Source organism: Tyto alba, unplaced genomic scaffold (genome assembly GCF_018691265.1).
Source record: "Tyto alba isolate M040663 unplaced genomic scaffold, T.alba_DEE_v4.0 Super-Scaffold_1, whole genome shotgun sequence".
In the NCBI taxonomy this organism is placed as follows: Eukaryota; Metazoa; Chordata; class Aves; order Strigiformes; family Tytonidae; genus Tyto; species Tyto alba.
In genome coordinates this window covers 20,625,243-21,093,095 of record NW_024881261.1, presented here as the reverse complement: position 1 = coordinate 21,093,095, position 467,853 = coordinate 20,625,243, and the positions used below count along the sequence as shown (strand labels likewise).

The following is a 467,853-nucleotide window of genomic DNA, read 5'->3' as shown; positions in this document are numbered from 1 at the left end:
AATACCCAGTGTGTTTATGACTGCTGGGAGTCTATTTTTACTTCCTTGCTGCCAACTCTAGCCACCTTCTTTCTGGAAATACAGCTGCTGAGACCCTGCGTTGCAGAAAGAGGTAAGCCATGGGCTGTCTAGTGTATGAAAGCGTGAAGGGTCTGACTTCTGAAGAGCTCTTACTGGAGAGCTCACTTGGGTGCCAGGACCACTTCCTGCACTGGCACCTCTACTGTGGGGCTAAATCCTAACATAATGCATTTAATTGCCTTAAATTCCAGCAAATCTCAGTGTTTCTTTAAACAAAGAGCAAAGGTGCCCTTGAGTTGTGTTTGTCTTCGTGATGTTACCTTGTCTTTGTGTATGTTTTTAAGGGAATGGTACTGTGACCATGGGCAGTAGAGTACAGCCTGCTTTGTTTCTATGGGCTAGCTGTTTGTGAGGTGCTCTTCTAGGAATTAGGTGAGGCTTGGAAATGCTCTTTCTTATTTGCATATGTTAGCATAAAGTGCAGCTGATTTCAAGTAATACATTATTATAGAGCAAGGAAGCCTGAGACAGTCTTAACTCTGCCAGGGATTTGTCTGTGGGTGACATTCCATAGTGCTGCTAGCTTGCATGGAACTTGCTAGGAACTGTAGATAATTCAGTAAGATATTAATTTTCCTTTTCATATTTGAAATGCCATGGAGATGTACAGATTTTTTTTTGTTATTCTGTAATGCTGCTGGCTTTGGATCTCTGTTTTTGAACATATGCTTGTGTTGGGTTTCTTTCACTGAAAATTTTTTTACGCTTATTTTGCCTGCATAATACTAGAAGGGATGTTCCAGGCTGGGAAGATGCACAGGTGAACCTATGGTAAAAATGTGTCTCCCTAAGAGCCTTTTGTCATGTCTTGTATTAATACTGACAAACAAACCTGTATTTTGTAAATGCTTGCTAAGAAAGCTGGCACTTCAAACTGGGGGGCTGTAATAAGTGAAAGGTCTGCAAAATAAGGAGTGTGCTTTCACATCCGTGAAGTTGGCAGAAAAGAGAGTACAGAAACAGGAGTTAAAGCTAGGAAAGAGTCTGTCATTTTCCTCAAATAAGGGTGTAGTGTTCCATGAGGTTGTATACAACAATACAAGTGTGTTTGCATTTATTGCATAAGTGCCTGTGATGGGAAATTAATATTATGCTCTTCTTGCTGTGCTTTAGAGCTAACATCCTACTGTGGTGCGTTTTATCATGAACTGAGTAGTTTGCAGCTTCTTGCAGGCCTTATTTACTGCAGTGGATCATCTTCAAAATGACCTGAAATTTATTCCTCATGAACAAGAGGAATAGATGTTGCTAGAGTCACAGCTGTCAACTGGGAAATGGTTAGTGCCATTAATCAGTTTGAGTGGATACAGTTTCATTTGTAATACTAAAAAGAAGAATGAATGTTATCCAGGATGCCAGATGTAAGATTATGCAGCACAACAGAGCTAACAGGTGATCCTATCCTGGAGCTGAAAATGTGGGATAGGTGGGTTTGTTCCCCTGTTCGGCTATATGTAGCCGTTACCTAAGTTTAAATACTTAAAGGATTTCTAGAATTCCAGCTGCATTTGATTTCACTGAGAGTTAGCCAGCAATGGTGTTTAGTGCTTGTCTTGCATATTTGTTTTTTAGGTTCCCAGTCAGCATCTGTTCAGTTCTTAAGTAAGTTTGTAGTGTGCCAGAACTGAAGGGAGTAGTCTGCACTTGATATATACAGGACATAATGCAATATAAGTAGTTGAAAGGCTGTGGGCTGTCAGGATGGATATAGTGAAAGGTACCCATGTTGGGTGTAGGAATAAAAGAGGGCATTAAAATAAACTGGTTGCTACTCCTACTTGGATTTGAATGCTCAATTGAAACTTTCTTTTTATCAGCCCTGATGTTCTAATCGCAGAGAATTACTTACGACCCAGTTCAGGCCACTCTAATAATTAGGTTTATTTAGTGGTGACTGGCATGGTACTTAACACTACCTAACCCACTATGCTGTGCCAGCTCAAAGTCATTGTTACAACACTTGCTTCTCGCATTATGCATCTTAATGTTGCTGTTTTAAAGAGGCCATCATATTCCTTGCACGATCAGTCATGGCTATCAGTAATAATGCAAGGAAGGGGGGGGGGGGGGCAGGGTAGTGGTGGAAAAAAGATCAGGGTGATGCTGCTGCCTGTGGGTGGCAGGCTGCTCCTGCTGAACACCCAGGTACCTGCACCCTGCTCGCACCAGGCGTAGTAAGGAAATCCAGCACAGCTGGATATTGTGGCAAGAAGGGAGAATGTTTTGAAATAACTGAATTAACCTATCCACACAGCTTACCTTACCACCTTGCTTGACTTGTCTTAACCAGGAAAGATTAGGTTAAAATGTTTCTTTTTGCTTACTTTAAATGGTTTACATTGCTATAGGAAGGAGAAACATTACAGCGAGGTAGGAACAAGTTAAGTTCTAGAAGTTTAAATGTTGAAATACCTGAATATCTGTGAGGCGATGAGGAGAAGGTCAATATTGAAAGGTGTACAGTCTGCTGGTAGGTAGAAAAAGCCCATTCTAATGTTATTTCCAGAAAATTAGTTATATTCTTGTCTAGTAAGAAAAAACAGATTCAGGTCATTTTTTGAAAATACTTAAATAAAGCAAGCACCTTCACTACAGTCTCTACTTTCCCTTTAGCCAGTCCATGTTGTTATGGCACTTTTCCATTAAAATCTTTCTTCTCTGAGACTCCCAAGCTGCCTCAGCTGTCAGAGATATGTGCCAAGAAGGAGTGAACAGTACAGTGAGTGCTGGGCTGGCAAACAGAGGTCAAGTTGAATCTGGTGAAACAATTTTCTGTGTGCAGGCTCCATGTGGCTCAGCACTAGAAATGTTACGCAGAACTTTAAGAAGTCCCTTGAAGGGGAAGTCAGCCCTGGCAGCTAGTTACTGGACATTACAACTTCATTGTAATGATTTTTCTTTAGTAGAGATAATGAACTTGGGCTGATGGGTTGTTTGAGACTCTTCCTGTTCCCTCATCTCCCTGTGAACTAGCAACAAAAATATCAACTGGTATCATGAGAAATGTTAGAAAGCAGCTAAGTGTAAATTGTCCTGGGAAGGTTAAAGATAGATCCCCACCCTTCCCCCTTTAGTGTAGTGTCCTCCCCCATTACAGGAATTTTTCTTATCATAGGTTTTGCTATTAAAGTTATATAGATAAAAAAACCTAAGTAGTTGGATGTGTTTTGATGATAAGAATCTTTCTTCTCCCACCTTGATGTTTGATCAGTACATATCAACTCATAAAACTTTTTTTTGCTTGCAGAGAATACTGTTCTCTTTTTGGCTCAAAACCCCCAGACACCTAGGGCAAGATATGCATATTTAAAGTTCCATGGAGCTAATGTGGCCAATCTGATTATTAATCGCATACAGTTTAATAAGTTGCATTTTCATGAAACACTGGAACTGTTCAATGGGTAAGGGGCAATTTTAGTGACTTGTCAAGATTTTGGTATCTTCAGATCATTTGTAGACTTTGTTTTCATGTTATCTTCATAAAAAAATGCCACTTTAAGGAATGAGAAATTTGAGCAAACTTTATGTAGGGAGTAGAGAGAAACAACACCTCATTAAAACCATATTATAAAGCCACATTAAATGTGGTGAAATACTGGAACTGGCATCTTCCCAAGCACAAGTCTAGGAGGCCCTCAGCTCCAGGCTCAGCCTGTCCATCAGTTCTGGCCATCCCACCCACCTTCCAGGACTTTCCACTGTCCTTGAGCCAGCAAAAGGATGGTGCAATAAGTCCGAACATGGCAGCAGTACAGCTATGGAGAACACTTTGGATTTGTGGATAAAAAGGGTGCCCACTCTTGGCAATCTGACATCTAAACTTTCAAGCCTTATGTTTAGCAGTCTTTCCCAGCTGGCTCAAATACTACAACATGTGTAAAGACAACAGAGTAACTGTCACCGAGAGCACAATCACTGTGGAATTACTCATGATACATGAGTATACCAGAACAAAATGTGCATTTTCACTGTTTTTGTCAGAAATATGATTTTCTATGCTGTACATCAGCTTGTTTTACTTGGGGACTTTAGCACTTCGACTCCCAACAGTTAAACATCCTAATGTTGAAAAAAACTCTTCCATTTCCTTCTGCAGGAGGTGATTTCTCTTCTCAGCATCTTCACGAGCACGTTCAGAATTCCTCAGCTTTATCTCCAGCATTGTGTATTTCTTTCGTTCTTGGTCCAGTTCTTCTTCTAACCTAGCCACTTGTTTCCTCAGGTCTGCACTGGTTTCTTCAATTCTTAAAACCAAAGGAGAGAGAGAAAAAAAGAGGTTTTTAAGTGCCTGGATAAATACTGCTGATAGGTATAAAATAAATACAAATTCTACTTAGAGTTAAAATATCTTCATTCAAAGAGTTTTAAAGGACAGCACTAATTGCCATTTCATTAATATTGAGTTTAACAGCAGACTCCTTGAAAGCTGGAGCCTCCTCTACTTGTACCTTGAGAAAAATATGCTCAAGACTTACAAAACAATGCTTACTTTTGGGCAACAGACTGAATGTCTGAGGAGATGTATTACCTCCTCAGTTAGGCCGAGTTCAAATATATAATTCCAAGATAATCTTTTAACCTGTATTTTCATCCTGATACTGCGTTTCCCTACATGGATATCCAGTACAGAGGAACATCCCTGGAAGTTGGGTAAGAATGAGGTCACAGTCTTTCCTCACCATCCCTTTATTGGCATTTTATGTAAAATTTGTCACTGACATTGGGGGTGGGGGAATAAAATTTTTTCACAACATTTTACAAAAACCAACATTTCATATGAGGAAGAATCTAAAGAACAGACCTTAAATTTATCTGTGCACAAACCTCTAATGCAAGACTTGGAGCTTTTTCTCTAAGGCAGCCAAAGAACAAGGTTCATGTTTTTTTTTTATTTGAAACAAGTGCAGGAAGCACATCAGTTGCTGTCCTCCCCATCATGTTTGCTAATTGCAAGATCGATTAGTGGAGTTAATACAGAGGAGGGAGCACATCCAGATAGGAATTTCTGATCACTAGAATATTCAGAAACAGATTTTACCCCCCTCTAACTTTAAAACAAACTAACAAACAAAATAAAACAACAAACCACCACCTCTTAAGTTCATTGATCAGCAAAATACCCAGTTGTGAAGCTGGCATGACTGACTTCCCTGTGAAACTGAATGGGGCTATTTTTAGACAAGGTAAATGACACTCAACAAGGGCATGCTACAGACTGAACAACAACAAAACAAACGACCTTTGTGACAGTCCCAGAAGGGTTTGAATTCCATTTTGTGACCACCACGAGGCAATTATGCAGGCACTGCAGTGCATCCCTTTAAATTGTCCCTTCACATACAGCTAAGGATGGCAATATGATCACAAGTCACAACTTTCACAACAAATTACAAAGTCACACCCTGATCACCAAGTCTAGCAGACCAGCAGCTGCACTGATGAGTGAACAGAAATGTGTACTATGTCTGCAAAAAAACGCCCATCTAGATGAAGGCAAACTTTATCACCCAGATAGCTGTCATCTGTAATATGAGGCCTCTTCTGAAGCTAGAATGCTTCTCCACCCTTTGTAACATTTTTGTTACATCCTACAGCCCTGAGCTACCAATTAAGATTTTCCACCACGAAGTTTAGGGCTCAGTTACAGCAACCTAGACTAGCTGTCCGTGTTCTGAATTACATAGGGTCACAGTACTTAGTGCATTGCTACATACACAACATAATAGTCCCCTAAAGGATACTTCCAGTTTTCTTAAGAGTCCCATGTCGTAAACATGAATTACTGAAGCTCAACAGTGAATGCCTGATAATTATATTAACCTTGAGGGAGAAATGCTCTGGAACAGACTGGTTACAGGAAGATCATAAAACTTGCCTCCTCTGACTAAGAGAGAGAAAATGGGCAGTTGATGATGAGAAATAACAGCTTTTCCATCAGCACGTGTTCCTCACCTCTGCCCCAGGCAGGTACTGATTCTGCTTTCCCTACACTTACGTATGTGCCAAGAAAAAGCTCATATTCCTTCATTAAAACATGCCCTGCTACACATACAGAGTTCTGCAAACCACACAAGCACACGTACAATTGTAAAGGAACTAATTACTACTTTTGGGGACTAAATTATCTTCAATAAAATAAAGCTAGTGAGGCAGCCCAAAGTCTTCCTGCTAAGGGGCCTCCCTTCTTTGCTACTTAGCTCCTGTCTTTCCACAGGAGACGACTTTCATGCAGTCTCAAAAGGAACATATTTTTGCACATGCAGATTGTTGCATATGTGGTAAAAACATTGCAAAATTTTTGAGAGCTGAAAAACTTGGCTTGAAATTCTCAGACTTGACAGCAAGATCCTTCAGGCTGTAATCCTGAACAGCTGGAGTCATCCTGTTTAATACAAAAAGGCAGTGATTGCATCTTGCCTGGTTTTATGAAACTATTAGTTCATTAAGCATTTTCCTCTTAGCTACTTTGCCCTGTGAGACCTGGCCAATTTATCATCCTCCCCTCCAGCCACAGTGCTCTCTGTCCCTATCCAGCTGAAGGGGGAAGGCAGGTGTTTGCTAGAAACTGCTCAACAGCTGGAATGAAGAACAGGTCTTCTTGGATGTTCCTCATATCAACAGCTGAAGACTCTGTTGGAACAGCTGAACTGATAAGAGATGGAAAGCCATCTCTTCCCCCAGGCAGAAGGTAAAAATGCACATAACACATTTCAAAGTTTTGCAGCCTGGTCTCCTTTCTGTTTATTACTCTCTGTCCTTACAGCAAGGTTTGCCAGGGCAGCTCTGCAGAATTAAATGCAAGGCACACACTCCTTGTCCTCCCATTTTGCATCAGTAGGCATCTAAAAAAACCCAGATAAGCCATGAACTACCATCCTTATTCACAGACCTTTTACAACACACCATGTTAGCAACTGGTGGCATTCTCACCAGCTTTTCTACTTGTAACACAAGGCAGTTGTAAGCTTTTCTCCCACTCTGTAATGTTAGGTGGGCACTAAAACTGCTACATGGCCTTGATTCTCCTTCTAGCCTCACATACCAAGGCAAGAGACAGAAAATCTGTAGAGGCTGCCAAGCCACCACCATAGGAAATCATAAAATAAAGCAGGAAATTGGCAAGTGAAATTCCTACCATAAGAGTAGAAGGAGTGGAAGAGATCACAGTTCAGATGAATCTTTGAGAAATTACTTTAACAAGAGAGACATCAAACAGCCTAATGCTGTGCTATACAGTCCCTAAAGTCATATGTGCTTTTGGTAGCATGTTTGAGAGACTGACTGGAAATGGAAGCATATAAATGCTATCAGACTTCTCATAATTGAAGGAGTATAACATTAACACCTTAACACAAAAAAAAAGCTGAGAACTCAACTATTTGTACAAAATGAGATGACAGCCTTTCTTCAGTGCAAAGAACCAGTGGTGCAGAGCCCAGGCCAATGACGATTCTTCTGTATTACAACATACTGTGCCATTTTGCAAATAGCTGTATATTAAAACCTATCTAATTCCTTTAAGAAACTATTTAATGTGCATATTTCCCTGAATACTTCCCTGAAAGTCATTCTAATGAGCACTTACACTCATAAAACCTAATTTACTAACTTACACGAATAAATATCACATCTGAGTTATTAATATTTTCTACTTCCTACAGCCTCTGACCTTGCACACATCTCTCCTGAAAACTGGAAGGAATTTTTTTGAGCATAGGTTTTAAGTACAGTACCAGCAGTTGCAATTGTGCAAGTAAACATCAGAGTGGGCAAAGAACTACACAGTTCATCTTGTACAAGCAGCACCTTGCTCCTACTTTGAGTCAGTGGCTGGCCATGAGCAAAGGACCACTACAAATACATCAAAAATCAAAAGCAAGGTTTCTAGAATTTCCAACACAAAAGGACTGCTGAAAAAGTTGTAGCTGAGATGCAGTCCCACCACCACAAAACAAAACAAAACAAAACAAAACAACAAACAAAAAAAAAAAAAAAAAAAAAACAACAAAACAAACAAACCACAAACCCCAACAAGGGGAGAATAGTCAAGATCACTTTCCTGAAGAATATTGCTGTTGGGAAAAGCAGCAAGAAGCCATTGATTTCAGACTGATTTGGTATAAATCTCAGCACCTGCACAGACCAACAGAGTTCCATGTTGAGGCCTGACTGTGCTGGGTCCGAATCCCTCCCCTCCAAGATGTTTGCTTGGCTGTTTCTCCCAGGACACTTAGAAAGAGCAGATTTTGGCATTTCAGTGGAAATCAGAACTGCACAGGTAAACATGGAATGTGAAATATTGGAGTTTCCCATGTGAAGGAAATCCCCCCTTTTTTTTTTAACTCTCTTAGATCAGAGAGAGAAAAGTTGGATTTAGAGAGCAGTGAGGAAAGAGCAGAACCAAATCTCCAGTCTCCCAAACCCAAATTCCAGGTCTGAGAACCTGATACACTTCGTAGCCCACACCACCCCTTTTCAAAGGGGTAATGCTGATAGATGACTTCCATGTCCCCCTGTAGATGACATTACCTTTTGATACTAGTCTCATACTCAGTCCTCTGTTTGCTCAGTTCTGTCTTTAGCTCCACCACCAAGCTCTGTAAGGCCCTAGAGCATTTGACAGAGTCTCTGGAAGCTGCAGCCGGGTTGCTGTGTTCACTGCTGCTGCTGCTGCTGCATGCTTCAAACCTGTCGATGCTGTTCTCCAGATCTGCAGTCTTGACCTCACTCTGAGAGGGTGAGCCCTGAGTTATCCACTCAGTTTTGAGAGAACTTAACGCAGAAGAGTCACTGGCCCGGCAGGCTGGACAGCTGCTGACTGAGTCCATCACAGAGATTTCACATGATGATGTAGACCAGGTGGTGCTGGCCATACTGTGTGTGCTAAGGGAGAGGCTGGGTGAAGGGACATTGTCGTAAGTAGAGAGTCTCTGGAAAGAACACGAGTCTTTAACTCGTTCCCCAGAGGCTGTCCGGCGATGGCCTCGGAGGGAGTACAGTCCATTCATCAACCAGTTCCCACTGGAGGACAGGTTGGGGATATCTAAGGATGAGCTGCCCAGCTTCGGACTCACAGACCGTGCTCCCTGCTGGCGAAAGGAGTATTTCCACGGAGGCAGCGTCTGCACTCTTTTATTAGGGCTGGTGGCAGGCTGACTCAATTTGCCACTGTGCTCTGGAGTGTTTCTCACCGCAGGTCCAGGAGTGGCCTCTAGTGCCACAGCATTGCTAGAAGGCAAATCAGCAGGGCTGGGAACGCTGTTCTCTGACCTGCTGTCCTCCCCATCCTCCTCAGAGATCCACTCCACAGTACTGCGCTGACGCACGGGTCTGATTTCCAGCTGGCTCCCTGGCACATCTGCCTGAGGAACAGCAAAGATTCGACCCTGTTCACTTATCAGCACTGTCATCAGGTGCTGAACTAGTGAGGTGCCTATGGGGAAAAAAACAAAGGCAAGCATTTGATGAGACATGGAAGACCTCAGATTCTCACCCCTGTCTGAGAGATGCCCTGTGAGCTCCTTGCGAGGCAGGCCTGTGACCACCACGCACTGCAACGGGTCTGCACAAAAAACTGCTCTGTACCTTTCTGTACAGGACTGAAATCATTCCCTTTGCCGGAAATGGGGACTGTGAAGGATGCAGGTGTCACTCCAGCTCATGAAAGTAGCTGCCCAGCAGAGTACAAATGATCACTAGCAATGACTCATAAATTGGCCTGCTTGAGGACACCTTTAAGGATGACAGAGGAGGAGGACACCTGGAAAACAGGGCATATCTGTACCACACCAAGGTACGGGGTTCAGAGCCAGCACCAATCTCGGTGTTTGCATCGATGCAGGACAGCAAAGCCCTGTGCAGAGACGCTTGCTGGGTCCTGAAACACACTAACCCATTCGCTGGGGTGGAGCACCACTCTGTCCAGCTTCCACAACCAGCAGGTTTCCACAACTACATTGCACCCAGTTTCATAGTCTTAACAGCCCCAGAGCTAGTGTTTATTGAAGAACCATAAATTGCATCTCAGGCCTTCTGCTGCATTCAGTGTATGGAGAAACTTGCAGAAAGTATGACATTTGTATGATACATGCACCTGCAGAAGGTGTACAGCATGTAGTGAAAGTACTTGCAATTATTTAAATCCACAGAAATGAGTTGTCATTGTTTTCCAGTAGTGGAGTAGACCATTACAAACTAATGGAGAACAGCACTTACCAAACCTAATACAAAGTACTTCCTACAAATGAGGAAAAACCTTAAAAAGATCAAACATGTAATTCTATCCTTAAGTATCATCTGAAAGAGAAGTAAGACTAACATACTCAGCAGTTCAAGAAAAGAGCCTGAATTTATTAGATTATTAATGAGGTTTCAGCCTCATTCAACAAGAGGAACTAAGCTTACCTACAACTTCTATTTTATGTCTATGAATGCAGGGAGAGAAATAAACCTCTCTAGAGGTAAGGGCATTCCTAACATTTTAACTGAAAAACTTAAGATATTTCTGTTTAAAATTAATGGTTTAAATTTTGAGACACAAAATTAAAGTGCTTTTTGTTAAGCACTGGCAGCACTATTTTTCTATACCAGTTGATTTAGAGGATCCATCTTCCCCTGAAGCTGAAAAGTATTGAGTCTTTCCACTTCTCCATTATTTCTTTTTAACCAATCTTCTATCCTCAATTAACAACAAAACAAAAAATTGCCACTGCTGTTGCTTGTGAGTAAAATGATTAAAAATCCAGTCACTGGATTCCCATTTTTCTACAGTTCAGGTCTGTGATAATACAGAATTCCAGGTCAGGTTAGTGTAGTGTTTTTGTTTTTATACGATGATTAGGAGAGGCCATGAGACCTCAGCACTGTCAGACAGTACATGCACCTCTGCCATCAGCTGAACTGCATAACGAAATGCCTGAGGTGAACTGAACCCAAACTTGTCACCCACACCAGCTGAACAAAAAGCACGTTGTTGGCCAAGGCTGGAAGTCTTCCCAACACTGGCCAACTGGCCACTAGGGGAGGTCCCAGCGTCACACAAAAGACTGAGGTTTCAGCTACCCCAACACCTCCATAATACTGAATAACCCAGAATCTGCTCCTGCCCTCCCTTTTTCTCCTCCCCGTGTCTTTGTACCTTTCCCACTTTAAGGGGAAGGTATCAAATATACCCTTAATAATATGGCCCACATCTCTGTGGCAGTCTTCAAGTCCCTGAACAACTATAGTATGGCAGGCCACGCTCTGAAGTTTGCCTTATAATAAGTTGCCATCTGTGGGACACACATCTGAAATAAAACAAACTACATCTTAAAAAAAAACTACAGTACCCCTTTCATTGTGGACTGGATGCCCTTTTACAGGGAGCTGTAACCACCAAAATGCACCAATACTAAATAATAAGTTTGATACTTAAATATGGTCCTTCTGAAGAACATCTGAGCTTTCATTTTAGCTGTGGGTTGAAAGAGAGTTTCACTTAACAACTTACAACAAGGCAGAGGCATCTCCTTGTGGTGGAGAGGAGATACACTCCCCTGTCAGTAGTAGAGGCCGACCGGTGCATCCCCTCCCAGGCACTGATGAAGGGGATTGCTTGACTTGTTGCTGACTGTGCAGTCAAGTGATACAGCCACCAACAAATGTACGACTTTCAGCATACTCTTACAGCTCCAAAACATAGGTGTGTTATCTCGCAAGAGTAGCACCTACCTTCCATCATGGTCACTGGATCTTCCATTTTGGGCCGTAATATATTTGGTCCAAATACTGTAGCCAGGTTCTGGACACTCATCTTGTTAATGCTGGAGTGAGCCTGAACTTCATCAAGGAACCTTGAAAAGCCCCCCCAGAAAAATCAAAGGAGAGGAATAAGAAGTCACTTCTCAGACTGTAGGCACTCTGGGGCAGGAACAATTTTTGTCCTGTGTTTATATCACCCTGATACCTGAAATGCTTCTAGGGACTAATGCAGCTTAGATACTCAGTTATAACCCCAGATCCCTCCTAGTGTACGAACAAGAAAAGACAGGCCAGTTTCTGCCAGAAGTACCAACCTACTAGGGATCCAGCCTTCTACTGGGTATGAAAGGACAGATTTTCACATTTTTATAGGAATTCTCCAATTACACAGATTGACTTCTGCCAGTTTTCGCTTACAGATATAACAGAAGTAAAAATACATTTCACACATCTTCTTGACCGAGAACTAGCAGTCTGTGGAAAGAGCTTTGTGGTTTGAATCTAACAAAATACAGATAAAGAGGTAGCCCAAATGCTTCATGTGAACACATCATCTGGGCAAACATCAACACAAGAAGAAGACTGTGCAAGCCAAAGATAGCATTTGAAGAAATCCAGACAGACTGGCTATCCATATGTGTAAGCTGGAAATCAGCAAGAAGTTTCTAACAGTTAATGTTTTTGTAATTTGCAACAGCCTCCCACCAGGAGTTGTAGTAAGAAAAAGGCTGTAACAAACACCTAAATAGCTTGTACATAATTGGCCAAATTGTAAAAAAACCTATATGACATGCAAACCTACGATAGCAGGAAATAGGACTCAGTGGCCTCAAAAGTGAACAGTCTCACTCTGTCTGTACTCCATTTCCTAAACTATTGTTAATTTTTTAATGGTTGGATGGGTTTTAGCAGGGAAAAAGTTTCCTTGTCATTCTGCACCACTTGGCAAATTTTTGAATGCTTTTATTTGCAGCATGATTTTCTAGGCACTCCCATTTTTTCCATGTCTTTTCCCTGTGGCAGACAATGTGCTGAGACTAAAGAATCCTCAGTTTTCCTCACTAAATCAGAAGCAAATTCTACTTGCCTTTCCTTTCCTCAGTCCTTCACTTAGAAACACGTATAATTATATTTCCGCGCCTCAGCCATTCCTGTTTTGAGATGCTCAGATATTAAAACAAGTGGCTATAGAACAGGCAAAATACATTTTTTAAAGCATTACAAAAATACATTTCAGAAACGCTATTTGTCTGTACACTTGGGAAGGGCTTAATATCTCTTGAATAAGTCATGGACTTCATATCAGTGTTTGTGTCTACTACTAGAATACAGCATAAAGTTCACTACATTGTATCTAGGGTAATGGTCCGTTCCAGCTCCCAAAACACATTCCAGCCCACTTTGCAAAATGAGGGGAGACAAGGCTGCAGAGCTTCTGGTACTCCAAGAGGAAGCCACTTCCAACCCCACTACCAAACCAGAGCTAAGGCCAAACTGGCTATTCTGCCTGCATCTGCTACTCAGCTTGTGTTACAAATCTTCCAAGTGTGCAGCACCTGGAGAAAGTGCCTTTCTTTACTGGTCTTTAAGTGCTTCCAAAATAAACAATACAATAGGTTAGTATCACTCATGCCTGCTGTCAAGGGTGTGGGTGACAGCAATTTGCTTGGCTTATGCTCTTGAATAAACCAGGATCTTCCTTCGCGCAGGCTGCACATTCACTTCCACGTGTTTTATAGGAGCAGTAACTTACATATAAGCGATGTTTGAATATTCATACTTTCAGAGTAAATTATTTGCATATAAGACTGAGCCTCACAAAACTTAGTGACTTTTCCAAGTGTTAATTAATTTCACTTACTTGCATATGTATTTGAGGAGGTTGTAGTTGGCTTGGGGCAAATTCTTCACCTGTTTAACCAGTTCCTGGGTACCCTGAGGGACAGGAAAAACAAGAAGGAGAGCTATTAATATAAATGATGCAAAGCAGACATGACTTTCCTTCAGTATTACAAAGTCCTATTTCCAGAGTCCAAACTATGAGTAACAGATGATAACGTGAGGGGGCTTTGCTTTAAAAAAGGTGTCATCCAGTGTGTTGTGCTTTACCAAAACCCCAGTGTTCAGAACTTGAATCCGTTCTCAAAATCAGTGGAAATCCTTCTGTCAACTTTAATGGTCAATGTAGAAGCCTTAATTAGTGAGGCCTGCTAGTCTTCAAAGCCTGCCCACTGGCATTCGTATAAATGTACCAGCAAATGTGCCTTTTCAGCACCTGGCCTGCTTGAAACTTCAAGGCATTGAATGTGGTATAAATACATTGCAGTAGTGCTCAACTGAGCAGAAGAGAGTATTTTCTTAAAATCACTAAATGACATTCCAATTCAACTACTTTCTTTTTAATTACTTACTTCCATTTGCAGTCATTCTGAGCTATGACATACTTCCTCATAAATTTTTGTCTTTACATTAAAACATAAGATGATACATTTGCTGGAGGAATGACTTAAAACCCTGAAGCTACTTAAATCATCTAATGAAAACCTCTGACTCAGAAAACTATTGTCCTTCCACAGTCCCAAGCACCATTTCCTCGTTCCTGTCAATGCTGCAAGCTGCCCTGCGGATTTGCTTATTTTTTGAGACGACTAAACCTTCTGTGGGAAAATAGATACCCAAACACATTTGGAAAGAGTAATATCTACTAAGTAATGATGGAGAAATTCCAGAAGCAGCTCGTTCCATGACAAAGAAGTGCAGTTGGACAGTAATTTCAAACTTTCCCTAATTTATTAAGGACTGTTAGGGAGGTAATTCTGTTGGCCATCCTCTTGCAAGATCTTCCTGATTTCTCTGGTCCAAACAAATCAGAAAGATCCAGAGAGCAGTCTGTATTCCTGCCGCCATCCTTAATGTCCTGAACATATAGACACTTTTTTATTCTATATGTCCCATCACAAAAACAATCCTCTAATAAAAAGTGAAACTTAAAAAACAATTCTTAAAAGCAGTAAATCCTTTTTAATTCCTTGGCTTAAAAAATATGCTGGTTTAACAGTGACAACAATAGAGACACTAATAAAGATTAGCCACTTTTGAAAATCTCAATCCTCTTTTTTAAACTTCTGAAAATATTTGAATCAAGGACAGCTGCTACTGATGTGAAGGTAAAGCTCAGTTGTTCAGGTCATCCAGTTTTCAAGTGAGGAGTTTGAACTAGAAATAGGTGAGATAACAGACCTAATTCCTTCTTGAATTTTGCTCTGTAACCCATTGTATTTCAAATACAGAAATCAGGATGGTATTTCGCACTGTATTTCAAGTGCTCAGAACTAAAATACCATAGCTCCACTGGATACAAGAGTGAGCTTTGAAACATAAACTGCAGGCAGTTGTGAACTGCTGGAAACATGACCTAAAGTTACAAGATGCTACCTGAGAGAAAAAAAGGGTTCTAAAAATTTATCATCCATGCTCTGTTAAAAGTGTGGTATTACACAGTCAGTATCTTCATTTTTGTCAAGGTACAAACACTTGACAAGTTAAAAAAGCTTCTCTCCTGCTGCAGCTTTTATCAGCTCTGTCACAGATTTGTACCCACCAATCACCTCACCAACAGATGGCAGAAGGCTGACCCTAGTAACTCCACAGCAGAAGCGTAAAGGAAAATGCAAGCTAGAAACTGCTGCATAATTAGAAAATAGCATTGATCACGCTTATGGCTGCAGCCTAGCAAGCAACGGAGGCGCTGCACTGCCGTTCACCGTGGTATTTTGCAGTAATAACTCTTACCTCCTTGAAAATGCTGCAAGTTTCATTTACCACAGATGCGTGGTTTCCACAGAGTGATCCTAAACCCAAAGATTTTGCAATGCGTGTAACAGGTCAGCACCTATTAGGACCTTCTAGTTGAACTGGAAAACCGGCCACATTTCAGATGTTCACTCAAATTTAGATCTCTCTTTAAAAACTCAAAGCCATGTGCTTAGCATGCTGAACTGCTGTGTGTGTCCCTAGAGTGCAGGCAGCAGTTAAGGCTAAAATACTACTGTGTCAAGTCAGCTCAGATTCAAATGAGTTTTTAGAGATTTTATGATCTTTCACTCGTTCTTACTCTAAAATTTTCATTTTCAATCTCTCCTTCCAACCAGCTGGGATCAGAACCAAATGTTTTTTAACACTTCAGTCCTGCTGAGATACCTTGAGGCCTCAGCATAATCCAAGGTCTCTGCTACATTTCTGTTTGCATCCCAGCACCAGAGACAAGTTGGGTACAGAATGGAGATGATCAGTAATCTGAATAAAAAATGAAAAACTTAGAGCAGTGCTGAAGTATTTTTTGCTTCAGATGGAGATTAGGCCAAGATAACATCATAATAATTCCTATCTATGGTCACAGTGTAGCAGCGCGAGCTGCCAACAATTTTATCTGAATGTCTATTTTTGCCTTAAGTAATTCCATTTTTATTGGAGTGGGGGGTGGGGGTGTGTGTACAAAACTAAAGAAAATTATATTTTGAGTCCAAAAGTCATTCAAAACTTCCAAGTGAAAAATGAAAACAAAATAGTACTTCAAATTAAAACAATATATTGCATTTTGTTTTCAATACTTTCTCAAAATTAAACTTTGGATTTTGAAATTCTGTGCTTAGCATTTTTCATTTTGTGCTACATTTTTGAGCAGGCGGATTTTCCATGTGGGAGGCAAGTCGGGCCAAACAGGCTGGGTATGACTTTGTATACTACATTCTGCTCCACATGCTACTGTGCACGTACAGCCTCTCCACCCTTGGTGTGTGCACTCCACCTTCTTTTCTGAAAAAGTAAACAGCCCTTGTTGAGGTTCCAAATTTTCCTGACCAAAAGAAAAAAAAAAAAAAAGTTTATGTTTACAACAACATCTTAACAAGACAACTTTGTGCTATCAGCAGTACCGTATTTTGTAAGCTTTCATTTTGGCTATCTAGCACTCCTCATCGCCTTTCTAATCCAAAGAGAATACTGCACTACAAGTCATAGGAGTCTGGCCTTGCTCCCACAAAACCAACACAGATGTTGCTTCCCAAACTGCTGCAGCCTGTGCAGGCAAAATCAGGCAAACTATGTAGTTAATAAGCTGAGCAGTGATATACAATTATGTTTGCCCAACTTGGCAGTGTCTCTACTCTTGTGCAATAGTGCTTAAAGGATCCAAAGCTTCCCAGTCTGCACATCTTATGACCAGAATGAAACCAGCTCCACTGCCTTAGAAATGCTGCTGTTTTTTGTGAAATCAACTGTTTTGCTGTCTGTAACATAGCACCCTGCAGAGATGCCTGAGTTTACTGAGGATAATGCAGAAAATGAGCCAGTTTTGGACCTAGTAGACACATATCCGTACTTACTGAAAGACAACACACTAGTGCACTGACACACTGATGTGGCTGCGTCAAGAATGCAAATGCATATCTATGTGTGGTAATACGCTGTGCCATGCACAGAAATTTGCTTTCTCAGAGCTGGCTAGAGGATGCATCCTGTGACTATAGATAGTAGCAAACCTGCCATTTATCAATAAAAAGTTGACATTACCAGATATGCTACATTTGATGCATGCAAAAAACCATCTGCCTGTGGGCATCATGGAGGACTGAATATCCCCAGAGCCTTCTGACACTTAACTAAAGGTGAACCCCAGACTCTCAGTAAAGAAAAATTTTTACAGTCCCCCACTAGAGACAAAGATGTGAGCACATTATTGAGGCCACACACAGAAAAGGGATGGAACTGTGGACTGCAATTTATAAATCCTCAGGCCTCTGCTTCTTTAGCTGACACTAGTAACAACCACTAAGGCTTCTTTAAATCTCTGTTTTAAGTGGCACAGTTACACCCGCATTAGGCCAGACCCGACGTGCCTTCAGAGTCTGCAAAGAGCTCAGACACCACTAAAAGAGGAACAATATGGATGAAACAGATCAATCAATCATATTGTAAATTATCCTGCTCCTCCCAAGCAGTGAATCAAAATTTCCATGATTGCCACAGACTTGAAGGTTTCTGTCAGCCCCTTTCCCTGCCTGGAAACCAAAGAGAGGAACATCATAAGGAAGTTCTGGCAAAGTATTCACAGCACTATTTCCCACCTTTTTGGGATACCATAGCTTGCCCTTTTGTGCTGCCTCTCTTTTAAGAAATACAAAGACCACTGCACTGATCAACATCTCATCCACCAAAACTTTGGGAAGCAGAACATGAAACACAGAAAAAGGGAATGACTTCATACAGCTTGCTAATGAGTCAACAGCAGGGCCAAGAAAGGAACCCAGATCTCCTACCTTGCATCTCTTGCTGATTATGCTACAGAACAGATTTGTTCAGAAAAAAGAAGCACCAGGCTACAAGACTGCCTTCAAAAAAAGTTCCTGCTTCAAGCAGGAGCCTGCAATATTAATGCCCAATTCATGGCTTCAGGAATATTCAGGGAAAGGTTCCCAGGAGCTTCATTGATTTAAATCAGGACTGAAGAGTGATAAGAAGAAAGCTATACTACCTTGAGTCCTGGGAACAACCTTTGAGGTAGAAGAAGGCAGATTAGAAGGATCACTGACCTCTCCCTCATCTTTTGAGAGTAGCTGTCCACAAGAAAGAAAGTCTTCGTATTTGGCAAAGGGGATGACGGGCTCTGGCAGCTCTCGAAGGTAAAGCTTCAGGAGGGACGCCACAGTGTGAACATCCGTGTTGCTGCAATAGAGAAGAGGGAAGGAAATTTAGAAACCCACACTACCCCAAAGCTTGATGCCTTTCATTGGGGGTGCATCAAGATCCATCTCGGGGACAGGGACAAAGGACACAGTTTGAAGGAAGCTGTTCTGCCATGTTTGTACTAGGCAGGAGCGCCTACCTGGGAATGAGGGAAATCTCCCATTTTGTCAAAATATAAATGCATCTCAGGCAATATGGGCAGTGGAAGGGATATGCCCATGATACTGCTTAAGGTAGGGTGGTGCTGTCGTTCCTCAGCCGATGTGGATTAGGAACATGAGCAATACAGTCCAGGCAAGTGCACAGTGATCATGTAGCACTGACAACAGACCTCTTCACCCTTGTTCAGTCAAACATAACCTCTGATCCTCTCACTGATCCTTCCTGCCTGATATTCTCCCCAGAAAGCACCCACCAGCATCTGACAGGCCAGGCTCCCAAGTGTCCTGGTCAATTATTCAGAAAAAAATGGAAGAAGCTGTATTTCCTCCAGGCCCTCTATTGCCATTTGGTATGGCTCCACAGCTTGCCGGTCACATCTCATCCCCCAGGCTGGGGTATCTGGCATTTCCTAGTCCACCTATTATGTTGGGATGTCAGCTTTGCTTTTCTCTCCCACTCCAGGAACTTCTTCATCCTCTTCTCTGTCCTTTGCTTTAAGTTGGGGTTGAGGTGTCAGATCCCATGATGAAGAAGAACCTGCTCTTCTCTTTCCATTTCCTATCCAGCTTTTGATGTATGGCGATACCTCTCCCTCATTCCACATCTGCTGTTGTACAACTTTGTTAATCTTTGCAGATGACCTCATCAACGGTTTTGACAATTTGAAGTCTAAATAAATTCTGTCACCTGCTCCCCACTACCCACCATTGCCCTGACACTCTTTAAAGAACTCTGAAAAAAAAAAAATCAGTAATCATGCGGCAACAGAATTTCAAATCCTCACCTCTATCAAAAAGATAAATCTCCTCTTCTTAGTATGTTTTTAAGCATTTTTGGAACACACAGATAAAGCAAAACAGGAAAAATTACAACAGGAAGCTACCAGCAGCTACCACTTGGTACTAATTCTGAAAAAGCTATTCCTATTAAACAGTTCCATCATACTTAAGAATACCACAGTTTCACATAGTGGTTTTCTTCAGTTGATTATAAATGAGGTCAGTACCGTTATTCCTTTTTTCTCTTATTGGTGTGGAGTTTCAGGCATGGATGGTGGAAATGACTATTGCTCAGAAGCAGAGCCCAGACTGCAGCTTCAGGTCCGCTGACTGCAGTTATTGCTTCATCCACAAGGGTATGTGAAATCCTGCCAAACTTTCAGTGGCATGAAAGTGCAATAGGAGCAGACTGCTGAAGATGCTTCCGAAACACCACCTGGCCTTTCATAAAAATATACATAGGAATTTTAAATCCAAATTGGAAATGCAATTCTTTTAAAAATCAATATTTTAATTGTCAGTCATCACAGAGATCCAATCCACCATGGTGCAAGTCAGTGTCCAGCATTTGGAAGATCACTGTAGACACAAATGACACCTAAAAGCACTGACTTCAACTAGAGAAAAAACAACAAAAAAAAAGGATATTCCTTTCACTGCACCAGATTTGGAAACGAGCATATGGATTTCAGACTTGTAGAAAATATTTGACACTACCTAGGTATCCTAGGTCATACATGGATAGTTTTAGTTACACATAGAGAAAATTATGCTCGTTAGGAGGAGAAGCATGTCACTTAGCCAGGGCGGAACTGTTTCGCCCTTGTCACTATCTGTGACTATACATATCAAAGACCAGAGAGCTGAGCCTACAAGTTGCAGTGGACTGGTGCAAAGAGCAAAAACCAATGACGGGGGGGCCCTCGGCTGTCACACTCCTTGGGTAGCCTTAGGCTTGCCTCCTTTAATTCTGCACTGAACCTTCAGTTATCACATTTCAAATCAAGCACCCAAAACGCAGACGTTCCTTCATGGAGATCTTTATTGCCTTTGTCAAAGGTGAGACTTAGCACTGATCTATTTAGCCAGTGCAAATGCCTATGGAAATAAAGGTGCTTTCTGCTTCAAAAATGCTGGGGAAGGGCAGAAGGCTTGGCTTATCCTCGTAACAATGAAGTAGTATGGATTAGATTAAGGTACAACATGACAGTGAAACTGTCATTTCTGATTAATTCTTTCCATAGATACTCCTGTTCCAGAATATGAGCGTTTTACAAAATAACTTTGTTCACTTTCACATGAATTAAGATAATTCTAATTCTGAACTAGAGCACACAGACATTCAGTTAAAAATACAAAGATTTTGTTTAAGAAAATATAAAGTGAGACAATCTGATGATTTCAAACTATTTTTTCATTAAAATATCTCTAAATATTTGACACTTCCATTTAGGGAGCAAATACTGTCTGTGGTTAAGAATCAAAGGAAGGAGGATGGGTGGTCTGGGAAGCTGAGAGGAGGGAAGAATTAGAAGAATGTTCCCAATAAACTCTAAGGATATTCTTCCCAGGATGACACCAAACACTGTGCTGCCCGTGCAGGAGAGTGCTGTCTCTTCCTGCAGCAGTAGGCAGGGATACTATTGGCAATGTCAAGACTAGCTGCAGGTCCAGGGGAAGTAATCCCCTAGGTTAATGTGCTGGAAATATAACAGATGCTGCCTGCATCACCTGGGAAAGTGGTGCTGCTAGTGAGTTCCAGAAAGAAATGGAGCCAGGTCTCCAAGTCAAGATCCCAGATCTGATTCCACTTTGGACCTGTGATAGAGATTGGGCCAGATCTACACAATGGCCTTAGATCCAAATATCCCTGGAGTTCAAGGCCTCTTTTAGGATCAAGGCCCATTTCTCAATGCACTATTTAGGTTAGTACAATGCTGACCTTCACTCTGGGTAGCATGTACATATGAGGGAAGGAAATGCTAGTTACAGAATATGGGCAGGATTTGGCTGCAAGGGCCCTGAGAGCATCCACCCTCTGGATGATTTGATTGTCTGGGCTCAGGGCCAATGTAGAGATAGTTCAGCTGAGAGCTGCCCTCCTTCCCTTGCTGACCTTGGACAGAGTGCTGTGAGCCAGGGCTGACACTCTTCCCGTGGGAGCTGATATTAAGCTGAGTGTCTACCGTTTATCCTGTGTCTGAGCTACAACTCCCACTACCTCACAGATATGTCTGTGCCTGGCTACAGACCCTATTGATCCGGATCTGGACCCTGACTCACAGACAGATTACCTATCCTGATCTTGGATCTGTCTCATCACTATAGATTTGCCTGGTGATCACTGGACTGTGTCACTGCCTCTGCCATCTTTGTTGCCACACTGGGCTCCTGGCTCACTTTGCTTTGCAGAGCAGCTGGCCCTTGCTGCTCCCTGAGGTTGGCATGTCAGTAGGACAGAAAGACAGCTAGCATGACTTTGTACCAGGCAAGGAGTGATTACCTCAGTATTTTTATACTGAGAAGAAAAATGCAAAATTGCTATTTTTATTTCAGAAATATTTGACTCAAGTTTTGTTGAAAATCAAAATATAATACTCAGTTTTTCAACAAATGTTCCATCTCAGCTGCTGAAATCATGGACCCAAAAAAATAATTTTGGCCAAGAATTCTTCTGGGGTCAGAAAGTGCTTTGTTACGACATGCTGACCAATTCTATGCATTGCACACATAGCAGCCAGGGAACATGTGTGAGATGGTGGTGACTACTCTGAAGCCTGGTGACAAAGGAAGGGGAAGAGGTCAAGTATTGCACCTGGGCAGATCCGCTGTGGTTGAGGCAAGGGAGAACGCAAAATCTGAAAGCAGTGAAACACCTACTTCACCTCTGCCATATCCATTTCTACGGTGGGATCCCACCCACTGCTGAGTATGCCGCACCCAAATCTAGCAATGCACTTCATTCAACATGTGCTTAAATTGAAACACTGGAGTAAGGCCCATCTAGATTTATGGGCTCAATTTCTTCCCCTGCTCAAGCACTTAACTGAATGAAGGCCTTCGCACCTAACACCACACAGGAGAAAGCCCCAGAAGCCTTTAAATGAAACAACTGATGTTGTGGAAAGAATGTGTAAACTAGGATAGCCACTGCAAGGCCATGCCTGCCAGATTTTACATGCCACAGATAAACCACCCTGAATTTGGTGATGTCAACTCACCTATCAAAAAGGGGCTTCTCTCCACAGTCAAAAGAATCCTGCAGATCCTTGACAAGGTTGGCTTGGCCAGGCATCCGAAAGAGCCCCTCCTCTGTAAGACCCCGCTCCCGAATAAAATCCACACACTGTTCCACCAGCAGTGGGGCCAGGCGCTGGCCATACTTCCTCTCATACTGTACGGTGTCCTCCAACCGCTGTCCAAAGATCCCTGCCAACACAGAGCAAGAGACATCTGGGTGTCAGCTTAAACTCCTCTTGAGTTATTGCTCAGATCATACAATGAGGGAAACCTTCACATGGAAGGGGTGAACCTGTGTGAAGGTTCAGTTTCTAACAGACCCAGAAGAATAAAATTGTTTTTAAACCCAAGAATTATACGCTGAGTGATTTTTTTCCTGCTTAAGAGTGCTTCAAACTATCCTCTGCCCTAATCCAGTTTATATCTCATTATACACATGGAAGGTGGGGTTAAGATTGTGTTTATGGTTATCCGCAGCTGTCCTGAATCTGGATTAAGTAATTATACTTCCATTGCATCTTCTGTCCCAAGAATGCCAAAACAAAGGGTACACTGACTTTATGGGACACAATTCCTTTCTGCACGCACCCATCTCTTAACTGTCACACAGTTGCTCTTCAACAGTTTGCAGCTGCCCAGCCCAAAAGGTAGCAATCCTGCTAGCAGGGGATTGCTAACGTGACAGAATACAGTTGTCAATATTAAAAGTGACTATTTTGAAAATCCCCCCACCATCCTGCAAGCTTTGCATTTTTATTTCTTTTCCTTTCATTAAAATTGTTGAATGAAAATTAAAACACTGAGTAAAATGCATGCAAAATTCCCTTCCTACTAAATCATGTGTTCTGTACTTCTTGCATCTTTAAAATATCAGAAGCATCAGATACTTTAAAAACAGACTGGCCTAGATAACTCGTCAGATCTACTGTAGACATATATCACCAAGTATGAAGCACCACTGTCTCTCTCTGGGGAAATTGGATCTCCTGTTCAATACCAGTTGCTGATTGCCGCTATTGGCACCAGATCTTTTCAACAACACAGACATGGCTCAGGCTGTAAAACCCAGAGGTCTTAGTTCAATCCCTGCCACTAAGAGGCTGCTTCATCTAAAAGGACAGCTGCTGAGTTGTGTTCTGAAACCCTAAGTCCAGCACCCTACAAGGGGTGGTGAAGTCAGGGAGGACAGCATCTAAGTTAACCATATTTTGGTAGTAAGAACTCAGTAAGTGAGATAATCCTGGAATCTACTCAATTTCAGATGAGACCAGACCACAGACTGATGCATGCATGTGCTTATACCTGGCCAAGGGATTTGGTCATTCCTTACGGCTCTAGTTACCTTTCTGCAAGTAACCACATTTTCCATTTTTGTTTTAGTGTTATATTCATGGGAGGCTGATAACTCCTGGCAGGAAGTTTCCTAACCACCATTCACTGTCCTTCATGGAAGACATCATGTCAAACCATACCAGCTTCCTATATTCAGTCCAACCCTGCTGAATCCTCAGCGAAACAAACCTTTCACTATCAGTTTCAATTCCCTGAATGAAACATGCAAGAAGGATCCTAGAGTCCAATTTCCTTCCTCTGCCAGTTTGTTATACATCAGAAGACAGAAACCTTCCTTACACCCCAGCCTACACAACTGTATTACAGTATCAGAGCTGGAGGGCCATGAGGAGTCTCGAAGGAAATTCCTTCCTCATCCTGGCAGAAGGGCATGCCTTGGAGCATGGGAGTGACTTATCTTTATCCCTGTAAATTTTTGGTTTCTTGCAGAGTAAAGGTTTTACTAGTTCTCATTTCTCATTTGTTTGAATTTTCACTGAGATGAGTGTCTCTGAAGTCACTTTCTAGGACAGGGAATCTCTTCCTGCTTTTGCACAGGTTGTTTTGTAATGTCATTACATAATCCCTGCTGTCATGATGAAGCACAGCAGAACTTCTTGGTATGTGGGGCTCAGCATTGTCCAAGGGTTTCCAGGGCACTTACAGAGGCTGGGCAGCCATGAAAGAACAACCTTTTCAGCCCAGTTTCTCAGATAACTTCCAAAATCCAGATCATAGCTGAAAAACTGAAGTCTCCATGGCGTGTTCAACTCAGTCTCTCTGCTGATCCTGCTCATGCAGGAATAACTCTCAACATTGCCTGTCATAGTAAATACATACAGGAATGATCCAGCTAACTAGAGTTGCAAGCTACAGTGCAGGCCCCTCAGCTGTGAAAAGCTGGGCAGGAACATGTGTCCTGTCTAACATCCTTCATGCTATTCTGCTAGTGACCATTTCTCCCTCTTCCTCTGACCTGAATGTTAGATCCTGGGCCACAGGCCAATGCAAACCAAGATCCTTCAGCATTAATCACAGCAAGCTTGGGTCAGACTCCAAGCTGTGCACCTTAGAGACAAAAAAAAACCCCATATTCTATCATTAATCTCTGAGCCAGGCTTCCTCCCACCAAACCCATCTATTTCCTTAAAATGATACATGGTATTCACTCTTCCAGATGCAAGACATACAGGTTTAAGGAGGTCAGGCTGTCGTAGATGTCAGGGCAAATACAGCACAGCAGCCCTGTTTTCTCAAATCTCTACTTGTTGAATCATAGCCCTGTTTCTTAAAAAGCCTGTCTAGAAAAGGCTCTGGAAAAGAGGTAAATGCTCTGCGTTCCCCAGGTACAGAGATAATGTTTTTCCAGAAGCTCATGTTCTGATGTTCTAAAACTTAACTCATATCAAGGACAAAGGCAGTGTCAGACACACACATATGCAAGCACACACAGAACAACTGCATGCATAATCTCCACTTGCAGTGTGAAGCTTTTCCCTAGACTTGGCTGGTCTATGGTCAGCAACATGCTCTAATACATTTTGGGCATCAGTCCTTGCCTTCCCAGACAACTTGGATCACAACAGCAGTAGCTTTCTGTAGGTACAATCAACCGATCAGTGACTCCTAGGTAACAAGTTGACTGCAGCCAAACAGAGACCACTGACACAGAGGTTAGGGAATGTGATGCTAAGATAACAGAGATAGAAGGGTGACTTGCTTTGAGATTCAGGAGGAGCAGCAGATGGACCTTTCACAAGCACAGTATTAACACTGCTTTGGGTGTCTGCCACAAAACCAGATTCTGGGTAACATGTCTTTCTCCTCTTCTCAGGCACGGATGTTGGTTAACACCTTTTTATCCTGGATGGAAACGGAGATCATTGGAGGAAACAAAGGCACTGTAATAGTCTTCTGCTGTACTTCTGCTCACCTCCCTTTAGACCATTTCTAATAGGTAACAAGAAAAACCAGCCATGAAACCAAGACTGACATGACTGAGGATGAAGCTGATCTACCTATCGTATGATGAGTGAAAGGAGCTGGTGCAAGTGTGGGTTTCTTCCTGTGTGACAGTGTGTGCCAAAAGGCTGCACAAGTGAGATCACAGAGTCTTCACAGGTCATTTTTTGCTGAGTGGAAGAAAAGACCCTGAAGCTTTTGCCAGGGTGAAAGACTTCTCCCAGCAAAGTTCTCTTGGCTACCTCCCACCTTTGTTTGGCAGTCCCACTCCAGTCCAACTCCAATTGCAGATCTAGGTTTTATCTTTTCCTCAACCCTGAACCTTAATTTTCCAAGGAAGTGCTGGTAAAGGTCACCGAGCACTGCATAGACAGAGTATTTTGCCCAAGCCAAGTCTGTTGGTAACTGCAACTTCCCCTGACAGCCCTAATTACACTGCAGCTCTATGATTTTTCTTTCTCTCTATCCTAGCCCTTAATTTTTTTGCTGAGCCATAGACAAGGAACACCCCCAGCCACTGCTCAGAAGAAAGATTGCTCCCAGGCCAAGTCTTTTGGCAGTAAAAGCATTAGGGTTGGTGTTTAGAGAGAGAAAGCACAGAGCTGCAGTTAGAGTGGGGCTGGAAAGTTGGCCTTGAAGAAATCATTCATCTGTGCAGGGTCTGCAGAGCTTGTCCATGGCTTAGAAAAGGAAATTAGTGTTAGATTTCAGAGAAGGAGCGAGCTAAGCAGTGTCTTTGGAGTGGGGCTGGAAAAGGACTGTCAATGGCAAGTTGGAGCTTCTGACAGTTCTGGGCTTGCAGAAATCTTTCATCTGGGCATCTGCTGGGGGCCTTGACAAAGTGTACCCTCAGGAAAGTTACTGCTAGGTCTCCCACAGCTACACTGGCAAGAGACATAGCAGATGCACCTACTTCAGTCTCCCAGGGCTAAACAGTGCAGACTGAGGAGGTGTTGTCCTGCTAGCTCTGTAAAGTGCATCCCACTTCAGGTAGGTCTCAGAAGGGCTTGTAAAACTGATGTAGTAAAACATCTCTGAAACTACCAGAATATGACAACATCACCGGGCTGGTCAGGGACTGCTCTGCTTTGCAAGGAAAAGCTAATATGGAGCCAGTCACACACAGCCTCATCTGCTGGCTCCTCAAGGCACAGGCCTGTTTTTAATCACTGGGGCCTGCAGCTCAGACTGAACTTGGCAGCGCTTCACTCCATTTGATGAGCCTGTTGAAGACATTAAAGTATTTCTCTTCATTCAGAAGAAGGGGAGTCAGTGCCATCCAGTCGCACTCCCAGTCAGAGTTAGGCTGGAAATAAAGCCAAAAGGTACTAGCAAGCCGAGGGTTAACTTTCCTTCTCATACCCTTATCTATAGCTAGACCCAGTTGTTTGGTTTCAAAGCAGAAAAAAATCCAGCATGCCTGGGACCACATCCTGAATCTCAGAAAGATTCAAGAGATACTAAAAAAATGGGCTAGCAGAGCTACAGAATTTCTTTCCTCTACTCCAACAAGCTGTCTCTGTTCTTTAAAGATTTAGGTGGCTCTTTGTGGAAAAAGCGAGCCAGGAATGATGTACTGACTAAGATACAGACAGGCTCTCTGTCCTGGCCTGAATAATTCACCCACCAGCTTCAGGCATACAAAGCCTATACATTCAACTTTGCTGTCCAGACATGCAGTGGGCAGGAAAATATATGCTCTCTGCTTCATTTTTCCTCATCAGAGCTCTGATTTCAACCAAAATAAAGACAGAGATAATGAAGTCATTTCTTGAGTAGATTTCTTTACAGGGAGGACTGGGGACTCTGTATGTGCTTAAAGTGGGAAAAGTCCAGACATACCAACATCAGTTGTATGTACAGCTTAGTACACACACGTTAAAAGATGTGTGGGAAGATAATCAGGCACACACCTGGATGCTGCTATACAGCAGTACATACACCCGCGCATGCATGTAGTGCCTCACAGACAGGCAGTTTATGGATGTAAAGATTGCGTACGTGCTCACCTGCACAGGTAAGTGTCTGCATTTACCTTCCCATATTCATGCCTAGGCTCCCATTTATCTGTCCCTCTCACACATGAAAGCACTGAGAAAAAATCACGGGCAGACATTCAGAAATGCATATGCTTCCACAGCACAAAACACACAGAAATGAATACGCTTCCACAGCACAAAACACACACAAACCTATAACTCTTGTTTCCCCTCCCCTAGCCCACCCAAGCACACCCTATGTGAATTACTGCAGCAGCATTTCAAAAAGGAGTTCCACATTAGGAGCTGTACGTGCCTAAGGAAAGATAGTCCCTAACAATTAAACCATACAGCCAGACAAAGCATGCAAGAATGTGGGAAAGTAAGTGACAGATAACTAGGAATCAAGAGAAACTGATGAAGTAACTTGCCCAAGGTCACACAAAAGGGTCTGTAGTAGAACTGGATGTCTTCTGACCCCATTCCCCACAAAGAGCAGCCTCCATCTACTAGGAGCTGATTGCTCTTATTCACATGCATCCATTTAAATATTTGGTGTAAAAGCAAACAGAAACGCACCTCCCCATAACTATCCTCAAATGCTAGTTTGGCATCCAGTAGTAACTTTGGGCATAGACTGGGTCCTTTCCACTCTTTTCCCCTTTGTGAAGCCAGCTCCTTTTTTAGATTCCTAGCTTCTGTCTGAGGCTAAGCTCAAATATCTGCTTTTCCTCTAGGAAAAGAAAAACATAACAAATCTAAACCCTGGAAAATCATCTCATACCTCTTGTTCTTGTGCAGCACTCTGCTACATGACAGGCGCTGAGCTTCAAGCAGAAACCAGGCAGTGTCAGACAGCAGGAGCGGCAGAGAAAGAAAGTCCTGACTTCAGGCATCAGACACATTCTGAGTCCCAGCACTGGCAGCTTTCCATTCACCCAGCGCTACAGAGCGGAGAGCAGCCGATCTGCCCTGGGAGATAATCTCAGCAGCACATCTGGTTTTAGCTCCACAACTCGGCATTAATTATGACTTGTGCAGAAAGCATTTGAAATATCCAATGAGATGCAGAGCTCCCTGGCTCCCTCCGCACGGGGAAGGAGAGAGGAGAAAGACAGGCAGGTAGAGTCTTGCCCACCCTCGAAGCTGCCGCCAGTGTAAACAGCAGCTAAGTATAGGTCACAAGTTCTAACAAAGGCATCCCCCATCGGCTCTGTAATATATTCATGCTCTAATTGCTTGTCAGATCTATTCTAGATAGCTGGAAAAGCTGAGCAACAGTTGCTGTCTGCATGCCACACTCTGGTTCCCTTCCTGATACAGGCAATGTTGGTTGTGCTGCAGGCAACCTGGTGCCCTGGTCTGGCCTCTGATCTGCTTGCAAAGCACCAGAAGCAGAAACCTCGTTTTGAAGGGGAACATTCCCCCAGCTTAGCCTTAGTGTGCTCTGAGAGTATCTTCATAGCTCTGGGACAGGTTGGAAAGTTTCACTCAGCTTAGGAAAAGCTAGTCTTTGACATGTGCAGCTTTTTCATGCTTGCAGCTTCTGCTTTAGCCCTTTACAGAGAAGTTGTCTGCTGATGAATAACTCGGCTGAATAACTGGTAGGGGAAGGAAGTACAGGCTCCCTACCTGTGAATCAATCCCCAGGATTTACTTGCAGGAAAACATTCACCCGCCCAGCTCCTGTTCTTAGGGTAAGAAGCATGTAGTTAAGGAAAATGCTTATCACACTGTCCTAGTTTGGACTGGAATAGAGTTAATGTTCCTTTTTGGTAACTAGAATAGTGCTGTCTTTTAGATTCAGCATTGGGTTTGGTATGAGAAGAATGCTGATAACACACTGATGTTTTCAGCTGCTGCTGAGATTTCAAGGACTCTCCAACTCCCCATGTCCTGCCCATTCGCAAGTGCACAAGAAGCAGGGAGGGACCATGGCCAGAGCACCAGATCCAAACTAGCCAATGAAATATTCCATATCATGTAACATCATGCTCAGTATATAGAGGAGGGGTGGTCAGGAAGGGGCTCTCTCTCTTTATTCCAGGATTGCAACTGCAGGGTCTTGGTATTTTGGGATCGCTAGCTGGGAATGGGCTGGGTATGGTCAGCGGGTGGTAAGCAACTGCATTGTGCATTGCCCATTTATATTTTCTATTGCTGTCATTATTTTCATTTTATTAGTGTTATTAAACTGTTTCTATCTCAACCTGCGAGTCTCCCTTTACCCCTCCAATTCCCTCCCCCATTCCCAGGTTGGTGGGGAGGGTGGGTGAGCAACTGCGGTGTGGTTGGCTGCTGACCAGGCTCAAACCACGACACACACCAACATCCCATGCAGTTATACAGAGGTCAGCCCTCCATCCCATTTACAAAAGGCGTTCATGACTGCAGATCTGCAGCAGCTACCACCAAAACCTTTGCACCAAACTTCTGGGGAATTTTATCAAGTTTGACTAACTTCATCTGCCTCTGCAGGGGAAAAAAAAATAAAAAAAAATTAAAAAAAAATTGTTATCCCTGTCTGCAGCTGCTCATCTGTTTCTGTTCTTAAAATATCATGTCTGTGGTCACTGTATAGACCATAGACCGCACTCACCTGAACTTAGTGGCCCATCACTTTCTTAGCTACACTGGCTCAGTTTGAACACACATGTCAAAGAAGATACTGACTGGCCCAGTAATCAAGTTCTGAGATTTCAATCACTGACACAGTGTTGTCCTACAACTCAGGAAACTTGAAATCAAACTCTGTCTCCACATTCTCTGTTTTGATGAAAAGCTCCTGAAGAAACGACTACAGGTGAAGGCCATACCAGGATCAAAAGCTCCAGTTCTTGAATGGCGAGGTAGTAGAGTATTCCTCAGCTATTCAAGGTATATCCTGAGTAGCAAGGTATTTCACAACTAGACACCGTAAGACCAGACAATACAGTAGACAGTATTTAAAGCCCACTAAAGAATATATAGAAAGTAATGGAGAGCTTTAAACAAAAAGTACAAATGGGATCCTGAGTATTCTTCATCCTTTTAGTATCCTCTCTTCCCTTGTGGCGAATACATCAGGCTGCAGGTTAGGGAGAACCTGCCCACAGTGCTAACTGGGGAGCAGGACCAATCCTGTTCTGAACGGCTGAGACACCATCAGGATTTTTGGCACTGTGCCCTGGAACAATGCCTTAAAACGTGTCACGTCTGCTAATAACATTATGGAGCCTGGGACTCAGTGTTTGGGATGGGAGCCCAGGAGGTAGCAAATGCAGACTTTTATTCTTCCATTCACTTCTCCATTTCTGTTTTCCATCTCTCAAAACAAAAGAACAAGGAGGCATCCAATGAAATACAAAGTCACATTGCTTTACATGGATATTGTTATACCCAAAGTATAATTAACCTGTGAAATTTACAGCTTCTCTGTAGCCAAGGACAATGCATGACTCAAAGCACAATTAGACTTCAGCATAGGTTGTAATACCATGAGCTGTATGAAAGATGATGAAGATGATGTAAACTCTTCTCCAAAGAAAGAGCAAACACAGCTCTCCAGTGAGAGAAAAAAGCAGAAGGAGCACATGCTTGCTCACATGAGGGTCACAAGTAATGCATCAAATGGCAGCTGCTTCAGTGTTCTTCCCTGCACATGGTAACTCTGTAGCTATAGGTGTCCTATGAGAAGAATGCAACACTGTGCTTCACATCTACACACTCCACAGTTACCACCTTTCTCCTTATATGAAACAATTCTCAATCCCTTTCAAAGCACTGTGTTAAAAAGCATGACAGACCACAGAGTATTATGAGACTGGAATTATATTACATATATATATATATATGTATAAAATTTGTCTCCTGTGTTTTGAATTTCCAGGTCACACTTGGATCCTACTTTCTCTGTTAACCACATTTCTCAAAAATGAAATCCAAGATTCACACATAATCACCGGATTGCAAGGGCTGCAGACTCCAGAAGTATACTTGATACTGCAAGAATAGCAATAAAATGCAGAAAGCCAGCAACATTGTATGTAAACTACCATCAAAATTTTTACCTGGAGATCTGCCCATACACATGTGCCAAGGAGAGAAGGGGTAATGGAGTCTGAACTCCCTCCTTCCCCACTGGTGCGAATTGATTTAGCTGTAGACAAGTTTACCACTGGCGGCTTTTATTTTCCTAAAAAACAACTTAGGTTTCTAAAACTGTTTAGCAAGTAAATCTCACATGAACTTGCTGCTGTGGAGCTAAAGGTGTTTTCTTTCCTGGTGTCATTGTATGGAGAGAGTCCTAGTAATGCTCTCATGAGCTAGCACCACTGCAGTTACTCTGCTGCAGGTACCAGAATAGGGAGAAAGCATCCTGCCTCTACATGTCACTACAAGCCTTGAGACTGGCTGGGAAGTTCACTACAGCTCACACAACCTCTGAAAATCCAGGCATGTCTCAGGCTTGGCATCTAACTCAGGTCAAATTCAGTCTTGAATCTGGTTGCAACAGACAGGAATGGTGAACCCGCATGAACTTAGAAAATATTACTCCTCATCTCTGATTGTGAGCAAACTTGTTGGCTTGCACAGCTCTAGCAAGTGCCCATAGGGTGCGAGTATTTTTAGACACTGGCTTACACAGAGTATTAGCTAATACTCTGTGGACCTGTCTGAGGGAGCTCAGATCTAGGAAATTGCTTCACCTACTTGGACAAAAAGAGCCTAGTATCAAAGTTAGAATCAGAGCTCAAGTTCCCTAATTTTCAGGTAAGTTGAGCCTTGTACAGATTCATTTTTCAACCCAGGCAAACATGGGCACTTGAACATCCCCTTGTATCTGTTGAAAGCTGGCATTGAAACAACTACAGGTGATCAGTTGCAAGGCTGAACCCAACAGGAAAGACTTCAACAGTACATCCCCTGTACAGAAAATTTCCCTTCCAGTTTCCTTCCTCTCCAAACACTTTGGGCAGATCCTTCTCTGAACAAAATGATGTCCCCACGCCCCTCCCCTGCTCTGGGTTGGGGTCTCAACCTATACTAGTAAAATGAAATCTTTTGAGAATAAGTGCGCTTCTGCTTACTGACTGATAAACTAGTTCACCTTGGGTTAAAAGGTTAGCAAATAGCTACATGCATCCTTCTATCATACTAGGTTCTATCTAACCTGTATGAGATCTCTTGCCATCTCTTTAAGATATGTCAGGAAAGGAGCTGACTGAGAAGCACTGTAAATTACCCTAACATGGACATTGACCAGTTTATGCTTGAAATTGAGATTGCAACTGTTTGCTCACAGAGAAAACATGATAAAAAGACCTAAACATCACTTAACCACAGCATTCTGAATCCAGAGCCAAACCCCTGTGTTTATTGGTCTATTTCTCTCTAAACAAAAGCAAGAAGCATTTAGAGAACAAAACATCAAGAGCAACAAAAAATGCCTTTTAGCAAGCAGTGATCTGGACAAATGTGCCGTGGAAAAACTTCCTTCTCCCCACAACATAAGAACACCTTTTACAGAACTTTTTGTTTACCAGCTCTTGCACATGCCTGTCTACATTTAATAGATACCTTCCATACACTTGAATGAACTTATGTCTGTAGAAAGTGTCTGACCAGCAGATCTTCTCTTTCAAGTATGTTGCATGTAGATGACCCCACTGGACAGAAAAGTTTTATGAAAATTCTGGGTATTCATAAGTAAAACAGTTATGACAGTATAATTGTTGCCACCAGTGACTCATCACTAGAGAAGACTGAGAATTCCAGCTTTGAGTTCAAATGCAAGTATTACAGGGTCCAAAAACTGCTACTGATCTCTAGTAGAGACTGAAACAAGCCACCAGGATTTCTGGCCATCCTAGAACCTGGAAGGGCCCGTGATCTAGATTTACAACCAAGCTTTAGAAGACTAGCCCTTTTTATCCATTCAGAAAACTGAACAAGCTTATGTCCTCAAGACTTGCCATATCCCTATCCTGAGAGGCTGATAAGCTAAGCAGTCACTGCAAAGTGGACAGGATCAACAGTGAACACATGGGTGCTTATTCAAATCAAACTTCATCATAAATACCTCTTGTCAATCTCTAACCTGCAATTGTAAAACTCTCTAACAGATAAATCATAGATGATTTCACTTTGTTGCTTCCTCATACTCAATCAGTGATGAAAATCTGTTAGGTAATTCGCACCTTTACCTTCCACTATACAGCTAAAATCCTCAGTCGATATAAATCATAACTTGCACCTTCACCACCCAAGCATAAGGTCATGGTCTGAGTTCTAGCAACAGCTGAACCTGACCAGTTGTGCTTGGGGAGGGAATAGCATTTAGCTCCAGTTTGTACAATGGATAAAACATTTCAGAAAATCTGCTAGCCTTTCAGGAACGCTCTAGGAGAGGAGAAGGGTTCCCTACCCTGATTTGCAACTCAGAAGGTAAGAAGGGGAAATTGCAAGACCGATTACGTGATAATGGAGAAGAAAAAATAAGTGACTAGGGGATAGAAAGTCAACCTTTAGAAGGGAAATAGGAAAAGAGAGACAGGGTGAGTTTATTTGGTCTCAGCTCCTAAATGGTTAAAATTGCAACTTGCAAGGAACAGGTTACCATTCCCCTTCAGTAAGTACACATCCCCATAACATTCATCAAAGGACTAACACAGAGAAATTAAAATACTTGCCTGCAAGCTGAGAAACACCACAGGAACATGTTTGACCCATTAATCATACACTGCCAGGACATGCAGTGAGAACCATCAGTGTTTTAAAGACTGTCAGCTTTCAAACATCAAGCAAGAATCTAATGATTACAGGAATGGTGTCACTGAGAAACCGCTGGTGTAGGTGGCGATACTGGTTTAGACTATGTTCTACAGGCAATAGCCACCAACAATGTAACAAATGCACAGCCACTATCACCTTTCCATGGCACACACTAACTGAAGAGAAGAAAATAATCTGTTATTGAAACACAAACCCCACCATATTTTATCTAAACCTGGATTGCTCTTAGAGATATGAAACTAATGACTGCCCCTGCAGATATTTTTCTTTGATAGTCCAGATGGACTTAATCTTTTGTGAACCCATCTAGTTCTACTCTGAATCCATTTACTATTTTTGTTTCCACATCTTGTGACAATGAATTTCATAATTTAATTGTGTACTGCATGAAACACCTTTTTTCTTGGTTCAAACCTCATGACTGTGCATTGTTCAAATTCTACTTACATCTGTAATTTTATTTATCAGATCTTCCTTCAATCTTCTCTTTTCCAAGACCCTTTTAAAATTCATTTTTTTGAGGGAAGGGCTTAAGTTGGTTAGATTTTACATCTTAATTGCTTATACAACCTCTGAAATACAAGACCAATTCAGGACAATGCTGCTATTAAAAATTCTACCCTGAGTTTGAAGAACCGTTTCTAGCACAAGTTTCACTCAAATGGAAACATTCGCATGTGACGTTTCATTTTATGAAAAGTCATTTCATCAAGTAAATCCTATTAAAAGCTTTACTCTGCTTACATGCAAATGTAACAGAAATAATTTCTATCTATAGTTTTTCTCTGTGCGCTATCTGGTTGAGCAGAGGCATAGAGAAGGGTTTTTGCTTAGCTTCCTGTCATTCCCCAGCTCTGGATGCCTGCTCTTTGGTGCCCAGGGCTGTCCACACTAACAAAGAGCTACAGATTCATTCACCTGATGCCAAACTGCATCATCCTTCAGAATCCACTGGAACTAAGCTGGTTAATGACAGCTGGAGATATGGCATTGCAGTGCAGAACTCACGTTGATGCCTGGGGGTTTTGAAACCAGTATTGGGAGACTCACTCCTCTGACAAGCTCGGACACACTACTCCATGAATACCCATTTCTGCTCTGCAATGACCAGACTACTGCATGGTCTCCACTCAGAGCCCAGATAAGCTTGGGCACTGGTACTGAATGTCACTTAAAGACTTTAGCCAGCAGCTTTAAAGGTGAAATAAACGCAAGGAGTGAACTAAAGAGAGGTGGATGTTATGAATTTTATATGCAAGTGGAGCAGCCACCTGACTTCTAAAGGTAGGATCTTCAGAAGACAGTAAGGAACACCTTTTGCCCTTGACATGCTTTAGTTTTGCTTTTAGTTTTACACCCTTCCATCAAGGATTTATATGTATTGATAAGATCCATTCTGAACCTTCACTTCTACAGGCTAAACAATCTCAGCCATTCTCAGATTCTCTTAGTATTTCACTTGCCACCATACTTTAATCATCTTAGTGGCCTTTCACTGGACTCCTGTAAGCCCATGTCCTTTTTGTCCTGGAGAGCACAGAACTGGACAAAACAATCCAGATGTGGTCTTAATGGTGCTGAGGGGAAGGCTCACCTCCCTCAACCTGCTGTCAATGCTCTTCTTAATGCAGCCCAGGAATCTGTTGGCATTCTTTGCCACAAGGGTGCATTGCTGGTTCATGTTCAACTTGCTATCCAACAGCAACCCAGGTGCTTCTCTGCAAAGCTGTCTTCCAGCTCTCAGTATGTACTGTTGCCTAGGTTTGTTCATCCCCAGGTGCAGGACTTTGCATTACTCTCTGTTGAACTTCATGAGATTCCTGAGCACTCATTTCTTCAGCCTGTTGAAGCCCCTCTGAACAACAGCACAACCATCCAATTCACCAACCATTCCTCCCAATGTCACCTGCAAGCTTGCAAAGGGTGTACTCTGTTCCATTATCCAGGTCATTAATGAAGCTGTTGAACAGTACTGGCCCCAGTATCAGCCCCTGGAGTGTACCACTAATGACTGGACTTCAGATGGACTTCAGGCTGCTAATCACAATACTTTGAGCAAAGCAGTTCAGCCAGTTTTAAATACGCCTCACTGTCTATTTATCTAGTTTGTACTTTATGAATTTGTAAATGAGGATATTACAGGATAGTGTTGAAAGCCTTGTTAAAGTCAAGACAAACAATCACTGCTGTTGCCTTATCCATCATTTCATCATAGAAGGCTATCAGGTTGGTCAAGCATGACTGCCCCTTCATAAATCCATGCCGACTATTCCTAGTCACCTTTTTGACCTTAAAATGTTCAGAAATGACTTCTGGGTTTGTTTGCTCCATCACTTTTCCAGCAACAGAGGTGAGGCTGACTAGCCTGTAGTTCCATAGGTCTTCCTTCTTGCCTTTCTTGAAGATAAGAGCCTTCAGGGACCTCCCCCAATCACCATGCCTTTTCAAAGATTATCAAGAGTGTCCTCACACATTGGCCAGTTCCTTCAGCACTTGTGGATGCATCTCATCGGGTCCCATGGGCTTGGGCATATCCATTTTCTTTAAACGTTCCCTAACCTGATCATCCTCTACTGAGGAGAAGTATTCCTTGATCCAGGCTTTCCCACTGGCTTCACAGGCTAGGGAATGATGAAGACAAATCTTACCAGTAAAGTCTGAGGTGAAGAAGGCATTGAGTACCTTGGCCTTTTTCATGACCTTTGTCATCAAGTCTCCTGCTTCTTTCAGTAATGTGCCCATATTTTCCCTGGACTTACTGTTGTTGTTGATATGCCTGAAGAAGCCTTCCTTGTTGCCCTTCACAGCCTCCACCAGATTCAACTCCAAGTGGGCTTTATCTTTCCCAAGTCCATTCCTGCATGTCCAGACAGTTCCTCTATATTTCTCTTCGGTCATCTGACCCTGCTTCCACTTCTTCTATGCTTCGTTTTTAGGTATGAGCCTAGTCAGGAGCTACTTGTTCATCCATGCAGGCCTCCTGCCACTTTTTCTTGGTTTCCTGCACATGGGGGGGGACTCTTCTTGAGCTTGGAGGAAGTAATCTGTGAAAATCAACAAGACCCCTTTTCTCTCCAGGACCATATGCCATAGGATTCTTCCCAGCATATCCTTGAGAAGAGGCCAAAGTCTGCTCTCCTGATGTCCAGGTTCATGATCCTTCTATTTGCCTTGCTGAACAATGCCTTCAGAGTGGCTCTCTGACAGATAGTCATTGTGACCTCAGGAAAATTACCTGATTGCTCAATACCTCAGGTTCCTCCTTCACAAAAAATGAGGACAACAACCTTTCCCTATTTCAAGGCTGCATCATGATGGTAAAATATGTTGGTCAAAAAGCAGTAATAGAAGCCCCAGATATATTTGACAGAGGTAAGTTAGAAATAATAACTTAATCAGATCTCAGAAACAGATCTTAAAGCTTTCTCTGTTGTAAGCAATTTCAGCAGCAAGATCTACTCCCAACTTACTTTAGTTCTACTCTGTCTCAGTTTCTATATCCACAAGCGTACCCTCTGCTTGTGATACCTTTGCCTGGGGTAAGGCTAACCAGTACCTCCTTGCAGATGATTCATGCATCCCCTAGTCCTGAACAGATTCCTGAAGTCATAACTCCCATGGATCTTTCTCTCCCTCTTCCCTTGGTTGGGCCCATCTCCCAGCATGAGACAACACTGAAGAGCAAACACTGATAAGCTGCATCAGGCACAGCTATCTCTGTGCAGAGATAATGGCATGACTCCCCACATACCTGTGGGAGACTTCACAAGAGAAGCCCACCCTGCCACCTAATGAAGGGGCTCCTCTTGGCCCAGCCAGGAATCCTACTTGAGACTATCCGTCCGGGGGAGCCCTCTAGCAAGACAGGGAGCAGTAACCTCCTCTGTGCCTTCACACTGGACAGATAACAGAAGCCATCTTCCTCTTCTTCATTACTGTGGTAGCTTAGCATCTTAAATTCACTGATGTGATTCTATGCTCATGATGCTCTTACTGGAAAATCCCCATCTTACAGGTGAAGAAGTTAAACCTTAGACTTCCAAGACTTAACATCATATCCTAGCTCTTAAACAGTCTGGCATCCTGGTACACAGGCATCTAATACCAATATCTGACCCTTCGAGACAGTCATGTTTTACTCTCATGCAGATGTTAGCTGAAAAACATTTACTCATCCAAAACAGGATCCCTAATTAGGCCTATGTAGAGCTATTCTTCCATTACCAATAATGACATTGAGCCAGGTATTAAATTACACCTCAGACACTTGTCCCCTAGTTTGCAGCTCTCCCCTAATACAAGACATGGTCTGTACATGGCCCTGGTTGCCAGCAAAAACATTCACTGCACTGTTTTGCTGGCAGAAGAAGAAAGAATCCACACATCATGTTTTATCTATATGGAGAAGAGGACTGGAATTAATGGTAGTAGAGTGGCTTTCTCAGTGGACACTTCTTCAGAACCTACCAGTTAAAATGTGACTATTCCTTCTGAACAGAGAAACCACTCATGGAGCTCTTGCAGCACAATTGCTTTGTCATAGGGTAAAGCTGTCCATGTTTGCCTAAGGGAATCACAACACTTCCAACTGCTTCACCTCCCCTCCTTCACAAAAAACTGATGGAAGCCTGGGATAAGGAGGAAATCAGGATAAAGTGATGGAGAAAGAAAGGAGCTATGACATGCATTTCTGGCAAAGGAGCAAGGAACTGCTCATGGCAAGAATGAATATGTAAACAGAAGAAAAAAACCTCAAACATAACAGAATGATTCTGTTCCTATGTAGTACTGGTCATGTGCTGAGCTATTATGCGACTCAGCTTTCAACGTGGGCACCAAAAACTCAGGTTTTGTACCTCAAGGCCCAAAATTCAGTCCTAGACCCATTATGTTTTACAGCTGATGCAAGACAAAAATGAGGAAGGCATGCCAACTGGGAGGCAAGCAGACGGAAAGGGATTTCCTTAAAGTAGCTGTATTTCTTCAATCTAGAAGTACAGTCCCATTGTACCATGTACAGAGTGAGGAATGACCTCCTTTCCCCCAATTACACCAAACGTTTTCAATGTATCCACCTTCAGAGGAAACCGGCTGGCTCACTCCCACCCAAGCCTACGGCCATGAACCCTTTGCATTTAGCACTATAGCACTGCTACAAGCCCATATTAAAGAGCAGCTACAGAACAGCATGACTGTAGAACACAGAGGGACTCTCCAGATAAAGTTTTGTGGTATAAACTCAGAGCAAAATTTGTTCATCATGGAGGTAAGAAGGATCATATGGAATAGTTTTAATTACCCTCTGTCAGAATGTGCTCCAAAACTCAATTTTATCAAGCCACTGTGACAAACCCTATTCTTAAAGACATAATCAAAACATACAGAGTACTCTTAAATCTCAGTTTACAAAATCTTCTGCTTCGAATGAGATGGACTAGACTCAAGAATTCAGAAGCCTGAAACTCAGGGAAACTTGTTAGAAATTATTTTCCCCATAAACAAGACGGCTCTTCTTCAAAAGACTTAGGAAGTCTAGGGTTTTATTCTAAGGCCACATTTGAAGTGTATTTCAAAGCACACATTCCATATGGCTTTTAAGCTTGAATGTGTCTCCTATTAATAATATGGGAATCTCAGCAGCTTTGGGGAGTTTTTCTATTTTATTTTAAGAAGCCTTTGCTGTTCACCTTTAAACACAGTTCATGTGCCCACATCAACATGTAAGAAGATATCCTCAACCTTTTTGATTTACGTTTCTTCAATACATCAGCAGAGATTAAAGTGTGGCTAAGCCTTCCCTTTTATCTTGGCATAATTCATTTTTACTGCATATCAACCTTCTCCAAGGCTGGATATTTACATATTAATAATGAAGCCTGCTTTTTAATTCCTCCCCCCATCCCTTTAACTTCATATATTAAAAAGTGTCGATAGATAAGACTTGGCTCTCAAATTAATGATGGTAGTAAAGCAGAGTTCAAATTATTCAATTAAAATGTTTACTGTCCTCCCACATTTGAGCTAAGATGGGATTTCACTCAGGGAAATTGCCCTGCTCTGATGCTGATGGAGGAGGAGTAGGTTTGATCATTTCCCCAAACTGGCTAAAACTATATGGAAACAACAGTTTGAACATCTTAACTATTTCCTAGTTATTGACATTCTAGAAATAGTGTGAAGTGCAAAGAGACTAAGGAAGCAACTCCATGGTTTCTTTAAGCCAATTTATGTGTGAGTTGCAGTCAGAATGAACAGGCATGACCTCTTCCACCCCATCATCTATCCTTCACTCCGTCATGTCTCCCCACTGTCCTCTGTGTTGGAACTACTAGTCCTGCAGCTGCATGGTTAGCATGGCCAGGAAGCTAAACCACCTACAAACTAATCCTCCCCCCCTCTTTTTTCCTGCCAGGTCATTTCCTACTGCACAGCTGCATAACCACTAGTATTAGCAGAACGAAAAGTGGTGGGAACATGTAGTTGCAAGATGGGAAAAGACCACTCCTGACAGCAGCTAGCACTTCAGTCAGGTCAGAAAAGCGATGAAATCATAGCATAAGTATCTGTTCATGCAGCTTGGACTACAGAGCAGACGTAGCCAAACTAGCTTTAGAGTGACTCCATTTGAGTATTGCGGCAGAGAGCTCAGGCCAGGCCAATTGCCCAAGATGTACCCAGGTTCTTGGGTTGTTTTCATTCACAGACAGAGGAACAACATCAATAGGCAATTGCAATTCTTTCCAACTCTGCAGACAGCAGTGCTTCTCTTCCACAGGGCTTAAGCCAGCTCTCACCAACAGCCAAAGCAGTCTTTACATGGACATTGATGGAACCAGATCAAATCTGCAGTATGTGAAAACAGCAACAAGCAGTAGCTGCTCTATTCCCTCCCTGCACTGCTGTATCACTGCGCTGCCCTGCTCCCACATTCTCATTATTTCATTCTATGGTTTTTGACATCTCATAAAGCCCCAGTTCCTGGAATCAAATCTATGTGCCTTATTTAAAGGAAAACCAAAATGTTATCAGATAGCTTTGCAGAGAAGTTTAGAGGTACAGAAAAGGAGCAGATTAATTAGGACAATACTATCCCCATAAACAAGCAACAAAAAAGAAAACCATCCCTACCTTTATGCCATCCTCATGTTTTTGGTTTTAAATTTTTGGGATTTTAAATTATTTATTATTTTAATACTTAAAAAAAGATGCTTGATCTGGAACTATTCCAAAAGTGACAAAAGAGGAGCACTAACAAAAAAGAAGCCAAATTTGCACAGATACCAGCAGTGCTGACAACACCGTGCCCTAAAGAAGGCGGCTGTTACTGGAATGTGTACCATTTGTCATCGCCGAATGTCTCCTTTTTTCCTCACAGTATTTATTTGATGCACATAGCAAAACTGTAAAATACGCACTACAAGGTCCACTACAAATGCCCACAGAAATACCGTCTCTGAGATTCTGAGACTTTTGATGGGCACTGCAGGGACCTGCATTGATCTCAGTCTAAAAGATCCTTCGCTGTGGACTAGGCTTCAGAAGCAAAACAAAACAAACACATACTCATGTTTGAGGAGAAATCTTGATAGATCAGTTTCTACTAGTGAAAAGTGTGTGTTCCACAGCACAACAGCGTCACATGCAACCTCTCAGAATCAGGTACAAGCTGTCTTTTGTGCCTACACCCTTTCCGCTAAGTGAAAGAAGGACCTAAGAAAAAATTACATCATCAGTAGAGATTTTATCTCCTCCAGACAAATTAAACGCTGCTACACAGAAACTCAAACTAATAAGAGTCACTTAAAAGAAGGCAAAAAAACAAACAAACAAACAAAAAAAAAAAAAACAAAAAACAAAAAACCACCACCAACTCACTAACAAACACTGGGTCTTCTTACTGACCTTGTGGTGTTTGAGCCTCCCTCAATTGCATTAAGGTCACTTTTTTCCCACCTTAGATCCAGGAAAACTAGTAACCTTATTTGAAAAAAAGGAATTGTATTACCTAACCCTTATTTGACACTTTTTAATCTATAGCTGTCAAAAAAAGATCAATATCACTACCTACATACAATACCACTATTTGCACAAACTCCATCGGTAGCACACAAGTCACTTCAAAGCATAGTGTCCAGTACCAAGCCAGCAGCTGCTGTCACCAACAGTGAACACAGAATAAAACATCCATGAACCCTTATTCTATGCTAAACCACAAAAACACATCCTATCTAATCTACTGATTTGAGAATTTGAAGACTGTGGTATAATATCAACACTGAGAGCCTGGATTTTTTGTTCGTTTTAACTACAGGAATGGCCAACTACTATATTATCTTACAGGTATTCACTCAGCCTGACCATGTTGTTCTTCCTCAGGCTACACCCCCCATTGAAGCCAGTGGAAGCTTTGTCTTCTCAACTGGGCCCTGCATTAGCTAGATGAAAAGGTTTGCTGCCTCTGGCTGTAGGGAGGTTAAAGACAAGCATCTGCTCTTGGGTTGAAAACCGAGATAACTGGACACACTCCTTTATGTCTATAAGGATAAAAAAAGGTCCATGGAATATTTCATAATTAGCTGTAAAAAACAGTACTGACAACAGTAATATGTTTATTATCACCACCCATTTCTGAGTCAGTTATACAGTCTGGTTGTACCCTCCCCTCCCATTCCCTTCCATCCCCTGGCAAAAAAAAAAAAAAAAAAAAAAAAAGGCAACCCAATCCCCTTGCTGCAAAACACTTCAGACAATCAAGAGCTTATCTAGGCATCTCAGTGATTTTACAGTGTTACACATATCCTAGTATCACAAGAATATGTTTTACCTTGAGGCAAATGTTTTAATTTATGTGCATGTGAGCTATTTGCAATACCTCCACCAAATGGAGCCCATATAACCCGTCGGATGGCTTTCACCCAATCTTCCATTTCATTCTGGGAATTAGCCATGAGCAGGAAAGCCTCATGATTGACAGGCATCTTTTCCCGGTCCCCTGCACCACCTGAAAGACAGAATACAAATCTCTTTTAGGATGTAGTTCAGAAGAGAGCAACCAATGTTTAAAACCACCAAAAGTCTGGGTCAAAATGACCAAAAGATTATTTTAATTGAGCAGTTTTACACACAACTCCTACTCATCTGCTGCAGAACCTGCAAAGCACATGTTGGTAGAAGATCATAGCAGAAGCGCAAAACGTGCATTTTCAGTGTGGGAACCTGGAAACATTGTACCTGCTGTCCCAGAAATAAGCAAAGTGAAAGCACAGGCCGTAAAACCCTACAGGAAGAGTATGGTATTAATTCCACTCAGGAAAGTACTGACCAGAATATCATATGCACACAAGCTGTTATATACATCTGTCACTTGTGGATACCCCAAGACTTGCAACATTTTCACCTTTCTTTTCCTGTTTTCTTTTAAGGTCAGCACCCACTTCAGTCAGTTTAAATCTTCCCCTCACCCCTTGTTCTATGTTCCAGAGCTGGATACAACTTAATGAGGGCCACATAAACACATAAAAGCTTTATTGGAGCAGACTCTGTATAAAAAGGCTACTGATCCTGTCCAACACAGCAGCTGCATCACTAATGGCCTGGAGCTTCTCCATCACCATGGAAACTGCCTTTGGCTTTGCTACAGAGATAACATCTTAGCCCTTGTGTCACTGTCATTTCCACGTTTACATGGCTTTCAGTACCTACTGGAAAGCTAAAGCTTCCAGCCTGCACTAAGCAGCTGAGATTGCCTCTCCATGGAATTCAGAGATCAGAGCACAACGATGGTATGCAGTGGCTTCTGCAGAACTGATTTAGCATACACAGAACACACACCTCCTAAAATCCTTGCTAATCCGGGGAGAGGAGCAAGCTGGGAGCTGCCTGCAAGCCAAGGAAGTACTTTTTCTTGTTATGGTTTCTTGGCCTAGACACATTCATGGATCATATGCTGATTTGCAAAGCAAAAGGGGTAAAATGAGGAAGGATTTTTGTGGCGCTCTGAGAAGCAATTCACTGAACTGGGAAACTGAGGCAGTCTTTCAGTAAAGAAGAGAGACAACGGCCACCTGGGTCTAGTCATGCAGCTTAAGAAACAAAAGCCATGATGCTTTTTCCCCATGTGTATTCAAATTCTGCTTCTTTCCTCATAGCATCCTCTTGGACAGTCTCCCATTTTGAATTTACTGAATGATTCATATTCATTAAGGCATATGAAGCAAAACAGCTCTCTAGCTCAAGGCTAGGATACAGACATCTGAACAGATCAATGCTCCACCATACTCCACCACAAGGAGGACATACTTCAACCTTTGCATACAGAACTGTTGGAGCAGGAAATTGCAGTCTGTGAAACTTGGGTCACAGTCTAATTCTTTTACCAACATACTCAGCCTCTTGGGGAAAGCAGAGGACATGAGGTCTAGTTCTTGTACCTTACCTAGCAGACCTATTGCCATGCCCTTTCACAACTGAGTATCATGCAGAAGATACAACAGCAATAAAGAGGCTTTTCACAGCACTCAACACACGTGAGAAAGGGGGCGGTTCAGGATCTGGCATCTGGTAGATAGATGGCCTGAGCTCAAGCTAGCTCTTCAAAGGAATTAAACAGACTCAAAAAAAATGTACTGTCACACCATCAGCAAACAACCGAGCTTTGTCAAGGTAAAACACAGATCCTATTCTTAAAGAGACCCAGCTGAGATCTTGTCCACCCAAGCCATGAAAGACAAGAAGAGACAAGAATCTTTGCTTAGAATTAATTACAGACCACAGATTTAATCAGGACAGATGAAGTAACCCATACAAAGATTACCATATGAAGCATAATAAGCAGAGAAGGATGAAGATGACTTCTTACTGGACTTTTGCAGAAGTGGTGTCTCAGCATCTTCCCACTGAATCACTGTACCACAGGGATCTGATTACAACTTTGCCCCTAAGATGTTATTTTGGACCAGTCAGCTGCCTTCTAAACCTTTGTGGGCCTTTTTCACACAAGCATTAGGGAAAAAACATTTATACTTCTATTTGAGTCTGTAAAAAGTAAAAACAGGATGGGAAAAAAAGATTCCTGTTTATACTAGACCTGAGACTCTGCCAAAAACTACTTGCAGCTCCTCTGTGGTTGGCTTTCCCCACTGAAACTTTAAATAGGAGCAAGGTCATGACCCTACAAGCTGCCTGTGGGAGAGTCAGTAGTGACTAGTCACATAAGTACAAGCAAATTAAGACAACTCTATGCAGAGGGTAGATTAGAAACAAGAATGCACTTCAGAATTGCTTCTTAGAGAAAGACTCATGTGTTTGCATGACATGAATATGCAGTGGCAGAGAATACAGACCCACCTATAAACTTTTTTTTCTTTTTTTTAAATAACATTTTAATCCTGTTCCTTTCGACACATGGCTGTCTCCTTTCACCACATCCTTGAGGCAACAGGCAGACCTAGAGTTCTCTAAAGGGCAGAATTCAGACACATCTCTCTACATTGTTGTAATTTCCAACAGGTTTTGAGTATTAGTAGTCACACTAATGAGAAACAACTGAATTCAAACACTTAAATCTTCAAAAAAAAACAAGGAAACAATGCCACATACACCTTCTTCAGAAGTCCAGAATTTTACCCAAAATTCACAGATTAAACTTTTTTTTCTGGGCTCAGACCTAAAACAGGATCCTGTTATGGGTTTTGGATGTGAGTTGGCAATACAAATGCTGTATCAATTCAAACACGTCTTTAGGAGTTGTTTTAAGAAAATAATTTTAAACCTTCCTGCTTAGAAACACTTGGATATGGAATTTCAGTTTTGCCTCTCACAGCAATATGAAGTTTGCATTCAGATACTGCATTCAAACCTCTTCTTGGCCACTAATGGAGCACCAGCCCTTAATACAGTTGCCGTTAGACACTAACCCTGAAGTGCACGAGCGCTACGTCTAGTCCATGAATCAAACAGGGTTCTATCTACTCAGCACCATATGAAGGAATACTCTGCTAATAATTTTTAACACAGACATTGGCTTTTCATTCCCTTGAACAGAACTTCTCACTGATCTTTAATCAAGCTGCCATACAAAAAAGACTGGCCCTCAGAGACCAAATCTGTGTAGCTCAGGACTCTCACGGGCAAACATTGCATTCCTGCTCAAAGCTACTTTAATCTCTAAACTAGAGAAAAAATGAAACTGTCTGCAAACACAGAGTGCAAGCATCTCAACAAATCTGGCAGAAGCAAGAGACTTAACTTTGCGGATGAATGGTCCATCTGCTTCAACATTAACTTATGACCACGGGATCCTGTGTTCAGTTGCCTGTTCTGCTGCAGATTTCCAGTGCACGTTGAACAAGATACACTGGATTCCATCCCTATCCATAAAGCAAGCTGTCAGTACTAATCACCTTCCTCCCAGGTGTACAGACAGCAAACAATTTGAAGACCAGGAAAGGTGATGGCAAACATACAAGTACATACAGTAAATGTAATCACCTAGAAAGATTAAGGGACTTGTTTTGTTACTGCTCACCACCAAAAGCGGTGCAGGTCCCAGCTGACTTCAAATGCTTTGCCACCCCTGTTTCAAGGTACCTTTGTCAAGTTGCTTTACATACACTGGTAGATATCTTTGCCTGGAGGGAACAGCATAGCTCCAAGCCCCTAGCCGCATTGCACAAATGCCCTCTCTTCCAGACCCAGACTAGTTAAAGCTGGTAGGATTTCTCTCATATGCTGTCTGCTCATGGGGTTTGTGCAACTGCATTTCATATGGTCTCAGAGACAGCTGCTGCTAATCCTTAATAATAGTCCTCCTTTCAGATCTCCCTCATGCCCCACCAACAGGGAAGATTAAAGGGCTAAGTGACTTGTTGAAGGTCAGAGTGCTGCAACTGCAGCAGGAATCACAGTCCACTTTTCAAAGCCCTATTTACTGAAAAATCTTCCTTTTTTTGACCATCCTTAGTCTCATATGGGTTCACTGTAAAGTGCAAAGCACAAGGCTGCCATTATATATATACCTGTCCTGCTCTGTGTCCCTGGTTCAAAGAACCTGTAACAGACTTTCAGTTGCATCTCTCCCTTTATACAGCTGTTTCCAATGAAGAAACATTGGAATTTTTTGCTTGCTTTGAACTTCATTCATACAAGCTTAACCTTCTTAAGATCAACATTTGTGAAGCTAAGCCTTAGACCCCCTTTGTCTGTATGGAAACAGAAGTTCAGGGGGGAAGAGGACTGGACTTCCTAGTAGGAAATGTTCCTGCCACATTGCATGTAAAAGGAGGAACTTTTCTATTCTCAAGTAAAGCTTCTGTCAGGTTTTGCTGAAGTTGGCAGCTTCTTTTTTTTGTTGAGACTGTTTCCCTTTCTTCCACCCCCACATCTGGTTTGACTTTCACCCATTTCTTACATCATTGTGCTTACTGATGTGCTTGTGTCTTGACATTATATCAACTCCACTGAAAATTTACACAATTACAAATGCTTGTGTTTGTGTATATATTTACATGTTTGCATTGCTTTGGTGTGGATAGTAGAGTGGTATTTTCAGTAACAGTGAAATTTAGTTGGCCATGTGCATGCTGCTGCAGCGCATGGGGAGGCAAAGGGCAGTTCAAGGCTTAATTATGAAAGGGGTGGTTGGTGGGTAATGCAAGGCCCAGCTGACATGTTTGCCCTCAGTACTAAAGCAAGTAGTGACAGGAAGCCTTTGATTGCAGACAAGCAGTATCAAAGATCTTGAGAAATGGACAAAAAGTAGCACCCACAGCTGAAAAGAACAATTGCAATGATTCACCTTCCCTGACCTGCTCTTTATGACTGTCTTAAAGATGAGTATCAGATTCAGGGCTCTAAGATCTCCCCAATAATGAAAGAAAGTGAAAAATTAGGGAGATTAATTCTGTCAAGATTAAGGGCAGCTCTATGAGGGGGAAACCTTTCTTTGCACAGCAGGAAGAATAAAACAAAACAAAACCTCAGACTTGATCTTTAGATTTTGTAAAGAGATAAAAGAAATATTAGTGAACAAAGGGTCATTAAGAACTCCTGGAACAGCCACTTGTAACCTGATTCTATTTTTTCAATCATTGCCTTTGATTCTGGCTAAAGCTGAACCTCTATCCTAAGTACTCTTTCCCCGAACTAAAGTTTGCCAAGAGACTGAATGCTAGAGATAGATCTTGTCTATTATACCTGAATCTTGGGTTAACCTGCCATCAGCATGCAGTTTAAACTTCTCTACAACCAATAACAACTCTACTGCTTTTCTGGATGATCCTTTAACAGAAGGGAAAACTTTCTGAGAGTACAAAACTGATCTTGAAATGCTCCATTTAGGCTACCTGAGAACAGAAAAAAACAGCAAGAAAAATCTGACGTAGTCAAGAAGTGACAGATAAAAATAAGGGAAACTGACAGGATCAAAAAGGGTATGATCTGTGAAGAACTGAGCAGTACAGTAAACAGTGGTCTGTGCTTGCCATGACTTTTGTATTTGTATCTATCTATCTATTCTCACTCACCCATCTATATATATATGGGATATCCAAGTTGGACGTTGATTTGGAATCTGAGAGAGGAAACTTGTGATCACACTTTAAAAAGCTTACAAAATTAAGAAAAAAATTAGGTTTGGGAATTTAGTATCATATGGGGTACAAATAAAAGAAACAAGCTTTGAATCAAAATAAATTTATCATGTCTCGGTTCCAATGGACGACATAATGGCAATTTTTCCTAAAGAAACATGCACCTTTGTAGGCGAAGGGTGTTTTATTTCCACAGTTTGGAAGGAGTTTGAGGGGATTCTAACATTCAACTTTCATTTTTGTTGTGTCAGTGAGGAAAGTGGAATCTTAAATACCTCTTATTGTACTGAGTAAGATCAGTTCGTAAATTGACATGGTTCAAATTTTCTTAGGGCAGGATTTACAATCATGCATTAAAATCTCATTGAATTTTCAGTCAAATATAAATGCCCATTTTCCTTACATGCTTTTCAATCCACCAGGTTTAATGATAGTTACAAGTAGGAGATGATAAAATTTTCAACTAGAAGAACTTGCAGAGGATATTCATGAGTCCCTAAATGATTTTTAGATCCCAGATCTTAGACTTCTTCCCAGAGAATAAAGCAAAGGCAAGCAAACACTCTAAAGACACTGCCATCTACAGACTAGTCCAAAGGCCCCAGTGATCTGTTCTCCCCTCCCATGCCTGCTGTGGTTTCAGACACTGTTAAACTGCTTTTAAAAAAGCACCAAAGAGATTAGACCTCAGAACTGTGGTTTCTTATGCAAAAATTCTGACAAGACTTAACACGAACAGAGGCACTACAGCTTCTCTGTACTGGTACACAGGCTACAGAAAACCATTAAAAACCTAAGGCTAGTGCTCTATTTCAGTTGTCAGGGTCAAGTGTATGGTTACTAAAACTACATGCAAGAAATTAAGATTTGTTTAATCTTTGGCCATTTATACATAAAAATTGTATCAGGTTGCTTGACTCTTCTGCCTGGAGATGCCTTTCTTGATAATGTGCGTGACCTGTATTACTCTAAACTTATCTATTAATTACACTGAAGAACTGGTTAATGCTACCAATCACTTCAAAAAAGCCAAACCCTTGAAAATAAACAAACCCATATTCCAGGTAGACCACATGATGGTAAGTGATGTCACACTCCAGGAACCATGGCAAACAGAAAAAAAGATTAAAGATAAGAGGAAGAGAGAAAAACAATTTCAAGTATTCTTAAAGGAAAAGCAAGTAGCTTTGTACACAAATGTCACCTTGAATCCCTGCTTATAAAACCTGCTTACATGTGTTCAGTGCTTTGTAATGTTTAAGTCTACTTAATCTGTTTTTTTTATGTGCTTTATCTGCTTTAGGCTGAACTGTGAGAAGTTTTGGTAAAAAAGGTTCAGTCATTTTTAAGTTGCATTTTTAGCATTGCAAACATTATTATTGTAATAGTACTCCGATGCTCTCGTGCCTCCTTGTTTTCAATGATTTGAAATTTCAAAGAGGAGACTACTATGCTGCCTGAGATGTGCTGCTCACTATGGCCACAGGGTAGAGTTTAACTTGGCTAAGATGAATTCACAACTGTGGGAAGGCAAATTCTACTGCGGCAGCCCAATATTTAGGGTTGAGATGAGCCCAGGCACAGTATGCAACTACTAAGTTAAAAACATTGGGTTTTTTAAGGACACAGCATCTCCCTTGTACCAATACAGCTCAGGCACCATTCCCTCCAGCTTCTGCCCACAATTACTTTGGCTCCATAAAAGGAACAGCCATTAACAATGATCACTCTGCCTCCCTAACTAGAGAGGTTTCAGGAGCTTGTGAAACATGCCTCCAACTCTGTAGTATTCCTATAAGCAAGCTGTATTATTATTATTGCTTTGGGTTTTGTATCAGCTTCTACTAGCTAACATCAAGAGATGAAACCTCTTCAGCATGGTCACAACTAGTTTAGGATGCCATCAGAACTATTTCAAAGAGGAATTGATCAACTATAATTAACATAAGGAGCAGCTACTACACCAGCAACTGCTAGGAGCTGCATGACACCACTTTGACTCTGCTGCAATTTACACATTTCATCTTGAGCGTTAATTCTAGAGTGCCAATATTCTAATTACGTCCAACATTGCCTCAGGGGCTAGACTGTTGAACAAGTGACAGTCTGCTCAATTAAACCCTTGACTCAAATAATGTTTCCTGATAGGGGGTTACTGTGGAGACTGAACATACTAACTCCAGAACCTAGATCATAACAGAGATAGCAGCAGCTTCTTAGGTGGAGCTCTCCGTGTGCAATGGCACGGTCCTGCCTCTTATAGCAGTATCTGCTGACAAAGCAGACAAATTTAAGGTGTAGTGTTGCCTCTGCTGACACTAACATTTCTTTACCTGCCAGGCAACGTGTATCTGCCACCTTAGTAATAGCTTCTCACTGGAAAAAGAAAGTTCCTGCTAGAAAAGAATCTGAAGGTGTTGGGAGACCAGGCATAGCTGTCGTTCAGCTTCTTCCATTTACACAAACTTGAGCTCCAGAGCTCACAAACCTTTTCTTCAAAATCTGTCCAACACATCACCAGCTCTTAGAGAGCTGTTCACCTCATGAACTGCCTGTCTTCAAATGAGAAAATGACAACTTCTGTCCCTCTCTACAGGTGTGCTGGGAAAAAAGAAAAAAAGGAAAATCCATTTCTTGTCCTCACAAAAGATGACCCTAACCCTGCACCAAAACTAAGTCTGTGATGTTGATGGCAAGTAGGGATGATAAGGGAGAGAAAGATTGCACAGGTTTTTCCCCATCATGTGCCACAGACAGCCTTGTACCAACATGAGGTGGGTTTCCCCTACCCTCCTTTCTTTCACTCCAGAAAACTAACCCTTACATACTTTCCTCAATGTATTTAAAATCTATAAAGTTACAAAGAGCCTAGTCCTTAATAGTGATGAAGCATGGAACTGCCCAGGCTATGCAGAGCTCCTGGTCATTTCACTGTCCTCTGGTTTGGATGAAAAGGAAATTAATTTTTCTCAGGCCAGCCGAAGCCATACCCTCACAGGGAGGTGATTCAGGCCAGCCTGCTGGCAAAAGCTGCACACCTGCCCTGATACAGCACATTGCAGGAGTCATCTAAACTAAGGCAACTATGAATTTGATGGTACAAAAAAAGTTACAAATGTATGTAATACAGAAGACTCAGAAAATAGTGGCACATCTATGCAATGCAGACCACACTGTTCTGTGTGGTTCTCCAAAACAGCAAGTGCTCAACGCTTCTAAGGAGTGTATCAAATTATATATTCCAACTGCGGTTATGTTTACATGCTATTATAAGGGAGGAAATTCCTTCCTGACCAAAGATGATGATACTTTGTGCTTCAAAATATCTGAATGAAAATGACTGGATAATTTTTATGCATTACCATGCAACCACAAGCAATTTTCTAATTCTCATAAATTTCTTCAAATCTTTAGCATTGAAGAGAAGAGTTGAGGGAAATTTTAAATCCTGACAAGAAATTACTTACCACAACATCAGAATGGCAAAGTCTCATCTATTTTTCTTTAATACTTTTATATTGGAGAGATAATACGCAACTTCTGCATTCTTCTGGATCTGTTGTGCTCACATGTTCCAGGTCTGCTCAGCGATAGGAATGAAGTGGTTCTCATACCTTCTAAATAAGTCTCTCTACAATTACCTTCTCCTCCTTTTTGCCTCTCATAAGCCTATTTTTTCTTTCCCCTGCACCTAGTCCACCATGAAACCAAAGACATCCTCACTGTATTTTTAAAGGACCGCATGTCTCCCATCTTAGCCAATGCTCTGCACTTTGAACTAAGGAGAATGGAAGTGAAGCCATCAGCTACTACAGCCTAGGCTGTAGACATCAGAGCTTTTAACTGAGTCTGTAAAGACTCTGATTCTTTGCAGACTGAATACAGAGTTCTGCAGAAATTCAAGCCAACCAATTATGAACGTTATTATTTTCTTCAGTGAATTGACTGGAGCTTTACAAGTACAGTTTTGGCAGCAGCAAATAAATGGACTATCATTAAGGACTCAACAGCTGCAGACTTTGTTTTCACAAAAATGAAGCTATTTGTTGCACTAATGCGAAAAACGGATTGAAATGCAAAAATAATATATACTGTAGACCTTTGGCAAAATGTTGGCAAATTTGGAAAAAACCCTTGCCAATATTAATGAGGAGACAATGTAGATGGAAATACTACTGATCTAAATCCAAACTTAAGAGCTCAGGGATATTCTGATCCAAGTCCATAGTCTTGTTATAGTTTGCACAGAATGGCAGTTTTATAGCAGTCTCCTCCTGTATCTGGCTACACATTGGGTAACAAATGAATCTTCTAAACATGACTGTGTAACACAGCACTCTTCACTGCGGCAACTGTGCTCTCTGACAAAAAGGAAAGTTCATACTTGGCACTGCAGCCACTCAGAACACAAATGTTGATGGCTAAGGTGGTTGTGACAATGCAAAAAGCAGGGGCCTCAATTCTTTGTGTTGTAGGACAACTGTCAGTGAACAACTAGCAGGACAATGTTTTAAAAAAGTCAATTCTAATTCTCTCCATCCACTGGCAATGGGAAAATTCTTCCCAGTTAAAAATGTTAACAAAATGTCCATAAAAGTTCCTTTGAAGGTGTTAATCATTAGCAGATGTAACCTTGCTTTTCAAAAACATGCTGATTTAGATCAGATTTAAACAAGAAATGAAAAGAGCCTGATTGGTAAAGAACAACTCATCCCTAGAGATGTCTTAAGTTAGTGGACTTGTTCCCGCTGAAATTCAAGAGAGTGTTGCACATAATGCTTTTTTCTAAGACTCAATGCATTTCCCAGTAGAAGCCCTGTCTGCCGCATTCACTGTCATGATAGCATACTGAACACATGTATCCTTCTGTTGCGCCCCATCTTGATGTTTGTAAGTCTCCTCCACGATAGGCCAAAGACCTGCACATAGGTAATGTGTATTCTGAACGCTAAGATAGTCACCTTTACATTGTAGAGGCAGACAATAAAGCTCAGGTGCATATCATTAGAGGTCACAGCACAGTTCAGGATGACTGCTTGTAGAAGCACATTTATAGTTTGGGACTACTCACAGTTTTCATCACACACATCAGAACTGCCTCAAGCATTGCCTTGCAAGCTCCCAATCTTACAGAACAGAAAGCTCACCAGCAGCAAAGCAACCAGTCACTGACCTGTTGGTGTCCAGCTCCTTCAGACAACAGCAATCTGCTTCTGAGCTGGTACAACCTTTCTTGTCTGTACATCTTGGTAGTCATGGACTGAGGCAAACTCCAGTAAAGTGACCTCCTTCCTGTAGAAATCCTTGAACTTCTGCTAGTCTTCCTAGATCTGCATGTCACTAAAGTCTAAGTACTCTGTCCTGGTATTCTTCCTCCAGAAAGGTTAGCTGGCAGAAGGGAAATCCTTGTATTTGAAAATGTGGATCTCTTCTCCACTATGCCAGCATGCACAGTCTCTTAGCAAAGCACATTGTCACCTACTAAGGGCTATGCTACCAGAAGGCCCTCCAAACCATCTTATGTTCTTTGATAGTTTACAAGTCTTTGTCATACTTCAAGCAAAGGCTGCTGACCAAAGCTAGATCACAGTCATAGCAAGATAGAGTCTCTTCACTAACAAGGCAAGCCAAAAAAATTTCCACAAAAGAGCACAGAAAAGAGGCAAATGCTCAGGAGGCATTATAACTCACAGAAATGTGCCCGAAAAGTCCTTAAGTCTCACACAGGTACATACAGCAACCAAGTGTGATAGTGCCACTTTCTCCTGGTGTGAGACTGTATTTGTGGCATGGATGTTCACCCTGGCTAGCCAAACTCTGCAACTACACTCCAGTTATCACTAGAGCAATAAATGTTACCTTATGAAAAATCTCCACTTTCCCTCAGCTTAGAATCAAGTGCCAGGAAAAGGGATGAAGCAGGTTTACAACATGCAATTTACATGTGCCAGTTTAGGACCCACTACTTTGGGGAAACCCAGACATCAGGTTTTATGATGTTCAAATACAGAAGATAAAGTTCTTATCTGAAGGAACAAGAAAGCCTTACTCAATGCATGTTGTGATATACTACTCAAACTGAAATGCCAGGTTTGCCTGTTTAGCTGTTTTGCCAAAGTGACATTAACTATATAAATTAGATCTAATTATGCAGATTTAGGCCACTGAGAACTAGGACTTGGGTGAGACTGGTGGAATATCAGCCTCATTGCTTGCAATGCTCTCTATAAGGAACATATTTGGGTATTTTTATGCTTATAGAAGCAGAAAGCCCATTCTGACAATGCTAACATCAATGGGCCTGCTCTACAGATACACTGAGCCCAGTTGGTCTACTAAGAAAAATAAGGGCAGGAAATAAGGCACGTATCTGCCTTGTGAGCCTCCACCCTGCTCCTTTCTTGAGAGTTCAGAACTGTATGCAGCCATGCAGCCATCACAGGCAGCATGTGTTATAAGAATTTTTCTCTTTGCAGTCAAAGGCAGGATAACAGCCAGAAACCAGGCTCTTCTCAGCCAATGACATGCTATATTAAAAAGCCTTCCAGCTTCTATTTCAAAACAAAGCAATCTTGATAAGCCTGAAGCCAGCAGCTGCTGCCAGCAGCATGCTGCCTTCCTTACCTTGGGGACACCTGCTGAGCTGCTGCCTGTTTAATATTACATTAAAACAGTGACTTTCCAGATAATTAATTATGTATCTGCAGTGAAACTGGTACGCAAGGAGGTAGGGAGGACAAGGTTTGGAAACAGAAGAACCATTTGGATTAATGGTCTGACAAGGCTGGATAAAAAAAATCACTGATGGCTTTATGATTTGTCTGAGCCACAGTGAGGTAACAGAGGGAATCAGGGGAGCATGGCAAGTGCTGCCTCCTCCTCCCCTCCCCAATTTTTATTGACAGCAATCAGGTGAGTTTGAAAGTCCCTAAAACGGCATACAAATCTAAAATGAGGGAAAAAAGTAACAGAGCTATAAGCTTGCATGGCTTGTAACTCTGCCAGTTTTACTCTCCTAGCACTAAAGACACTGAAGGTTAGCTATTACCATTATCTTTATTTAAACAGTCCACAGTGTGAAAGCAAGAACCCAAGACAGCAGTAAACTATTGCCTTGAAAGTCTGATCTCTGCCAGTTACCTCTCATTAAGAGAGAGCTCAATCTATACTCCCTGAAGCAAACCTGCAAGCACTTGCCAAACAGACACAGCTCCTCCAGCCTTCCAGAGAGGAGATTTAATAATTCTCTCGCCTTATTTAAGTTAGGTGATCTGGGTACTCAGGCACAAAAGAATTACACAAAAATGATCATAAGGAGTAAGCATATATGCAAATGCATAGTCAAACATTTGTAAGCCTTAAATGTTCCTGTTTGCAGATATTCTAATCCTGTCCATGTTAGAGTCTAAATATGAGTGAAGGCTGATTCCCAGAAGGAAGCAGACAGTAAAAAAAAAGCATATCATACCATACTCCTTACCAAAAGACCAGCTTCATCCAGTCCAGTTCTGTTACTTCTCTGTCTAATTAAAAATGTCCAACACAGCTCGGATTGCCTTTTTCAGATAAGGAATGTTCACACCACAATAACTTCAATATTATGGCAAGTATGTGCCCATGGAAATGACTGCAGTGTATGCTTTAGCAATTAACAAACAAATAAAAAGAAATCAAAACAGATGTTCCATTGCTGGAATGTGCTTGTCACATAGAACAGGCACAGGGAGGTTAAAATTACCTTCCAAGGTTCTATTGTGCATCAGTGGGGAAATGCCTTCTCTGTATTTAAGGCGGGGAGGGGGGTGGGGGGGGTGAGGGTGGGAAAGCAGCCTTCAAATTCCACAGTGAGAAATTCCTACATACCAGTGGAGAACTGAGATACAGAGACACTAAATGATTTCCAGTATGAAATCGGCTAGTGACTAGCAGATCCAGGAATGAAAACCAAAACTGACACATCCAGGCACCCTGGATTTATCAAGCATTGATTCTCATAAAGCAAGGAATACTGTTTGGAAGGTCAGTTGTGTGCAACTGCAAAGGCAGTGCCAGCCCTAGAAAGCAAAGAATGAGAGAGAACAAGCTGAACAGCATGAAGATTGTTCCTCCAGCACAGGATGGAAAGCAGGCCACTTTCTCACCAAAGCAGTGCTCTCAAAATGGGAAAGCCACATTAGAAATTAGGAGTGTATTGTGTCTCACAAAGCTGTTCCTTCGCTCGGCAGCCCCAAAAGTTGCCTGTCACCACCTCTATTTGGAGAGCTTTAACCGGTTAGTTGAAGTCACCAGTCTCTCAGCAGCACATGCACAGCTCATTGAGAGGCACAGCAGTTGTGTTGGCCAACTATGCTTCTCAAGCACTATGGTTCTTGGCAGCGCTGGTGTCTCTGGCTGCTGAATCCCAGAGCCCTATGGAGAAAGTGGTCTGGATCCCACAAAAGCTTAGATACTGTTTGGATAAAGCCCCAGTTCCACTCAGATCTTAGTATCAGTGGGGGATATTTGCACCAGAACCACATGGATCTGGAAGTCATTTGGTGAATAACAGACGTGTCTCTGTGGTGTCCTGCCAGCTCCTTTTATATCTCCAGGCCCAGGGAGTCCAGCACACTGTTTCCTGGAGTGTCCAACCACTCAAAGTGGCAGAGTGTGCAGCAAGCATCTGGACTGCCTGCAGGCTCATCCTCTACCCAAATGCCTTGCTTTTATCCCAGATAATTCACCACGTTTGCACCTTGCTGCATCCCAAACCTACGGAATGAATTAATTTGTATAGTTTTTTAAGACTGATTTCTAGTCAAGGAAATAGCCCTAGAAAATAACACTCTCATGGGTTCAAGAGGTAACATAGTTATCCAGACCCCTTTTCTGCCTCATCATGAAGCTTCTGTTCTGTTTTCAGTACCAAAGCATCCAGCAGATACATGGATAAGGAGTGCAAAACACAAACCATCAAGTCACACTGCCTGGGCTTCAGATTTAGAAGTAAAGCCACACAACACCACAATTCCTAGGTCCATCTGGTGATGGAGCTATCTAGCTCCTCTTCTCTCCCTGCTAGATTGAACTGGTGAAGTATGGTTGACTAGACAGAGTATTATCTTAAGAGCAAAATCATGATGACCCCTTTTCAACACAAGTGTTACAGATGCAGAGCATCCTCATCTCCAGTCCTGGCCCTTATTCCCTCAAGCCACGGTTCTGGATGGATTGAACACTTCCTTTCACCAAGATAGCCTCTCTCAACTTCCTTAATGTGGGCACATCAGAGGAGAAAAACAATCAGGCACAGATAGAATGTAGTCAGAGGCAACAGAGTTCAGGCCCAAATCCTGTCTTTAGCATGGCCACCCCTGGACATCCACAGAGACAGAAGCTCTGAGCATACTAGAAGCAGACACTAAGAGTCTCATAAGTCAAGATCACACAAAAATGACCTAACTGGCAACCATCAATTATCCTGAGGTTGCTGGGTGTGGTCTGCTTTTCTCAGGCAGCAGCTAACAAACACCCTTCCAGGAATGGCAGCCACATCACTTGTCTGCTGCACATGGCATTTTCCCTGGCAGCTCTGTTTGCTGAACACAAAGAACAAGCCCACAACATTAAAGAACATCCCCCCCTCTTTGAAGTTGAGACTGTTTGGCTTGCCTAGTTACAAACTAAAACTATGCCTTAATCATCCAGCTTTGAAGTCCTGTAAATCTACAGCTGCAGCAAAATAAGGACCACTTGGCAATAAAACATTCATTACTAATTTTTTTGAATTAAAGAGGAAAAGACTTTGCTGAAGCTGAAACTTTTTTTTTTTTTTTTTCCCACTACAAATCAAGGGGCAGGTGAAAAATCAATAGTAACTTGCCAGGTCAGAGACAATTCTGACTGTATGACATTTGATAGCCCAGTTTTGAGTAGTGTTGAGCCAGTGTTCAGTGAATGGCCAAAGGAAAACAGAAATTTTATTGTATGAAGGCATATGAGAGAACAGTAGATTTTAACAACAAGAGGCTGATAAATGTTCTTCATTGTTCTGATGCCCTATTTAAGGTGTGTGTGTGTGTGTGATAGGAGTTTGATGGTGCTTAAAACTAATAGAAGTAATAAAGGAGCCCTTACTTGTATCTTTCCAGAATCTGTCATTGCTGTAGGTTTTACCAGAGGGTAATGGTAGCCTAAGGATACATCACCAAATGAAACTTGTAGGATATCTCCATAAGCACAACAGTCTCCAAAGCAAAGGATGCACAGCAAGAGACAACACTGTACTTTGGCTTGTGTGCTGGGTTTGAGTGTTGGGGTTTTGGTAGCAGGGGATGGGGGCTACAGCAGTGGCCCCCTGTGAGAAGCTTCTCAAAAGCACCCCCAGCTCCAAGTGAGACCTGACTCTGCCCAGGACTGAGCCAATTGGTGACAGTGGTTGCGCCTCTATGATAGTATATTTAAGAAGGGAAACTTGAGAAGGGTTTGGGACTTGTGAGGAGGAGTTGCAAGGAAGACAGCTATGTGAATACCAAGGTCAGTGGAAGGAAAGATGGAAGAAGGGGGAGAGACGCGCCGCAGCAGAAAGCACCCTTGTATCCCATGGTGAGATGGCAGGGCCAGCACCCCTGCCACCCATGGAGGTCTATGGTGGAGCAGAGGCTGACCTGAAGCCTGTGGAGGAGCCCACACCAGGACAGGCAACTATGCTTAAAGGAGGCCAGGGATCTGAGGAGAGAAGTGACACTCGCTGTTGTACTTCAGTGCTGGGAGGACTGCAACATGCGGGGGTGACCCATGCCAGTGCAACATGGCAACAGCTGCAACCTATGGGAAGGACTCACGCCAGAGAAGGTTCATGGAGGACTGTCTCCTTTGAGAGGGGAACCACGTGGAACAGGGAAAGAATGTGCAGTGTTCACGCCAACTCCTGAGAAAGGATGGAGCGGTGAACTGACTATAACCTCCATCCCCTGTCCCTACACTGCTGGGGAGGAGGATTTAGAGAGATCAGGAGCAGAGCTGAACCCAGGAAGAAAGGAGGGGTGGGGGCAGATGGTTTTGGGATGTGGTGGTCCTTCTCACTGCCCCACCTTGCCTGTTAAGTGTTGGTTTTGTTACTGTTTGAATTAAAGTGTTCTTTCTTTCTTCCCCTAACTAGTCTGTCTTTTGCCTGTGACCATAATGGGTGAGCCATCCCTCCCTGCCCTTATCTCAATTCTGAAGCCTTTTACTTAATTTTCTCCTTCCCAGTGCTGGGGGGGAAGGGGTGAGTGAACAGCTGCATGGTGCTCAGTTGCCCTCTGGGCTCAAACCACGACAGCTTGGCTGTTTCATTTCAGGGGCGTCTGGAAGCTCTTTCAACCCCCACAAAAACAAATAGAGAATAAAGCTAAACCACAGTGTAGCCTGGCCTGGAATATTGGTGAGAAGATAAAATGGACCACAGTGAGAATAAAGCTCACTTGGGGAGAAACAGGCTTCATCTATGAATTGGTGCAAACATTGTCCAAAGAGCTAAGAGGCAAAAACCTGCACTGCCTGGGATTTCAGGCTCTAAGACTTCGAAGAATTAAGTCCCAGTTTCCCAGCTCTGCTGGCCCCTTCCTGTATTAATCTGGCAAGTTCCCTCTCAAGGGTGAATCAGGAGTGTTTATCTGGGGCTTTTCTTTTCCATGTGACTGATATTTCTGGCTGTGAACTTGTCCACAGACCAGCTCCTGTCCCTAGGTCATCTGAACCTGTGGGAAACAGATCATATACAAACCTCATTGACTTTGCTGGCTTGCTCCTTCCCTGTTCAGAGACATGGGGAACAGCAAGGACAGACGTATTGGAGCCTGTGGCCACTATAGTTTTTATGCAACTGCATTTTTGATGCTATGCATATTGGCACTCTGTAAGCATTTAATGCCTTTTAATGACCATGTTTACTTACTGGGAAGGATCTCCTTTCTCAGATCACAGTAAAAACCTCTGCAAATGAAGTGCTTTCTGGAAGGGAGCTAGAAGGGATTGTCTCGAGTAACTGGATGGAAAGCAGCTCAAAAACTGGTAGGAGTCCAGCCTCTTCAAAGCAAGATTAGTGATAGATTGATGTTAAACAGCTCATGGAGATGCCCAGCTACCTTGGCAATCCCCACTCAGACACATAGGTTCTCCATTCATGCTTTGGCACTTCCCTTCCCAGACTGGCCTGGAAGCAAGAGAAGAAAGGTTAGCACAAAGCAGAATAGGCATCAGAAGGAAGCAGGATCCCTACCCTGCCAGCGTGCCTGGACCAGAAGGTATTTTGGACAGCTAGATGGATTTCACAGATCTGACAGTATTTTGTCAGAAGCAGGCTCAGGGAGGCAACACCCTCTACCCTCTTTGGTGTGCCAAGATGCTTTGAGGGAAAAGTTATTTGGGGTGTTCAGTGAGCTGAAAATTTTCACATTGATAGTGACTCACTAAGAATATGACTGGTTGCTGTTCGCTGAGCTTTCCTCCGTCATCTCTTAAAGGCCTGGATTATGCCCATATTAATTCTGGTTTAAAAACAGTCACTTCATAGTCCCCTCTTGCTTGCTTAGGGTGGGAACCAAGCTACTGCTCCCTGTTTCTCACTGCCTTCCTATGCATGTAAAACTGTCTTGCAAGGCTGGCTCTAGAGCTAGGCAAATCACAGCCACCGCACTGTGGGACCAGTGGTGGGTCTCAACAGATGCAGCACCACCAAGTCTAGACCTACAGCCACAGCTCCTACCCTCTGCCTGCTGCTTCTGGAGGCTTAGCCCTTCCCCATGCCACCACAACATCTGTCCCACAGGTGGGAATCTCAAATCATAACAAGGCAGCAACAAGGATCAGCTGACTAGGCAAAGGACTGAGCAGTAAGTGACTGCTCCCTGATTTCAAACTGTAACCTTTAGAGGGTCACAGTGACTCGTGCTGGATGTCTAAAGCCAGGCTCCAAGCCTAAAGGGACTGCTGTGCATGTAATAAATCACAGCTTCTTACCACAGAGGGACAGGGAACATCTCACAGCAAACAGGCAGGTATTCAGCAGGATGCACACACCCTGCTCTCAATAGCAGGCACCAGGGCTGGGCAAGTTTATCTTCAGGTGCACCTGTCAGAATAGCCTTACCTTTCCTGGCTGTATCATAAGCCCTTTCCTTCAATGCCTTCTGCAGACACAGGTAGGGCAGGCACCTTTCCTCAGTGCCTGTCTAGAGAGACACTCCTATTGTGGCACATGCTATAAGGGAAAGAAGCACTGGTCAGCTGAGTGCCCTCAGCAGATGAGCAAAAAGAGGGAGCAAAAAACTGTCTTATGTCCCCCTTGAAAAATGACATATATACGTACACACACACAGCAAAACTCTAAAAAAGAACTTGGCAAAAGCAAATTAATAATTCAATCATAATCTTTTCTCCTTCAATAAAAACTTTGCCAATATGATTTTATCCCTTAAGAACTCCTGAATGATTGTGTAAATCTGTGTATGTGTGCACACATTTTGCTCAACAGAATACCAAAAAATTGGTACCAGTAGCAGCTTAACTCAATTCTCTCTTCCTAACAGCCAGTTCTTGTGCAATCTCCTTTTAAAATGGGAACCCAGTAGGAAACAGAAAGGTAGGTTAAAGCAAGCAAATTTGCACTTCATCGGAACCTTTTCTTTAAACTTGTGTTGGAAACCTATACAATGCCACCTTCTCAATATGTCTTAGAAAGAACTTATATCAAACAAGGAATTAGGGAAATGCATACATTAAATAAATACATATATAAAAAGATGCTTAGCCAGGTAAGCAAGTCAGATTCCTCAGATCCCCTGGAATCGATGCATGCCCCAGCTACAAGAAATCACTGCTGTTTGCTTTTATGAAAAACCCACATCTGGACTGCTGGCTAGATAACAAATGTCACAGTAGAGACACATGCAATGAAACAAGAAAAAGACAAGCAATGTATTTCACTATTAGGAGTTTATTATGTTGTCAATTTTTATAATGCTAGAGGCAAACTGCTCTCATGTAGAGTTTTATATCTACCTGGAGGTAGATCAATCACGTTTCCTGGAAAAGCCCACACAACCATTCTCAAAATGAAACTCACAATAGTGATCTGAAAATCTGTGTGGAATCATGAACTCAGCCATACATAGGAAGGATGCTAAGAGGAAATTGGCTTTTCCTTCATTTGGTATTATTTATTTTAATTTATTATTTCAATGCAGATTTTCTTTTAAATGCTCCTTTTGGACAAAAGAAACAAAAATACTAGAGCATTACTCAGCTGCCTGCATAAAGTTATCTGGAAAAACAAATATACACAAGCATTCTGTTGCTGTTTTGTTCTGCATTAGGGATTCCATCCCTGTGCAAAACATATGCTCCATGTTCAAAGGATTAAACAGTCTACTCAGTCAGCTTTACTGAATGCAAAATGCAAGATAACATACACTATATCTTGAACCAAAAATGCACATAGCATAATAAAACCCCCTGTGCTAACCGACTGGCAGTATGAATAGATCCATTCCCACTGCTTGTTAATTCAAAATAAATCCTTTAGTGTGATTTAAAGCAAAACAGACAACACTAAACACACCAAAAATATCATGACTTACCCTTTCGGAGACACTTGTTTTTCTTAAGATATTTGGCAGTAAAAAATGGCATGGCTACAACACTATGGTTTCAGCCAAAGCTGACCTTTTATTACCAAGTGCTAAGAGAAAAATGACTGGACCAAAGAGAGAAAACGGATTATTATACCAGATCTTTAAAATGCTCAGTGATGAGCAAAGGGAATTCAGAGTGGGATAAAGTATGTCAAGTTGCACAGTGGGGATTGCAGATATCTTTCTGCTCATTAGCACTGCTGTTTGAGTTATTTAAAGTGTGCTCGGGGGAAATGAGGACAATTTCCATGACAATATGTACAGTATCATATAAGGAGGAAGCATTTTTTTCAGGCAGAACTTCTGCATTACTCAGCTGCTACAGCAACCAGCAATATGTTCAGAAGGAAAGAAAAAAAAACACATCAGGTTTGAATGACGTAAAAAACCTGATTCTATTAACCAATTCTTGTCTAGAGTGGAAAATGTATCACTATAAAACTCCTATGTCACGTCACTGGGCTATCCCTTCTATTTCTTCTTAGACACTTCAGGGAAAAAGGAAGTCTTGCTAAGCAGCTAAAGAAATCAAGAGGTTTTGATTCCAGTCTGCCCACCACCCTATACCACAGTTTCCCTATCTTTCAAATGGGGTGGCAATACAGCCACTGTTTGTATTTGTAAAAATCTTTGAAGGTCTTGGGCAGTATGTACTAAGAGAACAACAAGCTCTTAACTCCACTGCTTTGCCCTCCATGATTACAGCTGTTTATTTTCCCTCACAATGCCATGCTGCTTTTAGAGGCAAAGGCCACCTAAAAATCTCTTCCTTGAAAGAAAATCTATCTCATGCTTGAAGAAATCCATTCAGCATACAATCTGAAAAACTTCATCACAGTTTAGAATTCATAACTCCTGTGATACTCAACAGGATGCCATTGTTCCTGTATGTGTACCACCATACCAAAATAACCCCCCAAGTCTTTGTTCTTTCATTAGACAGTTTGGAAATCAGCTGACAAGCTTTCAGACATACAAATAATTTTTCCATAAAAAACTTCAGGCTATGGTCAGATTAACTTAATTATGTCAATCTATTTGAGCAAAAGAGTACTTAAGCACATATGGAGCAGATGAACAGTATAAAGGAAATAGGTGAGAAAAAGAGTCCCTATGAGCCAGTGACACAGGCAGTTGCCACCTGTGAATGACTGCAGGCTGTGGGTTGGACCTGGGGAATTCATGTGATCTTGGAATGGAGAGGCCAAGCTAGTTACTGCCTTGCCCTTAGAGATGGCCCCATACGGTCTGCTTCAGAAGCTAGAAAAATCTTCTAAGCATTAATGTGCATGTACCTACTGCATCTGTTCCATCCATGATCAGACTGGCACATGTCTCCCCCCCAAAGGCTGGGGGGACACCACTACGTGTGAGTATGGAAGGAACTGATCTAATAAAACCTATCTACAGCATATTTAATCTGGAAACAATGCCTGATCCTAATCTCATGTCATCAAAGGTGGCTCAGACTTTCTTCCAAATCTAACACAATTTATAACCTCACAAGTCTTTCCACAGATATCTGGAAATATTGGGGGGCGGGGGGGATGGTGTGTGGGAAGGGTGGGTGCATACTTTCCATCAATACTAATTCCTTCCAGAAGACCCCAAACAAAGATATACAGTAAAATTTTGTTATTTTGAAGGAGAAACTCAGCAGTCAGGATGAACTCTCTGGGTTCATCCCTGAACTTCATGACACTTCCTCTTGCTATGATTGTGTGGTACATGGGAAAAGATGTCATGCCCAAACAGCCCTTGGAAGATCCCCTTTATTCTTCAGCTTCTTCTTTGCCAGCAGGCATGCCCCTCCCCATCCACCCCAGTGACGCACCAGGCTGGAGTTTCTGCCAAAGTCTGCCTGCTCTTTTGCTCACAGTAAATTAAAACCAAAACAAAACAAAAAACTAAAACACAAAAAAACACAACCAAAACAAAACAAAAAAAAAAAAAAAAAAAAAAAAGAAATACCCATTAAAACCACAGTACTATGAGGGAATTCCCTTCTCTGCCAGTTTAACAGAGTCAGATTTAGATTAATGCAGCAATCCCTCCCAGTTGCCTAAGAATCTGGACCTTTAATGACCTTGCACAAAACCTACTGCTTTTAACTCCAGCATCCCTATATTCTTCCTCATTTCCAACTCACTAAAAGCAGAGGTTGCCCTCCTGGTAGACTTGCAATTTCCAGGGAGAAATTTGAACTTATGCAAACATTTGTGTCTCTCATTCAGGACAATGAAACACAGGCTCTTTTGCTTCCACTCCCCACCTCCTACTGCCACAACCTACTTTGAGGAACCCTAAGACCTTGTATCTTCATGATGGGGGAACTGTTTGTTCTTCATCCTCTAGCATTTTTCTGTTGCTCAGACATAGCTTTCCTTAATCAGCTCTCCAAACAGACAGAGATAAGGTGAAAATTTCTAGCCTGACAAAAATCTGCAAACACCAAGAATAGACTGAATTGGATCCAAACCCTTATATGTTATCATTCACCCATCTTTCAGTCTGCTTCCTTTAGTAATGCTTTTAGAATGGACTAGATACAACTAAGACTGCAAGAAATACAAATATTCTTGTTATGTATCATCACTCCAAAACAGCATTAATATATAGTTATCGGGTCCCTCCTCTTTTGATCCTCCTCCTTTCCCCAACTTTAGACCCCAGGTCACTTAGCAGCAGGCTGGCTAGTGTGGAGAAAAGCACCTATGACTTAATACTGCATTTTCTGTAACAAGTTTCAGTATCGGGTTTCAAAATGCTTTACTAAGAAAGTCATCAAAATCTTCCCCATCTTACAGATAGGAATTGGAGAAAGGGATCATGACTTCTGTACCAACACGACAAGATTAAAAAAAGGAATAAGAGGGAGATTTGTCTGAATGTACCTAAGTTATCAGCATATAGTTTTTTGGTTCCCCTTCTCTCTCCTGTGGCCCAAGAGGATTTCCCCACCTTAGAGGAACAGTGGAGTGACTGACAACAGTCATGAAAACTGCTGCTTGCTATTAAAGGCCGTTAGTTATGGCCATATGTTGGAATTTTTAAACTGAATTATAGCCTTGGGGAACTTTCTGATGTTATTTCCCACCTGAGCAAAGTTAGTAACTCAGAGAATAAGGCAGTGAGAGTCTACTTTATTGTTAAAGCACCTGACCGCAGCTTATGTGATTAACTACATAGTTCTCATAGCCCTTGAATGCAGGGGATGTCAGTGACTGGGTGGGAAGGAGAAGGAGCAGAGGTGGAGCAGTTGTCCTCCATCACCCAGTAACATGATGCTCTAGAGCAGCAGGTGTGGAGGAGCAGGTGCTCCCTCCCTGACTCCACCATCATGTCCGGAAAGGGACCAAGGTTCTGCAGCCCAACATAGTAAATGAGCAGGCAGATGGCCATCAGAAGATGGCATGGCCACATGTCAGGCAAATGCTGCTGTGCTGTGTACCTGACACTGGAGGGATACCAGATGTCCGTAGTAATATTCACCCCAGCCTGCTGCCATACCCCCAACTTCTAAGAGCATGCACTCAAGGTACCCATTTAAAAAGTGACTGGGAGAGACTTATATCTGTTCCTGATTGAGCTGATAAAAACAACCTTTTTTCCTTTCAGCATTTTAAAACTCAGCCTGCCCTAAAACAAGGAGGGTCATTTTAGACTGTGACCACATACATAAATTGTATCTGCAGAACAAAGGAATCTCAGGTCAATTTAAAAGATCCTGTGGCTACAATATTCTTCTGGGAAGATGCCATCCACATATGCTTATTTTAGCCACATAAATCCCACCACCTCACTTGCCTCAAGCAAGTAATTGTCTTTCAAAGCAAGCAAAATAATTATTTTTCCAACATACTTGTCATCACTAATTATGGCCAGAATAGCCAAGTAGGAGATCATACCTGGGCTTTTAAATGCTTGTAGCTAGTTAGCATGACTGCCTGTAACTTCACAGCTTTTTTTGCAGTGTTAACATTAACATACTACGGCTTCCTTAAGACATTCACTGATGAGTTAAGTATGATTCATCTGCAGAACACTAAGACCCTTCATGATCTGTCCCCCCCCCCCCCCATCTGCAAGAATGGGGTTTAATTTATACCTACACTGTGGGTATATTTGAGCACTGCTTGCTGTACTCTTAACGTCACATTCAAGCAAACATGTTCCAATGAAGAAAAGATTTCCAAAACACGAAGACTGGAGTTTGCAGGAATTAAATGCTAAAAGTCCACTGAGTTAGAGGCATTTGACTGCTCCACTGGCCACCTTTGCAACACTCTATGGTGTTGGTCTGCGAATATGTGATACTAACTTCTTAAAAACCAGAATGCAAACCTTGGCCTCGCTCCTGTACTTCTCCCTGAGCTGCATCTCTTACTGGAACTGATGGGACTTTCCCTGCATAAAGGCTACAGAATTTCCCCTACTATTTTTTTCTAGTTTAACAGGGCAGGGGGTGGGAGGGGAAGAGATGCTGTCTCCCTAGTACATCTCTGACCTTCTTTATTCTGCTTATGAGGGCTTCCTAAACTCCTTAAGCTGAAGGGGGTGATGTATTGAAAAAACACTTGATACAGAACATTACAATATAGCATGAAGTCCATTGATAGCTTCCAGAAAGCTATCTTAATAGATTTTTAAATGACTTCTTTCTAAAATAAGTGACTTTTGTTTGTCAACAAGCCTGCACACAATCTTGCTTCTGAATCATTGCCACTCCAGGCCTTCCCAAATTTCAGGACAGCCCACAAAAATCAGGAGACTGTCTTCTAACCAATGGGAACCTTTCATTATTATCTTCTCATTTCTGAGCCTCCACAGATCCTATTTGATATCTTTATTTTAAACCCACAACCAGTAAGAGACTTGATTTTTATTAATGAAAGTTGCAAGTTTTACATAATCATAATATTCAGAATTAAAGCTTTTAAGGGAAAACACATCTATAATTACACACAGCATATTAATTCAGATTTACGTATTCTGAATGGGAAACTCCACAGCCTTGTTCCCTTTTTTCTTAATTCACTTTGGAAATTAAATTATGTAGGTACCTAAACCAAAATAAGGACAGAAGTATATCTATAGCACTAATAAAGCTGAACAGGACAAAGCAGTAAGTCTACAGTGCTTAGTTAAAAGATACTGATACAGCAAACTGATTCAGTTCCACATTTTTACTGCTGGAACTGAGCGCAAAGCATGGCTTTTAGTGATACAGTAGGTAAACTAGGACAGAATAAATCTCTGTAAACCTGCAAGCGTTATGAGAGGGGTAAGGAGCTTTTGCTTACATCCTCAGCACAGGAAATAGGTGCAATTTTGCTCCTAGCGCTACTAACAAAAAAGTTTATCACAGACACCTGTACTCTGCAGCCCAGAGAGGATAATGAAAACAAGGAGGAGCTGAACAGAAAGACTGCATATGCAACATAAGCCAGAAGTACAGTTTCTGTGGGTTAACCTTATCCTGTGGCTCTAGAGCCAATGGGTGTAATCCCCAGACAATCCCCTCAAGCATCATGCAGGCTCTCACTTCTCCTCCAGTACTGCTAGTAACAGTCACAACTGTGCCCCATGGGTGCAATCAAGAGGATGGAAGCCCCCAGGCATCAGTTAAGGGAAAAGTTTCTCCCCAGCATAAGCTCTGATTTTCATCCTCATTACACAATTGCCACTCCACAGTCCCTCAAGCATATGTAATGCAACACAGCGGTGCCAGTCTCACCATGCAAATCTCCCCAGGCTTTTATAAGGGAAAGGGGAAAGAGGAATAAAATGGTAAAATGGAAATTAGCCACATACTGAATTTCAAAGCCACCTTTAGTTACAATTTCTTCCTGTTTCCGTGGATGTTGGGAGCACTGCTCTAAGCAAGCCACACTAGTAAACAGAGTCCTGATCATCTTGTTAAGCTCATTCAAGCACATTACATCTGCCTTGGCAATTCACTGGCTTCAAAAGGAATGTGAATTCTAGGCTACACTCAGGATGAGGTACCAAGGTACTATACTTCAGTATTTCTATTTTCACATCCCTCCACTGGGCAGAGACTGAGACAGAACTTCTCTTTCATGCAAAAATGTGATGAAAGAGAAACAATAGAGGTTTCTGTGAGACTCTTAAACCAAGCATGTGCCTTCTTTAAGGGTTACACTGCTGCTTGCTTGTGACCTGCATCCCTTTAGTCCTGCACTCAGGCCAGGTTCCCTTTCTGCTCGGATGATGCCTCCTCAGAGCAGCAACTTGACAGCTAACTTTCAGTTTTCCCTTTCTCAATATCAGAGCTGACAGCAGGTAAACATCTTCTCTTCAGAACTGGCAGTTACAACAGGAATTGTCCCAACTAGAATACAGGCCTATTCAATCAAACAAAACCTGCCTGTATTTCAAGGGGCAGCAGGAGAAATAGTCATGGCACCGTGCCACATTCTCAGCAGGTAGAAGCTGATCAGTTCCAATGATGTCAACAAAACCTAATTTATCCTCAGCTGAGGATCTGGCCCCACTTCTTTCCTGTTCAAAACCACAGTTGAGAGCTTTAGGCTTGTTAACTGAGTCCCTGGGCTAGATTTATACTAGGAGCTTTTCCAGTGATGCCAGAAGGATATCAGTGCACAGACTGAAGCATCATTCTACTACACCTTCAGCTTAGACTAACAAGGCTGCAGATCTGCTACAGTAATGCATACTGTAGTTCACACTGAACAAAAACCTCATGTGAAGACAGGTAACCAATACCTAACTGCATTGGCAGACTGCCTGCTAAGACAGTTAGCTTGTTGACCAGAGAGCCCATCTGTTTTCACCCTTGACCAGTGAAGAGTGTATAACATGCATGTGGCTTCAGATTGGTGCAACTAGAGTAATTTAACTACATTGCTACCCACAAAATCATCTCCACAACAGAACACAGCCAGAAGAAATGGAAGCTGTATTTCAAGGAGACTGGCACAGTTTTTTAATTCAGTGCAAATAGGATTGGCCTAAATTAAAACCTCTCAAAATATTACATTTTGCATAAAGTATTTCAACATTCTTCCTGATAAATATGTTTTTCATCCAAAAGCTGATTTATAGCAAAAGAAAAGCTTAGACAAAAGCAATATGTATAAAATTAAACTAAAAACATTTGGTCTAGAAGTCAGCAAACTGTCTTGGGATGACCTAGAATTAATTTGTTGTTGTTGCTTTGCTGAAAAGTAATTTGAATTTCTTTGTCTGATTTTCCCCATGAAGCCTAAGTCAATATCTTTCCCCAGATTTTCTCCCCAAGATCATTACTTTCCTAGGAAAAAAAAATGTAGGCAAGTAATGAAAAAAATAAAAATAGAAAAACCCCAAACAACAAACTTACTTTTTTCAGTGGTATCTAGCTTAAGCCCTAAAAGTTCCTCTTCATTAAAGGCCCCCTGCAGCTACAGCTAATAGTGTTACAGGGGCTGGTACAGCTCCTTTACCAGTGGAGTAAGAGATGCAGAGCAGGAGACATTTACACACTGTGCTCTGAATTGCTTTGATTCATCAACACCCACAAGATAAACATTTCACACCACGAGCCTCACTGATAAGGACTGTCAGCATCTTCATCACTACTGTACACAGGTCCATAGTCCATAGGTGTGACTACTTTTGAGTTTGAATTACTTTTCTTCACTCATTTGTCCCTAGTGAGTGAAGCATAGTCTTTCTACCTTTCATACTGAATATGATAGATGTGAGGCTTGATGTACTATGCAAATCCACCACTATCTTGCTTTAAACTGCACTCTCCAGAACTGTTTCAGAACTCTTCAGACTCCTCCATGTTTCTCTCCCCCACTGCATGGCAGAAAATCATCCCAATATAACTGAAGCCAATGCAGTGATACATGCTCAAAAACATTTGAAGAGCCAGGAACTGACATGTTAACTCTGAAACTCAGTCACGGTGATGCAGATATCCTCATCTAACAGATTAAGCTGATCTGTTGCTAACCACTTGTACACAAACATCCAGGTAACACACTTAGCTCCCCTTGTCACCATGAATCACCAGCTGCACCATGACAACGTTCATTTTAGAGTGAGGACAACTGCTCCCTACAGCTGCCAAAAATTATGTTTTTCTACCACAGTATTCCTTCAAAGACTGATAATTAAATATTTAGACAGAGAAATCATTATTGATTAAATTTGATAACAAGGCATCAATGGCTTATGTCAAGCATATAAAGCAGCCCCAGGGCAGGGGGAGGGGGATGCAGGAAGGACCAGAGCAGGGGCTATTCAAAAGCCTCACATGTTTTAGACTACATAGCACTTGCTCAGAAGTGTTGGATCCTATGCATTTATCTAACACACTGGAAAACCGGACCCAGCCTAGATCATATTGATTCACAAGTCCAATCCCCAGTATCAGTGCTAAAAGAATTGTTTAGTTCAGGGTATATCACACACCCCGCAATGCTGCAAGCTAAAACAAGTTTTAGAACATTATACAAACTTGAGACTTTAGTTAAAACAAAAATCAAAACTATAAAACAGAAGAATAGCCATATTCAGTCAGATCAGAGTTGGATGTATAGGGAGAAGGCACAAAAAAAGTAAAAGTAGAGAATAAGGGGTTTTCTGTTGTATACAGTATGTACACATCTGTATGTCACAGCTGTATGTAACAGCTACCAACAGACTTGTTATCCCCTAAGTGTCTAACCCCATTCTGAAGCTGTTTAGGTTTTAGCTCCCCTAATAAACTATGGTAATGAGAGCTGCCATTTAATTGTAAACTGTCAAGAAAAATAAATCCCTTTGTTCATTTTAAAAACAGGAATTTTGATCATTTAAGTGATCCTACATGCTGTGTTATGAATAGTCCTGTATAATTATTCCCCTTTTGTTTTTCCCATACTGTTCAGATTTATATTCAGTTCTACTGTACCCACCTCTCGATCATCTATTCTTATGATTTAGACAGTTTCTTCCTTCATGGAAGTCATCTATACACCTGAAATTATTCCTGTTGCTCTTAATTTTGGTATGTCCCTTTTAGGGATTATTGCAATACAGTAGGGAAGATGAAGAATATGATCAAAGTCCTAAATCTATTTTACAGGAGGGCATATCTCAGTTGAGTAAAAATGGACTAATGACCCTAGGAAATGGGTTACTGAACACATTTTCAGACACTAAGCATCTCTAATTGCACAACTGAAGGTATTTTCTCTAATTTTTATATGGATACAAAGCTGTCAATAAATCTCCAACCATGTCCTGTTGTACCTCAGAACAGACATGCTGCCGTGGGACTTGGGAGAGGCTTAGGGCACAAAACCCGAGACTGATTGTGAATTTGCAGATGTAAAAGGCAGCCCTCTACAAGCTCAGCTTTCCAGGTAGCAATGCTCTACTCAAATCAGCAATGCTATACAGATTTTTGTCTGTTGAAGACCATATGTGTGAAAAAAGCTTTCAGGGCAGCACTGAAAATTCAGGTGACTGTATCTTTTACAGTGTGCTCTCCTAAATGCCAGTTTTGGTTTGTTTTTATAAACATACTAGATAAACATTTCATAAACAACTAGATTTTTCCATTGTCTCATTTAGGAGTTATGCACAGGGCAGTAGGTGAGCCAAAGTAGAACCAAAACATTCCCCAACATACACAATAAATTTAGGAAAAGCTTCTGATATTCAATACCAACATTACAGTAATGATGACTAATGCATCTTGCTGGTGTTGAGGTGGAGAAGGGAAATAACATTTCCTCTTCATCTAGATTTTTTGCTTTGCTGATTCTTTCCCATTTCTGTAGTATATATGTACAGTGTGGTTTCAGAGTACAGCACTAGGATGACTGCATTTTCAGTCTTAGCACGCATGGCTTTGATCCATATGTGGCTATTTTTAGGAGCTCTGAACAGGCTGCTGCAGCCAAACAGTGTGAGATCACTTTCTGGAGTCATCTTGTCTCCTTAGATCTTTTTGATACACTAATTAGAGCAACAGTGAGTAGTACATTAGCTGAGAATACTTCAGACTTTTTCTATTTTGATGCACATTGAATGAGATGCCTCACTGTACAGCAGCTGACAGTGCACAACAGACATGCTGTCACACTGCCTATCCACTATGCATGGTCAAGCCATTACAGAAACCACTGCAGCCACAGCTTCCTTCCCTGAAACTGTGTCCACAGCACTGCCACAAAAAGATCAGGCAACAATATTGCTCTGGATCAGACCAGCAAGCCTAAGCAGTCATATCATGGTAATCCATTGAGCAAGATTAGCAGGGTTAAAATCTGACACTGCCTGACTTCTGTGTTTAATTCGTGCTTAAATGCAGCATTTTGCACTATTGCCAGGCTGAGAACACTGCTTCCTCTTGTGGTTGCCCAACATTATCCATTGTAAAACCCCTTCAGTTGCCTGTAACTTTGTTGAAACAACTGTTTTGCACAGGGTTGCCTGTGTCTTGCAGGCCAGCCAGCTCACCCTGGGTAGTAAGGGCTGCCTTGTCTGGGATGGATCTGCCACCCCAACCTAGTCCTGATGGCTGCCCAAGTTTTTCTGTCTTGGTGGAAAGGAGTCAAGTGAATTCTGCTAAGAGCCTGACTGGGTCACCTAGGAAGGGGAGCTGGGGAAGGGAGAGAATCTCTGTAACTGACCCTTCTGAGATGGTAATGTGAGCAGGAGAGAGCTTTCTCGCCTGCCACTTTATCTGAATTAGCTTTCAGGTCTTTCCTGCTGTCCTCTAAAGCACTACCTTTTTCCTTAGATTTCTTCTACAGCCTTTCCTCCAGAATGATTCTTTAAGGCCTGTGGCTAATTCCCAGTCTGTGAATCCTGAGAGATCTACCTGGCATTAGCCCAACTCCATCCAGGACCAGACAAAACAGAGCTATGATTGCTGGTTGGACCTGAAGGACCTCACACAATACTTCTAATAATTACATTTCCTAATTTTGCTGTAATTACCTTGCATACATGACAGTGGGTTTGCTAGTGGACACCAAACTATGTTCTACACCTGGCACTAACTCTATCTTAAAAGAGAATCAGAGGTTGACAGTCCCTTTGAACTCTGGGATCAAGCTTACATTACCATTAAATGCAAAAATTCCATCTAACTATAAATTTTAATGTTAACATCATCTATATTTTACAAGCAGGCATAAAAGGAAAGAGGAAAAATCCATGTAATTACTGGCTTGAGCCAGACCACTCCTCCAAACAAGAATATAAGTAACAGGAAGAAAACTAATCACTAATCAACAGGAAGATGGTAAACAATGGGTTTCAGAGACAATGTTGGTTTATAAAAGGCAAAGTATTCCAGACAAAATGGACTGGGTTGCTACAGTGGGACTGTAAAACAAGCACAGAAGTACAGCAGGGACAACATGCTTGGATTTTGTTACAGTACCATATCCCATGGCTCCTGAATTCCTTAGTGCAGTAACTCAAGTTGCCTGGAACACAAACACTGCCAGAGAGACTCAAAACCCAGAAGGGCTTCTCAAAAAAGCATTATCATAGCATGCAGCATATTAAGCTTGAGAAGGTATATGCAATAGTCAGCGGCAGAGTAGGTAGCTCAGAGAGAGGAGGCCAGTTCTGCTCTGAACTGGAACATGGTTTTGTTCCCTTTGACATAGTTCTACATATGCAAAATAGTGAAGATGACAACTTCTTATTTCTGTCTTGCCTAACATGGCAGCAGTTCCACAACAATTAATGCTTTCTCTAAGCTACCAAATCACTTAAATAAGGCATGACTGAACTAGATCAGTCATGGACACAATCACATTTCTGTTAAGTTAGCAAAAGCACACAATAGAGAGTTTATATCAGCTTTATGCCAGCTGCAGGAGAAAAGATACCTAATCCAACATAAATTCGAAACGATATATGCAGACCGTATCTGAGTCAAAATAAAGCTTACTGGTTTACAGTTGGAGGGGGGAGAATGCCTTTTAAAATATATATATATATATAAATTTGAAAAATCAACATGAATTTTTATCAGACCAGTGCTTTGTACCACACAGCTACCTCTTTGGTTCCAACAGCTCTAAAATCATGTTAAATTCTTGAAACAGACTCAGACTGTCAACTCTTCATGACATGTTAAATCTCTCATCACAATACACATAGTATGAGGCTCTAGTCTCAGCTGTGCTTCAGGTCTCATACGTAGATTTTTATTTGCATCAAGATCTGCTCCATTTAGAGGCATCCAACATTTCACTCCCTAGAGATTTCAGATAATATCTTCATAAAGACTGTGAGTAGAAAAGTGTAAGAGCATGTGAAGATAGTAAAAGCATTGCAAACTGCAGCGACAGAAGTAGAGCAAAGAATCCTAGATAGGTTACAAAGACAGAAATAACCACAGAAAATTAAAACCAATGTATTATGTGAAAACAATGTATACGCTATGGAAAAATGAATCCTGGCAACAATGAGAGATGACAGGGAATGGCCAATTATGAAGGAATTTGTATGTGATAAAAGCATCAAAAAAAACACAGTTTGGGATGCAAAATAAGACACCTCATTTCATCAATCTTTTTCCAACATATTACATGGCTCTGAACTTACATGTTGTCATACAGTTACCTGCTGTATACCCAGCTGAACACCTTCCCAGTCTCATGGCCAGAACTCTTTCTCTGACACACTTGTCTGAAGGGAGTGATTTTACTAAAACTGTAAAAGGCTGATTTCTGTCAAAGTTTTAGTTTTCAGCAAAATTACTACACAAACCCATGAAAAAAAAAAAAAAACCAAGGTTACAGTAAAATTGTTACTGGCTGTTCTGTTACTATACAGGCTACACCCAGGCTAACGTAGTTTGGTAGGATTATCACAACTACATATGACTCAGAACCAATTCTACCCTTTCTTCCTGCATATATACCATATAAGTTTTTTTATAAAATATTGCTTTTGAGTGTGCTGAGTTGCTATTCAACCAGGCAGGCAGTTCTGAAGTTACCACCAGTAGGTATAAACCTTACTGACCTGCACTGACATACATATCTTAATGCCGTTTCACATTTCCCAAAGATTTCCTGTAAATCTATCAATTTATATTATAAGACAGCATCTTCTGCAGTGGGATCTGATAACTGAACCTCAGCATTACAACACTATCCAGAAATAACCCAAAGAACATTATGCAAACCTCAAACCATGGAGAATATACAACCGAAACAATTCAGGTTGACTCTAATCCTGAACAGTGTATCATACCTGTCTGAAGCATTTTCTCTACAGTACTCAATGGCTTCAAGACAAGAAAGCAAGCAGAACTTACAAGTAAGGGATGTGAACACATCACAGGGTTGAATACACACAAGAGATGTGAAAGCATCACAGGGCCATGTTGCTAAGATTAAGTCAGAAAAAAAATCCATAGCAGTTTGAAAGCCAACAACCTGCAGCACCAAAGGCCAAAGCTGTAAGGAGGGAAGGCTAGCTGGTCCTTTCATGAGTCTACTAGGACCTTTAGTTCCTGCAAGATGTCTCCCACTATAAGAAACTGGGGTGGCATTCTGGATTTATATAGGAAGACAACAGAACAGAACAATGATTCAATGTGGAATCCATCTTTTCCCCTAACTCCCTGTTTTCCCCCACCTCCCATCTGTTCCCTGCCTGCGGAGAACCCTTGTTAGAAGCCACAGCAGTTGTTCATCTCTGTAGCTGCTCCAGCTGGATTGGTGTTATTAGTAATGAGGCACACACTTCCTAATCAACTTTATTAAAACCGTTCGTTACAACATACATGCACCACTTGCATGTTTATGACAAAAATGAACCTCAAAGGCTCAATTCCTACAATATTAACAAATCAACATGGTGCAACAAACAAATCTGGTTTTCCTAGTAGAAGCAAAATTGTCTCCTGAGTCACAGTTAAAGAGACTGTCTCACCTTCTCACTGATGGTTTAAGATTAAATCTACTCTAGTTTCATATTCTAGTAGCTTAACTCCATCTACACGCCTCATTGCTTCTGAGTTGTTTTTGCTTTCCCAATATCCTTGTACAGTAAGGAATACAGTGTAAATCAAATAATTGTCTACTGATGTCTATAGCTTAATTGAATGAGGATCTTTTAACTTCTCTGTCCCCCAAAACTTTCTTTAATGGTGTTTACCTCCAAACTTATTTTGCTGCCATTATGTCTAATCTCAGTCGAATAACCTTACAGTCAATTCCTTTCATGCCCCTGACTTACATGTTTATAAAAATATAGATGTCTATTTTTAACTCTGTATAGAAATATATTTTAGTTTTAAGAGCTGTGTTGAATGCTGTACGCCACTGAGCCAGGAAGGCGTGTTCCTTCTATGATGTGAAATACTATGTTTATAGGTAAGTAGTAAACACATCTTACCTACTGTCTAGATGGACAATGACCCATCACAGAAGCCAATGATGCAGTTAACATTTCTGCCCAAATAGCACTACAACTGAATTCCTCATTAAGTTACAAATAGCAGGAAGACTCTGGATCTTCTTCAGAAGTATTTAAAATATAGGTGGATGAATGCTAGTGTTTGGTGAGAAGTAAATATATTCTTTTACCCTAATGTCTCTTTAGTGCTCAGATACTTTTCAGGGTAGCTGGCAAACCTAACAAAACTTTGCATTCCCATAGGTGCAGCAATCCTAAATTGGCATAGAGGATCTCAATTTGAGCAGCCCAGCACATGAATTGTGGATAGCCAAGAAGCAACAAGCCAACTAGCCAAGCAACTTCATGGTCTGCTTTAGGAGCTTGAAATTCAGGGTGTCAAGATATCTCTCAGCAGGAAGCATGAACACACAGCATGTCATGGATAGTCCACAGTGGGTCCACACCCTGAATCTTGGGCCCTTCCAGACTCCTTGGGCTAGGCTTTTAATGTTATTTATAGACCCTTACCAGCATCAGTCTAAGGATAACAATAACAGTCACTCAATGATGTAGGCAACCATATCCATATATGTCATTCATCCATGTACTGAATTCTGGGGTTTTCAAGGATTGGCAAGTAGACAGGGTTACAACAACAGATACAGGACATACTAAAAGACAGCTTCATATTTTTCATCAGAACAATCCTCTTCAATCCCATAACCAATTCTGGATCAACAAAAAAGCCTCTCCATTGATGTGAAATTTGTCACCTCCAGGTGAAAAATCACCCATACAATTCTCACCCAATTCAAAGATATATGGAAAATAACATTTAAAAATAAAGTTTAAGTTGTCTCCCCCCATTCTTTTAACACAAACAATTCTCGGAACTTGCAGCAGTCCAATGAGTAATTTCTGTCTTAACAATTCTTTCCCTTAATCCAATTCTGATGATAATGGGTTTTTTTTGATGACACGCTAAACCTAGACATTCTTTGGATGCACAGAGGGAAATCCTAGCAATGACACTTCACATGCCTTTGATACCTGCTACCCAACTCCAACACCCAAAGGGATACCTGTGCTGAAAAGAACAGCAGGTACATGGGCTGAGCATTTCAAATTGATACCTAAGGAAGGCCAGCTTGCGTTACCTCATTCACTAACCACAGCTGTTGCAAGAAAGTCCCTAAAAGCTCCCCAGTGATGTGGGGGCAGCAATGCGATTAGAACCTGGCAGGTAATCATCTCCTAGAGACAGCAACCTAACCCCTCTATGCACCCCAGCTTCCTCAGTTCCATCTCAGCTGTCTCAAGTTCCTCAAACACCAAAAGTGGAGTGGGAATTGCTGAAAGAATGAGAATGAAAAATAAACTGTCATGTCTATTAATAACAGCTGAGGGGAATGAATGAGACAGACCAGGTCAGGGCCAGGAAAGTGAGAAAGGGCAGGCTGGGCCTCAGCATGCCAACAACAGCTTCACATTCTGAGAAAGAAACTTGTAATTAAGTACACTTTAAAAAGAAATCCCAGTCATTTCTAAATCTCTCTCTCATGGCTGCAGTTGCAGTGCTGAATCTTTGCCCACAACAATGTATCTGGCTTTCAGCCAAAGATTTGAAAGTCACTGTGATCTTTTTTCCCTTTCTCCCTAGCTGTCCATAATTTTTAAGCATTCCCACAGCTGTGAAAGAAATGATAGCTGGGAGGGGGCAGTGCTTGGGTACCCAGAGGCTGCTCTCTCACATTTGCTCACAGCTGGAATTCTTCATGGTCTTTGGCACAATCCCTTGCTACTTACTCAGCTGCTGGGCTGCCTTTTGAATGGGCACAGCTATCTGAACAGTTTCAGAATTATTTCTGATTGGACAAATACTTTATTTTCCCATAAGCTCACATAAAGATGGGCAGCTGTTTCCACATGAAGAAAAAAAAAAAAAAGTCTATTTGGAGTAGATGTTCATAATTCAAACAGATGAATATTACAGACTTCATCTTATAAAGCATAGGCTACATCTCAACCACCCTGAGGCCATGATACCATTTTCCTTATTCATATGCACCCTACCTCGCAAAACTAATTCCACCATGAAGTTCAGTTTGTGGCACTAGAGTTGCTGAAAATGTGATGAGCTCTTGGAGAGGCAAGAACAGCAGCCAGGAGTCACAGTGGTTACCTGTCTGACCTGTTTAGCATGGGAGCTATCTGAGGATGATAGTCTACCTCTGCCTGATGTAAAACCGAAACACACACACAGTAACTCAGTGGTGCTCAACCATTCACTGGGTATGGGTCAAGTCACCTCTTCCAGAGGCCCTTAAGCATTTTACCTCCATTCCCACTCCTCCTCCTCCCCCCTCATCAGGTTGTCAGAGATCTATCGCAACAGGTAGGTGTCACACAACAGGGACAGGTGACATATGATGATGGGATGTGCACGTATAGAGTCAAATGCAGGTGTTCCCTGCACTTTCCAACACATCACCAGATGTGTCCTTTTTGCATGCATAGGAGCTGTTCATATTTTATTCACCTGAAAGATTTACTTTGTTCACATCCTGGGAAAAATCTATAGAGCCTCTGGGTAGGAGCACATCAGGGACAGGACTACCAGAATAATCCCTCCAGTCCTTGACCCGCTTCCTGCCCGCATCTAAAGAACCACCAACAACTAGGATTGGAGTGGAATGTTCTGGACCATGTGGTATATGCTTGGCATCCCTGGATTAATATTTTTGAAACCTCAGGCTGTCCTGACAGTTTTAAAAAGCTGTAAATACAGGATGAAATGTCCTAAATTAACATGCCTGCCTAAACTACAAAGATTTTACTTTGGCTAAAGAAAGCGCATTCCCCCTGCCCCCCCCCAGTTTTCAGGAAACAACTGAATTCAACTTGCTCATTTCCATACCACTCAATTTAGTTTAGGAACACAATGCCTGAGATTCACTGAGGTATGGCTGATACCACCACCACTGAAACAGTTGACACAGATGCCACAGTTAAAATTTTGGCCATATCAGAACTCCATTGTGTTGTACCTGTCTAAAATACAAACTTGTAGTGGAAATAGAGTCACAGTAGTGACTAAAGATTTTCCACCAAGTCTGGGCTGCAAAGTGATAGGTGCTGTCTAAACATGCAGCTGGAAGTCTCCATTGTCTACAAGATAGAAGTAACAACTGGTTGAGACCAACAACAACTTAAAATAGTCTAAGGAGGGAGTGATAGCTAATGAAGATGTACATGGCTTTTTTAGATCACAACAAGAGATGGTCCATGCCCTGCAGAGTTTATCATCATAACAGACTAGAGAACAGGCAGGCAGGGAGTTGCAGGCAGGCAAAGGGGAAAGTGTGTTCAAAGTCACACAATAGGCATCAATAGATCCAGGAGAAGGAACTCATATTGCTCCATTCTGTGTCATGGACCATCCACAGCATGAACCTACCAAACACAAATATTCACATTTCCAGCAGATCTACTTGTTGCTTTATATTCCATCCACCTCAGATGAACTGAGCAGTGTGTGCAATTAACTTTTGAAGATGCCCTTCATGGACTCTGCAAGTTAATCACAATACTAGGGGTTTGTAAAGTATCTCTGTTAAACTTATTATCAAAGGAAAAATAAAAAAATATGCTGTGAGACAAAATAAGAGCGAGACATCTATAATAACAGCACATCTACATCAAAGAGAAGAAAGCAAAACAAAAGGCAGGCTTTAGGCTAGCTATTTCTTGAATTGGAAGTGCTGATTCTTATAATGTTAATATTCAATTACTTTTGTGGTGGATATTATAAAATAAAAATTAAACCTAGAAAATATTATTACCAAAGACCAAGTGAAAAGCTGAAGATGGGGTAAAATGCGATCTGATAGGAGAATGAGCTTACAGTACAAAATCCCATTATGAAACACTTAAAGACTGTCAATACTTACTTTTATGCAGGTTTAACTAAATTGACATTAAAAAAAAAAGCAGTTAAACAGATGTAGCCCTTCAGCATAACTAAAGTCAGAGTACATTAAAAGTATATCAGCATGACTAGTGAATTAACTAAAAATCAATATCCATTTAGTTAAATGGGTTTAATAACAGAGTGCCAACCAGACATAAGAATTGATAATGATGAATTCTAACCATTGACGTTATTTCTTCCCTGGGCTCCAAGCCCTGGCTCCAGCGCTATGACTGGTTTGATGAATAAATTAGTCTGCAAATTTGATGTATAAAATCTTAGTGATGTACATCTCAAGCTGAGATGTAATCACAGTTCATGCAAGAACCACTAGGCAACACTGATTAGGCAAGGCTTAGCTAGGCTGAGCATTTCTAGCACCTGTGCTTTCCAGTAAGTACATAATGATAGGAGTTCATGTCCAAAAAATCTCCCTATCCCTTTGTGGGGCCTAAAATGAAGACATGAGCAGAACTGTCGAGGTGCAGTTTCCTCTTTGGCGTTTCTCATGCTCTCCCTCTTGTGGCCAAAGAGACTCACTTTTTTCCTTCAAAAAAAGCAAAACCTTCATTCAATAAACAACTTTCTGCATGAGCCGGCACACATTGTTGCATCAACACAAAAGGAAAAGCAACAAAAGCTGTTACAAATCAAAATAGAGGCTCTCTACTACCTCTTCATTTGTAATAGTAACACTTGCATCAGCCAAAGTGCTGATACCAGAAATCTGAAATCCCACCACATCACCTCCTTTCTTTATAGCTATGGTTTTAAACCACACCTCCTCTGATACTCATATTTACCCCATCATGACTGTGTTGTAAACAGTCCTATCATGTAAAGCTCATTCTCTCGTAAGCTTTCATCTCTTCAGCAGGACTGAGATTTACCCATACAGAAAAACAACAGCAGCTGAGTAAAGATATTAGGAAGGTGGGAAACAGAGGGACCAAAGGCCATTCTTTGTACGCAGCTACAGAGAACAGACCAGAGTACAACCATCAGTCCTGCTCACTCTGTTGCCAGGCAATGGAAAATGAGGATCCATGAACCAAATCCAGTCTCACCATCCATGAAGTCTCAGAAAATGGGATTTTAAGAACCATGGCATGTCAACACCTGTAATAATGGCTTATCATGACACACATTCCAAAAGAAAAATTAGTATGTCCTCTCAAAGGTTACAATACACCCGTTCTGTTTCCAACCCTATTTTGTATTAGCTACATCCAATGTCAACTCCCCTCAATTAGACACATTCATTATTCAGACTAATCCAACATGCCCTTGAGAACTGGGATTAGGAAACAAGGGTATCATTGCAGGGACAGACATTTTTAAATGACTGCAGATGGTTGAATCAGGCCAAAAGACTGAAAAGAAAATTTATCCCCCAGATCCCAGATATAGTCTAATCTTAGTGTATCACATTATTATGCTCAAGAACAAGCTAACAACATGTTACTTCTAATTACAACAATTTTATTCTACTAACCACAGTTTACAGGCTTCATGCTATGCGTGAACTTTTTCTTCTAAAAAGCTATATTATAATATTCAATATCCTTAAAATATTTTTCAAATTAGTATCAAATTGAAAGCAAGCAATCAAATGTAAATAACCCAATGAGGACCACTGGCTGCATACAGAATTTATATTTAACCATGAAGGTTCACTTAAAGAATTAAATCAATCAGACAAGACTAGAATACCACAGGTATAACTAGTTTATGTTTTACTTCCCTTACTTGATGGTTAGGCACTAAATATTGAAATCGTTAATCTAGAAGTCTCCCCATAAAACTGGAATGTCATTACAGTAGTAGACTTTATATTCTCACACAGTGTGTAAGAAAGCTTCAATACAAGCAAACAGCATCAAAATCATGTGCAAATTAAACACTTTCATGCTACTCTACATTAAGGTCAGAAATTGCAAGCCCAGGAAGTTGTGTGAAATATCTAAGATTTAGGTCCTACATAAAAGTAAGAACTGTCCTTAAGGATGCAGAAAACAAGCCCAGCACAATACGAGGAGGAGCTGCACTACTGCAGCTGCTGACTCCCAATGTAGGGTGCAAGCAACACTTGAACATTTGAATGTATCCTGTCTAACACGTGCACAAACTAACAGGCGATCAGTGTGTTAGAAGTAACAGTTGAAGCCTACGAAGGGAATCTCAGTGGAAACAGGAATTTAACACCACAGGAAGAGTACATCAGGGCAAAGCCCTTCTTTCATTGTCATATAAAGATTTCCTAATTTGTCACTCTGGACTTCCTAGATCTGCCTTTAGCATGTTTTTTATATTCTCTGATTAGCTTAACCAGTTTGATCTAGAGCTTGTAGTCAGTTTTGGATACTGAAGCGAAGAGTTCACTGCTATACACAACATACTTATCCTTTCCCAGATGTCTTTTCTTCAGTGATTCTTTTTGGCCTAACTTGGGCTAAAAGCCTTAACTTCTCAACAGAGTTTATAAAATATTCTAGGAGCTGCAGAAGCATTCCTCCATTTCTCTCTAGCATTTTAAATTTTTTATTTATTTACACAGTCTTTTCCTATTTACTTTATAAAGTGCATGTCTCCTTGGCATCTGTGCTAAGCATAATGGGGCTGTAGGCAATGACTAGGGACTTTAAGTAATGCTACATCTACATTCTCAGAGAGTCCTTTTGATGAAGTGTCATTGGATTTGGAGCAAACCTAGTAAGTCATCCTTCTCAAATGGTGCATGGTGTGCTGGTCCTATCTACCCTCAAACCTACGATCAATCACACAGCAGAATGAGGATGCATACCCATTGACAAGTATTGCTAAGAAAGTTTGTCTCCCAGAATGCCTACAGACAGAGCTTCAACTTGGTAATTCAACAATTAATACTTTAAATAAATTCTATTCAACCCATGTTGATCATAACACTATGATAGGCTCCAACTGTTTGAACTTTTTCAAGGCAATAACAAGCTAAGAACTAGGATTTCAATACTAAATTTTCACTTCTGCAACATGGATGCTAAAGGAAAAATAAATTAAAAAAATAAAAAAAAACACTTCCAGAAATCAGCAGCCTAGTCCCTCTGATCATGAAGAGCTACCAGTTCTGTCCAATTAATCATGACAACAGCTATTTGTATATACAAAATTCAACCAGTCCATTAGGATAACATGAATAAAATGCCAGTCAGTTAGCACTCACATGGCACTTTAAATTACCCAGATGCAATAACTGATTAACAAGTTAGAGAAACTATAACATGACAGCAGTCCATACATTTTAGGTGGCCAGATACTAGGAACTAAGATTTTGTTGGGTTTATTTTCCCCCCTCCACAAATCCAACTGTGAAGACAAAGTGGATTAGCAGTTAGCAGCAGAAGGGAACACACGTCTTCCCTAATGGGACATCTTAAAATCCACCTACACTAGCACACTGAGAGCAGGTTGACACACAGCACTAACCACCACCTCACAGCAGCATCCTGAAAGTCCTTTCAACACTGTCAGTATTGCCAAGGGCTGAAGATGCTTTATGTTCAAAACAACTGGTGCTGCCCCTTCAATTATTCCCATCCTAGGGGGACAATCTGGATGACAGAATTTATGTAATCTCCTTAAACAGTGCCTCATTTCAATAAGCAGCTGTTCTAGAGGAGCATCATGATTATTGACCTTGGCTTCACTGGGACTAAAATGTTAAAGGATAAAACCAACCCAAACAGGCTAACCCTAGTCAAAGCAATCCAAACAGCCTTCGTGCTTGAAAGTGACTTTCAAACAAACCAGAATAATATAGATTAGCACAGATAGTGAGCCCATTCAAAAGCAGTGTCTATTTTTTTTTAATACCTCCTGCACATTTAGATGAGTCTGGAAAGATAGATATTATTACTTTCATCTGTATTGGGGTAACATGCTCCATGCCCTCATGTCACTGAGCAATTACCATAAAACCGAAGTGAAGGTCTTTACCTCAAAGAAATAGACAAAAACAGAGGAAGCTCTTGCAGAGCACATACAGTGACTGAGTGAAAACACTGAAGGTATGGTCAGACCATCCACTCATCACATCTTCAGGAGTTACCAGGCCTTATCTAGAAGTCTTATTTTAAAGGGAGTTGCAGTAACGCACCATTGCATATTCTTCAACTAATGCATTTTACTTTGCAGTTCCAACAGATAGAGGTACATCCATAAATTATTATACCTCCATAGAGGAAGAAAGTTTAAGATGCATTAACTTGATAGCCAGTGGTCAGAGATCTGTCATAATATTAAGAGCAGAACAAAAAGTTTACCTGAAAAGAGAATAGATTTTGCAATGATTACAAAGGAAGACCACTGAGGAAGGAGATATTCAGTCACCTTACTTTTCTCTTATTTTTAAGAGAGCTCATCATGTCCAGATGAGACAACAAAGGTGCTGTAAGCTTTGACAAAAGAGCTTGAATTATGCATAAGGAGGAAAGAAGTAGAAAGTTGCATCTGATGCACTGGAGGAAGAATGCAAAGGGGAGAATGGAAGTGATCAAGCAACAGAAGACAAGGGTCCCTTGAGCAGCTGGCACTTTCTGACAATAATTCTAACCATTCTTCCAAATTCATGAAAGGCAATAAAGATTTTTTTTTTTTCTCCGAAGACAAACAGATCTGACCTTCTGCCAAGAGCAAGGACCCATGAGGCAAGATTTAGATTCCATCCTCCCAACAAACAGAGCATCTTCCTCACTATATTGTCCTGCAAATACCCTCCTCCACATGAGGAGAGCACCAGAGACTTCACATATGCTTTTATACACCCTCTGTTTGTGTTTGCAGAGGTTACATGAGAAAGCTTTTACCTTTGTATTGGAGAAACCAAAGGATAAAAATAGAGATGCTCTCTAATATTAAGCAGACACATCAATTTGTAGAAACAGAATGGCTGTTTTGAAGCCGCCACCCATGTATTGCAGTAGGTAGAGAAATGCCAGTAGTAGTGAGAGGAAAATCCATTTGTGTGGCTTATTTAGGGTATGAACTGGTTCTGTGCCATTCTTCACATGCTGCACAAAATGAGCCAGAGTATTTGGTTTGCAAATATAAACCTGACACTGATGATGATGTGATGTTAATGTCTGTAATGCTCAGTGTAGACTAAATAGCTATGAGTATCTCAGGGGAATTTCAGTGGTATGGTTATATTTGAGGGTTGCAATAGGCAGTTACAATATAAAATTACATCTCCTCCCTGTAATATATTCTAAACTGGACCTCAAATACTATGTGTCTCAGGCTTTCCAGTTCATTTGCATGGATTCAAATTCCATTCTAGTTCAAACCTATACAAACAAACTTTTCTAGACCCATAAGCAGAAGTTACCTCCCCTGTTTTTTCTGAGGATATACTCCCCTACGTTTCCTGAGGCTCATCTTTTTCTAGTGATGCAGAAAACACCAAAATACACAAAAGGCAAAGACATATTTTAATGATTTAGCCACTTCTGAAAGTTCTCATGGCTGCTGAATTCTGTACAGCAACCAGGACTAGCTCTGCACACACGTCACAAAACATCAAGTCCACTCATGTGGTAGCAATTTATGAAATTCCCTGAGGAGTAGACCTTGCTGGATGCTTCATTCGAAAGCTATTATCTAGTTCATATTGATTCCAATTAGCAATTAGGTTTTGGAACAGAACAACAGTTCTGCCAAAACAGAAAGCTACTGGGACTATTTCTCTTAGAGATCTGACTGGACACAACATCCTGACACTGGATGAGGGTGTCAGAACTGACTGACTCCCCCTCCTCAGGAGAAACCTATACAAGAAAATCACCCCTTCCCTCACTCCTCCATCCAATGGCACATTAAGGGCAATTTTCCTTTCTATGATTATTTTTAATCCAGATAACCGGGCCTCATATCCCTGGCTTTGATAATGATCATGACACTTATTCACATGACAAATATTCACTATCGAATCAATATTGAACCCTAGCCATATCACAACTGAAAGGACATATCTTTTAGGAAATAGACACTAAAATACCAATCCCTTCCATGAGATCACACACTGGCTGATGAGACTGGCATCCCCTCCCAACCAACCCATCATCAAACCACACTCACTAGGAACCAAGTAGTAATAGCTGGCAACTGCTGCCTTAACCATGGCATTCACTTAAGGCTGACAGAAGATAGGTCTCATCTATTGTACTACTAAATGACATAGGTTTGGACCAGTAAACTCTACCTTCTGGTATGACAAATAAGGCATCCCAATGTTCTACGGCTCACCTGGACGGCTAACAGCAGAGGTTTTGTCAAGAAGCCACATGCACAGACTATTTCATATCCTGCACACCCATTCTGCTCAGTTCCAAACATGGACTGATGCAATTAGATTGAAAGAAGCTATAAGGAAAGAGATGGAGTAAAACCCACTGTGCTACAAGCCTCTGGATCTGTTTTTCAGCTATATTTAAATGCCTTACTGAGCTCACTCAGTGGCATTAGCTTTAGGGATTGATACCTACCCTGATGGTCACTCCTCAGGGCTGTGTTACACCTTACCCCAGAAAGAATTTTTATGCACAGTATGGAGGAAATTAAAAAACAGACAAAAGTAAATTATGTCAGGAGGTTTTCACTTCAGTACAGAACTTTCCCAGCGTTTCAGGACAAAAGGACACCAAGACCCCCGGAGCATTTCTGCTATTTAAGGAGAATTGTCTCAGTATATTTCATTTAATCAGAACTTATCCCACACATTCACTCTGTGAATGAACAGTCTGTGCACCTTTTGATTCTCAAAGACAGCAAAGAGGCTTGTTTAGATTAGTCTACATAAGTCTTCATTGATTCCTCTCTCCTCTGGGGGCTCTACATTCCTTCCACAACTGAACAGACGGAAACAAACCTGCATTGTTGCCCAGCAAAGCATAAGGTTAAGACATCTATCAGCATTGCATTTAAACACATATTTTTCTGGACAAACTACTGAATGTTGATCTATGCTGGGAGACAGGAATCCCAAGTTTTTTCCCACAGTCTGCCAAGGGCATGTCACACAACTTTGGATGTGTCACTTAGGTCTTGCTTTTCAGAGCTGCCATGTCCTCCTCTCTTCCACTGACTTCAGTGGATGTTCTGAACTGCATTTCTGAAGGTCATTCCCTTAACTGCTCAGTGTCTCAGCAACCTCACCTGTAAAATAGGAATAAATTAGACCTGTACTCCAGCTTCTGAATTATTCCTGAACACTGTATAATTTATTTTCTACCTTTATGTTGCTCTGAATCAATGGAGCACCCAACAACTCTAGACTTACAGCTGTTGCAGGAGGTCTCTTCAAGGAATGCAGCTCTGGAAATCCAAGTTCTAGCTGCATGTGCCAGGAAACTCACCAGCAGTTGTAGGGTATTCACCCCAGTTAAAATTTACAAGAAAATAGGTCCTACTGGAACCTAAACTACACTAGGTGATAGCATTTGGGTGGTGCCCAGTGTTAGTGAGGCTACTCCATTCTGAGACTTGGTTATTCTCAGATCATCCAACACTTTGTATTTAGCTGAACTAACAGATCAAGGTCTCAAAACCAGACTTTTCTTTGAAGAAATAGTGCCCATTAGTGGACCTGAGGTACCATACTCCCTGGCTCAAATGCCAGCTGATTGAATTACATTCTTGATCTCTGCCTCAGCTTTCCTTTCTGTAAAATACAGACAACACATTTACAGAAATTGAGGTATTTTTACTGAACTCCAGCTAACAAAAGACCAAAGGAGGTGAAGTCACCTATACTTCCACAAGTGGCCAGGCTGCACCTAGGCAACAATGGATTAACACTGTTCAGCAGAGCAGCCTCAAAGAGTAGCAGAGAGCAAGCAGCACTTTTACAATCACTGCAGCTGAGGTGGCTTCAACAAAGAAAACTGCTCTTTCATAAAAAAAAGTTAACAACTTCCCTGAGGAGGTAAGAAGAGCCAGTGAAAGAACTGACAGTTCAATAAACAGAAGCAGTATTCCCCTTGTGCCACCACATAAGGGAAACACATCTTTTGAGGTGACAAATTGAAAGGGGGGGGGGGGGGGGCAGTTGGAGAGGGGCGGGGGAAGCGGAAAAATGGGAAAATAAGGGGGGGAAGAAGGGAAAAAAGGAAAAGAGAAAAAGACCAATGAAAACTACACAAAATGTATGATTCATAGGTATTGTACATTAATAATGCTAGCAAGACTATCCTGAATGATCACTTCACTATAACAACAGACATTTAGCAGAAACATCTTTTCCAGAGCTTAAGTTATCTCTAGCTGTTAAAGACATGATAAAACCTAGTGTAGGAGTAAGATTAGCTCCCTGCTGCTGCTGCAGACCCCGGTCACTTCAGAGACAGCTGGTGCTAGCCACTGTCAGAGACAGAATACCAGACCTTGGGTCAGATCCAATCTAGCAACTGCTGCATTCTCAGAAAAAGAAAACAACAGACTTATCTAATTTGTTAATTAACAGCTCAGCAAGGGTTCTGTCCAGGGAAACTGAACAGTAAGTGAAAACAGGCCTTGATCATGCTTTGATTTAGCCATTGTCAGAGAAAGGCTACGGCTGCAGAGATTCCTTCATGAGTGATATTCCTCCTGTTTTAGATAACTCAGAAACAATGGTTGAGAGCAGATGAGAGGTGTGTAAATCAGCTTCAAAGTCATGAAATCAGAGTACACCTTACTTTTGTTCAGTAGAAACCACAAGCTTCCGAAGGTTTACTCTATTCAAATGTTCATTGCTTAATTCTGCACTACCAACTGCTCACCTACAGCATCAGAGAAACAAGAGAATGATTCTTAAGCTCTCCCTGGACTAGCTAAGTCTGCCAGTAACACCTGCTTGGGTCTCTGACAGGTTGAACAACTCAGTATGGATAAGTTATTGGGATGCTGTGATTGAGAGGAATGACCTGGTTAATTAAGACAACCATGAATTCACATAGGTGACTTGGCAGCTTACAGTCAAGAGGATAGAGAGTTGTGGGGGACTGTAATAGGCGATGCCAGTAGATTCACAACGCTGCTGTCCTGTGAAGCAGTAAAGCAAGTTTTAGGGCATTTTCCACTATATCTGAAAATATCCCAGCTGCACAGCACAAAACAAGCGTGCCAATTCTGTCTGTCATATTCAGACGTACTAAAATGTTATGAAAGGGTAAACTCCTCTTGAAGATTTTATGTCTGCTCCCACAGGCAATACAAGGAATAAAGGGCCAGCATAAAACCCTATTATGTGTTCTACCTAATCCAACACAAACACCAATGCATTAGTGCTATGGATCAGGATCACATTTATGCTGCCAGCTGATCTAGAAACACATATCTGGTATTCATAAGCATGGAAGCAGGATGCTTAAAAGCAATAAATCACAAAGCACCTCACCTGCAGTGTGGTCAGGGACCCTTTCCAGCCCCCTAAACAGCTGCCTAAGAAGCCTCTGAACTAGTCTAGTCCCCTTGCTTTGAGAGTATTGAAGTCCCACTCTTCTGTGTTTCTCCTATATTAAAGTCTCCTTCTACCATATATATGCCAATACTGGATCTCCAGAATCAAAAATGGAAGCAAATTACAATATAAAATAGAAATATATAGTAAGACTCTAAGTCAATGCCACTGTCAGCAGACACAAAACTGCCCAAGTCTGTCTCTGGCTCAGACTGGTAAACCCCAACAGTAACATCTAAGAAGCCCTTCACTTTGCTGCTATATTCAAGCAGATTCTCCTCATTTGCTTAGAATCTCATTTTCCTCTCTACAGTGATGGTTGAACTACCTTTTGCCTTCCAAGGGAGAGCTGGATGCCTGTCACTCGAATTGCTTACAGTCAGGCTGGACAAAGCACATGAGAATATGCAGGGGGAAACAATACTGCGTATGATTTCTCAGCATTCCTGAAAGCTACAGACAGAAAGGGATTGATAGAGCCAAAGCCCTCCCCCTCCCACTGTTCTTCAGTCCGACTCTTTGCTCCGAAGGGGTGTCTGACCCAGTGGGCTATTCAGCAAGGCACAAACATTGGCACACAGAGATTTTCCCACACAGAAAACCAAACCACTGATTTTTCAAAGTGTTACTTCAAGAGCTAGACACAAAGGGCCTACATGCTCTGGGCAATGGGAGAAATGCCTCTGATTCCATCTTTTCAGAGGTGCTTGCTTAAGTGGTTTAACTTCCTTCCATATGGGAAGGAAACCAGTCCTCACTGAGCATGAGAAGATAGTGGTGAAGTGGAAGGTTCATCCAAGGGTTTTCCTTAAGGGACTGACTGCTCACTCTCTCTCACCTTAGCACCTCTGTTTGTACCCTAGAGCAGCTCTAGGTGAAAGCATCTTAGACAGCAGACCATGGTGAGAAGCACACTGGAAATATCTTTCTCCCTACTTAGTTCCTACCAGAGCCCTCAAGTACTTTGCTGAGTGTCACTGGGGGCAGTCTGGGATCCATGGGACAACAGCTGCCACAAGACAAGAAAAGCTCTATTCCAAAAGCAAGTGCAGTTAGTGCTGAGAGTACAGGTGACAGGGATATAAGGGTCCAAGATTCAAAAAAAGCCACTGTCCTGAAAGTCAGTAGACGAGTATTAGAGATTCCAAAGGCAAAAATTTAAATAACCCCACCCTAAAAAAAAAAATACAGCTAGAAAGCGTGAGGACATAATATCAAGCTAAATAGACAGACCTGAGTTTAGAAATATAGCATAAGTGTTTTCACAGGCAGCGTGTCAAATGTTGGCTACAGACTGCATACACTGGATTCAGAGAATCAACAAAAGAAATAGGGTTTACAAGCATGAGCACAGAGACAGCTTCGTGAGCACCTAACACTCTAGAGCGTGAGATGTAGAACACTTCAGGGCATAAAACAGCCCTTTCACTATATTTAGGGAAATTACTTCAGGAGTTTGTTTCTATTTACTTTTAAAGCACACAAACAAGATTACTTAAACAATACACTCAATCCAACCACCGTCTTAAGTCTTGGAATTCAGGGGATCACTCAAAACAATGAGTAGAAACATCCTTATGTTATTTTATTTCTTAAGTTTCACATCCTTTTTCTATAATTTAGAAGCAGATTCATAGCCCCTTGTGATTTTTTTTTCCATTTCCAATTACCTACATTAAAACCAGTCCCAAACACATCTCTAAGGAGTTGGTGCTGAGCCAGCTATAACCAACTCATCATGCCTCCAACAGTATTTTCAAATGTTTACCATATCCAAGAATAAAATTTCAAGAAGTTTTATATGGGCAGATCCCCAAACCTGACTTTTCTTACCCATGTTCTCAGTACTTGCTACATATAAGCATGCGTAGATTGTGTTTTCCCAGAAGTGAATCATTTATTATGTTGGCACTTTGAGCAGGAGGGGCAGGAAGCAGGGAAAGACTTACTTTATGAACCACTTTCACAAGTCATAACTATCAAATCTTACGAATACTTAATCATAAAAGTCAAAGAAACTTCTCTAAAATAAGAGATAATTTCTTGTCATCATCAGATATTCAGAAAAGTTCACAAGAACATTGGTAACAAGAAAGCTTTTATTCATATTCTGCTCTCCAGTGCTTAGTCTGATTTTTTTCAAAACCTTTCGATATTTAGTACAAATTTCCCCTTGATAAGGCATAAACGTAGAAAGCTTTCATCTCCACAGTAAACTTTGCAAAGAATTATAAATGATTGAAGATGGGGACCAAAATAGTATGGTTGTATTTACAACCACAACACTGTACAGCTATCACAAATGAAATGAAGCATGTGACTGGGAAAAGCCAGCATGGATTCACTAATGGCAAGTCGTGCTTAACAAACCTGATCTCCTATTACGAAGTAACCGGCTTGGTTGATAGGGGTGGACATTGTCTACCTGGATTTCTCCAAGGCTTTTGATGCAGTTCCCCACAACCTCCTCCTGGAGAAACTGATCCATTATGGTCTAGACAAGTGGTCCATGTGGTGGGTCGGGATCTGGCTGTCAGGCTGCACCCAGAGGGTAATGGGAAATAGCTCCCTTTCAAACTGGCAACCTGTCACAAGTGGGGTCCCCCCAGGGATCAATATTGGGCCCAATACTGTTTAATATCTTCATAAGTGATCTGGATGATGGGATCAAGTGTACCCTGATGAAGTTTGCTGACAACACCAAACTGAGGTAGAAAGTGGACACTTTGGAAAGGAGAGCCACCTTGCAGGAAGACCTGGATAGGCTGGAAGAGTGAACTAACAAGAACCTTACGTAGTTCAACAAGGACAACGGTAAGGCCTTGCACCTGGGAAAACGTGATCCAGGCATGAAACACAGACTGGGATCTACCTGGCTGCGGAGCAGCTTTGTGGAAAGGGACCCTTGGGGACAACAAGCTCAGTATAAGTGAACAGTGTGCTGTAGTGACAAAGAAAGCCAACAGGATGCTGGGTTGCATCAACAAGGGCATCACCAGCAGAGGAAAATAAGCCATTATTCCACTCTACTCAGCACTTGTTATGCTACACCTGGAATATTGTGTTCAGTTTTGATGCCCACTATACAAAAAAAGATGTGGACAGGCTGGAGAGGGTCCAGAGAAGGGCTACAAAGATGATCAAAGGACTGGGAAGCCTGCCATATGAGGAAAGGCTGGGAGAATTGGGTTTGTTCAGCCTTGAGAAGAGAAGGGTTAGGGGAGACCTTATCACCATGTTCCAGTATTTAAAGGGTGGCTACAAAGAAGATGAAGACTCCCTTTTTACAAGGAGTCACATGGAAAAGACATGAAAAAGTTACTCCTGGGGAGATTCTGACTAAACACAAGAGGGAAATTTTTCACAATGAGAGCCACCAGCCATTAGAATAAGCTCCTCAGGGAGGTGGTGGGTTCTTCAACATTGGACACTTTAGATTCAGCTGGATAGGGTGCTGGGCCATTTTTCTGCACTGCGCTTTTGCCAAGAAAGTTTAGACCAGATGATCCTTGAGGTCTCTTCCAACCTGGTATTCTATTCTATGAAATAAAAAAAAAAAAAAATTTCTAGATTGCCTTCTGTTGCTAAATGAGCAGTTACTGTTATTATATTATATTTCTTCATGTGTTATTTGACTGTCATGCCATAACACATTTACTTATACAACATACAATCTCATAGTCTTCTGACAATAAGGTAGTTCCCATTATGACAGTATCTGAGCATATCACAATCTTAAATCTTAAGTGTTTGTCCCAGGTTTGAGTGAGTGGTGGTGTTTTTTGATAGCAGGGAAGGGGACTACAGCAGTGGCCCCCTGTGAGAAGCTTCTTGAAGCTCCCCCAGCTCCAAGTCAGACTCACCTCCACACCAAGTCCGAGTCAACTAGGTGCACCTCTGTGATAACCTATTTAAGAAGTGGCCTGGGAGGAGGAGTTGGACTTGTGAGGATGAGTTGCAGCAGCTGCATGAACACCAAGGTCAGTGGAGGAACAGAGGAAGAAAGGAGCGGGGAGGTGTGCTGGAGCAGAGACCCCCCTGTATCCTGCGGTGAGATGTCAGGGCAGCTCCACCTGCCACCCATGAAGGTCTACAGTAGAGCAGACACTGATTTATGGCCTGTGAGGGGCCTCCTACAGCCATTTAAGGTGGCTGTGCCTGAAGTCAGCTGGGACCCTGTGGGAAGAAGCAGCCCCTGATAGCGTAATTTGGTGCTGGGAAGATTGCAGCATGCGGGGGTGTCCCACACCGGAGCAGGAAGGGAATCAGTGGGGCCCATAGGAGAGACTTGCATCAGAGAAAGTTTGTGGAGGACTGTCTCCTGTGAGAGGGGGACCATGCTGGATCAGGGTGAAGAAGTTCCACTGAAGATGGAAAAAGCGGCAACACTGGCTGCACCTCCCATTCCCTGCCTATGAGCCACGGGGGGAGGAGGTAGAGATATCAGGAGCAAATCTGAGCCTGGGAAGAAGGGAAGGGTGGGAGGAAGGTGTTCTCAATATGTGGTAATGCTTCTCACTGTCCTACTCTGTTAAGTGTTGTTGTTAGTGTCTGTAATAAATCCATTTTCTATTTCTTCTTCCCCTAATGAGACTGCCTTTTGCCCCTGACCATAATGGGTGATTTGCTCCTCCTTGTCCCATCTTGAATCCCAAGTCTGGCTTACTTTCTCCTTCTCAGCACCAAGGGGGGAGGGGTAAGCGAGAGGCTGTGTGGTGCTCACTTGCTCTCTGAGCTCAAACCACAACAGGCTTTCAATCTCAATTGCAGGTGTTATTAGGTGTTTCTCACAAAGAACTGAGGCCTTACAGGACTAAGCAACTGGCTTGGGATCAGAACAATAACAGAGGCAGAGCAGGATACTAAAGTCTCTCAAATCTGCTCTAACCATCGGCCTTCCTTAGATTCTCTTACCCTCTACGTTCTAGTCTTTATCTACAGCATCTCAATGGTAAAAACATGAGTGAAAAGGCCAATGGAGATACATGGTCTTTTTCATTTCTCATTCTGATGCCAGCAGTTCACTAAGGTGTCACTGCATGTCCCAGCAACCTCATAAAAACAGAATGCTCAGTACAAAAGAATTTACAGTCTATGGAGATAACTTAATGACTTCCCCTACCAGCTGCACTTCTGATTTATGTTTTGATAAACAAAAGGTGCTGGGAGACAAAGCTATCCCATCACAGGTACTGCTAGAATACTGATGTAGCCACTCAAACTATTGAAGTATGTCTGCTGCCCATCCAACAACAAAACTTTAAACAATGTTTGGTGAAAAAAAATCCTTCATACAGGCATTTTTTTTCCTCTCATACTACTAACAGCAGAGCCCAATCCACTCGGTTGATAATGGTGAACTCACAGTAAATGACCAACTCACAGTTGGTCCTGCTACAAGGACACATATTCAAGATAAGCTGTATCTGAAATTACTGGAAGCAATGGTTGTAGCTCCTACTCCCAAGTACCACGGGGGCCTCAGCTGCTAGCTCAGTGTCACAGGTTATTAATGAACTGTCACATAGAAGTGTAAAGGCCTTTTTATAGATTTGTTAGAACTGAGTTAATTTAAAATTATTTTTTTCAGATAGCCCATATCATTCATTTCCCAACTCCCAGCCAGATTCATTTGCTCAGTTCATTAAACCTGCCAACACAGCACGACTGAATATCCATTTCTACTCAGAAATGTTACTGCACTTTGGAAGTTCAGAGAACTTTTTTGCTGCAAAGGCTGTGAGAAGGCAGAGACCCTCTCCTGAATCCCCAACTGCTCCCCAAAACACTACTGATAATTCATCAGTTTTGCTCTTTCCAGACCCGGTCGTCCCAAAAGTTTACTCAAATCACTTACAGATATTGTCAAACCCTCTGCCTGAGAGAGCACACTGTGAACTCTCTCTTCTTACTACCAACTTTAATACAATGAAATCCTGTAAGAGGACAGTCTTGTCTACAGGGTCAAGCTATGGCAAGGTCCAGTCCCTTTTCTCACATAGCATGTACCAACTGTGGAATGGAAAATGCAGCCATGGGGTCACTCACACACCTGCCATAATGTTTTATACAACATGCCCTCTTCTTGGTTAAAAACAAGTTTAATGACTTGTTGCTTTCAGGAGCAGACTGATTACATCAGAGTTGTGAAACTTACCTTTCAGACTGCTGTTTCACTGCCTAGACTGAAGCAACTGCTGAAATTAAAGCCACTAGTACAACAGATAACTGTTAAAGTAGTAAAATGAAGAGCCTATCTACTACCACAAAGTATCCCAAACAAAGATCAGAACAGTTCCTGAAGTTTTTCCCATGATACTTAAAAAAGGGCAAACTAACTATTAGACTTATCGTGCTATAACACCGTCTATTGGTTTCCCACTCCCTTTAATAGTTAGTTTGGTTTATGCTTTAAAATGTAGATTTATTGGAGCACAGACTACCATCTTGTTTCGAAGTGCTGATTCCACAATCACAGGCCCCAAAAGCTGTTGATTCACAGAGGATTTGTATTTGGTCCAAATTTCATGGATAATCCATACATTAATTACAGGAAAAAAGCACTGACTTAAGTCCTATTCTATTCAAATGCTGGGAAAGCCTGAACTATGGAAATGGTTTGAGGAGGTGTGGGGGATTATTCCCATTTTAAAGCAACATTCTTTCTTATATGGAGTGAACTGACATATAACCACCTAGATTATACCATGAGACAGCTTTCTGAAAGTCAAAACAAGATGCTCAAAGCATTAGATATTATTATTCCTTAAAAATGTTATTACCTGCTTTTGTTGCTAGATTTATACTTGCTAATAATGCTAACATTGTACTTCCTGAGAATAAATAAAAATCAACAAAATAGCATTAGTTATTATTCCAATAAATATTCAGAGTTTGTTTCTGTTTTGTTAAATTAATCACATCCCTAAACACTGTCAGTAACGGATCTGAAAGACCACTATGCTTGTAGCAGCTGCTCACAGCAATGTAATCACCGACAAGAGATGCAAAGCATCCAGTGTTGTTAACATTTGAACAAAGTATCAAATAGTAATTACAGTAAAAACAGTTGATAACAACATGCACAATTGTTTTCAACATATGAAACGGAAGCATTAGATCCTTGAGTCAGCAAGCATGTCGAAGAAGTTTTGACAAGACTGTCATTCACAGGCTGCAACACAAACAAGGCTGTTCTGTACAATCCCTTCTGTTGACTGATCCCTGCAGGAGTCAGCAGACTACAGCAAGTCTAGAGGCCATTTCCCAGGATGTCTTGAGAGAAGCAGCAGGCAAGACACCACCAATATTCCCTCAGCAACATTTTGACTTGCATAGATAAGATCTCCCCTTCTTCCAGAGTCACTCATGTCTTACTTGTTTGAGGAAAATCAGGTTTTTCACTCTCTTCCAGAAGCCATCAGGGGATGCCAGTGGTGCTGAACCCTCCTCAGCACAGCCTACAGCTGCTCCATGAGTGGGCTCAGGTACCCAAACACGAGTTCCATTACTGTTATTTCAGTCTGAGAATTGTGCCTGGCATACAGATTATGGTTTGTGTTTTTATTATTCAATTGTTATTTGGGAAAAAAATAAAGAAAAAAGAAAGCCTGCTACACCAGCTTCTAACCACTGTGTTTCTCCAAACACCACCTGTTTGCTCAGTTCTCACATACTGCTGTAGAGAGTTCTTTGCCGCATCATACACTGGTTAAACAACCCAGACACCTCACTGGCTTCATTTATATGTACTGAAAAAAGTTCTGCATCATCACAATCAGCAATAGCTGATTATCTACTTGTATTTGTTTTCACAAATACTATTACTTATTAACATAGCAATATGAATGCTCCAGACTAAATTGGATGTGTGTGCTAGAAAAGAGAATGGACATGAAATATCTAACCTGCTTTAATTTCCAATTGCTCAGAGTGTGCAAGGTACTGAGCTCATCTGCAGCAGGAAAGATAGAGGAATTGCTGTTCTTACTATACAACAAAAACCTCTGCCCTCTGTTTAAAATGACACTTTAGTCCTGAAAAGTACTGCCTGGTGCATCTGTCTTCTAGCAATAAAAATAAAAATTAAAAAAAAACCCTCAGACACTTCATGACAGCACAACAAATATTTTCTCAACTTTGGTGTTTCACAGACTTTTTTGGATCCATGGCAAAATTACAAGTGACAGTGCTTTGTGTTAACAGAGATTAGGATAGGATTCTTGAACATTGATTTTTCAAATCCAAATGAAATAACTGAGTTTTTTAAAAAAGTTTAGACTAGGTAATGTGTTTCAATTTTTCTTTAAAAAAGTTAACTGTCTCTAAAGTAAAATGTTTCTAAATGGATTACATAACTGATTCCATATCTCCAATGAAAATGCATATTTTTGAGTCACTGAAATTTTACCACACTGTCATATCAGGCTGACTCAAAACAGCTTTTGAAAGAATACAGGAATGCAACTATGTAAACAATCAATTATTTTCAATACTTTAATCAGGAAACAATAAATCATTTTCTCATTCTTTGGAGTATTTTCTGATTAGCATTTGCCAAGTCACTTTCCTGCCCTGTACGACAAAATGAAAATGATGGGGAAAAAAAATAATGCTTGCTTTGTTTGGCTTTTCAGTAAGGTGAACCACAAACCAAAATATATAAACGTTGCAGAAAGGAAACTCATTCTGAAATTTATTAAACAGAACCAGCAGGTTCTCTACTGTCTTCTCTGTCCTGATGCGATTTCATCTAACATGACAAGCCGAGTTTGTATATCAGACAGAAGCACGGACAGACATATCACAGAAGATCAGCGAAGAACAATATGACAGTTTTAGAATAAGTCTTGTTAAGAGCTGCAAAGCAGTGAGTTTGCTTAGTCTAAAGGGACTGAAGTAGGGATTTCTGAGAATCTCATAGTATGTTCATGGCTGTTACTAAGAAATAAACCTTCACAAAAGATTCAGGTAGGCTTTAGGAGAGAGTTTCTGCTACTAGTGGTGACTGAAAAAGCTGAATAGAAAACTGACTTGTCTTGTGGAATCTTTCATTAGAAGTTTAAAGCCCTGCTGTACATCACCTGTCTGAGATGGTCTACACGCATGTAATTTGGTCTGAGCACAGGAGCTGGATAAGATGATCTCTTGGAGTAATCCTTACAGCCCTGTATTTCCATACAACACTTAGCTGGTCTTTTTTTTTTTTTTTTTTTTTTTTTCCTTTTAAGTATTCACATCAATCACTACCTTTCACTTGGGCTCTGCCCTCTGCTGTTGCTTGTTGGCCCTATAAAATACAAAGTATAAATGAGTGTATTACCACATAAGACGCAGCTACCAACACAGCCAGTGCTCTAAGAATTTATTTCAAATGTTTCAGACAGCAAGCCCAGTAAACCAAAAAACCCTTGCTAATGATTTTTACACATACAGTGTAGGTGACAACTACTTGTGTATGATTAGGTGCTCCTGAACTTTTGTGGATGTTTCCATAAAGGCCATAATTCAGAAAAAAACATCAGTATCTCATGAAACTTCAATTCCTCCCATAGCTGTGATAAGCTGTAAGGATAAGCTCTCAGAACAGTATAGCTCAGACTGTCAAAACAAAATCTAAATAACCTAAAAGGCTACTTCTACACATGGAAACTAATCAGCGGATCTGGTTAGCCGGAGTGGGATCTGAAGAACAGAAACAATTTCTACCAATGCTTCATACACTGAATTGTATCTCCAGGCCAAAACTTCATGGAGAAGGTTGAGCAAATTAATAGTAGTTAAAGCTGCATCAGCCAGAGAACCTCTAAGCCTAGCATACTAATGGGCATTAAATACCAAATAGTATCTAAAGAGCATCTGGGCACTTGGTATTTTTACAATAACCATTAACAGAATGGCCTGTAGGAAAAAATAATTGTCTAGCAGTCTGAAACCTGCATGTACCAAGTCTTCATATGGCTTCTTGTACAAGTTACCTTACTTCTCTGTGCCTCAGTTTGCCTACTGTAAGTCTGGGGGCTTTGGGTTTTTTTTTTTTGGTTTTATTATAGTTTGGCTCTTTTTACATACATGAATTCAACTCTCTTGCAAAGCCACTAATAGAGACCTCTGTATGAGGTATTCTGAGTAAGAACTAGATGAGGTCAGAAAAACTCATAAATCCTTGGTCAAGGATTAAGAGCACCTAAGTATTCTCTAGGTAAGGATCTCTATAATGTGTGTGTTTTTTTTTTTTTTTTTTAACTCAGCATTTTCTTAAAATTAACCCCTTGGTAAAGAATTAGCAACATTTGCTTCAAGAAGCCTTTCCCACTGCACATTTAATTAAACGACAGCTGGTTTGTACACTTCAAGTCCCAAGAACAATGAACACAAGTTCTACCTGTGGTAGGACAACAGGCTGAAAGCCCTTATGTATAGATGGACACTGTGTTTAGGAAAAAAAAGAACTGAGGATATAAAACAAATTGGAGGAGAGAGAGCACATCCCATTTCAGGCAGCTGAGGAAGCTTTCCTGCTACAAGTGAATGATGTGGTAACAGAGAGCAGAAGCAATGTCACTGCAGGGTTCCATGCTGCCTTTATGAGCTTTCTCACTATCAGAGTTTGAAATTAGATCAACCAGTAACAAGACTCTGTTTATAGTAAATATAAGCCAGAGGTTGTGTATACAGCAGATGTTATCAGATCTTCAGGTGTTAGCTTCAGTTGTGTACAGATTAAACGCAGCAGGCAGTTTAACCTATAAAAGGCAGTTCACTGAAAGGACACTGATGCTGTTCTGCTGGCTAAGGAAATAACCGCTTAAACTTCTCAGATGATATATGATGTTCCACATTAAAAGTCCCTGTGCAGCTACCTTCCACATAATTGTATTCCATAATTCCGTGCTTTTATACACTTACTTTATATTTTTACTTCCTTGGGTAAAAATGATAATCAAAAACATTCAGCATTTTGGGGTGCAAGGTATTAATTTCATGGGAAGAAATAAACCTTTTTTTTTTTTAATTGAAACTTATGTTTCCAAGTTACAGCAATCAAAAACTGTAGAAATACAATTTTTGATTAAAAAGTCTTTTAAGTTAAGTGCTTCAGCAAAAGAACTGCAAGCGATTCTGCTTAGCAACCAGCCAATATCTTCCATGATCCATCCCAAAACCAGACAGGAGACTGAACATATGGATCAAGCCTTTGAAACGGTATCAGCTAATTTCTTTCCTCTTTGGAGCATAAGTAGTAGAGACCATAAAAGTTAACAGTACTTTTCCATCAACTAACACAGCAACAGCTCTGCTGTGTTAGGTCAAAGGTTAGTGTGTGCTTTCACTGACAGTACCAGTCACAGAAAAAAATTTCTAGACCAGTAATAACTGACCAGATAACTACAGGGTAATATTTTTTCTTAAAAAAAAAAAATCTTTCAAATGTTCAAATTTCTAGTTAATTTCTGCTTTCATCAAAACCCAAAGAAAAGCATTCCACAGGCCCCAAGACATACCCTCCAAATATCAGCCTTAATAGCTATAGGAACATGGAAAAAGGAGGAGGAAGCACGTTTGGGTGCACATCAGTGAACACCAGCTGGAGACCTGTGCAGGTGACATTATCTACTGTACTCACTGAGAGAATCCAATTCACTTTTTCCTACATTTTGGAAGAGACTGTGAATTCCTCCTTTATCACATCTTGGGTTTTCAAAAAGGATGAAGCATGCTCAGAAGACTCTGAAGTCATTTTTTGCTACTACGGTTATATCATGCAAACTGATCATCTTGTTGAAATTAGGAATGAGTTCACATACTGACTTTATATACATTCCCACCCAATGTGACCTATTCTCACAGTGCTTAGGTCCCATCACACAAAGGAAAGAAGTGTTTCTCGTAGGAAGGAAAATGTGCAGAATAACAAGCACACAAGTTTATTCATACACATACTTTCTCATCTGGAGACTGCATAACTAAAACACTGCAACTGTACTACTGTGTGCTTCACATGACTACACAGCCTAGCAAACTGTCCATGGAAGAGCCAAGTGTATAAAATTGTGCTCAAAACCTACTAAATAGTCCTACTGAGAACTCATTATGGTCTTCTGTTAGTATCTTTATAGTTACTATGGGGGCTGAAAAAGAATCCAGAAAAACGTAGATAGAAGTAGCAATTTAATATTTTTTTAAACAGTAAAATAAGTTCCTTAACTCTGAGATAGTCATGAAACCTGAGACCACATTTCTGAAGTGTTCCAGTATCACAGACTGGAAGAAGCTGAATACACTTTTATATGCATATGAATGACATCTGAAGTATGGTCTTCTCCTAAAGCCTTACCTTTTCTGTTCTTACAGTGGAAGGTACTAAGGTCATCCAACAGATGCAACTGACTTTTTCAAAACTTCCCCATTCTATTCTTTTTACACAAAGCATCATCATCATCATCAAAAAAAACCAGCCAGTTTTTATCTCTCAAATAAACCCCATTTTCCCTGTCTTACAAGCCCTACCCATCTTGCACCTTCTTAAGCACAAAATCTTAACAGAGAGCACACCTTGGCAGCTGGCAGACAAGATTGAAAGGACAAATATTGTTTGGCTGAAAACTTGAATTCTCCTTCATCCTTCATCTTTGCCCCAATTTGGAATCTACTGGTGTTCTAGGTGCTTTTTGCAATAGTGAACATGATGCCGGTGTCCCTAGGAGAGCTAAATTGAGCAGCCCAAACTCGTGCCAGGTTAAAGAAAGTAAAGGAAGTATTCACTTACAATTTTGATTACACCACATCACTGGAAAGTCACCAGAAATCTTTGCAACACTACAATGCAAGATTTTTTGGAATCATCTTAGTGGGAACAACTGCCAGTGTAAGAAATGCCGAGAAAAGAAATACAATCACACTGAAACAAGCAAGGTCAGGAAATAGGAAAGCATATATAATCAACCACAGCACATTGAAAACACTCTCCTGCCAGCTTCAGGTTCCAGTCTGGTCCAGGCTAGTAGGAGCTGACAGTATTAGTGGGTGAGGTGGAAGGAGGACTTTATTTCTAGTTACATTCCAATTCTTACCAGCTATCATGTCTTCCTCCCACTTTCTGATGTCAGTACACAGAAAAAGTCACTGAATCTAAAGAAGAGGGTAAAGGCACAATTCAGTATTCCTGCCCAGGAACCTGGTATTTTCTAGCCAGTAGGATAATTCTACTACAGGGACAGAAGTAGGTAGGTGGGTGGGTGGGGATGACAACACTCCAACTCCATTCTGGCCTTAAACAAAAGCAAATATCCCTAAACTCCCACCCCCCTTATTAAGATAGCCAGCTATGTTCGGGGAGATTAACAACACTTCAGCCTGCCAGTTCTTCTCAGAAGTCAGAATCTACTTATCAGTTGGCCCTATCTGTGCCTGATGTGCTAAAAGCCTATCAAGACAAAAAGCTGATAGAGCAAATGAAATAACTCAAAACAAATTGTTATCAGTACCTTTGGTCCCCAGCCACACCTCTCCTCTCGCATCTGCTGAAAGTTTTCCCACAGCAGAGCAGGACTAGTTGAAGCTCATGGTCAGAAAGCCAGTGGCCTAAACTAAAGTCACATTCAAAGACTTCTGTGAAATTGCGGTACAGGAGCAAAAGAGTGAAAAAACTTCCATTGAGATCATACTAATAAAATGGTGCAAAAGTAGCATGGGCAATTCCAATCAGTGGCTTCTCTACATATTTTATAAATCTAGGAGTATCTGAAAAGCACTGAAAAATAAAAACTTACTGCTTTAAAAGGACTCTATGCCAAGCACCAGTGAACAAGTAAATTTTAGCAGCATCATACAAAGCCAAATTTAGTCCCAATTAAGTATAAAAATCACAGCTTAGCACTTCAGGCCTTCCCACACAGTGACTGACCAGCAAGACAGGGCACAGACTTTTTACCTCAGTGATCATATTAATATCAACAGCAAAGTTATATTAAACTTGAAATTTATTAAGTTTCCTGTAGATGGAGGCACACAACCCTTGTGAAACCAACTTCAACCTTCTACATGGGCTAAAAGAGTCAACCAGAGTAAATATTTATACCATTACACAGGACTGACAAAATATATTTTCAAAATAAGGCAAAAATCATGGCAGGATCTTTAATGGGCTACCCTTGAAAGAAGCCCTCATAACATTTGTTAGTATTACACAGTCAGATTTTGGAAGATTTAGTGGCCATATCACTCCACAGACAAAGTAGAGTTTAACATAAATATCCATCTCAACCATACCAATTCTCTGAGAATGGTGTGGCTTCACCAACATTGTCAGGTTTACCCAATTATGCAAAGCTGACACAAACACACTTCGTGCTTTCAAATCTGAATGCAATGTGCTAGCTGAAATACACAGTTTGTAGAAGCTCTCCTGAAGAAGATAAATACCATTTCACTTAAGGGAATGAGGTGATTGGGTTTATGCCAGGATCTAGGACAAATGTTTTTTGATAATCCCCAAGATAAGACTCCTTCCCTCAACCAGAAGCAAACAAAAAAAAAGCTGTAGTATTTCTAATCCAAAATTCAGGGGTATTTCCTGAGCCTGTCTCTAGAAGGAAGATACTTTCATCAGGTGCTACTCTGAGAATCTGGGCATAGTCAACTGAACAAGAGACTGAAATACTAGATACACCTTTAGCTGACTTTGCTTACTCCTGACATCTCTCCTGAAAGAGAAAATTAATTTCAGTGTTTATCCCTTTTTCTAATAGAACCAGTATTGATATTACCTCAAATCAGCATGCTTTTCATTTAGCTTTATTCTTATACTGCACTCTAACGTCACAAGGCTTACATATATTGATAAACTTTGCAATACAACTGTGATGCAGACAGCAGCCTCATATTCACCAGATCACCACCAATGCGTTTGTTCTCTCTTTGTCTCAAAATCAAAATGTGTGTGCTAAGTTGCTACAATTTTTGGAATCACACTTCCAGCATAGTTATTGTAAAGGTGCACTATGCTTTTTCCAAAGTTTTGCACAAGAAATATTTTTTTTTCCTGTTTTCTCAGAAATCCAGCTTCAGATGACTTTTGATTACTGCAAAAAAAAAAATTATTTTTATCTGTCAAAAAGTTAAAACATTTAAGAGTTCATTTTACAAACTCTTAGCACATTAATGTTTTTGAACACCACTCTTAAAAGGAGATCACTTTCTACTGAGAAAAGCCACACTTCTCTTTGGGCTGACACATTACCTGTTCTTGGAGCTCCTGAATCCAAACTACAAACTTTCACCAAAGCACAATGGATGTCAGCGGCTGGTTCCAACAGATAAACCCATGCAGGAGCCACCGTGACAATCCACATGGAGACAGGAACTTTATGTGGGTCAGAGACACTGTCCCTCTGCCTTCTATACCAGCCTCTTCTAGACTCCTGGGAGCTAGACCCTTCGGAAGGTATTTAAGCCCCTCAGGACATAGAACAGATGAGGAAAGACTCTGTCAGCTAATCCTATCGTCACATTAACAACCTTTCTGAAAAAGAAAAGGAACAACCACTCCCCCTCCCGCCAAACTTCACTTGTAAATGGAGAAAAACAAACAAAAAACAATGAGTTATATTTTAAGCATAAGATCACACCCAGCGATAGCTTTTACGGCTTGTTTTTGTTTTTAAATCAACCACAAAAGAAGTGACAGCGCCTTCCGAAGGACTGGACCCTGAACACGGGGAAAGATGGCCTCGTTTCCCATCCCGCTTCGTCCTGTCCACGCAGAGGCAGCTCAGACCGCCGCGGCCGGGGCTGCAGAAGCGGCCGGGCTGCGCTGCCCGAGCCGCGCTGCCCCGGGGCTGCCCGCCGGCACCGCCCCGCCGGGACGGAGCCGCGCCGCGAGGACGGGAGGCAGGGAGGGAAGGAGAGGGGCCGACGCCTCAGTTTCCCCGTCACCTCTGAGGGGGGGCAGTTAGTTACCTCTGGGCTCCTCACCGCAGCCTCTGCAGCAGCATAGCCCCATGGCAGGTGACAGCGTCCCTCGCAGCCCCAGCGTGCCCGCTCCCTGCCAGGCGGGGCCGCCTCCAGCATCCCGGGCAGCGGGGGCGGCCGGGCCCGGGCTCCAACAGGCTGCGCGGGGGGCAGCGGCAGGCTGGTGCCCAGGGGCTCCCCGCCTTTGTCGCCCGCACCCCTAGCCGGCCCTGGGGCAGACCTCAGCGCTTCAAGGCTCTCTCTGCCCGTTAAACTTCACCGGCTTATTAATTATACTCGCCCTTCCGAAGGGGTGAGAGACGCCAGAGGCTGCTTTATGCGAGTGGCAGATGCTTGCTCTCAGATGGCTGGAGGGCAGCAGACACCAAATGTAAATCTTCAGTGTGCATAAAAAGATACCAGGAAGGCCATTTCACCTCTTGCAAAATTATGTCAGCACGGGACAGGGTCATATCATATGCTCTCTTCTCCCCCCACCACCCCCACCCCGCAAGAGTAAACACTTAACTATGTATCTCTGGGAGTCTCTGAAGAGATTTTAAGTACTGAGAGTTACAGGGACCTTGCATTCTTGCAAAGGTCAGCACTGCTTTGCAATATTCAGAAGGCTTCTTTAAACACTTACTTTTAATTGCATTAACCTAACTAAATCACTAGCCACAAAGACAAGATAAGAGTTTTGTTTTGGGATAAGGAAAGAACAACATCCCTAGAACAGATGTTTGCTGGTTCTCTGATCATTCAGTGTTTGCTTTCTAGACCCCATAGCACCTAACTTAAACCAGCAGGGACCCTGCTTATTGAAGACCCACTGACCAGAAGCAGCAATGCCTTAAGCACTGCAGCATAGTCCTATAGCTTTGTTTTATACAGCAAATCACGGACAAACGAGGTGCCTTTGCAAAACTTCGATCAAGTCTTAGAAGTTCAATGTCACAAACAAGAGACTGAATAATAAAGTATTTTTCAGGTTCAGTACTGTAGAAGAGAATACTCTTTGACATCAGTGTGCAATGCACAAAACAAATTAGAATGTAGGTGGGAGGGAGATACACAAAGAGAAGTGTGGCAGATGGGGGAGTTGGGGTGGTAACAAGGAGCTATATCTTTAAATACAGTTCAAATACCAGAAACAGCCTGGACCTGAGACCTGATGAGAATCTGCAGCTCCTGCTCCCGTACATACACCAATCTCTTGAGATCAAACCGATTCTTCAGACTGGACTTGCCAGATAGATACTGAATAAAATAAAGGATAGATGTCTACTGGGTCTCCCATCATCTAAAAACTAAGGTTACAATAATGCACTACAAAGAGGTCCTCCTGCAGAGTACTCAGCTGTTACTGCACACTTAGTCCACCCTGGGTTATAAGCATTCATTAGTTAGCACAAAAACCAAAACACAACCAAATCCCACACAGGACGGAAGATGGACAGGATAGGAAAGCTTTCCCATCATTGCCAAACATGCTTGAGGAAGCTCAAGCTGTTCTTGCAGGAGAGCTGAAGGATATCCAGTGTTCTGGCTTTGCCAGCACCAACTTGTTCCTCTTGGAGAAAGGTGCGAGAACTCATCTCAATTGTTTTGTTGGGCCTCTAAACTTGTCAAACAATGCCAATAGCTGTTAGCTGCTTAATAATCCATCTCTTGTGCAAAGTGCTACCTTCCCCTTTTAAAACAGCGGATACTTCTCTTCTTAGCTAGAGGGTGATCTGATCTCAGAGAAGAGGCACATAAACCACCTGCTTGAGTGGCTGGACACTCTCCTGGCAACACTCCTGCATTTCATACAAAGCAAACTCCAGAGTTCCCCCCTGGCAGGGGTAAGATTTCCAAGTTCTGGAAAACTCACACAAAGTGTTTACTAGTGACACTGTCAGATCAGTGGTAGATAAAATGTGTGGAGAGAGCACCCTGCTCTCCAGCTGTTCCAGCCTGGCAGCCAAGTCAGTTCCATAGGGATTATTACTAGATGCTACACCTCAGAGCAACCCCCCAGACTATCTAAAAGTTGCTGAAATTTGAGCATTTAAGAAGTTTTAGGACTACTATGTACATCACCTCACATTGACAGATAGAGGCTGCTGTGGGGTTAAAACACATGCTTCTTTTAAACAACCAGGTTGACAGCTTCAGTAAAGCATGTCATGATTTTTTGCATTTCTATTACTGAAACATTACAATTCTAAACTCCCTTTATTTTCACAAAATAAAAAAACTGACAAAAAGTCTGTCTTCCATTTTGATTATGTTACATTACATGAGGGAATTTAATGGTCTCAAATGAAAATTTACTGCAATAACCATCACCACGTATTTAAGAGAATAACCTTCAGACGCATTCATCACAAGAGGGAGGCAGACCCTCTGACATCCTTGCCACAGAGACATAACATAACATTACCTGAAAGCATCACTACATACAATGGAGTTGGAGAGCACCGAGCCCTTCCCTCACTTTTGCTCTGGATGGCAATAATAAATACAGTGAAGTTCAGCAATAAAACAAGCCAATATTTACAGCTCTTGGAAAGCCACCCACAGTTTGCATACACATGACCCATTCATGTGTTCAATTTCACAGAAAAAAAAAAAATATATATATATAAATTTCACCCAAAACGAAGCAGTTCAACACTGTTTTTTTTTTTAAAAAAAAAAAAAAAAAAAAAAAAAAAAAGATGATTCATTTAAGAAAAATCTTCACTGTATTGGTGACTGTGATAGATGTTTGTGTCAGAGTTTTGACAGTGAAAGACTTAGGAATACACTCATGAACAAAAAGCCCTGCAAAAAAATAAAGATCATCTCTCTGTAGCTCAAGAGTTATTCACTGATAATTACACCAAAGAAGTGGGAGTAGGAATATAGGAATAATTCACCAATTAGATGTATGAGATTAAGTACAGAGACTTAATGTCTAGTAAAGTAAAATACTATAACCACTATCACTTTCATAAAACCTCTTTTATGACTTGAAAAATCCATATAAACAATATAAACCAGAACATACGTGCTGTACATACCTTCAGCACACTTTGCAGATCATCTGTCATTTTAGCTTTAGAGAGCACACATTTTACTTCTTAAAATTTAAGCCAATACATGTCTGTTGTCAAACTCACTGCCAGTTGGAATACTGCCAGACAGAAGCAGCTGGCAGGAGATCAGGCTAGCACAGTACATCCATACAAACCAGACACCTTGGAGGGGAGGGCAATGTTTGGGAGATGCAGAAGTCAGATCTGTCATCCCATGGGAAATTCAAGATTCTTCAATGGCTAAACCCAATTTAGTTTCTGTTTTGAATGCAGTCAGGCTCAGACAGATCATCTCAGAAGTCAGCTAATGAAGGTAAGAGTGCAGAACTGCCACCCAGATCTTATGCCTAAATATGAAGGCAACGTTAGAAACTGTCATCCTAGACTCTAACATGTTGATTGTCTGATACAGATACAAACTCTGCTCCTGAAGGGTGTGAAGGCTTGACACAAGACAACAGAGTTGTTTTGTTTTTTGTTTTTGTTTTGTTTTTTTTTTTTATATATTATATAAAATGTATTTATATATACACGCACTGAAAATTTCAAGTAGGTATTGGCCTATTCCAGCAATAAGAAAGGTAGGTATGCTTGCACTTTTCCAGAAACAAAACCCACTTACTCTGCAGTAAGATTCTTCTAAGAGTCTTTTCTGTTAATATATATAATTCATTCTGTACAGCAGCAGATGTTCAAAGTGGGATTTCTGTAATTCTTAACAATTTGACCTTTTAGATCTATGATTAACCATGCATGTCTTCTTCAACTGCACATATCAACTTTAGACTAAGGTTTACAAAATCAGGAGCCCAGAGTTCAACATCTAAATCTTGAAATCAAGTACACTAAGCAATTAGGCTGATCTTTCAAAAACACCAAGTACTTAACAGGTCCACGTGAAATGAACTAGTGCAGACTGAGTGCCTGAAGTTTTTCTGAATAACCAATATACTTTGCACACTTTTTTTCTTCAGCCATAGCTCTCAGCTTCACCATCTGAAATTCATGATTTAAAGTTTACACTCCCTCCTATTTCTTAAGAAATGCAATAGTGTATTGACTGCCACTGAAAAGGAAAGCTGGATGCTAAATAATGTTGTATGAATAATAAACTTTCCTATTTAAGAACCAATCTGAAGATCTGGAAATCAGAGCTAAAGATTTCAGTTTTATAGTTTAGCCAACCACTTATTGGGAGGGGAGGGGGGGGGGGGGGCGGCAGCGGGCAGGAATTGCAAAGGAGTAGAGGAGTATGCCATTCTGCTTCAACAATTCATTCCAGATGTGACAGCTCACTGATGGCTGAAGTTATTTTTCATTCCCTTACTTATACTTACTTACCTCACAAATGTTTTTTTTTTTGATTCCCAAATGTGTCAGAGTTGCATCCCTAGAGCTGGGAAAATGTTGTTGTTCGAACTTTTGGACACAAGGCAAGGTTTACAAAGTTTTGGGTTTTTTCCTCACCTGCCCCCTAAAAGACACAAACTGGTCTGAAGAACACAAATTTTGGCAACACCCTGAATCACTAATATGAAAACAGGTGAACTGCCCTTTATGGAGAGCCAATCTGAACCAGCCAGTACAAAGGAAATGTACTTGTGAAAAGCTGTCAATTTATGCTAATACCTATGTTCAAAATCCAGGAGAATGTGTTAAAGTTTTCAGGTTTGGCCAATAAAAGCTTTTATTTTCTGACTCTCAAAGTTATTTAAACCACGAGCTTACCCATATCATTCAAAAAATCTAAAAGTCAAGGAGCTGGTAAACTATAGACTTTCTCTTCAAAAGTTAGTGTCCTTCTAAAATGGCAAGTTTGCTTTTTATGGGAAGTCAGATTCAACCCAGATTATTCCCTTACTTGATTACCAAAATACACTGTGAAGTTCAAGTAAGAGTGGCTTGCCAGGCCACAGTGGGAACACCCAGTGACTCTCCAGAGAATTCCTAATAGCCATTGGATCTCTGGAAGAAAAGAGGATATTTTGGCAATGTAATAACACCGTTAGAAAAGTACATTACAGTCTTAATCCATATCTCTCTAAACACTGTAACTCCCTTAAACACTTACTTCATCTCTTATAAGATATGCTGCCTCCCTGAAGTTCTCCTTCCTGTGAGATCAGAGAAGTCTAAACCGCCCTCCCCTTCCAAGCTCCTGTTTCCATCATCCCCTGCCCCCTAAATCCCAACCCTCCAAGTACACACTTCTAATGCCTTTAATATAAACAGTGAAGAAAATGTTTTTGCAAACTCCAGTTCTCCAGGCTGGTAAGATTAGGAAAAATAACCTGCTGAGAGAAGAATCACACCTTCACAGTTTAAAGGAACAATTTATAGTTCTTCTATTTCTCATGGAAGACACTGGCACAGAAGAACAGGAGTTGGATATAGAGATATCACTAGACTGTGTGAGAGGTAGGTACTGCATGGAAGTAGACATTACGTGTTCACACATTGCCTTTTTACAAGTGATATAACAGTGTATTCCCATTAGCCAGGTGAAGCTATAATGGGGAACAGTTCTGATAAGAAAAAGCTTTTGAGCTTAAAAAAAAATGAAGGAAAAAAAAAACAAAAAAAACAAACAAACAAAAAAAGGGATTGCAGCATTTTAAAACGTAAAATGAAAAGTCATCTGTTTGGCCAGGAACAATATTTCAGAACATACAACCTTGTCCTATTAAACAGTTTCTAGTTCAGAAAGAGCCAAAAGATAATGAATTTATGAAGTTATTCTGACTTGACTAGGTCTATTTCCTCCTCTTTTCCCTCCAATCACTATAATTACAAGACAATTTCAGCATCTGAGATCATACCATCTGACAGTAATTTGCACTGGCATTTTGACATTTTTTCCATAGCACTGGCCATAGTTTAAAAGAGATTACCAAGTGCCTACCTTTTTTATTCCTTCCATTCAAATAATGACTCTGCAACCTAAAGCAATTATTGAAATGAAAAAGGAATCCCATGAATTCTAATGGACCATCTGTTGTACACAAAAATCTCACAGCTTCCTAAGAAAATTCAAAACAGGAGAACTTAGTTACAAGCCATCAACAAATTAAAAAGCTTGGTTGTAAATTCCAACATACTTTTAGCCACCTTGTGCTACAGAGTAAATATCCAGATCTTTGCTTTGAGGGTATTAGCCAGCTCTTAGGGTTCTGGCATTGAAGTACTGAGGAAGCATGATAAATCCTGAATAGTCAGCCTAACCCATGGGTAAAGTATCTTTATAATGAACCTTTTGCACCTGGTCCTGGCAAAGCTGACGTCCTTACTGTTCCATTTTTGTCAGTAAAAAGGCAATGTGTATTCTGAATGAAGGAGAGTGCTAGGACAGCCCTTACTGCTATGCTTTCATTTATTTCAGCAGCAGGTAAGCACACTGGCTGACATCAGCAACTCTCACCTGGCATCACACACCATTTCTCACTGGCAGTCATGCATCCTTAGCTGTACAGTTCACACCGATTTATAGCCTAACAGGGAAGCTAAGCACACAGACTATAAGAAGCACAATTTTTCTGCAAATATCTGAAAGCATCTTACTCCCTAAACAACACTTTAAACTGCTGTAAAAAAAAAATGTTGTAAAAACAAGAACACATTCTTAACAGACCCCACTGTACATGGAGAGCTGAGAGCCTATTAACATAGACAAGCTTTTACATTTGCTAATGTCAAAGAACCTTTGCTTCTAGGAAGACAAAGTAGAATCCACTTCTGCTCAGAGACACACAATTCTTCATTGATTTCAGAATCTTAAGATACTTCCAGTACTTAAAGGGGGCCTACAGAAAAGATGGGGAGGGACTCCTTATGAGGGAAGGTGGTAATAGGACAAGGGGTAATGCTTTTAAACTGAAAAAGGGTAGATTTAGACGAGATATAAGGAAGAAATTCTTTACTGTAAGGGTGGTGAGACATGGGAACAGATTGCTCAGAGAAGTTGTGAATGTCCCCTCAAAGCACTAGTAGGGGAGGACACTGAATTCTCTCTCACTGCTCCTCCCCAATGCTTATGTATTCCCTTCAGTAAGATGGTCACCCTACATATTCACAGCCATACTTATGACACCTGACCAGCTTCAGAACAGGGGCTCAGGAGGGAATATTTCTCTTACCAAGCATGATCATAAGCACAATATTTCCATTTGTATGAACTTTCTATATTCTCTGCTGTGATGTGTTTGTGTCACAGAGCTAAGTAAAGGTAAGATGGGTCCTTTCATTTTCTGCAGCGTCAGCACATATAACACTGATGATCCATATTCAAGACCTATAAGGATGTAGGGACAGAAATAAGTTGCTGAATCCTTGTCTGTCCACTCCAAATAGACCACAGAAAATTTAGTCTGGAAAAGATCTTTTGCTGAACCCTCCCAGAAGGCATCCTTTTGTCTGATTCACATACAAACCACATGGTCTCGAAGCAAAGCTGTTATGGCCTCTGTGAAGTGGGAGGATTCTCACATCGGTGTAGCCAGAAGGCTGCTAGCCTTTGAAGACACTTGTATTTGTGTTAAGAAAAGTAATCTTTCTCTGTGTTACACTAGTATGTCAGTACAGTCTTCTGACATAATTATACCAGCACAACATTCCTAATGTAGACAAGGCTCTTCAACTCTCAAGTTAGCAGCTGCCAGTGTGCTGATAAATCCTCACATTTAAATCCAGAACTCCAAATCCAGGGAAGCAACAGTTTGTACAATTATCCTTCAACGCAAAGAATATATGGTTAGTTATAGCAGTTTTTCCTCACGGCCTCACAGACACTCCCCCTTTTAATACTGTATACTTTTGATTTCATAGTTCTTGTCTTTGTTATCTACAATTCCTCCTGCCCCCTCCACCAAGTATTTATGAGTGTCAGCTAGTGATTAAAAGCAAACCCCAGAACTAACAACAATGTTCCATGAGCTTAGCATGATATATAACATCTTTGATACCACATGGAGGCATGGATATCAACATCTTCTGAAGTGGACTTCAATTAGATGAGCAATGGTTTATGGATCTAGAATACACTGCCTAATCCTGCAGTTACAAATAGATGTATTGCCTCTGGCTGAGATTCAAAGCCAGACTTTGAAAGAATGTGTATGCACTGGGCTGTGCACCTGACAGAACAGAGATAGAAGACGCAAACTTGGAGAAAGTAAACATTTAGAGTCTGTTAAAAGGAAGATTTCTGTAATTACAAGTGACCTGAACTTTGTCTTCCTAATGGAAGAAACTACATCCATTGTCCACTAAGAATGCTTGAAGAAAATTAGGAAGATTAAGCTTATTAGAATGTGCTACACTAAACAGAATTTAGTCCTGATCCTAGCTGCCTCACTGCTTTTATACAACAGTTCCTTGAGCAGAGACCCTGTGATGGGTACTGTAGAGATACTGCAAAGCTTATATTAAACTTATGAGAAAAAAAGTCGTTGTATGCCACTAAATTCAACACAGGTTAGCCACACTTCAGTAAGTGTTCTTAGCACTCACTATGTCAAGTTTCTTTTAAAGTCTTGAAAATATGATGGAAAATGTTAATGCAAAATACATCTTTTTCAGGTGCTTGTAAATATAAGGAATACTTTTCAAGATCTGATATTTTACACCTGCTTAGAAACACACTGCTAAAATAATAAAAACAACGTCATTTCTAGTGTCATTAATATCAACACAGAACTTGAGTTCTTAACTAGCGTATCTCAGGTCTATTAATGCAGTGCGGTGTAAAATTTAAAATGGTACGGTATCCTCTGCATAACAGAGGATACATCTAAGCATACTCATGCATGCCCTATAGAGAAGCTATACATAGGTAACTAGCACAGGGAGTTAAAAACTATTCCCAGGGAAAAACAAAACAAAACAAAACAAAACAAAAAAAAAAAAAACACACCCAAACCCCAGAAAGTAAAACACAGCCATGCTGGTTAATAACTAGGTCTCAATCAAAACTGTCACAACACCTCCCCTTTAAGCCAAAGAAGGCTAACCAGATCAACAGGCTGTGTTCAAGTTTCTTGAATTAACTTTATGTTTTGTAGAAAAGTTATCAGATAGGTAGAAATGCTCCCAGTGTCCTGAAATGCATGTAAATCCAATATCCAAGCACCTACAGGACCCTATGTGTTAGAAGGGCTTGTATCACAAAAAAATCCCACACATTCTGGACATGCTAAAGATTCCACATCTATCTCTTGCTTAATAAATTTATTTGAACAATAGGAACTGATGGAAAGAGACTGATATTATTATAATTTATGAATTTTAAAACACACAAAATTAATTCCTTAGTCTGCCACTCTACAGGGTTACTGAAGTAATAAAATTGCATGTGTTTCATTTTTTATGTGAGTAGTGTCAGTATGTCTCTTGGCTATATGGCAGAAACTAAACTGATCGTTTCATGTTTTACTAGCTCTCATGTTGCACTAGCTCTTCAGAGCCTGCATTTTCAACAATTCAGGTGTCAGATCAGTTTGTTTCCCTGCAGTGACTTCCATCTTTTAAAATTTATTCATAAGCTTCAAGACCAAGAGGGACCTGTGTGATAACCTAGTCTAAGTTCCTGCATAACTCAAGAAAATCTTATGAGCAAGTTCACAGTCAAGCATATATTTTGTCAGCAACCAAGTTGATAGGACCCAGGGGTAAGGCTAAGTACAGACATGTGCATAGGATAAGAATCTAAACATCATTAAAAAGAAGCATATAAGTCACTTTAACACCCCAGCCTTCCTCCCCACACATCATTCCTAATCAGTACTTTGGAAATATTTGAAGCAGCACAAAGGCTAAAGAAAGCTTTAACAATGTAACATTAAGTTCCTGTTATTTTATAGCATGACGACTTCTTTAACAAAGTATAAAACTTAAGTGTTATGCCCTAGGCAATGCATCTTTGCCATATTTCCTCCTCCTCCCTATGAAGTTCAGAAAGCCCAGTGCAAGCTGGTTCTCAGTGATAGTGCACTAGTTATCCCTAAAGCATTTCAGACAAACACAGAGTGGGTTTTGCCTGTGAACCCTCACAGCTGTTTGACAGTGGGCCAGCTGCCACTTCAAACTGGCATTAGCACATCAATCAAAGACAGTTTCATAAACACCCCAGATAGCAGTTTCTCAATTATAATTCCTTTTGGATGCTGGAGCAGCGCATTATCAGCTTTGTCTCCCTTCCCCCCCACACTTTTGTGTGGGCTGTGTGAAAAGGAAATGTGTTTTATTTTTCTTACCTTTGCTCTCCAGAATGACTTCCATCTGGTATTTTCAAGTCAGCACATTATACTGAGCAGTTAAGCTACCAGCACTAACAGGTACCTTAACAGCATCAGCAGTGTTGCCTTACATGACCGTCAGTACCTGGTGTGTTTTTGGATAATGATTCATTCTCTCCCCTTTAGATAAGGGGGTTCTGAAATAGTGACAGAATTCCATTCTGGAGCACTCTGGGGAGCAAATATTTCAGTTTCTTTCACTTATGTGTCATCCTGCATCAGTTTAGAGACTAATCCTGCTTCTTGTCTTCTTTTCAGTGAATGCAGTTTCAGAGTGTGTGTGTTTCCCTGTATTTTGCATAGCCTGTACCTGCTGCACACACCACAAAATCAAATCCATAGCATCTCAAAGCAGGTAAGAAGTCAGAGTAAACCCACAAGTCATTAAATGCTGCAGATGTTACAGCAGTTCTGTAATGACAATAGCAGGAACAAAACAGGTATACAAAAAGATTCAGTTACTGCTTCCTGTCCACAAAATTTTACATTTAAAAACAAAGAGATGTTTTCTTAATTCTTGCTATTATAAAGCATGAACTCTGCAAGCAGATACATGCATCCACTAACAGGTTCAGGATCTACAGGGTAATAAAAAAAAAAAATTAACCACCTTGAACAAAGAATCATCATCATCCATCCATCCATCCATCCATCCATCCATCCATCCATCCATCCATCCATCCATCCATCCATCCATCCATCCATCCATCCATCCATCCATCCATCCATCCATCCATCCATCCAAAATTCAACAACTTCTAGTATTAGAGCTAAAGAAAATGTATTTGGCAGACATACTGACCCTTAAAAAGCACAAGTACAGAAAATAGAGGAAAACAGTCCCTGGGAACACTGAAGTAAAAGAGTGAGCAACCCTGACTGCACCTCCAGCTCTCACAGCCAATACAACCCTGCAAATAAATCTGAATTGTATTATATTTGTAATTTAACATGACTGTGATAGATCAGCTAGGGATAAGAACTAACCCACTGAATCATGCAAAGCGATCCAGACGAACTTCAAATAAAGGGCCCAATCCCATGAGACTTAGAGATCAACTCACCTTAGTAGGACTATTGAGCTGGTAAAACATTAGTGGAGCAGGCATCTAAGCAGTAAACTTCATTTTAGCTTTAAATTTTCTTTTTTCATGCTGATGTTGGCCTCTAATACTTATTTTTACTACCACTAGAATTTGTGGTAGTATGAACTACATTGCCATGTATCATGTGTCTTTCATTATTATTAAACATAATTATTTGTAATTACAACATAGATTTATTTTATATTATAAATATTTAAATGATGACTCTTTGATATTATATTTATTACTATAAATTATTTATTTATTCATCATGCTAACCTACTAAACTAGAGTACTTTTTTTAGCCTCAGGAATCCAAAACACTGCATAAATCTTGTGGACCATTCACCCATCCTTATTGCAAATTGGAACATAGCTGCTTCTGAGGCTAAACAAAGCTTAACCTGCAACAGCAGCACCAGAGCACAGAAGCTGCAAGACAGCACTGAAGACTTGATTTTTGTCAAATTAGCAAGAAATATAGGAAAGGTACTATATAACTGATCACGTTGTAAGTTTGATTAGCATATCTTTACGGAACAAAGCTGTTCTTGCAGAGAAATGCCTAAAAAAAAAAATCTCTACTAACCACACATGCCTTGAGGCTTAATATATTATCCTTAAGGCAGAATACACAACAGCAGAGCTTACTCTGGAACGTCTCAGCAGGAATAGTTCAAAATCTTACCTAATTTGCACTAAAAAGCCATCCTGATGTGATCAAATGTTGCCTTGTATATTCCAGCAACAACATGCTATCATTTTACACAACCATGTTTCTATACCCAAAGGGCAGCCTACACAAAATGCTATGCAGACATATTTGACTTTGAAGAATACAATGGGTTAAGGAAAGCTGCTCAAGAACAGTCAGAGATTACGTCTTAATGATCTGCACTAGCAGAAAAAGCTATTCATGGAACTCCTTAAGCCTCATGCTTCTTTCCCGTCAGGTCGTGCTGTTGAAGTTAAAGTTGTAAAAAAAAGCATTCTTGTTGAAAGCCAGCACATGCATTAAAAAGAGCTAGGTGCTGTTGATCAGGAATCAGATGCAGAGCTTCTCCTAGGGATGCGAATTCCAGGATAACAGAACATGTATGCTGTCACAGCCCATTTCCAGGCCTACTTTCAGCTGTCCGGGGCCTCAGAGCACTAAGGGATGTAGACAGTATAACCTGGAGTAGATCAAACACTTCTGATGAAACAAAAGCAGGATCTTGTTTATTTCATGAAGCAGGATCTCGGCTTGCCAACTGCAAACATAAGCCTTGGGCACTGCATATGCTAGGAAAAAACAAAACAAAAACAAAAACAAAAAACAAAGCAAATAGCAATTTACAGGCTGCAGGTGCCTCCTGATGCCCTTCAAGATGTTTTAAGTTGATAACATAAGGTGAGCCAAAACATTCTTAACTATCAGAGAGCCTCATAGCCCTCAGGGGGAAAAAGGAGCCTAATAACCTTTCTGTACAAAAGTCTGAATGCAGTCTGAAGACCTTCACCAGCAATGAGTCATCACCTTAAGTAGGCAATAGTGTATTGGTCAAGTTGTAAGGATATACCAGTGGACTGAACACAACACCGCTGAAACCAGTAATGTTACATGAACTCAGAGGGCAAAGTTCAGTCCCTTTTTTTCTATATTCTCTCTTCAGACATATTCAGTGACATAGCATAGTCAAGTATTCAGAGAAAGTATGGATAAGGAGATCAGTAAGCAGAGATTCCTTGCTTGCAGATTTGAGTTGTTAGTGTCTAATAGCTTCATGAGGGAAACCAGAGCCTCCATTAACTTATATAATAATTGTTCAACTCAAATCCATTTCTATAACAAGCCTAGAAATACTGGCAGCTGAATGATACTTCTCTTGATGATAAATTAAGTTGTCAAGGTCTGGACAGGCCACAAAAACTATTTTTTTCAGTCATAAAAGAATTTCAGTAGAATTAGGAAAGGAGTTACTCTGAGGAAGGCAATCAATATCTTTTGATCTTTCCAGCAGATCCAGTGGGAGGTTTGATCAAACTCCCTCACCCCTACAGCCAGATGCAAGAAGCAAATGCCAATTCATTAAAACTGGAAAAGTCTGAAGATACATATTTTGAGAAAGTTTATCAGGTTCAGAATGGGGGAGGGGGAAAACAGTCATACAGATGCCACAAAATAGCCAGTAACCCCTGCATCAGTATGTTAACCTGAAATAGCAGAGGTCTAGGTTCAAGTGGCTTCCCCAGACAGTCATTACTGTGTATGTCTATATAGAACATTCTTTGCTCTTCCGTAAGATGAAAACAAGATTTATTTGTTAAGATTAAATGAGCATACAATTGGAACTGGAATGTTTTCAAGACTGTTGATTTTGGCATCTGTGACAGCAGATGAAAGCATTCAGTTCCTTGTATCTTGTGGATTCAGACAAAGATGGTCATGGCAGGGCAAGCGTGCACAAATGCATGCAGTACTATATTCTGTCTACAGAGCACAGTATTAGCTTCACAGGCTAGGCAATAACATTTTCAGGAACACTTGCTTGCCGATTTGCTTTTGAGGAGACACTAATGAACAACCAAGAGTGGCTAATTTCCTCTTACAGGCTGAACTCGCACTCAAGTGATTCAAGACATGCCATAACGGGCAGCGAGTGTACAAACACAAGGTGGAAAGAACCAGCACCATCTAGTGCTCAGAACCAGAGAGAGCAAGTGGGACATAAGAACATACCAACAACTTTTGGGCATGGAAGTGCAGGGTACACACTTCCAAGGAGGCTCAGGCTGTGTTTATTTTGCATGTAAAAGGAGTCTGCATCTGGTAAAAGCAGATGTACCTGTCCCTATCTTTACTACCTTGAAAGTCTTCAACCCAAGCTATTGGGTAATAATAAACAACAGTTTCCAGACTCCGACTGCAAAGGCAGCATACAATTCTATCATTCCGGGCACTCCTTTGGGAATACAGTTCAGCGAAAAGTCATTTCAGCTTTCTCCCTCCTCAATAAGTGGAAAGTGTAGCTCATGTTCCAAAAGACAGTTACCACTTTTAGTGACACAAATATTTACATGCCTTCTACTACACTCCAGACATCTAGAAGTATTAAAAGCAGATCAAACAGTGCCTTCCAATGCAAGCCCAAGACTATCAATCTTCTCCTGCAGATCAATGCAATGCCATGGACACTCTGATGTCCACAGATCTCACTTGCTGGAGTGTTCCCACAGCTGAAACTACATTGTCTCATTCTTTCCAGTAGGACCCTGAACTACTTCATTTTGCTGCCACTTCCCTAAATATGCTGAGTGCCAAATCCCAGAAACCTAAATAAACCCCTCAAATATCAACATCATTACATATTCAGATATGCACGGTTGGTTATCAGCTGTAGATTTCAGGAGAAAATTTAATTACCAGTGGCAAACTCAGTTTCCTGCTGTTAGTTAGAATTACAATTTGCATTGAATAATAGAGAACATGGAATGATTTCTAATGTCTTAATTTCTAATTTACCCTCCAGGTATTTTAATTACATACCATCTCAACAGGAACTGAGATTAAAAGGCCACAAAAATAACTTAATTGGTGGTGATCACCTGGGACACAGAAGCGTACCATAGAGCAGACTGTTTTGTAGGCATCATTCAACCTGCTAGAACAAGACAAACAAGCTGCCACTCCAACTGCTCTGTAAGACACTGCTAACAACACTGACAGACTCCCTATAGAAGAAGTAGTCAACAATTACGGTCCCTGTAAGAGTTAGGACTCCAACCTGATTCCACCTTTCTTGATTTCCTACTTCTTGTATTGCACAAACAAGGCTGTGAAATAGCTTCTACATGAACCCTGCACAAAAGTTCCTGGATGAGGCATTTTACTCCACCCCAGCCTAACTTCTGGCAGAACCATCAGTCCGACTTTAAAGGAGTCACTGTGGAGCACAGGCACCTTTTGTACGGGCAAGCTGTCTATATTGAGCTCAGTCTTTATAATTAATTGAAGAGCATGCCACAGAGCTCTGACTTCAAGAGTTCTGAAAAAAACCTTCTACATGTAAATCAAGCATAGGCAATCATTTTTGCTCTGGCTGTGTCTGCAAAAAGCCAGAGACAACGGTTCTGAAGAAGACTGATCTGCCTTACTAAAGAGAAGGCTGGTGTTGTTATCTCAATCAGGAGCACAAAAAGCAGTCTGAAGGTGCAGTTTTCATCAAGCTTAGTTGGATCGACCTGAACTCCAACTGGTTTGAAAACTGTTTTTTCAATCATAAGACCTGAATTAAGAGATGTGATTAGCTGTTGAGGAAGAAGCCAAAAGGAAAGGGAGAAAACAAGATCTACCACTTCAGCAACAGTTTCCAGTAAATTCAAATTAAACTTATCACAAAACTGCTCTCATTTTCATAGAAAGACTTAGCTAAGAGCTGACACTGTTGACCCTGACAAAAAGCATTGTGGCAAGAAGCAGGAGCTAGCTGTCATCAGTGATAAGGAGACATCAAGATGTGTACCATGAGTTTTGGACAGGAATTTTTCAGCAGGACTGGTTTCAACCATAACATACCAGTTTGTTGAAATAGAAAAGGGCACATTTTCTTTGGACAAAAGCATTACTCTAAAATGATTTCATAGTAAAAAATGAAACAAAAACATCTTTCTCAGAAAAAAAAAAAAAAACAGACAGTAGTCACTGATGGTACTTGACCACTATGCAGCTGACAGGTTCAGGTTCCTGGTCTAAACCCAGTGGAATAGAAACCTGGTTCTCCTGCCACACAAGAGAAGACATTATCCAGAGAGGTACCAGGTAAACCATAGAAAATTTCATGTTTTTATCTTTCTCCTTTTACTCTCCATGAAAAGATCAATTGAATCTATTCTGAAGTAGAATAGAAAAATCTCCTTAAAAGCCACCAAGTTTTCTACAAAGAAAATCTCCAATCATTTAGTAATAACCCTTGCCATACCTATCAAAAGACAATGTCTTTCACCTCCTAACTTCTGAACCTTTTTACCACTCTCTTCCTTGACTCTGAAAACTTTACTATATCAGAGAATTATCTCTGACTGCAAAGAAACTCAAACATGTGATCTCACAGTGCTGCAAAGACCAGAGAGTAAAACTGGTCAGACCATTTACCACAGAGCATTAAAAGCATCAGCTTTCTAAGAGGTTACACCCCAGGAGCATTTAAGCCATCAATATTCCTTAAAACATTCTGAGAGATCAGTCCCTGTGCTTCTTACACATTGCATTACACCACTCTGAAACACACTGTAATCCCAGACTAACGCTTGCTTGATTTGTTGCCCCTAGTGATCAGTCAGATGCTGCTTCTGTTAACAGATTTGGACTCCTTTCCCAAGCAACATACTGTGGTTACTTCCACCCAGAAATACCAACTGTTATGCAATGATTACCCCAAATGGTTAAAGTTATGCACTTCACCTCATACTACCCTGATAATTTTATAAAAACTTCCCCCTCACCCCTGCTAATGTACACTGGGACAGAAGAGCAACTTGAGCCCACAGTTTACTCTGCTACTCCAGTCTGAACTTCACTAGCTGTAAGGGAGAAAAGCATAAATGGGTTAAAAAGAGTCCAGAAATTCACATAGTTTCTCCAGAAAAAGAGGACAGAGAACATCTCTGCCAAAGGAGGTACTTCAGGAACTCCTGCTACCAGGTCTAACACTGATTTGTAGAACCCTTATGCAGTCTCTCATGTCCCTAGTTAACACTGTTCCCAGCTGCACTACACAGCTTAGAAGTTAACTTGAGGAAACATGAATAATACACAATGACCATCATTAGTTCTTGTTACTCAGTAGAAAATCAATACATGCTCTATTACAGTGCAGGACATGCTGTTACTCCAGTCCCTGCACTGAGGAAGCAGCTCCCACAGCCAAGCTTTACACAGCCTGCAGCAAAGGAAAGGTGGGAGGATCCCAGCAATGATGATGCTGAAAGCCTTAAGCTATTGCTCATGAAATAGGTTTTTGGAGGTAACTGGTACCACAGACATTAGAAAGATTTGGACATTTCCTTACTGGGAGATCTCAGCCTCCTGTCTTTGCCAGATAAGCTACTATCAGGACACTATGGGAACATTTTAGGAATGCTGTACTCTGTTATTAGTTTTGTTAGTTAAAGCCCTGCTGCTTACAAGCACAGTAAAATCCCATATCCATATTTACAACTATGTAATGTACCTGTATGCACAAGATCCTCAATTTAGACGATAAAAAAAAAAAAAAAAATTATCATCCCTGTAGAAACTATCTAGTTCTAGTTTACAGTGGGGAACTGAGTCAGAGTTAGGCAGATATGATCATAGCCTTACATCCAATAGAGGAGAAGACAGGAAGTGATGGAAAATAATGATTTGGGTCCTACAAGATCAATTGTGCTCCCCTTCCTATCCGGCACCTGTTTAAGAGCTGTTCACTATGTGGGTGTTCTGCAGGCTGGCAACCATACAGAACACAGTCATTTCAGAACACATGCAAAAAAGAAAAGGTATTTATGCCAAAACCAGCACATAACAATTGTAAACAGAATGGGGAACTCTTCAGTCTGCATTCTCGAGTGACATCTGTACTGAGTCACCTTCTGTATCGACTGGCTATTTATAGCATTTTTCAATACTTGCTATCCATGTAGCAACTAAGCTTGCTACAAACATGAATGGATTTAGCTCCACAAGGTAGGGAAAGCATCTCAATTCTGCTGTCAGGACAGTGGTAAGCTAAGTCTGAATCATTTTTCTAGGGAACACATGGAAGGGCAACGTCAAAACCACAAGCTGAACATGAACATCCTGGGATTCACAACAATGCTGTGAACAGTGTCGACTGTTTCCACCCTTCTGGATAGCCTCTTGCATGTAGCCACATGGCATTGCTTTACCAACTCCACTGAAGCAACAACCAGCTGTAATTCAGGACAATTCTTTTGCAGTCTACAGTAACATAAACTGACAGGTTGGGAAAGAAGTGCAAAATTACTATTTTCCCTACCTGGAACCAGAGGGCAAATTCAAATTTGCAGGAAACTCAAACCAAGACAGACCGTGGCTCAGTTAATGATTTCAGATCACTGCCAGAACACATGGGATTATTCACAATCACAACCACACAATCCAGTTTTCACATCCCAGGTTCACAGTCCTTCTACAACAGTATGGTACACAGTCTTTGGAAAATAGTGCAGAAGATGTGTCACATTCAGACAGTGAATGCCACTTCCTAGGAGATCTTCCACACAAGAAACACTGTGACCCCAATGTTCTGCTGTTTGTGGGGCCCTGTCTTTGAGGGCATGGTACAGTATAAGAAAAAGGAGGTATTAACAGACAGTATGCAGTGATAAAGAGAAAACAAAAATAAATGTCTTCTCCCTAAGCAGCTTCCTGTATGTCAAACAGGATGCTGTGACTGAGTTACTGCAAAACCTTGCCTGCTGGTGGAATTGAAAACCTTGCAGCACTGCCTGATACTGGGTCAAGAAGAGTGGGCAACATAGGTATTTTAAACCAGACTGATTAGCAGTAAGAAAAACACCACAAAGACACAGGTAAAAGCACACCTGCCTTCACAACAGTAACATTCAACTACAGGGACAAGTGTCCATTCCATTAACAAAAAAAAAAAAAAAAGGCAGCCTAATGTAATTACTTTTATTTACCCATCAACAGCACCAGTGCTGTGGGGAAACAGACAATACTAAGAAGCATGGACCAGTAGTCCATGCAGGAGAAATTTGCTGTGAAGTAAGGTGTGACTGAGTCAGTGCACTCACATAATTTTTACCATAGACACATTTGTCTTCCTCCTTGTTTCCAGGAACTCAGTCTTCAGGTATTGAGAGATAGCTGTGGAAGGACTAACCTGCTTCATCTTTCTCACTCCTTTAACACTGTTAGTGGTGCAACACCTTTCTTCTCTGTAGATCCTGCCATCTGAAATTACCTCCAAAATATAGTTCATTCAAATCTATGCACAAGGACGATCTCTCCCAACTAAAATCAGCACTGAATAAAGTGAATACAATTGCTCCTATGCTGCAACAGTGAACTTAATTGTAGATGTATTCTGGAGATACCAAGATAGTCCACAGGAAACATTTACATGGAAACTAAAATGATTTCAAGAGTTTTACATTAAGACTACGCTGACATATCATTAGATTTTCTACCTAACAAAATTTCAACTTCTCTTCCATGGCAGGTCACCTATTCTCTTTTTATCCAGAAGTGAGACAATTTGAAACTTCCCACCGCCTCCACTTCCAACTGGGGGGGGGGGGGACTAGTATACATGAAAGAAATTAAATCCAGTTACTGCACACCCTTTTTGCATAAGTTCTGTGCTGTGCTCTGTCAGCTTCTCCCATAACCACCAGAAAAACACATCAGCTTGGTAGACCACACAGCACTCCAGGTAAGGAACGCCCTCCAAACAGAAAAATCAAGGAGCGTGAGGCATCGCAGCTACTGTTTTCATGAGGTAACATGCTAAATCTATAACAAAGAACACTTAGGAGTCTGTCAAGTCCTGTTTCCCAGGCTCTCTAGATAATATGGGTAGTCTATCAGAATGATTAGAAGTGATCAGTACAGTTCAATTATCATTAAATGACAACTGATGGGAATGAGATGATGCTATGTTGAAAGTACAAGGAAATGCTGGCCTACCTGGGGCAATTTCAAAGAGATGTTTCCCTGGTTCATCAGGATTAGGTAGCAGCTCATTCACCTGATTGCCTTGAAGTAGTATCAAACCCTGTAAGGAACACAAACAACAGTGAAAGAGGAAATGTAACAAAAAGGGTAAGGAAAACAAGATAAACACAACATATAGAAAATTTAAAACCCACTCTTCCACAGAGCCCATGTCCTTTCCACACTTCTGAGCAAGAAAAGATTGATCTGGTCATGCACCCACCTCACCTGTCCTTTCTCTCACATGGGACACTTCTGAACAAATGGGCTTTCCTCTGAAATAACAATACTCAGAGCATGCATAGGTGTTTCTCCTTGCTTTCCATAACTAATTATCCCTTGCAAAAATTTCATCTCACATTACATCTACTCTTCCTTTACTCTTTAATTCCTGATTGCAACCTGCAGCAATGATGCAGCTGAAGGTCTATTTCTAAATCTTTATTTCTGCAACTGAAGAAAATGGCCTGTTTTCCAGAGATTCTCAGTACACAGAAGTCCCCAGGGAGATATTGGAAGAGAGCATCTGACTTAGCTTTGCAAGGCAATGATGGGACTACTTTTTAATTCAAGAGACTAGCAAGAAATCTGAGCCCCTTTACTTCTCAAATTCTAACGCTGCCAGAATTCAGATTAATTTCCAACTTGAGCCCAAGCATAATTAACACAATGTATTCCATTTTGAGAATTCTGCATAGCTGGTGCCATAGTATCTTCAAAGTGACAAAAAGTCATTTTTGTCTATGGAAAACCTGAAAATAGATCTCAGGAAGTTCTTATCCAGTAATGTGGGTGGAACAAAAACAACTACACTATTGTTTCTCTGCTTTTTTTAGTTTAATCTTTGACATTTTAAAGGATTTCCAGCTAACCTTCTTTAGGAATTACACACAATAAGACAGATAAAACACAGTAAGAACTGGGACTCTCAAGAATTAAGCCACGAAGAGTGTAATCAGCAGTTCCTACTCCTGCACTGAATTGCCCTGCAATGGAAGCTGGGTCCAAACTATCTTTTTTTGCTGAGCAGAAAAAGAAGAAAGAAGTTGTTTCAGTCAGTTGTTTTCATACATATCTCTAGTAAACATGCACAGTTACATTTTCTCCAACCAATCTGGCCACAGCCAAACCCAAAGACACATTGGAGCATCGTAATGTTGGTAATCAAAACAAATCCCAGTTACACTCTTTGTCAGCTTACAGATCCATATTACTGAGTAACACAATTATAGTGTCTCACGAGACAGACAATCCAAGATTTAAACTGCTACAGGACAACCCATGATAAGATCTTTGCAATCTTCTCCATAAAACAGAGAAGCCAGCTGTGTTTTCATTACATCTGTTCTGGTATAGCTTCCCTGGCTTTACCCCTCGGTAATACATTTTCCTACAGATGCTTTGTTTGGAGAAGCCACTGTAATAAACCAAGAAGCCAGCTTGTATTAAATGTAAATTAATTTAAGTTTTACTCTTTTCTTTGAACATAGAACATACAAAAACTACTACAAATAAGTTACCAAAACAGTAATGCTTGAAATGGAAAATACTTCAGCTGGGAAATAAGCTCCAAGTCATGGAGGTTTACAAGTTAGCATTCCAGTTCTGATAACCCACCCTATTAAAATGACCTGTTTTGAAAGGATCTGTTCATTGCAGACTGAAAATGTTTCACAAGTATTCAAATTTGTTCTTCACAAAATAGAATTCAAACTGCCATGTCACTACTAATTCAGCATCCTGTTTCCATGTTTTGTCATCCCTCAGTAGCATCAGGCTATAGACCTTCATTTAGTTCCTCTTGACAGGACAGATCAACATTCTAGAGCAGGGAATATCTGTCATCCAGAATTCATGAAACTCTACTACAGTTAATCACATACTGCAGGCCAGTGCATAGTTAAAAGGTAGAAATGCAAGACACTCTGAATTAGAGTATTCAGTCTATAGAACAACAAATACTACTCTATATCCAACAGATCTGAATCACCACCCCAGTGTTGCTACATTTAAATAAATAAATAATCCGAAAATAGAAGTTCCAGAAGCAAAATTACCTCGACCACATTGCATATATGTTGAATGTTCAACAGTGCAGACCTACTGCTGTTCCTTCTACAGAATGTAAAACCAAAAACGATTATGAAAGAAAAAAAGAAACATTCTTAAGCCAGATTTTGTATTGAGACCTTCAGTTTAGATATCTCTGGTTTTGCTTTGAGGAAATTGTGCATTTACATTTATATCTCAATTTTGTTTCCTTGCATTTGAAAATAAAAATTCTGTGTTTAGCATAACAGCAAAATATGGGGTTGGACGTTCTGTAGCAATTGTAAAGTTCTTTGTAACACATTTGACATACATTTGAGAAATCACTATTTGAAAGGGAAAACACACCTGGATGACAGCGGGGACAGCTCAGAAGAGCACCAGAGGAGTTCAGCCAAACTCTGCAAGGGGCCAAACCAGTACATGCTGACTCCACAAAGCATTCCAGATGGGAAGAGTAAAGTGTTAAAGTGGACTTCATATATTTTTGTGTTCATTCTGTCCACATTAAAAAAAACCTATTAGCTGCCTGACACTGGTATCTAGAGTGATCTGTGAGCAGAACATGCTGAAACCAGTGATACACTAAATATTCCTGGGTTCTAGGCTACTCAGCCCAGAAATTTATAATTTGTCAGGAGATACATTAAGAAGGAAAATTATGGAACATCAACTTTTATTTTACAAAAGGGAAAAGGGAACAAAAAAAAGATATTAAACTGAAATCTACACATGCTATCCAGCAGTACCTTCCCCTGTGCCCCATTCTGCAACAGGCTGTGCTGTGCAGCCCCACTGGGAAGACATGTGTCTCCTTTCCTGCTGCAGTCCCTGTAAAATGTGGATGTTGCAACTTGCACAGTTGCTGTGCTCTAGGAGCAAGGAAAGAAAAGGGTTGGACCTGAATGAGTCTTCTTCCTCCCTCTTCTCTGCTGAAGAAAATAAGGAGCATTGCCCACCAGAATGCCATAGTAGAGCTGCTGTGTCTATGTGATCAGATGGGGAGGGGGCAAAGAGCTGAACTAGAAGATGGGGCAGATGCACAGAGAAGTACCTCCCTACAGTGTAACCTCCACCATGAAGTCCCAGCTTCTAAGTAAGATCAGACCACCCATGGAATGGGAATTTCTAAAAGAATCAAGTCTCCCCATCCACATAACTCTGACATCTTGTCTAAAAGGACAAAACACTTTTGATATCAGCACCCTGGAAAATTAAAGTGATGCCATTGATTAACACCATATCTAAACTGTCTTCTCCCAGAAAGTGAAGAGCAAATTTCAGACCTGTGTGCACTGCAACTCATGAAATTCAAGCAAAATAGAGGTAGAGTCATGGAGTATGTCATCCAGGAACAAGGACCAAACAGTGATCAAGTGAACACAGCATGATTTTCAAAGACAGGACCCTGAATCTTGCTTTTATCCAGATCTTAGGATGTTTTGACAAGGAGCAGTGTCAAATTTTGGCTTGAGCAGGAAGACTGCTTTTCTCAGTCTGGTTTCTATGAGGTTGCTTTCTGAAACAAAAATGGCTTAATTGGATGTACTAAGAGGTCCATGCTCCTTCCCCATCTCTTCTTCATACTGAATGCACAAGTTTCCAAGTAGTTTCATAGCATCTTCCTAGGGATACCATATTCAAGAGGTAAAATGAACAAAACTGTTAATGTAAGGATCTGCTTACCTTACCACAGAACAAAGTTCCCTGAAGAGAGGAGAAAAAAAAAGAAGTAGCTCCTATGTCAATCTGAGGCTGAAACACATAGGTAAGGGCATGTGGATAGATGAGAGGTCACAATTCATTTTGTCTTTTAAAAAAACTTCTTTATGAAGAATAGAACCTAAAGTTTTAATAGTGCACACAAATTCAAACCCTTCCTGATTTTAGGAGTATATGGAACATCCCTAGGGAAATGGTAAAATGGTAGCACAAGCTGAAGAAAACTAGAATATCTAAGTCACACAATTGAAACCATAAAGGATTTCAGAATAGCCTAAGACAAGAATGCCAAGAAGCCACAAGAAAGAACCCCTCCAAAAAAAAAAAAAAAAAATACTGCAGTTTACTAAAAAAAGCTCTTAAGGTCATTTTGTTGTTTTAACTTAAATTTGGTGTTTATGCATTCTCAGCTGTAAATTTACATTTTCAGGTTATTATCTTAGTAACACAAGTTAGAAATGTACATATAGTAATAAAAACTATTACAATATTAATTGATTCCAGCTGATTAGACTTTCAGAGCTTCAGGTATCATTTGAAAGCTGGCAATAGCTGTTTTCTGTCAGAAGATGGAATCTTCTTAAATGTTAACAGCTGCTTGCCTTTGAGGATCAATTCGTAAAAAAAAAAGTTGTTAAAGAGACAGTAACTGTCTCTCTTCCTTTAAGGTACAGTCCTCTCAAGAAGCCCTCTAAGCTAAACTAGTCAGTCTCAAAATGGGTAGTGACTACAAGCCAGCACAGAATAAAAGTTAGGCCTTCCTTATCCAATAGTATAAAGCAAGCATAAATCCCCATTTGAAACAGTTACCTAAACCTCACATTTATTATCAGGCAGAACTCAGGACTCTGAATCAAACCCTGTTACTTCAGAAAAAGGCATGCTTTTGTGGAGGGTTCTTTCCCTCAGCCTGAACTAGTAAACTTGGTAAATACATATAGCCCGGTCACACATATTTTATGCAAAACCCAATTATATACATGCCAACTTTTTGCTGTTTTGTAGCATGGAATGGTGAAGATGTACAGCAGTATATACAGACCAGGAGGTTCAGAGTGTATTTACAGTGAAGAGCAGGAGCAGTTGACATAAAAGTGGTGTCAAACTAAAGAGTTTCAGAAAACCCACCTTTCTGCAGGAAAATGAAGTCAGTGATGAAGTCAAAGGGTTAAACCAGAATCTCACTACAGTGCCTTCCAGAGGTTGTAATTTGCTTGCCTCAGGTCACCCTTCTCCTGCAACAAAACTAAGCAAATGGACTTTCTCCATGCTTGATGTACCATATGGTGCCATCTCACCTGCCCCCCTTCAGTGAGACACATCTTTGGTACATATGGGTGATGTTTACTCTAGAAGAGATTAGAAGCAAAAATTGTTTGAACTAACACCCTAAACCCAAAGCATTTTGCCAGTCAAAATACACTTCCTTTCCGATCCTTTTCAGAACATATTTGATTTCATATACTCTGTAGAAAGTTCTCATTGAATTCTTATTCTCCTTTTAGCCAGCTTTGGTGAAATGGAGAAGATGAAGATTACTATGTAGCACAGCTCATTTAAAAAAACAAACAGAACAATCACAGATACAGAACGGTGGAAAGAATGCACAACTTGCTGCAGCCACAGTGGCAAGGGGGGCTGTACACCAGTGTAGCTACTTTGTTCTTATCACTGTGCATCTCATTCTGCTGTGCAATTAAGTTGCAGCAAGTTGAGCAGGTAGCATAACAACAGGGAGAAGAATAGAGAAATAAGAGAACTAGAAGAATGATTTTTCAGAAAAGAAGATTGGAGGATGCTCACTCTACCTATGAGAAACAAGAAAAGCCTGCAACCTAGTCCTATCTCTGGAAAGTAATTTTAGGTCATAGGTGTGTATATATATATATATGTATATACAGCAAAGATCTTCAGATCAGCTTCTGTGCATTTCTCTTTGCACATGTCAGTGAACTGTGCTGAGCTCTTCTGTCTTATATAACTAGTCCCTTTCAGGGGACAAAACACTCCTGCAGAGGGTAATGGAGTACCTATCTCACAGCTGCCCAATCTGCCTGACACACTATGGAGAACTCTAAATAAACATAGGTGAAAAGGTAAAAAAAACCCCAACCAACCAACCAAACAAACAAAAAAACAAAACAAAAAACACCAAACCCAACAATTCATTGTAGCTGGGAAGGTGTATCAATTCTGACAGTTGTTGTCACTGGTAGAAAGACATTACTAAATTTAAACAGACTGACGTGTCCTTGTCCAGTAGCCACTCACACTGCATTAGCAATCTTGCCTGGGATGTAAATGAATGATGGATTAAATCAGTTTAAATTCCCTGTGGTCTAACAATATATGCCAAAGCATGCCCCAGAAATAAATTTCAATTCATGTATAAGTTATTCATCTCTCCCTCAGGCTTTGGGAGCCTGAGATGGCTGAACAGCTCAAGGGGCAGGCAATAGGTTCAACTTACTGGAAGGTCTGTGAAGCTCAAATCCAATTTTTGATGACAGCATCACCTTGCACCCTTTAGGGGCCTCGGTGCTTTGAGGGAGAATCTTAAGAGGACAAGTGTTCATACCTGAAAGGTATTACTGTAGTCCTCCATTACCAAGACCAATTGAGAAGTCCTGCCCTGTACCAGCCTCTGCGGAGTCTGGATTTGGTAAACAAAAGCTGTGAGACAGGGAACATGGTGGAAAGCTTCCTTTTCTTGACTGAGTCCCTCAATAAACATGTCTAGTGCCAGAACACGGATCATCCTAATTCTCATTGACTACTTTTAACATAGCACTTTATTCACTGTTACAAATGCTTACAAGATGTGAAGGGGGTTAACAGTAGGGCTCAAATATGCCCTCAGGTAGGCATTTCTGAATACCAGGCCAAGGATGATGAACTGACTACATGAACACCTTGATTTTAGCTGAACACAGAACAAAATTTCTACAACAGCTTTATACCAATGAATTATTTCTGACCCTGAGTTCTAAGAATCAAATAGCCCAATCTAACCCACAACCAGACTTAGCCTTGTCTCAGTGAAAGAGATAAAAGTCAAATTGCTTCATATTTAAAGCAGGCTAAGAATAGATCCCAAGGTTCAACTGATAAGTCAATTGTTGTCTCAGATCCTCGTCCCTCAGACCAGAAATAGAGAACAAAATGACAAAGAAAACTTTCCTACGTGTTCGTGAAGAACCTTCCCAGAGCATGAATTTGTAGAAGAGCTCCCTTTCCTCTGTTGTTCATCATCTAGATACTCAATAATAAGTGTGTCAATAATAGACAAAAAAAGGTGACTTGCTAGCTCAGGCTGCCAGCAGACATTCCTGCAGCAACTATACTCAAGACTTCTTTGCAACCTCAAATCCTGTCACTCCAGACACAGCAAATGATCCTTGCCATAAATTCATTCTCAAACTGGCACTTTGGATCACAAGATAGATCTGCTGTGCCACAGGACATACCCAACTACAAGTCTGTTTCATTACACCAATGTAGTTGTCAATCAACTAAGTTGTCTGCATCACAATTCTTCTGTCTATAAGATACTGACAGCGTCCCTGTAACTGCAGCTGCTTCCACAAAAAGAAACTGAGTCTACAGAATTAATTCAAGATCTTTGAAAAAGAGTTTCATAAGTAAAAGGTTGCTATTCTTTTCTTCCCTTTTTTTTTTTTTTTTTTTTTTTTTTTTAAGAGAATTTGCATCTTTAAGTTACAATTGAGAGACAGAGGAATGAAGATTATTGCATCCAAAACTGTTACGGAAGATGTACTCTGCATATTTCAGGCTGGAGAAATGTCAGAACAGTTACACTGGTGTCAGTGGCTGAGAGGGACAACCACTTAATATTTTAAAGATGGAAACCTATTGGAGAAGTAGTGAAGTCAGAGAATACAATTTTCTTTTCCCCTTTCTCACTCCATAGGAACCCCAATGCTAGACTTTTCTCTGGAAGCATGATTTTAATTAGTGCCACTGAGCAATATGGAGGGGAGAGAGGGGATAGGGGACCCAAATCAAAACCCATCATCAATAACATGTAGCAGTTAACTATGGATGCACTGAGCTCACTCATTTTCAATAACAAGTTAAGTTACTTGACTTGTTATCGTTTAAGGCCATGCACGTTAGGTACTATCATCGGTTAACAACCTGATACTTGTGAAATTACTGTTATGCAAGCACTTCTCCACCCCAACTGTCAGGAAAAGAGTCTGTTCTTAAACAACTAGCAAGAAGTTTAAGGATCTGGCATGCCTGAGCTTCATCAATATCTGAGAACACTATGAATAAAACACAGTTTCTGGAGCTTTATAAGCTTCAGATTGTTTCATCGATTTCAAGGGCAGAAGAGATTAGTAGGATATCTAGTCTGGGCTACTACCAACACACTAGCACTCCTGCTCTTTTTGCTGGTTTACCATCTTCCTAAACTCAGAGTAATATTAACATCCTGCTTACTTTATACTTTTCCAAAATAAAGGTAAAAGAATGCAGATTCTGAGAGAAAAAAATAACTCACATTCTCTTCCATGTTCTTGACACTCTCGGATTTCCACCTATCCAAAAAAATCCTTACCTCCTTCTCAAGTAAGGTGCCACCTGAATTTAACCAACATTTTTGTCCCTTTTTGTCACAGTGCATTTTTTGGAAAAGAATGGAAAGTTTCTCACTAATATTATTGGAACCAGATTTTGTTTGGGAACATTTTGTGAATAGAAGCCCTTAAAAATTTTTCAGTAATGGGAGATTAACAGAAGTCTTACAAAGCTGAAATACATGTTAGAAACCTCTAAACTAAGGCTATAAAAGATTTACATATTTTTTTAGTCAAGTTATAACTACAAATCACACTGGACCAGAAGGTTACAGGAACACCTACAGGTATGAGTAACAACAACAGTCCAGCCTGCATATTGCTGATGGAATAGATGGAACAATGAATTCTGGTTATTTCAAAAACTTTACAGGTGTTGGCTATCTGTTTCTGCAAGGAAAGAAAACTCAAGCCAAACCAGAATCCTCTTCATTGATAGCTAATAATCTCCACAATGACCTGAAGGAAAATGAAATTCCAGTGTTTCATGTGAGTACAGCTTTGTCCTTTCACCTTCCAAAATGTACCCTAGATTGGAAAGAGAAAATAGCCACCAAGTGGATTTTACTAAAAACAAATGCTCAGAAAACTTGTGGGTAGTCTGAGAGGACAGAGATGTGCAGACTCATGCAGATCCCTTGGAGAAGAGGGAGAAATGTCAAAATGTCCCGCTACTACCAGGTATTACTTAAGAGCTAGTTAATTTCCTTTACCAATCTCAGTGAATATTCTGCAAGTATTCAGTGTAATGAATAAAAATATTCACCAGGTTTGTGTGTTATGACACACGCCCCGCCTTTCATATAACACATGCAGTTGCCCTGCTACTCTCACTTCTCCTTTTGGTTGTCCCCCTATAAATTGTTATGTGGAGACCACTGTTGCTGCTATGTCTGTTCACTGACTAGAATAGAGTTGGATCTAATACCCTAGTAGGTTCTCTGGGTAGTGCTGAAGAACAGAGTGTCAGGGCTCAGTTCCTGTCCTCCACCTAATGAAAAGGTAAGACTGTGGAAGGACACAACGTAGGAGGGTACTTAGCAAATTTCACATGGACTGGTTTATCTAGTATGGTTGTAAGTTTTAAAATGAAGGAAAACCAACAAGCCAACAGAACAAGATAAACTTTCATCACCCTTCTGTCCCATTCCTATTGTCCTACATTTTGACTTTGGGGTTCACTGAAATTAGAAGACACACTGAAGGCATTCCAAAGATAATAGGAAAACACTGGAAAGGCAACATGACAAAATTGCAGATGCATCACAAATTATTCCAAACTGGTACAGAAAATTATCATACACAACATTATCTTTAGAGCCCAGTGGCCAGAATGTATTCTAGAAAATTCTGCTGTCTTCTAGAGTGCAAAATTCAAGCCCACTGCAGATGTACTAAGGCCTTTTATTATATCAAGTCAATACTGAAAGAAAGGTTAATAAATTAGCTGCAGAGTGGATTCTGTTCCTCTGGAAATTGAGAGGGATTGCATGCTACCTCCTACCCTGGGAATAGACACAAACCCAAAGCTACTTTAAAAACCCACACATATATTGACAGAGTTAGTAGGAGCATCAAAAGCTCTTTGCAGGTCAGTCCTCCCTCACCCCTTCCTCATGGGGACACCTAAGAAAATACTCAAGAAAAGCGATGGCTATAAGTTCACCTTCTAACCTTTGGCACAGCAGTCAGCCTTAATGGAGTGGACTGTGCAACTATGCCATATGGCACACGAACACACACACCTTCAACAGTACTTGATCCATTAAGACCACAGAATAACTCCTCTTCAGTAAAGCTATGCCATTCTCCTGTCAATAGATTATGGTTCCATCTTTTCAGCATTATTTTCAAGGGAAGAATATCTATAATTCCTTCTAAGGACCCAGAAGCACAGGTTTTCACAAATATAGGCAACACCCATAAACAAAAATATGTGGTTTAAGGTTTCTCATTTGAAACATTATGGTATATATCTCACTTGACTGTCAGATAAACAATAAGAATATGACCCTCTTCCAGAGTACATATAAATAATCAAGTAGGCAGGAGATCAATGGGTATTTCAGTAAAGCTATTGATTTAGTTTTTGCACACAAGCTTGCATGCCATACTTGATATTTAAAACAAATATTTAATAAAACCATGAGTATCTTTAGAACTGAAGTAAATTAGGGATTAATATATGCTGACAAAAAAACATCTACATAGATTGTAACAAAGATCTCCCACGGTCAGAGCTGTCTTCCCAAGCCATGTGGTCATGCCTATACCACTGTCCCTTCACTCTAGAGAATCTCAAACAATAGCTATCTACAGGTTCCAAAAGTATATCTCATCTGTGAGATGCATATAGTTCTAGATGAAGTCAGATGTGAATCCTAGTTTGCAACTGTTACAAGAATAGTCAGGACATGGTCCTGTATCATCCTATACAAATGGCTTCCCCCAGTGATAAATGTACTGCAACTCTGTCCCCAGAAAGGGACAGGGTTAAAGAAACCCTTCCCAACATGACTACTTGAGGCAGCTCCTCCTCATTATGTTCACTGATACAGTTCAGAACTGCCCAGCTACCCCCACGCATTGTATAGGAAGACAAAGTGCTAATCTTAAAAGAGCAAAATCCAGCTATTGCTTGCAAAGTCCTGAGCAACAACAGATTACATCATGAAGTTCAAGTCTCTAGCCTTTATACAGCAGATTATCCATAATTATGGATCAAATCCCTGATTAGGTAAGTGCAAGACATACGATGCAGCCAACATCCTCATATGTCTACCACGCATATGTCAGGTTCACAGGGGAAAACTCATTTCTGTTCTCACTCTACAATGAAATTTATAGATAACATTTAAGCACACAGCTATATCAAACAGTTTAATAATAGCATATAATGAGTGTGTGGATGGTGATATTACTACACAGGCTGTCATTCTGTAATGCCTGTTCTGACTCATCAGGAGGCAGCAGTACAGGGACATTGTCTGGTTTATTCAATTATGTTCCCTCTGTTCAATGACTCTGGTTAGAGGCCTGACAGTCAAAACAATAACTACATGAAATATGCTGCATAATATCCTACAGCAATTAAGCAAGCCCTTAGCTCAAATGCTGTAAGAATATTTTACAGGCATATTGAAGAGTAAGAAATTCTTCATCTCAGCTGTAAGCTTTATCCCATCTTGTAGCACAGCACACCCCTCCACTAAGTGTTGTAGATACAGAAGGGTTAGAGAAGCAGTAAATCATCTTGAATTTAGTGATGAGTCCAGACTGACAATTGCAATGTCCTCAGCTCTGCGTTTACCCTAGGTGCAGGAGCACTGTCATCTAGTTATAACTTATTTTAGAGAGCCACATTTAATTGTAAGAAATTGGTGCTAGATCAGCATCATGCTCACAAAAGGCATGTGAAGCAGCAAGAAGTTAGTCAAGAATTCCATTAATACTTGGTTTAAGAGAGACATAATTGTGCAATGTTCACTTTATTAAAAACTGTTTAAAATATTCACTACCACAAAGTTGCAAGTTAAACATCTCACCTGCCCATGGGAAGGTTGCATGATGACTGGTTATTACCCTTAATCACCAGAAAAATGCCCTAAAGCTATGTGGCACATAGTTAATTAGAATCTCCTAAATCTTATGCAAGAATAAATGTGCTTTGGAATGCTTTCTTGTACACATTTGTTGACCCACAGACAAACAAATACAGCTGATCTCAACTTACCATTTTAACTAGCCCTACCGTGCTTCAGTTTATTCAATTATCATTTAGTGGTTGTTATTAAATTATCTAACCACTAGCTGACTTATGCCTCTGCTAGCTCCTACACATTCTGATCCTATACCTTTCCTCTGTCCATTTTCTTTCACAGTCTACTTCGTGATGGCTCTATGACGCTGTCCAATACATATTGCACAGATTTCAACAAGGAAAAGTGCTCATTCATGCGCTATAAAGTCTAATTGTTTTAACAAGGGAAACTTCAGATAATTTATTTTTTTCCCCATTGAAGAAGGTTACATTGTTCCCCACTCTGCTATATGAGTTTTTGCTGTCAGACACGCACTCCTCCTTCCAGACACAGACAGCACAAAGCCTTGCATAAATTCTTTGTCCTCAGAATTTGCCTGGGAAAGTAGTAACTCCCAGGTGTATATAAAACATGCTAAAACACATATTAAAGACCATTCTCAAGTCCCGCATGCTGCCATGTAGCAAAACCTACATACTCTACCCACACAAGCTAGCCCTAGGCAGCTGCTTCACATTTCTGCTTAACAATGGATTATTTGGGAGACTGTGTGTCCCAGCTGACTAAACAAGGTTTTTCACTCCTGCCTCAGTAATCTGGAACTCCATAGCTCTTCCTGTCAAACTCCAGTCTCATACATGACCATATTAAGATTCGGAGTATTTGAACATCTTCTAACCTCTCAAGCTCTACTACTTGCCTAGCTAGTATATAAGTCTCCCCACAATGTCTCTTGCTTTTGAACCTCCTTAAGGGTGTATGGTTTTGTCTAGAATAGAGCACGATTGAAATGAACTGTCAATCAATGCAGTGACTGTGACCCACACAGAAGTCACAACCAATATGCCCTACAGCTCCCTAGTCATACCTGAGGTTTAGTTTCCTCTTCATCCTTATAATAAAAGAGCTGGTCCCCACGCAGCACAAACCACCGCTGTTGCCAGTTCTTCATAATGCTCCTTTGTTTCTTCAGCCAGCCACACTTCAGCACACGTTCTTGAGGGTTTGGAGAAGAAGGTCTGGAAGAAGGCCTAATCTGTTCACCCATCACCAAACTCTTTGACCGGGCTGAAAAAGCAATTACAGAATACATGAAAAATAAATAAGAACACACAGAGGTTAAATAGCAGTTCCGTATCTTCTTCTCAGACATAGACAATTACACACATGCTCCTCCTTCAATCAGGTACTTATTTTTCAGGGTGTACACTCAAGTTCATAATAGTCAAACACAAGACAAGTACTGCTTACTCCGGCAACCTTCTAAGTCACATGATGGCTCCACCAAAGCTCCACTGCTCATATTACATTTCTTTGTGGCAAGTCATTACTGCCTTCTAGTTCTACATGGGAATAATCACATTGCTGTGTCCTAAAGGGATATTTATGCAGTGAGGATGTGTAAGTGTGGTGAAGGGGGACAGAAAAGAAGGAAGAAGAGAGTGGAAGAAAATAGTCTCACTTCACACACTACCACTAGTTGGGTGATCAGCCAGTGAAACCAGCTGCCACAGAAAAAAAAAAAAAAAAAAAAAAAAAGATTCAAAACTGAGAAAAAAATCAAAAAGGAAATAAAGGGAATAGTCACATACAGATAACAACTGTCCAGAATTATTAAAGTCACTTCACTCCTCAGGGCTTTCTGACATTGAAGCAGAAAACCAAAATGGAAATAAAATAGACAACATGGAGGAAAAAAAACAATACATAAATCTCAATAAAGGCTTCATAAGAAAAGAAGTCTATTGCCTTTTCCTTCTTCTCCTTCCACATAACTGCAGAAAGAGCACTGAAGCTTGGGGCATTCAAAGCTAGTCTGGAGTAGCTGATAACATATATACTGCTGGCAGCAAGCCAGTCCTCTAGAATGGATCAATTAGATGACCTTACAGGTCTTTTCCACCTCTACTTCCTTTGGATTTATGAAGTGTGTTATAAGTTATTTAATCTCATGCCATTTTCCTTCATTAGTGCTAACATGATCCTGTTCCTTCCCATTTTCTACATTCAGCTAATTTACGGCACAATTTATAAATCATCCACTTGAAACAGGGCTACAGTTTACAGTCCAGTACCAGTAAATCTACAGTGTTAATGTAAGACATCAGTGATATAAACTGCTGCAGCTAAAAAACAGGTAATCTTCTTATTCAGGTATGCCTGATACACTGCAGCTAATTCAGCCTGCCATAATCTCTGCCTCTCTCAAAGTACTGTCTAGTTTTGCCTCTTTTGGGTTCAGACAATTAAAACATGTGGCCTTGATGTTACCACCTGACTCTGGTTTCTGCCCCTGGTGACTCACCACACAGTGATGGAACTGACAACATGGACCAAAGAAAGAAAAATAAAGTGGAGGTGGTGGTTGGGGAATAAAAAAGTAATAATAATAATTAAAAAGTCACAATATCAACATTAAACTTGATCTTATCTTCTCTTCCATGAAGCAAACTACAATAGAAAGGCAGATGAGGGACTGAGGTCAAGTCTCTGGAGAGCCTCCTCAGTGTAATCCAGTGAGGGGAAATTACATTGGTATCTGTGATAAAATCTACTTCGACCTTCCCCGTGATCTGGCAGTCAGGCCATCATGTTCTGCTTCATAGAGAAATATAAACCTAGCACTTTTACACACTAAACGCTTCTGTCAGCAGAGGGCAGATCCGAGTGGTACCACATCATCAATTACCAAAAAGTCTCAGTGATAGCAATCACTTCTATAGTATCACATATTCCCCTCCCCCCAAACCCTGGCTTAAAAATATCGGCTCACCACTCCTGTAACCATCCAGTAAGCACTCAATCTGGCCTCTGACAATTTACCAGTTTTACAGGCAGAAGACAGCATCACTTTGTTAGTCTTAAATTTCAGACTCAGTGAAAGCCCTGTCTGAAGGGAAGAAGGAATTTATTTATTTTTTTTCCATTTCTCTGAACTGCTAAGGTAAACTTTGCTACTCTCAACAAAACTGTGAATAACAGGTTTTGCCTTGTGCCTCAAGCAAAAGAAATTAGGTTTCAACTTATAATTATTTCCTGCTGCAAGAAATTAAGTTTCACTGTAAAATTAAATTAAAAAGTTGAAATTGTATAAAAAGTGCTGATACAGTATCATAGCTTTTTCAGAATTATACTTCTCTTATTTCTGGATTAAATACCTTGCTGATTTTAACCTGAGCTCATATACACGATTAGTCCTACATTAATGAAGTTTACCAGCAAACTTCATATTTGCTTAAATAACCGAGCTCTCCTCAATTCTGATTATTTTTACATAGCCAAAACAACAAAAAAAAAAATCTTAATATAGAACTCACTTAAAACCAGTCTTTGATGTATCCAGTCTTATTCCCTAAGTTTATTCACTGTAGTCTGAGTCTCACAAACAGGCATTTTCATTCCAGCAATATATATTAAGAACCACTTTTCACCATGAAGCTAAAATCCTATGCCTTAATATATCCTTTCCTCCCAACATAGTACCCTCTAGCAGATGATTCAAAAAAAATACCAAAACAACTTTGTCTCCTTCCCCTGTGCCTCCCTCCATCACTAACAAGAAATGGAGGATCCCTATTTCATACACATGTAGTAAGAAAATAGACTTTTCACATTTAAATCTCTATTTCAGAGGCCTGTAAGGATTTAGTTGACAAAAATCACCTCTGCCTCATCCCAGGCCACATTTTACAACAAGGATCAAACTGTAATCTGGTTTAGACTGTCCACATTCATGTTACAACGTCTGTTATTACAAGAACAAATATGTCAATAATTTTTGCTTTTGCAAATGGAACTATAATGTTTCTTCGGCAATATCTTGGATATTAACTTAACCAATTAGTCTAATAATACCAAAACCCATACTTCAGTAAGCACCTCAGTCATGTCCACACTGAGCACCTCAGCACTCTCCCATTTTAAGCATGCAACTCCCAGCAGTTTCCAGTTTTCTTCATATTATATAAATGCCCTCCTACCTCACTCCTCCTCCTAAAAAGAAATTAGATCTATTTAACTGGGAACGTACTATCTTTATTTTAGCATTTATATTGACACAGACTTCACAAAAGACATCAAACATCTAACTTTGGAACCCAAAGTATATTATCTCACATTTCCCCTATCATATCCTTTGGTTTGTACAGCTCTACCTTGTAATTATTTATTACAGTGAAGAGTTAAGGCTTTTGTGATTGGTCACTAGAGAATGTGTATCTTCATATTTTATTTTAAGCAGCACCATGTCTTAGTACATTGCTATGGTTGTTATTTCTTCATGCTGTCTTAGCTTTCCATTTCCTTAGAGTTTCCAGTCATGACTGTAATAGTTAATTTCATTAGGGAGATACTCAGCAACCTCATCTGTAAGTCAGCAACATGGATCAGATAAATAATTCCTTCTTCTAAAAATTTCTATGGCTATTAACAACATTGATGTTTATTTTGCATGCTTCACAGAATACAGTAATTGCATAGAGGTCAGAAGAAAACTTTCACAGATGAGCACAGCCTGCCTCTGAAGCAGCAGGTATCTCTGTCACTGGGCTCAAAATATCTGCTTTAATAATCTGATCTAGTACATCAAGCCCCTCATTCTTAATGGCAGATATATATTCTTAATGCTCATCTATTTAACAGAATTACAGAATCAGCAGAGCATAAGGAAGAAAACAAATCAATAAATCAGACTCAAAACAACTCAGCAAATACTCTACATGCTCTAGAGTTCTGATCCAGTAATGCCTTTTCAATAACACCACACAGTTTGATTTTGCTCTTCACATTTTCATTAATTGATTATTGATTCAGCCACACAGATAAGTTCTAAACATAAATCAGTGTAGACAGGATCCAAGCTTTCCTTAGAAAAAGGTTTAGGAATCATTTGCACAGTGCAGCAGTACTGAAATGCCAACTACAGGTCATACCCACTGAGAAGTAGGAAAACAAGGCAATTACAGCACAGCAAGATTACAACACACCAGACAGACCCATATCCTTGCTGCTCCATAGGTGGCACTAACAATGAGATAAGCCTGGTTTTTGGAACCATAAATCATTAGAAGGTAAGAATCAGAATCGCAGACCTTAGAAATATTCCCGTGACTGAAAGTGACACTGGCATACGGAAGTTCTCATACCTAGATGAAGATGAGTGGAAGAATATGAGCAAAAACAATGGGGTGACAATCAACATCCATTGTCCAAATGCCTGGGCTAGACTAAATAAGCTCCCCATCCAAAACCCCACACTTGATTTTTGTGTAAACTCAGATTATCCTAGGAAGTGGACAAACTAAATTGTATGGGGGCATGCTGTCGTTTCTTACAGAGATAGCAACCCCTATCCCAATCCCAACTCAGCCTTGTCTAAAGCTACTCTTTCTCAAGTTCTCTTCCTTGCCCCATCAACAGAGCACTGTACGCTTCTACCAGAGTTCCTCTGCAACTTGGATGTGCCTCCAAGCAATATAACACATTCCTGTTCTCTCAAGGTATCTATTTTCTACCCTAAGCATGCACATAATACATACAACTTCTCTTCCCTATCCATACCATTCCCACTTCCTGAGCTCAATCCTGCCTAGCAACATTATACAATCTCTTCTGCTCTCCTCCCACTCACAACTCTGAACACTACTACATATTTGAGCAATCAATAAGTACCTACTTAAATCAGGGATGTGGAAATCAATCAAGTCAATGCAATTCAATATCAATTAAAGTTGTAATCTTTTGAAATTTCATAGGCAGTTAGCTTAAATCAATATAGTCATTATAATTGACTCTGGCTGACAAACTGTCCTACAATGAAGGTACTTTGCTCTAGTGTTTCTTCAATTTAATGACACAGTGACACTACATATTGTTTCTGATACAGCCTTTTTTAAGTACTATACACAAAGAGAAGTGCTTTCACACTATAAGCAATATTCTCAGTTGTTTTATTTAATTCAAACTTTGCCTCAAAAATGGATGCACTGAAAACACGAGAGTCATATGACTTGGAGATACTGCATTTCCTTTCACCAAATTGTAGGAAATAAAATACTTGCCTTGGATTTGTTTTCAGTGTCCGTTACACATCTGTATTTCTGTTTGGATTTGATTGCTAAGATACCACAGCTAGTGAGCAGAAATGAAACCAAGACACTTCCTCAACACAATCTGAGAATTTAGAAACTTGAAACACGATAAGCAAAGAAATTAAAGGCAGAAGATTGAAGTGGTTGGTGATGAGATGTGTTTAGGCAACTAAAAGGATATCAGCTACAAGAAACTGGCAGGGCTTTTAGTTTCCTCAAGCCAAATAAAGTAGCAATCTGTTCAGAAACAAAGGGTTCTACACAGCCACATGCCTGCTCACATTTTGTAACGTGATGGACACTTAACCATGATCAGCAACACTGCTGTAACAGCAGGTTGTGCTCCATTACTTCTATTAAATAAAGCTACACCAGTTTATTCAGAACATTTTATAGACTAAGATGATGTGCTGTGTTCTTCTACTTTTCCTTGATTTGTTTTTCTTTCAGCCAAAATAAAAATATAAAAGGATATTTTACTCTGAAAAATAATTTTTCATGGCCACCCATCAGATATGGCTGAAGAAAATGGAAGGAAAAATAAATGAGTCTGGAAACCCATAATATTTTCTAAGTGAAACCATACATGCATTACACTGGAAGCAGTTCTATAATCTTACTGTCCAACAAAAGTAAAAGCAAGGAGGCAATTAGCTTTACATATTTTTGTCTAGTAATCTGTATTTTCTGCAATGGCCGGGATACTAGACTGCACATACTAAAACAGGTAGGGCTGCCAAGAAAAGATTCTGACAGTCTGAATGAGTGATCTGTTTGTACAAATATTTACTTGATATTATTAAGTTCCTGCAAGAACAACTGCATTCCCCAAGGCCACTTCATAAACCTGAAATCCAACATAAACTAGCATAATTTCACCCTCAGACTAGGGATGACTGCTGTTAGAAACTGATTATATATACAGGGTGAAATACCTTTCAATCCTTATCTGGAGGGCAGGTACTTTGGTTATAGATATTTACATATAGGTAAGACACATTCTATTTAAAAGCAAAAATTAAAAACAAACAAACAAAAAAAACCCACACCAACCACACTGACAGACTTCTCAGCAAAAACAGTAAAGACAGGGATGAAGGAAGATCTGAATATCAAGGGAATGACTAAAAAGCACATTTCAGCTACAAAGCACATCTATGGACAAAGAATTTGAGCCAGCCTGAAGGACTCTGACAAGAAATAAACGATACATTCTAACAGAAGATGCACAAGCAGCAAGAAGGCCAGCAACTCCACAGAAGTTTATCCTTGTATTTTCAAAAGGATTTGAATTGCTGCCCCAGGTTGTGGGAATATGTTGGGGTTTTGGCACCTGTCAGTGACTAAACCTTAAATTCTGCAGGTAACCTGACACCAGCTGTTCACAAGAATGTTCTATAAATACACAAAGCCATGCCAGTCTTAAACCACTAGTATTATATCATGGGTAGTGCCAAGATGGAAGGGTGATGACTTGATTCTTTCTGCTACAATAGACTGACCTACTGATTCACCATCTAGTAAAATGACATATTTTATTCTAAAAAACACAATGAATTGTGGGAAACCACAGAGAACTGTCAGCATTCAGATGAGGTAGCCTGCACCTTCTGTGCAGAACTGGGGAATTTGGCTAGGTCTATATTATAAAGTAGTAGAGCCCACTGGGTGTAGGGTGAAACAAATAGGGAGGAACAGCTGGTACTACAGACCCACCATCTACAAAACACTTACTTCAGGGGTTTTATCTGGATTGACCATGGAAGCATACCGTAGTACATGGAACACATTTTCATTCAGAAGTAATCCAAGACTATGCTAAAACACAAACCAAAGCACAGTAGGTACCAAAGGTCAGGAAGTCTGTTTCAAAAGCATACCATTGTTCCAAACCAAAATGGATGCTTATGTAGACAACCCTAAATACTCCAAATGAAGACAATGGACAGGACCCACCTACTGACCCAGTAAGCTTAGGCTAAGGACAGAGGCACACACTTGGTAGAACTGACAATAGATAGTGATGCTTATAGATATTATAGTATTAGGGACTAATAATTATAATTACTTTCTTCACCAAATAGATTAAGTCTCAGTTGTTGAATCCAGACATTCCCATCTCTAGTTTTATTGCTCCCAGTGTATACAAAGTAGCAGCATGGCTATGGAATAAAAAAGCATACAGAACAGCTAAGAGAAACTCTTGCAAAAAAGTCTGTGATAGGAGAAGGAGTATATAATTCATTTAGCACCCTAACTACTGGCTCTTTATTTCTCAACACTGAGAGTTTCAATGCTTATGCCTTGCTTTCAGTATTAGCCACTTTGCTACAGAAAAAAACCCAAACTCATGCAGCAGTATGAGTTAGCTTCTCTATGTCAGACTGCACAAAATACATCAGATCACAACCACTCCAATTTCCCTTCATCATGCTCCCAAACTTTTTATTCACTAACAGTGGCCTCCTCTCCCTTATAGAAATAGGAGGATGAAGTAGATTTACAAAGTTTGCTTCAGGTCATATTTTAAGCACAGCTTTCTCCAAGTCAATTAGTATAAACACAAAAGGCTAGGAACACCAACGTAATACTCTGTAATCTTGAGGCAAGGTTAGATTGCTACAAACTCCATGGATTGAACGCTAGTCACTCAAGTAATAATCACATGCTTCATTTATTTTATTTGTTAGGTACTGAATGGGACAGACAGAAGCTGGGCGGCCAGTCCATTACAGAATTATGCTAATCTACACCAATAGACTGCAGGTTCAGGTCAGCTTCATTACCAAGAGAGATTACATATTTTTTATTCTCAGAATACAGGGGTGGGGGAGTCAAAGATATTCTTACCTCTTCTTCTTGCTGATCATGAGTAAACTCTGTAACTAGCATGTTAGAGCCTCAAATTCCACCTGTTGTGCCTTTTGTTATTGCAAAAATCAGAGTTATAGACCATACTGATAAGCAGCCCAAGTACTGAAACCTGCTTCCAGCAAAAGACTGTACTTTAATTTTCAGGTCCCATTGTCTCCACCATCCTCTGATACTTCCCAGCTGGACCCACTGCAGACTATTCAGAGAACAGATCAGCACTTAGGTCATAGCCATTTGGTGTGTCACTTTAAAGCATGCCCACTTGTCACACACAATGAACTACAAGCACACCCAAGCACCAGCTCTCCACTCCCACTGAACCTTAGCAGAATCTCCTGAAAGCTGTACATCTTCTCCATCTGGTTGGTTAGAACTGCCTACCTGAAGGCATCTCTGCAGCTGGCAATGCTCTGTAGTCCCATGGGCAACCACGCTGAGCTACAGTTCACTGCTGCCAGAAGAGGGAAGTCTTACTCCCTTCTCCCTACAACCACACTGCTCTACCTACTGCTGATGCATCCAGCCTTACGTTCCAACTCTTCACTGACAAAGTGAGACCTTTACAGAAGAATAGTTACTGACTAGAATGGCAGAAAGTTATTTCAGATTTTTTTCTTCCTAGCAGGAAGTCTAGCTTTTAGTGAGTCAAATCAGGTCAAAAGAAAAACAGAACGAATAACTTACACTCCCTCCGTAATCAGCAAAAGCCTCTTGCAATCCTCACCTTAGAACCAACATATACAGCTTTCTTGTCATTTAGCTCCTTATACCATAGGTTTGCTCTTTAAACTTCAATACCAGTTTACAGCATGACTATTTTACTGAAGCATAAATAATTCGTAACACCTGCGTTTAAGAGGAAGGATATTACAAGTAACTTTTTTCAACTGCAGCAAAGACCCAGTATCTCCTCTCTTTATCTCTTCATAAAGACCAATTTACTGCCTTTTGTGCACAAGGGACACACCAAAAAGCTCTGTGGAAGGAACATACATTAGAAGGACTATCAGCAGTAGCTTCCGTCCCTCGCATTAGTTTTAAATAACTTTCAGGCCTGGGCAGAGTCTAGGCATAGATCCCTTCCTCTTCTAGCTCACCAGATAGCTCATACTGCCACCTCATCAAGGGGTTTCCCCTTTGACCACAGCATGCAAGTGCCTTTATCATTGCCTCAAACTACCTATACCCATAACACAGGGGGCTGGAGAAAACAAATTAAGCTGTTTATGCTGTTGTGCTTGCCTGTTGGCTACCATGAATGGAAAGGGAAAGCCATCAAGTAAAAAAGTCATTCTGGTAGTAACCTTGCAATGAAGAGGAATACCTTTGCGTAGGTGCTAAAAGTAACAGGTGACTGTCCTCTCAGGTGAGAGGTGTTAGCATTTGTACTGCTTCCACTGTGCTCTTCACAACCCCACCAGTTTCACCCTGAACTCATTCAGTGGGTGTTTTACAAGTAATTTGAGAGCCTATAGCTTTTTCATTTTTTAATATTTGATTTCCTCTCCACAAGTTCTCTTCCCAGCAACCCAGCTACCCTTTGAGCTGAATTACTGCTTTTTCTCAAGGCCCCTTCCCCTCCCCAGGGGGTGAGGCCATGGCTCATTATTTCAAGTTCAGATTGCATGTGTTGAATAAGCTGGTGTCTGCCCACGAACTCTTCAGGGCATTTCCTAAGAAGAGTGATTTCCTGCTGGAGCCTTCAGGCAGGGACAGAAAGCTGCTATTGCCAAGAGCAGCACTCACTTCAGAACACACCATGAATCCTATGTGGAAAGAAAAGGGCATTTTTTACAGAGTTGATCACACCTTTGAACAGTCCAGGTCCTTTTTCATGGGACACATCACAAAGCAACAGTGGGAATCTGAATCTGCCTCTGGAGGAATCCCACAAATACCACTTTCTGACCCCTTCTGTATATGCACATGGACACTGAACCAGGACAACAGAGACAAAGTAATTATAGCATACAGCTGATAACGCAACTCACTGCCACACAGCCCTGCACCAAAGCAGAACAGTGCTAGGAGACAAATGTGGTACCAAAGGGCAGAATTCCCTGCTTCATTCAATTCCATAGGGCTGCACATGAGAAGGGACACCTAATTCCCTCCTCTGCCATGATTTACCCCCTAGACTGGGTCTATTTCTTCCCATTGCCTTCAGGCCAGTTACTCCAGCAGTGCACCAGCTCCAGCCCCAACGCCTCTCTCCACAACCCCTGTACCCTTGCCTTCGGATTTTAAACTCAACCCAGCAGCTTTATCTCATGTTCCTCCAAAGCAAAAAGATAAAACCCAGACCCACACCACATGCAGGGTGACTGCCTTCTCCCCTCCAGTGCTTCACAGACTCCTTCCTCCACCAGCTCACAAACTACAAACCATATTTACCAGCACTTCATCTTAGCCTTTTACCCACATACCTTTCCAGAGCACAGCTTCTGAAATGGCCTCTCATGCCTTAAAGATTCACTCATTTAAGGAAGGGGGGTTAGTGAACCTCCCTCTCGCAGCTGGGCTCCTCTTTAACGGTGTCTCTGCTATGCCAGCTGCATCTAGTCACACTGATTGTTCGTTGCCCTGGGGGCTGGTGTGCTCCCAGCAATGTTGGTGGGCTTTCAAGGACTGAAGGAAGTGTTTGGAAGAGTTCACAGTTCCAGGGCTGTTTACTTTGGTTCCAGGAGTAAGAAGTTGGGTGTTATTATTTCCCTGGTAAGCTGGAGGTGTCAAGATGCTGGCCTCCCACGTGCTCTGGGGTAGCTGTGTGCATCATCAGGCCCTCAAAGCAGAATGGCGGCATGAGGCTGTGGGGGCATTGTGCTTCTCTTTGCAGAGCTAAGAGGCTGCAGGTCCTAAGCTGTGGTTTGGTGAGGGGGAATAAACAAACGGGAGAGTTCCCCTTTTCTGCCTTTCACTGGCCAGTAAAAGCAGGGTTCTTCACACAGCATGGTTTTGAAGGGAATACTGCCTGAGGAGCTGACTGTACTGAGCAGTCTCTGAGGTCCAGGACTTGCTCCAGCAGCATGGTGCTGGCCTTTGCAGGAATTGAGGGGGAAGGTGCTACCAGTTCTCCCCTAATGCCAAAGGAAAATAGAAACATGACAGTGAACTGTTGTGCACAGGGCAATAGGATTGCCTCCTCCCTCTGGAGGGCTTGAGTAGCCAGAAGTTGGAGGATGATGCCCTTAGTAAACAGAGAAGTCTGAGCTCACTTAAGACTCTTTGACTGCCTCTAGTCCCTATGAAATGTATTTATTTCACTGTTTCTAATTCCTTCCCTCTGCAATAACCCTTCTCACAAACTGAGTTTCACACTGTTTCTTTTTCTCCTTTTTGTTTAAAACTTCTTTAACTACTGTTTCTTGTTCCCTTGCTGGACCTCATCTCAGCTCCGTCTGTTGTACATATTGTCCTGCTACCTGAGCCTGCTCCTGGGGTTGTGGGGTTGCCTCTTAGATGAGATCCAACTGCAAACTAAGTGCATCAGTGATACTGAAGAATTATTAACCAGTCAAGCAAAATATGACTGTGAACAAGCAACATCTAACAGAGGCAGAGGTCACCTTCACTGATCTAAAACTGCCTAATGGATGTTTCTTTAGATGTCACTCATCATCATTAAAGCTTATTCCTGAGCCTGGAAAACTCAGGATAGATGAGAACTCCTGGAAGCCATGACTGGTTGATAGCCTTCTGCTGTGATTAAGACTGTCTTGAAGAAGTGATTAATAATGTAATTTCCTTTAGATAAGAAATCTCTAGAGGGTTGACCCCAATCATCCTATGTTTCTGGTACAGGAAGAAAGTTCCTGGAGGCATCCCCCACAATTTCATACCAGTATGTTCATCCTATTATGCTGATGCCTTCCATTGCTCAAAAAATAAAGCTGCAGTGTTGCATTTATATGTCTAAGATGTTCTTAACTTGTGAGTCGGATGTGTTCTAATGACAGAAAATGTCCAGTGAAAAGCTGTTGAATATGAAGGAAGGATAATCCAGTATTTTTTCATGTACACTAAACTTGGGGAAACTTGTTTCAAGTGCTGGCTCTGCCTTGGATTTCATATGTGGCCTAGGGTCTTCCCCTAATCCACAGAACATAAATGTTACCTGTGAAATGTGTCATGTGTAAAGGAAAATAGATTTTGAATTGTTAAGTTCTGAGATACTGTAGTAGTGAATTGTCAGCCACCTAAGTAATGGATTAACATAAAATTATCAGTTCTGAATACAAATGTCTTGTGATTCTGACAACTTCAGAGATGTCTAAATTAGCAAATAGTGCAAATCATTAGGAGTGGATCTGTTAGTTAATGGCAGGGAACCAATATCCATACTACACATGCATTATAGGAATCTCTGTTTTAGTCTAGTTCTATTCTGATCCTATTGACTGGATTAGTGGCTGGAGACCATTAGGTGCACTCCTGAAAATATCTTCCCGCCTAATTTAACCCAAAAGGAATTCCAGTTTGTTTATTCTGAGACTGTTTTATACCACAATCAAAGTACAGTACGTGAGTAGAATTAGATTTGTTTCAAAAGCCCACTTCTAACCCTAAAATGCTCATGTAGATTCCAAAGTGTACTACTGTAATGTTCATAACTGTAATTTGCTTTTGTATTAAATAATATGCTTTCAGTCTGAAGAATTAAGGAAGTCTGGATTTCTTTTGATTACTGCCTTATATCCTTCTACCACACAAGCCCCAGTTCTTCTATACATTCCTCAAACTTGCATAACGCTATCTCTTCAACTTCCTAAAATGCCCAGTTCCTTCCACATCCCTGACAACCAATACATTCTTACATCCCTTAGGTTTTTGGCTGACTTGAATATATGCGTGCTCTTACAAGACAGCCAATATGTGTCTTTCAGATGGTCAGTTGGGCATTATCTTTCAGAACATATATTTCTGTTGAGTACTGTGAGACAGTTTTCCCTAGGTGTAAAAATATGGTTACCTTTCATCTGTCCTGTCACCAGTTTTCTTTAAGTTTATATGAGTCAAATATATTTTGACACTCCTTTTCTGCTTTCAAATCTGGTTGGATTTATCCAAGCAATTCAAAAATTGTTAGGTCAGAGATTGATAGAGAAATCATGTATCCTTACTACCATAAGGAAGCAGTTTAAATATAGGGTATTCATGCTCCTTTAATCAAAGACACAGAACTTTCATTAAAAATACAATGACAACATTGCAAAGGCATTGAATATTAAAACCTAGCTGTCCTCACTGCAAGCACATGAAGCTTACATTGTAAATATACACACTCCCAGAGGGCTGTAATAATACTTTACCCTCTAAAGTCCCTCCTGGAAGCATTACTATATACCATCCTTAGAAACGTTTTAAGTATGCTAAAGCTCACTTCTCATTAAAATTGAATTACGACAAGTTTCAGAGAAGGAGAAAAGAGAGAGGGAAATAACTCTGTTCTACTACCAATGTGCTGAAGGATACCTGAGGTAAAACCAGTTAATCTGCAGCAGGCTAGCTAGCCAAAACATCTCCCATCACTTTTTCCAGGCTCTAAGTTTTAATTAAACCAACAAACAAAATTTTAATTATTATGACTGTGAAGAAAATTTTCAACATACTGTAACATATTTATGAGCATGCCACAAAGAGAAATAATAGGTCAAAAAAGTAGAGGCAACTGTGTAATGTCAGACATGCATTAGTACAAACTCCCAGTAAGGAGAGAAGGTTTATTCTTAGCACATATACAAATGTGACAGACTGTGCTGAAGACAGCAATACTGTAGAGAATCTATCATATCAGCAGGTTAAGTCTCTTGCTATGGAGGGCAATCCCATCACACCACTTATTAAAAACAAATGCATAAGCCTGTAGTCAGTCCAGCTTCCATATCCTAGCACATTTAAATGCAACTGGGCAGGTATAACATGTTTGAGACTTCTCAAATCAAGAAGCAAATGCTTTGTTTCATTTTTTTAATCTCTTAATTAAAAAAATGAATTCCTTGAGATTGAAGAATATAGTCTGAAAACTGCCTTCCCTGCTCTCCATACTGAAAGTTCTCTAGCCTCCACCCTGGAAGGCAGTATTTCTATGTCCCATCACATAGAAAGAATGTGAAAATAGATGTTTTCCAATGCAGTCACTTATTTCAGAATCTGGTACTCTGCCAATTGCTGTACATAAACCACTGTAGATGAAAAATAATGCAAAATCCATTCAGGCCTAGCCAGGATGAATGATTTTCCAGAAGGCCCATTTATGCACATGAAGATTTTCAGTCTGTAAGATTTTACACCTTCTTAGGTCTTATGAAAACGTAATGTATCTCTGAACGCGTGTTTGAGGTACAGATGCAAGTTTGCTGATGGAACAACAAGGACTTCATTACACTTGACAGTTACCTCTAATACAGCAAATTATCTTTGTTCTCTACCATACCTTTCACAGACACTAAGAACTATACCCCAGATGTCAGGCTCAAGTACAGACTCAGCATTTTCAAACGCCTGGATGTCTTTAAAGCCAGGAGCTTTCTTAAGGACCATCCATGAGTCAAACAAAAATGACAGCATCAGACATCACAAATAAAGGTTTAAAGGTACATTCTCAGCAGAGATTTGGAAACACAAGGGGAGTTGATGAAGCATTCCTATTTGTATAGATGCAGGGAGCCTGAACCAAAGAGCTAGACATGCACACAAGGTGTTTTGAGTAATTCAGTCACAAGAAATCCACACCAAATACATGAAAATCTCTAGGTTCACCTTTACTGCTACCTCCTATTACACTCAGGTGTCCCTTCGTTGTCCATTCTCTTCATTCTGTCTGCTCAGAGAAGTCACACTGCCTCCTGTACACAACTAAAGCCTCAATGGCAGAGATAACAGCCTCTACTCTGAGAAGTCAGCCAACTTCATGCAGCAGCTTGAAGCAGATCTTCTGCCCTTGTTGATGCTTACTGTCGGCAACAGATTCTTGCAGCCTTTTAAATATTTTGCTTGCCCACCATCTACCACCTGTACCTTCATTAGGAATTCCAACTAAGAGTCCAGGGAGCATAAACTACGATTTCACATTCAGCTCAGTCTTGCAAGGCAGGACACTTACCTTCAAGAAGCATTCAGCATCTTCAGCAGTGCCTGTTTACAGATTCTGTGAACAAGAGCTATAGAAGAACCTTGCAGTATTAGGTATGACTTGGTAACCTTTGTAAGAGGTTAACAGTGCTCTGCCATGCATTGCAAAAGTAGGAAAAATCCTGAAGTTTCAAAAGCCATCAAGCCAGTTCTTTTCACGACTTCTAAATTCACTCAGAAATAAACCTACCACTGCACAATTAATGAACCAAACAGAACAAACCCTGAGAGAATGACATATATCAATATAAGTTGAAATTGAATCACACTAGTTTGTCTCCCAAGCATCAGTAGCCCACAGCGTCCCATAACTAGACTTAAATATATATTAAATATATATTAATATACAATTTAGTCTCTTCCAGATGAATTGAAGAAAGTGGAAGAATGGCAGTCATGCAGTTGTGAAAGCCTGTGTTCCTTGTGCTAACACAGACTTCCTGTACTACTCTAGTCACATCATTTAGCTTGTCTCATCAGAGCTGTAATAGGCCACAGGAATGCTGGATAACAAATATAATAAAGACTGGAAGGAGATTAGACATCCCTTAGGAAAGGGATGGCAAAGAGACAGCACCTACAAAAGACTTGCTTGTGTAACTAAAAAATAAGTACATATGGCTTTGCTGTGGGTGAAGCTGTACATACTGGTCCATATTTAATGGACTGTTGGTATTTTAAAGACTGTTCAGCGTGTAATACTGCTTTTATATATATGATGCAAAGTGACATTTGGCTTGAAGTATCTGTCTCAGAATCACAGCAGTTAGAACCAGTGATACTTTCCTATTTTATAATGCTGGCATAGCTGAAGAAAAAACTCAATCTTTACCTACTCTTCTGACAGTGTCTGCTTTTGCTCCTGAATGACATTAATCTAGCCTGTTTCCAATGGGTGGGAAGATATCCCTCTGAGACTGTCGTTAGGCTGTGAATGGCAACAGTGCTCAACAAATGCCATGTCAAACAAGGAACTGGTGCTGCAGAAGGAGATCGCACAATACATGCCCCGCCAGAACATCTCCTCCAGGCGAGCCGGAGTGGAGACACCAGCTGTGCCCTGCCCCAACTGATAGCTTTACGAACAGTGCGTACCACACCTCGCACGTCTGAACGACTGCTCAAAGCAGCTGTTGCAAAGCCAGGGCAGGTTTTCTTTCCTTCCTTTGTCTTGCCCACAGCTCACACAGAACGATTTTCCTCACCTCCTGCTTCCAGCCCTGGAGGGATAACGTTCTACAGCAAACTGCTTCTCCAAGATGCTGAAGGTAAACTTGTCACAACTGTCTCCAGCTGTTACGATGAATTTCAGCATCAGAAACATAGCATTAGTAACCACCACAGGGGTGTAAAGGCTCTGTCAAGTCCCAGGACGCAGTACGATTTTTAATTATCCCTGCTGCTCAGACCTGACATTACAGACGACGGCGATGAACACGACCGCAAGTCCCTTCCTCCTACGCTTCATTCTCCCCGAACCTTTGCAAGCGCCGCTCGCTCCCGCTGCCCTCCCCAGGGCCGGCTTCGGCCAGCGGGGCAGCAGCCCCGCTCTGCCCGGGGGGCAGCCACTGCGGCTCGGGGGGCGGGATTCCGCGGGCAGGGGGACAGGCTCTCCGCCACCGCCGGGACGTTTCCCCCGTGCCGGCAGACCGCTCCCTTCCCCACAACGCGAGGCGCACGGGAAGGCACACTCACCTCTCCTGGCCTGCCGGATCTTGGGGCTCAGCATGCTCCCGGCTGGGCGCGCCGCTGCCGGCAGCCTCAGCGGCCGCCCCCGGCCCCGGCCCCGGCCCCGGCCGCCGCCCCGCGCATCGCCGCGCCCCGCTCACACGCCACTTCGCTTCCAGCGCTGGCTCGGGGTCGACGCTTCACACGGGGCTAAATAAATGCTAATGCATTATTTATCCGGCCTCGAATTAATTCCCATCCAAACTAGGCATTAAGTGCCTCGGTAATTACTGTCGATAAATCCCTAGCGCGCAGACACGAGGGCTGGATCTGGCTCATTCTGCTAATCGGCCACGCATCAGTGTTACTAATATGCCTCTTTCAGGGAGTAGCGCCGATCCCGCACTCCCACTCTGCATCTTTCTCTGGTCGCGCTCAACAGACGCTTTGACTCGACAAGGATCAGATCAGTAGCCGAATCTCTCCGAGCCAGGGGAAAATAAAGGGCACAACGCACAGGCAGAGAAGCTTGCGCATCTGATAAGGCTGTGCGTTAGAAGAAATACCAAGTGAGCTGGTCTACAGGGCAGCGGCGTGCTGGGTGCCTGCTGAGCGCTGCACCCCGCCGAGGAGGTATTCTGGTGAGAGCCGGGGGGCTGAGAGAAACGACCCACTGTTCCCTGCAAGGAAGAAAAATCTCTTGCCTGCACTGACAGCCTGGAGGGATGGACACAGGAGAATGCCATCGCTCCATTTTAGCACCCATCTTTTTTATTTGTACTCCTTGCTAAACATTCCCTCACCTCACCCCTCCCTGAGGGTGAGGCAAAATCTGCAATCAGTACTGAGGAATGGGGGAGGAAAGGACTAACATTTGATGAAATAGTTAGGTACTATTAAATAGTATCTATAAACTATAAATATATACTCATATGAAAATTGAATAATTGACACATCCTGCCCCTGGGCTGCTCTTAGCACAACTTCCTTCCTCACCATCCCCATCTGCCTAGTAGGTCCTGCTGCAGTGTAGAAAAGGGGGTAAATGTTTCCCTAGCACTGTGCATGCCCTGCAGTATCACCTTACAGGTTTGTGTTACTGAGTTGCATTGACAAAAAGCATTTGAGATTCGCAGAGTCTTCTTCTGCCAAGAAGACTCATCATATCTTGGATACTGAATACTTGCCATCAAGTCATATCTGCAATAACGGAAGAGGTTCTCTGGCCCTTTACAGAGGCTTTACTTCTCAATATGCAGGTTGCAACAATGGCTAAGATTCTTTGGAGCTTTAGCTGCTGGTAGAACCAGCTACTTAGAAGTGATTGCAAATCCTTGAGTTCTTGGTGGCCGTCTCAGATTTACACACTTGTAAATGAGCCTGGAAGTGGGATCTGAACTGTCATCTCTGTTCTGAATACACACGCTCCTGCAGTTTTCTCCCCACTAACCATTTGTATTAGCCTGGCTTCAGCACAGTGAAGAGCAGCTAACTGGTGATCCCTTGGCCAACAAGCTTAGCAAACATCCTGATACTATGGATAACCATGAACATCACCAGAGGGAAGTTATGCTTCTGCCTTTCTGCCCAATGTCAGTCCCCAGATCAAAAAGTCATTCTTACCAAACATTTAACAGAACTCTCTCTCTCCGTATTTTTAGCATTTATTGTCTGCCTTAATGCTGCTTATACACATAATTTCACAATTTGAGCAGGAAGTCAAAAGGTGTGTACAGTAAAACATGACAAGAGTTAAAGTTACCTGAACTTTTAACCTCATGGGAAATATGGGACACTTCATCCTGCTAAGTCACTTCCCATGAAACCTTGATTTCCCCTCTGGGGAAAGACATTCTATAGGGACCTATATAAATAATTCTCATATTCATGGGTAAAATTAAACCATTCAAACAAATAACATCCAAGTCCAACACTAAATACTAACTTTGAAGGTTTTTTGGTTAAATAAAAAAGTACTTGATGTAAACAAAAATATTCAGTTGGATCCTGCTTGAAATGTTTTGCTTTGACTTAAACATTTCAGCCCTTCTTAGGGCAATTTTCAAAAGAGCAACATAGCTTAAATGATTTTTTTAAATGTTGGAAATCTCCTACTTTTTCCTCCCAGCTTAGACATGATAAATTCAGACCTGAATTTCTTAGATGTACTTTTTGGGGCAAATAATTTATTTGTCAGGGAAAAAAAAAAAAAAAAAAAAAGCTATTAAAAAATGCCAGCTGAGATAGAAAAAAACCTAATCCTCTCCAGCAGGTGGTTCCATGCTGGATGCTGTGCTTTGCTCTGACAATTTAAAGAAATAATTCCTGAAAGAAACTCTAAGAATAGGTCCAACAGAAAGGTAGCCTAGCAAGTGTCTAGAAGGAACCAGACCCTAAATGAATGTTTAAATCCTGAAGCTTCGTACTGAACTACTTAGACTGAGCAGGATAATTAAGACAACATATCTCAATGATTTGTATTTACCTTAATTCTCCTGTGAGTTTCACAGCCCCTTTCCATCCCATGGCTAGTTTCTCAAGGTGTGTGTTCCGCATCTGCATTGACCCCACAGAACCACATCCCATAGGGGCTCTGCTTATGGAGCAGGGCTGGGAAAGCACTTCATCTGCAGCCCAAGCAAACTCTTCACCTGCATGTGTCCCACACCACTGCCAGCTGCCCCTTCAACACACATACCTGGCAAGAAGCATTTTCAACATACACCCTTATGTATAAAAGGCCCCTATGTAAAAGGTGACAGTGCTCAGAGTAATCCATGGTGAGGCAAGAGAGGAAAAACTATCAAGTAATGGTCAATTTAGTTTATTCTCCCTAGGTCAAGTTTTGTCTGACTCGCATGCTGTTTCCAAGCAACAATGGTATTGACAACTTTAACTGATTGTGAAGGACAGTAATTGCAATCTGAAGAGTACATAAATATATTGAAATTCATCTGGCAGTTCACCTAGGGACAAATATTTTGGTGCAGTAATTTTTCTTAAAGAAAAGGAGTGTAAAGATGTAAAGAATGAAGGAATAATCTGTGAAAGCTCTACTTTCACTGTATTTGCATCAGGTTTCTCTCTCTGAATATAGAGTCACACAGTAGAAAAAAGGGACACTGGTTTAGCCCAGCCCAACCAGGGTTATATTAGCCCTGTATTTTGTTGCTAAATAAAAGCTGGCAGAGTACAGTGGTGGTAGAATGGAGGAAAATAGAGATACAGTTCTATGACGCCAGCTCTTCCCTCTCACCTAGCAAACTCTCTGAGGGGAGTTTGAAAATACCCCAATCAGAGAATTTAGACAGAAATGCCAGAAATGCCTCTGGGCAGGCTTCCTGGGTTGAGAATACCTACCTGAGATTGTGTGCTGAGTCTCAGCTTGAGTCCTTGCACTAGCAATTCTGAGGAATGCCTACTTGCTGCTTCAGAACATGACTCATCTCTGTCTGTGCTATTGAAGCCAAACATTATAAGACCAGAAAAATTCTTGCATAAAGGTGTAGAAGTAGCTGTACTAAAGTCACAGCAAGCAGCAGAGTTAATCTTAAACCTAAGTGCATTCTACAAAGACAGCAAAAACCTATGCTCTGCTCCTGAAGGGCATTAATAGACTTAACAGCCCTGACCAGCCTCACCTGGCCACCACCCACACCCTCTGCCCATAGGCCCAGGAGCTCCATTTAAGCTCAGACTTGGACATTTACTTTTAGCCTGAGCTATCTCGTAGGAAGAGTGATCTCTAGCTGAGTTATACTGCTGTGTGGGTTCAGACTGTGATCTATGGGCTGTTGTTTTTTTTTTTTTCAGTTTGACATTGAATCTGCCTTGTTGCTGTGGATCTACTTAAGATAGTGCTGGATTGCGTTTGATGTTAGTATCCTAATTCTGACTATGAGCTGTGGGTAGTTTTCTTGGCTTGACCCTAGACATCTTTTCTCATCGTGAATGTGTTTGATCTGGACTCAGGATTGAACTTCACCATTATTTCTAAGTCTTTCTTCCCTACCTCACTCAAGTACTGTGGGGACTATGTCCTACCCCGCTGTGCTGTCTGTCCCCTTCATTTAGGGAGCAAGTAGTAATTGCTGGTCATCTCATTTTAGAGCTAGGCTAAAAGTGGCCCAATATGGCAAGCTTCTTGGGAAGCTGCTGGGCTGCAAGTAATAAGACTTTTCTGACTGACTGATACAAGGCAAGAGGTACGTTCCTGATGGCTTGAAATACCAGTGTCAAGATGTGTACCAGTCATTAGAAACCACTGTTTTCATGGTTCTATCCCTCTGCTTGTCCAAAACCAGAATGGCAGTCTATCATAGAGCTCTAGGCATCTACAAGGCTAGAAAATATAAATCAGCTGACTAACCAAGTACTAGACAAGCACTACTATCAGTCTCTGATGTGAATCTAAAAATAAATGTGATCATTAATTATCTGATGCCTGTTTGGAATGTAGGAAAACTCTTCTTTATATCAGAAGTATTTACCATTAATTGCTAAGCACACATAATGATGGAAGGTGATGGGGCCTAGGGATTAGGAAATTTAAGGAGAGTGGGGAGGCACAGCCTCCAACCTTAATACCATCAAATTTCTCATGGCTATAAGCAAGATATTCAGTCTCAGGTCCCATCCACCTCCATGCAGTTGTTTGAGACCTGGGATTGGCAAGTTCCATCTGAATGCGGAGCAGAGGATGATAATAAGATACTGCAGCAGGGACACTCAGAGAAGATGATTCATATGTTGGCGCCAAGGCTGATGGCTGGAGGCTATGAAACATGTCAGGTACTTGAGATGGAAGAGTGCGTGGGCCAGTGAAGTTGCTGAATGTGTGTGTGGGGGACTGAATGGATCTCTGTTTCCACAGGCTGCACACAGAGCATGCTGTCACCTACCAGCTATTACACAGAATATCCTTGTTTCCTCCTCCTCATCTTCTGCTTCCATATACAGGCCAACAACTTGTTGCAACTAGCTGATTGATATATTTTCTTTACTCATCAGCAAGACGTGTCTGGATGAAAGCCCGAGATCTAATCACCCTGGACTTTGGCATCATTGAACTCCAGATCCAGTTTATTTAGATAGCAACTTTGGTTACAATCTCTTCTCACGTGGTATAAAATGGAGTTGATGGAAAAAGGACCAAAGAAACAAGGACCATGGTGTGCATTTTGAGATCAAGAAGTGCAATAGCATTGCTTCTGCAAGGCAAGCTCTAATAATTATGTATACAGGAACTATGGGAATTCTGCTGAAGAAGATTGGGCATAAATTGACTTTTCAAATGTCTAATGACCAGAAGGAATTTCAGTTTGATATGACCCTTTCTTCTAGCCTTAAGTGATCACTAGTTCAAACCTCTTGATGATGATACCATCTGGTTTTCCAGGTTGAAAAGGGCTACTGACCTTTCAGCTGCCAGTAACCAGCAGTTTTGACAGGACATACAGAAAGAAATGCTCAGATCATGAAGGCAAAATCCCTCTGATGTACTTCTAAGATAGCTTCTCTAGTACAAGGTAAGCTAATGATGAAGGATGAAGACAACTGTGCAGATGTTCTAGAGCAGCTCTGGAAACAAAAGTATGGAAGCTCAAAGGTATTTTTGAGAAAAATGTGAATAGTTCAGAAAAAACTTTAGTTCGGGGATTATGTAAGACCAAGAGATAAGAAATGGAGCAATTTCTTTAGGTTTGGCTGAAAACTAAGAAAATGCATAAGCCCAATGGTATCTTGGGGTTCCCAGGGCTAATGCTTCCCAGAGGAGACAGTGAATATGCCAAGCACATCAAGATTACTAGGGGAGGACAGAACAATGATCTCATGGAATTACATTCAGGAATGAAGGGTAAGGGGGAGACTAAATGAATAATTTTTAATGTTTTGCAGAGTGAAACCAGGCAATTTCTGGGTATCTTTATCATTCTTTTACAGTCACTGTTCCTTCCCATCTAGTCACACTCCACAAATATGTCAGGAGTAATTAATCTTACATTTCAGGATGTAAGAGTGAAACTAGAGACAGCTACAGCTAGAGAGAAGGTTGTAACACAGCTGTCAGACTTCAGTGGGGCAAGAAACTTACCAAGCAGAGATACCGCTGGCAGCCAAAGATGACTTTAATTTTTTTCTTCTTTGTAGTGATGAACATGCACAAAGTGTACCTTTATCCCTGCAGAATCTCTTCTACTGCTGTAGCTTTATACTGACTTTATTCAGAAGACTGCCCTGTGAGTAGGAAGAATAGGTATTTTACTTAAGTGGCCTGCAAAAGCACTTTGGGAATTGTATGTTATTCTTTATAGTAGATAATGAAAGCCAGACTTGTTATTTTCTTTCCCTTTTTTGTTTGTTCTTGGCAAACATCAAAGATGGTGATGTGCCTATTCTGGTTTTCCTATAAACAGTGGTCTCTGACCATGTTGAAGATATGCACTGTACTAATGAGAAGCAAAATCTTTAACAGAAATTTCTGACTTCCAGTAAGTTATTAGGCACTGCAACTGAAGAGATGACAAAATAAAAGCTAGACAATTCTGAATGATCTGATAAAGATTCCCAACTTTGTTTTGTGATGAACCTTCATACATTGGAGGCAGGCAAGACTTAGATTATGAATGTAAAAACTTTCTTAAAACAAACAAATCTCTTATAAATCCTAAGATTCTAGACTTCTTTAAGCTTTATAAACAGTGAGAAAAAGGACGTTCATAGTTCTTAATTTAGTTTGTGTATTTTCTGTTCTGTACTAGTCTTTGTGGTATCATCCTTATTACACCAAGGGCAATGTCAGGAACAGAATTTATATAAATACCAGAAATTCTCTTGCTATTGCAGTACTCCTAAACATGTCTGCAAGCAAAATTCTCTTCAGTAATGAAGTCAACATAAGGGTACTACAACAGGGTGTCTCCAAGTATTGCATCTCATTTGCCTTTCACAGAATAAGCAGATAAATTACATATATAATGGATACTAGTTGTATGGACAACCAGCGCCTCCCTTAAATTTGTGCATAGATGATAGCTTTATTAACAAGGCAGGCATAAATCTTTTTACCTTTGCAATATCTGCTGGAGACACCCCAGGGCAGATCAAATTTTGAATTATTTGCTTCTGCTCCATACAAGATCTAGTAAGTATTTTCCAACCTGAAATAGAATGGCAATGACGCTGTGACTTGTGTCTCATAGCCAGATAAAATACTGAGTAACATAATTAAGGTAAATACAAATAAATTTTTCCTGAATTGTACTTGGCTTGAATTCTGTTTCACATCTGAATAAAGGCTATCAAGACAGTTGGGAACTACGGAATATCACCTACAAGGAATAATTGAGGGAGACAGACTTTCTTAATCTGTCAAAAAGGCTAATGGGGGATCTAATAGAAACCAACAACTAGTTAAAGGATAGTGAAACCAAAAACTTTGTGGCAGTGTTTGATGCTAAAACAGAAAGCAATGCCCCCAAGTTTCATCTTAGAAACTCATATTGGAGCCTAGGAAAAACTTCTTCACCAGGAGGGTGGTGTAGCACTGGGTCAGATACCCACAGAACAGGTGAGATCTCAGTCTTCAGAGATGTTTGAGATGGCTAGATTAATCTGGTTTTGGTACTAGCTCTGCTCCAAACAGAAGGCTGGCCTAAGTAACCTCCAGAGGTCCCTTCTGTCCAACATTTTTATGAGTCTGTTTGAAAGCCAGTTTTCTGCTGTTATATCTGTTGGTCTAAAGAAATGCTACTTTTCTCTCCAGCCCTTGCCTCACTAACACCTTTAGATTGATCACAGGTCTAACAGAGCTGCTACTGCAATCAGAATTGTCAAATCAGGGAAATAGCAGCTGAAGGTCTTCCTTTCATCACTGCTTCTTTCAAATGGATAATTATTCTCTCAGAAATTCTCTATGAAATAAATTATGATTTTCCTTGAACTTAATTTCCTGATTCCCATACAGAAAAGCATTTAAAGGCTTAACTTAAAGCTATGAGAGACTACTCACATGCTTCACATCAAAATACATGCTTAATTGACCTGTTGGATCAGAATTATTGGAGTAATTTGTGTTGTTTGGATTTTGCTTTATGTAAGCAAAACCTTAAGCTTCAAAGGAAGCTACATGACCAAGTCCCAGTTAACCGTGCTGTCCAGACCAGGTCTCTGATTCTAATTGTATTATCTATACTGTTATGCCTCCAGTTGTATCTTGACATCAGTCTGCTCTCACTCAGATCTCCCAACAAAATTTGTCTGTTTGTTTCTCTGACATTCCTGGGACAAGTGGGATGTGAAAGCCTGGAGACATTATTGATTTCTCCCCTTGTTTATCTGTTCCTCTATACCCCCAGACCTTCCCTGCACCTTTTAGAACAGTGACAGCAATATACCCTTTAGTCAGGAGCTGCAGGACCTCATAAATCAGCTGCATTAAAATGTGGTAACCTGGGCAATCATTTATCCTATCTGTCATCTATGGGTCTAAAAGAAATGGGGTCCTTGATTCAGAGAGGAGATAGAGAAATGCATTATTTAAAACTTAAATGCTATCTCTGCAGAATGGATTTTTTTTTTTTTTTTCTCTTTTAGTGGCAGGAACCAAAGAGCAGTGCATGAATATTTTAGACACTGGCATCCTCAGGAACATATCTCCTCCTGCTGTCTCAGGGAAAAATATAGTCATATAGGCAGATCTGATTCAAAATGAAACTAGGGTGAAAACTGAAGGCTAGGTAAAAAATGAAGGGAGCTAAAAATTTAAAATGTGCTGTTATTTTAACACTGGCCCATTTTTATTCTGTTTCAAATCATGAGAGAGAAAATAATGAAATTAAAATAGAGTTGTAATTATTAATGACTTCTGGACTTGGGTTTTGGAGACCTGGGTAATATCTATGGCTTTGCCACTGGCTGGCAATGTGGACCTGGGTATGTCATTTCAATCAATGTCACATTTTCCAGCCTGTGAAATGGACATTGTAATACTAATGCCTCTGATAAGCTTTTAAAGATGTATGGAAAAAAATGTCCAATAAAATAGGTTTAATATAATACTACTTATTAAACAAAAATGTGTCCTGAAAATTTCTTCCTGTAAATATTTTTAGATCAAAATATAACACAAAAATATGAAAAGCATTTTTGTTTTTTAAATAATGATGTCAGCATTTCCATGGTGGGGGGAGGGAAAATAATTTAGGGATCATAATCTTTTAAAATCAGCATTCAGTTTAGAGCATATATAACCCTAATAAAAGTGGTCTTAATTTTGATAATCAGCATCTCATTTACAAGGATATCTGTTTCATGGAAGATGACAAATGCTTCTTCCCTTTCCCTGTCTCAGTATTAATATGTGGAGTGGACTTATTTGGGACTATTGGGACTATCCAACTGTGTATTTATACAAATGTTTTCTCAGATATGGTTTCCTGTGGAAGTTGTCCACTTGTAGCAGCTGCAATGTAATGAATCTGCATAGAGATACTTCATTTGAAAATCAGATATTTGTAGCATCAAAAAAACCTCTGTGGTTCTAAATCCTTATCAAGACAGCTCCTAAGGTTGTGTTCCTTTGGGGAGTTTATAGTTTGAAGAGAAAACATATTCTGAAAAGCTCTATTTTACTGGATTTAGAGAGACAGAACTGAACTGTGCATTAAAGTTGTATGAATAGGATTTTTGTTTGTTTAAAAACAACCAAATAACCCCCTGAAAATTAACTCCCCACAAATGACATTTGTCTCGATGTTTTATGTTATGCTTTATTTAGCTTTGCTAATGTTTGTGTTCAATGTTTAAATGAAAAATGCCTTTTCAAAACAAAACATCAACTAGTTTAATTCTTAAAGTATTGAAAAAAACCTCTTCTATTAAATATCCCTTATGTTTTTTTCCTTTGCCAAATTTGACCTAATTTACAAGTAATTTGCTTTCCCCCAAAGGTCCGTTCTTCATTCACAATCTTTTATCTGCTCTGCTACGTGCTGATATCTTTATAATCTGTGCCCCTGGAGTGAGAGGGTCAAAGTAGACCACTGTTTGCCAAGTGGCTTCTCTCTTGGTTGCCCAACTGAAATCTGTCCTTTCCAGAGACTGGTAGGAATATGAAAATGTAATCCTGTAAATGCTCATATTGCTGAAAGTAAATAATCAGGAAAGTAAGTCATCATATTTTGTGCTATGATACTCTCCTGTATCATTCTTTAAGATGGACTGAGGAAAAGAAATTGAAATTGCAATTGTAACAGGAAAATGAACCGAGTACCTGCAGCTATATGATTTCTGCTGCCTCATGTAACAGCAGACCCTGAAAGCCCTTCTGTTGTACTGCCACCTGGTGACGCTCAGAGAGGAAGGTGCCAACACAAAAAGATGCTCAGAATTAAGACTGCTCACGTTACCGCTGAGACCCACAAACCAGGTAATGCCTGGAGCTCGGGCAGAGGCTAAAACGCTGTAAGATACAATTTCATATTTATGGCCTGTATGGAAAAAATAGGTGCGTGGGAAAGGAAGAGCTCTGAATATCTCTGTCACAAATGCCTGTGTTGGGCAAAGGTAGCCTGTTTGAATTTTTCATCTTTATTCTTATCTCATTTGACCAAAAAAAAAAATGAAATAAAAATAGAAAAGTTTAATGGAAAAGGATAAGAACTTAAATAGAACTAAAAATACCACTAGAGACAGGCATGTCTATATTAAGTATTTAGTCATATACTTGTTATCTGTGCATTTAGGATGTCTTTTAAGATGGATCCCACCTCTGAGCTACTCCTCTAGTTGTGCAAAATAAAATCCATGGGACTGACTTTGACCAATTTTTTTTTGTACTGGTAACTCTGCCATTGATCTGAACACAAGTTCTGGTACTAGTTTGTTGCTACATAGTTGGCATGAAGGGGACAAACCTTGCAAATTACATTTTGAATGTATGTTGGTCCCAGAATTTTATAAAGTAGACTTCTGCTTCCTTCACATTAGAGACATCTGCACATTCCTCTAAGCATTGTGTAATGACTGATGCACTGAAATACAAAACAATTATTTGTTTCACCTCATGACTGGTGGCTAGTTTTCAGACAGTTTAACAACTCTTATTATTGAGTAAGCATTTTAGACCTCCCTGTGAAGCCTACCATTCACATTTTCCTGCTTACAGAGTGGCAATTCTTCTAGGTAGAGACAGCCTTAGAGACCCTGTGTCTGAACTGGCATCCTAACACACAGCCTTGCAAAAGGAATTTGCTGGTTTGTCAGCTCTGAGCCACTGCTCTCTAGCCCTGGAAAGGTATGACAGTGAAACAGACTCCTATCTGACACTGCTGCTGCAGAATCTGTTGCGCTTCCTTCTTGTGGTGAGCCTTTCTGCAAGGTAACTACTGCATTCTTTTACCACTTCCCCCTTTAGTCCATGTGGTAGCAGCCTCTGCTGCAAATGTGAAAGCTGTGCTTTCAAGTTCTGCTGAGAACAATGAGCTCAGAAATAATCATGCAGCCAGTGACTAGTTTCTTGTTCTACTTTGCTTCTTTAACAAAATATTTGTATGTGTTTAGCACTAGGGTTTAATTTCAAGTCTGATGTTACCTCTCTGCTGAGCAGCAGCAGTAATTTTGTCTGTCCTAATAGATCAAGTTCCTAGCACAAAAGAAAACACTAATGTAGAATGTGGCTATAAATTAAGTAGAGATTAAGGAGATTTTTTTTTTTTTATTATTTACCAGCCTAGAGCAGAGTCATCTGAACACCCTAAAAGCAGTCCTTTCCTCGGAAAAAAGCAAACCACAGTCCCTAGAGAAGCCATGCAGCTTCAAGAACTGTATTTTTAAACCAGAGCATACTAGGTAGCAAAACTACTGCTTTCATCAGTTTGTCCCCATTCCTTCTGTCCAGAATTTTGTATGACATGGCAAAAGGTACAACCAAAGGCAACTGGAGTATTAGTTCAGTAAATATGGAGATAAAGAGAAGATAGATAAGTTCAGTTCAGAGAGCTAGAAGAATATTTGTAGAAAAGCCAGGCTTATCCATGAATATGGTGTAACAGCTCGTTAAGCATGCTTATTAGATATCTGAATGTACCTGAGTAGTTATCACTGTGGGAAAGCAGCTTTCATCCAGAGTCTCTCTGGGAGAGCAAGGTCACGGGAGCAGGAGTTTATAAATACATTTGGGAGCTGCAAAAGGAGAAATAATAGTAGTTAGTAGGGGACGTATCAGAGATGAAAAAATGACTCCTCTTATACTTGTGTTGCAAGGTTTTTGCTTAATTTGTTTAGCCTGAACTTCAGGCTTCTTATTTCCTCTAAGATGACAATGAGAGTTGCTTGCAGAGAGCAAAGAGGCATGTTAAACAGGAACTAGAACCAATTTGAGACTTAAGAAAGTGGTGTTGTCTGCAGAGGTTCTGGTGCTTCTTCTGCAGAGAGAGTGAGAAGAGTAAATCTTCCAAGAAAATAACTTTTGGTCAATGTGTTTATGTAAATGTATCTTGTGCTTTTGTCTGAGGCTGTGCCCAAGAGTGCTGTTTTCTGATAAGTGCTATGTGTTAAAGTCTACCTTTCCGTTTTGTAAATATTTGTGAAAATTTTCCTTCAGAACTTCTGTATCATGATTCTTTCATTCAACAATTTGAGTTGATCATGAAAACAATGAATTTCTGTGTATCCTATATTAGAAAGTTACTCTGAGGTACAGGAGGGGAGAGAAATGGTTTACCATTATATTTTGCATTAGCCTTTTAACTTCCCCAATCTCATTAAACTAACATGCCTTCCAATGTGGAGATCATGTGTACAGTCAAGCTGCCTTAAAAATTTTCCTGCATAACATTTTTCTAGTCAGTAGGTGGCATTTGATCAAAATAGCAGCTTCCCAGAAGAACTTTCATATTTGAGATTTTTTTTCTTCTGAGGAAAAAAAAATTCTGTTCATTTGATCAAGATGTTTGGGTTTGACAGTTTCAAACAAGAATGTTTTCACTTTTGTTACATATCAATTTTTAAATGTAGCTTCTTTTTTCTTGTGTTTCTTGCACAGAATTTTTAAAAAGTATATTTTAAAATTACTTAGGATATTTCTGTGATTTTATAGCCCAGTGATTTCCCTTCACTCCCCCACCAATTACTTTTAAAGGAGCCAAAAAAGATGAGCAAAGGGTGGGGTGTCAACCAGGAGACTTAGTGTAAGGGTTCATAGGAAACTACTTCAGGATTGCATGGATTGGAAAAGGCTGAAAACCACTGCTCCATTCTGACTTCTAAGATGCAGGCTATTGGGTATACTTTGGTTTGTGTCTGTTTAAACAACAAAAGCATCAGAAAAAAAAGATTCCATTTTGCTTTACAGATTTTTGTTGGTGGAGGGTATTTGTTCCAATTTCCAATTTTGTGTGACAAATTATCCTTATCACATACTGCTTATACTACTGATCAAACCTTACCAGTATCAAGGTTCAGGCTGGATGCTGGGATGCACAGAGGACGGGTTGCAGGCTGCCTGGCCTTGCTAAGGCAGAAACAACAGGGAAGGGAAATGGATCCCTTTTCCTCTCGACTCCAGCACCAACACTGCAAACTGCCCTATATTTTTGCAGCCTATCAGTCATGGTGCCAGAGTAGTCAGTGGTGTAACTAGACCTCCTGATCCAGAGTAAGAGTGCTCAGGTCCAAGGGGTGCTGGCAGGCAATCGAGAGAGAATTGTTGCCTTGCAGATATGCTGTACGTCTTTACCAGCTACCAGTCTCCTGGCTTCATCATCATGAGCTCCATTTAATTTAAAGCTGAAGTTTAGTTATCTGTGCAGGTGTACAAATAATGAAAGTTGCCTTACAATTCTGCATAGTGTGGCCATGCATCAGTACATGCTGCCTTATTTTCCTCAGAGGCAGTGGTGCTGCCCAGGGGGCTGTAGGCCAAGCGGGAACGCTGCTTCTCAAGGGCCTTGGGCCCTGGCCCAGTTCTGGGCTGCCCAGCAGCACCAGCAGAAGCTGGCTTTTACTTTCCACCTACCCAGGGCTCTGCCCTTCAAGGAAAACTCAGACAAAGAGGTGGAGTGGCCTTCCCTGCGGTCCCAGGCCTCCCCTGGGTGTGTGCCAGAGCGAGAGGAGCTGAGCTGCCTAAGCTCGCAGTCCTGTGGCTTTTTGCTTCATAGCCCGCTTTCGCTTCTCTGGGAAGATTTGCTGAAGGAGCTGAACATCTCGTTCATTGCAGATTTCAAGGTTTGCTGAGAAAAATGATGAGTGAAAATGATGGTTAAGCAGATGGTTTAAATTTTTGCATTGGCTTTCTCTTCAGTCTCTCTGTCAGCTTCTGTTCTGCCATTGAAAAGAGGGGAGGAAAATAAAACACAGCCTCTTCCCTTTATGATGTTAAAGAAATAAATTCGATGAACATTTTTAAATCAATGTTCTTTTTATCAAGGAAAATGAAAGAAGATAGATGAATTTTTGCAAGAAAGGCAAAGAGTGGAAAAAAACCTACAACTAGCTTGACTTTTGGATGCTGCAATGTTGAAAGGGACAAACATTTAGCTGGCTTTTTTTCTAGATTGAAGGTTATGAATGTGTAACAGAAAAATTTATTGTCTCAGCAAAATCAGCTGCATTTTATTTCTTATGTCTACAGGGAGAGAAACTTGCTGAAGGGAGAAATTCAGACTTTTCAGCAAAGCTCCATCCCATCTGGGTTTGCAGTTGGGCTGAACTATCAGCCCCTTGAGTAATGGCAACTGCAGAGCAACTGCCAGAGGTCATGTTTGCTCTTGGTGTAACCAGTCAGCCCATTTATTGCATTTAATGCAACTAAAACATACTGCAAGTTGGTTTTCTGGAGAAACCTGCAGTAGCTGACCTCCAGCCTCAAGCTAAAGAAGTGCTGTGCTTCTAGCTGTTGTGGACCATTAAGATAACCAAGATACCTTAATGTGGGTGGTATCATTAATGCAAAGGCATGACACAGGGTTTTTCCACTTGTGTGTGGAGGTTGGAGCGGAGAAGAAGAGAGACGTTGAATAAGAATGGACATAGGGAACATTATGCTGTGAGACAGGTGGACCTTGTATTTATCTCCAGATCCTTGCCTCAGGAAGCCCACTGTATGTCTGGCTCAGGCAGGACACCTCATCTCAACTGGGCTGTGCATGATCTGCTAAAGAGAGCTGCTCCTGTCAGATGGCAGTTTCCAGTCAGCGTTGGTAGAGCTAGCTCCAGGAGGTTATTAGTAACCTTTCCAGAAACCTTAAACCAAGATGACGGTTCCTTTGAAACAGGTGCCCTGCATATAGATACAAATGCAAGTATATGGGAGACATGCCTTTTTATTTTTTTTTCCTGTGAGATTGGGGGGAAAAGGGAAAAGGAAGGATTTTTCTCTTCATTTTTGTAAATGGAGGCACAGTGCATGGAGTTGTTAATACAAATAGCCCAGATTGACAAAAGGCGTGGTGATACTGTCTCCTACTACGTTAGCTATTAGCTTGTCTTTACCCCTTGAGTTATATTTACTACAGATAATTTGGTTACAGCTGTTTTGCTCCAGTGAAGCAGAGATGAAGCGAGAGGGTGTGTTGAAACTCTGGACTTTCAGCCCCATCAGCAGTTAGTGCAGAATGAAAAAGAGAAATGGTGCTTCCTCTGCTGTGTGGATTAGAAATCTACTAATGAGTGTGTGGCTGCTTGAGTCCTGACAGCATCTAGTGGGGGGAGCAGCACTGGATAGGAAAGATTCCTGGGAAATAAACCTCTCTGATCAAACAGCGTGGAGGGGCTGCTGCAAATGACCTTCTCTTTTGTGGTTTTCAACTGACACTAAGAGGGTGGAAATGGAGAACGTTTAGGCTTGTTTCTGAGTTTGAAAATAGAAAACAATCATGTTTGCTCTGGGTTGTTATTAATATTCTTTTCGGTGTCTCTACTTCTGCCATTCATTCCACCACTGTGGTTTTGGCCAGACTGCAACTGGCCAAATTGCAACTGTATCACCTAACATGTGAACTACCTAAGGCAGAAAAGTAGTGGATGTGTTGGCACAGCCTTTCACAGGCTGCGTGTGCTCAGATCTGCCTGGAGGCCACACAGCCATGTCAGTGCAGTACTAAGCTCAGCCAGACCAATGCATGTCTCACTGGCACTCACTAAGGTGGCCACATGAGACATTCACTGGAGCCGCCCTGGATGTAGGTAGCTCAGTGTGACCTTGCATCTGCTTGGAAAACAACCTACATATTATACTTAGTTTAGCTAATGCTTTTGATAACCTGGTCAATTTAAGGCTACTGTCTGTATGGATTAGAGCAGAGCATTTTGCTCAGGATCTATGGTATATTTCTGTTTGCAGCAAAGCTACAGAACTGCTTAATTCCTAGTATAATCTGTAAAGGGATGAACTAAACCTGTGATTTTGCTGCTGCATCTATTGTTCATCTTTCTTTCAATAAATACATGTTCACTGTAAGGGATGGGATTGTTCTATGTCAGAAACATCGCTGCATTGAGAGAGGTCTCTGTGGTGTGTAGGCAATCACAGTCCTATCTTATTACTTAACCTATAAAGCAGTAAAATCAGTCCTTTCAACTTGCTACTTCTACCTTCAGAAACATCAGCAGTCTTCAGTCTGGATACTGCCCTAGCTTAGCTGGAAAAGAAAGCTAGTTTTCCTCTTGAACACTTTTCGAGGCATTTGGGTGAAGTAGATGTTAACAGAAAACAGATGGCTTAAACCACCCTGGGTAAAATCCCCTCAGGTTTCAGTCACTGTAAGGCCATGATCCCACTGATTCTTAAGGTCACCATAAAATTCTCAGCGAGAAGGAGTTTAGGAAACACTTAATTTTCCTGTGTAAAAATGTTTAAACTCCACCCCTCCTTAAAAACCAACTATAAAGTCTTTCAGATGTGTTATTAGGGAGAACAAAAAAGCAAATAGTCAACTGAGAAGTAGTCTCCCCCCAGCCCCATAGTTAATCTAGGCTCCTTTATGTTGTCAGTGAGTTTATAATGCTTGTTTGCCTCTTGATCCGAGTAGCTGCCTTGACAATTTAGTAGAGAGGTCAAGGACTTAGCATTCAATCATATTTACTTTAAGGGTACTGCATTTGAATAGGGACTGAAACTGTTGCCTGGCCTTTGGCCATGGGTTGCCCAGAGAGCATGAGCTTTGTGGTGCTGTATTCCAGTACTAGTTTGGTAAATCCTAAAGTTAAAAAAAAAATTAACCAACCACCCCCTCACACACACACCTCTTCTTTGTGAATATGGTATGGGGGGAAATACATGGTTACTCTTGACCCATGGCGAAGCATGCAATGACTGCCAGGTTTGTGCATAAGCTGATTTGTTCTAAGTTGCTTTGGGAGCTTGGCTGGTCCTGAGCATGTGGTTCATTTACTCTTCACTTCTGCTTTCCTCAGGAAATAAGTGCAGCAGCTAATCAGGTGATTCACAGTGGAAAGTTTAAAGAGCAGAGTGGGAGCTGCTGCATACAAGATGCCTAGTAGGACAGAAGCACTCATTTCTCTGGATGTGGTTAACAACAGGAGCTGCCGAATCTAGGAACGCAGGTATGTCAAGAGATTTGCTGTGGAAACAAAAGGAACAGGCTGTTAACTGTTGAAGAAAACTGCAGTATTATGTGCAAATGTTTTGTCGTGGTAGGATAATATTCAAACAGCAAAGCTTTCAGTAAGCGTTCACCCTAAACTTCAGTACAAGGAGGAAAAAAGATCAGTGACTTGCTTAGATCCTTTATTGTAAGGATGATAATAGGATTGCAGATGTAAGGGATATATCTGTTGTTGCTACTAGTGGAGAGTTGTTTGATTTGGTTTAACTGCATGTCCTTATCTAATGAGCTGTTGTTTTGAGACGATCAGAATTGCGCTGCTCTTGTTCCTTTGAGTTTGTTACAACTCTATTGTCTCTGACTGACCAGAAGCATTCAGTTTGCTCTTGAGTTGGGAGTATTACTTCAATTCCAGGAGGACCACATCTCAAAAGCAAGTATACCCAATATCTCTGCTTCTCTCTTGCCTGCAGTAGGGTATATGCCAATCAGAGAAGAAATTGTTCCCAGTGAGATATTTAGAAACTACATTTTAAAACAGAAAAAATGAGGAGTGGGTACATGAGGGAGACTCTAAGTCAGTTTTATAGCTACTTTTGGATTGCATGGAGATATTTTTCAAACAAACATAGTTAAGTGTTTGAAATCAAATTAATGATTTGTGAGATTGTACTGCAGAAATGACTTGTCCAATTTAGATGCACTCAAAAATTAAAAATATGCTTGAATAAATGAAGTCCTAGTGTAAATGAATGCAACTTCTTTGGTAGTAATGGTATCACACCTTGAAACAAGCTTAAATATTTATATCGCTGAAAAAGTATGGGCCGTGTCCTACTGAAATGGGACTCGTTCTCTGAATAGTATTCAACCTTGTCTAAGCTGGCAAGTGTTTTAAAACCCCTCTGTTATTTGTATTTTCTCAGCTATTTGTATTTCAAGGCACCACCCATGTTAGGCGCTTATTGTGTAAAGCACTGTACCAGAACTTAGGAAGAGAGAATACCTTCCCCTTAGAACTTACAATTAAATGGAGCTGGCAAGGATGGGTAGAGTATTGACTGTTGCAACTTGTTTTATTTCATTGCAGCCCTAATATTGGAGAAGATAAATAGAGTGACATGAAAGTGTAAATATTTTTGGTGGTGTTTTTAGGTTTGCCTCATGAAATATGTCAAGTATGATGACTAGATATAGAGCTGATTGGTGTAGATAATTTAAGAAAGGCAGAGTGACCCCAGAGAGCAAGAACTGAGGTGATTAAGAGGGAGGGAGGTAGAAGACTAAGTACATGGACAGTGGCCGACACAGTGCTCATTCTAAGGTACTGTCATTTCCTGTGAGCACAGAGTGGTGTGAGCCACAAAGAGGGAGCTTGTGATTGATTTAGGAGAGAACTAGAATTTGTGAGGTAGGATGGTTCATAAAAGAAACAAGTGGTGCCTTCTACAGCTTGGGTCTGTTATGGCATCAGGCAGCTTTCCTGGGGAGGTGGTGGAATTCCTGTTTCTAGCATTTAAAATGATTGACTGGCATGACTGATTAATGAACAATCAATTTATCTTGGCTTTCAAGGAAAGGAAGGGGGTATAAAGAAGTATCACACAGTGGATTTTTGGGTTGCTGTGAGTCGTGTTTCTGATAGTCACCAGAATCCTGCGTTTTAAGTGTCAAGAAAAGGCTATTAGGAGAAGGAATATTTAAAGCAGGTAGTCTTAGTACTAGGGGTCTGATTTTTAGTCAAATATGCCTCTTGTCATCTGGACAGTTGGAATAAAGAAGGAGGCAAACTGTAGTCCTCATTTTGCTTTCACGTACTTTTGGAGATTAAGGATTTCCATGTACACTCAAATATCTAGCATTTTTTTGCAGATACGTGCCATAAGAAGTGGAGCAAACTCTGAAATTTGGCAAGAGACTTGATTGCGTTTCAGTCAGCCATCTTGCCGTGAGACTCTTCTCTGACAAAAAATTATTTTAAATGTTTAAGTAAACTTCTTGATCTTGGTGCAAATTGGGATTTTGTATCTGTATGGGTTCATTCTTTGGGCTGCTGGGGGAGATAATCCCAGATAAATATAATTGAAATGTCATTTAAAAAATCATGCTTGTTCAGCCACTAAGCTTTTAGTATCGGCATTCTATCTGTTTTTTTTGCCAGCTTTGGTCAGGTCATTCTTCCCTTTTGTTTTATCAGTCTGAAAAGGTGGAGCCACATTGCAGTGTGATTTCACACAAGCTTCATTTAGAACAAAAGGGAAAATACATTAAGTTCCACTTCCTCTCTGTTACCTGGCACTACTTTCTGAACAATAGCACCAGGTTTATTTGATATATTTTCACTTTCAGATCTCTTTTAAAATCTTTATTTAGACTTTACTTTTTGTATCATTGTAATATTTATAACTTGTCAAAACTGAAATAAGCTGTTAATTTACACTGAGGATCAGAGCAAATGGTGGGATGTAGAAGAGAGCCAACATGCAAGACTTTTTCAAAATTCTTAATATATCCTTAATACTGAAGATACTTGGATGCTGCACCCTGAGATATTGTGATTGCTCTAGAATAATAATTATCCTCCAAGAGGAATAGAAAACACAAAGGATTTAGAAGTCCAAATGGAATCATAGACACAAGGCTATTAGGAGAAGGAGTATTTAAAGCAGATAGTGCAAGTGAAGACAACAGACTAATACTAGAGGACTGGTATTTAGTCTAATATGCCTCTTGTTGTTTAGACAGTTTAAGTAAATAAGGAGGCAAATCGTAATCCTCATTTTGCTTTCATATACTTCTGGAGATTAAAGATTTCCATATACAATCAAATGTCTTACATAGTCTGTTACGATTAGGTCTTCATTAATGAAGTTGTGTGTGCATATCTGGTTTTAATAGTTTCTGTGGAGAGGGGAAGAATTCTTTCATTACATAGGTTCGTAGTGAGAATTTTTTGAATGATCAGCCCTGCTCGCCTTAGCTGTGCCACTAGCAAGAAAGGTCTCCTAAGTAAATTATGACTAGAAAGAGAGAAAACTGGTAAACACATTTGCATGGTATTCAGTGCAGTGCAGTTCAAGCAGTGCCGTTAATTGGTCAGTCACTGACCTTCAGAGGCCAGTGTTAGCACTTAATTTCACCTCTCCATGCATCAGTTTCATGATCTGTAAAATGCCTCTGTAAAGGATTTTGGGCTTCTCTATACAAATGAACAAGGTGGATGTAGGCACTGAGAGTGAGTTACTTGTTACTTAACATTGATTCAGGCTTAGCAGGGTAGCTTCCAAGGTGAGAGATTGCCCTTTGGAAGAGAATGGTGCTGCTTGGGATGCAAGAGCAGCCTCGTTGAAAAAGTAACTCTCAACTATGCTCACTGAAGCCCCTAGAACAGTACCCAGGATTTCTCAGCACACTGTACAGCTTCACAGTGTCACAAGTGGGCCAAAATCCCATACAAGGGTTAAGTATAACATATGACAGATGTAACTCCTACGCAGTCATGAGGATACGAGTCTTTCTGTTTACTGTGTGCAGTCATCACACTTTTTCTGCTCATAGGGCTGTGTTGTCTCAACACAGATAATTAAGGAAACCAACAGCAGCAAAACACAAATGTTGTTGAGGTAGGAAGCTCCAGATTGACATCCTTAGAGACTGATCAAAATTTCGAAGCTCTCCATCTCCTAGTGAAGGACAGAGTATGGGCTGTGGTAGAGTAAGTTACTCTCTGCTGTAGTGTGAAGGATCAGCATTTACATCCAAGCATAGGTGTCTGCTGGGACCATCAGCTTGCTGCAGGTGGTGTGGTGCAGAGTGACAAGATAATGTCACTCTCTTCATCTCTGCAGTATGGAGCTACTGCATGAGTGTGGAAATGAGACTGGTTCATCTGGCTTGGGGTGGGCAGGGTGCAAGCAGTAGGCAAGCTACATAACTGATGGATGGTAAATGAAGAGGATCCCCAAAATAGTCTTAGTGTTGGCTCATAGTTTCTAAACCAGGCTCACAATAGCATTTTTCAAAATTTTTCTTAAGGGGTGTATGTATTGATAGTGCAGCTCTGACTTGTTTTTTTTAGTTACATTTGCTTTTTGGTATTTTTATTGACAAACTAGAAAGTCAATCAAAGAGGCACTGTAGAGAAGGAACCTATTTCTTAGAAATGGAGGTACATTGGTGTTTGAGGGGGTGTAATGATGTGATTAAAATTCCTCTAGCCTCTTAAAAGACAATATATTTGGTAAGTAAAGTGATGAGCTACGTTCATCTTGGTGACAATTCCACAGATGCCTGCCCACGCTGTGATAATTTGTGTGTCATATTTTGTGTAGCCTGACAATGTCCTAGACACCGATAAGCATATGGCTGATTTTGATGGAAACTAGAGAAGTCTGATTTCCATTGGTGTAAGTGTTGTCATTACGTAGGCTCTGGGTAGCAGAGTGAGCTCACAGAAGGCTGTGGCAAAGGAGTATGACTGCTGTGGATTCAAGGCTGTGTCAATGATCTCCCAGAAGACTATGGATGAAAACAGGGCTGTAAAGTTGATGAGAAGTCTTGTGGTAGAGATGAAGGTACCATAAGAATTCCTCTACCTATAGTGCAAGATGGACCAATCATAAGATCATTTTGATGGAAATGAGACTACTAGAAGCTCCTTATTAAGGCATGTGTATTTTGGTTTACAGGATCATCAAAACAGGTAATGCTGTAGTGAGAATACCTATCTCTTGTACAGAATTGTACAACTGCAGTATAGAATAGCTGAATGCTGCTGCCTTTTTGGGCCAGGACACACATGTGGGGTAATCCTTGGCTTTTCCACACAGCTCCTATTCCAGCCAGTGATTCAACCCTACTCTAGGTGGGGAATGCATCAGAGATGTGCAGCTTAGTTTAGTATCCCTGCTCAATGAAATGTGTAACCTGGCTCTTGGGTAGTGCTCTTCTGTTGCAGATGGTAATAATTATTTCTTGTTTTACAATTGGGGTGGATGAAGTATAGGGAGAGAATGTGGTTCAGTGGCAAAGCTGGGGCTGGAATCCAAATTTCCTGAATGGTTTACCAGTTTGTCCTGCCAAATCCCACATGAGTTGTGTAGCATATGCACGTGTGTTTCATGGGAGAGAGCTTATTCATGTGATTGCAAGGTGGTAATGCTCTTGTCCTGGAGCAGAGTGCTGTGCCATCAGAATTGGAAAAGTCAGTGGTTGCATGTGTTTCCATACTTCTGAACTTCCCAACTCCAATAGTTAAAACTGTCAGTGTCTAGTTTCATGGAACAGTTGACCGGTAAGGTATGATGCTAACTGTAAATAACACAGTATCTTCAACTTCAGGTCTCATTTCAGCATGGATGAAGCAGCTGAGCTCATGTGGCAGCTGGAGGATTCACCTGGCAATGCAGGACAGCAAGAGCAAAGCCTTGCTGATGAAGACAAAGCAGAAGTGCCAGGACAGCCTGGACAGAGCAAGGATGAGCCACCTCAGAGCAATACTCTCCAGTGGGAGACTCTAGGCAGACAGTTTGTAGAGTATGAGCAGGTGGCTCCATATCTCATCCCAGAAGAGCAACAGAGAAGGCTGCTGGACTTTCTTCCCTTCTTCTTAAAGGTTTGTTCTCCTTGTTGCATTTGGTGCAGATGCCAAGAATGCAAATTTGAGTTTCTGTTGCTCTATCCATTCTGTGGTCACCCTAACTGTCAGCATAGTTAATTGGAGCATGATCCCTTTGTCTAGGTGATAATTTCTTTTATTCCATTGAGAGCATGGGGAAACAGTTCCTTTCCCTCCTTTCATCTAACTAACCTGCTGTGTTAGCATGAGAAAAGTACATGGGGTTGCGCTGCTTTACTTTCATGAATGTCTAAATTTTATTCTTGGAGTCAAGGGATATGTTGATGATACAGGCATGTTTCAGAGTGAGTACCCTGTGAAGAGAGTCACTTTGTGTCTCCCTCATCTATTTTATTATTTAGTTGGGGGCTGAGCACATCTTCAGCCTGGGAAAATGTGGTTGTGGCATGCAGCCAGCTAGGGGAAATGCAGGGATATAGTCTTATGGAATTTTTGGGTTAATGACAGTGCTGATGTCTAATTTTAGTGCTTGAGAGAGTTGTGTTATAGACAGGGAAGCTGTGGCATGAGGAGAGGAAGGTCATACTGTGGGTGAGGGACACAGCTGAGAACTAGAAAACTTTAGTTAGCAGGTTGCCCTACCCTATGCCCTAGAGCTTCTATCAGCCAACAATTTCTGAGCTGGCCATATTGAAAGGTGAAACTGAAAGAGCTCTGTAATGAATGGGAGCTTTATGTGTTGATTTTGTTTGCTAGATACAGTCTGTGAAACACAGAGGAAACTGAGAGAACCATACAGTGACAGAATAGCAGAGTTTATGCTGAGAGGAGCAGAAAACCTGGCCTGTCTTTAAATGTACTGTGGCCATGTTGTGGTATAAAATTGTTTTCCTCTTGAATTACTTTGGGTATTTATGGGTATTGAATCTGTGTTTTTATACTCTCTCACTACATAATTATTTCAGACAGAAAAGCTTATTTTTGCTGAAACTATATTTTAATGATGGTATATTTCAGCCACCTGTACTTGTGAGTTTTCAGTGTTTTTGAGTGACTAAACTCAGATCCATCTGTTCCCTACCTAGCTGAGCTGATTTTCTAAAAGGAAGTCAGTGGGTAGGTGAGGAAATAAAAAAGTCAATGACATGGTCACTCTGTTTATATAGAAGCATTGTGGAACATGAAAAGTGATAGTCTGTGGTGAGAGGGATATTTTGAACTGCATGTGCAGGGAAATCACTGTGATCAGAGCTATGAAATCTTTGGTGTCCATTATAGTAGAGCAGGAATAACTTCCAGATAGTCATAAACATTTCACTTAGCTGAATGGAGCATGAACCTGTGAAGCTTGTAAGTCCTGGTGTAGAGCAGAACTTTGAAATCACTGTAGATGCTGGTGTCATTTAACAGCACTGAAACAGGTCACTCATTTGCAACACACTGACACCAATAATGGAGTTGCAGGTAGGATCTGGTGATGTCTATGATGTTTGCTGTGCCTGAGTACAAGGTTGCCCTGGTCCAAGGCAGTGCAGACAAAATGAATGGAAGAGTCTGAAAAAGCAGTGAGTGTATAACCTGGAGTCTCAGAAGTGGCTTTCTCATTGAATTTAAATGGCCCTACAGATATTTTATGATTACTAAACAAAGCTTTCACTTTTCACCACTTCCTCTCAACTTCTGGATTTGTTTGCATAGAAGAGTGTTTCTCTTGAACCAAACACTATATTTAAGGAGAACTGTTGCTCTGCATACATGCCTATCACTGGAAATGAATCTCTCTCTGCACGTGGCACTACATGTGCTGGGACAAGCTTGGCTCTCTTGGGAACTCACCACTGCTTTACTAGATCACAAAAATTCTGGCTTCATAAAGGGGCAGGACTCCTTCCTCAGCCTTCAAAGAATGCTCTTCAAAGTCAGATCAGGATTGATAATATGACAGTTTTCTGTAGAAGGGCACGTTCTTGTTCCATAGATCTGCTTTTCAAATTACATGCTGAAAATTGCACTGTTCTTTTTTTGAGACAGCACAGCAACAAGATATAACCTTTTTGCTTGGAACAAGAGCCATCTATTCTGCTTTTTCTAGAGCTGTTTTCAGAGCTCCTGTTTTCCTTCATCTTGAAACTCCATGGAAAACATACATCCTTAATTCTTTGAGGGTGTAAATTCATCCCAACAAAGATGGGATTTTCTGTGGAAGGTAGTCTCTCCAAACTGTTCCCTCCCTCTCTTGTAAGTGATGTATTATAGACTTTTTGTGAAATTCTTCTGCTGAGGTTTTCCTGCCTCAGATTTACAATGAAATTGAAATTCCCAGATCTCAAGGTTTCTGAGTTCTGTTGTGGTTTTAGTTTTTGAATACCATACAGTGAACATGAAGTAAGCAAGTCTTGGTGAGGTGAGATGAGATTATCTAGAACAACATTACATTTGTTGATCACTAAGTATGAATAGCAAGAATGCTTTCCATGCGAATGTCATTTTTTGGCATGAAAGTTTTAAAGGACTGAGAAAGTTGTTACTGAACAAAGGTGATGAAAACTATAGAATCTAGAAGTCTTAGGAATTAAAAATTGGACAGCAAAGCAGGAAATTGCTTATTTGTCATGACACATGAGAAATGAGCTTCAGTACCTGTGGATCACAGGACAGCTATTCCCCAGGAGACAAACTAAGTATTGCTAAGGGACTGTCAGTGTTGTCCATATGCATACCCATCATGTGTTTCCCTTCTGTAGGATTGAGTTTCACATGCTTTAGGATTGTTGAAGGTGATTTCTTGAATTGCAGTAATGCTCACAAAGAGGGGATTTTAAATTCTTCAAGGATATTTTGGTTACAGAATACGTTCAGAATGGAGATGTGATTTCTCATTAGCTTAAAACCTGATTTTGTGCCCTAAGATTCTTCCACTTCATTTTTCTTAGATGTATCAGTAGAGCTTTGCAGTGCTTTGTAGTCATTTAGGTTCAGATATGTAGCTAAAGCATTTTGACCTTGCATCATTGATTTAGGAGTACATTGTGGCAGATCTGGCCCTTCAGGTTTGAGTCATAATGTCCTTCCCCATATGACTTTTGTTCCCTTCATGTACCAGCCTTCTGCTTTGTGCTAAGCCCTTGGGCTAGCTTGGGGAAACGCATCTCAGTTTGAGTTGTACATGTTATGAAGTTCTTACAGAAGCTACCTCACTTCCTTCTGTTTAACAGGAGAGTCTGGATAAGTCCTTTTCATCCTTGGAGGATTTTTCATCTCTTGCTTTTCCTTTCCTTGTTTGATCATGCAGATGCCAGTGCATCTCTGTCTTTTTGTCTTAGAGTGCTTTAGCTCTTACTCAGTTGGCTGGAGAGAGATGGCTGGCTCACTGATAGTCCTTGATGTAGAAGGAAAAGTTGTAGGAGGAAAATATTAGCCATCTGCTTGTGATTCAGGCCTAGGCTGGGAGTCATTTTAATGTGCCCTTTGTATCATCTCTCTTGGTGCCACAGAAAGTATCAGAATGTTCTATTACATGGCTGGCTTTTGAGCTAGCATTCCTCCATGAAGCATGGAACAGGACGGACAGATGGCAACAGCAGACACGGGGAACTTGTGGCAGAATATTAAACATGAAGAAACAGGTTTAAGAGAAAGAAAATCATATTACATTGATATTAGGCATTGATATTTTAGAAGGAAGAGACTTTTGTAAAGAAACTTTTCAAGGTTGCTGGGAACAGAGGTGTCTCAGCCTGGCATTTAGAGGTGAATGCTGCACTACTGCTAATACATTGATGTGTGTAGCATCAGATGTTCTATATAAAAGAAATGGTATCTGATTCTCAGAGGCCAGTTGAGTGTGCTAGTATTAGTCTACTGTAATACTTTTTAATTGCTTTTGAAATTTTTTTTTGCCTGAAGTCAAGGCTAAGAAACATTTGAGAGAGGATCTGTTTGTCAGACTCAGAGCAGGGAACCATCAAGTCTTGCTGTTGTTTCTCCTGTCAGTTTTGCATTGAATTGCTTATACACCCTTGCACAAGTAATTTATAAACTTATTTATAAATTGCTTGTAAGCTTCTCTATACATTTGTTTTCCTTGGCTAGTTATGCATTGAGGACTATAGCTTCCTATTTAGGGGTGCTTATTATAGCATAGGAAATGTTTAGAAATCCTGGTAAATCTTTATTGTCATAATTTCAGCATTTTATAAATGCATCTTTACCTATATTATCACTGATCCGTACTCATGATGTAAGCTGTCTTGTAATGTTGCAAAATCCTAGCCAGGCAGGGTTGTCACTCCAGGCCTGGCAGCCAACATCTTAACCTCATAGACAGATGGATTTGGGCAACTCATATTGCTGCAAAATCACATCCAGTGTCTTTTGGGTTAGAATATTGCTGGTTTTTTTCAGCTCCTTTCCCCATGTTCTCTTTTATTTCCTTAGTCTGAAACAAAGATTATTTCTGTCCAGTGAGAAATCCTGACTTTATGAGCCTTACTTTCCCCCCAAAATAAAGTAGAATTGAAAGGTGAAACTTTATTAATGTATTAAAAAAAACAACAAAAAAACCCCAAAACTGTAGTATTTTGCTTGTTTTCTTGTTCTGTGATTTTTATAAACTTATTGACTTGAAAGAAATAGTTCAGTTTCAAGTGAATGTTGGCCAGTATAGTGCTGCCTAGAAACAGTAGTACTGTATTACCATGGTTTCTTTTTGACAGCTCTGTTGCAAATGCTCCATGAGAGCAGCAATTCCAATCCCATTTCAGTCTCTAAGTAGATTAGACTGTGGAATGAGTTACTGAACAAAGAAAACATAATTTTAGTTTTGATTTTTATTCAACTGAAAACTCAGGTTTTGTTTATGACTAACTAGTTACAGGGAAACCAGTTTTTGAAGAATATACTTTTACTGAAAAATTTGAGTAACTGTAGCTGTAACCTTTTCAGAATACAGGGTATTTATGTTGTAGTTTGAAAGGAACTAGCATGCTTTTTGAAACAAATAATTAGTGACACAGTGGCTATGACAAACATTTACATTGTTTTGATTGTATTCAATGTAGAGAATAATGTAAGTGCTTTCTAATAGGAACATAATGTGATTCAGAAGATAGTTCCAGGTTGACTTCTGAATCTGTAGTGTCAGGCTCCTGTTTGTCTGGCAAATATTGCTTAATGGACTACATTGGCTGGGAAGGGAATTTTGCAGGGGAATGTTAGCTTTATGTTTGTTTATTTATAGGTATTAGTACTTCTCAATCTACCAAAGACATGCTGTATCGTAAAGACTTAACAGTTACACTTGGATTTCAGGCCTGGGAAGAGTCTGCTGGAGTAATCGTATTCCCCAACATTCAGCTGTTAGCCAGTGAGGTTTCCAAGCTTCTGACAAAAGAAATTAAGAGGAATGTCAATGGCAAACCTGCAGGTAATGATCCTATACCATATCCACTGGATCCACTTGTTTTGGGAATGTTCTGTCGTTCAGCTGTCCTCTGTGCTTACCATGAGGGAAATAAAGGGGGGAACAGGAAAATGGCAAGTACAGCTAGCCAGATCTTCTAGTAGATGTGAGCTTGCACTAGTTTTGGGTGATTGAACTGATGATCTGGCCTTGTATGCTGTCCTGGCCTTGGTTTTGGAACTTTTGTAACTGAAAATGTATAATATGGCAACTATGCAGTAAAAGAGTAGGCTACATACTATTCTGCGGAGTTTTCTTTAATAAGGAAAATACTGCTAGCCACACACGCCTTTCCTGGTGACTGTTGTACATTCTTTGCATAGGTCAGCTGGCATACTTCATGAACTGAGCTGGTATTTCTAGTGAAGCTTGTCGGTTTGAAACATGTAGTTTACATGAACTGATCTGAGCCTGATGATGGATAAAAATCCATTGATGTCCTTCTGTTCACTTCTGTGGACTCCTGCTACTGTAATTTTGTTAAATTTGTCAAATCTGTTGAGAAAGGATCAATGCAGCATTTTAATCTTTCATTAAGAAATTAAAGTTTAATGTTTCTGTGGTAACAGAGGAAGCTCGTCTGGCTTTGGAGCAATTGCTACAACAGAAAGGGGAAGCAGAAGATGGCTGTTTGCTCCTGAAATCAGTGTATCTGCTCTCACAGACTGAATTGGTAAGAGAAATTACTACAAAGCTTTGTTGGGGGGTTTTTGTTTTGTTTTGTCTTGTTTTGGTTTTTTCCTCTTTATTTCAGTGAAGCTGGGTAGCCACCCCAACAGTGCAACACATAAGTCTCATAATGTTTGCATTACCCCCAATGCTTTGTGCTTCAGCACGCCCAGGGTATACAGTCAGATAGAGGACACACCACCAGGTTTATAGTCCAGGTTTTTCTAAAAAAGGGAAGTGAACACTCTGTGATTTCAGATACCCTTTTTGTTTTGATCAGCAGGCAGCTATTTTTTCTAGTGTTCCTCTAATTTATCTTTTTTTTTTTTTTTTTTCCTATTGTGTATCACTGTTCTTCAGCTGTTCTTTGTCATTGCAGTTTACATATCCAAAAGATGACTAGTAAAGATCTGTCTGGTAATGCAATGGTTGTGTTTTCCATCGTCTCTTACTTTGAAGCATTTCAGAGCATTTCACAAACTCTACTTGTACAGCCTTCCTGAATGCAGACTGGCATCAGCAGTACAGCCTTCTGATGGGCACCAGAGGTGCATTTACCCCTGACGTTGAGCTGGGCAGTTTGTCTCATTTTATTCAGATATGTGAAAATAAATCTTACTGTCAGCTTCTAGTGGACATGTTCTGTGTCATAAGGTTCTCTATAAAATTATATGTAGTCATTCACAGCATGAAGTTCCTGATGAGGTTTGTGTTTTTCACAGATTTAAGACACTGCTATTTTTAGTACATACACTCACAAAACTTATTGTTGTACACAGTCGTAGTGAAGATGGGAAGAAACTACATGTTGAGAAACTTTGTGAAGAAACAGTGTTTCTTGCATTTATAAAAGCTATAATTAGAAGTGTGCATGCAGTTATTCAATGTGTTATAGCTAAATTGCTGCTATACTGGGTCAAGGAGGGAACAGAGAATTCATGTTTTTAACATACCAGACCTCTGTAGCTGCAGAGTGTCCTGTGAATTCATGATAAAGGGGGCACTGTCTGCCCTTGGACTTAGCTGTTAGTTAGTTTGCAGATTTTGTGCTTTATCAACTGTAGGTCTCCTTCTGCAGGACACAGTAAGCATCTATACTCTCAAAGCTGTTGCTCAGATGGAGTGGGAAGTCCTGGGAATAGCTATGGCCGCACATGGTCAGTGTGTTTGCTTCTACCAAGTGGATTTGTACAGACATGCTATACGATTGCCATCCTTGTGTGCCCTAGAGCACTTTTAAGGATAAAATACTCAATTACCTCCTTCATCTGCCATGACTACACTCAGTGTGTAGAAACACAAGGAAACTGGTCACCTTCTGGAGGGGCTGATATTTATTTTCCTTACACAGAGAACTATGTGGAACATCATTGGATCTGGTCTTCCAGCTGCTCTGATGCAGTGCCTGTACCTTTTCTTTACTTTTCCTCTGAAAAAAACCCATGATGATGAAGAGACAAGTGAGGATGACACTCAAACTCAGGAAATGCTTGTTAAGGTGAGATGCGCCTCTGGGAGTTCATTTGTCCTGAGCACTCATATGTTCACTTAGGCTTTTAGCTGGTGATTGATTCAAACTGCCAAAAAAAGGAGTAAATTTGGACAGAAAACCATTGAACAAGCATCAGGAGCAGTATAAAATAATCTGAGAAGATGCCACTATATGTCTTAATTTTTTGTTAAACAAACCAACTTGACTTTAAGTGGGAAAATATCCATTGAGAATATCCTAGTTATAGTTTTACTTGTTCATTTCACTGCATCCTTTCTCCTGTCATTAGTATCAAACTATAATTCCTCCCCCAATGGATTTTTCTTAATCTCCCAGATATTTGTAGAGGTGTTTATTGTAGCTGATATTTGTTTGCTTTTCAGATAATGCTTAACATGTATGGAGAGGAACAAGGTGTAGAGGAACTTCTGGCAGCTGATAAGCTTCACTCATTAATTATAGCAACTGCTTCCCTCTGGGACCAGTGTAGCCACCCGTGGAAAGTACCTACAGGCCGTGTGTTGAGAACAATTTCAAAGGCTCAGACCAAAAACAGCATTGTGTACCTACAAGGTTTGCTTTAGTAATTTGGCTTCTCCTTTCCTTTTAGCTCCACTGAGAATTAATTCTCAAGAAGAGTCTCCCCAGGACAGACTTTTATCTCTACATCATCTGATAGTCAAGTATAAAGCATGGGTTCTTGGCTTTCTAGACAGGAGCTTTATTAAAGTAGTAATAGACATCTGGAAACTGAAGTTTTTTCTACACAAAAAGTAAAATTACAGAGCCAGTCCCACCTGATCACACTAATGTAGGCAAGGACAAGATGTATTATGTTTTTTTGAAGTTGTGTGACTCAATGTGTGAGCCTAAGGCTCATGCACACTCTACAAGCTTGAGGGCACTTCCAGAGGAACAGTATCTTTTGAGACAACTTTATGACTAGTTGAGATACATCCTCATTTCTTCCTAGGCTTTATCAGAGTAAGCAATTTTTTTGTTATTAAATAGTGCAAAGGCCATGAGTCTGAATTTCTTAAAAGAAAAAAAAAAAAGTCTTATAATCCACTCTTTACTGTTAGTATTCCTTGTCATGGAGTAAAAGCATATAGGTATTTTTATTTTTTTAAATAAAAATTTGGCTTCCTGGGTGAGATTGAAAGACTGAGGAATAGTAGTTTGAAGAATACAGAACCGTTTAGACATTTTGAAGCTGTCCTGGAAGGACTGGCCATCAGATTAGACAAGAAAACTAGACTTTATTGCTCAGAGGAAGATGTGTATACTCCATTACAAAACAAAGAATTAATCTGTGATCTCTGCACAGAATGTGTGATTGACTTAGTACAAGACAATTAATATGTCAGCCTCCACTTATTCAGACAGCTGGATTCACTGTATACGAGTTTTGGTGAGTGAGTGGGCTGGAAGTTTGTACTTCTGAGACTGAATCAGCTTCTAGGGGTTAATCAAAGAAATTAATGCATACTTTAAAACCAGAAATGTTCTTCATGCAACCTCTGAAATGAGCGTAATGTTCATAGATCCTCTTGTCTTTCCTTTCTAGAAAAATAGTTGACTCCTATTTTATTGGGAAATAACTTTTCGGACTTGTTGTTCTGTTTTTGTTAGTAACTTTGAACTTGTTTGACTGTCAGTTCTTAACTACCTGCTTTTTTTTTTTTTTTTTTTTTTTTTTTTTTTTTCTCCCCCCCACAGCTGTGGACTGCATTAAAATAGCTATTCAGAATCTCTTTAAACTGGCTGATACCCTGCCTGCTTCTGATGTGTGTGAAGCTGCTAGTATTGTCTTATGCTTTGTGAAAGATTCCTATCCCATATCATCAGCTTTATTAACAGAGTTTGAAAATAATGATGGCTACCAACTCCTGCTAAAAATTTTACTCAGGTAAATAGGTGTTTAGTGGGCTTCTAGAGGACGGTAAAATTTCATTTTCACAACACATGGTAGTCTGTTTTAAAATATGATTCATGTCAGTAATCATCTGTGGACACAAAGCCAGTAATAAAGACACTGATATTGGGTCTTTCATTGCTGTTTTAGGAAGGGAAGCAGTACATAATTTCTACTGAAACCAAAACAGAAATAAATGGTAAAAGAAGTTAGTATACAGGTAGGGTAAGGACTTACCGAACACAAGACAAAGGTTCTTCATCAATTAGTATTACAGGAGATGTAGGTCAGAGACATTTGTCTCAGTTAAGGTGAACATTTGATCCAGGAATGCAGTCAGCTAGAGAAGGAAATCTGATCTCCTTGCTGTGCAGAAAACAAACCAACCAATCCACCCAAATTTATACCTGAAATGGTTACATTCTTCAGAACTGAGTTGAATAGGAACATATCAGGACAAATCCCCACTAGTTACCCTAATCAAAAGTACAAAGTAGAATCTTTCACTCTCCTTGTCTCCTTGCATTGTCTAACCAGGCTCTGAGTTTGCTATATCAAAATAGTACATTATACCACTTCCCCAGAAGTACTTAGGACCTTTGTTCTGGTTTTCTTTAATATCACATGAAGAGAGCATTACCAGATCTCAATTTGTTGTTGTTTCCATTCTGGCTTTGCCTTTTCTTGTACTTCTGCAACAATTGCAAGGACTTTGATCCCTGACCATACATTAGACTTGGGGGTGGGGGTGTGGTATTTTGTAATTTGGATCTAGAGGATTGTAATTTGAATCATGAATCCAAATATATTCATAGGTGAGTATGATTTCTGGTGATTTGTGGATGTCACAAAATTATTAACCTACAATAGTAAAAGTTTTGTCTTGTTCTGGCAGTGTTTCCTTTAATTGACATAGATTGTCTAGCTTTCCCCAATAAACTGTGTTGAGATGTATATTTCTGATTAAATTCGATCCATATAATGGCTGAAACACCTGATCTTTTTCAGGAAGGGCTATGACTGCCCCCATCCTTTTTAACTGATATAACTATGTTGGAGAGAAAGAAATAGCATACAGGTGCTCAGGGCTTCAGATTAGTCTCCCTTCCCATCATATACTCGCAGAAAGAGATAGACAGAGGGCTTCTTTCCTGAACATGTTGTGTGACCAGGTTTCTTCTCTGATGTTTGGAATTTGTTTTTCAGGTAAAAAGAATCTTGCTGATCACATCCTTTCCCACCAAAATACTTGCATTTGCCCTGGCCTTTTATTTTTTATTATTTATTTATTACTGTTTAGACTGAACCAGAACATACTTGTTTTGTTTTCTTCTGAGATTTTCCTAACTTCCAGTATCAGTCTACTGCTCTGCTGCTAATCCATGCCCAGATGCTGCAGTTCTCCTTAAAAACTGGCCCCTGTAAGCAGTACGGAATAAGACATGATAAGCAGCTCTCTGCCCTTTGACAGACCCTCACTTCAATCTAAATTATGATAAATCTGCTGTTACAGTTCGAACTATTTTCTTACCTAGGAGAGACACACCATCTTCATCTCTGATTCACAGAGCTCAGGCAATACAATATTTTTCCCTTCTTAAGGGCTAAGATTTTTCTGTTATTTATCTCAGTCAGCAAGTCCCTTACCTTGTCAACCACATGCCTAACTTTTGATGTGAAGTGGCTGTTTTAATTTTTTGATCTCTCACAAAATTTAAATTTCTACTCCTCAAAACAGATGTTCTTTTGGAGAGAATTACTTTTTTTTTTTTTTTTTTTTTTTTTAAGTACATACAACTGGACTAAATTGAAACATTTCTCTTCCTTTTCTTCAGAATAATCTTACAGTGTTATTTCAGTTTTCTTCTTCAGTTTGTCAGTTTTGTTCTGATTCAGAATGTGCCACCATGGTGTGAAGTTACTGTTTGTAAGATGGTTAAACAAGTCACAGAAATAAGATAGAAAGACAAGTAAAATAGACTGGGGAAGAGCGGGGAGTAAAATAGGTAGCTCCTTTGTTCTCAGTGCCTGGTGATATATCCAAAATGTTTGTATTACTAAGGCATGAACATATGACTGTCCCAAGTTTTGTTCCTAGATGTGAGGGGTTGCAGCAGAATGAAGGAGACCCCTATCTGAATGAGATCTTGGACATGCTGACTTGCCTTACAACCTGTGGAAAAACTGAGCTGAAAGTTTCTGGCAATATTTTACACCCGCAACTACCACACTTTGATTTTGAATGGACGCAGTCTTCTGGTACAGTGTGTATACATATATATATGTGGCTATGTAGGCAGGTCATAGAAAAATTAAGCTCTATTCATTATGTGTCTTAAAACAGAGGGGGGAGTATGAGATGGCATCTTCTAATCTGTGTTTAAAACTGCAGGAGCCTGAGTGCTACCTACATCAAACTGAGCTGACTATGCCAGCTGTAGGGTCTGATCCAAGGTTGAGAAACATGCCTCTTGGTCACATCCCTTTTGTCTGTAACTCCTATTTCCACTATCAGACATGATTTAACATTATGGTGCTTGCAGTCTTAAATAGCATTGATGTAAAAATCATCTCACTTGGTTTTATCCCACAGGAATGACAGTCAAAAACCTCCAGGCTTTTCAGGTGTTGCAGTCAATTTTCCAGAAGAGTAATGATCAGCACCTGTGTGGAAGAATCTTGGCAGCAATTGGTACCATATGGGCCTGGAACACAATGAACTTCTTTCTTCTGGAATGGACACTACAGCCTATCAACCAGTTTACTGACATAATCCATTTCAAACCACACCCAGTCCAAGTCCAGTTCTTCAGACTGGTAGAGTCCATAGTGATAGATCTGTCCTATGTCCCCCATGAAATTTTGAAGAAGGTTCAATATTTGATAAAGGAAAACATAGTGCCATTCTGCACCTTAACAGCTCTCCGGTGCCTTCTCAGCATGACTAAGAAGGACCTGTTATTCAGCGACATATTCCGTGACTCTGGGCTCTTAGGCCTACTGCTGGCACTTTTGAGGAAACAAGCCAAGATCCTGAGGAAGTCAGGTACAACTTAATGTCATTCACAATGACTGTTGAAGTAGGCAGATCAATAAGAATGAATTCATCTCTTTCTGTGGTCAGTTTAGAAATTTTATATACTGAGTTGCAAGACAACTAGCCTGTATTTATGACATATAGTAAGCTGGGTCCTCTCTGAATTCTTAGCTGTTTAGCATCCTATTCACTAGCTTAAACAGTTCTGGACTATTCTTCAGCAGTGTACGATTAATTATTCCGGAAGGTGCTATTCAGCACACACTGTTAAACAGGTCTCAATTTGGGGTCCTCCAGGATACCAACTTGAGAGTAGAAGAAGTAGTTTTCCTCTGAAAAAAACACTTAATCCTGAGGACTGATGATGGAAAGGGGTTTCTGGAATTTTGGCCATATATTACCCACAGTTACTACCACAAATTGTCATCTGATAGAGTTATCTCCTGTTATGAAAACAGGAAGGCAGTAGTCCTAGTGTGGTAAGTGTGGGGTACAGCTGATTTAGGAGACAGACTCAAATATTTAAAAGTTTATAAGTGCTATTTTAACTAAATAAAAATGCATGATGACATTTTCTGTGCTGTATGAATTGGGAAATACCTTTAAATTTCAGTGCAATAGTTGTTTAGTAAAGGAGGAGGGACCCAAAGTACTAGGTATAACTTCTGGTGCAGCAAGCACAATCAAATTATTTATACACATTTATTCCAAGCAACAGAAGAAATATGAGTTGCAACAGAAGTTGCAGAGTGCAGAAATCCATTACCTGCAAGGACACTTAGATTTGTCTTCTTCATATCAGAGAACTAGTTTTGTACAGGAGTACTTATATAAGGAAGGTTCTTGAAAACTTATCTTTTGATTATGGTCTGGTGCATAGGGGCTTTATTCTGTCTTTGTATTAATTTCACTGCTTTAGATCACTATGTAATTTGTAAATTCAGACATACAGATGAAGAGGGACAGGTCAGAAGACACTGTGTGAAGTGATCACTACTTCCCTCTTTTAGTTTCCAGAAATTTAGCCTGCAAACTTCTTTAAGATCTAAAAAGAACCTACCTTACACTGTCTGATTCTGGAAATACTTGCCTTTGAACATTCAGGTGGATTCTACTGTTCACTTTTAGTTTAGGTATTTAAGTACTCCCTGTTGCTATAATATTTTACCACTTCACAAGTCATCATCTGTAATGTTCTTTTATTTCTGTGTGTTCCTACCAGGTATCACTAAACAGGTAACTCTACACCAGTTGGGAAGTAGAAACACCATTATTACCAGTATTGCCTATAGTTATGCAGGAGATCTGGGCTGCAGACCACAGAATCAGACCTGTGTTTCCCAATCCCAGACTAGGCCCTGATGACTAGACAATTCTCTGTCTATATTTTGTTGCTCATTTTAGGGTTCAAGTAGCCTGTAAGTAATATTTCAGGGAAAACTAGAATTTGCCAGAGAACTGGTTTTCTTTTTTGGTTTAATATATTTTAGCTACTATTAACCATGTCTTGTATAAATTGTATTCCAACTTTTAATATACTGACAGCTGGAACCCATCTGGCTGGTCTGGAAGAAGGCACTGAGAAGGAATTAAATGCTGTGATGCTGAAGATGGTGGCTGCCCTTACAGTGAGGTCTGTGAGGAACTCTGGTAAGAAATGACATATCACTGCATTACCTTTGTGATATTTGGTGGTAAGTGGCCACAACGCTTCTTAAGGAACACCAACAAGCTTTGACTTTTGTGCTTCAGTGAGAAGTGGAGGACAAAAACTAGAAGTGTAGGGTAACAGTGTTACACCAGGAAGAAATGTGGCAGATTGAGGTGGTTTGAGCTCAGAGGGCAAGTGAGCACCATGCAGCCACTCACTCACACCTTGCCCCCCCAGGGACTGGGAAGGAGAAAATAAAGTTAAAGGCTCAAGAATCAAGGACAGGGAGGGTTGACTCACCCATTACAGTCAGGGGCAGAAGGCAGACTTGTTAGGGGAAGAAAAGGAACATAAATTTAATTCAGACACTAATAACAACAACACTTAACAGAGTAGAACAGTGAGAAGCATTACCACAACTTAAAAACACCTTTTCCCCACCCATCCCTTCTTCCCTGGCTCAGCTTTGCTAATGATTTCTCTACCTCCTCGCCCTCTGTGGTGCTGGGGGCAGGGAATGGGGGGGTACAGTCAGTTCTGCGACTTTTTCTTCCTCAGGGTGGGGGTGGACTCCTCACATTCTTCCCCTGCTCCAGTGTGTTTCCCCTCTCATGGAAGACAGTCCTCCATGAACTTTCTCCAATGTGAGTCCTTCCCATGGGCTGCAGCTGTTCTCATGCTGCTCCGGCATGGGTCACCCCTGCATATTGCAGTCCTCCCAGCACAGAACTACAACAGTGGGGGCTTCTTCCCTCAGAGTCTCAGATTTCTTCAGGTACAATCACCTGCTTCAGCATGGGGTCCTCCATGGGCTGCAGGCCTTTATGGAGGGCAAGGTGTACATCCCCATCATCTCACCATGGTCTGCAGGGGGGTTCTCTGCACCTGCACAATGCCCCCCACTTCGTCCTCATTTCTTCCTCTCATCTTGGTGTTCACATAGGAGTCTTCCTTGCAACTCCCCCTCCCAGGTTCCACTTCTTAAATACGTTATTTCAGATGCACAGTCACTGTTGCTAATTGGCTCGACTTTGGCCAGAGGTGGGTCTGACTTGGAGCCAGGGGAACTTCAAGAAGCTTCTCACAGGGTGCCACCTCTATAGCCCCCTCCCCTGCTACCAGAAACCCCACCACTCACACAAACCCAGCACACAAATATTCTCATCCTGCATAATAAGCCTTATCCCAGTAGTCACCCTACTTCCCTCATCCATGTGGATACTCCTGAAGTGTTTACATAAAAAACACAACCTTGTAGAAAACAAGACTGTGTGTGAGTTTTGTGTAGTTTGTTCATCCAGATTTTTTTCCATGATATCTATTACTTGAAATCTTGATGGGATCAGATGCGTGGTGAGTAACACTCATACATTTAGTATTGTTGTAACTAAGAGGAGTATGTGGGGTGAATCTTGTGGGACATAGTAATGCAAAACTGAACTCTTCTGAATACTGGAATCCACTCACTAAATTCACTCTTGAATCCTAGAATCATTATATTTGCATTATCTTATACAGTGCAAATATACTGTCACAAACTACCAAACAGTCTGCTCATAAACTAAAGAGATGCTTAGCCTGAAAACTAAGAAAGCATCTTTTCCTTTTAATTCATTATTGCATTGAGAAGCTGTCATCTCTGATGATTAGAAACCATGGTCATCCATTCATTTTATCCTAGTTGTTCTTGTGCCATTCAGTTTATGTTGTCTTTAACTTAATCAGCTATTCTTCTTGCCTCTCCTGCTGTATTTGTAGAAATGTGGCACTTCATATCAACACTGAAAATCTGCCTGTGAAAACTACAAGTAAAGGATATTATGAGTAACAAATGATACTGTATTTGTCCCCAGTTGTTCTGAAGGACTATGGAATGGTGCCATATATCAAGATATTTTTGGATGATGAGTGCTACAGGAATGCTACTCTCAGCATCTTGGAGCAACTATCAGTCATCAACTATGAAGAATATATGAGCATTATTATTGGGGCCCTCTGTTCTTCTACTCAAGGGGAACTACAGCTGAAACTAGATCTGCTGAAGGTAGTTATTCTGGCTTCTTACTTGGGGGTTGTTTTTTTGGAAACTGCTTGGCTTGTAGCACATTGCTGTTAGTCTCATGCCTAGCACTGTGTTTTTTCCAAGAAGGTAAGTTCAGAAGGAAAAAGAGCCATGAGCCAATTTTTGATTCTGGTAAATTGTGCACTTTGATTTTTAGCGTTGTGTGTGTGGTCAACACCTTCACTCAGTATCAGATTGTGAAGTATTTTGAAGACTTAAATAGTAATGCAGGATGGAGAAATGGAAATGGCAAAGGGCACAGTTGTATGAGCAGTTCTATGGAACTTGACAGAGAAAGGAGAAACAAATGTAAATGAAAGTGAACCAAGATGTGAAGGGAGGATATGAGAAGAGGTAAAGGAGTAAGATTGGAAGAGGCGGAGTAGGCATGAGATGAACAGCTTGGTTCTAATAAGTTTCCAAGGTTGAAACTTTGCTGTCCTTACTTGTGTCATCTCTTGCATACACCAGTGTCATGGAAAAAGACATGTGAGATGATGGAAAGGAGTCTTATGAACATTTAGAGGAAGAAATTAGAACTATTCATAGCCTTTGTTGTGTTTATAGAGGGTCTGATCCATAAGCAATGAAGCAGAGGAAAGAATCAGTGTGCTTTATTTTGGTTCAGATCACAGGCATCAAACTGAAAAACAGTAGTGTTGTAAGCTCTGACTTAAAGTTTCTTTCTACCTTCTCTACCAAGTGTGAACTGAATTCACCTTTAAGCACAATATAACAGCTGCTTCTGTGATAAAAGAACCATGTTACTTTTTAAAAAAAGAAAAAAAGACAAAGTTTGCAGTTTCAAATCAAAGCTATAAACTTTAACAATATTTGTGGAAAAGTTGAGTACAGTGTCCAAACTAATATGAAAATAAATGCAGCTTCAGTGTCTAATTTTGACAAATGATAACTGTATTAAACCATAATGTAAGCAAATGAATTTATTATCTACATCTATTGGGACTGTGATTGTGTTATACACAAATTCAGATTGATTTGCTAATATATATTTAGCTGTTAAAGCCTGAGCCCAAATGCAATTAGCACTGCCGTATTCCAGTGTGGCACGTGGACAATTATGAGGAATAACAAATAATGGAATGTGAAATAAATTCTGTTAATGTTAACTGAGTTAGGGGGGTTCCAGCAGACATCAGTTTTATAGATTCAAGACAGAGGAATACTAACTCATAGGCGATTAAATTCTAACTGAGTTAGAGCTAGAGAAAATATGGTTACTGTTGACCTTCTCTGAAATATGTTAAAGCCATCCTGATAACTTCAACTCTGAGTTATTAAATTTACTCTCTGTTCAGAAGTCTATGCCTGGTTTGATACATTATCATGCAAAATTGAATGACAGTAATAGAGTTCTCCCTCCCCTTCCAGTTCTGGCAACCCTTTCTTACAGTCCTAGATCCTGTGACAGAGAGATATATTTGTTAGAAACTTCCTCAGTGGGTTGTGAAGTGAAGCTCTTTCATTGGATATCTGTTAGGAAACTTTATATGCAAAATTAGCCCTTCCCAATGTGAAAAGGTACAACCTCAAATTTGAAAGGTCACTGGTGCCTGAAAGAGCATCTTATTTACAAAATGAATTGTACATCCCCAAAACCTGCGATGGGTTATATTCAAATACAGTAGACTGTTCCCTTGCAAGCTTTTTTTCTCACTAATGCTACTTCTGCCACTACAACTCTTAATAACTTTTCTAGACTTGTTTTGAAATTGCAAGCCTATAGCATTCAAAATTTACAAGTGGTATAGGATGGGTTTTATGCATGTGTAATATTTTCAGGTGGCATTCACTTGCAACCTGCTTTAAACCCATTAAAATTAGAGAAAATCTAATGACTTAGTTTGAGATCTGACTGTTTATGGCTTTTTTTTTTTTTTCTCCAAAGTGTTGTGCAAGCTTTAAAAAAACCTCTGCTGAGAAAGTGAATTATTATTGCCTTTCTTGACAAGGATAACCTGCTGCTTGCAGTATTCTTTGGGCCATCCTGTGTCTCCACTTTTTTGGATAGAGTCTGCTCAGTCATATGAGCAAAAGTCTAGCGTGGCTCCTCGTGTATTCAGGGCTGTAGAAAGACTTGTCTATAGAGAGCTGCAACTTCTCCGTTTCTATATGAGGTTATTTACAATTTAATCTCTGTTTTCATTTGTTTAAGACAAAGGCAGATTTCTTGAAAGTGTCTGAGAAGACTGATGAAAGAATAGCCAAAGATGTGAAACTACCTCTGGCCAAACTAACTAGGATATGTAATGCAGGAAATTTTATTTCTTTGCTTATTCTTGTGACCACTATTCCCTACCAGTCCTATTCTGGACCCATTGTCTGGCTGACTCCATGGGTTGCTCCTGATGGTGCATTCAAATTTTGGTTGTTTGACTCATTGGGTACATGGGGGAAGGGAGAAGGAGAAAAGTTGTGCAGTGGCAACCATTACTTTGACAAACTTCATTTTTTTTCTTCAAAGAGTGAAGCTTCAGTGAAAGAATTTTGGTACAAACTTAGAATTTTAAAATATCCTGAAGGTTCTTTGCCCCTTGGCTTAAGTGCTTCTTTTGTTTCGTTTCTTTCCAATGTTTGTAGTCACTCTTGAGGGTACTGGAGAGTCCCAAGAGCCATTCAGCTTTCAGAACCTGCAGTGGATTCAATGGACTCCTGTCCCTTCTCTCAGACATGGAAGGTGCACTGCAGGACACTCCATCTGGGCTGTGGACAGCAGTTGGACAGAATTGCATATTGGAGCTTGTTTTCTACACACTTCAGGGAATAACAGCAGCCCTGCACCTGGACCCTGTCAACACCAACTTCTTCCAGAGGAATGGTCTCTTTGAAAAGATGGCAGAGGATCTTGGGTCACTTGGATGCTTCTGGACACAAGGGGAATCGCAAATCCCTCTGAGCCTTGAGAAGACAAGGACATTTGCAGAATTCTTGGATGAAGCTATTTATTCTTCAGAACCTTTCCCAATGTGGCTAAAGAACTGCATATGGATTCTGCATTTTCTTGACCACATGGTCAAAGGAACCCTCCATCTGGAGAGTTTCTTCAAGGAGAGAAAGCCAGAGATGGGAGAGGCATCAAGAGATGATCAGGACAGAACCCAAGCTCAAGAAGAACATCCTGTTCATTTCAAAAGACCAGACAACAAATTACCTACCTCTGCCTATTGGCTATGTGGAAGCCTTGATGAGAAGTAAGTCTATTTACTGCAGGAAATAAAATAGTAAGACTGGTATCTGCGTTTTGTATGATAGTAAACTGTGGTAAGCTGTGACATAACCTGCCTAGAACAAACAAATCTGTGCCACAGTCCCAAATCCCAGGCCTCCAGACAGCAGAAATCACCTCTTTTTGAGAGATTAATATTGATGGTTAATATTAGGACATAACTATTCAGTGTAGCAGTGGGACACACAACCCCAAGAGTTGCAGAGTTTGTGCTGAAGGTTCTGACACATGCAGTGTGGGAGCAGGAATGGGCTCTAAGGAAAGGGTTGTTGGGACTTGAAGCTTGAGTTTAGTCTCTGCTTAAATCTGCCTCGATCAGTTTTGACTTTCAGTTATGTGGAAAGCTGTTTCCAGTCACCTGATATATTAAAAACTATTTTAAGCTATTTTAAATGCTCCCCCATGCATGTGTGTCCAGGCACATGTGTACACTGAAATAGAGAAGAACAGGAATAGTAATGCTGCCTGCCTCATATAATGAAGGATTCTATCAAAATATGTATCCTTTGCAGGAAGAAAAGACTACGGGAGAAATCAACACAGCTGTCAGCTGTGAATCAATTCTGAATAACTTGCACTGTAACTTGTGAGATCCTCTGCCCCTTAATGTGTCTGTAGCTTGGATCTCTCGGTCCTTCTCTCAAAAATGTTTCTGGTTGGAGTTACGCTTAAAAAGTCTAAGTTCATAACTGAGATTCCTTATTGTAGGTTATTCCACAATCATCTTCCAGGTTTAAAGACTAAGTCATTAGGTCTGCCACTCATAGCTAGCAGTCACTGAAGTCAGCAGAACTTTTGTTGCCTGAGTACTGAGGCAGACTGAATAAGTATTTCTGGTCACAGCTGTACTTGTTTGGAACAACGAGAAAAACCTGCAGTTGATTTATTTGCTCCTTGTGCAACGGATTTTAAAATAATCATGGAGATATTTGCTCCCTATCACCACACTCTGAACTACACTGGAAGCTTCTGGTTAGATACTCAGTGCTGGGTAGAGGACTTGGTGGCTCATGAGGAATGAGTACTCTTTTCAAAGCAGATCTTTCTAGTCCCATTTGGGAGAACATGGGTCAATGTGCGGAGAGTGTATGGATGGTGTGGTTGTGAGAAGTCCATAGCCTGTAGCTTAAGTGTCTGTGTAAGAGAGGCTCAGGGAAGGTAAGAGAGAAAGAGCAGGTCAGTGCTTGGAAGGGTGTGGCTCTTGTCTTTCTCAAGTTACTAGATCTGAAACATAAAGCAAGTCTTCCTCTGTCCTTGTGTTGTTTTGCCTGCTGAGTTCTGAGGCTGTGCAGTAACTCAATGAATACCACTTATGGAGAAATTCATCATATAAGTTGGGATCCATTCAGTTCACAGTGTCTGGTTTGGTACATTTTGACTTTGGTTCTGGGATCTGAAGCCATAAAATGAAGCCAGATTAGCTAGAGGTGGCTGGAGGATGTCCAGAAGAAGTGTATGCAAATGCAGCAGGGCAACATGTACCAGCAAGCTGCCAATTTTTAGGTCACACAACCTGGATCCTTTTCCAGCAGTAAATTTTCTGAAAATAAAAATAAGAAATCATGTTCCCAGAGTTTCTGCAAGCCTGTGGTTCCCCTGATGCAGCTTCCTCTTAGCTGTAACCCACGCTCACACTTCCTCCCAAAGAAGGCTTCAGCTTGAAAGGAGGAACTTGAGAGCAGTCAGTGTAGGTGGCCTGTGATGTCCCATTCTGCAACATGTATTTCACGTCCCTGAAGAGGAGGAGAGGAGGTGATCCTATGGGAGCCTGTGACTAAGACACAGGAAAATCAGCATTTTAACTGGATAATATTCTAGCCCTTTACACTGTCCTGTGGTCAATGATGCTGCAAGCTGCTGGGCCACAGGGGAATTGACCCGTTCATTCCCATCTGAAAAACAGCCCTCTGTGTTCCTGCTCCTGCATTAATGTTTGAAATACCTTCTATGACAGATGGGGTCTCTGTTTTTCCTTTTGCTCCTGGTAGTTAGAGAGAGCTTGCTACAAGCTGTGTTAACTGAGGCTGATCTCTCTTTGGGAAGGAAACCCCTCTTCATGCCCACCCTAGCAGAATGGCTGCTGCAGCTGCTGTTACCACAGACTCCCTGAACTAATGGCTCTTTAGGTTCTTTGCAGCATCTAATTTTGTCCCCAAACTCTCTTATTTGGCTTATTTTTAAGTAGCAGACAATGCAGAGCAGATCTGGGATTCACACCATGATACTGGTGGGGTAGATGGAGTGTAATCATGTGGCTGACTGGGTAGCCCTGAGGCAGGAGTGTGAGAGATGGCATATGTGCAGGAGTGAGGAGTTGGTACATGGGGACAGCTTTTGTACTAAGACAAGCCAGAAAATTAGGGACTCTTGGAAAACCACAGAGAAGGCTGAACGTAAGGCTTTCATAACATTCTTAAAGGGAAGCAAGTGTGCAGTGCTGGCATGGAAGTTGAGGTGTTATTTGATGCTGGTCAGGAGCTCTGGGTTTTCCTTCTTTGTTTTCCTTCTTAACAGCCCTGGAGAGTGATAAACCTGCCAGGCAGTGCTCAAAAATAAGAAAACATTTTCTTGTAGTTGTGGCAATGTCTTAACCATTTCATGATTTTATTTATTTTTTAAAGTGTCACTTTCTATTATTTTCTTCTGATATTCACATTTTGTTAGATCACATTTTACCTTACTATGCATCATAGAAGTTATAAAAAAAAATCTTCTACATGAAAGAAAAATTTTGAGTTTTGGAGGTAACCACATTTCTTCACTGCCTAAGTCTTTAGGAAGACTGCTGTGTGTTAGGAGAACTGGGCACGCTGCCTGGCAATGTATTTTTACAGTGTTAGAGATGTAAGTTTGAATTAAGTTGAAAGTTTGGGAAGTCAGTCCTTGAATACAGTGTCTTAGGCTAAAAATGAACTTGCTCTAGGGAGCTCAGCCACAGCAGGAGAACAGACTGCAATTTCGATCCTACTGATTATAGTGGGCCTGGATTTTTTTCTTTAAAGATGGTTAGGTTTTATCTGGGGAGATGAGAGGAGAGCATATTTTCAGTGTGTACTTTTTTTCTTGTTTGACATTTAAAAACTCACATGCATTCATGTCAAGTGCAAGTGTATGTGTCCACAGTGGAGCCACTGCTGCAGTAAGTGTTTATATCAGATCTGATTTTGATTCATTACACAGAAAATACTGCAAATGAGCAATTTCTTTGTCTTTCCTGAGGGTGCAGTAAGAATTATTTGTCACTGTGTGGCAGTGTGCTACACAGTACTCGCTGCTCTGATGCATCAGCTGAGCCTTTTGGAAGTGGCTAATGTGTTAATTACAGCTTTTTTACCCTCCTTTAGGTCCCTTGTAAAAGCTCTATTTTTAATACTCACTTTTTTACTTGTACCCTTTGTTTTATACAATCCAGAAAGCATATTGTGCCTTATTTTTTTTCAGTCAAATTACAGCTGTTAGAAGTTGCCTTTGCTTTTCTTGTGAGATCTATTTGGAGCAGATGTTTCTAATGGTGAACATTAACAACTCTGGTTCAGGGATGCACCTAGAAATGCCGATGATACTCTGAAAATGACAAGCCTGCAGTGCCTAAACTTGAGTTACTGCTGTGCTGTGGCTTCATCTTTGAAATATATCAGACCACTAGCCTGCATCATGGCACAAGCAGATTTTCTCATTGGTAACTCTGATGCCTCAGTTCCTTCCTGTGCCTTAATGTACAAAGGTGATATGTGGCAAAAATGAAGACTGGTGGGGAAGCACAGCACAGATATTTAACTTTCTTTTGTTAGTTTAGGCAGATTCTGGTGTTGGAAGGGAAGGGTGGCATACCAATTTCATCAAGACTCTCTTATCTTTGCTTATTGCTATTATGGTTTGAAAGTACTGAAATTATTGTCTGACCAAAGTTACAAACTGTTTGAAAATAGAAAATACACTAGTTCTGGGCTGATGCATCAGAGAGATCCCTCTGGTTGTCTGTTCTCTGTACTGCAAGTGACTTCAAAGGCAAAGTTTTTAAGAGGCTGCTGTACATCTTTGAATGTGCAGGTGTGAGCTCATGAGCAGGTTATGTCAAGTCTTTGTTACTCTAAGGAGGCTTCCAGATGTTCCAAGTCATCTGTATTGTTTGCTTAGTGTCAAATGCTGACCCTGGTTACTGCTAAGAGGATTTAATGCTGTACTCTGCTGCAACATTGCTGGACCCTCTTTGCTGTTGTTAATGATAACAATGAAAAGTCTTATGCATCTTTTTGCTGCAGGTGGGAAATGGGAGAATGCACCATTGTACATCCGGGTGCTGTCTGTGTTATGGTGAGGTTGCTGCCAAAGCTGTACAAAGAGGGACACTCTCAGGTGAGTCTGAACATATCAAAGTGCCATCTAAACAGTGTCTGCTACTTTTCTGTAGCTTCATTTCCAAGAACTTCTTACTCTTTGCAGATGTGGAAGTACTAAAATTTACCTCAAACACTGGCAGGAGCAACAGCGCAAATTTCCCTGAGTCAACAAGTACAAGAACAACAAACGCTCTTGGCTATCAGTTTGACTAAGTGTTTCGATACCTGCTTTACGCGGTGCATGGGCCTTGGTCCCAGAATACTTACGGCAAAGTCACAAGTGTACAAGTCCCTTGAAAATTATTTAAAATATTGCTGATAGAGGAGAAGAGTCTGGCTCTGTAGTCAAGGTCCATAAACTTTCAATGCAGCTTAGAACCTACTTTGCTTTGTCAAACCTTCCATACACATAGCCACTCTGAACAAGCATATTGCCTATATTGTATCTGCTATTTGGTCTAAAATACTTGAATACAGTTAAAATACATATGGAGGGATTGAAATAAAACCATATTGTTCATCCGGAGCTATGGAAGGTGGGGGTGCAACTAACTGCTGGCACATTCCAACTCTATAGCAGAACTGAATTTCAGCTAGTGAAATTTTGTTAATTACAGTAATTGATTTCTGAAAAAGCACGTAGAACAGCTAATTGGTTAAGGGAGTTAGCAAGAAACTATCGGAGTTGGCTCTAGGGCTGAGCTCTGTGTGAGAGAAGGCCTCTCAGACCCTCAGTAGATGGCAGTGTTCTTAAAAATATAAAGGGCTAGAGCACAAATTCCAGCAATTTCAGTTATATATTTAAATGCATTCATATTTTATTCCTTTCTCACTCCTTTTAGCTATACTAAACAGTATTTGTTTAGTATAGCTGTTGTGAATAGGATTGCCTCAGGTAAAATGGGACCACTATTATGCTAGGTGGATCTCAATGGCTAGTGAAAGGGAGCTACTTGGTAGAAGGATAATAACTGAAGGAATTTCTCTTGGATTAGATACATTCTGTTCCAAACAGGGTACTATTCTTTCTTTTAGTGCAACAGTGTTTGACAGCTATATGAGAGATTAAATAATTTCTTTGTGGATGGAGTTTTTCTACTGCAGACTTTCATTCAAAAATCTGAAGGGGCTTCTTGCTCTGAGTTTAAGACTAAGTCAAATAGTACACTTTTTAGGAGCAATGGTAAAGAACAGACAGTAACTCTTTTCTTCATGCTTGTTTTAGTTCTGTGATAGATCTTTTAAGCCCAGGTATTCAGAAGTATTCTGGAAAAATCTTCTGAATCAGTTTAGGTCATGTGCAAATCCTTTGCTTTCACAGAAATGGCAAGGAGAAAGCACTGCTTTTACAGAAACATTAATGGAACTCAATAAAATTAATGTATTTTGATTCTGACCTTCAGTGATAATATTCATTTCCTGCCAAATTTGCAGCTTCTCAGTGACCTTTGTCAGATGCAAGCAGTGATGGGCTGAAGCAATGTTGAGCCTGTCAGCATAGAAAAAACAGTAGCAGACAATAAAACAGGTGGTCTTGCACTTCAGACATTTCTTCTGACTGTATAGAATGACAATTAAAAGCTGAGAAGAATAGATTTCTGGTTGTATATGACTGCCATTGATAAGTATGGTAAAAAAAATAATTTGAATGTCATATGGGCAGGAAAATTGGCTTAAAAGCCTTCAAACCCCCCAAGAGACAGTCTTTGAGTCAATAAACTGTATTTATAGGATACTGCTCATGTTCATGCCTAGGACTGGTGTTAAACCAGTTCCCATCAGACTGCATACAGTTTGACCAACTACGAGGTGGATTTTCCTTTTATTAATATGCTTCCTGTCCAGTGATGAAATATAGCACTGTCACATATTTCAAAAACTAAGTAAAGTGAGACAGGCTAACATCTGCTTTAGGTGTGGCTCAGGATATTCACAGGAGTTTTTCTACCTTAAAAAGAAAGAAGTTTCCCCTCAGACATCTCTCATCCTTGTCTGGCATTTTGGAACTGTGGCTTTTAAGACTCCAGAGTGTCATGCCAGATCTTTCCCATGTGCAATGTCAGATAAGGAGATCTAGATCTAACAAGGCTGGGTAAGGGAAATAAAAGAAATTTTGAGAAGAGAATCAAAGCATAATTCAGGTCTGTGTCATTATCCTGGCAGTTTTCTTGTGAGTATGGACAAAAAATTCTCACATGATTCATTATGTAAATTATCTATATTTTTGTTAAATAAAATTATTGCTTCTACAGCTGGATTTGTCCTCTTTAATGTTATCTATGTCTCTCCTACAATGAACTGCTGTCATTCACTGTTGTAAACCTGAAACATTGTGCATTGATAAGGAATTTACACCTTTTCAAAAGACCTTTTAAAAGTCTGAACTAGTTGTTCTCACTGTAGATGTTAACAGCATAACACTTTTCAACTATTTGTACTTCTTAAAAATGTAAATTCGTTCTAAACTGAAAAGATCACTGACATAGATATGGCCCACAGAAGATGATAAAACATTTGAGATTTCTCTGCCTTTAGAACTATATTACTGATATCACTGCTAATGTAACTGTTAATATCACAATGAATTCCTAAATTACTGCACTGCATTATCTGCACAAGGAAAATCTTCAGGTGTTTGACCAGAGTTTCATCAACCTTTGGGTTGTGCAGCTAAGGCTCTGGGAGAAAGGAAAGGAGAATGGACCAGAACTCTGGTAGGAGGAAGAAGACTAGAAACACCCTGGCAGTGGGTCCTCCAGACTGGGCTGTAGCTGAAGGTCAGCTCTTTCCCTTGAGCACTTTCCTGCAGGTTTTTCCCCAGCCTTGTCTCCTGGGGGATTTTTCTTTGCTGAGCCTGATTACAGCACAACTTTTTTTTTTTTTTTTTTTTTTTTTTCCAAAGAAAATGCACAGCCTGTCTGCATGTTGTTTTTTTTTCAAGGCTATTTTGGGGCTTTTAGTAAGAAGTTTGCTTGTTCATTGATCAACCAACTTCCAAAGCTTTCACTGTTTATACAGACCAAGCAATTTTCTTCCTGTGCTTCCAACCCCACAGCCTGCCCTTTTATTTGTCCTGTTTCTCTTGTTCACTTTCTCCTTAAAAAGCAGCCCATGTCTCTGTTCACTTTCTCATTAAAAAGCAGCCAGGGCACTAAAATCCTGATAATGTACCCTGGATTGAAGAGATAGAAACTCTGCCAAGAATCCCTGGCTAACTATACCAAAGATCTTGCAATGGTATCATCTATAAGGGGGCACACAGAGACAGCTTTGCCTTCCTCTCAGGTTTCTGATGAACATTGTACTATAGCACTGCACAGTAGCTTAGAAAAATTAGGAGACACTGCATTCAGCTAATCCTGTGGGGAAAATATATTGCAACTAAATGTAATTTGGCAAGCAAGAGGTCTGTCAGACCAACCACCAGAATTAACAAAAGGATTCTTAACATTACAAAGCGATTTTGTTGGTGACTTCAAATGGTCAAGACTTGCTACTGTATTTTCTCTAGAAGGCAACAGTGGCCTCGGTATTTATATGAGGAAAGCTCTGTAGCTTCTCTTACACACAAGCTGTACTAAGGGGAAATGTGAAAAGCCCGATGAAGATAATAAAATTTATGCGGGGCATTTACCTAAACCCTATCTAGGTTCATTTTTTTGGAAGAGTAGAAACAGTTCATACAGTTCATAGTGCTTTCTTCCCTGTCTACTTACAACCAGTGTGTGAACACAAATTATTCTGTAACTTTGTAAAACCCAGTTATGTAAACTGTCAGCAAAGTAAGTTTTGCTTGTTAAGGTCAGTGGGTGAGAGTTAATCAGCAAAATATTGTCATAGAATGGGAATGTGCTTGCAGCTGGGAACTGTGCATCAGGAATTTAAGGTCATTAATTCTTTATGCATTCTTTATGTCATTATATTATACTTTATATCATAACATTTTAAGGGAAAAAAAATTGCACAGATGATTTTCAGAAGTGACTGAAACTCTCTACAGGAAATGGGCTTTAAGCTGATGTATGTGTACCTTTTCTTTTGAAAGTATGACTTAAAATCCTGCGTGACGTGGAACTTTTTGAAAGCTCTACTTGTGATGCCTTGATTTCTTCATTAGTAAAAATAATTCTCAGTGGTATGTTGGGAAGTTAATTCTAATTTTCTATAAATGGCTGCTAGCTTTTCAACTAAGAGATGCTCTGAGATTGAAAAGTAAGTTTGCTTTTTGCACACAGAATTATTGCAGTATCACTCTTAAACCTAAGGAAATTACATCCTTTTGAAGTGAACCCACACTGACAAAGATTCAAAGTTCTTGCACATCTTGAATGTAGTATAATCATTTTGAAGACAGATAACAGTGAATTAAATTCAGCTACCAAGTTTAGAAACTATGGGCTCTTCGGAGCAAGAATCTGGAAACTACTTAAGGAGATTGGGCAAATTGCTAGGTGTCATTTTTCCCTTAAAACTAATCTGAGGCAGATATGTGAGCCCAACTAACTGCACCTTTAATATTCTGATTCATGGTGCAAGTAATATGTGTTAGGAAAATCAATCCATGCATATAGAAACACACAGCCTGGTTTCCTGGCCTCCATTAATATTTCCACTAAAATCTCATTTTACTGGAAGTAAGATCCATGAAAACAACACATTTTATTCAAAACAAGGCAATACTGGTATTGACAAATCTGCTAAGCTAATGAAAACAATCAATTATTTTGTATGCCGTTATGTTTTTATTGAATTTATTTTGCAGCAAACCAGTAGTTTCACTTAGCCAAGACCTGTGTCCTTTTCTGTTTTCTCATGGTTTTATGTATCTACTTTCCTGCATCCAGTCAAAAACAGAGTAAAATAGTAATTAAAGGAGCCAAAAAGTTATGTGAGGTTTTAATACACTGTAGGTCTAAGTGTCTCTCTGAAGAATAGTTTATTTTAGTCTGGTGAATGATTTCTATATGTAATGAAATGCACAGTGTAACTTGTATATTGTGAATGAACAGTCATTCAGAAAGAAGAAAATGCTAGCCAAAGATTTCACCATTCAGACATCAAAAATAATAGTTGAGTTTTACAAAAATAGTACACATGTTGCATTGGATGTACTAGTATTATTGTCTGTTACAGTTGGGGCTTTTGGTTGCTGAGCACTTTGAAAACAAATTGCTGCTTGGTTTTTAAATTGACTCGTACTCGTTTTGTTTTGTCTGTACGCAAAAGAGCTGAATTCCTCTTTATACTTAATAAACTAGCTTATTCTGAATCCAGTGAAGTTGCTTCTCCTTCATGTTATAAAATCAAATCCCAATATCCTAATCTGCACGTCTGCCATGATTAGTGTAATTTTCTTGAAAAGTCTGCATAGATATTTCCTAGAAGAACATACAAGAAAGCCAAAGAACTCTTGGGGGTAGGGAACACTTCATCTTTGTAAGATCTGTGTTTAAATATGTGATGTACAGTTACTTTTGTGTGAAATCTAGTTAGGTTAATCAGGTAGGCTCTATTCCTAATTGGGAACAAATTGCTCTAAAGATAATTTATGAGAATTGAGATAATTCTTTAAGACCATTAAGAAGCAATAAAATAATGCTTCAGTTCAGCAAAACATGTAGAGAGGTGTTTAAAATTGAGTGTTTCATGGTATTGCTAGATACAGTTTTGTTTAAGAACAGTGCTTTTAAACTAAAGAGTAGATCATGTCAATATGACTCTCCACGTGCTTAATGTTAAATATATTCTGAGTTACTGTGTCAATCTTGGATCTTATACATAATAACCTGCCCTTGGTAGTGGTCCCTTCTTTTGTACGACAGAGAATTGCTCTCTTCCTTTACTACCATAGTGTTGTGGCAGAAAAAGCTCAGCTGTGGACGGCTAAGCAGCTACTCGGATATATGCACACTGTTCAAGTGCAGAGCTTTATAGAACAGCCATGCAGTTGCACTTGAGCCTCTGGCCTTAGAGGCTTCTATTCTGGCCCAAATTTTTACACAGATTTGACAACTGAAAAAAAAATTAACAAAAATAATCAGTCATCATGTACAGTTTTAGTTCCAGCCCACTGACTTCAGTTCTGTGTCCATTTCAGCTTTCACAGGAAATCCAATATGCTGTGGTTCATCATATCCAGTCCCTGGTGAAGTCAGAGAAGAGTCGACAGGTGATGTGTGGATCTGGCTTGCTGAGCACCATCGTAACTTCCTGTCAGGATGTGTTCCGCAATGAGAGCCATCCACTGCATCTGCCCCTTACTAGAGTGTTTGAGAAGCTTGCGTCACAGGCTGTTGAGCCAGATGTGTTAAGGTATCAGATTGTATCTAATGGAACCAATTTGCTTTAGTGGTGCAAATTTTTTGCAAAGTTTGTGTAATAATTAGATACTAAATGTAGTACTCTAATTCAACAAGACTCAGTCTTTTGTTTCAAATCTCAATTAATACTACTTAGTTATTGATTACAGGATATATGTAGGGAATGATTTACTGAAAATGGTATGAGTCTGTAGTGTTCTGCTGTGTTTTCTTTGCAGGGGTTGTAAAGCCATTTATGAATAGTAACTAATTAAGTAGTTGCAAAACAACTAGGGTTGTTTTCTCCTGGTATTCATATGAAGAAGCTTGTTTCCTGAGAGTAAAAGTGACTTTCTCTTAGCTTGAATCCATGTCAATGAAAGATGCACAAATAAAAAGTGTAGTCTTGTTTCTCAGTCTCTGTTTCTACGTTGAGGATGTATTTTCTTCTTTAGTGCTAAGAAATGCTAGGCGTGACAGAGATCAGAATGCAGATGAAGTTGGACATGCAGTGGAAGATTGGATTTCTTCTACTCAAAAATGGAACAGAATTTCTTAAAAAAAGAAAAAAACCAAAAAAAAAACCAAACCAAACCAAACAAACAAAAAACCCCCTAAACCATAGATATTTTTTTTTTTCCTGAAACATTAGTAGCATTCAAAAGTATTGCTGAAGAAAATAAACCTTTAGGGTTTTTTTCAGTAGGAAAACCTTGAAAAGGGAAGTGTAAAGCAAAAAAATACTTGTGGTGATACAGCGGAAAACATTCCTCCTGTTTTATTTGGGATGTCTTTAAATCTTGGTATCCAATAAGAAAATTGGTCTCCAGAGTGCTGAGCTGTATTTGCATGGTTGCTATGACTCCAAAGTGTCTGGCTCGATTGTTTTCCTTTTTTTGATTGCTTTCTTCTTTTTTTTCATGTTAGGCAATTTCTTCGGTTGAGATGTTCTCCACCACTACCTTCCAGGCTCAGCACAAACAAGACCAAGGTCCTTTCATGTCAGGGGAGTGATTCAGCTAACACAGCTTGGAATGAAGGTAAGCACACAATGAACAGCCTGTTGCTCATACAGTGGCTGGGTTATAGATAAGTCTGTAATGACAGGAAACTGCTGTTGGTGTAGGTTGCTTGAAGACAGTCACAGTGAAGATGGAGTATCCCTGGATGTTTTAGACTGGGCATTGCCCAGGTTGGGTAGTACTTGACCGACACTAAGAGCTGATCTAATGACCAGCAGAGATCAAATTATAATACATGTACTCAAGCCAGATGGTGATATAGACTTAGACTTTGCTGGATCAAACACTGAAGTGATCTATAAAAATACTAATCATATTCCACAAACCAAGGGTGTGTCTCCTGTGTTTCCAGCATGTTTTCCCTGTGGTTTATAGCTAGAAATAGAATAAAGATGTGAATAAAGAGCACCACTTTTTGTAATCCCTAGGGTATCCTAGTAGTCTGCCTTGCTTATACAGGCCATTTTCCATCCAAGCCCTTCCTCTGTTCTAACATGTTTTGCGGGTGAAAGGCTACAGTAGTAGTATTTGGTGCTTAAACTGTTCTCATGCCTATGGGACAACTGATACAGTTCGGTATAAATTTGGATCTTATGTTCTTTGCAGTCATTCTTGAGATCTGCTCCCACATATTGGTTGTTATTATTCTGTTATGGCAGAGTTGCATGGACTGTGTATAAGAAAAATGGAACCAGTGGGTCAGGAACCTTTTTACTAGAGGTGAAGTTTGAAGCTGTCTGAAGATGTGTGGGGAGAAAATAGGGCTATCACTTCTGTATGCTCCTCTCTCCTGCTATCCTCCCATTCTGAAATTCCTACAGTGCAATATTTTCGTGTATTGCTGAGGATTTATGCAGGCTGTTGAGGATGTGTTACTTGAAGAGCATGCATTACCTGAAGAGCATGCAGCGCTGTTCTTAGCAGTGATGAATTGAATACAGGCAAAGCCTATGATTGAAAAAGTATTGCAGACACTGATCTGGTTAGTCACTATGTTGATCTTATAGGTTCAGAAGAGGACATGGTGGACAATAAAACTGATCCTCAGACAGTTGTGCCTGTCAGCAGCTCTCCTTGGGTGTCTAAGGGATCTGCATTGGCACTTCAGACTGCGATGAGTCTCATCTCCATGGTGTCACCTCGAAACTTCCAGCTCCACAGTACTGCTTTGGCTCCATCATTTGTAGAGTTTGATATGTCCATGGAAGGATACGGGTATTGCTGCTTGTTGCTTTTCTCTTTAACTGCTCTGCAGTTTTCGAGTCCTTATTCTGGACACAGCAATCAATCACTTCTCTCTCCATCTTAGGCAATCCTTTTGGCCTATTGCTGCCTTGCAGCAATGCTGCCAGCCTATTTTGTTACTGTCTTATTGTTGATAGCCTAGGCTCTGCCTTGCTGCCATGATTCTGCAGTGTTGTGTTACTGATGACATTCAGGGATGATTTTAGCTTTCTGATGAATGGGTGCTTGCTTGCTTTTGTAGGTGTTTATACCTCCCTACCTTGGCCACTGTCATGGGACCCAGTGCAGAGCAATCTGTCTCAGGAGGAATTGGCATGGGTAAGCACTTTTATTTGTCTACAGCTTCCTGAAAACACTGACTTTTCAGCCCCACTGAAAGCATTTGACATTATTTCAATGCACTTCTGTCTCTGTGTCCCAGTCCAGCTCTGAGCTGTATAGCTCAGACTGTTCACCAAAATGCAGTATCAGATGCAGCTTAATAGTGTGATGCATTTACATTAACATTAGCAACACAAATTTAAAGCAGGCTGCTAAGAAAACAGTCTTAAAAAGTAAGAGCAACCAGATTTTAAGGTAATCTGCCACAGAAAGAATAGAAAATGTCACTTAACATGAAATGGGATTCTGCTACAGATCAAAATCCTCTGTTGGGTGAACTGGGAAATAACAGTAATTCCTGCTTCTTGAATTTTGTGAACTTTGAGAATGCTTGTTTCTGGCTCAGTGCTTCCCAATTGATGAGCTCCATGTCATGGAGATCTAGTAGTCATTTCTCATCAGTCAATTTTAGGTCATTTATACATGTGCACACACTCATATGTGCAGTTTCTATAATATTGAAGATGGGCAGTGAAATCTAATAGAACAGAAATTTAACCTCACATTCTAATGTGATTTCTTACATGGTTTGGGCTACAAATTAAACAGAAAGTGGTTTACTAATGTCTGCACAGTGAAACCAACTTCCTTACTGCCTTTTTGTTTCCTGTCTACAGGCACCAGAATGTTCCCTCCCTCAAGTGGCCTGACATTCTCCTGCTGGTTTCTAGTTAACAAGTTTGGCTTGGTGCACAACAGTCACCCACTCCGTTTCCTCACAGTTGTGAGGCACATGTCAAGAACAGAGCAAGAATTTGTTTGCTTTTCAGTAAGCTTCTTCCCACAAGACCTTTCTTTGGTCATTTCCACAAAAGAAGTGGAATTCCAGCTGCTTGGTAAGGCTCTTCTCAGTCAAGCTGCAGTGCTATGTCCTCTGATTATCTGGAATTTTTCATTAACAATTTTCTTCTTATTATAAGTACTCAGAACATTAATGAGATTTTTAATGTCTTCAGTTTTCTTCTGACAACCTGTTGTGAATGTATTTTGTGGTCGTATTTCATTTTTAAGTTTGCTGTAGGCATTGAGAATTATTTTGTGGCCTGCAATATATGATAAAACTTATAGATATTCTGAGAAATACATTTGAGTGTCAGTTATATGGTTGTGTGCAGTTGTGGGGACTGCACTTCAGTCAGCTCATCCCTGCCTGTTCTGTGTGGCAGTAGGTAGATTTAAAGAGTAAGACTGAGGACTCTGGGAGTCATCTAGCTTCCTGATAAAACAGCTTATTTCCTTTCCTCACTTTTAGAAGGTTTTCTATTATGCCAGCCTATTAATCTTTTTTACTTGTTGACACTTATCCCTTTCTTCTTATTGAGTACAGTAGGTACTTCAAATGTGAATGTGATTGAACATTGCAGAGGAGGTTGGAAACAGAGTGGGAATAGTAGCTTAGTAGCTGGGATTTTTCATGCACAGTTGACATCATGTGAGTGCTCTGATTTCCTTAGATGGTGTTAAAAATCCCAACTTGTTGTTTTTCATAAAAACTACAAATTAATGTACAGAGTTTTATAATCTCATTAACTCACTAGGATTTTTTTTTCTGTGTCAGCTAGCTCAGTGAAGATCCTGATGGGTTTTACTCTTAGAGAATATGTTGGCTTTGTCCTAGTTCAGTCCAGTTTTGCAGCACTGAGGCAGCTAGTAGCTGTTACTTGGGAGCATGGCACATTGTATGCTGGAGGGATCTTGAGAGTTGTGCAAGTCTCAGGTCCTGATAATAGACCTTCAGGGAATGTTTTAAAGACATTGAACAGAATAGCAGCAAATCACTCTATACTCAGAGAGAGTCATGTTCTTTGTGTCACATTTGATAGTTGTGTTCCAGAGGCAGGGGAAGGCTGAGAGAGACTTTCTGTTGACTGCCCCCTATTTTTGCTGTTACAGATATTATGGAACCTGAGGGTGAGGTCCTAAATCCCTCCCCATTTCCAGGTCAAGTCCAGTTTGGCTGTGGGAAGCTGGTGGTCACTGGCCAGTGGCATCATCTCACAGTGACAGTTGCTAAGGAAGCAAAGAAGAGCTGCATTGTGTCCGCTTATATAAATAGTCAGATGCTTGGCTCTGCAAAGGTAAAGGCTCTCTGCATAGATCTCATGCTTGACATTTGCCTTTCATTGGTTTTCATTTTCATGTCCCCATGCATATACCATGACATTTCAGTCATTTAACCCGAGAGACTCAAAGTATGGTGATTTGCATATATAACATATGTGTCACTGCATTGTGCATGAGTGGAGTCAGAAATCCATACAAATCAGGGTATGTTTGTGCTGCTTTTCAGAAGTATGTTATAAGTTCATCCTGATGCTTTGAACTGGTTCCCCCTCCCATCTCAGCAAGCAGATAACCCAAGCAATTCTGAGTGGTGACACTCATCTGAGAGTTGTGGTTACCTAGTTTGCAAGTAGCTCAGGGTTATATTGATGAAATTCGGTTGTAACCTTAGGCCAAAATTTTATGAATTGACTAATGATTTTAAGGGTCTCTCAGTTTACACCCAAAATTTTCAGAAGTTGTCAGCTATAAGAAGTACATTTCAGCAAGACATGACCAGAGAACTTTAAACAGAAGGTGCTTTGTATTTAGGCTAAAACCTGCAAAGGTTATGAGTTACATAGGGAGCCTTAATTTTTGAAGAAAGGCCTGGAAAAGTGGAAAGGTCACAGAGGAACAAGCTTCTCTGACTGGCCAGATCTTTGCAATAATCCCAAATGGGTGGAATTTCCTCAAGCATCTTACACTGTCATGTTTGAAGCTGTCCTCTTCCTGTTACAACCTATTGAACAGTCAGCTGATGAGTCAGTGACCTTTTTCTCACTGGCACTCCAAGCACTCAGGAACAGATAAATGTTCCCCTGGGTTAGTTGTTCAGTGTGTGAGATAGCTCTTGAATTAAAATAATACTTCTTTTTTGAGTTAATAGAAATGAAATCAATGTTTTAATTAGGAGAAATTTGTAAATTTCAATTATATCAACTCATGAGTTCATTGCAAATGTTGGTGTAGCTAATATTTCCCCTAATGTGCCATTTCTTGTGGTCTTGTTGCATAGGAGTCAGTTATCAAATGGTGAATGTCTTAGGTTGCAAGAGATATCACGAGAAAGCAATCCAAATGTACCTGAAGAGTTCCTAATCTACAGGATAAATGAGAAGAGCCCATGGTTTATATTATCATTATCATCATGCTCCTGGTTTTGAAGCTAATCTCAAATTATTTCTGAGATTTGATTTTTGGATTTTGAATTCTTCAGGCTGGCAATGTTGAAAATGCAGCCTGTTTCTATTGAAGATGTGGTTTGCATGGTAGTTTTTTGGTTTTGTTTTTGAATAGAATCCTTTTATTAATTGAAACTTGTAACTTTGGTCTCTTCATTCTAGCTCCCATATTTCAAATCAATCGCAACAAGTGTAAAGCTTACTTGTGTGTTTTATACTTCCCTTGCAAAAGCAACCTGTTTATTTCCAAATATTCTCTTTCCCATACTTGAGAAAAATGATCTGTCTCCTAAATGCCTTCTGGGACCTATATCCATTTCAAGAATGAAAATTTAATTTAATTTGCTTTCCTTCAAATGAGACTGAAAGTCATCAATAAAACTAGGCCTAAGCATTGCAATTGATTAAAGAATTCACAGCAAATGTGTTTAACATACAGTGAAACAGCTCATAATAAATAAAACAAGCCTTTAGTAAATAAAAGATTGTCCCAGTGCTGGGGTCTCTGACATGATGTAAGCCTTCATCTTGATGTGTACAGTGAATAAAAGATTGTGTAAGAAAATAGAATTGCACAAAGGTTGTTAACAACACCAAAAGCTATTTTTGGGTGGTGGAGCCATGGGGGTTGGGGCTAATGCTTAATATTTGTTCACTCAAGTATCAAGTCCTGCCTCCTGATATTGACCAGCCCTGATTCTACACCTCAGTAGCCAGAGAACAGTAAATGCTAGGAGTCTCTCATTTTAACAGCAAATTGTGAAAGGCAAGGCTAAACCCTGAAGTACAGTATAGTTTCTCTCTACCAAAAAAAAAATCCCAACTACTCCCTATTAGAGCTGTCTGCATTTAAATAAAATAATATAAAATAATTTAGGAGGCTGAATCCTTATTTTGAGACTAAAAATAAATGGTCAAATTTGCTAAACTATGTCGCTTTCACTGAAGCTAACTGATGCACTTAGGCTACACTCTTCAAAAACTGTTTATTCTCTAGGTGCCTAGTACAAGGTGCAATCTGTAACTTGGCTTTCTGTGTTGAAAGTCACAGTTTGAGTTATCAAGTTTAGAACAGGAAAAATAAGTCTGAGGTCAAGGTAGGGATTTTGTTTGCCAACACTTGAAATTATTTTGACTGTGTTTTTGAACAAAAAGTAGGCTTGAACTTTCCAAAATACTTATGTTTGTGATACTTCTGAAAGTCCAATTTCTAAAGAGTAGCTGATAATTGTGTTGCACAGCTGAGACTTCATTGAGGAAAGAGGTGGCAGGCAATACCTTCCAGGGACAAGACCTTAAGGCACCCTGAATGTATTGGGTCCCCTCAGTGAATTCGTCCTCTGTTGCAGATGCAGTACCTCCAACCCTTACCAGGTAGCTTTATTTCTATGGAACCCTCTTCCTTTATTGATGTCTATGGGTACATAGCTACTCCTCGAATTTGGAAACAGAAGTCCTCCTTGACCTGGCGCCTTGGCCCTACATACTTGTTTGAAGAAGCTATTTCTGTGGAAGCCATGGAGGTGATTAATAAGCTTGGCCCACGGTATTGTAGCAATTTCCAAGCAGTACAGCTTCAAGGTATGTGATAAATCTTATATCCACCATTATTTGTTTGTCAAGGGAATGTTCTTTTCATGCTTATAATCTGCTATTAACTGTGCCTAGAGCTCACTCTAAATGCCTGGAACTCTGTGTTACTGAGTGTTGTACAAGATTGTAGTAAGATACCACAAGAATCTTGTAACATACTGTAAATTGGGCAGAAAAAGAGGAGCAGAAATCAAGCAGCAGGGAGAGCTGGAGAATAAAGAGAGATAACATGTGTTTGAGGAGATCTAAGATTGCAATTTCTGTTGGACAGACACTAAAGCAGCAGCTTTAACTGAGATGTTCTGCATTTATGGTGCTACAGAAAAATCATGGCAGAAAAAGCATCATTGTCATTAATTGTAAATGCCTGCAGAGTAGGAGAGAGCACAGGGGAGAGAGGGGTAGGGAAATAAGTTACATTCTATTTAATGAAGAGGCTTTTTAACTAAAGTATACTGTTAGCTTCAATTATTAAACAGGCAGACAAAACATTTCAGTTATTGATTACTGTTTGTTCAACAAGTAGTGCATTCACCTCTGTTACTAGAGCTTAGGATGAAATGGGATGGTCATCTCCCATTTGAAAATAGCAGAATAATTTCAGCTGGTGATGCTTCAGCCTAAAGCAAAGTGAAAAGACTGGCTGAAAGTACTTCTTCAGAACACTGTCTTATCTAGGCAAAAAAAATTTCCAAGTCAAGCATGGGAAGGGGTTGTTGAAAGATAAATTATAACCAAATACAGACCTAAAATAAAATTATTATCAGTAGAAGTCAGAAGGATTTGATTTTTGAAATGTTGAGTCTTTGTGAAGTCTGGGGTGTTTGTTCTCTACACACTGGTCTTCCAAACTGGACTTTACTACTAACCACCGATTGTGGCCGACTCCAGCAATGCCCTGATGCAGGGAAATCGGGGCAGGGAAGGAAGTGGTACCTGACATCTCCCTCTTCCATCAAAACACCCAAAAAAACTTCTAATAGAAATTTTGACCTAAAGTTTGAGCACAAATCCCAGAAATATTATGGTTTATTTCTTCAAATGGATTTATGGCCTTGTTGCAAATGTCAGTTTGAATTGTTTCAGCAGCGTTGTGTCCCATCTCACCAGTATCTCATTGCTTCTCACTAAGCAGCAGCAGCGGTGCAGAGACTTAGCCAAAAGTCCATGTCCTACTGGAAGGGAAATAGGTGACACAGCCTTGGGGCATTTACTTCTAGTTAATCTTCATGCAGAATATATGCTAATTCTTTTTGCCTGTAAGGGCTGTAGCACCAGCATTAGTAAACAGTTTCATAAATCAATTGTTTTCCCAGTCTATAAAATTGTAAAAAATCCAAGATGATTTTTTTTTTTTTAAAAGGTATGCATAGTTTTTCCAGTGTGAGCAGGAATAGAAAATTCTTTAAAGAAAAGCATGTGACAATTTCATACGATCATTAAACTGCTGAACCTGCTACTTTTGAAAAGCTCCCCATATGTTATGAGTTGGCAGCTCTGAATTTTTGCCTCTGTCCTTTTTCTTCCACATGAATTTTTGCTCCTGCTACCCCTGAGAAAGGTCTCAGTAACATGGAAGGCCTCTGAAATGTTTTCTCTGCCCAGAAAGTTTGTTTATATTGTGCAGACAGAGAAAGGTTTATTCTGGACTTTTCTGAGCTTCATGAGATACTGGGAGAGGATGTAGAATCTACACAAAGCAGTAACCAGAGCAGACAAGCCAAGCACATCTCCTGTTAGTGCTTATGCTGGCAAGCTGCCATGGACTGTGTTGTGAAGGGTGAGGGCTGTTTTCTGATTGTAGTTAAGTCGAAATCAAATTCCTATCTAAATTTTGGTTTCCTTCAGTTATTTTTCATCTGCCTCTCTCCTGTCTCACATGTTGAGCGTGCAGAATTCCTTCAGAGGTTTATAGTGTCTTTCATTTTAGGTATGGATCAGTACAGTGATCATAATGCTACACCTCTGGTGGCAGAAGAGAAGATTTCTTTTGGAATCAATGCCATGTGCTCAACTTTCACTACAGTCCAAGATATAAAGAGCTCCTACAATGAAGTGGATGGCCGGCTGATTGCCAAAGAGGTCACAAATGTCTCTCATTTGTCCTAAACATGTTTTCTCTTGTTTCTGATTGGTTTCTCAGAGCAAAGTTTGTGACTCTATCTTAGTTGCATACCTTCAGTGATTTTTTTCTCAGCTTATCTTCCCCTTCCTTAACTCCATTCTAATCATGGCTTTGTTTTCATCTATGGGGAGGAATAGATTGGACAGTGTGAACACGTTAAAAATCTTTCTTTAAACAGCAACAGAAGCCATAGTTTTCAGGTCTAATAATAATTTGTTTCAGTCCGTGATTTCTTAATGCTTTCACAATGACCCTTCACACACTATTCTAGCATTCTTGCCAGTGCTAGGCCCACTGACACGTCAAAGTAATGAGGTGGTGGGATATTTTAGGTGGGTCCTAACAATGAGTTTTGAAGGGAAAAAAAAAAATGGTTTTCATAGTCTAAAAGTGATAAAATAATCTAATGTGTTAGAGCATCTACTTACTACTTTTTCTCTCCCCAGTACTACCACAGTTTTTCTTAGGATGTCTTTTATCTGTTTTAGATTGGAATTAATTCTCGGGACAGTTCAACTCCAATATTCTTAGCTAAGAATGTTGCTGGACACCTCTCAGGTTCCTTGCGGACTATTGGTTCAGCTGCTGTGGGCCTACATGGTAAATGCACTATGCCTTAATGTTTCATATTTTAGGAGTTGGAACTTTCTCTATCCATAAAACAGATTTAGTCCATGTAACTTCCTGGTAGAGTAATGCTGTGATTTCCTAGGGGTAAGAGTGTTCCAGTCCTCCCCAGCAGCTACTAGCCTGAACTTCATTGGAGGGCCTGCCATTCTCCTGGGTCTCATTGCTATGGCCCATGATGACCACACCATGTATGCAGCTGTCAAAGTCTTGAACTCCATCCTGAGCAGTAGCCCAATGAGTGAAAAATTGATGAGACACATGCACGGATACCAGGTAGATACTCTTTTGTTCATTCATTCTGGTTATAGTCTTTCCCTTGGAGAACCTTATCCCAAAACCTATCAGTGGAAATGAATGAAACATATCCTGGCTATTAGCACTTATATTTGGAACTTTTAAAGTTATGAGATCTTTGAAAGGGGCATATAGGAGCATGCTCTAAATTCTGTGCTTACAGTCTCTGGGAGCCTCTATAACAGTGTATCTGCCGATGGGAAGGTAAGGAGACAGATGCTCGTGGTCAGACAGGATCTAATAAACTAAATAAACCAGTGCAGCAGATTTGTGACTGACCTACAATTCACCTTTTACCAACACACCTGATCCTTCCCACAAGAGACCACTTCTCAGGTAGGTCTGCTTCCTCCCCTTGGTTCATCCAGCCTAAATTTCCTCTTTACAGACTGCCCAGTGTAGGGCTCACAATGAATTCCTATGGCTCAGTCTTCATTGTGTGTTAGGAATTGTGCTAATATAAATAAGTGATGTCTGGATTTCACTGATTAGGTCTGTCTTAAATTCATCTTTCAAACCTGAAAGCTGTGCAGACTGAAGAGTTTGGTTGTATTTAAGCACTATATATATAATATTGGATAGGTTAAGGCTCAAGCGTGAAATTTCAGTTCAGCATCATTTACTTTATGCTGCATAGGCTAAGCAGAGACTTATGGAACAGAGAAGACTCTGTTCCATAATGGAGATGGTTCCAAAAGAGACGCTTAACATTAGGGCTTCATGAATGATTTATTATAAACTTTCCATTTTCTCAATTTGTGAATTGTTCATTAGCTGATCCTGATTCATATGAATATATTTATCATACTTAGATATTGTTTGCCCAATTGCTTCTTGCAGGTGAATGCCAGCCTTTAGATTATGTACAAGCTGTTCCTTTTGACTTCATACTAAATAATGTTCTCTCCACATGACTGATCATCATGTTGCAGTGGAGTGGTTTTGCTCTTTGTTTGGCTGTCTGAAACTTTTTTTCTTTTTAACAGCCAACTAATAAAAACATGTTTTGATATGTATTTTCAAATGAATGTCTACTCCTCCCAATGTATGCAAATTGTAGTGGCTTTCTGAACATTTTTCTCACTGTATTAGGAATTAATTGAATAATCAAAGATAGACTCATTTGAGAAACGGGCAATGTTTCACAGAAATGTCTTTCATTTGAAGAGGTCAACATTAATTATTTTTTTAAAAACTAATACCATTTGCAAGCAACTAAGACTACACATCCATGAAGAATAGTATAGAAAACCTACTGTGGTTATTTACAATTATATTTGTATGTTGCTTTTCGTAAGTTCCATTCAACATGATATGGCATGTATTTTGCTCCTGTTCAATGCCACAGAGTTGTCAAACTCCTTCAAAAACTTGCCCTTTCACTTACTGCACAAAATTTTATGCTCGGACTGAAATCTTCACTCTCTTCATGATGCTTATGCAAGATGTTTGCAGTCATGACTACTACAGCCAAGTAAACCGCATTTATCTTGAATTAAAAAATAGTGTTACATGTTAGTTTCTAAATAAAAAATTATATTCAACAGATACTTATTAAGTATTTTTTTTTTCAGTTGCTGACCTATCTATTGAAGAGGAAGACACATCTCTTAAACAACAGGATTTTGCAGTTAATGTTCTCCCTAGTGGGCACAGCTGAGCTTGGCTTTGAGTCTTCAGTCATCAAGAATTATAATGCATTCCAGTATATTCTCTGCAACTTTGAGGTAAAACTGTTGATGTTAATTTATTAATTTGCCTGTATTAAAGATGGCTTTATGAAGTTTGGTTTGTTCATAGCACCTCCTGGATCCAATATTTGGGTTAGGATGGTGTGTGGTGATTTTCCATACTGTGGCTCACCTGGGGTGGTGGTAGCTCCTGGAATGGCAAGTCCTCTGTCACCATGGCTTCCCACTGTGCCTTCCCACTGTGCCTTCTGGAGTGTTCCTGCAGACCCTGGGGGCCTGCTCCTCAGGGCTGGTTCAGTAGCAGCAACTCCTCACACTGGCAGGAATTTCCCAGTGCCTGCAGGTTGTCATTGCAGAAATGACTGAGGGTTTATGATGTTATCCTCCCTGAACTACTTGTAACTGTTTCTCTGCCACGGGTTACTTGTCCTCTCAGCTCAGCAGAGCAATAAAACCTCTGCTTTCCTCTGTCTTTCAGCTTTGGATGAAAGCACCAGAAAATCTTGACCTTGCTCTTTTTTCACATCTTGTGGAGATCTTGCAGTCCTCCAGGTATATAAACTAGTATACAAATCAGAAACATGTGAGACAAGCTCATATGTAACCTGAAGCTGGAACTGTGAAGTTGATATGAAGGGTCCAGTCCTAGTTGACATCAGCAGACTCTGGGAGTGAATCATTCCTATATTGCTCTGTCAAGGCTGGCATTAGTGATTTGATCAGGCCCTGAGATGACTGTTGATCCAGGATGGGAAAAGCTATCTCGTGACCTTTTTCACATAGAACCACTCTTGTACAATGAAAGTTTAAATGTCTGCTGGGGAAGGGAAATCGGAATGTTTGAATTGTGTATGAAATAACAACAAAAAAAAAAATATAACTGAAGTTATGTTTAAAACCAAAACACAACGCAGGAAGACTTTTTTATAACAGCATATTTTCTTAATCAACTGCACTAGGTTTAAATGTATGTGAAGAGACGTAGTATGACAGAGGGGCTGAGTAGACCAGGATGATAGATATTCCTTCTTTTAGATATAGTAGGTATTCCTTCTTTTTGGTACCAGAAAGCTCTATGCAGAGCTGTCTGGTATCCCTTGCTGAGTTTTACAGGAATAGCATTTATTATCACCAACTCACTGCTTGAAAACTCAATAATGTTTTCTTTGAACTCATTGAAATGCAGCAGTTTCCAGGGGAGAGGGCTGATGGGAAGGGTAGAGAACATGCAAAGAATTCTTCAGATCTCCATCTCTGACACATATTCAATTTGTCTGGCAGTTTTTGAAATGTTGCCAAAGCAACATTAGAAACCAAAGGTGCAAAAGTAACAGCGCAACCTGAGAATCCTTTTAGGCAAAACCCAGCAAATTTAGTGCTTTCCAGTAAAAGCTTTTAATAGTCCCTGTGCCTTTTTTTACAGAGACGGATGTCAGAATGCTGCAGTTGCCTACCAGGTTCAAATGGTGCCCAAGCTCATCTTCCTCTTCAATGATCCCGAAATCAGTAACTCCAGGATCACTGTGGCCTGTACTATTCTCTCCCATCTGTTGCAAGGGTACTTTAACACAAGGGATGTTCTCAGGTAACCTTCAGGTCTATAACTTTTTCTCAGTTTGCAGATCAGCTATACTCCTGCCAATGTTGGAGAGAGCTCTGTAACTTCCCTCACCTCATCTTTGGTAGGAGCACCCATATCTTTGGCAACTGCAGGATCCCCACTGATGTAAAACTCTTTCATGCCTTCAAAACAGAGTTCAGCCCAACCTTGTATTTGCGTGAAGCTGGGTTGGGTGATGACCCTTACAATGATGGCACAAACAATTCTGCTGGTATGACTGGGACTACTAAAAGTCTGTACTTAATATTTGGTTTCATTAAAGCCTGCCCCTGAAGTGTAGCAATCTCTATAGTACTGCAATTTGGTCCCAGTCAACTACATACCGAATCCTGTTGGTTTGGTTTATATCCCAGTAACTATCCTTTTTGTTCTTGAATTTCAATCAGTTAAGATATGTTAGTCAGGATTTCATGAAGCAAATAATTTAAATCCTCATTTGCTTTCCACAGAATGTAAGCACTGTTCCATTTTATATTCCCAGCCTCACTGCATCAATCTGCAGCCTATGAACTGAGGAAGGTCCACACAGTGCTGTCTATAGCCACCTAATGCCAGGGAAATGTACTGCACAGATGACAGCTCTGTTTTTAAAGTGCTTTGTCCAAATAAAACATAGAAACAGAGTTGCATATCAAACCTGTGGTCTCTGCAGTTTTAGCTCTGTTGAAGAGTACAAGCACCTCAAGTTGTTACTGTGAAGTAAGCCAATATGTGAACTTGCTGCTTGTCAGCTGTTTTGTATAATTGTCTGTATGTATGTTCCTACCCTGGGGTTGCATGACTTAGCCTATTCTTTTTTCATACAAGTGTGAGTAGTGTATTTAGTATATCAAATTTGCCATGTGGGAAGGAGTATGAATAAACATTTTTCTTAAAATATCATGATTTGTTATTCCATAGTGCTGAGCAAGTGGATAAAGACAGTCCCTATCCTACCAGCTCCAGGACAGCAGAGTCTATAGCAGGCTCTCTCTGCAGCACTGAAAGGTGCTGGGCTTTCTGCTGGTCCTGACTTTTGACGCATCTAATGGAAACTACTGTGTGGACCGTTCCTGCAGAACAAATGGTGTTCTCTCCTTTAAGAAATGCCCTTCTTGTGGGCAGGAGGAGGTTATGCACTTTCACGAAGGGTGTATGTCACATTAATCTATCCTTAGAATCAGCTAATATGTTAAAGCAAACTACAGGTGAAAAGAGATTGCCAGTCCTCCTCCCTGAGTACCTGCTGAGGTTTCTCTGCTATGTGCTTGGAAACCAAATGGTGGTAACAGTGATATCCGAAAGCCACAGGCAGTTCAGAATCTTTTGTATAAACAGAGTGCTTAACTCAGTATTGTTTTCCTCATGATGAAAGACCTTTAAAATCAAGAGATAAAAAGAAAAATGTTTCTATAGTAGAATAGATATTACTTGCATTTGTAGATAGATGTCCTTTTTATTTGCTCCCTAGGTTATGAACTTTTGCATTCCTATTTCAGTCCTATTTCTGCAGCGACTTAGAATTTCCAGAAGTTGCTGTTAACAGTCATTGTTAATGAGTATCAAGATTTGCATGTAATCTCAAAGTCATTAAATGAATGTCTGTCTCCTGACCAAAACTGCTTTCCTCTTTCTCTGCAAGGATTGGATTGTTCCTTGTTTACACTTTGAAACCTTCTTCTGTTGATGAAAATCAGATTTGCCTGGACGGTGTGGCTGAGATGCCTAGTGAAGGTGAGGAGCTACTTTTGGTGTATGTGTTCTGACAGATAGATAAAGTACTTCCCTTCTTCCCCGGGGCATGGTGAACTCTAAATGCAACACAGTCCTTCTGCCTCCAGTGACAGGAAGAGACACAATTCAAATTACTTCATCCGTAAAGGGACAGGCTGCACTGAGGTGACCTGAAATTTTGGGAAAACTTATATAGCTACAAAGAACTGATATGAAGAATAGTGAAGTGACAGTCATAGTGCATATATCCAGGAAGGCCTGACTTACCACAAGATCGTCCTCCTGCTAAGGGAGTTCCCCTTTTGTCCTCTCTCTGCTGATAAGCCACCAGTACTTTGGCTGCATTGTCCAGAGCCTACACAATGTTGGATTTCCCCGATATACACAGAGATGAGGGCCATTAAATTGAAATTGCCCCAAAACTAACATACTGGGATGTTATGAGGATTAAAATTTCACTTGGCATCCTGGATTTTCTGTGAACACTTTGCTACACTTAGAGTTGTAGCAAATAATAATGTGGAGCTCTGTACCTTTTAAAGTATCTGTGTATTTATGTCAATTTTGTGTGTGGGAACTTTCAGTCAGCTGGCTCTGTTGAGACTATATTGGTTGTTGCACCTCTAAACAATATCTTATATTAAGCAGATACTGATAACTGTAGTTTATATATACAGACATCACAGCTAGGCAATACAAGTTAGATTGCCTGTTTACATTTTCCTCTCTAGTTAACCTGAGATTGCTTCCTGTGGATTATTATTCAACACGTAGTCTGGATGAGTTTTAAGTAACTCAAGAGAGGGTTTTAACAATGTAAGCACCGGTCATTTCTGATGTTAGCAGGAATTGTTATGGGTAAAATATGATGCCTGTGTATTTTCACTCTACAAAACACTGATACAAGTACTTCCACTGGGCTAATCTGCTGCAAACAAGGTTGTTCATCAAAGCAATGGAACATGTGTTTTGTCTCTTCATTACTCTTTATTACTTTCTGATATTTGTAGCCTTAAGCCAAACATCTGGAAAGACAATCTGGCTTCGAAACCAGTTACTGAAGATGCTGTTAGATGTAATGCACTCAGACAAACTTCATCTGTCCTCTGAGTAAGTAGAAACAATTTAGGGAAGGCATAGGTAAGTGTCTCTGTCTTCTAGATTACCTCTTTGCTGGTGGTTGACCAGGACTAAACACACTGATATTTGACTAAATATTTGAGTCTCAACAAAATAGTAAATAAGAGCAGACTGGATTCAGAGTTATTTTTTTTTGTCAGTGATTTATCTGGTATTCACACAGATGTGTGAATCAGTGTGACCACAGTGTGATCACATCACACATCTGATACCCATTTTGAAAAAGGTTTAATATTTTCAGAAAATGTGTCAAAGGAAGAACTTGGATATTACTGTTTTTTCTGCATTGCAAGGGTTGAAGAAATCCCAGCTGTCTTTGAAAATCAGTTCAATCTAATGTGGAATTTACTTGTACCCCTCTATCATAACCATGAACATGCAGTTATTATAGTTCTACTCTGAAAGGTAGAATTCATAGTGCTGGGTGCTGTAACTGTGCATTTTCATTAGTTAACCTATCTTGGACTTAAAAATTTAAACTGGAATTTTGATTTTCATAGGTTGAATGATCTAGTCTGTGATATAGATCACCCCACTTGTTGATACACACTCTCAGATTGAGCTTCATGTTAACAAGTTTTTTTGTCAGATAGTAATATAAAGTCAGGTTTAGTGGCAATTAAGTGGCTTGAACTGTGTGCATGAGTCTGTTCCTAAATCCTTGTAATTCTGTGTTGCAGTATGCCTTTAATCAGATCTTTTTCTAGAGAAACTTAATCTTCTAAACTGCTTAGAGATAATTTTATTTAAAATTCTCCTTTCTGTCTTCCACCATGTCTCCTTTAATGTGTTTTCATTTCCCTGTTTCTCCTAGGAAACAAGAAGAGACATTTTTGGTGTTGGGGCCAGACTGGTTTCTGCTGTTCACACAGAGCTACCTGCACTCTAGCACAGTTGTGCTAGGAATCAAGCTACTTCTGTGTTTCCTCCATAATCGTTTGCTGCTGAACAAATTCAGGGAGGGAATAGTGGCTGGGAGCTGGCTGGAAAACAGCTCTGCAGGGTTGAGTATTCTAATGGGTATGTGTTGGTTTAATGCTCCCACAGTGATAGGAGATCACCAAAGTAGGTGACAGGAGAATTCCCACTGATTTCAGTAGACCAAGAATTGATATTACTTTCTAGGGCAAGCTTGTCCTAGTACTTCAGCTTTTCAGTGCTGAAGTGTGGAAAGCATTGCTTCACCCTTGCATGGTAGCTGGCATTTCTGATTAGCAGTTTCAGGGAGATGGGCCTTTTTGTCTTGCATAAAATCAGGCTAGTTAACAATCCTGTGAAGTGATCAGATGTCAGCTTGTGCCCTGAAACTTTCTGTTTCTGTAAGATTTGTTCAGCTTGCTTTTTGATAGCTAGACCTGTGGTTCTGGGAAAGGTAAGAGAACGGAAGAAGAAGAATTCAGGGGCAATCTCCTGTAACAAAAGTGACAGTAGGAAAAATTATCTGTTAGTCTGAGGAAGTTTTGTAAACTGTTGACAATGCAGACTAATAGAGTAACTGAGGGGTCTGAGACACAGACAAATTAGGATAAAGTTGGGTAGGTAATCTTTCCTCTGACATGGCATTAATTTTTAGACACTTCCTCAGAACATTTTCCCCTTTTTTTCTTTTTTCTTTCAAGATAATTTAAAAACTCATCCTCCAGTGCCTGACAATGGCTCCTTCTTGATTTTTGGGTTTTCTGTGTTGCAAAGATGTCTGACAGATCATATTCACATCCCTGAGATCTACTTGCTTCTGGCAGAGCTCCTTCTGGCAACTCCACAATCTGAACCACCTGAAGCAGCCAAGGTATGACAAAAATAGTGGATGAGCATGAAGCTGCTATTGCTTTACTACTTTGATATTTTGTGGTCTTTTCTGTGAGAGGATTCTCAGGCAAGTTAGCCCTATTTGGGTTTTGTGATAGTTAAAATTAGTCATTCATATTTTTAAAATTAAGTTAACTTTTATTTAAGGAAATTTGTGTTTGAAACAAACGTGTTCATGCAGATGTTAAATGCTATTTAACTACTGTACTTTAGAAGGTAATTCAGATCAGCTTCCTTGCCTTTACATTGTAAAGACTCATTAAAATCTCAGAATTAGTGGATTTTAGGTACTTTCCCCTAGTGTCCTGAGAAGCCATAAGGCATTTTTGCCCTGGCAGTGATAAAGATATATTTCAGAAGAGGACAATCCATTAGTGCTATCCTGGGGAACACATTTAATAGGAGAGGGAGGAGCTGCTGAAGGTGAAGATGTTTTGGGTTTTTTCTGAAGTGGAGAGAGCAGGCATTGTTCTTGATATATCATACAGAATTCCCATCTCTTCTTGAAATATCTCTCCTCTTGTTGTAGAAAGATCTTGAGTCTATGCTGCAGTGGATCTTGCAGCACCACCTTACAGAGAATGTCCTCAAAATTGGGTTGTGTGCAGAGGCAGCTACTTTACTGCTGGAAATGGTTAGAGCCACTGTGGACAAGGTGAGTGTTTAGTTGCAAGGACAGTGCAGTGTAAATGGCAGAATAAACTTCCTGGGAGTGTCAGATGTCAGTGACAGTCTTTACCTGTAACTCCTAGCCTTCCTCTGTCCTCACAGGGTAATACTGAGCATAATAGTGATCAGGGACTTCAAAATGCCAGCACAGCTATTGGCCTGGTTATGTCACATAGCAGATGATGTGATGGGCTCATGTTTAAGAACTTCCGAATACAGCATTATCCATTTTGTTAACTTTTGATGATGAGGATATGCCACCTTTCTGATTGGGTCTATCTTCAGTCCATACACTGGGAGTTGGCTGCTTGTGCCTTGCCTGGCTTCCTATAGATGTGTCATGTTTCCTTAGTTGCTTAGGAATACCTAGAGAGGAGAAAAGATGAGTTTGTATGAGTGAGAGGAATGCTGCCTTGACCAGATGCACATTTGTCTGTGTTCAGCCTGTTGTAGATGCAGAAGCCTCCTGGGAGATTGCATATCCAGGGAATGTTATCCAGTTTCTGTGCTTGATCTATCACATCTATACTCAGGACCCCGTGTGGCATTGTCCTGACTTCTTGAAAACTTTGGCTATGGTTGCTTTCCATTCTGGACCGCCCAAGGTATGTGCATTTGAGCCAGCACAAGCCCTTCAGATCAGAGATGGGTTGCTAGGAGGAAAAATCAATTTAAAGACTATGAGTTAAAATGTGTTGTTGTCTGCTTCCACAGGGAAGCTCTGAAGGCCTTTTGGCTCCTGATGGTCCAGCGATTGCTGAAGGGAAAGGCTGTGTTGATCCCTCCTCTCTCCCACTCCTACCACACCCTGCCAAGAAACAAGTGTGGGATTTTGTGCGAGTCATCTTGATGGACAGTCTTCTAAAGATCCCAGCAAACAAACAAGGACATCCCCTTGACCTGCTTCTTGAGGTCTCTCTTGTAGTCATCAGGCTTTGCTGCTCTACCTTGTACCGGGGGTGGAAGGACAGGAGGTATCCTGCTAGTGGCCTCCCGAAAAAAGTGCTAACAGTGATAAAGAGGTGTATTCAGTCAGCATTTTCAACAGTCTAGGATAAGGCTGGGATCACAGCTCTTAGAGAGCATGCTCTACATCCTGGCATATCTGGACAGCCTACTTAGTGGAGCAGAATTCCCACCTTTTTAACAAAGAAGAAAGGCCTTTTCTGCCTGGTCTGCATTCATGTAAACTAGGAAAATGCTGTCCCTAGACAACAACAAAGGCATTTTTGGGGCAACAATTAATATTGAAGTACAGGATGAAAACATTTCCCTTTACCTTAGTAATACCTGCTTGTCTTTAGAGCAGACCTTGAATTTGTTAAGAACAGAAGATTTCATATGGACTGTTGCTATGTACTGATTTTTGAGACAACAATTTATTTTCATTGCTCAAATAAAACAAAACCAACTGTCACCACTTTTAGCACAGATTAATACAAACTGTAGCATCTTAGTCTGGATTATGGATTTCAACCACTTAAAGCACTAGAAAGAGTCAGAGTGGGCTGAAGAAAGGGAAAATGGAAAATTTAGGTTTCAGCTCCAAATTGTCAGTAGTCCAGGTGTCCCAGATGTGATTTCTGATGCAGACTTAACTTAGTAATACAAATAGTAATGAACATAAACTTGACTGCAACTGTCATGAGTAAAATAATCTTGCAGAGCAGCAGTTCTCTAAGGGTTTATACAATAACAGCTCAAGGTTTGGTACAGTTAGAAGAGCCATCCTATTTCAGACTATCTGAATCCTGAGTCTGCTAAATGGAGCTGAAATTTCCTAAGGGCAAGTTCTCTTCTGAACCAGCTGTGAAACTAGGTTCTGGCCCTGTGCAAAACCTTGTTTGTGTTCAGTGTGCAGAGGGCAACTGTGCCAGCTATCAGCTAGAGAGTGTAGACCTATGTAAGATTTTCTGTTTTCCCAGATAGGTATGAGGTTCTGCCATCTCATCTGCTGCACAGTAACTGTCCACACATGCACTCCTGATGAACTCTGTATGAGAGTTGCCACGTTGCCTTTGCATGGAGGAGTACACCACATCTCTGCATTTATGTGTTACTGTGGATTAGCTGTCACAGATAACTTCTCAGCTTGACGCAGCTGTTTTGTATGCCCACAGCAAGGACTAAAGTGTGCGAGCAAGGTGGAATAGTTGTCCTTGCTCTTTTTGTGCTGTTTTCCCCCTCCTCTTCCTAACACTATGTCTAAGTGTTTAAGGGAAATGTTGGGCATTTTGAATTATCTCTGATAGTACTGAGTGTCTCTTGGAATTTCTACTCATTTCCTTGAGCAAAACTTTTATTGAATCTGAATCTTTGACAGGCCTTATCTGCCAAAGATCCAATGAAATCAAAGGCCTTTGAATAAAGGCTGAAAGTGAATTTGAGTCTGATTTCCTGGCTGTTTTCCTGCTGTATTAATATGTATACTGTCACTATATAGGCTTCTCCAGAGGATGCCAGCAGTGAGCAGAAGAAACATTTTCAGACAAAAGTTTTGCTGTCTGCTATGGATGTCTTCCATGTTACCAGCCAAGGCGAGGGGAAAACAAGACCAAGAGGTGAGTGGTGAGAATCACATGATTAACTAAATGGTATTTGCTAGAAAGGTAATTTCTAGAAAGGTTTGGAAACGGTAGCTAGACGGATAGTCCAGCTCAGCAGGCTGGACTGTCAATCCACTCCTGCTGTAGGCCAGTTTGCAAAAATTACTGCAGTTTCACCATTTTTCTGGAGAGCCTCTTCACTTTTTTCTCTCTTCTTGGGCACAGATTCTGAACATTAAAAAAGGGAATACATAGAAAGAAACCTAGGTTTATTGTTGAGTGCTTCTACTTAGATAAACATGCAAGCTTGTCTGGGTGTCTCTGAAATGAAACGCCCTTTTCAAAATGAAAAAAAATAAAAGAATTGTTATGTTGTTACCATCCACTGTGCCTTCCTTATTGCACTCACAAACACACATACTAGCCTGACTCTGAGCAAGAGAAGTGGTAGGAAATTTTTTGGTTGCTAGTATTTCAAGGAAAAATAGCCTTCTGGTTGAAGAGCAGTTTATCGCTTCCACTTTCTTGCTGAAAGACAATACATTGCCTCTACAATGCGGAGCACATTAGTAACCGCATTGGAAACAACCCTGATAACTTAGTTGTTGATGCTTTCCTTTCTGAGTCTTGAGTTGGACCAGTCCTTCATGACAGTGTTTTAGTGAGATTGGTTCTGTCCTTATGATGGAGGCATCATTTCATCTAAAGTATTTCTTCTAGATCTAGAGTTTTCTTAGACGTGTCCCAACTCTGAGACATACTAGCACGAGACTGTTCTTTCTCAGCTGTAATAACCTCACATCTCACAAAATTTTTTTTTGCATTTCAGCTTGTTTTTAAATAGTTAACCCTCTTGTATCCTCTCCAGGGATCAGTGATCCTCATGGCACTTCAGAATCAACTGCACCTGTATCCATGATGAATATTGCTTATCTTGCTCAGAAGCTGGTCGAGAAGCTGAACAGCAGGATATTTGTTGCCGATCCCAAGCAAATCCTGATTTTCACTGCCAAACAGATTATGAGGGTGAGTTGTGAATTTTTTTCCCAACTGTTATCAACATGCTGTAATGTGCTGTTTCACACTGCAGCAATGACGCTGCAATTCTCAAGAAGATGGCTGGAATTCATCTGGTGATTGTGACTATTCCTGAATTCTTGCATGAGCATATAATGGCTCTAAATGACAACCCGAGATAGACAGTTCAGTGTAAAGAACGGATAGTTAGGTCTTTTGTGCCACTATCTGTTGGCTATGTACGTGGTGCTGAACAGGAATAAATTAATCTCTTCCACATCTCTGGGGACTTCAGCAGAAATACAAAAAAAAAAAAAAAGAATTTGTATCTAACAGATAGTTTGGGGGAATCTTACTGAAATAAGTATGCAACAGCTTAAATTAAATGAGAGGAGTGGATCCTCGGAGAGAGAGTTCTTTGAGCAAGTCAACACTCTGCTCTTTTGTGTTTTCACAGGTCTTAGAAAGCTCCATTTCTCAAAAGGAAGTTCTCCTCAGTGCCCTGTACAGCTCTCTGAACAGAGCCATCCTGTACTGCCTATCCAGACCCCAACAATCGCTGCCTGAACAATTTAATCTCCTCAACACTCTTAATGTCCTGCAGGAGCAGTGGGACATTATTTTTGCAACTTACAACTCAAATAATAATTTTGTCATCTGCCTAATGTACTGCCTTTGCCAACTGAATTTGGGAAGGTATGAATGTTTATCTTAGTATAAAGTTTGTTTACATCTCTTTGCTGTTAACTATGGGATTGAGTGCAGAGGGGGAAATTTCAGAAGACTTAGGCAATATCCATTTTGGGGTATCACTAGAAGCTGATACTTGAGCTGAATGCAACTAGACTAAGGACTTTGGATATATGTCCTGTAACCTAGCAAGCATTTTACCAACTCTGGGCATTTAAAGCACCATTCTGCTTTAAATAGAGCAAACATTTGGCTCTGATTTGGTGTCTGTTGAAGTGGCAGAGTAAAGACACTTAGGGAAAGATGGTTGTTTTCCTCACACGCTTAAAAAATTATAAACAAAACCAGAAATGTTTTGATATATTTTTTATCACTTAATTTGGAGGAGAGGAAGATTACTAATGTGCTCCATACTCTGGAGGCAATGTATTGTCTTTCAGCAAGAAAGTGGAAGTGATAAACTGCTCTTCAACCAGAAGTCTATTTTTCCTTGAAATACTAGCAACCAAAAAATTTCCTACCACTTCTCTTCCTCAGAGTCAGGCTAGTATGTGTGTTTGTGAGTGCAATAAGGAAGGCACAGTGGATAGTAACAACATAACAATTCATTTTTTTTCATTTTGAAAAGGGCATTTCATTTCAGAGACACCCAGAGAAGTTTGCATGTTTGTCTAAGCAGAACCCTTAAATTTGCACAAAGGCTTAATTGCTACTCTTTATTAACCAAAACATCTGTGTTGTATCTGTTTTACTCATCCAGCATTTCCAGCAGCTTACTCTGGAGTAGTAACTGCAGTTAACAAGCTTGAACTGATTTCAGTGGAGTTGGCTCACAAGCCTGTCATTAAAATGAGAATCTGGAAATCTTCCTGGGATGTGGGCTAGAATCACTCCACAAGCATGCAGGTGGCCATTCTCTGAAATATCTGCATGGGCTAATTTAGGGAGATGGTTTTTCTGATGCAGCAGCTATTCTTGTGTGGGTACATTCAAAACATACATAAAGCTGTGCATGAATCTTGTGAATCTTTCTGTTATGGTTATTGTTACTTGGATCTGAGATGCAAAGTCCTGGTTGTACTAAAGTTGGGAGTTTTGCCATTGATTTGGTTAGGGCTAGAACAGCCATACCCACTCTGTTTGCTATTCTTACAAGTGATGTATCAGAGATACTCTTGCTAATGTAAGCTGGAGAGTTATTTTGGAAAGTCTATTTTGTGAAAAGAAGCAAATATTGGCTGGTGCTTTATTCACTATAATGATGTTTGTTGTTTTAGTCCAAACCTTCTGTGCTGCTTAGATGGTCTGAATTGAATCCATTAATACAGTATCATGTTACAAGTGAGCTGCACTTCCTGAGGTCTTTTCTTGATTGTTCTAGTCAGATAATAATTTCCAGGCCAAAACTCTTGATGTGTGGTAAGGATTGCTTGTATGTAGCAAGAGAAACATTTTTAAAAAAATAAAAATTACAGAAGTGTTGGTGTTATCCAAAAGCTAAACATAGCAAATCCAGGAAATCAAAATTGTGGTATTTAAAAGAAAATCAGAAAAAAAAAAAATGGCAGCTTTGCATACCCAAGAGATGTGACTCTCCCATGTAGTAGAGCCTGTTTACAATTGAAAGAGCATAGTATGTCACTAGTGACTATATATAATATTGACAGCACTTCTGTGACCAAGTGTGGGTTGTCTGGATGCCTTAACTAGGCCTGTTGCATTTATTGTATTACTGCTGTGCTGAAATTCCTGGTGTCTTTTACCCACTGACTGGTAAATTATCTGACACATACCCCACCGCCAAAGCAGCACTAACTCTTTTAGGCCATGGTGATGATCTCAGTTATAATCACCTCTATATGATACAAATATCATGGTGCAAAAGTTTGCAGCTTTTTTGTGCTGAGTGCTTTGTAAATTGAATGAACAATCATTGCCACAAAGAACTTAGACTAAGTAAGCAGTTCAGGTGTAGGGTACAGCAAGGTAGCGTTTCTTACATAATGAGAGGGACCTCTAGTGAAGAAATTCAGAGCAAAGAGATGGCATACAGGATGCTCATGGAAAGTACAAGAAAGCTGGATGTGATCTGGCTACATAAGTACAGTCCTGTGTTCCAGCTAATTGAAATGAATGGTAGATACAAGTGCACTAAGAAATGCAGGGATAAGGCACGTAAGGTAGAGTGATCCATAGCATCCTGATGACTGCTCCTTGACTTTGAAAACCAGACTGGCATTGGTTTAGTCCCCACTTCCTGTAAATCCTGCAGTTATCACGTGATTGGTGTAAGCCCTTGAGCCTGGGAATATTGATCTACTAAATGAATCAAGTAAGAGTGTGTAGAAATATTTTCAGCTTTTCACTATCCTTAGAATCAGTTTTTACTAAGTCTGGTTTCTTCACATGCACTCGCTTTGTGATTTTTGTTTGATTGATTGTTTGTTTTTGTTTTTTTTTTTTTTTTGTTTTGTTTTGTTTTGTGTTTGTTTGTTTTTTCTGTGCTTTTTTTTTAATTCTGTTTTGTTTTGGTTTTGGTTTGGTTTGTTTTTTTTTTTTGTTTGTCACAGCTATCCAGAAGGTTTTGGGGTGGATGCAAAACCAAAGCTGGCTTCATATCACCAGATTTTCCTTGCACCCACTGAAGAGGAAAAGGGCAGCTTGCCTACTCCAGATGACGGTAATTTGTGGCACGTGTTGCATCTGGTTTACAGAGCAGGAAAGTGCCTGGCCTGAGTTGTTAGCAGAGCAGCTTTTGCAAGTGCTACTTAATTGCCTCTTCAGTATATAGGCACAGCATAGTGAAAGGAAAGTTGTGCTAAAAATTAATTGTGTTTGCATCATACCTTTTTATTCAAAATTCACATCCTCAGGAGTAATGGATATCAGTTTGGAGATCTCTTCCCCATTTTGTGGCCAGTATCAGTGCCCAGATACATATATTTTAGCCCTCTCTTTTTGAGGCCTTATACATAACTTGTGGCTGTCTGTTGTACACAGGAAGAAACATTTTGCTCTTTTAAGAGAAACACTGGAAAAAATTTGGTCTGGATTCAGTATGGGGGCCGTCAGCTAAACCTTAGAGCAGTGATGCTCTCTTTTTTTTCTTTTTTTAATATATATTGGCTTGGATAGGATGCAACCAAATTTGTTTGATTTGCAGGCAAATACATCAAAACAGCTCAGCATTTCCTTGTACAGCATCCTGTTGTTGTGTCAAATAATTTTACAACTTGGTTACCTCCCCCCCACCATCTCCAATGATGTTTAGCAGCATACAGGAATGTCTTTTACATGGTTTAGAATTCTATGTATGATAATAAGATCATCAAAATTCTAATAAGATTGTTTTCCAAGGCAGAAACCAGTTAGGATCATCTGTCATTCCTACTTAATTTTTTGGGGGAGTTGAAATATAGTAAAAAAAAATGACCTGCTGTTTTCTATATTAAACTAACTAGTCTGGCTTAGAACCTATAGAGGCAGTAGACAAAATAGAACAACTCCGCTGACTCCAGCAGTTACTCTGGAGCACTGGTGTTCTAAATGAGATGTTTTTGCCTTATCTGCTGCTTGACTTGTTACACAAAAAATGATTCTTCATTTGTAGTTTCTTTTTGTTTCCTAGTCCATCAGGAGACTCTGAGAACAATACAAATCATCTGGAAGCAGCTCATTTCTCAGAGGCGGCAGGCACTGGAGGACACTTACAAGATGGATCTTTCTGTAAAAGGAAATGACAAAGAAAGGGACATGAAGATAATGGAGATCACTCCTTTATGGGAAGAAATTATGACAAAAGCTTGGCAACACTTGATAGGTCTCTGTTCTTTTATGGAATATTCATTGTAGTAAGGAAAGACATTGCAGCAAATGTAACACTTAATGGAAAGCTGCTGATTCCTTAGCTACACCCTTTCTCTGCACATCACCTACTATATAAATCAAATGCTCGGTTTCTCTCATCCAGGGTCGTGATTGCTTTCTGTGTCATGTCCCAGCCCTTCTGTAATCACCTAGTAATGTTGTAGGGCTTGTGCTGTACTGCAAGAAAGAGAAAATCCCTTAGACAATGGTATTCCATAGGAGAATTTGATAGGGAGGATATTTGGGTGAAGAAGGTCATCCCAATGTGTGTAGTGCTACAGCAATTCAAAGTTCATGTCTGTATAATGAAACTGATCTATGGCAGACCTCTGTGAGTCTTTTAAATAGACTTGAGAAGTACATATTAATTCAGTCCTCCTCTTACAAATAGAAGGACAATCCAGCTAGAGTGAGGCACTGACGTGTTGTTGTGTCTTGTGTAATGGGGATCCAAACCCTGTATCTTCCCACATGCTCAGCTTCAAGTCTTACAAGCTTATTTGTCTGTTCTGGCCTACAGCATCTGAAAAGAAGCTTCTTCAGAGTAAATCAGGGCCAGTTCTGTCACAGAGCAAGCACAATTCCTGGAGTGAAAACCTCTCTTCAGCTATTAGGTTGATGCCTGGCCGAAACACAAAGGAAATGACATGCAAATCTGAGGTAACTTCTCTTTGTCTTTTCTGGCTCAGTCACTGGTCTGCCTCTGATATGGCTCTGGAGAGTTTGTCTGGATGTGGGAGGCTTCTGAGTATGTTTGTTGACATGTTCCATTGTAAACTAGACACCTATTGCAATTAAGGTTCCTCTTCTAGACTGCTAGAAATAATCACTAAGTCATTGATCTGAAGAACTTTGATTGGCAGCCTTAACATATAATGTATTAATGCATACTTTTTGCATGAGGCCTAGTTATTGCACTTGAAAGGAAAAACCTAAGCAACCCATGTGTGTTTATGCTCACAGGGCTCTGCTTGGATGAGAGTAAGGTGAGGAGATGATGGCTTTGATGCTGCTTTTGACTTACATCGTTTATGTAAACATTTGTGTCCTTCAGACACTGAATTAGTAGAAAGGATCAGGTATTATCACAGTACTGTCCTTTCATTTTCTACTCAATATGAAGTATTCAAGGTCCAAATTTTAGTTTACTCTCAAGAGATAAGGAGATGAGTGCTTATATACACCAGTGATGGGTCTGGAGGGTGTGCAGCATTTCTACTGCCAGCAATGCAGCTGGACTATCTTTTTTATGTGTGAGCTCCTCTGCTGAGAGAGAGGGCCATTTCCATGTTTTTGCTGGGCATTTGTTGAGAATACAAATACAAAGCAGTAGCTAGATGCTGCTTGTTTAAGTGTGTTAGGGCCAGAGTAACCAGCTATAGGGTAGGACAGTAGGACATTGACAGAATATTCAGAGCTTTGGACTGAGTTTGTGTTATTGCAGTGCTGAACTCATTAAGGTCTTTTTTTCTCCTGCTGAGGAGACAGTGAGTCTGTTACAACATCAGTTTAGGGAGTCTTAATCCTCTAGCTTAAGCTATAGCAGATTGCAGCTTTACCTCCAGTGATTACTGGTTCACTTCCAGGTATGTTGATCAGGAAGGTTATGATACCCAAGTAATATGTCTGATAGTACCTTACTGAGCTGCAAGTTTTTTCTCATCATGCCACAACATCCTTCTCATTCCTTAAAATCACTTTTCTGCTTACAGAGTGAGCAAGTTCTTCCCAGGTACATATGTAGGCTGTGATGTCATACTACAAGAGCATTGACTATTTGCCCTGGGGTCTGTTTAATTATTTTTTAGAATTAATTTTGATTATTACAGCTGATTACACCTCAGTGAGCAATGTAATTGATATTTGTAAATGTATCCCAAGGAACATTTTGTACAACATGCTTTTTGCTGTTGAAGGTTAAAGACTCCGTTATTGGTTTTTCCCTAAATATGCCCACATCATTAGTTCCTCCAGTGAAAAGGTTGCCATCTGGAAAAGGCAGCACAGAGACATTATTCAGGCACAAGTGCATGAAATTGGTTGTTTCTGCATCTTCTGTCTCTCTTCTGCAAGGAAGCGGCTTGTAATTAAAGGAGCTGGGTTTGGAGGAAACATTACTCATTTGATGTTATTCCTTATCATGTCAAGGACTGACAGCTCCACAGCTCTGATAAATTGTTCCTCTCAATGAGATGTGAAGTTACAGTTCCAAATGTTCTTCTCTACTCTCTCTTTCCCCCTTTCTCCTTCCAGCCTATCTTTGAAAGAGTTTGACGCACTTTTCAGAAAGATTAAATCTAAAAGTAAGAAAATAAATTTATTTTCTCCTCAGCAGCTCTTTTCCTTTGTACACATTTTGACCTAACTTTGATAGTCACTTTAAAAAGTGCTGTAATGTGATTTTGTGTCATTTGCTGTGTCTCAGGTTACTTCTGTATTCACTTGGGAAAAATCTTCAGATACTGTACTCTATCTTCACTGCTGCTAGTTGTGGACCTATGTCCTACAGCAATAGGCATCTGGTTGAAACACTGAGATAAAAAGGAAAATAGCAGTATGAACTACATAGTGAGAGACAAAGCCTTTAAAAGCCATAGTAAAATAAAAATTTTTGCTTTTACTGAGATTTAAACATGGTTGTTCCTAACTGAGCAAAACTTATCAAATTTGAGAGAAGTGCAGAAATTCAGCCAGGATTTCAAAGTTTTGCCTGGTAGAAGGATGAAATGGGTTGGTTACTGGGTTATTAATTTGATTCCTTTATTGACTATTAATTTGATTCCTTTATTTATTATAAACAAGTAAGTTGAAGTAGTAGGAGCATTTGTTACAGATTAAAACAAAAACAAAAATAAAAATCAAGAAACAAATCACTCCCCTCAAAACTAACAACTTTTCCCCTGTTGTCATTTACAAGATAGCAGGAGTGCTCTTGAGATCCAATCCTTAATCTGGAAAAAACAGCAAAATTCAACTATTCACTCTGGCACAGGATCAGGTTGCATGTTTCTGCTGTACTTTCACTTAGGATCTCCAGCATCAGTGAAGCCAGTTCCCTGCTATTTGGTGGCAAATGTCAGAATTAGCAATCAGATGCAGCTGTGTTTCCCCCATGTTTCTGAATCCACTTTGCCATCTCATGCTCTGCTCTGGGCTTTGTCTAGAAGGTATGAACATTCAGAAAGGAGAGTGTGATCACATTTCTACTAGTAGAATGGTGATGACCTGCTCTGGTAATTGCTATTTTATGCTTTCTTGGAAGACTGAGTAGCCATGCAGGAGCAAGAGGATCACTGTACAAAGTCAGATGTTTTAATGCTTACAGGTGACAGAGTTGGGTAAATTTGCCATCAGGAGAGTCTATAAGACTCTGAATACAGTGCCAAAGGTTTCCAAATCATTGACTTTCCTGTTTCAAAACAAGCCTTTTGATCTCATGCTTTTTGTCCTCTCTTCCCCCAGTTCCCCTTCCCCTCAGTTTTGCTGTTGAAATCTATGATATGTATTTAATTTTTAGGTTAGCAATGACTGTTTTTGTTGCCTTTAACAAGCTGCAAGAGCAGCAAGGGACAACTGTAAGAATCATATTTCATCAAATTTTAAATCAGTCAATAGCTTCTACCATGCAGTGTCCTGAGGTTTTTCCTGAGGATGAGTGCCGGAGCAATGTTCCAGGCAGCATACTTCTAAGTGCTGTAAGACACCGTTTCAAGGCTGTAGATATAGTTGTTATTCTTTACCAGAAATGCAGAGCCTCCTGAATTTTACAGCAGGCCTGATCATGCCTGTCTTCTCCTGTTTTGCTTCATTAATTACATTCTGCTATGCCAGAGGACCATACAGCTCAAGAGAATGAATCAAAACCCATCTTTTTAAACCCAGTCTTCAGAATGGAGAGGTTAACAGAGACTTCCTAACTTGTAATTGCAAAACCAGAAACTTTACAGTAGGATTTTGGTCAGCAAACATACGCTTGTGAAGACAGCTATAGATAAAGAGCCAGCATCTGACCTCCTTTGTGTTGACTTTGTCACTCTGTCCATTGCAAGAGAATTCCTCCTAGTTAAGTGATGGGAGAATACAGCTTTTGAACTCTAAGGATTTTTGAGCAGTTTGATGGATAGCTTGGTTTCTGCTTTGTTGTCCTATGCAAGGTCACTGCAGAGCTAACTGCAAAAACCCCACATTTAATAGTGTAGCTCTACAAACAAGGAAATACCAGATGCTAAGTTTGGCTTGAGTGGGAGTGACTAATTTTTTTTTGGTTGTCTCTGTAATCAGAGCTTATCTCTCATGCTTGCTTTTGTAAGCAACAGGCAGATTGTTAAACTCACTGCAAATCTGTAAAAGGTAACTGCATCAATGTGTCAGTGAGAGCCTTCTTTGCCTCTGTGGATAACCTTCTGAAGTCAGGAGCTCCAAGAAAAGACCTCTTGGCTGAGACTTATGTCACTTATGTCAGACATAGAATCTACTTCAGTTCCTTTTGAAAATTATTCCTCTCAATTTTTTACAATACATATTTTATTTAATTATACTGATGGCTAAACAGTCTTGATGTACCTGCTGAAAAGAAACTACAAATTCATTAACTCATCTAGGAAAGTGAGTTGTGTGCCCTTGTCTTAGCACTGAGCAAGAAGATAGTGATATGACCAAAAATCACTTGAATTCTGCATAGTTTTCTAACAGATACGCTTGGTTGAAATAATAGCAAATGTCTCTTGGGCAAGCTCCACTGAAAGTTGTCTGTCAAGTCCTGCCTCTATAGTTAGATTCCCAAGAGGAAGAAAGACTCAATTCTCTTCTAGGAGCTGATGTTTCTTTTGAAGTCTCAGAAAGACCGGGGCATATTTCAAACACATTACTTCAAATTCTTTTGGACTTTCTTTAGTTTTAGATTTACAGGAAATTTTTTTTTTTTTTTTTTTAGTTTTCTGATGTGTTTATTCATGAGGCTTCTCTTAAACCAGCAGCTAAAAGTGTTGTTGCTACAGAAAATTGTTTCTTTCACCAAGAACAACAATCTTTTAAAATTTCACAGCCAGCAAAAAAATTTTAAACATTGTTTCACATGTAACACTCATTCTTAAGATAAATATGGCTAGTATCTCTAGGGATTCACCTGTGGTGATAATGCATTATATTTTGAGAAGTACTTAAATGTAAAATTTCCATTGACTTCAGAGGGAGTTTGAACTACAGGCTAATTCATTCCATAATGGAAATGAAAATCTCTACATCAACACTTACAGTAGTTTTTTAATGTGTTTTTTTTTTTTGAACAGTGCTAGGAATGACTTACCTAGTACAAATAGTAGCTGCATCACAGATACAGAATTAGTCCTGTCTGGGGCAGGACTCACCCAATATGATTCCCTCAGGAAAGAAGACCGGGGCTTTGTTCACTCCTGGCTGACAATCTTGCTTCACACTTTCTGCAGCTATCTTTACAGGTTTTGCATTAGGTTTGGGGGAAGAGGGAGAAATGACTACTTTAAAATTAATATGTACAGATCATAATCACAGATTATTGGGTGAGATGTCTGTGTGCAGAAGTCTGCGTTTTAGAGGGTAGTTTTAAAATAGGCTTTTCAAGCAGAAGTGTGTGATGTTGAACTGGAAGGCTGATAATGTGTTCCTTGGCTCTTGTCAGGGCACAGAAGACTCAGCCTTGGGACATAAAATCAGTGGTAGCTCAAAATGATGTGTCAGTGTGCTTTTACTTCTGTAAGAAAAAAGTTTTCTCTCAAGTTGATGGATGTCAGTTTACAGAGGCTTGTCCATTACCACCCAAGATGTCAGCAGTAATACTAGCAGCTGAACCCAGAGCTAAATTGTGAACCAATGCCTTCATATACTAGCTACATCTTTCCTGCATTGTTATAACATCTTTCAATAACTGACGGTAAAATCAAGGCTGATGCTGACCAGCTTTTGTTTTCAAACAATAGTAGAGCCACTGCATCAGAGAGTGGTTGTTTAAGGTGTGGAGGTGTGCGAGGTAGTGAAAAGGAGAGCAAGGTTGAACAAAAAGAGATTGCTAATTTGGGATGAAGGAGGGACAAGCTCAATTTAGCAGTTCATGGTAGGTAAAATGAAGAAGATACAAATATCTGAAACATCATCACAATTATTACTTAAATATTTTTCTTACCAATCACTCAGATGGTCTTTTACCAGCTTTTCAAGTTAACTGAGTTAAAACAAGCAAACATATAATGATATTTCTTTTCAAAGTGCATCATTTATGTAACATCTTTATCTTCATAATAGAAGGATAATTAGCATCACTAATTATCTAATTAAGTTCATTAACTATCCACCAACAGTGCACCATGAAGTTGACATTATGTTCTTCTGTCAACAAATGCTTTGATTTCTTAGGAAGTAATTAAAATGTAAATTAGCATGTCATTAAATGCACAAGGGAAGTTTGGAATCAAATATTCATTTAAAAACTGCTCATAGCATACATTTTTTACTTCAATGAAAGCAGGCACTTTACTATTAATGATGTATATTAAACAATTTCCATTATAATATTATTGTCTTGTTTAATAACTGGCTCAAAGCTAAATTACAGTATTCTGCAGCAAGCTGGGAAAAGTTTCTTTAACTTTGAACAAAGAAATACTTATGTCCTCTTAAGTGGATAACTGACATACTGCTCATTTATCATTTTCAAATTGTTTACAAAATCATAAAGAAATAATTCAACAGGTCAGTAACTTGTGTAAAAACTGCATGAAAAATGCAAAGCTATCTAATTTTATGTAATACAAATCACAGAACTTTCTGAAACGTATAGAAATAATTTCCATGTGCATTGAAGATAACTGTTTAACAGAGAAGTTGGAATATAAAGGTTGTATGATGATGAATACAAACTATTAGGCTGACTTAAATCAACAGGCCACTCACCCCACAGTTTGTCCCCTAAAAATCCAATACTAGTTGCTACAGGAGATGATGTGTGACAGCACAATGCACAGTAGAAAATCTATCCTAGCAGAATTGTTCCTTTCTTGATTTATATCAGTTTTATCTTAAAACCTGAAATACAATAAATAATATCCCTTTCAAAACTTTTCTATGTTACTATTCAGAGGGAGTTTTTCTGTGTTTTTAAACTCATTAGTGTCCTGCTGTAGTGAAGCCCATTCATTTAATTACACACTGTATGAAAAGATGTTCTCTGTTTCCTGCATATTTTTAAAAAAATATTTTTGTTTTTCAAGATGGATATTGTGTCTGTTTAAGGTTTAAGCTTGGATATAGGAATTCAGCTTGTGAAGTTTAATGTTTAAAGCTTTGGCATTGAAATCTCATCTGTCAAGAGCTGCTGGTTGCAGAGTTTTATTTTCATGTAACAGAGATGATGCAAAATGAGTTAAATGGTGTTAATGTGGATGAAAGCAGTTTTATTTGGTTGCAGAGAAACCCTAGAAACAATTGCTAGACACTGAAACAGATTTTTTTTTTCTCTGCTGAATATATAGAAAGACAAATAATTTTTCATATTTCTTGGTTCCAGTATGTCCATTTTCTTCCAGAATTTTGATGCAACATTTTATTTATAATAATTTCAGAAATCAGTTGTTTGAATTAAGTTGCTTTATATTGTTTGATTCTTATATTGTTTGATCAAAAGCCTGAAGCAGCAATTTAAACTGAATCAAATTTAGATTTTGTTTTAAAACATCAGATGGAATCAACATTCTCATCCACAGTTTCCACCCCAAAAATATCTTTTCATTGTTAATTATTTTTTAAGTTCTATATTTGTTCCATTTTTAAAGACAAATAATGCATTTTTTCAATTATGCTATTTATTATTAGAAATCTTTATAAGGAGAAGAATTATGACCAAATTTTCTTATCAACAAATTATGAGGTTTCTATATGGTGTCTCACTTCATGCAGGAAGTAGTATAAAATACACATAGGAGTCAGGCTGCCCAGAAATTTAAGTATGAGTTTCTATCAGACAGACTGAAAATAGCTGAATGTGAACTGGGTGGTGGTATGTGCAAGTAGAGAACAGGAAATCAGGAGATGTCCTAGAAACCTCTGCAAGATGTACTTAAATGTTTCTCCTAAATGAGGGTATAGGTTGCTAACCTGTGCTGAAGTTTGTGACCATTCATTTCTTGTTGTTCTCATCCTTGCTAGCCAAATTAAAGATAAAGCTTGATTGTGTCTGTCTGTTACCTTCATGCATTCTGCTGCAGAGTAGCCTGTAGAGTCCAGGGTTGTTCTACAGGCACTAAAAAACTCTGGAAGTAAACTTGTGACCTTTAAATGCATGTCATTTTAGGAAAACATAATTTTAGGGGTAAGGGAAGAGATGTTTCTTTGTATTGTGTACTCTGAGCACTAAGCATACTCTAATATTTACATAATTCTTTCATCAGCTAAAGGATTAGAAGTGCACATTTTTCTTAAATAAAAGCCATGATTGAAATGTAATCAGAAAACTGAAGTGCATAAGGCTTTCAGATACATGCATTGAGATACTATGTAATAAAGCCCTAAGTTACATACACCTGTAGGACTTCATAGAAAGTCACCATTTTAAATAAAAGTAGGAAAATGGTAAGAACAAGTGAAGGTAAGAAGAGCCCCATTGCTATTCCCATAATGCCAAAGTGTGACCTTCACCTTTCACTAGAGGTAAAAGCTAATACCTCTGCTTTAACAGGATGGAAACTGAGCCCGCAAGAGGTTGAGTGAATTACTGCAGTTGTAGAAGTCATTCTGAGAAATAGGATTAAATAACAAACATGTCTTGCCTCCCATTGTGCTTTTTTTGCTATTAGGAGATGATCTATCTGTTCTCCCATGAATTCATCTCTTCAGTAGTATGATCTGTTGAGGGAGTATGTGTGTATGCACACATACCTACATATATGTATAGTTGCTATTGTAGTAGAGTTGTTTCTATGCTGCCTGAATTTGGCTGATAAATACAATGTGGAAGTCTCAGCAAATGTACCCCATACTTTGGGTTTATCCTCTTGAAACCCACCTCTGTGTGTGGGTACATTTATGATGCACTGAAATATGGAGGTTTTTCTCATTAAGTTTTCTATTCCCCAACCAACTGGCAATGCCAGGAATCCATCCATGATCCTTAGGAGCAGTTGGCACTGTGCATTAGCCTCCTAGTGGGTTGAGGCACAAAGCTTCTATGCAACACTTAACTGCTGGAACTACAGTCTGTTGAAAAGCTAAATGAATTTTGGCAAAGCAACAATAAAATCCACACGGCAATAACAATTCTGTGATTCAAAAGAGCCTGCAAACAGCCTTCAGTGTGGAGAATGTGTATGAAGGACTAGGATAAACTGCTCTTTAATATGCTAAGGAAAACATTATCTGCCTTAGCCTAATGCTTGTTACCTGTTGACTAATGAAACAATTTTTCCTCTTATGAAATGAACCTACCCTCTTGCTAGTGCGTAGCCAATTACTTGAGAAGTAGTTTGGTCACAATATGGGTGGCTTATTGTTTGCACAGGATAGCAGTCTACCTGGTCTCTGATTGACTGTATTAGATTTAATAGCAGTACTAGACTTGGAGATGTTATGCATTTTGTGGCTGTGTCTGAATACAACAGGGCTGGTGAGTTGGAGACTTCACCCAGATCTGGTAATTTACTATAACACTTGGATTCTTCTTTGTAAAACTACCATGCTAGCTGTAAGCCTATCATCTGCTTGTGAGGCTGATGAAGAAGGGATTGATTTATTCTCTGTGATTTATCAGGAAAGGACCAGAAGTTTTGTGCTTTAATTGTGCATGTCAGGAGAGGAAATTCTGATTAGATGTGTGGAAAAAGGAGCATGAGAGCTGAAGTGAATACAAGAAGATAGTTTTCACACCTCAGCAGAGTTTAGGCTCAAAACTTAATTGTTGACAATCTGGCTCTGTAAATCATAGTGGTTCAGGAATTTTACATTAAAAAGATTATTGGCTTTAGATGGTGACTGCAATAATCAACCATTTATGTGAGAAAGTGTCTCCTTCTTAAGCCACATCATCAGTGACCAAGAGATTCATGCTGGTTAGGGCATGCAGTCCAGAGGACAGAGATGGGACATGGGGCTGCCAAAAGGAGCAATGCTGCAGCACAGGTGGATGCCATTTAATGTTGAGCTGCTGGGAAATACATACCTAAGTAAAACTGAACAATTTGCTCTTTATAAAATTACATTTCCTTAGTGTTCTATTTCATCAAAAATGCAGCTTTTCTGTTTGATTCAAGATGGAAAGAGTGTATCACATTAGTATAATGTAATTTTTCTCATTCCAATGATGCTAATTTCCTGTTTTCCTCTTTTGCAGTCATCACCTGTAGAGGTTTTAAACATGTTTAGTTGGCACTTGTAAGGTCCAAGTGCTGTGTATATATTATCTGTATGTTTGTATCTTAAATGCTTGGATTAAAGGTAAATCTGCCCCACTTCAGGAGCAGACAACCTGTATATAAAAGCTGTGAAGTATATGCCTAAACACATCCTGAAACAGAGTGATTTCTTGAATCAGTGTCATGAAATCTATTTCTGCCATGCACAAACTCTTTGCCACTATCACGTGCTATTTATATGCAGTTTGTTGTGTCCCTAAGAGCTCCTTACCTTCTGTTCTGTTTTCCTATGTGCATGGAATACTTTCTGAAAATTTAATGATTGCTTTAAAAAACCCTTCCATGTAGAATTGTGAAAACCCACATTAGAGGAATAAGGTATGTAGACTTTCCCTGTGATATAAGATCTAATATCTGGTAAATCAGCTATATTGGAATACAATCTGGCACTGGGAACATAAGAGTAGAAGGGAATTCCAAATTGGTTTGTAAAATTGTTTTCCCCTCCCACTACTGTATGCTGTCACTATACAAATCCTCTTTGTGGGCTTATCGGGCTGTTTCAAATTAATTCAAGTTGGGTTTGCCACATCACCAACCCTCTTTCCCCCACAACCAAGTCATAGTGGCAGGATGTTCCAGAAACTCAAATGTTTTCATTTCTCCATATGTAAGCTAAAGGCTTTGACGTCTTTCATAAAGATGTACTGATGAAAAGTACTATATAGGAGTAGATACTTTTGTTACTGCTGCAATGCTCTAAGAATGCTCTTACTGTGTGTGCTTATATATTTGTAATACTTATTTTGCTCAGAGGAGCTAAAGTTGTAGACTAATGTCACTAGTTCTAGTCCTTACCAACAGATAATTAGAACACATGCTTCAAACCAAGTATGTGGGTAGTGTCACTGTCATCCATGGGACTATTCACTTAGCACAGTGAGGGATATGGAGATTTGGGCTTTCCTTTTTGTTCTTCCAAGTCCAAGATTATTTTGTCTTGAAGTTTATTTTTATTTATTAAGAGGTTTGGCACATACTTTCGTGTGCATGTGTGTTCTGTAGTACAACACATAGCCTCTAATCCCCCAAAGAAAGCCTCAAAGTGCAGAGTTCCAATGACATCATGTTTTTTTAGGAAAGAACTATGGCATATGTGGCATCTGTATCATGCAATATGAGTTTATTATGGCAGGTCTGAATATTTATGGGGTGCAGGAGTGTTAAGTGATATATATATATATATGTATGTATGTATAAAAATAATAATAATAATAAAAAATCAGACATAAAACATTCCAGAGCTCAGTAGAGAATTGTTAACTTAGAAGTCACACCTCCACATTTTTTTCTTTCTTTTTTTTTTCTTTTCTTCTCAACTGTTTCTTATTACAAGCAGCTTTTGAATTGCTTTAGTTGAAAGAAATAATAGAAAACCTACTCTCTGGGGTTTTTTAAGCGTGCTAATTTCTCTGTTTGCCAGCATTTTTCTCCTAGCTGGTTTTACCTCTCTCCGATGCTAATCATTTTCTCTCCTATTTTCATGACGTCTCGATGCAGCAAGAGGAGAAATGTTTTTTGATTCAGTGGGTTTTTTTTTTTTTTTTTTTTTTTTTTTTTTTTAATAGGGAAATAGCTTGTAAATTCCATCAACTTTTCAAGCTCTAAATATTGGCTGGGGAATCTGAGACAGCAAAAATGACCTGATTCTACTTAGAATGTGAGTGTCTAAGGCTGCAAAGTAGAGAAGTCTGTGTCAACAAGACTTAAAGCATGGTATCATACTCAGATTTTTAGGCCAGGATGGATCAATATGGCCTTTTGGTCTGCTCATCCCTAGAATGCAGGTCATATTTCTTGCATTTACACCTGCTTTTCTGTATATGAAACTCAAACCTTATATTATGTTACACGATATTACCAATTATCAAAGCTGGCATATTGTTTTTTTTCCAAGATATATAGCACACCGTGACATTGTTGTATTTAATCTACTGTATAACAAGTTTCCATTTTAAAGGATAACCACCTACAATTTTTAACAAAAACTATTCATTTGTTACAAACTTATTTGCACTAGTTGTTTATTATTAAGCATTACAGTGTAGTTGTTCTGACTGAACACTTAATAAATAATACTCTGGCCTATATTCTCCATGTTTATTGGATAACTTTTTCAGGTTTTGCTTATTAGTTTGTTTTGTTTTATTTTGTTTTTTAATCACAGTGATCTCCAGTTTTTTTAACTGTTCATTTCATTTTACAACCAGATGGTTTTCCTGTGGAGATGATCATCAGGGATGTGTTCATCTGGTTGAAGATGGCTAGCTATAGCTCATTTGGAAGACAAAGTGGTTAGTCTTCACCAGATGTGGCAAGCAGAATTTTTCCTTCTTAGGACTCTTCATACGTTTCAAAGGCTAGGAGTTGGGTCAATGAAGTCAGTGAGAATCTTTGCAACATGGGCTTTGACCTTAGGGGTCTGATCGGTGACCATGAGTGGAATACAGATTATGAACAACTTTGAAACAGCTGCCAGTAGAGCACTGACTCGGCTTGAATAGCCTGTGGGTATCTGAAATGGTTGTTAATACTTGGAGGAATTGGTTGTCTATTCTGAATGGCTTTTACCTTATGTCCACATAGAGCTGGGATCTCGGCTCTTCTCCTGTACAGAACCCAGCTCAATGGAACAGAGATGCTGTTGCTTTCTAGGTCAGCCATTATGGGAGTTTTATATGAATTATGGAATAGTTTTGTGAGGCCACAACTGTGATTACAGGTTTAATGATGCTTTAAACAAACAAAAATGTAATGACTTTCATCAGTGTAAAACAGGAGCTTCCTGCAGGGAAACACCAATAAATGTGGCTTCGCAGCAGGGGTACAGACCTGGCTGGCAGCCAGCAGTAATCGGCACACCACATAGACCTTGTGTGTTAACTTAATTATAGCACAGTGTAAGCAGCAGTTAGACAGTTTGCTGTGAGGAATCACTGCCAGTGTGGCACAGAGTCCATGCATTTAAAAGTTATCCATCTGATCCATGGCTCTAGGTAGTGAGAGGCTGGGACTTTCACAGCCAGTTTAGCCTCATGCTGTGACTTGCAGCAATCTTACCTTTGTCACAGAAACTCAGGTGGGTATGAGAACATCTGAATGGCACTGGGGGCACTCTAACCTTTCCCGTATAATGTCCAAACAGCTTCTGCTTTCTCTGCCACCTCTAATCCTCAGGAATTTATCAAAGGAACAGATACTTCTGCTATTCTCTGTAATGCAGTTAATGGTCAGCCACTTTGATTCCTTTTTTTCTTTTTTTTCTTATTTTAACTTTCATGGCTTTGGTGTACTTTTTGTAAGTTTCTGGGAAGGGCAAGCAGTCTTATTTTGACTTCAGGATCATGTTCTAGTAAGCCTGCATCCTCCCTACACATTTGGCTGGCACATGGAATAGATGTTTATGGTTTATTGGACACTATGACTTTTGGGATTATGTTTCTTTCAGTACTGATTAGAACAATTATCCTGAGTCAGGTCCTGATGTGCTGTACCACTGACTTCAGAAAAAAAAAAAAAAAAAATTTTCTCCTTCAGAGAGCTTTTGGTTTGGAAAATATTAAAGCAAGTATGGCCACATAAGATCACACGTGACATCAAGTAGTTGCAATAGGATAGCTAGAATCTTTTTTCAGGAAATACACTGTCAAGCAGGAGAATTTTTACCTGTGACTGTTAATAAGAAGGCTGTGATACTGAACTCTTCCCATGAGCTGCTTGTCAGCAGTCACATGAATAGATACTGAGCAAGTAGAGGAATAGATGGAGCAAACACAATCCTTGTGTTTACATAGAAAAGTCTGAGTTACGAGACTGTAGAACAGTCCCATGAATGTTGGACGGCCTGTTAAAGCAGAGTTCTGTGCTGGTTCTTCAGTTGCCTTCACGTAATAAGATAAAACAAGCCAGTAGCTTATTCAGCAGTTGTTCAGTGCCTCAGCTATACACAAAGCCTTTCTGTATACTTTGTCTCTCTGATCAGGGAAAAAAAATGTCATGAGAACAAATACATTACTTCAAGTCTCTTTGGGATCCAGAATTACATACATGGCTAGGAGAAAGCAGGAACTAAACCTAACATTTTCAAAGCTGGAGGCTTGTCTTTGATTAAAGTTTAGCAGGGGGATTTCAGAAATTAGTATGATAGCAAATATCCTAGGTTTTATATTGATGTTATTTGCATGATGCTAGTTTGGCACCTTAGGGATTCCATTGAGTTTAATAATGTTTCTGCTGATCTTTCCAAAAGGGAGGCCCAGATAGGAAGCAGTGTTTGAAATTCTCTAGGTCTTGCTGAAGATCACATATCAATCTGCTTGCAGAGTGGGACATACAACTTGTAATCTCTTGGCAGCAGTTCATCAGTACATGCTCAGATACCCTTAGCTTGAGAAGTTAATTCCAACAAAACAGCAGATTAAATGTGTGACTGTTAGTGTGAGTTCACAGTTCTGTGAGTCTGGTGCATTCTGGAAAGAAGGGAAAGGTGGCCAGGAAGTTCTGTCAGACTGCTTTGGAAAAAATGTATTTCCAGAAACACCTGAGTAACACAGGGGTTTAGGGCATGTCTGTGCTGTATAGCGGAGCAGAGGCAGCTATTATGGGTGTCATCTTGCGCTAGCACAGCTCTGCAGGTTTCCAGTTCTAGAGCTAGCTCAGACATCTCTGTATCACAATCCCATTAAATAGTATATTTATAATCCAAGCCTTCTGTTGCGAGATAACTTTGGCTCCTAAATCTCAGAAATGTTTTTGCAATCTGTTGGTTTCCTGTATGCAAGAAGGGGATATGGACCATTCCTTTGTTTGCACTTTCTGTTTATGCAGCAAGGAGCAGGTGTATCATTACAGATCCTTACCTCAGTCGGGGTCTCTACAACAGATAATTGTCTTTTATGCTACTTGCAGTACTAATTAATTCAGCTCCAAAAGAAGTGGCCTTAAATTGCATTTACGGTTTTCTTTCTCCTTTTGAGTAGTTCTACTAATGACGCTTGTTGAGATCATTAATATGTTTATCTTCCTGGTGTAAGTGTGCAACTTTCTCTCAGGTCATTGCCTCATGACTATACTGTCTGGAAAGCTGCCAAACTTGCAGACACAGGCCATATTCCCTAATTATTCTTGTAAAGACAGAACAACTAATGTCGTCTTCTGCCTCTCACAGAGTTTACACCTGCAGCACCTTGGTGTAATGTGTTCTGATGTTTCTTTTAGGGATTTGTGTCATGTATGGAACGATACCGAAGAATTGGGCAGGAGCTGTACGCCTCTCTGTATAAGAACCACGTACAGGTAAAGAACAGGAATATTGTGCAACAGCTTTCTGTTGAAAGGATGCTTTTAGACTACCCTGAGAAATCGGACATTTCAGAAGTGAGATGAGTAGTATGCCCAAAGAAATGCTGGAAGTTGATGAGTCAGCACTCTGTTCCTGACATCACTGCTGAAGTATGATACAGCATCATTCACCAATCAGATTTCTCACTTTATCTTCAGGAGCCTTTTTTATGTTGTTTAAATGAATTATTCTACTCTCACAGTGGCAGAAATGAAAGTAAGGATTTTGACCTTTTTTTCTTAGCAGCCAGTAAAACTTTTCAAGGCATCTCAAGCTCATAGCCAGTAAAATCTTACAGATATTTTTCTGTTTCAGGATTGGTCATCAGAGACCAACAAGCTTTTCATTCTTTGAAATTCTCACCTCTTCGCTCCTTAAAATTGATATTTTAGTGCCCCCCAACTCCATGCACACACCTCCTAAGTAGAAATAATTAAATTTATGCCAAGCTTAGAGGGAGCACAGTACGCTTCTGACCGAGACTTTCAGACTGTGTTTTCAGTGAGCATGGTTGTTGCCATTTGACAAAAACATTCACCAGAAAAAACAGGAGTGAATAAAGCCTCTGTGATGCTGTTCTCCTGGCTCACTGTTTTTGTGTTGGAAATCTAATGAAAGCAGACATTTTCAAGGAGGTTGAAGTTTGTGACATGTTTACATTTGTCACTATATTTTAGTTTGACTGGTAACATTCCCCACAGCACCATTAGTGTTCAGACAGACCTGTGCTTGCTGGGTCTGCAGAGCTCTCTCTGCAGTGGTCCCATCTGGTAGGTTGGGTAGATCCCTCTGAATCACTGGGGTGGTGTCATTGCTGGATGGAAGGAGGAAAGTATGCAAATGGTGTAACAACGTGGTTCTGTACTACAGATGCTGCAGTGTGGTTACAGCAAAGCAGCCAAGGACTGGATGATACTTGAGGAGCAACTTTTCTCCAGAAGGGGCCTGTGGAGGAATGCATCACAATCATTAGAGCCACGATGGATTCTTGATTGTTATGAAGGGCCTTCACGAATGAGAAGGAGGATTCAATATGTGAACACCCGAGTGGCAATGATGCTATCGAAGAGTGAGGTAAAAAGCTTTTGCAGGTGGTGTACGATTTCTGTAACAGTTGCTGGTCTTTATATTCACCTTTTTCCTCTGGTTCTCATCACCTGACTCATCAATATGCTGTGTCATACATGGAGAACCCAATGAACAGGTCTCCTTTTGAGAGTAAGAAGGGCTGCAATGTGTTTAGCAGCAACAGAATGATTTTCCCTCTCCTCTGGTATAAGATCTCCCCAGACCAATGAGGGTATAACAGACCATAATTTTCTGCTGGTAATATCTCATGGGTATAGCACTTCCCAGTGTATGCAATGGAGTCCAGTTAGAAGGCTGCACTGTCCTGTTAGTCTTAATGCTTATTAGGGCTACTAGAACTAGTGTATGATCAAAAGAGGAATTAGAGTGGTTTGAACTAAGTGTTGAACTGTGGATGTGGGGTGTTTACTACCGTCTATATCTGTAGTGTCTAAGTGCCTAATCCTATCAGCCAGGAGCTGAAGCATTAGTATATAAGGAGGTTCCCATCTCTAGGACGTTTTCAGCTTTTATGTGAAGCTTGGATTTTGGCAGTTTTTCATAGACCGGGCGGTATGTTTTTTATCCTATAACTGGCCTCACGCAGGGTGTTCTTTGAAAAGTCAGTATCTTAATTGTTGACATTTGGTTTTACATGTAATTGTTCCTTTGGGTCCTTTCAAATGAGTTTGTTTGAATTTCCAGAGCATTTATTTGCAATGTAGTTCTAAATTTGTGTTTTTCTCTGCAGAGAGGTTCTGAGCTATGTTTACCTGTCTGCATGTTCCACTTCAGTCATACCTCGTCTCTTTTCAGGTTCTCCCAGCAAACAGAAATGAAACAACCCCTCCAGCTGAAGTCAATCCAGGTAACCATTTAGGGCTAAAGTGCATCATCAAGAGGGTGGATACAAACAACCAAAGAAAATTGGAGTTAGTGTATGGAGTTCCAGGTCAGAATTTCACCTAGTGAAAAAAACTTATTGTCTGTACTCTGGGCTAAAGAGTCACTGTAATATCTGGGAAAAGACCAGTGCAATTGCTATAGTCAGTGTATAAACTGTCTTCAGAATTTGTTGTTCTCTTGTTGCCACCAGAAAGATCTGAAAGCAAAAAAGCTATCTTGAAATGAAAGCTTTGGGGATTCTTGGACACCTGGAAAGCTCCCAGCTGCTTAAACTCAGAAGGAAAAGTGCAGACTTTCCCCCTGCTGTTAGTAGACACTCCAGTTCTACCTCTTCAATAGTATTTAAAACCAGGTGATAGGTGGCTCAGAGAAGTGGTAATACAAATTGTAACTTTCCAAAAATGTGGACAAAATAATGGCGAGTGAAAGGAAATCATCAAGAATATTAATGTGTCAATTTGTTTTTCAGCATTCAAAATATGACCAGATTTTTAAAAATATCATAATTATATTAACATTTTTAGTTTTCCAAGGCCAGGTTTTCTGTTACATGAGACATTAAATAAAGAGGGGTGAGAGTGAAGTATGGAACAGAAGTCAGTAATTTTTCAGAGAGGGTGAAAAACCCCTCAACACTGAGAAAGAACTGTTGTTTGGAAATGTCATCCAAGTCTAAGGCTGTGGATTTCAGCCACCCATACGGCTTCTTCAAGTCAAACTTCTAGAGTACGCTGTCAGAAATAGGCAGTATTGTATACTTTTTAGTATGATAAGGCCTAGCAGACAAGTGAGAGTGGAGCTCATTGTTCTAGACCCCAGAAAAGATTAAAGTACTATGTAGTTTCTGTGTAAAAGTAGTTACAGTCTACCCCAGTAAGAAGCCTGATCATGCCTTCCATAACTGCATGCACTGCATGAATTTGCAAAACTTGGGACATGGGTTGGGCAAGATATGAGTAGATTGTCTCTCCTTGGATTCTCTTAAAATCCTGCTCAGTGCATGTCCCCAAAAGACTACCATTTTCAGTTTTTTCCAATTTCCTAACCTTCAGTGATTATAGGAATTTAGTTTGAATTACAGTTGAGTGCAGATACTTGTATTTAATTCCCTAAACTAAGCATCCTTTAGTAGTCACAGATTTTACTTCCCTTTTGCCCATTTTTTGCAGATAAATATTGCTATTTCCCAAGGTAGAACAGATTGGGTAAATGTCTAAATTGCAATTGCTCTTGGTGACACTAAAACTGCAGTCTCTTTTATACTGATATAGGAGAGCCGACATTAAATGGAGCAGAAAGGGGGATGGATAAGAATGGATTGGATTGTAACCAGCTAACATTCTTCCCTGCTCTACATGAGAGTTTCCATTCAGAAGACTTCTTGGAACTGTGTGTGGAGAGACAAATTATATTGCAGGAGTTTGCAGAGAGTGAAAAGGTAGGAAAGATGAAGTAGAAAATTTTATATGGGGAGATGGCATTTTAGAGGGTGGATTTGATGTGGAGACCTATCTGTTCCTTTCAGTTTGGGGTTCAGGTGGATTCAGGCTACAGTAAACATCATTGCTATCTGTTTCCTTAGAGCAATTGCAATTTTCCAGCCTCTGTATGAACTCCTATATAGAATTATTCTTGAAGAGCATTTAACATTAATTCTGAAATAACAGAAAAAAATTTGGCCGTGCAACCAAAGTATTTTTGAACCTGTGAGACAGTATTGTCTGAATTTTCCTAAGAAATGACATATTATGAGACTCTGAGAATTCCTGTCCTGCTTCCCCACCTTTACTCATGCTCAGAGCAGTGCCTGCATCAAATTTATTTATTATGTCTAGAAGAGTATGACAATTTTGTATAGGTTGCTAATTCAGTGATGTTTAAATCTTTTCCTGCTGAATACCAGAAAATGTTTTCTTCCTCTTCACATGGTGTTTTCTTCTCTGCCTCCCAATGTGTACTGGACAGATTCTTCCCTCTAAGGCCATAGAGACTTTCCCTGCTTCCTGTTTGATGCTTCCATCATGTGTCACCTAGTCTGTTCCTACTTTGTTCTTGTACTAGACTGCATGCCCTTCTCCCAGGTTTATTCCCAGCATAAAGAAGATGCAGGTTCAAGAACACTGAGGGAGGACATGAGCTGTGGCATAAATAGGGGTGACTGTTAGGAGGATGGTAACTTTGGTCTAGTGTTCTCAATTGAATCCCTTTGCTTGAAAGCCAGCAACCTGCCCTTCTCTTTCAACATAGTCTCCACAGTGGTGACTCTAAAACAACTCACTGATGTTGGATATGCACTGCACATAACCGTTTTCTGCAGGACTGTGAGAGATTTTGTCATGAGGAGTAGACCTGGCCCCATTCTCTGATCTTTCGCAGGGTACCTGTTTCTTCCAGAGTCATCATTCCCCTTGTTGTCCCAAGAGTTAGCATCTGTTATGGTTTGAACCTGGCTGGCAGCCAAAAACCATACAGCTGCTCACTCACCCACCCCTGCCCAGGGGATGAGAGAGAGAATTGGAGGCTAAAGAGAGACTCATAGATTGAGATAAAAACAGTTTAATAATTGAAATAAAAATAAAACAATAGCAATAATAGAAAGTACAAACAGGTAATGCACAAAGCAATTGCTTAACACCCATCAACTGATACCCAGCCTGTTCCTGGCTAGCGATCCTGAAAAAAACAAGATTCCAAAACAGCAATCCTGGAGGCAGGAGAGAAACCTCCCACTTTCCAAGCTGACCCTTTTTTATATACTAAGCATGACATTACATGATATGTAATATTTCACTGGCTAATTTGGGTCCGGTGCTCTGGCCCTACTCCCTCCCAGCTTCTTGTGTACCTGTGCATGAACAGGACACAGGGAGTTGGAAAGTCCTTGAGCCCCTAGCAACAACTGAAAATATCAGTGTATTATCAGCATTCTTCTCATACCAAATCATATACTCACTCCAAATCACAGCACTATTCTAGCTACTAAGAAGAAAAATTAACTCTATCCCAGCCAAAACCAGGACAGCATTCCATAATGGAAGCCAAGAGTCAGACTTGAAGTATTTAAACTCAGCCATCACAGTGCTGTGATAGCTGTACATATGTCTAAAAATAATTATTTTGGTTTTGTCCCAATACCACCACCGAATTTTCTTTATGCTTTGCCATTGGCCGGGGGTCACATTTGTCGTCTCTAACATGATGGCTTCCTCATGCTATTAGAGCTGTTGGTACACTGCCTGTCTATACAACATGATTCATTTTCCCTGCCCCTCCTTCTTCCCCCTCCCCAACCCCCCATACCTCTCCCCAGCAGAAGGAGACAGGCATGAAAATGTGAGGCATGTTTTCTGTGCACTGATCTCATTTTGAGCCTTCAGGCTGTCTGCCTCTTCTCCATGTAACTCCACAGGAAGCTGTCAGAAACACCAGGCATGTTTTTTTTCTAGCAGCAGTCACCGTGTTGCCGAGCTGACAGAAGTATTAAAAAAAGCAGTAGGGGGTGACATTAGCTGTCCTGCGCTCACTTAGTGCGCTGCAGTCCTGCCTTGTAAATGGCTGCCTCGTGAGCTGTTTGCACTTTAAGCAGATGACTGGAACCATCTTACCTACTGCACTGCACCGAAAAGTCATTGCAATGCTTTGGCAGATACTGGATTGATTTCTGGAACACAGGGATAGCCCTTGTCTGGAAAATGGTCATTGTTTTATGTCACCCGGTGCTATTTTTTTTCACTTCCATTAAACAGACACCTTTGTACGTATTGAGATATGTGAGATGGCTTTTTGCAGAAGCAGCAGATCAAATGCTATTGACATTGGCAGAGTCTGTTCCTCGAGAAGTTAAATCAGGAGAATATGGGTGCAGGTAGGGTATTGTTAAGCTAATATAATCTAATCTTTTGTTATAACTTCCTTGAAAAATTGAAGAGAAGACATTTCTAGGCATTCTTGTGAAAATAATTTAAATATTTTAACAACATATGTTTACCGCTTGAACTGCAAGAGAAAGGGACTATAAAGGAGAAAGCAAATGGATGTAGTTTGACTATAGGCTAAAGGAGGCTACTGAGTGGTTAGTCCCTGAGAGAGTGGAGACTAATAAAATGAGAGTCATGCTCTGTGTGTTTGAACAGCACTCAGACTGTGCAAGGTTCAGCCTTTAGATATGTCCTTTTTTGACATCTTTTTATGCAATAAACTACCCACAGAGGAATGCATTTCCCAGATTTCAGTCAAAAAATCTGAATTTAGGAAATGACAAAAATCAAGAAATGAATGCCAGATCTGTGCAATTACAGCCCTTAATGACATAATCACTTGCAGATTTTACCATAAGACTATCCCTCCTGCTTTACCAGTACATAGAGTGGAAGGTATGTATACCCAAATCCATACCTGCAAAGTAGTATTTAGTTGTATTGGCCATCAGTGTCTCTTCCAGCCAGGATCCTTGTAATACATACAAGTGCACCCTCTGTCTTCTGCAGCCAGCAGGAATGTTATAGACCCCAGTCATCTTCCTTACACATTGTTAATTTATCACTAGAATATGTCCATCCTGAGCAGGTCCTATGTAAAAAATAGTTGTAGTTACATGGTAACATAATGCATATACAAAGGGACTGAATTTAGGCTGACTTTTGAGGATATTACTTTGCAAACATAATAATGCTTTCTTAAATTTTGTGACATTCACAAAGCTTGGAAATGGAAGCCTCTATCAGACCTCCCAAGAATAGCAGGCCAATGGCAGAATTGCTGAAAGTTGCAGATATATCAACGTGTGCTGGAGAAAGCACCTTTAGAGCCTTTCAGGCCTTTTTAATGGCCTCTGCCAAAGTGGCAGGTGGAGGTGATAGTAGGGAGTATATTATGATCCTGGATATGGTCCTGTCCTGTAGAGGGAGAAGGTTGCAAAAGAATCACAAATCCCTTCCACCATGTGTTCCACGTTCCAGTCCTGCCTTTGGAAGGGAGAGTGTGTTGTGATGAGCACAGTTTCTTTCCTTATTATTTGAATTTTAGCTTCAGCTGTTTTGCCCCTTGGCTGCCCCTGCATTCCTGTTGTGTTTCAGCTCTCTGCCCCATTCTCCTCACCTACATACTGCAGCCTCCAATTCTCAGGATTCTTTATCTCATCCTATTTCCCTTGCTCAGAGTCCTAGTTTCTCCTCTGAAGTCACCCTACCCTAGATGTAGTGTCATTCCCAGTTATATTAAGCTCCTTCCTCTTCTTTCCGTGTTTCTTTCTGTACTCCTGCACTAGTTTCTCCTAGTTACCATCAGCTTTCAGTGATCTGCTAAAGGTAGATTTTAAAGCCAAAAACCTTGTATGCAGTGCTGCTGTAATGCAAAATACAGAGGGCCGTTCTTGTCCTTTGGCTCTATGGAGTTACATAAAGAAGTCAGTGGGCATTCGGAGGACTTGTAGACGTTTGTGGCTCACCCACACGCCAAGAATCTGGGCACAAGGGTTGGAGGGTCAGGCTAGTTGTTTGCAGACTGAGGGAGAATGGTAGCCCAGTAGCTGAGATACTTTGTTGCTTCACCTACTCCCTTACAGATAGCCTTACAGTGACCACTTGTGAAAGCTGGGCAAAAGGACTGCTTTGGTTGTGCTTGGGACAAATGTGACTTTGAGCTCAAAGCTGGGAATGAGTCACCTCATTGCTCAGTATTTGGAACTGGTGTTGTAGTTACAGTAGCGTAAAGTAGTATCTATGTGTATATGCCCAAAGCATAAGGTGGGTTTTTCTCCTGCACACAAGTTAATGTGTGTAATTCAATAGATGAATGTACCAGACTGCAGGTGCAGATTTACAGGTGTTGCTGTCAGGGCTGTCTTCTCAGAAATTACTGAACTGTCATACTCTGGCTGCTCAGTTACACATTTTGCTGAGGCTCCATTGAGGTTATAGTGTGTACAGGTGAAGATTATGGTTTGCTTGTATCTTTAGTCTACTGAGACTGTACACACCATAGGCATGGAAGGAGAGGTTATATGTGATGCGGGTGATGTTACACAATGTACTTCTGCAGAATTTTGCAAGAGAAATGCAAATAGGAACCTGTCCTGATCTAATCTATCAACTTCCCTGCCAAAAGCGAGAGCCAACCCTTTAAATAACTCTGGTTTACCAGCAGAGACAGGGAGAATGGATTCCTACATCTGCAAACTGAGCCCCCAACTGCAAGATTGCCTCCCTGATCTTTACAAGCCTAAACTAGTCCTGCCAGGTTGTTAATGTATGGTTAGCATGTAATAGATGAAGAAAGTGTTGGAAAGCTTGGGGAATGTTTTTGGTGTAGAAATTCTGAATTTTGGAGAAAAGTAAACCTCTGTTTGCCAGCAAGTCATTCGAGACAGTAAGAAATCCAAGCAGCTGGGGTAATGAATCTGAAGTTAACAAGAGGGCATGGCTTAGCAGAAATCTGAGCATAATGCCTTTCCTTGAAAGAGGGGCTAGAGAGAGCACAGGAGATGCCAAAAACAATAATAGAAGGGACTAGCATAAATCAGGGAGACTGGGATCCATGCTTGGGAGAAAGGAGCCGATTAAAGATCAGGCTCAATTGAAAGAGGGAGCAGCTGTAAAGTTCAGGTCTGGGTCTGGCAGAATGGTACAGCAGCTCTGCATCCACTTGGTGGAGCCAGTGTTTTTAGGGGCATTGCACATACCTCACAGCTATAAATAGAGAATAATTTCAGTTGGAAGGGACCTACAACGAATGTCAAGTCCAACTGCCTGACCACCTCAGGACTGACCTAAAGCTAAAGCAAGTTATTAAGGGCATTGTCCAAATGTCTCTTAAACGCCGACAAGCTTGGGGCAGTGATTACCTTTCTAGGAAGCCTATTCCAATGTTTGACTACACTTTCAGTAAAGAAATGCTTCCTTATGACCAATCTAAACCTCCCCTGGTACAGCTTTGAACCATTTCCATGCGTCCTATTGCTGGATACTAGGGTGAAGAGATCAATACCTCCCTCTTCACATCCACTCCTCAGGAAGCTGTAGAGAGCAAAATGCAAAGCACCAAGGTAGTCTGTTTTCATGAGAGCACTGTTAACACTTCATTGCAGTGTGAGGATGCAGCAGTAAAGAACTTTACATGTGCCGGCAAGCAGTGGGAACAGGGACTATTTATTGTGGTCAAAGCAGAGGACTGGGAAGACAGGTCCTTGGCACAAACAATTTCCCTTTTTGTGTGCCTCAGTTTTTCCTCTTCCCTCCCTGTTGCAGGAGCAGGGATTTTAATGGCTACCCCACTGCAGGAAGGAGCACTAAGCAGTAATAGGGGTTTTCAGTGTGAAACTCTGCCTGTTCAGATGGGAGTGTCTGAAGAAGGACAAGGTGTTGCAGAAGATTACTCCTCTGACTTGCCCTATCTGGGTTTCTGTTGCAGTGGAGAGGCTGCTGGGACCCCCTTTCCCAGCCCATGTTCCTCCATCCCTACCCCAGCTCAGTGAACAACTTTGCTACTAAATGCAAAGGGCAGGGTCTGACTCATGCTGTAAGTGTCACAAAAAAAGCCCAGAGCATCTTTAGCCAGATCTCTGCTCTTCTGGATGTGCTCCTTCACTCTACTACGTTGTGCTTCATGGATACCTCCTAGTATTCTCACTTCATATCTGCTTCTTGGTTTTGTTTTTTTTCTTTTTTTTTTTTTTTTTCGTGTTCACCTTGATGAAAAACATCTTTCAATTGTAAGACTGTAGCTCCTACCTGGATCTCTGCAGAGATCCTGACAAACCCCAAGGCCCTGCCTGCCACCTCAAGCAAGCACAGCTGATCTCCTAGCAGTTGCTTTCTGTAGAATGATGCAGTGGAGAAAAGAACAGGCAGACTTTACTGTGGTTATTCCTGAGAGAGTCATGAGAGCAGTGGGAAGGGCATGAACCTGAGTGAACTGACTTAAGGGGAAAATTAAGGGCTCATATTAGTTTTTGGCAGCATTTTCTGTTTGAGAGGAGTCTGGAGTGAGACAGAGATGTCTGGGTGGGAAAGAGGTATGAGCACAATCCTATTAGAAGCGTCTTCCAGATGCTATCATCAGCTAAGGGATGCCAGCCTTTCAGACTGGTGATGGGTCAGAGCAGATGGCAGCTTTCATCACAGAAAGCAAGGACAAAGAGCAGTCCCAATGCCCACAACCATGTACAAGCCAAGAACCTTTCTCTGCCACCCTCCCTTTTGCACAAACATCTGATATTCTTTCCCTGCAACGTTTGGGAAGTTGTTAAAACCTGAGAAGTGCATGCAGAAGAAACACCTCCCATGTAGGATTTCTGCTCTATTGGAGTAAGGGAGGGAGGGTGAGTGGTGACTACCTGCAAAAAAGGAATGTGTCCAGCATCTTCTAAAGTGAAGTTGTGACCACAAGCCTTGCTTTCTAGTGATTGCAGTGGTTTCACTCAAGTCTGAGCAGAAGAAATTTGATCCAATGTTTGCAACAGTTCAGATGTGACCAAACTTGAGCCTAAAGGCCCTACCGCTAAAGACTAGGTCAAGCGGATTTAGTTTCCTCTGGTCATTGAGCAGCTGGAGAGAGTGAAGCAACCTGTCATGTATTCTTAAGTTGTGATTAATGAGACACATGTGTGATGGTTTTAAAGTAACATGAGACTTCAACAACAAGTAAACTAACAATCATTGCAGGAAGGGTCTTGTGAGTGGCACAGAGAGGTGAACCTGTATTGCTCTTGCTTACCATGATATCACATATCTGTTTCCCTATCAAAAATTGTGAATTTGATTTCATGAACTCCTAGTAATTTTAAACTCTGGGGCCCTACATAATATTGACCCTACTTTACTGACATGTCCTTTATAGTTGATGAACCCTTGGATTCTTCAATACACAACAAAAAGGACAGAAAGAGTATATAACTAGAGGTTTCATTTCTGTGATTTCTGATACAGTGTTTCAAATACCCAAATGCGTTGCTTTTATGTGTATTGTGCAAAATTTTTGTGGCTTTTGCTGAGCAAGTGATTAGAGACATCTGTGAGTGTTTATAGGGAAACATGAAATGTGACAATGAGGAGGTGGAAGGGGTTTCAGGAAGTCCCTAAGCCACTGGTTGCTGAGAAGGTATATGAAGATGAAGAATCCCTCCATACCTAGCATGTTTCTTACACTCTTTCCATAAGCTTCTGTTGCTAAGATGCAGGATAGTTGTTTAGATGGACCTCTGAACTGACTCAGAGTAGCCATTATTTTGTCCTTACTCTGTAAAAATGCTGTGCTCAGGAGATTATGTGGTGTGGGTAAATGTGTTCCAGTAGCATGGTTTTGTGACTTAAATTTTCTTGCATTGTATTTTTCCCTGGAGGGGCCATGCTAAGACTACTGGAGTATGCAGGAATAGATGGCTAACCTCCTCCAGTGTTTTTGAAAACTGTGTAAAGACTGTTTGTATTTTCAGTCGTGTAATTCCTTTGGAAATCTGACTCTTGAACTCCAGAGCAGATTATCGTTTTATGGCTATTTGCTTAAATGCAACTGGAACATTTACAAATAGCTCTTCTGAAAAACAATAAAAAGAAAAAAACCCTATGCCTTTAGCTTTAATTCCCTCATACATCTGAATGAACAGAGCAATCAAGAGATTCAGGGCTTTGGGCAATACCTTAGAAGGTAATTATTCAATTATTTTATGTCATGTTTGCTTCATTGATTAATGATTCTAGTGTCTGGTGAACTGAATTTTGTTCTGTTTTGACATAAAATGAAAGGTTTTATTTAATCTATGATAATTTCAGGCTGCTTGGTGTTTCAACGCAAGACTGTAGCTACAAGACTCTCCTGGTGGGGGTTCCCTAGTACAACTCTTTGTCAGAGCTTTATTACTCACCTGGAATAAAATGAGCCCTGTTCTCCAAATGAGAACAACTGACTCAGCCCCAGGGCTCTAGTATTTCTAACAGTGCAGATGTATTTAATTCTGTTGGGGGTGATAAAATAAAATTGAAGAAATGGATTTGGCACTGGTAACTGTTACTGGTTGGATAGTACAAATGACAGAATGTACTGGGGCTTAGAGTGTAAGAAGTGTACATGATCTCTCCCTCTCAACACCTGCTAACGTGCCCCAGTCCTGCTTTAGTTGGAGCAACAAAGTGATTATTTGTGCCAGACCATATTAATGATCATATGCAGGCCCACTTCACAATCCACTTGCTTCCCAAAACCACACACATGATCTCTGGCATATGGACTGGGTTTGCTGAGGTGGATTTCTTAGAAGTCTGGATTTCAACTTTGTGTCCATTTAGCTATTTTACACAATTGCCTAATGTTTCAATACTCAGTTACCTTCCTTTTGGGAAGAAGCAATCTTTCTGCTATTTAATTACTTCAGGAAACCCTGTGGTTTGCTAATGTGAGCAGAATTCCTCAGTATTCTCAGTGCAAGCATACATGCCTCTAACAACATAATGGCACACAAATATGCAAGCACTCGAGTTCAGAGAGTTCTGTTGCTGGCATGTCCCTTCAGAGACAGGCACTCCTGTGGGATCTGCAGGAGAGGTGATAGAAAAATGGTGTCTTCCTCTTAGAAATAATTTAGAGGGGAAAGAGAAAGAGATTGAAAGGATTTTCATTAAAAATTACACACAGAAATCTTCCAGGGTTGTTTTTTTTTAAACCTATGAATGAAAAGAGCCTTCTGTGTCCACTAGGTAATTTCAAAATGAACCCCCCAATTTGGTTGGTAAAATAATTGCATTTCAGTAAGAAAAAAAAATATAAATGTAGAAAGAAGATTTTATTTTAATTATTTATGAATTTGTTATTTATGTTATGCTGGCACCCAAGGCTGAAAGCTTGTGTAGCAGTGCAGGTCTGTTTCAGCTGACCTGAGTTAGCCCATGTGTATTCTGGGATGGAGGCAAGGAAGGTTGTAAATTTGGTTCCAGAAATAGTGAGGTAGGAACAAAGACAAAAAGCAAAGGAGAATCACACTTGCTCTACATATTATCATGTAGACTTTACATGCTCTAGTAGAACCTATGCTATTTCTGAGTCATTTTTGAATTCACAAAAGGTAACACAGGACCTTTGTTCTTATGAATTTTGGTAGAGGTAAGATCATTAAGATCTTAAGAAAAAAAAAAAACGACAGACTTTGTGATACTTCTCATACATGCCAATCAGTTCTCTCAAGAACATTGCACTGTATTTTGGAACCAGCAAATTTCTGTTACATAAATAACTCTCAGATCTGATCCCTCTGTATTCAGACCTCTGGTCCTTGCAGTTTCAGATGGACTCAGGTCGCAAAATTTTACACTCATTTCTGGACTGTATGTAGGTCAGGATTATGCTGATATACAGGGGGAGCTCAGCAGTTTTCTTAGCATGTAAGTTAGTTTGTGTGTTTTAAGATTTTAGGACCATTAGTGTTTTGTTGTAGTGTAAATGTTTGAAGGGTTTTTTGCAAATAGAGGGTGCTTCATCCGAGTCTGGTCTACTAGGCTGATGTTTAGCTCCTGCCTCCTTCCCTGGAAATGCAGGAGATACTGGTTCAAAGTTCTGGTCCAAACTGGGCACAGCAGTGAGTTGACTTTGATCCTCCCACTTGATTGAGCTAACCAGTAGACTGGTCTTCTTGAGCTGAGTATATATAGAAGATTGAATCAACTGACAAGAAAAATAAGGAACTTCATGCCTCTAAATTTTAGGGAAATTCTCTGCAGTGAATTACTGCTTGATTCAAAATCAGAACCCTTAAGTTTTCTGAGCCCACACAACTTTCCATATTGTTGGGCTTTATTGTGGTCTCTGTATTTCTGTTTCATTTCTACACCATCTCACAGCCATAGAAACTGTTCCAGAAAAAAAGTCTTTTTTTCTTTATCAAAACTGGTTAATTCTAAAGGAAACTTTCTATGAACTGTTATATATGACTGAAGAACTACTTTGTTGAAAAAATCCCAGTGCTTCTAAATTGTGGGTTAGAAATTTGTCTATTTTAAGGGTCAAGTTAATTTGCTCACGAGAAGGAAAAGGAAAGTGAGCCTTTGGATGCCAAGAGAGGTTTTTCAAACTGCTCAAGAATGTTTAACCAAATCTTTAAGACAACTAGAATCATAGATCCATATATATTTTTTTTTGCCTTCTGTATAATATAGGAAGGAAAAGTGCCAATGCAAGGAGTTTTGTGTTACTGAGATTTCAATCCATTGTATGCTGATTCAGCTGGTCATGGTGAGATAGATATCTAGGATATTAGATCCTTTCCTTTCTCATTGCTCCCTGGGATCCCTTTGCAGGATTTTTTCAACTATAGATTTCACTGGGTTCTAAGTAAAAGTATTTGTCATTTCTCTGTAATTAATAATATATTTCTCTGTAATTAATAATTAATATTTGTCATTTCTCTGTATAATGTGCCACTGTTTTTCTGTATGATGCTAAGTCACGTCTTTCTTCAGTGCTTCCATGACCTGCCTTTATGGTAAGTATTGCTGTCTAACAAAGTTTTGTAGTGCTAACTCCTGCAACATTTGCAATCTCTTTATATTATGTAGTGATGTTGCTAAATATAGCCACAGACAGATGGGGAAGGAACAGATTTACTGGGGGAAAAGGGCATCAGATCCTCCCGCTACTAGTAACAGAGGCATGCACTGTCAGTCATATGGTGATTTTGTGGCTGCATCTCTGTAGACCTGCCAATCAAGATGGCAGCTGATTTGGTACAAACATATGTCCTTCTACATCATTGGGTCTCGCTCCCTGATGTCCCTGTCTCCTGTATTACCCACTTCTGGCTTCATTATACTTGCTTCCATATTAGGTCACATTCAAGTGCTCTGTGGCAGTTGTGCAGGGGCATACAGCATTGGAAGGAGTGCTCCTCTTCGGCAAAGAGCACTTTTACATCTGCGAGTGCTTTGTGTTATCCCCTCTAGACGAAGTCTACTGTACACGTCACTGCTTGTCTAGGTGAGTCATTCTTTCCTCCCAGAGATCTGCTTGGTTAACTTCAGTATTGGCACATAGATACCTAGAATTTGCACAGACTTTGAGGGGATTTCAAGAGGGGTATTAGCACAGCAAGAAGTTTGCCATCCTTTCCATCTGTTCACAGAATTGTTTAACATAACTAACATAGGTGCTTGTTCATAGGCCTAGGAGGTGCAACAATAACTCCCAGCTTTAACAGATGGAGGTGGTTGGCAGTCTAACACATACGTTGCTGTTTTTCAATTCTTTAAAAGTGTTCTTAATGTTTCTTTCTGATTGGCTCCCATCATTTATTCATATGGAACAGTCATTAGAAGAGCCTTTAGCTTCATTGTCTCATAAGTTTTTGTTTGTTTCTCCAAGACAGAATTGTAATTAATATTTGGCACACTGCTATCATCTTTGACTCATGATTTATTGAAACTGATCAATATTGAAAATGAGTCTGTTAGACTTAGCTCTTTGTGCATACTGTATGCTTATGTGCAAAGCCTAGCGGGGAAGTGAGTAACTCAGTGTTTTTATTCCCTGATTGTCTGCTTTGCATCCGATTCTTACTAAGTCCAATATCAGTCAATCTGATCAGGTGACTTAGGGATCAATGGGACTGGGTCTGATAAAAGCTTAGGTTGTTTTTCTGAGGGATTTGCTATAAGCTAGGCTGTAGGTAGCAATTGTAGTACATGTACGTAACTAAAATAATAATTAATTGCTTAATTATTAGTTCTAACTAATTGGTGTTTATAATAGCTGTGTGTCCATATGATGCTTGCCCTTGACCCAGGCTTTCAGGTTCTAACACCCAGCTCCTTCTGATGCTGCTTCTCAGACTTCAGTGTGTGCAAAACTTTGCTGTCTGTCTATCTGCATGCACTAAAATAATTCCAAACCTACCCTTAGCCTCCACAAGCTCTTTATTTTATTTTGTGAACTAGTACAAAGTCTGCCTTCAGTATTTAGCTTTGTTTTCAATTCATGTATGACCCAGTTGATCTTGCTATCTCTTAGTATATTTATTCTTGTTTAGGGAGGAATTGGATGTTTGTGAGGCCTCTCCTGATCTTTTTGTTTCAAATTTCTTCTTATTTCTTTATATTTTCCTCTTCCAGCATCAGTGATCCATTTATTTTCAACATATGTCATAAAGATCATGCTGTGGGAGACCAGAAGTGTTCTCGTTATTCTTATCATGATATAAAAGAGATTCATCTGATGCGCTTTCTTCTGCAGGTAGGAATTAACATGCTTGGTCATTTGCAGTAAAGCTGCAACAGCAGTAATGACAGGTTACTGAAAACTACTTGAACAATTTTTACTAAGACTCCTGAGATTTCTTTGCTTGAGTCTGAAAATGCTTTTGCTCCCATCATTGCTTCATTAGTCTTTGTTAATACAAACTTCTTCCTATATTCACCAGAGTGTTTCAGTGCCCATACTGGAGTTGGCTTGTCAGTTCTTAGGTTAACAATGTTCTTCACAGTTTATCTTAGTGATTTTGAAAGTAAGACCTGAAGTCAATGTCCTGTGTTTTGATGGAAGGTCCCAGTAAGTGTCTGACACTCAGTGATACTCAAGTCCCACTGACTTCAGTAGTTTTGGGCATCAGTGCATTATGGGTATGTGTAACACGCTTACCCTGAGCCTCTTGGAATAACTTTCAAGTTGTGCGTGTGAGTCACTAAAGAAATCGTAAGTTGGAACAGAGATTTGAATCCTCTGTGCCTTTAGCTGCACTACCCAGGAGCTTGTGGCCTGGTAGCCTTTTAGTTTTGTCTGGTTTAGATGAGCCTTTGATGAGAATCACAGAATAGTGATAACTAGAGCTCCTTGCAGCACCAGAGCCTGTACTTGCTCTGGGGGGTTTTAATACAGTCTGAGGAGTAATTCCCAGATTTTGTTTGACAAAAATATGGAGTATTGAAGCAGCCATAACTAGTTATCTGTTATTTTGAATCAATTTTTAGAAGGTTGAGATTCAACTGAGAATTAAGAAATAATTTGGAAAATTCAAAAGTTGGAGAAAATGGGCCTGATAATTGTCTTATGTCAGGTAGTATAGCACTCATTCATGACTCAGCCCTGTTTTATTTTATATTTAATTATTTCTGCAAAATGGACACTTTTAGTAGGTGAGACTCGCTTCGGGATATAGCATATCCCAGTGGTCAGGTCACTCTCCAAACATGTATAGGAATGTTAAGTCTTGTTCTGAGTAACTGTATGAAGCTTATCTTCTTACATCACTGGTGAGCAACATGAGAAATAGCATCAAAGTCTCCAGTGGAATCTGGCTGCCTTCTCATACATTCACATGTCTGTGTATGCATGGATTTTTTAAAACATGTGAAATGGAAATATTTTGTGTGACCCAAGGTGAAAAATGGAGATGAGTAAAAACAGTCTTTGAATGGTCCTGGGGCAAAGGTGGGGCTTGTTGGTTTGAGGGGGGTTTTGTGTTTTTTTGGTTGTGGGTTTTTTTTGGGGGGTTATTCTGTTTATTTTTGCTTTGTTTCAATTAATGAACTCAAAACTCAGGTATCTGTATCAGGCTCTCAAATTCTTGTACTGGGACCTCCATACCATAAACTGCTTTGAAAATGTATTGCAGAAAAATAAGAAAACTGACTCCTTGTGCTTTTCCTACGGGACAGGTGGATCAGCTGTTTAGGCAGCTACCATGCCTCAGAGAGCTGATGCCCTGTTCATGCACATAGCCCAGCTCAGAGCAAAGCACTGAAACCACAGGGCCCAATTCTGCAATGGTGATGCTTAAGCAGATTTGGTTTGGAAAGCTGAGCTTCAGAGCAAATACTGAGTTGTTTATTGTTGTAGCTGCTCTCATATTACCTTTCTGCTTTATATTTCGTTTAAGAGTCCTGCTGGGGGCAGTTGCCATTGTGGTGTTTTTCTAGGTTTGTATTGTACCTGCCACATTTGGATTGAAACTCATGTCTGGGCTCCCAGACACTACATGTTATTTATAGTTTTACTTGTCTGACTTTTGGGAAAAAAGGACTACTCAGTGAGTAAATAATAGGATTATATGCAAATGCCCAACATAACAATGTGTGGAGACCTTACAGAGAAAAGGGGGCAAAGTTTTCAACTTTGATTACTTAAGGCTTCAGTGAGAAATGTCATAAACTTCCCTTCCTCCTCTGCTGTTTCTATTCAGGAGAAATTATTTTGGCATTTATGTTGAGCTCACTATTCATTTAGAAAGCAGTATGGTTGCTTTCTAAAATAAACTCTTATTTAGTATCCCCTCTTCATGATATCTTTCTCTCCTAATTAGAAGTTAATACTACTACTATCTCCTTAATCATACTGAGATTTCAAGATAAAAATGCTTCAGAAGCAGCAGGAGGAGGTGGGTGATGGAGCTAATATCTGGAGTTTAGTTTTGCTTCAGAGAAACATTTGAACTCCTAGTCAACCCAGTAGGCCCATTCCTACAGTTGGAGAAATTGGGAATATTAGTTATATTTTGCTACACTTTTTCACACTTGATACAAAGTCAATTCCTTTTTTTAAGGCCCTGAAGAATTGAACAGGCCATGGTAGACTCTTTGCAGGACTAAGCTTTGCTCTGCAGCTCTTTACACTGCAAATTATTTACCTTTTCAGGAGATCGCCTTGGAAATATTCTTCAAAAATGGTTACTCCAGATTTCTTGTCTTCCATGACAACGACCGAAATAAGATATTTAAGAGGTAATCACTACTTCATAATAACATGTGAACACCCAGGTGACACTCCTGGTCTATCACTCCTGTTTATCCTGGCTTCAGATGTTTGTCTTGTGCTGCCCCAGGGGCTTCTTCTTAAATTTCAGGTATTTAACGGGTTACACTTAAGCAAAGCTATGAAATTTTCTTTTTGCTGACCTGTCAATTCTTCAGAGCATTAGTTTGCCATTGATTCAGCAAGGGAGCTAATGCATGTGTAGGACTCTTCTAGCACCCAGTGGTGTGTTGTATGTCCCTGCATCCCAGGAAACTACAACAGTAGCTGTGCTGCTTCTTCTCACTGAGATGAGAGCCACCTCCGTCTCACCTCACAGTACTGGGCAAAAGAAGGTTTCTTCCAACACATGAAGTGTCATTAGATTCTTTACGAATAAAATGTTTTTCTCTTTCTGACTTTATCTGTGGTGTGGAGTTAACTTTTAACAATGGAATTTTTGTTTAAAAAAGATTTCTCCTTCTGAGCTTGTCTTGTTTGATGGAACCTGAATGTAAGATGATGAAGTGATTAATTTGCACTTTGTTTTCTTGCATTCTTTTTCCTCCCGCAGTTATGGCCATCATGTCGTTTACTTTCACTGTCCTCTAGGCAGGAAAAATACTTCACTATGTAGTACTTCCTGTGGTAAATTCTGCAGCCTGTACTGAGGATTGGTACTGTTAATTTCTAAACAATCATAGAAGTTCCTTCTGCTCCTGAAATCTCTGAACAGTTTCTAATGGAGTATTGCTTAAAAAGTCAATGCAGATTTATCTATTCTTCCTTTCTAAACTGGCTGCATGGTGTGGCTACTTAGAATCACCAGGTTCTGCACCAGAGCCAGCTGCTTTGTTTAGCCCTTATCTTTGCTATCTGATAAATATGTCTTGCGGGAATCTTGCAGTGGCAGTTCAAGATAAGGTTTTGATCCTCAGCTGCCTCTATCTCCCCTCAGCCAAAGATCGATCACCAAAGCCGGGTATTTCAAGGGTTTAGTATATCTGACATCATAAACCCTCACTGAAAGTAAATAGGAATGGCTGAGATGTGGGTTGGTGTTCCTTTCTGCCATTTTTGCTAGATAAATATCTGAGTGGGTTCTCATTCTCTGGCTTTAACTAATAACACCTTAAGACACTTGATCATAAGTCCATAGCACTATATATCAATTTAAGGTCCTGTTTGGAAAAGAAACTGTCTTTATCCAGCCCATAGGCAACTCCTTAATATTAAATGTATGCTTTTTCTGTGTAGTCTTGCAGCTTTGTCCTAGGTTAGCATCTCAGTGAAATGCTGTGGCATTCTTCTGGAAGAAAGTTGCTGTCGGGACATGATATATATTATATAAATATGTAAAGATAACCATTTAAATAATTATAATGTGACCTTTCATATCTCCTATAGATTTTGCTCTTTCCAACCTGCTTTGAAGTTGAAGGGGGTAACAGAAGAGTCCCTGAATATAAGGTAAAACATAGGTAACACTGGATAACTGTAGATAAGTGCAATTGTGTGAATAAGTTCACCTTAAAAAAAGCATCCAGAAACTTACCTATTTGTGCCCCTTATTTTAAAGATTCAAGGGTGTCCCCAGAACTCCAAAAAGCATTCAATTGTATAGCATCCACAGTATGAAAACATGAAGAATGTGTTGAGTAGCTGACTGTGCATAGATGATTAATAATTATTACCTCTTTAATATGACTTTATTGGTAAATGCTACACATGGTTACTGTGGGAAAGAGGCAGTCAGTGAGGTGAGGTTAGAGCTAATCCATAATGCTTCTGTGTAATGGCCTCTTTATTGCATGGTTATGGCAGTCAGTGATAGATGTATGCATAGATGTTTTGTCATGTTATAGTAACTGTGCAGTGTAGATTCTAACTTGTCCCTCATATTTATCACTGCAGGAGAAAAATTTTTCTCCTAATAGTAGGTAGTTGAGAGCATGTTCCATGCTAACCTTGAGTTACTTGCATACTTGTAACTCTTCTCAATTTGGATATCTGAGGAACACAACCCTAGATGCCTAATTGGTGTCCTCTGAAATGATTGCCTGGAGGCTGGAATATTGTTGAGACCTGAGGGGCAGATTGCCCCTATGAGTTGTTGTGGCCTGTGTCAGCTGTACTCTTAATTTTCACTCTGCCTGTTGTAGGTCATTACCTATCTTGTAAGTGAACATTTTTACCCCTGGGTACCAGCCATCAGCTCGCAAAAAGTATCCGTGCAGTATACAACCAGCTCTGGCTAGAGCCCAACCTATGCCAGAGGTAATGGTTGACTCTATGGAGCTTGATGTGTGTTCTCTGTGGAGTAACCAATAACTCACCCCAGGGTTTCCTTTCTCTGTGCTTGCTGGGTGCCTAAACAGGTGGGAATGTCTTGAGATAAGATGCACTGTGCCTGTAGGAACTTTGGGCTTTAGCTGGACTTGTAATTATTGTGAGAGACACTTGACTCATGTTTGGTCTGGGAAATTGAAGCAGGCTGTATGTCAAGGTCTAAAGTAGCCTGTCCTGAATCCTGTAAGGTTCTGCCTTCAGTTTTACTCCATTGGCCGAGGGAGGACCCTGTACACCTTATTCACCCCGAGAATGTAAGGGCCTTTTGGCATAGATTTGGCTGGGCCATGTTAGAGCATGAACTGAAATAAAATAAACATAAGATAGTGCCACTGCCTACGTAATGATCCCGGAAAAGTTGTGCTTAAGTGGAAAGTTAGAGAAAATGACCTAGGCATGCTTCCCTTTACCAAGCTCCAGTCTGGGAAATAAAGAACTGAAGACTTGATGGAAATGGGGGAGGGAATTGGAGGGGTAGAGGGAGACTCACAGGTTGAGATAAAAACAGTTTAATAATGGTAATAAAATAAAACAGTGACAATAATAGAAAGAATAAACTGGCAATGCACAATGCAGTTGCTCACCACCCACTGACCAATACTCAGCCCATTCCTGGCTAGTGATCCCGAAATACCAAGATCCTGCAATCACAATCCTGGAAGCCAGAGAGCCAGCCTTCCTGGCCGCCCCTCCTCTATATACTGAGCATGTCGTTACATGATATGGAATATTTCACTGGCCAATTTGGGTCCAGTGCTCTGGCCTTGCTCCCTCCCTGCTTCTTGTGCACTTGCGAATGGGCAGGACATGGGGAGTTGGAGAGTCCTTGAAATCTCAGCAGCAGCTGAAAACATCTGTGTGCTATCAGCATTCTTCTCATAGCAAACCCAATGCTGAATCTAAAACACATTACTATTCTAGTTGCCAAAAAGGAACATTAACTCTATTCTAGCCCAAACCAGGACATTTGCACAGACACATTTTTAATAATTGCCCAGCTGAAGCATGGAAGGAAGAAATTACTAGTTCAGTGTACTGTATGTTGTAGAGGTAGTAGCATTTCTGGGAAACCCCATATCAGTTTTTCCACCTAATCCATAGGAGTAATACACTGGAGTTCTGACTCCCAGGATCTAATGTAGCCATTTTAAAAATTATAATGAGCTGTTACTGGACAACTGAGTAATTTGCCCCTGGCACTTTATTCTTCATTTAAATATACTTAAATGTTTGCTGTCACCATATGTTACTATGGTCACATGCAGCACCTCTTCTTGTGTCATGCTTGACTGTTTTTTATAATCTGCTTATTGCTTGTACCTGTATATTGCTGTTTGCAGCCTGTCAGTACTCCCTGCCCTAGGGATATGATATGAGCAAGTGAAGTGAATGTGTGTGCTCAGGTGCACAGATGCATGCACACATGTGAACAGAAAGCCAAAAGTACTGTGGGAACACCAGACCTGATTTCATCATTTCACTGGCTGACTCTTGTCTCATGGAAGAGACTGATTATTCTCTTAGTTACTACTTAAGTGATATGCCCTGGACCCTTAAAAAGATCAGTCTTTTCCCTATCCCTTCTCTCTTCTGTACCTTCCTTGGAGGGAATCTCAGGGGCAGGCAAAACACAGTGAGCGTAGGTAGTGGTGCTGATTGTGTTGTGTAAGTTAGAGATCACTGCAACTAAGTATAGCACCCAAAATCCCTGAGAACTTGCTTATGCAGAGTCTGGCCCCTCGATGGCAAATGAGATCACTAGTTGTTTAGCTCTAAGCATTGTGTTTGTGCTGCTTAGTTACTCCTTAGTGTAACATTTGTGTCTGCTTCTTCTGCTGAACTGGAATGGGCTCATGCTTCCTACATTGACAGTGCCTTTCTGAGGTTCTCTGAGAGGTTGGTGGCAGCCACCAGGAGCAGAAGTTTCCCAGGTCTGTTCCTTTTCCTCCAAATGGTATTTACTGATAGTAGTTTAACTGTGTCTCACCCTAGGAAAAATAACAGAACAAATGTTTGGGGCTCAGTGGTGGGAGAGGAATTGCTAGAAAAACCGGAAGATTCCTTCACTGGAAGCGTGCACACACAGAAGACCCAAACATGGAGAACATGTGGTAGGAACAGGCCCAGGTGGGAATAGCCATTCCTCCCCCAAATATACTCTTTCTGTTTCACATCTGTTTTAGTTGTTTTGGATTTTGTTTTAGAGACCACACAGATGTGCTGCTTCTAAAACTGAGTAGGTCTTTGAAGGAAGAGAACTTCAGGAAAAGGGAGGAGGTCAGCTTTTTATTAGCTTGGGCTGGACTTCATGGGACATGGCCTGTGGATTGCTTTGGTATGCTTAAGGGTTGTTTGCTTCTTAATCTCCATTCTTCTTGGTTATCTTTTGCAGAGGAATTAGGTGTGAGCAGTAAAGGGAAACTTGGCTTTTTTGAGGGGCTAGGTGTCCCACTCTTTAACTTGTTCAGCTTGTCCCTCTCATCCTGACACATCTTCAGGCAGGAACAGCACAGGTCTTTCTCTTGTACCAAGTAAAGCATTTCTATGCGTTTAATGGAGTCATCATGCTCTTGATCTGTTGAATCTGGGAAAGGGTTTCTTTCTACATTCAGGTTTTTGAGCTTGGGGAGATTTTTCACACTGTTTGGGATGGTGGTCAAGGCATTGTCAAAGAGACCTATCTCCTTAAGTTCCTTCAGGGCTCCAAGGCTGGTGGGAATACTGTTAAGACAGTTCAAGCCAAGGTTGAGAATACGCAGGTTCTTGAGAAGGTTCAACTGTTCTGGAAGATTTTTTGTGGTCAGCTTGTTGTTGCATATGTTCAGGTAAAAAAGATTCTGAAGTGTACCTATCTCCTCAGGCAGCTCCTCGAGCTGATTACTGTGCAGGTCCAGCCAGCGCAGTTTCTGGAACTTCTGGATGCTGCTTGGAATCTTTTTTAACATGTTTCTGCTCAAATCAAGTTCATCCACATCATCCAGTTTCAGAATGCACTTGGGGAAGGTGGTGATACCCATCTTGCTTAAGTCAAGACGACGCCCTCCATCAAAAGATATCCGAATGGAATTTTTGGCAATTTTCAAAGTTATCTTCTTCCCTTTTTGAGCTTTTGCTTTTCCCTTGGCCATTTCTCCCGAGAGACAGACAGACACACCAGACTCTGTGGATAAAGTGTGGCAACACCAGTAAAGCCTTTGAAAGCAGTGACTGTTACTCCCTGATTAAAAACAAAATCATCACATAGTTATAAATTAACATGTGATGTCAGACTCTTCAGAAGTCTTTTTTTTTTTTTTTTAAGATTAGGACTTTTAAACCTTGAAGCCGCAACTCTGAGAGTTCTTCCTGAAAGTATTTTGAGTATGTGAAATTCTAATAATTTACAATATTATTTTGTTGCATTGTAACACCTATATTGCATTACAGGGTGAAATTACAAGTGTGAAAAATTTGCTTTCATCCCTAGATACTGATTTGAGCTCAGCATGTAATGAAACTGAATAAAATGTATTGTTATCCATCAGCTGTTTGAGGACATGAGCAAAATGTATTGTGGGTCTCAATCCAGTCTTTAGGGACTGCACTATCCAAAATTGTACTTACTCTACCAGACCAAGAGTTGGCCTTCTTTACAGGCCTGGCATCTGTTGTCAGATTGGTTAAACATCCTGTTTACTTGACCCCAAATTTGGGCTCTGGATGTTATAGAAAGATTAAATATGTAAAACAAATGATTAAGAGTCTTGTTTTAACCAAGACCTCAGGAACATAGTGGGCTCCCAGATTTGCCAGGACATGACCCACAGTGCAGAAGGCAACATCAGGTCTATGTCAGCACTTCTTAATGACATATTAAACCAGGCCTTGCTAAGTATCTCCTGTGCTCTCAAGGACAGACTCTGGATACTCTAACCTTGTATTTCCATCCATGTTGTGGGATAGATGGGCTCCCACCGTGAAGGTACCCTGCTTTCAAAAAATGCATTTAGTAGGTGTTCTGGTCAGACTTTTGACTCATATTGATGCTCAGCATGTGCCACATGCTTTGTTGAATTGAGTCCTGTATGAGTAGTAGTCCACTGAACTATCTCTCTAATCAAAGGTCATCAAATACAGCTGATAATTACATATAGTGACAAAGATAATAGGCTGGTTCACTGGAAATGGATTACAGTGTCCCTCAGCCAAAGCACAGAGAGGAGCATGGGTTACAGCTGGCTAATCTCAGGATGGTCTGGGTGCTCTGGCATTTAATTGTGAAGAGTCAAATCGCAACATTGATGAATGATTGTTTGGGACAAAATATGGATTTGTCTACAATACATTTCCCTATTAAAAAGGCTTCATTACAAACCCTTCAGGCTTTTTGGCTACTCATTAATCATGTGCAAATACATGAAGGGGAAGCTCAGGCTACAACTACGGCATTTCAGCTCTTTTTCAATTACATGACATAGCCAAAAATAATGCAAAAGGAAGGCCAGTTACCATCCACCCTCTCAGGAGCTATGTAATGAGGCAGATGCTTCAGAAAATCCTGGAAGCAGCACACTGGGGACAGACTTGCCCTGAGGGTATGTTCCAAAATGGAATCTTTGTTATTTTACATAAAAATATATAAACACGGTTAAATCTTTCTGTGTCTGTCACTCCTGTGTTTCCGTCTCTCAACAGTACTTACAGGGCCATATAACCATTATATCTGAAGGCCTCTCACTCTTTGCTGTATTTAACCTTACAGTGCCCCAGGGGCAATATAAATGCTATTCTTTCTATAGTATAGACTGGTAACTGAGACAAAGTATTCTACAGTGGAAAATTAATCACTTTTTCCACCTTTGTTGATGTTAGCTTAAATAATTTGCCTGTGAGTGGGTAGGAAGTTCTAGAGATCAAAACAACAGGGTTTTAAAATCACAGTTCACTGATTTTAAGTATTTGATGCATTTTTTTTTTTTTTTGGCAATTCTGTGAAGATAAAGTTTGGCTGTATGAGAAATCCAGAGCCTGACAGCTGGTATAGGACACTGTGAGTCCCTTACCGGTGCACAGAGGGTGACTACTATGTTTCAGAAAAAGATCTGCAGGGAAGCTTCCTTACACTTTGGCAGGTTGGAAAAGGACTTTCTGCTTTCTGCAATTGATGTGAACCTAGTGACTTTTGGATCCAAATCTAACGTTGTTTGAACTTTGTGTTGGATGAGTTGACCAAAACATTCAGTGCATTTTGATCAGTGAATCTTTTCAGCCAAGTATGTCTTTAAAAAAATGAAAGGGATCCTCAAGGAAAAATACATATTTTTTTTCTAAATTCAAAATGATAATTTATTTTAAAATGCCTTTTTTTAAACACTTTTAAAACTCTCAGAAAGAAAAAAACATTGTTCAGTTACTAGTAATTTTTTTTTTTCTATGACTTTGCATTTAAAATCCATGGGGGAAACACTGATACAAAACAGTTTCTTAAAAATACCATCTGTGTCTGTTACTGCTGGTTCACAGTGGTGGTGTCCCCCCCGTGCTGTGCGTGCCTGGGAGCACTAGAGGGAGCCTGGTGTACAAGGTTGGGTGCTGGGGTCCTGTCAGGAATAACAGTGCAGTTTAACCTTTTGGGTTTGGGTACTTCTCTGTGAATAACCTTTGCTAACTTGTTGCCAGAGTTTAAACCTGGACCTTTCAGATTTTAAAGATCCAAACAAACAGATCAGTGTAACTTTCCTGAAGGCAGATCTCTCTACACGATGTGTTGAATAATGTCCAAACTTCACAGAGATGTAACTGCCTTGTTTAGTCAGATTTTTTTAAAATACTACTGTGGACCTCTAAGATGCACTAATCAGGAAAACATGAGTCCCTAGGGAGTTCTCATGCTTTCCAAGTGCTATTTCCTTTGGGATAAAAGTTGGATCCATGTTTCAAACTTACAAAAAGGTGATTTGCAATCCTGAAGATAGGGATTAGCATTAAAGGTCTGCAGAAACACCGAAGCACCAGACAACTTAAAGGGGATGAATAGCTCTCTTGTCTCTGCATGCTTGTAAACTCATTATCAGTGTTTCACAGGCCTGTATCTGGAGATAATGGAGCTTGTTTAGCCATGTTTCATTTTCTTTAGCTCTGCATAAGAGGGCTCCAGTTCTGTAGCCACTGATATTAAAAATTCAGGAATCACAGGAGCCCTCCTTGCTGTAAATGTTAATTATGCATGTTCGATTTCATGCTCACAGTTCATCTCCTGGGATAGCAGAGGGAGAGGTACATGTGTTGCTCTATTACCTAAAAACTGATGATAGCAAGAGCGAACTCTACTCATTTTCTCTAAACTCTCACCCCACTGCCAGGTTCATCCTCTGAGTTGCTGGCAAGCCTTAGCCCAGGGGTAGGGGTACTGCATTTCTATGTGATAAGGTCTCGCTAAAGAGGATCTCGACTAGAAAATTCTTCCCATTTTTATCCACACTCAGTGAAATCTTTGGTCTGGATTGGACTTTTGAAAACCTAGGGATAACTGCAGAGCATTAGGAGCATTCACAGCCCTAGAGTTTTGAGGCTGACCTGATACAGAAATTAATAGAAAATGTGTGTCAAGGACATCAGGCTGTCTGTGGTGCTCTGTGTTGCTGGGAGCTGCAGGGAGGGAACAGACTTGGAGCATCAGGATGAGGACTGTCAGTGTCTCTCTGGGTCAAGGAAGGGTTGGAGATTACTCTCTATTTGCACTTAAGCACTTGCACAGGGCCTGGTCATGACCCACTGTAGTATAAGCCTGTCCTAGGAAGGAGATCTAGTCCTAAAAGAGTACAGATTTGGAACCTGATGATGCAGTCTCTTCTACCTGAACCTTTCTTCTTCCTTTCTCAGCATATTGCTGGCAGGAGCAGGACAAGCCTTCTGCCTGTGACACTGCCTGGGTGTTTCAGGACCTCCTCCTCTCTGGTTCTGCCTGTTCTTTTCCTCCCATAGGTTGCTGCTTCCTAATTCACTGCACCCAAAGCTACACAGAACCGTCTTGATCCCATCTTGAACTAGTCTGTGAAAAAAGTTTCCTCTGTCTTTCCTCCTGGAAGTCAACATATTGCAGAGCAGGCTTGCCAAGCTCAGAGGTGCTACACATGCCCTGCACATCTCTGGGGGCAGGAAGGCAGTGAGGTGACGTTCTAATTGGCCCATGGAATAGCTCTATGGAAATACTTTCATATAAAGCTTAAAACCAGCATTCATACAGAAAATGATTTTGCATGAAGCCAAACAGTTCCAGATAGGGTAGATTTTTATTTAACTTTTTACAAGCCTGTTACCATTTCTTTGTTGTTGGATACAACCTGTTGTGGAAGAGGGATTCATTTACTGACTACCTTAAAAGCAGTCTTTTGCTAACATGCACGTTTACACTAAATACTGCCATGAGCAAATAGATAGAGAGAAGTTTCCCTCCTTAAATTTTCTTACTTTTCTAGATTGCTTCAGAGCCACTGTGCTATCACACAGTGCAAGGTTACTTATAAAACCAAGGCCCACCAAGAATAAACAAAAATATTGTTTGATCTTAACAATCCTGCAAGACTGCCCCCCTGCATAAGATCTTACCGGCTAGCAGCTAGGAAGACTCAGAAGGCAAAGTATAGATGTCACAGGCTGCTTGTTTTTTTCAGTAGTGTGAGATGAGTCTTCATGGTCTGTTACTGTGCAGTTGTCTTTTCTTCTTTGAGTCTACTCTTCGTTGAGTAATGAATTTGTCTTTCAGTCTATAAATAAACCTGTGAGCAGGACGCACAAGACAATTTCCTTTTCACAGCCCTGCAAATTCTGAATCGTACTTCCTTGACAGAAAATGGCAGCCCTTCAAGAAACTTGTGTATGTGAGTGTGCAGGGGTGGGGAGGAGGAGTGGCAAAAAGGACTTCTTAAGCTCCAGGGCCTTTCTATTCAATTCTCCTTCCACAGCCTGTGAAACTTTTGTTCCTAAGCAACAGCAGTGCTAGGTCCTTGGAGATCATTAGCATAATGTTTGGTTCCAGCATGCAAGTTCAAGCTAGAGGGAAAAGAACCCAATGGCATGAAGTGTCTGGAAATGTTAGATTTCAAAATATGCTGAAAGAAAAAACATCTGGACCTCGTTAGAAGCTGTTCATCAGCTTCTATCGTTGTCTTAGCCTGCTGAATAAAATGGACAGTTATTTCATTTTACTTGGCTGTAACACAGTGAGATACCATCCTTAGCACGTGCCAGATCAGATATATATGGACACTGGAGGGAAGACTCATTCAGTGGTGCAGCAGAGAGGATATGAGCTGCAGTTTATATTCATCTATCTGTGACCCTTCAAATGCTCAGTCGGTACAACAGTTTCCCTCTGTAGCATGTGAATATACTGGAAGTTGTCTCTATGACTGGGGCTACCAAACTCAAGCTTTTAGTAATTGTTTGCAATAATTTCAAAGTAATATCTGGAAAACAAGAAGTATGGAAGAGAAATAGCTGTGTGTTTTGTGGTAGGTATTGTTCACAGGAGATGCAACACTGAGGTCCCTCTCTTGCTGATAATGACTCCCAGATATTATTGGCATAAAAAAGATGATAGTGTTGATGTGCTTGCCTGATTCCAGGGTTGGAGATTGCATTCTTCTCACCTCACAAATTAATTGAATTTACTTGATGTTTATCTTCAATGACCTGAAGTGTGTCTTGGTACAGCATTTCCACACTGGAAATGCTATCTCTTTGTCTGGTTTAAGCCTGTGAATACACATGGTGCAAACAGTATTCTGTAAATAAAGGAGATTCCTTTCTCCTTCCCTAGCACCTTTAGGACATCCTACTTCAAGAAGCTCTTCTTTAATATTATACTTATTTATTAATTTTGTATTACATCTCTATTCTTTCAGCACAGAGTAAGAAAACCCAGAAGGCATACTGGTACAATCAAACAAGGAGGATGCTGTACCTTTATTCTGAAGTAATCTAACCTAACACTTCTTTGAGTTCAAGATAGACTTGATTGCTTCACAGGGAAAGCTGACATACCTCTTGACATCTTTCCTCTTTTAATAGTAGGACTGGGACCTAGGTTGTGGCTTACCAGGAAGTAGATTTTCCTTACAATATTTTTGGTAATTGCAAAGATTCTTTAAGAAAAGTGGTTTTAGGGGAGCTTGACACTGTTTTGAAAACTTAAGAAGCCTGCATGATGGAAGACAAAAAGAAAATGAAAGCAGGTTTGTGAATTCTGAGAACCCATTAGGTTGGAATTTTAGCATTAATTTCAGTCGGGGCAAAATCTTATCCTTTGAGATTATCTCATCTGCAATGAATCTTCAAATGGTTTGAGGTCCACCTGTCTCTAGCAAATGGAAAGCACTGGCTATCACAAGACTGAGATCATAGTCTGATGTTAATGGAAGAGGGATTAATAAATCACTTATGTATAGTGTAGCCAAAGGTGGATCATCATTAGTACACATCATGCTTAGATTCTGCCATGGCTAGTGCCCTGCAAATACCTTATAGATTTAGATATAGACAGATATGCAGGTACTTCTCTTGACTTCACATAACTTCACCTCCTCCTGAAGTTTAGTTATTTACATTTACAAAGCACTTCTGTTTCCTTTTCAAACCAGCCTTTGATTATTTATTTATTTTTAAATGCACTTACTGTGGTTGGATAGCTGCAGTTGATCCGCTTTGAGCTTTTTCTATGCTGGCTGAAGAAGTGTGGTCTGGAGGAATGCTGATTGATTACCAAGGAGAAAGGAGGAATAGTCTTGAGTTGCCTGTAATGGGATACAAGTTCCGAGCACCTGCAAGTTGACAAGGGAGAATGCAGAATTCCAGATCTCTGAGGTCTTGGAAGGAGCATCCTGCCTCGTTCCCCAAGACCCAGAAGGATAGCTCTTAATGGGGAGTTACTACATTTAGCCTTTCATATTTTCATGATGTGGTGAACTGATGAACCTCTTTGAGTTATACAGCAACTTCCAAAGTCAGCAGAGAAGATTGTTTTGACGCTTGTACAGTCCTTATTAGCTGTTTAGGGCTTGTGACAAGCAGAGCAAGTTTCTCTAGAGGGTCATGATACCCACAACTCAACATACATACATTGCATAACATACACACAAACTATCCCAGTTTAGTCCTGTGCATAGTATTTTATAATGCTCCCACTTTAAATGTTGGAGGACTGATGGATTGAGCATCATTACATAACTAACTCAGCCATAAATCCAAAATAAGCCTGGGCAGTTTTAGTGAGTGAGTCTGCCCCTGTGGAAAGGGAAGAACCTAACTTGATCCCTCTGTGAAAAACACCCTAATCCAACCACGCTTCAAATAATGCCAGGAATCCTGATCCTGTTCCATCCCTTTGAGATATTCTTTCTGAGTTCCAAATGTCTGTTGGAGACCTTACAAAGGCCAGTGGGCAAACCTGTGAAATTCTAAAGGGTAAGGGCTCCTGATATCTGTTTTCTACTTTGGAATTTCTACATTCTTGAGCCATGTGTGGCTCAAACTGGGGGTGTAAAACCACCATAACTCTACTGTAGTCAATAGACTTTCTTCTGATTTGCACTGTGTATATTAGACCATCATATAATCTATTAATTTTTTTTGAAAAAGTGAAGATCCTTTTTTCCCTTATCAGATATGAACTACACCTTTTTGTGGTCCCTGTTTTCTATAAATATAGCCTATTATTGTTAAGTTTCATATGCTTAGTAAGAGAACTAAACAAAGCTTAGGAGTTGTAGAACACGTGCTAGGATTGGTCCTGGGTTTCATGTTAGTTCATGGAACAGGTTATTAACTATGCAAAATCCTTCCCTTTTCTCTGAAGAGAGTGCCTAAGCAAGGAATAGAATAGCGTGTTGAGTAAACTGTAGTGTTTTTCCTTTATGTACACTATTAACTGGTCCAGGAATGCAGTAAATGCAGTAAAATAATGATTCATAAACATGTTTACATGTAGTTTACAAGAATTTACTACTGCAAATTCAATAAAACTGTAATGATCATAGACCGTTCCTGTGTTTTATTTAGGTCTTTGAGGCTGCTTTAAGCCTAACTTTGTGGATTTCTAGTGTGATCCAATACAGAGCACAAGAGTGAAAAATAGCATCTAGTTATTCCTGTAACAAATTTATAATCTATGGCTGAACTGATGTCCTTATACTTCGGGAAATAAGTAGTCCTGTCTCTGAGCTGGCACTTTAGGATTAGTTTAATGTTGGACACTCAAAGGGAAAAGCATCTCCTACCACCAGTTATCATGTCATGCCAGTAACTCTGTTTACTTTGGCAGATCAAAAGATTCTTTAATCCATATGCTGGTTTTGGGTGGGATAGAGTTAATTTTCTTCATAGTAGATGATACGGAGCTACGTTTTGGATTTGTGCTGAAAACAGTGATAATTCAGGGATGTTTTCATTATTGCTGAGCAGTGCTTACACGGAGTCAAGGCCTTGTCTGCTTCTCACCCCACCAGTGAGTAGGCTGGGGGTGCACAAGAAGCTGGGAGGAGACACAGCTGGGACAGCTGACCTCAACTGGCCAAAGGGATATCCCATACCATGTGGTGTCACTCTCAGCATATGAAACTGGGGGAAGAAGGAGGAAGAGGGGACATTCAGAGTGATGGCATTTGTCTTCCCAAGTCCCTGTTATACACGGTGGAGCCCTGCTGTCCTGGAGATGGCAGAGAACCTGCCTGCTGATGGGGAGTGGTGAATTAATTCCTTGGCTTGCTTTTGTAACTTTTGTTTTACCTATTAAACTGTCTTTCAACCCACGAGTTTTCTGACGTTTACCCTTCTGATTCTCTCCCCCATTCCACTGTAGGAAGTGAGTGAGTGGCTGTGTGTGGCTTAGTTGCTGGCTGGGGTTAAACCACGACAAATCAGAAGCTGTCACTTGTCTCAATTTCATGTCTAGGAATTTACAAGTGTATAGATACTGACATAACTTCTAACTCAGTGTAGTTGAAATGTGACTTTAATTTACTCAGAACCTTTGACCTTTTCACATTTTCAAGTGAATTCCCCTGTTTAGAATCTGCCATCTGCTGGTTTGGTTTTTTATTTAAAGTTTCAGTGAAAGGCTGCATTTTGAGAACAAAGAAAGTGGAGAAAACATATTTGCTTTATTACTTCAAAAAATTATTAAAATGGCAACCTACTTTTTAAGGACTAAAATCATTTCAAAGTGCTTTGTGCAAAATAATATCTTTGATATGAAGACAGAGACACCTCTGTTTTCAAGCCAGTATTTTCAGAATGCTTCAGAAAAGCATGAGCCTTTGAGAATAAGGCTTTAGAATAGAAACAGACAGCCTTAACGGTACCTGTCACTAGCACTCTAGCTCTACAATGGGATGAGACCAGGACCATAGACTAATTAGCAGCATGGCTTAGCTGAGGAGATAGCTATCCCCAGCTGTCTATCTGCCTCTGCTGCAGGGGCATCTTCTCTGCCTGTGAGTCAGCTTCTGAAGTCTTGCAGTTTACCTTATGGCATCACCACCACAGTTTGCAGCGATATCTTAAGGCATACAGAATCCAATCTTAGCACCACCGCCCTACTTCCTTCTTTTTCCTTTAAGTGGCACTTCATTCAGAAGTAAACTGGCAAGTAGTTTAGGGAGAGTCTGCATGTCATAGGGAGGGTGACTGACAGTGATAAATTCATCAGCCATCTGAAGCTAGGCCATTCCTGTTCACCAGGCAGAGCCTTCCTTCTTAATGAAAGCAGTAATGAAATTCATATTGTGCTTTCTAACCTAACTGACAACACTCTGATTTTGGAATTACTTGGTCAATGATGAAACTTCAAGAGTCTTGGTGTTATCTCTTTTCTGTGGAATGAGAACCGGGAGCACAGGTAGCACAGATATTAATGTGTTTACTTTCTCTTATTCTGAAGCAGGCTATTTCAACTGAATGTTTGTTCCATACAGGAAACACTCAGGAGGGGAAAAAACAATGCTCCAGAAATGGCAGGTAAGCAAGATGTTGGCTGCACGTGATTAAGTAAAGAATTTCAGCACCTTTCTGTCTGTCTGCATACAGATATGTGTGTGTGTGTACTTCAAGGCCTAAACTGTTCTCTCGCTGCTGGAGGTGAGGTTATTGGCAAGAGGAGCAGAGTATTTACATCTGGTTATTGCAGAGGTTTTGCTCCTCCTGCTGTGAAACATATGGTTCTACTGTCTGGCAGATTCAGTGTGGTTTTATGCACATTTTAAACAGAGACCGAAGAGAGACACCTAGTTGAATGACTGTTCACAGATTATCTGTACATCTAAATCAATGTACCTCTAATTTTCTCAGATGTTTTGCTGAGGTGAGAGATGCATCTACTTTCCTGTGCTCCTGATCTTGGTGACCCAGGACACATTGAAGAAATATGTACCTGCTTGTAGCATTTTGTACAGCCTTTTCTGTACAGGCAGTTGTCCACAGTTTTCCTGTATACAGATTGCATGCATTTGGCTCACCTTTAAATTGGGAAAAAGTACTCTGTTATGAAAATACAGCATAAAAGCACTGCACGATTATAGGCAAATGCAAGTGGTCTGTCTGAAGACCCAGAATGAAGACAGATTCTGTTGAATGAATTGTTGTATAAAAGATATTATGCTGATCTGAATGGCAATGAATGATTGATTACACTATTCATAATTCTTGTCCTGGTGGACCTAGGAACCACAGGGCTCTGAGGGTGCCTTTGAGGCATGGTTTTCAGGGGTGGAGTTAGGAGATTTTAATGCTTGTTTCCTTTCCCTGGCAGAAGAGGGAGATCAGCAACTTTGATTACCTCATGTACCTGAACACATTGGCTGGCCGCAGCTACAATGATTACATGCAGTATCCTGTATTTCCATGGGTCCTTGCTGACTATCACTCCAAGGTCAGTGCTTGCTGTAGCATTCTGTACTTTCTATGATAGCAACCATACAAATGTTTGTTGAATTATGCCATTGAAGCAGAGGCATCTAGACCAAGGGTTCAAAATTTTAGATAGTTAATTTGAACTGTACTTATTCTTTATAGATTAGCCTTATCTTCAAATCAGCATGCTGAGGATCGTGATCTGCCTCAGAAAGGTGGATGAATATATGTTAAATACATATCTAGTTAAGGGCAGGCTGTGTCACTTCAGCAGATAGGCAGAGACAGGCTTCTGTGACCCCTGACAAGGAGGTTCGAACAGAAAAGCTTTGAGAACAATTTGCAACCTGCCAGTCTCTTTATCTGTGAAGCTCCTTGTACATGCTGTCCTTTCAGTGGCACATGCTGCCACTCTCTTTTGAAGTCCCACTCTGGTTCTGGAGATGGGTGTTTTAGTACTGAATTTGTCACCTTCTTGTATAGGTTAAACTTCCAACAGAGCCTTGCTGCTATCCAGTGTTACTGAGCTAGTCATGATGTCTAGTACTTGGGAATTTAAAATCCGCGTCTTTGCTGGTTTTGCTTTTCAGACTCTAAACCTTACTAATCCTCATACTTTTCGGGATCTGTCAAAGCCCATGGGAGCACAGACTATGGAGAGGAAACGCAAGTTCATCCAGCGCTACAATGAGGTGGAGAAGAGTGAGGGTGAGTGTTTTAGGACACTAACAGACAGAAGAGGCTTGAGTCCCCTCAGGCCCTTGGGGGATGCTGGTGGGTCCCTTGGAAAAGGTCATCCAAAAACTTCCCAGAGCTGTGACTAAGGGAGGCACCATGCTAAGGAAATCTTCTCACTTCTGGATACAAACTGGTTGAAGATTCAAGGAGAAATTACTCCTGCAAGCACTGCCTTACATGGCTTGTACTGCTGCATTCTGTTCAATTCCCTTGGGCAGAAAGAGGTGCTACAGCAAAAAGCAATGTTCCCTAGAAAAGACTCTGCTGCTAGCTAAGCTGCACACTTTAGGCTTTGTTAACTAAGCTGCATGTAGAAGACTGCTGCACACAGCTTAGCTAACAGCTACTTTAAGAAAAGGAAACAGGACCTCGAGGCTGTTGACCTCTGGAGATTAAGACCTTTTTTGGTGCTAATGGGGAAAGAGGTGGTCTGGAAAGTTAAAGAACTTATTCTTCAGAAAATGAAATGTGGAAGGCGAAAAAGAAGAACATACAGAGATAGTAGTAAGTGTGCACATTCAATGCAGATATGCAAGGTGTGCTTTTGGTCACAGATACTTGAACACATCTGCTTTAAAGACCTGCTCCCTATTTAGTTGTGTTGTGGTAACTGGATGCTATGGGCTTGAAATGGTGATATTTTGCGCTAGAATTTGATTTGTGTCCAATTTCCAGGAGACCTGTCAGCCCAGTGCCATTACTGTACTCACTATTCATCAGCAATTATAGTAGCATCTTACCTGGTCCGAATGGAGCCATATACTCAGACCTTCTGTTCTCTGCAGGTAAGGGGGCAATATAGCTTCCCTCATACACTTGTTATGAACCATGTAGCACATTATAGTGGCTATGTAATGAAGGGGGATTAATTCTTTTGACATTTTCTGTATACAGTATGTGGACTTTGAGCTCACTGAAGGCTCTATGCTATGTCTGTTGAATTCAGTGAAAATATCTTAATGGGAGCATGATTGACGCCTGATGATCTCACTTTTTTTCTGAGGAAGAAGGATTATTTTGTTTTGGTCCTATGATGCATTTTGTGAGAGCTGAGTCACGTAAACACCTAGACAATGTTTTACTACCTGTCTGAACATAAGCTTCTGACTTTGGGGCAGATGAGACTTTCATGGTAGGTATTCCAAGCCCAAATGCCCATACAGTAATGCAACTACAGGTAAGCACTTGGAGCTGGCTGTAGTGGCATAAAGAACATTCCTGGGCCAAATGAGGATGCACAGGTTCTGGTGGGTGGGGAAAAATAAGGAACATGGGATCAACTCCCTGAAGGAGAAGTGAGGTAAGACTACATCTTAGTGTAGTGCCCCAGAAGGAATATTTTGGTTTAGCTTGTTCTGAACTCAGTACTGTTTTATGGTGCCAAAAGCACTCACCATGGAATTAAATTTCACAGAAACTGAACTTTGTGCTCACCTTTCACAGCCAGTCAGCATACAGGGGCACCAAATTTCCTGACTGCCCTCTTCAGCAGGCAGTTGATGACGCACAAGCACAGACACTCAGGCTGTAGCAGACAGTTACCTTTATTTCTATTATTTCTTTTATTTTTCTATTATTTATTTTATTTTTAAAAGTGTATTTTTTAAGGAGTATCTTGCTGAAATCTACCTATCCTTACGGAGTAATGTGAGGGAGGCAGCTAGGCCACACTCCAAGGCTTCTGTATATATGGTGAGGGCTGGCCATGTCTCCTGCAGCTTTCCAAGTGCTTTGCTGTTGTGATGGTCTTTTTTCCTTCTTCTTCTTCTCCTTCTTTTTTTTTTTTTTTTTTTTTAATGAATACAAATAAAGTGCTGTGCTAATTAAGTAATAAGCCCTATGATACTGGCTGTTACCAGCAGTAGCTGATGGGTTAGTGAACCACCTGAGGCAATGGTTACCATCACACTCCGTGAGCCATATGTTAGCTGCAGTCATGAATGACTGTGAAGCGGTTATTTCTTGTTGTTAACAACAAAGACTGCTCTATCTCACTGGCACACTTTTCATGCATAACAAGTTCCCAGTCTGAGTAGCTGCTTTGTGGCTGTGTTTATGTGTGATTAGCAGGTAACCAGCATTTTTGTGGGGATAGTTATCTTCAAAGGCTTCTGAGATCTGAAGCACTCTAAATTTTTTCTGGATTTTGATCCACAGAAACTGTTGAACTTCTTCCATTCTTATTCCTTTACTCTTATGTTGCTGCATGCTCAGCTGAGCTCATGACTGCCATTTCCCCCAGGTCCTGTAGTGTCTTAGGAACTGCTAACTGTGAGATGGAGTCAAACAGCAGACCTGATAACTGCATGATCAAGTCAAGAGTAGGTTGGAAAAGGGGTACTCCCAAACTTAAGACCTTGGAAGGGAGTGGAGTTGGGAGTTGTGAAAGCTTCTCAGCATCTTAAAAAGTGGACAAAGCTATGCTTAGAACTGCAAACTACCAGTCTGAATGCACATGACAAGGAAATGCGACAACTTAAGTGCACCTTTCCTTGTGAAAAATTGATATTGGTGTAACATCCTGCCTATCAGACAGGTGTTGGATGGTACCTTCTACTTCACCTTAGTCAAGTATCTCCTGTAATTCCTTTCGGCCATTGGTCTCAGCACCACAAAAAAACAGCAAGGTTTCTGTGTTTAGTGTCTTGGCTGGAAAGGTATTCTAGGAGCCCATGTTGCCAATAATTAGTGAGACTTGCTTTTGATTCAAATCAGCTTTCATCCCCTTTTATTCTTATCCCACTGTTGCATTTCAGCTACCAATCTGATCTTCTTTCCTGGCGTTTACCTATCAAGGTACTTACAGAGAATAGAGTTCTTATTCTTCATTGTGTCACTGACTCAAACAGTCATTTAAGTACTGTCTGCAGATAGTAACTTCTTAGCATCTCTGGGCATGTGGTAAGTCTTTGCACCTTTATAAGCATCTCCTAGAAATACTTTTAGGTCTTTGGGTTTAAAGCACCACCAAGGATCCGTGATGCTTAGTTTTATAAACATGGGAAGTTCTATACTTTTCTCTAGAGATCGCTTTGACTAGTTGCTTTGTATATCCCCTAATGAACTGTAATTTTAAAAAGCATATTTGTCCAGTATTCCTGATGAGAGTGTAAGGCCTCTACTGAAAGAAAAGCAAGCAGAGACTTACTGTATCTAGCTATAGAAAAGCCATAAGAGTTTATGTAGACTTGAAATCTAAAGGTATAAAGCAATTCTCGATTCTCTTTTTCCCTTTCAGTGCAGTTTTTGCATTCATAGAGAGAGAAAACTCATTAATTCTGATATAAATATATGCAAATAAATTTATTAATATAGGAAATGGGAAAATCAGTTATTGCTTCCTTTATAAATAATACAGGCTTAAGTTTTAAAGATATTACTTTTCCCTAAAATGAATTAGACAGCCAGGGAAAAAATCACATTTTTTCGTGGTGGTAATATCTTTAACCAGATTTGTCGCGCTAACAGCATTTCCTATGTATATATTATTTTTATTTAATACAGGTAATCTTTTTATTACAAATCATATTGTTTCTCAGGAGATTACCATCAGCTCTCATAAAAGCTGCAAAAAAAGATGAAAAAGCATCAATCACCACCAGACACAGCGCGCTGGGTGCAGATTAAATATACAAAGCCCTTTAATATGCTTCAATGAGATACTTGTTAGCTGTTGATTTATTTATAGTCCTTCTTCTAGTCTGTTTTAATTTCAATTTGAATTTGACTCCAAGGGTCCCTGCCTAATAATGATCAAGAACAAGATGACCTTGTGCATCGGATTAACTCCAGCTAGGCTTACTCATATGATTATCCACTTTTTCACTCAGTCCCTTGAGTGGGTGTGGGAAGACTTCACAATTGTCAGTGGCAGAAGAACAGGAGGTAAAGCAGAACTGTGTTGTCATTTAGAGACGAGGCTGGACCAAAAGCCTGGTCAGATTTCACCTCAGGGGAAACAGGGGCGGGGTCTTTCCATCTGAATTATGTTTTGGCTTTTGGTAGGATTATCTCAAAACACAAGTGAGGAGATGTGGCTTCAGAACTTAGGGTTTATTGACTTCTTCATTTTGATATCTCATCCATGAGGGTAGTTTCTCCCTAACAAAAGATGTGGCAGAAGTTATTTCTTGACTTGCAGTTCCCAGACTTAGCAGAGTTTGTAGATCCAAAGACGTTGCATTGTAAGCGTGCAGGTACTTGGGCGGTCAAAAAGGCAGTGGTTCTTACTGTCAGAAACCAATGTGGGAACTGCTGCTCAGGGTTCATCTGGTCCATGAGAGTGGGATCCTAGCATTACAGCATGAGGATGCTTGGATGTTATTTTCCTGTTTAAGAGTTTGCAAGTCAAAATTTCAGCTGACTGTTATTGTGCAGAAGGACAGCATCCTCCTCATCTGGCACATGCAGCAGTCTACAAGCAGAGAGAAAACTAACCAAAAACTGTCAAGTTTTCCCAAGAGGTCAGCCATAGACAGAACCTGATGGCATCTCATATTCATTAACAGATTGACTCTTGCACCACCTCTGGGCTTTAGTGTCTTCATTCTGCAATCCTGCTGGTTTAATCATTTCACCTAGAGAAGCAGCTTTGAGTATTGAATGGTTGAGGATAAGCAATCACTCACACATTTTCACTTGTACTGTAAAACTGTTTAGAGATATTTGTTCTATCTCTGACAATCTCTCCTGAGCTCCTGCAGTGGGATGTAGTGTTATGTCCCATGACACATAATCCAAATTAATTTATCTCAATGAGAAATACCTATATTAGCCTGGGAGCATGCTGTAGTTGGGCAGCTATACTTCTGCCAGCACCTGAACTAGGTTTTCAGAAACAATTTTGTTCTGTCACTTTATACAGTTAAAAAGTCAGCTTCTGAAACAGCTTGTTCTTTCTTCCAAACTCATTCTAATGATCTCCAAAAATTGATTTCTATTTGGTTATTTTCATTATTGTAGAAATTTTATCTTAAAATAAAACCTTTCATGCTCAATGTAGGGATCCCTACGTAGAGGTGAACCTGGATTTTCAGAAATACATACAGTATCTGAAATCCCATTAGAAAACCCTGTAGGAATTATGTTTCCACTGTAAGGCATATACCCTCCATTCAGCAAGTGATTTTTTTTTTTTTCCCTTTCTTCTTGAGGTCTTACTTCAGAATGATGTCCTGGGCTACTAAAGCTGCTTTTGTCAAGTGTTAGACTCTCATTAAACTAGACATCTTCAAATGCTCTCAGGTGGTGAGGTAGTTTGTTTCTCCTTCCTTACACAGCAGTTCATCCTGGGACCCGGACATTTTTCCTTTCTTCCCCTCTTTATGGTCTCCTTCCTTCCCATAAGAAATGAACAGTACCAGCAGGCTGCTGTCCACTGGACCTTTCCTGTTTGCCTGGATCTGATGAATATTATTTTAGTGGTACCCCTGCTTCCCCAAAGGTTTTTCTCAGGAGAATTGCACATAAGATTGTTCACAACTATTTGGGTCACAACTGAAATGAAAACACTGAATTTGTGTCCACTGCTTGCAAATTGCTTTGGGATGAGAGGAATGAATTGCCTTCAGAAGCATTAATAATTGGTATGCTGATATTCTCAAGTTGCCCATGATCACTTCTGCTTGCTTCTGTGTTATTGCAAGCTATGCTTAGACTCCAAGCTTTATGATATTCTCAACCTACATATCTACAAATCAGGACTAAGGCAGCCCCAAATATAAGATCACAGTAAATAAAACTGGACAGATCTTGAGATATCACTTAATCAAACGTATGATAAGGTGATTATTGTAGAATTGGCTAAGATTCTGCATCTGCTTTTTATTTAACATTTAACATATTCATGTATTAACAGAATATTCACACTGCAGTGTTTTTGTCTGTCTCCATTTCACAGGGCGGGAGTTTTGATGTTGCAGACAGGATGTTTCACAGTGTCAAGGGCACATGGGAATCGGCATCAAGAGACAACATGAGTGATGTCAGGGAACTCATCCCTGAATTTTTCTACTTGCCAGAATTCCTGACCAATGCAAATCACTTTGAACTTGGTAATTTCTAGAAGGGACTTCAGTGCTCCCTCTCTGCTTGCCAGCATCCTGCCAAGGGAAAAGATACAGATCATGTGTTGAGAGTTGGTCCCTGGACTGTATGGACTGATGACGTCCTCTAGCAATGAAAGATCAATTTTTATTAAAATAAGACTATAAGAATACAAGCTTCTGGTATCTGAATGATATCAGAAGAACCAAGTTTCCATCTCGGAAAGGGTTGTAGTTACTATGCAAAGGAATTACACACTTTGCCAAACAAAGGCAGATTTTGATATAAGCAATGTAGTTAGCTGCTTCTGAAAATTCAGTCTGTATCATCACATCTACGTGGCTATGAACAACATATTAATTTGACTTTTGGAGATGGATCAATTGTTAAATGATGATGGTGAAAGTTTTTTTTTTTAAATCTCATGTCTCTGGTGCTTAAAATTGCCAAATGTCCTCACTGTCATCATGAAAGGTTCTGCACAAGTCACATGAACTTGATATATTGTACCTGGCCTCAAGCAGCACCACAGTCCCTTCTGAATGTATGCTGTCTCTAGACCTTTCTGCATCAGTGATGGAGAGTCAGAGAAAATCCAGAAAAAATAGTATTCAGAAATAGTCATGGAAGTCCTGATGCACTTCACTTTACAGGAAATTCACATAATTTTCAATGTAAAGCTGATTTTTGTAGTGAACACAGGTTGGTTAACAATTAAGGCAGAGGAAAAATACCTTAAGAGTCATCCTAAATAGGTGATGGCAAAAGCAACTTCACCCAGGGTATTGAGGTCTACCTATAATTGTATTTAAGATCTCAGTGAAATGAGACATGCTAAGAAAAGAGCAGAATGGGAAAAAAATGTTAGAAGATTGTTAAAAGATAAGAAATATTTGGGGTAGTTTTATCCTGAAGGGAGGCCAAGAAACAGAGCTTAGCTGAAATCAAGATCCAGACTGACCTGAGTGGAATCAAGGGGAGGGACCTAAAATAGTCACTAAAATATTGCCAATGTTGAGCAAATAATACAGGAAGATTTTACAAAAGGTAAAACCAAGAACCTAAATCTGCTCAGTGCTACCCTGTAAGGAAACCTGTGGTCCCAGACCTGAGCCTCAACTTACATTTGAATTCATCCAGTTGTGCAACACTGTACTCTGATTTAAGAACATATGCTCACCTTCTAAAAGGAATCAGATTGCAAAGGACTTGAGAACAGAATCCCTCTCAGTGGCTATTTTAGTAGGAATATTTGGCAGTTAGGCCCACAGGATTATGTATAAAATGAAAGTTGTGTCAACAGGTTTGTCTTGTCTGAATTTTCAGCCTGTGCTAAAATGATTTGGGCTGAGGACGTGCATATTTTTACTGTATTAGTGACAGTTACTAGAACATCTTCTCAGTGCTTTATTACTGTATTATAAATCCCAGGAGAAATTGGTTCTGCAGTGTTCTATGGCACTATATTTAATGTAGATCCTGATACTGCATGTGTGAAAATCACCACAATTTCCTTTGACTTCAGTGTTGTAGAAAAGCTGTTCTTATTTGCAGTGTGTGTGACTCCCATTTTTAATTCTCCCTTTGTAATTCCTGCAGGCTGCATGCAGGACGGAACAGTGCTGGGAGATGTGCAGCTTCCTCCTTGGGCAGATGGAGACCCCCATAAATTCATTCTCCTGCACAGACAGGTCAGTGAATATCAAGATTTGTGTCAAAATGCTGATCTGAGTCCCAGTGAAAATGAAACTCTGAAGGCCCGAGGCACAAACTAAAATGTTAGATCCAAAAGCATCCTGCCTTTACAGAGTTTGTGCGCGTTTTGAACTTTGCATGTCTACTTGTCTGCCTAACAATTCACCCTGAATCAAGGCCAGCTTTTCAGACCAGGTAAGATTTGTATCTAGATCTGTGGCATGGATCTATCTCAGCCCTTAAGTGTATGTGAACAAAACATAATTCATGCACATGACATTTATATGCATACAGTTCCATGTTGTTGCTGTGTGTTCCATGTTGTTGCTGTGTGTTTACTTAAACCATCTACCTCCATCTCTAAGTCATTCCAGGACTACAAGTATTTTTTCTAATTTTGGGGGGGAAAAACCTAATGTGATTTCCTGCCTTTAATGGAATCAGCCTTGGCAATTTGAAAGCAAATAGCTCTAAGGTCCTGAGACTTACTGCAGTTAGTGCTATCTGTTAATAGTTATAAAGTCTTAACTTCTGTATGATGTCACCTGCTACATAGTAGTGAGTGCAAAGGCAATTCTGTATGAAGGCTGTTGCACTGAATGCAGGCTTTGGAGCAGAATATCTTGGTGCACATTTGTCTTTTTGGTAGAGCTGAAAAGGGAACAGGCTGTACTGTAGTGCCCCTGCATTATCTCATCAGATTTCCTCCGGCAAAATGAGCCAATCTGTATTTGTAAGTCCATGTAGATTGTTGCTATGTACAAGAATTGTGATGATTAGATGTTAGCCATTGGTGGGACTAAAAAAAATAGCCAATGATTTTCAGGGCATTTCATCATCCTGGTTTGTCATGTGTACTTTCAGTTTCTGCCTCAGTGTGCTCTTCTCACCTCTCCTATGCTACACAGGTCCTGTCCTTGGGTGTTCAGCTTTCACTCTGTAATCACTTTGTGGGTGATTGTATCCAAACCTGTGGATACAACCATCTTCTCTATTTTGATATCTCTAAATAAGCCTTTCTTCAGCTGACCTCTCCAAATGCTGGTTTAAATCCTGTCTCTGACCTACTTACTGACTGTCTTAACTTTTTGTTCCTGTTTTGAACAAAACAGAGTCATACTCTTGTCTTGTAAATATTCTTTTCTCCACTGTTCTCTTAACCATTGACAGCAACCTCCATGCTCCCATTGAGTTACTACTACTTTCATGTCCCTTCTTTTGCACTTCTGTGCTGCATTCAGCGTTTATACTTTCTGTGATTGTCCATACTACTAAATCATTTACATGCTTTTCTTGGGCATTCTCTTGGATCTTCATCTCATTCTTTTTGAAGTCCTGATACCTTGTTTCAAATCAGTACAGAGACAACTGGAAGGGGACTATATTCATTGTCTGACAGTACATACAAATCTCCTTTCCCATGCCCTTATATTTTGAATTTCTGTATGGCTCCACTCCTCATACCTAAAGCATCTATCCTTTCCCTCTTGAGACCCCATGTGTCTGTCTGATTTATTTATTTTGGCCTCTTCTTACATCTCTTTCTCTCTGCAGCCATCTGGGTGCTGTCAGTAATCTAGCCTTAGTCCCATGTTTGGCAATGCTGTTTTTATCCATGTTTAAAAAACAACAAAAAGAATCTTTTATAAGCTGGTCTATGGGCTGTGAATCCATCCTGAAGAAAGCTCTCTTCTATTATAAACGAGTTTAAGGAGAACAGGCTCCTGGTAGTGTGTATCATCTCCATATCTTGCAAAGACTTAACTGTTAACACTATATTCCAAAGACAAGTCAGTGCTTTGTAGCACCCGCATCCCATGCTGTCTGTATAAGTTCCTGATGCTGCAAACACTTTGGCTTGTGAATAACTGAGAATGAGAGTGAGCCTGTTCAACTCTGGATTCATTCACACATGCTCAGGTTACTCCTGTGAGTGAACAGGGATATGATCTAAACCTGTGCTTACTCACTTTTTTGTGCAGTTGTCCTGCCTTTATTTCTTCAAAACTGTTGAATACATAGTGAAATATTTATTTTTTTTTGTTTAATTGATTAAGAGGCTCCATTTTGTCTGTTGTGAATTCATGACCTGAACATTTCACTTTAAATCTGTGTAAGAACAATAATGTTAAAATAAAATTTAAAATAAGTTAAATTCCTATCTTGCTATTTTACCTGGTTTTAAATTGATAACTTTTGTATATACTTATTAAAAATGTTGTTTTCAATAATATTGAAAATGCTTGAAAGGAGTCACCTACCACTTTTTGTCCCAGAATCCTGCCTCAATACATAAAAGCTTGTGAATTGATATTCCTAGTTATGTGGTGTGAAGAATAGCTGCTTACTATTATTAGCAGGTCTCAAGTGTCTCCATGACTAGTAGCTTGGCTCAGTGCTGTGCTGCCGGACAGTTTAGTAACCTAGGCCAGTACATTGAATTCACAGCATATTCAGTGACTAATCAGTCCCTTTACAGAAGCTACATTAATCTTGTTCTTTGTTTTACCTTGTATTTCTGTAGCAGTTACCTGTGTAACAGACCACAGCCCAGTATTACTGTGCTGACAAGCACACAGTGAGTAGACCTGCCTAGGAAAAAAATGTATGGAAGAGCTTTTCAGCAGAAAACTAGTCAGGTTGAGAAGGCAGTGTGTCAGTAGTAACAAGAAAATGCCTCAATAAATCATTTCAACTTTCTATATTTGTTATCAAAACATTTCAGAATTATATTTTCATTGCAACGTATATATTAGATTACAGGCTGAAATGAAAATATTTTATTTTATGATGTAGCTGTTATAACTAATATTGTATGGTATACAGCTTCAATATTACTAAAATAAAAGGATATAATTTTTCGAAATTTAGAATTGGGCAGGGAGGAGGGGGAAGGAATGGATTTTAATACATGAGAAAACTTGAGAGTTGGGTTTTTTGTTCTGATTTGGAAAGAAAACACTGTTTACTGTCTAAATTTTCCCAGAACCTAGCTTCCATTTCTCTCTGTCCCCTGCCTTTTTGCAAACTATTAGCTTGAGGGGATAAGGAGAGAACATCTTTGCCAAAGAACATCTAACCATGAAGTGAAGAGCCATGTTCAGACTGCTTAATCTACCGTACATATATAATAATAGGTATTACTGAGTAGGATATCTCTGAAGCTGCCTAAAGAGTGATTCAGAGGCTCAGAGCTCTAGCCACACTGAAAAATAGTGGAAGGGAAGAGAGACCTCAGTTTTTGACAGTGCCTGTAAGCACATGATGATAGATCTACTGTGAGGAAGGAGATCCTAAGTGAGTGCTGTGTGCCCTGCTCAAAGCACAGTCCCTGCTAAAATTAAGAGTTCAGTCTAGGGAGTGTCCAATTCCTTCCTTTGCAGGGCAGCAACTCTGCTACCCACTGCAAATATGTTTTGGCCACTGAGGTCAAACATACAGTTCCCTGGTCTTCCCCAGTGACTCCAATGAAGGCATGGAGATTCTGGGGCTCTCTGGTTCCTTTCTCTGCTCAATCTCATGCTCTCTCTGTGACCTCCCAAGGTGTTTAGTATCTGTTCTCCAGTTTCTCAAACATGGGAAAGACAACACTGTCCTTCCCTAACAGAGGCACTGCAGACAAAAATCCATGGATGCCTGAAAGCTGTTGCAATTTTATGCTGATATTTCTTAAATGAAAACAAAGGGAGAAATGTTGTTGCCTATATGATGGCTTGTTTGGAGTGTAAAGTACTGAGCTCTGCTCCTTACTGCTTGTGTAATGGTGAGCACTCTGAAGGCACTTAGATACAATGGTGTACATCTGCTTTTGCCTTGTACTTTAGAGTAAGAGTACGATTTGGAAATGAATCTATCAATCATTCTTACTTAACATGGTTTTGCTCTCATTGTAGAGTGATCTCAGATTATGTGAACTAGATTTGATTTGGATGTAACGAAACCAAAAGTTGCATTCTGGTTGTGCACTCCAGATGTTGGTGGCATTCAGCCTGTGGGAGCAGACTAGATCTAGTATGAAGTAAAGCCCCCACAGTGCACATAATGTGGATACGGGGCCCTCTGTGCCATCTGTTCTGTTCTACAGACGTGCTTCCACTGAGCTGCACTGTTTGATAACATTGGCACAACTGATAAAGCCACACAACTTTTACAAATTAATTCAAATCTCAAATAAGAGCAGTTTAGCAAAAGAAAGATCATGTTTAAGACTCCTGTTCTTCACGATTAGCCAGATCTGATCAGACCTCATGTACAGTCAGTGCAATATTCACTCTTCAACTTTAGTTATTACTAGGTGTTACACAGGAGGGTGCAAGAAATCTTGCAGTGGAAAAAAAGTTGATTAGCCTTCCTGGGAAAGTTCATCTAACCCTGAAGTGAAGAGTTAGAGATCTTGAATTCTAAACCATGAGAGTTTCAGTCTCCTCTGAAATCATCCACAAGACTGGATGTATGTGTTACTGGTATCATGGTCATTTTTAGGAGTCTTCACAGTGAGTTTCATGCATCAGAGACCCAGGTCAACATTGTTCTGAGGTTTGGTTATTGCTTTAAAGAATATGAGAGCAAATAATTGTTCTTGACATAAAACTCTGAGTGGCTCCCTGTTTCATGTTTAATAAGTTAGGAATCTAGTCTACTAAAGACATTTATTTACTTCATCCTTAGACCACAAGTTCTCCCTCACTTGTTGGGCTTGTCATAACGCTCAGTGAAATACTGAGAGGCTGCACAGCTACAGCTGTGTTGGTTGCTTTGTTTTGCTCTGGCAGTGATGCCAGGCAAAATTTACAGTTTGTAATTCATGGACTAACTGCTTTTATTAATGAGGATGAGTTTTGAGTCTGTTCATAAGTGTTTTCCTGTTGTTTGCAGGGGACAGATTGTATGCTATGCTTGTTCTCTGAGCTGCCCTGTGATCATTATAGCTGTGGGCAGGGTCATTTAAACCAGCTGCACTGGGCTAACTGTCTGCTCTGTGAAATGAGCCATTGTTCTGGATCCCATTAGCTTGTTTATTTCTGCTGTGCTTTGGGTGGGATAGTCTGCTTGGGAGACCTTTAACTGAGCATCAGGGAGTATTGCCCAGACAAATGATTTGGAGATAGGAAAGTATTTTTAATAATGCTTACACTGCTGCTTGAATCATTGGGCAAGACCATTTGGGAATGCATAAAAATTTGGTGAGGCAGGTGATGGCAGGACAGTAACATTTAGTTAAGCCTTGTGGGTAAGGTTGGCTAACCTGGATGTGGGCAAAGGTTCAACTCAGAGTTGTGTCCACAGCTTATGAACTTGCTGTCTGGATTTTACAAGCACAAGTTTTCCACTATGATCACATGGAGCTTTCCATGGACACTGGAGTGAATGTGTATTGCCTTGTAGCATCCCTCCCAGTCTTCTTCAGTAGTAATTGTTTATTCCGGTCCCATTAATCCACACACCTGTCACTATGGGTGACAAATCTGATTAAAGCTAACCATTTCTTATTTTGGGGAAAAAAAAGTTCAGTCCCTGAGTTTTTCCAAGATGAGGAAACCAGGTGCTGTGACTGTCTCTGCTTAAGCCCTCCGAGGGTAGCAAAATGTTTGTTGACCAAACCCAGGCAGTCTTGAAGTTTCTGTCATGCAGCTGCCCCACTGCACCCCAACTCAGCTACTGCAAAACCCCTCCCTGTCTTGGCTTACAGCATCCCTTGCCATTTCGCTACAAGCTCTACATTCTCTTTGCTGGTTCATGGCATGCAGCCTCTCCTGCTCTATCGTTCAGACCCAACATAAAACCCCTCTGCTAGCCATCTCCCTTTCCAATCTACGTTTATGTGTATCATCTCAAATAACGACTCTGCTACTCAGTGTGATTCATAACTAAGTCATGTTTCTACAAATAGAAATTCACCTGTGGTTTATCTATAGAGTAAAATGGTTGTGGGGGACCTCAGCTGGACTGAGGCCCTGGGAAGGAATGACTTCAACCTTGAAAGGATTCCAAACTACCCCTGAGAGAGCAAACAAGAACAGGAGGAGCTGCAAGATGAGCAAGCTTATCGACTGCAGTAAGAGAGCATAACAACTCTGAACCAATAAGAAAAGACACACATCGGGAGAACTGTTAACTCTGTACTTGGAACTAGTTTTAGGTGGATAGAGATACTAGAAAGCTTGGGAGCCTGAACTTTTTAACTTTTCATCTTACTGCACTTGTGTGATGAACTTATGCTTATTAAATTCTCTGCCCAGGCAAGAGCCAGGGTTCATTTCCATAAACATGCTATGTATGAACACATACATGAAGGAGCGTGTCAGTAGGCGGTCTGGAAAATCTGTACAACCTGTAGAAAAAGTATAAAGGAACAAAGGAGGAGAGCCATAAAGGGTTTGGGGGGCTTTTGGGTGGCTTTTGGTTTTTCTGTTAACTTGCTTTAAAGAAGAATCTGTCTTTGTCCGTCTTGACCATAGTTTTGTCTGTCTCGACCATGACAAATGGTGGTACCGAATGCTAACATGTTTTGCTCATTTAAACCATCTTGTAACGGTATTGGTGAAGATACGATAGCATAGGCTTTAAATGTGTGCTGGAAGCTGGACAATGTGCTAAGATCTGTGGGGTGCTTGCCTTTTGTTTTGTGGAAACTGCCTGTGTCATCTCTGAGGATATTGCTCCTGATGTCAAGTCAGGCATGCTGCACTCTGTCCTTCCTTTTCTTGTGGGGATCCAGCTTACTTCTCTTTGGTCATGTTTTGTGAGGATGTGCTCAGAATTGTGGTATGGGAGAAACTGAGAGTGTGAAGATTCACTTCCAGAGAATTTAAGTCTCCAGCAGGGATTGAAAAGGGGTAATACATTTGTAATGGGTACACTCTACTGAATTAATTTTCTTTTGGTTTCAGGCACTGGAAAGTGACTATGTCAGTGCACACCTCCATCGCTGGATAGATCTGATTTTTGGCCATAAGCAACATGGCTCAGCTGCGGTGGAGGCAGTTAACACCTACCATCCTTACTTCTATAGAGACAAGATGGACCTCAACAACATTAAAGATCCTCTGATTAAGAGCACTATCCTGGGTTTTATCAGCAACTTTGGACAGATACCAAAGCAGGTACCATTTTGTTATGAGAGCAGAGAACATAATTTATTTTGATCCTGTAGTATCTTTACTGGAAAGCAAGAATAGAAACTTAAATCAGAGACATTTTCTGATTTAAATCTGCTGAAAGATGGGCTACAGAGTTCTCCAGAGTGTGTACTACATCAGTATGCACTCATACACATGTGCATGGTTCCACTTTCTGATCACACTGTTCCTGTTGTATGCCATACAGTTGTGGCATCAAATCTGGGTTCTGCTCCTTCAGTACAGTCACATGAGTAACCACTGGTCTGGGAATGGGTACAGTCAATAAAAGCAGCTCAAAGTTTCACCTATAGTTGTCGCTCTTCTCCTGAATTGCTGCAATTATCTTCCTGTGTCTGTGAGGAAGGGATGTAGTCTGATGAAAAATGTAATAAGGATAAGATATTCTTTTAATAGAGAAGTTCATGTATTATAGTCTCCAAGTCTATGATTGAGGAGCTAAACAGATGTCTCTCCTGCATGATCTGGCAAATACAGATTCATTTTTCAATGCCATTCCTTTGTTCTAGCTCTTCACAAAACCACATCCATCCAGGAATGCCCAAGGGAAAAGTTCATCAGAAAGAGAGATTGTGCTGTCCCTTCACTCAAGTGGAATTCTTCCGCCTTTTATGAGCAGCCTGCAAAATCTGAAGCTCTCACCAGTTACAATAAAAGGTGCTGCAGGTGCTGTGCTCCATTTTCTGAGCTAATAAGTACAGAATTCTTGGATAGGGTGAATCTGGATTTTCAAGAGCACGAAAATAGTCACACATCTTTGTATGAGTTGGTAAAATGATTATCCCTCCTGCCAATTGTTATTTGTGTGTGTGTGTATTGTGAGTGGACATTGAAAACACTCAAATATTCAGGAGAAACCTTGAAACTTCCGCTCTAGAGTTCAGAACAGATTTTTTTTTCAAGACACCTAAATCTTTTCTCTTCTACATTCTGAATATATTAAATTGAAATATAAAACTCACTATTTTACATTTGCATTCTGTCTTTTTTATATTCAACAGCAAAGTAAATTGTCTGTCTGTCTTTCTCTACTTCTTGATCTTTAAATCTTCTTTTTCTTCATCTTTTTCTTAGTCTGCTACTTTTCTTACCATGAAGAAGCCTGGAAAATTTCAGTGTGTCTACTTCTTCATCCCGTGGTGGTGTTCTTTACATCACACATCTTTGTGGGAACAGTGAAGTCCCGTAACTGTACTACAGAGGCTGTTGGTGACATGCCCAACATCCTCTGTAGTGCATGGCATAAGGCAGTCTGCCAGTGAAAAGGAGCTTAATGACACTGCCATTAAATCCCCTCCTTTGGAGCCCATCTCTCCGACTGCATGGATTTATGTGCTCCATTGGAGAGGAGTGTTTCCACTCTCTGTCTGGAATCTCAGCTGTAGAGTGGATTTCTGTCTGTGGACCTGGCCACAGCACTGAGCCCAGCTGTGGGACTTGCCAGCCTCACCACACAAGCTATGCAAGGAGAAAAGTTAACATAAGTGCTCTAAAAACAACAGACTTAAGTATCTTCTCTGTCTTGTCAGACTATCCCAAGGGAGCTATTGGGCACATTGTTCATACTGAGAAAGGCATTCTGGCTGTCGAAAAAAATAAAGTTTTGATTCCTCCTATTTGGAGCAAAACATTCTGCTGGGGATTTGAGGACTTCACATGCTGCTGTGGCAACTATGGGTCTGAGAAGGTAAATAAGAAAAGTCTAAGAATTCCAGAAATGGTATGTTACAGTCTTTGGCTGGTTTGGGCACCTATTTCAGAGGCTGTTGGGGAGCTGATTTCAGAGGATGCTGTATATGACTTTCTCACAGTCAAGCCTCTTGAGCAATCTCAAGTTGGATAACCCAGAAGTCATTCTACACTGCTCAAAAATGTGGCTTTTCCCCTCTAAATTACCTCAAGTTTTACTTCCAGTGCCTGTGTTGTCCATCAAAATGGAGGAGAAGCCCCACTTCATAGGCTGTAAGGACAATACAAGGTCTTCTGGCCACTGATTAGAAATTTCATTGTGCAGAACTTTTTGCTGGAATTAAGATAGGACCATCTGTCAATTCCCCTCTGGCTCCCAAGCTTAGCCCAGTGCATTCATTCAAAATATTGTCTTCTGTTCTGGAAAGTTAATACTCTTAGACTGTTGATTTTTTAACAGCAATGTCATCTCACTGCTTGTTAAGGTACTTGACAGATCCAGTTTCTTCCTCTATCACAAACACACTGATTTTTGTATGTGTTTGGGACGGTGTTATGACATGCAAAGACATCTGAGTTAGCTTGGGAACTAGAATAGCAGAATACATCATTTAGCAAGATACTGACTTGGGTATTGGTGCAAGCTACATCATTGTATTTTTACAAACATACCCACAGTCAATGAAAGTGAAAAAAACATGAGATGTATTTTACTTTCTAGTCCCTGTATAAAATTATTGATTTTTCTCCATTGATTTCAATTCAAATCAGTGCTTAGCAATTCAGAATGCTGCTGTAGGTAAAAATATTTGTTTTGTCTTTTCAAAAGTCAGGGTGTCACTGAACCTAATGACACTGAGCATAGTGAATGTGATTACACAGTCACTGTGAGAAGTAGTTGGGAATCCAACTTCAGTTCTCTCCTTGTCAACAGTGCCTCTGGACATGAGCTTAAAAGAAATTTTTGTCCTTGTAAGTGGGTAAAGGTTTGTTCTGTTGGTTGTATAGTTTTTGTAGCTGTGCCATCCAGCTCCACCAGAAGCATTAGCACCGTAGTGTTGTCCCCATTGTGTGGGAGAGAGCTAGTGCAGAATGTGAGCAGACGGATGTTTGTGCTATAACTGTAGCAATGTGTAATAGACCTGACCTAAGTTTAGGCTGGCTTGGGTGCTGCTAACAGAGTTGTTGACTCAGAACAGAATCAAGTGCTTTGGCTTTTGGCTTTTCAATACAAGTAAGAGGAGGAGGGTTGCAGAGCCTGACACTAACTCTCTTAGTAGTGGCCATCACAGCTTGAGCTTTCTTTTTAATCTACATTGAATGTTTGCATTCTGCCACTATATGGTGGCAGAATGAGCTTGCCTGAAATTATGTAAGAAGTCTGTGGCACAAGAGGGATTGGGACTCAGGCCTCCTAAGATATAAGACGCTGACCTTTGTCCAGCTTTCCTGTTTGGCCTCTGAGGATGGCACAGCTGCATGCAGCCACAACCTACACGTGTATGTATGCAGCTGTGCTGTAAGCATAAACTGGTTAAGATGAGCTTTTCTTTCCTGGAATTGAAGAAATGGAGGCTCAGTTCTGAAAATCGAATCTTCCATTTGGTACTAATAAATGCATGATATCACCAGATGAGCATTTGACTTAAAGCTGCTTTTTTGTACAGAATGTGACTACATTTGAGTGCATGGCAGACTGGGGAAAGTGCCTCTGCGCTGTATGTCCTTCAGCAACTACCATAATCACATCTGGAACAAGCTCGGTTGTGTGTGTCTGGGAACTTTCCTTGGTCAAGGACAAAGTGAAATGCCTCAACTTGAGACAGGTCAGTACTGTGGCTCTTTTGCTATGGAAACGTAATGAAAACCAAAAGATCAGTTTCTTTCTCTCAGGTGACTGGTAGAGAAAATACCTCTGAGTGAATCAAGAAGGCAGAAAAACCCCAATAATCAGCAGAATCTTGTGACAGCCTGTTATAAGGTCAGGAGCAGGTATGCCTTATACCCACAGCTTATAGTTATGAACTCTGCTTGGGTTTTTTTTTTCCACTTTGATAGCATTTCCAAAGTTTGTCATGGTCAAAGAAACAGTGAAGATAAGGCATATGCTCTCCTCACTTGAAGTGCAGGCAACCCTTGGATTATTTTCAAAAACCACTATCACCTGGAGATGCTTATAGGTTTTTTGGGCTGCTACAGCAACGGACAGGATCTCCAAAACAACCTTAAAACTTAGCTGATGGAGATGAAGGCTCAGCTAGGCAAAGTTCTTTATGCTTTTCTCTCAACCTGAATTCAGAACATAAAAGGTTTATCTGTCACTCTGTGAGGTAGGGGTGCATCCAATAAGAATGATACAGTTTGTGTATCATTCTTGTCTGAAGTCCTATAGTAGTTGTGGACTTGGAGCTCATCTATAGTCATCAATCAGCTGTATAAATGTTATTTCATTTACAAATGTGAATTCTCTTGCAAGATTTATGTGGTTCAGCTATGGTGAGTTCTCAGATTTACAAGTAAAGCTACAGTACTCTTCTGTAATATCTGAAAGGCAGTATGGGACCCTTTTTTCCCTAAGAAATCAAGAGACAGAAACCACTCTGCTACTTCTAGGCAAACTAATAAAGGGTTCACTGGTCATGAAGGTCTCCAAGTGTTAGAAGATTCTTCTGTCCATTTGCTCTGGAGGGATATTCAGAAGATATTTCAGTGCTTTCCATACCCTGAGCCAAAACATTATTTTATTTGTCATTAAATGATGTGAAAACTTCAATGTCTGTTAGGATGCCAGAGAAGTATTTAGATCTTCATTTATCTGAAATTCTTGTGTGTTGAAATTAAGGGGGAAACTGTGTTTAGAGCAGTTTCTTTTCTGAGGTTATGATGCTTCCTGCTTGAGAAGAAGCCAGGAATATGAGACAAGATCTTCAGTGATGACCTTTTAATCCAGCCGGTTATTATTCCAAACCAGGACATGGACACAGAAATGGAATAAACAGCAGTAGAGAAAAGTATAAGCAGTAATCTTCATCAATATCAAAATTATACCAGTCAAGGGGTCAGTTTGAGTTTCAGGCAACTGTTTGAATAGGCTGTCTTTTATCTCCAACATAATCTTTCTCTTTAACAATCTAAAATGAGTTTTGCTGATGTGTTCCACTGTGATTAATCTGGTCAAAGTCCACAAAGTGGCATGAGATCATGCAATGACAAATTCTGTACTTTTTCCTTCTCTTTGCTAGCAGAGGCTATTTTTTGATGACTGTCTGGCATAGATGTAAATTTGAACTATTATTCTAAATGTCTTCCAGTGAATTACTTGCTGCTTTCATGTAATTCACTGTTTCATGGTGGCTGCTTTTTCTGCTGAACAAAAAAATTTGTATCATCTTTCCTGAGAGACTGAGCTTTGCTTAAGTAAAGCTGATGTGCTATAAAGTGGATGCTATTCACTTACCAGCTGTCTCATGGGACTGACACATTCTGGTTTGGAATGTAGTAAAGTACAGAAACTATATTTCATCAGAAAAAGTCACTTTTCCCTCTCTAGCAGGGGCTGCTTCCACAGTTTCGTGGAACACTAATTATTGAGCATAATAGCCTCAATATTGATCCATACAATTTACCAGTTCCCTCAGTGTTCATGAACAAAGCGATCTGTGTGATCCAGCCCCCAGAATTTCTGTGCCAAGTAAAACACTAGATTGGGCAAAGCATCCAGGCAAGCTGTGCTGTCTGACACACAGACCTCTCAGGGAGGTGTTGAGCGTAGCTGTGAAGTGTGTGTGTCCATGTGAGCCAGTTAAGTTGGATGGTCAAACTTGGTTGAAGTTTTCATGGACTAAGCATTCCAGCAGTGAAGCTGGTCTTCTTTTTTGTCTTTTGAGATTTGTAAATTCACTCTGGAGACAAGCCTCACAGTTCTTTCTGCAGATATGATGCAGGATATTTCCCATTAAGGGAAAACCTGTCAGTCTTTGCAGAGCAATAATGAGAAGACTGTAGAGAGCTAAAAGCATGCAACTGTTTTTGCATGGGTATGCATTGAGACACTGGTTGATTGAAGCTGAGATTATAACTGGGCTCAGGTCTAGCCCTCTCTTCCACACTCAGGTTGTATTTAAAGCACTTCACTTCCAGGTAGGATCTTTCTGGGTTAAAAAAAAAAAAAAAAAAAAAAAAAAAAAAGAGTGGTTTATTAAAACTGGTGCAGGAGCTTAGCTTGGCTTGATATGGCATCTTGGATACTGTCTCAGTGGGTACATTTTCTGTTACGCTTTAGAGGAAGGAGAGGAAATTTGGAGCCCTTGAACTTGCCTTGTCAAAGCCCTTTTTGCAGAGGTCTTGTGCAGTTCTCAAGCACAGGCATTGGATTATGACCAGTCCTTTGTAAAGAGACTGTTCTACAGCCAGACCAAAGCTATTGCTGAGCCTCCTTTTCTATGCTCAGTTGAGATTTTGTGACCTCTGAAAACCACGGTTGGAGACCTCATTTTGTGCCAGTATTTTTAGTCAACAGTTCTTGTGAACGGAATAAATCACAAGCTGAAATTCATCCCTTGCAGTTGCAGGTCACCTTCAGTAGTAGATAGCTGGCTTCAGCTCAGCTCCTTCACCAGTGGATTAATGTTTGAATACTGTTGTCTTAGTAACCTTGGCTAGTGGCAGCACATGTTAGCCAGCAAGAGTTCAGTCTCACAGTCAAACACTGGAAAAGAGTATGAGATGTGTTTGCAAAAATCGCCCAGGACATGTGGCTCTCCTGCTCCATGCTGAACTAAGACAGACCTTGAAGATGTGCTAATTTGTATCACATAGAGAAAGGCAGCAGGGAATAGGCATTTACTGTTAAAACCAACATTAAAACTTGTGGGTCTGATTTTTCACAGTAAGGCAGCTAAAAACTGAGCCCTGAAAGGCTTTTTAGGAAATCTGTGAAGGACTTTTTCTGTGTTGCCCTATAGGCTTTACTGTCAATGATGGTTACGCAGCAGAAATCTATACTGCTGTCACTTGAGAATGCTGTATTAAACAACTGTTATCAATATACTTCAATGCATTACTTCTGTCTGCGCTATTATATTGCCTAAAGTGTAGTCTTTTTTTATGAAACTGTTTACACAAGGCTAAATTAAACTGGGCAGTGCTTATGTCTCTGTAACCTATTAAAAAAAAAAAAACATTGTGTGATGATGAAAGAGAAAGGAATTCTTATATGGCTTTAAAGCAAAATTTCTCCCCACATGCTGTTTTACTTCTAAACAAAAATCAGAGAAAGATTGGTTATTGTTCAGAAAACCAGAAAGATAAGACTGAGAAGGTCACTGAAATACATCCTGATAAGTTTTATTTCAAAATGTTTTTTAAATATTGAGAAACAGTAATTTCCAAGCATAAATTTTACTTAAAACTGCATGGACTGAAGTGAAAAATGATGTTTTGTTGCTGAACACAAAACACTGTCATAGAATCTGAAATGTATGCCAAGGGCCTTGAGTTACTGTGCAATCTGGAGCAAGTCATATAATCTCTTGGAGCCTCAAATTTCTTAAACCACGAGTTGACAACAAGGATGCTTCTGTAAGATCCTTTGGTATTTCCCCTTCATATGCTTTTCAGTTCTCCAAAGAATTACTAGGTTGCTTGTTCTTGCTAAGAAAATGACAGTAGGACTGTGGTTCCCTGGTAAGTCAGCCACCCTCTGCTGTGGATTATTGGCTGCTTTTTCCCCACCAGGCTTTGTATGGGCACACTCAGGCAGTGACCTGCCTTGCTGCATCTGTGACCTACAGTATCTTCGTGAGTGGATCAGATGACAGAACCTGCATCATTTGGGACCTGAACCAGCTGACGTACATAAACCAGCTTCCTGCCCATGGGGCAAGCCTCTGTTCTGTTGCCATCAACAATTCAACAGTAAGATCTTCATTTATCATCTTTCTTCTGATGCATCCATGAACATTTCATGATAATTTAATGGGTGCTCTTTCCAACATAAAAACATCCTGAGAGTCTGATACATTGATTTTTTTTCTTTCTACAGAGATTGCTAATAGTATTCTTAATGATGAGAGGCGAGCACTAAAAGCAACATCTTAGACCGAGTAGCTAAGTAGAAGCATCTTTGGATGGGTAGATAGCAGGATTAAACAACTTCTGGTTTACGGAGCATGAAGTATTATCCTGGTAGCTCCTGGATTTGTCTCACTCATAGCCTTATTGCCTCCATTATTTCATTAATTTCTCCTGACATTCATGCAGCAGTCATGTCATCTGAGGCATGTTAGACCTCAGTCTGCCTCCTCAGCCAGCAACTACCTTACACCTCTGTGATGGCAGTGTTGGCTTTTTGCTTTCCCTTCTACTCACAGGTGCAGGTGGAACTCTTTGTAGCAGTGGGTATAAGTCTGTTGTAGTCTGTGCCTGGACAGAATTGCATGAATGTTGGTAGTAAAATACTCTGTATTGGATTTTACTGTAAAAACTCTGGATGAGATTTTTTTTCCCAAACTTCTACCCCCAAAAAATGTTTCTTGTGCATTTGTATTTTCTCTCTCTGTTAATGTACTAGAGCAGGGTTCCAGCTGCTCAGACAATTTGAGGTTGGATCCAGTACTGGAGTTTGTACCAAGAGAGGCAAAATTGAGTTCATAGCAGTAAGAAACCAGGCAGACATTCTCACCTTAGTTTGTGCCAAAACAGTAATCTCATATCAGAGCTTTATTAACCATGCAGTCTGATGGTTAGTAATTGGGGGTGGGAATTAGGTAGTCTGTTCAGTGCCAGCTCAGCTGCCAGGCCTAGGGGTCCTGGTTAGTGTAAAATGGCCAGTGGCTTTAGCAGGCTACTTCAAAATACCCTGGGAGTCCCTTATGAAGTCAGCTGAAGCAGTGCCAAGCATTCAGAAGTGAGTGGGTGGGTGGGCTGGCACAGAGCATGGGCTTGAGACCCCAAGAGGATGGAGTCCCCTCCTTTCTGTGTACCAGCCCACCATTGACAGTAGCCTTTTTAGTTGTTAGCTCCTCTTCTGGAGCTGTCCAAAACCGAGATGGTTTGCCAGGAACGGTCTGGTGATTGTTCCAAGAGCAGTTCTCCAGCTTGTTGGAGGGCAAATGATTAAACTGATTGGAAAGTAGTCCATAGAAAGATTCATTTAAACGGGGAAAAACCTTAGGAAAGTATGACTGAAACTTCAAGGGGAAAAAAGATGGAAGTGTCCATATGTTGTGAATGAAAAAATTCTTTTTGACGTTAGCAGAAGAGGATGCTTAATTCTGAAATGTGTTTTTGTTTAAATTTTCTATGTAGATTCGTATATTGTAACATGAAGATAGAAACAAAATGTTTCTATTGTGCTAAATTAAATATTTTGATTGACATAAAATTACATGTTTGGTACCATGTTTAGGGTTTTTTCTGGAAAATTCAGAGTGATTTGAAGCAAAGTTTTGAAGGATACAAATTGCTGAACCACATACTCTTGTGTGAAATAAGAACCCTATACAGCTCTTTGTTATGTGATTGTTGGTTTTTATATTTGCTTGAGCATCTAGAAGATCCATTTATAGATCCAAACCTTATGGTGTTTGTATCACGTAGGAACAAAATAAAACATCTGTCACAAAAAGTTAATAAGCTGAGGAGGACTGTAAAAGCTTATTAACTACGTAACTAATGATTTCGGTTAGTTTTACATCCTGGTCTAGACCTGAAAAACACTGTAGATCATTACCAAATGCCTGGACATTGTGTATGCTCAGGCAGATAAGTTAGATGAAATTTAATCTCTTTAATTACTTCAAAACTCTGTTTTGAATGTGCTATCCTTGTTTATCTTCAGAATTCTGCCCTGCAGTGTGAAGAGCCCTGGCCCCAGATCAGGCAGGGGTGAAGTACGGTGTTAGTTGATTTAAACCAGATGCTGCTAATTTAAGGGCGCACAGGCCTTTGCCAGGATTAGATGACTTTGCTTATGGTGTTCTATTTAGCTGGTTCTTAGTAGTCATCAAGGGTGGAAAGGTTAGGTGAAATTTCAGTTAGTAACTTGATCAAAATGAACTTCTGTTAAGATCATTTCAAATTGCAGCATTGGCTCTTGGTTCTGTGGGCTTCTTGCCCCTAAGGGATTACCTGTGTATTTGCTCCTTACATGCAGTCTGTGGTAAGACTATGGGTCTACACGGCAGGGAGAGAAAAGAGATTCAGTTGCAAAGGATGTTTTCTGCATCAGAAGCACAGGCCACTGAATTCTGAGCTGGTCATTGGTCAAATGCAACACAGTCTAAAAATGCGATGACATTAAGCTCCCTGTGAGGGGCAGAGGAGGATTGTGAAATAACCAAATGCTTCACATCTAAGCAGGTGAACACCATGTCCTTGTTTAAGAGAATGTTTATTCATAAAACCTAAGAGCGCTAGTCCTGGCCCAGAAATTGTGCTAGGCATTGGCAGTGCACAGTCCCTGTCCCTGACAGTATCTAGGGCAGTCTGTCAGTCTGCTTTTTTACTAAAAGCCTGGATTTTCTGGAAAATAGAAAGGGAACATTTAAATAAATGTTTTAATTTTAAAAATGTAAACCAACTTTGTTTCTGCATTGCCTTGCTAAATCTGAAACAGTTGGTTTGGGTTTCTATGATATAAAAATGTCAGAATTTTTCATGAGAAAAAAATGCCATTTTTGCTTTCTCTGGTTTACATCATCTGCCCAGAAGCAAAACAAAGGTCATAATTTAAGTCAGAGCAGCTCTATAATTTATAATCAGCACTTAAGAGTTGTAAGGAGGATGAGTGTAGGATTTTGAAACTATGCCTCTTGCTTTGTTACAGGGTGATATTATCTCTTGTGCTGGATCTTACCTATATCTGTGGACAGTCAATGGCCAGCTTCTTGCAAGCATTAACACCACCTGCAGCCCTGAATGCCGTATTGTTTGCTGCTGCTTTGCTGAAGTGATGGACTGGGACACACGCAGCATCATCATCACAGGAAGCACAGATGGAATTGTGAGGGTAAGTGGGCTGGAGAGAGGAGAGGGAATTCTGCTTCATTGTAGACCAAAGGCAGAATTTTGCATCCTAAATGGAGGGACACGGCTACTAAAAGCTCATGCCACTTTCTTAATAGGGCAGCACAGCGCAGAAGCTGAAAATCAGAGTAAGATGTTTGCTTCCTATCAGCTTTTATCCTTCTGAATGGAGGAGTCTTTGCCATTCAGGAAGAGTTTTGAAAATGTGCTTTTCATTCTGGTGTGGTTTTGAAAGCAAAATATATATTGCCTATCAGAAATATGTTAGAGTCTGTTTTCTGAAGGTTGGTTCATTGCTCAGTTTATTAAGTCATACTTTTTCAGGGTCAAAAATTCACTGCTGGTTCTGCATCCCTTCTCGTGGAAGAGCTTCCACCAGCTACCTGCATATATTTGTCCAGTGTGACACCCTGCAGCACAGTGGCAGGGGAGACGACTGCGAAATCCTGTTCTGATGTCAGAATTCCAGTTTCCACCCCTTGCTGGGAAGCCAGCAGCTGCATCTCTCTCTTGTTGCATTGTTATAATCCATGCTTTTTCCATTTTTACCTTCTTGCTGGCATAGCTGTGGAAGACCAAATACACCAATAACCCAGACCAAACTGCTGGACTGAGACCGCAGAGAAGCACAATGGAAGATCCAGGGAACATAGGTATGACCAGAGAGGGGGCTGTGAACAGCAGTGTGACTGTGTGCTGCAGACCTTTGGTTGTGAGGAAGAAGAGTGGGTGTGTGTGAGCAGAGTGGTGTGAAGGGGAGATGGTGCAGGTAACTGGTGAAGTGTTACTGTAACCAGCAGCAGAAGTAGTGAGTAGCCACTGCCGTACCTTAGAGACAGAAAGCTCCCCTGAGCCACAGTATCATGGGCACATCCAGCCTGGATGATGCTGAAAGCTTCTTCACAGGTTCTGTCATGGGTTATATCAAGCTTGACAGACCACCTTTCTGCATAAACCTAAGAAACTAAGGAACTATCCTAGCTCCAGAAAGCCCATTCCCTTGGCACCTCTGCTGATGGCCTGTACTAAAGTATCCTGGCATAATGTTGGAGTGAGAGGTGCCACATCCTGCTCTGGGATGGAACGGGGAAGTTTGTTGGCTCTGCCACCTTAAATTAGATCACAGGCCCTTCAAACTGGTGGGAAGCCAGCAGCACGCCCTAGTGCGTGGAGCTGCTTATTCAAGGCTGTGAAGCTGTGGAGCTGATACTCTGGAGTACTCACAGAGCTGAGGTTAATAAAATGATGGGGCTACGGTGCTGACTGGTATTAAAAACAGCTCAAGCTTACTTCTCTGTTCTAACAAATACAGTAGCTGAAACCTGCCAGGGAGCTTTAAAGGAACATCCTAAATAGCACAGCTTGCTTCTCTTCATAGCACATTTTATAAGAGAAAGGAATTGTGGTGCTAGGATGTATAATTTACACTGCTTATTTGCTGTGATCTTTATTACAGACATTCTCTATAGCTTCAATTTTAGGCACATAATTTACATAAATGTAGATCTTTGGTGTAACGTCTGCATAAAAAGATATACAGTAACTGGCCACTACTACCAAGATCTTCAGAAGTGCTGTTTGTGGAACTTGACATCTACATTACTTAGATTGCTATGTGAAAATATTTATACATACAGAGGCATATTGGAAATGCCAAACCAGATGCCCGTCCTACCTTTTGTCATGTCTCAGAGTAGATAGGGACAGATGTTTCAAGGGAAGGCGCAAGAACACCAAAGATGCCAGATGTGAGATGGTCTGGCTGTGGTAGCTACATATTTGGTTTCATTGTGGTCTCTAATCAAAGATTGCTGTAAGTCAAAACAAAAGACTTAACATTCCTTCCAAAATCCTTGTAGTATTCTGTAATAATTTTGCAGATTATTTTTTACATGTCCAATTTGTGTTAAGAATTTCTGAAGTTCTTGTCCATAACTTCCTGTGGCAGATAGTTCCATGTCATATTTAGTCAAGTACAATTGCACAGGCATATCTTTGAACAAACTGAAATTTTAGATATTTTTAAAATGTATATCTTAAACAGTTTTCTAAACAATGACTTAAAAGCTGCCCATGGTAGCACAGCAGAATACTCCTGTTTGTGCCTTTTTCAGAGAGGATCATAGAAGACATGCACTGACCCCAGGCATCTGGTGGTGTGTAGACACACGCACACCTGTTTGCATAGGAACATAAGGATGCCTGTTCTCAGATGTGTACAACAACAGCGTTCTTTAATAAAGAGTTGAGAGGTGTAATCAAAACAGTGATACGCTCCCTTAAACTATTAAGATGACTTCAGATATATTTTAAATGGACAAATATTCCCACATCTCATTCTATGCATTAAAGAAAATAAAATTAATACAAAAAACAGTCACTAAAAAGACCAAAGTAACTATGATTGAGTTATGTTGTTAGGGGTGTGTGTGTATGTATGTGTGTGTATGTGAAATGTTCTTAGCATTTAATTATTGGTTCTGTTATGAGCAGATTTAGGTAAGTTGATAATACCGGGGCTTTATGTAATTTCTTTTTACTAGGCAATTATGGGCTGTATTATATCCTGGCAGCAAGGTATTGTGGGGCATCTTATTAAGCATAGAGCCAGTGAAAACTGATGAACAATTTTGCTGAACTAGGCATGCAATTTAGAAAGCAATAATACACAAATCCAATTTAGCACACAATTGATACAGCCGCACGTCAGCACATGTAACTATCATAGCCACAAATTAAATTGGGATGGGCCTATTTTGCAACAGCACAGGCTGAGATTAAATATATTTGTTCTCAACTTAACAACTTGCTGACCGTAAATAATAACAATCCCATCCAGGCTGCCCCCAGATACTTTCTAAATATTTATGTTTAAACAACACAACAGGTAACAAGTGTGGAAAACATCTTGTTCTCTGTCGGGAACTGAATCCCAGCCTTGCCCTGACTGGAAAACGAAGTAAGACCAGCCCAGCAGTGACAGCACTGGCTGTATCCAGGTAATGTCCTTCCCTTCACACTGCAGCTGATGACTGGCAGAGAGCAGCATGCCAGCCTTGGGCTCTCCATTGCTCTGCACTAAGTCAGCAGGGGTTTTATTTTATTCTGGATTTTCTATTAATGCTGGAGTTTTAGGTTTGGGGTTTTGTTGTTGTTGGGTTTTTTGTCCTGTTTTTTTCTTTAATATGAGTCAAATCACTCTTAGCCAAATGCACAGTCACTCAGGGAGCTGGACTTGCTAACTTTATTAAGTGAAAGATGTTGGGATAGTCAGTGGTCAGATAGTAGGCAAACCAGGAGAAACAGCAGGTTTCGGCCAGAATAGCTGTAGAGATCAGTAGCTGCTACAATGTCTGTGCACCATAGAAAAAACGCTATCCTAAGAGTTGCTGGAGATACTACCTCCTTAAAATGTAAACAGGAAGTTTTTGGCCAAAGGACAACTTTGTTGTTAAACTCCAGTCAGTTTGCACAGCCAGCAGTGTTTTAGTTTACTCAATCCCCTTCCTGCAGTTTCATCTGGCTGTAATATTTGTTATCTCCTGCCCCAGAATGTTACGACGTACTGTAAAACAGTTGCTGTCTTTATCTCCAAAGGTGTTGGAATTTTGACAGTTGCTAAAATAATTCCTATATTCTGCAGGCTCAGATTTAGAGTACTTAGTGTGATGTTTATATGCATTGAAAGTGGGAAAGTTTGGGGGTGAGAGTTAGTTTCATTAGTGTTGGTGGCACTGCATGAAGCGGAGATTTCATTGGCTGGTGCCATGACATTGTGTGCTAACAAATCTGAATTCTGAATCTGGCTAGCAGATTAATTAACATCTATAGAGTCTCAGAGAAGGATAGGAGCTTCTGATTTGGCTGGACTGTCCACAGCTAACCCATTGAACGCCAGGAGAGTTTGGATCCAGTTCTAAGTTCAGTCTTTGAAGTACAAATCTTTATATCATCATTCTTCAAATTTAACATTAAAGATAACCTACTCCCCTGAGTATCCCCTGTATCCTCCTAATGGCTACGCATACAGGAGAAAGCCTTGATTCTATTTGTGTCTTGTTCTTAAACTTTTTTCTCTTTTGCTTTCTTTCTCAAGAAATTCCTCCAAGCTCCTAGTTGGTGATGACTGGGGAAGAATCTACTGCTGGTCTGTGGATGGGTAGGAAGAAATAGCCAAGAATTCTTGCTTTTTCAGCCTTTTGAATGGAGATAAATTTACTCTTCAGAGCATGAAAGAATTGGAGAAACTGGAAGCTTATAGTTGGGGGCTGAATCTCAAAGGAGTTGGACTGACCCTGCAGAAAAGTCTGAAATTGGAGAATGAACTCCAAAGTTGTGAGAGAGACACTGACAGATGTGCACATAGACAATGATATTTTGCAGTATTCATCCTGGGAAAACTTTTGTATTTTAAATGTTATTTTAGATACTGAATTTGGCATAATACATTGTATTTCACAAATAATAGCTAGCAAATAAAACTGCCTTGATTATGCCAAAGAGCAATGTAGCTTAATAACATTAAAATATTCTAATTTTAGTACCATAAGATCAAAAGATACTGAGGCTTCAAACAGATGTTAAATGAGTTTGTTGCAGTATCTTTGTTCTTATTAACATACAAGTATGTTAATATCTCAATTTCTACTCTTCCTCCTTCCCTGAATCTGAATGAAAATGTATGCATGCCATCTGAGAAGCTATTTTATTTGCAGAGTGAAGGTAAGAATTCCCAGGTTGATAGTGGTGCCTTTATCCAGCCCCATTATGAACCTGTGTTTTGGTGCAATCTTTGACTTGTTTTTTTTCATAGTGAACAAGGCAGACAAAATGCATGGAATGGGTGAGGATGAAGATCTGGCACAGCTGGTCTACATATTCTTTCCTTCTCCTCCTCCACTGCTTTCTTTCCTAGCCTTGTCCCAATCTTCTCTGGAATATCAGTATATGAGACATACTTCAGGGTTTACTTTCACAATCACCCTGCTTGATAGAAGTTGGTATTTATAGTATAAGAAGGCTGAGGCTATAGTGTAATAAATTTAAGTGCCATTTGTGTTCCTGGTGGAGTTGGAGAAAGTGTGAAAAATCAAGCTCCTTAACATCTTATGAGAATTTGAAGGAGCTAAACTGATAACTTATCTCCCTCTCTTCCCTGCCTCTCCTTGACCTGTAAAGAAATTGAGTATCTTACACACAGAAGAGCTGAGCAGCCACTTAAGCAAAGCAACTTCCTGAACAGCAGACTAGGTCAGGACATAGCCAGGAAGAACATGAAGGACATTATGGCCATGAAGGCTCTTGTGTTCATACCACCAAACACACCCCTGAACAGACAGAGCCAGGAGAGTTCCCTGATTTCCACTGCACTGGGACTGGTTAACACTGCAGGAGTGAAGCCATATGTGTGCAGCACTGGACAGCCAGAGATCAAGGAATGTGAGGAACTGCTATATGCCAAAAACTAGGGCACTGCTTTGTTCATGACTCTTCTTTTGAATTATGTTGCTGAATGAGCAAGACTTCCTATGGCAAACAGCTTCCTTCCCTACAGAGTGCTGAGATATGTCCCCACCCCCAACCCACCTCACAGCTTGGTCAGACCTCCACAGTGAGTGAGGTAATTGCCTGTGGAAAATGTAGTAATTAGAGGCTAGCTCATGTTGCAGACATACAAGGAAGGCTGCATTATGTCTCCACAGATGACCTGACTGGTTATCCTTTCTAACCTCCAAGTGCATGACTGGATGATTCAAATACTATCCTTTCTGTGCTCAGTGAAACATACACTGAAAACAGGCCAAAACACACCAATCTTTTTGCAATCAAAGTAACTCTATGGAGCAAAGGTGGACCATGCCCATCTTTCCTTTTCCTGAGGACTAGGGAAAGGTCAGTTGTCATAGAACTCAACAAAATTAAGTACACTGCTTCTTTCCTCTTCCCTGTGCACATTCCTTAAAAACAAGCTGTGATTTGGATTCATGGACAGAAAGACTTGGACTGCCATCAACTGTGAATACATCTTTACTGAAATATTATAAAGGTGATGAAGAGCCATGAAAGAAGCTCACTACCTGTGTTTCTATATTTTCATTTACCTATTATGCATCTTGATATCTTGATAATTGTGTCGTCTCCTTAGTGCAGCCTGTCTTTGCCAATAGCAGATACTTTATTTTCTAAAGCTGTCACTGGCACCTACTTTGCAGCCTGGACAGGTGCACAAATGGCTCCAATGCTCTCAACATCAACCTGACTATTTGGTATAAGAGGCCAGCTGTAGGCTAGCCATTCATGGCTCATCTCCTTGTGCCTAACATCAGTTCTCTTACATGTTCAAGAGAAGGATGAGGTTCATCAGCTGTTGTTTTGGATCACGGAGAACAAATCCAGAGTCTGCATGTATGAATGCAAGTCACCAGGTTAAGAATTAATGTCTTCCTGAGTCAAGCTTGTTCCAATGTTCAGGGAATTGTAATTTGAGAGAATATAAAAGGCAAATGGATAGAAGTGGGTTTCAATTTCCTTCTGGTGAAAATCCTGATTCGGAGTGATTTGCTGCAAAACAGTGCTTGGTTGAGAAAGTTTTCATTTCTTCTCTAGCTCTAGAGGATTTTTCCCCAGAGTCCTAAATCATAGAAAGAAACTCATACCGTGAGTACCAAAAGCATCACTCCTTGCTAGCAGAGGTAAGGCACAAATGTAAATATGTTGCAGTCATCAGATTTCCTAGGCCTGACACAGCCAGTGTGTGTGACAGTGGCAGAGTGCTACCTGGTCATTTTCCTGCAGGCAAGTCTGCATGACATGAAGATTTTGCTAGAAATTTGTAATATGTGGTTGAACAATTAGCTGAAACTAGCCTTCTTACAAGCACCTACTTTTATATTTGTGGTGTTCTCCTGTGTATTTGGTAAATTATGAATGTCCATGAAATTCTGTCAGCTCTAGATGTGGAAGTAACTTTCACTGACACACAGACAAGACTTGGTGCTAGCTCAGGGGCAGTAGTGTTGCATACTTAGTGGGTATCCTGACGCGATACCGATTCTCGAATGGCCACATGGGATGTAGGGGTGGCAGATCTAGAATATGCTTGAAAAATTAAGCAAGTAGAGCAATTCCACAGCACATACTTTCAGCATAACTCCATTGTTACTGTAAGTGGCACAGTGCGAACATCATCAGAGCGTTGTAATTATCTCAGAGCCAACTTTTGCAAGGGGTAAGTAGCTCAGGGTGAGAATTACCCTTAAAAGAAATTCAAATCCCATTAGGATAAGAAATGCAGAAATAAGGCACAGTCTTAATTCTGCCCTGTAGGGAAACCAAGAAGAGAAATATGGAGCAGCACAACCTTTATGTGGCTTTAAAAATCAGTTTAATCTAATCGAGGACCATAAACCCTAAAATGCCTTAATCATACTTATTTGGTTATTGCACAGACCATCTTGCTTCCTTGTTTGGCAATAGAAGTCTTATAAATGTTACAGTGAGCATTAAATACTGTCTGATTTCCGTAGCTTTCTGTTGGCTAACACTAGGGAAGCAATATTTGCAGACCTCCCTGTGCAGGGCCTTTGCATTCTCGTAAAAAAGAATTTGCTCAGAAATTTTTGGAGAAATTAATGCAAATCACTCTGTAACTCTCACAGGAAAATTTCCCCTGTGATTTTCACCATGTGCTACTGTTCCCAAGTCCTTTTTATACAGGGGTCTCAAAGCTTGCTACAAAATGGTATTGGTAAGAAGATCATCTCATTTGTGATTGCCTATGGCTTTCACAAGGGAACTTATTTGTGAGCCATATGAGCTAAAATAATTTGCAGGAATATGTTCCCTTCTGCATGAAAATGTGGCCTGTTGTGCTTGTCTCTTATCTTTTGGGAGGGACATCCCAAGGAATTTGATAAAGAAGCTCTGGACCTGATCCCAGCTCTCTTGCCTCCTCCTGTGTTGTACTAAGCACCTCTGAGCCAGGTAGCTGGAGTGATCTGTTTGCTTATGGTCACACACATCACTTAGGGACCAGACTAGTAGATAGATTACTGGTGTCACTCTTCAGACCTGTGCATAGCAATCGCTGTCATCGAAGTCAGTAGGGCTGGTGGGGGAATGCCAACCTTCCCTGTGCTTTTTGCCTTACAGACAGGTTGTTGTCAGAGCTCTTCCCAAGTGCCAGGAGGCTCTTGGAAATTTGCTTCATGAAGTTTTTAAAAGGGAACTCCCTCGTTCCCTGCACTGGAATTAAATGTCTCAGGGAAACCTGGTATCCAGGACCAGGCAGCCTTCAGCAGTACATCGGGATCTTGGTGACCATGAGTAATGGTTGCTGTAATGAGTACTGAGCAAATGTAGGCCTATGTGATGGGGGAAGCTGTGCCTTGTGTTCAGTGATCACTTGATGTGTTTCTTACTCAAGTGTTTCAATCCTATGCATGTGGAGGGTTGTTGGTGTAGGGCAGTCACTGAGGGAGCAATGGTGAGTGTGCTGGCTGGGTGGCTGGAGCTGAGGATTTCACGTGAATCCTGTGGTAGAAAGAACATCATGAGGTCTTACTGATGGGGGAGAAGCTGTGTCTGTGTGGGTGACTACAACAGCAGCATGGGAATTTTCCCTGTTTCAGGTTAAAAATTGTCTTTTTACTCAGTTTGGACAGGAGGCTCTAAGGACTTTGCTTCTCCCTCATGCATCTGTTCCCTGGCCAGGAGGGACAATGAAGAGTCATGCTCCCATATCTACTCCAGTCTTGGTGCAATGCTCAGCTCCCATGGGAGAAGCACAGGGATTAAGTCAGAATGTACAGTGAGAGTGCTCTGTGGCCACTCCTGTGCACAGTCCCTTCCCCACAGTCTCCTGGCTGTGGCAGTCTCCACTGAAGTGGTGGTAATAAGTTAAATCTCCTCTGCTAATATCTATGTCTATATTCATTATTCTGACACCACTGGACTAACCAAAATAAAATTCAGTCAAGGTGTAGTCATTTAAGTTTCTGCCTTTGACTGTCATAGTTGCAGAGCACCACATCTGGTAAACCAGCAAAAGTCATATCTTTATTGTGACCATGTGGGACAATGCATGTTGTAAAAAAGGGATTCAAGTAGTGTTATTAAAATAATGAGAGTTGCTGCCAGACTGTGAGGTAATTTGGTTGGGAAAGTGAAATCCTGATTTGCTCCAAAGCCTTTGTCTGCTTGGCAGGCTGCCTTCTGCCTGTAACCTGGCATTTGTTGACTTTGTTTGTGTAAGGACTTAGTTGCCATCTTGCTGGGTGTAACAGCCTGTGATGTTCATGGTGGGTGTCTGTTTGAAGCTCTGGGCAGCTCTTGGCTCTTCAGAGCCTGATTATGAGTTGCATATATACTCCGTATTTGGGCTGTATATTTACAGGCTCTTCCCTGTGGCAGTGCTGGGACTGTGATAAGTGGGAGGAGGCCCACTAAAAATCTACTCAAGCAGGTCTAATTGTACCAAATAGAACAGCTCAGTAGAGTGGAAAATAGTCCTTATATATCTACCCGAAGAAGATAATGACCTTTTAAATAACAGAAGCAATTTTATTTCAATACCCCAATTACTCTGAACTCTCAAATGTCAAAGTGCCAAGCACTTTCAAAATAACTTAATTTAGATATTTATAGCACTTAGACACTGCTAGTTTCTTATCTAACCTAATTATGGGTTGTACAGGAAATTGCAAAGCATCCCAATTAATGTTATTTTTTATAGTGATACATAGGAGTGGCCTTTGCTATTTGCCGTCGTCATGTGCACAGTGATTTACTAATTTTGGCTTTTCAGTTAGTTCCCTGGCAGGACAGAGCTATTCTATCCTCTTGTTTCTCTTTGAGAGCAAACAAGAAGGAAGTAGAGGTAGAACTGAGCACAGCTAGGTTTGCCTGAGAGAATTGAAGGGCGTATGTTCCCGTGAGAGCAGAGTGCCATTGCGAGGCAGGGACATTTAAGGCATAGAGATGTCATATAGAATAATGCTGGCTGGCTGTCAATCTTGTTGATCCTCTCTGGTCTGAGTACTTAGGCCAGGATTCTCCACTTACTTGTCTCTCACAGGACTAGTGCAGGCAAATGAGATTTGTAAAGCTGCTTAACTGACTGCTTGAAAAATCTCTTCACAGATGGTGCTGAGCAGTTTCCCTTCTAGTTCCTGTGCAAAGCAGGCAGAATCAGAAGTGAAGGAAGTGGTGTAGCATCACTGAGCAGTATTCAGTGACTCCTTGTTTGCTTTTATGATAAGGGGAGAACACATGTCTAGTTACCACATTTGAAAGTGTTAACCGTTGCCCATCCTCATATGGTTTTTGCCCTGTATTTTTACATGATGTCTTGGTCCTGTGCTGTTTCCCCCCTGGTGTCAGGAGATAACTGTTTGCCGTCAGAGAAGTTCCTGCAGGCCTCCTCTTTCCTGAGGATAATCCAAAACGATCGACAGCTAGTTTCTCAAAGAAAAATGTGGGGCTGTGAGTAGCTATGTACTGTAGCTGCTGTCAACTATACCCAAGACCATGTCAGCCCACAACAGGAAGACAAAAGTCCCCAAAGGTGATCTTGTCTTGTGCAGCTCTATGTACAGAGTCCTAATGCAGAGTCTGTTGTATTCTCATTTACTTCCTTATGGTAAAATATTGCTGCAAACAAGATAGATAGGATTTTAACATGGCTTATCAACTCAAATTAAGTGGAAAAGTTTGACTCAACAGCTTACGTTCAAGAGGGGCAGAGGGAACAGGCATGCAGGAAGGTAAGAATTCCCTTTCCCCAAAGTTTTTCCCTAGGCAGAACCAGAACCCGAGTGATCTTGCCTGGGGACTCTGTGCACATGACCTCCTACTTCTATGGTGTGAGGTGCAGGAGAATTCCAGGTCCTGCACAGCAGGGAAAAAATGCAATTGTAGTGACTAGCTGTGTCAAGTACTAAAATGAAAACCTGAGCAGGTCTCAGCTGGAGGCTTGAAAAGGGCTGCCGGAACAGTTCTGATTGTGGTGGTCAAAGACTGAAAAGCCTCTTGTGAGGTTTGCAAACAACCCAGCAATGCTGATGAGGAACAAGAGAGACTCAACACAATATGGTGCCAAGACAGGTAGGATTCTTGCCCTACCTCTTGCTATGCAGTCAGTAGAGCACATTGCTTCATCATTTAGACTCCAAGTGGAAATGCTGGAATATGAAACTTCTGTGAAGTTTGTTGAAAGAACTGGGGCAGCCAGGGAGAGGGATTGTTTGAGATTCATATGTTGGAGCTATGGTGTGTTTCAGCAGGTGTTTTCCTCTGTGGACCGTGCTGAGCATGGGATCTGGGAAGCCAGCTCAGAACCCAACCTAACCATTCCCTGAATCTCCAAGGCTGTTTTCTCTGAAATAATTCATTAATCTTTTCCAGAGAATCAGTGTTGGGAATCATTTGTTCTTTACAAAAGGAAAGCTTGACAGAATTGAAGTTGTTAATTCTCTTTTCAACCTTCCCTTCGATAGACTCCAAATATGGAGAAGACTGTTAAGAGTCAAGGGAGATATTCTGTATGTCTACTGGGGAAAAGGCAAGAAGATATAGCCTATATACTAGGAAACATTTTGAATTATATGGCTGTGGAAATGGATGGTGAGGCGAGTGTATGGAACCTTATCACTTTAAGTTTCTAAGAAGAGGCTAGACCAGTCTCTACTAGGTTAAGTCAGGCTGAGTTGGTCTATCATGTGATAGACTTAGCTGACATCTCAAAGTCTGTACTAGCATCATTTTCTCTTTTTTTTTTTTTTTTTTTTTTCTGAGAGGAATAACACAAACTTGGGGTATTCTATTGACATGCAGTCTTTCAAACTATGCTGCCTCTTAACCAATGGAGTCAAACCAGGTGGTGGAATAAAGCACACTGAATGAGTGTATTTCAGATTAGTGCAAGAAACTCAGATGAGGAATTGTTATGCGGTGGAATTTAGGAATTTTATGTTTTACCCTGGCATGTTAGACTGAAGCCAAAAAGGATCTTTGCACCTTGATGTCACTCACCAGAGGTGTTTTGGAGAAGCCATCAAGAAGCAGAATTTGACCTACGAATCAAACATCAAATGAGACCTCATCTTGTCTGAGTCCTGCTATGCCAGCAGAACCTGGCCAAATCCTGGCTAAGGACACAAGTTTATTGAACTTCTTAATGAAGAGAACCCCACAATTATGTTACAGTTATTCCAAAACAAATAATTTGCTTGTAATTACAGAGATAATGACATTCTGACCACACCTACCAATTAGAAAGTTGTAATAAAGAGTAATAAAACACCTTTTCCTTGGGCTGCAGAATCAACCCCCGCACAGCCTGTGACACTAATATGACTTACTCCTATTTGCTGATGGAGGATTCTGGTAATAAAATTTAATGTGGAGGAACAAGGTGCATTTAACCAAAGCTGTAAACATTTCTAATTCTATTTAAAGCTATAGGGTGCAGTACATTAACATTTAATAATCTGATACTAAATTGGTGTGAAGCAAATAGAGCTGTATTTGTTAAAATTTCAGCACTAGTCCATGTTTTACCAATGACAACAGAAGGAGTAACCAAAATAGTATGACTCAGCAGACTCCAACGGCTGCTTAATAAGTTATTATGAGTCTTCATGGGAGCTCCTGTCATAAAAGAACAGTGGACCACATTCAGTTCTGCTGCTGCTCTGTGGCCGTTCTGCTGAAGCCAGAGGGAGTTAGGCCAGAGATTAATTTGACATTGTAGTCCTGTTAAAAGGAGCTAAATCCAACTTACTCTGTTTTTTTCCCACTAAAGCACATTATACTCAGTGAAATTTTCTTCTCCATAGTCTTTTAAGTGAGTTGCTTTCATACTTAAATTTGTACAATTAATTGCAAAATAAAGGATGATGTTTTCCTTTCTCCAATGATATGATCTGACATTAAATCTGGGTGGACACTGCATAAGAAAAAGCATAGGAGATGTCTGCTTGGGAAAGTGGGTATTCTCCTAAGTAGGATTTCTGGCCTCCTTTCACTCAGCTGGTCTGTTGCCTTTCAGGATTCTGCTGTCTTATGAAGTCAGTCACAAATGGAAAATATTCTAAAATCATGGAATTTTCTGCTGAATGAAAAATACAATTCCCACCTCTTGCGATTGTCTAAAGTCTGAGTACGAGATAAAGACATATCCTCAAACTGTTGTCTAGCAAGCAATAAATCCTATACAGACTGGAAGAACTTATCTCATTAAAAAAGGTAATTTATTTAGCTCAATTAACTATTATTTTGGGGAATTAGATATCAAACATAAACAAGAATATATAGAATATTAATACATCAAGAATGATATTCATTGAAATATTGGGCATATACATACAGTAGAGGATTTTTCTGAACAATGGGCACAATGGCCAGTTGTATGTAAAAGGAATGTTTATATACCAGACTTTAAAAATGTTTCACAACTAAGTGGTCGACTCATTAATGTGTTAGGAATTTATTTTTAATTCCAAATGAATCACTAATAAGCTCTATACTTTTCTAAGGCCTTCCTTACAGCTGTCTGCAATAAAAGATGTCGTCTCTGAAAAGTCAGTCAAACTCTGGCTGTTCCAAAACTGATCCCTGAACATTTGATCACTCTTTAGCACCAATTTCTTTTTGGTTAATGAGTTGATGGCTGTTGTCATTGAAAGTCCATCACCCGATCACAAAACAAGGAAAAGTACTGTGCCCTTTTGGTGGGTGATTGAACTCCTTGGATAATTAAAAGGTGAAACAAACATTTTCTTGACAGCTTGCAAATACAAACATTAAAAATGAAAATAAATACTAGCAAACCTATTGATAAAAGCTGGCCTTAGTTTGGAAAAAACTGTTTTGATGAGGGACTAGTGTTGGAATTAGTACCATACATAATAGCCAGCCTGACAAGCATTTCTTAAGTTATTTTTTTATACAAGAGATTTTTATCTAACATGGAAGCAGGTGACTGTATTTTACATTTACATATCCTGGCTATACAGTAACAGATTATGTATGCTGCCTAATCTCTACTCCTGTTCAGAAAAGTTAAAAAGCAGTTTATACAGACTCTGATTCTGGTGAAGCCCTCCAAAAGGCAGTGATGTGTTCTCTCCCTTTGTTGCGTGTCCCCATCCCTGCATTGTCACCCCTGCGCTCCTCTCCTGCTCTCCCATGGAGTAGCAAAAATAAGGTCATGAGTATTCCTGCAATGGTTACTAGCTGTGCTCTGAAGCCTGGTGAGAAATGGCTGTATCTCTAAAAAGGCCTGACCTGTAAGGGAGGAAGCAACACGGATCACCTTGGTTAGGACTTCAAAACACAAAGCCTTCAAGTGCTGCTTCAAAATCCACACTAAATACTGCTACATGAATGGCCTGTCAAGGGGCTCCCTCCCAGACCTGGAAAGGACCTGGCACATGCCAAGTATCAGATCTCCATGGACTGAGGGTGAGATAAAAGGCCCATGCTTTTACTTCTCCATTAACTCTGTGGTTAATAAAGGGCTAAAGCTTCCCAAGGGCTGAAGGATGTTGAGTACCTAACTCTCCCTGAGCTTTGGTAGAATTTGGGCATTGGAGATTTAGGAGCTTGGAAACATCAGTCCAGCTATCCTTCTTGTCTGAAATGCCCAGGTTGCCACATTTTCCGTGAACGTGTATCACAGGAAAAGGAAGAATCCTTTCTCAGTTATCAAGAGGTGGAGAAAGTGGAAGAGTATTTTGTGCTCTCTCATTAGGCTCATTTCCAGATCTCCTGAGCCCTGGTCTTTCTAAAGAAATAACTCCAAAGTGAGCAAGGCGTTAACAGAGTCTGCTCTATACTAAAGCAGAAGCTGTGTGATTTTTCCTCTAGATCAGTAGCTCAGTAATGTAGGCCACAGGAGGAAACTTCTGCAGATTTGGAAGCACTAATCTAAATCAAGGCCAAAAGCAGTGTCCTGGTTCTGTCACAGTCTTTTACTCACTATCAAGTTTTTCCTATTCCCAATCAGATTTTTAAAAAGATCAAATCCTGGAAGATGTTCCCAAGCTATAAATATTCTTCCTTAAATCATTGGGGTTTAACTACAAATGTTTTCTCTGGATTATTTTGAAATGTTTTATTTCAAGCACTTAAGAAGTTTACTAAGAGCAGCATAAGTTTTTAAAGACAATGACATTTAGAAAGGGAATTTGAAAATATAGAAACCAAACCTTTTTATAACTATTTCTGCAGGGGGAAAAAAACAGAAAAAGTAATTTTAGCTTTTTCTTTGATGTAGAAAAAAGTCTTAGCTTTACTGAGCTAATATTTTTCTGATTGGAAAAACAGCATTAAATTGACAAAATTCCTGGTTAGTGATCTTTGTCTTCAAAAGCAAGTTGATGTGCATGGATCCTGACACTAGTTCTTCTGAGCCTTGCTAAGATGTTGATGTTTGCAGCTGGATTTGTCATATTAGCATCAAAGAAGGAATAATGTTTAGTATTGGAAATGCCCCAGGTGAAGCTTCAGGCCATTTGAAACAGGGGGACTCAACATTATGAAGGGTGTCTCTGGGATGTCATTTGTAGACCAGTTGCTTTTTCTATGATTACTTTCAACTACATTTTGTTTAAAAGTCTCATAGAAAAATAGAAATGCATGAACAGAAATAAAAAAATAAGGACATTTGTATGATTTTTATAAATAAACAGCACAGCAAGAATTAAATAGAATACAGACAAAGGATATTTATACAGGCATGAACTATTACAGCTTGTTCTCCTCAAAGAGTATCTGTGCATAGACTGTCGTACTGGGAATGCCTTTGGCTTCCTGAATCGGCTTCATAAGTTCAAGTTCAGCGTATGTTAAATTCTCCTCTGCGATTTTTGGCTAGGAAACAGAACCAACAAATTACAGTTATAATGTCATTACCACTGAATGTAAATATTCTATAGAATGGGCTGTATTTCTTCTCTCACACATGCTAGTTCTACTCACTCAACCCAGGACAGCTGTTAATCAGTTTAGTCTGCACTAGAGTTAGTTCATAAAAAATGAAATAAAAATAACATTAAAAATAATAAACAGAAAATAAGATTTTCAGGTTCATTTCCAATTTCTCCTTGTTTCCCAAACACTGAAAATTTTAATTTGACAATTCAAATATTGCAAATTTGAAAGATGTGTGTTAGCAAAATGTTTAGCATCTATAATCCTATATTTTCCAATTTAATTTTAGTTATTGCGGATTTCACAATTTGAAATATATATACCAGATTTGCTTCCCAGCTGTAAACCTTGGACTGGTTACATCTCTAATCACAGCCACTCACAGTACCTCGCTCATTATGTTTCTTAACAGAATGAAAAAGCATGCTAAAAATATGCAGAGAGCAACAAAAATGGATAGAATTGAGTTACTGTCATTCCATTGGGATTTCACCACTTTTGCCATGCTATAGACGAGTTCAGAGTTTAGAACAAAGGCCATACAATCAAAGACATCTGAAGTATTACACTGGTTGAGTTTTAGACTTAAAACTATAAAACTTAGCTAAGAGAGAAGTTATCAAGAAAATTTACTGAACAAATTTCACAAGTGACAGAAGAGCTGCCTACTGGTGTTGGGGACTTCATCCAGACTCAGAGTGGTGGCTTAGAGGAGGAAAGTCTTGTCTTGTGTTCCTTTGTGTGGGTTGGCTCATCACTTGGGAGTGGGTTGTTCATATCACATTCACCTCAGAAAATGTAGCAACAAACAAGAGTTGCTGTGAAATTGTACATGGGGCCCTAGTACTTGAAATGGATTTCAGTTCATCTGTAGGAGATAGAAGTCTGTGCTCCCTGAAGAAGGGTGAACTGCTAAGGTCCTGTGCAAGTGAAGAACTGGAGAATTTATTCTCTTATCTTTTTGGATACTGTGTTTTACCTGAACATAACTGGTGTCCTCAAGTTTAAGTCTAAAAAGGACAATTAAAACAAAACAAAAAACATTTCAGCCATGCAAATTTTTGCAGTCACAAGACTATGCCTTATAAAAAAGGTTGCCTCTCTGACACCAAGAAAGGCTTTGGCAGTTGTAAACTGAAAACTCACTCAAAGTTCACAAAGCAAGATTTTCCATACAGTACTTAGTTATAATGAAGAAATTGACAGTATATTCCAATGCCAAGAGTTTCCTTCATGTTTTATTTACTTTATTTCTTTCTGATTTAACATAAATGATTCCTGTTTCCTTGAAATGTGTTTGAATAATAACTATATTGTCTTCTGACTAAAAAGATAAACATCTTATATCTTCTGAAATCAGTCCCTGTGCTCTCCTGCTTCCTGTCTTTTGCACTGCTCTGGAATCCTCTCATTTTGCCTTGACAGTTGCTCACACTCTGCATTTCAGATTGTTTCCCTCTGGGTGGATCAGTTTACACTTTTCCAGCATTAATTTAATCTTATTTCTTCTCTGCAAATCTGATCCTGAAATACTTTGTGCAGCTGCTGCTGCAAGTGGTGTCACTGAAGTCAGTTGATCTGTGCATATGAGTTAAGGCCATTTGCAGGGCTAATTGTCTGCAGGACTGTAATATTTGCATTTGACTATTCATGTGGGCTTCCCTCCCTCCCCCTCTGGCCTGGGTAGACCTATGTGAGCTCAGCTTCTGTGCCTCGTTCACTGTCAAATGCTCCACTGTTGACTACACAGAAAATTTCTTGCTTTCATTGAATTCTCTGGTAAAATGATGTAAAGGACTTCCTGTGGATCCCAGCCTGGTCTTATATGTAACAGAAATAAAATCACACATTTCTTTTCTTTGTTCATGTATCAGAACTGAACCACATGTTTAGAAAGACATCTGTCCTATCCTGGCTTTGGTTTAAAAAAACTTGGTGAACAGCTCTGATAATTTTTATATTCCCCTCTTCTTTCTAGCCTGAGAGTATTAGCCTCAGTTTCTAGGCATTTGTTTTTGCCTTTTATGATATGTTAAAATTTCTTTTGAGATTTCAAAACTATATGTGCCATCTATTCAGTAGATAGTACAGAGGCTAAATACCAGAGTTAAGTTGAGGCTGGACATCACAGTAACACCAGGAAATGCTGAAGACTGAACAACATGCCTCTGGATAAACTCAAACACACAAGGGAAGCTTACAGAGGATGGAAGCAAGGACAGGTAGCCTGGAAGGAATACATAGAAATTGTCTGAGTAGCCAAGGATCAGGTTAGGAAGGCCAAAGCTCTAACGGAATTAAATCCGTCCGGGGACATCAAGAGCAACAAGAAAAGCTTCTATAGGTGTGTTAGTGATAAAAGGAAATAGGAAAATATGAGGCCTTTCCAGAAGGTAATGGGAGACCTGGTTATTTGGGATATGGAGAAGGCTGAGGTGCTCAACAATTCTTTTGCCTCAGTCTTCACCAGCAAGTACTCCAACCACATCGCACAAGCCTCAGAAAGCAAAAGCAGGGACTGGGAGAATGAAGGACCAGCCACCTAGGAGAAGATCAGGTTCATGACCATCTAAGAAACATGAAGATGTACAAGTCTATGGGACGTGATCGGATATATCCATGGGTCCTGAGAGAACTGGTGAATGAAGTGGTTAAGACACTATCCATCATATTTGAGAAGTCATGACAGTCCAGTGAAGTTCCCACTGACCGGAAAAAGGGAAACTTAATGCTCATTTTTAAAAAGGTAAAAAAGCAAGACCTGGGGAACTACAGGCCAGTCAGTCTCACCTCTGTGACCGACAAGATCATGGAGTGGATCCTCCTGGAAACTATGCTAGGGCACATGGAAAATAAGGAGGTGATTGGTGACAGCCAACGTGGCTTCAGTAAGAGCAAATCATGCCTGACAAATATGGTGTCCTTCTACAACGGGATTACAGTGTTGGTAGATAAAGGAAGAGCAAATGACATCATCTACCTGGACTTGTGCAAAACATTTGACACCGTCCTACCTGACATCCTTGTCTCTAAATTGGAGAGACAAGGGTTTGATGGATGGATGATTTGGTGGATAAGGAACTGGCTGGATGGTTGCACTCAAAGAGTTATGAGTGAATGGCTCAATGTCCAAGTGGAGATCAGTGATGAGTGGCATTTCTCAGGGACTAGTGTTGGGACCAGAGCTGTTTAACATCTTAGTTGGTGACATGGACAGTGGGATTGAGTGCACCTTCAGCAAGTTTGTTGATGACACTAAGCTGTGTGGTGCAGTCAACACACTGAAAGTGAGGGATGCCATCCAGAGGGACCTGGACAGGCTTGAGAGGTGAAGTCCAACAAGGCCAAGTGCAAGGTCCTACACATGGGCTGGGGAAATCCCAAGCACAAATACAGGTTGGTTGATGAGTGGATTGAGAGCAGTCCTGCAGAGAAGGACTTGGGAATGTTGGTTGACAAGAAACTCATGTGCACTCACAGCCCAGAAAGCCAACCGCATCCTGGGATACATCAAGAGAAACATAGACAGCAGGTTGAGGGAGGTGATTCTCCCCCTCTGCCCCACTCTCATGAGACCCCACCTGCAGTGCTGTGTCCAGCTCTGGGACCTCCAACATAAGAAGGACACGGACCTGCTCAAGTGGGTCCAGAGGAGGCCACAAGGATGATCAGGGGCCTGGAGCACCTTTGTTATGAGGACAGGATGAGAGAGTTAGGGTTATTCAACCTGGAGAAGAGAAGGCTCTGGCAGCCTTCCAGTACTTAAAGAGGGCCTACAGGAAAGATGGGGAGGGACTCTTTATCAGGGAACATAGTGATAGGATGAGGGGTAATGGTTTTAAATGGAGAGAGGGTGAATTTAGATTTGATATAAGGAAGAAATTATTTTCTGTGAAGGTAGTGAGGCAGTGGAACAGGTTTCGAGGAGAAGTTGTGGCTGCCCCCTCCCTGGAAGTGTTGAAGGCCAGATTGGATGGGGCTTTGAGCAACCTAGCCTAGTGAAAGGTGTCCCTGCCCATGGCAGGGGGGTTGGAACTAGGTGATCTTTAAGGTCCCTTCCAACCCAAAACATTCTATGAAAACTTTAGGAACAAGTTGTTGGTCACTGACAGAGTAAAACTCTACATTTCCTAAGACTGACCCAGTGCATCTTTTGAAGTAGAAATATTTTCAATGTTGCTCAGGGCAAGCTAAATCTGTACATGCTTTCCCCTTTGCTGTTTAATTGTATTTCATGTTATGTTTCCATTTAGAAAATGCCGCATGTCCTAAAATAGCCACCCCAACGCCCAGCTCATGTAAATTTTAGAACTAAGATTTATGAAATCATATTGTCCAGGTGTTTTATTATATTATCTCAAAATTGCATTGTTTTCCAGTGTAGATTATCTCTTTACTCTTACTTTATTCTATTATGTTTGGATATGAAAAATAACACTAGATTCCCCAAAACAAGTCATTGGGCAGTAGTGGCTGATGTGTTGCTTTCATACATTTTTATGATGTTCCTATAGTAAACATAATTTAATAAAGCCAAAACACACTAAATAAATAATTGCATCTAGAAAAGCAATAAAACCAAATAAAATTAGTACTTTCATAAGTGGAAAAGGTACTTCAATTACTGCTACAAGCAACAGCACACCATAAAATGTGTAGAATAATTTCCCTTATGCATATTTCTAGTATGTAATAATTTGATTGAAAATATGAAGAAACACACAGGAGGTTCAAAATTGTGAAGGGTATACAGTTTTCAGCAAAGGATGCGTAATAGCAGTGCATGGAAGCCAACACTACTTTAAAGTACCTATGGTAGCCAGGGTTTTATTCCATACACTCGTCTGTACTTCATTTATCAACCACATGTTTAATTTAATTTTGATGGTTTGTTTGTCCAAAATCAATTTTCTTTTTGAACAGGCAGGGAAAGAAAACTAATTCCACGACTTCTTCTCTCATTTGGATTGGATAGAGTTTTGGCAGTGTAAACCTGGAATCCTTCCACCACCTCCTTTTTGGAACAATGGCGTGACTTTAATAACTGATGTTATAGGTGGGATTGATACCAGGGCAGAAGAGGAAGAAACAATGTATGACTGGCCATTCACCTCTCTCTTTCTGTCCTGGCTCTTCATTTAAGAAGTCATTGGGATTTCTGTGGCTACAACATCCTTTCCTGAAAAATTACATCATTTTTCTAAACTAACATTGAAATGATTTCTTCTAATAGAATTCTATTCCAATGTTACATGTCTAGATACAGGCTTTATATTGTATGACTGTTTTCTTGTTCTGGGATCATACGTTTTGCAGAAATATAAATTAGGAAGAGTGATAATTTTCCAGTGTATTTCCTGGCAAATGCAAAATGATTCCTCTTCCAGATTTATTCCAGTTTAATTTTAGTTTATTACAGGGCTTCCCAAGGGAAACTATTCGAAAGAGCTGACTTATAGGAATATTATTCTTAATAAACAATCTGCAAAGTAAATCGTGTGAATATTTAAAAGAAACTAAGGTATGTGTATACATAATCTTGGTTTTATTTCATTTTTCCAGTATGTGTTAGAAATTACCTAAAGGGTTGGGTTTTTAATGAAAATTACTTTGATTTTTTATGTCATAATTACCAAGAATGTCAATTTTGCTCTTCCCAGGCTTAGCTGGTTTGTTTCTTGACAGCCTCAAGGATGTTTACTATGAGCACTGTCAGGCTGAAAGTTCTTGAAGTTTTAACTAAAACCACTTTTATCCAAATTTATAATTAGGTATGAAGAAAACAAGCAAATAACCTCATAAACTTAACTTGTCTGGAAAAACAACTGATGCTAACTTGCAGCTATGGATTTCTGCAATCTCAGTGTTCCATGACCACATCAGTTATCATGAAGATGACAAAATTAATATGAATTTCTAATTTAAAAAAAAAAAAATAATTCCCCTGATTCTAGTTTACTATCAAAAATAAGCAGAAAAGGACTCATTTCCCAGTTCACTTCAATCTTAAGTATTTTAGGGACTATTGCTGCAAACATTTGCCTTGGAATTCAGTGTCTATATGATTGCATGTGATGGAGGTTTTGTTTGGGATATGATGCAATATGACTCTAACACAGGACCAGGGCAAAAAATTATGTTTATAGACCAAACTGAATTTTCACCTCTGAGTTTTCTGGATTTGAAAAGCATGTGTTCCCAGTTCCAGTCAGAGCTTCATAATATTTTTAGTAACTCAGATTTCCCACAGCAGCACTTGGAAATTAAATCCCACCCTCACTGGTACGCTCTGAGCTTGTGGCTGCATGGAGTAGGTCAGCAAGGATAAAACCTTGCCAACTATGCATATGTTTGCTGGCTTGATTGCCAGTACATGGCAAATTGGCACCTATGGACTGGCCATGCTGTGCTACTGGGATCACACTGCGGTGCCAGGGGGATGCTGTAGGAAATGCAGATGGGAAAGTTACAGAGTCAGGAGGTGGTGGTGAGGTTTGTTTGATCCACTCTCTAGGAATTGCACTTCTCTCCAGGTTACTCCACAGCACAAAGAAAGGAGCCCTGCCCCAGTGTCATGAAATAGTTCCTTCTTAGCAAGCATATGCTGGAACTACAATTTTTTCTCTCCCTTTCTCTTGCAAAGGCCAAACTCAAATCTTTGGCCTTTTCCCTTTCATATTTGAGAAACATCCTGTTCTGTAGCCACACTTGGTAAGGAGCTCCACCAGAAAAATGCAGATACTGTCAAGATGGCACAGCTCAGGAGCATCCTGTGTCACTGCCTGAGCACACTCAGTCAGAAAGTGTCTAGACAGGACTCTCCAGGCCAACTGTATGTGCTATAGCCACAGGGACAGATCAGATTGTTGCTCCTCTCTGCATGAATGCCCAGATGGGAGGAACCTGCATACTGAGTGCAGCCTAAGGGGAAAGGGCTAGCCCATCTTCTCCTCTGCATTATCTCCCTTTCATACGCGTCTTTTTCTTTTTTTTTAAGCTGTCAAAGGGGATGGTGTATGGCTGCCAGCTTGGCCAGCACCTTAGGGTCAGTTACAGAGGTAGAAGGCAAGAGTGTGCTGAAGCAAAGGTTCAGCATGTTTGATGGACAGGCTGCAACTCCCTTGTCTGGGCCACCTGGACATAGGGAGACAGCACATACTAGCAGTGAGATTAGGCAGGATTTTACAAAGTTAATAGTGAGAAAACTCACTGTAACTTGAGAGAGAAAAGGATTGGTCTTTCACAAGCCTTTTTTTTTAAATATACACTGGAAAACTACTCTCTCTAGAATGTGTGGTCTTTCTTGTGCTGAAATCAGTAGTACTCCTCAGGGCCATACACTTTATGCTCAAACACTATGAACTTCAGTGGGAGGGCTCCCTCACTAAAGTAGTAACTTAATTCACGGGTCAGAAAGAGATTTCTTTTTTCTCTTTAGAGATTCGGGTGTTTACAAATGCCAGTGCCTTGATTGCAGGCAGAAAGCCAGATATTCCCCTGGAAGAGAGGAGCTTCGAAGACTACTTCTGCAGACCTTCATGAAAATCTGAAGCTAGATCTGCAAGATGAGTTATCCTCTAGAAATGCAACTGTTAGAAAGTAAGAATGCTAAAATATCAAGGGAGCCTTTGTCTTCTCAGTGCCAAATCTGAGAAATATGACATTGGAAAATATGGGGAATAGGAAGTATGACCTTTAGTGGCACTATCAGTTATAAAGTACTGGTTCTTTCCATTATGATGACTACTTTTTGCTCCCTAGAATAAAAAGAACTTCCCAGACTCCCTTGGAACAATATCTACAACAATATGTGAAGCCTCTTTCAGCACTGCATCTAAATTTTGCTATTGAATCCTGTGGAAGTTATGATAACAAAATCAGGGACAAAGATGATTTACTAAGTCCCATTGAATGATTTTATTTTAAAGAAACAGAATCCCACAAATGTAGGGCAGGTACTTACTCTAAGGGGTGAGCCACTCCATCTTTCTTCATTAACAGATTTAAACATACCTGGCAGAGAGGTTTGTCCAGCCTGTTCTAACAGCTTTTGGGGAAGAGTGTCCTCACCTTTGCTAATACTTTATTCTTTTACAGTTTCAGAGTTATCCCTAGATTCTAAACCAATATTGCTGGAAATTGGGCTGATTTCTTTTTAGCCTTCCAAAAGGCCCAAGGAAGTAATTAAAGGTTTTCAGTTCTCTGGTGACACTTTTATTACTCCAAATGTGTCATCACACGAAAATCATCTGCTGTGGGATTTTGTAAATACACAAGTCTCAGCACAATTCCAGCAAGAGATTTTATATATTTATACAAACTGTTTCTTCTTGGGGTAAAGCTGGCAACCTGTGATCTGAACGGGAAAGCAGGCATAATTCAGTAGTTTTGAATTTGTTGTGTTCTGAGTGTCAACCTGAATGTGTAAATGATATTCATGTTCCTATGGACATCTCACATCCTAAGGAAAGAATGAAAAAAAATAAAAAAAGGATTACTCATCTCACAGAGAGAAAAATTATGTGGACTGGATGGAAATATTCAAGAATCACAGGGAGTCAAGTTAAAAAATGTTCACCACTCCTTTGCATATCATATGTACAATGTTATTTGAAATCTGTGGAGATCAATAATGCCTTAAGAAATTGGAAACTTAAATCATCACCCATTGTTACATATTGTGGAGGAAACAACTCTTCTAACAGAGGGTGGCATAGCTTTTAATTTAAAATCATCCAGGAGAAAGCATGATATGATTGTTCCCAGATCCAGAATCCACAAATCACTGAACAGATGTATTTCATTTCATTTTCCTTTCTCAAGGAAAGGGCCAATGGTACCTGCAGGTTAAGGCTAATGAGGAATCCTACTAGTTGTGCAAAAAACTGACTAGCCTAACATTACTAGCTACCTTGATGCATATGGTATAAGACTAGTTTGAATGATGTAGTGGTTAATTGTAAGATGAAAAAGAATACGGGGAAAAAATTGACTCATCTAGCAAGTACAATCTTGCAACGTGTAAATTTTCTCCCAGTTTTCTGTGAGGATGAAGCTGCAGCACAGCAGACTGGAGCACAGGTCAGAAAGCACAAATTTCCCAGCAATCAAAAACCAAAAGCAGCTCTTTACATTTCACAGCTCTGATGTGGTAATCAGACTGCAGATAATTCACTCGCACATCTAGACCCCATTCCCAAAAGGACTCCAAGGTCACTGGTTCTGATATACAGTGGATCTGGTTGGTTTGTTGTACCATGGAAAATGCACTCCTGAAACCTAAAAGTCAAAAGGGGATCATTTGTAATACAGGAAACATTCACCTGATTTCAAAGTGGGACAATTATATGACTTAGCAGAGGCCACATAAGTCAGCAGCAAAATCAGGAAGGCTCTCTATAGCCTGTCTTATCTGTGCAGGTATTCTTCACCTTAAAATTTAGTGTGAAAATGAAGAAGTCAACAAAAATTTTGCATAAGTAAAGATTACAGGATTTGATCTAACCTGAAGTCACATCCTTTCCATTGGCTCTAGTGCATCATACAGGAGCTCCTAAGCTTGGTGGTGCAAATCTTCATAAAAAGACACTGAAACCTTTTCATTTAGATGATGTTCTATAACTGACACTCTTGGGCTATGGCAACTAATCTCTAGGAGGTAACGAAAATCTTACCAGAAAATTTGGTTGAGGAAGTATAGAATATATAAAGATATTTATCTTTACCAACTCAGAGGGCTAAGTACTTAAGGCTATAGCAGAACAGCCCTTAGAGAGCAGAATTTGTGGGCCCCTAGAATTTTCTTCTTCCTAATGACTCTCCGTGCTTCTTGCATGCTATAAAAAACATCCCTTTTTTCATTTCAGCATCTCTATTTCCTTTGATCTGTACACATTTCTCATTGATGCTAATAGAGAATGACACTGATGGGGAATATTTTTGCAACAAGGGGAGCATAGAATTGTTATTCTGGCTAAAGCAAAAGCAATATGACTTAAGCAGAGTTTTTAAAAGACTTTACTCAAGGCTGTGCAATTGAACATGATATTAGGCTTTCTCTCTCTTTTTTTTTTTTTTTTTTTTTTTTTAATTTTCATTGAGATTATGTCCATATTTTATCCAGGTTATTGTATTCTTGTAAAATTATACTGCAATCCACTCTAGCACGTTAACAACAAAAGAAATTCTCTAGCTTATTATAAACATCTTTCAAGAAACCAGAAGCACATGTCCTCTGGAAATAATTTTGCTGGTATTTAGGCTATTACAAAAAATTTCCCAAAACACTGAAATTATTTTGTAATGTTCCCTTATACTCTAGCTTGTTTGCTTAGGTTTTCTAGAATATTCTCCTGGTGCCCTGGTATGGTACCTTCCTTGGGTTGCACAGGCAAGCTGCAGAAGAAGTCAAGAAACTCAGCAATTTGAGTCTGTCTTTGCAGTGATGATTACCTAGTAACTATGCCATCAGTGAAAAAAGACCTTGTGCAGACACCAGCTGTGCAATAATTACAGTTGGAAAGAAAAGATTATTTTATCCTGCAGAGATTTGGCAGGATGATGATAATAGTTTTTTGCCCCAAAGCAGACTAAAAATTTAAAATCTGAGAAGTTTTGTGGAATTAAAAAAATGGGGAAGCAAGTTTGCTGAAAATCAATAAAATGTTTCATTTAGATGAATTTTATATGTCTTTTTCTCCATAATTATTACCATTTTGTACCTCTGTTGAAACTTCTTTTACTTCAAGTAGTTTAATTTCCTCACTGAAAATTCATTTAAAAGCAGAAAATATTGAATTTTTCTTTTCTTTTTTCTGAGAATACTAAAACATAGATCTTTAACCAACTGTGTTGTAAAGGGAGGCAGGAGAAACAGAAATGGGAAACAGTTCTGGGGAGTGTCATGTCCAGCTTCTGAACATGCCTCATAGACTGACTTGGGTTTAGTTTACTTTGCCCTTTATTGCACTTTATTGCTAGGTGAGTTTGGGTCTTGAAAATCATTTGGATAATATTTATTGGATTACTCTTGACTTAAATCTAATACATTCAGTGATCATGTGTTTTCTGTAGGCTGTGATGGCTCTCCAGGTGTACTCTGAGGTGAAATATGAAAGGGAAAAGAGCAACGTATGGAAACAGCTGCCAGACTTGAGTCCAACAGCAAGGCATTAAAACCAACTCTGCTGGCTGCACACAGAGTGTGGATCCTCAGTCACGCTAGGGAAAACAAAGCTGATTTCCTTGCTTGAAAGGCTTTATTCCTGCTCACATCCAAAGAGTTTGAACCTTGACCGGGGTTGCGTAGCAGGAAGGGAAGAGCCAACAGCTATTTGTGGCCCACATCCTTGGATTTATTCCAGAAAGAAAAAGAATCTGGCAACAGATTTACCTCAAATTTGGCATGTGTTGATGTGCTTTATTGACCTGCAGAAAGAGCCTGAGTGTTTTAAATGATGAGAGCTTTTCCTAGGAGGGATGAAGACTAACTGATTTCTGATGTAGCCACGTGTCTGGGCACAGTGATTAATGCAGTGTGCACATGGCAAAGGATGGCTGTCATCCCCTGATGCCAAGTGTTCTCATCTGTGCCTTTGTTCTCTTAGCATAGCTTTGGCCTCACACAATTATCTACATGGATATAATGTTTTTTTCATGGACTTTTAAAACTCTACCTCTTCCTCTACTGAAACCTGACTTGTATGAGCAGAGCCTGGCCAAGGTGCAATCCCTGCAGGACCAGCAGAGGAGAAGTGAGTTCCATGCCCAAGCAGCAATATCGCCTAAGATATTGCCTCAAATTGCTGAGCTGTTCTGAGGTCACCTGGCATTATGCCCAGGTATCTTGGGTTGTACCTTGGCCATACTTAAAATGGCAGAGGTTATTTAGTGACAATTGGTGGGAAGGTTCTCAATTCTAAACCTCAACTGAAAGTGAAGCCATCACAGAGGCGTTTGGGTTATTCACATGGCCTAACTTTAGGCACCCACCTTCACCTAAATTAGGGAGTTGATCACTCTGGGCTCTCTCTATTGCCAGAGAAGGTAGAAAGGATCCCTAAAAAGCAATTCAGAGCATCTAGTCTGAATTAGTAGGAGCATCAGGCTCCTACTCTAACTCATCTCTCTTTCTATTGACTATATAAGGAACATAGCAGCCCACCCTCTTTATATAGGCATATGAAGTTACTTGGTATAAAACTCCGTCTATTACCCCTGGATGTTTTATTCAAGTACTGCTTTACTACTAAAGTAGAGAAACATCTCTCCATCTATTTGATTTGTTTGGTATATATCTGCTGGGGTTTTTTTCAAACAGAAACTTATACCCAACAGAAACTGTCATAGGAGGTGGGTTTTTTTTCCTTAATATGAACTATATAAATACATTTTATTCCTTCAATTCAGTTATTCCTGACTTACACCACTGTAAGGTAGAACCATTTCTGACTTAAAAAGTCAAAAGCGGTGTGACCAGTATGGTTGTGATTCTGTCAGTAACTGGTAGCTGGTATTTCTTCCAAAGCACCAGCTGCCAGAAGCATGTGAGAATCAATAGCAGGTTTAATTTAAGAACAGGCTAAATTTGTAGACACAACGACTGCTAGAAAGCTGGAAAATATAACCCAGTGTAATCTAATGCTCCAAATGAAAAGAGCAAAAGATAATTCATCACTTGAAAAAGTATTACTAAAAAAAAAGGACTTGTATGGGTTTTAAGCCAATTTATGGTTTCTGAACCTAGAGTTCTGGCAACATTACAGCAAATGTATTGAGAGAGAAGAATATGGAGAGAATAATGTTATAAAAAATTACTTACCAGGGTCAATTTTCTTTGAGGTTTCAGGAGTTTGGGCTTAGGAAAATTATTGACTATTGGAGCTATGGAAATAAATATTAAGGTATCATTTAATATTATCATCATTCACTGTCATTTTTAGTATATGCATTAGCAATTTATAAATTACAGATTAATAGCAGATTAGGATCAAATACATGTACTTACACCAGATTTTAACTGTATTTCAGGTAATATATTTTACTGTGAATCATAGGGTTTATGAATTAGAAAAATGCATAAGATTAAAGAATCTGATATGCAAAACATGCTGTTTATGTGCAGAAGCCAGAGCAAATACACCCCCTTGAGAATTTGTGATCTAACCCACAGTAAACCTTCAGGTCCTTTCCCTCCTCTTGCTCACTGGCTCAGCACTGGCAGTAGTGCTCAGAAAGTATGCCTAAGAGTTTGTGAGACTGACCACAGAAGCAATCATGAACCCTCTTTGAAAGTGAAGTCCCCAAGATGTTGATCTTTATCTGTTTATCTTGCTTGACTTCTCAAGTGCACCTGCAATTTTAAGAGTGCAATGCGCTGGCTTCCCTCAGTCTATTGCCAACATGAAATTCCATCTTGCCTAACTTTAATCTTGTTTTTGAGCAGGATTAATATTTCTACAGAGGTTCCTCTCTCTCCTCTGATTAGTGAGAGCTGAGACCTCTTGCTTGAACTCAGTGACTAGCTTTTTAATAGCTAAAGCTGCAGGGAGGTGAGAGCCTGGTCCCAGTAGCAGGCACAGGCCATTTATTTCCCCATTGATGGGCGTGAGCACAGGTCACCTCACACGCAGAGTCAGTGGCAGAGTGCAGGAGTCCTGACATCCCATGCTCTGCTGTCCCTCCATGGTTGTGCTCAGGATTTGAAATACCTCTGCATCTCTGTTTTCATACCTTTTGCAGGGATGGCTGGTGGCTGCTCCAATTTCTCCTTCTCTTTCTTCTTCTTTACCTTCTTGGGCTGTAGAGGGGACATGCTTGTCACACTGGTAACTGTCTCCCCGGAGCTGCAAAGCAGAGGCCCATATGTGAGGGAAAAGTGAAAGCAATGGAGGGAAAGACAGTTTGTCCCAGTGAGTTCATGCAAACACATCAGCTTCCACCTGTGACAGTCCCTGCCCAACAACCTGGATTTTGACCTGGGGTTATACTGAAAATCTTCTTACAGGGGTTGGAAGTCCTCTGGGTCTTTTATTTTTTCAACCATGCAGTCAGGCTGAGAAACATGAGTCTGATCTGTCCTGGTGCGGAAAGTGCAAAGTGTCAGGTTAAACAAGACTCATTTCATAGCACCTATTCCTTAAAAATATATATGGCTCCCTGGTGCACTCAGAATGAGCTTGTACCCAACTGTCCTTGAGGGTTAGAGGCACAGATGGGTTAGGTGTCTTGCATAAGCTCACATGGAAAGCTTATGGCAAAGCAAAATCTTCGATATGGTTTCTGGGCTAAGACTGGCTGAGGGGCCAGCAGGCCAGGAGTGCATGCAGCATGTCTTCAAACAGCTCACAAACCCACTTTTGAAAAGCTAGCTTCTTAAAAGACCCCAGTGTGCTCAGTGCATATAAAATGGAGAAGATGTGCCCCAGTCTCTAAACTTGGGCATTCTCTAGTACATCTGTGCTGAAAAAGCATTAATAGGTATGAGGGAAGAGTACAAAGCTATACTGTAAACAGTCTCCTGTCCAAGAAGGCTTCTGTGTTTGGACTATTACAGTTTAACATCCTCTAAGTCTGTTTTTTTTTACCCTTAGCATCTTCAAATGCCTGAGGTTGTAAATCCTGCTTTGAATATTTAGGGCTTCTGGATACACAGTCAGATTGCAATTGTCACCATGTGTCAGCTGAGCAGTGGTAACTGACTGTGCAGGTGCTCCTAGCTTGCAACTAGTGCAAAATAAAATTGTACTGGCTTAACTGGTAATGAAAGAAATTTTAACTTACAGCTGGGGTGGGAGGAGAGTGTATAGCAGTTAGTTATGATGAGTACAGTGGTGGAGATGACTTGGTAAGCAGTTGTTGCTCAGATGCACCTGACCATGGGCTCACCCTGAGAAAGATTAACGCAAGTATGGTTGTGGGGACCTTTCTGTTCTGTGTTGGTGAGTTACACCACACAATGGGATCCAACCAGGGTCTCCGTAGTCATAACACTGACACTGGTTTCACTTAATTTTAAATCATTTGTCCCAAGTTGCTGTTCCTCTCCAGGTTCTTTTGCATAATGAAACATTCTCTTTATATTAATAGAATAAAATATTCAAACTGGGCCAAAGTCTTAATGAAAGTTAAGATGTCTCAGCTATTGCCCACACAAGAATAACAAAACAACAGACATTATCATTTTACACAGCTGTAAATCCAAATGAATGTCACTACCCTTGGTAAAATCGCTCTGGATTTACACTTGTGTAGATTACAAAGATTCTGGTTTGGCGATTTTCCTGAGTTCTGTTCCATGTACTCAGTCTAAAACATAGGTTTGCTGCCTAACTTTTTTTAAAGTATTTAAAATATTTTAATTATTTATAAATAAATCACATCAGTTATATAAACTGAGGGTTGCATTAAAATAATTTCAAAGTCTGTCTGCACTATTATGAACGTATCCCACAACAACCATTTTTTTCTATATTAAAATCAAAACATGAAATGGTTTAAAACCAGCAGGAAATGAAACTGTCCTGCCTGGCTCCATTGCCCAAACACAGCAAACTGCAAAGAATACAAAATAGGGGATAAGAATTATTTTTTTAATGTTTTTGGCTTTAATAATCCAAGTTCATTAAGGCAGATGTGTAGCTTAAAGATACTATTATTCTGATATAGCTACTTTAAGCACAATATATGAAAAGGCTTAGTGTCAATTCATTGCATTAGTTATTATTCCTGCTTTGCCACTGAAAAACTAAAGCTACAGAGAAATGTATTTGTGGCTTACGTTTTTCTTTTAAATGCCAGGGCCATACAGGGTTAATTAATTCTGGAGATACAATAACTGTACTTGCTGTCTTAGAACTGAGCTCCTCAAATCAAACAAGGAGGCTCAGAAAAGACTTCTTGGCTCCAAAACACTGCCTCTTTGTGAGCCTGTCTTGTTCTATGTCTAAAAGGAAAGTTAGTTTTTTATCTCTGGCTCCAACTCCAGCCTCCTGCCTTCTATTTCAACAGTGTCACATTGTGCATTTCTTGAAGGCTCTAATGAGATTTTAGAGAGTAAGAAAAATACAGTAGTTTGGGGGAAAAACCTGTGGTAGGTGTCTAACAATCATGGCATCAGGACAGCAGTTTCCCTGGAGGTCATGCCTGTCCCAAAAGCTGGCAAAATACTACAGTTTTGGCTTTGCTACCCTTATTAGAGTCAAGGATGTGGGACTTTTCCTGTTGTCAATTAAGTCAGCTATTTCCTCTTGTCAAAGGTCTGCAGGGGGATGGCAAAAAATTCTCTTGAGTGAGCTGGGAGCTGCTTTGATGTTTTCCAAACAGGGGAGCTGTGTGAAAATGTGCCAGGGATGGACTGGGTACTTAGTTCTGGTTCAGTCTGGCAGAATTTGCTCCTACGATGTCATATTGGCACTGTGGAACCAATGTGCCGAGATGGGCAGCTTTCTGAGGTGAACAATTGTTTCACCTCAAATTATTTGTCTCCAGAAGGGCAGTCACTGAAGGACTGGAGAGTTCAGGCCAAAACAAATATAAGAGACAGAAAAAAGTAATTCTTATTTTCAAAGCTACACCTCCTGGGGGTTTCTGGATCTGAAAACTGACAAAATGATCTAATAACAAGGAAGATAATAAGAAGGAGGATATTTAAAGAAAATAAAACCCCAGAAAATTGAATTACGTGGTTCGGAATACCCAAAATGACTGTACTTTTTATTTAGGTATTTATTTTTAAAATGTGGGAAATAAATGGGTTTTGGTTAACTCATTTTTTTCCTTAATTTATTATTGGTCAAGCAGCAACCCAAAACTTAGACTTTTGCTTTGTTCTACTCAGGAAATCTGGATTTAATTTTCTTTTCTACCAAGGCCATTTTGTGAGACCTGGGGCAAATCACTCGGCCCTTTGTGCTTCAAATTCCAATTAAGTAAAAACACCATTATGATGTCAAGGCGTGAAATATTTCAAGATGCTTAGGTATTACTGCAGTGGGAGTACAGACATTTCTTAGACATCAGACTATTAATGTAATTTTGAAACTGGATTCTGCCCTGAGTTTGAAATATCACTAAGGGAGCTGGAGCTGAGCCTCTCTAATCGAGGCTGAATTTTGCACAGTGTAGTCATTTTGACTAGAAGGAATCTCATGCAAATTAGTTAATCAGTTTGGCCTAATGGATATAGGCACTGGGTTTTGGGTTTAAATGTGTTGAATTAAGTTCCAAGACAAGGAATGTGCAGGTGAAGAGAAATTAGTTCAAATAAATTAATGGTTTATGTTTTGAGCAGAAGGTAGAAAATAAATGGTACCAAGTGTAAAACATCAAAAATGATGAGACCGGTAACACTTTCATAGCTATTTACTTTTAAAGCCCTGAAGTCAATGCACTTTAGACACGAATTTGTGGGATCGGGGCTTTCATTAGCATATCTTGTCACAGTGAAATATATTAAACCATATTTTTATCCATATATAGTCATTCATTCCTTTTGCTTTCAGAAATTCTGGTTTACAGTGAAGAAATCACATTGGCTTGTTTTCCTCCTTCTATTCAGCCTCCTAAGTTTAGTGTCTGCAGTAGTATCACTACCACATCATCTATTCCCAGAGAGACAGATTCTGTAGTATGAGTCTTTTTATCTCACTGTCATGCTCCATTTTCTCAGTCATCTTTTCAGTTGGGTCTCATTTTTCTCCTAATCTTCTGTTCTCTGCCAATCTACTTTGATTTCCCTCCCCTCCCCCTTCTTTTTTTGTTTTTGTAATTCCAACTTTGTCCCAGCAGCTAATAAAGAAGGGGAAAGAGAAAACATCCAGGGAAAAATGAAAAATGCTGAGCTGTCTCTGTAAATTTTTGGTGTGGTGCAATGACTGGTCAGGGTCACAGAACAAAGATCTTTCCATGAAAAACAAGAAAGTCTCACTTTGTACTGGCCTCTCCTGAACTCTCTGTTGCTTTGTTGTGACTTCACTTACATCCGAGTGTCAGTTAGATTGAATACAGTGATAAACTCATGAGAATGCACTAAAAATTACACTATCTGAGGATCCAGGGTATGCTATACTTGACATTGAGTCTTGTAGTATCTAAAAAGATACTATGAGAAATAGTATTTGTGATACCAAGTGATACTGGATTTCAGCTACAAGACTAGAAACACATGTTTCATGTCACTGAAAACTGGGAAACAGCTGTTCTTCTGTGTTGTTACAAGGCATCCCTCTTTAATTTTTTTTGTTTGTAAAATACTTCTGTCATTTTTTTTTTCTTTTCAGTGCAGTTCCAGCACAATTTATCTCTCAGGAAAATAATATGATGGAAATCAGTTTTATAGCACCACACAATCAAAAACCTTTGGCAGTCAGTGGTATTTAAAGGGACAGTGATTAATGACATCAGCAGAAGTTGAATTTTTCCCATCACTTGGAGTCTTCAGCTGGGAATAGACTACAGGCCTTGAAAATCTTCTTTTGAGCCCCAGCCTTTGTTCGTGGGTGCAGGAATCACTGGGTAACACTGTGGTTTGTTCTATGTACATGGATGATTTAAGTCATTACCATCTGGTAGGGTGTTGGGAAACCCTAGAAAGCCACACAGGATGAAAGGAGGCTTTTCCCGAAAGCAGTTCAGAGCCTCAGGAAGAGGCTGGTCACTGAAGCACCTACAAGACCTACAGCTAGATAGCCCAGGTAGATCTCCCCTATCATGCTCAGCAGATGTTGGCTTGTGGGCATGTTCATGAGTCACGAACCCAGGAATCTTTATCCTGGGTTCCTATTATCCTATTATCCTATTATCCAAAATGTAGGCATTTTGGAAAATATTACTCATCCTCTTCATCATACATAGCAAAACAAAACTAGAACTGGTGCCTTGGGTTATAGTAAAGAGAAGTGTAATCTCCTACCTGTTCTGGGGGCACTTCACCAGGTAATGCTTCACTGTTAAAGAAAAAAAAAAAAAGAAAGAAAATGTGGCTTCATACCAACACAGTTTATGAGCTACAAATGGTCACTGCAGCTAGACATGTGCTGCTGAGACTGTGGAGTTGCCAGGCTACTACACTGGGAGAGCTGCTAATCGTCACCATATATTGTACATTAAAATGTAGTCTGACTCAAAGACACAGCTAGGCTTGGGAGAAGGGAACGTATCAAATAACACCAAAAATCTGCTGTAGAAGTGCCAGGCAACACACATTCCAGTGGTCAGCCCAGGCAAAAGACAGCTTGCTAAGGAAAAGCACAGCAGGCTAGTAATTTTACTTTGAAGACTTTTATTTCCCTTGTGGTGCCTCTATTTATTTCCAGAAGCCTGAAATAAACCATTCACCCACAGGAGCCACTGCTGTTCCTAATGTAAGCTAGATTGTGGCCTCAGGCATAAAGGGATTGCCTCCTGGGATCAGATCAGAGGTACAGTCCAGCCACTATCCTGTCTCTGACAGTTGTGTTTGTGAGCTGTAGAAATCCTTCTGCTTTGTATTCCTTTGAATCAGTAGTCCTGAGCAAGGGCAGGTCCCCTGCTGCAGCCTTTTAGGAGCCAAGGTTATTAAGATGCTCTTTTGTGACTTAGTAGTTTCTATGTTCTGCCCAAGCTGTGCCACGTCCTGAGCACAGAGACATGCAAGCAGGAATAGAGGCTCTGGCCTCTCTGGTCAATCTACTGCCACCTTATTTCTCAGAAGGAAAAGAGAGTGCATCCCTGGGCAACAGCATAGTCAACCCCCCTCCCTTCATGTTCTTTAAAAGGCCATGAAAACCAGACAACAGTGCACCTACATGATTATGTCGCTCTCTACAGGAAGGTTTTCATATTTGGTTTTACCTAAATTCTCCTATTTTAAGCAAGCTACACAAGTCCTCCGGGGGTACATTTTAGTCCTAAGGAATGGGGAGCTGAGACCACTAGGAACTGGGATTAACAGAGGACCCATGTCTAAACCAGACAAGATGGTGCTTCCACCTGGCTGGCTGGCCTTTTTTAGATGTACAGAACAGTAAGCTTGACCCTTCAGGAGTAAGGGGATGGTCATGTACACTGTTAACAAGCTTTTGAGCATCTCTAGGTATGTATTATTTTGGTTTGCTGTACAGTAAACACTCCAAACCTCTGAACCAGGGATTGGGAAGATCAGCAACACCTGCAACAAATGGGAATAGGCTTTTACCAAAACCACAGAGGGGTTGCCAGCTGCAACCATTGCTGCTTCACACAGCATCCATAGTTGCCTCGTGCTATGGGCCAGCCCCAGCTGCCGTGCCAATCCAATCAAGCTGAGGGAGCTCCTTTGGTGAGGAACTGGGTTCAGTATTACCCTTCTCATGTCAGAGCCCTGAGGTGAGCCAGGATCTGCTCAGGTTTCAGACAGGCACTCCAGAGAGATCATCTCCAGCATCATCTACTGCAAATCCCAACTTCTAGTTCAGGCATGAGATGCTCTTTATTCCATGCTGGGCTGTCCCTGTAGAGGGCTGGGCAGAGTTTTCCCTCCCTCTTCTCCCTGTGCTTACTTGGGTGTCTACCTCCACTCTTGTACGTGGGGTGTGTGGTGGGGTGGGTTGGAGCAGGGCAGGGCAGGTTATCCCTCCTTGTGGTGTTAGAAGTGAAGAAGTGGGAGAGGAAGCTGGAGTGGTGGGAGAGTGGAAGGAGTTGGTGTTTCTGTGACAGCGGTCAGGTGAGGTGACTGGTGAGGTTCAGGGAAAAGCCCTGATAGAAATTTACCCAGCAAGGTAATGTAAGGAGATAGTTTTGGTTGTCCTGAGCCTCTGACCTGGTCTCAAGGGGAAGAGCAGAGTCAGGCTCCTCTTGGAGAGTCTCTGAGGAAGATGATGTGGCAACCACCTCACTGAAGGTAGAAGGAGGCTGTGCCTGGAGCCTGCCTGGAGGCTTGGGGTAATGCAGAGGGAGGATTGCTTTGTAGTCCCTGTCTCTTCTCAAGGCAAGATAGACTTCATGATTTCACTGCAGGCTCTTTTCACACAAATACTAACATCTGCCTTATTCAGCCCAGGATGGAGGTACGAAGTGCATGGTATGAAGAGGAAGATAACATTTTTTGAGGAGTGATGCCTTATTCTAACAGTCTGAAGGAGCACTGCTGTTGGCTGACAGGATCAGACCCTAACCTCCGGAAGATGCCTCTGAAGGGGGTAGAAGAGTGTTGAGGGAGGAGGGGACTCTTTGTGCCCTATGCACATATGGCTGAGTGGAAACAGCACCTCCCAGGGAACTGCTGCTCGCTGGGGCAGGAGTTTGGGGCCCAGAGGCTGCGAGGAGAAAAAGCAGGAGGGGGATGGTGGAGGCTGTGTCTGTCACTGATCCTTCTTCCACTGCTGCTTCAGAAATTTTAATTCCCTGATGCTTGACTGGATGCTGAGCCAATTAATGTGGCTCTGGAAAATACTTTGAGCAGGTGGTTTTAGCTGAAAGACTTGCCTGAAAATCTTATCACTGTATACTGAGTACCTGTCTGCTAAGCTTTATTCTGTTATATTTCCACTGAATCCATAAGTTTAATGCTGCTGGTGTTTACTGGATAATGTTAAAAATCTAAATAAAAATTTGGTGAAGCCTGCAATTATTCAGATATTAGGGTAGTGAAGGAAGGATTACTTTCTCAGAAGAAATTACTTTTTCTCTGTTGTATATGCTTATTCTATATTGTTGCTATGTTTAACTGGTGTTGGTTCAATGTAAAGAGGCCTTTTCTCCAAGTTGCTTGTATTTTTACACCAGTGCAAATCAACAAAAACAGAAGAAAAATGTAGCTCAATGTCTGATCAAGAAAAAACAGGATACATCAGTGTGTCTAGTGCTTGTGGCTTCAGGGTGACTCACCATGACCAACATATTTAAGTGTGGGTACTCCCTTGGCACAAAACCTTTGTCATCACTTAACAGGGTAGGAAGAATAACATTGATCTTGCTCCTTCCTCTTGGCAAGCAGAGTTATTGCGTTCAGTTAGAATCAAAGTTACTCTACTGAGTGCACTACCAGGAAGACAGAACCACAGCCTGAAATGTGTTTGTGGTCAGGCAAGGAGTTCTATATACATCTATTTTTGGTTTACATGTCTTCTCCCTCGTGTATCTGACTCACTCATTCCTTCCTAGTATGTGTGTAGTGCTGAAGAGGCAGCAAAGTCACAATTCTCTCCTGTCATCAAAAGCACAAATCACTAACCAAACTCTTTTTGAAAGCTTCTGTTCAGACATGGTCGTTAGGCTCTCCTCTAACACGGTGGCTGCTAATCATGCTGGTATCTCAACCTCACAGCTTGAGTGAGGTCTCCATATAAACCACTCTTAAACCAAAATGAAAGTAGAGCCTGCACTGGCTACTCCACAGATCTTAAATAGCACTTTTGATTACAACAGGGCTGCTTTCATGCAGATGTAGCCTCTTTGATAAACCCTCTCTGAGGAACAGAAGAATGAAACTGTAATCCTTGGTCTTGAAAGATTATTATGAAAAGGCAGATCTGAATGATGAAATGATGCTTTGGTTTCACAGAATAATACAAATGAGAGTGCTAATAACAACCCCCATATTCCCAATAATATTGACAGCTAGTCAGGGAGGGGGAAGAAACCAGAACAGAATAAGACTACTTTGAAACCCCTCTAAACATCTGCAGAAATGTTAGCTGGATCTAATCAGAATGCAATTTAATGATACAGCCTTTGGTCTTCTTTGAAAGATATTCCAATAGCCTTCAATTTATGTTTATGCAAAGCTGAAAGATTTTGAAAAGTCCAAAGCAAATTTAAAATGAAATAGTTATTCAAAGGGAGAAAAATAGCTTTGTTCTAGTTTTGCTAGAAGAAATGGGGTTTTCTGCCAGTAATTTTTTTGGTTTTATTAAAATCAATATGACAAGGTATTTCTTTCCTGCATTTTCTACATTCTCCTTCTTCCCCCTCTCTCTCTCTTTGGTAAGGGCTTTGCAGTCAGCAAGAATGATATTTTACTCACCTGTGGATCTCCTCTTGTTCAGAAGTGACTGACAGAGAATGACAAGTGTAAAAAGGAGGACACTGATGATTCCTATTGAACACACAAACACTGCATACACATACAGATCTGAAAGCCAAGCACAGATGAGTGTCAGTGTCACAGCTGTATGCTTCATGCTTACAGGATAGAAAAAAAAGTTACATCTACAAGATCTAAATAGATCATTGTCATGGCCTAAAATACTTAGGGTAACAGTTCAGAAGTAATTTAACCCTTTTGAAACTTGCATATAGTATCCTGCTCAGTTTAAAACTTGGTTGAAGTCTGCATAAATGCAAGTAGATTTAACTACACCTAATAGGGCTTACTTTTGGGAGGGAGGAAAGGGCTGATTTGGGTTTTTGTTTTTTTTTTTTTTCCTGGTGCAGCAACTATAAAACAAAAGGACTTCAGTTGAATTATTTCCCAGTTCAAACTGCAGTACTTTCTAAAAAACAAACAAACAAACAAACAACAACAACAACAAAAGAAGTGGAGATCGGGGGGGCTGAGTGGCTAAGGAAGAAACTCTGTGATTGCTGCTTCTGGTGGCAGCACTGGATTGAAATCTTTGTGGTGTGTTTTTTTTTCTTTCTCAATCTACAGCCTCAGTCTCCCTTACAGCTTTCATTCAGGTGCCATAACACATTCCCAGTGGAGCTGAGAGACGTTGTACAATGGCAGATCAAGATGGAGTATTTTGTTCAGAAGGAAAAGAAATCTTTAATGACTTATTTCTGCTTTTACTAGAATTCTAAATAGAGTACTTTGAGGATGCTCGACCTATTAATGTCTTGAAATGTCCTTAGGGAGGTATACTGGCTTCTTTCCTGCTTCACAGAGAGGAAACTAAACCTCAGAGGTCAAGTGTTCTTGTAGAAAATAGCGTTGCTGGAACTGGACCCCTGACCTGCAGTTCTGCGCTTTGTTCCCCTTACGCACTACAGCAATATAGTCTGCAAATTGTGGCTTAAACAGCAATGCTCCCACAGAATCAAGGCCATCCTGCAGGCAAGCACTCCTGCCTGGCAGGCAATGCAGTGGCTGCAAATGTTGTGCTGGCATTTTGCTGGTGCTCTCGACTGGGGTTGGAGGAGGAGGAGGAAATCCCAACTGCATACAAATTCTGGATTTTGGTTTCCTGGAACAGTTGCCCAATAGTCTACACAGAAAATACTCCTTGTCTTGAAACTCAGGGGAGCTTTAACCTGCTCTTGCAGTGCACAGCATGTTCACTGAGCAGTTTTTATGTCTACTGGGAGGGTAGAGTGCTTAGTACCTCTTCAGACATGCTCAGCACCTTCCTGGATAAGGGTCTGCATTTGTATTGCACACTTAGCCTGGCATAGGTTATTTTCCCATTGGCCATAACAAATACATGAGAAACTGAAGCTGGAGCCTTTTGTTCTCTTTTCTCCAGCACCCCTTGTACTCTGTGGGATAGTTTCTCAGGCAAGGCCTGAGTTTGCACAGGAACTAGCAAAACTGGTCCTGATTGGGGCACTTTAGTCATCCTGTAGCATTACACTAAACTAACATCTTGTATAGAAGCAGTAGCAGTTAGATACATCTTTACCTTCAAAAAACTTCCAAGTTTCATGGTTTTTCTTGAAAGTGGGATCATCAGAAGATTTTGATGAAATCACTGGAAAAAAGCAAAGAAGACAAGTACTGAAAATGCATAGCATAAAAAGCTGTGACTTCTTGAAGTAAATATAGTTAGACCTCAGTACACCAAGATCTTGCTTTATCTCACAGGATAATTACTTTTCAATGAAACACTTCCGTTATAAAACAGCATTATAAAGATGTCTTCTAGCAAATCTCATCTGGCTTGGCACCCCCCACAAGTGCTATGTGGCTTGAGATTGTCTCCTGTTGTCATCTTATTCTGGGAAGATGCAATGTGTGGCTCTTCACTCCAAAGTTAAATGTAGTGAAGAACATCAAGAGAATAGAAACACACTTTAGAAGAGCCTAGGCCTTAGAATAGGGTGGCCATGTGCTTGTAAGTCCTGTAACGGTTTTGGGGGGGGGACTATCCCAGGGGAAAAATTGCCACTAATGCTGTATGTAGCTGGTTTTACTCTAACTCTTGTGTTCTCAGTTACCCAGAATTCATACCTCTAGGGTTGCAGGTTGTGTTTCTGTCCCAAAACAGCCTACTTCTGAGAGAAAAGATGAACAACTTTTGCTCAAGACAATGGGAATTTATTTTCCCTTGTAGCTATATATTAAGAAGGATTTTTTTAACACTGCAGTCTATTTCTAAGTCTTAGAGGTAAAGAAAAAAAATAACTGGAAGAGCAGCAGCTCTACTGAAGGACACAGCTCTGAAGGCTTCCTGAGAATTGATTTGGAGCCAGTCAAATTAGACACCGCTTTTTTAAAAAACAGGGAAGTCACTCTAGCAATGCTTGTCACTGAAGTAATCTCTGCTAACACAACAGTGTTTCCCCAGCTTCAGGACTGAATCTGTAGGCCTCTGATTTTGTCCAAATTGCCTTCCTTCCAAAGTTTTTGTGGATGTCCCTTGGCAGTTTAAACTGCCCTGCAATTTCTACAACGGCACCCAAATAACACACTGAGACACCCCAAGTGACAACACTGCTCATATATTCTTTTTCTTCTTACTTCCCTCAAAAGTTGGCTTCTATGCCACGCCTTTTAAAGATACATGGAAATGGTACCTGCCTATCTGCAAAAAATACAGCCATGCATGCATGGACTTTCTGAAGCACGTCCAAAAGCTTCAGAAATTACATATTTGATCTGGAAAGCAAAATGCACCTACTTACTGTCAGTGTTCTTGGTTTAGATGTAGACACAGACTAGGATGAACATCTTAACTAATGTAAACTGCCCTGTCACTGCTGTATCAATGGCCACCAACTGTTGAATGCAGAATAGCTGTTCTCAGCTGGCATAATTCCCCTTCTTATGGGTGGGAGTTTTATCCTGAGAAGAAAGACTGCATGATCACAAGTTGTACCAGATCACCTTTATAGCCTAGAAAAAAGGGTGACTGAATTACTATGTTCTATCTCAATTAAGAGGGAAAATAGCTGCAGAGTTCGCACAGAATTGTCCTCTCTGTTTCAGAAGGAAGCACAGACTACAGACCTGTGGGCAAATGGATGAATGTCTATATCATAACAGCTGTACAACCTAGCACTAGAATCCAAATGCTCTGACTGCTGGTTCAAAAACTCTTTCTGCTATCCTCAGCCAGATTGTTTATGCATGCTGACATTTTTGATGACATCTGATTAGATGATTATGTATGTTAATCCATAATTTTCCTTCTGCTAGCAATCATTGCAATGCAATAGGAGTCTGGTGATGTCCTCCAGATTGCCAGTGAGGTCTGAACCTCTAAGGTTCGTGTGGCAAGTATCTTACAAGTATCTTACTGGAAAGGGAATTCATTAAGGAGTGCCCTGTAGGGATGTGAGATATGGGGCTAACTCAGCAGATATGGAAGTGCTTTCAGGACTTATGAAATCTTCTGTTCAGTTGTGATGAATATTTAAACAAATCTAGTCTTTTGTTACATGAAAGCATCACGTGTAGATTTTTGGCAAGTATTTTAGAATACCTTCCCTGAAAAAAATAAAAAAAGGGGGGAGCTTTTGTTCATTTGAGGGGGGAAAAAAGAAGTAATCTTGCATTCCTGTATCTTGCAACATTTTTACTGTCAGAAAACATGACACGTAACTAATATTTAATAGAATTCAGACTCTGTTCTATGGGAAATTCTGACACAGGAATTTCCCAATAAGACAGATTGTTGTGATCATCTCTACTTGTCTGTGTTGTCCATGCCAATAAGATTATAGTTGGACTGCCTGATTTTCTATGTTTGTCCTGCTACATGCAGTCTCTTCTCTTGGATTGTAAACCATTTGGAACAGGTATTGTTCTCCCCAAGAGATGTGTAGTATCTTGCATAGTGGGCTTGAAGGATTACCCAACTGTAAATGATGGTTTGGAGGTGCTGCATACTGTTCTAAGAAGACTACTCATTACTTTGAGTTTTCTGATAGGAAGGCAGTGGGAGAACCACCTTTCTGATGTCTTTTTTTTCCTCAAATAAACTGTTTTCTGGTGTATTTTGTACTATAATGAAGATTGCTAACTCGGTTTTAAGCTAACGTTGACCACACAAGCCCAGGAAAAGAACAGATGTCTTTGATAAGAAGATGGGGGAAGGGGAAAAGGTTTACCTTAGCTTAGAGGGAAGATGTTGCATGGCTGGAGTAGGATGCACTTCTTGGCAACATCAGGACATGGATTTCTCTTGGTTTTACTATGAAGATTTAACAGTAGCTTTTTTATAAATCCTACTTGCGGTCTTGTATTCTCTATACCTGAAGGGGCAAACTCTAATTTCATCTGGGCCTTCTGAAAACATTACAAAGGTGCTGTAGTTGACACGAGTTCATGAATGGAAGACTGTAAGGAGACTCCATCCCCATCAGATGAGGATCCTTTTCTGAGGAAATATATTCTGTCCCTAAAGGAGAAGCCAGATGTATAGCTAAACTTTTAACCACCATCATTACACATTAAGGAACTGTAGTCAGTAACTCAATTGTTTTTCCATAACTCCAATATGTGTATCTGTATAAATTCATGTGTTGAAAGAAAATGCTTACACAAATTCACATCTGCAAACTTGCTAGCAAATAAAAAAATCTGAATATAAGTTAATAGAAGTAGATACTAGAGACCCAGATGTAATCTGGTAAGGTCTTTTGCTTTGACTAGTGCTATGCTTGGTGACTGACAATGTCTACATACTGATCTGCCCCAGGTATTTTCTGCTTTGAGGGCAAGTCAGATTTTGAGGCAGAATGACCCTTTTCCACTCCCTCCAGAACAGTGTGTCTTATACAGGGAGCTCCTCTTCCTGTGTGAACAAAAAAACAGACCTAAATGCTCTTTCTGCATCCACTTGGTGTGCGAGGTTGTAAGAAATTTGCCTGGTGCTCTAGCATAAAGATACTGTTTTGAATTTGGGCGTAAGTGCAGACACATTAACTGGAGCAAAATGCTAGACAAGACAGCAACTGTGATGTGTTTGAACACTGCTACCTTATTTGATAAAGCACAAGCAGTACAATTTAAGTATCCAAATGTTTCAGGCAATTTGTATTGCTCGTTTTGTTGCATCCCGGATCTAACTGTATTATAAGTAAATCCTTTTGCAAGAGAAAATGTAACCAATCATAGTATAAAATACAAAATGTGTTTGGAAGAAAATTTCCTTGAAAAGCCCAAGTGTTACTGTTGGGGAAACTGTAGACTTTATCACCATGCTGGAAAGAGTTGCCTTCCCTTCCATGTGTAGCAAGTCCTGTATTGTCACAGTGCATTAACAGAATGCTAGCTAAGGTGATCCTTGGTTTCCTGTAAAGAGGCTTTTAGCAGTAAGTCAGTTGCTATGGCATTTAAAGCTATGTCATTTTTCAGATATCCTTTATTATCTTTAATCTGGATTTAGAATTGAATATTCTTTTTTGGGGGGAGGAGAGTGGGAGGGGTCGAGGAGAGAGAAGGAGTGAGGGGTGGTGTCTGCCTCAGATCCCAACAGGCAGTATTGTTGGTGTGTTTAGTCTACAGGTGGGCCTGCCTTCCTCCCTTGCTTCAGATTTCCTGTTCTGCTTTGGGTTACGTTTGAAGCAGAGAGAAGCAATACAGCTGACCAGATAGTGTGAGAAAGATGAAGTCATGAGTCTCAAATCCTCACCCTGATTATGTATTCATAAATAATACTAAAAATCGGGAGAAAAAGTAGCATTTAAGGGCTGGACTGAAAAGTTACAGTTTTTCTTCTTTGCAATAACTAAACTGATCTGACCCCCACACTTTAGCTAGGAAGAGCAATGAGAGGTTTCTGTGTCACAGTTACCAATAGCCTAAGCAGCTATGAAAGATGCAGAGTGGCTTTTGCTGAGAAGGGGTATGACAGGTGGTCTGACAATATTCTATATTGCTTTTTCTTTTGCTGTCATTTACCTGGAACACATTGTTCCCTTTCCAAGCACTTCTGACAAACCCATGTTTCGCTACAGGCATTTAAGAGATTTCATCATTCAGTGACTGAAAAAACACTCTTTAAACTGCTGACCTGCCCTATGAAATTACATTATCACAAGAAACCCCTAGAAATTATTCTCCATCTGATTTTCTCTCTTTTTCTTTTTTCTTTAACTTTTGAGGTGCTGTTGGAAGTAGAAACACCTAGTAGTTACTCTCAGCTTCTCTTCTTCTCCCCTGGCACAGTGTTTGAACCACTTGTTCTTTGAGTGCTGAGATGAGAGCCTTGGCTTCCCTTCCGCACACCAGTTGCCAGTTTTGCCCCTTCCCAAAAGTGGGAGGCTGAGGCAGTTGGGATGATCAGACCTCCTGTTTGGCAGTTCCTTCTTGACTGTGGCTGAATCTCTCCTCTCAGACAAATCTAGAGGTGTAAAGGAGGAAGAGGTAGGGCGAGGATGAGGAGAGATAGTTCCTAGTCAAGCACGGGAACAGCAGGGAAGAATGACTGCTGAACATGAAGCAAGTTAATGCCTGAAGTCTGTAGGGCTAAATTGTGCATGCAATAAAGTTTCATTTCATATCCCTGTGTGGTTACTAGACTAACCACTGTGTCTTGGCTCCAGCCACTCAACATGGGGTCAGTGCTTGTAAAACTTAATGCCCTCCAGAGATTATGATGGCTGAATTCAGGAGACCTTAGGCTCTAGTGTTTTTACTCCTCCCTGTTTAAAAACAAATGAGTGAAAACAGCAATAAAAATCAAACAACTAACTGTTCTTTGAACTGTGTAGCTAACAAACTCTGTGTTCCACACCAAAATGGCTCCTCTCTCCACAACCACCTTAGTACTCCTCCTGTGGTATGTCTAGGAACCCTAATTACTGACTGCGATGTGGAAGGTTACTGTGCACATGGTAGCTCAAGAACAATAATTATCTTTTTTGTTCTTACAGCTTTTCTTCAGTGGGGAAGTTCATATAGATCTCCTCTCCCTCCTCCCAGTCAATTTCACATTACTTGTACAACCTCAATATTTTTAAGACTGTTTTCTCATTAAAATCAGCCCCTGAATTCAAAAAGGGTCACACAACTTGATAGTGTGATCATGTAGGCTTTGGTTTCTTTAAGATACCAGGTTATGGATTACAGATGAATTTTTGCTGCAGGATTACACTTCTAACCCATGGCACCAATTGCCCTGATGATTTGTATTTAGGAGTCTAATGAACTTTAGTTAAGTTTTCCTTTAAGTCCCAGTTCTGTGGTCTTCTGTGCAAAAGAAGTGTGGCTGATGTACACTGCTGGGATCTGGGTATTGGAGGGTTATTGGAGATGGGTAGGGGGTTGGGGTTCCCATTTGGACCTGAGTCCTGCTCTGTCATTATTTCTATTTCTGACTGCAACCAGGAAGCAGAGGAAACCCCATATGAATGTCTTAGAGGCTTTCCAGACAAGTTTTGCATGCCCAGTAACACCAAATAGTTTAGACTAGGATTTTCTTGCTGTTGTTTAAAATTGATCCATGGTATTGCTACTAATCCAAACAAAACTTCAGCTTTGGATCATTAGTGTCTTTCATCACTGCTAGTAATAATCAGCTGATTACATTATGTTAATTCCATGATTTCTTAAGGCAGATTTAAACATTTCTGGTCAACGTGAAGTTGCTCTTTATCTCATTATACTGTATTTTTCACATCTTTGTTCTCAAACTTCTGATAGATCAAAGTGAAAGCTTGTGATACTTGAGAGCTATCCGCAGGGGATCATACACTTAAAAAGATTATTTTTTACTGTCACATTTCGCTCCCTGGTGTGTTTATAATCCAAAAGTAATACAGAAATATGAATGACACCAGTGAAGCTGCTATTGAGTGAATGCACTTTGGATTAAGGCTACATAAACATGTTCAAATCCATCTTGAAAGGCCTATAGTCAGTGAAGTTCCCTCACACTAAAATTGGTTTCAGAGGAGAGCTAGGGCTGTTTTCACCAAAACATAAAGTTGGTAAGTGAGATTAGGGTTTCCCAGCTACAGGAATAACCTTTGGGGTCTAAACACAATGATAAATTTATCATGAGCAGGAATGGCAGAAACTTCATGAAGAACAGCTTCCTCTCACAATTTTTTCTGAGATTGCAGGATGAGCCTCTTGAGCTTCCAGACCCAGAAACCAAGCAGTCACCCTTGATTTTTGGCTTATCTTTAGAGCTGGCCCTGTGGGAAATCAGCTTTTCTGTTTATAGAGCCACAAGCAGAGAGCTAGTTTGCCAGCTAGCTCTAATGGCACAACTGCTGATCTCAACCACCTCTTCAAAGGAGTCTGTTCTCTAAATCCAGTTTCACCCATCTCTGGTGGCATTAGATTTGAGCTGATCCATCTCAAAGAGAAGACTCATTTTCAGCTTAGTTCAAAACACTCACTTGTTGCTGGTCATTTCTTTATGTGACGTTCAATACCAGCAGTCTGGTCACTGCTTCTCTAGCTCTGCTTTCTGGCTACAAATTCTATAATCAAAAGTACAGAAGTGATACTAGAAATGCTACTTACCAACTGCTGCTAGGCTAGAACTAAAAGCAATGAAAACATCAAGAGAGAGGCAAAACATATAACCAAAATATAATGCTTCTATTTCTGACTGACCCACTGCATATTCTTCAGAAAATAAGTTCGTTTCTCTCTCTTTGTCTCTTTGTATTTAAATAATAATGGGATTTGTTTATTCCCACTAGCAAAGTTGTAAAGGCTTTGTATTGGGTCTGGCTGAGATGGAGTTAATTCTCTCCATAGCAGCCCTCATAGTGCTGTACTTTGTATTGGTAGCTAGAAGGCTGTTGGTAACACACCAGTGTTTTGGCTGTTGCTGAGCAGTGCTCCCACAGCATCAAGGCTGTCTCTCTGACATTCCCTCCTCACCAGCAGGCTAGGTGGGCAAGATCTTGGAAGGGCACATAGCCAGGACAGCCCACCCAAACTGACCAAAGGGATATTCCATACCATATTATATCTGCTCAGCAACAAAAGCTAAGAAAAGCCAAGGGGGAGGGCAGATTTCATTATTACGATGACTGTCTTCCAGAGCAACTGCTATGTGTACTGAAGCCCTACTTCCTGGGAAGTGGCTGGACATTGCCTGCTGATGGGAAAGTATCCTTTGTTTCCATGCATGGCCTTTGCTTCTGCTTTATTAAAATGCTTTTATCTTGACCCATGAGGTTTTCTCCCATTGTATATTCTCCCCTCCACATCCTGCTGAGGATGGGAGTGATAGAGCAGCTTGGTGGGCACCTGGCATCCAGCCAAGGTCAAGCCACCACAGACCTGTAGCTGAATGCAAACAAGTTTTAATTACTGATATTCTGGTAAAAGGCAAAGGAAATATACTCTCTTCTACAACTCTACCGATCTTCTCACTTATTTACATTTTATTAGGGGCTGAATAATGTCTAAATTCTAATGTGTAAATAAAGAATTTGAGTATTAGGTTTTCTTATCATATCCACAGATAACACTTAAAAACAACCTAACTTCAAATGTCTTCTGGATGAACTTGCAATAAAAGAAAAAAAGGGATCATGGGACAAGAAAAGTGATAGAATTGAAATCAGTAGTCTCTTACCTCTTATTTCAGTAGCTGCTGTGCCATTTGACCATGCTGTCCACTTATTCCTGTGTTTGCCAATTTCCTGGACTTTGCATATATAATGTCCTTGATCTGTTTGCTGGAGGCTCAGAATAAGAAATTTGTACATAGTTCCATGTTTCTCTTTAAGCAGATGAAGTCTTTGCTTGTGGAAACTATGAGTATAATTTCCATAATATTGGACAGACCCAAACTTTGTCATTTTGATCATCAGATATTCCTGGGTAGGTGATGCAGCAAAGACCCACCGCACAGCCAGCAAATTGTCTGTCTTTCTCTTTTGAGAAATGTGGCAGTAAAGGGTAGCATTATCTCCCTCAGAGTATCGCACTGTTGGTCCCGGAGAGACTGTCACATTTAAAGCCTCACAAACATCTGCAAAGGAAAGAAAAGATGGTGAGAATCCTCCATACTGGCACAACAGCACCATAATCTGTCCCAGCATGCGAGTCCACAGAAGGTAAACTGATAGCATCCATTCAACATGCAGCAATTTATTGAGCTTTTAGAACCTGATATCTTCTGTCTCTCTGTGAATGTTAAAGATAGTATGAGGCCCTCCTTCAGTGAGTCTGGTCTAGTAATTCTTGCTAATTAGTAAGACAGGGCTGAAGTGGACACTCTGCTGCTGTCATGGGCCCAATATCATGTAACCTTTCATCAGTCTGAACAACTGTTCATCTAAAACTAGCTTGGAGCAAGAGCCAAGAATGTCTTTAGGAAAGCTGTTCCATGACCAGTTCTTCTGACAACTTGCATGCTTCTTAGGATTTCCAGGCTAGATTGTTTCAATAGCCAGTTTATGCCTATCTGTTCCTGTGCCAACTTTAGGTTTAAATAGTGTTTTCTTCTCTAGCACTTGCTTCCTGACTCCATATAGAAGAGCAATTATCTGGTGTCTCAGCCTTTGCTTTGTTGAGCTAAAGAAGCAAAGCTGTGTTAGTGTCCTCTAGTAGTGTCTTCACTTCCCTATTCATTTTAGTAGCCCTTCTTTGCATTTGTTCCAGTTTAAATTTTGGTTTTGATTGTAAATTTTTTTTTTTTTTAATGTGAGTAACTGGAATTATAGAGAGTGTCTGGAAAGCAGCTCTCCAGTGTCCTGCGAGATAGTCACAGTACTTCCCACATTTGACTGGGATATACCTTGCCCAGTATATCCCAGATCTATGTTGTCCTTTTTCATTATATTTTCAGATGTGACTACATGTCAGTTTATAATTAAATAAGGTATTTGGGTGTTTTCCCTTCTTTGACATTTGGGTTCAGTTCCTAGTGTATCAAAGAAATTCTTACTAGTCCCCAAGTACGTGACTTTGCTTTACTAAGTTCTGTTTCACTTTTGTTACTTGGTAGTCAGTTTTTTCTACATGGTATCCCAATCTTATTCTGACTTGTTAAGGTCACATAATTTCAACATGCATGCTTCTGTCTACTTCTTTTAGATACCATTTGTGCAAAACTTACATGGTATTGTTCCCTAGATGATCACTGAAAGACTACTAATCTCCCTATATGCCCATAAGCAGCTCCTCACTTCACAGCTCCCCATGTCCTCTGTCTTAAGTAATATTCTCCTTGTCATAATCAAAGGGTCATCTGAAGACTGGGTTAAATATGTCAGATTGGTCCTTCTGACTACAAGTTCAAATTAACGTGACATTATTTGCATGACAAAATTACGTGAGATTATATTGGGACAAATGATTATTCCATTGTTCTATTAATTTCTGACTCTTGTTTTTCTGTTCTTCATCATGAACCTATCTTAGACCAGTTGTTTGTCTCTCTGCTTTATTTCTAACAACAGCCAGTACAGGTAAAGGTTGAAAGATGTCCACAGTTGTTCATTAGAAAAAGATTCTTCTTTCCTGACCTAAATGATTTACGCTGGACAGATTTTCTAAGGCATGGGAATCAACACTCATTTTATTTCCTTACTAATGTACATTAAGAATGTTCTTATTAGTCATATCAGAGACTGATCTATTCTTGACCAATGGTATATTGTGGCACTGTGTTCCCTAAATGACTTGTAATATGTAATCTATCGGCCTCATGGCATCCACTAGAGACAGAGCCATATTTCAACAGTAAGCAAGCATTCCCTGCAATGCATTCTGCAAAGCATGAAATGTCCTCTAAAATGTGAATATTAAGCTTCCTGTTACGTGAATATACTGTACTCAAATACTAATGAGAATTGCAACTCTGGGAGAATGATTTTTTCATTTCTGGACACTTTTCTAGCACAACAGCTAGGAACATTTTAACAAAAGGGGATGAGTGTTTTGGCAGAGTCTGTTGTCTGACATCAGCTCCTGAAACACAAACATATAGTTATCTTCAAAATAAGCAAGTAAAGTATTTCCATTCTATTTCTGAAGAAGTATTAAAGGCAGAGACACTGGTTTTATGGCCCCAGTGAAACCCTAAAATGGAGTGGTAAATTGTATCACCTTAAAGTAAATCCACTAAATTGAAGAAGTTACATTGTAGCTGTGTGAGAAGAACCCTCTGAAAATTAATAGTATAATAATTATTTTGGGTAATTTCAATAGAAAGCTCTACTGAATGGTGTATTTTTTCCAAGTAGATTTTTTCTTTTATGGAGAAAATAAGTTGTATAAAGGGTTTTTTTTTAAATTTCTTTAAGAAACTACAGCTAAACGTGCCCTAGATTATTGATATAATTATCTGTGCATGATGTTTGTGTGTGCAATTCCTGTAAATGCCAAAGGTTATTTTGGTTTGTAGAAAGCACACAAATAGAACAGGATGTTGAAATTTAAAATTAAGGCTGAATACTACCAAAAGCTTTCCAGGCATGAAACTTCAGTTATTACTTGCTGGAATTACTTGACCTTAGTGCTTTACAGGCAGATGTGAAGATAAGATGGATGCCTCTGACATCAAAATAAGATTCAATTTTGAAGGTTGTGCTGCTCAGTAAATAAGTTTAAGAATTTCAGCACTTTTGGGGGTTCTCATAGTTACTTAGGCTATAAATGTTTAATAAATCCTTTATAAAAATGTGATTTGGGTAAATGAAAACCACAAACTTTTTCTACTGAAATTACAAACATGTCGTGAAAACTGTAAAGAAAAACAATTATGTCATTTTCCTGACATGTGAACTTCTTGTTTGAAAAAGCTGGCTAGGATTAATTGTGGAATAGAGTCCCAAAATAAAAGGCAAAAAAAATCATTGCTTAATTCAAAACTAGGCAGAACATAGTGCCAAAAAGTACCCAAGAGAAAATACAGAGGAACTCAGATATGGTGATGATGGAAGCCTCTGCAAGAAGATAAAGAAGCATTGTACATGGAGTCTCTGATCTCTTTCTAGCTGTTTACACTCATACAAACATTGGTATTTTATACTTAAAGCTTCTACTTTTCCTCTGGGGACATGCCTTTTTATAATGAAATATCAAATTTTGCATCTTTCTTGTTGTATGATCAGTGGAACCTCTCTCCTTATCTTTCTTCTGTGGCTCCTACTGGTGCAGCTGTACAAGTGCAGCAATGGGGAGAATTTTGGAAATGTCCTGATGCTTTTACTGTGAACTCGTCTCATCTTATGTTGAACAGGGTCATGTGATGCATCCTCCCACTGCCATGGGAACAGGAACAGCGGTGGATTTTGGAGGGAAGAGGTCATTTAAGTCTTGTGTGGAAAGGAAAAGCGTCATTCCGGGCTCCCAGACACTAGCTGAAATGTTCCTCCTGTCTTTAGCAGGCACTGGATCAGCCCCAACATGAGGTTTACCCTTGCAATGGTCTCCACACCAAGACAGGAGACTCCTCCACAACTTGAGAACAGGCTTGCATGCCAACAGGGCACTGAATTTCTAGACTTCTGATTACTGCTTCGAGTGAAGAATCACTGTTTTTCTTCTCCTGCCTTCCCAGTATAGCATGATGTAGCTGCTCAAGTGGAGCTCACCACAAGAGTTTTAGTCTTGCTTCTGTTCGGAAAGGGAAACTATGTATAGAAAGAGGGAGGAGAGTGAGTCAAAGACTTGAGGATTCCTTTGCAGTTTGCTTAATCATCAAACACGTCTCCCATTTGCAACCAGTTCACTTAGTTGCCCCTATTCCAATATTCAAAAAGCTGTTTGTTTCTTTGGTACCCTAGACCTGCATGTCTTGCTAGCCTCTTGGGAGTCAGGGGTCAGGGAAGGTTACTGCTAACTGAATTCTGTTTTGAAAAATCCTATTTTGAAAATAGTCCGGTTCTGTTTACACCAGTTGAATTCCAAATATTACCTAGGTTTGGACTTTGTTGTTTGCTATATTACATAGCAAAACACTTTCACAGCACTGTCAGGAGTAACAAATTATACTTTTAGCATCCAGACACCTGTCTCTGCTGGGTCTGTCCCCTCTGTGCTGGAACAGTAGCTAAGGACCCACAGTCACTGCTGGGTCCTTATATTTGGCAAGCAGTTTCAGCGTGGCTGTGTTTTTGTGGAAGAACCCCAGCTATTTTGGTGTAGATACTCACTAGTAGAGTTGCTCCTGTGCACTACTGCTCACAGTCCAGGCTTAGTGTTATACATTGGCCCCTCTTCCTTCCTCCACGGAGCCTGACAGGCAAAACCTACAATCCACGCTTCGGGGCTGAGAGGACATTTTCCTCAGCCCCTGCTGATAGCTAAGGGACTAGCAAGGCATGCCACCAGGGTAGTTACCTTCTGATCTCAGATTTGCATGACCAGAAGCATATGGGATTGGTTTTATCTGTGTTGTAGTTTATTCTATGAAACAATATTACTGTCAAAGCCTGCTTTATTTTGACTTCTCTACAGTTAAAAAGAAGAGCAGATAAGCAAAGAAGAAGCAAAGCTCTTTGTTTAAATGAAATAATTAGGAGCAAGCTGGCTAGCAAGATCACCAAAAGCAACACCAGCTGTTTTCAGTTGAATAGATCTGTCTGCAAGTTTCACAAGTCAGAGGCTCCTTCTCAAGAGAAAGTTTCTGCACTGACTGAAGATGGACTTGAACCAAACCTCTGACTCCACCATCTCCTGCCCTTTTGAGGTGAAGATTCAAATTCAACTCTTTTGTTAACCTTGAACGAGCAGGACTTCCCCACCCCTCTAACCCTTGCTGCACCTTGAAGTTCAGATCTGGACTCTATGACCAGTTTGCAGCTTTAGGACACGACGCTTCCCAATGAACCTTTGATTTTGGAGGCATAATGGTCCTGAATGGAGGAGGCTTTTTACCAGTGACCTACGGGTTCCGTTTCCACTGGACGCCTATGAGATCGAGGCACCTGTGGAAAAAAACAATGCCAAATCTCCTTTTGCCTCAGCTTTGCCTGCAGTCCAACGGTGCAGCTCAACATTGTCCCGCCTGGCACAGACGGTGGCAGAGGACGCCTTTCGATAAACTTCTGCATCGGTAGGGGTTTTGTTTTCAAAAAGGCAGTTGCGGATCCGGTCGCTGTGCAGAAACGCTGCTGCCGGGATCCCGGAGAGGCGGCGGCAGAGCCCGCAGAGGGACCACCCCGGGGCGGGGGAGGACCTGGCCGGCTGCTGGGGAGCCGGGCGGGGAGTCGCCCGCTCCCGGCGGTGCTGCCGGGCTTCCCCGGGCGGCAACTTTCCCCCCCCCCCCGCCCCCAAACCTCTCGCTACGCCCCTTCTCCTGGTGCCCGAGACCCGGGCGCTGCCGCGGCTCGGGGCCGCTGCCCCAACCCCTTCCACGGTGCGACGGCGCGGGGGGGGCCGGCCGCTGCTCCGCGGCGCGAAGGGGTCCCGCGGGCGGCCGAGGGGGGCTGCCCTGTCCCGGCCCGGAGGGCGCTGCCGGGGCTGGGCGCCGGCTGCTGCGCGCCCGCGGTGCCGCTTACCTGGGGCCGGGGCCGTGGCTAGCAGGGCGGCCAGCGCCGCGGCCAGGAGGCGCATGGCCCGCGGGGCGCTGGGTCCCGTCCCGTCCCGTCCCTCTCTGCCGAGCTGCCTCCCTCCTCTCCTTCCCGGCCTCTCGCCTCCTCCCCGCCCGGTCCTCCCTTCTCCCCTTGCCTTTCATCTCCTCCCCTTTCTCCTCCTTTTTTTCCGCTTTCTTCCTTCCCTCCCTACTTCTCTGCGCTTCCCACCGTCCTGCCCCCTGCTCAACTCTCCTCCTCTTTTTCTCGCCTTCTTTCCCTTTCTTTCCTTCCCACCGAGCTCAGGCCTGTGGGCTGGCACTGGGGCTAGATAGGGCTGCTCCATCTGTAGGCTCTGTGATCCCCCCCCGCCCCGTGCACACGCCCTGTGCCCAAAGGACACGGATCTGTGCGGATAGTAAGTGGTAAGTTCCCCGCTCTGAGTACAGAAATCCTCTTTGCAAGCGGGTGAAACAGCCTGGCAGCTGTGGGTTTGGGGGCAGGGTGGTGGGAAGGGGAAGGCTGTGTTATGAATCCTCTCTGTTTTCCTAGAGGTGTTTGAAATTTTGCAGGTCCTGATGCTTATTCCCCTCATCCCACTCCTTAACTGGAATAGGACCACCAGGCAGTTCTAGTTAATGGCTGTCTCCCTTTCCGTTGGCTCTGTTGGTGGCAGCCTAGGAACAAGGAGGTCTGGCAGGCAGAACTGGCTCTTCAGCAGTTATGGGGTTGGATGCTGTAGGCTGTTTGGACACCTGTGCTAGGACATTACACTCCGTGCTCTGATGTTTGGAGGATTTTGCCCTCTTCTTTCTTCTGTGGTAGCACAACTACTGACCACTGCCATTCGCCCTCTCTAAAAAAGTCCTCAATTAATTGATGTAGCACCTTAAGGTGCATCACCCCAAGGTTACCGTTCTTGTTTTGACCAACAGTACTATACTTCTAGGCTAGAAAGGACTAGGGAAGTTGTCACTGGCAGTCAACTCCTGCCCTTCCCCTTTGCTTTTTTTGAAAGTGTTTATTATTTGAAAGCCCACAAATCTCCAGATACATGGGTTTAATCCTTCCACCCGCAGGTATGATGGGTTATGCCTGATTTTAGTATTCACGTTGCGCAAAGTGTGGATGATACAAACACTTTGGCATTCCTGCTTCCTTAGATAGGGCAATTAGTAATGATTTAGCTACTCCACCCCTCTCCTAGTAATCATTTAAGCAGGCTAATACATGTCTGCTTTTAAGCATCACAGAAAATTTAGCATGTGCTTTATCTAATCCTTATGAGACTGAACACTGCCTTTAATATTGTGCAATTTGTTTACTTCAGGGACAGACTTTTGTGTCCATACAGCTAACACTCCTCACAAGGGAATGTCAGGTCTGGATTATGCACAGAACAGTCAGCAGACTTGAGGAAACAGAGAGGGTTGTTAAAAGTTGTACTGCCTGGGGAGCTAATTAAGATTTGTAGATTCAGGTCTAGTCCTTTAGCATAGCAAAGGGAAATCCTATTAAAGAGATAAGCTAATTAAAAAAGAAACAGACAAACTCACAAAAAACTGTACCAGCAATTATTTAATTTGACGGTCCTGATGGAAGCTCCATCTCAGGAAGTCCTTGGACTGCTGATTGAGAGGGAAACCAGGGATGACTGATTTTGCATGCTCTTTTCCAAAGCATCTGCTCCTTGCCATTGTTGGAAAAATGACATTAGGCCAGATGGACATTTTAGACCTTCTCATGTAGTTCTGCTAGGCTCAGTCATACCTCACTTTGTCACTCTCATAAATTCCTTCAATCTACTAATCTTTTAATGGTGTGTACAAAATATTGATGAAAGGATATTAATAAGGACTGCCTAAGTTCTCATGTGCCTGGACCCTACAGAGCTTAAAGATGCACTATGAGAATTAGTGTCGGTGTTTGTCATTATCAACCATCCCAGTTACCAGTGGCACTAACAGTTCCTTTAATTACATCAAGAACCCTAATGAGCTTTGGGACAGAGCTAGGTCGATCAGTTGGTGAGAAGACTTCATATGATGCATATGCCTGTGATAGAAGATAGATAGATAGAAGAAGACTCAGAAGCACATCTTGGTTTCTCCAGTCTCATGTGCCTGACTGTTTACTGAAAACGTGTTCTTTCTGTTTTGCAGCTTGTGATCTCTGTACCTTTGACAGTTCCCTGTGTGTTGCGGGTTCTCTCTTTTGTGTAGAATTATTTAGTTTCTCGCCCACTGAGAGATCTTCATTAACATAAGAACGTGAAAAGTGCTCCATATTCTTTCTTTTAAATTTCAGAATGTACTTTTAAAAGTGGTATAGGCTGAAAGTCCTTTATACTCGTCATTGCATAAATAAGCTCAGGTGATGCTTCCCTTTTAGGATTTTTACAAAGGGAGTGCTTTTCTTTGCAGAGCTAGGAACAGGACCCCTCAGCTTCTATGCATGGGTGTCTCTCTTGACACTAATATGTACTGCCAGCAACATTCGTTAGGCAACCCAGCAACTAACACACCTAAATAAATCTACATTTTGCCAATCTCTTGGAGTATGCTCATGGACCAGACAGCACTAGTCAGGCTAGTGAGCTGTGGAGAAACATAGGCTGCTGACCTCTGCCATCTTCTCAGATTTGATACTGACTTGTTGGATGGCTTTATGCAAGTTGTTTCCAACCTCTGGGCTGCAGCTGGGTGATCTGTAACCTTACTTTGTGACTGCATTGGAAGGGTTTGCTAATGGAACTGGGGCAACCTGTGTGAAAGTTTGCAATTATGGGGTTTGCATTATTTCACTATTAAAATCTTTCATCCTTTCAGTCCATTTGTAACAGCTGAGATATTTCGGCTTTTGTAAAATGTTTATTCTTGCTTGTTGATGCCTCTTAGCTGACACCATCACAGTTTACCCACGCACCAAAAATTGTAGAGGCCATATGAACATGCAGCACAGTTCCCATTTTTCTCTTTCACCTACAGGCCAGGCACACAGCTCTGTAAGCCAGTACACCTCCCTTAGCTTCTCTGGAAGTGTGCTGATACACTCGAGTGGAGCCTCTGAACGGCAGGATATGGCTTTCTCGGCTTTGGCAGCACCTACATGGCCTCCTTTCCTGCTGGAACGGGCCTGCTCTGATGAGGAAAATGCCTGCTCAGCACACTGGTGCAGCTGACACAGCTCAGACTGCCTGTTCCTGCAGTGCTTGGAGCCCCTCGCTCCCTGGGGGCAGTGTTACTGAAATCATCAGCCTCAGTCACTGGGCAAGAGCTGCTGTGCAAATCCCCTTTGTCTCTGCAAAGTCACATCTATCCGGAGAGGTAACTACAGCCTCTTGTTTTTTGCTGTCCTGTCCTCCCTCTCTGCCTGCCATTCTTAACCTGCCTTCTTCTATTGAAAAGTCTTAGTAGAGTCCCCAAATCTGTCTCCAAAAACTCCCTGCAGGATTTCTATGAGCAGAATTGTGGCTTGCCCTTGCAGCAATATTGCAGTGCAGCAGGGGGATACAGTAGTATCCACTGCAACTCACAAAGGGCTGCTTTGGCTGTGCTCTAGCTCTGGGAAAAATGTCTTTGCGAGGCTGCAACACACTGCATGTACATGGACTGGGGTGGGCTGATTGTCTGCTTTCATACCTGATATGTTAAGAAGAGTTATGCTTGTTCTGAGTGATGTATGAGAGTTTGTACCCACCTGCAGCAATAAACCATCTCTCTGAACTTACCTTCTTTACCTGGACTGATCAGGGCACCTACAGCTCATCACCCTCCCACACCTCATCCAGGCAGCATGCAAAGATGCTACCTGCCTGCCTGAACCTTGTCATGGAGACATGAGTTATGCCCAAGTCTTCTTCAGAGTCCAGCAGCTGGTAGCTCCCATGGCCCAAGGAATCCTAATTACAAATGAATGCTCGAAGATTAGAGATGGATGAAATCCAAACTAATTCAGTTTTGCCAAGCATGGAGGGAGTTTGGATCTGTATCCAAATTTTCCCATTCCTTTAATGGGCCAAATTCACTTTGAACTGTAACATCCCAGAGCTTCTGAACAACATGGTTTAGGATTAAAAGCTCTACCCTGGTATTTTTCCACAGCTATTTTGTGGACTGATGTGTGGAAAATACTGTTTTGTGGATCCAGCTCCACGTCAATGAGAAAGACACTATAAAAGAGCTTTCAAAATGTAAGCATCATACTTTTTAGGTCTCTGAATATCATGCAGTGTTTACACTGTATTCGGGGATTTGATGATAGTTTACTTGTTGCCATTTATTTCTGACTGATTGGCAAGTTGCCAGATAGGTTAATGTTGTTACTAAAGTTTTCCTTTCCCCCAGTGTAAGGTGTCCTTCCTCCATTCTCGTTTCCATTCTCTTTCAGGGCTGTGAATGATACTGATGTATCTGGGTAGGATCTGATGTTTTGTGTGGTGCAGATATACTTTCCTGGATAGCTGAAATCCTTATTGTTGATGCTGTAACGTATTTTTCCATTTTCTCTTTCTTCAAATGAGAGCACATTTTTTTAGTTCAGGGAACTTGGTTTTGTTGCTACTTTTATGATTATGTTTGGGACTGCATAAAAGCTCAGGGGATTTATTGTGTATTTCTTAGCTCTTGCTTCAAGTTTGATCATTCTACTTTGCAGGGCACTGCTAATCCTGAAAAAAAAATAGATTTGTGGACGTTTTGCAAGAGTGTTTAGAGCCTCTCTCATGTACCTTCTGCATCCTTAGATGTGTGCAAGAGTTGAAACCTGATTAAGTCTTACAGTGCATAGTCATGCAGAAAAACATTGTCTCATCTTCCTGTAGTGGTACATAGCAGTGTCCTTTGAGCACCATTAAAAAGTCCACTGCAGTTCTAGTTCTGTTCTCCAAAGTTATTAAAATGTCACTTTTAGCTGTCCTTATTTCTGGCAGTAGGTGAGCAAATGTCATACTAAGATGGATTTCAAAGCCTTTTCAGTGCATTAATATGTTCTGGCTATATATTCTCATTAGGAGCCCATCCCAGTTAAAGCACTACTGACAGTACTTTGCTCTGAGCTACCCACTGTGAGCCTGCTGATCCCACTCTGCCTGGCTCAGAGAGGGTATTGACTCCAGAACCACACAGTCAGTAAGAGTTGCCCCAACATGCACCATGCTATCCCCTGTTTCGGCTTGCCTGCCTCCCCAGATAAGTGTTTTGGCCAAATTTGGGCAAGTGCAAGCCTCTCCTGAGGACTGCAAGGACAGGTTTTATCTGTAAAGTCTCCTGTCTATGGATTTTGGTCTGTGCTTTCCACACAACCTGTGCTGGCACCATATTTAAAACTTTGCATCCATAATTCGTCTCACAATCTTCAGTCTAAGAGGTGTCCCACTATCTCTTTGTCAACAGGAGATAAAAGAATGACTCTACTGGAAAAGAGCAATGATTCATCTAGCACAGTGCCCTCCTTCTAACTGTGGCTGAGAGAAAATACTTGAAGTGTAGTACAGCCAGGGCAAACACAAAATACTGTGTTCCCAGAAGACTCTTCCAGCTTCACACGATTTGCAGCACTCGTCATCTCAGCAAAATGTTGTGTCACAGTCACTCACTGATCAAATCCAACCACACTATGTGCTCCTTTGTCACTTTGTTCTGGGCTAAAGAGACAGAATTTTGACAGCATATCCCTCCTCCCTGATTAGGTGGCTCCACAGCTCCCACAGTACTAGATGTGGTCCTGATAAGAATAAAGTTTGGTGGTTACAGAGGGAGAACTTTCTGAGGTGAGGGTGACCATGAGAGAATCACTGTACCTGCACAGGGGTGCTCAAAGCCACTGTTGTCAACTGGCACTACATGGCTCATGGAAGGTCACAATACAAAAGCCGTGAACTAATGTCAGGTTTAGTGTACTTGTTTAGCATTTGTCTGGTTATGTTTGGATTCATTGTCTTAAGCTTTCAAACATTTCTTCAACAAATTTTCCAAATTAGCAAATTTAGCCTGGATGTATCTTAAGAATTAAGGCTTTCACATAAATTCCTTGAGCCTACCTGCTTCTTCTCAGGCCAGAAATATTACAAGAAATGCTCCCCTTGCCTGCACCTGGTATTTCTGATCTGCCTTTACCCAGCCACGTGGATTGAGGAAAAAAACTGAGGTAATGTCCAAGAATGGTTGTGGAATTCAGGGTTTGGATGAAGGTGAATTAAGATGAAGATGTGGATGAGAAATGAACCAAAACTGCTCAGGTATTGCTCCTAACTGATATTACATGCTTTATTCCTATCCATTAGTTATCCCCAGCTGCAGAGCTATGATACATGTAGAACCTACCTTCTCCAGGGAGCCTGTTTGGAAAATTGACTGTGAAGCTCATACTGTTATCTAACAAGTGGAACCAAATTACTATCTGTACTTTACAAATTGCTAACTCACCTTTGGAAGGAGCTGAAGTTCACAGCTGGAAAGCAATTACAAACTTGAAAATATGTACCAACGGGAGAGAACCCAGAGAAGAAACCAACAAGGAAGATCACTGCTCCAGAATACATGGCCTGTGAGGAAACACTGAAAAGATGGGATTTCTCAGTGAGGCCCATGAAGCATAATAAATCTCCAGGTATTTTAAGGCTCTTGCAAAGAGAGGGAATAAACAACCATCTGTGTTCACTGACAGTAGAATGAGAAACTGCAGATCTAAATTGCAGGAAACAAGATTAGGTGTTAGAAAATGCTTCCTAACCATGAGGTTAGTTAAAAGCTGGAATAGGAGAGTGAGGGGCACTCCTTATGAGAAGTTTTTAAATATAGATTAGACAAATATTTGTCAGAAAAAGTCTAAGTATACCTTGTCAGCTTTTCAGAAGGATTTTGGACTAAATGAGATCTGAAAAACTGTTCTAGCCTTGTTTTCTTTGATACTGTTTTATGCTCTCTGTATGTTATCTCTTTTAGTAGAAATACTAAAACCTTAAACATGCCACAAAAAAGTCATTTAAGCTCTTCACATCCCAAGGAATAACAACATTTTGTCTTTGACCTACTTTGTCTTACGCAGACATAGACAACATCTTGCCCTCTTATCTCCATTTTCTACCATGTACCCCAAGACTTTCTTCTGTTTCTGCTTTTCTTAAGTTCGGATAATAAATCCTGTGTCTCTGTCTTTTGCGTTTTTTAAAACATTCCAGGCTGGAAACAAAGTATGCACACACGTACCCACAGCACAGAGTTTGTTGTCAGAAAAGCAGGGAATCCTTCCCTAACCTCAGGAATGTCCCTGCAAGATGTGCTTGCTTTTTTCTCTGTTGTCAGGAATGGTGTCGCTACACTTTAGCAGCTATTAACTTTAAAACAGATTCTTTAAACTTAAAAACAGAAGTAAAAGCTTCCTGTTTCTTAAGGAATTATTTCAGTAAAGATCTTTACCAGAGACAGTTTAATCAGTAAGCTCCAGTCAGATTTTGTACATTATATAGGGTTCAGCAGTGGTCAAACTTTGAGCTTCAGGAAGAGTTAAGGATGAGACAAGTGGTTAAGTTTCCTGCTGAGCAGTGAAATAATGAACAAATATCCATCCAAATATGCAGCAAGTCCATGAACTGCTTAAAAAGTTACCTCACTTGTGTTTCTAAGATGATCTCTCTGAATAATTTTTGTCACATCTTTGAACAAAATATTTTACTTTCATTTCCTTCAAACATTGAGTATTTTAGGATAGATTCTCTTTCATATTGTAGATGAGGACATACAGTATCTGCCTTTAAGTGAAAAATAGGCTGATACTATAGAGAGTTAAAGATGTCTTCACATAGCAGTCAGGTGCTGAATACTGTGTGCTCATCATCTTCTTTCCTTTAAAAGTAAAAATAAGGAGCAAAATAAATGCTTTATTTGTTCTATTTAAAGTACAGAAGTTCAGGTGCCATTTGTTAAATGATTCTTTGCAGAGAATATGAGAGAAGCCACATCTTGCATACTGTACATACCGTATGTTTGGATGCATCCTTTAACCAAACATAGTCATTTTTCTTAGCAGTGTTGTGGCCACGTGTATAAGATGTAGGGTTGCCGTATCACAAAATTTGCTTGTATTTCTTCTGTCTGAAAATTACCTTGTATAAACTCTCAAATCTGCACTACTTATTAAAAAAAATAATCTGATCTTTTTTTTCCTGCATTCCTTTCCTTACATGAGAAGGCAGCAGGCAAAGTTCCTGGTTTATCTTCTAAAGCAGGGAAAAGATGACTGCTTAAACAGCAGGCCTTAGAAAGGCACCAAATTATTTGTACTACTTGATGGAAGAGGGAAGGTCCTGACCCATTAAAATTAGTGATTTTGATGTGGTGAAGTAGCAGCCAGATCCTTCTTGGCTGTGTCTGGTCTAATTTGGTGGTGCCATGGATACATGGAACAATAGTCTGTGCAGGGCAGCAGGGACGTGGGCAGAATTACAAGCGAGCATCCATCACATTCCTCTCTGTAAGCACAAAAAGGGGGTTTCCTCTGCACTTTCTAAATGACAGAAAACCTGTATGAATGCTTCTCTATGACTTAGGCAAGACAGCTTTGAACTCAGGAAACATGACAATTTTTTTTTTTTTTGACCTATGAAGGTATTAAAAGTTTATTGTATTGATTTTAAGTCAGATGTTGGCAAAGCTCCCTGGTTTGTTTTTGTTTTTGTTTTTTCCAAACAGATGAATAATATTTGCTCAGTTTGAAAAAAAAAAAAAAAAAAAACAACTCCTGGTGGAGAACCTCTGCATAGAACATTTCTACTCTGATTGTTAAGGTCTGTCAAAAGTTATTAATAATTGGAGTGGAGGGTTACAATGAGGATTGCTGATGGATAGTGCCAGTAAACAGTGGCTGAGTGCAATGGCAGAGGCAGTACGGCAATGCGAACATTAAAATGTGAAATTTTTAAAAGGCCAGATATTAAAAACTTTGGGCAAATTGCCAGCAAAGGTTACAGCAGCAATGCTGAGAGCAGCAGCAGAGCTGACACAAGTCAGCTTTTACCAACAGGCCAACTATCCATGGCTTCGTGTCTTTGCTGAATCTCAGTAGTTGTAGCAGGTTGAGGGCTTTTCCTGCAACTTTGGGATTTGTTGGACAGCAGCTAGGAAAGAAGGGTGTCACAGATTTGTCATCATGGTGATTTACGATATCCTTGAGAAGATGGTCCGTGACAATACTTCATCCGCTTTTTATTTTTGGGATCCACCAGGAGAAAATGGAATAAGGGATGGGGGGAGGGGAGGGCAGTAGGGGGATGTCAGAGGGTAAAACTTGTAATATGGAGATCAGTGCCTCACTTTTAGGTGAAGCCCTTCAGGTTCTCCAAAACAATCCTCCCTTGGTCAGGGGAAGGATCACTACACAGGCATAGCCAATACCTCTCCGTTGCATTTTATGGGTCTGTGGGGTTATATATATATTTAAAAACGATGCTGTTACTTGGAGCTGTAGTTTTATCAAAATGTATGTTGTCCACAGCAGATGTTGATCAAAGGCCTTCCAGTTGGGAGGGTTATTGCTGAAGGGTGCAAACTGGTGTCCCACACTTGGGCTTAACTTCACCGGGCTAATGGAGTAGCTCAGAGGCTTGTGTGTGCCTGAGTGGCTGTGGAGAGACACAAATGGAAAGGAGAACTCAGCTCCTTCTCTGGGACTCACAGTAAACGTCATGCTGATCTTATAGGGAAGTCTGTATCTGAACCTAGGTAACTTTTAAAATTAAATAGGGAAGGTGGGCGAAAGCATCTCAATTCTGCCTAAATGGCACGTAAGGGATATTAGTACCTTGTTGAACGTCTGCTGGTGATTCTGCTCTTGAAGTCTGATTTATTTTTCTTTTTTTACAGACACCTCTCTGACTGTCAATGCAAAGGCAGTCAACAGTTTGACTGAAAAGAAAAGCTAGCAATACAGTAAATGACCACAGTGCTAAATGACCATAATACAGGCCATGCCATATGCAAGTAATTTTCAAAAAGGAGTGTATTTGGACATGGCTCTGAAGTAAAAAATATTGTAGGGAAAAAAGGAAGAAGGATAGTATCTTTTAAAAATAATAGCACACAATGCAGGCTCCAAAATGTTCCATAATTGTTTGTGGTATAGCCTCAGGGTAAAGAAATATTATCATTAAAAAGAAGTAATTTGAGTGAAGCTGGAGAACATAACATTCCACTTACCAGTTGCAAATGTGTACCGTCAAAACACAGGTTTCCAATAACACACAGAGACTTTCTCTGCTTCTTTTGATCTGTTAGCATGTAACAAATACACTCTCCTCTGACACTGAACTTAGGAAAGTAAATAAAATCAAAACCACACTTAAGGCACTGAATCAAAGAAAACATTAGGCTTATATATATGTCAAAGGCATATGTTGTATTACTCATTATAATTAAAATAATACACACATCTGTTTTACAATGAAATGTGAGTAATGTGCCACTAATTACTAACATCTGTAGTTCTTTCTAGCTATGATATTTCCATTTTTAAATGCTGCACATTCTGTGGATTAATAAAATGTGCAAAAGCACATTTAAAATTTATAATACCCTAGCCATACTTTGACTTCTCTTATATCAGCATTTGTTGTCAGGGACTTCCTGGGTTTCTGTGAATTGTCTGTTTTGCCCCCTACAGCAACCAGAACAGTTGTTTAACAACTGGACTGATATTTCTTCCCTGCCGTCTCAGAGAAACAGGCCTAAGCTTGCTGCCTCTTTAGGGCAAGTGTAACTTTCCTGGTCGCCTGTATCTTGGAGTAGTTGTGTGTTTTCAGCACTCTTTGAGATCTTCCTTCTTTCCTGAAAGGTGTCCCTAAAGCCTTCTTTAGTTGTTTTGGTCACTCTTTCTCTGATGAGTGCTCTGTTTTCATCAAACTTACTATGTTAAGATCAGTAATAAGATTTTCCTTCTTCACCAAGTCTTAGAAAATTGTCTTGTTTCCAGTTTGTTAACTGTCCATACATCTAATTCTTATAGTTCTTTAATGGGCTTTGCCTTTGACCTATTTTATCCTCGGTGTAGTTGTGCTGGTTTTGGCTGGGGTAGAGTTTATTTTCTTCATAGTAGATGGTATGGGGCTATGTTTTGTATTTGTGTTGAAAACAGTGTTGATAATGCAGATATGTTTTTATTATTGTTGAGCAGTGCTTACACAGTCAAGGCCTTTTCTGCCTCTCACCCCACCCCACCAGCAAGTAGGCTGGGGGTGCACAAGAAGTTGGGAGGAGACTGGGACAGCTGACCCCAACTGACCAAAGGGATATCCCATACCATGTGATGTCATACTCGGCATATAAAGCTGGGGGAAGGACGAAGAAGGGGGGACATTCAGAGTGATGGTGTTTGTCCTCCCAAGTCACCGTTATGAATGGTGGAGCCCTGCTGTCCTGGAGATGACTGAGCACCTGCCTGCCAATGGAGAGTGGTGAATGAATTCCTTGTTTTGCTTTGCTTGTGTGTGTGACTTTTGTTTTAAGAATTAAACTGTCTTTCTCTCAACCCATGAGTTTTCTCACTTTTACCCTTCCAATTGTCTCCCCCATCCCACCAAGGGGGGAGTGAGCGAGCAGCTGTGTGGGGCTTAGTTGCTGGTTGGGGTTAAACAATGACAGTGGTGCTAATGTGACTGTTCCTGGCATTACATTGACTTGCACATCAGAGACAAAATTAGTAAGCATCCCACAGCTGGCAGCCAAATCATGTTTTGTAGCCATTGCTGTCCAGACTTCCCCAGAAGTAGCAGTGTTGGTGTTACCATCATTGAACTTGCCAGGCCTTGCTTGACATCTCGTCCAGAATTATGACTCTTGCACAGTTTTAAACTCTGGGCATGGTTTTGGCTTGTGTGCTGAACCACGTACTGTTGTTTTGGTCTCTGAGCTCCATGGGCGAGTCTTGATTTCTTTACTTACCGTGGTTTTTGTATGCTATCGTGGCCACAGTATCAGAGCAGCCTGCACTCTGTAAGCTTCAGTTGAGTCTGGGTGACTTCCTTTGCTTGGCAGATTCCAGATGTTTTGCCAGAGTTTATTTCTGCGTCTCTCATGAGCCTGTCTCTGACTTGTCTGTGCGTGTGCGTCTTAATGACAATGAAGAACTATTCTCTTATCAGGAACCTGGTTAGTCAACACCCATCCTCCTCAATCCCCCTTCTCCTCCCTCCAGAAAAAATGTTCATCTTTCAAGTCTTAGATCTGTTACAAACTTCTTTTATACTTTCTATTCCCCCTGCATTAGCAAATCTTGTTCCATTTCTGTATGGAATGCAGTCCTTAAGATTCTGCAATCCATTTTCATTGTAAGCCTCTTGGCTGTCTTAATTGAAAACTATTAAAAACCTCAAGAGTTTGAGATCGAACTTTTATCACAAATAAATTGACTTTCTGCCCAGTATTCTTCTGATAGCATTCATTGTTTGTAGCTGTAGAAACTGTGCACGTCTTCTCTAAGGGTTTTTTCACTAGTAGGGAGTTTACCCACGCCGTTATTCATTCTTGCAGAATAGTTTGATTCTCCCCCAATACAGTACTTTGTCCTGAGATAATGCCAAGTCTGGGAGTCTGACAGACTGTAAATGTGATATCCGAATGTGCCAGCATTGCTCTGCATGAACCTCCATCAAACTGAACATTCCCTTCTACATGTCTCATACCAGCACTTTTTAAAGGCACAGCTCCACACATCCTGTGAACACTCCTTTTTCCCCAGAAAATTCACCTTTCCACCCCTCTTTTCTCTGCCCTGCAGTGTCTTTGAGGAGGAGGAAAATTATTGGAGCTTAATTCACCCTGCAGCCCAGCGCTGTGAATTCCTGTCAGCTGTTTGCTGAGTGTTAGTGGACACTGCACAGACCAAAGAGGGACAGAGGGAATCTGTCCCAATAGTTTTTAAAGCTTCACCTCTGTTGCTAATGATACCTTTGAGACCTAATGAAATAGTTTTCAGATATGGATCTGGTCTTTGATAATGCTCAGGAGTGTTAGCATACAAGAAGGAAGTACTGCATACTCCAATGAGAAGTTTACTTGGGCAAAATTCCCACTGAGGTCAGATGGTCTTTCTCCAGAGCAATCCTTGCCTAATAAATCCCTTAATGGTAATAATTATTGAGTTTGGGGTTGTAGTTAAATATAGGAATATTTTAAATTAAAAAATACATGGGCTGTGCTGTCCTCCTCTCTGCACTGCTCTTTGCTGCAGTAATTCCATGAAGTTACTCCCAGTCTTTGTTGGTCTATAGCTAAGTGTAGAAACATGCCTCTTGTTACCACTTGAAATAACTCATGAAAAAGCCTCAGTTTTATACAATTTATTTCAAATATGAGTTTATGGCTTTAAACTAGTGAACAGCATAGTAACTAATGAGTGCTGGAGTATCTTAACCATAAAATACAATTAAGGAAAGTTCTTATTTTCTCTGAATGAAGGTGTGATGGAAGAGTGGTTACAACATTTAGCTTTTTGCCAGAGATATAAGCTCCCTTGTTGTGCTAGTGATGAGTGTTTTCAAGACTGGTAGAGAATCAGATCTTTCTTCTTTGAGGCTTTTCTTGGTCAACTCAGCTGTAACTGGGTACCAGTCATTCCAGCTGAGTCAGAAAGGCAGCTGACTGTGATAAAAAGCTTTTTCCTTTTTTTAAGTGTGGTTTACCACAGAGTTGGCATGTATTGGTTGTGCCAGTCTGATGGGCTGAACTGGCTCTTCATAATTTGTGGCCATTTTCCTACTGCTACTGGGAGATGTGTATTTCAAGTGTAAGCAGGTACATCTTACAAGCAGCAGAACTAATGAAGTATGCTTCCCAGCAGTTTTGTGTTATGTGCTTAGTTGATGTTAGGTATATAGGACTAGGGCTATTATTAGGTGTCAGATAATCTGTAAAGAGAGATTGAGAGAACTCCCCAGCATTGGGAAAATCTTGAAGTGGAGGTTTGTCACTTCTTAGGCACTAAGATCCACACTGTAGAGAGGACTAATAAGGTCTTTTTCTAGCTGCTTGTCTTCATGAAATGTACTGGAATGTAACTGTCTTGGAGGCTTCTGCTCTTTTGTCAAGTTCTGATAGAAACTGGACAATCTATCAAACAGTGGGAAGAGTCTGCCTTGGCCTGAGCTCCAAAATTCTCTGAAAGAAGATTCCCCAAATCCTAGCACTTTGTGGTGGATCCATGCTGTCAAACGTGAACTCTGAAAGGATCTGCCATGGTCGGTTTACTACTGGGTATACTAGGAAATACCTTGAATTCAGTTGTTCCAGTGACCAGTTATGATGCTCTGAATCCACGCTACAGTTGGGCTGCAGCCAGCAGTATGTAGGGATTAGTCTACTTAAACTGAGTCTTCACTTTCAGTTTAGGCAAAGTCTATATGACCCTGCTATGGTAAAGTAATTAATACTGCTTTAAAACTGGATCTACTTCTCTTATGCCTTCTAACATCCACACAACTCGGTTGTTTTGATTTAGTGTCAATTGGGGGTGGCTAAAAGGACTGAAAGGCATAATCCAGAATGAAACAGAGGAGATACTCTCATCTGACAGGACACAGTCAGGTACTGCTCTTAGATATTAGGATTTTCTCTGGAAATTACAGTATGGAAAATAGGAACTGTGAGAACTGTGAGGAGAGTTAAATCAATGTATACTACAAATTTCTGTGGTATGTAGAAATTCTGCAAATAAATGTGTAAATATTTATCTTTCTCACTGAATTCTTAGACTTCTTACCCAAGACAAAGGAAGCTTCCTATTCTCCAGAGTCCTTGAGTGTGTGCTCAACTCACAGAAGAAGGGATTTTAAGGAGAATTTCTGTGGAGCCCTGTGTACTTCCTATCAGCCTCTTCCATGTGGGAATGAAGCCATTTATGTATACAGTTCCTGGCTCTGGGGCAATTAAAATCTCAGCCATAATGTTATATTAACACAGAATTCAGTGTGCCTAATGACATATTAAATCTTCCTAAATTATAGCTAAATTACAAAAAGGACTAATTTACCAAAACCAGTTAATAAATGTTTAGAAAAGAAAGCTAATTGAATTATCCCTTGTTTGTCAGAGACAGATAATCTCCTTGTGAGAAATCTCATTTTTCCTGAAGCATGATTAATTGGCCTGACGAGTCAGAGATTATGACAAATTACGCAGGAGGAGATAATAAATAAGTCAGTAGGAAGGCTTGGGAGCACTGGTCTAGCAGCTGTTACTTGGTTTAAGGCTTGGTACCACTTCTGGATTCATGCTGCCTCTTGTGTGGTTTCCTTGTTCCTACTGCAGACAAGCCATGCAGCAGTCACAGCCACCCTTTGGTCCTTTCCCCCACATGCTCTAAGTCTCATCCCAATTCACATCAATAGTATCACCTCCCCAGAAGGATGCCTGAAAAAACACATGCTTCTAGGCCAATGACTGGTTTCTACTTCCTGAATAATCAAGGACATGAGAAGCATTTTTTATTTTTCCTTAGTCATGGTGGGAAGGCATTTATGACTCACATAGAAGGTCCAGTCACAGCTTCGTCTTGTTCCCATTAAACTCAATGGAGAAATTAAAATCGGTTGTAGTTGTGCTCGACTCTGAAAGCCAAGTGTGTCTATGTCCTTCAACGTGGTATGCTTAAGGCACTACACTGCACAAGCCTACACTCATATAAGAGAAGGCTTCAGCATATGCACTGAGATTGCTCATTTTTAGTGCATGTTGCTGGGCTGTAGTGCTGTTGTGCTTCAAGCTCTAACAATGAGCAGAGAAGAGCCAAGGGCAGGGTGTGTGCTGGTGCACCAGGCTCAGGCTGCTCCATCCGGGCACAAACCAGGGATAAGGCTGGTGCTGAGGTACCAGACAAGCTCTTTTGCTTTTCCTCTCATGAGTATCTGATCTGAGTGTCTTTCAGTCTAATTCATGAAAAGCACAAGGCAATGGTGTCAAAATTTTATCTTAATGTTTGAACTCTGTGTAAGTTGCCCTCTTTCATCATCTTGTTTGAAAAGCCTGGCAGGTGGTAGGATTGAATTAAAAGTTTATCGGTTTTGTCAATGTTATATCATGTGAGCTGGAGAATGATTTTCCATTTGCACCTTCTTGTAAGTGTGGATCATGCTATTTAACAGGAACTAGATTTGAGTTATTGTCTCATTAACATTATTTGGAAAATGTTATGAATTAGATCTAAATTATTTATTAATGTGCTGCGATGGCATCTGGATGATAATACTCAGGGAAACCGTCTATAGGAATAATTTCTATGCAGGGGATGCAGGACTAAGGCAGTGATCTTGTTGGGTAAGTTTAAGCAAGGTCTCACTATAGCAAGGGGGAAAGGGAACAGAGATGCACAAACTTACTACTGTTGGCACTGCGTGATAGTTGGACATACATGATCTTTACATTTAAATACCATTGCATACTTTTAATTTTCTCTACTCTCTAACTCACCTCTGCCAGTCTCTAGTGGAAATCATTTCTACATAAGTTTCCAGCAATATGCAGTGTGATTTTCCTGCACTACATCTTGGAGTAATTTTGAGAGGAGATGCAGGGCTAGGCTTTTCCCCTTTGTAAGCCAGGAACTTCTTGGACTTGGTGTGTGTCACTGAGAAGGAACTGCCTCTCCAGTAGCAAGCAGGTACGGGCCTGTTGTTTGCTGAGCTTGTGTTTGTAACCTTGAGAATTAAAAAATCTATAAGCATGGTCAAAATAATCCTGACAGTTTAGAAGTTTGGGGGTTTTTAATTAGTACTATTGATCTCCCAGTTTCTGAGCCTTTATGATGTAGCAGAAATTGGAGCTTCTTACTGTTCTCTACAGCCTCGAGCAAGGTACATTTTAAATTAAATTGAGGGTTGCCACAGACACATGATTTGAAGACCTAATGTCTCAAGTAGAGTATAAGATAGTGCAAAACTTCAAGTTAAATAATGACTTTTGGCAGCACTCTGCTTCTTCTTTTGTTCCTGACGAAATCCTGCTAAATCAGTGATTAGAGGCGATTGTAAATTCAAATATCCTGCCTTTTCCTGTGCAATCACTTTTTCTCACTTCCTAGCATCAGTTAGTTCTCTCGTATATTTAGTTTTCCTTTATATCATCAGTTTGCTTATCTGAAAAAACAGTTTCCTCGACATCCCCAGTCAAGTCCCTGTGAACCTGCCACTGTCCTCAGTCCCACACCAAACACATCCAGTCAGCTCCTCGTGTCAGGACCCACTGAGGTACCTCAGAGCTCTCCAGCTCTACTTTGGGCACTGCATCTCTTTGGCAGGAAGGAGCAGAAGCCTCCAGCAAGGAGAGTCCCAAAGGAAACAGCCAGGTAGATGTAGCCTTTGAGACCTGAGGTCACGGGCCCTACCTCAGGACAAAAAGATGCCTGTAGGCTCCCAAAGAGGGTCCTGGGTTGGAATAGCAAGGTCCCAGAGCAGTTGGAGATACCCAGTGTGTGAAGAGCAGATTCACCAATCAGCCCGCCCAGCCTTCACAGTTGTTTTGCCAGTTACTTTTAGAACAGCTCATCCTGCAGATACACAGCAGCTTTTTCTTCTAAGCAGCTATTTTGTGTTTTGTATGCATTCAAGGTGGCAGCTTTTTTGAAGGGGTCCCTGCAGGAGCCCTTATGCACTCACCACAGGTTTCCATTGCTTCCCTGGTGTCACTCTAATGAGTTTAAATATCAAGCAGCTTAAAACATACAGGGGTTGTTCCCAAAAGGGGTGAATAGTCAGTGTTTTATATTCACTGGAGCATTTCAGCCAGTTTTAATCACAATAGAGTATGTTTGCATCTGGTCCCAGCCCTGTAAATCCTCCCTCAGTACTGTGGAGTAATTGAAGAATATGATTAAAGGTAATTATTTTAATTGCCCATTGACTCGGAAAGATTTCTGATAACACTAAGTAGAATCTGATCTGTAAAGGAAAGGCCTTGTGGATTGTCTGCATCAAGACAGACTGTCATCAGCAGTGGTGTGAGGGATGCAAATGAAACATCGCTCGCTTCCTGCAAGCACTGCGTGGATTAAGGGCTAGCAGGGAAGCACATTTTTTAACTGAATGCAGAAGACAGAATCTGTGAACTGTGCCAGTCTGCATGTGAAGTGTTTGGGCTTGTTATTAGTACACAGTGTTCAACCCCAGTGTAATGTCACTGATTTTGCTGAGGTTCCTGTTTGATGCAGTTGTGAATGTAAGCACAGGGTTCTTCCAGGGCTTAAACCCTGGAATACAAGAATTGAGGCCCTATATATTCAATAAGGTGAAATACTTAACACCTAACCATTCCAAAACCAGCATTTTTGTTGGAGGCAGCAGTAAAGAATGATGGTCTAATAATTAGGTCACCCACATTGAACTTGGAAAGCATTATCTGCATTCTCTGCTTTGCATATCCTGCATTGACCTTTGGCACAACACTTGGGCTGCTCCATGTCTTGTTTCCCCTCTCTGTGAAGTGTGGACATGCCTTCTGAGGAGTATGTGAATTGCTTTGATGAAGTGTTAGTAGTGACCATGCAAATTCACTGATGTAGTGACAAGGAGAGCAAAGGCCTTTGTGATTTTTTTTATGTATAAATATATAGTATCTATGGAATCAACTACTTCTGACTGTGGAAGGAAAGTACATCAAAAGATACTAAATTCAACAGGACCACTTTTGGCTTAGTGACGCTAAGCAGAAATCTTTTGTAGGGCAGTAGGCTGTTCTAGGAAAGCATTGGCACATACTTGTAATGGTCCTAGACTTCATCTAGATGTGTGCTATTAGCCACTGTATCAGAGGCTACTGGAGAAGATGGACAATTTTCAGAAGTCTGAAGCCTCCACAGATCCTACTTGTTTATTCTCTAATTACAAGCGCTGTATTTCAGACCTGGTCTATGTCATTATATAGTGTCATAATTCTCTGTCCTTTCTTTAATTCAAACTCTATTTATATTTCTTTTTGTAGGTGAGTATAAACTTCGTTTCTTTATCAGGTTTTCTAGGTAGGTACTTTCCTTTGTGTTTTCCCATTTTTGGTTGCTGAGCCAAAGCATTTTTAACAGTTTTTGTGGTTTATATTTGATTAAGTGTATTTCTAAAAACCAGAATAAATAATACTCTTGACAAAAATGATCTGATTTTTCAATTACAAACATGAGAGAGGCCAAGAAAGATTCAGTTTGCAACTGTTTGGAGTATTATGAAATTTGCCATCCTTTCTATTTGGGAGGAACTGAATCAGAGACTTCTGCATAACTCGCAGGGCAGATTTATATCAGTGAGGTGTGATTTACAGGACTTCTCCCACAGGCACTGCTTTTCTACCCATGCAGTTCTATTGACTCTAGTGGATTTTTGTCTGGTTTATTACTGAGTGAGCAAGTACCAAGCTGTGTGGCTCCTTCAGTTAGTCCCAATTTACACTGATGCAGCTGACAGCAGGATTTGACCTGAATAATCCCACTGTTGCTGTGGCACGTTCATTGTAACTAAAGCCAACGTTGCATCGTTATCCCTTTAGAAATGTGTGCTGTGTATGTGCTTCTTAACTCACTTCTTGTGTCTACAACTGCCTCCACTTCTGAATAATGCTATTCACAAGTATCAGTATGTTGCTGTGCATCTGCTGTGAGGACACTGCAGGTCCAGCATGACATAACTGGGACATGTCCAAAACCTGACTCTGAAGTCCTTCCTGCTGTTATCTGTTCAGGGGAATGACAGTGATCTCAGGGAGAGCTTGGAGTGATCAGCATGGCCAGGTGTAACAGCAGGCAAATAGGTGAGTGCATATGCCTGTTGTACCAGTTGTGGGCTGCCTGGACTGCATTCTTGATCAAGAATTAGTGGAGCTAACAGTGTCTTTTGTCTTTTGACTGAATGCCTCCAAAATGTCCCTTTTCATCTAGTTTTCCTTCACTGATTATTTCCAAGCAGTGCTGCACAGCTTGGCCCAAATCTAGAAGCTGCTGATGCTGCAGGCAGTGCTGGCAAAGCTAGTTGTAGGAGTGGGCAAAACCAGGATCTCCTTGGAGTGACAAAATGGTTGTGGCAGCTTCTGATTTGTCTGCGAAGAGCCATGCTGGCTGCTACAGTTGTGGGGCAGGAGATTTAGGCTTGATGGGGCACTGGTTGCTGCTGCCGTGGCAGCCCTGTGCAGCAGTGGCAATTACTAAGTGTGCCCAAACCTATCAGTGGCAGCAGAAGCAGCAGCTCTGGGGATCCCTTGTCCCAGCTGTCTGTCTCAGCGCTGTCCATCTTTTCCCTACACCCAGGGAGCCAAGGCGCACACCAGAAGGTTTCGGAAACTCAGAACCTATTCTCCAATCCTGTGCATTTGCCTCATCAAGACTACTAACTTTAATTCTCCAGGCCTTTCTCCTCTACTGCTTGTAACTTACCATTTTTTATTTCCATCTTTATTTCCCATAGTGTACTGAAGTGATGCAAAAGAAACATTTGTTCACACAAATAAGGGAAGGTAATAGCTTCCCTTCCTGACCACATGCTCTCTTCTGTTCCAAGTCTTAATTAAAATGGTACTAAAGGAAACAAATCAATTAACAGATACCTTACAAGACGGTTTATTCTCTTACACGTGTACACACGCACACATACACAATTACTTACAAGTATCACATTACTGCTTTAGCTTATCCATTAGCAAATGCCTCTAATGAACTCCGGTGTTACTAAACTGGGTAACAGACACCTAGCAATCTAGGGAAATTATTCCAATATGTCAATTTACTGTGAAAATAAAACTTACATTTTGTTGTTTAAAATGTGCAGAAAAATTACCATCCAGTTTACTTTGCACATTCAGAAAATTGCCTACTTAGCTAAGGTAATATTCAGATATTCAAATCCTTTCAGTTACAGTTACAAGTAGTACAGTAGCTTATTCTTCATAGAAACAAAATTCTGATATATCTGCTCTTACTCTCTGACAATGTGTTAACTCAAAGTCACTGACTCAGCACATCAACTCTGCCTTTAATGTGTGGGGTTAATTGCAGCTCTTTACACTCTGAAAGTTGATTATTGGATGGGACACCCTGGCTTCCATGATTTTTTTGAGTGATATTTCTTAATAATACACAGAATTTATAGGTTGGACTTCAGTCTGACATTTGCCTTTTTTTTTTTTTTTAACTTGAACAATTTCTGCTATATTACAGTAGTGAAGAACTGGGAAGAACTTCATTTATTATGATCTGCCACATGGCATAACTAAGAGCAGACACTGGCTTAAAAGTTAGTTTTAGGAATGCATGCTAGATGAGAGATTAAAAAATCCATATGTCTATAGACATCAGCCTGAGCTAAATTTAGTCAGATCCAATCTATTTACAGTTTGTGGTCTTTGGATCTGGTTAGTGGTTATTTGTAAGCTGCAATAAAATAAAGTAACATCCTGATTGGAGTCATTCTGTAACACTGTGACATAATGGCTATGCCTGTTAAATATTGTGATATTACTTAATGTTGTGTGTGCCATCTACCTGAGGCTCTCAAGCTTTGAGTTCTGCTGGGTATCCTGCGAGGAGCTGTAGAAATAGCAGAGGACGCCCAGAATAGCATTGCTGCTAGCCAAGTGCTCCCAGCGCTCCCGCAGCTGACATGTGCTGCCATGTCTTCTCAAGCTGAAAGGAAAGCCTGGCTTGAAATACAAAAATCTTCCTGCCTTTCTTGCACTTTGTGATGACAATACTTGTTATAGTAAAGCATTCTTGAAAGAAGTGGATTTAAACAAACGGAGTAGAATCTATAGAATTATTTTCTCAACTGAGACCAAAACCACAAGCTCACAGCTTTGGTAAAAGCTGGGATGTGTTTACAGAATAACTTTGGTTTAAAACCTTTAAAATTATTTAAACTATTCTAAATGTTCTGAGACAAAGTTCTATGTTTTCTGATTATCACTCCTACTGTGAGAAGCTTGCAATTGGACCCAGGCAAAGCAATTTTTATGAAATCAAATTCAACAGAATATGTAAGGCTAGAACAAGAATGAAGGGGATGGGAGACTGAAATTATTCACAAATTCTGATTGAATTTAGTGCATTGTTTTATACTAAAAAAACAGGGATGGGTGAATTTTGAAAATGTCAGATTAGTTTGTTATAGAATGTTGACATGAAATGTTTTGTTTCAGAAGTCCAGAAACTTTCTTTTTTAATACAGAAGATTGTTTTCTTGTCAGTGTTCTAAAAACAAACCATAAAAAACATTATTTCAAAAAGGAATTTTTCATTTTAAATGACCGTAGTTAATTTCAAATAGCTGAAATTAGCATTATCACCCACAGTTAAACAAAACACATCAGTCCTAATGCTAAAAAAACAGATATAACTTTAGTGTGAATGAAATGTTTTCATATTAACACAAAATGTGTATTTCCTGAAAAACTTCAGAAGCCTAGTTTTATTTCAAACTCAGACTAATGATTTTTAAAGTTATTTCAGTCATTATTTGCCTAACTGGAAATATGGGCATGACCATGAATTCTGCTGCTGAAATGTATTGCTACCTTTTTGATTACCTTATATTTAATTGAATTTAGAAGTCAATCATATACTTATCACAGACTGAACAGGATTTATTCATGAGCAGAACTCATATATTGTATTTTCCTCATATATTTTCTTCATATACATGCTGTTGAGGATTGCAAGCTTTTTGTGTGCAGATGATTGAAGTTAGCATGCACTGTAAGCTCTTCCTGTAATCAATCAATCAATCAGTCTTTCAATTAAAGAACAAAGAGAGGAAATGGTATTGGTGAGATTCCTGCCTGTGCACAAGAGACTTCTATTGATCCTCAGACCAGGTAACTGTCAATTGCAAAAGGATTATTGATCATTTGCACTTCGTTTTTCTAGTACATTGATGTCATCTCTGAAAAGAAAGAAACATCACAGATTAACAATAACTTTCTGGCTTTGGTTTTACCTGGAATGATCCATAGCATCATTGTAAAAGCTGAGCCAGGAGATACCCAGATAAAAACTACAGGAATTCTAGAAAATTATTAATGGTGCTGCTGAAATTACATTCATGAAGTTCCTCCCACTTAACTTTTATTTTTGTAGAAGTTTCTTTGTATCTTTGGAGGTATTTGTTTTTCCTAAGTGAATTAACAGAACACAGGTATGATTCTGGCTGTTGTGGTGACTTCCAGATGTCCTCTTCACTGCCAGGTAGGAATCCACTTGCAGCAAGCAATGCATTTTAGGGCAGTGTCCTACTATAAGAACTGCCCCCCATGTTGCAGACTCTGGATTATTGTCTTTCTGGGCTGATTCCCAGTATTGCCTTGCCACATGAGTGGGGAGCACCTGAGCAGCTCCTGGATCCGTATTGTGGCTGCATCTTTCTAAGAGCTTACTACTTGGAATATCTGTTAATATGCCTACATAGGGCAGGCAGCCTTGCACTATGGCTGGACCTTATGTTAGGGTGTTGTAGGTATATATCTGGGAAGCTGGGGGACAAGGCAGTTAAATTACTTGTTTTAGGCCATGCAGAGTGTCTGGCAGATCTGGGCTGTTGGTAGGAGCTCAGGGTAACCTCACAGTTTATACTGCTGTGCAACCTTTCCCTTTACCTAGGAGGATGTGCCTTTACAACTTCTGTGTGTCTGCCTAATACTGTCACTCCACCTCCCTGTTCTACCAGACTTCTCCTTTCCCCCAGAACATACCTGTTTTGGCTTGATCCCATGTTTGACCTGTAGGGTACAGAGAGCAAGATATTAATTGTGACTTTCAGAGCAGTAATCAAATATGAGCATTCAAAGAAGCAACGCATTAAGAGTTGGGAAAGTGCAGGAACTTTTCTTTTTTTCTTTTCTTCACTGCTCTTAATCTTTTATTCAGTTTTACTCCATCTAGCGTTAGATCTTGGAAATAAGATCCTTCCTTGCCTTGCAGCTCTCAATTTGTTTATATTAGATCTCATGACTCCACTGGTAACTAGTACTCATTGAGTCCTTTTGTTTCAATACTACTTAAGCATTTTCTGGTGATTTTGCTAAAGAAAAACTCACAGGAGATTTGGCAGGCAGGGATGTGCTTCTTGTAATTTATCTCAGTCTTTTTCCCTTCTCTGAGAGAAACTTTGTCCCACACGTCTTTTAGAAAGCTGTGCTGAAATTTTCTGTTCATGTTTCTGTTCATGTGAAATTCTCTGCACTAACCATTAGTGTCTGTAAGAAAGAGTTAAGACCTCATTTTCATCTTTCTAGATTGAACTGGGCATACAGTCCATGGGAGACCATGTGATGAAGCATATATAGACTGGAATCAGAGGGATTTTTTCTGCTCTGCTCCATTTCCTCCCTTATTTCTTTCTCCAGCTTGGGGCTGGAGTGAGTCAGCATAGCTCTATAAAGTGTCTGCACTTTCTTGAAGTGCTTTCACAGGCAAGTTCCCATACTGCTGGCTTTGACCAGCCCTTCAGGGAGCTTCCAGGGCATTCAGAGATGTCTGCTGAAGTGCAAGGAGGGAAGCTTGCCAGTACCTGCCTGCCAGCCTGCTTGCGTGCAGTCTGGTGACCACGCTGGAGGTACCTGGGGGTTGTGTCAGCCCTCTTTTGCCTGCACTGGCCTGGCACTTCACAGACGCAAGGAATTTCTTTTAGTGATAACAGTTCTGATGTTACCCAGGATGTCACGATTATACAGCAATACTTTTCAGCTTCTTCCACACAATTTGTGGCAGCTCTTTCCCCCCCAAAAAAAGAGAGGCATTTCAAAACATAATCAGGGGACCTGATATGGGCTGCGTTTATGAACTTGTCAAAATTTCTTCACGCAAAATAACACAGATTTAAACATGTGAACTAAATTACACAAATTTCTGCCTGTCTGGAAATGTAGCTATTAAAAAATACAATTCTCCCATTTTCTTCTGACTATAACAACAGATTAATGCAGAACAAGGGCAATGGAAAGTGATTTGAGCTAACTGGGCTGAACCAGCAATGGATTAGGTTCAGGGATGCTCACTTGATAGCTTCCCCTGCTTCTGTGGGAGGAGGAGACGGTGGCAGGGAACTGCTGGGAAGGGCCTTGTCTTTCAGCACTGTTCCGAAGTGATTGCCCGCTTGTGGCCTAATCCTAAGTAATTCAAGTCTCTGGATACAAAAAAAGCAAAGAAGAGACTGGTTGGGAGGCCAGTGCTCAGCATAATCCAAAAGTCACCTAAAGAAAGCGTCTTTCTTGCTGATGTTCTCAAGTGGCATTCCCACTATTGACAATGCCAGTTGTTGCAGGAAAGGATGGTCCAACCTTCCCCAGCACCTCAGATGTAATATTTTACTACTTCCCTTGTGCCAGATGTCCTTGAACAGCCTGATCTCTCTGAAAATTATTTTTCTGCTATACTGCATAGATTTTTGTCAGGGCCAGTTCCCTGAGGCAGTGAAGATGCGTGACTGCCTAACCAGAACATGTGGCTGCACAGGGAGGGAGAGGGAGGCGGAGCAGGACTGTCTCTGGGGATGGGATACTCTGTTGGCTTTAGGCTTTGCTCTCCTCTAGGGATTTGTGGAAACTCACTCAAAGGAACCAGTTCACAAACACTTCAAAGACAGCATTTCCACTGAAAGGGGTAGTTATTCTTCAACACTTGTCTCCAGATCCCAGCCCCCTCCTCTACCTCTCCTGTGCCAGCACAAGCATTTCAATATCTGTGTAGTAAATCAGATTTGGGAGTGGGCCAGGTGTTGTTTTTAATGCACAAAAAATAACTTAGTTACTTTTCAGCCAGTGGTTTTCAGTCTTCTTCCATTTACAAGTCTATACAAATTTTTGACAGAAGCTGTGGGCCTCTGTGAAGTGTCTTTAAGCCCAATTTAAATCTGTATGGAAAGCCTTTAAGCCCATAAACTTCTATAAACCCATGAGAAATACTCCATGGATCACAAGCATTTGCAGCCTACAAGGCAGAAGTCAGCATTGCTTTGTGTGATACTTGCTCATTTCTTTCAGCTATTTGCTCTCTGACACCAGGCTGTAAAGTACAGATGGAATATGGAGGTGGGTGGTTATAAGCAACAGCCAGAAGAAAAACAAACTTAGCTTTGCTGATACCTAGTACAGGTACATCAGTACTTCAAGACAGAACTCTGGGAGAGTAAAAGATCAGGGAACTGAAATAAAATGATCTGGCAGAATATGTATATGATCTTAAAAAAGGATCTATAAAAATATTTTCTGAGAGGTCACTGATAAAAGGCTCCTAGGAGTCCATCTGAAATTAGTGATTCCTTTTTCATATATTTAGTATGAACTTGTCCAGAAATTCAGTGGCATGCAGCAAATTCTGTGAGTTGGCATATGCAGGAGCTCTGATTTGATGCTGTTCTTTTCTGGCTAAGACCTGTGGCAGTCTGAGCCTCTTGCATTAGGAGACCTTGTTTTGTTTGGTTTTAAGCTGTCCTTCAGCTATGATAGCAGCTTTCATTCCTCGCTAATCCCATGTTGTCACCTCTCTGACAAGCCCTAGAGCTACTCAGCCTGAATGGCAGATGGGCTCTGTCTGGGAGCAGGGGGCTCTCTGATCGGTGGCATCTAATATTTGAGTTAGCCTGGGTGTCTGTTGACAGGAATGAAGAGGGTACTTTTCCAGAAACATTTTTTATTTTTTAATGCAGACTCGCAGCAGCTCCGGAGAAAGGTAAAGTTACTTGTTTATTGCTGGAATCAGTGGCACCACCAAGTTTGCCAACAGAGACCACGATGGCTGTGGAAGGAATTGCCTCTGACAGGTGTCTGAACATCACCAGGAAAGCATTCTCCTGACTCAGCAGGTTTGGGACTAACTCTTACAATCAAATGATTTAGAGCTATTCAAGGCTAGCCTCAAACAGTTGTGCAGAGGGTTAGGAAGGAGTAAGGATTCCTCCGTGTTTGGCAGCTGTGAAAAGGTCAACTGCAAATGCAGCCCCCAGATCTGAAGGAAGCACAGACATCCTGGGCCAGATGCTCTCCCAGGGAATGTGGAGAGTGGCCAGGGAGAAGCAAAAAATAGCCAGAAGTGTGGCTCTGCCTGTCAGGCTGGTAGCTGGCATCAGTGAAGTATGCTGTATCCTGGAAACAAGTTTAATGAATTAATCTCAACCTAACAGTCTGGGCTATACGTATGTGTCTATATATATAAAAAACTGCCTCTGTGTGCATATGTGTCTGTATATGAAGTATTCCCTCCATTCAGGAATGGTGCTAAGAGGAACTGAGAGCCTGAAAGTACCTACAGAGTGTCTTAGTGCTGCTTTTTAAAGCCTGGTGTCCCCAGCACAGTGCAAAGCTTAGTGTCCTTGGTTTTGAAATGTATGATATAAAGATTAATTTCATTTTATGGAAAGGGTAACCTGAGCCAAAGTATCTTGTCCAAGATGGTTCAGAAGAACAAGTTCGGCTACAGGACACTGATAGAACCAAGTAGAAAAGCCAGTTTACTGTTCTAGTCACTGGTGACCGTTTTCTCAACGCAGAATGGATATTTACATTTTGTTTCCACAAAAATACTTGGGGTACACAGGAATGGAACTTCAGAAGATGAAGACTCAAAACCAAAGGGTGCACTCAAACAGCACAAAACAAGGACAGGGATGCTGTCTATTTGTCCAGGAGCAGTAGTCTGTGAGCTATGGGGGGAGCTGTGGCATACTTTGTATTGTGTAAGAACCACCATTTCTAGTCCTCAACATAGGAAGAAAGACACCTGAAGGCTATAGATGAGGGGTGAAGAAAGCCCAGTGGGCACTAGGAAAGATAGCTAGGGTTGAGATAGGAGAATAAATGGACTAGGAGGCAACAGAGGTCTGCCATTTCCATCAGCTACAGTGATGGTCATATGCAGATGAATGTTGGATAGATTTTGAAGCTTTTTAGTATGTCATCTAGTGCTTTTTCTTCTCCCAAACCTTGCTCTTTCCAAACCAGACAATGTTTTCTTTCTCTAGCAGGAATGCTATGGCTTCAGACAAGGACAAAACTGAGCTGAGTGGGGAAAGGGAGGTAACAGGTAGGCTGGGGCAGATCCACCTGGAGGGGTGTTTTTGTGGGACTATATGAAGTGGTTTTTGTGCCAGGGAGGCTCATCCACACTGAAGTATGAGCTGCCTTCTGCTGGGCCTCTTTCTGGCAGCTCTATTTTCTGACAGCTGAAGTTCTTGCTTTTTGTGTTTGCTGCTGAAAAGCATCTTGGAGGATTCAGTCTGTTCCAGGCACTGTTCTGCTAATGAAGAAATATGAGACACCTCAGGAAGGGCTGCCCATGACCCAGCTGTCAATGATTTTGAATGTCTTCTGATAACTTCCATTTCCTAAGTCACTGGTTGGGAGTTTTCTTTCTTTCTTTTTTTTTTTTTTTTTTTTCCTTTTTTTTCTATTTTGCACAGCTAGTGAGTTGAGTTTGCAATATGAGCCAGTTGTGGTTTGAGTGAATAATAGGCAGACTCATATTATATTTAAAGAAGAAAGTACTTTTGAAAATTAGGATTCTTCATTGTTGTATGTCTGAAGGCCAGGATGGGAAGAGACCAAGCAGGTGGGACACTGTGTGAAAGCTTAATCCAACTCACCTTTTCAAATCATTCCTTACTAAAGCTTGCCCTTCTGTTAAATTTGGTAACACTCCAATTCTTTCCTCAGCATACCAGTGACTGTGCTTAACAAATTCCTTGCCTAAGCCTGTATTTCTTACTTGTATCCCATGTGTTGGACAAGGTGAATCAGAAAGATAAGAGACAGCTGGAAGCAACTGAGGGAGCATATTTAAGCAATAGGAAACTTGGAAAGTGGAGACTGTAATCTTACAGGTAAAGATGGGAAACTATTGGCCCATCTCCTGGGCATGTACAGCAGACGTAGATTATGCCTAGGAAAATGTGTGCTTCTTCATATCCATCTGCATTTGACAGTGTTAGTACTTGGTAGTAATAGACAATTCAGCAGTCACATATTTTGTGTAGAGTCATAGATTTCATCTCCCTCTGCAAAGGTGTCCAAATAAATCCTATGTTAACTTTTAATGGGCATTTTAGCAAGAAGGCCACAGCTTGAATGAAATACAGAGAATGAACTAGTCTCGTTCCAGGTACCTCCAGGCTGAAAAGATACCTTACTGCTGGGAAAAATGTCCTCTTAAAGTCAGATCCATGCAAATAAAACATCTTTCTCCAACTCTGACATATTTCCACAGGAGGGATTTACTTCACTGAAAAGTAATTAAAATTAACAAAAGTTGCTGTAGCATGGCTTAAAACAACCAATACCAGTCCCTGTTTCCTGCTCTCTTTGTATAAAAAAATCTTCTGTGAGAAGACATCTTAATTACTCTGGTTAGGAACTGGATAAAGATAATTCCTTTGCAAAATTGTTTTTGGCATGCTATTTCAAGTATTTTTGCCACTGAACCTGGTTATAATAGAGCAGCAGTATGTGCTTGCATTTTAAGCAGATATGATTTCAGTGGATAGTAGAGTGGCTGAGACAGTATCACTCCCCAGCTGCAAACCGACTGTGTAGTGTTACACGTGAATAGATGATGCAATATTCGAGTCGCTGCAGCACATTCCAGTGCCCACTGTCCTGCACAAGCTGTGTTCTAGATTCTGATCCTTTTTGCTCGTGCACCAGTCTTCCAGTGACATGTTCAGACAAGGCCAAAGACCCTTTTCTTTCAATTTGTGTTTACTTAGGGATTTTTATTTGAAAATTTTGGGCCTATTTTCCAAAGGACTCCCACTTGCGGCTTTTTAAAGTACCCTAGCATCAAAGCTAGGTCTCCAGTTAAGTTTATTTGTGAGCTTAGGCTCTGGGGATTAGATAGGTTGTGTCTCTCATTTGCAGTTGATAGTAACAGTGATATGACTCATGCCTAATTGATTGGTTTCCTGTTTAGTAAATGATGCATTCTATAATTCACAGTATTACAAACCAATTTGGACTATTTAGATCAGAAAGAACAGCTCTCTTCTCCAAAACAGGAGTTTTTTCTTTCTATCGGACTTTAAACCTGTTTGAGGGATATGAAATTGTTAGATCAGATCCTGTTCATTATCTCTGCCTGTCAGTGCAGCTGGCTATAGACCTGAACGTGACAAAATACTAGGAAAAAGGTTATTGGCTCAAATGTTTAGGCTGAGACAGTTCTGCTAGTTGGCAGAAACTTCAGCTCAGCATTCAAACTAGCATATGATTGCCCAAATCTAATCTATGCCATGCCATCTATCTCTGATGTTTATATTTTCCAAGTGGATGATTTCACCTCCTATGTAATCCATGGTGCCATTTTTAGAGTTCAACAATGAGGAGACCAGAGGCTTTCAAGGTGCAATAACTTTCCGAGCCCTGCTCCATTTGCCTAAAGAATGCTCTTATTCTCAAAAGCATCGTGTGTTTCCCAAGTGTAGCTTAGCAAATGAAAGAGAAGTCAGTCCCTTAGAAGTCAAGTGGGAAAACACAAGAAAACATCTAGGTGCTGCTTTGGGTAGCAAAAGAAAATCACTGATAAACTTGGCACTTGGCCAGCACAGCTCCCAAGCTCCACCATCAAACATCAGAATGACTTGTGTATTGCCTTTAAAACCTGATCTCTTGCCGAGTGATTTACATGGGGGCCTGTAGAACCCAGTGAGTGGCATGAGGAGTTTTGGTGTGCTGCTGCCCAGGCTGTGTTAAGGCAACAGATTCCCTTTTGCTAATGCATCAGGTGTAAAATATGTACCTTTTCCTTTTTAGTAAACATTCTCTGTCTCTCCATCCACCTCCTCGTGTCTGTATGTCTCTTTCTTTGTCTCCCTCTGTCAAAGTAAATCTGGCTGCCATGCACTGTAGTTAACTCAAAATATTGCTAGCATTAAATGTGCCCAGACATTTTTATTAATACATTAAACTTGCATGAAATTTTTAGGTATTATAATTTACCAAGCTTACACCAAGATGGCATGTGAAACTGACATGAGCTATTAATTTAAAAAGAGGACATTAAATAATTGTCAGTTGACATCTAAATTACTGTTTTGTTAGCTGACAGAAGCTTGCCTCAAGCCTTTCTCTTCTCACGTGTTAGTAAATATTCCATTGAGTTTAAGAGCATCCCATTATGAATCAATTGTTTAAATCTTGATGTTATATAACTGACTGAATAAAGTGGTAAATACTGTTAATTATTTCACAATATGCTGTCAGTGTCATGTGGGTGTAAAAACACTTCTGTTTTAAGTATTTTGGAAAGTGTCAAGGAGGACAGGTCAGAATGCTGCCTGATTTTAGTGGAAACATGTTCTTGCAATGTGTTGGTTAGGATCAGTACCAGGTAATCAGGGTTCTAGCATAAAAGAAGATTATATGCATGAAGGTCTTCTACTGGTACAAGGCTGAGCAACTCATGGGGTGGTACACCCACTCAGAGTATGTCCCAGCTAGGGAGAGAAATTACTGAGTGTCTTAAGGCACTTGAGGGAATAATGATGTGAAATTTAAAAGACAATTTAGATATAGGTGAATTTGGTGAGTGCTCTATCAGTTGGATTAAGGTTTTTTCCTGATAAAACACTAATAATCATCACTGGCTAAATAGAAAACAAAGTTGACTGCAGAAGATATGCTAGTTCTCTTTGATCCTAAAGGGGTAGTGTCTTGATTATCACTGAGCGGTTTCAGGTTGCCTGTATCCTTGACGGATTCAGGATGACTGTATGATTGGTTGGAGAAAATATAGAATCAGGTGATTTCAGATAAAAATGAGCATACAGCTCGGATTTTCTTGAGGAATCTCCTTAGTATTTATAATACTGTAGTATTTGCAGTGCAAATACTCATAATGAGTAATATTTTAGTGCTCTTTTCAGGAAATAAACTGGGGGGAATTGTGGTGGCTTTGTGTTTGTGGGGTTTTGGGGATTTTTTTTTTAGTTGCCACTGTTAAGAACAGCTACATGCCATACATCTCCTTTCACAGATATATAACCTCAACCAGTTAGATGAAGAATGTCGGAAGCCAAAACATGGTATATAACCCCATTCTTTGAGTCAAGTTTGGTCCTACAACAAAGAGATGCCAGCATGGGTGAAAGTCCTATGGAAGTCTACCAAATACTTTAGCTATTACTTGTACTATAAAGGTCCATTTCCAACCTTTAAGATATTTCCATTAGGTATAGGGCAGTTTAACATGCCAGCACAAACTCTACCATCTGGAAATGCCCTACTCTGAAGAATGTTAGGAGGAAAGATAAAAGGAGTGCATTGAATCCTATATGATTTATTTCCTTTTGATTTTGTATGAATAGATAGCTTGGGTTGCAGAATGATGGTGCAAAACCAACTAAGCTAGTTCTGCATCAACTATCTGACATGTGGAAAAGTATAGCTTTGTTTATAAAACTTTGTTTATAAAACTTTGTTTATAAAACAAGTATAGCTTTTTTAATAAAATCTTTGTTTATAAAACAAAACTATATATTTCCTTGCTAAAAACTGATGCTATTACAAGGCTATCTGCTTTTCACTAATCCTACTAAGGATTAATTTACAGGGACATTTTTAAATGTTTGGTATGGATCTGGTAGTATTTCTACTGTCAGAACCTTCTTCAAGAGCGGTAGAAGGCTATACTGTTTCCTCAGTTTAACATCTGCATTATAGAATCCCTTAATGAGCCACCAAGGAGTAATACATAGATGCCCTGAAGTGAATGAGAACAAAGGTTTGTTATTAAATTACTGACTTTCACAGTAGAATGCAAAAGTGCAACTGATTAAGAAGCAATGGTGGATTTTTAGTTGTTTTATAATAAACTGAAGAAAGTCATCTTTGACATACATAGTTTTGCCCCCAAACATTGTGGAATTATAGCTTCTCTCAGTGGTCAGTGTCGATGGCTCTAAGGCAAAAAGTTTGTGTATTGTGTCACATTAGCAAATGTCTGTAGACTGGGATGAGGAATCATCAAAGGAGTCAGTGTAAGGTCAGCATTAAAGATGTTAAATTTTGCTGCCATGACAAAGTCAGTCACTTCTCCTAGAAAGATCAGAGGATGGTATCATAGATGTTCAGACTGTCTCTAAAGGAAAATATCACACATAATAAACAGAAAGGGGAGGAGGAGGAGTCCGATGTGGAACGGTTCATAGATCATACCATCTGCATTTTGTCCAGGCAGTAAATCTACTGCCTTCTGTGTCTCTTCTTGTCTTTATCCCTCTCCTCCCTTTATTCCCTTTTCTCTTGACACTGGTGTCTGGCTTTTCTGTTTGGGCTTAGCTCTTTCTCATGCCCTTCCCATTAGTTGTTCTGTCTTTACTGTCCTTGATAAACCAGAAAGTTTACTGGGCATTCTGTGTTTGTTCTTCTGGCCACATAACAGTCTTAATCTATTTTAGGCTAGTACATAGGAATTGTCAGTGTCTTATAAGAGAATAATGTGTTACTAGAAATGAACCATTTTGTGACAGTTAGCCCTGTTAGGTTGGGGAAGTGTCTCCCTGGGAAAGTAACAGATGCTTCATGGCTGGGGCCCTTCTCTGTTAGACAGGCAAAACATTGAAGTATTTCCTGCAAGGGGTGCCCTTGCTTTGATCTTCAACTGAGTGTTTACATATACTGTGCTCTCTTTATGAGGAAAGACTGTGATGGGGACATCATCCTATCCAGCTCTCTGAGAGAGACCAAAAGCTGTTTCTTAGGTCATTGAATACAGCTGTTGCCTTCAGTTTATGAAAATGTTGATTAATTAATGTTTGGGGGTTTTTAGTCACTTATAAAATGTCTCCAAGGGACACAAAAAGCGTCCACATCTGTAGATTACCATGAGCCGACAACTTGCAGTCCAGAGTCCCTACTCCTGTACATATCTACCCCAATGCCTATCCCTGGAGGAGATGAGCAGTGGCCATCGCCTAAGCAGTCTAGCACTGCCTCTTCTGCCTGTGAACCAGTCAGGTGCTCAAAACCTAAAATGATCTTACTGGTTTTGGGTAAGGAGGAGGAAGGTAAAGGGCAAAAATGCATCCCTTCCAGTAGGAAGGATCACTGCATGACCTTGACCTGTAAGAGTCTAGAGTGAAGGGAGTTCTCAGAACTGAGGTACAGACATAGTAATGGGGAAATCCATGATGAAGCCATTTATCCTAGTTTACATCATCTTCTTTTCCTTTTTTTTTTTTTTTTTAATCTACTGGGCTTGTGAATATATAATAGAGTAAAAAATTTGTTTGAGAAAAAATGTGTGGAAAAGTTCTAGCAATGTCAAAAAACATCCAACTTCAGCACTTTTGAAGCAAGGCTTTTGACTTTCATCCCTTGAAAATGCCTTTTTTTAAATGAGTTTGCTATTATAATAAGTAGTACAAACAAAAAAACCAAACAAACAAAAAAAACCCTTAATCAAAGCTGTTTGAAGGATTTTCTTTTTAAAAAAATCTCAGCCTGCTGAGATTTCTTTCTTATTTCTAAAATGTCAAAACCCTGTTACAAGGAATTTCTTTTTTCCATATAGATTTGCTAGATACACTGCATGTGTATCATGGTCCTCTACGGGTTTGCATGTGTGTTATGTATTATCATTCAAATCACAGTTGTGGGGAAGTATCATGCATAAAGAGAGAGGGGAGTTAAACATTACAGTTTGTGTATCACACCACCTCAGAAAACACATGGGGCAATGACTCTTACCTTCTATCCATTTTTCCATCTGACTCTAAAGAGAGAACAGGAAAACGTGGTTAGTTAAGAAATCAGGGACAGAGGGGTGATAGGCCTGCTCAGAAGTTGTGAGGATGCAACCAGGAGAACATAGTTACAGCTGGTAAAGATCCAGCCATCCTTTCTGAGGCAAAACTCTTTGATATTAGTAGTGTCATGCAACCTTCCTAAAGCCCTTTGTGATTCTTCTATCTGGAATATCTCTTGGGAATTTTCTCAGAGCTGTATCTTTGCTAGTACTTTGGCTATTTTGAGTTTGGTTGTAGCACATCCCCAGAGTGTCATAAGAAACAACTTTGAGGGCAGATGCTCAATGAGAATGAGGCAGAAGCAGTTTCCCTTTAGGCCTGCTATGTGGTGGTACTAAAGAAAGCATCAGCTATTTGTCTTTCAGGAAGTGGCATTACACTGTCATTTGTATCCTCATGGGATACCTGAGGAGTCTGTTTGCAAAATTATCCCTTAAAAGACCAGTGTTTACTGTAAATAGGATGGAATCAGGTCGTGACAGATAGGTTGAGCTCACCATAGCAGTATTGGGCCCAGAGGGCTCAGTCCACTTCAAGTTTAATAGTTAAGGCCACTCTGCTCTTCTCTTTACTAAGCAAGAGTCTGTGACTACTGTTGAAATTATGTGTCATGGTGCATTGCTGACTTACTAGGGTTAGACAGTTATGAATGCTGGAATATTACCTCTTATTTGTCACATGACAGTTAATGCAAAAATCTAGCCATAGAAGCAAATGTTTCTGAATACAGTGAATGGGCAAGCAGCTCCTAGTCCTGTGCTGTAGCAGCCTGACTGAGTTCTCTCACTGCATTTACCTTGTTTAGCGTGTGACTCATTTTTCATGGAGAAAATTGGCTACATTTATCAGAATTCCTCTGTTTTTAAAAAGTGGACTGCATGAGCTGGTACTTTGCATGTAACAAGATCTGCAAAGGTGCTTTCTTGAAATTCACCATGGAGATGAGTGGCCCAAACTCTCCTATTACAGACCCTCTTCTTTCAGAAACAATTATTTCCCTGCTTATTTAATAAGATTGGCTCACTGCTTCCATTTCTGCTATGGTTTCCTTCCAACACAAATTTTCATGTGCTACTAAGAGTACAGACCTCTCTTGACAAGCAAAATGTAGGTTGCAAATATTTGCCTTAGCAAAGTCCCAGGAGTCTCTTTAGTGAAAAATAACAGCTTCTAACATTGTTCTGATCAACCTGTTAGGACTTTGCATTTTCTCATTTGTCACTATCTGTTGCTATTGTATTTGCTATGCTTTTTTATTTCTAGCTCTTAACTGCAGTTGAGTGTTACTGTGTACTCTTACTTCATTCCACAGACAAGAGTTGTATTTCAGTAGTGAAAGAAGTCATCACAATATTTTCTCTACAGTGCTCTGTGAAGCACTTCAGAGTTCTGTCAAATAAGAGAGGCTCTGTGCAGAGGATGGAGGGCTGTGGACCAGCATTGCTCCTGGGGAGGCCCATGGAACAAATTCTGCCTGTGACTAACTTCTGTCTACTGAAATGGTGGGCATTATTCAGTTTAACTTTAAGATTTTGGATTTGAATCCAAAACCATGGGTTGTAAACTGTTGGTCCAAAGTCAAAAGGAGCTGTTACTACTAGCAGTTATGATGTTAGATCAAAGAGCTTTTGCCAGTTTCAGATGAAAAACATGCTTTTCTATGGCAACTTGAAAATCAGTCACAATGCAGAAGTTATAGGGAGTTTTGCTATGTACTCTGAATATCTTAGAGTCAGTTGTATGTGAAGGAAAAGTCAGAATCAGTGAAATAAATAGTCATTTTGACTAGAAAGTGTGAGCAAACCTCTTGCCCATCCTGAAAATCCAACAGGCTCTTTAACTTATGGTGAATAGACAGAATTCTGTTTTAAAATTAATTATTCTAAAAGACAGGCAGTATACTGAAGTGAATTCTATTTCTCTTGTAAAGCTAAAGAGCAGAGTTGGTTATACTGAAATGTGAATATGCAATTCTTGGGACACCAGCACTTCAGACACTTTTAAAACAGTTCTTCAAAGGAAAACCACAGCTGTAGTCCATACACATTTCCTAACACTGAAGCTCAGATCTGCTGTATCAGAACATAAAGAGATCTAGATGTCTGGATAAGAAATCAGGAGTATTTTTTCTTACCTCCAAAGACATTGTTAATCATTTGTTTTTTGATCATGCAGATTATTACTGCTACAAAACCAATTGCTAGTAATGCTCCCAGAGTAGCTCCTATAATAACATATGTGAAATCTGCAAACATTGAAAACAAGTCAGTGAGTATACACCATTAAGTAATAAATACAGTCTTTGTGTTTCAGATGTGACATAAAGTTTCCAAAGTTCAAATGCATCCCTAAAAAAAGATGAAAAAAATCTTGTTTCTTCTTCAGAAAGGCCTGATAATGCTGAGCCAGACTAGGTATCTGAGGAAAGTCTACTCTTTCAACTACCTGCACGTCATGAAACCATGTGAACCCGTGGCTGATGTGCTCAATGCCACTTTATGATAATAGACAACTTTAGCCTTTCGTATGTGCAGGTCTCAGCTGAGTTTTAGAGCTAGGGCTCTACTTTTCCCTTCCAAAGTGAAATTCCTCATCCCCACTACCTTGCAATTCTGTATCCTGCCAAACTCTTATTCCTGCTTCCCATAGCTGCACACACACAGCTCCATCTCCACCTTCCACTCCCCAGCCTCCTGCCCCACCCAACTAGTCTGCCTCTGTAAGTCTTCATTGGAAGGAGGTAAGCAGAAGAATTTTTAAGTGTAAACTGTAAATGATACTGTAATTTGCTTCCCTGTGTGTCCGTAAGAGTCCACCTTCATCTGTCAAGCAGGAGAGTGACTGTGTTCAGGATCTGTTCTTCCTACGCTTACTACATTTACCTAAAAGTTATTTAAAAGCCCCAGTCACACAGCAGGACTCTGCTGTGCTAGGCAAAGTGCAAACACACAGTCAGATAATTAGCTTCTACACATAACAAGTATGTAAAGTCTTCTAAGCACATTCATTTTTGTTATATTTGTTTTGCCCCTAACTTCCTGTCTGGAAGAGAAAATCTCACCATGAACTCACCCATTTCCTCCTCAGGGTTTCCAGAAGCATTGACCTTTGCTTTCCAGTAATCTGAAATGGAAATATTTTAGCCTGTTAGGACACCAGGGAGAATGCACTACATTCAAGGAGAATGCTGTATCTGGCTATTTCCAAGGGGATGGTTGATCCTGGTAACAGTTAAGAAAGGATCTTGGCTTCCTGGAGTAATGAAGTGTTATCAGTCAAGTCAATTAGACCATCCTAGGAATGTGGCCACCACGTGCCAGTTTTGGACAGAATAGAAAATACAGTTTTAAAATTTTATATTGTCTTAGCACTGTTTCCATTTCAAAGTTTTCTCACTGCAAGCCTGAGAGCTGTATGCAAGAGAAGTTGCTATAAATCCAAAAAAAGTTTACAGATACAGTAAAGCTAATAAGACAGGCTAACAAGAGAGGATACGGTACGCCACAGCACCCCTCTCCAGAAAACATGAGTCCCAATCCTGTCTGTAGTTCCAGTCTGCAAAATGTGATTTATTGCTGCCAGAGAAGAGAGTCTTTTCCTCTTGCAATGTTATAGGCTGAAAGCAACCTGTTCGGAGACTCCCAGGCCAAGTTCCATGTTCATCAGAATGACAGCCTCCCAGCCCTTCCCTTCTCAATAAAGCCACTGAGCTGCACTGCTCAATGTGTGCAGGCCCTCAGGATGACTTGAAGAAAACAATTCATCCCCACATACTTTTTGAAGAAAACAGATTCAAAGTAAAAAAAAAAAAAAAATAAAAAGTCAGGGAAAAGGAGAGAAGTCATGTTTAGTTTTAATATTGCTTGTTTATTATAGGAAATTGCTAGAAATGTACACTCAAATGTTTATGCAGTGATGGGCATGTGAGGGTATTTCCACCAAAGTCTTTTCAATTAGCTCCAAATGACGTAACTGATGTGCAGCTGCATGAGGTGTCTGAAGCATGAGAAGGCTTTAAATGACTCCTGCATTTCAAAACAGCATGCTGTGAAATTTCTGTCTCCTGTACATGCTTCAGGCAGAACATGAAGTCCTCTCCCATAGCTATTGCTCTTAGGCAATCCACTGCCTGGGTGATAGTACATATGGGACCTGGCTGGAAGATAGCTATTCTGCACGCAGCACCAGAATCTTTTCATAGACATTCCCTACTGAAGTGGAGAATTGTGAGGGAGTATTGTCTGACTGAAACTCCAGTGGGATTTTAAGGTCTTAAATGCATCCAGTTTTTCTACTGCTAAGGTGTCCAACATAGTAAATCCCAGCTTGCCTCTATTCTCTCTCCTCCACTTCTTGTGGAGAAATAATTCTGTCTTCTTGAGGTCTTGGGGGCTGTGCTTTCATTTCTTGTCCAGTAAAATGAATGCTAGAAATGTGATTGCTTTTAAACTTGAAGCATAGTCCTCCCACTCCAAAACCAGCCATTTTGATACCTTTACAGAAATCCATCTTGTGTCTGCTTTTCAGGCTGCTGAAACTCAGGCTGAGTGTGGGATCTGGGACTACTGTAGCTATATCAGAAAAATCTGATATATTGGGTGGCTCACAACAGATTTGTTTTTATTTCCTGGTCTTAATCACATTTCTAATTTCAAATTTTCATAAACTATAAACCAAGCTTTAAAAATCTGGTAACGAGTTTAAAAAAATCTTGAGTTTTAAAGCAAATGTATTTTAAAAACTATAATTCTGAACTGAAAGTCCTTTTTTTCCCAATATTTTCTTCATAATTAAAATGTATAGAAGCTTATTTTATGCAGGCAGGAATGTTTTCTCACCAAAAACCCCATGACACTCATAGAAGGGAGTTGGGAGGGTTGGGAATCCAAATGCAGATAGGATCACAGAAGCTGGCTATACAAAATGACTAAAATCAAAGTTAAAAAGAAAAGAAAAAAAAAAAAAAGTCTGGGACTACACCGTGGGTGTAAAAAGCACAGCTTCTGATTTTTCAGACTAAAAACCAGTCTCTTTGCTCTCGCTTGTGAATTTATTTCATTATAAATTAAAAAAAAAAAAAACTTTATTCCATCCCTTTAATTATTCTTTGTGCTCATATGAAGAATGTTTTAAATTCAAACATAATAAAAGTGATATTGTATTACTTTTATTATCCTAATGATCATAATACATAGACCTTAATGTATGCTTTCTAATGGAATTAAACCAGTGACAGATTATGTGTTTTATGGCAGAAATAATATTTTACATGGAATATTTTATGTAGGTCAGTTTAATATATTGAGATTAAATTATTAGTTTCTTTTTAAAAAGGGAGGGAGGGAAATCTCTGAAAACCCACAGGACTAGAGAGAACATTTTCAATTCATACTTTCAATATGGTTTTAATTAAGGTTTAATATCATTTACTGGATGCTGCTTAAATACCATTTGCTTTTGAGGACTGTATTAGATAGCCAGTTTCTTTTCATTTCAGTTTCTTCTTAGGTGGAAAGAAGTGGATTGACTAAGTCAAATATACACATGTTGCTGTTTGACATAGATCCCATCTTCAGTTTCGATCTTTTGGGGGTGTATGCTAACCTCCCGGTACAGATGGATTAGAAATGATGCCTCAAATTCTGCAGCACTCCCATCCTGGTGCTAGCTTTCTGAATTTCTGTGTACGTGGCTCAGGCATATCGTGCAACTGACACTATAATAGAGATGTGGCCCCTGGGGCCCTGGCAGCACCAGGAGGCTGGTGAGAGGCACAGGCTGTGTTTCCAACCAGTGGGGGAAAGTTTGTGTGTGTGTGCTGTTGGCAGAGTCTGGAGACGAGACTACAGACTAGACAGGTCTTACAGAGGTGAGGGGGTGGAGAAACTCTGTGAATCTGCTGCTGCAGCCTGCCTGAGGAGCTGGGCTCAGTCCGGTATGCTGGAGCCAGGCATGCAGCTGAGGAAGCTTTTGCTTCTGGCAGCCCAGTGCAGTCCTCTGCCAGTACAGTTACCTCCCTCAAGGTACATCTGCTGAGCAGGTGATGGACCCACAAATAAATACACTGGGCTGGGAGTCCCTGGTCTGTGATCTCAGTGAATCCCTGGACAGGCTTAGCCCTCCTCAGACCTGCTGTGCATGCAGCTGGGCTAAGCAAACAGCTTCTGAGCTGCACCAAGGGACATCCTGTTCTCCCTGTGCCCTCTGCTACCTAATTGCTCTGACACAGTGCCTTGCCCATAGCTCAATGCAGTAAGGAAAGTGGTGCAGAACGCAATTTGGGCATAAGATCAGGGAGCAGGAATAGCTCACTTTCCCCACCTTATGAGATACTGTGAACAACTCCCAGCCATAACCTGTGTTGACAAACAGCAAGGTGTGCCTTGTCTTTCTCAGCACACAGCACTTGCCTTAGTCCCTTTGCTTCTGTTGCCTCCTGCTTCCATGTGACTTTTTTTCTCCCTTTCTCCCCCATCTCAGGTTTGTCCTCATTGCAGCAGATAATGGCTGGTTCTGTGGCATTGCAGTAGCCAGGGGTTCAGTGTCATTCATCTTTGGGGCAGCAAATGGGAAAGGAAGCAAGTGTCTGGGTAATTCAGAGGTAGTGTGAAAGAAAGGGATGGCTCACAGTGAGTGTCTGAGCAACCCCAGAGTCAAACGAGGAATACCCATGATAACAAAGAGGTTATAGGCAATGATCCTGTTGGAAACCCCTCCTGAAAGCCATTATTTAAAAAATAAAAGTATTGGCTGGTATTTAGTGTAGCAAAATTCCCAGCTACATGTAAATTTCGTAAGATAGGCACTGTTGGCATCCAGGCAAATGGAGTCCTTTCTCAGTCCTCAAATTAGAGTCAAAATCTGTAGTAACTGTAGTAATAGATGAGGACAAGAGTAACTCCCACATGAAGACAGGAATTTTTTGGACTCTGGTCCTTGCAAGGCACCCCTGCATACAGGGCCTATAGATTTGCCATTGCCTGCACCTATCCATGTGACACTTAGCTACATGTTAATACATTTTCCTTGTATCTATGGCAAAGTGTCATTTAGTGTAGAACATGTCTTGTTGCTCTCAAATCTGCTCTTGAGTCTGCATCTCTTTGCTCTAAGAAAATGCTACTGAACTGTATTAATAGAACTTGTGCCATTTGATTGTTGAGCAATAACTAGCCAGTAACTAGGGAGCAGTCATTGCTGACTTCAGATCTGTAAGAATGGTTGGTTACCCATGTCCCCTGTTCTGGACAGTCCCATTCCTCTGGTATCTTGGAATTGTCTACAGAAAGGTGCAGAGGGCTTAAAGGGCCAACAAAAAAGGATAGTGAGAGTGACAAATTCCTTTGTGTACCCTGAGAAGCACTGCAAGAGGATAGAGCACTGCTGTAGATCTATAAATAGCTTTGCTTGAAGAAGCTGAGGCAGGACCAGATATCATAGAGTCATAGAATGTTTTGGGTTGGAAAGAACCTTAAAGATCATCTAGTTCCAACACCCCTGCTGTGGGCAGGGACACCTTCCACTAGACCAGGATGCTCAAATCCCTGTCCAACCTGGCCTTGAACACTTCCAGGGAGGGGGCAGCCACAACTTCTCCTGGCAACCTGTTCTTGTGCCTTACCACCCTCACAGGAAATAATTCCTTCCTTATATTTAATCTAAATCTACCTTCTTTCAGTTTAAAGCCATTACCCCTTGTCCTATCACTATCTTCCCCGATAAAGGGTCCCTCCCTATCTTTCCTGTAGCCCCCTTTAAGTAGTGGAAGGCTACTGTAAGGCCACCCCAGAACCTTCTCTTCTCCAGGCTGAACCACCCCAACTCTCACAGCTTGTCCTCATAAGAAAGGTGCTCCAGCCCCCTGACCATCCTCATGGCTTCCTCTGGATCTGCATGAGCAGGTCCATGTCCTTCTTATGCTAGAGGCCCAAGAGCTGGACAGAGTACTGTAGGTGGGGTCTCATGAGAGTGGAGTAGAAGGGGAGAATTGCTTCCCTTAGCCTGCTAGCCATTCTTCTCTTGATGTAGCCCAGGATGCGGTTGGCTTTCTGGGCTGTGAGTGCACATGAGCTTCTTGTCAACCAACACCCCCAGGTCCTTCTCTGCAGGGCTGCTCTCAATCCACACATCACCCAACCTGTATTTGTGCTTGGGATTTCCCCAGCCCATGTGTAGGACCTTGCACTTGGCCTTGTTGAATTTCATGACGTTTGCATGGACCCACCTCTCAAGCCTGCCAAGGTCCGTCTGGATGGCATCCCTTCCCACCAGTGTGTCAGCTGTACCACACAGCTTGGCATTATCAGCAAACTTGCTGAGGGTGCACTCAATCCCACTGTCCATGTCACCAACTAAGACGTTAAACAGCTCTGGTCCCAACATCAGTCCCTGAGGAATGCCACTCATCACTGATCTCCACTTGGACATTGAGCTGTTGATCATATCTCTTTGAGTGTGACCATCCAGTCAATTTCTTATCTACCAAGTGATCCATCCATCAAACCCATGTCTCTCCAATTTAGAGACAAGGATGTCATGCTGAACAGTGTCAAATGTTTTGCACAAGTCCAGGTAGATGATGTCATTTGCTCTTCCTTTATCCACCAACACTGTAACCCCATCATAGAAGGATACCAAATTTGTCAGGCATGATTTGCCCTTAGTGAAGCCATGTTGGCTGTCACCAATCACCTCCTTATTTTCCATGTGTCCTAGCATAGTTTCCAGGAGGATCCACTCCATGATCTTGTCAGGCAGAGAGGTGAGACTGACTGGCCTGTAGTTCCCCAGGTCTTCCTTTTTTACCTTTTCAAAAATGGGCATTATGTTTCTCCTTTTCCAGTTAGCATGAACTTCACCGAACTGCCACAACTTCTCAAATATGATGGACAGTGTCTTAGCCACATCATCTGCCAGTTCCCTCTGGACCCACAGATGTATCTCATCAGGTCCCATGGACTTGTGTGCCTTCATGTTTCTTAGATGGTCTTGAACCTGATCTTCTCCTAGGTGGTTGGTCCTTCATTCTCCCAGTCCCTGCCTTTGCTTTCTGTGACTTGTGCCATGTGGTTGGAGCACTTGCTGGTGAAGACTGAGGCAAAAAAAAATTGTTGAGTACCTCAACCTTCTCCATATTCTGGGTAACCAGGTCTCCTGTTTCCTTCCAGAAATGTGGATTCCAGTGGATGCAAGCTGCAGTAGGTGGCCTGCATGCCTCACGTGAGGCAAACTTCCCTTGTGAGATTCCCCAAGAGTAGATGGTGATTTTCTATGAACTTCTGCATGAAGTAGGGTAGTGTGAGAGGTGTTCATTAGGTAAAGATGAGGCTTTTGCCACCAGAGGGTGCCTGCCCCCTTACCTAATGTCTTGGAGACCACAGTAAACCACTTAGACCTCTGTCTTTGTAGCTGCTGCCAGCTCCATCCTCCATATTAGTCTCAATGTTAATATGATCCCTGCTGACACTTCCTGTCCATAAGCCCCACTTCTTCCCTGCACAAAGTGAAGGTGAGGAACTGTGAATTAAGAGGCAAGTTTTGAAAAAGCCCTGCTTTGTGCTGGCAGGAAGCATTAGAAGCAGTGTGAGACATGAACATCAAAGTCCTGTAAGGGAGAGTCACAGAGACCAAAGGTGGCCTGCAGACAGCATGCACAAAAATCAACTTTTTATTTATACTATACTGAATTACTGTTTTCTATACAGTCCCAAACAGGATGCTCAGGAGGTCTGCCATCTCATCTGCAAAGATGCAGGTATTTAACTTCATAGTGTTTTCTGGATTGCACATAGCTGACCCCTTAGCACTGAGTCTAGGAAATATTAGATAGAAAACTCAGAAAAATACCCCACTGTCTCAACAAATGTTATTTCTCCAAGGAACAGAGTTCTAAACAAAGTTTTAACAACTTACATACAATTATACTGGGAAATAAATAACCCCACCAAGCTCAGGAAGAAAAAATATCTCTCAAAAAGGATGGAAAATAAATATGATAGATCACTTACGTAAGAGAAGAAGAAATGCCATAAGGACTGATATCCGACTTGTTAGTAAGATCATTGTGAAGTTTTGACAACAGAGTGGTTTCACCCAAATTTTCTGAATTTAGCTCTTCTGCAGTGTCTTTTTTTTTTTTTAAAAAAAAAAAAAAAAGGCTAAAGCACGTCACATGACTATAGTGGGAAACTGCAGTCATATCCTGAGTAGCTACATTTGCAAACAGAAGTTCCCTTTTTTGGGTTTAAGTTCAAGACATAAATAAACTCCTTGCTTGAATACGTTCTGTGGAGAAGGTGGACAGCCAATGGTCACAGCCCAATTCAGCTGTTTTGCTCTCTAAGGGACCTGTAAAAGCTAACATTTATTTTTACAAAATTGAAAAAGTCCTACCACAGTGAATTGATTTCTGCCGAAGTCTTTCAAATCCACGGACATGCAAGTGGATTTTCTGTCTTAGAAGGAGAAGTTTCTAAGGCACTCTCAGTGTTGCCAGGTTTTTGTTTTTTTTTTTAATTCGACATGAATGCCATCATAACGTTTTGAGGAGAGGAGTACTTGGCTGAACATTCCCTTTTCATAATCAGCTTTTTCAGGAGCAGAGTGGAAGAAATTAACCATGGCTATGAAACCATTGCAAGACAGTTCCTGGAAAAGAACTTCTACCTAAGAAAAATATCTTAACGTAGTAGGACCTACAAAGCAGGATCTTACTAGCAGATGATACTTCTGATAGGAGTCAATCTTATTCTCTGAAGCACAGTGAAAACCAGATTTTTCTGTTTTTCAGGAAAATTCATCTTTTCTAACAAGTTAACCTGTTCCAGAACTGAATGATGGCAAATGATACGAGTAAATACTAATGCTTTTTGCTAAGTGAAACCATTCCTCCCAACCCATTTCAGGTGCATCCTTCAGAGGGGGAAGGCACAAGAACATGGGCCTCTTTTTCATCAGAGGTCTCTATATTGCTTTTACCTCTTGCTTCTTGATGTAACATTCTGCTTTAGATTAGCCCTTTGATGTCTGGTATCCTTATCTTGTGAAGATGTTTATATACTCCTATCAAAAGAATCTGAAACACATCCTGAGTGAGAATTTTTAAGAGAGAAAACTCTCGGATATTTTTTTCCTACTGTTGGTGAGGGAATGTCTGAGCAAACTACTCTCAGCTGAGTCTCACAGATCAGAAACTCACTGGATGAAACATCTGTCTTGCTGAATAAATTACAGTTGTAAAGCCCTCCTTCCAAAAGTCTGTTTTTAATGGGACCATTGTAGTCCATAAGGAATGCTGGTGACTTCATGGGTATGGCCACCTTGGTGGAAAAATGACTGCAAATGATCAAGATAATCACAAATGTTTAGTTGCTCTGACAAGCTGTGAGTGAAAAATCATGTTCATGATTTCCAGGTGTTTGTGGAGGGATAAGAAAAACTATGTGTTAGCAAACAAATAAGACTCTTGAGGCACTAAAAATATAAATAAAGATGACCCATGTACCCCTCTGAGGTGGCCTTAATTCCTGGCCTATTTTGCTTTATGAAGCATAGGTAGAACTGACTGAGTGTGGTAGATGTGATAGAAAGTATTTGTTAATGCTTTGTCCTATTGTGAGTGTTTGTATGCACGCATGCATGTGTATGTAATTAATTTTTGCTCTTTCACTGTTCCTGGTTCTCTCTGGGATCAGAGTTGAAAACACCAAAACCAAGTAAACAAAATTCTCTGCACCAGCTGGATGGAAAAGATCAGGACCTTCATAAGAAACTCCCAATGTTTTCGTATCTCATGTGTTTCACCTGCAAATGATCCCATGCTCCAAGATTCCCAAGAACCACTTATGGAAGGAATAACAAGAATGTCAACTCTCTTTTTTTTTTTTCTCATCTCTTTTTTTTGTTTGTTTGTTTGTTTATTTTCCCTAGGCCAAGTCAGTGGTCTCAGGGGGCTCTTGCATTTCAGAGATGTAACTAAATATCTGAGTATTTGCCTGAACAGTCAAAAGCTGCTTGGTTTATTCCGTTGCTACTTCTCCACAAAATGCTTCAGACAGCTCAGCTGGCTGACTGCAGACTGCTGACTATGTGTGCTCCACTATTCTCATTCACAGCATACCTCCAGTGAGGAAAAGCACTGATCAGAATAAGCCAAGCTTAATAAAATCACGCTTTGTAGTAGGTTTATTCTGATTCTTGACCAAAGTGGGAAATGTGGTTTCAAACATAGTCATCATTATCAGCCTTCCCTCTATTGCCCACTCTCCACCATTCGGCCACTGGGCAGGATATATATGTTTAATTAATTCTGCTTTTACCTTCGACCTGTAAATAGTGGGAGTAATGTCAGATTTATATGTTATGTGAATAACAAGGATTTCTCAGGAGACCCTATCCTGGTGAAAGAGGCTAACTGTAATTTTCAGCTGTGAGTAATTGTATATAATATAATCCTAAATGATTTTTCTTCTGTAATTTCATTAGAGTTTAGAAATTTAATTAGATTTTGAATCACTCTGAAATAAAGTAGCAAAGCACCCAGAGACTAAGAGCAGTGGTTATTTTGTCCTCCGAGGCCAGAATTCTTGGTCTCAAATTGGCATGTGTTCATTAGGAGGAAGTTTGCAGAAGTTCTTGATATATTATTGTCTTTCAGAATGGACTCTGAATAGGTCTTTGGAGAGCATTATAAGAGCACACAATTATTATACAGACTCTTTTTGAGGCTTAAGATCATCTGCCTTGCATATACTTAATAAAAATATGCCTCTAAAGTTGTTTAAGAAACTGTGGAGATAGGAAAGATGCTCCTCCGGTGACTCAGTGCTCTTCCTGGTTTATTAGCAACTCCAGTACCTGTGTATGATGATACAGAGAGGAGTTGTTTGCTTTACTTTAATGATTAGGTAGGTTTATGGTTATTTTTATTGCTACACATATGAACTGTCATGGTGACTGTAATTAGAGGCACACTGAAATGCTTCTCTTCCATCTGAGGTTCAAAAGAAATCTGTCTTTCTGGCAAACTTTGATTCTCTGTGGAATTCTTCTCGTGAAAAAAATGGAATCAAACAAAGCAAAGTCCAGTGCAGCAGTTTATGATTGCGTGGGGTGCCAGGATAGTTTTAGTGGGTTCAGAAAGGGAATCCTCTTAAAAGATTCTGAGGGACTAGATACGCAAGTGCTTGTTGCATTTTTGTTTTAACTGGTGTAACATGGTTTGTGTTTGTGGAGATGCTCAGATTTATACTGCTTAACTAAAAAAGGCATTTGGGCATTTAGGAGCACATTCTCCAAAGCCTTTACCTATATAGCAATGCCTCTTTTCTCATTGGGGTTAGCTGCTTGAACCAGGACTATCCGCATGATTTTGTGAGATTAAGTCCTTAAAAGGCAAAGCACGTAACCAACTGAGGAGTTAAGTAGAGAGGAGGAAATTCAGATTACTTGCAGCATGACAACAATATAAGGAACCATAACAGAGCTATAGACAGCATGAATTAAATATTCTAACAGAAATGAGTGAAGGGAGAGAGAAGAAATTTTGTGAAATGAAGAATTTCAGCAGGACAAATCAAACAAACAAAAAAAGGTCTTTAAATAATGGCAATCCAGCCTATTTGAAAAGATAAAGGAAACTCCAATGCAATGGGATGCATGTCAGTCCCAAAGTGAGAAGTCAAAAGGAAACCTCCAGGATGATCAGAATGTTCTGTTACTGACTAACCTATGTAACCATTGCTAGCATCCTGTGTATTTGCCACTGCAGGCAGACATGGAGTGAAACGGTTCAGTGGTCTGATCCAAGGGGTCATTTTTTTTTTCATGAACAGCTTTCTATGACAGCTCATTATCACACAAATCCAGTCCTTAGGCTCAAATATATGCTTTCAGAGTGTGGCCAAGCAAGTCTTGAAGTCCAATTGAAAAAGATTCTTGGAAAAAGACTGAAAGTTTTTGTGCGCTTGGCTTGGTGGATATTGATGGAGATTAGGCAACCTCAGGGCAGTCTGGTGTGTGTGGACATTCTGCCTTCCATTAATGTGTCATGTCACATCATGGAACAAATTGAAGAAAACATGTTCAGGCTGATTACTGCCAAAAATCAAGGTGCTTTTGCTATGGGCATCCGGAACAAATGGAAACTATGCTTGAAAACTCACAGCTGCTCTTCCTTTGCTATTTTCTCCATCTCCTCCTCTGTCACAACTCTGAGCTGCTGGGACAACTGGGAGGGATTCCACATCTCAACAAGCAGCAGAATCACAGATGTCGGGTGTGTTAACAAAGGGAAACACGCCTGCACCAGTGATTTAATGCCTTCCTCCCTTGACATTAAGGAATACTATGGGAAACCGTTCAACATTTCAGTCTTGCTCCTTTTTTTGCCTCTCCATCTCTGTTTCCTTTTGAAGGAATGTGTTATGTTACAGAGATGCTGGTGCATTTTAAAAATGTGTTTTCTTGATTTTACTTGAGGGACACTGTAGCTCAGTCCTATTGCCAACTCAGAGAGGTGCAAGGAGGCAAAGAAAAAAGCTTTGGGACATGTGTACTTAAGTATCTTTTGTGCAACATCAGGAAAGAAAATGCCAAAGCATCCATGGCTCAGCTGAGCAGTCTATTCATTTGCAGTTGTCCTGCCCCAGATCTTCCTCTGTTCTTAGGTTTATAAAACTGTGGTGTTCCTAATGGAAGTTACAACTTTTACTGAGCTTAATGTCTTCCACACCGGGTGTATTTGGATTATTTACTCAGATGGTCTGCATCTATATGTCATTATACCTTGCTCCCCAGTGAAGAGGTTTTTTTGTATTTCTAAATCAGGCTGATTCTGTGTTATGGTGCAACAGGGAAAAAGTGTATTACAACAGAAAGCAATTTCTGCCATGGTGAAGGAAAGCACCTGCACATCACTTTGGTAAGATGTATATCTTTCAGATTAACACATAGCAATGATCATATTATGTGCTGGGACAAAACACGGATAGACAGACAAAAGTTTGGGTTGGAAAATAAATCTTTTTGCAGGAACCGTGTGGCTAATCTGTGTACTTGAAAGGTAGGTATCTGATATTTGTGTGAAAACAGTCAAATACATTCTAGGATGAGTTTCAGACTCCTGCCAATGTGCTGTAGGCATGGTCTGGGATCCTGGGGAATCAACTGATACTGTTTCCTGATGACACAGTTTATAGCTCAGATCTGAGTACAGCCAACGGGAGTGTTCATGGTTCCTCTTCTCCGGTGTGCTTTCCCACGCTGATACCCTTCAGCTGGAGAGCTTTAGCACCTACACACAGTGTAGCAGAACTTTCTGTGAGGTCATCTTGTGGTCAAGGTGTTATGTTTTCTCACTGTTTCTCTGTGCATGTGTTTGATGAGGGAACAGAGATCTGTTGGAGGTAGCCATGTTATAAGCCACTGAAAACTGTTATTTCCTTTCTGGACTTTGTGTTGCATGACCATTGCAATAAGTGTCTCTCTAGAATATTCCTTGTGTCTCCTACTGTTAATTTCCTACAGGCTGTAATTCCAGGTATCATACAGCAATGGCAGCATTTTTTCCCATCTTCCTCTGCTGTTTAAAATTTAAATTCCTTTCTGGTTTCACCTAAAAATTCTCTAGGAGAGGTGTCAATCTCCAGCTAGTGCATTTAGGCCTATAGGTATGTTTTTAGAATAACCTTTGCTGACCCTTAAACATAGTCCACAGTCTCATATGTATTTGTAAAACACAGCTCAGAGGAATTTTACTTGTCTTGTCTTAGACAACCATAGTCTGATCTGCAGCCTGTTGTATAAAATGTTGGAGACAAATTGTCTAGTATGAAATAATTTATTTAGGTTAAAAAGATTAATAATAAGTACTCTTCCAGCCTTCTGATAAAATCACCAGCTGCCCTGTCAGTTAGCTGAGAGAGTCTAGAGGTAGGAGGGATGTGTTCATGCTTGAGATGACTGGGAAGTGTTTCGGTCAGCTAAGGAAATAAGAAAAAGGTCAGGATCCTGCCTTAGCTATAATAGTCCATGAGTCACTGGGAAGGATGAGTGTGGGAACATATGGAGCAAAAGTTTAACAACTCAAAAGAACTGAGAAGACTGAGAATGAGGCCTATGTTCCTCCAAAAGCAAGGTTGCAAATAATAGTCAACAGAGACAGAGGCTCTGTTTCATTTTGTAGCTTGATAGAAACAGGTCACATTCTAGTAGCAACTTGAGGCCATCTGATCTGACTTGCTTTTTCCCCTGAAAGAGATTTTTCCACTCTAATATGTTCCAGAGGGATAGCAGGTGGAAAATTTCATTTAAAATTAAAAAAACTTCACCAACTGGAAAAAAATCTTAACCCTCTCTCAAATTTAGTTGAAATTCTTCAATAAGTTCAGATAACTTTGGGAGAACTGAGGAACACATGCAAGACAGTGTAATCATATAAGCCTTGTTGTTGTAGGGAAACGTCATAGAGAACCTATGGTTCCCCATTTCTCACCTGCACTGCCTCTTGGAAATACACTGCAATATTTTTGTCTTGTTTGTCTAAAAAATGTGTATACTGCCATGTGGATAACCCATTGTTTTTACAACTGTGTGTCCTTCTCTATTGTATGTATGGATTTCTTGTGCTGAGTAAAAAATATCTATTACAGTATAGAAAATTCAGTAGTCTAACTTTGCTGATGATGCCTGAACAGATCCAGTTACAAAGTCAAAGAACCTAATCCGTATTTTTATTTACTTCTTTATTTAAAATCAAAACCAAAACACACACCTAGGTGCCACAACCAAAATAACATTAGATGAGCTCTGTTGCACTAAGATGAGATTTTTGGAAATGTTATTTTGTGCTACCATGTGAAATTTCAGATATAAGATATGTTAATTCAACCTGTTGCATACTTCCATAATAGTACAGACTTTAGTAACATGGTCCCATGGTACACAGTCCTCCCCATCCCGTCTCCACCTGACTTGATTAACAGATCCTTACCTTATCTGAAATGGATAATGAACGATGCAGAGTGAAAAAGGCAGTTGTTCAATATATCTCTTTATTTTCATCATTCAGTGTGACTAACAGGCCTTATTTATTACCTACCCCTGTGCCAAACACAGAACAAACTTCTGTTAATCCTAGAAAAGCTGCTCATATGCATCAGCAGCTGCCTTTCACTACTTGGTCCAACTCCGTCAGAAAGCTAGGTTTGGCTGGGGAAGGAGGTGTCTGTTTGTTTTCCTTGTCTGGATGTGACTAATAGCTCCTCTCTGTACAGATCAGCTCCAGGCTGGAGTTAAGAGTCTGCTCAGGTAGAGAAAGGACCCTCTTTACAGAGCATGTGAATTTCAGTACATTCAGTATCCAGGGAAAAACCTCTCTACGTTGCATTTGTCTCCTTGCTTAACTTTGATAGAGTGAGCTACTGGAGGAGGAGATTCCTCTGCATGCTGTATATTCACTGTAAGGCACAGTGGAGATACTGTAGCATTTGGAAAGATGCTAGAGGAGCTGGGAGGCTGTGGGAAGAAGCAACAATCCCACAAAGCTGATTAAAGGTGTCCTTGGGGGGAGAGTCTGGCTTTCTGAGTAATGAGTTTAGGACTGGGTGACCCTAAATGAAGTCTCCAGTACTTACTGGATGATATTGTCTGCTCTTCTGATTATCAAGCATCTCAGTCACTGAGGGCTCTGTGTTGATAAGGTTCCTTTACTGAGGCAGCACTGCTGGAATTTTTCCTATGTAGGTTTTCATACGGCATGAACAAAACATCTCAGGCAGCCCAGCTTTGTCGTTGTTGCACATTCTGATACACTCAGCTGTGTCTTAAAATACCATTGAAGTGTATGATGATAACTTAGAAAGTTCCAAAGCATCCTCTGAAAATGGCTGGGTGTTTACTCTTTGAAGGTGGCATGTGTGGTGGTGGAGCAAAATGCAGTGCCAAGGAAAATTCAGAGCAAGAGAAAGAAAGGGTGAAGAATTCCTATCCAATATTCTTGCATGTCCCATCCATCTGTACTATGTATAAGCATGTTGGACGTTGTTAAAGTGAAGCCACTGTGATTAATTTATATCAATAAAATGGGGTAAACACTTCCAAAGGCATTTGTGGTTATTGAAAAAAACCCCAAACACCAGAGACTGAAAATCTGGAGCTATAGTTACACTTTAGAGGAAGTTAAACCATGAGAAATTTTTAAGTAGCTGCAAAGGCACAAGGTTTTGCTTAGCCCTCTTCAAACAGTATGTGATTCTAATGCAAAGGAAAAACTGGGTTTGTCTTTTTCAGATTATGTTTAGGGTTTTGCAATTCACAGAGGTTCAGGATTGGGAGGCAGTCAGTTCCCAGCCACTCTGAGGTTGTGTCCTGCTCACCTTAAATTCCCCCTGCTGCTGCTGCTGCTGTCACAGTACAGAGGAGCATCATTTTCTGCCCTGCAAGAGGTGCTCTGTACTTCTGAAAATCAGCCTGTTTATTCTACTGCTAACTCAGCGGATGAAGCACAATCTATAGCCAATGTTTGTAAGAATATGAACATAAGCAGCTGTGTTAACTGTAAACCTGGTGCCCAGGAAAGTAATGAGGAAGTCAAATTATACGAAAGTAATGTCACCATAGCCAAAACAGAGTGTTTCTATTGTTGTTTTTCTAAAACACTTATGTTTTTATGTATTAGTACTTACCTAATTTAAAGCAGAACATGAAATGAGCAAGACAGGACATCTGGTGTAGTCAGAGTTCCTGTTTTTTAGCTTTGCTTTTTCTTGATGTTTTTGCCTTGTAATTGTACAGCGTCTTTGGGTTATTAACAGTTTTTATAGGTACTAAGTATCCTTTTTTTTAGGGCAAACAATAAGAGGATGGCAAAAATAAATTCCCACCTGTAATAACACTTATTTTTAATGGATCAATTAGTATTTGAAGGGAAGAATCAGGGAAGATGGGTGGAGGAGAAGGCAGAGTTGACAGATTTGCTCTTGCTTTCAGTTGCTGTAGTGGAGGTGATCTGGTGCTTTGCTCTTGTCTGCATGTGTGTGTTGTCCTGTTTTAATTATGCTGCTGTCAGGAAAGTGAAATATTTCCTCTGAGTCCTGCATAGGACAGGATGCAGCTTTGGAGGTGGTTGGAGAAGAGGGAAACTTAATGTAACCATTTTTACTAATACTGCCACAGAGACCATTTCTTTCTGTGGAACGGCTGCAGCCTAGGGAGGCATTTGAATGAACAGCCTCGTTGTTTCACAGAGGAAGGGCAACATACCAGGATTTCCTCCCTGGCTTCTCCCCATGTTGGTCCAGGAGAATCTACTCTTGCTGGCCTCAGCAGGTAGCAAAAAGGTCACTTGCTGTGTTGGGTGTTGAATGTAGGGGAAACAGCTTTTCACTGTGTAGTAATTTAAGAAGTTTATTAGTATCAATAATAGTGGTGTCAAAGGCATGGCATCTAGCTCTGAAGATAGAGGAATTTGGGAGAGAATGTGTGTTTCAATGAGATATTGTTGATTTCTCTTGTAAAAACTGTGCTGTCTGCAGTTCCCCTTAGTACCTAGGTACCTCTCAGAGAGCACAACTCTCCTTATGACTCTAGTTTTTAGTAAGAAGAAAACTGTCCGTTGTTTGTCTAACTACCTCATCTCAAATTCTGAACTTCATTAAGATGTGACTAAATGTAAGTGGTCATGGCCGACATAACCACTTGGCGAATTAAAACCAGTGATGTAGAAAATTCTGGGCCATATCTAAATATAAAAGTGTCAAATGCATTCAGTAATACGTATTTTCAGGAAATAATAACTATCATAACACAGTGCTTATAGCTAGTACCTGCTGCTACAGGCACAGAGCACTATAAGTACATGATGCTCTTCCAAAGTTACTTTGGAGTTTTAGTGGCTAGACAATGTGTGAAAGGGTCAGGTCCTTTGCTGCTTTCTTCCTGGGCAGGAGAAGTCTGTTTCTTTATGATCAAAAGTCTGCAGGTTGTTTCCTCCAAATGACCCACTGAGGAACATGGGTGTTGGAATGGGTGAAAATTTTTTTGTCTCTTCTGTTCCTAGGTGTAAATTAGGGTTCTCAGCAGAATAAGTCTTTCAAGAAAATATGCCATAAATGTGGAAAGGTTGAACTTCTGTCAGGAATGACTCCAGAAAAATACCAGTTGTTCCTTTCTGAGAATGTAGATGAAGTGCCCCGTAAGAATTGTAATTCAGGTAGTTCATGTCTCTGTTATCCTCTGTTGGCTGGGTCACCTGCTGAATTGCATTCTCACGATGTGCTGTACTAGAGGACAGAATGATCCATTGCACTGACACAGCAAAAATTTGATGCATCCAAGGATATTTTTTCTTTTTTTTGACTAGTCAGTTCAACCATCAGAAAGGGGTACATGAAATGTCAGATGTGTAACTTCCACAAGAAAGCCTGGTAAGTTTCTAAACAGAAATGTTCAGCTTGGATTTTGTGCGTGTGTGTGCGTGTGCGTGTGTTTCTTTGTTTGTTTTAACAGTAAGGGAATCATTTGATGTCAGACTGCTAGTCAAGGTCAGCGATGGCTAGTGAATAATGGGTAAACGGGCTCCCACATCATGTTTATATTATTCCTCAATTGTATGAACAGGTTGCACTTCACTTTTGAAATACTGTTGGTGGAAACAAATTTTTAATGCATATAAAACAGAGCCACTTGAACAAACTATCCAGTTCTGCCTCAAAGTAATTGCCACTTACTTTGTTTATAATGTGAGCAATGCTGGTGACTTAACTGTATCCCATTTTGGTGCTAATATTTGCCCTTACACTAGGCATAAATAAGCTGGAACTTCTCTTGAGATAAAGCAGATAATGCCTCTTTAATGGAATATAATAGACATTAAAAAACCAATTTTCCTGCTATGGGATTAGAATTATGTGATTTTTCTGCTTTAACATTTAACAAACACTGAAAAACACTAGAAAACATTAGGCAATCTTCATAAACACCAAGTTAAAATAAAATAACCATTCACCATTCATTTCCATGCAGATTCCCCCCCAATACGTTATCTGCCTGTGAATACAGTCATTTTGCTCTTGTGCATGGTCGTGGTGCTGTGGAAAGCTGAAAGCTTTCAGACCCTGACAGAGGCTTCTCAAAAATCTCAGTCTCTGCATGGTGGAGCTGTGCCTGCCTTGCTCTGACATGACAAGTAGAGTGAGTGGAGAGTTGTTTACGGACAAATGAGGAAGAAGGGCACCAAAATCCAAATTTGGATGCCTGAAGTGAGAGACTTAAATATGTTTCTAGTTACCTCCCTGCTTTCTTTAAGCACTTATGTGTAGATTTAGGTATGTAAACATCTGTTTTAGCTTCTTCAACAGAAATTTAATCATCTACATTATGGCTTAAGGTATTTAAATTAGGTTAGAGAATCTAGCCAATGTTGTGTTTGTGATGGATCAGGCCTGAGGTCTTTCCTATGGAAGCAGTGTTAATGATGGGCAATTAGCAGAAACAGCATCTCAGTGCATAGTCACTTTGCTAGTAAAATCATCACTATGTGTAATCGAGTGACAGCCAAGGCATTCAACTTTGATTACGTTACTAATGTCTGCCTGCATCACAACACTAATTAATCCTATGGGAAGGGTCTGAAACAAGACTGCCTTTTCCACTAAATCCTTGAAGCACCACAGATTAGGGTAGATAACATTCCCCTGCATTGTGCATTTCTATTGAGCTTGCAGTCTCCCACTGCCCCACTTCCCCTCATACAGAGCACTTTGTGAATTAGATTATTTGAAGATGACCTTAAAAGCCTTATGTAGTGGACAATAAATGTGAGGTAGCTATTGATCACAGCTTATGTGAAGTTAATGTGTTCTCTGGTCTTCATTGCTCTGCAAAAATCAAGCCCCTGGCCATAACGTTTCTTGATTTCCTTCCTCCTTTTTGTCACTGTCCTTGTTTGTCAGTCAAAAGTATATCAGACAGACCAGTTCAGGGGCAATACAGGGTTGCTTAAAGGTGTTGATGTCTGGGGAGGAAGGAGCAGAACCAGCATGTGAAGTATTCAAGGGCTGACTTTGAACTATGTGAATTTGTACTATGCAAGCTGCACCAGAAAAGGGAATGTGAGGTTACTGCAGTCACTCAAGCCTGGGCAGATATTTGTCATTCCAGAAGTATGCTGTTAAGGACTTTGGTTAAGGGGGAGCATTGGGGAGGGGAAAATAGAAAGTGGAATGTAGGTTCTCAGGATTGCAGCCTAATAAGAGACAGAAGTGCCATCATCACACACCTATGTCTTCCCCAGGGAAAAGGTAGAAACAGTATGGATAACATTATCTCAGGTCTCTTGGTGTGAATTTTGCAGGTTTTGTATAAATCTGGTCCAGTGTATACCCATGCATCAAAATTTGGGTTGGGACTCTTGTGTTCAGCGGCAATCTGAAGTACACTTTTGCCTCACTTGGGCTCTTACCCTCCCTGTGGGCTTGCTGTAACCTGAGCCTGCCTTTGGACACCAAATCTCTCCATGGGTTCAGCAAAGCAAGAGTTTTCAGGGTGAGGAGTGAGGAAGAGATCACATCTACATATGCACATGTTGGCCACAGAAAATCAGAATCATCCTCTCTTGGTGATGAGTAACCTTAAATGTCACCAACCACTACTGGGGTGCCAAGGGGAGAGGTCTTCACAGAGATGCCATTCCTCCAGCCTCTGGGGCTGTTTCTGCCTACAGCACACAGTTCAGGGTTCTGCCTGGCTGCCTTTCTGTAAAGCATTTCAGCTTGTTTTGTCACACAGTGCTAAACAGACAGGAGGCATCTGTCATCTTGTCAGTGCCTACATGGAAGTCCCTGTGCCTGGTGTCTGCCAGCACCAACCAAGGGTGTGCAATGGGTTTGACTCTGTAGGGTGTGCAATATTCTTCATTGTCCAACAGCCTCTCTGTGCTTCCCACCATGAAATTCTGCAGCAGAGTAATTTCTGAGGTTCTTCACTGGCACAGATTGACTAGACTGATGCCTAGATGTCATATTTGAAAATGAATTTTGCATCTCCAGTGATTTCTTTATACTTTTACAGCATTTTTCCATGTTTTTCTTCTCCTTGGTTATCTAGGGAAATCCATGCCTTGATAGCACCTTCCTGGAAATGCAGGCTGGGCTGGAGCTGATATCTTGCTGCCTTACTTGGATCCATTCTCATCTCTGAGGATCTCCACTATTAATTGTCCATTTTCTCCTTTTCTGAGCTTTTCTTTTCCTGCCAACCCCTTTGGCTGTACTGTCTCCTAACAGTGAATACAGCAGAGGATTTTGTTCAAAATCTATTTTCCTGATGACAAAGATGGAAAAAATTAATAATAATCTGAGTCAGCACCTCCTATAATGGTGGGAAATTTCTGACTTGAAAATGGGAGGGCTTTCAGTGATCCCCATGTTCAAATGGTCTGACACAGTGATTAAGGGAGACAAGAGTTCATTACCTATTATGTTTCTTTGGCATTCAGTTATCTAACTCACCAAGGAAAATTCTCATCTGAGTTACATGTGTACAATTTAGTGTGTCACTGGTTTATTATCTTGTTTTCTCTATGACTAAAGGATTTTTAAATTTCCCAGGTCACCAGCAAGACTCTAGTCCAGCAACATTTAAGCAACATTAGTAAAATTACAAGGTGTCTTTCACCTATGAGGACCCTCCCCCCCACAAAGTCCTTTACAATCAGCATTAAGAGGTCATTCTTTCATCCTTGCAGCCTTTATTGCAAGGGGTGAAATTCAAGCACTGTTACCAGCATTTAGCACAGATAAGCAACAGCTTAGTTGGGGCTGCAGTATTTACTTGAGGCTGCAAGGATAGAAGTCTGAGGAAGGCCCAATATAATCTTTATTCAGTCCTGAGACAAATGTCTAATACAGGACTTCTATGTGGAGCTGTGAGCAGGGTTTTATGGGGGTTGGGATGTAGGGAGGCCATGGGGAAGTGAAAGACAGTATCAGAAGTGAGAAGAGTTAAGTAGCTGTAGGGTGATGCTGATGTTCATAGAGCAGAGACAGAGACGCCTTCTCTGTCTATAGCAAAAGTGGCATGGCATGACATGGCAAAGAAGAAAGGAAATGCAAAACTGAGTGTCACACTAAAACTACAGACTATGAAGCGCCATGGCCAGGGGCAAGCATAGATGGACCAATGATATACAAGTAGTTAAATTTTGTAAAGGAGCTTTTGGGGCTCTTTGGCTAAGGAAATTTTAGGTAAAGTTTCAAATGACAGTTCAGACAAGGGGACAAAGTTGTAACATTGCAGGAGGCAAGACTGGAGTTGAAGGTGACAGTAGAGAGCACAGTGATGTTAGTCAGAGCAGAGACCCAGTAAAAGGGCTGGGCTCATTCTCCAGAGCTACAAAACTCACATAATGTTTTCCAAAAAAAGCCTGTAACAGGTACATCTTGCAGTAGCATCCCAGGACTGGGCATCTAGATCCCCTTGGCTCTTCAAACTATCCTCTGTTCAGAGAATTCCTGCTATCCCACTTGGTGTGATAAAAGAAACTGCTAAAACTAGAGGGTTCTGAGTGCTGTGCTGCCTCTATTCAAATCTCTAATGAGCTCCTCCTTGTAGCTCTAGGTTTAATTAGTTTTCATTGCAATATTAATGATCCAAACAAACCATTTTAACTTTCCTGTTGCACAGCTGGAATCTTCTTATTTAGCATTCTACTCTATAAGGGAATCGCACCAACTTCCTTTCCCCTCCCCCATTTGTCCCATTAATATGCATTAAAATCACAGTCTCGTTGGCATAGAGTTTCAGACCTGCTATAAAACTCTAATAATTTCTAAAAATGGCAAGGTTGAACTAATGGCAGAGCCTCATCCAAACAATACAGAGACAGATTTCTCCCAGAGTTGGTGGCAGTGATGATTAATACTTCATTTATTTATTTACAGTCTATGGGCATTTACAAATATTTGCTCATTCCTCTAACCACACGTACAATCTCTCTTGAACTCCATGGTATTACAGCAGAAATGTCCAATCTTACAGTATTCAACAAAAATTCCTTCTTTCTCTCTTTTTTTCCTCAGGAGAAGGGCATGCCCTGCCCTTCTCAGTGTAGATATGAAGACTGCACATCTCGAAGTCCCACCCAATGGAATAGGTGCAAATTTCCCTCTGAAATCCTTGATAGGGAAGACTTAGAGGAGAGTCTTTTTGTCATCTTCTGGTGTGTTTCAGCTCATGGACTCTTTGTGATTTTCAGAGACTGAAATAAATTGGGTTGCAGATAATCTGGGGATCTTTGTGTTGAAGGATGTTAGAGAATACTAGAGCAGGATGCTAGAGAAGCTGAAGATACGACGTGGAGTCTTGCCAGCACTTTCCTGAGCTGTAGAAATTATGGGGACGTTGATAGCAAGGAAGCTCCAGGGTCTCTTGCTCAATCTCCTTCTCAGAGCTGGTCTATTTCTAATGCTAGATCTGGTCAGTTATGGCTTTATCTTGTTTAGAAATTAAAGTTTTCTAGGAGCCTGAGGAGCTTTGCTCTGCAGGTAGGCTGTCAGCAGCTGGATAAAAGGGTTTGTCAGCCATACTGCACAAGCAGAGGTCAAGATACAACTCTGAAAGTGTCAAAGAGGTTTAGTGCCAGTTGCAGAGAGTCCTTTTCATTGGGACTTACTCTCCTAAGTGCTCGCATTGTTTTTGAAAACAGGACTTTGGAATGTGAGCATGAAGATAAAGGGGTGAGGTCTAATTGCTTGGTTTGGCATTGACCGCAACATCTAAATTCTAGAGAGCAATGAGTGTCTTGATTGCAGAGCACCAGCCCCATGGCCCAGGCAGTGGAGAGCTGAAGTGCCTTGCCCATAGCCCCTGCTCTGGGAGCCTGATGTAGGCAACCTTTCCTGATGCACAACCCTCAACTCACCCCTTCACAAAGAGGCGTGTCCTCAAAGATCATTTTCCCTTATGAAGTCATCAAGACAGATGTGAGCTAAACACATACTGCTCTACCTAAATCAAGTGTTTATGGTACCATAGACCTACCTGAATACCAAAGCAATTCAGTAAGTGTAGGAAAGAAGTTCTATGATCCAGGTCTCCTCTGGCTGCTGTTGGTGTTGAGAGAATCATCCAGGAGAGAGATTGGGTACTGAGGGTCAGGACTTTACTCAGTGGTCCCAGGGCTCTCTCCAGCTGTTTGGGATTATAAAGGTAAAATTCCCCACCTCCATCTAGCTATGTTTAAATATCATAATTCTTTTCTGTCTACCTAGCTGACTGAATAAAGACCTTTAGTGGGTGGGTATCTTGACTGATGGGATTCATGACCCATTTTTTTAACTGTTGTGATCTCACAGGGGAAAGACTTCAGTGTGTGGAGTTTTTGCAAATACATTTCTCTGAAGTAGAAGTTTCTTGAAGCTTTATATCAGTAAATTGGTTTTGGTAATGCCCTTGTGCTGGTTTTCTTCATGTTTACAAGAGTTTGTCATTCACTTGTTGCACTGGAGTATAATTGTGAATGTTAATCTACAAAAGCACATTGTCAACAAGTTGAAATGGATTTGTCCAAAGTGCTCCTGATGGGAAGTTGTAGGTAACTAACTTGTTTATTCACAAGTGGGAAAAAGCAAGAGCATGTGTTACCCCTCAGAAATTGTGAGAGTAAAAGGAGGAGAGAAAGAGACAGGGAAAGAAAGGATGCTATCTTCTTGCTCATCTGCAAAAAGTGGTGATAAGTCTCACATGAACTGAAAGCAGTATCAGAATCATATCCTGACAGTGTGACATAGTTTTGCAGCCTGCACACAGAGGTATGTGTGGCGTGATGGAGGACCCTTTCCCTGGTCTGGAAGCACAGCTCATTGCCAGGCCATGTCCCAGCTGGGAAGGGCATCATCAAGAAAGGAACATAATAGCAACAGGGAGATAACTACCCCAAGGTTTCATGTAGCCAGAGTTCCCTAGAATGCATTGCTGCAGTTGACAGTACCACAGCATGAAATTAAGCAGTTTAGACACATTTCTTACTCCAGATGCAACTGTTGCTTAAGATTAAAATTAGTAAACTCTCTTATCACTTTCAGCTAGGCACAGCTCACCACACAAATATCTCTACTACTTGGTTTCCTTTCCCTAACAGTAAATATCTCTCTCCACCTCTGGGAACATACTGGTACCTCCCAAAAGCTCAAATTAAATGGTTTGCCTAAAATAACATGTGAGGTGGATGTGTCTTAGCAAAAATGGAACCCAGAGCACTCTAGCTTCTACTGGTATTTATGGTTAAGCATGCCAGCAAGGTTTCAAATAATATGTCCATACATTGTGGTTTAATGTAAATGTGTTTAACATCACACATTTCACTGGAATTTAAGCCAGCACATTTTACATCATATTTGCTGTAAGTGGCAGCAATAAGCCTATGGCTAGTTAGCATGGTTCAGCTGATATGTGGTGGTGGTGATAAACTTGTAACCTAGTTTGCCACAGGTGCACATCTGACTGTAGGTTTAGTGTGTTACACAAAGGTTTCTCATAAATGACTGAACCAAGTCAAACAATATGCAAAGTTTTAAGCAATATAACTTAGGGCTTAGACTGAGGTCTGAGTTTCTACAGTGTATGGCTTACCACATATCACTACTTACTTACCCAGAGTCTTATTCTCCTCTCTGGTCTGGCAACATAATTATGTGTGTTTTCTTCCTAATCCAGTTCTATCAGAAAGATGAAGTTTAGTTTAAGTTCTTACTGGGAGGACTTTCAGTCTGTGCTGTTTCTGCAGTCAGATTTGGGGAATCCAAAGGGGCCAGTAAAATCCAGAGTAGGAAGATGGGGCAGTAAGGTTAAGCTAGAAAACTGCTGGACACTAACCTCCTGACTAGCTTGGCAGCAGTCAGCACAGCATGTGTAATTGTAGTTTCAGTGACCTGCTTTTCTCTTTCTTCAGTCAGTCCCTTAGCCAAAATAGTGCTGTCAAGCTAAAATCAAAGTAACTATACCAAGGGACGGATCTGTTTTAACAAAATTGTTTTCTAAATTGATTTAAATTGCTGTTCAAACTGTGTGCATAGCTTCCTTCAGTGACAGAAGTATGATTTTATCTCTTTCTATTCCTGGTAGCTCTACAGAGCTGAAGCACCTGAGAGGGGACAGCCTTGTGTCTCTCCATAGCTGGACATTTCTACTAAAACTGCACCAACTTTTGATAACAAAATTGTAATTGTCAGCGATGTTTCAATTAAGAGGCTTGTGTGACTCTGCTCCCAGACTAAATCACATAGCACTTAAAGAAACATCATTTTATCTCATGCCAGAGCACATCTTCCATTGTTGGTGGGGCTGACAGCACTTCTTAAAAACACAAGATTTCAGGAGACCAGGTGCTACATATTATTTCTACTTGTTTGGCACTTTGAACCTTTGCAAACACCAGACAGCTTCAGGGGTTTTTTCTGCAGCTGTGGTGGGTTTTGGGGGACTGAGGTCTGACTGCCTTACGTAGAAACCATTTAACTGCACTGTCCTCTCTTTAAATGAAAGAATCATTTCTTGTGCTAGAGGAAACTTAAACATTTATAAATTTGGGGGGATAAGCTGGTGTGTCTGCATTAAACACTGAATCTTTTGACTCTCAAGAGAAGCATTAGGGCCATCAACCTTGATTTAGGTGTGGATGCACTGGGAGAGAATAACCCAGACACCTAACTGCAATTTCAGCAAGGGCATTTCCAAAGATAAATGGTACTGCAGGAGCTAGGTGTACTTATAGTTGTTTCTGAATAATTAATAATTATATTAAAAGTGTAGAGTTGACTTGGAAGGTTTCCTCTTCTGGAATTGCAATCTTGTCTCAAAATCTTTAGCCATTCGGCTTGTGACTGAAAGCTACATGGCATTTCCACATTGGAACTCATTGCAAGGAAAGACCTGAAGCTGTCCATTGTTCCAAGAGCTAATGGACACATTAAAAATGTAGCAGCTTACTGGGGAGAAAGCAGGATGGGTGGGGAACACATGCTACTAGCATATGCTCTAACTGGACTGTAAGTGGTCTCCACATATTCATGAATGACAGTTGACCTCTACTCTGCTAGGGCACATGTGTGCACATCCATCATGACAACACACTCTGAACTTACTCCATCAGAGGCCCTTGGGAACATAACCCCTGTATCTGTCTCCAAATATAGCTCTGCTGGTCTGCAATATAAGGCAGTAGAGAGCTTGCTGGATTGAGGAGCCATTTGGAAACTGTGCTGCAGTGATATCCACCGAGATCTCTGTGCCTGGTTGGTGACCTTCTTCACTAAGAGGCAAATGTCTGCAGCTTGTAAAAGAAAAAGATGCCTCTGAATGCCTTTCCACTTTTAAAAGCTCCTCTGTGCTGGCTCAGCAGAGCAAGTGAAACCCACAAGTGGCAGCGCTTACTGTACTTGTACTGTATGAATGTATGCAGCCATACATCTGGACAGGGAGGCATGTCCCAAGCAGGAGGCTGGGAGTAATTCCTGGAGCTGCCTCTGACTTAGGGCTAGAGGCTTGACCTGAGCCAAACCACTAACTAGGAACTGTTTCAAAGTCAGTTCCTGTGAAAATAAGGCCAGTATCCTTTCTCTGTCTCAGTGTCCTCCTTTGTAACCCCTATGTGAAATAAGACTGCATAACACCTCACAAGGGATTAGGGAAGATTCATTCATTTTTATCTGAAGTACATCAGGATTCTTGGAGAAAAGTCCCTTATTAGAGCAATAATGAATACAAACAATAATAACAATTGTGTTATCATTGTGAAATTGTAGGGATTTGGTCACCATCACTTGACTACAGCTTTGTTTGTCCTATAGATTACAACAAAGAACAAATCATCCCCTCTGGTTTTGAACATGGAGGATGAAAATGATATATTGCTATCTTTTAAAAGAAAATTAAAACTTTAACTCTAAGGTGTGTGTAATAAAATGGCACTTTAATTCTCTAGTGTGCCATGCAGGCTTCTTCTGTTAATTTATTTTCTTCTTTTCTTTTTGTGCTTCATGTAATATTCTGAAGTTATTAATGTGGCAATATATTTGACCACAAAAACCTGCCTTCTAGTGTTGTTAAGACTGTGAATTAACTCCACAAATGGAAGGCATTTCTGACTTCAAGGCAAACAGATCACGCTTGGGATAAAATGATTAGCAACATGACAGATATGCAAGAACTTCTAGGGGAAGGTTTTCCCAGGTGTCTTGCCATGATGTGTGGGATTAGGTCTCATGAAGCCATGGGACTCGAGATGTCAGTAGCATGTCTCTGGGGTTCAGAGTGTGGTACAGACATCTGTGAACACCACCACTTGAGTTGCTTCAACCCCTGTGACACAGCCATTTGGTGCAGCTGAATGCCCCTGAACAGCACTGCCACTCGTGTCCCTGGATACCTTCCAGTGCCAGAGTGAGAGTGCTGGGTGCCAGGTTGAGGTCCCTGCAGCACAACCCCCAGTGCACACACTGGCAAAATTCACTTGGTAAGGTGGCACCTCAGCCCTTAAATGATTTGTATGTCACCTGTTTTAGATGGTTAACCCAAAACCCGGCAGCAGCCAACAGAAAGGCATTTGGTGGGATTGAATTCAGTTCAGTGCAGTCTAGACCAAATACTCATAACTCTGCAAACACTTCCATGACTAAGATGTGGACCTAGAAACGCCAAATCAATTTCATCTTGCACCTATGAGCTAAGGCATTAAAGGCTGAGGGAGTTCTGCACCTTGTAGTGATTGTAGCATCAAGCCCTGAAATAACCAGTGCCAGCCTAGGTTGTAGGTACTTGTAAATAACTTTCATCATGTGACTCATTCCTTTATCCATGTGCTTAGACATTTGCAGGACTCATCCTGCATCGGTAATATGGTGAACACTGAATGCAAATTAATGGGCACAAGCTCAGTGCTCCCTGTCTGTGGGGCTTTGGCAATGAATAACAAATTAATTGGAAAAATAAACCGTTTTTTGTTAGTGGTAGTTGCTAGCATTAATATCAGGCTTGGTGAATGGGAGTAATTAAGGAGTTCATGGACAAGCTAAACCAAGTGGTATATTTCACACATGGCATCAGGATTTACCAAGACCTTGACTCTGCTGTGGATGCAGCACACATCCATGGGCTAGCCTGGAGAGGCTGTCTTGGCAGAGAGCTAAAAGGAGCAGGGTTTTCCAAGATGCTTTGCTGAATCATGTTGCTGTGTTGGCCTTGAGGTCTGTCTCTGGAGGCATGAGCCTAACCTACCAGTACAGAGAGACAGGTAGGTTAGGCTCATGCCTCCAAAATGTCTTCTTCATGTTCAACAGTTAGAAAGGCAAACAGAAGACTGTGAAAGGGATCAAGAATAGTATTGTAACTCCATGTATCCAGTATCTCCATTCTGAATATTGTCTATGGTAATTGCTGTCACCTCAGGAAGGTTGTAAGAGTAAATTAGAGAAGGTGCAGAGAGTAGAAGTCTGGAGAAGTGCAGAATATCTTCTTCCATGAGAAGAGATTAAATAACTAGGATTCTTCAGCCTAGAAGACAAACAACTTGTAGGAAATTTTTTTTTTAACATTTCCACAGTCTAGGAACTACATGCCACACAATGAATACCATCAGAAAGATAATCCTGGCTACAGTCAGAGACAGCATATTTTTCTGATGTTCTTACAAGATACTGAATAATAGGGTTTGCATGGGGGAAAGGGTTGGGGTTTATGCTGATCACCTGGCATGAAGACAAGTCAAATGGGTGCACAAAGGACCTCCCTAAATATTTTTTTTTTGGATAACCTGCTGAGGCACATGTTGACAGATGCCAAACTGCTATGAGGAAAGTTGGGCTGAATCATGGTACCTGCATCCACCTGGATTTAGTGGCCTGTTCCATTGTGTGGACAGTGCAGCCCCTACAGAGGGCTGGAAAAAAAAAAAATCTGACTCCTTGGTAAAGGCTGCATAAATAGTTTCCATCCTGGCATTTTCACTAGGCAGCAGATGTCTAGCTCTAGGTGGGCAGGGATTCTTGTCTTCAGTAGTATTGGTCAAAGATCTTGTAAGTAGCAGCATTTCTCAGAAGCATAATTGCTAATGGCCTCTTTTCACAGATACTGATTTTCTACCCTCTTTTCAGGCCTTGCTGGTCAGACTGTTGGTTCCAGCACTGTTGCATGAGTGTTTACCTGGTACCTGAGCTCTATGAGTCTTGGCACAAACAAGAGAGAGGTCAGTTGGTGTTGTCTTTGCCAGTTGTTGGGCAGAGGCATGTTGCATCAGCCTATGCCTTTGTTGGACTTCTGGAGAAGAATAAGGTATGGTTAAGGCAAATTTTTCGTTTGATGAATGAAGAGTTGAACGATAACTACTCATCCCTATCACTGCTTCCAGGCAGAGGGTTGCTGAAGTGGGGCCAAGCCACTGCCAGCCTCTCCTCTGTCCTCCATCCCTTGTACTCAGCACACCAGGAGCTGAGGACATGTGCTTCTTCCAGGGCTCTTAAATGAACAGTGAAAAGAAACAGACTTAAAGGCTCATTTAACTGGAAAACAGCACCTGTCTTTTTAGGCAAAGGCAGTTGTTTGCTTGTCACTCCTGTCAGCAGCATGAGCACTGCCCAAAAGGCCCTTTAGGCACCTGATTATGTAGGAGAGGAAGCTGTGTTGTCATGCTGTGGCACCCCCAGTGCTGGCAGGCTGTGGAGCGAGGGGAGGCGGGTTAGGTGTCTGTCCTGAGGGATATTGCTGCCAATGCTGCGCAGCACCCCTCCCTCACGCAGGACGGGCCACCACGGCCCTGCTTCTCTCACACGGTCCTTCTCCTAGCCACCCTGGGGGAAGGAGGTCATTGGCACAGGCAGACTTTCTCTATGAGGACAACTGGGTATGTACCTCTTTAGTTCATCTTTCTGGGCGAAAAGCTGTTTCCTGACTGATCTTGAAGTGAAATATAACACCCTTAGCTTATGTGAACTTGTTGCTGCTAAGAGATGGCATCCTGTCCTGCTCAAATTTGGCAACAATTTCCATGTTCACCTCCTCTCTTCCTCTTTTTAGCCTAGTTCTAAAATCCTGTTGTGTTGCAGTGATCAAGAATGACACCTGAGCCTGAAAGGAAAAGCTTACAGCAAAGGCAGCCCAGAGGTAGGGTGCTTGCCCAGCACAGAGAGCACAGCAGGACTGATCACACAGCTTCTCAGTCAGAGTGACAGCTTAGTGCAGTTTGCTTAGGAAGGCTGAAATTAAGAGACTTATAGGAGAATGATTAATTCGTTTAGGTGCCTTTGTTCTGATCCTATAAAATCTTAATCTGGTTATATTTCCTGCTGGAAAATTCACAAGGAGTCAACAGAAATAGGACAATTATTTTGGTTGTTTTGTTGATCCTAGTTTTCCCTTTATTCTTTCCTTATTTTTTTTAGGACTTTCCCAGTATCCCAATTCCCTTTACATCTTCTCTTGTGTGTATTTATTTTGTATTTCCTTGCTCTGAGGATCTCTGACACTGCTGGGTTTCAGTCCACTTTCTGGGGGCCAGAGTCCTGCCACCTCTCTTCAGCTGTCTCAGCAGTTGGTGCCTAGACTAAGCTGGTCAAGGAAGGCTTCCTCCCTCATCTGTGGGGAGGACCATGTCCTGAGACTGTGATTCTTCTTGCAGGAAGAAAGGTATTTCAAACCTCCCACAGGTGTCTTCTAACCTCAGTTGATGAGAAAGGGAGACAAGATGACCAGTTTAAACTTGTAAAAGGCCAACACTGGATGTGATGGATTCCATCCACTAGATCTCACCTTCTTGGTCATACAGGCTATTTTGCACTAGAGCTTTTCTCTCCCTCATATCACTGACTGTGAACCATCTGTGCATTCAAATGCTGAAACAAGTGTTCTTGAGTGTCTCTGTCCCCTGAGGGTGAATTGTTGCATTCCTGTCCCCTCCCAATAATAATAATAATAATATCTTCTATTTATAGAGCTTCAAAGTTTCCCAAAGAGCCACCTTTGGGATGGAACATACCAACAACTAGATAATGCATAGCAACCCTAGACAACAACTTAACACAGATGAATGTATTCAGCTGAAGCTGAAGATGAGATTTCATTTGGCAGAAGATAATTGCAAAAGTTATTAATTATTATCGTTGTTGTTTATGCAGCTCTAGACTGAAGAGCAATAGGCACTTTTTAAATACTACCAGTAGGTAGACAAAAGCGCAAAGGCATTATGATCATACCATAGTAATTTGCGGAAGGCAGAATGTGCTAATAAAAATCTTCCCTCAGAGGTTTTCCCATCTAGGACTCAGCATAAGCTGATGAATAGTCCATAATGCTGGGAGAGGAGAGAGCTGGATTCTTTTCCTGGCTTTTCTATAGGTTCCCATTAACCTTGAGCATATAGTTTAGTTGCTCTGAATCTAACAACATGTCTACACAGCATGTTGTAGATGTTTAACTAAAGGTGAGATCTGGAAAAAATTCCAGAAGTATTTGATATGCATCTTTACGTGTTTTACAGCATGATTTTATTCAAATTGACAGTTGTTGGGTTGTTTTGTCTTAAGCAACAGGACCAGGTGTTCATGGGCCTGGATTTATAGTTCATCTTCCCTAAGTGCAAGGTTAAGTGCTCGCCACAGTTGAAACCTCTAATATACTTGATGACTATTATTAAAATTTCATGGACTTCACAAACTAATGTAACTCAAATAGTAAACATAAGGACTGTGTGATTATATCTGAAGTATCCCGTGGAAACAGTGAGTCTGCAAATGATTTTTGAAGGCAACTATGAGAATTTGGTGACTAGTTTTTTACATTGATGCCAAAACAAAAGGTAAAGCTGTGAAAGGTACAAAGGAAAATCTGAATCAGGACTTTGGAATTAACTATACATCAAAGCATCTAATGTTGAACAATGTAAAAATATTGTTCTTTAAATAATGTTTAATTTCTACTCATTCCTATTAACAGGACCTGTTCCTTGCTTTCTTTGTATTTTCTGGTCTTTCATTCCTAACATGGAAGGTTTGTATTTGTTTCTTCAGTTGTTTACCTAAAAATCTCTAGACTTTCATAATTGGTAGAGATATTTTTTCTACTGAGATATTTCATGCTTGTCATGCTCAACAGGGCTGGAAAAAGACTAGTCCAAGGTCTTATGAGCATCCCTTCTGTGAGGACGGTACAAACTCCATCTTTAAAGCAATAATCAAGCAGAGCATGTTCCAGCTCCCACTCACGTCTCTGGAAGGGTTTCTGTTGATTGGAGCTGGCTCAACTGTATCTGCCAGACTGCTTCTGCAGTCAACATCAATTTCCAAAATATCCAGCTTCCGTGCATCACATTGAAATGTCTGAAGGTCTACTGTCCTTCGGCAGGGTTGGACTATTGAAACCAATGGAACTTGTGATTGCAAATGACACAGACACTGTTGAAAATGTCATCACTGGAGACATCAGACCTTGCCTCCTTGTTCAGGCATGCCTGCATACACAGTCATTTTCTTAATGGATTTCAGATACACCTTGGATTTGGGAATTACTGCTGTATTTTGAAACAGCAATACTTTCTGTCACTAACAAAAAGATTGCAATAAAAATTCACTTTGCACTTGCAATGCTTAAATGTTTCAGTCTGTGCTTTACATTGTGTGTAAACACTTCTGCTGAAATCACTAAGAATATCTGTTTGAGTGGCATTATGGATTTACTTAGAGTCCTGATTCTGTGAATGTATTTAGTTTTGTTCCTAAGAGAAGGACCCCTGATCTCTGCAGGAAGATAATTAATCTCATATATGCTTGCAGGACTAGAATTTTCATCAGTAATAATTTTATTATTTATTTATCTTTTTGCCTGAAATGTCTTTGTAAAATTTAAAGGAAACCAGTTCTGATATTTCTTTAAAAGACAATATTTATCTCTAATCCTATTATATTTTTCTTCAAATATTTGACAGCATAAATTTTCTAATGAGTTTTGCACACTACAGACCTTTAAAAAGTGCCTGAAGTCAGTGGTTTATATGATCATAATTCAAAACACATGCCCTTTCCTTAATGGAATGAGATTAAAGAAGAATTCTTTTGTTTGCATTTGTCAGTTTATTAATACCAGACACTTTGGTACATTTGATTCAGTGAATTTCAGTCACAGGAATCACTTTACTGCTCAGAGTAATCTCTGATTACCTGAGACTCATCTGGTTAATCCTCATTAAGGGGTTGTGACATAGTTTTTAGGCCTGGGGGATTCTTAGCGGATTCTCTGATGCTGTCTTCCTATCTACTCAGCATATCTCACTGATCTTATTCTCCAAATTCAGCTACAGGGAAAGGATGAAGATCCATCCCTGGTTTTCCAGTCCACACAATTCCCTGGGCAGATTGTGCCAAGGACCTTGCAGCCAGGTCCTGGGCTGTGTTGACCAGCCCAGGTGTACTGCAGGCGGAGGAGCTGGGACTGATTTCTGCAGCAAATCTGCACAACTGAACTGTTTCTGATTGCTGCATTTCTGTTTTCTTGCTTTTCTGCAGCAGTTGCTTTCTGTTCCTCATTTGGCTCCTTTATTCTCAGTCATTATTTAGCACTGTTCTGCAGAGAAGCACATTTGCTATCTTTCAGACCAGGTTTTTAGCTGTTCTTGGCCTTTCTGTGTTTGTGTGAATTCCTCCTGCTGACACTGATAATCTCACTGCATCACCATCTGTTGGTTTGTTAATCTTCCATTCCTGACATTCAGCAAAACCTTGAACAATTACACATTGGCTTTTTTCTGAAAGACTGAGTATAAACTTCTAGTTCTCTCTCTAGTGCTTCCTGTTTTTTTCTGAATGCCAATTTTAGATTACTTACTCTCTTAAACGTGACTTAAAGTAATATAATTTTAGAAATACAGTATTACAATTCCTTAGATTACCAGAATGGGAAAAAGGCAAATACTGTGTTGCTTTTCACAATTAACTGGCGCACTCTGATCTCCTAGTGGACTGGAAACAGGTCAGGCAATTGTGTTTGCTGTGGCTTGCATACAAGCGGTGCCTGTTTTTCTGCCAAGATATGCAAAACTGAAATATTTTTCAAAATCTTTTGTGGCTTCCAATGCTCCTTTTCTGGGAAGGGTTCTGAGCTAGTAAGAGAGTTGGTTCGAGAAGGAGGAAGGGCAAATTTAAACTCCTTCCCCGTCTGATTCACATCTGGGCTGAAACCTCTCTCCTAAGCCAATCTGGCCTTCCCCTCACGGCCCACCAGTGCTTCAGCACAAAACCATTCAGGTAGACATTTTGCACCCCAGTATTTTCTGAACACATTCTGTAGTGTTATGAGTTTTTGAGATTATGCAGATATGCTTTGAAACTTCAGTGACTGCTGAGGAATAAAATTCTAGTATTTTCTTCTGCTGTGTTTCACTGTTTCCTCTTCTTGGTGCACTGCAAAAGTATTCTGCAAACCACAAAATGAAAACCTATATAATTCAGGCAAAGTCAGCCTATAACAAGTTTTAATGTTTTATCTTTTCTCTCTTCACCCCTCCCCACCCAGAGATAAGCCCACATTTGAACCACAACTACCTCTGCAGTACCAGCTGTACTGCAGCATAACACAGTTTCCTCTTGTAAAACACTGTTGCTTCTCAACATCTCAAGGGGGAGTCAGCCCTACAAACACTGCCCAAACCCCATCTCTCAGTTGCAAAGGAACCTTGCACAGGACAGGACCAGTGGTTCTGTGGAAACTTCCATGGAAATTTATCCAGCATGTGTGTAAAATGCAAAATATTGCATAAAATTTGGATAGAGGTGTGAGGGGCTGAAACAAAATTCATACTCGCTAGTTTCACCTTGTCTGTGGTGGGGTGATAGAGTGCAAAGGACTCTGAAAGCAGCCATGTGACACCTCTGGGTTCACTAGACTTCTAGCTGCTTGGGCTCTCATATGATTCCCTAAAAATAGTACCTTATGCTTCCCATCGTTGATGTCCAGCTATTTTAATTAGCCTGTGGTCTCCAGCTTTCTCTTTGTAATTTGTAAATAGGAAATTTTTACGCTAGGCCAGTAACTTCACATTTCTCCAACTTCTTTTCTTAAATCAGATTATAGCTACGTTTATAAAATACCTAACGCATTTGTTCTAATATTTCTAAATGTCACTGGCTTCTACATAATGTTTTTAAACAGAAGTAATTTTTAGATCACTTGGACTATTTACAGGAATTTTTTCCCTCATCTGACCTGTCACAAGTGTGCTCATTTCTTAACCTTTAATTGAAAGACTGATTTACTGCATATCCTAGGACAGCATGAACCTCTCATGCAAATTGCAAAATGCTGTCAGTTTCTGCTGATTTCACTCACAGTTCCTGATGGAAAGGGGAAGATTTCCCAAGGTAAATCAGTGCCCAGAGGGCAGATAGGTACCTAATGTGGGTTTTAGCTGTTTAGATAGTGCAATCCCTTTGAAAAATTGTCGTGGGTAGAATAGTGCTTTGCAGGATTGAACCTTTACTTGCAGAATAATTTAACCATCTTCTGGTGTTTAGCATTTCCTGTAGTAAGTTTCTTTTCTGCCACACCTGCCTTCTGCTCTTGGCAGAGTGTTTAATAGTGAAACAGTTATACAAAAGCATGTTTTTGGGATCATATATTTCGCAGATATGATCAATGTATGTGAGGCAGCAGTCTTACTGGCAAAAGCAAGACTTTGCTTCTGACTGAAGAGTCAGTTTCATTTGGGGGAAATAAGTAGGATGTGGTTGTGACTGACATCCTTGCCAAAACTGTCACCGAGGCTGTGTCTCTAGAGTCCTTCTAGCCTATGGTTTGTCTCTGAAAGCCATAAGAGGGCTGAGCCCCTGTCTGGTGCCATGGCCAGGCATCTACCAGAGTTTTAGGATGAGTGTTCAGGGCTGGAATCCAGACGAATTGTCCCTGAGTCAGCGGAACTTCAGTGGTATTGATGGGGCAGCAGCAGGGAGAACAGATCAGGCTGTAGAAATTATTTTAAAAATTAATTTAAGGTCATATTCACAGAGGGACAAAAAGATGGTGGAACCAATATCTGCCAGTGATAACAAAAGCAGTCAAAGCTGAAATGTAGCCAAGTTTGTTGGTTTCATGAGAAATCTGGTTTCAGAGAAAAATCATAGCATTGTATTTGTTGGAAAATAATCTTTTACTACTTTCTGAGGGCAGGATGAAAATAATTTTGATGTTATAATATATTAAACACCATATTATAAAATTCTGAGAGGTGAAATCAAGGAAATATTTATTTTTGTTTGAACCATACTGAAATTTCTTCCAGAGATTCCTTTGCAGAGGGTTTTTACTTTGCCAGGCTTCATTCAAAGCCACAATAAAGACAAATAGAGAAAGCTCCAAGGGCTTCAAAAATCAGAATTTCCCTCCTTGTCAGAGCTCTAGAAGTCCCTGGAGCTGGGACCGATACACTTCAGCTACTGACAAGGTTTGAGCACTAAGGAGTAGCCCTGGAGAGAAGTGGATGAGTCCTGCACCTGCCTCATTGCACAAATTCTGCATTAGGGGTGGATAAGCAGACCTTCCAGCAAGGTGGAGATGTGGCCCCAAGGAAAGAGGCCACAGGACTGCTATTGGTGCTCAGGTGCTCGGGACCCTTCTGTCCTCACATCTTCTCAGCTGGGTTTGTCAAGACAGAAGTTGGTTCAAACTTGGATGTGTAGGGGGATGGACCCAGAAGAGAGGACTATGATAGAGATCTACTTGTCATTTCCCCTGATACCAGGTGGAGCACAGCCTGTGTTGGCTAACAGGAGGTGCTGAGAAAAAATGCAGCCTTGATCTTGTTCCCCGACTTTGGATGAGAAAATACCTATAGCAATACTGAGACATCTTCCTCCCTTAGGGCCCTCAGGTTTCTGCTGCCTGCTGGAGACAGGGAAGTGGAGTAGGTCTGACCAGAGCTTTCGCACAAAATCCAGCTGCATGAGGAAGCAGCGATGCTTTCACATTTAGTAGAAAATGTGCAGATGCTCAGGCAAGTCCAACGCCTCCTAGAGGAGAATGCAAAACTGGAAACCTCAACTCATTTTCAGGCATTCTCTCTCTTTTAGCAAGGTGTGGAGGAGGAAAAAGTGGAGCATCTCTTCCACAGAAACTGGGAGCATTTCCATTATCAGTGAGGGTGTGCATTCAGATCAGCTTGAGCATGGGAAGAAGGGGTTTGGGTCCATGTTGCTGACGTGCTGCAGGAATGGGATAGGACTGGCAGCCACCCCACCATCCAGACAGGTCTCATGGGGGTGGAGTTCCCTTGCTGGAAAACAATCTGAAGGGTCTTGGGCTGTCCCAAGGAGGCAGGTGGATCAGCATTTGGTTTGCACCGTGACTCCTTGCACAGCACTGTATTGCTGCTGCACTTCTGGGTGCATCCAGAAGCAGACATGCAGGTGCTATAAACATCCCCATAGAAATGCAGGCCTTGCAAGACTTCAGGTGGGGCACAGCAATATCTATCTGCAAGCATGGGGATCAACATGCAGAGCAGATGAAGGTGTTGTCCTGCTGTGGGACATGTTCTAGTCCTTGGTTCACTGCTTTTGTTCAGCTGGTATGACCCTGGGGCTGCTCTGTCCAGCCAACACTCTGCACTCATCTGTCTGGTGACCAGATATCAAGTTATTGCACTACTGTGATATCAGTCAACAAATCATTCAGTCTGTGTCTGTGAAGTAAGAACTGAACCTGCATTGCTCTGCTGGACAAAAAGTGCTGTAAACAAGTGAAATCTCAATACAATCATATTGCTCTCATGGGTTATTAAATAGGCCCCTTGCTCATTAATGCCAAGAGAATTATAAACCATTTACTTTCTACAACCAAAGCAGTTTGATGCTTGCATTTTCCTAGTCTAGAGTGGCATGTTTTCATTTCTGTTTATAATCAGTTCCACTTTTTGGTTTCCATGTACCAGGGACTTTTTGCATGTGATCAGTCCATTGACCCCTCGGGGTCTTCTTACTGCCTCTCTGGGATTTGCAGCTAAGGTAACAAAGGATAAAAACTATCTCTCTCAATAGGGCAGAACTCCATTTGTTTCCCTAGAGAAAGTGTTAAGGGATGGGATACAAGTCAGAAAAGGCTGAAAACTACTGCTCTTGCATAAGGCTCTCATGTCTGTATTCTCAGCTTTGCGGAGCATACAAAGTTTCAAGTATGTGTCTCTGTGAACAATGGAGTTCTTTATACATACATACATTAATTTTCCATTGACATATTTGTTCAAATTGCATACTCTTCATATAAATTTAGAATTTCAGTTCAAACTGCTGTCTACAAAAGTTCAGCATGATCTGTTATTGCTCTACAGTCACTGAAAGGAAGCAGCAGGAATTTTTGCTTTTTAAATTTCCTGGGAGCAGGATAACAACATCTAAGTGCCACTGGGTTGTGTTTGCTGTGTGTTATTCAGTAATTTTCCCCAGAAGTGGTTTTATTTTAATGACAGGCCATCTGATCCCAGAGTCTCATCTGAGCACTGAATTTGCAAATATATGTATTTATTATCATCATATTTGAATAAGAACAATGCCTGTCCCAAGATTTGATTCCTTTCAAAGCTGGAGTCTGGAAAGCATATTCATCATGATGAATAGTGTTAACTCCAGCTGCTTTCATGTGAGAGGCCTGTTTTGGATTTTCCAATCAATCATCCACCCTTCCTGCACTAGTAGTTACAAGTTCCATAGGGGTCTTTCTAGTTGCGATTCAGCCTCTAAGCAGTTCACAAGTTCATGGGCTTACAGAAAGCAGAGCTATACCTGCCTCTCTTCATAGACAGCAGGGATGGGTTTATTTTAAGCACAAGTATTCCAGAAATACATTCCACCCCTCTTTAGAAATGTGTGGGAGAGACAGACACATATATACAGACAGTTTTGCCTACATTAGTGGCAGTGGGTACATAAAAACTACTTTTCTAGTTTTCATCCCAAACTTTTATTTTTTTCGTGTTCTCTTCAGTCCATGGTGCCATGACTCATGATGCACCAGATCTCTGTGCATAAGTGCTTTCATGGGTGCAGGTTGTGGGTAACTGCTGGAAATGTGTAGTTTGGGACCAGAACTCAAAAGAAGTGCCCTGATGTTTGGCAAGACCAGCATGCAGTTTGGGATGCATTAGGAGAAGCACTTGAGCTCCAAAAGCCCAGACCAGGAATTTAGGAGTGGGCTTTGCAAAATCTTCCTGCTGGGATCTAAGGTGAATGATACACCTCTCCCAGGTGGGGAATTCAAAGCTGAAGGTTGCTTTGGAGAAGGCAGGTTGTTGTCTCTCTGAGGACTGGTAAATGTAGGCTGCTCTTGGATGGCAGGGAGGATTAGTTCGTCACAAGCCTCCTGGTGCCTGGAGATTCTCAGGCAGCAGATACCACATGGTTGTTGCCTTGCCCATGCTGTAGCAATGTAATTAGCAGCTCTTTTTAAAATGCAAATGAGCACTGGGCTCACGGAGCCCTGCTCCACCACGGAAGCATGAGTTGGGCTGTAACTGCAGGAGATTCTGCTCTTCATTTGGCTGAAGGCTATGGCTCAAGTCCAGCATGATGCTGAGCCCCAAGAGAGTCCCATGACTTCAGTAAGTAGCTCTGTGCTCTCAACATAGCATAGGATGCAATCCATTGTTTATATCTGCAATACAGAAACTTAGCTTGTTGACTTCATGGCATATTTCCACTATTATTCAACATCCTATTGCAGTTCGCCAAATGAGACCCAGTGCTGGCATGTGCCTCCCAGGAGGGCGGCTGGTCTTGTTTGCTTTGGAAGGACAGTGGAATGGGGTCCTTACTCCAAGAACGCGGGATACATTTGTCCAGCCTTGATGATGAAATGAGCTATTTATGAAAAAGCACTGGTAGGGCAGTAACGTGTTACTCTTATACATACTTCTTATACAGTATTTTTAAGGGTGACCTTAATAAACATTTTGACTCCCACCTGTAGTTACAAAAATGCAATGCTTTAAGGTTTGAATCACTGACAGTATCAAGCCAATCACACAGCATTACTTTCTGTATTAGTTATCTCTGAAGCATTACCAGTGGCGAATCTGAATGTAAAAATAGCTGATGACTGTTTGTTTCATCTGTCTGTTACTTGACACCGCATGGTTATTCCAATACGTATGTTTGCTTCTTCCCCACCATGATCTCCATTTGGTTTCCCCTTGCCAGATAACTATTTAAATACATTTTACTAACTTTGGATTCCTTGCTCACTTCACTTCACCTGGCTGGGCAGGTCTGCGAGGGCTCAAGGTTTAGCTCCTCCACTTTTATTGCTTTATTTATTTTTCAGTGGCTGTTTCTATTAAGATAACCATGTTCAGAAGGAGAGTCTGAAACACATAAATAATGGGAAGTGCTAATAGTAAGCAGGCTGCTGTAAAATGTGTTGGGGCTTTGACTTAGGGGAAGAAAGCGCAGCACTGCACTGTCCCTGATCAGGAAGCTGGAGCACAGAAGGTAAGGGGGAAGAATATGGGTGTTTTTAAAGCAGGGAAATGGTGAAGAATGGTGGTGTCTCAGCATGTGAATGTGTGTGCAGTCAAGGTTCAGTTGTGTAATTGATCAGATAAGAGAAATCAAGCAGCATTTTTTTTTTTTCAGTGATTAGGGCTGGAAAGTCCTTTCATTTTGTCCAGCTTTTTTCTGCTCTGAAAAAAAAGCAGGATTGTCTCTGAAAGTCTGTGTGTGGAAAGAGACATACATATAGTTTTGTATGCAATGATTACTGATTATAACATATAATTATTTGGTAAAGGAGTATGATCTTTTTAAAAGACCACTAAATTGCCATGAAGCTCCATTTAATTGTCCTGATCATTGTGCCATAAGCAACTTTAAGCAGATATACATTGATTTTATTTTCCAGATGATTTCTTGTCTACAGATAAGATACTCATATAAACTTTAGTGATTTGTATAGTGGATTGAAAGCATTTTTATTTCCTTTTTTTTTTTGAACAAATAGAAAGAGAGTAATTTAAATATTTTATAAAGAACAATTAGTATGCTACAGAGCCTGAAAAAGTAAAATTGTTCAAATACCTAGGCAGTGCTAAGAGGCCACTATAAATGACTGTGACTATGACTTGTATCCAATTTTATCAGTGGAAAATTTCTTAAATTGTGTAAACTTTTCTGAGTCCACTTGTTGCATAATTTCTTAATCTGCCATCCCAATGAACTGCATTTTATTAGCCTAGCTGTAGAACAAAGCAGCAAAATAAGAACAGAAATAACTAAAATTGAGCTTGAGAAACCAAACTGCTTATGCTTTTTCAAATTGTCTCTGAACAGGGGAAGGTTTTCCAGCAGCAGGCCAAAGTGTCCAGTTCACAGTGACTTTGTACAGTAACAGCTAGAGGGTTCCTCACTAGTCCTCTGCTATTCCTAGGAGGGAGGCTAGAGAGAAGGAAAAGTGAGAAGAGATAAGAAAGAGAAACAAGCTTTCTGGACAGGATCAAAGTCTGTGGCTTGTTTCCTTCACTTCAAGGAATTGACCATGTAAAAAGCAGATGTCCTCAGTTAAATGCTTCACAGATAAGGTCTATGGAAAATACTAATGAATAAAAGATTCCCAGTATATTGGAGCCCCAAAACAACTACATTTCTCCATCCTTCCACACTTGTCACAAGGAAAGTATTAACATACATATTCACAACTGAGTTACTAAAGCAGTTGTAACAGACACTCACCAGTGAACTTGAAGTCCACAGCCGGGTAGGGATATGCAGGTGTAATTGCATCCCTCCACCACAAACCAAAAGCACATGGAAATTTCACTCTGTAGCCTCTTATTCCTACCTGCTTCTCTGAAACATTCATTTTGTCTGTACTTACATTACTAGACCTGTGCAAAAGGCCCATGAAAATGTAAATCCCTCCAAGACCAGAAAAAAAGCTAGCCAACCCTATGAGCCAGGTTGGGAGAAAATACCACTGATCTGTATCAGTCATTCCTTTCTTTAGTCTAGCTGAGTTTATTCACACAGAAAGTTGCTGGCAGAGGCAAATTCTGCAAGTGGTTTTAGCTGCAGGCTTCACGGTGCTGGCTTGCTTGCAGCTGGGCTGCCAGGTCACACAGAGCTTTGTCTGCTATAAGTGAGTGGGTGAGTCCATTGCTTTTAGAGCTACCGTACATTGCCTGAGGTAGTGTTGCATTTTGGGACCAATGGTCTGTGAGCTGGCTGACAGGTGTGTGGGGAAAGGGACGTTAGTGGGGGCTGCATGTGTGCACTGATAGGGGAACTTTACCCTTGAGAAAAGGTTGTCCCTCTTCAATCAAGCCTGCTTATGTTTTGGGGTGGGTCAGTGACTGCTTATACATGCATACTAAAGGTGTATGTATATATATATTTGCATGTGTGTATTAAGTTTGGTGTTTTGTGACTATGTTTCTGCTTGACAGGGTTTTATGGCTTTCAAGTGTGTATGGTCAGAGAGACTGCCGCCAAGACCCCTGTCCCTTAGCAGCCCCAGAGAAACTGAGGCAGCATTGAAGCCATAAGGGGACAGCCCTTCCCCAGAAGTAAGGTTTCCCTCTCCCTTGGCTTCCCCTGCCAAATGATCCTCTTTGGACAGGCATAGAAAGTAGATATTTAGTTATAGTCCTAGGTTTCTTTATCATCCATCTCCTGTGCTTGAAAATAATGATATACAAGAAGGCATTAGCTACTAACGATTAATCTAAATAATATGGTAACAGTCAGACCAATCTTCTTATGAGCCAAGCAGGTCAAATACTGATGCATCTTTATTTTCAGTCTCTCACATAGCTACATCCCAGTAGTTTCAGGGATGCTTTCCCTGTTACTTACGCACTATGTCTGAGGCTGTTTTGGGAACTGTGATAGGGCTGTGACAATCAGGTACATGAAGGCCACCTAACTCATACTTTCCGCTTGGAAAAGATAGAGGTGAAAATCCCTGAAATTTTTTTTAAAGTATCTGAAAGAGATGCATGTGTTTAACATTTGGCTACACCTTAACATGCAGAGTCAGCAAACAGCAGTATTTGGCAATTTACAGCTACTGCAGATCCTGTCTCAGATGTGCCTCTGTCTATCATCTTTACCTGGATTAGACATAAACTCTCATACCTTAAGGTCAGCTTGTCATGCTTGTCAGCTTCTCTATAGACCCTTGTACAATTCTGCACACTTCTGATGGCTTCTATTCTGTTGAGATGTATTTCAGGTGTGTCCCTGTCCCCACCCTTTGCATGTTTCAAAGCACAGGGCTTCATTGTGCAGAAATTGAAGTAAATCCCCAGACTATCTGGAGTGTTGGTGCAGAAGCAACAACATGCTCATAGGGAACAGAACCCTTCAAGCCACATCCAGGGTTTGTGCTGGGGCAGTGGGGCATCCAGATCATGATGTTCTTATTCACTGAGACTCTTTGTTTTGACTGATCTGCTTTGAAATAGTGACATTAGGACTTAGTCTGTTTCTCCAAAACTAGTGAATTGAATGAAACCAGAGAAGTAGCTAGAATCCTCACTTGGGGTGTGGGGGAGAACTGAAGAAAAGATCTGGGGAAGTGGCTGGTGACAGCACTGGGCTGTGGGTGATGCTGTTGCCTGCCTGCAGGGATCTCCAGAGGGTCTGGGTGGTCTCAAAAAGCACTGTGATGACAGCATTGCTGAGGTTGCTGAGGAGCTGATACAGCCAGAGTCACTGGCCTTTCTTTTAGGGAACAAGTGGGGATTCTACTTAAAAATCTTGTAATTTTTCTTTCTGTCTTTTGCATACATCCTTTACATAATAATCACAAGAAATGCCTTAGCATGTGCATTAGCTGTAAACGAATGAGGAATTGCTTTGGGGACCCACTGTTAAATCATAACAATGAATCAATCTCTGAATAGGAAGAGGGAGTCTACATTTCCCAGGGAAAAAAAAAAAAATCCTGTTGCACAGTGAAGAGGGAACTGGAAGGAGCTTCTGTCTTGCTCAGGACAAGACCACTGTCTGGCTTTTGCTCCTCAAAAGGAGGAAAATAGTATATCCTCCAGAGATAATATCTGGGGGCAAGCATGGGTGGGTTTCCCCTGCTCTGTCAAAGTCCTCCCATAAGTGGATAACTGTCCAATGGCCACCTTCCAGATAGCAGGCAGGAATAAGGCAAGCCGCAGCTTTTGTCCTTCAACTGGCATGGCTCTGTTACAATCACAAATGGTTGAGGAGCAGTTTGTCATCAGAGGAAAGATGTTATGTGAATGGATGGTTGTGTGCTTGAGTCATATGCTCTGGCATGTATATGTGTGTATTTTCCTCCCTGCTACACTGCTTGTTCAAGAATTGAACTCCTTTGACTGCACTTGAAAGCTATAGCAAGGTGTAAGTAAGAAATAGCTCTATTCCTGCAGCCTGAGCCAGAAAATCTTGAAAACCAAAGCCTCTGCCTTCTTTTCCCCTCTCCAGTACCTCTTTGTCTTTGGTAACACGAGACAGGTATTTCAGGATATTGCATGTCCCTAAATCCTATGGAATTCAGTGGGTGAGAAAACCACTTAGAACTTTAAACAATTTTGAACCTAGCACATGTAAATGGCTTGAATTTTTTTCTTTATAGAAAACAGATTCAGCAAAATTCTTGTCCAAAGCCTGGAAATATACAGAATATATAAAGGAAAGGAGCAGGTGACACTACCAGTAAAAGAATACTTGTTTTCTGCAAGCCTGTTATTTCCCGAGACTGTATCCTGTGTGAGTGGGTATGGGTCAGACTCTCCTTGTCAAGAAGCTTAAATGGTCTAAGTGTAAACTTGACAGGGCAGATGATATCGGTGTGCTGGGGCTGATGAGGAGGGCAGTGTAAGTGGGGGATGGTTTCAGATTCCCCAGCCTAGAAAGAGAAGTGAGGAGGGGCTGGTTGCTAGCTGCAGATTTCCTTGTGTAGGTCACAGAGGAGAATACACCTGCTTCCCTCTTGTGTCTACCATACTTGCTGATATCATCACAATTTTCCCATGACAGGGACTGGGACTGTCTAGCATACTCCTTTACAAGGCATCCAAGCCATTACATTTGTTTTCTTGTCCATGTATTTTTCTTCCCTTCCCCTTTTGTCAACTCCCTTCTCTAGCCATTGTGATACTGTGGTACTCTACAACTTTCCCTCTACTGTGCAAAAATCTCCTTTCTCCCACTCAGGAAGTGAAAACTCTGAAGCTTTCATCCTCTAAGCCTTGCCTGAGAATAAATGAAAGGAGATGAATTCTTGTTTCACCAGCTAAAATCCTGGCAGTGCTTAGTGAGGGAGCTGTACCAATGCAATGTCAGTTGTAACCTTGAACTAGTGAGGAAGGCTTGAGTCTTCGTGATCTCAGAGAAATATAGGTATCAAGCACCTGAGGCAGAGCTGAGATCTTTGCCGTAAATCAGTCACCTGGAAATCTGGATGGGTTTCACTATACAGTATAATGCCAAGCTGCAGCTCCAGTTGAAGGGTTTTTTTTTTCAAAGACTCATGGTAAAGTACCATGCCCAGTGAAGGGCAGTGGGAAGGCACATTTTTGCCTTAACTGACAAAGATTAAGTTCTTCTTGTGTGATTCAGAAAACACAGATTTGTTTCCCTGCCCTGCCACACATGCCCTGTTTGATCTTTGGCAAATCAGTTGAAGCTTGGTCTTAGCTGCTGTTCTGTAAATGAGACAGAAATCCTGCTTGCAGTGGAAGAGTTTGTGAGGATAAATAGGCACGAGGTGTTCAAGTACCATATTACTGAGGAGCTGTATAAATATCTCAGTGCATAATGACTGACCTAGTTAGAGACAGTGGCCTTTTCCAGTCAGACATTTAATGCCAAGAAATGCACTGTTTGGGTTCAGTTGCTTAAATGTCACTTGTCTGTGCTGACTTCAGGTTGTGGGAGGAGCACCATCCCTTTGCCTTGTGATTCCTGTAGACTTGTGCTGTTTGTCAAGCGGTGCACCTGCCATTTGCCTGTGTTAGTCATGTGCTCTGTGCCTTTGACTTCCTCCATCATGTCTGCACGTTACTGACTCTTCAAAGGCGGTGGATAGGGCTCAGGTAATGGAAGGAGTGAACAGAAGCTGCAAGAAACCTCAGTCCAGATACAATGCTTTCTGAGAGACATCTCCTTCTTCCAGACTTGACAGGCCTCTTGACAGGATGGGGCATTTGGAGGACATTGGGAAAGGCAGTCCAGAGACCAGCTGGAAATAACTGTTGGGTCTTTGCCATTCAACCAGAAAGGGAAAGGTAGAGAGACTTGTCATGATTCTCCATAGCTGTTGCAAGCAGTCTCTGTTCCTCCATTTTTCTTCACATGAGGTCTTCATCTACCAGTGCTTGAATCTCTGTGGTTTGAGCTGAAGAGGTAGGCGTTCTATCTGGGGCCTGGAAGAGATTCACATCCTTTGGGGAAAGGACACAGGACAGCATACACAACATACCATCATTAGCTAGGTACACTCCCTCCTTGCGTTCATGCTTCCACCAGGTTGCACTGACCTCCCTTGAGCTGTGAGTCTGGTGAGTCCCTGGTTCCAGCTCCCATGGCAACTAGCTTCAGCAGAGCTCATTGGGAGAAAAAGACTTCAGCTGTCTTTTCTTCAGAAAAAAATGGTTTGATTAAACAAATAAATTCACAATCATATTCATTTGAATGATATTTCCCCTAGCAATATAATTGAAATATTTTTTTTGATCATTTGGAATATTTACTTAGGGAAATTTCAAAACAAGATCACACTTTCTGTTGCAATACCATCAGGGTATTATTTCGTGTAGAAAATAAAATTTTCAGCTAATGTTAAATATCATACACCTTCTCTGACTTAAGGACAGTAATAATACACAATTTTATCTATTATGGTATACATTACATGCTACTTCTCATGGCCTATAGTGAAATAATCTGAAATGAAAATATTTTTTTTTAAATTCTGAATGAAATTTTTAATTTTATAATTTATTTCTCTTCAGAATCTTTATTCCATGTGAAATTTCAAAACCAATCTAAATGAGAACATCCTCCCATCACATACACACACGCACACACAAACACATTTCCAGAATATGATACTGTCCACAGGATGGCAATTCAGATTGGCAGCCAGCTCTGCTGATCCAGTCTGGGACTGCACAATGTCTACCACACCACTCTTAGGTCTAGGTATTCTAGCGAACATTGCAGAAAAGAGCTAAATTACTTTATACTGCTGTTGTCAGTGGTGGGTGATACAGGTTAGAAAATTATAATTGTCCAGAGGACATGATTTGGTGGCATGCCAAAGTGGTATCGGTTCAAAATCCTTTTCCCTCATGTGTTGGTCTGAATGCCACATGGGGGTGAGGTTTGGCTCTTCAGAGATGCTGGATTTCACTTTACTGTGGTTACAGTTACTTATCTAGCCTTCTGGATAGCGCACCAGTGTCAGCTTAGGAAGTAGATGTATTTAGAGTCACCAATTCTGTTCTCAGTTATTCTACTGACGTCAGTAAAATTACTCTAGATTTATACCAGTGTAACTGAGAACAGAAGTTGGCCCAAAGTCAAGAACAGTCTCTCCTCTTCTCTGGCCCAGGACAAGCTGTTCAAGACACAATTGCTGGACCAAATCACCAAGGGGAATGGACCCAGTCTACACTGGTTTGGTTCAGACATATGATTCCTTCACCTTGCTTTCCAATGCAATGATCGAAGATCTGCTGCTGGCATAGCTGAGGTCACTTTGTTCTATGCTAGTCATTTCTGCCAGTGTTCTGTCATCCCAAGCTGGACAGATCCAATTCTTCACCCTTCATCAGCTGGAGCAGGTATTTGTATTTGAGCAAAGTGGTTCCCTTTCCCCCAGGCAGGAGAATTCACTTTGTCTGCCCTTTATGACCACAAAACATAGGTGAAAGTGCTCTTCTTGGATGAAGGAAGTGAAGGCTCATGCTAATAGCTTTCATTTTATGACCATCTTAATCCAGAAGTTACTTTTCTTGACAGTTCAGGGAAATGTGGCCGGAGCACCACTGTCTGTCTTGCCAGGTAGCTCCCCTCCTTGGCAAGGGTGTTGAGATCCTCCCCCACCTCTGTCCATGTGCACCGAGGGCTGCTCAGAGAGGCAGTGTGCCTGGAGCAGCCCAGGCAGCAGTGCAGATCAGAGAGAGCATCTGGCTCCAATGCAGCCCGATAGGACCAACCCACACACCCTTGACAGTCCAAGCAGCCCAGCACAAGCAATGTTTGGGTATTCTACACCAGACTACAGGGGTTTTTCATTTCTCCTGGACATCATTCTGGCCCCATGTCTCTGACAGGGACTCACAGGGTGACCTTTAACTCCCTGACACCTTTTTGTCTGTTTTCCTAAATGCACAGTGAAGAAGGCAGCACACTCAATAACCACTCATGTACTGATCACTGCTGACATGCAGGATTTTCTGGCAATATCCAGGAGACCTCACTGAGCCAGCCCCACTCAGCCTAGCAAGGAGATGTCATCGGCTGGGAGCATTGTCTCAGCCTGATGACACATAACTGTACAGGCCTGTTTCCATCCAGTCCTCTCATCTGATTATGAGCTCCTGTGTGTGCCATGAGCAAACATTCACCTATGCAAAAAAGTCATCAATTCATTAGGGATTATCCTGTTTCCCATGGTAAGCAACAATATTCATTGTCATGGCGAGCCCCTGGAAGCCCAAAGCAGCAGCATTTGTGCAAGTAGAGCACACTGCTGAATGAATCTCAGCCAGCAGTCACCGTAGAACTCTGAGTTTTGGGCTGGAGCTGTGGATGGATACTGTATAGAGAGCACAACATGAAGAAAACAGCTCGCAAAGATTTTTAAAAAACCCACCTTCCTTCCCTCCTCTCCCTTCTCTTCCCATCCTCAAGGGGAATGCAGTGTTGCTGACTTCAGACTGCTATGGAACCCTCAAGGGTGCTGCCAAAATGCCACTGCGATGTCTCATGGCACAACATTTCAGCCAAATACCAGCCTAAGGGGAGTGGGGGAACCAACCAGCCCTTTATATATTGCAGCAGCAGTGATGTCACACGCTTCAGCCAAGTTTGCTGGTTTGCCTAGCTCCTGTCTAGTGAAAAAAGTTGACATTCAGTCTGTGCCAGGACAGGAATAGTCTCTGTAATTTAACCTGCTCATCACAACTTGCTAGGCACTTAAGAGAGCCACTGAAAAAAGCCTCCTGTTTAAAAAAGAGGGGAGGTTTGTTTCTGATTAAGCTCCTTGAAATCTGTACATTCATGCAAGCTTTTTTGGTAGATTGTATCAGATGATGCCTATTGCAAACACCTCACATGGTTCTCAGCATTTCCCAAGCAGTTCCAAACACCCAATGTTGCTTTCCTCTGTCTTGAAAATAGGCTAAATTCAGATATCCTTAAATGTTTGAACTAGCTGAATCCTGACCTAAGCTCAAACACTGCACCTTGCTTGCTGGCTGCCATGTTTGTCCAAAAAGGTAAAGAAATAGGACTTTAGCAGATTATTAAAACAGTGATAAACATCTTTGTTGTCCAAAGTTCAGAAGTTGCCATCATACCTATACAAGGGATAGCTAGATCAGTACAGTGCTGCTGTTTCCATCCAATCCCAGTAGTGATCTGCACCTTGAACACTTGGTGTAGATACACCTTTTCCAGCTTGAAACATTACACTGCCCAAGTACTAGTATTATGGCCAGGCAAGACAAGGATCTTCACAAGAGTTTCAGAGACAGTGATAGTTGATATTCTTTTTTTAATCAGTGGCACCGAGTTGTTTTTGTAACAGTGACTCCATCTAGGAAAATAATTGCTGAGATTACATCATTATCTCCATGTTTATTGTTACCCTACTCACTTTTCAGCAAATGTTCTCAGTTTACAAGGGACAAGATGTTTCTTCAGACCTCTGTCCGTAAGATCTGAAAGCCAAGCTTCCTCCTAGTTCAAGCATCACTACCAAGAAATAGTGATAAACACCGTGCTGCTGGAATTTAATGAACAGTCCTGTTGATGAGTGATCCAGAACATAATCACAGTCACCCACAGCTGTGTTGGCTTTGCACAGTTAAGAGTACCACAGAAGCAGTAAAATTGTAATTTAACCTCTGAGCAAAGAGATAACTAAGTACACATCTCTGCAGTGAGGATACCCTTTTACATTTGGCTTCAACCAGACAGCACTGGGATATTTTTTCTTCGCTTTTACTTTTTTTTTTTTTTATTCAGACATCTTAAACAGACCACAAAAAGCTCTGATTGGTACAGGCTTGTCCCTAAACTAACACTGACATCTGTCCTTCCTCAGGTAAGGTATAGGAGACCATCCCAGTGGGTGAGCCCTTGTTGCCACTTTTGCTAGTGTGTTTTGGATACCACGGTCTGACACAAAAATCTCCTTAGAGGAGACCCTTACTTCAGGGAAATCTACTGTATCTACACCTATGTGCTATTTACATTACCTCAGGACCAGGCAATTCTCCTTGTTAGATATAGATGTATTCTTGCAAAGAGTAAACAAACTAGTCTGAACCTTGGGGGTCTCCACAGCAAAAGGGCAGCAGCAATGTACATTCACCATAGCTGAGCATTCCTGTAGCATCTCCTGATTCTGGTTCATGCATAGAAGCAAAAAGATATTTTGTTTATTGCCCCTCACCATCCCAGCTGCCCACCTTTCCTTTCCTTTACAACAGGGACAGTGAAAAGGATGGACTTTCAAACCTCAGCTGCGTTAGTTCCCAGTCCACCAAACTGATGTCTGTCTGTACTTGTTGGCAATAGGAAGTCATATACAGGTGGAATGGAGACACATTTTCCTCTGCAGTCCCTCTGAAAGGGTGGCACAGCAAGGACGTAGAGAGCGGCAGGGATGAAATCATCTGGCACAACCCTTCTTTTTAGCCTGGAGACATCACCCAGCCATTGCAATGGGCAAACTACCAGAGAACCATTGCTCACTGTGGTGTTAGTCTCTGCTGGGGCTACCAGAGTGCTGGAGGTTGTGATAGTTGTTTCCTAGGAATGTGACTGCACTCCACAAGCTACCAAAACCTCAAGGTATCTGGTTACCATCACTCTGGGATGGATACCTGTATCTTTTGCTAAGAAATCCAATAGATCACTCCTAAGATGGTTGTAAAATGTGAATGAGCAAAAAAAAATATTAATTAATACAGCATGATGCAATCTTCAGATCATGCAAACAAATGTTTCTGGTTTTAAATTTCAGGGTTCACTTAAGATCAAAAAATGCTGAAGGTTGGAAACATCCCGGGACACTACTTCTATCAAATCTACATCACTGGACTATTTCTACCTCCTCATTAAATATGGTCAGAAATGAAGCCAAATACAAGCATGAGAGGGAATTCCAAAGATGAAAATCAAAATTACACAGCAGGTATGTACCTGTACTTCTTGCTCATATAACAGTTAAGAACCAAATCCAAGAATGCCATAGCCTTTCATTTGTCTTCTCTTTTTTTCTTGCTGCATTATACACAAAAATGTATATGCAGTGGGGGGAGTGAAACTCACTTTTGAAAAATCTTTGTACAAAGTAAAATGGAGAAGGTCTGTTAAGTTAATTTTATTTCTGATGTAAATCTATTGTAGTTCTGCATAAGTCATTGTAATTGTATGGCTAGAAGGACAGAATCAAGATTCACTATGATACTTTTAGTGTAAAAATAGGTTGGCTGAGGTTTTTATAAATATGAATGGAAGGTGAGGAATGTTTTCATTTGAAGAAACAACTGAGCTTGAGTAATTCAGCTGATTAGATCCAGGTCCTCTAACTCTTCATGCTTTGACCAGCCCTTAGTCATCATAGCGGTAAACATGCCCTTTCCAAGATTTTCGCTAAGATGGGCCAAAGTGGAATCATGGATCTGGGCAGCTGGAGGGGCTGAAATCTGGATCTGGATTTCATTGCTCAGTTCTACAGTGGATCCAAGCTTGAGATGGAAACAGCTTTCATCTCAATCTTGTAGAAGCTGCTGTATATGTGAACTATGGTGTTTCAGCTCATCACAAGTTCATGACACAATTATACTAGGAAACAAGATACAAATCAGACTTTCTTTAAGGAGTAGGTTTTATCTAGCTCTTGAGTATGCTTTTAAATTGAGTCTCACTGAAATTTAGTCAATACCCTGCTTAAACCCGTGAATGTGAGAATAAGTATCTAAAGAGTTCACAAAGTAAACTTTGTGTATAGATTTCAAGTATATCTGAAGGGTCTATTCTGCTTTTACTTCTTCCATCCAAAGATTTCCCCATCTTGTCTCCAGGCTGATGTGGAGATAGACAAAAACCACAATGCTGTGGGCCCTGACTGTGCATCAGGGATTAATGGAAGGCTGTGATATTTTATAATTGTGTTGAATGAGTTACCTTTTGCTCTCCTCAGTTCTGGAACTGAAACCGAATGTTCCCTGTGCTCCGTTAGTGGGTCTGCTAGAGTCCCCTAGGCACTCCTGCCTTCTGCTGGCTAAGATGATATTAGCAGCCTCTTCAGTTTCAATATATCAACCCAACTGTATGTGGATGTGGGTGGCTAAAGGAATTTACTCCAGCCATATTTGCTTTGAACGTGCTAATGCACAGTAAATCCTCTTTACCTGTGGTGCCATTCTGCTTCTTCAAACAAGGGTTTGACTCAGGGTAATTGTCACAGCAAAGCTCCAGCTACAAGCAAGTTCATCTCTATAGACTTCATTTTCTGCAGTCGTAAGTTAACAGATGAGTGCGAACAGAATCTTCTATAATAAATTTATTTTTCATAAAATATTTTACATTATAATTATGATCTTTCCAAGTAAGTTTCATGAACTTTTCTTTCATTTTGGACCTAGTGTGCAATAATGTACTCAGTGACGTTCTTTTTTTAAGTAAGTTTTCTCCCTTTTTATTACTAATTCTTCCTGGCCGAGAAATGGATGACCTTCTTAGCTAAATACATGCACAGCACTTGGAAGCATTTGTGGTTGGAAGTATGGAAAGGGAAGTACTTGAAATTTGTCTCTTACATCCTTGTTTAAGAGCTCAAGTAAAGAATCTAAAGTGAAACCACTTTTTTTTTTAATGGCACTTTCCAGAAATTAAGCTAACTACCATGAGATACTTGAATTGACCAAAATAACAATTATTTTTAATTTTGTTTACTGTGTTGTTAGCACCTTGTTTAGAATTCATGTAGGAGCAAATTAGTCAGTGACTAATGTATCTGCAAAATTCTCTTTGTCTGATAGTGTTAATATAGAAAAATTATAATATATAATTTTTGTCTTTGCAGACAAGAAAGTTTCCTTCAGCTATTCTGTAAGATGAATTGATGTGCAGCAGCACCGTCTGGAGGAATTACTTTGTACTTGTGAATTGCAAACAGCTGGAACCACCCCACAAAGTCATCTGCCTATTTGACACCTGAAATTAATTATCTGGATAATTCATTCATAACTCCCATGAACAATGCAGGGAAATAAGAAACATACAGAAGGACATAGTGACTCCTCAAGTATTGGGAGTCTCCTGGATGACACAGACAGAGAGGTGAGCAGCCTCACAGACCGGGCTTTCAAAAGTTTGTGTGTGGCAGAACTCGAAGACTCTTACAATGAAAAAGATCTTGCCATTTCACCTGACTTCACCCTTCAATTCTCTGCTAAATTTCACCCAGGGACGTTAAACCATGCCATCAAGAAAAGCAATGTCTGTAACAAGCTAACAGCAAGAAACAATGAACATACAATATGGGCTTCCACATTCCAGCAGCTACCAAAGTGTGCTCCAGAGGAGAAGATGATTGCTAAAAATAACACATTTGCCACGGAAAGGAAAAATCTGAATTTGCCAGTTCCTGGTCAAAGGAACAGTAAACATGTTTCAAAAGTGTCTTCATTGATTAAGACATTTGATAAGACTGCAGACCAAGGGTCAGGAGATTCCCTGATAGCCATTAAGCAGCCCATTAAGAATAGCTTTCAAAAATGTAAATTAAGTCATGGAAATGATATGGGTTGCTGGGATGACACAGACGTTTTAACCATCCACAAGGAACTTTCTGAATTTTCTGAGGCTAGTCAAGATAGCCACTGTCTCAGTGGCAAACATGAGCCACAGAAAAGACCTAATAAAATAGACCTTAGTTATTGTGGTTCTGATGGTTATTATCCTGTGCTGATTGAGATGTCAAAAGTAGCCAAGTCAAATTTTTCCCGTTCTTCTAAAAAGGCTTTAAAAAATAGAAGTGTGAAAGTTAATGAGCCAGCAAAAAAAGGTAATTTTCTGCACAGTGAGAACAGTGCTTTTGAATCATGGAATGTTCATCACAAAAAACTGACTGAAAAGGATGAATTTGTTGATATAAAAATGAAAAAGGAAGGTCTTACATACCTGGAAGAAGCACCATTTATTAAAGGATCACACGCACGTGAACATAAATTGCCACCTGTCAAGATGACTGTTGCTAAGAAGCAGGAGGAAGATTTTCACATGAAGCCAACTCCACCAGAAGCTGCTTTCAGCATCCCTCTCCAAGCTGTATGTGTACCTCAGGGCCTCCTCCCTTCAGAAACTGAATTTCCTGCTGCTCTTCCTCCTGCACCCCCTCCCAGGATCCATACACACCAGGGTCCTCCTCGGCCACCCCCTGTCCATCAGGTACTTCCTCTTCCACCCCCCACTCAGCAGGGCCCTCTCCAAAAACCCCCAATCCCTGAAGCCCCTCCTGTGCCACCACCCCCAATGCCAGCTCAGCTTTCCCCTCCTGCGTTATCCCAGGCTTCTGTCTCACCCCAGTCCGTGTCCTACAGTATGGTTTCATCCTCACCCGTGTCCCAGGCACCCAGTCCACCTCCACTGAGACCCCTGGCCACCTTAACTGAAGAGGAGGCCCTCAGTCCTCAACTGGGCAATACCTGTCCACCCTGGAGGAGACAGAGAGCTACAAAAGGGGCAGCAGAGAGGAGACAGACTTCAAAGGAGAAGTTCACAGCCAGTGATGAGACATGTTCATTGTCTGAAAATGCGACTGGTGTCGAACCTGGTCTGGACGTGACTCCTCTGGCTAAACAGGTAAACTCCCCTGGATCAATCAGTCCCTCATTCAACATCACCGAACTCTTAACACCCATCATACCACCAAAACAGGATGTGGACACTGCTGAAAGTGAGTTGATCCCAGTGACACCTCCTCCTGCTGGGAGCACAGCAACTAGAAACCACGAAGGGAGCACATTTGGCGACTACATGTCTCGGGATAGTTACAAATCAAAAGCATCAAGTCTGTTATTCAACTTGAAGGATGTGCGTAAACGTGTTAAAAGCATTTATAACCCTTCTCCCCTGTTAAAGGTCTTGGAGGAGAAAAATAAAACTAGGGAAAATATACAGGAGAGTACAAAAATTAATGCCACATTCTCAACTGTACAGGAAAAAAGTAAGAAAAATATTGCAGAGAAAGATGAACCAAGTGATATAACCTCTGTATTGTCTGGCAGTATTCATGAAAAGGACAATAAAACTGATTTAACTGGACACTTTACAGACAATTCCCTGACTTTGAGTTCACCCCAGACAACAGTAGACCTTTTATTTTACCAGACTGGAGACAATTTGCAGCAAGATGATTCAAAACACAAAGATCTGGTTAAAAATGCAAGGGATAATGAAAACTTCCCCTTGTTCAGACATGAATCAAATGAACCTGATTTAAGAAAACATCTGCAGTATCCAGCACTGAAACCATTCAGTAGAGACAATGCAGATACAACAGCTGGGCAGCCCATGCAAAATCCGAGTGTCCAGGCTGAAGAAGATGAGAGACAGGCTGCTATTCAGAATAAAAATTTTGTCTTCAAAACACTGCCAAACCAACTCTCACCAGCAGAGGATATACCTTACAGTGACACCCAAACCAATATGGTGGCACCTGGCCATGAAGCACAAGGCAAAAGAAGCACTAGTTCTTCAGAGCAATCTTTTGTCTCCACAGTAGAGCAGCCACTTCAGGAGGAGCCATTTCCACCAGTGCCCTTGATGCAGAAGGCATGCCTTCAAGAAAACCAGAGGACTAAGAGTGAAATGGGTGCAGACAGTAAGAAAAGCCACAAGGAGAGAGGGAAAGAGGCTGGGGAAGATGAACTGCAATATTATGCTTCTATCAGCTCTGGTACTGGTGCAGCAGAGAAGAGGGAGGTGAAGGTGACTGGGAATGAACAGAGGAGCTTGATGAAAGAGAAACTAAAGAGAGAGAAAAGGGAAGAGGCTAAGAGCATGGATTCTGCTTCCGACGGTATGAGGGACATGTCCATACCCAGATCTGAGGAACCACAAACACCACCGTCTTCAAGCTCAACCAAGCCCAGTCTTTTTATGATTAAAGATAACACATTCAGGTCACCTCAGGTAATACGGGCTGTCAAGCTGCCCCTGTTCAGGTCCTTTTCCCTGGATGATACAGTGAGCAGCAGTTATAAGGAAATGGAAAGTAGGTTGATGCCCCCAACAGAACACAACAAGCAGAACCAAAACATGTTGCATGCCCAGGAGGTAGGCTGGTTGGCATCAAGGTGCAGAGGAGAGCAGAATGTGAGGGATAGAGCAACCGACAAAGGGAAAGAGGCCAGTGAGCCTGAGTCTACTTCAACAACACTGGATCCCAGTCTCCTGGAAGATAGAGAGCATTCTTCATTAGGGAAGCCAATTGAAGAAGATAGAGAGACTTGTGCTTTGTTAAATGAAGTTGGGAAAATGAATGAGGACAGTGTCTGCAGAAGGAAAGAGAAGCCCCAGACTAGGAAGGCAAGACATAGTTTAACACAAACAAATTTAGGTCTGGAAAATAACCAAGCACAAAACAGCCCCAGCTATCCCACAGAAAGAAAGACAAATTACTTTAAGAATCGTCATTTATCTAATCGCAGAGGTGGCTCTTGTGCGAAAAAAATAATCACTAGGGAGACAATTTCTCCAGTGACTGGCTTCCTATCAGAGGACCACATGCATTCTCCTGTATTCCATGAAGGTTTAGAGGACATCCTACATACAGAAGGTGCACCAGTTTTGTTAGACAATCTTGCATGCTCTACTGTTACCAGCCCCAGGTCAGGCAGCATGATGCACTCTCTTGCTGCCAGTTCATCATCAGACAAACCAACAATTTCTGGCCTTAGAGAGACAGAGAATGTTATAAACCCTGCCTTGCTGAACACAGCACTGAAGACCCAAGCTGATATGTCTTCAGAAGAGATATTTGACCCAGTGCAGAGAAATCTGCTTTCTGATTCTGCAGGGGAAGCTGAGCAACTAGAGCCCAGGAGATCTGGGGAGAAAGCAGCAGGCAAGCCTCCTGCTGTGCCACCGAAAACAGAAAAGGCTCTGCGGCGGGCCAAAAAGCTGGCAAGCAGGAGAAAGAAAATGCAAGATCAGCAGAAAAAACATCAGACTGAGCATACAGATGCTGTAGGGAGAAAGCCTTCTCATTTTGGACAGACACTAGCATCTCCTTCACCCTTGGGATATTCTCCTCTTCATCCTCCCCCTCACTCTACTTTTACTCCCACAGAAACCAGTACAGGAAGATCCAGTGGTGCCTCAGCAGTAAGTCCTTCACCCTCTTCAACCCAGCGTAAACTCCTCCAAGACCCTGACTCTGGTCAATACTATGTAGTTGATTTACCAGCTGAAGTTAATTTAAAGACATTTTATGACCCAGAAACTGGAAAATATGTTCAAGTCTCTGTCCCTTCCTCAGAAAGGGACTTACATCAGCTCCCATCTTCAGAGATTATGAATTCTCCCCGTGCATCCTACCCTAGAGTGCTGCCTTTACCAGCTTCATCTGTAGCAGTGCTGAAGTCACCTTCTCAGCTCTCTGAACCTACCTGGCTAATGCCAGCTGTACCAGGAGAACTGCCTGAAGATAGCCAGCAGGACTACAGATACACTGAACCTGTGGATACTCAGCCCTATATTGAACCAGCCTCTTACTCTTACCGTCAAGACGCTGAAGAAACTCAGATTTGCGTAGGAAAGGACATGAGTCCAACCCCAAATACTGACATAGTGTCCCTCACTGATTTAGATGATTTTACTGCTGAAGGTGTATCTTGAAAGCTGAGGTGACAAAATATGCCAGCTAGTGTTTGTAAGAACTGTCTGGACAGACACATGCACACAGAAGCACATGCAGATTTGATGTTTGTACAACACTTTATGTCTGAATCTCGTTGTGGGTTGGGTGGGAAGGAAAATGAAAGCTGATTACACTGAAAGATGCGAGGTGATGATCACTGAAGAAGAGTGAAATTGAGTAAACACCAAATTGTCAGTGAGATGAAGGGGCAATACCAGCTAAATGAATAAATACAACAGTATGAAGCCACTGCTTGCTGCTGCTGCTGCTTTGCCATTATGGTGGCTGGGATTGCCAAATCAAGTGTCCTTTTGCCCAGATGTGTTGCATGATATATGACACAAAGTAAAACCTGTGAGACCAGCCTGTCCATCCTGTGAGACTTAGGACAGATGCTGCATCTACTGAACTTTCCTCACTCACTGCCTTTGAACTATATTGACAGGTAGAAAGCATATGGCCACAAATATGCCATAAACCCAAGATTCATTTTTTTGCACATGTTGATTGCCCAGATGTTATTGGCAAGAAGATTGTATACTGGATACACAATACAACAGCCCTGTCAAAAAACCTTTAAACAACCAGAATACAATTGCAGCTGCTCTAGACTTATATACTTTTGCAGTGTCCTCTAACATGCTGCTGAATTCTTTATATTTCTTTATAATCTCCAAATAAATTCCCCTAGAGTCAGGGGTTATTTATAATGCAGCTTAAAACTTCAACTTATCTTGATACTTGGCCTCAAATACTTTGGTAAGGAGCAAGGTTGAATGAAATCCCGTAACAGTATTTCACTTTCTGTTAAGATGAGAAGATCTTTGCTTATTAAAATTTAAATGCATTTTGTTTTATTTTGTCTTCAGGCTCCCTCTGAAATACACTGCTAACTTTTAAAATCTGAAAATTTTGGTCTTGTGAATTCTGTGATTAAAAAAAAAAAAAAAGAGCTATAAAGCATCCAAATTATTCATTTTTAGAAAATTAGAAAATTGTTTCTTTGGATTATCACTTGTCTTTGAAAGATCTGTATCAGAATATCACTCATCCTTGCGTAAAAATTTTTTTCATCATCATAGATAATGGGATAACCTTGGTGAAAAGATGGAGAAATTTAATATGATGTGCCTGGTTATAAGTATCTATATTTGGAATATTGTTTTTTTTTTTTCTGTTTCATTTTCATACTTTTTTCCCCAATTAAAACTGAAGTACAGGAGCTCTAAGGAAAAATGATACCAGTGACTTTCAGCCTGATTCACATTTTAGGCTATTTTTACAGGATTGTTTTCAGTGAAGTTGACTTCCTGAAAAGAAAGGGAAGAATCAGTCTTTTTGTTAATAAATGCAGCATGGAGATGGGATGCAGGCACTGCTCCACTCTCCCAGTTTTAATATTTATGATAGAGATTTCCTTCAGTAAATTCTTAATTTCCTAGGGCCGAGTCTGCTTTCAGGACACAGACCAACACTTGGTGGTTTGACTCCTTCCCTAACCTGAATTCAGCTCCCAGCCTTCCTCCATCCCTGACAAGCCAAGCATTCAGAACCTGTGCTGAGCCCATCAGGCACTTCCTTTTGCCAGTGCTATTTGCAAAAACATTTCCCTTAGAGGGGCTAGACAAACACTATGGGCATCTCTTCATTGATTTCAGTGGGGTTTGGGTTTCACCTTTAATGAATTTCTAAGGTTCTTTTCACCTGTTACGCACAGTTGTGTCAGATTTGCCATTTTGTGATTTGGCAGGGATGGTTGCAGCAGAGATGTGGAGTGGAAACGAAGAAGCTTGTACTGGTTTGGTCTGGGTTTTGAGCACATTCAACCAAATGACATTATTTGAATAAACATTTATTGTTCAGTCTTTACCCTTGACAGTTTTCAATACCTGGCTGGATAAAAGCCCTGACAACCTGGACTGGCCTCAGACCTGACCCTTCTTCAGCAGGAGGTTCA

The 467,853-nt window shown here is 40.6% G+C and overlaps 6 protein-coding genes across 17 annotated transcripts; 2 read left to right on the top strand and 4 right to left on the bottom strand.

The window, feature by feature from the left end:
- Positions 1 to 3,418: 3,418 nt before the first annotated feature.
- ARHGAP22 (Rho GTPase activating protein 22) lies at positions 3,419 to 170,026 on the bottom strand. Of its 8 annotated transcripts, none has more exons than XM_033001799.2 (10): positions 169,981 to 170,026; positions 140,999 to 141,198; positions 127,968 to 128,055; positions 43,668 to 43,796; positions 22,730 to 22,937; positions 18,414 to 18,546; positions 13,685 to 13,758; positions 11,794 to 11,915; positions 8,611 to 9,514; positions 3,419 to 4,325 (listed from the first exon to the last, which is right to left on the bottom strand). In XM_033001799.2, the coding sequence occupies exons 2-10, from the start codon at positions 141,176 to 141,178 to the stop codon at positions 4,097 to 4,099; spliced, it is 2,067 nt and encodes a 688-aa protein (XP_032857690.1). In that variant the 5' UTR covers positions 141,179 to 141,198; positions 169,981 to 170,026; the 3' UTR covers positions 3,419 to 4,096. The 8 variants fall into 8 exon arrangements, with proteins under 8 accessions (XP_032857690.1, XP_032857687.1, XP_032857685.2 ...); XM_033001796.2 differs by lacking the exon at positions 169,981 to 170,026 and adding an exon at positions 163,987 to 164,064; XM_033001794.2 differs by lacking the exon at positions 169,981 to 170,026 and adding an exon at positions 157,920 to 158,010 and having other exon boundaries at positions 43,620 to 43,796.
- A 5,378-nt stretch (positions 170,027 to 175,404) lies between these two features.
- WDFY4 (WDFY family member 4) lies at positions 175,405 to 320,359 on the top strand. Of its 3 annotated transcripts, none has more exons than XM_033001780.2 (62): positions 175,405 to 175,457; positions 180,800 to 181,073; positions 186,348 to 186,462; positions 187,068 to 187,171; positions 188,519 to 188,665; positions 189,043 to 189,232; positions 190,379 to 190,568; positions 192,673 to 192,833; positions 193,168 to 193,620; positions 195,157 to 195,261; positions 197,116 to 197,306; positions 199,926 to 200,536; positions 204,834 to 204,927; positions 211,009 to 211,223; positions 212,138 to 212,250; positions 213,240 to 213,447; positions 213,719 to 213,795; positions 214,476 to 214,694; positions 215,752 to 215,936; positions 218,435 to 218,666; positions 220,609 to 220,760; positions 221,292 to 221,403; positions 221,516 to 221,706; positions 223,302 to 223,454; positions 223,897 to 223,970; positions 224,842 to 225,003; positions 226,661 to 226,752; positions 227,763 to 227,862; positions 228,707 to 228,912; positions 229,512 to 229,681; positions 230,231 to 230,356; positions 230,814 to 230,975; positions 231,085 to 231,282; positions 232,814 to 232,931; positions 233,785 to 233,942; positions 234,391 to 234,629; positions 237,194 to 237,303; positions 238,252 to 238,443; positions 239,011 to 239,150; positions 254,141 to 254,218; positions 255,135 to 255,338; positions 256,149 to 256,200; positions 257,510 to 257,676; positions 269,047 to 269,195; positions 270,326 to 270,446; positions 272,844 to 272,929; positions 274,347 to 274,409; positions 288,239 to 288,281; positions 289,072 to 289,191; positions 289,763 to 289,880; positions 290,586 to 290,695; positions 295,810 to 295,963; positions 297,555 to 297,646; positions 304,541 to 304,753; positions 305,299 to 305,446; positions 306,319 to 306,476; positions 308,146 to 308,304; positions 312,215 to 312,394; positions 315,306 to 315,488; positions 316,071 to 316,158; positions 318,393 to 318,504; positions 319,602 to 320,359. In XM_033001780.2, exons 2-62 carry the CDS (start codon positions 180,813 to 180,815, stop codon positions 319,666 to 319,668), a joined length of 9,591 nt encoding a protein of 3,196 aa, XP_032857671.2. In that variant the 5' UTR covers positions 175,405 to 175,457; positions 180,800 to 180,812; the 3' UTR covers positions 319,669 to 320,359. The 3 variants fall into 3 exon arrangements, with proteins under 3 accessions (XP_032857671.2, XP_032857669.2, XP_032857672.2); XM_033001778.2 differs by having other exon boundaries at positions 305,299 to 305,455; XM_033001781.2 differs by lacking the exons at positions 211,009 to 211,223; positions 212,138 to 212,250; positions 213,240 to 213,447; ... (44 more) ...; positions 318,393 to 318,504; positions 319,602 to 320,359 and adding an exon at positions 205,015 to 205,153.
- Positions 277,562 to 278,442, bottom strand: LRRC18 (leucine rich repeat containing 18). The gene has a single exon (XM_009973800.3). The coding sequence runs from the start codon at positions 278,414 to 278,416 to the stop codon at positions 277,595 to 277,597; it is 822 nt and encodes a 273-aa protein (XP_009972102.2). The 5' UTR covers positions 278,417 to 278,442; the 3' UTR covers positions 277,562 to 277,594.
- Positions 320,360 to 327,605: 7,246 nt separating the features above from the next.
- On the bottom strand, positions 327,606 to 370,161 carry VSTM4 (V-set and transmembrane domain containing 4). 2 transcript variants are annotated; one of them, XM_042787004.1, is made up of 9 exons: positions 369,983 to 370,161; positions 364,105 to 364,503; positions 356,017 to 356,085; positions 354,420 to 354,527; positions 350,349 to 350,382; positions 345,170 to 345,282; positions 344,259 to 344,320; positions 340,618 to 340,717; positions 331,209 to 331,378 (listed from the first exon to the last, which is right to left on the bottom strand). In XM_042787004.1, exons 1-8 carry the CDS (start codon positions 370,035 to 370,037, stop codon positions 340,652 to 340,654), a joined length of 906 nt encoding a protein of 301 aa, XP_042642938.1. In that variant the 5' UTR covers positions 370,038 to 370,161; the 3' UTR covers positions 331,209 to 331,378; positions 340,618 to 340,651. The 2 variants fall into 2 exon arrangements, with proteins under 2 accessions (XP_042642932.1, XP_042642938.1); XM_042786998.1 differs by lacking the exon at positions 340,618 to 340,717 and having other exon boundaries at positions 327,606 to 331,378.
- A 181-nt stretch (positions 370,162 to 370,342) lies between these two features.
- On the top strand, positions 370,343 to 466,846 carry CUNH10orf71 (chromosome unknown C10orf71 homolog). 2 transcript variants are annotated; one of them, XM_033001760.2, is made up of 3 exons: positions 370,343 to 370,419; positions 458,988 to 459,158; positions 461,055 to 466,846. In XM_033001760.2, exon 3 carries the CDS (start codon positions 461,231 to 461,233, stop codon positions 465,872 to 465,874), a length of 4,644 nt encoding a protein of 1,547 aa, XP_032857651.2. In that variant the 5' UTR covers positions 370,343 to 370,419; positions 458,988 to 459,158; positions 461,055 to 461,230; the 3' UTR covers positions 465,875 to 466,846. The 2 variants fall into 2 exon arrangements, with proteins under 2 accessions (XP_032857651.2, XP_032857652.2); XM_033001761.2 differs by lacking the exon at positions 370,343 to 370,419 and adding an exon at positions 455,488 to 455,574.
- Positions 390,556 to 414,862, bottom strand: TMEM273 (transmembrane protein 273). Its single transcript, XM_009969749.3, has 6 exons — positions 414,743 to 414,862; positions 407,808 to 407,858; positions 406,870 to 406,980; positions 404,677 to 404,701; positions 393,694 to 393,720; positions 390,556 to 392,888 (listed from the first exon to the last, which is right to left on the bottom strand). The coding sequence occupies exons 1-6, from the start codon at positions 414,795 to 414,797 to the stop codon at positions 392,843 to 392,845; spliced, it is 315 nt and encodes a 104-aa protein (XP_009968051.2). The 5' UTR covers positions 414,798 to 414,862; the 3' UTR covers positions 390,556 to 392,842.
- Positions 466,847 to 467,853: the final 1,007 nt, after the last annotated feature.

Bases quoted from the DNA above. Each gene is read 5' to 3' on its own strand.
- VSTM4 (XM_042786998.1), bottom strand. From the start codon at position 370,037: ATGCGCCTCCTGGCCGCGGCGCTGGCCGCCCTGCTAGCCACGGCCCCG. The intron at 350,383-354,419 runs GTGAGTAAAATA...TTTCTTTAACAG, and splicing joins GAACAAGAGGAGATCCACAG to TGAAGCATTACCTGGTGAAG. The intron at 344,321-345,169 runs GTATGAAAACAG...TTATTTCCATAG, and splicing joins ACCAGCCATCCCTGCAAAAG to CTCCAATAGTCAATAATTTT.
- TMEM273 (XM_009969749.3), bottom strand. From the start codon at position 414,797: ATGATCTTACTAACAAGTCGGATATCAGTCCTTATGGCATTTCTTCTT. The intron at 393,721-404,676 runs GTAAGAGTCATT...TGTACCCTACAG, and splicing joins GATGGAAAAATGGATAGAAG to GTCAAACATGGGATCAAGCC. The intron at 392,889-393,693 runs GTATGTTCTGGG...CTTTCTTTTCAG, and splicing joins ATGGGATCAAGCCAAAACAG to AGATGACATCAATGTACTAG.
- LRRC18 (XM_009973800.3), bottom strand. From the start codon at position 278,416: ATGGCCAAGGGAAAAGCAAAAGCTCAAAAAGGGAAGAAGATAACTTTG.
- ARHGAP22 (XM_033001794.2), bottom strand. From the start codon at position 157,953: ATGCTGAGCCCCAAGATCCGGCAGGCCAGGAGAG. The intron at 22,938-43,619 runs GTAAAACATATT...CTGTGTTGGCAG, and splicing joins ATTAAAACATTTGCCTCAAG to GGATCTTTGGACAGCGGTTG. The intron at 4,326-8,610 runs GTAATGTCATCT...TTTGGTTTTAAG, and splicing joins TATGAGACTAGTATCAAAAG to AATTGAAGAAACCAGTGCAG.
- WDFY4 (XM_033001778.2), top strand. From the start codon at position 180,813: ATGGATGAAGCAGCTGAGCTCATGTGGCAGCTGGAGGATTCACCTGGC. The intron at 289,881-290,585 runs GTGAGTGTTTTA...TCCAATTTCCAG, and splicing joins TGAGGTGGAGAAGAGTGAGG to GAGACCTGTCAGCCCAGTGC. The intron at 315,489-316,070 runs GTAAGTGGGCTG...TTGCTGGCATAG, and splicing joins GCACAGATGGAATTGTGAGG to CTGTGGAAGACCAAATACAC.
- CUNH10orf71 (XM_033001760.2), top strand. From the start codon at position 461,231: ATGCAGGGAAATAAGAAACATACAGAAGGACATAGTGACTCCTCAAGT.